Here is a 506,297-nt window from a genome sequence, read left to right on the forward strand (position 1 = left end):
GGGGTCGCGCAACCGCGAAAACCTTTTCCGGTGCAGCTTTTAAGGAAATTCAAGAGCATGTAGCTGTTTTTTTAAAGCTGGAGTTTTGTGTGGTCACTGGGAGCTGTTTCTCTCTTTGGGTGGTTCAGGAGCGAGGTGGGCCCTTCAGTGCCCGTTCCTCGTTTTTTGACAAATGTAGGGTGTGTGGGTGATTAAATGACGAACTGAGACAGGGCTAAAGAGGTGATTTAGTTGAAGACAAGATGGTTTACCACCACCACCCCGTTCTGCGGATTGAACCCAGGGCCTTTGCATTGAACTACAATATAATCCTCAGCCCTTTTAAATTTACTTTTTAAATGTTGAGACAGGATCATGGCTGAGTTGCCCAGGCTGGACTTAAACTTGAGATCCTCCTGCCTCAAACTCTCAGTGTTAGCCTGGCTGGATCTTCGCTTCTAACAGGCTCCCCTGTGAGGCTGACACTCGGGTCTGCCTGCCAGTCTTGGAGTGGTTCTGAGAGGAGATGGCATGGAGGATTAAAGTGGATGGGGAAATCTCATTCAGATGGAACAGTATGATGATTCTTTGTTCTTTTCTTTTTCCTGGAGACATTAGATTCTCATCCTGTTGGGATGGAATGGAAAGGGGCGGTCCTCAAAAAAGATGCCTCGAATTATAGGAGCAAGTCAGGTGAAACGACTGCCTGTTGAAGGCGGGCACCGGGTCAGTCGATGTTCCCAAAGAGGAGGACCTGTTGAATGGGTTTGTGCCTGAGATGCTGAATTGAACTACGTAAAATCCACTCCATCTCTTATTCCATTACCAAGTATGAGCAAGGAAGTCCTTCCTTGCTCACACCGGTGTTTAGTATGAGTGTGTGAAGTCCACCAGGATGCACTTTGTGTTGGGGGGGGGGTGAATCACTGTGAATTACAGGGGTGAAGAAAGGTGGCAGATTTGAGGTCCACGTGAAGATAGGGCAGGAGTTGGGAGGGCAGGTGCTGGAGACCTGGGAGGAGCTGGAGCTTGAGAAGTATTCTCAGATGTAGGGGCTGCAGGCTCCACAGCACCCGAGGAGCATTGGAGCTCCTACAGTTCTTCACAGGGAGCCTCCGGATACTGGAGAGTTTAGGGAAGGTGAACCCTGGAGCAGGCTACAGAAGAGAGAGGAGAAGGTCAGGGTGGAGATGCTTGTAGGGGGAATAAATATCCGCTGGCGGTAGAAAGTGGAGGTTCGAGCCCAAAGAGGAGAGCAGGAAGATAGTACTTCTAAATCCCGTCTCTAGCTGACCATCCCTTTGGAGGAGCTGGGCAGGTTTCAGACCTTTGTCACTGCCAATGTCACTGTGAGAACTGAACACGCAGAGGCAAGGGTAAAGGCCGATGCACCAGTTTCGCCAGTGCTGAGGTCCATCTTGGTCCTTTGGCCTCCATTCCCTGGGAAATGGTACTATCTCACCTAAAAATTTCAGAAAAGAAACTGCTCTGCAGAATGCAGGTCTATTTTAGAGTTTGACACCAGAGAATGATTCAAATAAATAAATACAAGGCAATATGCCAGCTTATTTTGTCATCTGATTGCTTGGAAGAATATTAAAAATTTACTGTTTCTGTTTTAATATTCAGGTCTTTGATCCATTTTGATTTTAGTTTAATGCATGGTGAAAGATATGGGTGTAGTTTTAATCTTTGATCTTCAATCTTCGGCATGTGGAAAGCCAGTTTTTCCAGCACCATTTATTAAAGAGGCTATCTTTCTTCCAGTGAAAGTGTTTGGGTCCTTTGTCAAAGATGAGGTAGCTGAGTATGTCTGGAGTTGTTTCTGCATCTTCTAATCTGTTCCACTGATCTTCAGGTCTGTTTTTTTCCTAGTACCATGCTGTTTATATCACAATAGCTTTATAGTATAATTTCAAGTTGGGGATTGTGATGCCTCCTCTCTTGCCTTTGTTGCCCAGAATTGCTTTTGCTATTCTGGGTCTCTTCTTGTTCCAAATGAATTTTAGGATTGTTTTCTCTAATTCTGTGAGATATACTATTGGTATTTTGATCAGGATTGCATTAAATCTGTATAACAATTTTGGAAGTATGGCCATTTTCACTATATTGGTTCTTCCTACCCAAGAACATGGGGAATATTTCCATTTCCTGATATCCTTTTTTATCTCCTTTTTTGGAGCATTGTAGTTTTCCATGTAAAGATCTTTTACTTCCTTTGTTAGATTGATTTCTAGGTATTTCATTTTTTTTAGATACTATTGTTAATGGTGTTGTTTCCCTAATTTCTCTCTCAGTAAGTTTGTTATTTGTGTACAGGAAGATTATTGATTTTTGAATGTTGACCTTGTATCCAGCTATATTACTGAATTTGGTTATTAAATCTAGAAGTCTTTTGGTGGAGCTTTTGGCGTGTTCTATGTAGAGTATCATGTCATCTGGAAATAATGATAATTTAACGTCTTCTTTTCCTATCCTTATTCCTTTTATTTCTTTCTCTTGTCTAATTGCTGTGGCTAATGTTCCCAGAACTATATTGAATAAGAGTGGTGACAGTGGACATCTTGTCTTGTTCTTGATTTTAGAGTGAAAGCTTTCAGCTTTTGTCCATTTAGTATGATGTTGGCTGTTGGTTTGTCATAGATGAGCTTTATCAGATTGAAATAAAGACTATTTATTCCAATTTTCTGTAAGGTTTTATCATGAATGAATGTTGGACTTTGTCAAATGCATTTTCTGCATCTATTTGATATGATCATATGGTTTTTGTCCTTGGCTCTGTTAATATGATGTATTTCTTGATTTGTATATGTCGAACTATCCCTGCTTCCCTGGGATGAATCCAACTTGGTCATGGTTTATAATCTTCTTGATGATTTGCTGCATTCTGTTTGCCAGTATCTTATTGAGGATTTTTGCATCTATGCTCATTAGGGAGATTGGCCTATAATTCTCCTTTTTGGCTTGATCTTTCTCTGGTTTTGGAATCAAGGTAATGCTTGCTTCCAGGAATGAATTTGGGGGTATTGCTTCCCTTTCCATTTCATTAAAGAGTCCTGTGAACAGGATTTTTATGTCATTTTTGACATCTTTTGCTTTTTCATTGACTGTGATCAATCTTATATTATTCTTCTTTGCATCATCCAGCACCTATTGGATTGATTTTCCATGTCTCTTGCTATTGTTAAGAAATCTTTCTTTTCATGATCACTAACCACACTCCTGTCTTCTATATATGATATTCTGTCCTCACATTAGCTCATTCTGCTGCATATACTTTATATGGAATTTCTAATCTCTTGAATATCTATTTGAATCTGTTTCATGGATTCTATTTTTTTCTTATGTTTGGCATTCGTGGTTTCCATCATTCTCTTAAGCTGCTCTATTTTTTATCTGTATCTGCTCTAGAGTCACCATGTCTTTCATTATGGTCACATCTCTGTATTTATATGAGAAATTATTTCTGATTTAATTTTTTTTCTAGAGCTTCTTTCATCTGCTTTGTTACTTCCACTATCACCACTTTAGAGAGTCCAGGTGAGTGGCTTTTGACTTGTTCCACCTCATTGTCCCCTGGGTTTTCCTTTGGTTAGCTGGAAGTCTGGGATAGCATCTAGCTTAAGTGTCTTCTTATTTTCTTTCTTTCTTTTTTTTTTAGTTTAATTCCTGGGTTGATGCTTGTAGATTGCTTCAGGCAGGTAGCTTTATTGCTAGTATTTAGAACCCTTAGGAAATGACTACTTCTTAGAGATGTCTTCCAGATATAGCTGGCTTTTGGGATTTGAATCTGTTGCAAGATCCTACCTTTTCAATTTATTGTAGATAAGAAGTTGCTGCCTATTTGGTCTAGCCCTTGGCTTTTTGGCACTAGCTTATAGTATTATTTATGACCCTTAGGCAATCTCAGTCTTGAGATATCAGAAAGAACAACTGATTAGAAGAATTATATCACCTTGGCTAAAATAGTACAATTAGCAATAACAATAGCATCAAACACAGCCTAGAAATTACCAAACTGTGGTAACTATTGATTTGCCACCTTAAACCATAACTGTAGTTTTGATTATATAACAAAATCTAAAACAGACCAGAAAATTGTATACAGTAAATATTCCCTCACTATGGCAATTTTACCCTCAGGGAAGAAAATTTAAAGGGATTAGGGGAAAAACAAAAGAGAAATAGAAGAATAGGAAGAGATTAGAAGCAAGGCCTTGGAGGATTGGAGGGCAAAGGAAAATTATGGGAACTTTGGGAAACTGGTGAAGAAGATAGGAGGGAAAGAGAGAAGAAGAAGTAAAATGGAACAACAACAAAAATCAGAAACAATGTTCACATTCATAAAAACAAAAGCAAATAAGAGAAAAAGAAACCAAAACCAAAAAAAAAAAAAAAAAAAAAAGAAAAGAAAAAATGTTCACTTCAGAGTGTGTCTTTGCTGTCACTAGTAGATAAAGTGGGCAGACAGATCCCAGATCCATGCTGATTAATCCCAGCAAGCTAGCCATAGATTTACTGTGAGGTAGCCAATAATCCTAGCAAGCCTGGACCTTTAGCTCCACGGAAATTCAGGCTGTTTTCTGCCTGTGAGGTTGGAACCTGATTTGTTCAGCCTGAAACACTCTGTGTGCCTCCTGCTGGCTTGAACTCTGATCCCTGACCTCCTGCTGATTTGAACTCAGTTCCACTTCACCCTGAAAATGGGAACCACTAGAGGGAGCCAGCCTGCAGCTGCTCTGAGTTCATAGCTGAGTTGGCCCCTATCCAAGGTGGCTACAGGCAAATCACCTTCTCCTGGGGGATGTCTGAACCCAAATAACTCACCATCTACTGCAGTCCACTGTTCTGTCCCACTGGTGTGTTTCTCCTTGGAGGCCTCTGGGGTCACCAGTAGTCACTGTATGTCCGCAGGTTCGAGCTGCCCCTCCCATACAGAGTCAAGGCTCAGGGAGAGAGTGCCACTTGCCACTTCCTTCTTCTGTGTTGAGGTCTCACACTCATTGCTCTTCCTGTGGGCTTCAATTGATTCAGATTCTTGCTGAGTCCTGGGGCTTCCTTCCTTGTCTTCCGCACATTGCTGTATTCCAGCATCTGGACACCAAATCTCAGAGAGGCTATTTCTCTGCTGTTCACCACTCTGCCATCTTCCTGGAAGTCTAAAGGATTATTATATTGAGGGCATCAAAAGAGGAAAAGAATCATTTGAGTAAAATCTTAATGCCAGATGTGGTGGCACAAACCTGTAATTCCAGCTATTCAGAAGGCTGAGGCCAGGAGATTATAAATTTTTGAGGCCAGCCTGGGCAGTTTAGTGAGGCTATCTCAAAAACAAAAACAAAACAACAACAAAAAAGAGGTAGAGGTGTAGCTCAGTGGTGGAGAGGCCCTGGGTTCAATCCCCAGTACTGGAAAAAAAAAAAAGCACTCAATTTTAACATTCCACTCACCTTTAAAATGATTTGATTTTTCAATAGTAATACTGATCATTTTAACATCTATACTCAAAAGAGTGACTAATACCTTTCAAAGCATCAACAGTTGGTGAGACATGAAGAAATCCTGGGCTTTTTCAAGGACTGCAAGCCTTGAGTTGTTAAAAAAAAAAATTCTAACTTGTCTCCTGTCCCAGAAAAAGAGACTAAGAAGGAACTGGAGCAGTCCTTTACTGCAAAGGAAATTTCTGGGTCTAAAAAGGAAATTGTTACTGTCCAACATCAGATTTGAAAATAAAAGGGTCAGAAATAAATGAAACAATCAGTGTTTCAGTTCTCACATACAAAAGTGGAAAGAAAAATGTTAGAGGAGACAAAACTGTAGAATTGGATTCTTCTTAGCATCGTATTACTAGCAAGAAATCTGAGGCATGGGGAAGGAAGTTGCTTAATTTCTTCAGCTGCAGAAGAACAGAGCCCAAACTACACTTAAAGCCTCCAAGAGTTTCTGCCTATTGTTTTTTCTCTGTACATATTTTTGTATACAAGTGCTTTTTTTTGGTACCTATAAATGCTTTTTTAAAAAATGAAATCCTTTTCCACTTCACTCAAGACTGTAATTTTGTTTTGGTTTTTTGGTTTTTGGGGGTACCTGGATCGAACTCGGGTCCTTACACCTGCGCAGCAGGCGGCGAAACCACTGAGCTAAATCCCCACCCCTCAAGCCTGTAATTTTGAACAACTTGCAAATGTTTTGTAAATTTTAATCAGTAAAGCCTTACAGCAATCTTGCCTTTTTTTCCTCTTTCCTTTAAGGTTAAAGTTGCAAGCTAATCAATGTTTGGAAAGACTGTATAAACTTTAATTTTAGCAAATTAAATAAAACCACACACAGTTCCATGATTATGCTCCCCCTTTCATAGTTTAAGAAAGTTAGAGTCCAAATAACTGAGAGGAGGATCCCAAGGGTATTGTAAGTGTGCAGGCAGAGAAAGCATTATGTTTGCCAGTGGCACGCACAGAATGCCCATGAGCTACCCTCCCAGCCCTACCTACCCCCAGCCTTATCCCTTTCCCATGCACAGATTTCCCAATTGGAATTATCACCAACATGCATTTGATTCTTTTTATTCATTTATTTTGAGACATGCTCTTGTTAAGTTTCCCAGGCTGGCCTTGAACCTGTGATCCTCCTGCCTCAGCCTCCTGAGTAGCTAGAAATACAAGTGTACACTACCTTGTCTGGCTAGATTATTTATTGATTGCTGGTCACCTCCCTTTAGAGCATGAGCTTCTTAAGAGGTGGGTGTTGGTCCAATTCTTTACTTCCATGTATTCAGGACTTGCAGCAATGCTGATCATGTAGTAACTGCTCAATTATTTTGGTGCAGAAGTGAATGCATTAAATACCTGCACCCACCAGTTCTTATACTCGGAATAGTAGTAAGTGGCAGAGCTGAGTGTACTCCAGTGCACACTTTCCCCTGGCACAAAAGCCCTGTCCTGTTTTGGACACTGATAAATTGAACTCCAAGTTTCAGCACATCCATCTTCTCCTATACATGCATGTTCCCCCTCCTAGGTGAGCATTGGCAGACCTACTACCAATGCCCCAAGTTCCCATTATCTTGTTACCATTGAGAAGAGCTCAGGACCTGGGGTCTCCTGTGGGTCCAGGCACTGATTCTCATTACAGTTTTACTGACCATCCCTTGCAGCTCCTGGTTAGTCATAGTACCAGTGAGATGAAATCTGAAAGTTTCTTAACAAACTATTCCACCACATACCTGCAAAGTTGTTCTAAATCAAATGTTTAAAATCTTTCACACTTTCCCATTGACTACTACTGCAAGAATGCTTCATTTTAATCTGATTTGATCTGTCTTTCACAGAAGCTCTTCTTGGTCTTAGCTTTAGTTTTTCCTACCTGGTTTTTTTTTTTTTCAGTACTGAGGATTAAACCTGGGGTCTCCGTACTAAGCTATCTTCAGTCTTTTTAAATTTTTTTTGAGACAGGATCTTGCTAAATTGTTAAATTGCCCAGGGTGGTCTTGAACTAGTGACCTTCCTGCCTCAGCCTCGAAGAGTGCTGGGATTACAGGTATGCACCACCGATCCCAGCCCCCTGCCTGATTTTTACACTCCCCTTCTGAGAGACTCTGTCTTCATTGATTCATGAGAAACAGATTTGTAGCTGACCAAAGAGAGCTTGGTTATTTTCAAAGAAGCTTCAGGGAATAGTAGGTTGACAAAGGTATTACTGTTTAATTTGTGTGAACAATCAGGAGCTCTTGGTTGGGGGGACAGCACTTTGAACAACCATCTTGAGGAATAAGCCAACCATCCTTAGTTAAGGTAGAGACATACATTTCCTAAGTCCCACAGTTACTAAAATTCCTGAAAGAAGCTCGCACACACAGAGGTACACATACAAGGGGTTCACTTCAGGAAAACCTGGACCTGGCCATTGTGCCCAGAATGGCAAAGTAGGTGAACCATGGTGTGTATAAAAGTAAGATGGTAACGACAACATGATGATATTTTTGGGCCATTAGGAACACATGGTATAAAACACCATAATACATACTGGGGCAGATGCAGGTAGTAAAATTCTAACAAACGTGGGCAGGAAGGACACCCCAATTTCAGAACAGCAACGACCTCCAAGAAACTGGGGAGGGAATGGAAGATGGAAAGGTAGACAAGAACATCAAACACACCCATGGCATTTAATTGCCTCTGTAAAAATGGAAGCAAATAGACATTTGTTTCCGTGAGGCACATACATAAGAATTTGGTATTTTCTCCTCTTTCTAGATGGTTGTAATATTTTTCAAAATATTTTTGAAGAAGACCAAGCATTCTGCTAATGTGTTCAAAATAGAAATTATGCCTTCGCTTGTTGACTTGCCGGTTTTTTTCAGTTCATATTTTTTTAGCTTCCTCAAGTAAGACAAATCTATGTTATATCAAAACAAGGCCCCAGGGGAATACACAAAGTTAATGGTGGCCCCGTGACTATGCAAACGTGTCTGCTTTGTGGGAAGGTGCCTGTCAGCCACCGAAGGAATTGCAGCTTCTGCCCCCAAGCTCAGCTGCTCCTTAAGGGGCTCCCAGGACCCTACTGGACATTGAAGCCAGGGCTTTGCACCAAGTGCCCTGCCCCTGAGCTACATCCCCAGCACCCTTTTAATTTTTACTTCAAAATAGGATCTTGCTAAGTTGCACAAGCTGGCCTTAAACTTGTAGTCCTCCTCCCTCAGCCTCCAGAAGGGACAGCTCTCAGCTTTGTGAGTGGATGGGAGGTTGGCCGTATGGCTGGTCCATTGTCCCAAGTATGACTTATACATTTTAGTGGGACACCTTTCATCATGGAGCCTTTCTGGTGTTGTTTTGTCTCCTAACTGGTTACTAAGGCTTAGTCACTGATTGTCAAGAGTTAATTCCACATCTGGATCTGGTCAACCCCAGGCCAGGTGTGAAAGCCACTGGTGCTCCAAGGAGTATCACAGCAAGGAAGACGCCAGTGCTGCCTACTGTCGGGCCATAAATATGGCTGTCACTGTCCGTCACACCCAGTGAACCCAGAGTCGCTCACTGCCCATCTTTCCTGCAACTTTCATACGCTGGTAATATAAACACTTCAGTTACTGAGTGCAACCATGTGGTTTGGTTCCAGGACCTTTCCTTAGTGTGCAGTTGCTCACGAAGGCCTGGAGACTCTTGTTAATACTGCTCCACTTTGGTGACACCTCTTCTGTCTCCTTGATGCCCAGCATCACTGTCAGCATTCTTGTTCAGATTCTCAGCATCTCACACTGGTACCACTCCAATGGTCACTTCTTCCTCAGAATTCCCGTATGAAATATTTTCATTGGTATTATCCTTTGGGCCTTTAACAAATGTTTACCTCAGTTGCTATTTGTATGTCTCTTGTCCCCTTGATTACAAAGAAGAAAATGTTAGTATCTGGAGTAACCAGACTTTGCTTTTACTTCCCACAATGGTAACTAAAAGCAGTAACCTCAAAGAATCCAAGACAGCAGTGTGCAAAGTTATAGCTAGTATTTTCCTCCTAAGACTTTGAGAATCTAAATCTTGAGAGCTTTCACAGAGTTGAAATTTGAACTTAATACAGCACATAATGGGTGCTCAGTTCAGATTGTCACTCATGACAGAGATTCATTTGGGTCTCGGCAAGTGATGACATCAACAGGAAGTGCCTGCCGACTGCATGTAAAGATTATCATTTCATCTCTATTGTTTCCTAGCTGGGTCAGTAGAACCAACTGACCTGAGAAGCAAAAGTTGCATATAGCATAAGGGTGGGCCACCCTGCAAGAGAGAACACAGAGGCAAAAGCTCAATGTGTGCTGTCCTTTTGTGTCACCCACTCCTCAGGCTGACTTCAGATCCTAGCCATCCTATTGAAAACCTACTCAATGGAATTAATATGAGAAAATGAAAAAATGGAAACAAAGTCTTTATAAATAGAGAGGGATGGTGGGGTTGAAGGGAGGGCAGGAGAAGGGGGAAAAAATAAGAACCAAGAGAGATTATGTAAAGGTACAAATCTCCAATGATGAATGTCATTATATTGTATATCTAAAATCTACCAATAAAATGAATTAAAAAGAAAAAGAAAACCTACTCAAGTTCTCATAAGAAGTCCACGTGCAAGGCTTTGGGAACTGCTCTGCCCATGAGTCTTGGGATTCTGTAGTTAACGTCTCCACGCCCCGATCTCCCATCTTAGGGGGCACAGCAGTCATCAGGAGCAGCCACCTGCTGTCTGGACATTTCGAATCTTTACTCTGAGATTTCACAAGAACCTCAGCTTCCCAAGGTGCTTAGTAATATTTAGTTAAATTATTTGAAAATAAATCTAAACTGTTTTCACTCTGCAGTCTCTTAAAAGCACTGAAGATATTCTGGCAGGTAAAAGTAAAATAGAAGAGAATTAATAATTTGTCTTTCACAGACCACAATGCCAACTATCAATACCATTGAACACGGGGTGAATTGGGGCTGGAGGTGTAGCTCAGTGGTAGAGAGCTTGCCCAGCCTGTGGGAGGGCCTAGGCTCTGTCCCAGTATCAATAAGTAAATACATACATACACAAAATGTGGTAAACTGAGGCCAGGATGTAGCTCAGTGTTAAAATACGTGTTTAACATATTCCAGTCCCTGGGTTTCATATCTGGCACCAAAATATTTTTTTAAAGTGGAGAATTAAGTTCTTTGGAATGGCTGGAGTTTATATATCATGAAAAATCTGTTAATTAGTGTAAATTTAAGTCCTAAAACAATGCTTCATTGCAATTTTATGACCTACTCTAAAAAAGCATTTGAGTGAAAATGTTACAGAAAGGATTTGTGCACTGAGAGGAATAAGCAAGAAACCCTTGATTAAAATTTTGAACCAGGCATGGTGCATGCTTATAATCCCAGCACTTGGGAGGTTGAGGTAGGAGGATTGCCATGAGTTTGAGGCCAGCCCAGTCAATTTACCAAGATCCTGCCTCAAGCTTAAGGGTGAAAAGGGCTGGCATAGCTCAGTGCATAGGCCTTGGCTTATTCTCAAGCTGGAGAAGGAGGTGGGTGAGAATTTTGAAAATCTGGCTGAAGATCTAAGTAAGCCCCTTTTGATTTTATTTTTAATTTTTATGATAATTTCTTTGTAAACAAATTTAAAAATAAAACTTTTAAATCTTAAAGGGCTTTTTTTTTCAGTACTGGAGATTGAACCCAGGGCCTTCACACTAAGCTACATCTCCAGCCTTTTTCTATTTTTCATTTTGGGATAGAATCTTGCTAAATTGCCCAAGGTGCATTGAAAGTTGCTATCCTCCTGCCTCAGCCTGCTAGAGTGCTGGAATTCCCACAAAGCAGCTCAGTGCTCAGCTCTTTTTTTCTGTTTTGAGCATTATTTTAACTTTTCTAGTTAATCTACTTAAGTTAGTGCTTCCTTGTGATAATATAATTCTCAGTAGAATTCAGCTAAAATGAGGTATTCAATCTTTTTCAAGGTCTTGGCCAGTTGTATTAATTTCAAAAATTTGATTTTGGAATTCCACTTGTGTTAACTTCCCTTGCTTATGTTGTTCAGTGTCTAAAAATCTCCAGAATCTAGTGGCCAAGGGCTACAAAGGGGCGAAATCACATTCCCCCAGCCCTCCCTGTGTCCCTGTACACTGGCACCAGAAGGGCACTGGTTCCTCTCCTTTGCTGCTGTACCAGGCGACGTTGACACCTCTGATGGAAAAGCCTCAGTTAGGCCATGAGAGACTTCATAAAGACAGGGCTGGGGATGAAGCTCAGTTGTAGAGCACTTACTCAGCATGTCCAAGGTCCTGGGTTTGATCCTCAATACCAAAAAATTAAATTTAAAAAAAAAAAGGAAAGAGAAGACTCAATCTTGAGTGGGTATATAAATTTCCTCTTTCCAAGTGATTTTTATTTCTTCCCCAGAAAGTTCTCACGTCTCTGTGACCTGGGATTCTTAATAATGCATCTGTTTTCCTGGGCTTCCCGCTTTCCAATTTTATGAACTGCTATGGAGAACTCTGTACATAGTAGGCATCCAATAAATATCTGTCACACAATGAATGATTAACTCTAGTCTCACTTCTCTTCAGAACTATTGTTACTCTATCATGATTATATTATTGTTATTATTTTGCAGTCCTGGGAATTGAACTCCGGGCTTTCATACTGCACTATATCCCTAATTCTTTTTTGTTTATTTTGCTTTTTATTTGGAGATGGGGTCTTGTTAAGTTCCTAAGTTTCCCAGATTGGACTCAAACTTGGGATCCTTCTGCCTCAGCCTCCCAGGGTGATGGCATTATAGACATAGGTCACCATGCCTGACCTCCAAAATCAAGATTGTGATCCATCCTCTATCACTTGTCTCAAACTGGGGTCCTAACACTGATTGCTTGCCCCTCCCAGGCTCTTTGATTCCAGCAAGCTCTGTTGGGAAGAAGTTGGGTCATATTTCAGGGAACCCTTGGATTACCCTTGGATCTATAGATCAGCCAGCTCCTGCACTGCATTGCCTCCTGAACAGAAAAGAGCAGAGTAGGGCCTGGGATTTAGCTCAGTGGTTTTGCTGCCTGCCTGGCAAGCACAAGATCCTGCGTTTGATCCCCAGTACCAAAAAAGAAAAAAAGAAAAGAGCAAAGTATTGATGTAGCAAATCAATACCGAGTATTAGTGTGGAATTGGGAAAGAGAATCCGCCAGGACGTCTCTGAGAAGGAAAGTCATTTAGAGGCTTTTGGTGCAGGGTTCTGATCCAACAGTTGGGCAGCTCAGCTTCCAGAGCCAGTTCACAGACAGAAAGGAAAATGAACCTGACTTCCTCCGAGCTGTGCATTGGCCAGGCGTAGGCTGAGCAGGAGGCCAAGAGGGCCAGGCCCTGTTAAGACTGCAGAGCTGGAAGGATCCTGGGCCAAGAGTCACAGCAACACATTGTAATTGCAAAGGAGAGAGGTCAGGAAAAACACAGCCTGCATAAGTAAAGAGAGAAGAGTGACAGGCTACAGCCAAGCATGGAAGAAAAAAGCTTTCAGGGCTCACAGGCGCTATCATATAGCTGAGTGAATCTATCACCTACCAAACTTGGTCAGGGAGCAGCGTGATGCTGGCATCTGACACAGCTAGGACAGAAGTCCTGGGCCCTGTCCTCCTCCCACCAGCTTCTGACTCATGAATGCAAGGGTGTAGGAAGAACTGATCAGAATGATCACCAGAATGATTTAGGGAAGAGGAGGAGCTGGGCAGGGACTGAGGAAACTCAGGTCTCCAGCAAGGAAGCAGGAGGCTGAGAGTTGTGGAGGGAGGGAGGTGAGCAGCGGCAGGAGGCTCTGCACAGCGTAGAAGGGGAGCTGGGGAGGAAAGGCTGCTTTGCCCTCTGTGGGCACTGGCTCTCAGCCTTCCTGGGTGTGACTCGCTCTGAGGTGTCAGGTACCGGAGAGCGTGCAATGGGCTTTGCTGTTGTTCAATTCTTCTGCATGGTTGACAGTCACCTGAGCCCTCCCTGGTGGGGGACTCTGCACCAAGGATTGAAGAGGACTAGAAAGAGAAATAGATACAAATCACAGGCTGTGCCCCAGAGCGGCTCACAGTTCCCCTTTGCACTTTCTCTAATTTCATGCAAATCTGTGATTCTGAAAGGCCTCAATAACCTAGACAAAGTAATAAGAGTGAGTGGCTGCCAGGTGTGGCAGCACATGCTATCACTTAGCACTCGGGAGGCTGAGGCAGGAGGATCACTATGAGTTTGAGACCAGTCTGGGCTACACAGTGAGCTCAAGCCCAGCCTGAACTATAGAGCAAGACCCTGTCTCAAAAAACCAAACCAAAACAGGGCCAGGGATTTAGCTCAGTGGCACCGTGCCTGCCTTGCAAGTGCAAGGACCTGAATTCAATCCCCGGTACAAAAAAGCAAAAAAAAACCCCAAACCCAAAACAAAAACTTAGTGGGAAAAGTTATTTTATTCACTTAGGTAGTATTGTAGGTGTTCATAAAAACCCTATTTGCATTTTTAGTTACACACACACAAACACACACACACTCCTAGACAAGGCAAAGAACTCAGCATGGTGGCTGGGCATGGTAGTACATACCTGTAATCCCAGCAAACTAGGAGGCTGAGGCAGGAGGATTCCAAGTTTGAGCCCAGTCTGAAAAATTTAGTGACTTAACTAGACTCTGCCTCAAAAGAAAACAAATTGTACAAAGGGCTGGGAACATAGCTCAGTAAGAAGGCCCGGGATTCAATCCCCAGTACCACCAAAAAAAAGAAAGATACAAATTGTTTAAAACTAAATAACCAAAAGATGAGGATGTATCTCAATAGTGGAGCATTTGCATAGCATACCTGAGGCTCTGGGTTTGATCCCCAGCACTACAAAATAAAATATTTAATTTAATTTAAAAACTAAATAACCAAATGAAGAAGGTCATGGAAGGGGGTTTTAGAGAACAGTGTTTTTGTCATGGAAACATCTTACATATCTATCTCAGACTCATGCTCCTTTTCAGCCCCACTCCTGTGCAGCTCTGCTTGTCTACTGAGGACAGCAAGGACATAAAGGACAGAGAAATATGTTTCTCCTGAAAGTTGTCTGTCCAGTCTTGCTGCTTTTAAACCATGCAGGGAGTCACTCAAGTCCAGATGCTGGCCTTCATACTGAGTAAATAAACCTGCTTCCAAGTCAGGGCAGCAGTGAGCTCCGCAGTGGGGTATGGACATGGTGACCTCTGGAGCCTGCCCGGAGCACATTCTGATCTTCCAGGGGAGAAGGAGCACTCTCACACTGAGAAGGTCTGGTGCCAGTAACCCTGTGTGTGTGAAACAGTCTGTCTTTCCGTGCATGTATATGCTGAGCCTTAGTGAAGGGATGGGACCTGCTGCTGTTCAGGGAAGTGTCCCACCGCACAGGTTCATGGAGAGGGCATCAGGTGCCCAGCGGCGGGATGGGCAAAGCCTCAGATTTTACCCGCTCCACACTTTCACCCTTCGGGCCCTGCCACTGGAAACAGGAGGCTGAGGGGCTCCTGTCCCCCACAGGCCTGCCTCACTGATTTCAGGGAGGAGGAGACTGAGGCACAAGATGTCTGGAATGCAACTGATCACTTTTGGTTTTGTGCACCCCCTCCAGCCCCCCACTGCAGAAGGTTTTCTTAGTGAGCCAAAGGAAAAAAAGAAAAAAAACAGAGTAAGACAGGGTAAGAGCCTCCTCTAAGGGCACTCAGAGCTTTTGTCTAAATTCAAATCATTCCTGGCTTGACACCCACCCAGAAGTTAGGGTCTCCCCTAAAGCTAAGGCCCCTCTCCAGGGAAACTTTCCCAGGAGAGTGTTTCATTTTTGAGCTAAAGGAGGAAAAAGAGAGGGTGGATAGAATTGTCACCTGGGCTCAGATGTGGTCTGAGGTGCACAGAGGCTGACAGAGTCACCCTTGTTCCTGCCTTGACAGTGTTTGCTGGGGCAGCAATGGCCCCTGCCGCCAGTGCAGCTCTGTGTGTATGCATCAGGGCTGCATACTTGGTGGTTCTGCTTTTACAGGCACAGATATGGCCCTGAGCAGCCTCCGTCATTAATCCCTGGGAGCCAAACAGGGCCACAGCAGGTCACTTAGCTTATGCTCTTCAGGCCCACGAAGTGTTTAAAAGTACTTCAGTTAGTTGTCAATATGCACAAAAGTTGGTTTCCATTGTCTCTTTAAACACACACAGACACACACACACACACACACACACACACCAGGGCTGGGTGTGTACCTCAGTCCACAGAGCTTGCCAGCATGCACAGAAAGCCTGGGCTCCTTCTCCTGAATCACAGAGAAACACAAGTCTGGTGAGTTGGGCTGGGCATGGGCAGGGCCGCCTGCTGCTCTGGGTCTCCCCCTGCCTGCCTCTGCCGCAAAACCTGTCTTTCTTTTCTTTTCTATTTTTCGGTACTGGGGCCGGAACCCAAGGCCTTTGCATTGACCCACATGCCTGGCCCTCTTTAGTTTTGAGACAAGGTACTGCTAAATCACTAAGTTGTCCAGGCTGGGCTTGAACTTTTGATCCTCCTGCCTCAGCCTCCTAGAGGGCTGGAACTGCAGGTCTGTACCAATGCCTGGCTCTCACAATCTTTCCCCTCCCTTACTTTTTCCACCCCAGTGTTGCAAATTTTCCTGCTTCCTCTCTGCCATCAGCCACATCTCTGCTGAGTCAGGCTGTGCCTCCCAAAACCCCAGGTTTTTCTAGGTGACACCCAGCACACTGGGCAGTCAGACTGGACATCCATGCAGGGCTGGAGCCTGCAACCCCAGATAGCACCTCCTCATTTCCACAGGGTTCTCTGGACCTGCTGGAAAGATGTGGTGATAGGAATTTCAGGTCAGGTGGTTTGGGTTGTGCCAAGATTGAAGCAGGCCCCAAATTGGAGCTTTTGTAGGTGGTGGGGAGCAGAGTGGTTCCATCACTTTCTGGAGCTCATCCCAGGCACAGCCACCTCCCTGAATTCCCTCCAGGCTAGGGCATTACCAGGCCTCCTGCTGGGGCCAGAGCAGCTGTGACTGGGCCTCAAACCTGTGAGCAGCCCGTCGTAGCCACCTGGACGCCAGCAGGGCACCTTACCTCCTGGCAGAGAACCAGGCACTGCTCAGGAAACACAGAGCTCCGCCTTCGCCCCAGGTACTGTCTGAGGTCAAAGAGGGCTGGAGGGCAGCCAGGGAAGGACAGCGGGCACCAAGTCAGGACAGCTCATGACCTATCACCTGCCCTCCTTTCTGCTTCCCCAGGACCTGCCCTGTGCAGTTCTGTGCTACCCAAATCAGATTCACGGCTGGGGGTTTTGAGAGGTTGTTCTTCTCCAAATTCCTAGGGCCAGCTGATTTTAGGGAATACTTGCCAGGTTTGGGGGCCCTAAGGAATAATAGGCAGTGATGATACAAACCTCAGGGTCCCCTAGGTTTTGTTTCCAGCCCAGAGGTTACTGAGGTTGGAAGAATCTGAGAGATTGTAAGATGGAGAGAGAGAGAGAGAGAGAGGGACAGACAGACAGACGTAGTTTAGAAAGAAGTCCTTAAGGAGGATATCTCTGACAAACATCTCATTTCCCTGGATTGGCAGGAGCATGGACTCGAAGAACTAATTTCAATTCATATATAATCACCCCCTCACTCACGGATTCAGTCTACATTTAGATCCAGTGGGGTGGAGGGGAGTTGAAAGGAGAACAGAGCATACTGTTCAAAGCTTAAAAATAAAAGTAATGATTGGCTTAAGTGTGAGCACTGTTATTCTATACAGGAATTACCCAGTAAGAGAAGTGTTGGAGCATGTTTGTTAAGTGACTAGTAAGTGTGTGACCTCTGCTCTCCGGGAGTGCAGTGTCTTTCTGGTTTAAGGCATAGGTTTGAGAAAGAACTGACCACAAGACAAATGTTTGCTGAACAAGGTCAGGAGGCTGCAAGAAAGAGGACATTTCTTGGCAAAAAAAACAGTGCTGTGAGTTTTTGCCACAAAGATCCAATTAGATCCAGCAGGGAAAGTTGTGCTGAATTTGGCATTTCAAAGATTTTATCTTCTGCATAGGAACAGCTAGTCAGGACCGTGTCTATTTCTAGCGGCTGGAACAGACCTGACAGAGAGGATGCCCTTAATTCATGCTTGGTGAAGCAAAGAGTGGCCAAATAAATGAATTCGGGGAAAGAAGCAGGTTCCACCGATCTAGCCTTCCTTCCCAGTGGAGCCAAGGGCTGCCAGACTCACCGCACTTCCCGAACCTGCCAGGACCCTTCTCCCAGCTGCTGTGCTGCCTGTGCCCCTGGGACAGCCTTTGTTAAGCCACCCCCAGTAAACAGGTTGAGGACATTAGGGGAGATAATGTGGACAGAGCTCTTATAAGGCTGGGGTTGGGGTGTGTGGCTCAGCAACAGAGCACCTGCCCAGCAGGAGTGGCGCCCTGGGTTTGATCCCCAGCACTGCAAAAAAAAGTCCCTCCCACTCATTCTAATTTGCATATAAAACTGCACATTTACCTGCCTGAAGATTTTTAATAAAAGCAGACAATGTATTTGAAGGTGAGGAAAGGAAGAGAGAGCGAGCGAGAGAGCGCACAACTCTGGATGAGTAGGGAGTATTTGAAAGGGAAATACTCCAGGATTTTCTAATTGAATAAAAAAAATCTGTATTTAGTCCTCTTTCTAGCTTAAAAAAATTGTTAGTGGACATCATACCACAGTGACACATGCACACCCAAATTTATAACAGCACAATTCATAACAGATCAATCTTGGAAGGAGCTTATATGTCCATCAACAGATGAATGGTATTTACACTCTGCCATAAAGAAGGATAAGCTCCAGTCATTTTAGGAAAATGGATGCCCCTTGAGACCATAATGTTCAGTGAAACAAATCAGACACCCAAACTTAAATATCACGTGGTTTCTTTTAGCTGAGAAACCTAATGTATAAATGACTTAAAGAGCAAAAAAAAAAAAAAAGGCAAGACAGGAAATGGAGAGGTGGCCTTTGTGGAGATGGGAACGGGAAGGGCAAGGGGAAGCACACAGGCTAGAGATGCGATGTGTGTATGCATTGGCTCTCACAGGAACTGTATTTATTATGCATCACAATGTACAGTACACTCGTGCAAAAAGGGAAGAATGTGGCCTGGGTAAAGGATAAAAGGGCATTTTTCTGAGCAAACAATCCCTAGAGGGCTTGGGATTTAGCTCAGTGGTTCTGCCACCTGCCTTGAAAGCACAAGGTCCCGAGTTCCATCCCTGGTACAAAAAAACCCCACAAAAGAACAGTCGCTAGCAAGGCAAGTCAGGGGAGCCATCCTGGAAGGACCCAGGGCCTCAGGTCACGTTCGTGCCCCTCCTCCGTGTGCCTCACCATCAGCCATTTTGCTCCTGCCTTTTTTTTTAAATGATGCTGGGGATTGAACCCAGGGGTGCCACCACACCCACCTCAGTTTGCTCCCCCTTGAAGCCAGAACCCCTAGAAATTCTGCATTGAGGATGAGGTTGTGGCTCACTGGAGGGGAGCAGGAGGGGTGCACTTCCGGGACGCCTTCTGGCCTTGCAGAAGAGCAGACACCGGGGGTTTCTGGGTGGGGCTGGGAGGGGTTTTGCTGGGTGGGCCAAGAAAGGTGTCAGGCCCTCCTGTCTCAGCAGAGTTCCTGACAGCTGCTGAGCAGCACAGACTCAGATGATGGAGAAAATATATCTGTTTACATGAAGGAAAAGATGGCTGTGCTTCAGCTGCTTCAGGCTGGGGGTGGAATGGAGCATGTTTGGGGCAAGAGGAGCATCTATTAGGCCCTCTGCTGAGAGTCAGGGAGTGTGGTGGTTAAACCTTAGGTCATCTGCATTGTGTGTGTGCACCACCTCCCACAGTGAGGTATTTAGCATGATTGCAAACACATATTAGTAAAAGAGAGGGGAAACCCTCACAGAGAGAGAGGGAAGAGAGAGAGAGAGAGAGAGAGAGAGAGAGAGCGAGAGGGAGGGGGGAAGGGAAGAAGAGACTCTGCTCATGTGATGATGGAGGCTAGTAAATTTGAAATCTGCAGAATGGGCTAGCAGGCTGGAGGCCCAGGGAAGAGCTGCTCTTTAAGTCCAAGGGCATCTGCTGCAGAAGGCCTTCTTGCTGGAGACGGAGGGGTCACCATTGTTTTTATTAAGCCTTCAACTGACTGGATGTGGCCCGCCCACGTCGTGGAAAGCAACCTACCCCAAGTCCACTAATTCCTTTTGCAGTGCTGGGTATCAAACCCAGGGACTCTGGAGGCAAGTGCTGTACCACTGGGTTACATTTCCAGCCTTTATTGTAGAATGTTTATTTTTGTGACAGGGTCTAATGCCTGGACTGGCCTCACCCCTTAGTCTCCCGGATAGCTGGGGGTCTTCAGGCCCATAGTTTATCAATTTAAATGTTATTCTCATCTTAAACATTGGGGACATTTCACCAAAGGTCTGGGCTTTGTGCTGTGCCAGGCTGACAATAAATGAACCATTATGGTCTATTTGAGAAGCCTTGTTTTACAGATTCAGAGCCTGAGGCTCTGCAAGCTTAGGTAAGGTCCAGCTTCGCAGGCAGTAGCAGCTGAAAAGCTAGAATTCAAATCCTGAGCTCAGTAAACCCTGTGCAGTGCCTGGCTCAGCACAGTCTCCTGGGTTCGATGACATGTTTCAGACGAGATTGGGTGCAGGGTGGTATGGCCATAGACTCACTGATACATTTCAGTCTCCAGAGTTTCAGCCCTCACCTTACATGGGTGTCTCTGGAACCAGACCAGGGAAAGGTGAGGTTCTATTAGGTCAAGAGCAAGAGAATGGGAAATACTTGGTCCACACTGACTGTGGAAAGCAGGCCAGGCGCAGGGTGTGAAGTGAGTGAAGGCAGTGAGTGAAGTGGAATCAGACCTGACAGCAGGTTTTGGGGGATCCTTGAGGAAACACAGGGAGAGGTAAAGGCCAGGACAGGGAGTGGTCCCTAGGCCAGTCTGTTTGTGTGTTCTAGATCAGGTGCCAAGGACAACCTTAGCTTGAGACCTGGGACCACAGAAAGGGGGTGCAGAGAAGAGGAAGTGTCCAGGTCCAGAGCTGAGGGCATGGATGGCACAAGCCCCGAGCCACCTGAGGCTGGCAGCTTGCAGCTTGTGTGTGGCCTTGGATTCCTAGGTTCAGAGAGAGAGAGAGAGAGAGAGAGCGAGAGAGCACCGGAACACCATGGGGGATGGACAGGAAGGAAACAACTCTTAGGGAGGTCAGAGACTTAGGGAATCCCATCCCCAAGAGCCAGGTTTGTAGCAGCTGCTGAATCTGGAAACAGGCTCTTGAAAAGTATGAAGTTGGCTTGGACTACAGAGTGAGACCCTGTCTCAAAACCCTGAGTAAACAAATAAACCCAAGGAAGTGAGGCACCCAATAGATTAGGGTTTGCTGGGGCTGGAACGGACCCCCAAGTCTCTGTGAGGATGCACTGGATTTAGCCCCTTGAACCCAGGATACTGAGGAGAAAATAGTCTACAGCTAACTAGGGATGCATCCGGAGGTGACCAGCTTTGAGTTCAAGGGGTTACCAACAGGGCATCTTTTTTCTTTTCTATTCAGGTACAAAGACTTTTATTATATCTTTAAAGAAATTTTTATATGAAAATAAAAGAATTTAATAATGAAATAAGAAAATGACAATAGCTAACACACTGTTCATTATCTTCAAAATAGTTACTCAGAATATAAGACATAGACATAAAAGAGACTCTCTTACAAAAAAGAAATAGGGCTGAGGATGTAGCTCAGTGGCACTGCACCTGCCTGGCAAGTGCAGGGTCCTAAGTTTGATTCCTGGTACAAAAAAGAAAGAAAGAAAGAGAGAGAGAGATATTAGCACAAAACTTTCCTTTCAACTAAGAGAACTAAGAGAAACTAGTAGTAAGAAACAAATGAAACAAATTAGCATATATATTAAAATACTTTTGATACAGTGGAGTAGATAATTTAGGGAATTATTTGAACTTCTCCCTACTGCCTATTTATCTTCTATTTTTCTCTTTATTTGTATCTGTATATTTTGATTTTCTCATATAAGAGAAACCATGCCATATTTAAGCTTGTGTCGGACTAAAGTTGCCTCTATTTACCTATGAATCTCTCAAGTTTACCTTTCTTTACAGCAGTGTAGTACTCCATTGTGTATAAATACATATTTTCCTTATCCATTCATTTGTTCATGGACATATAGGCTCTTTCCAAGATCTAGCTATTATAAACACAAGTATGCAGGTATCCCTGTAATATGATGATTTCAACACTTTTGGGAAGATACCTAGAAAAGGAATAGCTGGGTCAAATGGAATTTTTATTTTTAGTTTTTTGAGGACTAGTTTACATTTACACCAACAATATAGAAAAGTTCCTTCTTTCCCACACCCTTGCCAGCATTTGTTATTTTTAGGGTTTTCTTTTTTTCTTTTGTGTTCTGAGACAAGGTTTTGCTGTGCAGTTCAGCCTGGCCTTGAACTCACTATTTAGCACAGGCTGGCCTCGAACTCGTGGTGATCCTCCTGTTTCAGCGTCCCAAATGCTGGGATTACAGGCATGTGTCACCATGCCTGGCTCATTATTAGGTTTTTTGATGATAGTCATTCTTTCTGGAGTAAGAAGGAATCTCAATGTAGTTTTAATTTACGTTTCTCTAATGGTCAGCAATGTTGAATATTTTTTCATGTATTTACTGGCTATCTGAACTTCTTCTGAGAAGTGTCCATTCATTTTGGTTACCCAGTTATCAACCAGGTTTTTATTTGGAGGGGCCTATTTTTTTTTTTTTTTTTTGGTACCAGGGATTGAACTCAGGTCCTTGTGCTTGTGCAGCAGGCGGCGAAACCACTGAGCTAAATCCCTGGCCCTGGAGGGGTCTATTTTTTTTGAGTTCTTTATCCTAGATGTTAGTCCTCTGTTCAAGGAATAGCTGGCAAGTTTTTTCCCCATTCTATAGGTTGTCTCTTCACTCTGCTGGTTGTTTCCTTTGCTGCAGAGAAGCTTTTTATTAGATGTGGTTCCATCTGTTGACTCTCATGTTATTTCTTGTGCATTGAGGTTCTGTTTGGAAAGTCCTTGTCTACGCCTATGTCTTCACGAGTTGCACCTATTCTGTCTTCCAGCAGACTAAGCTGCCTCCTGCTGTGGATCCCAGATGAGCCCCCACAGGGCTGTGAGCTCTGGCTTCCAACCTGTCCTTCCTCTGGCTCCCCCATCAGCCACTCAGCCATGGGCCTGCGTTTCAAAGCAGCAGCAGGAGGTTAGCAGGGAGACTCAGCCACCTGGGCTGTCAGTAGAGAGCACTTGGGCTAGGTCTCGGGTGGAACTCGGGCTTCTTCGCAAAGATTCCCGGCATGGGTGGCTGAGCAGGGTGGGAAGAGATCCCATTAAAGTTGGTAAACTCTGGGTCAGGCTCTTCAGATATCAGACTGTGAAGGTTTCCTTTTGGAACTCAACATAGGTGGTGGGAGGCAGAGAAGAGCAAGTAGCACCCAGACAAAGGCGGGGTGGGGGGAACTAAACTACATCCCACTTCCTCTCATGGGCTGACATGTGATGTACGTTATGGAATTCTTCCTAGTGCTGTGTAAGGCTTAGGGTGGAGGCCTCAGGAAAGCCTCTCAGGCATCACATAAAACCTGGGTTAGCAGCTCCCAGCCCAGGGCCCGGTGCACAAGGATACATTCCAACCATAATCCCACGGCCTGGAAGGCTCTCCCTGTGTCCACTGTGTGACCTTTAGAGCAGCTCTGTGAACAAGTTTCACTGTCCTCCTGTGGAGGAAGAAAGGAAAGCTTGGAGAGGTGCCCAAGCTTGCCCCCTGAAATGCAGAGCCAAGGCTAACATCTAGTCCTCTTCCTCACAGGTTTGGTGTCAGATTGGGATTAGAATACAGGCTCTAGAGTCCCAATTCCAGATTCTGATGCTGGGGCAGGAATTTGTTTTTCAAGTGCTGGGTGGCTTGAGGAATTCCTATTCAAGATCACACCATTTATTTATTGCCTTTGCTTTTGCAGATGAAGAGCAAACTGGAAGTAGGAGTTTAGTAAACAGCTAAAAAACAATAAGAAGTTTTGTGGCTTTGAAAGGGGCAGAAAGAAGCAGAGAGTCTGCTCCCGATGCAGAGGATGCCGGGAGCCCTGCAGGTGAACTTGGTGTCTGTCTCTGCCTTCAGGTGTCCAGAGCCTAAGGGGAATGTTAGTGACAATGACATGGCAGGCCTGTGCACATGGTGGACATTGCCCAAGCACCTTCTCAAGTGATCTCCTGTAGCCTTTGAGCTTGGACATCTTCTTTGGGGAGATGAGGGACCTGACCCAGGAGAGACTGTTGGTCACGCTAAGTGGTTGGACTAATTAAACCACCTGGCCAAGGATACAGCATACTAGAGTAGATTGGGGCAAAGACCACGGTGGGGCTGCTTGGAAGGGCAGGAGCCCCATGGGCACCGTGGCTGCCCTCGTCCTTCCATCCTAGGAGCCCAGAAGCCTCCCTCCTGTCCAAGGCTCTTCCCTCCGCTGTGCACCAGTTCCAGAGCTTTCACACCCCAGTCACTCCTCCTCCCTTCTTCTCTGTCCCTAAAGTCACCTTACATGTGCTGTCCCCACAATCTATGAGCAGGGTCAACTCCCTCACCTTTGAGCTGCTTCCTCTCACCTGAGTGATTGTGTCTCCCACGCCCAATGTCACCTGTCTGTCCCCTCCCCCCCCACTCCACCCCCTCTATGTGCCTGACCTCTGTATCTATGCAGGGCCCGAGCTGGTGGGGAAGTTGTCATTCTTTCTCCAGGCTGCTACTCTGTCAGCTCCTTGGCTGGGCCTCCTTGCTCAACTTTCCACCTTTGGGCTCCCTGTGTCCCTCCAGGCGCAGCGTGGGCCTCTGCTCCATCTCTGCCACCTCCCCTGCCTCCCGCTCCTGAGTTCAAGTCCAAGCTTGGACCTGGGACACACAGGCTCATCTTCCCAGCCTCCTTCTCCTTCTCTCCGGCCACCACATCCTGGCCAGTCTTCTTGGCCATGTACTACCAATGAAGATGTCCTCAGCTCAGGGGCCTCCTGTCACCTCCCTCCATGCTCTGCCTGGTCTTGCCCCACCACATTAGAGTGTGGTTATGTGAAAACAAAGCCCCCACTCCCCATGCCCAGGGACTGTCACAAGCACCTGCTCGCCATCCTCTGCATGGTATCTAGCGCTTGGTACTAACTCTAAACACTGGCTAAGGTGGGAATGACCCACCGAGGCCTTGGGGACCCACTCAGAGCTCCTAGGAAGATCTTGGAGCTTTCGAGTGGACAGTCTTGTCCTCAGCTAGGGACGGGCTGGCTGCAGAGGTGGACAGAGCAGCAGAGGCAGCCCCTGCACCAGCACCTTGCTGTCCTAGTGCTGTTGCTGATAATCACTTCCTCTCCATTCACAGTGATCCTATGAGGAAGATGCTGAGTTTGCTCCCATTTTAATTTTTTTTTTTTTTTTTGGTACCAGGGATTGAACTTGGGACCTTGCACTTGGGAGGCAGGTGCCAGAACCACTGAGCTAAATCCCCGGCCTGAGTTTGCTCCCATTTTAAAGATGAGGAGACTGAGGATCTGTAGGAGGCTGCTGTGAGATGTTTAAAAGCCTGGGTGTCTGAGGGCACTTGAGCACATCTGAGGACACAACTCTGTTGTTTAGCTCAGGCACACAATGGACTTTGTTATAATAATAATGAATCAGTGTGGACTACCACACACATACCACAGGACTCTACAAGGTCAGACAGCTGTTTTGTCTTGCTGTGTCTCAGAAGAACTGACAACAGTCACTCTAAGTGGTATGCTGTAAAATTAAAGTTTGATTCCTGGTTTGTAATGTCTGCTCCATGCATGTTCTTTTCTTTGGAAACCTCACCTGACTGGACCTCCCTTCAGCCCACTGGCCTCGACAGGCCCCGAGAAGTAAAGTAGTGTTTGCTGAAAGTCACACAGCAGTGATACGGAGACCCACACCTCATCTGTGTGCTGTCTCCTGAGTTGCTATTCAGGTCTTCGGGTTCTGCTGCTGCCGCCTCAGGCATACAATTCACCTTGAATTGTTAGGGGCTGACTGTCCCTCACATGCAGAGGAAATTGAGGAGAACCCTGGGGAGAAGAAGCTTTCCCACCAGACCTGCCAGGCTTGGGGCTCTCATGCTAAAAGTTTAGGTGTCTTTGCTCAGCATGATTCTGTGATCATGACATTCAAGACGTTGAAAGAGCCCTGGGTGGGTCCCCATGGCCACAGTGGGTCATTCGCAGGTTAGCCTGTGTTTAGAGAGTTAGTACCAAGTATGTTAGTACCATACTATGCAGGGGATGGTGAGCAGGTGCTTGCAACAGTCCCCTGAAAGTGTCACCAAATAACCATCTCATCCTTTAAGGTGTGGGTGTCAGGTATTGGGCCTAGCAACAGACAAGCTGCTGGTGCATGCTATGTGCACCTGGCATTGATTTCTGCAGTTCCTGGGATCCAGCTACACAGAACTCCCCAAGACTCACTGTGCTTCTCCTGATGGCTGGAGATCCTGACTTATCTGCCTGAGCTCCCACCATTGAACCATATCATAGCCTGAGCTCCAGCAGGTGCAGCAGCAGCTCCAGCAGGTTCAGGCCCCCTGCTGTAACCATATCTGGCCATCGCCAATATTGGAATCCTTTCTCGAACAAACCAACATGCAGTTCAAAGTTTTGTTGTTGTTTTTGTTTTCAGTACTGGGGATCAGACCCAGGGCCTTTGCACTGAACTCTATTCCCAGCCATGTACAAGTGTGTGTGTGTACAGACCCTTCATATAGACCTTCCTAAGATGGTCATGTCCTACCACATTAGGGTGTGGATGTGTTAAAGCAAAACCCCTGCTCTCCACACATAGGAAGTCACTGTCTCACAAAAGGAGCCAGGGGGCTGGGGGTACAGCTCAGTGTTAGAGTGCTTGGCTAGCGTGTATGAAACCTTAGATTCAATCTCCAGCACTTAAAAAGATTTTAACACACACATCCCCGTACTTGATATGCCCTCTGCCGCTGTCTGGCCTGCTCTTTCCTTTGCCTTAATCTACACTGGTTTACTTTGTTTCGTGTCTGTCCTACTAGCCCCAGTAGGGTGTAAGGTTCATTAAGGCAAAATGTCGTCACTTCTCCCCTGTACCCTCCATGTTACAATGGAGCCTGATATAGAGGAGATGGCAAATGAATGAATCACATTACGTGACTTTGTGTGTAGCTTCAGTTAAATTAAGGAGTTGATGTGGGACCCTGAAGTTGGGCCCCTAATCCACAGGCAGTGCCTCACCAGCTCACAGGACAGGTAGCCCATCATCCCTTAGAATGGGGAGTGGGCAGGTCCAGAATGTCACTGAAGAAAGGGGCCAGTGAGAAAGGCCACTGGAGCCTGAGGCAGAGAGGACACAAAGGGACCTCAGCAGCAGGGATAGAGGGAGTAGACAGGAAGGATGGAGGAGCGATCTCAGTGGCGGAGAAACTCCAGGCTCATAATCACAGAGAAAGGCTCAGAAACGGTGGCTGAGGTCCAGGAGCTGCTTCTGGGCTAGCAGAACTGTCTTCTGTCCTGACCATGGTCCTGGGCATCCCAGCCTGGCCCTGTGGCTGCTTCCCCCTCCATAGGTCCTCCACAGTCCTTATCTGAGATGGCCTGAGGGGGCTGTGCTGGCCTGGTCCCATCCCACAAGCCGGACACCTCGTAGGGGCAGAAGTCCTTGCCCTGCAGGCGGCAGCGGTGGCTGAGAAGCTTCTGCAGAAAGGACGGCCGCACCCATGGGAACCTGTGCAATCCCAGTCTGACCACACCCACCCTGCCCTTTATCGCTGTTGGTGGCGGAGAGGTCAGTTCAATACCTTGTTGCTAAGCCAGGACAGCAAACAAAATCCCATGTTTGCTGTTCCCATGTGGCTGTGGGTGGCTGCTTTGAGGCAGGCTGGGGTGAGGTGGGGCAGTCAGAGGTGGCCCTGTCCTCCCCTCCCTAGGAACTGGCTTGTCACTTGGTCCACAGGGCTGGGCCCCTCCTGCCTGTCCACCAGCCATTCCCAAGGACACACCCAGAAAGCTCCCCACTTGTCCAGATGCAAGACCGATTTTGTAGTTATGAGTTCAATTCTAAACCATTTGATGTTGGCTCTGCCTGACCTTGAGAGTGGAGAGGTCACACCTTCTTCTCCAATGATGAATACTTTGTCCAGATGGAGTGATGACCAAACTCACTTGTTCCATGAGTACTATTAAGTTCCTCTAAGTGTTAGTCGCTACATCAGATTTTTTTTTTCAGTACTTTCAGTCTTTCTTACCAAGCTACATTCCCAGACCTCTTTTATTTTTATTTTTTATTTTGACACAGGGTTTCACTAAGTCCATAAATTGCCCAGGGTGCACTCAAACTCGTGATCCTCCTGTCTCAGCCCTGTCTCAAAAACCAAAACCCAGAAAAGTCATTGTCATTACTATAGCTTAATATTTTTTGAAGAAAAGTATTTCCTCCTGAATATTTGTATCATCCAACCCCAAGGACGCTAATTGTAGTTCAGGCTGGTCTTGAACTTACTGCGTAGTCCAGGCTGGCCTCAACCTCAAAGTGATCCTCTTGCCTCAGCTTCCTGAGTCCTGGGATTACAGATGTGCACCACCATGCAGGGTAGATAATGACTTTCTTAAAAAGCCAAGTGGCTATTATTTATTACTCTAAGGTGTTAACATTGCTGCTGGTCAAGGTGAAGAATAATTTGTCAAAGCAAGGCGATGTGCAGCACCTAGGTGGAGAGCAGAGGACGGGGCTTTCAGGACAGTTTCCAGTCAGACACAGGCAGCACAGCCTGCATAGCAGCCGTTCCCAGCACCTGGGCTCAGGTCACCTGCTTCTTATCTCCTGGACTCAGGACACATCAGGAGTTTTGATGTCTTGAATCTTGAGCTGTGGAGAATTTAAAGGAGCCTGCAGGGTTTTCAACTCAAATGAGCACATCCATGTCCAGCCACAGTCTGAGTAGCTGATTCATAGTGCATGTGCTGTGCTGCTCAATACCTTTCACACATGTCTCAGTCTGTTTTCTGTTGCTATAACAAAATGCCCAAGCTGGGTAATTTATAAGGAAAGAGGTTTGCTTTGGCCCATGCTTCTGGAGGCTGGGAGTTCTGAGAATACGGTGTCAGCATCTGCTTATGGCAGGAACCTCATGCCAGAGGGACAAATGGGCACAGATGGAAGAAGCAGACTACAGGGGCAGCTGCACTTTTTAAGAGTCCACCTGGTTACAGCTACTTCAGTCCTGTGACAGCAGTCTTCACTCCCAGGGAAATGGCATTAGTCCGTCTTAGTCACTTTTTTGTTTTTTCTTTGATGGTACTGTGGATTGAACCCAGGGCCTTCACACTGAGCAACATCCCTGGCCCTTTATGTTTTATATTTTGTGGCAGGGTCTTGCTAAGTTGCTAAGTTGCCCAGGCTGAGCTCAAACCTGTGACCTCCCTGCCTCAGCCTCTCAAAGTGCTGGAATTACAGGCATGTGCCTACAGGCCCAGCCCTAAACACCCTTTTAAAGACCCACTACCTTCAACATACTACACTGTGAATCAAATTTCAATATGGATTTTAGCAGACAAAAGTATCTAAACTCTATCAATACAGTAGAAATGCTTACACTGAAAATAAAGATAAGTGATCAGAAGTAAAATTATACATTCAGTTGTTTGTGAAAAGGGTGTTTTGTTTTGTTTTGTTTTTTTGGCAGTGCTAGGGATTAAACCCAGGATCTTACACATGCTTGGCACGTGCTGTACCCAAAAACTGGCTTTTAATGGATTCTACTTTTCCTCAGATTAAACTTTAAAATTTTAATGTGAAAATGGAGAGCATGGTGGCACATGCCTGTAATCCTGGGAGGCTGGGCCTTAGGATGACTTAGTGAGCTCTTGTCTCAAACGAAAAAATAAAAATAAAGGGCTAGGAATGGAGCTCAGTTGTAAGGTCCTAGATTCAATCCCCAGTATCACAAAAAAGTAAAAGAAAAGAAAATGGATTCCTTCTTTATTAATTCAGTAGGTCAAGCACTGGGTGTGTCTCTGAGCACTTGGTAGTGTTACTGGGCTTTGGGGTGCTGGAGTCTCCTTCTAAAGGTGGTTGCTAGGTTCTTTCTGTCCTGAGCAAAGACTTGGGCAAAACAAGCGCAAAAGATAACAAGGTTTTACGTTTATTAAAGGTGTGTGTGTGTGGCGGCGGGGGGGGGGGGGGGGAGTTAGGAAACAAACTGGCCCTGCAGAGTGAGTTTGAGCCAAGAGAAAATAGGAAAACTTGTTATGGCTTGCGTTTAGATGTTCCCCCAAAGCTTCATGCTTTCTCAGAGGTAGCTGGATCTAGAGTGTCTGATGCTGGAATTGATTCATGATGCAATGCTAGACTCAAGGGCACTAGGATTAAGGCTGTGAGTGCTACCCACTCTAAGTAGCCTACATAAAGAATAAAAGGGGCAGAAAGAAGCTGTTAAGTTTCCCTTGTTGCTGTTGGTGTCTTCTGCTGCCATGAACTATTGCTCCTCTGCCATGCCACTCTGCCTTGGAGCCAGCTGATTATGGACTGAAACCTCTACAAACTGTGAGCTAAATAAACCCTTTCCTCCCATAACTTTGGGTGTCAGATATTTTGTCTCAGCAAGGAGAAAAGTAACTAAGGCAAGCTCCACCCTACGTGGTGAGCGTGGAGCACTGTGAAGAGAGAGCACAGTGCCCCAGGGTTCAGTGGCCTTGGTGGCCATCTTTGGATCTCCCACTCCTCAGGCTGATATCAGGTCTAGGCCTTCTAACGAAAACCTGCTTGAGGGCTGGGAATTTAGCTCAGCAGCACAGCACCTGGCTGGCAAGTGTGAGGTCCTGAATTTGATCCTTGGTACCCCCCCCCCCAATAAACCTGTTTGAATTCTCACTAGAAGAATTGAAGATAGCCCTTTCTGTTTGGTTTCATGTGCAGGGCTTTGGGAAATGTTCTGGGCATTTGTCCTGGAACTCTGTAATGAACAGGTCACCCCCACTTTCCCAGCCAGTCTGTTTGACCTAATCTCCTGCCTCAGTGGATATAGAGAGATGACCTTGAAAAGCTTGGTCAACTCTGATTGACTTGCAGTTGTCCTGGTTTCTAGAGACACTGTACATTTTTTTTTTTAATACAGCTGAGAAGGCAGCATGGTGGAAAGAGCATTGAATGAGTCTGGGTATTTCTCACACCAGCCACAATTTTGTGAGGGCATCAGTTAGGGGTCCTATGCTTCAACTCAACTATGACAATAGCGACCCAGTGTCAGCACAGACCCCATGGGTTAAGGGCTTAGCCCCACAAGACTGCCCCTGCTTCAGATCCAGTTGTAAGCCCCAGGCCTCTGGTATAGCTGTCATGGCTGCAAATGATGGTTCCCACATTTCCCTCCTTGTATTTGGTAATTTTATAAAATGGCACACAGCTCAGAGAAGTGCTTCACTGTGTTTACTAGTTTACTATAAAGGATGTAACTGAGGAAAGGCCAAATGGAAATGAAAAATAGGGCAAGGTATGGAGTTTGGGAGGTGGGTCCTAGCCTTCCTGATGCACAACTCCTCAAATTCCAGGGGTCACCAACCCAGAAGCTCAGCTTAATCTCCAGCCCCCCATCCTCTTTCCCAAGGCCAGTGGGTGGGGCTGAGACTTCCCCTTTTCTCATCAGCGGCCAGCCCCATCAGAAGCCATCTGTGGGTCCTCAGGAACCTCCTTAGCAGGTATGATAAGAAGGGGCACTTGTGAACAGGAAGACACCCCTGCCACTCAGGAAATTCAAGGGCTATAGAGACCTTGTGCCAAGAACCAGGAGTCAAGATCAAATGCACACTGTATGTGCAGTCAGGAAACCTGAGTTCGAGTCAGTCCTCATGAGGAAAACCTGAGCAAGTCTCTTGAGCTAGCGTCCTGGCTCTATGACTGATGATGAATTTAGATAAAGAATCTCAAGTCAAATGCCTGCAGTGGCTGGGCATGTGACACAAGCGAAGTGAATGGGGTTAAGAAAAATAGCAGGAGGAGTAAAAAATCTATGTGCATCAAGCCCCCAGGCTGAAGGTAATTGCTGTGTACTGCAAACATGTACGTACACACACACACACACACACACACACACACACACAAACCACTAAAAAAGTTGATTCAACCTTGCTCACCAAATAGTGGCAGAAATCAGTTTTGTTTTCTTTTTAACTCTATTTTTTTTTGTGTGTGTGTGGTCCTGAGGATTGAACCCAGGGCCTTGGTGCTGAGCTACATCCCCAGCCCTTTTTATTTTTATTTTTTATTTCTGAGATAAGCTCTCACTAAGTAGCTAAATTGCCCAGGTCAGGGCTCAAACTCGAAACCCTCCTGCTTTAGCCTTGCAGAATGCTGGGATTACAGGTGTGTGCCACCATGTCTGGCTTCTCCTTGACCCATTTTGAAAAAAACAACAAGAGTAAATGGCCACCATAACTCAGCCTCAAAACAGTGCAGCTGCAGGGTGCAGTGGGGACCCTGGAACCAGAGGAGCCCCTTCGAGCAAGGACTATATTCCTTATCTTCAATGAGTGCTCCGGGCCGTCTGAGTTTTTAAGATAATTGAGAAATATGGATTATTTCTCCTATAGGTAAACTGCTTCTTAAATTTTGGGCAGCTAATTAAAAACTTTAATAACTCTATGCCCTTGGATCTGGCCTATGTCACACTAAAACAAGCTTGGTTTGTAAGGCTGCCTGGTTATGATCCTGCATTATGCTGTGGTCACCACAACCATAGTTCTAAATGTGAGATTCTGAGAATCCTCAAGGATGTCAGGGGGTCAAATCCCCTGCTCAGTTACTCAGTAGACTCTATGAGTGTGCATTTTTGGGAGGAAAGGACTCTTAAGTTCCACTAGAGTCTCTTTATTTTATTTTTTGAGACAAAGACTTACCACCTAGTCCAGGTTGGCCTTGAACTCACTATGTAGCCCAGCCTGGCCTCAAACTTATGATCCTCCTGCCTCAGCCTCCTGAGTCCTGGGATTACAGACCATCATGCCTGGCTCTAGAGGATTTTTTTTTCTCTACTAGATTTTAAAAAAGCAAACCCATGACAATGACCAGTAAAATTGTAAAACTCACCAGTTAACCTGGTGCAGGTTTCTAGCACTAACTTTTCAGAATGGCCAGCAGTTAATGGTGATGAGATCAGACACTTTGTTCACTGAGTCTTAAGTTCCACAACAGTGACAGAGTACTTACTATGTCCTGGCCCCCTCTGTGGCACTGGGAAAATGGAAGCAAATGTTCTCATTTAGTGGACATCCTACTGGAGAGACCCACAAGGCACCTATAGAAGCAAACAACCTGCATTCTATGTCAGGTGCTGATGGGGGCTGTGTGGTCTAAGCTGACAGGTGGGGTGGAGAGCCAGTTTAAGTGGGGTGTGCAGTAAAGTCTGTCCTGTATGATTGTAGCTGAGCAGAGAGCGGTCTGCAGGAAGGAAGCCATTACCCTCTGGACAGAGCCTTGCAGCAAAGCTCAAGACAAAGGCCCAGGTAGGTGACGGAGGTGGTGTGTCTGTGGGGTAGCAAGGCCAAACTGTACTTGCTCCTGGGTTACAGGGAAGCCCTGAGGGTTTTTTGTTTTTTTTTTTTGTTTTTTTTTTGAGACAGGATCTCTATGTAATCCAGGCTGGCCCTGAACTTGCTATGCAGCCCAGGATGAACTAGAACTCATGATCTTCCCCCCTCAGGCTCCCAGTACTGGGTTCACTGGCAGGCATCACCACTCCTTAAATTTCTTTAAGAAAACCAAGAATGTTTTCAAATTGTAATGATTTTTTTCCAGGCCAAGTTTAGAGGCAGATCTAAGAAAACAGGCCCACACTCACTGGATGGCCCGAACTATAAACTGCCTCAGTGGTCTTGGAAGCCATCTAGTAAAATTAACAGGAGCTATAAGACTGGCCATACCCATTGACTCAGGGCCTTCACCTTTGGGACATTTCTGCCAGGAAAAAAAGACAACAGAGAAGACCATCAAACGTCTTTTGCTGCCAGGCATGGTGGCACAGACCTGTAATCTCAGCACTCAGGAGGCTGAAGCAGGAGGATTGCTGGGAATTCAAGGCTAGCCTAGTCTATATAGTGAGTTCAAGGCCACCCTGAACTACATAGGAAGAATTTGCCTCAAAAATAAATAAATCAATAAATAAAGTCCTTTGCAAGGCCTTGTGTATCATATGTAAAAAGTTTAAAACAATTTTAAGATATAGCACTGCTCCGAGTGCAGAGGAGGTGAGCCACGTGGTTGCCAGCAGCATCTTCTCCCCAGCCCCATAAAAATGAGAAGACACATAAACAAGGCTCAAAAACAGACTTTCAGATCGCCTGAAGCAACCCCAAAGGGAAATGAGATGGAACGCTCTGATACTCAACCACCTGGACTCCATGAACTGACAACAAAAGAGGATCTGGAAAAAATGAAATCAGAAATAATTTCTCAGATAACAGCAGAGATTGTGCCCATAGTGCAAGATATGATTAATAAATCTAGAGAGGATGCAAAATAAAAAAAATAGAGGAGCTGAGGAACAGGATGGAATCCCAACATAGGAAACAAATGGAATCCATAAAACAGATATGAACAGATTTCCAGGAGATTAAAAACTCCATTGAAAGTTTACGCAGCAGAATGAGCCAATGTGAGGACAGAATTTCAGATACAGAAGATAAGACTGCAATTGGTGACAAGGCAAAGAAAAATTTCTTTAAAATTGTAAAGAACCATGTGAAATCAATCCAGCAGCTGCTAGACGATGCAAAGAAGAATAACATAAGACTGATTGGAGTCAATGAAGAAACAGGAGAGTGTCCAGATGACATAAAAAAACTTTTCACAGAAGTGATGGCAGAAAACATCCCAAGGAGGGGAAAAGAACTTGACATACAGATAAGTGAGGCATATAGGATTCCAACTAGCCTTGATCAAAAAAATCTACACATAGGCATATAATAGTTAGGATTCCAGAAATCCAACAGAAGAACAAAATTCTACAAGCAGTGAGAGAAAAGAAACAAATCACATACAAAGGAAAGGAAAGCCCATCAGAATCACAGCAAACTTCTCAGTGCAAACCCTCAAGGCAAGAAGAGCTTGGAGTGATGTATTTCAAGGTCTAAAGGAAAACAGCCTCCAACCCAGACTGATGTACCCTGCAAAACTATCTTTCAAAATTGATGGAGAAATAAGATACTTTCATGAAAAAGAGCACCTTAGGAACTTCATGAATACGAAACCAGCACTCCAAAAAATTTTAGACAATATCCTAGGAAAAGACAATGAGGATCACAACCCCAGGAAACCCAGCAGAATGAATCCATTGGGGGCACAAGAAATTAAATGGAAAGGGGGAGAATCCAACAAACAGAAAAAGTCATGACAATGATAAGTCAGTATGCACCCATTATAACCATCAATGTTAATGGTCTCAATTCAACATTCAAAAGAAATAGACTGGCAGAATGGGTCAAGAAGCAAGATCCAACAATACGCTGCATACAAGAAACACACTTAATTCAAAAAGAAACTTATAGACTGAAAGTTAAAGGGTAGAAAACAATACTCCATGTGACAGGAACCCGAAAAAAAGCAGGAGTAGCTATTCTCCTTGCAGAGCAAGTGGATTTCAAACTAAAACCTGAAACACTTCTGGTCCCAAGAATTTCAGATAAGGGATAGTTAACTCATATGTACAAATCTATTGTGAACATGTGTTTTCATTCCTCTTAAGTAAAATCTTAAGAACAGAAATGTTGGTTCTTAACAGTAATACAAGTAATTTCTGTATTGTTTTCCAAAATAGTTTTATCATCTTAACATTCACATTAGCAGTATTCAAAAGTTCTAACTGGTTCACACCTAAACTGACATCTGTTCTTTTAAAACTTTTAACTTCATCTCCCTAATGAGTGTATAATATGACCTTGTTATTGTACTGATTAGTATTTTTCTGATTCTAGTGTTGCACACCTTTCCTTGTGCTGTACTAGCTATTTATCATCTTCTTGTGTTTACTTTTTGATTAGGTTGTCTATTAATGAGCTGTAAGAGTTCTCTTTACATATTCTGGTCATAGGTTATATGTATCATAAATATGGTCTGCTTAAAGACTACTTTTCATTTTCTTAACAATGTCATTTAAAGTTCTAAATTTTGATGGAATCTCATTTATCAAATTTTCTTTTATATATCATGTTTTTTGTATCCTAGGAAATTCTTGCCTATCCTAAATTCAATGACATTTTCCCTTATAATTTCTTCTTAAAGTTTTATAGTTTTAGTTTTTCCTGTTTAGGTTTGTAGATACTTTCAAGTTACCTTTATGTGTGGAAATAAAGGGTTGAGGTTAATTTTTTACATACAGATAACAGGTGTTCTAGTACCATTTGCTGAAAACACTATCTTTTCCTCTGCTCTTGAGTTGAGTTTATGTTCTATAAAACGTTAATGTTAAATAATCTTTCAAAACTCAGTGGACCATATATGTGTGGCTTTATTTCCAGATTTTCTGTTTTATTCCAATGATCTATATGTCTTTCCTTACACCAACACTGCCTTGATTACTGTAGCTTTAGAGAAAGTCTTAAAATTAGGTAATAAGGGCTGGGGATTTAGCTCAGTGGTTCCCCCGCCTGCCTCCCAAGTGCAAGGTCCTGAGTTCAATCTCCAGTACAAAAAAAAAAAAATTAGGTAATAAATGTCTTTAAACATTTTTTTTTCTTTTTCTTTTTCCAGGTCCTTTGTACTACTACATAACATTTCAATTTCAATATCCAATTCTTCATTTATAGCAAGTATACACAGACCTGAATTTTTATATATACCTTGTGTTTTCTAATCCTGCTAAATTAAAAAATATAAGTTCTAGGGGCTCGTAGAGATTTCTTAGTATTTTCTCTGTAGATAATCATTTCATCTACATATAAAGATTTTACTTATACCTTGCCAATCCTATACTAATTGTTTCTTTTTATTGCCAGACTATTTTGGTTTGGGCCTATGTTTCAAAGTTCAGTGAACAGATAAAGAGTAGGCATATCTGCCCTTGTTCTCCACCTTAGGGAGAAAGCATTGTATCTTCTCCATTCATATGAGGCATTTTTGCTGGAAGTATGGAGTACATGTCTTTAATCTATTGAGAAGGTTCTGTTCTACTTCTAGTCTCCTGATAGGTTTTACCATGAACAGCTGTAGAATTTAGTCCAATACTTTTTCTCCAACTAGTGACAGGATCATATGGCTTTTTCCTTTCTTCTGTTAAAATGATGACTTCTAGGGGTGGATCTTCCAATGCTGAACCAACACTGCTATCCCATAATAAAACCACTTTCTTACATACTGCCAGATCTGACTTCTAATAGTTTGTTTTGTTAAACAAATTTCTATCTATGTTCATACTTTTTTCTTCTATTATCTTTATCCAGTTTTAGTATTAGCACAATGTTGATTTCCTAAAATGAGGGAAGAAGTGTTCCTTCTTTTTTCTGCTTTAAATGTTTGAAATAATTTATCAGTTAAAATGTATATGAGCCTGTTGTTGTCATATGGGTAGGTTTTCAAGCTAGGAATATAGTTTCTTTAATAGGTGCTATTCAAATTTTATATTTCCTCCAGAGTTAGTTTCATTAATTTGTCTTCCAAGTTACTTCTTAGAAGTTGTCAAATTTATTTCAAAACAGATTTTTGAAATATGCTTTCTATATCTTTTTAAATTCTGTAAAATCTGTGGAAATATCTCCTAGATCTTGATATTGTAATTTAAAAAATGTATAATTGATAATGTGAAACAGGAAGAAAAGGTCTAAAGGAACAGGGGAAGTAGGAGGGATAGGGGAAAGGAAAGAAGGGAAAAGAAAACATGAGAAAAGGGAAAAAAATGGAAACAAGGTCTTTGCCAATAGGGAAGGGTGGAGGGGTGAAGGGAGGGCAAGGGAAGGGGGAAAAAAAAAGAACCAAGATACTCATGTAATGGTACAAAATCCCAATGATGAATGTAACTGTATTTTATACCAAAAATGTACCAATAAACTTAACGGGGAAAAAACCCCCAATTTTAATCCTTAAAAATGGAAGGGAATAAGCCCAAATAAACAAAAACCCCTATATTCTATAAGGTTGTTAAAATGACACATGAAACAATATCTATAAGTGGGAATGTATTTTGTAAGGTGGGAAAAGAAACAAGATAAAGACCTGTGCATTTATACTGATTGAAACTGGAGAAAATGTACTGATCCACATTAAAAAAAACAGAAGAGAATTAGGAAGGATATGAGATATCTAATACCTGGTCAGCTTTCTTTTGGGGTAGAGTTGCTTGTAGTGATTGTGAATTTTTCATTTTTTGTCAGTACCAGGGGTTGAACCTAAGGGCACTTTATCACTGACCTACATACCCTGCCCTTTTTGTTTGCTTGTTTTTTATTTTGAGACAAGACCTTGCTGTGTTGTCCAGATGAGACTCAAACATGTGATCCACAAGCTCTGAGCTTGCCATGCAATGATGAGAAATTGCAAACAGCGTCCAGAGAGACTGTGGCCTCTTACACCATAATTAGCTGGAGCTATGGACAGCAAGGCGCTTCTTATGGTTTTCGTGTCCATGCCACCAAATGTATTCCCTGCCTGGGACAGAAAACTAACAGCAGCTTGAAGAGTGGAGGCAGCCAGAATTGGTTAAATAAAAGTGGGAAGAGGCCGTTGGTTTGGACAAAGCTCCTATGCTGTGCTCCAGCATAGGATGAAGCTAAAAATCAAAATGGAGTCACCTGTGCTAAAGTGGCATGTCACCAAGTGAAACTAAGCTGTGTATCTGACCTTCTCAGAACCAGAGTTAGACAGTGAACAACCAGAATTCTCAAATAGGCCTGTTCCAGTGGACACGGTAACAAAGTCCGCTCCACTCCATTCCTCACATGAGAGAAATAACCTAAAATAACTGGATGTTGACTAATTGGTTATTTTTCTCTCGTTTGGTCCCCTTGTCCCTGACTTACAAGGAAAGTGCATTTGAAAAGATCAATCCTTTTGGTCTTTTGTTCCAGCTTCCTTCAACCCCCTTTCTCTCCATAAAACCAAACTCTTTTGCTTGATACATTGGAACTTGTCTTCTACCCTATGGAATGAAGTGTTGCCTGCATCTGAAATTAAAAATAAAGCCCATCAGCTAGGTGTGGTGGGGGACACCTGTTGTCCCAGCTCCTCAGAAGGCTGCCCAGGGGTTTGACACACACAACCTGGTCAGTGCAGTAAGACCTGGTCTCAGAAACAAAACAAAAAATAAATAAAGTCTTTTAAAATCTTTAAGCAGAAAAAAAAAATCTGTAAGCAGAACTGTTGTAGTCTTGTCCTTGGACACACATGGCAGGCTGATGCGCCCACTGTGGCCATGAGTAGAAGAGCTGAAGTGGTCTTGTGATAGCCCTCAGATGTCACAGTTGTCCCCTTGGGAGCAGAGGGATGCCCCTATTTACAGAGAGCTCCAAAGCAGAGCACGTCTACTCCAGACTAAGGGCTGAGCCCATCCTGTCATGTGGGTCAGGGCCACCTTCAGGCTCCTCTGTCATCCAACCTAAAGTTACAGCCGGGGAACTCAGGGTACCCCGCTCTGTTTTGCACACCAGCCAGGCATGCCACCTGACAGACTCTTGTTAATTTGTCTACTTGCTCATTACCCATCTTTCCCTATTACAATCACATCTCTGTGAGGACAGGACCACCTCTGCATTATTTCCTGCTGGTGCCTGGAACTACCTCTGGTTCTTCTCAGCCCCCACTATTTACATTCATAGCAAATGCATAAACAAACTTGTGACAACCTGAGATCTGGGGTCTCCGGACCTCTGTGGCTCATCTGGATGTCATTGCTCAGGCCCCTGGCACACAGCATTCCATGATGGAACATTAAACTTCAGCGATCCAGATCCCCTCAGCAGACCTGAGGCACTGACCCCTGGTGTCTGAGAGCCCCTGGCCTCGCTCTTGGCAAAAGCAGCTGCCACATCCACAGGCTTCTGATGGGCCTCACTCAGGGGGGAGCCACAGCATGCCCCTGGGGCAACTCTGAAGCCATGCCGTGGGCTGGGCTGCTCCCTTGAGTGCTCAGATCTTGGAGGGGGCGGGGAGGATGGTGGTGGTGGAGGAGCAGTCTTTCCAGGGTTGCCCAGACTAAGCGAAGGGATGGCCTGTGAAAGTAGAAGAGGCCGTGTCCAGCACCCTTGGCGTGGTGGCAGAGGAGCCTGGGGGACATGGTCTGCACAGGGCCTCGGATGCTGGCTGTCTGGTGTCATCCTGAGCTTCTTCCTTCCTCTCTTCCTTCCTGCAACAAATATTAATTGTGTTTGCCATGACCCCAGGGACAAGAGCAAAAAGTGTAAAGACAGCCAGGCGTGGTGGCTCATGCCTGTAATCTCAGCACTCTTAGGAGGCTGAGGCAGGAGGACCTCAAGTATGAGTCCAGTTTGGGCAACTTAGTGACTTATCTCAAAATATAAAATAAAAAGGGCTGAGGGTGTAGCTCAGTAAGAAGGTCTTGGGTTCATTTTGCAGTCTCTCTCTCTCTCTCTCTCTCTCTCTCTCTCTCTCTCTCTCTCTCTCCCTGACACTCACACACACACACTCGAAGACATTAAGAATATGTATTTGGGCCGGGGATTTAGCTCACTGGTTCCGGCACCTGCCGCGCAAGTGCAAGGTCCCGAGTTCGATCCCCGGTACCAAAAAAAAAAAAAAAAGAATATGTATTAGTCTCCTTCTGCTATGGCCCACATGGGGCTGAAGGGTTCTTGAAGTAAGAAATGATGGTGGGAGATTAAGAAAGATAGACAAAAGGATATAAGGTGAGGCTCTAACTCCTGATGGGAGAAAAAGACCCCAGGCAAATGGCTGCTTGTTTATTTATAGTGCTAGAGATAAGGGAAGTGCAGGGGAAAGTAAAAGGGGCTGGTCTGTAACCAGAGCCAGGAGAGTAGCTAAGGTCTGCAGGACGTCATGCTTGATGGTTTTCTGGTGATGGGACAGGGAGGAAGATAGTCCTTTTCTGGGCCAGGCCTTGCTCCATCATGCTCTCCTGTCACCTGTTCTCCTCCCACGGGGCCCTGCCTCTTCTGAGGGAGGAAGCTAACAAGATGCGTGTTCCTCGTTCCACTGTGGGCCCTGCCTCATCTGTGGGAGGAGGCGAGCTAGGCCTGGCCACAGTGATCTACAGCGCAGTGCTCCTGGAATCCTTCCTATGAGATTGATGTGACTGCGAAATGAAATAACATTAGTGATAACTGACCACAGTGGCTACCCCATAGGAAGTGCTAGGACTTGGTAACACCTAGACGTAACTTAGCAGGGGTCTAAAGTTTGCAAAGAGGACAGAGACAAGTAATTAGAGTTTAGAATCAAACTGACAGGAACACCTGGGGCTATCTACAGTGGAATGCTGGAATGTGTCACACAGGCTCCCAAGAGGCTAAATGCTCCATTTTTAAGAATTTTGCAAGCTGTAGCTCAACATGACCATCATTAAAAGTTAAACTATATAATTATATTTGTATGTAATCCCAGCTACTAAGGAGTCTGGGGAGGGAGGTTTGCAAGTTTGAGGTTAGCCTGAGCAACATAGTGAGACACTGTCTCAAAATGACGTTTAGAAAGGCTGAGGATGTAGTTCAGCAGTAGAGGGCTTGCCTAGCACGCTCCAAGCCCTGGCTTCAAGGTTTAATCCTCAGTACTGGAAAAAAGTTAAATTATAAAATTAAGTTATATTAAAAACAAAGGCAATAGATCCTCAGAACATATCACTGCCTGACAGTCTTACTGATTTGCATTAGCCATGCTTTTGAGGTTGTTTACATCTATTGTTTCTGTATGCAGAGAATGTATGTGCTTAATATCCCCATCTTCACATCCTGAGACATCACACAAATACTCTTGAGATCAACCACGGTGGGAGAATTCTCATCCAGGAAATCCACAGGCACTGCCGAGCCAGGAAGCTGGGTGCTACAGATCCACCTGTGCGTGTCTGGCTCTACCCTGCTTATTTAATTACACCAAGTTGCTAGCTTCGTGATGTCACCACTCAGAGCTATAGCTGCCCCAGTGCTCATGTTTTTCAGCCTCATAATTGGCTCTGTGAGTTGAATCGAGATGTTCCAGCCTTCCACTGAGGGTAGCCATGGTGCTCAAAAGACAGGAGCATGGGCCGGCTGTTGTTCTGAGTGGTGAGGTCATGCAGTTGGTATTCTGGAACTTTCTAGGTACAGCAGTGGTTCAGTAGGAGGCTCACCTAGAGTGCTTGAGGCTCTGGGCCCCATGACCACTTTGCAGGGTGGGGAAGCAGTTTAGGTTGGTGGAGGAGTTCGGATGCTGGTGTCAGTCTAGGCTCTTCCCTTTCCCAGTTGCACGGCTTCATGTGGGTGACAGGCTCACCCTGACTCAGCTTCTTTTGCAAACAAAAAGGCTGGATGCAGAGATGGCTTCCCTGAGCATGAAATGGGATGTGTGTAAAGCACATGCCTGGCACATGTCCTGTACTCTAGATTTTAATGTCCCTGCATTGGCCGACAGACGGAAGAGTGGCCGCCTGGGTGAGCTGAGACTCCTCAGCCTCTCAAGACCATGGTCCAGGGCAGGATGGGAAGGACAGTGACCTTCTCCAGGGATCCCGCTCTGAGTGTCCCCTTGGAGCTGGAAACATCCTGGGATCCTGCTGTAATGATCACATCATGCAGTCATTGCTGGTTGCTTATCTGTCTCCCCAGGTGGACGTAAGCTGGGACAGGAGGATCCGGGTCTGTCTACACCTGATGTGCCCCCAGCTTGTGGCATGGTGCCGGGCATGTGGCAACTGCTCAGTGTGTGGTGTTGAGGGAAGGTGGGAAGTGAATGCTGAACAGCCCCTCAAAGAGTCTTCTAAGCAGGGGCCCTGTGAGGGCAGGACCTGTCCTGTCCCTGTGGTGCCAGGGTGAGACCTTGCTGATCCTGGAGAGATTCTTTCTAAAATGCCAGCATGCAGACCCTCTGCCTTCTATTCCCCTTCCTTCCTTCCTTCCTTCTTTCCTTTCTTCCTTTCTTCCTTCCTTCCTTCCTTCCTTCCTTCCTTCCTTCCTTCCTTCCTTCCTTCCTTCCTTCCTGACCGAACTAGAACTTCTTCACTGAGCTACATGCCAGTCCTTTTTTATTTTTTATTTTGAGACAGGGTCTTGCTAAGTCAGAGTTGCCCAGGCTGGGATTGAATTTGTGATCTTCCTGTCTCAGCCTCCTAAGTGCCACTACACATGTCTCTTCCTTTCCCTCATCCCTCCTTCCCTCCCTCCTCCCCTTTCCTTCCTTCTTTCTCTTTTTCTTCCCACTCCCTCCCCCCACCCACTCCGATCTTGCTATGTTGCCAAGGTTGGCCCCAAACTCCAGAGCCCAAGGGATCCTCCTGCCCTAGCCTCCCCAGTAGTGGGACTATAAGCATGTATCACCTTGCCCAGCTCAAAAGTTTCTTACTTTTTTTTTTAGTGCTGGGGTTGAGGTTGGGGCTTCATGATGCCAAGCATATGTTGGACTACTGAGGTGCACCTCAGCCTCCTTCTACCTTCACAGCCTGCCTTGTCCTCTGCCGCCTAATAGCGACCATGTAAGGAAGTAACATACATGCAGCGTGAGTTCTCAAGAGGAAAGCGCCATACACTAGTGGGTCCACCGTGATCTTCAGGGCCAGAGTGAGCAGGGTTTGAAGTCTGCTTGTTACTTATGAGCTGTGCATCCTCAGGCAAGAGACTTAACTTTCATGATTCTCAGTGTCCTCATCTATACAATGGGGATAATAATATATTTCCATGGTTACAAAGTAACTAGAACATAATAATTAATTATAAATTACTTAAGACACAAATGCAAACTAAATTATAAAATGATTTTTTAAAAAAATGTGATAGAAAGTGGTATTTTTTCAGCAGTAAGTCTCATAGATAAAGTTCAGTCAACAGTAGATGATGTATTGTAAGGATGTCCTGGAAAAGAGGCTGTCCCTGATCATAGAGATTTATTTCCCTGCCACCAACCAAGGGCAGGCTGGCTTTCTTGAATTTTCTTTAGTGACTCAGGCATCTAAAATCATACTTATTTAGGAAACAGGGGTGAAATGTACTTTAGAAAGAATAATAAAAATCCTGGCAAATGAACAGAACAGATCACATAGGAGGGTGTGTGAACCCCAGAAAGAAGATAAGGGTGCTGAGTGTTGAGGAATCAATGAATAGGTACAGGGTCACCTGATGAAGGCAGAATTTTGTACTCATGTCCCATACTTGGTATTGTCTGTTGCAAACACTCTTGTGCATGACTCTTGATACACATGTGTGCATAATTAAGTGTGTAAGGAGAAGGGTTGTCCATATATATATACACATACATATATATACATACATATATATATATATATATGGGAGGAGAAGGGTCATATATATATATATATCCATATATATATATCTCCATATATATATATCCATATATATATATGGATATATATATATCCCTCAGCTTCAGTGGCTATTTCCCAGCATTTTCCAAGAGTAGTTAGATCTCTTTCTGCTCCCCTAGCATCAGGAGTTCCTCAGTGACAGCTTCTCTTCAACACTTAGTATTACTAACTTTTCAAATTTTAGGCATTCTGGTGCGTGCCTATTGGCATTGTAACATGGGTTTATTTGCATTTCTTGCAATGAAAATTGAGCACCCTTTTATACATTGAATGGCCATGTTCTTTTGGACAGTTTGTTTTGTAGGATTTTATTTTTGTCTTTGCTATTTTTCCATCTGGTTGCACAGGTTGAGTAGCCCTTATTTGAAATGCTTGGGACCAGAAGTGTTTCAGATTTTGGATATTTCTTTGGATTTTGGAATATTTGCATGTACATAATGAGATATCTTGGGGATGAGATCCAAGTCTAAACATGGGATTCTTTTAAGTTTCATCCATACCTTACACACATACACTGGAGGTGATTCTATACAGTATTTTGAATAATTTTGTGCATGAAATAAAGTTTCCTGGTGTGGAATTTTCCACTTGGGGCATCAAATAGGCTCTCAGATAGTTTTAGATTTTGGAGCATTTTGAATTTTGGATTTTTGGATTAGCGATGTCAGCCAATATTTTTTGTTGTTGTTGTTTTGGAGTTCTTTATCAGTTCTGGATAAAAGTCTTGGTGATTCATGTGGCCAGTGTCTTCTCGTACTCTGAGGTTCACCTTCTCACTCTTGTAATCATGTCTTTTGACCTTCTGATGAATATTGAAGATATGAAACAAGTTCCAACTGCATGCAGATCTGAACGTGAAGTGAATAAACAACAGAGCTGTTAGAGGGAGAGGATGTCTTCACGACCCTGAGATCAACAAAGATTTATTGTCTGTGACCCTCAAAACACTAACCTAAGGCAGAAAGGTTGATAACTTCAAACTACATTAAAATTAGGAACTTTTAAAGTAAAAAATTTACTTTTGTAATTGTAAAATTTTCAATTTTATAATTGAGGCCGGGGATTTAGCTCAGTGGTTCTGCTGCCTGCCTCGCAAGTGCAAGGACCCGAGTTTGATCCCCGGTACCCCAAAAAAAACCAACAAAAGCTTTTCAATTTTATAATTGAAAATTATAAATTTTTTTTACAGTGCTAGTGATAGAATCTAGGGCTTAACCTACTAGGCAAGTGATCTACCACTGAACTATAACTCTATCCCTTAGATTGGAAACATCTATAGCAGTGATGGTGAACCTTTTAGAGCTTTCAGTGATACAAACAGCCTGCTGTGGCATGTGTGCCATGGGTTTGCCATCACTGATATACACTGAGCTGGGCATGGTGGTACAAGCTTTTACTCTGAGGTACTCAGGAGGTGAGGTAGGAGGATTGCCAAGTTTGAGGCCAGGACCTAGCCACTTAGTGAGACCCTGTCCCCACCCCCTTACCCTCCAAAAAGAAAGAAAGACATCAAGAGATTGTGTTTCATGTATATGCAAAACTGTGTCATACCCTTTAAATATATACAACAAAAAGAGAATGTGTTTATGTTAAGCACTTGCATCATATTACTAAATCTTTAATAGATGTTAAGTATTATTTTACAGACAAGGAATTGAGGCCCAGAGAGGTTATGGACTTCCTCAGACCACAGAGCTTCCAAGTGGAGGAGCTGGACTTTGAACTCTGCTGTCTTGAGTACAGATACCACACTGCTAACTTCTGGTGGTTTGGACCTCCTTTGGCACCTCTGGAGTGTGCCTGGTGGGGCTGCATGCTGGGTTCCAGATAGCTCAGCACCAGCTCCCCATGGTGCCTTCCTCATGCAGTTATCATTTACGAGGCCTTGTGTTCCTTCCTGCAAATATCTATTTCTTTCACTACTGAACTGTGAGGTGCCAAGTTATAAACATTAGGCCTTGGGTCTTTTTCTTAGGACTCCTCCTCCAGGTGATGCTGCCGTACCTGGGAGAGACCTGGAGCCTGGGACAAGCAGTCATGGAGCTTTGGAGATGGGCAGGATGAACGGTAACACTTCAGTAGCATCATGTTGAAAGAGGCCAACATGATGGGCAGTGTCAGCTCTGCCACCCTGCATCATGGACTCCTGGTCAGCTGGAGTCCGTAAGGTCCTGCTGTGTGTGGCCACTGCTTCTCTCTCCTTTCTTTCCTCCTGTTCTTGGCCACCAGAGGTCCTCCTGTGGAGCTGGCATCAGGGCACTCAGGCAGGGCACTGTGTGAAGGGAAATCACAGTGGGGAATGTGGGTAAGCAACTTGGAGTTGCTGCCAGGGTCATCACTGGTCTGGGCACCTCCACTTATGCAGAACGATAGAAGCTAGATGTTACCTGATCTTGCAAGAAGTCTTGCAAGAGTTAGGCCAGGCCAAGACTCTGGTCCATCTTCACCAGCTGTGCAAGCGCTGGCAGGGACTGACTGTGTCCCTGAAAAGTGAGCCTGTGCTGCCACTCACAGTGGACACCCTTGTGTGTCAGGCTAAGCCTCTTATGCACATTTCCTCAATCCTCATGCACCCCAGTGAAAGACAGACATCATTTCTAATGTAGAGTTGCAGAACGGGCTGCTCAGGAGAACCAGTGTTCACTTCCTTCATGGCTGCATAGCTGCCTAGCGGCACAGTGAGGATTCAAAGCCCTCTGCCGGGCTCTAAAACACAGTCAAGTGTTTACCACAGAGCTGGTAGGAGCTAAGCCTCAGGCTCCTCATTTGGACAGGGCCCTTCAGGGCCTAGCAATGTGAGTGTATGGTCTGTGCTTTTAGAAAATGTACACAAATGGAAAACAATACGAGGTTAATAGATTGTTTTCTTAGTGAGTTAGAACTATGCTGTCTTCCTTTCCTCAAACTTGCTGCAGTGTTGGGTAGAGCTGGGCATTTGGGGGACCAGCTAAGAGGAATTTGGGCTGGGGACATAACTCAGCTCGAGTTTAGTGGGATATGTTTGTGGGGCTGGCTCACAGTCTCTTCTGGAAAAGTTGTCACCAGCTGTCCCACTGGAGGAACAGCTTCCAGGAACATTCTGCTCCCGGTCCCCACTCACCTACATCCTGATGCAAATGTACAGAGCCACAGCCTGGGTTGCATGTGTGAACTTGGCTTGTGTCTTCAGCACAGGAAGTATGTGGAAAATGGAGAAGAAACAAGAAAACAAAACAAACAAGCAAACAGAAAAACCCTTAACAATCAAAATTGAATCTTTCTATTCTCTCTATGGATAATGATCATGTTGGGCAGCTAATTAATCAACTACTGTTATTTTTCTGCATTTCATTATGGCTTGTTTTATCAGCCTTTTAAAATTTGTAAATTGTGGGGATCTCTCTACATTTCAAACAGCTACTTTTGCAGTTAATTTTGTGCTTGTTGTTTATTAAAATTCCCCCCCACCCATTTCATGCTAGGGATAGACCCAGGGCCTCGAGCATGCTAGGTAAGCTTTCTACCACTGGGCCACACTCCAGCCTGTGTCCTTCTTCTTCTTCTTCTTCTTTTTTTTTAGAGAACCTTCCCTGTTCCCTGGAACTGATTCTACTTAAACTTACCCTTTTAGCCACGGTGATACTCTGCTTCCACCTCTGAAGTTCACCAAGCCTCAAAGATGACTCTGAGGTCCACAGGGGCCTGAGTTTCCAGCACTGTGGAAAGCACTGCAGGTGTCCTCCTGAGGGGGTGACAGAGGAGGAGGGGGCCCAGCAGCCTGCAGTGGGGTGGGAACTGTTCAGTGTTTACAAAGACCAAAAGAGGAATGAGGGCCACTTGTAAGTCCCTGAGCCCTTTGTAATGTACAGCCCCACCCAAACTTGAATTTGCTGATTGTATTTCCTTGGAAATCTCCTTCTAAAGGGCATCCCCAAACCCCACCCTTGAACCCAGGGCCTCACACAGGCTAGGCTAGCACTCTGCCACTGATCTGCATCCCCAGGCCATAAAAGGTGAATTTGATGAAGTCTTCTGGAGTGGGGCTGCTATGCACACGGCCTCTCCTGCCTCTGATGGCTCCTGTGTGGAGGGTGCAGAGCAGTGCTGAAGGAGGTGGCCCTGTTTGAGCCTTCTGTGTCCTCTGTGACCCCAGGCCACGCCTTTGCTCTGACCCCAGGGAGTCTGGCGGCTCCTCCTAGAACTAGTCTCTTTTCATGGGTTCCACTTCTCCACCTGGTGCCTGGACTGCAAACTACAGGAGAAGACGACTGCAGAAATTGCAGTAGTGGCAGGTGAGTTGTGCAACTGAGCTCCAGGAAGCTGCCTCCCTCTAGCTCTCTTTGCAGCCATCAGGGCCCTAGCTGGTCACTGTCCTGGTGGCAACTTCTCTGGGGCCAGGCTCACAGAAGAGGCTGCTCCCTCTGGCTCCCAGGCTGTGGTGGAAGGAGAACGACGCGGCCACCCATGCCATGATTCAAGAAAATCATCACACAGAGAACAAAGTCTCCTTTGGAATTTTAAAGGGCAGCGAGGCAGGAAGAGACAAATAGTCACAGGTCTAAGAACAGCCTGATACAGCCCTCAGAACCTGGCCAGCCAGCCCTGGCTCAGAGTTATTTGCTTCTGGCTTATGAGTATGTCTCAATCTCTCTATCTCCCCTCTGGACGGATAGCTCTCGCAAGAGTGAATATGTCCACACAGCTCACGCCACCTATCCCCCACGTGACCACAGGTACTTCCAATCATATTCTATGCAATCATGTTCTATCCAATCTATATTCTATACATGCACAGTGCACGCACACAACAAAGTAAAGCATATTTGGGATAATGTCATGGGCTGAACTGTCGAAGTCCTAAGCCCCAGGATCTCGGAATGTGTTTATGCTTGGAGACAGGATCTTTAAGACGTAATTAGTTACAGTGAGGCCATGTGGGTGGGTCCTTGGGCAAGATGACTGTGTCCTTATAAGAGAAGACCAGGACTAAGATGTACAAAAGGATGACTATGTGAGGACACTGGAGAAGATGACCTGTTGACAGGGCAAGGAGAGGGGCTGAAGAAGAGCCCAACAGCACCTGACATCTTATCTCAGAAACCTGCCCTCCCAAAGAGCGAGAAAATAAATTCCTGGTTGTTCAACTGCCATCTGTGGTAGTTGGTTATGGCAGACCTAGCAGACTATAGCAAAAAACAACAGCAATTTCACTGCACCTGACACCAAAAAGCAGGAAAAACGCAACTTCTGGCCCCATGTTACCTTGGTGTAACACACAGATCGCCAGGAGCTGCACACTGGAGACTGCAGCTAGTCAAGCGGGGCCAGGGCATGAGCCACATGATCCTTGCCTGTTTCACTTGCACCCCAGCACCCTCTGGACAGTCTTGTGCTTACCACCATTCCGGACACTGCGGGGGTTTCTAGCCTGTGTGGTCTTCTCTCCCTCCACAAAGTTGTCATCATGGAGCAGAAAAGAAAAATGAGTGACTGGTATCTTTCTTTTTTTCTTATTATTTTTCATGCTGCAGAATTAAATGTAGGGCCTTGTATAGCCTGGTAGTCATTTTTAAAGAAAATATAGAATAGGGTCTAGAATTGGAGGGGTTGGAGAATGGAGAAAAGGCTAAGACTTGCTTGGCTGAATGGGCTAGGGACATAGGGTTGCTATAGCAACAAGGAATGACCCACCTTCGGGGGAGAACCCGAAGGAAGAGAGAGCAGGTCCCAGGAGAAGGAATCCAGAGGGGAGCAAGGACACAACTGGGAGGGCATCACTCACCAACAGACTGCTCTAGACACTTGGGTCTTCTGTTAAGAAACGATACTTGGGTCTGTTCAATGCAGTCAGAAATATTCTTTTGGGAACAGCAAACATGTGGCATTGCAGTCTGTGTTTCTGCCTCTCCATGAATGCCATCAAATAAAGCACCTTTTCTCACTGTTCTCCAAAACAGCCACTGCCAACTAATTAGAATTCATATTTGAGATAGAAATCTGTTTGCTATTCTTGCTCTGGGGCAGAGGGACACAAGCATCTGCCTGGCCACAAACTCCCTCACAAACGTTCTCCTCCCTGTGGTCCTGGCTAAAAATTGGAAAGTGTTCCTGTAAAATCAAAACCACATCAGTACCGTAGACACTGGTCACATAAGCAACTCAAAGTAGCTGGCCTCAGAGAAACAGGTTTCCCTCTACCTAAGGACATAAAAATATGCTCATTTTGAAGGGTCAATTCATGTTTGGAAGAGAAGTCAATCACACAAGCAATCTTTATTTGAATATAATGGAGCAAAAATGCTCTTTTATTAATCTGACGTACATTAAATATCTCTGCAGCTGTTACATGAATGTTAGTTGTCTGGCATATAAATGTATACACACTTCCACACATGATAAATTTAAGCTGTACATGAGCCATCCCACATGGAGCATGCCCTTTCACAAGGATACACATGGCTGTCTCGGGATATTAGGAAAACACTCTTGGTCCAATATTTTGGCAATCAAAATCAGACACAGAGGAGCATACCAGAAAGATGAGTTCACAGCAGGATCAGCTGTACTTAAGATGAAAAGTCCAGAAACCTGAAAAGGAATTTACTGAGTTGCACACATGCCGCACATATATACAGTACAGTAGGGCTAGCAGGGAACACACACAGCAAGGACAGCTTACACAGCATTAAACACAGGAAAGAAAAGGACACAAAGCAATACACCCAGGCAGGAAATCCAGGACAGGATTCCTGCCAAGATCTCATCACAAAGGAGGGTGGCGTGGAGGTTTCCCGCGTGTCCTGAATGGAGCACACTTGAAACACTTCTAGGACTCTGTTTACAGTATCTAGACATTCACAAAGGACATATAGTCTGTTCAACGTGTTTCTGGCTCAGTGGGAGGATACACAACCACATTTTGGAAAGTACATATAAAGAAAGAACATTTCTCCTTTCTTTTACTGATTTAGATTTAGTGTAATAAATATGTAGCAATTGCCATGGTGGAAATGAAATCAAGCCATCATCTGTCAAGTTCTACCTAGACAGGCCTGGTGAATGTCAAAGGTGAGAAAAGGTTCCTTCCTGGATAAACTACTTGGGGCTCAGAAGGAGAGACTTTGTAACTTCCAAATAGTTTAATTCGATTTGCACAGCATAAAATAGGAGCAACACCCAAAGAAAGCAGGGATTCTCTGCCCTGTGGGTCCTATTCTGGGTGCATGTGAATACAATGCTTCTCCCACACAGATGTAAAAGGCATGTATCACCTCAAGGCATAGAAGCAGCCAAAGGTACCAAATAAGTAGAATGTGATGTGTTTTGAATAAGTATCAACTGGTACTTTCACTAATGTCTATGCTTCTTAACCAGTTCTGAAAAGTCCTGAAACTGACAGCTGGCTCTGATGAACCCGCTTGAGCCCGTCATTGCAGCCCCTTGCTGGCCCAGGGGTGGGATGACCACAGTCCCTATGAGCAGCCACCAGCTGCTTAGGACTCACTCTTGCTGCTGAGCAAGGTTGTCAGCCAAGGTTAAACCCTGTCTGAGTCGGAACGAAGGGCCTCTGTTTGCTTTCTCCTCCTCCTAGTTGTAGCCTGGTGCTAACGTGGAAGGACAGGTCGGAAGCTGGCCACCTCTATTCCCCCAGCCAAGTTGGGTCCGCTGCAGACCAGGAGAGGGAGGTGCTGCCCACCTCCCATGGGTCAGTGAGTAACAAGCACCTGGCTGGGGATGTCCCCCTCTTTCAGCAGTGCTTGAGAAGCAGGTGGAAACCTAGCCTGGAACAGGAGCTCTGTCAAATCCAGCCAGGCCATTGCTCATGCTCCCACACTCTCTCCTGATCCCCATGTTCTCTATCCTCTGTGCCTCTATGACAGGCAGAGACAGGCACACTGCTCAGTCCCCAGTGCCCTAGGAAAGTCCAGCCTTGCTTTGGTGCAGTCAAGAGGTGACAAGACCGAGGAAGGAGGAAGAAGAGTGTGATGGAAAGGAAGAGAGTGGGTATGTAGTGCTGGGGCACAGAGAGAGTTGGTGGATACAGAAAGCAAGCAGGTCCCCGACAATGGCCTTCTCCATCCTGCTCCTGCTTTTACGCTGAAGCCTCCAAATACCCTGGGACAGCGAGTGCTGTCAGAACCTGTTTTCCGGGTGGCTTATCTGCCCGAGGTGGAGAAGGGGAAGTTGCTCTAGGGTGTCTGCAAAGACAGCTTGACTCAGTCACAAATTGGGACATCAGAAACATAACACCTGGGAGGCAGGGGCCAGGGAAGCAGCAGTTGGCTGCCAAGGCTCTGGAGAGAAAACCCTAGCCTACAGCTTGGGAACATTCTCCACTTCAGACCTTGAAAAGAACCTCAGAAGAAAGGAGCATCTCTAAAAAGATGGGCCTATCTCTGCTGCTCTTTTCCTTGAATAGTGTCTTAGCACAATTTCCTAAAGACAGCATGCGTGGGGGTCTATTTTTCTCATTTTCCCTCCAACAAAGGCCAGGCAATAAAGGGGTCTTCTCTGTCAAAAGTAATCCTAATTACTGCACAGTTTTACATGCAGAAAAATGCACTTTATGAAGATGGGGTAAGGAGCTTAATAAGTAAGGCAGGAATGCACTTCCTTGCTCTTATTTAAACCCAGCAAAGGGTTAATTATCTGCACACAGCTCAGCACCTGGATACACAGCACATGGGGAGGTGCTTCATAAATATCAAGGGAATAAGCACATGAAAGTCAGCCAGCTCTCTCCCCTACCCTTCATCAGTACCTACATAGACTCAGGAGCTGAACTCTTACAACTCCAAATGCTGGGATTGCTAAGCTGGCTCTAGGTATTGTTCTAGAAAGATGGCAAAAGTTTTGGCAAAGGCTCTGTGTCTGATTGGGGACAGACTGTTGACAGGGAGAGAAGTCAATGAATGGTGCACGCAGAATGATCACTCCACTCCTCAAACAAGATGCATTGCACCCAGAGGACACTGACCATTTCCTTTCATCTACATTACACAGTTTACAAGAGAGGCATTGCTCAAAACACTGCTCAGCAGGAACAAAAACTAATAAATGTATCCTCTATAGTTCACTTCAGAGTGCCCGAATGCCTAGATTTTGTTGCAACAACACGACTGGTGTTTTTGTAGGTATAGTAATCAGACTTAGTTTGGCATAATCTGGGAATTAAAAGGAAACTCGATATGCATCCAGTATGTCTCTGAATAACAACAAGCAGTTTTCCTCCTGTGATTGTAGGTGAAGGCCCAAATCAGATGTTCCTGGCTGCATGAAACTTCTATGCATGAACAGGTAAAGTGTCTTATGAAGAAACAGATAAAGACCATTTTGAAATTAAACAGAAAAAGTTGGAGAGTATCATATTATGCTTTGGTTTCAGAGAAGAAATCACAAGATTTTCCCATGGGATGTGAGGGGAACAATTCCAAGGCTTAGAGTGTCTCTGCAGTGGCCTCCTCTTGTCCCTAAAACTTTATCAATGATGTCTCAGACTTTCCCTCTGCCACCACATTTCTTTTCCCAGCTCTCCTTGAACCCTTAAAATAATCTGAAAAACAGCCAATGAGTTCTTAGTGCAAACCTGAGCTGTGATTTGGTGAGACTTGTAAGTGAAGGTCCATTTCCCAACTGAGGTGAACTCACTGAGAAACTCTGTTTCTGATGGCCTGGGTCTACTTAAGGCCATGTTTCAAGAAAGCAATGGAATGGAGGAGCTGTGGGATTCACCCTTTGCGGTAGTGGTGTGGTTGGAGAGTCTTCCTACTGTGGGTACATCCATCAGGGTGGGTCCCTTCTCTGGTTGGGCCATGGTAACTGTCCAGCTTCTTTGAATTGATATAACGCTCAGGGCTGTGAGGAGCAGGTGGGGCAAACAATGTAAGAACTACACTCTCTGGTCTATCCCAGAAGACCTTTCCAAGCAAGTTCTTGCCCCCTTATATACTTGCTTATTTTTAAAAGTTTTCAGTGTGTAAACTGAGCCAACTTAGTGCTGGTTCATCAGAAGATAGAGAAGATGAAGTTATTTTCATGACAATCTTCTCGAACTTGGAGAACAAAGTAGTCCCAATCTTTAACTCTACCAATAGAAAAACTAAGGACCAGAGATGTTCAATCCCAGGCAAGATCTGGGGCTCCCCAGTCCCTAGTGGCAGAGCTGGCATGGGACCCATTGGTCTCGTCTCTGTGGGTCATGAGTCAGGCAGCAGGACTGGGAGCAAGTTGGTGCCTGAAGACCCAATACCTGGGGATAAGGTGGTGCAGAATACCTAATTTACAGGAGCTGTTTGTTATCCACACTGAGAAGATTCGGTGATAGTAACAGGACTCAGGACTAACAGGACTCTGAATCAATTCTAAATAGCTAAGGGGAAATTTTAGTTAGAAAAAGAGTTGGAAATACAGGAGTAAGTGAGATTGTTTGCTAGGCTTTCACCTTTACACTTTCATTTTCCTTCTACTGTAGATGAAACTACATCTACAGTTGCATGTTCAAGTGCCAGTGGCCAGTTACCCTCACACAACTGCGAGTTTCTGTTTGATCTCACAGTTGTACCCTAATCCTCAGCTACACCATGAGTAAGCCCAGCAGGCCACACCACACACCTTTGAAAGCAACAGGAGCCCTCACAGACAGTAAGGGAATGAACTGAGTGAGGGAGGCAGAGGAAAGTGTATGGAAAGTGGAAAAGGTGGTGACCAAGAAGGTTTGTGACCACACACTGTCCAGAACATTAGAAGAGATCCCTCTTGGGCCACCCAGGAGGCTCAGGTTAGATGATAAGAAGGCCAAGCATGGTCCTTCTGAGGGGGACACAAAGTGGGAGGTCTCATGAACCAGGGTCCTGCTAGCCCGGCCCAGTGTTCAGATAAAAATCTGAATGTCTGTGCCCCACAGCTTGGTAGATATTTTATGCATTTAGAATCTACAGTGGACAATAGAGAATTTTTAAAAACAAAGGATAGTCTAGTAAGCAAAGTTAACTATCATGGACAGCTAGCAAGACATGCACATTTCTGCCTTTCTTTTGCACGGTGGACAGAGAGAAGACTCATTTTCTCAGTTATTCTGCACATGACCCATTTAACTAAAAGCTCTGCTCACTCCCCATCAGGTCCTTTTGTAAAGAAGACAAATCAAGGGGAAGAGAAGCAGGGAAATGAGTCCACATGGAAACAGAATAACATACAGGGTACTTTCTTGGGTTCTCAACTGCAGTCTTTTGTTCTCCAATAATACAGCAGGAGAAAGAAGTGAGGGGTGGAGTTCTCTTTCTTTTCCTGCTTTGTTGTTATCTCTCAAGTAAGTTTTGTTTTGTTTTTGGTCCCTGGGATAGAACTCAGAACCTTGCACTTGCAAGGCAGGCGGCGGCGGAACCACTGAGCTAAATTCTGGCCCTATCTCTCAAATAAGTCATGTCCTCCAGTCTCTACTGATTTTCCTTCTTCCTTTCATCCCTGCAGATTTTGGTTTGAGTTTTCTTGATGTTCCGTTCCTGACACATACATACCTCCCCAGGGAGACACCTTCTTCCCACCACAGCCCCACTCTGGCTGCCCCCTCCACTAGCCCCATTGATTCATGGCTTATGTTAATGACAGACACTTTTCAGTGCCAGTTCAAGAAGGATCCTGAGGCGAGGAAAAGACCCTGAGGGGTCCCTAGGGAATGAGGACCTCTCTTGATGTAAAGATGAGTGGAAACAAAAGCCTGCCCCTTCCTGCAAGATCCTAGAAGAGCTAATGAGGCTCACCCTCCAACAAGACATGGAGAGTTAAAAAAGGAATCTTGTTAAATATGGGATTTATTTCCTGGCTGCAAGTCCACAAGGAGGCTTCAGATTTCAAAGATGTGTAAAAGGGATGCACTTGGGGGAGGGGCAGCTCCAGAGAGAGAAGGTTTTGTAGATGACAGCTGGCCCTGTGGGAATGTCCTGGTGACCTCTTGCTTCCCAGCCCAGGGAGTCTCCAGAGGTAAAGTGAGCAGGCAGATGGTCACCAGGAGATGCTGCCCTAGTCTGGTGGAGACTCCTCTGGAGTACAAGCCAGTTCTGGGACCAGGTGCCAGCCCAGGCGGAGCTTGGAGGGGGCATCTGCTTCCATGATGCCAGCTAGGAAGGTAAATGCCAACTTTCACCAAAGGGGATTGGGTAAGATTGTTCTTTAGAAAACAGGTACAGGAAGAGGTACCACTGTGCATTTTCATGTGGTTTTAGGTGTGAATTTCTTCCAAATTTGCAGTTTATTACAATTTAGATATCCACTGTAATCTCTAGACTACAGAAATTGGTCTGAATAGCAAAATCAGGTAGGCAGATGTTTTTATTTTTTGGTGATACAGGGGAATGAACCCAGGGTCATTGCACTGAGGCAACTAAGTCACTCAGTTGCCCAGGCTGGGTGCTGTCTAACTTGTGATCCTCCTGCCTCAGCTGCCCAGAGGGCTGGGATTACAGACCTGAGCCACCATGCCTGGCTCATGCCTGGTTTTTAAGAAGTGACTCTCCTCTAAATCTGTCTGGCAAGTATCCACCACAGTCTGAGATGTGGGTGAGGGCAGGGTAAATGGAGGCAAACTGACTTTGAAACAGTGTGATCCACATACATGCCACAATCACCAACACTGGTATAATGCTTTCACCTCAGACTTTTTAGAAGTTTAATTGGACTTTCTGTCTGCTTCTGCTCACTCTGGTTTTTGGTGGTAACTGCTTGAGCCTTTGTTTTTCTTGTGGACACAGCTACCTTAATTGTCTGCCCGAAAGAGCCCCACCCAAGCCTGTGTGTACCACATGGTTTTCTTTGAAAGGCCCTGCTGTAACAGCAAAAATTGCTGGGTGTCCTTTTCTAAGTAAACAGGAAATAGTACTCTGTTTGAAAAAAAAAAAAGAAAAGAATCCCTCTCCTCAGCAAAACTGTAATAATATGGCAATGTATATTTCCTGCTAATGTTGCCTTCGGAGCAGGATCTATTTCTTACAACAACAGGCTTTTGCTTAGTGTCTGAACCTTCAGCGAGCAGCATCCCAGGGAGGCCTGGCCAACTAGGACATTTTAGCAGTTCTTCCCCTGATATTTTGGGAGGCAGCAGTGTCACAGTCAGGAAAGATGAACAATGCACGAAAAATAAACCGGTCCAAAACCACATGGAAGGGGAAGATGATACACATCTACATTTTAAGTCACAGTAACAGGTTGTGTTCTGATATTTGACCATTTTCCTAGATCTGAAAAACCCAAAGCCTTGAGTGCATCCAGAGACTCGACTCAGGGCAGGAGAAGGAAGAGCACAGAGCATGGCTTTTGTTTCCATCACATCAGGACCTGGGTTCGTGTGTCGGGCAGACGCAGCCCCACGAGTCCTCCGCACACGAGCACAGTCGAAGCCAGCAGGATGGGGATGGCTTTGGTGATGCTCACCAGGGAGCCGAATATTAGGTTGCCCAGAACGGCCGCTGCTTTACAGAGGGCATTCAGGAAGCCGAAGCCTGTGGCCCTGAGGAGGAAGAAACAGCGACAAGGATGAGAGAATGACTTCAGGACTCCAGTTCAGACACACTCATCCTGTACAGGAATTTTCAGTGGTCTTAAGCAGACTCTGTTATGGGAAAGAATTAAATGCTTGTTAGCGAATCTGGGCCAGGAAGCCCAGTTGTTGGCATTATTTGTTCCTGCTGCTTTCTGTGGGCTTTCCTAGCCCCTCTTTTGATTTTTATTCTGACCATAGGCTCCAATTCATCATGAACAGCAAGGGAATGGGGATTTCAGAGCATAAGAGAAGTTTCTTCTCTCTTGGCCTAATGGTAAAGAAAGAAAGTCTCTTATATCAAAATTAATCTTACTCGCCCAAACCTTGTGCTCAGGAGAAAAGCAGGCATGGGGCAGGGTTCATTAGAGAGAGGCATCTGTCTCACCCTGGGTCAGGGTGGGAGAAAGTGGATCACTGCCTCTGATCCTAGGCAAGGGGGGCCGGGGGAGATCAGTAGATGCTGGCACAAGTGACTCATCTTTGGGGGGTGTAGCTTAGTTGGTAGAAGATGCCTGGCCTGTGCTGACCAGGGTGGCTGTCAGTGAGCTTCTAGAAGGAATTAGGTTGTAGGCCTAGAGATATTGCTTGCTGTCTTGGTTGTCTTTTCTGCATTCAAGACATGTAGGTTTGTGTGTGCAGGGGATTGAACCTAGAGCCTTATGCACGCTAAGCATGTGCTCTACCACAGATTACAAGCTCAGCCCCCACATCCCATTTTTTGACATTCTTTGGAAAGGATAAAATTTTTTATTTTGAGTTGTTTTAGGGGCAGGGTGTAGGGCAATGCAAGTCCTGAGGATTGAACCCAGGATCTTGTGTATACTAGGCATAGTACCCTACCACTGACCCACCCAGGCCAGTTACCTTTAGCACACATGTACAGAGTGATTCTACTGTGGTCTTCTAGGCAAGAGACTAAATTTTTGCTCATACATTTCACCTGACATAATAAGAATATAAATTTCCTTCTGAATTCATGCTAGTTCACTCCTTTTTTGCTTTCCTTGGTTATCTGTGAGTATTAAAGTTACATTAAATGCAGGGCTAGTTTTGGATAGCTTCTTTTTTTTACCACAAAGGGAAATGCATCTTACGTACTTCAGAATTAAGCATTTAGCACACACCTTTCTTTGATCTGTATATTTGTGTGGGTTTTCCTTTGGCAAGTTCTACAACTACTCATCACTACTAGTCCTGTTTCCGGTGCTATTTTCTATAATATGTGGACTCTCTCAACCTCAGGTTTATGTGGTTATTATCCAATCAGCCCTTTCCACACCACTGGGGAGGAATCCACCCTCCTCACCAAGTGGCATGAGACCAGTCCATGCATGAACAACTGCCCTGGCAGAAACACATCTAACAAAGGGGAGCAGCAGCAAGTTTCTCTTTTGGGCAAGACACTCAGAAAGCAGACTGGGCCTGCTCCTAAGGGCAGCAAAGTTACCAGCTGTTCAGAATGAGGAAGGAGCAAAACGATATCTCGGATGGAAAGAAAAGAGGCCTTCTGGAGAAGAGGTTAAGCTAATTTTGTACTTTTTTTCTTAAGAAAGAGATTAGTAATACCAGTGGCTACCAAAAAGATAAAGGGATTTAATAGACTGATAACTTTTCTCAAATGAAACTGCTGGGGGCTACATGCTGGGTACCAAAGGAGACATAAGTAGAGTGACAACATGGTCGCTGAAATGGTTTCTTGCTGTCTCTCTAACACACACATTATCCCCCCCTCTCTGTCTCTCTCTCCAAGGATTACTAAACCTGGGGCCTTGTGCATATCAGGCAAGCCACCTTAGGTTCATAATTTTTTAAAAAGTTCAGCAAGTTTATATGAGCTCCTCCCTCCCTTATGAACTTCAGGCATTACCGCAGTACATTTACTAAACCTGATTTACACACACACACACACACACACACACACACGTACTGAAGATCAAACAGGACCTTACCCAAGTGCTCTCTACCACTACAGCTACACTCCCAGTCATTTTTTAAACTTTTATTTTGAGGCAAGGTCTTGCTGAAGTGCCCAGGACTGCCTCAAACTTAAAATTCTCCTGCCTCAGCCTCCCAGGTAGCTGGGATTACAGGAGTGCACCACCATGCCAGGGGTGAAAAGCCAAGACAGGTTCATGAACACACTGTTGATATGAAGGTTTACTCTTAGAGCTGGACCCTCTATGAGTTTTGACAAATCCACAGTGACATATGTCCACTGTCAGTGTCACACAGAATAATAAACATCTCTGAATCACACCTGTGCACCCTCCCTCCTCCAACCCCTGGTAAGCACTGATCTTTCTGTCTCCTTGGTGTCCCCATCTCTGGAAGGTCATTTAGTTTCGATCATATAGCATGAAGCCCGGTCAAACTGGTTTCTTTCACTTTTTCAAAACTTTATTCTAGCTTCTAGAATCATAAACTACCAACCACATCTAATGGTGATAAGATGAGTTGTGGAAAAGCCTAGAGAGTTTGCTGCTGCTGAGAAAAAGGACATTTTCTTGTCACAAAACCACAACCTCTCCTATCACTCAGGACAGGGGATAAAACGCAGGCATCTGTCTCCTGTGTCACTGAAACTGTGACCAAGGATGGGAAGACTACCAGGACACGTGAGCAGCAGGAAGGACATAGGTATCGGAAGCATCTGCTATGGGAGCCTTCTGCAAAAGACCATCAAATCCTTACTGCTTAAAGGCTCTCCATCCTCATTCCTAAGCAGAGGCAGAACTTTAGATGAAAATCTGGGCTGCAGAGCACACAGCCTCCTCAAATTAGTCCGGCTCTCAAGAATCATGCCTGGTCCTTCCTCAGACAACACAAGATTTCCCCAAATGTTCACAGCTGGAGGCTGAGTGTCCACTGCGTCTAGGGCAGACCTACAATAGAAAAGTCATTCACACAGTGATTCTGCCCCAGGGGATCTGTTTTTAGTGCAGTAGAAAGCCTTCAGTGCACCAACTCCCTGTTTTTAAAGTAAGGCTACAACTTCTGCAGGCAAAGGACAAGTTACCTTGCGCTCATACAGTCTTCTGAGAGTGGGGAGCTCAGAGCTTACAAAATCCCCTTTACTGTCTCCTCCCCAGAAGGGTGATCGCCTGCATTCTTTCTCAGATGAAAGATGTTTCCCTGCCTCTCTTCCCCAGCACATACCACAGAGGAGAAAATTACCATCTATTATCTTTCTACAAGCTTCCTCCTTCACTTCTCATTTCTCCAGGAAGAATCCTTACTTCTCAATTATTGTTAAGCCACTTAAAATGTTTCAGGGCACCCAGGAATGGTGCTGCACACCTGTAATCCCAGTACTTGGGAGGCTGAGGCAGGAGGATCACAGGGTTGAGGCCAGGCCCAGCTATATAGCAAGTTCAAGAACAATCTGGACTACACAGCTAGACACTGCCTCAAAAAAACAAAACAACAAACAAACAAAGAAAAAAACAAACCACAAAAACAAAACAACAACAAAAACTGAACAGATACAAGTTTTTCCCTAAACAGTGTCTTGTCGCTCAGCAGCTCAGTTCCCACTCCACTGTGGTGGCTCACTCCCTGGCCATGGACTGCCCGTCTGAGACCTGTGTGCTCGTGTGGGTGGTTTATTATGTGACTCTCTGCTTTATCTGGAGGCCGGGAAGAGGAGGGTGCTGCTGCCCACTCCCCCACCCCAGCAGAGCTGGTCAGCACCTCAGCCAATCCTTTTTGGGTTTTTCTGGCCTGAGGGCAGAGCCAGCCTCCTGAGTTTGGTTTTTGTTTTTGTTTCGGAAGAAAAAAGGGACTTGCGTAATGCTGGCACTTAGAAGAGTGCTGGCACCCGGAAGGCGCCCTGTGACCATCGGCCATCGTTTTAAACATTGGTGCAATATCTGCCCCACTGACTCATGAAATTATTAGAGAAAACAAAATTAAATGCTGCATTGTGAAAAGCCCTGAAAGGGGCTAGATGCGGTGGAACACGCTGAAATCCTAGCACTCAGGATGCCGAGGCAGGAGTATTGCCTCAAGCTGGAGGCCAGGCTGGGCCACAGGAGACCCCGTCTAAAATGCAAAAGAAAAAAGAAGAAAAAGAAATGATGTAGATCCAGTTCACAGTATGCCTGGTGAAGGCTCAGAGATGAGCATCTCCTTTAGCCCCAACTTTGGTAGAGGAGTTCTTTTAGTAACCTCAAGTAAAAAATGCATCATGGTCTAAAGAGTCATGGTGGGAGCAGGGCTTGGTGGCAGAGTGCTTGCTTGCCTGGCACGTGTGAAGCCCTAGGTTCTGTCCACAGGATCACGGACGAAAAAAAAAAAATCCACCTGGAAGTTGGTTATTTGAAAAAGAATGAATTTCACCCACCTCGCAGAAACAATGCTACACATGCAGACCAGGTTCCCACGCCCACGTGAAAGAGTGACTTGAACAGACTCCGTCTGAGCTCTTGGACTGAAATGCACTCAATGCTTTAACTATTTTTGTTTTTTATCTTGTGTTTGTGGTACTGGGGATTGAATCCAGGGGCACTCTGTCACTAAGCTGTACCCCCAACCCTAATTTTGTTTGGAGACCAGATCTCACTAAGTTGTCCAAGTTGGTCTTGAACTCTGGGTTTGAATTAGCAATCCTCCTGCCTCAGTCTCCCAAATAGCTGGGATTACAGCTGTGTGCCACCACGCCCAGCTCAAATATTTGACGATGAGCAAATTTGTCCTTAGTATATTCCTAATTCACACATTCTCCTATTCATGTATCCACTGAATCATCATTCATTGAGCATCTTTTTATTTGAGACAGTTGTCTTATGTTGTCTAGTTTGGCTTTGAACACATGATCTTCTTGCCTCAGCCTCCCAAATAACCTGGAATTATAGGCAAGCACCACCATGCCTGGCCCCCTTCAGTAAGTATTTATGTGCCATGCACTGCTCTGGGACCCAGTGACCCAAAGTTAAAAGACAGACGACAGCACACACTGAGTGCAATGAATAAAGACCCCTACAGAGCATTACTGGGTAGGTGGAGGGGTGCAGCTGCAGCCCAGTTTGGGCTCAGCTGAGGGAAGCCTTCTCAGAGGGGGAGGATGGGGGTTGATCTTGAGGGAATGGGAGGAGCTTGCTGGTGCAGAGTGGCACCCGGCCAGAGTGCTGCCTGCCTCTCACAAGTCCCTCGTCGCCCCGGGTGTATGATGCCCATTCAAGTCTGCTACAGACTCCCCCAGAGGCCTTTTGAGTGCCAAATGGCTGACCTTGTGCCAGCTCAGAATGCCTCTGCCTTCCCAGTGCTGCAGTAATCCACCCGGGGAAAGATGGCATTGGAGCTCAGGGGCACAGACTTGTGTAACTGGGAGCTTTTGAAACAGCCCTGTGGTTGGGGCCCAGGAGCTCAGGGTGCAAGGCTCTGGGACCCATCCCCATCCCAGCACTGAAAACCACAATAAAAACACTAGGGCCAGGCTTTATTGCTTTACTTGGGGCTTAGGCTTTGGTATTTTTTTTAGAAGTTCCAAGTGATTTAAAACTTGGGCTGAAAACCTGTTATCTTCCCAGAGATGTCTGCATTTTAAAATTGATTTGTGTTCACTACTACATACTAAAAGAAATTACAAAAACATCTACTTTGGCTACATGAGACCTTGTCTCAAATACAAAAAAAAAAATCTCCTAAAAAAATAGCGTGTGTTTCTGAATTCCCTTTAGCATACTGCTAGTTATACAGATCATCACAAATCAGAGAATTTATACAATCTTGCTTTCCTGTTAGGGTGGTTTCTCACCTTCCTGAATCATCTTTCTCCCAGCTCCGACACAGTTGCCCTGACTGCCATTCGCTTCACGCTGCCGCCTCCCCTCCCCCACAGGCCTGTCTGTGCCAGTCCTGGGCTCTCCTGGTCTTGAAACCCATACTGGGTCCAGGCCACGTCTGGGGGGGGGGGCTGGGTAGTCCCTGTCACCTGGCACAACCCCTCCCCAGGACAAGCCCAGGGTAGCCAGTGGTGCTTGCTGAGGAAAGGCTGACCTAAGAATTTCCTGGGAGCTTCTAAAAATGTAGGAGGTAGATTTTTGTCATGGACATTTTAATGACCACTATTTGGGTGATGTTTCTGTACTAATGTCAGATTATCATCCTGTTGTTTTAGAGAAAAGAAAATGAATTTCATATTCTTATCAGAAAAGACTGATTTCAGGTGCTTTCTGCTCCTGAAGGAAAATCTCTTCCCCAGGCGGGCAGCAGGGTCTTTCATATGGGTGGGAAGCTGCCCCACACCAATGTGGGCCAGGCTTCCTTCCAACCCAGGTTGGGCAGGGTCCCTGGACTGAGTGCCCTGGTTGTCCCTCCCACCCCCACCATCAAGGGACTTCCTATTGCTTGTTCCTGTTGAAATCAAAACCCATGGACCAGACCAGGCATAATAGGAGCCTTTGTAATGTGAGCCTTTGGGTCTTATTCTTTATCTGATAAACCCAGCTAGGAAGTGCAGCCTGGGCCAGGATAAATAATGTGACCACCCCAGCACCAGCAGGCAACTTGGGAGTTCATCTGAGGCCAGGGCCCAGGAACACGGCTGTGCATCTCAATGACTCAGGGAGCTTCCTAAATGCAGACTCCAGACCTGCACCCCAAGCCTTGTGGGAGTCAGACCTCTGGGTTTCAGGCTCAGTTACCCAGGGCAAGTTACTTCACTGCCCTGAACCTCATTTCCCTCACCTGTAAAGGGGGTAAGAATAACTCTTTAGACTTGGAGTGAGAATTAAATAAATGTAAGCAAGACTGTAGATAACACTCAGCATTCATTTCACAGATGAGGGCACAGGCCCAGGAAGGAGAAAAGGCTTATCCAAGTTATCCACTGTTTTCTAGCAGGGCCTGCAGCTGAGTCCAGGTGTTGCTCCTGGAACACTGCTCTCTCCTTCTTGCTGTTGATGGAGTAGAAGGAGGGGCAAGTCTTGAACAGGTCCAAAGCACTGGGACTGGGCACCCATGGCCTGGAACCTCTGAAACTGGGAGCCAGAAATTTTTTTTAACCTCCTCTTAAGTTGTTTATCTCAGGTGATTTGTCATAGCTACAGAAAGCTGACTGACACAGGACCTGAGATGCCATTTCAGTCTCCTCATTTTACATCTCAAACAACTGAGGCACAGTTGTGCTGAGTGGTCCCCTAAGGACACACAACTGGTCAAGAAGTGAGTCAGGCCTACAGGTGGCCTCAGGGGTGAGGGGTAGGGGCACTTCTCTGTCTACACAAACACAGTCCTGTAGGAAGGGAGGCGATCTGACTTTAGCTCGTCTTGGAGAGAACAATCCCATCTGCTATGTGACTGCAGCAGTTGCCAGGACCTGCCAGGAACAGTGGTGTGAACAGTCAAGGCTTTGCTTTCAAACTCTTCTGAGATTCTGTCTAAACTGTGAACCCAGGAGGGCACGGGAAGGAGAAGGACAGAGGCTGGGCAGGCAGCCGCATACCCTGAGGGAGGCCTCTTGGGCTGGGGATGGAGCCAGAGGTCAGGGATGAGAGTAGGAGAACCCCATCATGGCCACACGGTGGCAGCAGAGAGTTATTGCCCGGACTTGTGGGCTACAGGTAGGACTTCTGGGAGGTTTACAACTTTGGCCAAGAAGGGAGAAAAGAACAGGGGTGTGAATGACAGAGATAGCAGTGGATAAATCCTTCTGAACCTATCCTTGTGTTCTTTACACCAAAGATTCCAAGAGAAGAGGGAAATTTTACCTATTTTTCCAAATTAGGATAGTAACTCCTCTAACCAGCCCTGGCCAAACCCAGATAATGCGAGGTGTCTTCTGCTGGCATCTCCAGTGCTATTCACAAAGGGGCCAAAAAAAAAAAAAATTGCGGTGGCAGGGCCTGAGGAGTGGAGAAATGACAGAAAGAGGAATGTGTTAAATGGTAGGGGCTTTCTTTCAGATTTAAATTTCCCATCTAGTAGAAGACCCTCACTTTATTAGCCGCTCATGACCTACACTACATCTACAGGCTTCTTACTTTGTTGGGTGTTTTTTTTTTGGTATTGGGGATTGAACTCAAGACCTTGAGCTTGCAAGGCAGGCTCAGCGCCACTGAGCTAAATCCCTGGCCCCTACTTTGTTTTTCTGTTTTGTTCGGTTTTGTTTTGCCACGAGAGGAGAAAAGTGTCTAGGGATGTTGTCAAAATTGTTAAAATATTCAACAATGACTTGAATATTGAGTAAAGCCCTGAACTCCAAAGGTCAACCACTTTTGTCTCCATTCTTCCTTCCTTTCCTTGGAATATGTTTCAAAACAATACTTAGTCTTCCCAGCCACGTAGTCAAGCACACATGCCTGACCGAAACCACTGGCTTCTGCTGTCTTCCCAGGTCACCCCATGACTGAGATGCTGTGGTCTACGCCATATCCTTCTCGCTCGGACCCACAGGTCTCAGGTTTGGCCTTAAAAGAGCAAAGGAGGGGGGGATCCACGGGGTGATGTGGGAAGATGGCAGAAGTGACTCCGCCAAAGTTCGTCCTGACTTCTTACCTTGATCCAAGGCTCCTTTCGGCCTTGGGAACTTGGCCGAAGGACAAGATGGAAGACCAGTGACAAGCTTTTACTGCCACACTAATTTGCTCAGCCTTGCCTCAGTGGGACCCCCGTTTCTGCAGATCATAACATCTTATCACTTGGATCCTTGCATAAAGTCTGGCTTTTTGTTCTCTCCTCACCCAGCCTGAGGTTCTAGCCCGGTGAATCCTTGTGTCCTAGCATGGCATCCTAATCTGGGTGCCTGGATTTTCTTAGTCCAGATCTGAGTTTTCTTACCTAGAAATTTCACATCTAGATTCAACCTTCTGTCTCCTCGAAAATATTATTTCCATGTGGGACTTTGCTCTCTGTTCCCCTTGCCTTGAACTCTCCCAGGGGTCTAACCTACTGCCTGATTTTGGAATCCTGCCATGAGCCCCATTTCTAGGAAAGTCATGACACAAGAGTGCAAATGAACAAAAGGGCAGCTGGTTGTCTCCAACATGCATGTGTACACACTGCCCGAGTGCCTCATAGTCCTTTGATCTTTATAGCCAGTGCCACTTATCTCTGATCTGCAGATTTAGCCAGCTGGGAGCTCAAAAGGCAACTGAACCCCAAGCCAGGGGAAAGGTGAGGTTGCTCACTGACAAAGCTGGGCCGATTTCAGGATCGACTGTGATTTGTGGCCACAGGCTTTGCCTTGATGCCTTCTATAACCTAGGTTAATGATGTTCTGCTTTAACTTCCAATGCTAGAACAGTAATGCATTCCTCATCCTCATCTTTCTGATCCATCATTAGTATCTATCACATCTGATTATTCCTACTTCCTGAGGGACTTCTTTGTTTTCTTTTTTGTGGTGCTGGGATCAAACCCAGGGCCACAAGGAAGCCAGGCAAGTGTTCTTCCACTAAGCTGCTCATCCTAAACTACTTTCTTCACTTGGCTTCCAGGGCTTAATCCCTTAATTTTCTTTTTACCTCAGTCAAGGCTGCTTTCCAATCTTCTTTGCTGATTTCTGCTCATCTCCTTGAGAAGTCTTCTAGTGTCTTAGGGTTAAGCGGTCCGAAGCTCCCTTTTCTCTGTCCACCTCCTCTTTGGTGGTCTCATCCATCATCATGCTTTACATTGCATCTATATCCTGAAAAGGCTCAATTTTTACTTCCCACCTAGATTTCTCCTCTGACCTCTGGTCTCTATATTTAATGCCTGCTTGGCATCTCCCCTTGGAGATTTAACAGCACCTCAAATTTAAAATGAACAACAATGAGTTCCTGTTTCTTTCTCCTTAACTTCTTCCCACAATCTCCCATTTCAGTAATGGCAGTTCCAGCCTTTCAGTTGCTCAGATGGAAAACTTGGAAGCCATCCTGAATACGCCCCTCCCCACCTCACCTTCAATCTTTGAGCAATGCTTGTTGGTCTTCAATGTATTTGCAGAATCCAAGTGCTTCTCACTACCAGTATCTCTTGCCACAGTGACCACAGTGACCTCCTAAGTGATCTTCTGGGCTCCACCTCAGATCCCCTAGAGCAGTGGTGGCGAACCTATGGCATGCACACTGCAGCGAGCACCCACGACCCTTTCTGCAAGGATGTCACAAGTTGTATGAGTTGTTTTTTTCTAAACTAAAGCCTCAGTATTCAGCTTTAATTTCAGTATTGGCATTTTGTGATTAATAAGTGGGTTTTGGGTTGCAGTTTGGCCACTCAGTCTCTGAAAGGTTCATCATCACTGGCCTAGAGCTTATTCTTAAGATACACAGATCATGTCACTCCTCTGCTAAAAATAAAAACACTGCAATGAATTTCATTTCACTCAACATAAAGGCCGCAGTATCTACTCTGACCCCATCATCTCTTACCCTTCACCCTGTTCATCTAGCTCCAGCCTGAAACCCGATTTCTACTTCTAGGGACCCATGCACTAGCTCTTGCCTCTGCTGTGAAAGCTCTCTCCCAAAGTAACTGCTCAAATGTCACCTTTACAGGGTCTACATCTCCCTAGACCATTCTATTTTCAAATACAACTCTCCTTGCCTCAGCACTCTCTATGCCTCATGTGGCTTTATTTTTCTCTATAGCACCTTGCACCATATCTATTCATCTAATTGCTTATTTACTGTCTTCCCACAACTAGAATGGAGGCCCCATCAAGGGTCCTCCCAGGCTTCCAGTCTTCTAGGCTTCCAGCCTGTTCACTGCTGTGTCCCGGTGACTACAACAGTTCTGTTCCCATGATACCCATTCCCTAAGCATCTGTTGGATGAATTAATGAATACATTTGATTCCCAGTTCAGGGGTCTTTCTGGCATCCAATGTAAATATTCAAATGCCCATTGGTCAGCTCCATACTGACATGAAAATTCTACATGTCCCAGATGGGTCTCATCATCTTCCTGACCCCGGTGGGAACTGCTTTCCCCCCATGTCTGCATCTCAACATGTCCACAGCTGTCTTCTTTCTTCACTCCAACATCTACTCAAGTGCCAAGTGCTCTTGGTCATAACTCCAAGAACCCAAGGGCCTGTGGACTACTTACTTCTGCCGTCCCACCTGCCTTTTTCTAGTGCACATCACCACCTGCAGCCTCTGACAGGCTTTCCTGCTGTTTGTTTCTCTGGCCAGCAGGGTGAACTCTATCCCATGTCTTATTTTGGCCTCCTTCCTAGAGCACCTCAGGGGCTCCCTTGTCCTCCTACGATAATAACGATGTGCAGGAGCCTTCCTGGCCTAGTTTTGCTTAACTTTGCTAATTTTTTCCTACTAGAGGTTTTCAAGTAGTATCTGCTCTGGTCAAAAATGTTCTTTCCGTGCCTCTGCCTGGCTGCCTTCTACTTTTGTTTAGGTCCCAGCTTCAATGTTTCTTCTTCCAAGAAACCCTCTCTAGTATTCCAATGCTTCCAGGGCCCCACCTCCTTCCCTCACCCTCATCATGCCATATTGTACTGACTTTCACTTGTTTTTAGCTCTGGAGAGAAAAGAAAAGACTACAGCGACTTACCAAGTCTTTGCACATTTTTGCACATTAGTGTGATTTTGTGTGTGTGTGTGTGTGTGTGTGTAGTACTGGGAATAAAATCCAGGGTTTTGCACTAAGCTACTGTACATCTTCATCCCCTTTTATTTTTTACTTTGAGGCAAGGTCTTGGTAAGTCACTAAGCTGCCCAGTCTGGGGTCAAACTTGGGATCCTCCTGCCTCATCCTCCCAGACTGCTAGGATCACAGGCATGCACCACCAAGGCCTGCTTAGTCCCATCTTGATGTCTGTTTCTTGGAGGAGCTGAGCTAACAAATAGCAACTCTGTTTCTCCCTCACTTGAGGTTTAATCTTTCTTACAACAGACTCCCAACAGGATCATGTTTCCCAGAGGAAGGATGTCCCCAATTCTGGAGTGGTAGGCAGTGATTTCATCTAGAGTAGTATCCAAATCACAGTGAAAAATGAAAAGGAAGGAGGCTCTGACAGCCTCATTTTAACATGGAAGGGTTTATCTTAAATGTTGTTGTGGTTTGGATCTTGAATGTTCCCCAAAAGCACCTGTGTTAAAGTCTTGTTCTGGAGTAGAGCATTGTTCAGAGGTGGAGCCTTCAGGATGTGGCTGTAGTCATTGCTCAGTGGGTTTTGAGGGAGAGGGTCAGTTATAGAAGTGAGTTCTCTCTCTGCTTCTGGCCATCACAAACCAAGTATCTTGCTCTATGACACATTCCCCATCATGAGGTTCTGCCTCGCACAGGCACAGAGCAGTGGAGCCAGCTAACCATGGACTAGAACCTCTGAAACCATGAGCCAAAATAACCCTCTCCTCCTTTAAGTGATTTGTTTTAGATATTTTATCATAGTGATGGAAAGCTGACTACAATTATAAATAGTTTAATCCACATCCATGTAGGCCTTGTTTCCATAATGAGAGGTTGGTCAGAGTAAGCTCAGGGAAAGCTGCAGTCTTGCTTTTGGAAGCATCTTTACCCCAAGGCCCGTGGCATCTACCCCAGGGAGCTGAGGAAGAATAAAGATTAACATATGCCAAATAAGTGAAGAAGGTGCTATATGGAGATTACATTGTTTCCTTCAGAGTCCAAGTATGTAATGGGGGTTCACTGAGAGTTTGAATTAGAATATTTGACAAATTGGCATCCAGGGTTCTTGAGCTTTGGTTTTGCTACAAGGAGATGGACATATGAGTATCAAAGTGTTCCCTTAAGTGCCGGGGATTTAGCTCAGTGGCTCCGCCGCCTGCCTCGCAAGCGCAAGCACAAAGTTCCGAGTTCAATCCCTGGTACCAAAAAAAAAAGTGTTCCCTTAAACTCAGGAAAATAATTCCTGAGGAAAAAAATATAGGTTGGAGTCTGGATATGTGAAGAATGTAGCTCATTGTGGCCACACTAAAGAAATGAGCCCAGAGTGGGGACTCAGGATTAGTAGCAATGATTAGCCCCAAAAGATGAGCATAATCTTAAGGAAAAAACCCTCCTCTTTCATTTTATTTATTTTTTTTTTTGGTACCAGGGATCGAACTCAGGATGTTGCGCTTAAGAGGTAGGTGCAGCTCCACTGAGCTAAATCCCTCCTTCATTTTAAAGTCTGCAGAATACTCCAACACAAAGGGCTCCTATAGTAACAAAACGTAAGAGTTATGCATGAAATAAAAGGAGGCAAAGGGCATTTGTCTTAGTTCATGTTGACTGGCAAAGTAGGGCTTCTTTTCTTTTACCTTAATTATTCAACTGTTGGAGCTCTACCCAAGTGTTCTGCCTTCTAGCCCCTTGTTCAACATGAGGTGTAAAGTCTCTGTGTTCCCATTTTCCCCCAGTAGCAATCTTTTTTGTTTCTGTTTGCTTGGTAGAAATGTGTTAGGATTTCCTTCAACAGACCAGAAAGTCAAGAGACATGTTCCAGAGACCTCTTTGTCATTGCTCAATGCAGATGCCCTTGGACACCTGCAAGTGTGAGGTACCCACTCTCTCGGGCTGATGAGCTACTCCACATGCGGCCCAAGTTAGCCTACTAAATTCTACTCCCCACCGAGTCATTATAGCCCCTCACACTGCTGGCCATCAAATTAAGGCTGGGGCACAATTAAACTTCTTGTCACGCTTCACTGACCTATTGATTCCTGTTTGGAAAAAAATCTCCCCTACATTTTTAGAAGATATGAGCAGAAACTACAAATTCATAAACTAAAATTTTTTTGGATTTTCACTTTCTTGGCAGAGTGGTAATTTGGCTTATTTTTTATGATTTTTTTTTTCTCAGTGTCCCTTGGGGTTTGGGGTACCTCTATCCCAGGACCCATGTCAACATACCTCCGGTCTGTGGGGTACAGCTCCACAGTGACCACATCGAGAGAGTTCCAGGCCGAGATGGTCAGCCCATTGTACAGACACAGCATGCCGATCATCATGGACTCGCTGGTGCCGAACCACAGGAAGAAGCAGCTGATCCCCGAGAGGACCATCGAGCCACCTGCCAATGGTGCAGACAAGGGCGGAGCGTTTCTTAGCATCTTTGGGGAGTGAGGCCCCTTAGGCCTTGGAGGACTTAGGAAAACTGACTTCCACTGAGCAGCTACAGCCTGAGCTGCACAATGAGCAAGTGCCAGCGTGTTCACCTGTGTGACAGGTTGCCTGGGTGCCTTCTGAGCACAGCAAGCAGGCAGCTTACATTATCCATTACTCAGGCGCTTAAGTGGAAAGATAGACATTAGTTACACATAATTGGCTGTTCAGTCTGTTAAATCATGGAAACTGCACAAATGAAATGTAATTAGGCATCATTTCCACTGCGGTTTACTCCAGATGAAAGGTCCTTCTGGGCTGCAGATCTCAGAGAGCAGAGAGCATGGCAGGAAGTAGGGGCAGGGCTCTTCCCTCAAGGAAGGCTGAGCACTTACCTAGCATGGTTAAGCGGCCGATTCTGTCCATCAGCAGAGCGGACACGATGTTCCCTGGAAGCACCGCCAGTGTCCCCAGGAAGTTGACAAAATAGATCCAGTAGGCACTGTAGTCATCATCAAAGGTAATCTGGCACCCCGTCTTGTTGTGAAAAAACGAGGAGTTCTGAAATTCACTGTCAATGAATTTATACGGCTCAAAATCTGGAGGAACAACAAAAAGAATTGATGACAAGCTTAGCAAGTGTAAGTAACAGGTCTCAGGATCAGAAAGCCTACTGCAAACCCAGAAGTGTCATCATGGGAAATTCCTTGAGGACCTCAAGGCCTGGGCCGGCTGGACTTTTTGTGTCTTTCCCGGCCAGAGCATGAGGTCTAGTTCTGGATTTCGTGTTACAAAGTAGCAGAAAGAATGGATAACTTTGTTGAATGTAGGAATAAATGAAGTTATAGAGTCCAGCTGTCTTCTGAATCCTGTGGTTGGCCATTGCTAATTATATTACTTGCTTACTCCTTAGCAATATTACTTTGCTCTAATTATCATGTTGTATAAAGGTCATCATTATGGTACTAATAGCTTTCACACTATCCTTACCAAAACAATTTGTTCTAAAATACCCATGCATAGTCCTTATCACTGCTAGAGAAGGAGCAGGACATTCCTTGGGTCGTTGAGGCTGAATTTGTAATTTAACGGCTATTGGATGAACCCACTGGAGTACGAGGTAAGCCTCATCCTTAAGGTCTCTAGTTTTACTGCTAGGGAATTTTTTTCTTGAACTTGAATCTGTGCAAGGACTGCAGCCCGCGGTGAGTTCTAAAAGCCTGTGAGAATCAAAGCTGTTATCTCCCTGCCAATCAAGATCTGTCAGGAAAAGAGAGGTGGTTTTCTAAGGTTGAATAGGTTAGAAGGTGAGTGATAGATAGCACTGTTTTTATTTGTTCTGGGGAACTGGAGATTGAATCCAGGGCCTTCACACTGAGCCACCCCCCTTATTTATTTATTTATTTATTTATTTATTCATTCATTCATTTATTTTGAGACAGGGTCTTGCTAATTTATTAAGTTGGACAGGCTAGGCTCAACTTGTGATCCTCCTGTCTCAGCCCCCCAGAGTGCTGAAATTACAGGACTGCACCACCATAGCCAGAAGTGCTATTTAAAAATCAAAGACACCAGGATGGGGTGTGGTGGGCAGGAGGATCGCTGTGAGTTTGAGGCCAATCTGGGGTACATGTGAGTTCAAGGTCTCCCTGAACTGCATAGCATGACCCTGAGTCAAAAAACAAACAAACAAACAAACCCCAAAGGACAGCAGAGCTCATTCTCATTTGGAGCTGAGCAGAGCTGGCTCTTGTCTGCGTACACAAAGACAGAGCTGCCACCCGGGGTGGACACTGATCCACCTGCAGCGCCAAACTATTACTCTGCACTCATTTCACAGGACCAATGTATGTGTGTGTATGAAATAGGGGCTTGGAAATCAGATAAACTGACATCAAACATCAGCTGTTGCTGTTACTAGCTCTGTGTCTGTGGCCAAATGACAAAGGTTTCTGAGCCTCTGCTGTCATGAAAACGCTGTGAGAAAATTGGTGTCTGACCTCTTGCATGGGAAACAGCATGGAGCAGACGCTCTGGCTCTGTTTCCTTTTCTTTTTTCCCCTGGAGTTTCCAGGCTTGTACTAAAACAGTACCTGACTGAGCTAAGTCCCAGGTTGTGGTCTCTGCTGACTGTGGAACAAGGCTGGCTTCCAAAAACCCCAGCCTTTGGAACCAGGATTCTCAAAACAAACTGTTAGCGGTCGGTCGCATAGGCTCCTATGCAGGTTTGTCTGCTTGCCACTGACCAAGTGAAAGGAAGCCATGTATTTGGGTCAAAAGGAAAAAAGGATTTATTTAAAGCTAGCTCTGGGGAGATGGAAGGGCCTATTAGCCTCAAATCACCATCTCCCTATATATAACTGGGGATGGGTCTTTTATGATAAAACACACAAAAAAGAGAGAAAACATAAAGAGATAATGCAGATCTTTATACTTTATCACTTTTTGCCATCTATAGCTCATCTTCCTCTCTTATAAAAAACAAACTGAGCTCCTAGCCTTCTAGGGCTGACATCTACATATTCTGTCACTTTGGGGGTGCTAAAACAAAAGGGTGTTGCTATATACTCAACAAATAAAGTTTAGAGTTCTACTTTACAGTGTCAGTTACAAAACTACAGGTTAAAATTATTAACCAAAAGCTTTTCAATTTTTTTTCCAACTTTGAATCGGGCAACCAATGCTAGCATTAAATCTAACCAAAAAAACAATAAAGCTTATCTTTGATGCAACCTGATTCAGAGAACTTGTTATTTCCTTTTTGGGGGGCAGCACTGGGGACTGAATACAGGCTTTAGTACTGAGCTACATCCTCAGCCCTTTTCCTTTTTCATGTTGAGACACGGTCTCTAAGTTGCCCAGGATGGACTCAAATTTGCATCCTCCTAGCTTATCCTGTTCATTTACACTTCATTCATTTATTTTTGGTGTTTTGAGACAAGGTCTTGCTTGGCAGTTCAGGCTGGCCTTGAACTCACTACTGTATATAGCCTATGCTGCTCTCAGACTGGCAGTGACCCTCCTGCCCCAGCCTCCCAAGTGCTGGGATTCCAGGCAGGCATGCGTCACCACCCTAGCCTCATTTACACTTTAATATCCATGCCCCACGAGTCTTCGGGCACACCCATCCCATAGTTATCCTATTGGGCTCTGAAGAAACCCCAGCTGGAGGCAGTGCTGGCGGCACACCTACCTGTGTTGTCAAAAATGGTATCAATAAATGTGCAGTTCTTGAAGTAGGTGTTGACTGAAGTCACATCCTCAAACGTGCAGGATTTAAACACTGAATCTTTGAATGTTACAGATTTGAACTTGACCCCTAGGAATCTGTCCAATACACATACAAAATTTACGTGAACAACTTGTCTCCATTAGAGTTCAAAGCGATCAAACAGATTTAGAGTTGTGATGCCATTCTGTAGACTTCCTTAACGATAACGGACACAGGCTTTGGAGATTTGTATGTGCTTTCCTTTCTTTTTTCGCCTCGTACATCGGGTCCTTTGGCTGCTGCATGGCTCAGTATTATTTGCCACTAGGGAGTGACCCTCAAGCTCGCTTAGCTTTTTGCCAAGGTGGTAAAAGATTTTGTGGGCTATGTAATTGGAGGTAGAGAGACTGATGATTACCTGTGGCTACTCAGTTTTCAGTCCTATCCCCACAGATCTTCACATGTGCCTTCATTTGAAAATACTCTGTTTGGGGTGAAAGGCTCAAACTTGTAGATATGTTCCTGCCTGAACTATTTTTTTTCTTTCAGTACTGGGGCTGGAACCTAGGGCCTTGCACATGCTTGGCAAGTACTCTGGCTCTGAGCCACATCCTCAGGCTCCTGAGTTTTTAATAAAAGTCTATATCCTATCCTTCACTGCAGTATAGGGAATTCCAATTATTGCAAAGGGAGGGCATAGCAATTCTGCTTTATTTATGTGAGGACTGCCTGCTTCCTCCTGGGAAAAACATAGGTCACACTCATTCCCAGGAATATTTTCCTTTCCACAGCCAGCAGACATTGCTTGGGATAAAGAGAATTACAAGAGGCCTGTTCATTTTTGGAAATGTGTAGGATGATGAAAGCTGCTGGGGTTCATTTTGGGGTTCTAGGTGTTGAAGATAGAATGAGCATAATAGCTGTAACATCTTAGGAGAGTCTATGGTAAGGCCTCCCTTCAACATGGGTAAATATTCACTGATGGGCCTTGGTACTCTGTTGAGAGACTGGGAATGGATCTTTAGCCAGTCACCAAGAGGGAAATGCTTGCTCACCTGAGAAGGAGTTACACTAATGCCATGCTCATTAGGGACAGAAAGGGACTAATCCTTCTAGGCAAGTGAGCCGACTTCAAAGCAATCCACTAACTGCTGAGCTCTTTCAAACTTACTCTCACCATAATGCCTGACTGCATTCATCAGTTAAGCATCCTGTGGGAAAGCATCCTTGCAGGACAACCAGCCTAAAAATCATCTTGTCTCAATATCCACGTTGGGGCTCCAGAGTAGAACCATCTAAATGCACTAAAGGAGGCTAGACCATGGCCTATTTAAGGAAGATTATAATTTTTTTTGAAAGGGGACTGAATTTGGAAAAGGGAAGCAATTTTAGTTTTTTTCTTCTTTTTTTGTAAACTGAGGTAGTTGAGGCTTTTGAATGAGCAATATACATGCATGGGACAAAATTCAAAAGATTGAAGAAGGAAACAGTCAGTCCTCCAAGCCATTCAGTTCCTCTGCCCAGTGAGCCACAGGGGACTGGCTGCATTTGGCTCTGTCTCTATGGTCCGCCATGTCAGTGCAAGAAGGGCTGCCACTGTACATGTGGAATGGGGAAGGTATTTTTTAAAAAATGAGTCAGATTGTGGTATTTCAAATTTCCCTGAAACACAGAACTTTTTTCTCTTATCTAAAAAGTAAATATACAATATATATTTTACAAGGATTTCAATGTAGTAGTATTAAAATTATTAATTATTGCATTGCTAAGGTAAAACAATTCCAAGTGATCTGAGACTATCCAGTATAGAACTTTAACAAATTACTGAAACTATGACTGAAATACAAACATATTTTAGAACAACCTACTGAAGTAACAGTACCTTTTTAAATAAAGTAAAATTTCACTCCAGAATTACTGAGTATTTGATGGCAAAGTTTTTGTAAAACACAGGTTCAGATTTAAGCCAGAATTTCAGGTGGGAGAGGGAAGCTGACCCTAGCTGGTTTCCGCTATGATTAGGGCCCTCAATGAATTGCTAATCAGAACAATGAGTGCCTAGTCCATGACCTCGTTTCCATCACACAGGCCAGGAGCATTGCACAGAATTCTTTTTCATCTTTTCAAACTGGTTTTTGTTTTGGAAAAATTAATTCAATTACTTTGGACTTCAGTTTTATCATTTTTGAAGTTGGGGCCATTTCCTAGTAATGTAAGCTATCCCGAACCCACACTAACACTTATTTTGTCAGACAGCCCACAGACGGACATAATTACCTTGTCCATTCCTCACCATTTCTTCAACAATGAATGGGGACCGCCTCCCTGAGCCACACTCTGCAGCTTCCCTTGATAACACACGCGCCATTTTCAAAGCCCTTAACCTGGGGAGTCATTCCATTCTCTAACGGAAACTCATCCTCATACAACTGAGCTCCAATTATTGGCCCAGCATAGTGGAGAAAGGAAGAATTCTGAGAAGCAGCTCCTTTCTCAGGAATAGAAGGGTCATCAAATTACATTTCAGATTTATTCCGTGAAGTAAGTAACTCTCTCCTCCATCTTAGTTTTCTTTTCTCTTCCTTAATTTCTTTGCTCTGTAGGGTCTCTCTAACTTTTCTGTTCACACTAGCCAACTCAGCTAATTAATAAATGTAAGACAAGTCAGTTTCAGAAGTAGTTTTAAGTGAAGTAATTGATACATGGGCATCTTTAGACACCATTTAGAAGTATTCAAATTTAGCCTGAAAATAACTAAGTGTAAAAACTAAAAGACAAACAAACCCTACAGGTTTTAGTACAGTAAATACTAACAAGAAATCAGATTTTGTGAATAGGTAGCAAATTAATTATTTCAAAGTTTCTAGACCTGCCATTGTCGTATTCCATTCCAGTGTGAATCTGATTTTCCATTGTAAAGTTAATACTGAAATTTGCATATTTATCTTTTTGCACATTTCTAGTTAGCAGTGCATATTCATCGGACTGAAGATGTTTAATGACATCAGGGAACCACACAGATAATCCATAGTACCTGCAAAGACAAAGAAACACACATTTATAAAGGCTCTGGGACATCAGGGTGAAGAGCAACTCTTGACATTTTCATGGACAATGGTTCCAGCTGTGGCCTCTCCCTCTAATATTTGAATGAATCATCACATAGCATTTGGAGGCACCCTATCTCCTACAAGATTACTCGGCAAAAGTCAAGCTAGAGAGATGGTTTGGCTAGCTGAAAAATCCCAACTACGTAATCCCTGAACCTTCTCTCTGAGAAGAGATTGCAGCAAGAATCCGATTCTGTACCCACACATAGGGGTCTGAATGTGTCTCCCTAAAATTGGGTCTTACACCCCAATGTGATCATATTAAGAAGTGGGGCTGGGGATTTAGCTCAGTGGTTTCGCCACCTGCTGTGCAAGCGCAAGGATCCGAGTTCAATCCCTGGTACCAAAAAAAAAAAGAAGTGGGGCTTTTAGATGGTAATTAAATCACATGGGCAGAGTCCTTATCATTATAAATAATAGCTGTGCGCGGAGGAGCCTCTTCCTTCCCTCTTGCTCTTCTGTCTCTCCATTGTATTGAGACACAGAATTGGTCCCCACTGTGGGACGCAGCAGGTAGGTGCCATTCCATAAGGAGAGCCAGGCTTCTCCGGACACTAAACCTCTCAGCACCTTGATCTTGGACTTCCCAGCCTCCACAAGTTAGAGAAATAAATTCATCCATTCATTTCACCTGTTTCCTTTTACTTTGCTTTTTGGTGTGTGGTTACCAGAAAACTTAAAATGGTATATGGATTCACATATTTCTGCTGGACACTGCCAGTCTAATGCATTACAGTAGTTCCCAAAGTGGGATCTCTGGACAGAGCCTATGAACTTGGCCTCATCCAGATCTGATGAACTGAAGACCCTGGGAGTAGAAGCACATGCTTTGGGAAGCCCTGCTCTGGTGTGTGCCCAGTGACCTCTGCTGCACAAGGAAAGAAGTGGTTCTGAGTACAGCTAGTGCAGGAAGCCTGGGCTTGAGTGCTGGCCTTGCCACTTGTCAGCTCTGTGAACTTGGGCCAGTTGGTTAATCCTGTGTCACCCACTTCTAACACTGGAATGATGGTACGGTGCCACCTTCCCTGGTGATTGCTCAGATTAAATGCGATGCAAGGTATCCAGCAGACTGAGGGTACTCACAGGGCAGCGTGTCATTTCATTATTGTCATTGGGATTCCTGAAACACCTGTGTCTCCAGATCCCACAAATTCCATCCTTCTTTTTGAAGACCATGAATTGATTACAACAGGGGTGCTGAATAAGAAATAACTCAAGAGGGCAACAACAGCTGCGGATGACTCTCTAGTCACACACAAAGAGCAAATACTTCCAAATGGCAATCATGAGGGAAGCACACTGCACACTGGAAAGCCCATAACAGGGATAGCTAATTCTTCATTTATTCAGCACTTGCTGAATATCCAAGATGTTAGGCACAGGGAGACAGCAGGAAGGAAATGATAGAAACTTCAAATCTGGCCAAAAATGAATATGTTGACGCCGAATAATGATTATCATGTAAGCTTTCACTCCCAGAGAGAGGTCCTCCCTCTCTGTCCTCTTCTTTGTACCTAACCCAGTGCTTAGCACACAATAGGCACCTGATGTGTGTTAATTTTCAGGCCTCCCTTCCTTTCAAGGTTAATGGAATTTCTAGAAATTGGGTGAGAAATACATTACATATTCTAAACCAACTCTCATAACTTAAAAATGAGGACCTGAGTTGCATGGCTAACCAGTCACACAGCAGACAGAGCATGCAGGACATGGACTCCCAGCATCTTCCTTCCCTGTGTTAAACCTCAGCCAGCACCAGAAACAGTGGCTGTCTCTGATCACTTGCCTGTTTTAGTTTAAGAGGTGGAGCTTGCAGGATAAATGTTAAGAGGCCCTAGGACCTAACAGGGCATCATCTGATTGGTATTCTAGGCAACAGTAGAGTTGCACACACACACAGATTCTAAAGTGGAGATGTCAACCCTTAGAAAATAAACTAAAAGCCTGAATTTGTCTCCCTGCTTCCTCTTTTCTTAGAGCACATACATGGCATTGTATTCATTTGGAAACAATCACTTCTTGAGCTACTACTGTGTGTCATATCAGTGAACAGATAGTTATACCCCCTGTCCTCATGTAGCTTCCAGAGCCAGAAGCCAGAGCTCTGTTCTTTATTAGAATAATGAAGCCTTTTGCACTGCAGAAGGTGCAAAAGGCCATAGAGAATCATAAAGCTGAGAAGGGAACAGGGAATGCAGAGGGGCCGATATTGAAAAAGAAAGAAAGTTCACAGTGTCCCTGAGGAAAGGCCAGAAGGGGTGAGGAAATGAGGAGGGGGCTACCTGGGTGACTTCTCCAGGCAGCGTAGGGACAGCCTGGTTATTGAAGGACAGTGGAGAGGCTGCTATGGCTGGGTGAGCTGAGGAGAGGCAGTGGACAGTTGTAGGGCGAACCATCTAGGGCTTTAGTGACTGTCCAACACTATTTGCTTTGCCAGACCATGTTTTATAAAATTCTGTGAGACAGGGTCTCACTATGCAGTTCATCCTGGCCTTGAGCTCACTCTGCAGCCCGGGCTGGCCTCCAACTCACAGCAATCCTCCTGCCTCAGCCTTTTGGGGATTACAGGTATATGACACTATGCCTCTCTGCAAGCCCGTATTTTAAACAATATAAATAGCATCATTGGTTTAGAAAAACCGTACCTGTCAACAAATCACAACAAAACATATAACACTCTCTCCCAGCAGGTGAACAGCACCAAGAAGTATAAGAAAAGACAGCCACATGATTGGGAATTATGAGGTGACATTAACGAGTCCACTGCCTCAAGAATTTAAATATCACTTACCCAAAGGACAGGGTGAACCAAACGATCGTGAGCTTTATTGTATTTTCCCTGACAGGGTAGTTGAAACATCTCATAAAAGTCAACCAAATCTGTGAAATATCAGAGAGTTTTCCCAGTTAGTCAATTTCGCCTTTTCCACCAAATTATTAAAAAGCTGAGTTTTTGTTGGGCTGAATTCATTTTAACTTAAAACGTAAAAGCCTAAGGCCATAGGGAACCAAATACTGGACTTTTCACTCTTCAGCTTCCTGGAGGCCCATGGATGTAGGGCAGCCTGTTATTGCCCCCGATTCCTGGCCTGACGCCTTCTTTCCCAAAGATGGGCCACGGAAGCTGGTTGTCCATCCAGAAGGGGCCAACTGCCTGGTCCCACCCTGGGAGCAGGCATCCTGGGTGGGGCAGGGGGAGCTCATGGGATGTCACAGTCAGCCCCTCTTCTGACTATCTCCAAGTGAAGCTGACACACAAGTCCCTCGGGACTCAGTACTCACTCCATACAGCTCGGTGCGGACTCGAACAAAACACCTCTGGTACCAAGTTCCCGTGTCACTCTCGATTTCAATCAGCTCATCTATTTGCTTAGGGGTTTTGATTTTGTTTACCTGTAGAGAACAAGAGAGTGCAAAGTGCTGAGTTTAAGCTCACAATGTATTGTTAAAGAGCAAAAACCGACTTCAATAGAAAGTATGCAGTATTTGCTAGTCACTCCACACACATACAAGGCTGTTGAGCTGGGTCTCCAGATCCAAACCACACCTCCAAGAACTGAATAAAGGATGAGTGGCGAGGCATCTGCAGAGAGACAGAGGACGGCAAGTAGTCTGGAGACGGAAATGGCCTGCTCTGAATCATCACCACCAAGACACGCATTAGAGAGAAAACATGCACATAGACTACCTCTGGGTTTAGAATTATGTTGCCGGGACCAAAGTGACTGTGCAAAATTTGGGGAACCCACTTGGTGAATCTGGCCCCTAACTGCAGCTCTGAACACTTTCCCGCCCAAATGTTCTTCACAGAGGACCATGATGGCCCTTTCTCCCTGCGCACAGTGGCTGACCACCAGCTGCCACTGGGGACACCATGTGAATGAGTTTCTTTCCATCACAAGCATCAACGTGGACTCTTTGCTTACATAAAGAACTAAATGACAGTGGTTCAGGGTGAAAAGCAGCATGTGTGACTTGAGAGCCTCCTTTGCTGAGGAAACAAAACAGAAGGCAGGCAAAACAATGCTTTCAATATAGAGAATGAATCTTGCAAAGAGAACTGGAAGAAAGAAGGCTCCTTTGCGGACCTGGCCAGTCTTCCCTGTTCACAGATATCTGCCTGGTTTGGAGCAATCTGAGAAGACATGAAAATGTGTCCACGTTACCCCTGATAGGATGTGAGCAGGGTTTTTGTGAGAGGCTGCCCAAACCTCAAATGGCAGCTCTATTGTGAGAGTCCAGGTGCCAAAGCTGGCTGCTGACAGACAGGACATCAGGACCCTTGGCATCTTTCAAACAAAAATCATTTCTGAGTTAAGTATGGGATTCCAAACATAGTCGGCTCAGAACAATCTGAGTATTTAATGACACTCAAGTTGTTGTTTGTATCACTGGAAGGTTCTTCTCATTCGACATTTTACTTTTGAGAAGCTTCCACTTCTGCACTCACCGACATTTGCTTGTTTACTCATTGGCACCCATGGGAAATGCAAACACAGAAATACCATGGCCTCCATGCAACTACCACGCATGAAAGTCCTCTCAGGAGGTCTGCATGAGATGGGGGAGGAATGTGACCTGCAGTGAGAGGTCTCATTCATGGTCTCAGAATCCGAGCTGAGGCAGACAGAAGAGTATGTTATCTGCTAAATGTATAAACCACTTGGACAGCACTCCAGGGGGGAGGGATACCATGTACAAACATCTAGAGGTACAAGGGAAAATACGTATTGGGTAACTGCAAGGAGGTTGGGCTTGAAAAATAGCGCAAAGTCAGAAGGCAGTGGGTGTTGAAGATTTAACCAAGTCAGTGACAGTCGGGATGGGAAATAAAGGACAGGGATGGCCAATACTTAGGAAGTAGAATAGTAGGCACTGTCATTTTTTGTCTATAAAAGGATAAATGAAAGAAATAATAAGATGATTTTCAGGGTTTCGGTTTGGGTGGTGCTGGTGGTACTTGCTGATAGAGTTTAGGACCAGAAGGAGGGCAGGGGGCTTTTAAGGTGAAGTTCAGATTTAGGGATATAGCTTTTAAGGGCCATTGAATATAGAAGGTTGTCCACAAAGCCCTTCCACATGCACATGTGGAGCTCAGGAGATTTCTTCATTAGGAGAAAGAGGCACAGGAAGTAGCTGAGATCAGCTAAAGAGAGTATAGAGGGTTAAAATACCAGTTAGCTGAAAATGAAATCTTGGAAAACAACAACATTTAAGGTAAGAACAGAACAAGAAGAGTTTAAAAAAAGAGACCTTTGGGGAATTCATGAAGCTTCCTCATATTGTATTCATAGCAAGAAAAAAGATAAATTTGTCATGGTAGAACCATGACTTTGAGATGATCCATCCATTCTTTGGAGTGTTCTCACCTTATTCTCCTGTAACTTTTGTTTTTGTTTTTGTTTGAGACAGGGTCTCACTATGTAGCCCAGGCTGGCCTTGAACTCGCACTGATCCTCTTGCCTCAGCCTCCTGAGTGCTGGGATTACAGGCATGGGCCACCACGCCCAGCCTCCCCTAACTTTTATACTCCTAAGGTTAACCTATATAGTAATGTTATATAATAACATCAACAAGGATGAGTATGAGTGGACTTGGTAACTCATATCTTCTGGAAGCAAAGGCAAGCAAGCAGGGCAATGAGACCTCCCTGCCAGATACCCTTTTTCAGAAGATCTTAAATAAAGGTTTTGTCCTCAACTGGCTGAGAAGGTTTAAGTGACATAAGGTACTGCATGACATCTCCAGATTCCTCCAGCCTTATGATCTTTTAATTAAAATATTCTTTAATAATGTTAATGTTACTATGCATTAACTCAAAAGAAGGACCTGTCCAAGGGGCTCCAGGTCTTTAATGGAGAGCATCCATTACTGATCTTCGTTTCTCCATTATGCTGCATAGAAAATTTTGCTAATTAAAAGCCCGTGGGGCTGGGGCTATAGCTCGGCATAGAATATTGCTTAGCATATGCAAGGTCATGGGTTTGATTACTAGTACTTAAAAAAATGTGGTAATGTAGATAGAAGCCAGAGGCCAGACTAAAGCCTATCATTACCTTATGGAAAATGTGTTTCCTAAATAAAATGAAATGAATAAATAAGATGACAGGGAGCTACTTAATCAGGCCCTTTTCACACATTTTAAGAACTGTAATTGATTTGTTTAAGCCACTGAAATCTTATTTAGGTCCCTGTATGTTTGATGCATGTTCTCCCAAATCTATTTTAGGCAAAACAATGTTAGTCTAATTGCATGACTCCACATATCAAAAGATTTAATTTTTTTTTTCTAAAAAAGCCATGCATCCAGTTTTCATTAATTTGACTGACTTCCCACGTAAAGAATGAACATTCCAGGTAAAGGGAGTAGCACACGGCAGACTGGGTCAAATGACAAGTCCGAGGAACTGAATGGCCAATGGATCCACAGAGAGGAACCAAAAAGTAGGAAGGGACTGGATGGACAGGTCCTTGGCATCTAGATTGAGGATTTTTGTCTTTATCCTGACAGCACTGTGAATTTAACAGTGTGAGAGACTGGTGTATGTGTTATATAAAATGAGATATATATATTGTGGAAATAGTTCTGATTATTTCGTACCTAATGTTTATATCAAGCCACATTTAGCCAAAGCCACATACTTGGATTACCTTTCTCTGGCTTCTCAAAGGACAACCATCTTAATCACTGACCTAAGAAATGGCCATATATAAAATATTTTCTTTTTCCATAAGTTTCACTGAATTGAAGATATTATCCATTATACTGGTAAATATCTCTTACAATAAGGCCTATTAATAAACTTTTCACAAATTAGAATTAAAGTCAACTTTTCCTGAAAAACAGAGGCATTGCTATTTATTTTATCAAAAATTCTGTAATCCATTAAATTTGCCTTTTGCCATGGTTATCAGAAAACCCAGAGATTAGTTTTATGCTTGGTTACACTGCTTTGATTCTCTGATATGCAGTAATTGTTTTCTCATTTATTACTGGATTTCGGTTTTTGAAACCTGCAGTAAATAATTTCACAATTTTACTAAGTACCTCCATGTGTGTGAGGGGCTCAGAATTATGAAGGGTGATTCCTGACATCTTAGACAGAACTCGATGGGTCTGTCATGGTGTCTGTCTTTGGAGGGAAAGTGTCACCTGAGGAATGGCCCTTATGACTGGAGTTCCTACTAATGAGGGTGAGCATTTGGCATTACTGTATTTCATGTAAAATACGCATAGTTGACTTTAATTCTTGATCCAATTTGATTATTTTTATCTTTTAGTAGTATTTATACCACTTTCATTTAATACTATTTAATGAACTAATATGTCCACTCTAGTCCTAAGATTAGTAATTTAAAAAATTCCTTTATTTTCTCTTGTCTTATAAATGAACTATATATTTCTTCTGTTCAATATATATTTTTTTGCTACTAGGGATTGAACTCGGGACCTTGCGCTTGCGAGGCAGGTGCCGGAACCACTGAGCTAAATCCCCGGCCCTGTTCAATATTTTTGAGCTGTATATATATATATCCAGTCTCAAATTTCATTCTAAATTTGGTTAATTTTAATTTTTCAAAGGTATTCTCCTAACTATACCTGTATAAAAATTCTCTCCTTAAATATTTTTGACATTCTCAATTTCTGTGGCTTTAAATATAGAAAATTATTATAGAATATAAGAAAATAATAGTTTCAGACTTTTTCTCAAAAAGATAATTTACATTTGCCTTGGATCCATATATTAAAAATAGTTATGTAGAAACACATATGTTTAACTTGTTTCTTGACTTACGATTTAAAAAAAAATTTTCAGTACTGGGGATTGAACCTAGGTCCTCTGCACTGAGCCACATCCCCACCCCTTTTTAAATTTTGAGACAGGGTCTTGTTAAATTACTGAGTTCCCTAGGCTGGGCTTGAACTTGCATCCTCCTGCCTCAGCCACCCAGAGTACTGGGATTATAGATATGGACCACCACACCTGGCTTGACATCAATTAACTTCATTTTAGCATAAATGTATCATGCTTTTTTTTCAAGAAGGTTATAGGGGGAGGCATTTTCTCTGGACTCTTCCTTTTACGAGAATATCTATCTCCTTATGTGAATGAGCTTGTCTGGTTTTGAAATTTGGAGGATTTTTGGGGGGAGGGGTTGGGTGGGTGGTGCTAGGGATTAAACCTAGGGCCTCATGCATGCTAGGCAACTGCTCTACCATTGAGCTAAATTGCGAGCCTCTGGGAGGAACTTTTAAACATAGTTTAATATATGTGTTTTATATTCTTATTATGGAGTTTTCACTGGGGTTTGTTTGGCATGAGCTTCTGTATGAGGCCAAGCATCCAAGTTCCTCTTGCATAGGACACAGTGCTTATCTGGCATCTCGGAAATCTTGAATCAGAGTTCCCATCAGATGCCCAGCCAGCCAGGTGGGAGCCTACCATACCTCGGGCACCTCATGTGATAAGGCGCCTCCTAGTGGTTCCAGGAGAAAGGAAGACAGATGGTAAATTGTGGGCTTGTAAGGTGGGAGCCCAGAACATGAGTTTACAACCTTATCTTTGTCTTCTTATTGCCGGCCCCTGTCCACATATACACACAGTCCTGTGTACACACACATCTGTACCTGTGCAGGTGTGAGTATATATTAAATAGTTGCTCTTTATGGAGTACTCAGAATGTGTCAAACACGATGCTAAGTACTTTCTGCACAATATTTTGTGGGTCCCTCTCAACAACCCCATCAGGTATGCATTACTATAATTATATATTTACATAAATATATGACATAATTATATAATTATGTATATTATAATTACTTTGCAGATGAGGAAAGTGAAGTCCAGAACCCTGATGTTACCTGCTCAGGTCACAGCAACTAAGCCACTGACGGGCGCAGACTCACCGTGAAGACCTTCTCGGGCTGGCCCCGTGCACGCATGTTGGTGTCATGAATTAACTTCAGGATCATCCAAGCTTCATCGTGTTTTCCAACCTAAGAAACATTGGACAGTGAGGCGCTAGGAGACCAGTTACACCTCTCGTTCCCCAGTCACCTCCCTGTGTTGCTGGCACACATGGAGTGTGGTTGTGCAATGGGTTTAGATATTTCCCATTGGAACACATGGCCATTTGGGTATCACTGACTACACGAGCAGTTCAAGTAATCTGTCTATAATGACCAGCAGTACCTGTGGATGTAAACTCTCATTTATGAAACAATAAGCCATGTTCTCTTTTTTGAGTGAAAAGTTATTTGCTTAAGGAGGAACATGTGTGTTTCTGGCCACCAGGGAGCTTGACGCATGGAACCAACCCTTCCACAGTTCCACAGCGGGAAGGAGACACCCACCTCCCAAGAGGAAACCTACCTCCCAGCATCAGTGAGCAACCCTTTCCAATGTTCATGGCTGCTTGAGGGTCTATCCTAACAAGCATTACCTCCAACAAGAACCGTGGGCTCTCGGGCATGAACGTGAGGGCCACCACCGAGGAGACACAGGGCAGTGCACAGACGATGACGAAGACGCGCCAGCTGTGGAACTGGTAGGCTGAGCCCATACTGAAGCTCCACCCTGGGAAAGGAGGACAGGGAAAGTGAGGCAGGTGCCTCCCAGACCGCCTGTTGGGAAAGTTACCCACAGCTGTATTCCCCTGGATCTTTTTTTTTTTGGTAGCAGGGATCGAACTCGTGACCTTGCACTTACGAGGCAGTCACCGGAACCACTGAGCTAAATCCCCGGCCCCCCTGGATCTTTTTAGTCAAGTCTAATTAACATAAGCTAATCAGCCACAGCGGAAGTGCCAGGAAGAAGGTACTTGGGAACAAAGGATCAAGGCCTCCGTAGGTTTGCACATGGGCTCATGTACAACCAAATCCCAAAATTAACTCGGGAAGAGTGCTTTCTCTATGGATGTCCACTGTGCTGTCTGGCCATACACATCATACTGTAGATCAAGAGAATTTTTAACTCGTACATGGAAAATTTTAATATCTCAATATTATAAAAATAGGACATTTTTTATATAATAGAATAAAAGCAACCACAGTAGGATACAAGTAGAATCTCTTGAAGAACGAAAAGGTAGCCAGTATTTGAATAAATATAAAGTGGTTGAAAGCAAAATTCCAATGTGGTTCTAAATGAGAAGTAATGATGCATATCAAAACTAATTGAAAACAGAGGAGGTTTCTAGAGGCATAGATGAATTATGGGATGTGAAATTTTATTTACTAGCAAAACTTGACAATTTATAGGGCTTTCTGTTAACCGAAAGTCAGGTAGTCTCCATATACCACAAACCCAGGAGAGCTGTAAGATGATCCGTCACTCACAAAGGACCCAGGGGAGAGTCTGGAGGTGGCATAAATTCCTCAAGGCCAAGAGCAGAAGTCCCCTCCCAAGATCCTCTTTGGTTTGGTGTGCAGGTGTGCATGCAGGCACTGGTGTGCACGCACACACCTGCATGGTGGCAGCCTCCCTCTGTGTAAAGGGTGCATTGTACACCCATTTCTCTCTCCATCTATTTTCAATATGCTTTTCTTCCAGTCTCCAAAATTATCTTATAGCTTTGCTTCCTCATCAAATCTCCAACAGCCAGTTCCACTCTTTGCACTTGACCTCACTTGCTGTTTCTTTGAAAAAATAGACACAGAAAGAACTACATGTGTCTCATCTGCTCTCCCTGAAAGGACTGCCCTCCTCCTGCCTTCCCTTGGGTACAGCAAGTGACCACCGTGGGACAGCCTGAGGCTTTTGTGACCACTCTGTTCTTTTGGGGACAGAACTCCTGTGATCAGCCACCCGTCCTCTCCAGCCGTATCATCCTGTTCTCTCATGTCACTCGAGGGGTGATTGCATCCACACACCCATGGCCAGTATGTGATAAACAGTGCTCATGTGCCCCACGCCCCATGTTTTTCCAGTTATGCTGCTCTTCCTTGGTTTTCTTTAAGAGGAGACTTCACAAAAGAAGTGGCAACAATCTCCACTCTCTCACCCAGGATTCTCAACCCAAACTGGCTTCTGTTCTAGACTTCCACAGAAATGGGGCTGGCCAAGGTTACCAGTCTTACCAAATTTATTATTTATTTCAGGGTTTCTTTGTGTAGCTCAGGCTGGCCTGAAACTCACAACAATCCTCCTGCCTCAGCCTCCTGAGTGCTGGGATTTTGTGTGGGGCACCACACCTAGCATTGCCAAGTGTAATGGTAACTTTTCTGTCTTCATCTGACTTAAACTCTCCAAATCACTCCGTACAGGGGTGCAGTCCCTTCTTTTGTGTTTGTTTTTTTCTGTCAATTTTTTATGGATTATTCCAATGGATGAGCTTCATTTTGGCAGATGGTGCACGCACATCACATACTTTGCTCATCTTCACCCTGCACCATCACCTCCTTTCCTCATCCTTTCCCAGTTTCACTTGGGGGTGGTTAATGTGTTAATTTTTTGAATTAAATTTGTAACATACAGAGGCAGTTAAATGTGCTTAGTTTTAGCCGTACAGGTCTGCGTGTCTGACTCCTGTGCAGCCCAGCCCTGCCCAAGGCCCAGGCCCAGCCCCTATGCAGCCCCACGGCCTCACAGCTGCCCTGTGCCCCTCCTGTGGCCTCAGCCACTCCTCACTCCAAGCTCCTGGGAACTCTGATTTCTTCTCTGTCCCTCTAGTCGTGTCTTTTCCAGGATGTCATAGCAACGGAATCAGACTGTATGTATCTTTTTCACACTTAGCATAATATGAGACCCATGCACACTGTTGCACACACCGGTGGTCTGCTCCTTTCAGTTGCGTGTGGTATCTCATTGGTGACTGTACCACTGTCTCCTCATTAGCTGAAGGACAGCTGGATTGTCTCCAGTTTGGAGCAATTATGAATAAACCCATTTTACCTGTTTTTTTTTTTTTTTAACTGGTATTATATATTTTTATTTTATTGGTACATTTTAGATATACATAATGATCACATTCATCAAAAGGAGTTTGTACATGTGCATGATATATTTTGCTTATTTTTTTCCCATTCCTCTTCCCTCCCTTCAACCCATCTTCCCCTTCTTATTTACAAAAGCTTTGTTTCCATTTTTCCTTTCTATTCTCTTTTTTCTTGTTCCTTCCTTCCTTTCCCCTTCCTCCCTCCCTTGTTCCACTTCCTATTTGAACATTTTCATCCCATTTCCCAATATCTATTGTACATCTTGGTACTTACTGACACTTTCAGTTTCTCACACCAGAGAAACAACGAGGAATTTAAACATGTGTATCTGATTTATTTCACTTAAGAGTATGGTCTCAAGGTGCATCCATTTAGCTAAAAAAGTCTCAAGTTTATCTTTCTTTACGGCAGAGTAGTACTCCATTGTATAAAAAACCCCACACCTTCTTCATCCATTCATTGGTTGATGGGCATTTTGGCTGTTTAAAAGATTCAGCTATTATAAACTGTGCTGCTATAAATGTGGGTGTGTATATATCGCTGTTTACTTGGGTTTTTGTGTGCATCTAAGTTTTCCTTTTCACTTGTAAATATGTAGAAGTGGTATAGTTGAGTCATATGGTAAGTTTCTGTTAAGCTTTATAAGAAACTGCCAGACTGTTCCCACAGCGACTGTACTACTTTGCATTCCCATTAGTCATGCATGAAAATTCTAGATGCTTTACATCAGTCCCATCATTTCTGTCAGTTTTTAAGAAAATCATAACTGGATATGGTGGTGCACACTTGTAATCCCAGCACTCTGGGAGGCTGAGGCAGGAGGACCACAAGTTTGAGCCCAACCTGGGCAATTTAGTAACTTAGCGAGACTCGGTCTCAAAATTTAAAAAATCAAAAGGACTGGGGATGTAGCTCAGTGTAAAGGCCCTGTGTTCCATCTCTAGTAACACACACACATATGCACATAGGCACATAGCTTAGATCTTTCTATCTAGTGGAATCTCAACATGATTTTATTATGAATTTTCCTAATTCTTTGTGATATTTTCATTAACTTCTTGTCCATTCTTTCTTGCTGTGTTGTTTAAGGCTAGCCTTGAACTCACTGTGTAGCCCAGGGTGGCTTTGAACTTAGGGCAGTCCTCCTGCCTCAGCCTCTCAAGTGCTGGAATCACAGGTGTGCATCACCATGCCCAGAACTTTTGTACTTTAAAAAAAAAAATTTTTTTTTTCATTCAATGGAAGGTTTTTTTTTTTTGGTACCAGGGATCGAACTCAGGTCCTTGCGCCTGCGCATCAGGTGGCGAAACCACTGAGCTAAATCCCCGGGCCCAACTTTCATACTTTTATTGAACATCTATATGCACCAGTCACAATGCTGTGACACAAAGCCTAATAAGGCAGATTCTCTGTCCTGAAGAGACTGGAGTCCAGTGGACGAGGCGGACTTGTTAGCAGATGAGATAATCAGCACAACCCATGCTAGGCCGGGTTACACCACAGTGCAGGGCGGCAGTGGAGCTGTCCGTCCATCCCAGTGAGTTCAGGCCCAATTTCTTTTCTGACTCAGGCCTATAAACAAAGAGAAGAATTCTAAAATTTCTAATGTGAAAGTGAGAATTAAAATGAGTGTTTTGGAAGTAGTTGAACTCAGCCAGGAGCGCTGGAGTCCAGGCAAGGGGACAAGACTCTCATCCTCTCTGATGACATGGCCCTGGGTTAAAGACGGGAGACACTCTGAGGGTCCTGGGAAATGACCCTGAGGATTCTTAGTGAAACTAAAATACCATCCTTTGCCTTAACAATGAATAAGAGCTCACAGGGGTAAAGCACTGACTACTCAGACAAGAATCCTCGGGACCCCTGGGAGCCCCATCTCCAGACAGCTGCAATCTGGATTTTCGAGCTCCACGAAGGCTACACGACAAACTTCAAAAAGAGGAGGGAAAGACAGAAACCAAGCAGCCGCCACCTGGAAAAGTGGGTTGTTGCTTTCAAATTCTTGTCTGGACTTAGTAAAATGATTTCTCCTTAATGAACCCTTTTCGTTGGCACCATGCCTGTTTTGTGTCTTAAAACATGATTCTAGCAAAGTTGATGCTTCTAATTGTCCTTTGGACTTTGTTAAAATACTCATTAAAATGTCAGTCTGTGGGATTTATGTACAGATGATGCAAATTCCATGTGAGGAAGGCCCTGCACCAGGGTATCACAGAGTTGTGATTGTACACTCTAATCAGTGTGGTGCTAATGAGAGAGCTGTGTGTCCTGCATAATAATCACAGCCCTTTGTCAGCCTCCAGCCACACACTCTGACTGCAGAAACCCGCTGCCAGCTTTTCAAGGTGGTAAGGTCAAAGTGTGGGACCCACACACGGTGTTGGGTTTTGCATCTTTTCTGTGCTTTGCCTGGAAGCGTTGAAGGCTTGGTACCTACTTGACTCATTGTGAGATTATCGATGAAACAGTCTTTGGGAAGAAAGCAGATTTTAGGTTCAATATACAAGGTCCAATGTTCTAAAAGAAAACTTTAACACTGATAAAAAGGGAAGAAATAAAAGGAAACTTTAAATACTTGCACCAAAGAGCCATTTTTAATAGCTAAGAAGTCAACTGCCTATATGTTTTTGTCAGTGAGTTCTATTCACAAAGCATCTGGCTAACTAAAATTCTCTTTAAAAGTGGCTCAAGCCAGACACAGTGGTACACTCCTGTATTTAACACTCTGGGAGGAGGAGGCAGGAGGATTGCAAGTTCAAGCCCAGCCTGGACAACTTAGCAAGATACTGCAACAAGATAAAAAATAAAAATAAGGGCTGGAGAGTAAAAAAAAATTTTTAAAAAGGACTGAGGGTATAGCCCAGTGAAAAGGCCCTGGGTTCAATCCTCAGGACAGGGGCTGGGAAGAAGTGGCTCAAAACTCATTTTTTTCTAGTGAAAAAAACTTAGGAAGGGAATAATAATCAGAAGAATTTCTGAATGGACCCCTACAGAAATAAAATTTTATACTGTCAGCATCCCATTAGTTTAAAATGTAAATACTGTGCAATTGACAGGAAATGATGATCCTCAGCTAGATGCTCGGGCTATCATACCTCTAGGGTCATCTGTGACTCTGAGAGCTGCAGCTGGACAGTCCCTGTTGTTGATGCCAGGAAAGGTTTTTCATCTTCTTCTCAATTTGTAAAACTAAATAAAGTATATGTGTGCATGTGCACGTGTGCATGTGTGTGTGAAGAGGAGACAGTTAAATTAACTGTGGTATAGCCATGTAATAACCATCAGGTAACTATTATAAAAGAATGGGGCAGATCTTTCTAATTTAATAGGGAAAATGTCCAAGTTACATTGCTTAGTGAAAAAAGAAAAAATTTTTCCAAACAATGTAAATGGTGATTTCATTTTTATAGACCTATGAGGTGTATCATTTAAGCTATAAAACAAGTGGGAAGAAAGAAAATATCCTCAACTGTTTTCAGTGGTTATTCAGGGTAGGGGCTGGTGGCTCAAGGAGACTCAATTTTGAAATTACTTTTGAAATTTTTGAATTTTGTTTCACTTTATATTCCATTTTTACTCAAATAGGAAAAAATGCCTTTCAGAATTGGAAGCCTTTAATTTTTTGAGACCCAGGCACTCATGGGAGAAGAGAGTGGAAAAGAAAACTGGAATTAAAATTGTGCCAGTGTTTGGTGTTTGCATTTTTTTGAACAAAACTAATGTTGTTGATTCTGATTGTGACAAACATAAACAGCAATAACACAGTGCTCATTTATGGATATCAGTGAGGAAGGGCCTGGTGTTTCTGTGTGGAAAGGAGAGCAATATTCACAGACCTTCGATCTTAACCTATGACCCCTGTCATTTTCTAATCTCCGATTTCTGGGCAGAGGCCTGTTGTTCTCTGAGCTGCTCTCATCGGCCATGCTTCCAACAGCTGCGACAAACAGAGCAATTGTGATCAAAACAATTGGCAGGGATTGGCTGCAGCACATCATCACACTTGCAGGAAGTGAGAGCCAATTATACATCCCCAGGGACAGTCTGGGGGTTAAATTTCAGCTATCCTTCTGTCCTCTATCTCTAAAAGCTAGCTCAAGCAATAAGCTGGCCTTTCTGCTAGTTTCTCTGTTTCAATTTTTTTCTTTCTTCTTTTTCTCCTTCTCCTCATCTTTTTTTTTTTTTTTTGAGGCGTTGGGGATTGAACCCAGGGCCTCACGCATCCCAAACAAATGCTCTGCCACTGAGCCACATCCTATCCCAGTTCCTTTCTGTTTCTGAGGTCTGGTGCTGCTGTCTAGAATGCACAGAGTGAGCAGACAGCAGCGGAAGTCACGTTATGCCTCTACTTCCTAAATTTGACTTGTGACCCTAACTGTGCTTTTGAAAATTTCTTGGTGACTTTCACACTCACAAATTGATGAGCTTATTTATTCTGGAAGATCTTCTGTGAGTTCTCCAAAAAGGCAAAGAACAGATGAGGGGATCTTTCCACAAGGAGTTCCTGGTGCCAGCCTGTCTGCCTGATTGATGCATGATGCTTCCCAAATGCTACTCAGAGAAATACACCCAAGGGTTTGAGAAGCTGTGTGTGTATATGTATTCTGTGTTTCAAACAAAAGTCCTCTGGGATTTTCTTTTGTACACAAAGATATAGTATTAATGTAATATAACAGATATCAATCAAAATTTTATCAAAGATTTCAATGCTAATTTATTCTACAAGAACCTATAAGATAGCCACATTTGATCATATACAACTGAAGTTCATATCATAAATTCATATAAAGCCACCTCATCAATCTATAGATATACATTATGTATATTTATATTTATTTTTGTACAGCATATATAGGCACGTTAATTTTCCTCTTCTGTTTTGCTCATGTAAACATTTATTTAAAGTGAACTGTAGACATTTATACTCATACATAAACGTACAGGCTTATGTTTATATATACACTTGTATAAGCTGATTTCATGAATGAATAGGAACAAATCAATTCTGTTCATCTGGTGAACTGATAAGTCTTAGGAGGCTGAAAAGCAAGCAGAACTAACTATTGAGAATTCTAATGTCAGATAGAAAGCTGAAATAGAGAAGGTGCAGGGTGAGGACCCTGGCGCGGCTCGGAGACCCTGCTCTTTCCCCGCGCTCTGCACAACGCGACCAGCTTAGGTGTGCGGGCGCCTGCAGAGCCCGGGTCTCCCCCCCAACCCTGCCGCCTCTGGCCTCCTGGCTGCGCTGCTACCTGGTTCAACACTACAGAGGCACAGAGGGGGATAAAGGCCATTGTCCTGAGCTCCACAAGATAGAGCAGAAGTGAGCAACAGAAAGAGGGCCTCTCTCAGGCTCCTCGACGAAAACTAAAGCCCACTGGAAAAGTGAAGAGAATCTCTGCAATAAAGGCACACCAGAACACTGTACGTGGTAAGTTGGAGGGATCATCATCTCCCATTGGAACCTGGACTATCTTCAGGGGAAGGGCAGCTGGACCTGCAGTAGAACCTTGCAGAGTTCAACCCTGCAGGAGGACAGGGAACTCAACTTGGGCCTTGTAGCCAGAAATCTGCCTGAATCTCACGGGGCTGTGACTGGCTTGCTGAGACTCATTGACTTATATCTGCACACTGCTGTCCACGTTGTCTATTGTGACAGCAGAGACACACCCTGAAGGAGGCCCTTCATTTTTATTTTTTGTTATTTGCAAAAAATTTTTTTTCTTATTTTTAATTCTTAATTTTTATTTTTTCTACTCTTTTCAAATTTTTATTTTTCTCTTCTTTTTTTCTTTCTTTTCTCCTTTCTGTCTCTGTCTCTGTCTCTGTCTCTGTCTCTCTCTCTCTCTCTCTCTCTCTTATTCTCTGTGTCCCACATTGTTCTTCATCTCCCTTTTTGTTTCTATCTGCACCTAATTCAGATTTCTCCTTTATTTTTCTTTTCTTCTCTTTTTCCTTCTCTTGATTATCGTTAGTTTTAAAGGAAAGTAAATACAGTATCTAGCCTCCTTATTGCTGTTAGGTGGTTCTGTTCATGTCTTTGTTCTTTCATTCTGCCTTTTCCTCTTGCCTTCATTAGTTTCTTAGAGTTTGTGTGATCTTCCTGTGTCTTCTGGCCTCACTGCTAACCTTTCCTGATCCTTCTACCTATCTGTCCCTCCCTCCCCAACTCCTTCTAACTCCCCATCCTTTAGGGTAAAGTTGTATTGAAGAGTTTATTCACTATAAACATATGTTGGGTGGGTCCTCGAGTTTGATTTAATTCACACAGTTAAAGGTGGTAGATTAATAACTACAACAAATTGTCATTTTCTAAAATGTACTTGATGCTACGGTGTTGGTGATTGTATCACTTGGGCTAAGGTGCTGTGATTGATCTAATCAGTTGTCCTTCCTCATATAATAAAAATGAGACAGCTTCAGAGTCATTAGAGACTCAAAACCTAAAGACCAGCTATATCTGGAAGACACCTCTGAGAAGCAATCATTCCATAAGGGTTCTAAACACAAGCAACAAAGTTACTTACAATAAGCAATTTCAAAGTATCAACCCAGGAATTAAACCAAGGACAGTACCAAAAACAAAAATGAGAAGACATTTAAGCAAGGTACAAACTCAGACTTCCACCTCACCAAAGGTAAATTCTGGGGAAGATGAGGTAGAAAAGTCTGATAATCAACCATCTGGGCACCCTGAACTAATAGCACAGGAAGTAACAAAACAGATGAATGAGGCTCTAGAAAAATTCAAAACCTATATAATCTTCCAGATAACTACAGAGATGGTGAGCAGAGTGAAAGACATGATTAGAAGCTCTAGAATAAAACAGTTAAAAAAAAATAGATGAGCTCAGAACCATGCTGGAAACCATGAATGCCCAGCATAAGAAAGAAATGGAAACCATGATTGCCCAACATAAGAAAGAAATGGAATCCATGAAACAGGTTCAAACAAATATCCAGGAGATTTAAAACTCCACTGAAAGCATTCACAGTAGATTAAGGGAATGTGAAGATAGAGTATCAGATATAGAAGACAGGATTGCAGTTAGTGAACATGAAAACAGAGATTTTTTAAAATAGTAAGGGACCATGAGAAATTAATCCAGCAGCTGCTAGATGATGCAAAGAAAAATAACATAAGACTGATAGGAGTCCACGAAAAAACAGGAGAAAGTACAATTGACATAAAAAAAACTGTTCACAGAAGTTATAGTGGAAAACTTCCCAGACAGAAGTAGAGAATTAGACATACAGATAAGTGAGGCATATAGAACTCCAAATAGCCTTGATGAAAAAAAATCTACACCTAGACATATAATAGTCAAGATCCCAGAAACCCAACAGAAGAACAAAATCCTACAAGCAGTTAGAGAAAAGAAACAAATCACCTACAAAGGAAAGCCCATCAGAATCACAGCAGACTTCTCAACACAAACCCTCAAGTCAAGGAGATCCTGGAGTGAAGTATTTCACGCCCTAAAGGAAAATAACTTCCAACCTAGACTGTTGTATCCTGCAAAGTTATCTTTCAAAATTGATGGGGAAATTAGATACTTCCACGACAAAGAACACCTGAGAAATTTCATGAACATTAAACCAGCACTCCAGACAATTCTAAACAATATCCTAGAAAAAGACAAGGAAGGTCACAACTCCATGAGGCCCAGCCGAGGGAAGCCACCAAGCAAGGCTAGACACTAAAGGGAAAGGGGGAAAAATAAAAAAAATAAAAGAGCCAACAACAGTAAAACATCATGACAAGGATGAGTCAATATCTATCAATTATAACCATCAATGTTAATGGCCTCAATTCACCAATCAAAAGAAATAGGCTGAAAGAATGGATTAAGAAGCAAAATCCAACAATATGCTGTATACAAGAAACACACCTAACTCAAAAAGAAATTCATAGACTGAAACTAAAAGGGTGGAAAACAGTTCTCCATGTGACAGGAACCCAGAAAAAAGCAGAAGTAACAATCTTATTTGCAGACAAAGTAGATTTCAAACCAAAACTAATTAAGAGAGACAAAGATGGTCACTACATCCTCATGAAGGGAACAATCCAACAGGAAGAGATGACAATCCTAAATATATATGCACCAAATACTAATGCCCCCAACTATACAAAACAAATATTAAGGGACATGAAAAACCAAATAAGCACTAATACAATTGTACTGGGTACCTCAATACCCCACTATCACAAAAAATAGACAGATCATCTAGACAAAAAGTCAACAATGAAATTCTAGAACTGCACCAAGCTATTGAACAAAGGACTTAATAGATGTTTACAGAGTATTCCACCCCACAAAATCAGAATACACATTCTTTCAGCTGGACACGGGTCATTTTCCAAAATAGACCACATGCTAGCTCATAGGACATGTTTAAGTAAATGGAAAAGAACTGAAGTTACCCCCTGTATATTATCAGACCATAGTGCAATACAATTGGAGATCAATAGCATAAGAAACCGCAAAAACCCCACAAACACATGGAAATTGAATAACACCCTCCTGAACAACCAATGGGTCACAGAAGAAATTAAAGAAGAAATTAGACAGTTTCTACAAGTAAATGATAATGCCAATACAACATACAGGAATTTATGGGACACAATGAAAGCAGTTATATGAGGGAAATTCATAGCAGTAAATGCCCATATTAGGAAAACAGAGAGAGCTCAAATAAACAACCTAATGCTGAACCTCAAGCTCCTGGAAAAAGAAGAGCATAATAAACCCAAAGCTCACACAAGAGAGGAAATTATAAAGATCAGAGCAGAAATCAATGCAATGGAGACTGAGAGAATGATACAAAAAAATCAATGAATCAAAGAGTTGGTTTTTTGAAAGAATAAATAAAATGGATAAGCCTTTAGCCAACCTTATCAAAAAAAAGGAAAGAAAAATCTCAAATCCATGCAATTAAGAATGAAAAAGGTGAAGTCACAAAAGACCCAGCAGAAATCCAGAGGATTATCACCACCTACTTCGAGGACCTGCCCTCTAATAAAATGGAAAACATGAACGAAATGGACAGATTCCTAGACACATACGAATTGCCAAAGTTGAATGAAGAAGATACAGAAATTCTAAACACCCCAATTACAATGAATGAAATTGAAAACATAATTAAAAATGTACCAGCAAAGAAAAGCCCAGGTCTGGATGGCTTCACTGCTGAATTCTACAAGACATTCAATGAAGAACTATCACCATTTTTAAACTCATCAATGAAATTGAAAGGGAAGCAATACTTCCAAATTCATTCCTGGAAGCAAGTGTTACTTTGATTCCAAAACCAGGGAAAGACCCACCCCAAAAAGACAACTACAGGCCAATCTCCCTAATGAACATAGATGCAACAATCCTCAACAAGATACTGGCAAACAGAATACAGAGGGTCATCAAGAAGATCATACATCCTGACCAAGTCAGATTTATCCCAGGGATGCAGGGATGGTTCAATATTTGTAAATCAATAAATGTAATACAGTATATTAACAGAGCCAAGGACAGAAACCATATGATCATCTCAATAGATGCAGAAAAAGCATTTGACAAAATCCAACACCCATTCATGATAAAAACCCTACAGAAAATTGGAATAGAAGGTCTTTATCTCAACCTGATTAAGGCTATCTATGAAAAACCAACAGCTCACATCACACTAAATTGTCAAAAACTGAAAACTTTCATGCGAAAATCAGGAACAAAACAAGGATGCCCACTATCACCACTCCTGTTCAATATAGTTCTGGAAACATTAGCCACAGCAACTAGAAAAGAGAAAGATATAAAAAGAATAAAGATAGGAAAGGAAGAAGTTAAACTGTCATTATTTGCTGATGATATGAAACTTTACATAGAAGACCCAAAAAACTGTGCCAAGAAACTTCCAGACTTAATTGACAGATTCAGTAGAGTAGTTGGATACAAGGTCAACATTCAAAAAACAATAGCCTTCTTGTACAAAAATAACAGACTCACTGAGAGAGAAATTTGGGAAACAATTCCTTTTACAATAGCATCCAAAAATGAAATATCTAGGAATCAATCTAACAAAGGAAGCAAAAGGCCTCTATAAAGAAAACTACAGCACCCACAAAAAAGAGATCAAAGAGGATATAAGAAAATGGAAAGACATCCCTTGTTCCTGGGTAGGAAGAACCAATATAGTGAAAATGGCCATACTTCCAAAACTGCTATATAGATTTAATGCAATGTCAACTGAAATTCCAACAATATATTTCACAGAACTAGAGAAAACAATCCAAAAATCCATTTGGAACCAGAAGAGACCTAGAATAGCGAAAGCAATTCTAGGCAACAGAGACATGGCAGGGAGTATCACAATCCCCAGTGTGAAACTATACTACAAAGCTACTGTGATTAAAAACAGCCTGGTACTGGCAAAGAAACAGACCTAAGGATCAGTGGAATAGATTAGAAGATGCGGAAACAACTCCAGACATACTCAGTCACCTCATCTTTGACAAAAGAGCCAACCAATCTCACCAGAGGAAAGATAGCCTCTTTAATAAATGGTGTTGGAAAAACTGGATTTCAACCTGCCCAAGATTAAAACTAGACCCATATCTATCATCTTGCACTAAACTAAGATTGAAGTGGATTACAGATCTAAATATTAAGACAGAAACACTAAATTTGCTGGAAGATAAGTTAGGCAGAACTCTTGAAGATGTTGGCATAGGAAAAAACTTTATGAATAAAACCTCAATAGCACGGGAACTAACACAAAGAATCAATAACCGGGATCTCATCTTATTAAAAAGCTTCTGCACTACAAGAGAAACCACCAGCAGAGCTAAGAGACAACCTACAATGTGGGAAAAATTTTTTAGCAGTTGTACCTTAGACAAAGGACTACTATCTAGAATATATAAAGAGCTGAAAAGAAATCAGACCCCCCAAATTCAAAGACCCAATTCAAAAATGGGCATCTGAAATGAAGAGACATTTCTCAGAAAAAGAAGTAAAAGCAGTAAAAGCAAATAAATATATGAAAAAATGTTCAACATCACTGGTCATTTGAGAGACATAGATGAAAACAACACTGAGATTCCACCTCACCCCACAAAGAATGGCTGCTATCAAGAAATCAACCAATAACAAATGCTGGCAGGGGTGTGGGGAGAAAGAAACCCTTCTCCATTGTTGGTGGGAGTGTAGACTGGTGCAACCACTGTGGAAATCAGTGTGGAGATACCTCAAATAACTAGGACTAGAGGTCCCATTTGACCCAGCCACTCCCCTGCTGGGTATCTTCCCAAAAGAATTAAAAGAATCATACCACAGCGATATATATGTGCACCCATGTTTATAGCGGCACAGTTTGTAATAGCTAAAGCTTGGAAGCAGCCCAAGTGCCCATCAACTGGAGACTGGATAAAGACGTGGTTTTTTTTTTTTTTAATAAAATGGAGTACTACTCAGCCATAAACAATGAGAAACAAGAGACATTTATAGCTAAATGGATGCATATTGAGGTCATACTCTTAAGTGAAATAAATAGGACACATGTGTAAATACTGAATAGTTTTTCTAGTGTGAGAAACTGAAAGTATAAATAAGAATTAAAAGGATTACAACAAATAATTGATAATTTTAAATAAGAAGAAAAGTTCCAAAGGGGTAGGGGAAGAGGGAGGGGAAGGGGAAAGGTAAGAAAGGAAAGGAAAAATTATGAGAAAAAGAAAAAATGGAAACAAAGTCCATGTAAATAGGGAAGGGGGGAGAGGGGGAAGGGCGCACAGGTAATGGAGAAAAATTAAGAACTAAGATACATCATGTACAAGTACAAGCACCCAATGATAGATGTAAACATGTTGTTTACCTAAAATATACCAATGAAAGAATTTATGCAAAAAAAAGAAAGCTGAAATAATAGAATTGATAGCTCATTCCAGGACTAAATTTCTCTTCGAGTCTAAGATTTTTCACCTCGATCAGATCTTTCTTATGCCTTGGTTATAAAAAAAAAGTCTCTCTGTGTAAAAATCTATGGGAAGAAATGGAGCACTTTCAAAATTAAAAAGCAAAACACCTGATAGACTGCAGTTAGTTGTGATACAAGCATCCAGAAGTTGGTACAGGACATGCAGCAAGATAATGGGGCTTATTCCACAGATTAGCACTTTGGTCAATTTCCTTTCAAAGTAGCTGTCCTTAAAATAGTCTTAAAATGACAACTCCATGGTCCCCATTCTGTTCCAGATCAAGTTTTCTTTCCACTCTCTGTACGTGGCTTCCACAAGTTCTTGCTCATGATCAACAAAAGCTCTCTGTTGACCCAGTAGATTTTTGTGTTTCAGCACAAAGATCTGAATGGAATTGGTGGTGGTTAATCCTGACATGCCAACCTCATTGGATTAAGAAACGCCTAGCAGATTAGGGCAGCACATTCCTGGGTGCATCAGAATGTGCCACGGAGGCTTGGTCTTGGGGACACTGTGTGTCCACGGCCCCTTCGTCCCTAGCGCTGTTGCCAGGCTTTCTAAGCAGCTCTGCTCAGCCACACCCTTAGGAGCCAGGATGTCTCTGGGTTGGAGCCAGGCAACCAGAACTGAAACCATGAGCAAATTAAACCCCTTCTCCTGTAAACTGTGGGTGCTACGTGCTGTGTCTGGGTGGGGCGGAAGCAGACTAATCCAGAATCTCTTCTCAGATGGAAGATTTTCTCTGGAGAGGGGAGCAGGTAGAGAGGGATCTGTGACACTTCCAACATTATGACAGCCACATACATGCTCGATGCTGTGGGTGGTCAGATGTCACACTCCACACCTCTGCTCCTTTCCCAGCCCTAATTCTTCCTTTGTATCCCCTGATCCAGAACAAATCACTTAACTAACACCTGACAGGAACACAGCTGCTCATCTCATGACCCAGGCTCCAAACAACCCTTAGCGTTTTGTCATTTATGTCACAGAAATTCCATCCTATGAGGTGGCAAAGGCATAGCCACAAAGACCTGATGCTGGAGTTGCTGGTCCTGTGTCGGAAGCAAGGGGACATCACACCTCCCTCCAAGTCCAGTGGATGGACACATGGCTCTGGAAAGGGCACATTCAGGCACCCCCGATGCCAGATCTTGCTACTTGCACTCAATGTCTCTCCACCAAGGAAACACCCTTGAGACCACCTCAGGTTCCTAAAGTGCACGCCAGCAGATGCTCCCTCCAGGACTCCAGCCCACGAGGTGACATTCAGCCTTCCTCCTGCTCCTGTCTTCCAAAGTCCCATCCATTTCTGAAAATGCACGTTTACTTTCCTGCTACTTTTTGTTTCCAACACGCCAAAGTGTACTGGCTCAATAAATTCTTTAGTTAAAAAACTCGCTGTTAGAGTCCTCTAATAATTAGAGTTTCTCTGATACATTCAACGGAGACTTTTGGAGCTGGTTGTGGTAGCACCTGGGAAGCCTAGTGATTTAGTGAGACTCTATCCGGGGGGGGGGCGAGACAGACAGACAGACAGACAGACAGACAGACAGACTAGGGATGTAGATCAATGTGAAAAGGTCCTGGGTTCAATCTCCAGTACTGAAAAAAAAGTGACTTTTGGGAAGCATATCTATTATGGTTCCCTATTTTCAAATATATGGAATTATTTTTTCCAGTACTGAAGATTGAACTCAAGGCCTTCTGTGTGTTAGGCAAGCATTCTTCCCATCCCTAACCCTTTTAAAAATTTTACTTTTCGACAGGATCACATTAAGTTACCTACCCTTGAACTTGCAATACTCCTGCCTCAGCCTCTCAAGCAGCTGGGATTTACAGCTTTGTACCACCACACCTGGCATGATGTTTAAAAAATTGATTTCTAACTTAGTTTCCCTGTGAGAAGAGCACATGCTTGGTAGCTTTTTGAACTACCTCGGGACTTGCTTTGTAGCTTAGTCCCAGATGCCCCATATTTGTACTAGTTCCATGACTGATGATAAAGAACAGATAGCAGTTACTGGGTGAAGGGCCTATATATATATACATATACAGGGGATCAAATTCATGATCTTGTTCAAGTCTCCTAGATCTTCACGGCTTTTTGGCCCCATTTGTTGTGTTAAACCTTTCAGTTGTTTTCCGTGAGAAGTTTGGTCCCATCCACCCAGATAATTCCTGATGGAGCAGCATGCCAGCTACAGGACCAGGACCTTCCCACGTCCTCTGCCAACCACTCCCTCCTGCCCTCACAGCTGGCAGAGTTCACAGGCACAGTGAAGAAGCAGTGAGCCCAGCCCAGAGGGAGAGAGACGGAAGCAGGACAGACAACCGAGATTGCTTGAATTGCCACTGAAGACACAAAATGGGATGGCTGAACTTTAAAAAACAATAAGAGATTTAAAAACTGAGAACCTTTGTAAAACTCAGTCCAGCCATAAAGTGCTTCCCACCTGCTCATTTGTACCCCATCACAGACTCTCCCACGCTGGCTGTGCCCCCACACTTCCTGATGGTAACTGCTACCAGGATTCAGAACACTTCCCATGAACTTGCAGCCTATTAGAAGTTGGAGCTGATGGTGAAGGCCCAGGCTGAGGTGCACTAACAAGAACAAATAAATAAGAGCCTGCAGCGGCTTTCAGTTTTGCTGGGGGCCAGAGCTTGGCTCTGTTTTCCCTTTGCTTCTGTTTTGCCTGCTCACCCAGGCTGTGACTCTATTTCTGATGTCTGGTCTCAGTGACAGCCAGGTAGGAAAGGGGTCCCTAGAGAAAAAAAGTATTTTTCTGGTGGACAAACACAAATTAGACTTCCTTTCATAAAAAGAGAACCGCAAGAGTTAACAATATTTGACTCCAACACCACTTCAAAGCATGTTTCATTCTCTATCTGAAGAGAAGAAATCTGCAGGGTCTAAGTCACTAAAATCATCGGCAGAGATGGATTCGTTCGGGCCATCCCTGATTTATGACCCTGCAGGAGACACTCAGGTGCTACTTCTCACCCCCTCACTCGCTTCTTTTTGTTTCCAAATGTCAGGCATCTACCCAGAGTTCAATTTCACCTCTGCTTTCCCCAAAGGCTGATTACATGGGCCATTAATCTTGGCCCTGAAATAAGTTCCTGGCTGCTACCGACTGTAGAAATTATTGTCCCTGATGCATCCCAGGGAATGGTTTTCTAGGGCTATGGCGCCAGAAAAATCAAACCCAGAGTGACTCAGTCTGGGACTAATGCAGCAGTTTTTCATCCAGTATCACCTTCTCTGGCTGCTCCTCATGAGAAATGATCTAATAACCCAGGGGGCCCACAGTGACAAAGCACTCGGGTGCAGGCTGACTGATGTCCTGGCAGGGTTGGCTGTAAAGCAGCTTGACCAGATGTTAGTCCCCGGCCTGTGCAGGCTCCCTCGTGGCCTTTGCTTCTCCTTAGGCAGTGTATCCTCTGGTACAAGAGAGGAAGCCTTGAGAATCCACTGTAGCCTTCTTGATGGATACGGAGCAGATTCAAGGCACACAGAAGATTCCTGAAATATTTCTATGATACCCAGTGTGTGCCAGACACCTCACGTACTTCCTCTCGTCTAACATATCTATAATCCCCTGTCCACCCTGGAAGGACGGTCAGATGAAATCCAGGCTGTCAGCTAAATTCAATCTAAAAATTCTTTTGGTCTAAGTATGGCCTGTGCAGTATGTGGGATTTACTTGTACGAAAAAACTTATTTTATTTTTTGTCTGAAATTCAAAGGTAACTAAGCATCCTGTATCTTTATTTGCTAAATCTGGTAACTACATCTAGGAGATATCTGGCAATGTCTGGAGACTTGGTTTTTTTTTTTGAGACAAGGTCTCAATATGTAGTTCAGGCTGGCCTTGAATATATTGTGTAGCCCAGGTTGGCCTCAAACTCAAGATGATCCTCCTGCCTCAGCCTCCAAGTGCTGAGATTAGAGACGTGCACTTTCACACCCGGCTTGGAGATGTTTTCTGACTATCATACTGGGGAAGAAGGGTTACTGCTGGTATTGTGGGCAGTGGCCGGGGATGTTACTGAACACAGCACACAGGAGAGCCTCCCTGTCCCAAGAATGGAAACCACCCAGCCCAGATGCCAGGCTGGGAATAAGTTCCTGGGTCTGTGCACCTCCCAAGTGAGCTGCTCCACTCCAAGGGGGCAGAACAGGGGCTGAGTGTTATGGTTTGTGTCTAGATGTTCCCCCAAAGCCTCATATGATCATAGGCTTTTTCCAGAGGTGGCTGGATCTAGAGTGTGTGACATTAGAATTGATTCATGGTGCAATGCTAGGCTCAAGGGCACTAGGATTAAGGGTTTGAGTGCTACCTGCCCTAAGTAGTCTGGATAGGATAAAAGAGGCAAAAAACCCACTATTAAAGGCCCTTGCTGTTTCTGGTGTTTTCTGCCGCCATGAACTGTTGCCCCTCTGCCGTGTGCCACCCTGCCTTGGAGCCAGCCAATTATGGGCTGAAACCTCTACAAACTGTGAGCTAAATAAACCTTTCCTCCTTTAACTTTGTGTGTTGGGTCTTTGTCTCAGCAAGGAGATACAGGTAACTAAGACAATAAGAGAGGGAGATCTGCCTTGAAAGTCCCTGCAAACCCTCAGAAGTAGGGCAGCTGTCATTAGTAAAGGCAGCTGGCCTCAACAACTTGTCCAGTTAAGCAGCAGACAGGCAGCAAGAGGAGCCCTCTGGCTTCTCCAGAACCTGCAATGGACACTCTGGCAGGGAGTGTCCTCCTATGTCCCTCTTTGTGGCTGCCCCTGGAGTCCACTCTGGATTCCATCATCTTCATGCCCTGTGATCGCTCCATCATGAAAGGCCACTGTCTCCTCCTAGCACCCCCAACCACGGCAACTTTTCTGTCTTCCCACTGACAAGTCTGCTCGTGATGTATTGAGTCTCCTGGAGGAGGGTCAATGAAACTACCTCAAGCACACACGTAGTGGCCCACACTTGTGATCCCAGCATTCTAGAAGGCTGAGGTAGGAGGAAGGCAAATTTGAACTTAGCAACACTTAGCAAGACCTTGCTTCAAAATCAAATATATAAAGGGCTGGCAATGTAGCTCAGTACAAGGGCCTAAGTTTCAATCCCCAGTACAACAAAACAAAACAAAACACCCTCAACAATGAAATCTGCTTCCTTTCCCTTCCTTCCTCCAACTTGTTCCACATTCTGCCATCAGTATCACCTCTACCTTCTGCATATAACTGCCAAGGGTACAAGGTCTTTGTGTTTGGCTATCTACTTCACCACACCCATGTCCAACCATGTGCCTGTCTTTCCAGTTCAGCCCTCCTCCCCCTCTGCACTTGTGTGCATGATGGAGTCACAAAATGCACACCCTTACTACACCCTTCTCATTAAAAGGTTAGGCTGGGGCCCAGTGCTCTTTATCCCAAACTAGGGCCCTCGTGGGTTCTCATGCAGGTTGAAACACAATGAAAAATAGAGCTTCCAGCCCACGACATTCTTCTGCTGTACCTGCCCTCACTGTGATATCCTTTGTGTTCAGCTCCTGCCTTTGCCTGGAATGTTCCCTCCTCACCCTTGTCTGCTGGAAAATTTCTATGAACCCTTCAGAGCTCATGGCAAATGTCACCTCTAGAGACTCCTCTGACTTGTTTCAGAATCAGTGGCTTCCTCTTTGATATCCCACAGTGATTTTTATGTTCCCCTCTTTTAGCATTTGCTGCCTTGCCAAATATTTGTATGTAATACAAATATGCTAAATTCTGCTAAACTCTGCTAAATTCCTAAGACTAAAAATATAATGTGTTGAATCATCTTTGGTAGAATGGAATAGACAAAAGGATACTTAAAATTTGGTACGACCTGCCCTGGTTAATAAGGCATGCAAGGTACAGGCCTCCAAGTAATTCAGAAATAATATTGTACTCATAGTTCATATATATGTATTAATTATAAATTTCCAAAATATTTCCAGATACTCACATATCTGTAAAGTTTGGTGCCCATAGCTATCATTTCTTTGGCCACGTTAAAGGACTGAGTTGCAAGGCCCACATCAACCACTCCCCCCCTACACGTTACATGAACTCTTCTGCAACTGTCTCTGTGGATGCCGGGGCACATCTTGTGCATGTACCTGGTGGCTGTCATTTGCCCCTCTCTTTGGGATTCTACAGCCATCAGTGTCTAGCACGGCCCTGAAGATGCCATGCTGCCTAGTACCACCTCTCAACTTCAAAGCACTTCTGGAAAAGCCGGCTGTCCACAGGGTTACCTGAGCCTCAGCCCTCATTCTGTAGGTCATTTGCTGTGTGACCACACTTAGCTACTATTTTTCTATTTTGTTTTCATTTTAGTAGAATATACCTAGTCTAAAATTTTCCATTTCAACCGTTTTTTTAGTGTACCGCTCAGTGACATCAGGTACACTCACAGGGTCATGCAAATACCACCACCAACAACCCCTGAGCTTTTTCATCCAACTGAAACTCTGAATCTTTAGGCAATAACCTCCTTCCCCTCCATCACCACGTCTTAGTAATCTCTCATCTACTTTCGGTCTCCAGAGATTTGCCTGTTCTTGGCACCTTGTATGAGTGGAATCATGAAATAGTTGTCTTTCTGTGCCTGTCTTACTTCATTTAGCATCACGTCTTATGGTTCATGCTGTAGCATGGCAGAATTCCTGCCTTTCTACTGCTGAAAAGTATTCCTTTGTATGAAATAGCACGTATCATTTACCAACGCCTCTGTAGATGAGGATTGGATTATTTCACCTTCAGCTATGGGCTGTAACACTAAACATGGGTGCAAAATCTCTCCTTGAACTTATTTAATTTGCTGGTTTTTTGGAGTTGCTGGGTCATATGCTAAAGCTATGCTTCATTTATGACAAAATAGCCATCTTGACCTGTTTGATGTGTGTCTTCCCCCTTAGAGGTCTGGAAGGATTTGAAGGCTGCTGGGCTGCTGGGCAAGGCCGAGGCTGCTGGGGGGCATCCTGCTGGTGGTGCTGTTGGGCTTGGGCGCTCAGGCTCCATGCCCTCTGTGGGGATTGTGGGGGCCATTACACTCCCGTGGTTTCTCTGAGGACACCTTTTTAGTTCACTTCAAGTTCCCTCTCACTGGGGTTCAGATCCAAGGATAAACTAAAATCGGTGGGGAAAGATACCGAGTCATTTCCACTCGGCCCCTCTCCTGTGTGCTGTGCAGTATCTTCGGCTCTCTCTGTCCTCAGTGTCCCCCTCCAGGATCCTCCCTCCCCCTCCAGGATCCTCCTGCCTCCACAGTGCCTTCACAGCGCAGCCAACCTGCTCTTCAGAGACACTTAGATGAGACACTTGTTTAGGTTTCCCAGGACACTGTCACATTTTATTTCATACTTTAAAAGGTAAGATTTACTGAGTCAGTCTTGTTCTTGAATTACCAGTGCTTAACATCATCTATCTTCAGAGAAATGCAGATTAAAACTGCAGTGATATACTGTTCCACGCCTGCCTCATCTTGGGAAGGAGAAAGGTGAAAATGGAACTTTCATGGGCGACTGCTGTGAAATGCTGCAATTTTGGAGCCTGACAGTTTTTTTAATGAACATACATGGCTATCCCTACCCGGGTTATTTATCCCAGAGCAATGGAAACATAGGCAGAGGTTAGGTTTTCTTAAAAGGCTTGTACAAGGATGTTTAGCGAGTGACTGCTTAAAACAATGGGCTGGGGATATAGCTCAGTGGTAGGGTGTGTGCTTGGCTTGTACAAGGTCCTGGGTTTGATTCCAAACACTGAAGAAATAAAAAAATATAAAATTTTGGTAATAATAATTAATCCTCTCCCTTACCCACCAAAACAATCCAAACAAACGAAACAGCCAAAATATTCATCCATAGGATAATAGAGGGATACACTGTGGTACATCTATTTAATGCGGTGCTTCTAACAATAAAAAATAAAAAACTACTGCTGTAATATGTATGAAATTCAAAAACATTATGGGAGGGTGAGGGAGAGGGGGAGGGGGAGGGGGGAAATAAAAGGTTTCAAGACATTTTGAGGTCATTTTCATTCGGTGAGAAGTGGTCAGAAGTTCAAATACAATTTTAGAGATAAGTTCCATGCGAGGTGGAGCTTGTTGATAAAATCTGTTTCATGTATTTTTTTTCGGCCTCGAAGACCAAAGTGAAGACTTGACCTAGCCAGCATCTGTTAGTTGTATGAAGGTCCCTAAAGGCTAAGTGGAGGGGTATTGTGAAGCGGGAGATTGTCAGAGAGGTGGGAGCAGGCAATCTTGAGTCCAGGAAGCGAACCGACTGGAAGCTGCTCCCCCTCAGAGGCAGTTTGCACAAAGGCAAATCCGAGTTTTTCAGGACCTCAGGAGCCCTTGGGTGGCCTGAATTTTCAGAAGTAACATAGGCAGGAGAAGCTTCTGGCAAAAAATTAAGACAGATGGACAGGAATCATCACCAAGCTACAATTCACGAGAGCAAGGAGATGTGGTGAGCGCTGACCAACGCTTGGGGGCGCCCCGAGCTCACAGGGCGTAGAGGCGGCTGCGCCTCAGTCCTCTTCCCGCACACTTTACCTGAAGGACTGAGCAGAAGTTCCATGATGATTCTTCCCGCCCTGTTCCTGCTCACCTGCCTGTGCGTGCGCCTGAATTCCATCAGGGAAGGCGCCTTCCTGGGGACAGAGACACAGACTGGCAGGCCAGGCCCAATCAAGGCCTTGATTCCTGTCCTGCAACCCCGGGTGAAGCTCCTGCCGCTAGGAGATAGCGTTGCCTGTCAGAAAGGTTGAAAGCGGGGATCCTCAGCCACGGCCCATAAAACACCACCACACACAGCCCACTCTGCTCTCCTCGATCAGGTTCTGAATCCCCCGACCTGACATGTTAGGCTTTGGAGGAGGACAAGTGAGAAGAACGACACCAGGGAGAAGGAAGGGGACACCCAGGGCCATGCTGGGGCAGAGGACGACACATGCCCGGGAGAAATGGGGCTCTGGGGGAACAGTCTCCAGCCCCAGATGCTGCCTCTAACACTCATCCCAGGACTAGCCACAGAGCTTAGTAATGGGTTTTAATCCCTTTAAGAGTGATTACCCGTATTATTATTCTTCATCTTCCACAGGACAGAATAGGGAAAACCTCAAAGTCTTTGGTTAAGAGAACTTCTTGACAATATCATTAAGTATAGGCAAAGTCAAACCAATTTGGGGGTGGAGAGGGAGTGTTCCTAGAAAAAGCAAAGTTAAAAATAGCCCCAAATCTCATTTATATCACAAAAGGGAGCACTTGAAATATTTTGACTGCTTTGGATTCTATCATTTTCTCTTACTGCACCTTCAAAGAGCAATGTTGTTGCTTCCTGGTTATAAAATAATATGTATCCGGGCATGGTGGCAAATGCCTGTAATCCCCAAAACTCTGGGAGCCTGAGGAAGGAGGATTGTAAATTGGAGCCCAGCCTAGGGAACTTATGAAACCATCTCAAAAAAAAAAAAAAAAAGTCTTGCAGATGTAGCTCTGTGCAAAGGTCCTGGATTCAATCCCCAGTACCACGAAAAAAGCCCCAAGCAAACAAAAACCAAACCAAAACAAAGAAACCCATGAACACTACATGAGTGTATGGCAAATTCAAGCAATACAGAAAATAATTTAAAAGAAAAAAATGATCCTAAATTTCATCACCCAGAGATAAACATAATTAACATTTTGGATTTAATATAATTATTAATATTTAATTAAGTGATAAGAGTTAACATCTTGGGAAAAAGCAGAAATCACACTCATTTAAGATTTTTTTCTTCTTCCAGTGCTGAGTATCATACCCAGGGCCTCACGCCTGATAGACAAATACTCTGCCACCGAGCTCCACGCCAGGCCCCAGCTAAGAGTTTTGCACTCTTGAGTCTTGCTTCACAACATGTTGCAGGCATTATGCATTCGCTGTTGGGCGTATCTGCATCAGGCATCACCTTAGGGGAAAGAGCAAGAGCAAGGGTGCAGCACAATCTTAAAATCTGAGTGCTGCCTGTGTGTCTAGCTCTAGCCAGGTCTGTCAGCCCCATTTCCCAGCAGTGCCCGAACCTCCGCACTGGAGAAAAGCCAGGCCCAGCTAACTCAGCTCTGCTGCCTGTGGCTGGCTGCTTTACAGATGCATCACATTTCTACCCCTGCCAAGGCTGATGAGGGAGGCATCCAGACTTTAACAAAATCAATGAGAATATTCTGCAACAGTTTAAAAGACCTTAAGATAGGAAGAAAGTTGAGTTGTTTTCTCTTTTAAAGTATGGGGATAAGAACTTCTAAATTAAATTATGCCTGTAGGTACAGCTGAAAGATTTTTGACTTTGGTGACATTGAATAACTATGAAGCATTCATTTCACAAAAATGAAATTCTCACAACAAGAAGGGTAAGGTTTCTGGAGGGCGGGAGGAGGTGTGAGAAAGGAAGAGACAGATCTTCCAGGAGATGTTCATGCCCGGCAGCCTGAGGAGCATTCAGGGCCAGGCAACTAGAGGTAGGTGGCCTGGAACCAGATTTTATATTCATTAAATCCCAAGGACTTTTGAGAAATGATTTCTCTCACATTTCTAAACTGACATTTACATTGTCCTCATAGTTCTGGATTTACCTATTGCTAAGGGTAAAACATCTGGCAAGTTGTTAGCAATATCTTCAAGGGGGCATCATGGAAAATTTTTAGAAAAGGCACGTTATGGGAAGTGTATAACGCCCACATTTATTTTTTAGAAGTATTTCTAGTGATGAATGATTAATTTTATGAGTTTTATTATATTGAACAATGTGCTTAACAGGAAAATAAAATGTCAATAAAATAGAATATTAAATTTTAATATGTAATGAGTGTGCAGAATAAATATCAACATTTTCAACATCAACTGTTTACCTGGTTACAAGAGCTAAAAAGTAACAGTAGAAATAAATTCCTCTGTGAACTACAATGAAAATACAAACAAAACTCTACCACAGGGACCGGGAATTTAGCTGAGTGGTGTCGCTGCCTACCTCGCAAGTGCAAGGACCTGAGTTTGATCCCCGGTACCAAAAAAACAAAAACAAAAACAAAAAAAAACTCTACCACAGAAATAATCTTTGCTTCAATTATCACATGTAAGGCAATCTTCACACATGAAACAGCATGTTCCACACACAAGTATCACTTATACTGGTAGCTCATGTGTTTTGTTTTCCTGTCTTCTTTGGTAAGACATACTTAACGTCTTACTGGTCTGCCTGTTTTCTTACGAAGTTCTTTTTATGTTTCACCTGTCTGTTCACCAGTCTGCTCCAGAATTCTTTTGTGGAGTTCTTTGGGCAGATACATACTGTTTTTCCTCTGTTGCAATTAATCACTTCCAGTCCCAATCTTCTAAGAAAAATTCTCCATAGTATTTTGTGCTTGTTATTTTCTTTGTAAACTATGAAACTATTTATGCCTCCCATGTTTAAGATCTACTAAAACACAATCATTGGCCACCACTTTGTGTTTTGAGTGACATCAATGTTCCTGCATAACTTGTCAACAACATCTACTCTGCTTTTCATTTTATTGTAAAATGTGACCATTTCTGGCTTCATTTGCATTGAGGATTCACTATCAATCTTTTTTTGTTTGTTTTGAGACAGGGTTTTGCTATGCAGTCCAAGCTAGTCTTGAACTCATTATGTAGCACAGGCTGACCTTGAACTCACAGGATTTTCCTACATCAGCCTCCCCAGTGCTGAGATTATAGGTGCCATGCCCAGATTCACTATTAATCTTATCATCATGGTGTAACATGGACAGTATCAATATAACTTTGTTTTACTTCACCATATAGGAGGTCAGTTATATCTTTCTGAAATCTGAAGATTGTACTATACATTTCTGTATTGTGAACTTGCAACATTTTTTCAGGGACCTCAGCTTTGTTCTTCTGAATAGTTCCTATGCTGCTCAACCGGTGTTCTTTTAGCAAATGTGACATCAATGGGTAACCAGTGACCCAATTGTTAAATGTGACATTTGGGTTACTTTGTTTGTTTGTTTTGTTTTTTGTGGGGGGGATTGAACTCAGGACCTTGCACCTGCGAGTCAGGTGGCAGCAGCACTGAGCTAAATCCCTGGCCCAGGGTTACTTTTTGAAATAGGTGCAACAAGCCTGTTCACAAGTCATACAGTTTATTACTGCACAATAAAAGACCTGGTGGCTGAGTTCTAGGATAAATTTCTAAATTCAAGATGTAAAATGTCTTTGCATTTACCAGGGCATATATCTTTATACCATATTTGGAAGGCTTACTTGTCATATACTGCCAAAAGCTGCAACAACCATGAAATGATGCAAATTGTTTGTCAATTGTCAGGTATCATGTATTTGGACAGTGTATAAATTGCTTGACAGTCTGAAACAAAGCTTTCAAAAAAATGAGCAAAGGCAGTGAAATTGTCAGATTTTTTTCTTTCTTGGCAGGTCTTATTGTCATCAAAATGCAGCCAGTTTTAAAGAAAACCAAATCTCTTGAGTGTCACTGTTGTTCTGAAAAATCTCAACATATCTGTCACTTCTTTGTAAATCCTTTAGATTCTGATGATTAGACTGATAAAGGCCTGCTATGAAGTCTTTTATTTCAGATAGTGAGGCGTATGATAAATATATTTTTGAGTATTACTACTGATGCACATAGAATGTTTTCTTGTATTTCATTATTAGTGTATTTCACAACATCTTGTAGCATATTGTCCATTACATATAATTTCTAACACTGAATTGCAGTGTTGGGATTCCATCCAAAAGGTTTCACCCCTGGCAAGAACCTAATAGCATTTTCTGACCTTGTTCTAACATTGGATCATTCAGGTATACCTGACCATTTTGTAGCATTTCATTAGTCAAATATTTATTTACATTACAGTTTTCTTCCTCATCTGAATCAAGGTTTTCATTTCATACTTCTCTATCTGTCATATCTTGCTAACTTCTTTGGCTTACAGGATCCAAGTTATCATCAGTAGCCAAGTCACCTAATGACTAACTTTCAACCTCCTCCCAAAGTTGTAAAAGCAGACTTTCATGTGACACTGTACTGAATTGGGCTAATTGTACAAAAAAAGAAATCAAAAGAAAACATTTAATAAAAAATTATAGATATGCAAAAATGTAACACAATACATAATGTGGGTAACACCCATTTACACTTTGACACACATGTATATATTCTGCCTTTCATCATATCAAGTGAGTGAACACAAAGATTGCTTCCTATATTCCCCCAGTGCAGCTACTGAGATGCACAGCTGGCTACCATTAGGCTAAAGTACATATTTTCATTAGAAAATTATATTATAGGCATCTGCAACCCAGTATGAAGAATCAAGTGAAAATAAAGAAAACCATGATGACATTCTTTAAAATGAAGTCAGTGCACACAGCAATTTTGAACCCTGCATCAACTACCTAAAAGCCATGAGGACAAGCATGTGATTAAAAGGAAATTTTGCATGATTCCCTTTTCTCCTTTAACTTGAACTTTCCATTGGACCTTTTCCACAAAATTCTGACCTAGTGTAGTATATTTTTGTACATGAGTGTTTTTATGATTTAGCATGCTTTTATGATTTTACTGATCAACATTTTATATTGTTCTGCAACAAACACATGTATCTAAATTTAAAATGTAAGACAATGTTCTGTGACCACAAGCTTTCTAAATGATAAAATTGTATTGACTGAGCTATTATTATAATTATCACTACAAAATCAATCAATAGAACAAAATGTATTGTGCAATTTGTGGCAATTTTTAAACTAAAACTATTTTTTTGGAAGTATAACCTTTTATAACATGAAATGGAGGATTTTGTTCCTAACTGGTTAATGTACCCATGGGTGATTATTATGTATTGTTTGAATGAGACAAAGCCTATCATTAATTCTTATTCACATAAGTAAATCAATAAGAATGGGAAGGTCTTACTTATAGCCATATCACTCAGTTCTGTGAATTCTGAGTTCACCTAGTTGTTTATCATTGAAAATGTTAATGAGAGACCAGTTTACTTGATTAGGCCCTCACTCAATTTTGTTAAAAGCAAAGAAATAGAAGACACTTACCAGCAAAGGGATTTATCACTTATTAGAACCATTTTTGGGTGGGGGATGTAGTGCCATGTTAGAATGGTTTCCTAGCATGTTCAAGGTCTTGGGTTCAATCACCAGCACCACAAAAAGCAGAGTAAAATTACGGCCATTCACCTTCTCATGAACTGCTGGTCTATTCAGAGCCCAGAGTCTACCAGCCTGATGACAGTTGAGAAATACACCTCTCATTTGTGGAATATGACTGGTGTCTAGATGTCCCCCCAAGTCCTTATGTAGTCATAAATGGGGCTTTTCAGAGGTAGCTGGATCTAGAGTGTAGGACATTGGGAACAAGGGTACATGATTACTAAATTAGTCCACTGACTGGCTTAGCATAGTTCTGGGTACAACTAAGGGTGCCCCACTCTGGGTATAAGTGCTAACTGTCATAAGGGCAGGTAGCTTGGATAAAATTTAAGGGACAGAAAGAGTTGTTAGGGTCACTTGCAGCTTGCTGCTTGCTGCTTTTGGTGCCTTCTGCCTGCCATGAAGTGTTTCTCCTTTACGATGCCCCTCTTCCATACCATGCTGCCTTGGAGCCAGCTGATTATGGACTGAAACCTCTACAAACTGTGAGCCAAAATAAACCTTTCCTCTTTTAACTTTGGGTTTTGGGTATTTTGTCTCAGCCATGAGAAAAGTAACAAAGACAGAGTAGGACAAGTGTTTGTTTCAGGCAGATGAATTAAGGAAAGAGTGTGAATGGAAGCAGAGGCTCTTAAAATTTTTTTCTTAGGGTCTCGCTATGTAGTCCTGGTTTACCTTCAACTTCTGATCCTCCTGCTTCTGCCTCTTAAGTGCTGGGATTACTGGTGTGTGCCATCATGCCCAGTGAAAATTGATATTAACATCTTTACTGCATATGTACTCCTTAGGCAGTAAGTGTGCACAGCCAATCTGAAAGACAAAAGGCTCTGGAGTTAGCCAGGGTGGCTGACCTGCCTCCTGCCTCACTGTCCTTAAGCAACATATTCACTGAAGAGATCTGACCACTGCCATCTTAGGGTGACCAGAGGCCCCTCTTCTCTCACCCACCTCTCGCTATGCTTTTGCACCTGCTCAGGATTTGGGTTAATAAGGTCCAAAAGCACAGCTGCACACCATATTTCCCATCATTGTTCAGCCCTGCTATGGATAACAACCACTACTCCCTGTGCTTTCCCAAGCCTTGTCATTGGACAATCACTACTACCTATACTTTCTCCTTGGCAGGGAGCTACAACTCCCTTTCACTGAACTCGCCCCCTATCACCCTATAAAAGCCTGTACTTCCAGGACAGTCCCTCTCAGGTCTGTTCTGAAATAAACCTGTCCTTTTGAGCTCGTATCTTTGTTTTCTTCCTCCTTTTATCCCCTAACACTCTTTCTGAACCTCAGTTTTCTCATCTCTAAAATGGGAATAATGCTTTAGGTTGTCTGGAGGCTCAAATGAGGAAATAGGAATAAAAATGTTTTGTAAACTAAAATTCTATGTCAATGCAATGTATTGTTTTCTTCTTCTTCTTCTTCATCATCATCATCATCATCATCATCATCATCATCATTATTTTGGTACCAGGGATCAAACTCGGGACCTTGCGCTTGCAAGGCAGGCGGAGGAACCACTGAGCCAAATCCCCAGCCCCTTCTTTATTATTTTTGATAGCAATAATCCTAGTTTAACAAATACATTAAGATTAGGGCTCAAGGGGGCCGGGGATTTAGCTCAGTGGTTTTGCCTCCTGCTGTGCAAGCGCAAGGACCTGAGTTCGATCCCTGGTACCCCCCCCCCCAAATCCCAAAAAACAAAGAACAATTAGGGCTCAGGCACATAAGTGATGCTTGTAACAAGTAGAAGCTTTACGAATAAACACTGGTTTATTGGACTTGTAGTAATGAAATAATGAACGGGTACACGTCTAGTTCAAATACTGAGTAGCAGCAGTTCTCAAACTGTGGACCCTTAACTAGCAGCATTAACATCCCTTGGAAACTTGTTAGAGATTCAGACTCTGGCTCCATTCAGACCTCCTGAAGCAGAAACTCTGGATGTGGGACCAGCTGCCTGCATTTAACAGGTGACTCTACTGCACACCAATGTTTGAAAGCCTCATAGTTGAGGGCACCTTGTTTTATATGGGGGACACTGGTTGGTTTTCCAGAGTAGCAAGAGGCAGGAGAACTCAAGAGGAAGCACCAAAAATTAATTAGCTGTGTTTCTGCCCACCCCTGACTATCCCTGGAAGTGGAAAGCACCTTGCCTCAGTTTGGTGCTGGTAATTGCAGGGGCTCAAGGTAAACAGCAGGACTCCAGGAAGGAGGCAGGAGGTGTATGCAGTGGTTATCACTGGGTCATTTACTATCACACACAGGCTCAGGACTGCTCTTCTTGTGGGCAAGGTCAAGTACCCTTTTTGTCTTTCTTTTTATAAAGTGAGAAGAAAGAAAAACATTCCCTGAGAAGTCAAGGAGGATGAAGCTTTCTGGTTACAAAGAGCTGGGTTTTGCTCTCCAGTGCTCTGGGTTTGTGCTGTGCAGGTGTAGACAGTGTCACACCCACCTCTCCTTTATTCTGAGCTCCTGACATTGACTCAGAAGCCAGCTCCAGAATCCAGCCCTCTTGCAGACAATAGGGATCAAATGCAAAACGGGCTGCCCTCAGTGGGGTGGAATGGGATGAACCCCGCTCCATAGCGGCCTATGTAGGAAAATGCCTGTAGCTGTTCTTTCAAGTGGACACACAGCTCCTTTCTCCCACTACAACCTAATGAATGCATCTAGAAAACAAGTGGGAGGAGATGGCTAATGCAGTTTGGATGCTGTTGACACAGGATGCTTATTTAGTACAAACAAAATTATCCTAGCCAGGGAGAATGACAGAACAATAAACCACAGCATCTGCAAAGAGAAGCAAGCATTCAGTTAGAGCCACCCTGTGAGTCTGGCCTTAATACAATATCTTAAAAACAAAGCATTTTGTTGAAAACATATATAACAAGCAAAACTCAAGTTAACTAATGGTGGGTTGGGTATTTTAACTTACTAGTTAGGTTTGAGCTTTCATTGAACATATTTAAAGAAAAGCAGAGCCTGAAGCCAAAAGAACAGCTCAGATAACATGGTGAGGAGTGAGGCAAAAGATTGCACGTGTGGTGCCCTTTCTATACTAAGGAGGGTGCTCTTGAAACATGGGAGTGAGGTTACACAATGAAGAATTAAGGTCATTGCAACCACAAGATTTCTGCCCCTGACTTATGTGATTTGGAGGAAGTGACATCAAGGAGAGCTGAGAGATCATTCCACAGACCAAGTGTGCAGGATAAAATGCCCCAATTGGGCAGCAAATGCCACAGTAACCTACTGAGGGTTAACATTAAGCCAGTGCCATTGAAAAATCTCATTACCAGAATTGTGGCACAAAATTGAGCTGCTGTATGGTTGACTGGGCTGTCTCTGACTCTAGAGATTTATATACCCCATGGCTCTGCAGTCTTTGACTGGGCAGAGCACATTGCTGCTGTGGACATGGCACAGAAACACTGCTGCACACTCAGTAGCTACCTCACCCTCCGTCAGGACTCTGGTCGCCTTCATAAGGAGATGGACATGTCTTTAGTATATTTTCTCAAGGATATTAATTATAAACTTAGTCTCCTTACTAACCAAATAAAAACAGTTGTTGCTGGGATTAACATGATGATTCCAAGACCTTAAATATTATTAAAATGCTACCCAAACTAGCTTTTTAATGCTACAGTATTTTTTTTTTTTGGTACCGGGGATCGAACTCGGGTCGTTGCGCTTGCGCAGCAGGTGGCGAGACCACTGAGCTAAATCCCTGGCCCCCAGTGCTACAGTATTTTTAAAACCAATGGTGAGTATTTAATGGGTCACGGGACTGCAGCTTGCATTTTCCCAATTTACTGGTTGTCTTTAATAAAAAACGTTGTGAACATGGGGGATGTAAAATTGAAAACATTTTGCCTTGGGTATAAGGCATTTCTCACTTGTGTGAATGCATTAAATATAACAACAGACCTTAAAGTAAACACAATCTACAGTAGGAGCATCCAATCTAATGTTTCCATAAATGCAGAACAGCTGTTAATTACTAGCACTCCCCTCTGAATCATAATATATGAGAGAAGCAGTCTTGGACAGCACTTGCTTGCATACTTTTACCTGTGTCCTTCAAAGACAGATGATCTAGTTTTTTCTTATCCTTTTAATGATCTAGAATTTTACTTTTCTTCTAGGTTTGACAGTGACATAATTATTTTTTCCAAAGAAAAACTGCTATTTTCTCCAAGTGGCCCAGTTGTAACCACAGCATCGGCACACATCTTCTAACATCTGGCTAATTTCTAGCTAATTCTTTTTCATTCAGTCATTTGATCATTATCTTCTAGACACCTACGATGCACAGGGCATGGGCTGGAAAGATGGCTGCTGTTCTGAGATGAACTGGGTCTTCTCCACTTTTACATGCGGAAGCTTTAGCCTCTAGGACCTGAGAAGGTGAGTGCATTTAGAGGTAGGGCTTTAAAGGGTAATCGAGTTACCACAGGGTCTGTAGGATGCTAGTCTAACATAACTGGTGTCCTTTTAAGAAGAGGAGGTCAAGACACAGAAAACACACAGAAAGCCCATGAGGACACAATGAGAAGGCAGCCACCTGCAAGCCAAGGAGAGAGGCATTGGGAGAAATCAACCTGCCAACCTCTGATCACAGATCTCCAGCCTCATGGCTGTGGGGAAACAATCTGTGTTGTTTAAGCCACCAGTCTGTGGTGTCTGTGACAACAGACATAGCACAGTAGCAGAGCATGCACTGGAATGCCTGCAGGTGATCACTGGGTAAGATGAGCATGGAAGGCCAGAGTGCACAGTAACGTGATCTTCCCTAAGAATATTTCCAGCCAGACATGGGGACACATGCCTGCTATCCCAGCACTGTGGGAGGCAGAAACTGGAGGCCTGTAAGTTTGAGCCCAGCCTGGGCAACTAAATGATTTAGGGAGACCTTGTCTCAATTTGCTTAAATTTCACTATTTATTATCTACTTATTTACAAAATAGCAGCATGCATGAATTCTCTTATTTGCAAATTTAACCTTTGAAGCTAATGATAATGGGATTATGGGGTCTTTGAATGGTGTAAATGTTTTCAGTTTTAACATAAAAGTAAAACTACACTTGGTTCACAATGTTACAAACATTGTGATTTATGTTCAAAATTCGAGGACACAGATTGACTACTTTTCTTCTCAATAGATTGTTAGCACTGACCTAGTTCCAGGCAGTGTTATTGTTCTCCCCTGGACATTTCTTGTTTGTTTCTGTGCCCATGTGTGATAAATGAAAGAAGGAACAGGCACTGCCAGCAACAATAACTCAACCTGAAAAGGGCACACAGATAATAAATAATCACCTCACAGGAGAAAAAGAGCTCAGTTGTGTGATTTTTCTCTCACACTTCATAGTGCGCACTTGTATCCCAGATGTGCAAAGGGAAAGTTCGTTGTGAGTGATAATTACAGACTAATGAGTGGGCAGGAAGCAAGAAAATAACTGCAAAATATGCCCATGGGAAACATTATTTACTTACAAACATTTACCTGGAAAATTCCAGGACCACATCTGTTGCACATGGCAGGGTGTAAGACATGGTTCTGGCCCAGTTATTTCCCCTCTTCCTCAGATAGGCTCAGATCACTAACTACACTCTGACTGGATCTCTGTGGGGTCCTGAGTCCCTCAGGGCTTGTCAGGATTCAGGAGGCAAAGCCTTCAGGGCTTGTCAGGATTCAGGAAATGAACCCTTCAGGGTGTGTCAGCCTCATTGGCCTCGGTCTTCCCAATGGGAAAACTGGGGTACTCTGGGGCTCAAAGATTCTGAAGTTTTGATTTTTAACCTGTTTCCTCAATTGCCATTCTGCAAAGATGACCACTACAAATCCCAGAAAGCAAATAACTTGTAATCATTTCCTAAATAGACAGTTTCAAGGGGAAAGTGAGAATGCTCCCATTCTCTCTGCAGCCTTTATTCATTCCATTCTTCGTGGGTCTTATTTCTGTGGGAATTTCACGAACTCAGCCCCCTTCCTTTTTTGTTAACCCAAATATCCACACAGCACTACATACAATAGCCCAGATAGGGAATCAGCCTAGGTGCCTGTTGACAGACGAATGGATAAAGAAAATGTGGTATCAGACACGGTGGAGTGTTATCCACTCATAAAAAGAATGAAATCCTGTGATTTGTGGAAAATGGTTGGAACTGGAGGACACTGTGTTAGGTGAAATAAGCCAGACATAATAAGATGAGTATTCGTGTTTTCTCTCACATGTGGAAAATAAAACAAACACCTGCAAAAATTAAAACAATGGGCTGAGAGAAAAAGAGAAGCTATTAGGGGATGGGAAAAAAAAGACCAGGAACAGATATGAACAGACCTTGCATTACAAACATTCATAGATGGAAAGAAATCACGGCATGAGAGAGGGTGGACACGATGATCCACGCATAATACATTCATGTATGGAAATGTCACAGTGAAACCTATTAATCTGTATAATTAGCACAAGCTAATAAAAAAGAAAAACCTGAGAAATCAAGTCTCACTGGCATTCAGGCCCTCCCACTCAATTCATGACCTCAAAGCTTCTGATTTATCCCAAGTAACTTTCTCACTAATAGCTGGCTAAATCTACTCTGCAAAGAGTATTAAAGGAAAGAGCCCTCCAGAGCTCGTGCTTTCTCCAATTCTCCAACCAGGGGAATCTGGGTCATATCAAGATCTCACATGAACTCACTGTAGGATGTGAAAAGTAAACACTCGCAAATTAACACTCACTAACTTAAATGTATTGGCTCAAGAGCAATAGTATGCCAATTATCACCCTTTAACGCTCTGTTTCATACTATCCTGTCATTCATTTAATCTAATTTTCATATTACAAAATTACTAAAACTTTTTTTTTACAGATGGTATTTTGCAGCTGCTTTTTGTAGCACTTAGTGTTAGTTTTTTTCCCCCTCTAGAATTTACCTTCCCAAATTTTATTTTAATCATAGAGTGGGTACAGGTAGAAATTGGCATTAGGATAAAAATGTGCACGCACATCCGCACACGCATGTGTGTGTGTGTCTTAGAGTGGGAAGGGTCACAGAGGTAAGGACACAAATTGGAGTGTCTATGCTGCCCATAAGTACCTGCTTTGTTGGGTGTAATCTGGGTTTGAACAAAGTACAACTTATGAACATTCAAGTTGGGGACTTTCACAGATATGAACAGACCTTGCATTACAAACATTCATAGATGGGAACAAATCACGGAAGTAGCTCACGTGTCTGCTGGACACTGTCACAGTTGTACTGCTGTGTGCTTACTGTAGAGCGTATGGTATAGTAAGATACCTACTGTAATTTTGTGTATTTGGTTTTTTTTTTAATGCTTTACATTGTATATTTGTATCAAGGGTGTGTAAGAATCATTTTGTTGGACTTATGAATAAATCTGACTTACAAATGTTCTCCTGGAACAGAACTTGTTCTGAAGTTGGAGACTTACTATAGTTTAAAGCACTTCTTTACATTTCTTTTATCCTGATTTTCCCAGAAGAATCTCTTCTGGGGTGCTTGTGTGTGTGTGTTGCTGTTTACCATTTGTGGCACATGCTCCCGGAAAACACTTATTTACATGGTTTTAAACAAACATTTGGGCAGATTCTCCTGCAAGTACTTAACTGGCCAGTTATTTTGAAGTTCTACAGCTACTGAAAAAATATATAGGTGCATGTTAGAGTGTGACAGTCAACAATACAGAATACAGTGTGCTGGGCAGGAGGATCACAAAGTTAATTTAAGTCTGATACCAAGCCAAAAAATTAGCCAAGATATCTTCTACAGGCCTTATAGCATAGCAAAAAGGAAGGCCTATGCGGGAAAATTGAAAGATTAAAACTCACACGGGGTCCTAAGAACATGAATACAAGGAATTGCCTTTATTTCCTGGCCATTCCTGAAACACCCTGGAGTTCTCATGGCTCAAACACAATTAGTGGGTTGACACTGTGGGGTAGTGTTGCGTATGGAGTAAGAAACTTGAAAGATCAGCATGTGTTCTTGAGGATCCCACAGCCACAATCACTATACGCTGGAAAATATCTTTTTATGTCCTTGTGCACATTTTCTCTCACACACAAAGATGCACACACATGCACATACATGCATATACAGGCATGCACACACACACACACCCTTGTCTTGATAGATGGACCTACAGTCTGTTTTTAGTTTTTACCACAGTGTTTTAGCAGGCCATTTGGTAAATTGTCTTCTTTGATTAATCACATCTCTTTCTTCCTGGCTCCAATAATTCCATTCTTTAAGTATCTCTAGATCAAATGATCATAAATCACACACTGCCCCAAGCCAACTAGGAACTGTTCCCAATTTCAATTAACATACAGACTTAACAGCTGTCACCAGGGGAGACTGCAGACACTGGAAGGGTCCTGTCTAACCACACAGAAAACTGGCCATGGGCTCAACTCTGATCTACTCACACAGTTAAACTGTCTGAGGCTCTTAAACCAGGATGTCAAGAAACTTATGGACATACAAAAAGTCAGCTGGGTTAAGTCTGTCTGTCTCTGCAGACTCCCATGAAAGTGGCTTCCTGGTTCCTAAAGCTAAGAGTGTTTTTCTCTTGCACAGACTGAGCTTTGGTCTTCGTCTCTAACATCGCACAATTGGGGCTCCCTTCCACACTCTGGCTTCTCTGTTCTAACAAAAGCTGAGTCTTTCTGCTTCTCTTTTCTCCAGTGTTGGGTATTCATTTCATCCATGCATTATTCATTCATTTTACAAATATTCTAGAGGGGCTGACCCCGAGGAATCAATAATGACATCTTCTTGACCATGGGGAGTTTATAAACTGTTGGAATATACAAACACAGATTTAGGGGCACAAGGGAAGGGCTCCCAGAAAGCTGGCATATGAGGAGAGTGCTAAAGAAGGAGAAAAACTGCCTTCAGGAAGAGGTCCTATGCAGAGAGAGTGCATGGACCCTGGCCCACACTGTTATCTTGGGCACTGCAGGTTTACACACCCTCACTGTCCTGTTCAATCTGGGCCATCTAAGATGGCAGCTGTGGGCCACACGTACATACTGAGCCCTGGAAATGTGGCCAGGGTAAGGAATTGAATTAAGAGCTTTATTTAATTTTAAGGAATGTAAATGTACAAATTGATACAACTCAATTATTTGAAAACTATGGAGTATGTTTGAAGCAAAATGGGTATGAACCTACATTTTCAAAGTAAACTTTATGAAATCTAAATCCAATGAAAACTTGCCTCTAAAATGAGTTGTTATGTAAATTAGAAGCAAGATTTGAAAACGTAGTACCAAAGATAATATAAAATATCTTGTTTTGGATGTTGAGCATATGTATAAATTACCATATTTTGGATATTTATTGGGTTAAGTAAAATATATTATTAAATTGATTGCATATGCTTTTTATTTTTTGATGTGGTTACTATACAATTTAAAATTACAAACTGGGTGTGGTGACACAAGGCACTGGGGGAGCTGAGGCAGGAGGATTGCTGTAAATTTGAGGCTAGTCTGGGCAACACTGTAGTGAGTTCAAGCCAGACTGACTGAACTGCAAAGCAAGACTCTGTCTCAAAAAAAAAAAAAAAAAAGAAAGAAAGAAAAAAGAAAGAAAGAAAGAAAGAAGAAAGAAAGAAAATAAAAGAAAGAGAAAGAAAAAAAGAAAATGAAAAATTACATTATGACTCTCCTTATATTCTATTGGATAACACTGGGCTAGCTGCTACTCTGTGACACACTTGGGCATTAAGTCTTGTGTATGACAGGTGCTCTGTAAATATTTGTCAAATGAGTGAGACATTCTATATGTGGGCAAGTTCTCAATCCACAGATACTTCATGGGACTTTAATTCCACAAATACCTTGGGGGAACCTATCATGCCAGTCCCTGTTTTGGGCTTAGGAGTGAGGGATGTGAAGTTCCTGCCTCATGGAGTTTCATCCTAGCTGGAGTCATGGTGATAAACGGGCTTTGCAAGTCAGTGTGAGGCCTAGGGCTTGGGCTGTGAGTGAGTTTGCTCTGCCAAGGAGAGTGAGTAGGGAGTCTCCCCAAGAAGCAAGGACTTGAACGTGGTGAGGGAGGCAGGTCCTCGAATGTCTAAGGGAACAGTAAAGCAGGCAGAGAGAACCACATGTGCGAATGCCCCAAGGGGAAGGTGCTTGGTGTGTCCAGAGCTGAGCAAGACCAGCGAGGCTGCAGTGCTGTGAGTGAGGGATAGTTGGCAGGGTGTGAGGGGAGCCAGGGACCAGTCAGGCAGGGCTAAGGAGGCCAAGGCAAGGACTTGGGATTTACTTTCACGTACAATGAGAAGACACTGCAGGTGGAAAGCAGGACATGGTAGATGGACCTACACTTTTGAAGGGTCATTCTGGTTGCATTGTGGAGAATAGAATGTAGCAGAGAAAAGTGGACCAGAGAGACCACATAAGCAGCAGGAAAAATAGGACAAGTTTGGAGAAATACCTTCAAACTTTATGAAGTAAAATCATTTTCAGCCTAGAATTCCAAACCCAGCCATGCTATCAATCTAGCATACGGTTTGATAAAGATGCGACCAGTATCATTATGAACTCCAGTAAAGGTAAAACATTGTGTGAGGAAGTAATCATATTCAGAATATTACTTGGCTTAGTAGGGATTAGAAGCATGTAAATTCCGATTTCATTTAATATTACCACTCCCAACATTGTGATATAACTGGAGAGGCTAGGAAAAAAAGAATGCTTCAATGGGGGTATAATTCTCAATTTCTATGCTAGTCCACAGATAATGTGTCAGAGAAAGCAACAGATCTACATAATGTAGAAAAATGAGGCACACATAAAGAAAATACCTCAAAGAGTGAAAGTAGTTACCCTGGAGAAGGAATGGAAGGTAGGGAAAGATAGGACCGAGAATGGCTCTATTTTGTTATAATCTCTTATTGGTATTTGGTTTTTAGGACTGTGGACATATGTAGCTCTGATTTAAAAAAATGAACTAAAATGTGTTCTGAATCTCTGAAGTAGCTCCTATGAGCCACCTGCTGTGCCATGGAGTCCCTTTGGTTTGCTACTTAAGAGTTGTGCTGAATGTCTTCGGGCATGCTCCTGACATGGGGTGTGTGGCATCTGCCACCAAAAAAGTAATTTCATTCCATCCTGGAGAACAAATGGCCCCTCTAGGGCAAGGGATTTGTTACTCTGTGAGAAGACATGGGCCCCTCCACCGAAGTTTGCAGCATACAATTTCTAAGATCATTCTGTCTTCTAAAATATACAAATTCTTCAATTTCATATAAGGCTGATGGAGGGGAAGGCATGCCCTATCACCCGACTGTCTCTTCTCTAATTGACTGGGAAATGAGAGAAGCTGCTGGAGGCACAACTAATGCCGTATGCTAAAGGGATCTGTCAGATAAACAGAAAAGAAAAAAGCACTAGATTTGCAAAACCATGATGTTTTTCACTGGGTATGGAAATGGAAAACAGATGTTCTGTAATGCACATACATTTTTATCTCGAGTAAGTTTTTGCACAAAGCAAATGACATGTGAAACTGACAGTTTAAGGTTTTTAGGACAGCAGCCTCAGTATAACTTAGTGACAAAGTTCTGGGTCCTGAGTTTTGGCCACACTGCAAACATTACTTACATTACAATACTGTTTGTATTTACATTTTCATATTGATTTTATTTTTGTTGTTTTTCTTTGTAATTCCAATATCTCTACAAATATATTTAACATCATAATTTAACATCATATTACAAGTGTCCCAACTTTCGAATGTTTTTTCTGTGATACAGCAAGTTTACCAACTAATGCATATCATCCCTTAGAAAACTACATAACAGGAAAGAAAATCTAATGAAGTATTGCTTATCTTGCTGCCAAGACATTTTGTGGCACCTCTACATTTTTCTAAGAATATTCACTTATTCCTTGACTTTGTGTATTTTAGGGTATCACTGAATGTCTCATCCCCATTTTCCTTCCTTTCCTTCTTTGTGTGCTTGAGATCAAACCCAGGGCCTTGCACATGCTAGGCAAACACTCTAGCACTGAACATCTCCTGCCCTTCCCTTTTCTCATTTACTCCTTTTTATTCTTTTTGCCATAGGTAAATTTCCTTTTTGTTTTGTCTTTTTAAGATCCTTTTGTGGAAAAATATCAATCAAATAAAATCAGATCTACATGTGATCATGAAAGGGCAAATTAATAACTATAGTAAAATTTAAATGCTAGCTGGCTTTATATGCAAAATGAAACACAGATACACTGCCTTTAACTCTGTTAGTTCTCCCATCTAAACTGATCAAATGTCCCTGCCTCAGGAATGTAGTAAATAATCCTGATGAAGTCTGGCCAGCATGTGTAGCTGCTCTAGCTTTTATCTCTTGATTACACTCCGTGGGGATGAGCAGTGTGAAATCACTCACCCGTGTAGCCTTTCAGTATAAATCAGGTAAGCACAGTCGCCCTTTTGATTGGCTATAATACACTGCACAAAGGAAACTTCAATTTCCCACTGAAATGTGCACCAGCGGGGGAAGGGGACACAAAAGAGCAAATCAGTAACTGCCTCCCTAAAACGAAACTCTGATTTATGACACTCTCCCTGGCTGCCAGGGTGCTCATGTTATAGGACAGTGGCAGGGACTCTGTGAGCAATGAATGGAAACAGAAACTTAAAATCAGGTTGCTCTTTGCTGCTCAAATCTCTACTCCATCAAGGAGGCAGAACAACACATCAGAATAAAACATCTCTTTGGATCCCTCCAATTTGGAAATCACAGCACCAAAGACACGAAGCATTTGATTCTTATTGAACTGAAAGCTCCAAAACACCTTTTCCTCTGAGCACTTGCCAGATCTTTGTATCAGATCACTGTGGGCAAGTTGTGAATGTGCTGTGCTGGGTTTGATGAAATAGGAATGTTATTGAGAATTTTGCTTTAGAATTCAAGTCATAATTTTCTTCAGACACAAGCAGAGGCTGGTATACTCATGATAGTGTGGATTTTTGAGACATACACTTAATTTTGTTGAAGCAAAAAAGGGAAATATTAAATTGCTGTGGCAAGGCAGCTCTAGGAACATATCATATGTGCTTCTAAATTACTGGTTCCATTTATCTAAATATTTATTGAATTACACACCATAGTCATATAAACCAAACTAATATTCCCATTTATATCTTGGCACATAACAATGCATGCCACTTTAAAGAAATAAAAGAGCATTTGTTTAAAAGAATTATACATAAGAAGCCCCTTCATAGAGTTTGTCCTCCCTGTTGTGGAGTTACGTATCTTCATTGTCCTGATATAAAAAATACTTCACTAACACACATCCTAAGAGCAGAAGAAATAAAATCAACCACGAGCTTCAGCAGCATTGGTGCATTAACACCTGAGGCTTTAAGAAACTAATTTTATGAACTATATGTTCATAAAAAGGGGCAGAGTGTGATGTGATACACAGGATGTTTATACTTGCAATGATTAAACCAACCTAATTAGCAAACCTATCACCTCACCTATTTAGCAAAGGGCATAAACTTTCAGAAGTGCAGAGAAAAGGTGACGATGACATCTATGTCTTTGAAGGCTGGAACCAAAGGGATGTCTTGAAGCCTTGGAGATGACTATGGCTGGCCTGTGTTCACAGATGCCAATGCACTTTGCAGATTCCCGTGCTGGGCATAGACAGTTCATTCAGACAGCACCTACTCCATCCCTTGGCCTTTACAAACGACTTGCCCCAGGACTTCAGAATGTCACAGTATAGTTAAGGGAGTGGCAAATATTTTCTAGTCAACGAGTGTTAGGGACTGAGGCTTGGAGACCCCAGGAACACAGGGGTTTATGTAAGAAAAGCCCTCTGATTCTTAGTCCAGGACTCAACATACATTACATTCAGGCAATAGCATAAATGATTAAAGTGAACTCCAATGAAACCCTCAACATTTTCTTTTCTTTTTTTAACCTTGGGTGCAGAGGGCCAAATTAATTACTCTCTCCATCTTACAAATAATATGCATCATTATTTTTCACCTTTACCAACATTCCCCACTTACTTTCTCTTCCGCTACCTTCTCCATCACCAACAAGTTTCCACTGTTAGATGTGACTTTGAATAATTCCTTATAAAATAAGTTGTGCATCTTTCAGTTACATAATGGCAACATGCTCTAGTTCTTTCTCTTTTTTACTCTTTCCACTCAGTACTGCTTTTTATGATGCATCCTGTCAATACGCTCATTCCTAATGATGTAAGGTATTTTAGCTCCTTCTGCATCTTTATTCCCCTAGTGATGTACAGACAGACAGATTGCACTGAGTGTCCCCTTTCATAAACAGCATCACTGTGAGCATTCTTATCATGGTCCTTTAGGATCGATGTACTGTGTGCATTTTTCTGGGGACATATTAGGGATGGAGTATGCTTGATCAGCATATACATATCAGTATAATCTGTCAGGTATCACTGCATTGACTGCTCCACAGAACACTCCCCAACAGACTTTAGAAGAATCTTGATTTAAGCCCCCACCCTCCTAAACTCCTTACCTCTGCCTCTTTTAGTCCTGTCATTGAAACTCAGCCTTAACATGACTTTCAAGAGGCAGGGCTTTGGCTGTTGCCATTTGACCTCCACGGAATAAGGACACTGTCCACATAAATGCCCTTTCTTTCCTCTGCTGGATGCCATCTTGCCCTCTCTTCATAGGAAGTGAGTGGTTAACCACACATGAGCTCTGGAACTCAGAGACTTGGAACTGACAAGCACTTACTTGAAGGTAGGTATGGAGAAAGAAGAAAAAGAGAAAGAAGACTCTTACAGGAGTGAAGGTCAGCTGATGTGGTTCCTAGTAGCTGGCCTCACTGAAAGACTTGCGTCCCAGGTCCAAATGGAAGTAAGAGGAGCAAGAGTTTGGGGGGGCTGTCTGGAAGGAGCATTTAGTCTTTGTCTACTTCATTACTCCTTTTTAGGTGTGTTAGGAATTGAAACCAGGACCTTCCACATGCTACGCAAGTGCTCTACCACTGACTGAGCTGCACCCTAACCCTTGCTACTCACTTCCAGCTGTCCAGCCTGAAGGAAGAGCACTTGAAAGTGGGGAGCAGATGGCATTGGTCCAGAAGAGATTCTTAAGGCTTTGAGGCAACAAATGGCACTTCAAAGCCAGATGGGGGTAGGGATGGGTCCTCAGCCTGGTAGACACAGGGAATGGGAGTGGGGATGGGGTGTCAGTGGGGTTCCCACCTCTGGCCACAGCTTACATGAATGTAGGCTCTAGAAATTTCCCTGCTGTCCTGGCCAGCCCATTTGAAGGGCCCATCCTGGGACAGGAGGCAGAAGGGCATTGTCGCTGAAATCAGTCTTTGACAGGAAGCTGGGCATGGGCTGCAGTGAGTAAAAGTGCCTTGCTGGGTATCAGCCCAGTAGAATGGGAAGCAAAATATGAATCCAGAAAGAATGTGACATCTAGAGACCTGCAGATGGTTCTGAATTTCTGCTCCTCCTCTGTATGAGCTGGGCAACCTTGGGCAGGTTAGTTGACCTCTCTGGGCCTCAGTTTCCTCACCTGTCAAATGCAGATAATATCTGGACCCACTTCATGGGTTAGTTGTAAAAATTAAAGGATTAATATAGCTTCACTTTTTAGTACAGTGTAAGATGAATAGTAAACACTCAATAAATGTTAGTAAAGAAAGCTCTGTCACCAAATCTTTTTGTCAAAGAGTGAGTAGGGGTATTTCTTCAGCACTCCGCCCCTCAGTCTGTCCCCCCCCCACCCAGGACAGTGACCTTGGTCTCAAGCATGAACCCATGGACATGTCCAGGGCAGATTGACGGTTTCCTTGTTCTAATGTCTACATGCTGAGTTGTGGCTTTCCCCATCCTGCCCACACTCCCGCCCAGCCCTTCCCACCTAGCAGGACAGTCAACTTTTTGATCTTCCAGACCCTCTCTGCTGTGAGTCACGGAAGACCCTGGGTCACTTCAGCCCTACTCCATCCTGTCGCCTCTCAACCACACATCTCAATGCCACCCAAAACATAAGCAAGCTAAGAGGCTTTTCTCCAAGAAACACCTGAGCGCCTCTGGTCTGGCTGGATCGACTCTCAGGGCCAGGGAGGCTCTCCCTGGTGGCCCTCTCCCTAATGAATCCCTGACACATTCAGTCAGTGCCATGGGCTGGGTCCCTTGAGCAGCCTGCCAAGGCCACCGACACAATGCTTTAGATTCCAATGTGAGTGACGGGACACAGAGAAAACAACTCAGAATCTTGAGAAGCATTTTCAGTGACAATACTCTATCGGTGGCCTAGTAATGAGGAAGCCTTGGGTGGAGGGAGGGCCTCTCGTGATCCTGCTGCTCTGAGCAACAGCTCCTGCAGAGTCTGAGCTGCTGCCTGTTAGCCATGGCCACACCCAGGCTGGGCACCTGTTCCTACAACTGATTCACACAGGAAAAAATAACCTTGCTGCAAAGCCTATTTAATAGAATGATTAGCTGGGAGCAGTCATTTAGGACCAGGTGTGTGCAGGGCTCTGCTGTCACTGAGTGGGGCATGGATGACAGGACTCTGACTCAGTGTGACAGAACTCACTGTGGGTTAGCCTGGGCCCGGCACTCCCGGCACTGTGCTTATGGCCATGGGGGTTAGAAAGATAATTAAGACTCAGTCTCTGGCCCCAGAGTGCAGAAATTGCTTAGTGTACTAAAGAATCCTGTATTTATCTTTTTTTTTTTTTCTTTTTTTTGACAGGGTCTCACTTTGTAATTCAGGCTGGGCTTGAACTCACTATGTAGCCCAGGCTGGTCTCAAACTTGTGGTGATCCTCCTGCCTCAGCCTCTCGAGTGCTGGGATTACAGGTGTGTGCCACCATTCCAGGCTCCTTATACAGTATTTATCTTTTCTTTTTTTTCTTTTGGTACCGGGGATCGAACTTGGTTCCTTGTGCTTGTGCAGCAGGCGGTAAAACCACTGAGCTAAATCCCCGGCCCCAGTATTTATCTTTTATGGAAGTGATGGAGTCAATTCTATGAGGCGGACGTGTACACTGGGGATAAGAAAGGGCTTGAAGGGTGCCCTAGCAAGGCTCAGGCTAATGGCCCTTCCTACTTGGTCCCACTGTACCACTTTTGGGTCAGAAAGGAGGAAATGTAGCTTCCACCTTTCTTTGCTCTCTCATTGTTTGGTCCCCCCCCTCTGCTGACAAGGTAGAGACTGTACTGCTGGCCTGGTGCAGCCTTCAGCACAAACCACACACGGTAGAGGGAGGTTGATCCTGAGAGGAGTCGGCACTGCCACCTGTGTTATGGTTTGGATCTAAAATGACCCTGAAATAGGAAGAAAAGGGGCAAAGGGGAAGGGGAAGTGGGAGGGGTAGGGGAAAGGAAAGAAGGGAATGGAATTAATATGAGAAAATGGAGAAATGGAAACAAAGTCTTTGTAAATAGGGAGGAATGGAGGGGTTGAAGAGAGGGCAGGGCAAGAATGAAAAATAAGAACCAAGAGAGACTATGTAAAGGTGCAAATTTCCAATGATGAATGTCATTATATTGTATACCTAAAATGTACCAATGATTAGAATGAATAATTGATAATGTAAAATAGGAAGAAAAGGTCCAGAGGGGTAGGGGTAGTGGGAGGGGCAGGGGAAAGGAAAGGAGGGAAAGGAGAAATGATGAGAAATGGAAAAAATGGAAATAAAGTCTTTGTAAATAGGGAAGTGTGGAGGGGGTGAAGGGAGGGCAGGGAATGGGGAAAAAATAAGAACCAAGATGCATCACGTAAAGGTATAAGTTTCCAATGATAAATGTAAATGTATTGCATATCTAAAATGTACCAATAAAAGAATTTAAGGAAAAGAAAATGACCCTGAAGGTCTCACGTGTTCAGAGGCGGGGCTTTGGGAAGATGATTGGATCTTGGAGGATTAATCCATTGATGAGTTCACAGCTGACTTGAGGTTAGAAGGTGGGAAGAGGCTGGCCACTGAGGGTGTGACCTAGAAGGGGTTATCTCCCTCTCTGGCTCCTCCTTTCTCTCTTGGCTTCCTGGCCACTTGGGTTGAGCAGTTTTCCCCTGTCAGGCATTTCTGCCATGCTATTTCTACCTTGGAGCCAGTCAACCATGGACTGAAACCTCTGAAACCATGAGCCAAATCAAACTTCGCCTCCTTTAAATTCCAGGTGTACGCTATTTTGTCTCATCAACAGGAAAGTGATTTAATTCAACCTGTTTCCTGCTGGGATCCTCTACCTGGTGGGCCCTGGGCAGACAGATTGTCATATAACCTGACTTTTATATTCATCATGAGACAAAGGTTCTGAACATCTCTATAAGCCATCAAGGGTAAATCTCATCAAAGGTGCCATCACCTGTCACCTTTGCTTATTTATGCCATCTGCTTGGTCCCCAAAGTCTTTAAGTTGGCTATTTCAGTCTTAGACTGCTGGAGCAAATGAGGCCAGGACTCCTCTGACTCCTCACAACTCAGCTTTTCTTCCTGCCTTGCTCTTCCCTGGGCCTGCACCTCACCAATCAGGCCCCTGGAACCCGCCTTTAATTGCCGACACCATTTGGATGGTAAAGAACACAGAGGAGTTCAAGGTGGCTCCACAGGCTGCCTTCCCAAGCCCACACAGCACCTGAAGAAGGGTACAACCACAGGTTGTACCAGGGAAGATGAGCAGCAAAGCCTTGACCCTTGACTGTTCTTGTAATCAGGTATTTCTCTCCACTCCAACCAGAACCTAGAAGCACCACGGACTCCAACACAGGGCCAGATACAGAGGGGTTGCCTGATAAATGAGTGCCGGACCCAAACACAGCATCACACCCTCATCAAGTAATCCATGTGAAGGCTCAATCTCATTGTCTGTAATGGAGAAAAAGTCTTAGAATCTATCTCTTCATGGGGTCATTTAGGACAGAAAACATCATGCTTCCATAGGCCTCAATCAGTTTCCTAACCCTGGCCAATCATCTCACTGGAAAGTCTGGGTAAGGAGTATGCAGGTGGCTTAGCCAGTCCATCTCTTCCACTACTACTAGGTCATCCCAGAGTTTTCCTGTTTGATTAAGCTCAAAAGCACCTTTTGTCATACTTTGCCAGACTTGGAGTCTGGCCCCTGCCACCTTCCTACCACGCGGTGCTCAGGCTTGTGCAGTGTCCTGTCTGAGCCCTACCTGACTCCTGTGTGTCTGGTACATCCCTCAGGGTGATGGGCTGCATTGCTAAAGCACTCCTTGAGAGTTGAGCTGGGGGTCAGCAATCAGTGAACATTACAATTCAGTTTGTCCTCAAAAGGAAATGAGTTCCAGTGTCACATAAGAGATCGTTTGCCTCATTAAAAAAAAAGCACTTTCTGGGCCGGGAATTTAGCTCAGTGTTTTCGCCACCTGCTGTGCAAGCACAAGGACCTGAGTTCAATCCCTGGCACCAAAAGAAAAAAAAAAAAAAAGAAGCACTTTCCAAACCTGAGAAGCATCCCTCCAGGGGTTACTTCACTGTATAATTAGATTCCCCCATTGTGCTTTCAACTTCAGATTCTGTCCCACTAAACAGTCTATTCGCTTAAGGCTCTATTCTAAGCAGTTACTTGTAGATACAGGGAAATGGGCACACAGGTATCTTCAGTGTGGTTTGCGTAAAGAACACACCCTTGCTAAGATGCCATGCACTGTCTCCTTGGATGGTCAAGACCCTCTGAAAGGAAAGGTAAAATTTCATTTTTGACAGAAAGCTGCATATAATATAATAACCACATTAGACCATGTGAGAATGGAGGAAAAGCTAGGTCACTCAGCACCCATCCGTGCCTCTGCTGGTAGGCTATGTAAAAAAAGTCTGACTTAAATCTGATAAATGAAAGAATATTATGGTTGTAAAAAACAGATGGGTAGCTCTACAACTTTTTGCCTTAATAGTCTGGGCAAATTAAGGGAGTACTTCTGGGGACCCGAGTATGCACATGGCAGAAAGACAATATCCAGTTTGTGTAATATATGCCCTAAGAGATGAGGGAAGCATTCTCCACCTTTCCACAAATCATAACCCCGTGTACCTCTTGCCCTCTAAGCCTCTGTTATTCTTGGGAATCTAAAGAATGACCACAACACTTAAACAAGGGACATTTTAGAAAGTGATGACTATTTTTATGTCCCTCCAGGTGAAAGTTAAATTAGAAGCATAGCAGTTAGTTACCAAGACTTGGTAATAGCACTAATTGTAAGCCTCAGATAAAGGATCTAATTAGGTTAATGATGAATTCAGCCATCAAGGATATTTTCAGAACAGTTCTTTTCAAAGAAACCATCCCCACACCCCCATACACATCCATTTTGTCTACTTCAAAATATAGAAGTGTGCAGAGAAAAAAGGGAGGGTTCTGATGGCTGCATAAGGATCCAGTGAGACCTTCTCTTACAGAAAGATCAAGTTAGGCTTGCAGTAGACCTCTAACAATAAAAGCATTAGATGAAACTACCAACTCTCAATGCTATCAAAGGGTGGCAGGTGCTTTCTGGTGGCCAGAGGGGGCTTACTTTGTTAAGATTACAGTGAATGGTGTTATGGACTGAATTGTGTCTTCCAAAATTTATAGGTTGAAGCCCACTGTCCTCCCCAATATGATTACATCTGGAGAGAGTCTTTAGAAGATAATTCAGGTTAAATGAGGTCGTAAGGGTGGGGCCTAGTCCAACAGGCTGTGACTTTATAGGAAGAGCGACAATCTCCCCTACACCTGCTTCAAGAGGACCCAGCAGAGGGCAGCTTTCTGCAAGCCAGGAGGAGCGCCCCCACCAGGAACCAGCTCACTGGCACCTCGAGCTTGGACTTCCCGCCTCCAGGACTGCAAGAAAAGAATTTGCTGGTTGAGCCTCCTGGTCTCTGGTATTCTTTCCATGGAAGCCAGGTGGGGCACGCAAGTTTGGAGGCAGCAGCACAGCAAAACTTGACTTTTCTGCATAATAAGGAGGCTGATGTGAAAGGGAGGGGAGTAGCACAGTTGCTTGCTGTGTGCAAAGGGGAGCAAGGAGACATCTTGTTGGCTTCTGAAGGACATACAAGGTCAAGTGAGGATTTATCATGTTTCGGGCTACACTGTGTGTGATGTAAAAACCCCTTCTGTCTCTTATAAGACCTTCAACATGATGATTTCTAAAATAAACAATTCTGCACTTGGCTGTTTTTCCTCTGGCAAATGGTGGAGATGGAGATCTCCAAAGCTTTTCAGGGCAGTGGGAGCATCACTTGGACAAGTGAGGGGTTTGCTGCTGCAGCCAAGTACTCACGCTGTTCAGTGTTAACCTGCTTTCCACCACCCTCTGTGTTACTCTGAGGGAAGATTTCTCAGCTTTGTCATATCTGAAGCATATTTTGAAGAAATGAAAATCAGAAGATCCTTTCTAATGCCTAATCTTTCATTATCTTGGTCATTTTGCGAAATGACAAGTTTTCTATGAAACAGGTTCTTCATTAAAGAGGGGAAATAACAGTTATAGCATGTACTATTGCCTTTTCTCTCCAAACTGTTAGAATAAAGGGGGTGATATACACGAACATTCCCTTTAAAGGGGGCTATTCCTCATTTATTTTCTACTTTTTATTTTGAAATAATTATAAGTTCACAGAAAGTTGCAAAAATAGTACAGAGAGATCCCACATGTCCTTTACTCCATTTTTCTCAATGGTTAAACTTACATAACTGTATATTTGTTACATATACAAAAGCAGGAAACGGATGTTCAGTGGTCCCTTGGCATCTGCAGATGGTTGGCTCCAAGAAACCTTTCAGATATCAAAGTCCACAAGTGCTCAAGGCCCCTATAATACAATCACACAGTGTTTGCAGTAACTTGCACAATCTTCTTGAGTACTTTAAGTCATCTCTAGATTACATATAACCAAGGCAATACAAATGCGATGCATTTGTTATACTATATTGTTTAAGGAGCAATGGCAAAAAAAATCTATAGATGTCCTACTGGTGCACTTTCCTCCTCCTCCCCCTCCTTCAATACTAGGGAGCAAACCCAGGATCTTGAGCATGCTAGGCAAGTGCTCTACCCTGAACTACATCCCCAGCACTTGCATATTATTGCTCCATGGTTGGCTGACTCTGCAAATGTGGAACCGATGGATATAAAGAATCTGACTGTACATGTTCCTACATCATTTCATCACAAGCGTAGATTCATGTACCACCTCAGAAATCAAGATACCAAACTATCCCATCCATACAGAGATTTCACCTCTTTATAGCCATGCCCACTCCCCTTCCCTGACCACTGCTATGCCCTGTCCACACCTGATTTGTTCTCTTTCTTTATATTTGTCATTTCTAGAAAGAAGCACAAATAAGCCCTTTGAGATTGGAGTTTTCATTCAGCAAAATACCCTTGATATCCATATAAGCTATGGGTTCAATCATTTATTTCTTTTTATTACTGAGTAGCATTTTATTATACTGTAGGGCATTTTGGTTGTTTCTAATTTTGAGCTATTACAAATAAAGGTGTTATGAACAATTATGTACAGGATTTCACATGGACATAACTTTTCATTTCCTTGAGAGAAATGCCCAGGAGGGCAGTTATTGGGTTATATATTAGGTATATGTTTAGTTTTTAATGAAACTGCCAATATAAGCTGGGCATTCAGGGGCCTGAGGCAGGAGGAACATGAATTTGAGAATAGCCTGGGCTACATAGCAAGTTCAGGGCTAGGCTGGACTACATTGAGAGTCTTTGTCTCAAAACCCAAAACCAAACCCAACCCAAAAACAAACAAAAAATGAACTTCCAACTTATTTTCTATAGTGGCCAGATTATTCTGCATCTGTACAAGCAATGCATGAAAATGCAATTTCTCTGTATCCTCACTAGCATTTGGTATTGCCATTGACTTTTTAAAACTAATTTTTATACTATTAAATGCATGCACCATTTGTTTTCATCTATATCTTTTTATTGGTACATTTTAGGTATACAATATAATGACATTTGTCATTGGAAATTTGCACCTTTACATAATCTCTCTTGGTTCTTATTTTTCCCCCTTCCCCTGCCTTCCTTTCAACCCCTCCATCCCTCCCTATTTACAAAGACTTTGTTTCCATTTTTTCATTTTCCTATTCCCTTCTTTCTTTTCCCTTACTTCTCCCACTTCCCCTTCCCCTTTGCCCCTTTTGTTCCTACTTCACATTATCTATTGTACCTTTTAGTCCTTATTTACACTTTCAGTTTCTCACACTAGAGAAACTATTTGGTATTTACACGTGTGTCCTATTTATTTCACTTAAGAGTATTGCCTCAATGCACCATTTGTTTTTAAAGCAAAATCCAACATTAACAGTTCTTCATCCACTGTACATATAGGTGCCTATTCTCTCTACTGTAGATCAAGTTCTCTAGGACTCTTGGGAGATCTAGTCAGGCTGGGATTCACATTTACTTTGGGGAGGACTTAAATGTCCAGTCCACTGTGACCTGACGACCAGGAATTCTGACCCTCTCTGAAGTGCTGAGGAGGATTCACATTGGCTGTGGATCCTGAGAGTTTGTGCGTATACTCTACACAGGCCATCTCAGACCAATCATACCCACTGTTCTGGTTTACATCTGGAGTGACCCCCAAAAGCCTTGTGTATTTGGCGGTGAGGCTTTTGGAAGATGATTGGATCATGGTTGCCCTGTACTTTTCAGTGGATTAATCCACAGATGAGTTCAGAGCTAGATGTGCTGTTAGGAGGTGGAGCAGGGTTGGAGGGGGCCACTGGGGGCATAATGCGGAAGGGACCATCTTCTCCCCAACTCCTCTCTCTCTCTGCTTCCTGGCTGCCATGATATAAGCAGCTTTCCTCTGTCAGACCCTGATACCATGGGTGTTTCTCCCTTGGCACCTTGAACCATGGACTGAAAACCTGAAAACACAAGCCAAAATAAACCTTTCCTTCTTCTTCTTCTTTTTTTTTTTTTTTGGTTTATTTTGGTACTGGGTGTCAAATTCAGGACCTTGTGCTTGGGAGGCAGGCAGTGGCAGCACTGAGCTAAACCCCTGGCCCTAAACCTTTCCTTCTTTAAGTTGTGGGTGTTGAGTATTTGGTCTCAGCAATGAGAAAGTGACTAAGATACCCACCTACCTTCAAATAGGAGCTGATTCCTATCTCAAAGTGTTTAGTGTATGCTAAGCACTTTATCTGATTGGGGTGTTAGGGTAATTTTCCATAATGTCATGCTCAGGTAATTATGATTTATTAACAGCATGTGGTGCATTGAAGGGTTGTATCTCACCAAGAAAACAAGTCACACTCTATAACTTTTCAGGGAAAATCAAATCAATATAAAAGCTCCTTGATGCTCTGGAAGTTTAAGTGGTGTAAGTTGAGCTAATTTTTCTTAAACTACAAGTGTTGTTTTTGGGTCTGGGTGTGGAAATCTTAAGTTTGCTGATGAGTCATAACAACCATCTAAGGAGATTCCCTGGGCTCCTACTGTTTTCTGAGCCTGGTTCTCCAGCCTTTTTGCCCATTTTGTGAATATCCCTAATTGCCTTCCAATAAATTCCTATTCTGCTTAAACTAGTCAGAGTTGCTTTCTGTTATTTGCACCCATAACTTGGCTGATACAGAAGGACCACAGTAAAATATTGAAATATGAAATGGAGGAACATTCCTAAGGAAGTTTTCAGAGGAAGAATGGAATGGTGCCTAAGGGATAGCTAGTTGTCTCCCAATACCCACTCAACCCTGATTTGTATTCTCCTAACTGCTTGGAATAAGAGGCTGCTATATATTTGCAAGACTCCCTTGCAGCTAAAAGTGGTCATGTATTGATATTCTAGCTGATAAGTTTGAAGTGTATTTGTGTGATACAAGCAGATTCTTGGCAGGAAGACAAATATATCATTCGTACTTTGTGCTGCCCAGAATGTGTCCTACTATTTGGAATGCTCGAAGAATAGTGGGAAAATGGGACAAAAGGAGCTGTGGCCTTTGATGGTGACTGCTGAACTACATGCAAGCCCTCAACTGCCTCCAGCCAGACTTCTTTCATGGGATATAAAATAAACTTGTCTCTTGTTTATGCCTCTGTTTATTGGTTTTTCTCTATATAATTTATATTCAGTTGGTTCTAATTTTAACTAAAGTGAAGTAATGGAACATGGGATTTTGGAGAGAATCCAGGGTCCAGTGGCTTTCTTGGATTCAAAAGAAAGCATCAGTTGATTTCCAGATTCTACACTCATATCTATCTCAACATCATGGTAGCAACTAGCCCTGCCATAGATGTTGTTATTTAATATGATAATATATCTTGGTATCTATTTTGCAACAACTAGTTTTATTTATTATCCTATTTATTTCAATCTGCATTTAAAAACAGTATTCTGGAAAGAGGAGTGGGGTTGGTGCTTTCCCAGTAACCCACAAGGTCAGCTATCAGTAGGACAGGGCTGGCAGGCTCTCACTCCTGCCTGGGAGGTGGCATAGTACCCTGAGAAATAGGCCTTTGTAAAGCATGTGTCTTCTGAATGTGAATTCATCAAACTAATGAATGAAGGGGGGGGCTCTGAGCCACTGGGGTCCATGTAATATAGGTTTCACAGAATTACTTTTTCCTTGCTGCCCTCTTATTACCTGAACTGTTGTCCTCTTTCTTCCTCTAGGCAAGATTTGGGCTCACTTTCTCTCTTTCCCTGTAGCTTCTGAGCTCACATGGGGCTCTAACTTTGCACATCTAATCTTGGTAGTAATAATAGCTGCCACTTTTGAGCACTAATGATGCACTGAATGTTTACCATGTTGTTAAGCTGACTCCTCACCACCTTGCTGACTATGGCAGTGACCAAAGGAAACAGAAAAGCTTAAAAGAGCGCACCAGAGCAGCGGGCCTGGGGCTGGGGCTGGGAATACCTCTTCTTTCCCTCTTCTTTCCATGGTTACAATGTCTTCCTTCTTGTGAGTAAAAGATCCATATCCTTCCTGCATTCTTTCCTCCACCAGACAGCTACTGCCTCCTCCTTCTCTGCCCCTCTCACCTTCACCATTAGGAGGGCAGACACATTAGCCCCATGCATCTCAGAGGCAGAGAAAGTGGGGAAACATGGATACTTGGACGACCTTGGGAATACATGTGTTTTGAAGCCCAGACATCTTGTTTTGGCTGGAGGAGTGGGATGAACTTCCCTATGGTGCTTGCGGAGAAGGACCAGCCAGAGCAAGTGGAGGCAGAAGAAGTGGTACAGCAAGAATCCTCCCTTTTACTAAGTGGGATGCACCTCATCTTATGCCCACAGAGTCACAAGAGAACATGATGACTAAGAGCCTAATGGAGCAGATAGTGCTGCAACCCAGCAGCAACTCTGAAGCCTGTGCCTCAGGACAGCCTCAGGCAGGGGAAAAGAGGTGATGACTCAGCTCCAGTTCCCATTCTCCCCGAATGCAATGGGGCTCCCATTAAAGATTGATGTGTCCTGATTACCAGGGAGTGTGGGTGGAAGGGGGAAGGCTGGAGGCTTCATGCCTGAGCTATCTGTTCCTGAAAATACTGCTTGTTTTGCTCTACAGTTAAAGAGCTACCACCTTATCTGTGAGAATAGCTACTAACAAAAAGAAAAAGAAAAAGAAAGGTGAGGATGGAGAAAAGGTAACTCTTGCACATTGTTGGTGGGAATGTTAACTAATTAATACAGCCACTGTGGAACAGTATGGAAGTTCCTCAAGAAACTAAAAATGGATCTACCATAGGACCCAGCCATCCCACTACTGGGTGTCCATCTGAAGGAAATTAAATCAGCATGTCAAAGAGATACACCCCCATCTTTCTTGCCTCACTATTCGTAAGAGCTGAACTTGGATGCCCCTTGACAAATGAATGGATAAGGAAAATGTGGCATATATACACACAATGGAATACTATTCAGCCATAAAAATGATGTTCTATTTGCAATAAAATGGAACTGTGAGGACATGATACTAAGTGACATAAGTCAGACACAGAAAGAAAAACACTGCACAATCTCTCTTATATGTGGAAGCTGAATGTGGAATAATGATTACCAGAGGCTGGGAAGGCTGAGCCTGGGTAACAGACACCGAGGCACATCTAGAAGGAATAAGTTCTAGTGTTCCACAAGAGAGTGCAGTGACTGTAGTTCACAATAGCCAATTATATGCTTTAAGGGTAAATAGAAGAAAGGACCTTAAAGCTCCAAACACAAAGTAATGATAAGGAGGTAGAAACATTAATTACCCTGATTTGATCATTACACATTATAGTCATGTATTCTACCTCATAAATATGTACAATTATTATATATTCATCAAACATTTTTGAAATATTTAAAGAGATGGAAGATCTAACTACCCCAACTTGATCATTATATATACCACAGCGTAATGAAAAAATGTTTTTAAATTTTAAAAATTATTATAGTAAAAGATACATTGCCATTAATCCCACCCAAACACTCCTTGCTTCACACTTATCCCATTGTTTGTGTCACTTTCTGGAGCAGTTCTTGATATCCTCTTCTGTGAGTGTCTTTAGTTGTGCTGCTGTGGCTGCCTTGATGTCTGGAATGGATTCAAAACATTTAGCTTTCATGGTCATTGTGACTTTGGAGAAGAGCTAGAATTTACACTGGGCCAGATCTGGTGAATAGGTGAATGAGGACACACAGTAATGTTTTCACAAGTCTGCTCTTCTGTTGGATGGCAATAGGCAGCAACATTCACTGTATTTTTGGTCAGACCTTATAAAAAACACACGAAAGAAAGAGGACTTCCAGAACTGCTTCAGAAAGTGGCAAGAATGATGGAATAAGTATGTTCAAAGGGGGAATATTTTGAGGGGGATTCATGGTAATGTATCTTTTACTGTAATAAAATTTTTAAGAAATTTAAACACTATATTTTTCAAACACCCTTTGTACATATGTATTGAATTAGAACACTGTACTCTGTAACTATATATTTAAGATAATAATAATTAATTTTTTAAAAATAAAAAATAAACATTGCTTGCTTTTCTGTATACTGGTAGCAAATTCCCACTGTGGGTCCGAAGCCTTGGTTTGAGTCCTTATGTCAGGTCAAGGAGATCCACATTTGTCCAAACTCTTGGTCTCATTTATGGTGGGCACCAATGTTTGATGCCAGGGCACTTCCTCTGGGTTTGCTGTCATTCTTCCTCTCTACTCTCATGAGACTGTGAAGCAGACAGCCCTTCAGCTCCAGAATGCAGGTGGTGGGCAAGGAAGGAGTGTGGGTGATGACAGAGAAGCCCTGCACCTTGTCAGCCTTGGTGTTTAGGTTGGGAATGTTTAGATGTTGACAATTGTCTGTCTGGCTCTGGGGGAATTTCAGCTCTAACAGTGCTGTTGTGAGGGGGACCATTCTTACCTGATGCTGATATAACCACTAGGTTTCAGCAGGCCTGGCAGATCCCACACTCCATCAGAAATTCCTGCCACAGCCCATCTTATCTCATGGACCTATGTATATCTAAAACAGTCTTTGTGGTGTTCTGTCTGACTTATAAGAACCCTTCCAGATTTCCTTCCAGAGCCCTTAGTGACCCTCTGAAGTCTACTTTCCATCAGAGACTTGTTCAGAAAAGCCAGAACTGAGGCATCATGGCCCCAAGCTCAGGGCTTATGACTGCTCAGCAACTGTGCAGAAAGTTGAACCTGAAGTCAAGGAACCTTCTGTCCATGAGCTTCCAATTATGTGAGTTATCATTGGAAATACACTGGCAGTGTGGATGTCATTTATCAGTCCCTTCTGCCAGAGCAATCTTGTTACTACTGTCCAAGGGGTCAGCACATGGCTAGGAGTCACTTTATTTTCTTCCACATTCCTCAGCACCTAGCTGTACAGGTGATGATGGGTGCTTGGTGAAAGGGGTGAAGGGACAGAGACTACAGAATTTCAGAGAGATATAAACTTTTTTTCTTTTCTCTTTACCCTCAAGGGCTGTAGAGGAAATGGATGGACTTTTACTGCCTTGTCTAAATAAGGTAAAATGATTTGTATCACTGCAAAAGAGAGCTATCTAGATGTCAAAGTTACTTTAAGTGTAAACTCGGTAAGCAAGAAAGTAGTTTAGCCTGGATGAAACTAACAATGCTGAAATTCAAATAGTGAATAAGTAAGTAAATCATGCAGGTTAGGTTTGCTCTTCCCTGCTCCCTTGTACCCTCCACAAAAACAGACCTCTGAGATCACCCCCTGGGAATCCCCAGCCTGGCTGGGCTGAACTCCAGCAGCCTGAACCACCTGTGGGCTTTAAAAACTTATCCACAGGGGCTGGGGATTTAGCTCAGTGGCACCTACACCTGCCTTGCAAGCACAAGGTCCTGAGTTTGATCCCCGGTACAAAAAAACCAACCAACCAAACAAAAAAACAAACCTTATGCATGGACCCTAACATAATAAAGGACAAGACAATAGCTGATGCACTGGATGGTGGAAAGCTAACAGCTTTTCCTCTAAGGTTAGGAACAAGACAAGGATACTCAAAGTTGCCATTTTTATTCAGCATTGTACTGGAAGTCCTCACCACAGCAATTGGGCAAAAAAAGAAATAAAGGTATCCAAATCAGCTGAGGAAGTAAAACTTTCTATTAGCAGATGACTTGATTTTATATACAGAGAATTCTTAAAAGTCTACCCCAAAACTTATGAGAATAAATTAATTCTGCAAATGTATAGCATTTAAAATCATACAAAAACCATTTGTGTGTCTCTACATTAACAATGAACTATCTAAACAAGAAATTAAGAAAATAATTTAATTTACAATAGCATCAATAAGAATAAAGTTAATCAAGGAGGTGAAAGATCTTTGCAAAGAAAACTATAAACACTAATGAAAGAAACTGAAGAAGATACAAATCAATGGAAAAACACCCTGTATTTATGGATTGGAAGATTAGCATTGTCAAAATGTTGATGCTACCCAAAGTGATCTACAGAATCAATGTAATTTCTATTAAAATCCCAATGTCATTGTTTTCACAGAAACAGAAAAAACCCCTAAAATCTGTGGAATTACAAAAAAATCCTGAAGTGTTGAAGCAATCTTGAACAAGAATAAGGTATCACATTTCATGATTTCAAATTATGTTATAAATCTACAGTAGTCTAAACAGTATGGTACTGGTAAAAGCACAGATATTGACCAATACCTGGCACAGAAAAAATTAATCATATAGGGTTGTGCCAGTCAATCTTGATTGTCAACTTGGTTGAATTAAGAGGCTCCTGGAGAGAGGACTGGATGATTAGGGAACTGACTCACCGATGGGTTAACTGATGAGCTCACAGCTGGAGGGGGCACCTAGCTGGGGACAGCGAGTCCTGTGTCATGCTCTTCTGTGATGCTGTTTCTGCCTTGGAGCCAGCTGACCACGGACTGAAATCACTAAAAACCATGAGCCAAAATAAACCTCTACTTTAAATTGAGAGTGTCAGGTATTCCATCCTAGCAACAGGAGAGCAGACCAATACAATGGGTCAACAGATCCTGCACAAAGGCAGCAAGGATGCACAATGGAAAGAAGGGCAGTCTCTATTCACATATAAAAGAATGAAATTCCTACAGTATCATCTCTTGTACCATACACAAAAACCAACTGAATACAAACTAAAGACTTTAATGTAAGATCTAAAACTGTGCAACTGTAAAACTTCAAAATGCAAGATTATTTGGCCTTAAAAAGAGAAGGACATTCTGCCACCACAACAACATGGACAAAAATGGAGGATGTTATACTAAATGAAACATGCCAGAGACAGGACAAACGCTGCCGCCTCTCACTTACATTCAGAATCTGAAAGAAATCAAAGTCATAGAAGCAAAGAAAGAAGAGTGGTTACCAGTGGCTGGGAGCCAGGGGAAAGGGGAGATGTAGGTCAAAGAGTTTAAACCTTCAGTTATGAGATGGTAAGTTCTGTGAACCTAATGTCTGACATAGTGTCTACAGTTAATAATAATGCATCAGGTACCTGAAATTCGCTGTGGGAATAGATCTTAGGGGCTGCCACTACACACATGAAAAGATAACCACAGGAGGTGATAGATGTGTTAATTAGTTCAATAATGTAATTATTTCACAAGGGATACATAGATCCAAACATTGAGTTGTACCCATTTACATAATTTTATTTGCCAATCACACTTTAAACTAGAAAAAATAAGAATAAAAGTTCTCAATGCTGAGTCCTCAGTTCACAGAACCTGATGATTAACCTGATGTAGGACTCAAGTGTGGGTATGTATTTTCAGGGCTCAGGGAAATATGGAACTTACTGAAGGGTGTTTATGAAAAACTGTAACAGCCATATAATATGTGCAAAAATGTAGTGTTTAATCAATTTTTTGCAAGTGAATGTCCCTGCAAAACCCCATCACATAGAACATCATCATCACTCTAGACACCTCAGCAGAGTGGTTTTTAAACAAAACAAAACTCTCCAAGTTGCAAAAGCATAAAAATGAACTCAGCAAGAGTATTTTTCAAAGATCTCCCCTATTGATTTTAATTTGCAGACAAGATTGATTGAAATAATTTGTTGCTAGTGCTGTACTTCTGGCATGGAAAGACTTCAATAAAATACGGCCCTAAGATTTTAATATTCTGATTTCTTAACCAGGTTGTTATTTCTCAACACGTGCCATCAACACGAAAATTGTTATTTTGTGCCACCAACACGAAAATTCAAGTCAGTCTTAGACACGTAACTTCATTGTGTTGTGATTGTTTTTTGCAACTTTTCATGCATCATCTGTGATTTACAACCTTCCCTCATTCCAGGTATTTATGGATTAGTCAGCCCTTTGTGATATAAATGGGAGGTATTTTATATGTGCCACAGAAAAGTAAAGGTGAAGATTATGTTTATTCTCTGAGGGTCAGCCACTGACTGAAGGGTGCCAGAGCAAGAGAAAAATCTTGAGTCATCCCACAATTCAATGGCAGGATTGTGTGACAGGTAGATTTGGAGCTATCATATCCCTAGCTGTGAGACATGTGCAGAATGCAGAGGTCAATCCAAATTAGGAGTTTCAGAAGTCTGGTAGGTGACACTCTGAGCAATACGATGGGAAGTGTGGACCAGGATGGAAGCAGCAACAAAGCCAGGGCACCAAGGAGGTCCAGAGAGAAGGTCGAGCAGGAGCCAAGGACCTGTGCTGTCATGAGAAGCTGAGAAGCTGAGAGAGAGGCAGGGCTGGCCTGGAGGAGGTGGCTAAGGGGTGTGTGTGTGTGTGTGTGTGTGTGTGTGTCTGCGCGTGTGTGTACGAGGGGGTGTTAATTCAGCTGCTGTGCTGCCAGGCTGTGCCTTGATCTAGTAGCTGGTGACAATGGCAAGGGGGCCACATCCGCATCCCCTGGAGGCACCTTATTTAATCTGCACAAAAGCTGCGTATGGATGGACTGGGAACAGCTCTGGGCCTGCTGACAGGTAAAGCAGGATTCTGCTGAAAGTCTGCATTTCCTTTTTGCCTCCTTGACACATTTTTCTAGGAAGCACCCCTGAAGTTCCTTTTCATTTGACCCAGTGAGCCAAGTGGGGCTGCCCTAAGAGGGAGGCTCCACAAGCCCGAGGGCCCCGGAAGTGGGAGAAAAGTCTAACTCCTCAGATGGTGGCAGAAGACAACCTCATGGTGGAAATGGGGCACATGAAAGCATCTTCGGTCCAGAAGAGACTGGAGTCTAAAGATAAGCAACCCATGGGCACCCTTGCACTCCAAGCCCACTTAAAACATTGAGCTAAGAAAAGTCCCCTGTAGGCCAGGAACCAACTCCTATGTCTTTCATCGTTTGCTGCTGTTAAATACAATCTCAGTCTTCAAATAACAGCTTAGGGTTATCAAAAGAAGGTGACCACATGAATTTTCTATTCAATATGTAAAACAAATTAGAGTGGTTTTGGCTACATCTGATATTAACCATGAGTTAAATTCTCTGAGGTTGTTCTCTAATGAAGCTATGCTTTATAATGAAAAACTGCTCTCTCCTAAAATGAAAGCAAAAAATAACAAATTAAAAATAGAATCAGAATGAAAAATAATGAAAAATAGAAAATGAGCAAAGTGAATTTTGAAATCTCATTTTTAAAGATTGATTAGATTTTTGACAACACAAAGTACTGGGGATTGAACCCAGGGCTTCATGTTAGTTAGGTAAGCACTTGCCACTGAGCTATACCTCAATCCCCAAAAGGTGAGTTTTGAAGCCACATATAATTTTAATTTATATAGTATTCTTAGTTTTCAAACTTCAGCCTATAAAATTCACACACACACACACACACACACACACACACACACGACCAGAACTACTTCCTCCCTCCTTTTTCCTTATGAATTGATTTTGAGTCCTGAGTTGTTGACCCATTCCTACAATTCACTGGTTGTGGGCAAAGCAACTTGGATCTCTTGGTTTAGCAGGACAGTACTGCACAGCAAGTGGCGGCTTTGGGTGCTCTGAAGATGAAGAACAGTGAGTGCTTAGGAGAAACTAAGGAGGGGATCTGGGGAGTGTGGGCAGGTGGAGTCAACTCGAATTCTGCAAACTGAGGGTCCACAAGATAGGATTCCTCCTGCTCCATGCTGAGATGTCTGAAGAGCAGGGGCTGACAAGGGGCTGGGCTTAGGATGGAGCCCAGAGAGGATGGATCAGGGCACCCATGTGGGTCTGAGTTGCAAGAATGAAGTAAGTCATGTTGTCTTAACTGCTGACATTGCTCTGTGTACCCTCTTACCTCCACTGAGGGGAACCCGCAGGATTGACAGCATACAGCAAACAAATGAAAGTGATGGCTTTAAAAACAGCAAAATGCTCTAGATCAGTGGTGGCAAACCTATGACACACATGCCACAGCGGGATGTCTGTATCATTGAAAGCTCTAAAAGGTTCACCATCACTGCTCTAGTGAATGAAAGGCAACTTCACAGATAGTTCCAAGACAATACCTTCCTTGAACCTTTTGTTTTGCTTTGGAATACTAGAGATTAAACCCAGGGCCTTCATACTGAGCTACATTGCCAGGGTCTTTGCCATAGAAACAAAATATAATCTTTCAATCAATCAAAAACTTTTGTTTTTTCTTCCATTGTAGAACAAATTACCTGCTGTAGTACTTTATGATATTGTGCTTTGTAATAAGAAGTATGTAATTTGGTCCTGATCCTCTGTTCCTGCCACAGAATTCTAATCTCTTGAACATTTCTGGGTGACAGTGTCTCTGTTCTGATGAAGCACTGTTTGCTGGGCACCTAGATGGAGCCTGGTCACAGAAAGACTGAACCAGGATGAGAAGCTCAGAACATGTAGCACCGCCCTCCATCCTCTGGTCAGGGGAAAGAGTTAACGTGACTTGTACAGTGAAGCCCCTATAAGACTCCCTGGGGCCTGGGGAGCTCCAGGTTGCTGAAGGAATGGATCGAGGGACATGGTGAGCCTGGAGGTGGCCCGGAGCCCCTCACCTTGCTCTGTGTATCTTCACCCAGCTGGTGGGTAAAAACACCCCCACACATTTGGGTGACCAGAAGTGCTGTGAGAGCGAGGAGAGGAAAATGCTTTCCCTATCATATTGCCCCACCTAGAGGACCACAGACACAGTCTGCTTTAGATCGACCTGTACACTGGAAGAAAACATGATGGACACGAGAAACACTATGAGGATGGTGTTACCCTCAAACCCATACTTAGAAGGAGGGTAGTGGCTGGGATGGAAGCGAAGCAGATGGAGTGCCCACTTGGCTGGTGCAAGGCCAGCCCCTTACCGTAGTGCGGGATGATGGCCCAGGCCATGGCAGAGGCGTAGATGCCGCCGATCATCCAGAACATGCAGAGCCAGCTTAGATGCTCACCCCGTTTCTCCCGGGCCAGGACTTCGGCAAAGTAAGAGAACACAGTGGGAATGGCTCCCCCGATCCTACGAGAGGGACAGAGAACACGTGAGCTTGGGGACTGGACAGCTAACATGAGATGCGATGGCCAAGCCACAGAAAACTCCTAATAACACATCCTCTCTCCCTACACCAGCATGTCGAGAATTATGTGTTTTCAATCATTTTATCACTTTGATATTATAGTGTCCTGCAACACCTTGAACCTGCAATTAGGCAATGTGGCCAAAAGGTGTCAGTGGTGCTCTGCTCATGTGACTTAGTACTTAGCTTCGGAGTCCAATTGGCTTTCTGCTCAGTATTATTAGATGACCTACTTGACATTTATTAAGTTGTAATAATTTAGTGAAAACTAGTGAATATTTTAATTAATTCATTTTTACAAAGAGACACTGTGATATGTACTACCCATGGGATAGGAACTCTGGAAGTAATTCCAGACGTCTACAGGGACTCTCTGTAATCTGTCCTCCCTTCCCGTGACACCATGGCAGCTGGTCCTGCAGCCCTATCAAACACAGAACCAAAAGGGCCACTACCTCCAACCACTGTAGTCCCAATCCAGTCCACCACTGATGAGTGGTGTAAATGGAAGGGACCTGTAGAATCCAATAAGAAGCTGTGATTTACACACCAATGGAATGAGATATGATGCTTCCTTCCAGAAGGGGCAGTGATAAGAGGTAGTCCCACTGATCTGGAGAGCTGACAGGGCCAGTGGATGATCTCTGCTCAGGATGGGGATTCTCAAACAAGAATGAATGGAATCAGAGTTTCGTCCATTCAGGGATTTCATAAAAATTTCAAATAGGTCTTGATCCCCAATTTTAGGAACCACTGCCTCAGAAAGACAGGATGGTAAAATATTACTTGTTATTCCCAACAATATGAATTCTTAAATATACTTAAAATCCATATGACAACATAAACAAATTTGCTGTCAAGATATAAAAAGTGTTTATTCATTTAACAATAACTGATTCACTTAGAGCCTTTGATATGACAAAGAAGTATTTGTGTTGATTTTAGCAAATGCAGTTTAGGGAAAGGCCATTTTCTGCTGCAAACTGGATGTACTACATGAACCACAGGATTTAGACTATTCTGCATTAACTTGTGGATTAAAATATGGCACATTTCATGCATGTCCTCTGCTTGGAGTGACACTGTAGTTTATCTGTCGGTGGATATAGGTAGGTTACTTAGGCCAATCTTATTTAATCTGTGAGTTGTGAAATTAATTTGGAATCTATGAACAGCATCTCAAAAATTAGAGATGAAAAGAGAGCACAACTCCAGTAACAAGAATAAGGATAAGCATAAGTTCATTTCATGAAACTTCTGTTCGTGTTATTAACATATTTGTAGTGCACAATGTGTACATATAATGTATAAGGGGTCACTGTGTGTTTCTTAGTGAAATTTTCTATTTAAGAAGTTTACAAATCCCTAACTTACATCATCTATATCTGTTTCCTGGACTATGAATGTGGTGATACCACCCAGACTCTAGAGATCTGATTCTCCATATCTTCAAATGAAACACAAGGTGATGTAGGAGCAGCACCCACAGAGGCAACAACCAGGTCCAAATGCATCAAGCTAACTTTCCAACATGAAACAAATGCATGAGGGAGGTGGTGAGAACCAGCTGGCACCATACCACCCCTTAGTGGACCCATGTATTTCTCTCGCCCACTTCCTTAGGTAGCTCATGCCATAGAGAGCTAGTTGAGTTTAAAAATCCAACAACATTTGAATAGAATTTAAATGGTTGCATTCCAGCACCCCATTTTAGCAGAAAAGAAAATGTGTCCATCACAAATCATTTACTGGTACTCCTTTTTTTGTGTGACATGAAAAATCCATTTATAAGCATGATAAGTCCTACACAGGTCCCTACTCTGTGGCTTCACTTTTAGATGCATAAAAAGAATTCTAGTTTTTACTGACTTTTCACAATCTAATTAACAATTCATTGGGACCCCAGATGTTCTGTATATAACAGCCACAACTCATACTTTGTGAAGGCACAACTGGATGGTCAGATATGTCAGGAACCTCTGGAACAAGATGAATGTACTCCATCATGGCTAACACTTCAAGTGGAAGCCTGCCAACTTGCTTGTTAGTTTTCAATAAATTAAAGTGGAAGAGAACACCTACTATTCAGAGCTTGTAAGCAATCCAACTGGGTTTGATTCAATGCTTGGTTTTTTTTGTTTTTTGTTTTGGTACCAGGGATAGAACTCGGGTCCTTGCACTTTCGCAGCAGGCAGCGAAACCACTGAGCTAAATCCCCGGCCCCAGTGCTTGTTTTTTAAGGTAGTTTTATTTTTTGCACCAATGTCTCTCACTTTGTATAGCAGACTACAAGACACTCTAAAGCCAAGGGATAAGTAAATCTGATAAAAACACTGAGGATCCTATTTCCATCTTTTGCAAAAGTCTTTAAGCTAAGATATCTTTAGAATAGTCTGAGCATTTTCTATTGTGGGCTCATCTATTTGAGGGAAAACAGTTTTCATCTTACTATGGCATCTCTTGAGCAGAGAAAAAAATTCCTGGTGCAATGATGTCAGCTGTTGCTGGTGATTCATACTCTCTCGACAGCTGGCTGGGGTATTCCTCTTCAACTCCTTATTGCCTGGCTCAATGGAAATGGACCAAAGAACTGAATTTCATGCTCTCCAGTGTTGGAGCTGGCACAGCAAGTTTCCTAAGATAGTCTGTTCTGACATTTAAACATCTTAATGAATAGAAACATACACTACCTCTGGGGTCAATATGACCGCAAAAGAAGTTGAAGGTGTTAAGGTGGAGGTTTAATACCAATGTAGCCTCCAAAGAGTTGCTGAGCTACTCTATGCCTTAGTCACTGCAGTCACCCCTTGCTCAGACGCTCGGGTGCTCCTAGTCTTGGAGGGAGTTCACATGGAACCGGTCAGAAGACACTGGGGGCTCCTGTTGGGCACCTGTGTGCCTTCTGAAAAAATGGTGTAGCTGCTATAAGTACCACTGATAAAAATATCTTCAAAAGAGAAAGTAGCTGTCTGCTAATATAGTTGGGCTCCTACAAAATGTTGGAGGACAGGAAACCACTGCCACAACCCAGCCCCCAAAGCCTACAAATTAGAAAACATTTCTCATTGTTGTTCTACCTCATGCCTTCATGAGAAAGGCTAATACATCTCATTACTATTATTTGTTATGGTTTATGTTGTTAATCGCGTTAAGATTCAATATCTGAGGGTATATAAAGAGATATAAAATATTTCAATGGAAACTGTCAAATTCCCAATGTATAAATAGTTCTTAGGTAGGGCTGACTTCACACACACACACACACCTAACTCAGATATTCGGCCATGTATGGACACAGTTTAAGTTGTCACAATTTAGGGGGTGCTACTGGCATCAAGTAGGTGGAGACTGGGAAGATGCTGAACAGCCACCAGTGATAAAATAGCTCTCCACACAGAAAAGAATTATCCAGCTCCAATATCAATAGTGCTTGATTGAGAAACTCTTGCAATGAATGGAGATTTTAATGTAGAAAATATAATTAGATTCATATTTTTTAAATCCATAATATAAGACATAGTTATTTTTACCTTACCTGGTAGGTAATACATCCTTAAATTCAGTTAACATGGAAAGATTATTGTTCATAACATAATGATAGCTACTGCTGAAATTTATTCAAGCTCTTTTTTTTCCAAGCTCATTTTTGATGAATGTTTACATAAATGAAGTAATTGGATCAGAGTTTTATAATGAATTTTTCTCAGTATCAGATATTAAGACTATTTTATTAGCTGACAAAAATTGTCAAATCTTAATTACCCTTGATAATAAAAGGCACAGAAGGAATAATCACAGAAATCCACACTGTATAGGAAGATTATCCAGACTGAAAATAATTGAATTTATATAAACGAAGCAGAATACTGATATCCAGCTTTTAGAGTTGGAGTAGTAGATAATTTTGATGGAAGTAATAATAATTTTTATAAATAATATTAATCATAAGGTTTCACTACAATAATTATAAAAATAGAAAGAGTCTAAAATTTTTGTATTAAAACATATTCCTAGAATAAACTGGGGGTTCTCTCCAATGCACACGTATGTACACACACACACACACACACACACTACCTCAATAGGACTGCATGTGGCTCCATCTAGGTGTTTGGTAAATATCATGAGACATATTTATTTTCTTAAAAATTTAGGGCTAATTTACTAGTGGGATATTGTTTAAGGCAAAGAATGCACAGCCTCAAAGACAGAATTTCTTGTGTTGAGTAATGCAAGACATGTAAGTTAAATCAGGTTGGCATAGCAAGTGATGAAGGGTGCCAAACACCTCACAGAGAGACTGGGAAGCCTGACTGTCCTAATCCCTGAAGTCTTGAAGCCACACCTCATACTACTCCAGCTCAGGTGGCAGCCCAGGGGTGGGTGGTGTTTGTCCCTGTATCTTATCCTACGGAGTCATGCTGGCTTCTCTGGCTTGAATTAGCATCCCACAAAAGCCCCCATGTGAAAAGATCAGTTTCCAGCCTGTGGAAGGTGGTGTAACCTTTAAAAGGCATAGCCCACTGGGATGTCCTGTAGTCACTGGGAGTAACCTTGAAAGGGGCATTAGGACCCTGGCAACATCCTGTCTTTTCCTGACCACCATGAAGTGAGTAGCTGCTCTGTCATGTGATCCTCACCACGATGTGTTGCCTTGCCACAGGCACAAAAGCAATGAGGCAACCTGCCATGGACTGAAACCTCCAAAATTGTGAGCCAAAGTAGACCTTTCCTCTTTTTAAGTTGATTATCTCAAGTATTTTGTGACAGTAATGGAAAGCTGACTGACACACCGGTTGTTTGGGCAAAAAGAGGTTCAGGATTCTACAGTGAAAAAGGAGGTTATAGGTAAACAAGAATAATTGTACTTAAAATGGTTTGAAGTATGACATAATTTTAGGGGAGAAATTATGGAATGTCTCATGACTTCTTGCTCTAAGGAGAAGTTCCACTAAGTAGTTCTGTTCTTTAATTCTCCATCAAGCATGCATATAGCAAAGAAGAATTTCATTTTTGCTGGTTTTAGCATGTGACTGTCAAACAATTCTTTACCTCCACCTTGCATTTGCCATTTCTATTAGGAAGTGAGTCATTAGGCAGAAACATAATGAGGAAGCTGGATAATCATTGTAAAGTCATGAGTCCCATACAGTTAAGAAGCAGAGGGCAAAGTTCACTGAGCGCCAACTCTGGCAGCTTTCATTAAGACAAGTTTAAGGGGATTATACAAAGAATAAGGAATGGCCTACTCTGTGGTAGGAATCACAATCACCAATAACTTGCGTAAAAATATCCCTTTAATTCTTATTCAGAATCAACAAAAAAGAGGGAAGACATTGAACAGCCAGGCAAATTCCATAGTAATTCAGAACCAATTCATTGTGTTTTAAACTGCACCCAGAAATAAGAAATCAAAGCAGCAGCCCCAAAGATGGAATCCCATGTTATACAAGTCAATAGAATATCACAGAGCCTGGGGAGGTTGTTCCAAGGTTTGGATGAAATAGCACAGACCTCGTAGTCTCTGAATAGGCCGGGCTGGCACAGAAAATAAGGCTGCTATATTGATTAGAAGCACGTGTTTGTTATGGATAATCAAGAAAGAAATAATTAGGGGAGGGCTCACTTATTGGTAACCAAACTCATCATTAAATCAAGGACAGAAATCTCCACCCAAAGGCAGTGCTGAAGGACATATGCTTTGGGTAGATTTAATCCTCCAATCTCCAACCACAGTTTAAAAAATTATATCCTTTGATATAGCAAGCTGTTGTTTCATCAATATTATGTAAACTATGGGTAGAGTAATTGGTAGGAAAATTTAAAATTTTACTTAAAAATATTGATCTGTAAACATATAATTTGGGCAAAAACAGTGCATGGCTAAGAAAACAGTGATTCGACTCTCATAGGCCTTGTCTGCAGTCAGACTTGCCCCCTGAGGCCTCAAACCTGTGGCCATCTATGCATCAGGGGCAGCAGACCTGGTGCCACTGGAGGAAATGGTATAGTCACAGATCAGGATTCTAATACTATCTGGGAAAAAACAAAAACAACTAACCTAGCTATTGAGAGAGTTGGAAGAGTACATTCCCCTCAAAGGTATCATGAATGAATATAGCATAAATGATCATTATGATGACCTATAAGAAACAATAAAAGCATGCAGCCATATCTGGCCACTTGCTGTATAGATGTTCTCATCTACTGCCCCATTTACCATTCCACTCATCTTCTTATTACTTATCAACCCATCACCCATCCATCCACCCCCTCATCTAGTTAAACTGCACCAGGCTTCTGTCCACTAGCTGGAGGTGTGGGCCTGAAGAACACAGGTTCCTGCCCCAGGGGCTCACGGAGTGAATTCTGAAGACAGAATGTAACTAATAGCTCACAATTTTATATTGCAAGTATGGAAAATCTTCTCCTCTATCCCTTCTTCCTTAAGATCAAGAGCACCTCTGCCTGTAGATAGAATGGGAAATACTAAGAGTCAAAAGGTCAACCTTTGTGCTGGAAAGACAGTGCTTTCAATAAAAATATAATGTGAACCACACAAACACTTTTAATTTTTCTAGAAGAGATATAAAACAAAGAAAAAAGTCAAGTGAGATTAATTCTAATATATACAAATTACTATGATAGCCTTGGAAAAAGAAAATTAGTGTATTTACCTTACAAGGTTGAAAGAACTATGTTAAATCTGATTAGTGTACAGATGTTACAAAATTTTATTATAAATCTTACAGGAGATGTGATTAAAAGTCATTATCCTTTTCTTGTTTCTTCCCTCCTGAATGCTTATATTCTAGCAAGTGACCAGCATGATGGTTTAAAAGCCTAATTGTTGGTGAAAGATTGAGAAACAGATAAAAACAGCAATATGCTGTACACTGTTTACCACCATATTAAACAGAAGTGACCGTGCATACTATCTTGCTTAAAGAAGTCTTTGACAAAAAAGCAATGCCTGTCATATGTAAGTTTTCTTGTTTTAAAGACAGCAGTTCTGTTCTATAGATATAAATTGTGTAAAGAAAATTATCTTATACCAAAAAAGAAAAATGTAAATTAATCTGCATTTTCCCAATGTGATGAGGAAGTTAGACATACCTTAAGAGAAAAAGTACCTTTGAAAGGAAAGCCTTGTAGTTTAGAATCACACTAAAAATCAGAAGAGCTGGGGACACTGTTGACTATTTGGAAATAATAACCTATCTGTGCTTCAAGTTTCTAATTTTAAAAAAGGATGCACAATATTTTTGCATGCTTACTTATTAAAAACAAATGTGGCAATAAAAGAGATTCTACATATAAAGCATTTTGAAGAATTCCAGTTAATGATGACCATTTCTGCAAAGCCAAGGTATTCTTACCATAACTTAATACAGTTAATGAATGGATACTGCTAAGAGCTATGAAGCATACATTTGTTAGGCTCTGGTACAGAGGAAGAAATGACTATTCTTTCTCTTACAGTACACAGGCTCCCTGAAATTTCATTTTCATTCCTGTTGCTGTTATATTTTTCTCTTGACCTTCATGCTTAGCAATGCCAGGCCTTTAGTGGAACCTCACAACCCTGACATTGCCCAGCATTATCATTCCCCTTATTAACAGTGACTGGAAACAAAGAATTGAATTCTAGGACAAATGAAATGAATCAATGGTGCCAAGTCCATTTCCCATCTTTCTAATTTTCTGTAACAGAAGAGCAGAGGGATAGGCCTGTTCCTTGGTGCAAGGTTCGTTTAGGAAAGTGAAAGGCATGCTCAGTAACTGGTGACGACCTCTTCCTCATTCCCACAAAGCACTGTCACCCTCAGCAGGAAAATCTTTCTTTGTGCTGAATTAATATTTTAAGTCACATAAAATATGGTAGCTGGGCATATTTTATGTTTCTAAGAAGAGGTACTCAAGACTTGGCTTGGTGAATTCAGAGGAAAGCACACATAGACAATGAAACCATGAACCTGGGTAAATTTCAGCCTAAAACAAGTTCCCTGGAAGAGAAAAGAGGAATATCTCACAGAAGTGCTAAGGATGACACAGACAGAGCATTTGCAACACCAGCAGGAAGATGTGTCCAAGCCTTGGGTTCAGAACCTACACTTTACTCATTTACAGAGTTGCAAGTTAAAGGGACTTAACTGCAACTTAACTCCTAGCTGAGTCATTCCTGGTTTCAAATCTCCCAAATGAAGTATATGGTTTGGTGACATAGGACTTCTCTTTGGGTTCTTAAATTCCCCGTGAACACACCTGGCAGGCAGGTGCTCTACCAAGTTGGGGCTCTGCCCACTGCAGATGGGTCTGTCCCAGTAATGCATTCTGGAAGTGTGGAAGTAAGCAGAGGCTGGAGTTAGTGACCACTGGACCACTGTGAAAAGGACCTGAGCTAAAACCCCACCGATCACCTGACTTCCCAAAGCCCGTCTCTGACTGGTGGACCATAGTGACATTTTGGCCGCTTGCAATTAGTGTCCCTTCACAGCCAGGGTCTGGTAAGCCCCCAGAAACCTGCTTTGTTTTCCTCCCAAGCACCCTGGTTAAAGGTCGCTGGGTCTTTTGCAGAAGGATGTGAGATGAGGAACAGAATACATTTTTAGCAGTGTAGGGTGTCCTTCCTCCCAGGGACCTGGTGTTCTGGGTGTAAAGTGGCTGCAATCTGGGGACTGACTGAGGGGCCAGGACTTTGTGTTTAGGACTCAAATTAGGTTTTGTCCACTTGATGTGGAACTTTTCTGCTTATGTGGTCAAGTAAGAATTTAGTAGCTTCCTAGCTCATTTCTGGTACACCAAAATTAAGTAGCCTGGTCTGCAGGCTTACTCTGTTTTACCCCTGCTATGCCTCCCATCTTTCACAGCAGCCACACAGCCACCTTCCTATCTATGATGTCTGGATCTGTGGATTCAGCCAACCTGGCATGGACAGTATTCTGGGAAAGCAATCACATCAGTACTGAGCATGCACAGACTCTTCTCTTGTCATCACCCCCTGACTAATTCAGTATAACAACTACGTACATAGTGCTTACAATGTACATGGTACTGTAAATCATCCAGGCTACAGGAGGAAATGCGCCATCCTTTCACCTGGAAAATGAGCCCTTACCTTTCTACCCGTGGATGGCTGTGATTTCTCCTATAGTAAACCAAGCCTTAACTTTCTATAGATTCACAAATTCTACAGATTTCCACTGCCAAAAAACCCCATAAATATCCCCAGCTCCAGACTTGAGGGCCCACATTCTATTTCCTTGGGTGTGTACATTTAAAATTTGGCCTAATAAATCCCTTTATGACTCTGTTAAAAAATAAAGTATACAGGATGTGTGTAGGTTATAGGCATTTTATATGAGGGACTTGAAGATTAGCTGTTGGGGCCCTGAAACCAATGACCCCTAAATGCTGAAAGCAGAGTGTGTAGAACAAGACAGACTCTTAAGCCTTTGAGGGGGAGGTGGGGGGGGGAGAAGAAGAAGGAGAGGGAGAGGGAGAGGGTGAGGGAGAAGGAGAGGGTGAGGGAGAGGGCGGGGGGAGGGGAAGGAAGGAAGGAAAGAGAAAAATAGAGAAAGAGAGAGAGAGGAAATAAAGAGGAAGGAAGGAAGGAAGGAAGAAAGCGAGGGTCTCCAGCCATGGGTGATAAGTACCACCAAGAAACAAAATGGAGCTGTGGTGGAGCCCCTGTGAGCTCTGCTAGGAAACCCCTCTTGGAGGTGTGAGGGAGAGGGCTTGGGAGTAGAACCTCAAAGTGCAGAGCTGGGCAGGCACAGTGCTCCTGGGAGATGGTGGACCTTGGAGGGTCTGAGACCAGAGACCCACTGCGGAAACACCCCCAACCTGTGGAACTTTATTTCTTCTACCACCTCATTTTCTCAATTTTAAAACCTGACCAGATGTGAGTGGAGGGAGCTGCTTAACTGTGTAGGTATAAAGTGATCTTTTATTTAAGGTCTCCAGCAAGAGAATTTTAATTCTCTGGCTTATGTGCTAATAAAGAATATTTAAGTACAAAGAGAATATATCAAACTTCTGCTGCTTAGTGGCTCATGGTGGCACATGCCTGTAATCCTAGCACTCTGGGAGGCTGAGGCAGGCAGACTGCAAGTTCAAGCCCAGCCTGGGCAACTTGGTGACTTAGTGAGATCCCGTCTCAGAATTCAAAAACTAATGGTTAAACAAAGGGCTAGGGATGTAACTTGGTATGAAAGATCTGGGTTCAATCCAGTACTGCAAAACAAAAGCAAAAAATCAATTTTTGTTGCTTAGGTACTGAGTTCCTAAGTAATGGGAATAAAGGATTGAATCATTATACGCTTTTAAAAACAAGAAGGGCCTTTAAGTGGAAATTGCTTTCTCATTCACTTGTTGTCATTGTTTTCTCTTCCTTTGAGAGGCTCTGAATCTGCCTCCCCTGGAAGGTAGAGCTTGGAGAGTGCTCTGGTGCCTTCCTTCTGCTGCCAGAATAACAGCATGAGGCTCAACTATATCCCTGAAAAGCCTGGCAGGGTTTCAGGAGGTAGTTGAATTGGAATGGCACTGGAGGATGGAAAGACTTCCCAGAGACTCAGGGACAGAGTACTGAATAAATACCCAATTAGGGGTATTGACTCCACTAGGGAACCTAGATAGCAGGAGAGCATTATTTCCATGTGTCTGGGACGGTAACTGATGTGTGAGTTCACAACCCGGTGGGGGAGATCTGCCCTAATGTGGACAGGTACTATTCAACACCCTGGGGTCTGACACAGGAAAAGTTGGAGGAAAAGATGGAACCTGTCCAATCCCCCCAGAGCCAGGATGCCCATCTTTTCCTGTCCATAAATGTCAAAAGTCTAGATTCTGTACCTTTTGCAATTAGAACTTGGTCCAGTCCCCCATCTCCCCAGGTTCTTGGCCCTTTGTCTTCAGACTGAGCATTACACCTTCAGCTTTCCTAGGTCTGAGGCTTCTGGACTTAGACTGAGACATGCTATCTATATTCCTGGTCTCCAACTTGCAGACTCTCAGCCTCCCCTAATAAATCCCCATCTGTCTGTCTGTCCAAACATCTATCCATCCTGTTGGTTTTGCTTCAATATCATTGATGGCCTAGGGTTTTTACTGTTAATGATGGATCGTTGATTTCGTCAATTATGTATAGAATTCGGAGGGAGGGTAGTGCAATCAGGATGAGGATTATAGCTATTATAGATTATTATATATTATTATAGATTATAGATAGCCCTAGCTAATATAGATTCTTTTCTTCATTTTTCTTAATTTAATTTCCTACCCCTTCCCTCCCCCAGTTTCTGGGTCCCACAAAACTCTGTAGATATTTTGCCACGTAGGCTCAGGTGGCAAATCTTATTATCTCATCCCCACTCAGTCCTGCCCCTGGCTTAGGAAACCATTCTCTATTCTGCAGGTCACTGAGGCTTGGTGTTACTTCTCGGGCTCTCTCTCAAAGCCTTCGTCCATAACTAGTCCTTTCTGTTTCTCTCATGGGCAAGACTCAAACTTCACAGTCTGAAAGAGACTTCTATCTCTGGGCCTCCTGCTGTCACACTGAAGAACAGAGCACAGGACAGTGCAGCTGTATGAACGGGACAAGAGGAAAGGGGGAACAGGAAATGCCAAACCACGGGTGAATGTAAAGACATGATCCCTCCTTTTCTCCTCTACCGTGTACTTCCAATACATTATCGCTTTTTATCCCCAGTGCAAGGTAGGAATATGATCTCTCTTTCATAAAAGAAACATTAGCCTGGAGAGTCTGAGAGACTCCCAGGTCCCACAGCGAAGGGCAAGAGTGGGGGGTGCTTGGATGTCTTGATTTTTCAGCCCTGTGCCAACTTCACAAAGTTCCTACAGTACTGTATCCTCTGGTATCACAATTCATAGTACCTACCTGTGTCAGAAACTCCCAGCCCATGCTTTGCCAAGGTAAATTATGTTCATTTGAGTTTAGTTGCCCTGATCTTCTGGCTGAAGGATAATTTGTCCATGATAGGGATAAGGATGATATGAATACTCTCAAGTAGTCTCTGGTTCTATATTGCCCCTAAATTAGCTTCTGGGCAGCCACTAGTTTGGAATGTTTTGCAGCTACAGTAATGGCCCCCTTTCTCTACAGTCAATTGGGTCGACAATACAAATCAGCAATTAAAATTGCCCAAACAATTTGACCACAGTCAGGTACTTTTGGGTCTATGGATATCACTGAAATTTCCTGGAGAAGACTGCAAGCTGAAAGGGCCCAAAGCTCAGCTCCTGGGTTGCCAGCCTTCTCCTGACAGCCTGGTGGTATTATATAGGCAATAAAAGGTGACAAGGATGTGTTGGCCCATGTACCCATTCACTGAGAAGATCTTTTCACAAATACCCCTGAAAATTACTTGTTCTTTAGGTCGCACAATTCTGTCTACATTGGGGTCTGCTGAAGCCTACAAATTCATGATCCAAAATTCCTCAGTTATGGCTTGTGTCTAGATGTTCCCCCAGGACCTCATGCAGTCATAGGTGGGGCTTTTTCAGAGGTGGCTGAATTTAGAGTGTGTGACTGATTCATGGGGCAATGCTAGGATTAAGGGCACTAGGATTAAGGATAGGTGATTACTGAATCAGTCCACTGATTGGTTTGGCACTGCTCTAATTCCTATAGACTGGATACAATATAAGGGACAGAAAGAGGCTTGCCTTCTCCCTTGCTTGCTTGCCTTGCTACCTTCTGCCCACTATGAACTGTTTCTCTTCTGCAATGTCTGTCTTCCATACCACCCTGCCTTGGAGCAAGCCGATTATGAACTGAAACCTCTGCAAACTGTGAGCTAAATAAGTCTTTTCCCCTTTAACTTTGGGTGTTGAGTATTTTGTCTCAGCAATGAGAGAAAAGTAACTAAGACACTCACCATGTCAGCCCTGCATGTAGCCAATTTCATACAGAAATTGTCCTCTGCTGAGGACATGACCCCTAATCACAAAGGAAATTATTGATTCTGATCATTTTTTCCTCTTAAGGACTAGATATTTTTACACTTTCCTAAACTCTCTCCACCTTGGTTTGGTGGGAAGCACTGTTTTTACTCTAAGGAATCCTTCTTAAATTTGTGCAAATTAGTCAAATATTTGCTAAGTGGCCATCATGTGCAGGGCATAGAATATGAGAAGCTATAAGAGGCAGTAGTGTATGTAAGTACAAAAGATATGCTGGGGCTCCCTGACTTTTTCTTATCGCATTGTGTTGTGCTATGTAGGATGTGATGTGGTATTAACAATAGCCACAACTGGTAAGTTCTCAAATTCATAACCCAGCTCTATCTCCTTCTCTATATTTAAAATAAAAATAAATAATTTCCATCATCACCTGGAAAATAATATCTAAATTCTCAAGCATAAATAAAACATTTTATATTTCTATAATTTTTCAAAAATTAAAACCAAGTTTTAATTTTTCATACTCTCCTAATCAAGCCATTGAGTTTTCCCAAGCTAGTGGGTTTACTTAGGGTGGAGTTTCCAACTTTTCAGAGATGACTGCATGGCTGGCTGTCCTCCATCACTGTAGTTGTTCAATAGCACAACTTCTGTTCATTCAACAGAACTAACAGAAATAATTTATGTCTCAAGAAGCAAGCTTTGAATCTTCTATCTCTTTCAATGCATTCAGATAAGACAGATCAATAAACCCACAGTTACTTGAGACACTATAATCCTGAATTTAAAAGTATTTCTAAATGTATGGGATCTTTACTTCATAATAACAGGTAGAGCTACTTCTTTCTTAAATTAAAATTTCAGAAGAAATACATGTATAAATGTGCTCTGGTATGGAAATAGCATTCCATTTAGAGTAATACCAGTTTCTTTGAAGTGATACATAAAACCACTGGCCTTGGGAATGCAGGCATGTTTTACTTCTATCCCAGATCCAAAAGGTTGGTAATCATATTTCTAAGAACCAGCACTGTGGATTGTTAAGATGACACAAAAACAGAAGAGGAAATATATTAAGAGATAATTTCCAAGCTGGGAGTAGTGGCACATGCCTATAATCTCAGCACTCTAGGAGGCTGACATAGCAGGATGGCAAGTTTGAGCCCAACCTGGGCAATTTAGCAACTTAGTGAGACTCTGCCTTAAAATAAAATTTAAAAAAATTTAAAAAGATGGAAGGGCTTGGATACAGCTCAGGGTGAAGTGTAACTCAGTACTGGGTTAAAACTCTAGTACCATAAAAAAAAGAGAGATAATTTCTTGGTAATGAAGTTCTCTAGGGAAAAGCACATGCACAATTATGAATAAACACATTACTATAAAATATGAAGGAGAAAACCTTACCCGAATCCAGAAAGTAAGCGACAGAAGAGAAAGAAGCCATAACCTTGGACAAATGAAGAAAGGAAGGCAAAGAATCCGTTGACAGACATGCAAATCAGAAGAGACTGTTTCCTTCCCACTTTGTCTGCCAGTCCTCCCCAGAAGAACGCCCCCACCATCATCCCGAGGTACACTATGCTGCCTGCAACACACAGAAAACAAAGAGATACATCAGAGATTGGAAGTCAATGACACGTCACAGCAAATGAACAAGGCACAAAATACATTCCAGTATTTCTCATGGGGAAAACGACCTCAGAAAACATGTCTGTCAGGATACAGTAATCAGCTTTCAAGTAGGAAAGTAAGCTCTGCCAGCTACTGCTGGTTACCATGGGCAGTTAGTTGCAAGGGCTGATGGGAAGTCATTTCCATTATCAACTCATGGAGAAGAAGACATAATGGTCATGTGCCATATCAGCCTTGTGGGGAAGGACATACAGTGGGCAAGAATTAGAAGTCTCCTTGAGCAGTAAGCTTGAAGTTTGACTCATGGTCAGGTCACCTTTGGTCCAAATGTCCAATGCAGTCCCAAGACAAGGCCAAGATAGGGGACCAGTTCAAGGGCACCCAGGTCAAAGTAGGCCTGCCAGAGTGTTTCAAATCTCTGCCTATAGCAGATGACTGTCACCAAGGCCAGACCCTTAAAGTGCTTCTGGAGGGTTCTATGGGTTCTCTCTCTCTAGGCCAGTGGTGGCGAACCTATGGCACTTTGTGTCATGGTGTTTTTTTTTTAAGACAAAAGATGTTAATGTAGAGTTGCTTTTTTCTAAACTAAAACCTCAGTATTCAGTTATAATTGCGGTGTTGACACTCTGTGATAAATAAGTGGATTTGGGTTGCTGTTTGGGCACTCAGTCTCTGAAAGGTTTGCCATAACTGCTCTAGGCTTTCCTGAAAACCCTGGCTCTTCCTTGGAATTTGGGGAGGTAGGCTTAGAGATTATAGTTCATTTTAAAAACGATCTCTAGGTCTATTCATCAAGAAAGAATCTTGGAGTCAGGAGCTTAAGGAATTCAGGGAGAAGGGAAAGAGCAGGGAGATACTAAACTTATCATGGTTGGCTCTGGTCTCTAAGGGAAACAAATAGAAAATCAGGAGTTAGACAGAGGTTCCTCTTGGTGTCACCATGAGTAGACACTTGAATTTTCTAATTCACTTTGTTCTTCTAAAAAACCAGACCTCTACCAACCCTGTCTAAAATCTTTGTCAGGATAAAATCATATTAAGTGTGGCAAATGTTGGTTCAGAAAAGTTTTTTTAAAAAGGATACACAGTGTCTAGAGAGAATAACACAATTAATGAGGTTTGCCATATCCAGATGTGGCAATAAAGAAGTTGCCACTTCACCTTCCATCCATTTCTGCTTTTTCCTTTGGTTCACTCAAGAACCATTTTCTAAACACATTCCAGCAATACTGTGGCATCAAAGTAAGAAAGTAAAAACAAACATTGGTGCATTTATTGCTTTAGATTACTTTGGGAAATAAAATATTTAAATGGCCACAAATTAGTGTGTTAACTACACAGTTAATGAATCAACAAGACTCAGAAGGAAATCACTTCGCAAGGGCTCACAACCACCCCACCAATGACATGAGCTCTGCAGACAGCTGAGTACACAGAGCTACAGGGAGTGCTGGATGTTGGGAACAACTGTAACATCAGACAAAACCTGAGCTGTTTCCAATTAGACTGGGAGATTGCAAAGAGGTGAGTGGTCCATCTTTGCCTGGGTGTGGAAGGCATAATTATCTGTCCCACGGGAGCAACTATACACAGATTATCCCTCTCAGTAGAGATTACTCATATCATGAGACTGGATGCATGTCCAGCAGGCGGTTTAAAGAATGTATCGGTACAATGGAGGGAGTTGCAGATGCAAACAGACTGATCCAGGGAAATGCATAGGCAGAGTATCTCTTATTTATAAGGAAAGAGGCTCAAGTTGGCCACTCAGGCCTCAGAAGGATAAGTGGTAGCTGAGCATCTTCATAAAATCGTCTGTCCTTGAAAGTGCCTACAAATCAGAAAGCAGGCTGCCGCAGATCTGGCACAGCCCATGGCTGTGGCATTCTAAAGACTTAGAAGCCTTTCTTGTAGCCCCAGGCCCAGGAACAAAGCTTCCCCTTGCCACTTGTGTACTATACCTCCCATCCACCCCAAAGGTAAACAGCATGACAGGACAGCAACACTAACCCAAGGCCTCTTGTTGTTCCCATCCTCACTCTATGCAGAAAGCGAGAGCAATACAGAGGCAAGCTTTCTGCATTTGACAGCCATCCATTTACTATCTTTTAATGATAGTGTATTATCCCAGCTGTGGCCATCAGTTTGTGTCAGAGATTCTTTGAAGAATGTATCATACTTTGCTTCTTGTATTCCTCACCACAACGCTGCAAAGTATTACTAACCCATTTCATAGATGAAGAAACTGAGGCTTAGATTAGGCAATTACATCTACCAGATACAAAGTGGCAAATCAGGGTGGCAAAATGATGTTCCTCTGACTAAAGCTTGGAAGTCTTTCTCAGCTCTGAGACTCAGTTGGATCCTCCAATGGGACCCCTTTGACCTGAAACTAAAGAGTTAAAGCCTGATGCCCCAGCAAATGCCTAGAGCTACAAAAGACCTGCTCTGATGCCCAGATTGTTCCTGTTATTAATTTTGAATATTAACACTGTTCTTTCTCTTGAGCTCATGTGAGAAACACCTATTATATGCAAACCAGGAAGCAAGTGATATAGACAGAGGAGGCTCTCTAGGTGGGGGTCAGAGCTTCTGCTCGACCACAACCTTGTTCTGTTTAAAAAAAAGGGATCAGAGCACCTGGGGCAAGCACAGAAAATTCAGGTCCTCACCCTATATCCTAAGCACCCCTCATTTCCCTCCTTCCTCCTAACAGCCTGGTCTTGCAGATGTGTGGATTTTGACTCCTGAGAGAATGGAGTTTATAATCTAGGAAAGTGGCTTAACAGAAAGTAAGCCAGAGGGACGGGGATTTAGCTCAGGGGCACTGTGCCTGGCTCACAAGCACAAGGTCCTAAGTTCGATCCCTGGTACCACAAAAAAAACAAAACAAAAATGTAAGCCAGAGGGAAGCAGCCAGGCCACAACCTTCCCCGGCCTCACCAGGTTACCTGACAAGGGCAGACAGTGCTGAAATGTGCATCGGTGTCTCTGGGCTCTAGGTTCCCACATTCTCGTGCTAGTCATCAGGATGGCCTAAGCAGGAGCTCATGACTCAGTAGGGGACACAAATGGATACATAGCCAGGCAAGCCTGGGCCCAGTCAGTGCAAGCTCCACAGGGGGGTGTACACAGAGAGAGGGCAGAGGTCGACCTCGACCTCGGGAAAGAGCTCACGAAGAAGAGAATGTCTGAGGGGAGCCTGAAAAACAAGAAAGCTTTCAAAATGGATTTGAATTCCTCCACACTGGCAGGTTTATAACAAAAAAAGTTATATTAAGTGGTATCTTATCCTCACTTGTACTCTGGCTAAAATTACATTTAAGATTTAATGGTGATACTCTTTTGTGACTATGCTTGGTACTATTGGTACTTGGTAATTTCCATTGGCCAAGCAATGGAAAGAATTAAGCCAACAAGGTAGCTTATTTGTGAAAAGGGCAGCACATGTTCATTTGTTGATCATATGACTTATTTAAAGCCAAACCTTTGTTGGCGCAAGGTGAATAAAACTATAATCATGCTGGGCTTGTCAGAATACAGACTGTATTTCCTGTCTCATTTGAGTTCACCTTTTGTTTTGTCTTCATGGTGTTATAATGAAAATCTTTGAAAATTCAGGATAGATGCCACCAGATACACTATGCCTTCTACACGCCAGGCCTCAAGTTGCTGCTGCTGCTGGCCAGAAGTACAAAGGATCCAAAGCTCCATGTTTTATAAGAGGGAAAATTGAGGTTATGAGAAAACAGAATTTGAAACCAAGTCTTTTAGATCCTGGGTCTTCAAAGTACAATCTTCAGACCAAGGACCTTAAGGTAGAAATGCAGACGGTAAGGTCCCGCTGAGACTTACTGACTTGGACTCTGCATGTGAACCTCAATCCCGAGTAATCCATGTGCTTGTTTAAATCTCAAAGTACTTTTAGGCTGCCAAGTTTGCCGCAGAAACAGACAACCTCTGTAATGCATTTCTTGCCTCAAGTATTGTATTTGTCCAGTAGGTGTTAGAGGAGAGAAGATGTGGCCCACAGGAAACTTGAAAGACATGGGACAGGCACAATCTCCCTGGATGAGCTGGACATCTCACCCAGCACATGGCGCTGTGTACTCAGGAAGGACTCACCTCCCCCAGGACCTGCATTCAAGCAGTATTAAGTGAAGCCGGCCATGATTCGTGGATTCTTTTATGAATTTAATAAAGCTTTAATTCGGTCAGGCTTTTGAAATGTTGAACCTGCCCTTCCCATAGCTATGCTGATGGCGCTCTTGGCCGCCCAGCCTCTCAGTCTTGAGAAGGCAATCAAAGACCAAGCATGAATTTCTCATCACAGATTTGCTAACATGAGGGCTGGTTCCATTTTATTTAATCACACTATTATAGACAGCTAAGTTAGATAAAAATTAATATGTAGTCAGAGAAGGATCAGACCCTCGAGGAAGTCAATACAAACAAATAAAGGCATCAGAACTGTGGCAGGAGGCAAACCTGAAGAAAGCCAGGCCTTAGGATGGAGAAGGAATGGCCAGGCCTGAGAGGATCCCTAGAGATAAGCAGAATCTTGAGATTATACTGTAATTAGAGCCACCTGATCCAGGGGGCCCTCGATAGGCATCAGACACATAGGTGTGGGACCAAACACCTGGACACACACTCCTTCTAAGAATTCCTTTCTTTCCATGTACCCCTGTGACTGATTTCCCTATGGGATGAGTATTAGCTAAGCAACTATACTTGGAATCCAACAGGTTGATTGGAGTCTGGCCCATGTTGTACCCACGTTGTGATTTTGCTGTATAAATTACCTCGAACCACTCACTTGGGACCCCTCCTGGAAACCCAGGAGCTGTTCTCTTCTTCTTCCCAATAAAACTCTCCTACCTTCCCAAGTTTGTGACTTTACTCTTTGGTGTTGTGAGACCATGAACTTAGCACATCTGACATCTAACAGGTCGGGAGTTATATTTTTCCACATCAATACCCTCATTTCTCCTGATAAATATCACATTTCCATTTCTGTCTCTTTGCTAAGATGCTTTTGATTTCTTGTAACAATCCCTGAAGAGGTCACCTCCCCCCCCACCATTTTAAATCATTTAAACAAAACAGAACATTTTAAGGAAATGAACTATAGTATTTTTCTCATAGCAACTTTTAGCCAATTAGTTTTTAAAAATTGTTTTAAGCACCCTGGTTGTCCATGGCTAATGCATTATTCCAGAATCCACTGCACCATTTATTTATAAATTGATTTTCAAGAAAAGCAATCCATAATGGTATCCTGAATTCAGAGAAATAATCTCCATGAGATAATGATCACATTGACCTTTTATAAGAGCACTGTCTTAGGTTAACACAAAAAATTTAAATCAAAGTGAAATAAAAGTAACTTTTTGCGTAACGAAGACATTTCTGGGAGTGACCGAAAAGTGTAATAACATAATCTTATTCCTTGTATTCACAGAATTAAGAAAACATTTTATTGCCCAAATTATGCTCCATAGATATTACTAGATATTACTTTATTCATAAAAAGCCAATACAGCTCCCCAAGTAGGTCCCCCCAAAGCTGGGATATGCCTACTCTAGAAGCCACTGACGGAGTCTCATCTCCGTGGAACCCTGGGCTCTTCTGATCCTTTTCCAACCAGGTCTCGACTTTTGGACTTCTTTGTTCATTTCTGTATTGTTGAATTAGAAATGATAATATAAAAATCTCAGCTTTGGTATTTATTCTGTTAGATTCTTTCATTAAAAGTGTCGAGAAGTGAACTCATTTAAACAATGGAAATTGATGTGAGGAAAGAAGGAGAACTGTTTTTGTTGCTGCCTTTTAAAAATGAAGTGCAGTATCTTTCATCTGTATCTCACCATTCTGAGCTCGGGGTCAGGCAGCACAGAGTTAAGCATCTAGGACTTCAACCAGATGGCCTAGATCTGAGTCCTTGCTTTCCTGGCCCTGGCTATGTGATCCTGGGTACTTACTTAATTTCCTTGCATTTCACTTTTCTCCTTGGTACAATGGGGCTAATAATAGAACCTATCTCACAGGATTTTTGAGGCATTAAGAAGAATTTAGGAACATGTGAAATGAAGTAGGTCAATAAGCAACAATTACTAATATTTATATAGGTGTGAGATAAAGAGAAAAAGGTAGAAAAAGACAAGGGGATGGGAGAAAGGTGGAAGGAATCAAAGGAGAGGGATCTGGAATGGTGAAGAAAGTGAAATGACATTAGCTAGCTTCCCTCAGCTCAAGCTCTGGCAAGAAGCCACTTGAAACAGCTTTAGAAGAATAACTGAATTTTTTAAATCCCAAAGACACTTGTTTATTTTGCAACTTAAGGCCATTTAAACATATAATTATGAGGCATGTCCTAAAACCAGCTCCTCCTTTTATTTTTCCAATTACTATTTTCAGTAGCCACAGGTAGGGGTCATTATGTGTTCAAATGCATCTGTGGACTTTGACAAAATAAAATAAAACCAAAGGAAGCAATGACATCAAAGGCTTATGGACAAAAGCGAGAAAACCTTTCTAATTTGCATTGGGGAACATTGGCAACAAACATTCACTCACATTAGCTAGAAAGAACTGTAAATATCAGATAAGGTCTACAGTGCATCTCTGACTTCCACTGTTGGAGGCTGACATTTGAGTGTGTTGGTATAGGCAGAGTTGCTTCTATAGACAGATAATACTATGTCAAGCAACACTGCTACTTGTTACCTGTGTATGTCCACTAGGGCACAAAACAGCTCATGGAGGCCAAAGACACTTGCACTGAATCTGGTAGGCAAGCCGACTATAGGAGAGTCCAGACAAGGAAGCCCACTCTGTTCTGTAATATCCCTCTCAAATAGCTGGGACACAGAGTGCCCACTGGATGGGGAAGGACAATAAGATATTTTTGCATAGAATGACTTTGCTGACTCCCCAGAAAGGGCAGTTACAATCTACTTGGTATTAAAAACAATAAAAAAACTCAACCAAGCCTTGGGAATCAAGAACATCAGAGTCACTTTGTGGAGTGTTATGGATATCATGCATAGGTGCCATCCCAGGGGCAATCCTGCTCTGTGGGCTCTCCCACCCAAAGCCCTGTGCTGCGGAGGAGAACCGTAACTGATTGAACCTGCTTTTCACTAATGCCAACCACTGACCCAGTAAGTAGAGCGAATGATCACTAATTTCACAGCTTTTGAGGCCCACAGTCCTGGACAGGACATGGCCTTTCCTCTCCAGCAGCTCACTGTTGTGTGGTTTTAGACTTTATCTGTATATTAGAATCATCTCATTATAGACCTTTAAAAACAAAACAAGATAAAGCACAGATGCCAGGCCACACCCAGGAGCTCTGTGTCCAGGGTAGGGACTCAGTGACAATAGTGTTTAAAAACTCCCCAAGCAATTCTAATGTGTAGCTGGGGCTTTGAACCTTTATTTTCCTGGGAGATTAAAAACATGCAAAAAATAATTACCACAGAATGAAACACATGCTGTAATCAAGGTAAGTACAGTTTGCTTAAGGGGGAAAAGGAAGGAATAACTTAATTAGTGCTAGGGAATTTTGAAATGCTTCACATGAAAGATGACTGTTGTTCTGGGGTTGAAACCGTGAAAAAGAAGTCTCCAGGTGCAAAGAGGGAAGAAGACCACATGCGAAGCCTGCGGCAGGGGTGGGAGAAATTACAGCACAGCACATTAGGAGGCTCCAGGTGGTTAGGGTTGTATTAGTCAGCTTGCCTACTGCTAGAACACAATGCCTGACACTCACAATTTAAAGGAAAGAGGTTTAATTTGTCTCATGATTTCAGGGGATTCAGGCCATGGTCAGCTGGCAGAGGCAGAAACATCATGGCAGAGCAAAGCTGCTTAGTTCATGGCGGCTGGGAAGCAGAGCAGGGGGACAGTACCAGAGAGGAAGGGATGAGGGACCAGTATAGACCCTGAGGACATGCCTTTAAGACCTACTCAAACACCCTCAGAAGTGTGCTATACTGATCCTTCAGGTGGATCCCAAAGCCGATCAAGTGGACACTCCAGCCTAACCACCACAAGGGTGGATGGAATGTAGAATGAGGAAGGAGTGGAGGTACAGTGGCAAAACAGGTGGCTGGAAGAGGAGTTGGAGTCACTCCCAGGAGCTGGGCTTTACCTCTGGGGTAACTGAAACAAAGGCCGGGCATTATGTATACCAGATTTCACCTCAGCAACTACACAGAGAATAAGCAGGAAGGTCAAACGATGGGGAAGAGTGGATGGGAGTAAACGTCTATTAGGACAAGGACATGTAATTGAGGCTCCTGAAGTGCCTGGAGTGCAATATTTAAGGAGACTCTCTCAGGTGCCAACTTTGCAGTTGCACAACCCTGAATGTGAGGACTTCCTTATGTCTTGGACCCAGGTCCCTCACTCTCCTCACCCTAGTTCTGGCCCTGGAAAAAAGACCACTGAGTGACTATCACTGCCCCTAGGACTCTGGTAGCTCAGGGGAGAACCGATGGTGCCTGGTTTAAGGCAGCTGGAGCAGGTCTGGAGAAGAGGAAAAAGGCTGGAGGTAGTTTTAGTGGTGGAGCACACAGTTCTTTTTAAACTGTGGGGTGAGACAGGGAAGAGTTGAAGGTGACACTGAAAATTCTGGCTTGGGATAGGTCATTGTAAAATTAATAAAGAAAGGGGAAGCAGAAGAAGGCAGGGCTAAAAGGGACCATGTCTCAAACAGGTGAGGAAGATGATTACCTCAGTGAGCCTCAAGCTGAAGAGGGCAGAACATAGAAACCAATAAAACAGTGATCAACGTCACCAGGAGATGCTTCATGAAGGAAGCAGGGCTTGAAGTGAGCTTCCAAAACAAGGAGAAGGGACCCTAGGACCCTGCTGTGGGATGTAGATTGGTCCAGCCATTAGGGTAAACAGTATGGAGATTCCAAAAGAAATTAAAAACAGAACTGCCATGTGAGCCAGCAATCCCGCTTCTGGGTATGTACCCCACAAAAATGAAATCATCACCTCATAAAAGTATCTGCCTCCCCATGTTCAACTGGTGTAAAAGAAACTTGAAATAGGCAATCTCCACATTACTACAGAAAGGTCACTTAGCAGTACCCATAGAGTAAGAGCTCAGGAAAGACCTTTGGGTTTGTCCCAGAAGTAGTCACTGGTGAGGTCTGAAAGGGACTTCTCAGGCCAGTACTAAGGACAATGTCAGAAGCAGAGAATAGTAGTTGGCAGCTGGGTGGCAATGAGGAAATGCAGACAAGAGATGAAGCTCAGGACATCTGCAACTTGGAGAAGCAGAAGGTGTGACACTGCTGTCCTGAAAGGAGCTGGGGGAAGTGCAGAATGGGAGGGCAGTAAAGGCAAGAAAAACAGAATGCGTGTGAACACACATGTGGTTGCCTTGCAACCACAGCCCTAAGTATAGTAGAGCAGCAGAACAGCAAATAGAAGCAAGGGGCCTGTGCTATCAAAAGAGTGTGCTACTCTGGAAGAATGGTGCTATTATGTCTTGTTTCCAGAAAATACACGAAAAACAAGCTTTTGAGAAATGTATTTTCTTTTTTTTTTTGGTACTGGGGATTGAACCTGAGTCCTTGCACTTGTGAGGCAGGTGAAGGTTTTTGAGAAATTTTAAATCTTTTCAAGTTTAAGAATAACTGCAGGCAATGAAAGGCTTTTTTTTTTTTTTCCCACCAGAGAAGTCTCTATTGTATCATCACAGTGACAAGCAAAGCATTAATCTTTCAGATTTACTGATATTTTAGAGGAACAGAACAAGAAAATAATCTTTGATCTCTCTCCATATTAAATCTTTTGCTATTTTATAACAAATAAAGGCCTAGAGGGGCCAGGCCCCTCACTACTTAAGCCCAGACAGTCCCTGCATGGCCAAAAACAGGTCTGAGGGTTAGGTCCAAGATAACACAGTGTCAGGTCAATGCTGACTGGAAAAACTGGTGCGAGTCCTCCAAGACTCCATTCTTGAAAAGCCATTTATAAGTTTCTGCTGTTTTCAAGTTTAGGTGGCAGATATGAAAATAACATAATTCCTGCTAGACATCTAGAGAAAATTCTTCAGCCACTTCAAGTGCTGTGATACAAATTACAGAGTTCATAAGTACAAGGTCTACCTCCGACTTGCAGATGTTGTCCTAATACATCCCTGCTGGAAAGCTGAGGCAAACTCAGGCCGGCTCTTCCTGGGACTTGTATGTCATCATTAGTGGTGAAACATCACACAGGAGCTCCTCTTTCTCAATGGTCAGAAGTACACCTTTGAATTTCAGGGAAGGTGACTGAAATAATTAGGGGCTGACCCACAGTACTGTAGCTTTTATGTAGTAGCTGATTACTTTTGCTATGATTATTAATGATTTATGTCTAGAATGAACAATTGGCCATCTGCTTCTCAAATTTGAAGGGAAAAATGTTCATTCTGAGAGTAAGAAAAAAGTAGGAGTTGGGATCAATTATATTATGGTTCAAACCAAAGAATTCTGAATCCATTTTGTTTTCTCCTGTAAAGCCTATGACAAAACATATTTAAAAAACAACACACTCAAAAGCCTTCAATGTCCCTAAACATATCAGTAATTCTTACCTGTGAACGCTTATCCAATTAATTGTGTATGCAACATCTGCCTCTTGCCTGTCATCTAAATCCTGTATCTTGAACTTCACCCCCACATTCTTTGTGAACTCACCAGACTTGTAGTTTTCATGGTAACTCCTACATATCCTCACCCATATTCCCACTCGTATTATCTGTCAGTTTTTCATATGCACCAGTCTTAACTTTATAACTAATTTGCAACTGGAGCCCAGGCATATATCATATGGCCTCTTATTCTGAAACTCTATGTAGCTCCACTATTCTCTATACATCTTAAATAATTAGTAAAAGTCAATTTAATTTGAATTTAATATAGAGGTTTTAACTCAAACCATAGTCCTTTGTGCATACAGCTATGCAATTGATGAAACTAAATTAAAAATGAAATTCTGACCATAAAATCTTGAGTGTCCCAAGAAAGTGTTACAAATGGCATACTCAAGACTTTTTGTCTAGAAGTGATTCCCAAATGCATATATGTCTACAAAACAGGCTTCATGAGAACGTTTCCAGAGCCTCAGTTAAATGAGAAGAACAAGGAACAAGGAAGAGGATGTGCTTTTTCACAGATACATTTATTTAGTTTTTTAAAAGGTCCTTCATTCTATGGGTATGTCCTTCCTGTTACTTTGGTGTGAGCATGGCTTTTGTTTTATGAAATGATAGAGTGTATAAACATTAGTGTGTTAGTATAGTTACTGTTATTTTAAATGTCCTTCCTTACTAAAATAAAAAGTTAACTTCTCTATGTCAATCCTTATTTTGTTTTAAATGGGACTTTAAAGCCCAAAAGGCTGAGAGCCACTAGGATAGAACTCCCAATGGTAGGAACAATAATTTGGAAACAATGCACTTTGAAAAATGGCTAAAGGAAAAAAATTCCTGTAATTTTTGTAGTAGAGATGTCTCCTGTGAACATGTCTGATGACTTCACAACAGAGCTGCATAATTTGTGAGTCCTCCCATCCAAAGGTCAAGTCTGTCCTCTCCTCTCCTTGATCCTGATTGGTAACTGGTCCAGGCAAGGGAATAAAACAGATGTGGTGCATGTGACTTCCAAGACAAGGTCATAAAAGGTCATGCAGCCTCCACTTTGTTCACTGGGACACTTGCTCTTAGAGCCCTGGGCTATCATCTGGAAGTCTCTCTTAACATTGTCAGGCAGAAATTGACACAGATAGGTGCGCTCTCCTTGGCAGTCCAATCTGAGGCCAGTTTTAATCATTCCTATCAAGACACTCACCATATTGGACTCTCCAGAAGAGTCCATCTACCAGCAAAGCCCCGTGGCATGACCTCTGTTGACACCACAAGGAAGAGTCACCTAGCAAACATTTTTCAAGTTCCTAACCACCAAAAATGTGTGGCATAATAAAATGATTATTGTTTAAAGGCCCTAATATTTGGGGTAATTTGTTACACAATGCTGCATGTTTTGGAATAGTATGTTTTCTAAGACACTTCTAAGAACATTTCTAGTGCAGATACCCAGAATATGAAGAATGCCCTATTGGGAATCTTATATTTTTTCTACTTTCAATTTTAAGGATGATCAAGACAGGTTAATTGCTATTATTTCTTTTAATACTAAAACCATTTCAAAAGAACATCAGAAGCAGTTCCATTAGGGCATTCCACTTTCCCCTTACCTCCAACTAGGTAACTAGGTAACTAGGTAACTAGGTGAGTGGGACTAGGAATCAAGTGAAAGTCCTTCCTCTTGTTCTGTCAAGGGTTCTCCAGGAAATCCCTGGGAATATCTGTGTGTGTGTGTGTGTGTGTGTGTGTGTGTGTGTGTGGTGTACTTTGCTTCAATGATTTTTAAAAGTAGGGGAAAGATAGAACTAAGTGATTGGGGTCTAGGATTAAAGCAGATCATTTTTTATGGGTGGTGGTGGTCGTAATGGGTGGTTTGGTTTTAAGATGAGAGACCTGATTGTGGTGCAAAGAGAAGAAAGATCCAGAGAGCACTTTGTCACCAACAGAAGTGTATCAACTAGCTTACAGAGGGAGAGCAGAGTGGCGTAAACTCCATGCACTCTGAAGTGTGCGAACTACAATGTGGCTGATTAGTAAAGTTCAGAAGTAGCAGGAAGTAGAACCTCAGCACCTCCTAGGAAACTGGGTCTCCATTCCCTACCATAGCTTTCTGTTTGCACAACCTCCCTCTCCCAAAATGACACCAGCGGCTTTCTGTTTCTTGCAGCTTGAGGGGCCATGGTGGGGTAAACCAATAACCACTTACAACTAATACATTTGACTCTCAAAGTACATACCAGACTAAAAGTGGTGAAGTCACTACGTGTTCTGGGGAGCACTGTGCACAGCAGGTTGTGGAGTCAGGCTGGAGCCCCACAGCCAGGCACACAGGGAAGCAGCACCCTACTGTGGTGGGCACAGCAGGGCTCTGTGCTCCACTCCCCTTCTCATTCAAACTCTGGGGGGCTGCCTGCTGCCTGACTCAGCAGCCCATGGAGGAATGCTGCTAGGACAGTGGGACAGACAGAGCTGACGGCTGGACCAACACCCTGTATCGCTAATTCAACTGGTCGCGCAAACAGTCTGACGCATTAAATCCTTGGGTTGTATGGTCAGTTTTTATTTCAATAGTTCTGATTTCAGCTGTTGGAAATAATAAATTTCCTGTGCTTTTCTAGATCTCCTGTCTTAATTTTTAACCATCTGAAAGACAAATACAGATCATTTCTTAATGTTCAGTGCACTTGGATTAGCCTTGAGAGTATCCCATCAGCAAGCTGAGCTGCAAACAAAGCTATCTAGAAGATGGATGGAGTTTTTAATCACTATTCCATTCTGTATTAGACCCAATTTCTCTCTTAACTGTTAAAACATTCACCATTAGAGTGTCAATTTTTCTTTTAAATTAGGTTATATGTGGTCTTCTACTTTAAAGGATACATTCCTTTTTAAATTCATTCATACCTAATTCCTGGTCCATTTCAGTAAAACTGAGTCATGGTCAGCTTTCCTTTTGTTTTATACTAGAGCAATACAAGATTTTATCGTGTTTCAGGCACCTTCCCTGGGGTTGGCAAATTCTAGCCTCCAGGGGGTGCCAAAGTTCCCCTTGTTTTACCCAGCAAGAAAAAAAGAGCTCTGATTCTGGGAAGGGAAATAAAAGCTGCAGACTTAAAAATGAGGCCAGTGTTGCTGGGATGAGGAAATGATCCTTTGTTTAGATCATGTGGCTCCCCGTATCACCTCCCACAGCTCCCCCAAGCCCCAAGAACTGTGAGGTTCTGAGATGTTGCCTTACTTGAAAGTTAATTAAGACAGCCTGCTCACTTCATGGATGTTGGTAGAAGACATAAGACTCTTGACTCTGAGATAAAGAACTTTAATACTCACAGCAATAGCAGTAACCAGGTTGTCAGCATTTGTGCTGACCAGGAAGGTATGGTACAGGCTGTTTATTCTTCCAGCCTTGATGCTATGCTAGAAGTCAGTGCCCTAGCTCAGGAGGATAGGAGCCATACCCCAAACTGGAGACCCCATCTTAGCTAGTAATGAATAGTACACAGGTCCACAGCAAGGGTCCACAACTATGTTTTTATCCCATGAGCTAAGAATAATATGTTATATTTTTAAAAAGGGATATAATAAAGAACATGTGACAGAGACCACAGACGGCCTGAAGAGCTTAAAGAATCTACTGTCTGGCCCTTCCTAGACTAATCTGCTAACGCCTGGTCTAGAGCACATCTCTGTGCACAGGGTCTCAGTGGGCAAGGAGCAGCAGCGCCATGGCAACGAGGATCAGGATCTCTTCCTTTCCTTTTTGTTCACTCCACGAGTGCCCCAAATCACTGGCCCACTGGGAATCAGTGCATTAACTTGGGAGATTGTCCTACTCTTTCATTATGAACCCCGCCCCAGCACTAACACCAGAGGCAGGTAGAGTTCATAAAATGGGGCTGAGGTGACAGGTGGTTGTTACATCAACTTATTTGTGGGCAAAGGCTTTGTTGCTCATTTTTACCAACACCATTCTTGTGTGGTTTAATATTTAAAGCTGGCATCCAGCCTTCCAGATGACATCGACGGCCCTCTTTTGGGAAATTACTTATTTCCTGCCAATCACAGTATTTCTCCCAAGTCAGTGCCACTATTTCACCAGCACTGGTTTTTACCACCAGCCAAATTATTTCATCACCTAGCAGCTGATTCACCTAGCTGTGTTTTTAAGCCCTTCAATTCCATGTGCTGCTGTTGCCAGGACTGGTTTCCAAACAGCAACAGTCACATCTGGCAGCTTCTTTAATTGGCTCCATGTAAAGGACCAGTTAAGAACTTTATTATCACCAAGATTCAGTCAGCACAGGATTTATCCAAGCCCTTGCTAATCAGGTAACGGTTTGAGGTAGATGATGGATTCCCTGGCACTAATGAAGAACAAATCAAGTTTATTCTACCATCCAAGAAGTAACCAGGCCTGACTCTGCTTAGCTTCTGAGATCACACAAGATTGAGCATGTGCAGGGTGGTATGACCATAGACTCAAATTTATTCTATCATTTTTGATCCATAGTTCTCTTGGCGTTAGAAACAAAATCCTGACAAGCCTGAGATAAAATATACCTGATTAAGCTTTTGTCATACTCTTAATTCCTAGCTTTTTGCCACCCACCCCACATAACTTAAGGGGTTCTTGTGACCACTATATCATGTTAGGTGGTAAGTCTGGTATGCTGGTCCCACAGATCCGAGACAATCTTGTCACATTAATATCAGCCATTACATTGCCACGTGATTCTAAGAAACAGGAAGCTTCTAAATGGAATCCTAGCTAGATCTCACCAAATGCTAATCACCCCATGTTTCTCGATTATTTTCAGCACACACTCAGAACTTTTCCTCCAAAGAGGTTGATGAGGCAATTCTTCATTTTTTTTCAATTTTGCCCAATAAAGTGTATTTTATGCTTTTATTCTGTAGTATTTTCTTTCATACTCAGTAAGTGGAAATGCCTAACATAGGAACTCAGTTAAGTCAGCAATACTTTATATAATGGTTCATTAAGAGTGAAAAACATGGGTAGGTATTCTAGAGTACTTAGTACAGGTATGTTAGCAAAAGCAAGCTCAAGATGAATGGGACACCAGAAGAGTTAATTAAGCAATGGTCTTCACAGGACAGTCTAGAGAGCAACAGAAGAATAGGGAAGGAGATTTTTCTCTTCAAGGGCAAATCTTTCACTGGAGCTTTCCTGGAACATCATTTCGGAACTACTAAAACTCCCACAGCCTGAATATTTTCTGAAAAGGGAGACGGATTTATACCTCATGAGAAAATCTGGTGAGAACCTTTTTTCTGTGAACTTTACAATGCACACATTTAGGAGAGAGGTGAGACCTAAGAGAAAAGGAAGACTCATTCACCTCAGGGTAATACAAAAGCAAAGTGAGTTGGGAAAGGGAGTGGCAGAAGAAAAGCTGTGTGGTGGGGAATCAACTGCTCCCAACAGCAGACCTGTGGACAAGGTACCCAGGCATTTATGAAGGCATGTTATAAAGACCGAGGTCCTTTATAACACCATCTCCAAGAGGACAGTAGCAATTTCATGAACAACTTTCTACTTATGAATCTATCAAGTGAACTTTTCTAGACCTTCCTAGAACTCTTTCATACTGTTTTCAGCCTGCTTTTGTTTGTGGCCACCCACCATGGTTAAAGGTGGTAGAGCAGTACCACATACTATTAGGTGAGGATATAAGCGAGTCAGTCTGGGACCTGAAGTGTTGGGCAGCTTCTGGGCTTGGGCAGGAAGCGGTGGAGTCAGATAAAGCTGGCAGCATCATACTGGGTCACAGGATACATAGCTCAGAGAGGGCCAGTAGGAGTTGAACTGGCAGTAAGAAGTGTCCAGCAGAAGACAATTAAGCCCTCTGCCATCAGGGTGGGGAGTAGATGCTTCTGGCCCATGGATTTTGACTCTACAAAAGAGGACACTGGCTTATATGCAGGGTCAAGAGGATCAGGGTATTGAGACACAAGTGCACTTATGTAAGAAACTCAGGAACCCTTCCACCACTACACCCTAACCAGGCCTTACATATGATGGGCTATTGTTGCATGGAGAAAGTGGTTAGGGGCTAACACACACAGATTGGGATGGGAGTCTGGATACCCGGAATGTAAATTCTGTGAACTCTGCCTCAAGAACAGAAGCCATTTTCTCTGTCCTACACACTGAGCTCCTGCCTTTTCTGTGCAATGAAGCACCTCCTCCAGGTTAGATTCTTTTTTACAGCCTAGGTATAACTCAGCTGATAAAGATTCTGATCCTGGGTTCTGGGTCTGAAGACTTTTCACCACCGGCCACTCAGTGGAGTCACATCACACTGCTTCCTATCCAGCTTCAGCGACTTGGACAAACAAATCCACCTCTCTGGCCAAAAGTCTCAGTATTTGTAAAGCAGGGATGATAATAGCTCCTTCTTCATGGGGCTATTCTGAAGATAACAATGAGTTAACATTATGTAATACTTAGAACTGTATCTGGCACACAGTAAAACCTAGATAAGCATTTGTCATTATTATTATTATTGTAGGTTTTCCCACTTGTAATGTGTCTAGCTTTACCTCACACACACTCTGTCTCAGTCACTCTCATGTCACTGAAACACAATATCCAACACCCACAACTCTAAGGAGGAAAGATTTATTTTGGCTCACAGTTTGTAGAGGTTTCAGTCCATAGTTAGGTGGCTCCAAAGCAGAATGGGATGGCAGAGGACCATAACAGAGGAGAGCTGCTCATGGCATAGTGTGGGAACCAGAGAAAGATCAAAGGAGAAGGGAGAGACACCTTTCCAGACCAAGCCCCCAGGGACCCACCTTCTCTCACCAGGCTTCACCTTCCCAACATCACATTTAGCCAGAAACTCATCAACAGACTAATCCACTGATGAGTATCATGCACCTATGATCCAATCACTTCCCAAAAGCCCCACCTATGAGTGCATGAGGCTTTGGGAGAACATCTAGGTATAAACCTTAACACACACTATCAATGCACACACACACAAATCTGAAAGAGCTATGGCAGCTTGGGCGTTTTCCCTCATACTAACCAGTCATATGTAAGGCCACCAAGACACAAGGCCAAGGAAGATACAGAACAGAAGGGAAATGAGAAATTGAGCCAAGCTACTCATTTTACAGCTAAAACTTAGTCTGGCTGCAGAGTTAATTTGGCATTAGAACAAGGAATTGAGTTCAGGAAAATGAATTTTCCAGTGTCTGAAGGTGTAGGTTGACATACTCAAACAGGGCCCTGCCAGGTCAGCATTTTGTAGGCCCTGTCTGTTTTTCTTTCCAGCAGCATAGTCCAGTGTAAAAATGTCCTGTGCTCTGCAGGAGTCAGTCACGACATAAAGATGCTGAGGTTGGACACATCTCATTCAGATAACACTGGCCTGGCTTGGCTTTCTCTCAGAGCTCTCATTCTGCTTCACCTAAGACAAGTATAGAGGAAACCCCACGTGTGTCATGGAACCCATGCTCAAGCACTCCCTCTTAGGAGAAGGAAACTTTACACTGGCAAACCTGACTTAGAATTCTGTCAAATGGAAACATAGTCCTGCTGTTGAAAGTCTGGGCCTCTAGGGCTAAGGAGGGTAAGGTTTGTGGATGCTTAAACAGGGGTTCTGAGGTGAGCTAGGTAACCCAAATCATTTTGGTCCAGTTTTGTGCAAGGAGCATAACAGGACCATACCAAGGCTGCATTCCCCACCTGGAAGGTGAAGGGAAAAGTAATGAAATGTTTTCTGCAGCAACATCTAACAGGTGCCTGCTCACTACTGGCTTGACTCTGGCTCATAAATATTTGCAAGATTTACATAACAGCAAATGATGGCTTCGGCAGAGGTGACTTTTGTATTAATTTGTTTCAGGTCCCACTCCTTCTGACTTTACAGTCGCATCTGGGATAAGATGAACTTCCTTTACTTTGGAAACTGCCTAAAACTCCTACCCAAGGGGTTATTCTCACTCCTTACCTTCACTTCAATTCTGGATGATATTAACACTCGATCCTGCAGGACAGAAACAATATGAGAAGACGCAGGGAGAATGGTGACCACGGGGCCCAGTGTAAGCTGGGGACAGGTGGGGGAAATCTGAAACATTTATAAACTGCCTCTCCCTGTGAATCCTTCTTTGTGGTCAAACCTGATTCTGGGCAGCGAGTGTGAGCCTTGTCGTATCTTGATGCACCTTTCACTCTCCTGTTTGTTGGAGCATGGCCTATTCTCCCCTCTGCTTCCTGCCCCACGCTGCCCTGCTGACTCCCTCCATCCCTGCCACCACTCACATCCAGTTCCTGAGTTTACTCAGCCACCAGCTTGATCTTTTCACCTTGGTCTTAACCTAATAAACCAACCCCAACTCAAAGGATATTATTCATACTAATCAATAATAAATAGGAGCAAATAGATTAATACACACAACTTGTAGGTATGAAGATCAAGCCAATCTCAAAAAATTATATACTATAGGATTACATGCCTACAAAATCCTGAAAAAGTCAGAGAGGAAGAACAGATCAATGGTTGCTAGGAGGCAGGGGATATGCTGTGATATAAAGGGGTACCATGAGTTTCCTGTGGGGATGTAACAGTCAGGACTCTGATTGTATGGTGATTATAAAAATCTATATGTGACAAAATTTCTTCAAACTCTTCTGGCCCCAAGAGTGAATGCAGAAAAAAACACCAATGAAACCTAAATAAGGTTTAGATTTGAGGTAATAGTATTACATATATCAATGTCAACTTCCTAGTTTTGGCCATGTATTCTGTTTATGTGAGATACTGTATTATCAAGGGGGAAGATGAGGATGAGTAAGCAGGAACTCTCTGTACTACTAGTACAATTATTTGTTTGTCCTAAGCCACATATATCCTCAAGAGTAAGGTCCTAAGTCTCATCCTCAGTACAACCCCTGAAAGAACAAAAAATGACAAGCAAAGTGTCAAAACCATAGGGCATCTGCATGGCCTTCTCAATAAAAACAACATGTGGGGCTGCGGATTTAGCTCAGTGGTTCCACTGCCTGCCTTGCAAGTGCAAGGTCCCAAGTTCAATCCCTGGTACCAAAAAAAAAAAAAAACCACCCCAAAAACCACGTGGAATTTAGTTTTAAGTTAAAAAAGCTTTGGCATTTCAAAAAATAAAATAAAAAATGAAGTAAGTCACCACTGAACTTGTGCTATGACTTTAGTGGGACAACTAAAACTATGGGGACATAAAATGGAGGTGACATTTCAATTAAGCGTGTCACATTGCTCAAATCTGGCTAGCTTTTCTTTTCATGTTGTTTTCTATAGTACTGTTCTTATTCAATTGTGCACATGGTAAATTTCTTCCTGACATGAACAGCAGTCCCCGATGTATATGACTATTGTAAAGAATATGATCTTGAGACCATTTGAGAAAGGAACAAGGTAATTCTCCAACAATTCATGAGTTTCTGAGAAGCATCATGGAGCCAGAGTAAAATAAATCAATACTTCTAAATAAGATTATTTGAAAGAAACATGAACCTTAAACACTGTTCTCACATAACTTGAATGAAGCTTCATGGACTTAAGAAAGGAAGCAGTTGAAGTTTTTCACTTTGATTTGACAACTGAGAAAAGTCATAGACAATCTCCATATGCCTGAGTTACTTTCTCACCACTGGGACATAATACCCAACACCCACAACTTAAAGGAGGAAAGGTTGATTTTGGCTCATACTTTGTAGAAATTTCAGTGGGTAATGTGCTGGCTCCAAGGCAGGGCAGCATGGCAGAGAGGCACAGCAGAGGAGAAACAGCTCATGACAGGAAGCATAGATGGCTCAAGAGAAGAGGAGAGATATACACACTTCCAGACCATGCCCACAGTGACCCACCTCTTCCTAGCAGGTTTCACCTCCCGACATCACACTCAGCTATAAACCCATCAGTGGACTATTTTGGTGATTAGTATCACACACCCATGATCCAGTCACCTCCCCAAATCCCCATCTATGACTGCATGAGACTTCGTGGGAACTTAGATGGAAACAATAACACTATTTTTGCTGAAAGAAAGCCAGATATGGTGAATATATATCCTCATGATTATCAGAAGACAGGTAAAAGTATTTATGGACATATATTGAACATAAGAACTGTAAGAAGGGTATGTGCTGGTCAGCAAACAATATCAGTATCTTCCCTGCTGTACCTGAACTAAGGGCTCAGAGATGTTTATCTTCATATTTGCAAAGGTTCCTTCCTTATGAAATGACCTCGAATTTATGGAAAATCAAAATGATTATGTTAACATTCATTACTTCTTCTGAGGTCAAGGAGGAAAATATGAAGTTCAAGGGTCTGAGGAAGTCATTGACCCTGCAATAGAACATTTATAATGATGGAGCATCAATGGTCTGACTTGGTTTTCATTATGAAAGTTCTTTTTTGTTTGGTACTGGGGATCAAACTCGGGACCTTCTGCTTGCGAGGCAGGCAGCGGAACCACTGAGCTAAATCCTGGGCCCTGAAAGTTCTTAGGGTTGGAAAAAGAACTCCAAGAGGGGAGGGTCACCCTGTGAGGCTCAGATGCAGGGCTAAGTAAGAGCCAAGGCAGGTTGGGGCAGGAGTAGGCCAACAACGCCAATATGGAACATGGTGCCATTAAAGAGGTTACATACTAGCTTGCACAACAGCAGTTTTTGGACCTCAAACCTGAAACTCTGGCTCATGGGATAAATCACTACCAAGTAGAGCTCATTTACACTAGGCAAGCTTAATGCAAAAATATTGATTAGAAGAGAGAACAGCTGGTTACAGTCCAGAATATACACATTTATTTGTTCATTCTATTATTCCACAAACATTTTTGAGTAATAAAATGGCCTTATAATACCAGGAGCTGTGTCAGTCACTGGTGACCAAAGAATGAATAAAACAGAGCATCCAAGGAACATTTCCCAGGGTTAGGGAATTGTGACAATGGTTTGGAGGTGTCCAAGGTTGAGAGGGCCTAGGAGACCTCAGGATTCCTTGGTCTCTAATTTAGTGAAGCATTAATATGTATTCCATGAATCACAAGTTTTCACAGTCTGATTACTTTACCATTTCAATTTAGTCTAGAAAATGCTCTGAAGATCCCATAATAAAGAAATGTAACCCTTCCAGGCTGCCATACCACCATCCCCAGTGCGGAGGAGCAGAGTCACCCCCAGCGCTGAGGAGCTGAGTCTTCCCAACTGCCATAGCGCTGCTCCCAGCGCTGAGCAGACTTGCCCCCAGCACCATGGTGAGCCATGCAAGTGCTAGCAGCATAACCCCCCCAACCCCCGTTGAAATGAGAAGACACATAAACAAGTCTCAAAACCAGACTTCCAGATCACCTAAAGCAACCCCATAGGGAAATGAGATGGAACAATCATCTGATACACAACCACCTGGACTCCCTGCACTGGCAACAAAAGAGGATCTGGAAAAAGTGAAATCAGAAATAATTTCTCAGAAAACAGCAGAGATTGTGCCCATAGTGCAAGACATGATTAATAAATCTAGAGAGGACACAGATTAAAAAAAAGAGAAGAGCTATGGAACATGATGGAATCCCAACATAGGAAACAAACAGAATCCATCAAACAGATACAAACAGATTTCCAGGAGAATAAAAACTCCATTGAAAGTTTATGCAGCAGAATGAGCCAATGTGAGGACAGAAGTTCAGATGTAGAAGATAAGACTGCAGTTAGTGATCAGGAAAAGAAAAATTTCTTTAAAATAGTAAGGGACAATGAGAAATGAACCTAGCAACTGCTAGACAATGCAAAGAAGAATAACATAAGACTGACTGGAGTCAAAGAAGAAACAGGAGAGTGTGCAGATGAAATAAAAAACTGTTCATAAAAGTGATGGCAGAAAACTTCCCAAGCAGGGAAAAGAACTTGACATACAGATAAGTGAGGCAAATAGGACTCCAACTAGACATGATCAAAAAAAATCTACACATAGGCATATAATTGTTAAGATTCCAGAAACCCAACAAAAGAACAAAATTCTACAAGCAGTTAGAGAAAAGAAACAAATCACATACAAAGGAAAGCCCATCAGAATTACAGCAGACTTCTAAACTCAAACCCTCAAGGGAAGAAGAGCTTGGAGTGACATATTTCAAGCCTTAAAAGAAAACAGTCTCCAACCCAGATTGATGTACCCTGCAAAACTATCTTTCAAAATTGATGGAGAATTAAGATACTTTCATGACAAAGTGTACCTTAGGAATTTCATGAATGCCAAACCAGTACTCCAAAAAATTTTAGACAATATTTCTAGGAAAATACAACAAGGATCACAACCCCAGGAAGCCCAGCAGAATGAATCCGTCAGACATGACAGGAAATTAAATGCAAAGGGAGAGAATCCAACAAAAAGAAAAAGTCATGACAATGATAAGTCAATACATATCAGTTATAGCCATCAATGTTAATGGTCTCAATTCACCAATCAAAAGAAACACACTGGCAGAATGGGTCAAGAAGCAAGATCCAACAATATGCTGCATACAAGAAACACATTTAATTCAAAAAGAAACTCGTAGACTGAAAGTGAAAGGGTGGAAAACAATACTCCATGTGACAGGAACCCGAAAAAAAGCAGGAGTAGAAATCCTTGTTGCAGATCAAGTGGATTTCAAACCAACATTGATTAAGAGAGACAAACAAGAACACTACATCTTTGTAAAGGAAGAATCCAAGAGAAAGAGATGACAATCATAAATATCTATGCACCAAACACTAATGCACCCAGCTATATAAAACAAATACTAACGAACATGAAAAATCAAATAAGCACTAATACAATAGCAGTGGGGGACCTCAATACCCCACTATCACAAATAGATAGATCAACTAGACAAAAAATAAGCAACAAAACACTAGAACTCAATCAAACTCTTGAACAAATGAACTTAACAGATGTTTACAGAGTGTTCCACCCAACAAAATCAGAATACACATTCTTTTCAACTGCACATGGGTCATTCTCCAAAATAGACCACATGCTCTCTGATACAACATGTTTAGGTAATTGCAAAGGAATTGAAGTTATCCCCTGAGTATTATCAAACCATAGTATAATTAAATTGGAGATCAATAGCAAAAGATACCACAAGAATTTCATAAACACATGGAAACTGAACAGCACATTTACGAATAATCAATCAGTCACAGAGGAAATTAAAGAAGAAATCAGACAGTTCCTACAATTAAATGACAATTACAATACAACATATAGGAATCTATGGAACACAATGAAAGCAGTCTTATGAGGAAAATTCATAGCAGTGAATATGCATATTAGGAAAACAGAGTGAGCCCAATTACACAGCCTGATGCTGGACCTCAAGCTTCTAGAAAAAGAAGAGGAAGACAAACCCAAAGCTCATACAAGGGACAAAATTATAAAGATCAGAGCAGAAATCAATGCAATGGAGACTAAGAGAACGATACAAAAAATCAATGAGGCCAAGAGTTGGTTCTTCAAAAGAATAAACAAAATTGACAAACTCATAGCCAACCTTATCAGAAAAAGGAAAGAAAAGGCCTAAATACATGCAATTAGGAATGAAAAGGATGAAATTGCAATGGACCCAGAAGAAATCCAGAGGATCATCAATACCTAATTGGAGAACCTATATGTTAATAAAATGGAAAACACAGAAGAAATGGACAGATTCCTAGATAAGTGTAAATTACCAAAGTTGAATGAAGAAGACCTAAAAATTCTAAACAACCCAATATCAATCAATGAAATTAAAAACGTAATTAAAAACTTACCAACTAAGAAAAGCCCGGATCCTGATGGCTTCAGTGCCAAATTCTACAAGACATTTAGAGAGGAACTGCTGCCACTACTGTTTAAACTCTTCAATGAAATTGAAAGGGAAGCAATACTCCCAAATTCATTCCTTGAAGCATCACCTTGATCCCCAAAGCAGAGAAAGACCCAACCAAAAAAGAGAACTATAGGCCAATCTCATTAATGAACATAGATCCAAAAATCCTTAATGAGATACTGGCAAATAGAATTCAGAAGATCATCAAGAAGATCATACACCCTGATCAAGTGGGATTCATCCCAAGGATACAGGGATGGTTCAACGTATGCAAATCAATAAATCTCATACACTGTATTAATAGAGCCAAGGACAAAAATCATATGATCATCTAAATAGATGTAGAAAAAGCATTTGAGAAAATCCAACACTCATTTATGATAAAAACCCTACAAAAATTGGAATAGATGGTCTCTACGTCAATCTGATAAAAGTCATCTATGAAAAACCAACAGCCAATATCATACTAAATGGTCAAAAACTGAAATCCTTCACACTAAAATCAGGAACAAGATAAGGATGTCCATTAGCACCACTCCTGTTCAATATAGTTTTGGAAACATTAGCCACAGCAATTAGACAAGTGAAAGTAATAAAAGGAATAAAAATAGGAAATGAAGAAGACAAATCATCATTATTTTGCAGATGACACGGTACTCTAATGGAAGACCCCACTAAATCCACCAAAAGTCTTCTATACTTAATAACCAAATTCAGTAAAGTAGCTGGATACAAGGTGAACACACAAAAATCAATAGCTTTCCTCTACATGAACAACAGACTCACTGAGACAGAAATAGCACAAACAATTCCTTTCACAATGGCATCCAAAAAACTGAAACACCTAGGAATCAACCTAATAAAAGAAATCAAAGACCTCTTCTCTGAAACCTATAGCACTCTGAAAAGAGAGATTGAAGATGATATTAGAAAATGGAAAGACATCCCTTGCTCCTGGGTAGGAAGAATCAACATAGTGAAAATGTCCATACTTCCAAAACTGCTATATAGATTCAACGCAAACCTGATTGAAATCCCAACAGTATATTTCACAGAGCTAGAGAAAAATATCAAAAAGTTCATCGGGAAGAAGAAGAGACCTAGAAGAGCAAATGCAATTCTTGGCAACAGGGACGTGGTAGGAGCTATCATAATCCCTAATCTGAAACTATACTACAAAGCTACTGTGATAAAAACAGCATGGTACTGGCAAAGAAACAGACTTGAGGACCAGTGGAACAGATTAGAAGATACAGAAACAACTCCAGACACACTCAGCCACCATATCTTTGAAAAAGGAGCCAAACACCCTCACTGGAGGAAAGATAGCCTCTTTAATAAATGGTGGTGGAAAAATTGGGTTTCAATTTGCCAAAGATTAAAACTAGACTTGTATCTCTCACCATATACTAAACTAAACTCGAAATGGATTAAAGATCTAAATATTAAAGGAGAAGCACTGGACAGGTTAGAACAGAGGTTAGGTAGAACTCTTGAAGATACTGGTGTAGGAAAAGATTTTTTGAACAACACCTCACTTGCCCATGAACTAGCACAAACAATCAACAAGTGGGATCTCTTCTGATTAAAAAGCTTCTGCAAGATCATCAAGAAGATCATACACCCTGATCAAGTGGGATTCATCCCAGGGATGCAGGGATGGTTCAATATATGAAAATCAATCGATGTAATACACTATATCAATAGAGCCAAGGAAAAAAACCATATGATTATCTCTATGGATGCAGAAAAAGCATTTGACAAAATCCAACATGCATTTATGATAAAAACCCTACAAAAAACTGGAATAGATGGTTTCTACCTCAAACTGATAGAAGCCATCTATGAAAAACCAACAGCCAATATCATACTAAATGGTCAAAAACTGAAATCCTTCACACTAAAATCAGGAACAAGACAAGGATGTTCACTATCACCACTCTTGTTCAATATAGTTCTGGAAACATTAGCCATGGCAATTAGGCAAGAGAAAGAAATAAAAGGAATAAAGATAGGTAATGAAGAAGTCAAATTGTCATTATTTGCAGATGACATGATACTCTATATAGAAGACCCACAGAACTCCATCAAAAGTCTTCTAGACTTAATAACCAAATTCAGTCAAGTAGCTGGTTACAAGGTCAACACACAAAAATCAATAGCTTTCCTCTAAACAAATGACAGACTCACTGAGAGAGAAATAGGGCAAATAATTCCTTTCACAATAGCATCCAAAAAACTGAAATACCTAGGAATCAACCTAACGAAAGAAATCAAAGACCTCTTCTCTGAAAACTATGGCACTCTGAAAAGAGAGATTGAAGATGATATCAGAAAATGGACAGACATCCACTGCTCTTGGGTAGGAAGGATTAATAGAGTGAAAATGGCCATACTTCCAAAACTGCTATATAGATTTAATGCAATTCCAATTGAGATCCCAGCAGCATACTTCATAGACCTCGAGAAAACAATCCAAAAATTCATTTGGAACAAGAAGAGACCCAGAATAGCCAAAGCAATTCTAGGTAACAGAGACATGGCAGGGGGTATCACAATCCCCAACTTGAAACTATACTACAAAGCTACTGTGATAAAAACAGCATGGTACTGGCAAAGAAACAGACTTGAGGACCAGTGGAACAGATTAGAAGATCCAGAAACAACGCCAGACACACTCAGCCATCTCATCTTCGATGAAGGAGCCAAACACCCTCACTGGAGGAAAGATAGCCTCTTTAATAAATAGTGCTGGAAAAATTGGGCTTCAACTTGCCAAAGATTAAAACTAGACCTGTATCTCTCACCATCCACTAAACTAAAATCAAAATGGATTAAAGATCTAAATATTAAAATAGAAACTCTGAACTAGTTGGAACAGAGGTTAGGTAGAACCCTTGAAGACATCGGTAGGAAAAGATTTTATGAACAAAACCTCAGTTGCCCATGAACTAGCACAAACAAGCAACAAATGGGATCTCTTCTTTTTTTTTTTTGGTTCCGAGGATCGAACTTGGGTCCTTGCACTTGCAAGGCAGGTGACGGAACCACTGAGCTGAATCCCTGGCCAAGATCTCTTCTTATTAAAAGGCTTCGGCACAGCAAGAGAAACCACCAGCAGTGTGAAGAGACAATCCACAATGGGGGAAAAAATCTTCACCTGCTCTTCCTCAGACTAAGGTCTACTATCTCAAATCTATAAAGAACTTAAAAAGATCAGACCTCCCAAATTTAAAGACCCAATCCAAAAATGGGCATCTGAAATGAACAGACATTTCTCAGACAAAGAAGTAGAAATAGCAAATAAATACATCAAAAAATGTTCAACATCACTGGTCATTCGAGGGATGCAAATGAAAACAATGCTGAGATTTCACTTCACTCCAGAAAGAGTGGCTGCTATCATGAAATCAACCAATAACATATGCTGGCGGGGCTGTGGGGAAAGAGGAACCCTGCTCCACTGCTGCTGGGATTGTAGACTGGTGCAAGCACTGTGGAAATCAGTATGGAGGTATATACCTCAAAGAACTAGGACTGGAAGTCCCATTTGACCCTGCTATTCCACTGCTGGGGATCTTCTCCAAAGAATTAAAAGAATCATACTGCAGTGATATATGTGTGCCCATGTTCACAGCAGCACAGTTTGTAATAGCTAAAACTTGGAAACAGCCCAAATGCTCATCAACTGGAGACTGGATCAAGAAAATGTGTTTTTTTAATAAAATGGAGTACTACTCAGCCATAAAAATGAGAAATTAGAGACATTTATAGCTAAGTGGATGCACATTGAGGCAATACTCTTAGGTGAAATAAATAGGACACACATGTATAAATACCTAATAGTTTCTCTGGTGTGAGAAACTGAAAGTGTAAATAAGGACTAAATGTATAATAGGTAATGTGAAATACGATAGAAAAGGGGCAAAGGGGAAGGAAGTGGGAGGGCTAAGGGAAAGGATAGAAGGAAATGGGATTAATATGAGAAAATGGAAAAATAAGAACAAAATATTTGTAAATAGAGAGGGCTGGAGGGGTTGAAGGGAGGGCTGGGCAAGGGTGAAAAATAAGAACCAAGAGAGACTATGTAAAGGTGCAAATTTCCAATGATGAATGTCATTATATTGCATACCAAAAATGTACCAATAAGTAGAATGAATAATCCATAATGTAAAATAGGAAGAAAAGGTCCAAAGGGGTAGGGGTAGTGGGAGGGGCAGGGGAAAGGAAAGAAGGAAAAGGTAAAATGATGAGAAATGGAAAAAATGGAAATAAAGTCTTTGTAAATAGGGAAGGGTGGAGGGTACGAAGGGAGGGCTAGGAATGGGGAAAAAATAAGAACCAAGATGCATTATGTAAAGGTACAATTCCCACTGAGAAATGTAATTGTGTTGTATACCTACAATGTACCAATAAAAGAATTAAAAAAAAAAAGACAAGATAAGTGGTAACACCTGGCCTAATGAAATCTAGATAGACATTAGTCACCCTGGTGGTTGACCAAGACCTCTGGATGCATCATTCCTTAAAAAAGTCTTTGTTCTTTCGATCCACACTTGTTGCATAACTTCTTCACTCACTGGATCACTATTACCTAAGCGATTATACTTGTAACCTTATTGATTATGCTTTATAAAGCTTCCCTGTAAAGTGGGGTCCTTGGCTACCCATTCAGGACCCCTCCTGCCTCTCAGGAGTGATCCCCTCAATAAAGCCTTCCTACTTTAAAAAAATAAAATAAAAAGCTTCTGCACAGCAAGAGAAACCACCAACAGTGTGAAGTGACAACCCGCAATGTTGGAAAAATTTCACCTGCTGTTCCTCAGACAAAGGTCTACTATCTCGAATCTATAAAGAACTTTATAAAATCAGACCTCCCAAATTTAAAGACCCAGTCTGAAGTTGGGCATCTGAAATGAACAGACATTTATCCGACAAAGTAGTAGAAATAGCAAATAAACATATGAAAAAATGTTCAACCTCACTGGTCATTCAAGAGATGCAAACGAAAAAACGGCTGAAATTCCCCCTCACTCCAGAAAGAATGGCTGCTATCATGAAATCCACCAATAACAAATGCTGGTGGGGCTGTGGGGAAAGAAGAACCCTGCTCCACTGCTGCTGGGAGTGTAGACTGGTGCAACCACTGTTGAAATCAGCATGGAGGTACCTCAAAGAACTAGGACTGGAAGTCCTATTTGACCCAGCTATTCCTCTGCTGGGTATCATCCCAAAAGAATTAAAAGAATCATACCACAGCGATATATGTACACCCATGTCCACAGCAGCACAATTTGTAATAGTTAAAGCTTGGAAACAGCCCAAATGTCCATCAATTGGAGACTGGATAAAGAAGATGTGTTTTTTAAAATAAAATGGAGTACTACTCAGCCATAAAAAATGAGAAATTAGAGACATTTATAGCTAAATGGATGCACATTGAGGCAATACTCTATTTCTAAGTGAAATAATTAGGACACACGTGGAAATACTGAATAGTTTCTCTAGTTTGAGAAACTGAAAGTGTAAAAAAGGACTAAAAGTTATAATAGATAATGTGAAATAGGAAGAAAAGGGGCAAAGCTGAAGGGGAAGTGGGAGGTGTAGGTGAAAGGAAAGAAGGGAATGGAATTAATATGAGACAATGAAAAAATGGAAACAAAGTCTTTGTAAATAGGGAGGGCAGTGGAATGGGTAAAAATAAAAACCAAGAGAGATTATGTAAAGGTGCAAATTTCCAGTGATGAGTGTCATTATATTGTATGCCTAAAATGTACCAATAAAATTAATTTAAAAATAAGAAATGTAACCGATACCTCGCAGGATGGAGTTTAGGTCACACTGCTCTTTTAATTAGACACTGATACAGAGAGGTAAGGAGGCAAAGGCACTCATAGTGCAAAGACAGTATCAAGCAAGTCAGGGTCATGGCCAATGAAACATGCCAGGGCTCAGTCTCCTGAGTCAGCCCACAACCCACAAATGTCACTGCTATCCAATTATCTGACAGGATGCCATATAAAATGTATGCAGGACTCCTGCCAACTTTCCTCTGCTTAAAATGCATCAAGATAATTCATCTTCCATACAGTCTCAGCATCAGAGAGGCTGGACCTGGTAAGACTGTCAGGAAGCATTTGGGACAATCTTCTCACTGGACAGATGACCCTACTCTGAAGAAACCCTGGGTTCCTGATCCCTGGCCCAAAAGTTCTTATGTGCCCTACACAGTATTTGGTGCATTGTGGGTATGGAATGGCAACTGCTAAGTCATGAAAGTAAATTACAATACTTCTAGCATCTCTAAATACAAATCAGGGCCATAAGAAAATGTGTTCATTTTCTTGGAGGCATTTATTGAATACTTCAGGGCTAGCTAAAGAGTTAACATCGCTTCAACCTTTAGAATATTATTGTCTGACAGTATCGCCTTTCATGACCATGTGAATGAGGATTTTTTTTTTGGTATCTTTGGTGTTGCAGTAATCTTATTAACCTACTGGCTCATAGAGCTTATTACTCTGAAAATAGCTTTCTTTTCCTTTTTAAGCCGGATTTACCCAGAAGCATCAGTCTAAAAACTATAAATAACCCATGTGGAATGATTAGTGACATGAAAATGTAGGCTATAGCTGACAGAACTAAGCAATAGGTTGAATTTCAAATTGGGGAACTAGGTGATAAGATCCCAGTGCTGTGTTGCTTCTGCCCTGGATTCTACATAGTTATCAAAATGGCACTGCACAAAGGAATATGTATAGGTACCCCTACCCCAACTTTACAAAGCAAGCCGGTTAATTCCCCAGCAATCCTACATGTCTACTTAAAAAAAAGTTCTATGAGAAATAATGGACACACTATTGAACTCACCCATTTAAAAACATAAAATTCAATGGTTTGTAGTATATTCAGAAACATGCAACCACCACCACCATCTATTCTGGAATATTTTTATCACTTCAAAAAGGAACATTGTACATACTAGCTGTTAGACACCCCTCCCCCATCTCCCACTCCATCTTTCCATCCCTTTCAGTCCACAGCAACAAATAATCTACTATAATGTATAATCTACTAATATTTTATAGAACTACTATGCTGGACATTTCATATAAATGGAATGATATAACGTGGTCTTTTGTGACTGGCTCCTTTCTTTCAGCATATTTTCTCAGTTCATCCAGGTTGTAGACTGTATCTGTACAATATTTTTATGACCAAGTAATATTACCACTAAATGCATATACGAGTTTTGTTTTTTTGATTCAACAGTTCATGGGCATTTAAATTGTTTGCACCTTTTTGGTTGTTATGAATAATGTTGCTATAAACATTCCTATAGTTTTTGTATGGACTATTGTTTTCATTTCCCTGAGTATGTACCCAGCAGTGGAATTACTGGGTCATCTGATAACTCTAAGAGCAATTGTGTGAGAACGTGGCAGATTTTTCCCAAAGTGGCTGAAACATTTAAAATTCCCAGCAGCAGTGTGAGGGGTCTGATTTTTTTCCCAAATCCTCGAGAGTTCTCATTACTTCCTGACTTTTGATCTAGCCATTTTGAAAAATATTATTTTATTGGTACATTTTAGGTATACAATATAATGACATTCATCATTGGAAATTTGCACCTTTACATAATCTCTCTTGGTTCGTATTTTTCCCCCTTCCCCTGCCCTCCCTTCAAACCCTCCATTCCTATTTACAAAGACTTTGTTCCTATTTTTCCATTGTCTCATATTAATTCCATTCCCTTTTTTTCTTTCCCTTATCCCTCCCAATTCCCCTTCCCCTTTGCCCCTTTTCTTCCTATTTCACATTTTAATCCTTATTTATACTTTCAGTTTCTCACACTAGAGAAACTATTCAGTATTTACATGTGTGTCTTGTTTATTTCACTTAAGAGTATCGCCTCAATGTGCATCCATTTAGCTATAAATGTCTCTAATTTTTCATTTTTTATGGCTGAGTAGTACTCCATTTTATTTTTAAAAAACCCCACATTTTCTTTATCCAGTCTCCAGTTGATGAGCATTTGGACTGCTTCCAAGTTTTAGCTATTACAAATTGTGCTGCTACGAACATGGGCGCACATATATCACTGTGGTATGATTCTTTTAATTCTTTTGGGAAGATACCCAGCAGTGGAATAGCGGGGTCAAATGGACTTCCAGTCCTAGTTCTTTGAGGTATCTCCATACTGATTTCCTCAGTGGTTGCACCAGTCTACACTCCCAGCAGCAGTGGAGCAGGGTTCCTCTTTCCCCACAGCCCCACCAGCATTTGTTATTGGTTGATTTCATGATAGCAGCCATTCTTTCTGGAGTGAGGTGGAATCTCAGCCGTTTTTTCGTTTGCATCTCTTGAATGACCAGTGAGGTTGAACATTTTTTCATATGTTTATTTGCTATTTCTACTACTTTGTCGGATAAATGTCTGTTCATTTCAGATGCCCAACTTCAGACTGGGTCTTTAAATTTGGGAGGTCTGATTTTATAAAGTTCTTTATAGATTCGAGATAGTAGACCTTTGTCTGAGGAACAGCAGGTGAAATTTTTCCAACATTGCGGGTTGTCGCTTCACACTGTTGGTGGTTTCTCTTGGTGTGCAGAAGCTTTTTAATAAGAAGAGATTCCACTTGTTGATTGTTTGTGCTAGTTCATGGGCAAATGAGGTGTTGGTCATAAAATCTTTTCCTACACCAATATCTTCAAGAGTTCTACCTAATCTGTGTTCCAGGTGATTCAGAGTTTCTATTTTAGCATTTATGATTTAGCCATCTTAACAGGCATGAGATGATATTTCATTTGATTTACATTTATTGATGACTAATGAATTTGTGTGCTTACTCACCATCTGGAAATCTTTGAAGAAATGTCTGTTAAACTCCTTTGCTCATTTTTCACGTCTCATTATTACCATGTAAAAGGTCTTTTTATATTCTGCAAACAAGTCCACATTACAAATACTTTCTCTCATTCTGTAGGCTGTCTTTTTACTTTCTTGATGGTGTACTTTAAAATACAGTAGGTTTTAATTTTGAGGTATCTGTGAATAATTGGTCTCTAGTAGCAGCCCTCCCTTCTAGTTTTGACATTCTGTCCTCACACTGGTCACTTCTGCTGCCCATACTTTCAGTACGATTTTTAATCTCCTAAATTACAGTTTGGTACATTTTCATAGACTAATTCTTTGCTAAACTGGTCATTCATGTTTTGTATGATTTTGTTTAGCTCAGCTTCCTTTTTATTAGTGTCTTCTGTAAACCTGCTGATGTTTTAAGTTCATTATCTGTTTAGTTATATCTTCTTAAATTTTCCAAGAACTTTATTGACTTTTATTTTATCTCCTCTGTTATCTTTTTGCATAATTCAGTTGTGTGGCTTTGGTTTCCCTGCCCCTTTGATGCCCCTTGGATCAGCTTTGATGGAGTGGAGAGTTTTTGGAAGCATTTCATTTCCTTGATTTCTCATGCATCTACTATTTTGTGCTGAGGTTTGTCAGTTTATCAAAGTGGAAGGTTTTGTTGCTTGTATGGAGACCTCTTTAGTTAGCGTCTGTTTCTCAGTGTGCACTCTGGGCGTGGTCACTGGCCTTTGCCTCTCTCCCAAGATCCAACCATCTCTGTTTATTTGGGAGGGGAGGCTGCAGTGTAGTTGGCTTGGCACCCAGTTCTCTGGGAATGGGCCACACTACAATGACACAGTCAATCCAGATATTGGCATACAGAGAAACTGATTATAGAAACAACTATGCCTCCTTTGCAATAGCAGTAAAATCAGCAACAGTATGACTGTCAAAGACAAATTGGATATTGATATACCCTAAGAACCTGTAATGTACCACCCTTAACCATAGGTAAAGGATGTATAATTATAGTATAAGCATTAAGACAAATCAAATGTTGATATATCGTAAATATCTACTAAATGCAACAATAACCCCTCTAACAATAAAACAGTATTCTATAGCATAGAGTTAACTGTCTCAAGATTCATAAAGTTTAATATTTATATTAGTAAAGATAAAGAAGGTAGGGAACTAGAGAATGAAAAAAGTGGAATTTGAAAAATTAATCAATGGAAGATGAGAGAAAAGTGAGATAAAGAATCCTACTGAGTATAAAAGAAAATTAATAGCATTAGATAAAAGTAACAGAAAATAACAAACCAAAAATAGAAGAAAAAATACAAAGCAAAATAAAGAAAAATATGAAGATAAAAAGAATTGAAAGAGGAAAAGAAAAAAGACTCCCCCAAAAAACCAACAAAGGAAAAAGAAAAAAGAGAACCCCTCAAAATTCCTCCTTTGGGATGAGTGGTTTCTTTCCAGGATCCACAGTCTTGGAATCCAGGAAAGTAACAATTTTCTCTGCTTAGCTTTATGGGCTATGGGTTTGTGAGATGCCCTTACCCATTCAGAGAGCCTTCTGTTCATACAACCCAGTCTGTGGCAACCATCCAAGCTGAGGCATGTCCTTTGCTCATGTTGGTAGATGGGGAAAGCAATCAGATCACTAGTCTTTGCTGGACATAGGCATCAAAACAGGGATTCAAGCAGATTGCTAGACTTAATGCCAACATTTTCAGATCCAGCCACCTCTGAAAGCGACTCTGGTTTCTCATGACGTAGGGTGGGGTCCAGGTCCTTCCTGGCCTAAGCTTAAACTTCTCAGGGGATCTAAGTCCAGCGGCATCCTCTCCACAGCTGTCTCCTGTGGCTGTTTTTTATCTAATCACTTTGGGAGGGCAACACTGGAAACTCTGAAGTGGAGTTGTTCTGTGGCTCAGTCTTAAATAATTAACCCCTTCCCCAAATGGCTCCTGATTAAACAGTCTGGCAATATCGCAAGGTGCTGCACTGGGTTTCTCCTCCAACTCTAGTTTGCCATGGATGAGTCAGTTTTAGAGCAAAACCCCATGCTATTTTTGTTGTTTACAATAGCTGTGAGCTTTTCTTGGTACCAGCACTGCTGGCGGGGTCCATTACTTTGCCCTGGAGCTGTTGGTGCTCCAGGGTTTACCTTCTCTTCCAGTGCATTGGCTGTGCTCATGATCATGTCAGTCAGTTGGTCAGTGTCTGCTGCCTCATGCCAAGGGGAAACAAAATACAGAGCAGGATCGGAGTTGATGGGTGGCCATAGTCAGGGTGCAGAATCCAAGAGTACAGAGTTAGCCAGGAGTGAAAGTCACGGGGCAGGTTCTGTTTGCAGTCTGTGGGAGCTGGTTCTATCTGAGATTTGCAGGGGCAGGTTACTTCTGCAGTCCACAGGGGTAGTTTCGGTCCTTATTTTTTATGAAGTTTAATGTATTTATATTTCTCTTTGTTGCTTGTATTTTGGTGTTGTTCTAAGAATACTTTCCTAAACTAAAAGTCATGAAGGCTTCATTTTCTTCTAAGAGTTCTAGTTTTATACTTTCCCCTCTTGTATGTAAATAATTCTTTGACACATTTTGAATAAACTTATGGTGTGAGATAAGGGTCCAACTTCATCGTTTTTATTTTTATTATTATGGTTTGCAGCACATAATGACTACATTCATTGTGGGGAATTGGTATATGTACCTGACACATCATAATTCTTTTTACTTCTTCTCCCTCCTCTCTCCCTCAATCTCTTGGTCACCTTCCCATTGAAAAAAGATATATCTCTGTTTCCTATTATCTATCTCTTATTTTGATCTTTAAATTGTTTATACTTTGGGTTTCTTATATAAGAGAAATTATGATGTATATTTAAACTTCTGTATCTGATTTATTTCACTTAACATTATGATCTTAAGGTGCATCCATTTTCCAACAAATGACTAAAATTTATCCTTCCTTATGGCAGAGTAGTACTCCATTGCATATAAATACCACATTTTCCTTATCTATTCATATGTTGATGGACATATAGGCCACTTCCAAGATTTAGCTATTATGAGTTGTGCTGCTATAAACATGGGTATGCATGTGCACTATAATATGGTATCTTTAACTCTTTTGGGAAGATATCTGGAAGAGGAATAGCTGGGTCAAATGTAATTTTTTTTTTTCCCAAATGTAATTTTTATTTTTCTTTTTTTTGAGAAATCTCTATATTGATTTCCATAGCAGTTGTACAAGTTTACATTCCCACCAACAATGTAAAAGGGCTTCTCTTTTCCCTGCAGCCTTGCCAGCATTTTTTACAATTTGATTTCTTGATGACAGCCATTCTTTCTGGAGTAAGATGGAATCTCAGTGTTGTTTTAATTTGAATTTCTTTAATGGTCAGTGATATTGAGCACTTTTTCATGTATTTACTGGTCACTTGTACTTCTTCTGAGAAATGTCTATTCATTTCAGTGACTCATTTTTTGACTGGATCTTTCACTTTGGGGGTGGTCTAATTATTTCAGTTCTTTATACATTCTAGGTATTATTCCTCTTTCTGAAAAATAGCTGGCAAAAAATTTTTCCCTTTGTGTAGGTTGTCTCATTTTGATGGCTGTTTTCTTTGCTGTTCTGAAGCTTTCAAATTCTATATAATTCCATTTATTGATTCTTTTTCTCCTTCTCTCTTGGTACGGGAATTAAACTCAGGACCTTGCACTTGCCAGGCAGGCAACTGAGCTACATCCCTGGCCCAATATTGATTCTTGATGTAATTTCTTCTGCAATCGGGGTTCTGTTAAGAAAGTTCTTGTCTATGTCTTCAAGAGTTTTATCTGTTTTATTTTCCAGCATATTAAATGCTTCTGTTTTAATATTTAGATTTTTGATCCATTTTATTTTAGTACATGGTGAGAGATATGGGTCTAGATTCAGTCTTGGCAATCTTTCTTGGTTGAACCACACTTGCATCTCTGGGATGAATCCTACTTGGTCCTGATGTGTGATTTTTAAAAAATGATTTGCTGCAATCTTTCTGCCAGTTTCTTATTGAGGATTTTTGCATCTATGTTTATTAAGTAGATTGGCCTGTAGTTTTCTTCTTTAGTCAAGTCCCTGTCTGGTTTTGGAATAAAGGTAATGCTAGCTTTCATGAATAAGTTTGAAAATATTCATTCCTTTTCAATTTAATTGGAGAATGTGAGAAGTATCTGTGTTAGATCTTCCCTGAAATTCTTGTAGAAATGCTTTGGTGAATCTATCAGATTCTGGGCTTTAACTAGTTGAAAGGTTTCTTATTACTGCCTCAATGTCATTGCCTGTTGTTGGACTGTTATGGGTTTTCATATCTTCTCAATTCAGTTTTGGTAAATCCTATGTATCTAGGAATCTATCCATTTCTTTTGGGTTCTCCAATTTTTTGGAGAACAGGTTTTCAAAGTAGTTGCCATAAACCTTCTGAATTTCAGTGGTGTTCTTTGAGATTTAGACTTTTTCATTTCTAATTTTGCTAATTTGGATCTTTTCTTTCCTTCTTTGATAAGATTGGCCAAGGGCTGCTTATTTCATTTGTCATTCCTTAGAACTAGTTCTTCGAGTCATTCTTTGCATTTTTTTTTAAGCCTCAGTTTCATTAATTTTTGTTCTGATCGCTATAATTTTCTTCCTTGAACTAGCTAGCAAAACAAGAACAGTACAAATCCAAATCTAGAACAAGGAGCTACTGTGGGAGGTTAGAGGATCCTCTGACTGGAGTCGGGTTGGTAATCAACTGGCAAGTCCATCTCCCTCCACATAAATTGTACCTCTTCATCATTACTATTTGACTACCTCAATGTTATTATTTCAGCAAAGTTCGTTTTATTTCATTGTTAAACTGATCTAGTTTTTCAATTCGAAAAAATAAATGAGATGAGATAGGAGCAGCAAGCAGACCCAGGCCTCTCTTGCATTGCCAATTTATCTCCTACGTATATTCCAGGTGTGATTATTGGCACACTGTGACACAGAAGCACTAGATAATGGCTACAAATATCCACATTTTTCCTTGTAGAAGATGACTAATATTTTTTCAGCTGCTCCAGTCTGTGGTATAATCATAGTATTAGAAGTATTATCTAAAGTAAATATTTACTACCAAAGTGCCTTATAATCAATTTTTAAACACAAGTTTGTTTCTTTCTTCTTAAAAATATACATTCAAACTAAATGTATGGGCTCTCTGTCCACACACAGGTCCCAACTCACTTTCCAATTGCCCCCATTTATATATGTTCTACTTCAACGAAATTGAACTGCAATCTGTTCTCAATCCTTAATCCAAGATGTTCATGAGTGTATGCCTTTGCTCAGTCTGCTCCATCTCTTGGGAATGCCCAGCCCTTTACTCTGCATCTCCAAAATCTACTCACAATTCAAAGCTTTGGTCAAATACCACAATCTTCTGAAGTCCTTCTTTAATCCATTCTCCCCTCAAACAGAACAAATCTCTCAATTCCCTGGTACTTTCACCACTTGGATGACAACGTCTTGTACACAGAGTTTGATCTTTGAAACGATCACACAACAGAATGCAGTGTCTTGCACTGCATGGTAAGAACATCATGAATGAATGTGTGGGCCCATGCTGCTCCTGGCTTTGTGTGAAAATCACCAAATTTCAAAGGGACATTCCATGAAGATATCTTTCATCAAACCTCCACTCATCTCACAAGTATTAACTAGAAAAATAGACAATTAACTGAATAATGACCACTGGGAGGTTGCTTGCCTTTCCCTTGTCCAGTCTGCCTCCTTGTATGTGTGTTTATGCTGAACAGATTCCCACAGCAGGACTTCCTTTGGTCCTTCTAAGCCAGTGGTGGAGAATGTATGGCACTACATTATGGGGTTCTGAAATTTTCCTCTAATTAAAAATCACTTGGGATGCTTGTAAGACATATGTGCACTCTCCCGGGACCCTCTCTTGGCAGTGATTCAAAAGATCAGGGAGTGGATGTATCAGGATAAAATGAGATAATGAACATGACCAATATGACAATTCCTGGCACATAAAAGGCTAAAAGCAAACTATAGTGCCTCCATTTTCCTGAACCACCATCACTTCCCCTTTAAATCTGATCCTCAGGTAAACAACAAATAATATTTTAGTATAAGTATGCTCCAAATATCACATGGCACATACTTATATTTTTAAGACTGACCTCATTTCTACTCTCAAATTTACCTGGGCAGCTTGTATTTTATCTGGCAACTGTCACTACCCTTGACCTTTGACTATTGGGGGGAGGGGATTGAGTAGCACATAAAACTGGAAAAATAGAGCAGTCCCAGGTTGTGCGGAGTTTGTGACCACCATCCACAGGAGTTTACATCTGCCTGTATACTAAGTAGCCATGGTATGATGTGACCAGGGGCCTCCAGCCTCCTCCTCCCAGGAATACTGGAACAGCAGTGGCAATTAGGCCATGGGAACAAAGTCTGTATCATGAAGACCCCTTAAGGAGGGAGCCCAGAGGATGAAAGGAAGTCATGGCCAGTGACCATGTCACAAAGAATAAGGGAGCTAAAATGTCAAAGCCTTAAATTTATTTTGTATTAATTCTAAAGTTTTAAATCATTTATTCATACCCTGCCCCAACCCATAAAAATAATTTAAGCAAGTAAGTTGACTTTTCTAGCTGGTCCACAGTTGAGCCCTAGCTTTATTTATATAGAGCTACTTGCAATTAGAGAAAAATAATGGGCACTCACATACCAAAAGTCAAATTTCCAGGGTCCTTAGCCCACTCAGCCAGATGTTTAAACTTGGTTTCTGGACATCTCAGATAACTGGCATGAAGCTCCACTTGTAAAGCCAAGCAATTACTGACCAGCTATTTGGTCATTTTAAACATATAATTCTTAAAGAGCTTAGTTATCCAGCTTCCTAATCCACAGCCCAGAAACATCAGGGGATGAATTATAGGCAGCTAAATGGGCATCAGTGAGAGGATAGGGAAAATAAATATAGGTTAAAAATAGATGTATTATACAAAGAATAAAAATAGATACCCTGAATCATCAGGATGGGTTTAAATTATATACAATAATTTTTATATAGTATAAAGGCACTTTGAGTTCTATTTAAAAAATATGTTGAAATAAGAGGAGCTTTGACTCTTGAACAGGTAAGCTCTATTTTCCTAAAAATCAACATCTCAATTAACGAAAAGTTACATAAAAGAAGCCCCCTTTTGTTTTTTTTGTTTTTTTTTTTGGTACCGGGGATCCAACTCAGGTCCTTGAGCTTGCACAGCAGGCAGCGAAACCACTGAGCTAAATCCCTGGCCCAAAGCCCCATTTTTAAATTTACTGTTTATATAGCTGATTCTAAGTGAACTGAAGTTATCTACAGGATGTCTTAGCTCTGTGTTTGTCCCTTCTGGTTTTAAGTGCCATTGTTCATCCACACTCAAGTCTTTCCCTCCACTCTCAGTTTCTCTCTAGAAGTCCGACAGGACTGGAGCAGTCAGGTTCACACAAAAGTTAGTGAATCCAACCCCTTGTCCCGAATGGTTCTTGTCTGGGATAGCTCCCCACAAAGAGCGCTATAGAAAGAGCCACCACTGAGGAAGAATGAAGGTCCCTCACTCCTGTGAAACTTTCAGAAACAGGATGGGAGTAGTTGCTGTCTTAGTCCATTTTTATCTATGCAAGGCTCATGATCAGTTCCAGTGTTTGGTCAAACATAGGAAATGGGTGACACCATCTCAAAGTAGGACTAGGAGGACCCAGTCACTTCCTAAAGGACTTCCTTTTTATTGTTTTTTTTCTTTTTCCTTTTTTTATTATACGTGCCAAAATTTATGGAGCTTCAAATTTACTATTTTATTTGTTTGGGCCTTGAGTGTGCTAAGCACCTGCTCTACCATTGAGCTACACTGCCAGCCACACATTTTTGAAAGGGTAAGACCAGGTTTATCACCTCCCTCCTCCTCTTGTGTGGTCTCAGGTTCTCCACCACTTCCAGCTGGTCACCAAGTAATGGACATTCCTGGAGCAGAAGCACCTCTACGTGAATTATTGGGAAAAAGTGCTCATCTGAGTGGATGAATTACAGAAAGAAGCTTCCTTACTGTACAATAAATTAGCAACACTCACTCCTTCCTTCAGGGGGGTAGAAACAGTTCCATCCCACTCCACTCCACTCCACCCCACCCTACCCTAGCCAGGTGGCTTTGGTCACATCCTCCGCGTGTTCATGACAACCCCACCACACAGGCTGCCTAGGGAATGTGCATTCCTTAGGGTTTTCAGCACTTTCTCAGGTGTGAGCTTCCATTTTCATGGTCTGTCTTAACGGTGAAAACAGTAAATGTAATGGCATTAAGTAATACTTCAACATTTAGAAGTATTTGCTTATCCTATTATACAGAGAAAGACTCCCAGGTTTGTGGTAAAACACACATACAAAATTTATCATCTTAACCATTTTTAAGCATACAGTTCAGGGTTGCTAAGTACATTTGCATGGTGCAGACCTCACCATCATCCAGACCATGTGTTCTTTTGAAAAGGAAAACCCAGCCTGGAAACTGGAAATGGTAAGTACTTACCCTTCCTGACATAAGCCTGTGGGGAAGTCCTTTCCTTCCTCTCTCTCTCTCAAGTGGAGGGCGTTTATGTGAGCACTAAATTGCCTTCCTCCCTAAGGGATGTGGTTTAGAGCAGCCCAGTGCCTGAGCTGCCACCTTCCCTGCACACAGTCTTGCCAAGACTAATAAGGGGATCCTGATATTAAAACTGTAATCTTAGAAGACACAGAACATCTTCCCGGGGTCAAAAAGCCAGCAAGGGAAGGCTCTTCTGTTCCTCCCACTCCAAACTCCAGTCTCTACTGGGTTGTGGTTATATTACCACTGGGGGTCAAGCCCCGGGGCTTGTTGCCCCTGGGGGGCATTTGGAAGTGTTTGCTTGAGGGGCTTTGTCTGAGGATGGTGAGCGGTGTGCTGGAAGCAGTGCTGTGCAAGTACCATTCACATTTGGTGGCCATGGCCATGGATGCTAACCATCCTGCCATGTGCAAGGGACAGCTAAGGTATGTCCTGAGGTCAGTGCTGCTGCTGAGGGGCATGGGCCCAGAGTCGGGAATGGGCAAATGAGCTCAGTCTGGGGGTCTGGTGTTGGGGGTGACATCATTGTTTGGAAGGTGAGTGAGCACATAAATGAGACCCCTTTCTGTGCTTTCTGTGTCTGATCATCTGACTGCTAATGTTCTTTTCATGTGTGCTGCACATTATCATCATCATGTTGGAAACCTGTTTTCTTAAAAACATGTTGAAGAGGGCCAGGGATTTAGCTCAGTGGTTCTGCTGTCTGGTCCCAAGTTTGATTCCTGGTACCAAAACAAAAAGAACATGTTGAAGATACATCATGTCTGGAGAATATGCAACAGCTTTTTTCTCAGCCTTGCCCACTTCCCGGGTCTGCGCTGCCTGGCATTTCCAACAATATTTAAATATTTATAATATTTAAGTATTTTTAAACTTATAATTACTGTCCCAATTCCACTTTGGAAGACATGCCAAGTGGATATTCCAAGCAAAAGAGTCATTTGAAGAATGATGTTAATTGGAGGATTATTTTCATGTGATAAATAAGGAACTGGATACATTTAAATCTTAGCAAAAAGATGGCTAAGCAGGTTGCCATAACCAGGAGTTGATCCCACCACTTGGGAGGCAGAGGCAGGAGGATGGCTGTGAGTTCAAGGACTGCCTGGGCTACATAGTGAGACCCTGTTGAGAGAGAGAGGGAGAGGGAGAGGGAGAGAGAGAGAAGAAATAGTGAGATAGAGCTTTCACACAAGGGAAGGGAACTAAGAGAAATTTCTAAGTAAGAAAGTCAGCTTGTAAATATGTGATATGTGGGCTTGGATACTCACTTCAGTGATTTATCAGATTAATTCCTCAAGATGAATGTACCTGAACAGTTCTTTACTTTTGAAGCATTCTGCAGGAAGCTGGAGTCCTATAAAAGCTCTTACTTTATTTGAGAATATTGCAATGCTAGATTTCCTATGAAACCGTATCTTGATATTTGGAAATCCAACCTAAAGGTTGGTATTATTTGTATTTGGTGTGATAACAGTTATTGAGTAATTAATAACTCAGATTGTTTTGTCTAGACCAAATTCATGTGAACAAATTCTGCAAACTGACAACATACCATCAAGTTCTCAGGGGCCTTCACAGAGAGTCCCAGACTGAGTCAGGGTACAGGAGGCCAGTACTCCTAGGGGAATCAACTCTTTTCCAGGAGTGTCCTAGGATGGGTTCAGGACTGGAGAATTAACTCACTGGCTTCAGGTTCTGATTGTACTGTGGGAAACCCCCAGTGACCCCCAGGACGGCAGAAGGGCATTTCCATACTCCACTCAGCCTTAGGACACCATGTATTGGCAAATTTCAGTAAAGAAGCATGGAATTTCTGCTCACTTCCTGCTGTGAAAATGAAGCAGACTCCTCAGATGGAGGAGTTCTTGGGCCTTGTGGTCCAGCTCCACTCTGATGTCAGAAATCTCTCTCCCTGCAAGAGAATGTGGACACTAGAGGAAATAAGACCCAAGACTATAGTGGTGATAAATTATTGAATTTCCTTTTCTAATTAGGGAATAATGAATCCAAATAAGATTTTGCTAGTGTTGGTAGACAGGATGTTCTCTACAAACCAATAACTTTTTAATTCCAATTAAGATGGATGTGGCAGCCAAGAGGCTAAACAGAGCCAGAGGGCACATTCACAGCAAAGATCAAAGCTCCATCAAAGATACCAAGACAGACATTGAGGACAAAGAGATCAGGTAAGGGTCAGAGCTGCTGATCATGAAATCTGCAGTGAACACTTTTAGGGTACAATGCTATGGTATTAAAGTTTAGTGCATACACAGATGCTAAATGATCAAAACTTTGGAATAACTTAAAGAAGGAATTGTTATCTTTTGTTTCAGCTTGGACATGTTAGTCTAGCCAGCAATCTCGGGCAGGAGTTGTACACACTCTGCTTCAATGCACAGGGCAGCAGTCACCGCACTGCTTGCATTCTAAGGGCAAACAACAATCAAAGGAACAACAACAACAACAACAAAAAACTGGAGGAGGGTCTCAGAAACTGGAAGCAGGTTATATTCAGCTAATCAGACACAGCTGTCTCCAGACACAGCAGCTGGAACCCCAACAGGACATTTCTTCTTTAGTCAGTACCTAAAGGAATAAGAGAACATAGGAAAAGATGCAGAAAAAAATCACTAAGATATGATGGTTCTGATTATATCTATGCAGCCTACCTGCCCCCGGAAACTATCCTTCCTATAAGTGGCCAATGGCAAATAGAGAGAGAGAAGGAGAGAGGGAGAGGGAGGCAGAGAGGGAGAGAGAGAGAGAGGAAGGATAGAAAGAAAAGAAGGAGGAGGTGGAGGAGGAAGAGGAGCGGAAGGAGGGGGGGGAGGAGAAGAGAAAGGGAAGGAGAAAGGGGAGGGGGAGGAGAATGAAAAAGGAAGGGAAGGGGAGGATAGAGGAGGAAGAAGAGGAGAAGGAGGAGGAGGAGGAGGAGGAGGACATAGGAAAGGACTAAGGTGGGTGGGAGGGAGGAAGAATTCTGCATGTTCCAAGGAATTCTACCATCCAGGTGAAAGTTATAGAGAGGTTGAGAAACATGTACAGAGTCTATCAGAGATATTTTCTGTTTTATTTTCCATTATATCTCTACAGTCTAAACAGTGCTTGCCACATAGTAGACATTTGCTGAATGAATATTCTAGCTGTGAATGGAAGATACAGGAATGCCAACAGTCTGATATTATGCAGTTGATAGTAAAGTCATGATGCCTTAATGTTCTGGGCTACCTCTGTTTTTGTTTAATATGCCAATCAACTCTAGCTAATACTGTAGACACTGTAAAGAAAAGCCAAGGAGTACTGCAGATGTGTTTATTCGGGAAGCCCAGTGGCTCTGCAAGTTCTGACCCAGGATGAGAACTGAACAGAGTTTGAAATCCTCCAGCTGCTTTGGAGCATGGAATTAGCACAAGAGAGTTTAGCCACAAGATTCACATCTTCAGATTCTAGGCAGAGTGTGCCTTTCACATCTTTCCCTACATCAGGGATGCACACAGCCCCTCAATCAGGTAGGACAAATCCTTAGATCAGGCCACCCCAAGCCCAGCAGCACTTGGAAAGGAACAGCCAGCATCTGCATCTGTGTCTTTCTCTTTGAAGTTTCTACTGCTGATGAGTTCAAATTCAAAATAACACCTTCCTGCTTTAGATATGTTCATACCTCCAGTGAGGTCAGAGTGTTAAAGATTTCAGGGACCTGCCATTCATTTATTTGCAATATTTTTTTACTTTCTCTTATGTACCACACACTGATCTGGGCAAGGATACAATAGAGAACAAAACAGACAAACACAGCCCCGTCCTCGTTGGGGTTTTATTTCCTCTTTTGTTTTTTTTTTTAAAGTTTGTTGCTCTGTCTCTTTAAGATGACTTTGTACTCTGGGTTGATTTTATAGGTTAATTCTCCAAAGCAATCAAATTTCTCAGTTGTGACTGTTGCCATTATGAATTGCCTATAATTACAAAAACAAAACAAAACAACAACCAATCTCTGTGTTATCTTTTGTCAGGGTTTTGAAAAGGAAAAAAATGTTTAAGTTTGATATGTAATTACACTGTTGGAGTTCTCAAACAAAACTGAATGTCTAGATCACTGGTGGTGAACCCATGGCATCTGTGTTATTTGTTTTTCTTTTAAGACAAATAATGTTATGTATGAGTTGTTTTTTCTAAACTAAAAGCCTCAGAATCTCAAGTTGCCCAGGCTGGGCTTGAATTTGAGATCCTCCTGCCTCAGCCTCCCAGGGTGGTGGGATTACAGGTGTACCTGGATTATAAAATTTTTTTAAAGTTTTCATACTGGGGGATTTATTTCAGAGGAAAAAAACCTCTGTAAGTGTTCAGTTGGTCATTTTCTGCCTCCTGTTTAGCTGTGTTCTATCTGGTTCCTTTTGGAATCATGCAGCTGTCCTTCTGGTCCTAACATCTCTCTTGCCTATGTGACTAATGCCTCCCTGATGGGAGTCATCAGCCTCCCCATCTGCTTGGCCTTTTCTGTTTTCAACCTTAGCTACTTTTTTCCTTGCATATCATCCTCCTCTACCTATGGATCATCCCTCTCATTCAGCACAACTGGCTGTTTCTCTCTCAGTTTCAACACCTCCCTCAAGCAGTTAACTATTTTAGTTCAGGATTCCATTCATGTTTTTGCCCAGGACATTGCATGAGACTCCTAGCTCACCTTCTCTCCTCTAGTAATCATTATAATGGCTATAATTTATTAGTGTTTGCTATCTATTGCACCCTTTGCTAAGGGGATACACATGTTCATATTCAATCCTCCCAATCTAATTTGGTTTCCTTATGTCTGATGTAAAATGGTGAGAATTGAGGCATAGAAAAATGTAAATGACAAGCAAGCTGCTTGTTCTGCTTTCGTGGGGCTGGTTCCAGGGCAGGGCTGATCCTGAAAAGCTCACATGTCCTTCCTACCTTTGAACCCAGCAGGCCCCCTCAGCAAACCCTGGAGAGGAACCAGATCAGTCGTGGTGCACAGGGCAGACTGAGCCTGGCCAGGGGAAGGAGAGCACCGGTGTCTGCGAGAGCCTTGCCCTGCCACTCATGGCTGTGAATCTGAAGGACCCTTTGCCACATCACTCAATACACAGAGTGTGAAACTTCTAGCCTTGCTCACTGTGCTCACTGGAAGAGTCATTTTGCAGCAGACAATAAGTTAACTGCCAGAAATAAGAGATTGGTTTGAGTCTTTGCTACAAGACTCTGCAGCACTGGATTCCTTCTTGTGGCATCCAGACTGCCCCTCTCTGCTGGATGCTCCTTCCTCTCCAGAGAAGGGACATCTTCCTCTACCACCAGCCCCATAAGCAGTATCACCAGGAAGCACCCTCTGCCTAGTTATGGTTGCTGGCACTGTCGTCTTAAATGACATGGTTCCCAAGCGTTGGGCCTTGTAGCCCCAGTGGGGAGCAGCCCATTGACATCCTCCTTGATCCTCTCCAACAGCCTCCATGTGGAATTCCTAAAACTGTCTCTCATCTTCCCTCCTACTCAAGCTGTACTCTACAGTCCCTCACTTGAAGAGTTACTTTCCCTTCATTTCCTTTCTCCCTTCCAAACTCATCAATGAGCCAATCCATGCTATGTCTGGAACAGCTCCCAAATCCAATCTTTCCCCTCCTCGGTCAGTGCCCCATTGCTTAACACATTCTCCCTGCTTGAAGACTCTTTATTTACACTTTGCTTTGGACTGCTGACATCTGCTTCCTTGTACTGGTCATCTTTAGACATTTCTGATTTCTCAATTCTAGACTATAACTTCCCTGAAGAGTGAAACCTTGTCTCTTTTATTCCTATTTGTCCTCTTATTCCTTGTGGTAACAGTGTGCTTTGCACACCATGAGTGCTTAATAAATAGATTTTGGCAATAAGAAATATATTATTTTAAAGCAGCTTATTAGGTAATTAAATATTTACTCTGACTTCTTCCATCCCTGTTGTATATACTCAAAGACCACTCACATAGACACATGTACACACGGAATGCCCTTGGCTATCTTTAAGTCAACTTTCTAGCAAACATGAGAGGATCAATCTTGCACATAATTAAAACATAAACTGGGTCTTATTTTTTTCCTGGTCTTCCTGGTGGAAAATAATACAATGCTCAGTGTCAAATGAAAACTCATTTTGCAAATCTATACCCACAAAATGCCACCAAACATGGGTCACACATTTTTCTTCTTTGCATTTTGATCCCATTGCCGTGACATAGTGTGGTAATTATATTATGAAGCTATTATCCGATGAAATGAAAATGGCAAAACAATTTAAATGCTTGTCTAAAGAGACCCCGTTAGAATGCAATTATGAGTGAAATTACAATGGCAAAATAATTGAAATGCAAGCCTGGAAGGCACAGTTATGAAACCATTAAAATGCTTCTGTTGGGGTCTCACATCATGGAGTGAAACTGTACACTCCTAGGGACACATTGTTAATTCAGTAAAGCAGGTGACAGTTACAGGGAGATGAAAAAATCTGGGCCCCTATTGTTCTGCAGTGTTATCTACACTTCCGACTGCCACCTGCGAGTGTGTCACATCCCCAGGGCCCCGCTCTGTGGATGCCTGATAAGAGCTCCCCACCTAACAGGTGCTTCCACCTCGAAGCAGGGAGATAAAGGCATGGGCCACGCTGGGTGTAGACTTGGCTGTAATGTTTCCGAAATAAAAGCTAAGATCAGAACAAGAGGAGAGTTTTATTCTAAATTTAAGCCTGCAACTATTTAATATCTGTGTGGATATACTTCTAAGAATCTTTCTTCTTGAAACACTCTACTGATACATTCTGTTAGCAGAATCTTGACAGATTTTGGATGTCCAGGCTTACACTGGTATACTTGCTCACCAAAGGAAAATATAAAATAATAAAATACTAGATATGAACCAGATCTGCTGAGCTGATCAATCTGAACAATGACCAAGTTCTCTCTGAAGCATAGGGAGCTCTGCGTTTTGATGGCTGGACACACAAATGACCGACCAACAAAAATACGCAGACTATGCCCCGACTCCCACCCCTCACCTTCAGAGTCTGCACTTGTGGATCCATTTCCTTCAGTTAAGCATAAACAGATTGTAGGAGTGGGGGATATGAAAGAAAAAGCGATGAGAAAATAAAACGATATAAATCTTTTTGTTCTTTATGATTAGCTGTCTTGTACTGTCAGAAGCGATGATAGCATTACTTAATAAAGTTACCATGATTTTTTTTTTAATTTGGGGGGTCTGATATATAAAGAATTGAAAAAAATCAGACCCCTCAAATTCAAAGACCTGATTCAAAAATGGGCATCTGAAATGAACAGACATTTCTAAGACAAAGAAGTAAAAGCAGCAAGCAAATATATGAAAAAATGTTCAACATCACTGGTCATTTGAGAGATGCAGATTAAAACAACACTGAGATTCCACCTAACCCCAGAAAGAATAGCTGCTATCAAGAAATCAACCAATAACAAATGCTGGAGGGGGTGTGGGGAGAAAGGAACCCCTCTCCATTGTTGGTGGGAGTGCAGACTGGTGCAACCACTGTGGAAATCAGTATGGAAAAATCTCAAAAACCTAGGGCTAAAGGTCCCATTTGACCCAGCTATTCCCCTTCTGGGTATCTTCCCCCCAAAATTAAAAGAATCATACCACAGCGATATACGTGCACCCATGTTTATAGCGGCACAGTTTGCAATAGCTAAAGCTTGGAAGCAGCCCAAGTGCCCATCAACTGGAAACTGGATAAAGAAGACGTGTTTTTTTATAAAATGGAGTACTACTCAGCCATAAAGAAAGAAAATCTAGAGTCATTTATATCTAAATAGATGCATATAGAGGCCATACTTTTAAGTGAAATAAATAGGACACACATGTGTAAATACCAAATAGTTTCACTAGTGTGAGAAACTGATAGTGTAAACAAGGGTTAAAATGATTAAAATGAATAATTGATAATGTGAAATAGGAAAAAAGATCCAAAGATGAAGGGGTGAAGGGAGGGGAAGGGGAAAGGAAAGGAGGGAAAGGAAAAACTATGAGAAAAGAAAAAAAATGGAAATGATGTCTATGTAAATAGGGAAGGGTGGAGGGGGTGAAGGGTGCACACATAATGGGGAAAAAAATAAGAACCAAGATATATCATGTACAGGTACAAGCACCCAATGATAAATGTAAACAAATTGTATACCTAAAATGTACCAATAAAAGAACTTAGAAAAAAAATAAAGAGAGGAGATTAAAGGAAGGTGTGACTAATAGGAGGTGACAACCAGGAGTCATTTTAAAGTCTGTCTACAACCACAATATCTTTTTCTAAGCTCTCTGCTTTGAGATGTATCTTTCATTTATTTCAAATTTTGTAATAGAGATCATCACCATAAAAAAAGTTACGATGTTTGCACACAAAGAACTGGGTACTTTTTGTTTCTCAAGCTTTAGCTTAAAGAAGTCTCTTGGAAAGACATATTAAGTATTTTTATTTTGTTTTACAGACTTCAAAACACATAAAGATTTTATATGCACGTAACTATATCTTTTGAGGCAGTTTGGAAATGATGTTTGAAAACCCTCCTGACTAGTGTACCAAGCGTCTGCAGGGAACTCAAACTGTTGGGGACATGGCACCACGTGCATATGTCTTGGCCTTCATAGACTCGGAGTGTAACTACAACTTTGTTAGAATAAGAACCTTGGGGGATGGTAATGTTCACACAAAAATCAGGTGTCTGGATGTTTTATAGAGAGGTCATATTATTTTCAGCATATATAATTTAAATCTTGATATAATTTAAAATGGATTTGAAATCATATGGAGAACTGAAATTTTTACAGCTTGGGCTCAAAAGTACAAACCTTGAAAAAGATATTTTTAAAAAGTCACCTGGAGAAAATTCTATGACTAAAGATAATAGAAAAGCAAAGATTCACATAGATTATAAGAAAAATAAAAATTAGCAAAGTCTTAAAAATATTTAAGCCACAGTATTACACTTAACATCCGAAATCATATTTGACAAAGTTTTATAGAATTACACTCTGCTTTTAGAAAGGTGTCAAATAAACTGCATATAAAGACCTATCTTGAGGAGTTAATACAGGAGAAACCAGTGCAAATCTAGCCATGCCACCCACCAACATGCCAGTAATAGTCTTGGTCAGTGACAGACCACATGTGTGTCAGTGGTCCCATAAGATTACACTGTCATTGGAATTTTAGCCATGTTTGCGTGTGTAAATATACTCTGGTCTTTGCATAAAGATGAAATCACAGAATAATGCACTTCTTGAAATATATTATCTCATTAAGTGGTACATGACTTATAATAGGATAAATTAAAATACACTGCTCTAACTTCAAAATGCATTGAAATAAGTTGGCTTAATAGATAGATGATAAAGAAAATATAATCAATGTTAACCACAGAATACAGATGGTGGCTATATGCTGGTGCTCACAGTACAATTATTTTGACTCTTCAGTATGTTTTGAGATCTTTCAATACAAAATTTTTGTAGGAAAATGTAATGTTGTAGAGGAAAAGTGTTCATTCTATCTGGTGAGCCCTCTGCTCCACAATACCAGTTTCAGAATCAATCTCAGTGACAAGGCACTCACCTAGCCATCCGGATCCTGAATTTGGGATGCACAGGTCCGTCTCCGCACTGGGTAACACGAAGCCCACCACAAACACCTCCACACCATCTGCCATGAGCGCCATGCCCAGCACAAAGAACAGGGCCCACTGGAACCGGCCGTGGCCACACTCCTGGATGATCAGCTCATACTGCTGGGCCAGCTCTTCCTCGTCAGCCCTCCTCTTGGACTCCAGCTCCCGGCGGTCCTTGTACTCATCCCCCTTGGGCTGCCCCACCGACACTATGCCGTCTTTCCCCTGGCTCATGCTGGGGATGCCCTGGTACTCCCCTTCATAGATCTCATCTTCCTCATCATGGCCCTCGGTAGCTTCACTGGAGCCTTCATCCTCATTAGCTTCCCCATTGTAGGTATCTCCGGGTGGGTAATAGTCATCGTCTTCATCCTCGTCTTGGAACCGACTGTAGGACCTCTGGGTATATTCATCCTGGGCCCGGTCCACTGCTTGGTTCACTTTCTTCACTGTCTGTTTCTTCACCTCTCTGGCAATGTCCTTGGCACCTTTCATCAGTGAAGTCCTATCTCTGTAAGCCTCTTCCATTGTATCTCAGCTGATGGCCCTGGAAAAGGTGCAACTTGTTCACAGGCTCTGCTCGGTGGCTCAACTCACAGCATCATCCACACGTGGCTCAAATCAGAACTGCAAAAAAAAGAATCCAGGAGATAGGAGTTATTCCCTTCTACATCTTTTCGCTATCTATCGCTTGGTTTCTTTTTACTGACCCACAGCCCAAGCCACAGAAGGTGCTTTCCTTGCTCTCTCTGTGCACACATGCAGCCCACTCAGCTCCCTGCTGATGCATGGTCAGTGCCTGGAGTAGCTGAGGATTCACTGTCATCATTAGTGTTCCAAGGGCCCACCCAGCAAAACAGCAGCACCGCTCTACAGAGGCCCGTGTGTAGGAAGACAACAACACAAAATTAAAGATTGTGATTCCAAAGCTTTTTACAAAATGCTTTAATAAGGATGCTTCTGTTTATTCTCCCCTTTCTTTCTCTTTGGGGAACTGAAGGGAAGTGAAAGGGAGGCCAGGAGAGATGGGAGGATCCATGAGAACAGCAGTGGTTGAGGATGGGAACCTCAGAAACTCGTAAAAGAGGCAGAAAAAAAGAGAAGGGGGAGGGTAACAGTGATACATAATACTGGGGTGGAGACATGTCTACTTCAGAAGATAAGAGCAAATTAAAACATTTCACAGAATGAAATGCTACCTATCCATGCATGAGATGGTTGGTCAGATCAAACAAGACGCATCAGCTGCTTCCCAAACACAACCAATAAACTGATCGCATTTGGCTTTTTGCTTTTATCCTCAGCCACAGACGCTGTCACCACCAGCCTGAAGAAGCTTGTGTGCAAGCCACTGTTGCAACAGACAATAGACAAGGTGTCCCAAGTGTCATTGTTTTGAGAAAAAGTGGACTATTCTCACTCCTAAGCAATTTAATCACTTGAGCAATGAGAAAATGCTTCTTGGAAAAATCTTAATTTGAACTCCAGCATAAAACAAGGCAGGTGCATACAGAAGTTCTTTATTTGACTCAAGATTCCTCATCCCCCAAATTGAAGTTCTGGCTAAATTTCTAGATCCTTGAGGGAAGAGACTTGGTCTTGTAGTTTGGAATCTCACTAAAATAAGATATTTAACTTTTGTTCATAAGTCAGGGTAAGTAAGCATAGTTATTTAAAAGAGTCTATTTAAATCCAGATGTTTGTAGATGTTGCCATGGGAGGAAACTGGCTGAGGACTATGGGAACTCTCTGAGTTCTTACAACTGCATATGATACTACAGTAATCTCAAAATAATACAGATTTGTAGAAAAAAGTAAGTTTGTACCATCATTATAAAGTGACCTTGGAAAATGTTCAGGATGCTTGGCTAAGGGACAGATCATTCAGGAGACAGAGTTATATTTTATATCTATTACTCCTTTCTGACAAATGTAAAGTTGCAAAAAGTTTGGCTCATTCCCGAAGTTGTCAAGAAAACAGCAAATAGGTATCTGTGTTGGAAGTTCATGCCTGATCCAAAGCTGTGGCTCTGAAGGTGGAACCCACACATCAGCTGCTTACAGCACCATCAGAGTTTGAAGATAATCCAGTTTTGTTTCTGGAATAAATTACAATGTGATACCACATCATATACGTTAGGCACCAGTTCAGTGAAAAGCCAAACAAAACAGAGCAGCTTTTTTTTTGGTACCGGGAATTGAACTTGGGACCTTTCATTTGTGAGGCAGGAGGCAGAACCACTAAGTTAAATCCCCAGCCCTATAGCAGCTTGATTTAGTGTTTACTGCACACCAGGCATTGCACTAAGAACCGTATGTACATCTCTTTATTCTTTTACTTGGTCTGAACTGCAATCCTACAAAATAGATGTGATAGTCTCCATTATACAGATGAGAAGAGCACAGTTTAGAGGGATTACGGAGTCGCGGGTCCCAAAGCTGGTCTGAGGAGAAACTGGGACTCGAGTCCAGACTGGCGACCCCAAGGCTTGCACCTCAGTCTCATCCATCTCAAGTGATGTGTTGCCCGAGGCTGTAGTAAATGCCATATTCTTCTTTCTATTCATTCTGGTAACATTTATTAAAATCTCCCTATTCTAAAGTTGTTTTACAACCTCTTATTTAAATTAGCTTTTAAGAGTCAGAATAAAACTGTTGTGATGCCTTTCATCACTGATGGGCTCTGTGTGGGTAGTAAATTCCAAGGTGGGTCTTGTTTGTTCAGATAAACTATCCCAAGATGGTGGCTGAGCTTCCCAAGGTACTACAGTAGTGTTAATAAGATGTTAGGAAGTGGGCAAAGAGGGCAGGAAACTAGACAAAGCCATGACACTGTCACGACTCCAAGGGACACATGATGTCCTTTCTTACTTATTGAAGTAAGCTTTTTTTCTCCATGAATTAAGGGCAATAACTCTCTTTACAGAATTGTGAGGATTAAATCACTTGGTGTTTACACTGCTTTTGCCCTGCTTTTTTTATTAGTGCATATTGGCACAGATTAATTGGTTTCATTTTGGCAGATCTGTACATGCACATAATGTGCTTTGCTCATTCCCCCATCAGCCTTGCTCTCCCAGTTTCACATGTTTTTGGGAGGGTTCAATGTATACGCATTCTGATCACATTCATGCCCTCTATTATACTCCCTTCCCTATCCCTTCCTCCCCTTCCTCTTGTCTAATACTGTAAGTGTTCATTGTGTTTTTAGGACAGAGTCTGACATATAAGAAGTCAGGTTCCCCAGAAGGAGATGCTACCATAAAGGGTGGGGTGCAAATCGTTCATGAAGGAGGAAAGGGTAAGTGAGGAGCATGAAGAATGTAGCAGGTTTGCAGTTTAAGCAGAGTCCTGAGGAACAAGATTCAGGTTGAGTCTGCAGAGGAGCTCCCTGGGATGTAAGGGGTGCCTCAGAGTTTCCCCACCAGGGCCGGGGTGCTGGGCTTTCATACCCCCTACCTGTCCACTGTTGTCTGAGGGCTACTCAGGGGTAAGCATGTAAGGTAGGCACTCCCAGCTATCTGCACTTAAAGACAAAACCCCTCCAGTAGCCCAAGGGAAGTCCTCAGAAGAAGAGGTGCAAGTGCCAGCAGACAGGAGCAAAGGAAACCAGGCAAGGAGAGCACAGAGACAACAAATGAGATCCAAGAGGGTCTGGGCAGCATATGAACAGCATCTTCTCTAATAAGCATTAAAATAATTCTTCCTCCTCTTCTTTGTGGTACTGAAGATTGAACCCAGGGCCTTATGCATGTGAGGCAAGAGCTCCACCACGGAGCTACATTTCCAGCCTCTAAATTCTTGTATAGATGCCCTGCTCATCATGTTAAGCTACAGGATCCACAGCTGATTAAAAATTGTATTTCTAGAAATGGCTGCTTAAACCAAATAACATTCGTAGGCGAGTTATTTCTGATACATTCAATTATATGCACAATCATGCATGACAGTAATTTTGCACAAATACATAAAATACAAAAAGTTCTATGCATCAATGAGTTATTCTAGCAAAAGAGTCTCAATTTTTTTCTTTGTTGATGGTCCAAGACAAACAGCACATATTCAATAACACTACATACCATCAAAACTACCCTACATGAGCTCCTACCATACACAACCCCCCACACTCAGATGTTTCTATTTCCTGACACTGCCCACGTCTCAGTCTTTCTGCTTTATTCCTTGTCACCATCAAAGATCTTGGATAGCACCACCTTCTCAAAACTGTTAATATCTGCTAGATACTGGGAGAGTCCGTTTCTCTCATATTTGGATTCTGCAGCTTTAAAGCCATCATATACTCATAGCCTAATGGTAGCTAATCTATTCTTAGGCCAGCCATGGGCTAAGCATATCAGACATATTATCACCCAGTAATCTTTACAATAAATGGGGTAGGTGATATTAAAATCCCCATTTTATCAATACAGAAGTGAGAATTCAGACTGAGGCAATCTCACTCCAGAGCCCAACAACTCAACCACCACACCTACTACCCTTGGGTAGAAATGTGAGTCTATTATGGAAATCAAGATCTGAAACAGCAAAGCTATGGTAGAAGACAGCACCACACCAGTAGCAGAAGGATTGTCTAAAGTGCTTGCCAACACCTGGTGTGGTGACCTGAGCAGAGGGCTTACTGTATTAACAACTTCTTTCCCTTCTGAGCCGGAATGTAATGGAGGCATCCAACACTGAAGAAAAATTGTCAGCTGGTTAGACAATGCGCCTACATGTTATGTCATCCCTGACACCACACCTTCCACCCACTTTGGGCCTGCTGAGCTTAAGCAGGATACCCATGCCTCCCTTGGGGATGGGAGGTCATCCATGGAATTTGCCACACTGAGCACATTTTTGAGATGAGGAAGTAGATAATGACTTATCATTCCAACCTGTCCTAATCATTGGCATCATATGGCTATCATTTAAGGATACCTCCTACCCTCCACCTCTATAAAGCACTCTTACATGTAAATCTCCATTCTTCAAGGTGGAGATCAAAAGCCACATCTTTCATGAAGTGATTTCCTTTCATGACTGCTTAACTGAATCTCATCTTCCAAGATAAGCAGAGTTGGTTGCCTTCTAGCATTCTAACATGTCTTCTATTATTATGGTTGCTGATAAATGGGATGGTCTTCCCTATTAGAATGAAAGCTCCCTGAAAACAGAAACTTAACAAATAAAAACCCTGTAAAGAAATGTTACTAACTGAAGACACAAGCACCAACTGGAGTCCGACTCTTCTGTTCCCCTTTCCTTCATGAAGAGATGTCTTCACCAGCATTTCTCTAAAATGCAATCTAAAATATGCTATGAAGTGCTCTGAGAGGAAAGATTCCAGGGTCGAATAAATTTGGAAGGATTCTATCTCATACTTCATGTACTCTTCTCTATGAGAATCACAATGCAAAGCTTGTTGTTAGGCATCTTGGTTAAATTTGTTATCCAAACTTTCCCTCTAACAGAATTTCCCACCCTTGACATGACACCCATGAACAGTCCTCATTATGGAAATATTATGGAAATACTTTACTATTAAGATGAGTGCTAAAATCCTTGAAAAATTTAAAGTCTCTATTATAAAATACCACAAAACTCACTAATTAGAGCTAATTGTGGGAAGTAGGAGGAAAGGCAGAAAATCTACATTCAAATAATATTTCTAAAATAAAATGCGGTATCTCAAGTCTATCAAAAGCAGAAACTAAGTTTTCATAATGTAATTGCTTCTGATTTTTTAACAGAATTACTACAAAATAGACAGCATTAACATATCTGTATATTTTTAAATAAGTCATTCAAAGAGACTAGAAAGTTTGTTTGAGGTATATTAGCATTCTAAAATGTAATTCTGATACAATTAACTTGTTCTATGAAGAATGGACAATCTCCTACACCAGGGTAAACTTGACCTCAGCAGCTGTCCAAATCTCCACAAAGCCCAGATTAGTGAAATCAAAAGGGTTTTATCAAAATTTCAAACTTTTTACACCTGTGAACTTTGCTGAAGGCCTTAAAATGAAGAAAGTTTTGACACACGCTATAACATGAATGAACTTTGAAGATTTTGCTATGTGAATAGTACAGTTCCAAGAAGACTGATAGCCTGTGACTCTGCTCACATGAGATGTTTAGAACTGTCAAAATGACAAGACAAATACAGTTGCCAGGAGGCAGAGAAAAGGGAGGAATGGGCAGTGATGATGATGGGTGCACAATATTATGGATATATTTAATAACACTGACTATACAAGTAAAAATGATTATGTAATAAATTCTATTTATTTTTTTTGAGACAGAGTCTTACTATGCCCCTGAACTCACTATGTAGCCCAGGCTGGCCTTGAACTTGCATTGATCCTCCTGCCTCAGCCTCCCGAGTGCTGGGATTACAGACATGCGCTACCTCACTCGGCTATATTATGTATATTTTATCAAGATTAAAATATTGGGAAAAAAGAGACAATTTAAAAATTCAGAAAGTCACAACATAAAATAAAAATGGTGTGTATTTCTACTATCCAGGTATGCTCATTCTTAATAAGAAGAAATTCTTCTGTTATGGTTTGGATCTAAAATATTCCTCAAAAGTCTCAGTGTGTGGAAAGTGACTGGGTCATGGGGATGTTATACGTATCAGTGGGTTCATCCACTGATGAGTTTAGCAGGTGAATGTACTATTTGTTGGTTGGAAGTGGTTAGCTGGGGTGTGACCAGTAAGAATGTGTAATTGTTCCTGGCTCCTCCCTTCTCTCTCTGCTTCCCAGCCACCATGACATAAGCAGTTTTCCTCCACCAGGCCTTCTCACCATGTGGTTTCTGCCTTGGAACCAGCTGACCATGAACTGAACCCACTGAAGCCGACCCAAAACAAACCTCTCTTCATGTAAGTTGTGCGTGTTAGGTATTTTGTCTCAGTGATAGGAAAGAGACTAAAACAAATTTCAATATTTAGATTATGCAGACGTAAGAGCATATAATTAATGCAGATCATATTATAAATTTGCATTTGCAGCCCTTCTCAAATTACTCTATTACTTTTGACTCTTTAGATGTGAATTTTCCCATTTATTGGGTTAGTGAATATCTCAGCTAATATAGGACTCTATGCATGTCTAGTAATTCTTGGCTCTAATATGCACAAATTCTAGAGTAGTAGTTGTCACAGTACGGTCTGTGAATCCCTGGGAATTTGTGAGATCAAAACAATTTTTATAATAGAAAGGTTATTTGACTCTTCACTGTCAGTTTTTATGAATGTTCAGGGCATTTTTTACAAGCTACATGATAAATAATGACTTAATTGCTCTCGTGGCTAATATGTTTGTAGGTTTTTATATTTTCAAAAGCATCACAGTTTTGGTTTCTAATATGGTAAAGATCAACAGATAAAACCCACAAAAATGAAAGCTCTTTTGCCATTAATAATTTTTAAGGACAAGGGGCTGGGGATTTAGCTCAGTGGTGCCATGCCTGCCTCTCAAGCACAAGGTCCCGAGTTTGATTCCTGGTACCAAAAAGCCCAAACAACAACAACAACAACAACAACAACAACAACATTTGCAAAATAATTTTTAAGGATGAAAAGTGAATTCTGAGACCAGACCAATAAATTCAGAACCATTATTGTATAGGACTCCTTTCCTTCCAGGACCCTGCACTGAAGAGGACTTCTGTTATACTTATGCTTGATTGTGTCAACCTGACTGGCTTGAGAATCACCAAGGGGATTGGTGAAGTACACTTCTGGGTATATCTGGGTGGGCTAGGGAGGTGTATTGTTGGGTGTATATCTGGTCCCTTATCCTTGGTCTCTGGTATCATTCTCCTGCTTTGCTTTCTGACCACCATGAAAGCATCTTTGCTCCACCATGCCCTTCCACTATGATGTTTCTGCTTTAGAGACAGATGACCATGGACTGCATCCCCTGAAACCATGAACCAAATTAAATCTTTCCTCTTTTATGTTGTAGCTGTCAGTTGTTATATCTCAGGGACAGGACAGCTGATCAATACACTTTCCCATAGGATTTTTGTTGTTGTTTGCTATGAGGTTTTGAGTTTGCCCTGCTAGAACCCCATAAGGTCAACAAACTGATGAGCTGATTTGTCCATCAGTAGCTCAGTTCTAGGTTTTGACAGTGTTCAGATAAGCTCAAAGTTTTAGGTTTCCTTCCCAGGTGGGTGACATTTTCCCACCTCTGTCTCTGGTGGACACTGGGAAGCATCCTCTCTCCCAGGTGGAAACGAGCCGTGCATTTCTGGCTCCCAGCTTGCCTACTCACCACATACTGGCTACAATGTGGAAAGCACAGTTTCAGCTTCTACACAGTACTAACCACATCTTCCTTTTCCACTTCTGGAACCTGAGAATTTCTTTTTCTTATTTTGAGACCAGTTATTTATTATCTACATGATACTTTGAAGTAGCATGTAGATAATGGGGTAGGGTTGGGGAGAGAGGAATTATTATGTGTCTGATTACCATTTTGACCCAGAAGTTGACACCTTCCCAACCTGCTTTAATATGGAAAATTTTCTCATACTTTTAAATGATGTACCTACTATTTTGCTTACAGTTTACTATAATTCATTTAATCTATCTCCTGTTGTGAACATTTAGGCTTAATTTTATTTTATCATTATTAATGTAGATACTGAAAATTCCTGAGGTCAGAAGAAAAACCTAGTTTTGATGATTATATAAAATTATATTATCCTTCTGAAAGTTTGTGGTGATTTATAACTTCTAGAAGCAGTATTAGGGTCCTCCTTCCTTGTGCAATTACCTATATTGGAAATTAGCTGTTGAGATTAATGAAAAATGGTGTTTTATCATTCTAAGTTGTATTTGATTACTGGTAAGATTGAATGTTCTTTTCTAGGGAAATCTTTTATCCCTTCCCTATTTTGTATCGAGTTTTACAGTGGGTTTATAGTGATCTCCAGAAGCTGTTAATGTTATCTTATTTGAAAAAAAGGTAATTATACTGATTTTAAGATACATTATGCATCCAGATGGGCCCTAAATCGAATGACAAGTATTCTTATGAAGAGAGAAGAGAGACAACAGAGACGCAGGGGAGGGCACCTGAAGATGGAGGCAGAGGTTAGAGCTACACAGGCAGAAGCTGAAGAATCCCTCAAGTTGCCCAAGCTGGAAGGGACAAGGAAGGATTATCTTCTTTGGAGAAAGTGTGCCTCTGCTAACATCTGGATTTTGGAATTCTGGCCTCCAGAACTGTGAGAGACTAAACTTATGCATTTAAAGTCACTCACTTTGTGGTAATTTGTTGGGCAGCCATAGGAAACTATCATGATGTGTTTTTCTTACTGAGTTTTAAGAGCTCTTTATATAGTAAGGAAATAAATTCTTTGTATATGTTGTATATATTTTTCTCAGATTGACTTATCAATGGTAGGACTTTGCCATGAACAGTTACTAAACTATTTTCAGGCAGTCTATTTAAAAGGTTCTGTGTTCTTGTTATCTGCCTTTTAATCAGTTTATGAAGGCTCTCCTGAACTTCTAAAATATTCTTCTATATTTGTTCTAATTAATTTTAGTTTCATTGCTTAATGTTTAGTTCTGAAACTTTATTATATTGTATGAGGAAGGGATTTTTAAAAATGAACAACCAAATATTTTGGAAAATTATTAAAATTCCCCTTTATAAGAGAAAAAATTTCAACATGTCTTAGTGTCTCTTCAGTTTTATATCCTGCTCCTACTATCAACTATTATCTATTATTTCTATCATAAACATTTTCTAGTTTTAATTGTTATCAGTTTGTTATAAGTTTTAATATCTATCAGTGGATTTTACACCTCATAACTCATCCTTTCCCAATATTTACTGATCACTCTCATCTACATTCTCATCCAAATATATTGTAGAATTGCTAAGCCATTTTTCAAAGGAAATTTTCTGTAGGATTGTACAAAGCTTATAAATTAATTCTAGAGCTAAACACATTAGTGTATTTAAGCCAAAGATTGAAATTTTTTGAGGTTTTGCATGAAACTCATATATGTTCATTCCCTCAAAAAAACTCAAGGAACAACAACAACAACAAAAGAAACGCTCAAGGAACAAGAATTTAAAGAGAAAAAATTTTTATTATGTTCCATGTTCTGAAAATGGAATACTAGGCATTGAAAGGTTAAGATGGTCATTTCATGCAGAAAAAAGACATTTATTATTTGACCCTTCTTTTATGTACCTCAGTGAAGTTCTGATGTTTTCTTCTCATTGTGCCACTTATTTAATGCATACACGCATATAAATATATATTTTAAAATTTCCTACTCATTTATGAATTGGCTTATCGATTTTTCAAAATCATAATGTACATTCTGGCCACAAGTTTTAGTTTTTCCAGGCCCAGTGGATGGGTCACGGTGTGCAAAGTCAGCAGCTATGGGGAGCAACTCACTGAATTTCCATCATGGAACATAGTGAATGAGCTGCATAGAGTAGATGGAACTGGCTTGAGAAGCCTCTGAACCATGCTGTGAGTCATCATTTAACTTTTGTGACAGTTAAACTTGTTATCAATTTGACTGGCTTCAGAAAAGCACACCTGTAGTTGTGTCTCGGTGGGTCATGGGTGTAGATCTTGAGAAGTATCTCTGGCCCCCAGCCTTTTCCTCTCTGGCTGTTTCTGTCTTTCTAGCGTCATGAAGTGAGCAGCTTTCCTTCCCCATATCTTTCCACCGTGATAGTTCTGCCTTGGAGCCAGCTGACCACGGACTGAAACATCTGAAACCATGATTCAAAATAAAACCTTTTCTCCTTTTAAATTGTGTATGTCAGGTATGTTGCCCCACCAATGAAAAGCTGACCAATACAGCTTCCTCTCTGTACCCTTCTGGAGCCCCATGCCCTTCTCCAGTGCAGTGTTCATAGAGCAGCTCTGCAGGAAGAATGTGTAAGCAGACTCAGGTGTCAAGCCCAGAAGGAGTGAAGTGCTCCTGAATTCCCATTCCCAAATCATCATGGGGCCTTACTTCCCTTTAGGGAAACCAGGTGCCTGATGAGCATCCTAACAGTCTGCATTGAGAAGCATAATCAGCTCCAATACTGCCATATAAAATTTCTATTCTTAACAGTAGTGAGGCGTTCTATCCCATTATGTGACCAACGACATTCTGGCAGATGGTTCCATGGTTTAAATAGAACAGCAGAAGATTTGCAAGGGACTCTTTGTGAATGTGGTAACAGCCTCTCAAAGTGCATGTGGTCAACTGTGCCTCTTTCACTGGGATTTAGGAATTGCCTGAGGGAAACTCAAAGAGAGGCAAAACCAGAAATGGTGTTGCTTGAAAGAAGCAGCCTTGGGAAAAGTTGCTGGGGCTAGGAAGAACAGGAGAAGAGGGACTTCCCTCAACAATTCTACATATCTCCCCAGATTAAGAGAGGGGCCACAAGATCCAATCATTTACTCAGCAAGCATCTAGTAAGCACTAATGATGTTCCAGGTATTCCTCTGGGGGCTGAAAAGCAGAGATTAAACAAAATACACTAAGTCACTGATTATACAGAACTTTCTTTTTAGAGGCAAGACAGATAATAAAAAAGAAACAGATCTGCATGTAATGGTAAGTGCAACAAATAAAAATAAAGCAGGTAGCAGGCTACAGTAGCTCTATCCCAGATTCAGCAATGATGGAAATGTCCTAAATCTATGCTGTCAACCAAAACAGGATGATTTAAATATGGATGACCACACATGGCTAGTACCTTGCTCACTGGATGATGCAGGGCCATAGAGTGTGGAGGTGATGCTGTTCTGGAAGAATGCTCAAGGGAGGACACTTGGAGCATATGACACTTGAATAGAAGCCAGGCCAAGCCCAAAGCATAAGCCATGCTACTACCCAGGGGCTAAGAACCTTCCAGACACAGAACAGCAAGAGCACAGGCCTTCGGGCGGAGACTGGCATGGAGGCCAGGTAGCTGAGTACAGTCACGGGTGGAGTGTCTAGGGAAGTAGATACAGACAGATCATCAAGGGCTTTGCAGGCCATGAAATGGGCCTTGGTTGTTATTCTGAGATGGGTTCAAAGCAGGAAAGTGGATAAGTCCATTTTCCATTGCTGTAACAAAATACCTGGGGCTGGGCATTTAATAAAGAAAATGGAATTTATCTTGCAGTTCTGGAGGCTGACAGTTCAAGATCTGGTGGCACCATCTGTTTCCCCCTCTGCAGAGAGACCTGGGTTGCATCACACCATGGCAGAGAGATAGAAGAAAAAGAGAGGTATGCAGCAGAGACTGCATGGTAAGACAGGAAGCCAGAGACCAGGGAGGGACTGGTCTGCTCTTCTTAGCATTAACTCATACAGGAACTAGCTCGCTCCTGAGACCAAAGTTAATCCTTTCTGAAGGCTGTGCCTTCATGACCTAACACCTTCCCCCAGGTGCCACCACTTGCTGATCCGCCATCTGTACACAGCCACACTGGGGAAAAGACCCCACATGAGCCCATAGAGCACAAATCACACTTGAACTTTAACAGGAAGTGACAAGATCTAGAAGAATATAACTTAATAGCATCCAAACAATGATTTCTTAACTGAGCATCTTGCATGCTTGTAATCCCAGTATGTAGCTGTCACAGGAGGACTGTGAGTTGGAAGCCAGTTTGGGCTACATAGTGAGACCCTAACTCAGAAAACAAAACATAACAACAACAACAAAACCCAAGGATTTCTTTTAAAACTCTATGTGCCTAATCGCTGACAATGCCTCCTTTTCTTTCACTAGATCTCATTTGCCCTGCTCATTCATACCTTCATATGTTGTCCTGGTTATTCTGACTACATTCATCTTGCAATGAACATGACAACTTCAAAACAAGTGCAGCAGGCACTTAATGTCTTTAAAGGCAGGTTTGAGGATGGGGCGAGACAGTTCCAACAGAGCCACCTAAGAGAAAAATCCAGCACTCAGTTGTACCTGGTAGGTGCTTAATAAGTATGTAATCATCATCCCTTCTTCACCTCAGATTCAGTCTCTCACTTGAACTAGGACAAAATAAGACTAGCGTGTTTTCTTCTGTTTGATATCATTGGAAGTAGAAGAAAAAGAGTAAGACTCAATCTATAAGTAAAATACCTCTATCTTTTAAATGGGCTATAGAACCAGTCAAATACTAATTTTGAGCAATTACATCCAAAGATGGAATACTAAAGCAGTCATGTGCTCACTCATTATCTCAGTAGACCAATGCACAATTGTCCCTGAATTTATAAAGAAGCTCTACAGCATCCCTTGAGTAAACAGGTGTCCCAGACATATTAAAGTGAATCAGATTATTAGAAATAAACAGTGTTCTTGCTTATGAGTCAGATGCACACCTGGGTTCCAATGATGCATTTGTCACTTACTAGGAGTGTGACATTAGTGCAAAATGGAAAATAACAATCCTGTTGTGAACATTCAATGACATCAAAAGACAAAACTCAGTACCTGGTACCCACTAAGTAAAGTCTAGTTTACTTGAAAGTCAAGAATAAAAGTAAAATGCATTGATAATGCTGGCAGTTTCCCTTTTTGAAGGGAAAAATGAATATTAGGCAGAGGGGAGTGGGGGCTGGGAGTCATCAGGGCTGAGCACAGTGTCACCCAAGGGTCCCTGGTGTTTACTACTGTAACCTAGTGACCTGCCCTGAGGCTGAGCCTGGAAAGGAAAGCTCCACAAAGATGTCTATTTGCCTGCCCTCTCTGAGGGAATCAGGGCAATGAGATTAGCATATCTGCAGGGCTATAATGCAATTTAAAAGTATAGGCAGATGTATCAAGCCTACTTCATTCATATTACATTGATAAAAGCAAAACACTTTTGCATGGACCTCAGTTAACTCCCAGAGATGTCCATGAGAGGAGGAAATGGAGCTCCTCAAGGTTTGTTCTCTTGCTTTACTGCCTGGAAATGATGCATTTTTCTCTTTTCCCTTTGCATACATCTTACTCAGAAATATTTCCTTTTGTAAGGTTCCTGGGGATGGCTAGGGAGACAGCTGCCATTGTTTACTTCAGCAGCTCAGGAGCACCATGATGAAACCCTCAGAGCTTTGTCCCCCAAGGATGTTCTCCCCTGTGTGTCCCTTGCTGGTGGCTTCCAGAAGAAAGGCACTAAGGACTCCCTGAACACCCCCACCAGAGCTCTGTGGCTCAATGAAGGTGCAGCTTGGGAACCAAGGAGTTTTGGTGGTGCACAAGTTCCCATAGAGCCATCTGAAAAGCAAGACACCAGGAACGTTCATCTATCTGGTGCTCTGTGTTTGGCTCAGTGTCCTGTTGGCACATAATTCTTCTGGTTGCTGGCTTTCCTGCCAGGGACGAGGGACGTGGGACTGAGTGGGGAAGAAAGTACAAATTGGTGCATCAGGAAGAACAGCATAAGAAATCAAGGTAATCACTGAAGACTGGGTGTGTTCTCTCTTCCAATAAAACTCCCTTCTTTGTCATTTGGGAAAACAGCTGCTGAACTAATTCACACACAGCAGATAAATAAATGGCTAAAGACTCTTAAAGTACTTTTGCTTTTGCTGAGTTATTTTTTTCTTAATTGCCTAGTCCAATGAAATGCGTATATTGTGGAATTTCAAGTTCAGTAGTTGGGTATATAAGTTAGCTACTGGGGAACAGGAGGAACTGCCTAGTCTAATTCCTCCCACGTGGGCTACTGAATATTATACCAATGATGAGAACTGATATGGCCTCAAAGCAACAATCCCAAGAGAAGTCAGAGGTTATCCACCCACCCCATCAGGCTCCAAGTTCTATAAGGGAAGGAACTGTCTTAGTTGCTTTCTTTGTTGCTGAGACACAATACCAGACACCTGCAAATTAAAGGAGGAGAGGTTTATTTTGGCTCACATTAAAGTCCTTAGTTGGCTCACTCCAAGGCAGACTGGTGTGGCAGAGGGCAGGGTGGAGAAAAACTGCTCAGGGCATGGCAAATAGAAAGCAGAGAGAGTCAAGGGAGGAGCAGGGGAGGAGATATGCCCTTCCAGGTCTCCATGGATCAGGCTTCACCTCCCAACATCACATTTAGCTAAAAGCTTGTCAGTGGACTAATCCACTGATGAGTATCATGCCCCTGAGATTCAACAGCCTCTCAAAAGCCCCACTTGTGAGCATATGAGGTTTTGGGGACCATCTAGATAGAAACCATAACAGGGATCACGTTTGAGTTCACCTTGGATTCTATGTGCCCAAGGCAATCCTGGGGTCTATTCTTTTACTCATCTGCTACACAGCTATTTTGTACCTGCTTCACAGTAGGGTGTAGATAATCCCTAGGCTCTAAGGACACAGAAATTAAAGGCTCCAGCTTTCACCAGCAAGGGATTTTCCATTTAGTGGGAGCATCCAGCAAATACAATGTGATAAAAAATTATGCTGATAATATAGGACAGAATGGGGTGCAAACTCAGCCTGGCAAAAAGTGGACAAGAAGAGGTCTTCACTGACCAAGGACTCTCAGCCCTCAGGTGTTCAAGGATATGAATTTCTGGTGTGTCATCTGTGCTGCACAGCATAACATCTTTAAAGTACAGAGATTTCATATACATCATTTCATTTGATCCTTTACAGACTTTAAAGAAAAAGAAATTGAATGGGGGGCGGTGTGTTGGGACTGACCCAGAGTCACAGAGGCCATCCTAACATTGTGTTCTGAATCCTGTTCTCTTTAGTTGCTGAGCTATGGGGGAACCTCAGACACTCATGATCCAATATGGCAACACAGTGCCCACTTTCTGCTGTGTTTTATTCCATCCTGGCTTCCAGGATCCTGTTTCTCTCCATAGAATGCTTATAAGGAGGCCAGCTAAGAACTGTAGAGCTGTGTGGTGATGCTGGTGCTGGCCGCTGCCAGGCTCCCTCAGCCCCCATACAGCACACTCACACCATCCCCACAGACCTGGATCCAATGCAAGCAACAGCACAATCACACGCCAGAGGCCCATGGGGCTACTCTTGATTGTCCAGTCCCACAGGCTAATTCCAGACACCCTGAGTGACTGTAAAATTTGTCTCATACCTCCTCAGGTCATACTTTGCTTGGGAGGGTACCTTGCCTACTAACTGTAAATGCAAAAAGTGATTCTGCCCAAGAGGATTCCTACTGGGGCTGCATCATCAAGCATATTCAGTCTCCAACTTCCTGCAGTCAAGTAAGTCCCCTCATCCAATCCATGTGAGTGAGCCACAAATCACCTCCCCACCCTTGATTTCAGGGAAAGGGGCCTCCTCTGCATACCCCTCTGCTTCCTGTGCCCAGGCCAGCTTTTCTCATAGCTTCAACATAACTCCATAGCTTCTCCTGTTCTGCAGCATTTCCTTCCTAAAAATCTCAAGAAATACAAAAGCAGGTCCTTTGTGATGTGCATGTTAGAAAATGCTTTGTTATTTGGTATAGATGGACATCATTTACCATTGCTAGGTGATTAAAAACACTGTGGGCAGTTATCCCTCTAGAGAACTAGAGGAATTCAATCTCTTGTCTCTGTTGTCACATGGCATCCTCTCTGTCTGTCTCTGTCCAAATTTTCCTCTTCTTATCAGGATACCAATCACATTAAAGCCCATCCTAAGGATCTTATATGAACTTGACTGCATCTGCAAAGGCCCTATTTCCAAACAAGGTCACATGCACATGCAACAGGGGTTGGGCTTCAGTGTAGCTTTTGGAAGTGGCATGATTTAACACATACCATGCATCCAGCTAAAGAACGGATGCTCTGTGAAATGAACTCATATTTGATCACACTTTTAAAGAACTGTAACATATTTCATTAGTGTTTTTCCTATAACCACTCTCACATCTCCAAAGCAAGACTCCCAGATAATTCAGCTCTCAGATATCAGACACTGCTTACTTTACACAGTCAATGGCAACTTTCTTGCAACCTCAAGAGCTTGAATGCTTTATACCTCTTCTGATGTGAGGATAGCAAAGGAAAAACAGAATATTTATGAACACATATGTAAACAATCTGACTGTTTTCCTTTGCTTTCTTTCATTCTCCCTAAGACCAAACCTCACATGTCAAAGTCATATGCAGTAATACTCTTCATAGTTAGGACTTGGAAAGCACTTCTCTAACATGAATTGTTCTTTTGCTTATCCTATTCCTGATAACAAAAAGGTTGGTTCTGTAATCATAAATTCACAAAGACCATCAAGAAGATAAGAAGGACAGCCAGCGATTACATCCCTCGTTTGGGAGTCACTGGCTGGGGGCCTCAGGCGAATCCCATCACCTCTGAAGCCAATCAGACAAGGCTGAGTTGCAAGCAACAACACTAGAAGATAGCTCATAAGTTAGCCAACCTCTTCTAGGCAACACCAAACAACTAAGTCAAGTTTTTTCACCACAGTTAACAAACCAATGAGTTATCTCCATTTGCTTTAGGATGAGAATGTCAGAGTCAAAGTTTATATCCTTTTGATCTCTAGGTCAAGTAGCAAGAGATAATTTTAGCCTTTAGCTTGAAACTAAGACACAATCTTTCACATCCTAAAAGGTTGAGTGATGGACCAGGCAGGGTGGCATATACCTGTAACCCTAGCACTCTGGAAGGCTGAGTAAGGAAAAATAAAATTTCGAGCCAAAGCTGGGCAAGTTAAGAAGTTAGCAAGACCCTGTCTCAGAATAATACAAAAAAAGAGCTGGGAATGTAGCTCAGGGTGAAGGCTCTGGGTTCAACCCTCAGTGTCACAAAAGAAAAGATAATGACAGTAAGGTTATCCAATGTAAACATTTTTCTCTATAAAATATAAATATTTCACTTTTTTAGGAAGAGAAAGATATTTTCTCCTCTACATGGTAAAACAAAATTTTAAGAACATCTGCACTTAGAATTTTTACATAAAAATAAAGAGATTAAAACGTGTTTCTAGAGCAAGTTTGTAATTGTTGCTTACACCTCTAATCTGGCCATCTTTTCATTCCTCCAAGTCTGTTCCCACATTCTCTTCATATCATTTTTTTTCAGTACCAGGGATTGAACTCAGGACCTTGTGCTTGCCAGGCAGGAGCTCTGCCACTGAGCTAAATCCCCAGCCCTCTTCAAAGCATTTTTGTGTAAGTTTTAAATTATTTTTTCTTGTCTCTCTCTTTCTGTCCTCTTTGATTCCTACAAAGGGGACATCACTCCTTTTTTATTACATTATAGAAAGTATTTTCTTAGTTATTATTGAAGTACATGTCTGTCTTTGTTACTACTTTTTTAAAAACAAGAAAGCTACTTTCATATCTCATGATCTTTTCTTGATTTCCCATCCTCTGTGAATTATGGGTCATGAGCCCTAAACAAAGTTTCCTTCCGCTCTGTGCAGAAAAACACTTTGGAAAAAGCAACATCTTCAACATTTGCTTACTTTGTTGTACAAACTCAACGTGAATGACCTTTACTTAAAATGTGATTTTCTGCAGACTGAAGTGTAATATAAAATTTTCTTTTTTTTTTGGTACCGGGGATCGAACTTGGGACCTTGCACTTTTGAGGCAGGCGCCGGAACCACTGAGCTGAATCCCCAGCCCAATGTAATGTAACGTTTAAAAGGACAGTTTTACTGCAGATAGTTTACTGATTTTGTGAATAAAATATTATTTTTAAAGTGATCAATCTTAACAGAACATTACAAATTCTATTGGGAAAACTACTTCCTTTTATGAGTTTTCAAATATTCCTTTCATATTTTATGTAATCAGTTCATAATCACCAGACACAATATGAAATAAAAATGCAATTGAAGGGCCAGGGATTTAGCTCAGTGGCACCGCTCCTGCTTTGCAAGCACAAGGTCCTGAGTTCAATCCCTGGAACCGAGAAAAAAAATGTAATTGAAAATAATCTGAAAATTATAAGGTATTATTTGCTTGTGAATTCTAAATTGTATATATACAAAATCTGGCTCTTGTATTATTCCATTATTCTATGGCAGCACTTCCTAAACTGTGGAATAAAATCAAGGAAATACTAAGTGTTACTGTATATTAAACATTTAGAATTCAAAAGAGGAACAACGTATTATCACAAATTGTTGCAATTAGGTAAAAAGTTTATAATCCTCACATTTTGTAACACCCTGTTCTTGAGTTGGAGTACTTTCAAAATGTGTTAATGATTTCATTTTGGACGGCTTACTGATTTCCTTAAGAAGTCAAATGTTGGATTGCTTATCTGTTGGATTATTTAGTCATTTCTGGCAAAATTTTATTACTTTCTGCACTCATTTGTGCAGTCATATTTAACTCAGATATATAATGCACTCTTGAATTTCTCTTGGTGATTTACAAAAACATTTGTTCCTTCCACATTCAACAGATATTGACTGACTTTCCACTTTGTATCAGGCACTATTCTAGGTCCTCAGTAGGCAACACTGGCAAACAAGATCCCCACCTTGTAGAGTTCATGTGTTAGCACGAGGAGAAAGACAATAAACAATAAACATACAAAAATAAATTATATAGTTATTACAAGATGATCTATGCTATGAAAAAAAGAGTAAAGCAAGGAGGATTGACAGTGCACAGGGAGCTGGATGTAGGAATAATTAGGGACTTCAGGTAGGGCCTATTGAGATAAGATTAAGGCAATGACTTAAAGGAGATGAGAGTCAACCAAGAGAATATGTGGACTAAGGATATTCCAGACAGAGAGGACCAAACAAGATCCCTAAGCAAGGAGCAAGTGTATGTATTAGAGGAATAGTAGGAAGACCACTGTGGTTGGAAGAGAATAATAAAAGGGGGGAAGCAGATGAACTTGGAAAGGTAACAGACTCAGGCAGTGGACACTGGTAAGGATTTCGGTTTTACTCTGTCTAAGGAGGAGCCAATGCAGGGATTTGAGCAGGGAGGGGTGTTATCTGACTTCATTCCAAGAGATTATTCTGCCCACTATGCTGAGGATGGAATCTAAAAGGACAAGGGAAGAAGCAGAGACATACAGTGGGAGACTGCTTCAGTAATTCAGGTACTTCAGACAGAGGTGGGGAATGGCAGTACAAGTGGTGAGAAGTGGTCAGATTCTGGTTATAATTTGACAGTAGAAGCATAAAGACTTCTTGCTGTTGACCATGAGAAGAAAGAGGAAGAAAAAGGAAAAATTATCCATCAGCTGAGGTGGGGTAGGTAACAGAAGCAGGAGGTGTAAGTGGATGGTGCAGAGAAGAACGGAGAGCTCTGTTTGTGGACATACTACACTCAGCGTCTATTAGACATCAACCAGAGAGTTAGCTGAGTACATAGCAGATGTTCAGGACACACAAGACTGGGCTAATGGTAGACACTCGGAAGCCAACAGCATGTAGCTGAATTTTAAGGCATAAGAGTGAATGAAATCACCAAGCCAGTCAGTGTGGGAAGAGAAGAGAGAGGAAGAAAAGAGAAAAGGAGAAAGAAGATAGGAGGAGAGGATTGCAGCTTGGACCCCTGGAAGGTTAAGAGGTTGGGAAGAGGAGGATAAATATCCATAAGAATCAGAAGTGGCCATGTGGCAGGAGGGAACACAGAGAGTGTGATTTCACTGGGAATTAATAATGAAAGAGTATCAGGAAGTTTATGTCAGTTGAAATCCAGACTGGAGACTGAGTAGAAAAAATTTAAGGTAAGTAACTTTTGAGTAAATGAGGTAACAAATCGGGTGAAAACAGAACTTTGAAGTATTACAAAGGTAGCAGTTGCAAGAAAAAAACTACCACCTATAGGACGGGGGAGCAAAAGTACAAGGTTTCAGTCATTAAATAAGCTTGGAGGAAGAGCCCACTGACCTGAAGATCAGACTGTGAAAAGCAGGGGATAATCAGCTTGCTTGAGGGATCAAGGAGGGACCCTGTGGGTCTAGGAAAGTCTTCCAAAAAAAAAGGATGCTAACTTCCTGTTGCTGATGGCTGTAAGGGGCTTTAAGGAAATGCATTCATTCTTAGGGATACCATGCAAACTGCCACAAACTTCACAGTTTAAAATAACAGAAATTTATCCTTGCATACTCTGGAAGTTAGAAGTCTGAAATCAAGATGTCATTAGGGCTAATCTCCCTCTGGAGGATCTAGAATCTGTTCCATCTCTTTTGATTAACCTCTGGTGGTTGCAAGTAATCCTTGGCATTTCTGGGTAACAACACATCACTTTGAGCCTTGCCTCTGTTTTCATAAATCTTTCTTATAGACAACCATCGTTGCATTTAAGGACTACTCTAATTCAATATGGCCTCATCTTACCTTATTTTATCTGCAAAGATCCTATTTCTAAATAAGATCATATTTTGAGGTTCTGGGAGCACATGGCTTTTGGGGGACACCATTCCATCAGCCCTACACAGGAAGTGTCTGCAACTATGGGGAAAACTGCAGACTGAAATCATCTGCTGCAGCAGGAGGAAACTGCCACTTGTAGAGCAAAAAAGTTTTTCTAAGGCATGACACAGAACCACATGCAGACAAGAAACTCATGGCAAGTGTCTCCCTCTGTTATCTCCTGTTGGCAGAGCCTAACATGGAGCATCTCAGAAACCTAGGTTGCAGAATACCATGTCCAGCAACACAGAATATACAAAGGTAGGTTTGAGGCTGAAAGACAATATCTTAATAATTAGAAGAAAGAAGCCATCAAGTGTGTTAAAAGTTGCTGATAAGTGAAGAAATATTAGAAATGAGAAGTGTCCTCTGGAATTAGCTTGAGTTTTGTGATCAAATAGGTCAAAGAAATGCTGTTCTAGGGCTTTTTGTCACATGGAATAGGGATTCCAGCACCTTGGCCAGCTCCTCTGCACTGCACGGAGTCCTGGCCAATTCTGACAGTGGGACACTTGCTAGCCACCACATACACACAGCCATCAACAAAATGCTCAGTGTTACCCACAGCCATTACATATCCTGTCACTTCCCTCTAGTGATTTTATTTTGATGTTGCACATGGGTTAAAGCACCCTCGGCGGGGAACATATTCCTAGTGCTTCCTGTCCATAACCTAGAGAGCCAGTCAAATAAAGTCAAACAACAGTCCCACAAAAAAAATGAAAATTCAGTTCCCTTCCCCTTTACTCCACCTTTGTGTTTCAGTAAGAAGTCCATGTACAACAGAAAACAGGTGGTTTTGTTTTCTTTCTTTGGAGGGTGACAGAAGCTAATAAAAAACAGTGAAAATAAGTGTCTTTGGTAAATATGGAACAAATTTATGTACATGCTAGAGACCTAGATGTATCTTTCATACCTCACTGGTCTTTCCGTTTTCTCTTAACTTGAAATTTATAAAATATTCTGATGTCTGGAATATTAAAAAATAGGTAATATAAAATAAAAACAGAAAGGAAATATGTAAAAACAGCATTGAACCATAAATGGAGAAGTTTGAATTTCAAGATTACCTTTTGTTACCAACTAGTTATATAGCTTCAGGTAAATATTTAACACTTTTTGTCTGTTTTCTTCATCTATTAAGAAGTCTAGCATAAAGTATCTTCAAAAAGCTAGCAACTTTTGGCTTCTATTACCTAATTACTAAAAATAGTAAGTATGGTATCAGTTTTACTAGGCATTACTAAGAATTTTGTTTATAGAAATTAGTAGAGGATTCTTTTATTTGTGTCTGGTTTTTTTTTTTTTTTTTTTGGTACCAGGGATTGAACTCGGGTCCTTAGCTTGCGAGGCAGGCGGTGGAACCACTGAGCTAAATCTCCAGCCCGAGGATTCTTTTAAATACATAAATTACTACTTTGGTGCTCTAAAAAGCCAATTTAATTTTTTACAGATAAGTGACAGAATTTAACAAATTCATAAGCTAACAGGAGGGCCAGGGATTTAGCTCAGTGGTTCTGCTGCCTGCACCGCAGGTGCAAGGTCCTGAGTTCGATTTCCGGTACCGAAAAAAAAAAAAGGCCACATAAGCTAACAGGAAACTAAAACACTGCTAGTCAAACTGGAAAGATGAGGCCCATGCCTCCACTGTCTTATTGCTGTTACTTGTTATGCATTTGAAATTTATGACTTTCTCTCTTCTCTTAGAAATTAAGTCAATTATATCTAAAACAAACAGTAAAGCAGAATCAGAAAGCACTTAGCAACAATATGAAGAATGAATATTAATAAATCAATTCAGGATGGTCCACTGATCTAATTTAGCCCCAGGAGGAATTACAAAGCCCTGACTTTTTTGGGCTGAGTTTTTGGGTCTCCAGGAATTTCAATTTTTACATTTATGATCCATCTTTCTGAGCCAGAAACCATCCACGAGAGTGTCAACAATGTGCTAAATGCAGAAAGAGTGGGGAAATACATGTAATCAATCAGATTTCCACTAGGACATTAGCAAGATCGAGAGAGAAACAGTATCTATGTGTATTATGTAAATATCTTAGTTTGGAATGTTACATGGTTTGGTGATAAATATACACGTTAAAAAACACTAAATTTGGTAGAACTTGCAAATAATCTAAAGAAGAAAAAATGGACTTTTAATAGTTTCCATCTGGTGTGTGTGTGTGCATGTGTGCGTGTGTTACTGCCAACAGTCATTTTAAGACTATAATAGAGATTTATATGTATTTGATATTTGAAGCAGAAAAACATTTTCTTTAAAGTTACTTTAAGAGAAATTACTTGCAAAAATCCATTAATTTTCTTTTTTTTGGTACCAAATATATTAATTCCCTTCAAGCTCTCCTCTCCTGCATAAAGTAGAGGCAATGAGTTGTCTTATCTGCCTTTGACAACACAGATCTCCAGAAATAAAGAGTGAATTTTTTCCACCATTTTTATTGGACTAAAGTTTTAAATTATTATGAATCAAAAAATCTTAACCCTAGTGTCTCAACTCTTGAATGTATGGCAATCAGTTGCCTTTGTGTTACTAACAATCCAAGCTCTTGAACTACTTCATGACTTTCAAAGGTTTCTCCCAGGGCCCAGCTTCTCAAAGAGTACTTTGTGGATGGGAAGAAGTGGCATTTCCTGTAGCTTGTTAGAAATGCAATATTTCAGGCTCTGTCCCCATCCCTACCAGATCTACTGAATCAAATCTGCATTTTAACAAGATCCTCAGATGATTTGTAAGCACAGGAAAATCTGAAAAGTACACCCAAAAGTATTAACACTCACATTCATTTGCATTTCATATGGCTTCTAGAGTAGGAAATGAAAGAAGCAGAGCTACAGATATTGATCTAGAACTGTAGGTGAGTAAGCCCGTGGCAGTGTGCCATGCAATTCATGAGGAAAGATGGACAAAGAACTGCTTAATTTAACCAATGTAAAAATGAAGATGAATAATTACTGAATATCTGTAAGTATATCTGTGCCATATAAGTAGGGTTACTATGTAGTTCTACTTTACATCTGATATCCTTGAAGAATTATTAGTAACACCCCATTAGTAATATCCCCTCATTTTGACAATAAATTACATAATTACTTCATTATCCTCTGCTGCAAAGCTTTTCCTTGAAAACAACCTAGCAAGTTTCAGTCATAATAATATGTAGTATCAGGGCTTCACTGTTTACCCAATTCTGCTCCTGTTTAACTGAGAAGAGGAATAGAGATATTATACTGCTGAAATAACAAGGAAAAAGTGGTAGTTATAAACTTCTCATTTTTTATATTTTATTAATGTTTTCTAACATTGCTAATATTTATATGGCCTATTACTACTAAAATTTGACATAGTGTCTGATTTACAGCAAGATTGTGTATTTATTTGAAGTCTAGTGCAGTTGGCCTTCTATATCTCTAGGTTCTTCATCCTCAAACTTCACCAACTGCACGTTGAAAATATTTGGGGGAAAATACGGAAAGTTCCATAAAACAAAACTTGAATTTGCCATGCACTGAGCCCTATGCTGATGCATGTGCTTGAAGCAAGACACAAGCACTCCCTGCTATAGACCCTGGCAAGGCAAGAACCTTCCCTCTCTCCAGCACACTTGTTTAACACTGCCTGCCTTGTGTCTTAGTCATAGACTGTGCAGTCAGGCCTAGCATGGCTACATCCATACTGAAATAAACAGGGTATTTTTTCTGTCATCATTTCCTGAACAATACATTAAAACAACTATTTATACAACAATTACACTGTATTAGGTACTATAAGTTAATCTAGAGATTTAAAGTGTATTATAGGATGCCATCTTCTATAGGGAACATGAGCATTCTTAGATTTTGGTGTCTGTAGGGGCTTTTGGAAATAATCCCCCATGAATATCAAGGGATAACTGTATATCAATATGTTGATGGTGTTGCAAAAGAAGTACTATGGCTTTTAACTATAAGAGCTGTTTAGGGAATTATAGCTTTAGTCCCCATGAGTAAAGCATCATTCAATAAACTTCCGATCTACAGTATATGGAAAGTGAACAGTGCACTACATGAATACTGTGCACCCAAAGGCCTAGATGAAGCAATAGAAATGCAAAAGCCTGGCTAAGGAGAGCTGGACACCACCACTCTGTGGCTTGGGTGACCCTAGGGGGGCAGATAAATGCCATAGAGAAAGATGGGGGCAGCGGTCCTCTCCTAGGTTGACAGGGAGTAAGAAACTGACATTCACTGGGTGTAGGACAGGGTGTGGCAAGATCAGAACACAGGGTTTCCCCAGAATTAGCTCTGGGGAAGGCAATCCTGCCCAGCTTACCAAAGGATGACAGTGCCTGGTGGATCCAAGGTCAATCAGCAGAGGCAGAGTCCACCCTGAAGAAGTGGGTGAGAGATGGGACAGACCAGAAAAAGCCTGTTCCTCAAGACAAGAAAAGAAGGTCCCAGTAGCAGGGAAACCAAGTCAGAATCCTAGCTGAAACAGATCTAGATTATGTGAAGCAGCAATATTGCTTAAAAGCTTTTGTTAGAGTGCAATTCATGTACAATAACAATTCACTGTTTGTGGTACATAGCACAGAGCACACCACAATCAAGGTATAGAGTGATTCTATTCCCCCACTAAATTTCCCAAGCTCGTCTGCTGTGAATCTTTCCCTTGACTCCAACCCCTAGGGACCTTTTTTTTTTCCCTCCATTTCCAGAATGTCATGTAAATGTAATCCTATAGTTTGTAGCTTCTGAATCTGGTTTCTTTCACTTAGAAAAATACACTTGATGTTTTTTGCATTAATCAGTAGTTTCTTTGTTTTATTACTGAGTAATATTCCACTGTATGAATCAACACAATTTGTTTATCCATTCATCAGTGGAAATACATACTGGTTGTTTTCACCTTCAGGAGATAAGAATGAAGCCCCTACAAATGTTAAAACACAGGTTTTTGTGTGAACATAAGTTTTCATTTCATGTGAATAAATACCTAGGATGAGAACCCTGGGACACATGGCGAACAGATGTCAAACCTTGTAAGAAAGTGCTAAACTGCTTTCAAAAGAACCTTTTTTGTGTGTTCCTACCAGCAATGTATAAAAGTTCCAAGACTCACATCTTTACCAGCATTTAGTATTGGCAATTTGTGTTTTTTAAATTTTAGTCATTCCGGTGGGTATCAGCCTTGATCTACAACTATTTTAATCTTCTGTGTAAGAAAACATGCAACAAATTGCCATCTGCATGTGCAATGGATAGCAGGCACAGACGTAGGTTTAATTTGCATTTCCCTAATGAGAAATGATATCAAGGATCTTCTCTTATGCTTATTCACCATCTATATACGCTTTTTGGGAAAATGTCTTATTTGATCAAACATCTTGCCCATTTTTAATGAGTGGTTTGTGTTCTAAACTATGAGTTTTAAGAGTTAGTCATATATTATGCCTACAAGTTCCCTTACTGAATAAATGTTTTGCAAATATTTTATCCCAGACCACAACTTGTTCTTCCATTCTTTAAAAAGTAACAGATGGTCTTAATTTTTACAATCATATTTATTAACTTTTTCTTTTATGGGCCATATTTTTATGTTGTACTTAAGAAAATCTTTTCCTAACTCCAAAATATAATTATTTCTCCTATGTTTCCTTCCAGAAATTTTGCAGTATTATGTTTTACAAGTAAGCTATGATTCTTTTATTAATTTTTACATACATTACAAGGTGTGGATCAATGTTCTGTTTGTTTGCACTTGGATAGCCAAAAGTTTGAATGTTACTTGTTTTAAAAATTCCATTCTTTCTCCAAGCAATTTCCTTTATGCCTTATTCAAAAGGGAGGGAAAGGAGAAGGGAAAGTAAAAAGGATTAAGATGCAATATGTGTATGTACCACTTCCCTATGATGAATGTGTTTCTTATGTATTGCAAACATACACTAATTTCTAAGAGTTTAAGAAATCAGTAATCAAGGATGTGCAAATTAAATCCAAAATCAGGATATGATTGGCCATAGTTAAGGGGAAATCAGCCTAGTAATACAGAAAGGCATTAGCAACCATTTGGGCCAGTAAAAAGTTTCAGCCTTTACTGTTAGGTAAAAGCAGTTTGGCACAGTGGAAATTTCAATATGTACCAAAATTAAACATATACAAAGTCCTTGACCCAAAAAAGTTTTCTTATATATGTATTCAACAGAAACGCATACAGGTGTGCTTCAAAAGACACATACAAGAATATTAGCAGTAGCATTGGTTATAATAGTTCAAATCAGGAGTGAATAACTATTATTAAATGGATGAATCATTAAATGCATAAATAATGATAACATTTTCACATAATGAAATATACAACAATAAAAAATGAGTTTTAAAAATTAAACTCTAAGGCAGAAGATGAATTTTACATATACTGTGTATGTTTGTATATATACATGTATATAAACCATGTGTAATTGATCAACTTTAATTTTTTAAACACCCACAAATGAAAAATAAACAAAAATAGATTTGTAAAAAAAAAAAATCAATCAACTAGATACATGTGGGTCTATTTCTAGAATCTTTGTTCTTTTCTGTTTTTCCATATGTCCATCCTTCTGCTGGTATGTCTTGATTGTCACAGCTTTAAAATGAGTTTTAAAATCAGGCAGTATGAAATGTTCAACTTGGTTCTTTTCAAAATTATTCTGACTAGTCTAGCTTTTTTGTCCTTCCATATACATTTTAGAGTCAGCTTGTTGATCTGCTTTTTTAAAATCTAGCTGAGATTTTGTTTGGAATGCACTGAGTTAATTTACTTGATTAAAGGGAAACTGACATCATTATTATATTGGGTATTCCAATTCATGAATGCAGCAGAGCCCTCCATTTACTGAGATCTCTGATTTTTTTCATCAGTGCTTTGTAGTTTTCAACATAAAGATATTACACATATTTTGGTAGATTTATAACTATTTTTGTGCCATTGTATGCAAACCACTGTTTTTTCAAATTTGAATTTACAATTGTAAATTAATATTGTGAGAATTATATAATAGAATAATATATAAGCATATGACAGACTTTTGTATACGTATGTTTTAATAGCTCTTTGTGTGAATTCTTTAAGGACTTCCCATGTAGGTACAATATAATCTGGTAATAAAGGCAGTTATATTTCTTCCTTTCAAGTTGCATGTCTTTTATGCCTTTTCATTTTTATTGTACAGCTATAACTTCTAATATAAATTTGGATAAGGGTGGATAAGAGAATAACATTCAGCCTTTTCTCACTATTGTAGTTGTAAGTTTTTTGGAGTTACCTTTTGTAAGGAAGTTCTTTATTCTGAGCCTACTGACAGTTTGAAAAACTACATATAGGTGCTAAATTTCACCAAATGCTTTTTCTGCATCTATTAGATTATTATGATAAGTTACATTGATTTTCAAGTGTTAAAAGAGTTTTGAGGGCCAGGGATTTAGCTCAGTGGTTCTGCCGCCTGCCTTGGAAGTGCAAGGTCCCAAGTTCGATCCCAGTACCAAAAAGAAAAAAAAAAAAAGCTATGGAGTCTCAGGACAAACTTGGTCAGAATGCATTATCCTTTTTATAAATTTCTAGATTCAATTTGCTAGTATTTTATTGACAGTATTTATGACTATGTTTGTGAGGGATATTGGTCTGAAGTTTTATTTTCTTGTAGTGTCTTTGTCTGGTTTTAGTATTAGAGTGATATTGGTCTTATAAAATACTATACTGCAATATTCTAGAAGAGCTTCTAGAAAGTAGGTATTATATTATCCCTAAATGCTAAATAGAATTCATCAGAAAAATACGTTAAATTTTAATTGTGCCAATCTCACAGAATTATCAGGACTAAATGAGATAATGTATGCAAATAGCGTAGTTACCCTAACAAAGAGCACCCTGTCATTGGATAAATATGTGCTATGTTACCACCCTACTAGTCCAACCCACAGTACGTAGTTAGACCCTGACTAGTGAGGCCAGGGGCTGTCTGTCTCTACATGTCACAGGTTGACACACAAGTCCAACAGGTAGGCCTGAAGTGGTAATTGTGCAAATCCAAGAATAACCATGGTCAGAATAAGCCCCAAACTTAAGCTTTCTTTACCACAATTATTACACACCTGCTTAAGACACACAGGAAAGGGACATTCATATTTTAAGAGCAATTCAACATTCTACTACTTGAAATAGTTTTATAATTGTTCTTTAAATTTCTATATGCTCAAGAAAAACACGATGTTGTTTAATAGAGCCATTACATTAGGAATGTGCTTAGATGTAGGTGAATAATACAACAAAATTCTTCTCTATCCATCTTGCATTTCAGTCACTACAAAAAAGCATGAGGACTAAATCATGGATGGTAAATAATGAATCAGAGGTGCTGTCATTTTAGAAACCCATTAAATAACATGCTGAATATTTTAGCAGTTTTAATTATGCATTATTACATACTTCATAGTTCTTTACATATCCCTTGTATGGCTTTGCAGATTGATATTACAGTAGAATGGGGAAGGGAACAGGGAGGCATACCAGGTGCTATAACAAAAGCACTTGTGTGACTGTTGAATAGAATATTAATGAACCGAACTAATGAAAAACAAAGCCTAGGCCTTGCCAACATTAAGGCTTCCACTGGATCTGAGGAGAGGGGACTCAAGCCTTGGCAGTCCTAAGGTGGTGGTAATCACAGAGGCACACTGATGAGAGACTGCTGATGCCAAGGTCATGCTTTCGGTTTGATTAATAACAAATATTTATTGAGCATCTGCAGCAAGCCTACAAGTAAACCATCTAAACCAACAGAGTCTCTATAATGCTTTTACAGAGCTCCACAGAGTACCCTGACTTCCTTGGTGTATTGATAGAATCTGGGTCTTTACGCTAGACAGACATAAATCTACTGGCTAAGGATCTGTGACCTTGGGCGATGTATGTGCTCTGGGATTCAGTCTTTTCATTTCTAAACTGCTGATTCCTTCCACAGTACTGATTGGTTGTACCAGGCTTGGACCCAGGAAGACCTCTTGAAGGAAACTACCTTGAGTTGAGCCATGAAGGATAAGCGGAATTAGCTTGCAGAGCTGTGTCGTGGAGGCTGAGGTGGAGACCTCCAGGCAGGCAGAAGGTACCAGAGGAAGCAAGGGAGTGTGGTGCCATCAGAACCTGAGGAAGTTCATTATGGTCCAACGTGAAGAGGGAGAACTGGTGATCCTTAACTCAGTAATACACATGACGTTTTTAAGATTTACAAAGGCTATTCAGGTTGAATAATGGATTATAGAGGGACAAAACTGAAATCCAAAGACTCACCAGGCTGTACTTCTGTGGAAGCTGTTGTATTATTCCAAGCATGAGGTGGTCTGGACTGAGGCTGTGATAAAAACTAACAAGTACCCAGCAGCATAGCTAGCATGTGCTGGGAGCCCTAAAAATGTTAGTTACCGTCTTTTCTCTTCCCTTCTATTCTGTCCCACTATTTAAAAAGGAGCTGCTCAAACTTCCCAGTAGTCATATGGTAACACTTCTCCCCAGTGAATAAATTTATACAGAAATATCCTTTCATAAATCCACAGGGAAAATACATTCTATTTTACCTTTATTTTGACCAGCTATCAATGATATTTCTAATAAATTCAAACTGATCTTTCTGAATGTGTAGTTCTGATCAACATAACTTCTGCTCAAATTGAGCCCAAGCTGCTGCACCTGATCTTCAAGGCTCCTCACTGACCCTTCAGCTCAGTCACCCACCACAGCCTACATTGGCCCTCACATGGCCTCTCTCCCAGGTCAACAGGATCACCTGTCACTTGGTGCCCCCATTCAAATTCTGTACCCCTACTCTCAAAACTTCTTCCTCAAATACCCTGTCTTCTCCCAATAATCCTATCTGCTCTATGAGGCCATCTCAAGAGACACTGCTTTGAAGGTTTTCTCTGTTCTTTAATTCAGTGGTTCTCAACTGGGGATGAGGCGTAAAGTCACTTGTACCCTGGGGACTTGTGGCAATGTTTGGAGACATTTTGGGTTACGACAACTAGAGGGCTAAATACTACTGGTATCTAATGGGCAGAGCCCAGGGACGCTGTTAACCATCCCCCACTGCACAGAGCAGCCCAACAAAGAATTCTTTGGTCGCAGATGTCAGTAGTGCTGAGATTGAAGAACATTGCTTTAAGCAGATGTCCTACTGCAGCCTTCCTACCAGTGTGGAAATCTTAACAGCATGCACTAAACTCCCACTGCTCATTTCACAGTGCTGGTGTGTGACCCAATTGAGCACTCCTCCTGGTCAGTGTGCTCCTTGAGAGCACAGGCCAAGCCACACCCCTTCACTTTTCCTCAGAGGCACAGCATATCCCTTGCATGAGGGAAATGATACATTTGCTGACCAAAATTGATGGAAATTTCTATTCCATTTGTTAGAATATTTCAATTATCTGCTCACATCTATTTTATCCTATCCCGTTAGAAAGAGAAGTAATCTTTTGTACATTTATCCTTTAAATATTTAAAGACTGCTATTAAATCACCTGTCTTTTCTCTTATCTCCAGATAAGTTCCAGTACCTTTTATGATCTCATAGGAAAAAGTGCCCTCTAAGGGGAATAACTAGTGCTAAACTGGATTCAATATAGTTTGGATACCAGTTTTCTTTTTTTTCTTTTTTTTTTGGTACTGGGGATCGAACTCCGGTCCTTGCGCTTGTGCAGCAGGTGGTAAAAGCATTGAGCTAAATCCCAGGCCCCTACCAGTTTTCATTACATACTGTGAAGGTGCATTTGTTCATTTGGCATAGCTGTAGCTTATGAGCTAACAAGCAAATAAATAGCTAAGCTTGACCTCCAGGTGACTCAAAGGGAGCTTTACATGAGCCAGGACTAAAAGGTCAATGCCATGATTTGTCTATAGCTCCTTCTTTTCCTATTATACTAATATTTAACAAAGTTAATAAATGTTTGCTAATTTTATACTTAACAGACTTTACAAATTTTCACTAAACATTTTACAAATGAAATATCATGGCCAAATTTGCTGAAAAGCTGTGCATTAGCGACTCTGGGCATATTTTAAAATTCAAATAAGAGGCAGAATGTGCATCAGACCACCAACTCCAAACTTGATTGCTTCCGAGGCATAATAAATTTGTTAGCCTAGGGAATAGGCATACACAGTCACATGCTGCTCTGAGAATTAAATGTGGAATTTTGAATGATAAATTCAGCTTGGTAGTAAAGAAAGAAAACTTGGTATGATCAGAAAATATGATATAACTCATTCTAACTGCTACTTGCAGGTAAACAGAACTGCCTTAAAGTGGCTTCTGGCTGAACACAGTGCAATGGTTGGCCTTAGAGCTGGGACACTGAGAAGCTAGATATCTTGCTCTGCATGCTGCCAGTCAAAGAGACAGTGAAAGATGTTACAGAGGAGAGTTTGTGATGTCATCTGTCAGCCAGCCTGAAAATCAGTGGCTCACTCTCATGTGAGGGGCAGTGTGACCAGAGAACCCAAAGAAAGCACAATGTGACCAGAGACCCTCGAAAGGGATCTATGTCATAGTGTCCTGAGTGAAGATGTCACAACCCATCACTACCTGGAAGAGGAAGTGGGGACAAGACATACATACATACATACACACACACATACACACACACGAACACACACAGATGCAAGCACACACAAAGGGATGCACTAACAGAGCAAGCAGGAGGTACACTAGAAATAAGATAGCTCTAGATGAAAAACATCATTAGGAGCCTCAAGGGGTCTGGTCCACACTTGGTTGCATTTTTAAATTTTAGCCAAAGACTACTCATCTTCTGATTTTATGAAGTTTCATTATGTTGCTTGAACGGATTTCAAACTTCTGGGCTCAAGTGATCCTCCCTCCTCAATCTCCTGAGTATCTGGGACCATAGGAACACATCCAACTTTCAACCTCTCATTGTAAAATTTGTGTGATACTCAATTTCAACATCATACATCATCTAGGAAGTAAAAGAAAAAGAGAAAGAAATTGAATCCAATGGACTAGGTATAATATGAACTGTTATTCTGCATCTTATTTGGGAGTCTTATGAAATGGAATATGATGTTGCACCAAATGCCTGACATGGTAATCAACAAAGTAACTAATATGGTAATAAGATAATAATATGTTATATGGTAGTAATAAGGAAGTGTATAATGCCCCCAAATTGGGACCAAACAAATTAGTTATCCATTTTGCAAAACATCCCTTTAATCTTGGCCTGGATTCTTGAGTCTCACATTTGATTATATTAATCACTGGCTTTTCTCTCCAGGCTTGCTGGGAAATGGATGTTAACCTTTGCAGGAGCTTTGTTTGACTGTAGGGTTTTGGGGTTGTTTTTTTTTTTTTTTTTTTTTTTTGCATTTACAGCCTTTGAATGCAATCAAAGCTCCTTGTGCACACACATCCATATCCCAAAAGGCACCACGATCATTATGCATTCAGGTTCACAATAATGAATATTTGGGAAAACAATTAGCTGTAATGTATTTATCAATAAATGAGGAGGACTCTGCCCCAAGAACAACCCCTCACCCTCAGTGTGGAGATAAAGAGTAGGCTTTTTTAAATCAATATTCCAACTTCAGATAAAAAGGCACACAGAGCAGCATCCATTATTCAGTCTCGGGTCTCTTTTTCAATGTTTTCTCATTTATTCCTTCACAATTACCCTTAAATCCATTTCCATTGATAGGAAAATATTCATATCCTTGAGCTCGTGGATCAAGAGGTCACCAAGATTTCAGTCTCAGTCTCTTCTGAAGCTGTTTAGAGAGCTCTTCTGCCTCCATACCCAGAAAACCCAGGCAGCAAACACTGTTAGATGATCTCCAAAAGTAACAGGATTTTAAAAGTTCTGTTAGAAAAAAGCCAACAGATTCTTATAAGCATCTCCCAGTTCTTGAAATAGCAATCTTTGAACACGTTTGGTTCTTCTCTCTTAAGAGAGAATTCCTGTTCATTCTTGTTCTTACTTGTTACTAATCAAAATTGCAGCTGCCCAATAAAGACACAAGGCCTTCATAGCATGAGCCTCCAGAGTACACAGGTTGCAGGTGGGCTTCAGAGCTAGAATCATGACAGAGGCTTGTATGTTCTCCATTGACATACATTTCTGCAGGCCGGCCCAGATCTCTCAAGAGCCCTTCACAAGCACTGCCAGAGAGGGGACACCAGGGCAATCTTCACACATATACACACACACACACTGCCATACTCCCTTCAGACACAATGCTGAAGTGGAAGAATGCTCTCTATGTGATAAGCTACACTCTTCCATCCCTAAAATAAGACAATTTACTATACACAGTGGTGAAATATAAAGGACTTAAGCCAATGATGCCTGGCAATAGCATGCATTTCATAATACTTTATTAAACAATATTCATACATAATTGACTTCCCTTCATGTATGAGTTTGAAATACAAATATAATACCCTAACAAGAAGGGGAAATAGAAAAATAGTAACATATGTTTTTAAATATGTAAGTGTTTCAGTGTAATAACTTTTAAATGAAGTCCTGAGATACTTGTCCTCAAGGAATGAGTCACCAGAAATACAGCAAACACCAATGGAGACAATCATGGCTGTATTTATTAGCAATTCAGTACCAGAAGTAGGGTTTGTTACCACTGGTGATATGAGCTTTTGAAAATGATGAACAACTCCTAAATAAATCAAAATGGAATTTTCCCTTGATTTACAATTAGTAGTTTCACTCCTGGAAATTTTAATGTATATCAAGATTATGCAGAAAATACTGTGTTTATGTATAAAACAGGATACAGTCCTAAACTTATACAATTAGAGTGTCTTTTATACTTAGGGAGAGGTCAGGTGGCTCAATGAGATGCCATGCAGTATGGGCACTGTGCTGTGTTTATGGGGAACTCTCCCATACATTGTAGGTCTTTGGTCAGTGGGATGTGGGTGCTGACAGGGTGCCAGCTCAGCCCTATAGGCTCAAGAGGCAAGGACTGTTCAAGGTTCACTAGAGAAACAGAACCAATAGATCACTGATATCAAAGAAACGAATGTAGATATTGGATATATATGTAAATATAATAGTATTTATTATAAGGATTTGCTCATACAACTATGGAGGCTGGAAAGTAGACTGAAGACAGTCCACAGTATAGTTTCTTTCAAGTCTGAATCCAAAAGCAGAAGACTAATGGCCCAGTTTGAAGACAAGTGGTGTCAAACAATTCTTTCTTACTAAGACTTTTATTTTTATCAGGCCTTCAACAGATCAGATGAGGCCCACCCATGCTGCAAAGGGCAATCTGCTTTACCCAATCTGTTGAGTCAATGGTAATCATAGCCAGAAACTCCCTCACAGACACACTATGAAATAATGTTTAACCAAATATCTGGGCACCCCATAGCTCAGTATAGCTTACCATCACAGGCATCACATATTCCTACACACTTTTCACATGCTTTTATGTTCTCCCTGCAAAAAAACAAAACAAACAGGCAACAAGAAGAAGAAACATAACAAAATCTTGAACTGAATAACCTTATCATTCCCAGGATGAAAGATCTGAACTCTAGCTGCACGAGGAGAAAATCTAGCCAGGCTCAATGTAAGTCAGCTAGTCCTCAGTCAATCCACAGATATGTGGGTGAAACTGAACCACTGCTACTTCAGGTCCCTGACTTTAGGAATGGCTGGTTAGGCAGCATGATGTGGCAATAAAAGTCTGTGTTTTTTTCTTTGTTTTAAAAAAAAAGAATTTAGCAGGATTAGGAAACACAAGGTATATATAAAAATTCAGATCTGTGTATACTTGCTATAAATGAAGAATTGGATATTGAAATTTAAAAGTTATGTAGGAGTACAAAGGACACAGAAAAGCCAAAAACAAAAACAAAAACAGTGTTGGAAGATGTTTAGCACCCAATTTTAAGACTTCTTCTAAAGCTACAGTAATCAAGGCAGTGTTGGTGTAAGGAAAGATATATAGATCATTGGAATAAAACAGAGAATCTAGAAATAGAACCACACATATATGGTCCACTGAGTTTTGAAAGGTTATTTAACTTTAGCATTTTATAGAATATAAACTCAATTCAAGAGCCGAGAAAGAGATAGTGTCTTCAGCAAATGGCACTAGAACACCTGGTATCTGTATATAAAAAATTAACCTCAACCCTTTATTTCCATACATGAAAATAACTTGAAGGGATCTATGAACCTAAATAAGAAAGCCTAAAAGTATAAAACTTTAAGAAGAAATTATAAGGGAAAATATTTATGAATTCAGGGTAAGCATGAACTACCTCGGATACAAAAAACATGATGTACAAAAGAAAAAATTGATAAATGAGATACCATCAATATTTAGAACTTTAAATGACATCATTAAAATGAAAAGTAGTCCTTAAACAGACCATATTTACAATGCATATAACCTATGAGCAGAATATATAAAGACTTCTTAGAGATCATTAATAGACAACCCAATTAAAATGTAGACATAAGAAGATGATAAATAGCCAGTATAGCACAAGGAATGGTGTGCAACTCTAGAATCAGAAAAATACTAATCAGTACAATATTAAGATTGAATTATACACTCATTAGGGAGATGAAGTCAAAAGTTTTAAAAGCCTTGTCATGACTTTTTCTTTTTGTTGGATTCTCCCCCTTTGCATTTAATTTGTCACACCCAATGGATTCATTCTCCTGGGTTTCCTAGGGTTGTGATCTTCATTGTCTTTTCCTAGGGTATTGTCTAAAATTTTTTGGAGTGCCGGTTTGGTATTCATGAAGTTCCTGAGGTTCTCTTTATCATGAAAGTATCTTATTTCTCCATCCATTTTGAAAGATAGTTTTGCAGGGTACATCAATCTGGGTTGGAGGCTGTTTTCCTTTAGGGCTTGAAATACATCACTCCAAGCTCTTCTTGCCTTGAGGGTTTGCATTGAGAAGTCTGCTGTGATTCTGATGGGCTTTCCTTTGTATGTGATTTGTTTTTTTCTCTCACTGCTTATAGAATTTTGTTTTTCTGTTGAATTTCTGGAATCCTAACTATTATATGCCTATGTGTAGATTTTTTTTGATTAAGGCTAGCTGGACTCCTATATGCCTCACTTATCTGTACGTCAAGTTCTTTTCCCCTACTTGGGAAGTTTTCTGGCATCACTTCTGTGAACAGTTTTTTATGTCATCCGCACTCTCTCCTCTTTCTTCATTGACTCCAATCAGTCTTATGTTATTCTTCTTTGCATCATCTAGCAGCTGCTGGATTGATTTCTTGTGTTCCCTTACAATTTTGAAGCAATTTTTCTTTTCCTGGTCACTAATTGCAATCTTATCTTCTATATGTGAAATTCTATCCTCACATTGGTTCATTCTGCTGCGCAGACTTTCAATGGAGTTTTTAATCTCTTGGAAATCTGTTTGTATATGTTTTATGGATTCCATTTGTTTCCTATGTTGGGATTCCATCATATTCCTCAAATCCTCTATTTTTTTTATCTGTGTCCTCTCTAGATTTATTAACCATGTCTTGCACCATGAGCAAAATCTTTGCTGTTATCTGAATAATTCTTTCTGATTTCATTTTTCCCAGATCCTCTTTTGTTGCCAGTTCAGAGAGTCCAGGTGGTTGAGTATCAGATTGTTCCATCTCGTTTCCCTTTGGGGTTGCTGTAGGTGATCCAGAAGTCTGTTTTTGAGGGTTGTTTATGTGTCTTCTCATTTCCATGGGGTGGGGGTGGGGTGCTTCTGGCACCCATGCGGCTCAGCTTCTCTGCCCTAGGAGCTTGCGATGGAGGCAGGGGAGCTTCCTTCTGGGTGCTGGGACCAGCTCAGCATCTCTGCCCTAGGAGCCTGGGATGGCGGTGGGGGAGCTTCCTTCCGGGTGCTGGGACTGGCTGAGCTCTAAAAGTCTGTTTTCTATCCAATGAGACTGTTTTCTTTTTGTTTATCATATGTAAGACAAATATGATTAAAAGAAGGATAAAAAGGACAGTAAGAAATTTGTGATGTTGGACAGGGAATGGATGGATACTTTAAAAAAGAAGCAATGGGTGGAATCCAAAGAAAAGGTAAAGGTTAGCCACTGCTATATGAAATACAATGCCTACTCCAAGTTGGATGAACTGTTGGGTATTTAACAAATAATATCAATGTGTTTTTCAGGAATTCAATTCCCTACAATCACCCTGAAGGATAGACTATGCAAAGTTTCCTATATCCTGATAAATTAATATAAAGGAGGCAGAGATATAATAAGAATTAAGGTTTTCACAAAATAAAACTTTTGCCATCAAATTTCAAAGCACAATTTATTTATCCTTTTAGATCATAAACATACACAACATTAAACAACTGGAAGACACAAAGCAAGGCTATTAATAATTTACTTTCATCAACATTATTATTTTCAATAGAATTGGTATCTTTTACAAACTTGGTTTTTGTCACTTAGCTATTTTAAAAATTAAGTAAATGTATCTTCCATTCTATTTACTAATATTCTGATTATTTTTAAGGCCCTTATTCAATTTACAAAGAAAAGAGATAATGAGTTTTAAAAATTTTTGTATATAACTACAGGTAGCTAGTCCTCTATATTCTAATGAAAACAGAAATTATTCTTAAATATATAAGAGTTTTGGGACCAGGGATTTAGCTCAGTGGCACTGTGCCTGCCTCATAAGCTCAAGGTCCTGAGTTCAATTCCTGCTACCAAAAAACCCCACCATATATGTGTGTGTGTGTGTGTGTGTGTGTGTGTGTGTGTGTGTGTGTGTGTGTGTGTTAAAGGTCTCTGGGTAATGGTAATGACTTTGTAAATTTTTTAGAATCTCTGTAAAAATTTCACTGGGTAGTCTAAGCAACAAAGAAACATAATTAGATACAATAATCACAAAGTCCATTAAGCATGAAAAACAAACCAGTGATTACAAATAACTGTACAACAAATCCAACAACCTGGATGAAAACAACAAATTTCTTTTTAAAATGCAGCACACCAAAACTGACATAAGAAGAAAGTAAAATTCTGGGTAGTCTTTATCTATTAAAGAAATTGAGCTGCCCATGCCCTACCGAGGTCCCGAGTGGCACAGAACACGCTGAATCAACCCGCTGCAGACAGGGAGCCATCTGGTTCCACACTACAAAGGCGCAGAGGACAACAGACGATCAGACCAAGGTACTGAGTCCCGCTGCTCCCGGCCCACAGGAAGGGGCTTCTGGGCCACCATCCCTCCCACCGCTCCCGGTCTAGAGGTAGGGGCTTCTGAGCCGTCATCCCACTGCTCCTGGTCCAGAGGAAGGGGTTTCCCAGCCACCATCCCTTGCATGCTGCTCCCAGCCCACAAGAAAGGGCTTTTGGGTCACCATCCCTACCGCTGCTCCCGGTTCCTGTCCCACCTCTCCCAGGTCAGAGGAGGTAATCTGTGCAGGCACTAACAGCCCCCTGCCCCAGTCGAAATGAGAAAACATGTAAATAAGTCTCAAAACCAGACTTCCAGATCACCTACAGCAACCCCAAAGGGAAATGAGATGGAACACTCTGATATTCAACCACTGGGACCCACTGAACTGGCAACAAAAGGGGATCTGGAAAAAATGAAATCAGAAATAATTTCTTAGATAACAGGAGAAATTGTGGCCCTAGTGCAAGACATGATTAATAAATCAAGAGAGGAGCTGAGGAATATGATGCATTACCAACATAAGAAACAAATGGAATCCATAAAACAGATGCAAATAGATTTCCAGGACATGAGAAACTCCACTGAAAGTCTACACAGCAGAATGAGTCAATGTGAGGACAGAATTTCAGATATAGAAGAGAAGATTGCAATTAGTGACCAGGAAAAGAAAAATTGCTTCCAAATTATAAGGGAACATGAGAAATCAATCCAGCAGCTGCTAGATGATGCAAAGAAGAATAACATAAGACTGATTGGAGTCGATGAAGAAACAGGAGAGAGTGGACATGACATAAAAAATCTCTTCACAGAAATAATGGCAGAAAACTTCTCAAGCAGGGGAAAAGAGCTTGACATACAGATAAGTGAGGCATATAGGACTCCAAATAGCCTTGATCAAAAAAAATCTACACAGAGGCATATAATTGTTAAGATTCCAGAAACACAACAAAAGAACAAAGTTCTACAGGCAGTCAGAGAAAAGAAACAAAACACATACAAAGGAAAGCCCATCAGAATCACAGCAGACTTCTCAACACAAACCATCAAGGCAAGAAGAGCTTGGAGTGACATATTCCAAGCCCTAAAAGAAAACAGCCTCCAACCCAGATTGATGTACCCTGCAAAACTAACTTTCAAAATGGATGGAGAAATAAGATACTTTCTTGACAAAGAGCACCTTAGGAACTTTGTGAATACCAAACCAGCACTCCAAAGAATTTTACACAAGATCCTAGGAACAGACATTGAGGATCACAACCCCAGGAAGCAAAGCAGAATGAACCCATCTGGCATGAGAAGAAATTAAATGTAAAGGGAGAGAACCCAACAAAAAGAAAAAGTCATGGCAATGACAAGTCAGTACATTTCAGTTATAACCATCAATGTTAATAGTCTCAATTCACCAATCAAAAGAAATAGACTGGTAGGATGGGTCAAGAAGCAAAATCCAACAATATGCTGCACACAAGAAACACAGTTAACTTAAAAGGAAACTCATAGACTGAAAGTTAAAGGGTGGAAAACAATACTCCATATGACAGGAACCCCAAAAAAAGCAGGAGTAGCTATCCTCTTTGCAAATCAAGTAGATTTCAAACCAATACTGATTAAGAGAGATGAAGAAGGACACAACATCCTTGCAAAGGGAAGAATCCAAGAGGAAGAGATGACAATCATAAATATTTATGCACCAAACACTAGTGCACCCAACTATATAAAACAAATACTAATGGACATGAAAAGTCATATATGCCTAATACAATTGTAGTGGGGGACCTCAACACCCCACTGTCACAAATAGATAGATCAACTAGACAAAAATAAGTAATGAAATACTAGAACTCAATCGAACTCTTGAACAAATGAATTTAACAGATGTTTTCAGAGTCTTCCACCCCACAAAATCAGAATACACATTCTTCTCAGCTGCACACGGGTCATTCTCCAAAACAGACCACATACTCACACATAGAACATGTTTCAGTAAGTGTAAAGGAACTGAAGTTATCCCCTGTATATTATCAGACCATAGTGCAATGAAATTGGAGATCCATAGCAAAAGAAATTCAAAAAATTTCATAAACACATGGAAATTGAATAACACACTTCTGAATAACCAATGGGTCACACAGTAAATTAAAGAAGAAATCAGACAGTTCCTTCAATTAAATGACAATGACAATAGAACATATCAGAATCTATGGGACACAATGAAAGCAGTCTTATGAGGGAAATTCATAGCAGTGAATACACATATTAGGAAAACAGAATGAGCCCAATTAAACAACCTCATGCTGAACCTCAAGCTTCTAGAAAAAGAAGAGTGGGACAACCCCAAAGCTCATACAAGGGAGGAAATTATAAAGATCAGAGGAGAAATCAATGCAATGGAGTCTAAGAGAATGATACAAAAAATCAATGAAGCCAAGAGTTGGTTCTTCGAAAGAATCAACAAAACTGACAAACCTTTGGCCAACCTTGTCAGAGAAAGGAAAGAAAAGGCCCAAATCCATGCAATTCAGAATGAAAAGGGTGAAATACAACAGACCCAGCAGAAATCCAGAGGATCATCAATACCTACTTCCAGAACCTATACGCCAATAAGATGGACAACACAGAAGAAATGGACAGATTTCTAGATACATATTAATTACCAAAGTTGAATGAAGAGGACCTAAAAATTCTGAACAACCCAATAACAACCAATGAAATTGAAAACATAATTAAAAACTTATCAACTAAGAAAAGCCCAGTTCCTGATGGCTTCACTGCTGAATTCTACAAGACATTTAGAGAGGAACTGCTGCCACTACTGATTAAACTCTTCAATGAAACTGAAAGGGAAGCAATACTCCCAAATTCGTTCCTGGAAGCAAGCATCACCTTGATCCCCAAAGCAGAGAAAGACCCAACTGAAAAAGAGAACTATAGGCCAATCCCACTAATGAACATAGATGCAAAAATCCTTAATAAGATAATGGCAAACAGAATGCAGAAGATCATCAAGAAGATCATACACCCTGATCAAGTAGGATTCATCCCAGGGATTCAGGGATGGTTTAATATACGAAAATCAATTCATGTAATCCACTATATCAAGAGAGCCAAGGACAAAAACCATATGATTATCTCCATAGATGCAGAAAAAGCATTTGACAAAATCCAACATGCATTTATGATAAAAACCCTACAAAAAATTGGAATAGATGGTCTCTACCTCAAACTTATAGAAGCCATCTATGAAAAACCAACAGCCAATATCATACTAAATGGTCAAAAACTGAAATCCTTCACACTAAAATCAGGAACAAGACAAGGATGTCCACCATCACCACTCTTGTTCAATATAGTTCTGGAAACATTAGCCACGGCAATTAGAAAAGAGAAAGAAATAAAAGGAATAAAGATAGGTAATGAAGAAGTCAAACTGTCATTATTTGCAGATGACATGATATTCTATATAGAAGACCCCAAGAAGTCCACCAAAAGTCTTCTAGACTTAATAACCAAATTCAGTCAAGTAGCTGGTTACAAGGTCAACACACAAAAATCAATAGCTTTCCTCTACACCAATGACAGACTCATTGAGAGAGAAATAGGGCAAATAATTCCTTTCCAATAGCATCCAAAAATCTGAAATACCTAGGAATCAACCTAACGAAAGAAATCAAAGACCTCTTCTCTGAAAACTATGGCACTCTGAAAAGAGAGATTGAAGATGATATCAGAAAATGGACAGACATCCCCTGCTCCTGGGTAGGAAGGATTAATAGAGTGAAAATGGCCCTACTTCCAAAACTGCTACATAGATTTATTGCAATTCCAATTGAGATCCCAGCAGCATACTTTATAGACCTCGAGAAAAAAATCCAAAACTTCATTTGGAACAAGAAGAGACCCAGAATAGCAAAAGCAATTCTAGGTAACAAAGACATGGCAGGGGATATCACAATCCCCAACTTGAAACTATACTACAAAGCTACTGTGATAAAAACAGCATGTTACTGGCAAAGAAACAGACCTGAGGACCAGTGGAACAGATTAGAAGATGCAGAAACAACACCAGACATACTCAGCCATCTCATCTTTGATAAAGGAGCCAAACACCCTCACTGGAGGAAAGATAGCCTCTTTAATAAATGGTGCTGGAAAAATTGGGCTTCAACTTGCCAAAGATTAAAACTAGACCTGTATCTCTCACCATGCACTAAACTAAAATCAAAATGGATTAAAGATCTAAATATTAAAATAGAAACTCTGAACCAGTTGGAACAGAGGTTAGGTAGAACCCTTGAAGACAATGGTGTAGGAAAAGATTTTATGAACAAAACCTCAGTTTCCCATGAACTAGCACAAACAATCAACAAATGGGATCTCTTCTTATTTAAAGGCTTCTGCACAGCAAGAGAAACCACCAGCAGTGTGAAGAGACAACCCACAGTGTGGGAAAAAATCTTCACCTGCTCTTCCTCAGACAAAGGTCTATTATCTTGAATCTATAAAGAACTTAAAAAGATCAGACCTCCCAAATTTAAAGACCCAATCCAAAAATGGGCATTTGAAATGAACAGACATTTCTCAGACAAAGAAGTAGAAATAGCAAATAAATACATGAAAAAATGTTCAACATCACTGGTCATTCGAGAGATGCCAATGAAAACAATGCTGAGATTCCACTTCACTCCAGAAAGAATGGCTGCTATCATGAAATCAACCAATAACAAATGCTGGCGGGGCTGTTGGGAAAGAGGAACCCTGCTCCACTGCTGGTGGGAGTGTAGACTGGTCCAAGCACTGGTTACATCAGTATGGAGATACCTCAAAGAACTAGGATTGGAAGTCCCATTTGACCCTGCTATTCCACTGCTGGGGATCTTCCCCAAAGAATTAAAAGAATCATACCACAGTGATATATGTGCACCCATGTTCATAGCAGCACAGTTTGTAACAGCTAAAACTTGGAAACAGCTCAAATGCCCATCAACTGGAGATTGGATAAAGAAAATGTGGTTTTTAATAAAATGGAGTACTACTCAGCCATAAAAAATGAAAAATTAGAGACATTTATAGCTAAGTCGATGTATATTGAGGCGATACTCTTAAGTGAAATAAATAGGACACACATGAATAAATACTGAATAGTTTCTCTGGTGTGAGAAACTGAAAGTGTAAATAAGGACTAAATGTATAATAGGTAATGTGAAATAGGAAGAAAAGGGGCAAAAGGGAAGGAAGTGGGAGGGCTAGGGGAAAGGATAGAAGGGAATGGGATTAATATGAGAAAATGGAAAAATAGGTACAAAATCTTTGTAAATATGGAGGAATGGAGGGTTTGAAGGGAGGGCTGGGCAAGGGTGAAAAATAGGAACCAAGAGAGACTATGTAAAGGTGCAAATTTCCAATGATGAATGTCATTATATTGTATACCTAAAATGTACCAATGATTAGAATGAATAATTGACAGTGTAAAATAGGAAGAAAAGGTCTAAAGGAGTAGGGGTAGTGGGAGGGGCAGGGGAAAGGAAAGAAGGGAAAGGAAAAATGATGAGAAATGGAAAAAATGGAAATAAAGTCTTTGTAAATAGGGAAGGGTGGAGGGCATGAAGGGAGGGCTAGGAATGGGGAAAAAACAAGAACCAAGATGCATTATGTAAAGGTCCAATTCCCAATGAGAAATGTAATTGTGTTGTATACCTACAATGTACCAATAAAAGAATTTAACAAATAAAAAAAAAGAAATTGATTTGTTAATTAAGAGGCTGGAAAGCATTAAATAAAATTATATATATATACACACACATAAGAAATTTTAGAAAATTAGAAACAGAAAAATACTTATCCAGTTTGTTAAAAATAAAATCATAAAAAACCCAACCCCTGACATCATACTCAATGTGAAATACTAAAATCAGGAACAAAACAAGAATGACCTTCCCTTGCTACTTCTATTCAACATTGCATTGGAAATCCTGGTCTACAAAGGAAGACAAGAAAAAGCAATAAAAAAGCATGCATGTTGAAAGAGAAGAAACAAACTACAGTAATTATCAATGATATAACTGAGTATGTAGAAAATCCCAAAAAAATCTACCAGGTCAGAGCTGGGGTCCTATCAGAATTAATAAATGAATTTATAAGGGCTGTAGGACAGAAAGTCAATATGAAAGTCAACTGTATTTGTATAAACCAATAGTGAAGAACAGAATTTAAAAAATAATACTACTTGTACTCTTAGCCAAGTGTGGTGGTACATGCCTGTAATCCCAGCACTCTGAGAGGCTGAGGCAGGAGGATAGAAAGTTGAAGCCCAGCTTGGTGTGAAGGCCTTGAGTTCAACCCTCAGTGATCTTGTGTTTGGCAATGGCTTTTCAATACAACACCAGGAACATGATCCATGAAAGAAAAGCTGACAGGTTAGACTTTGTTAAAATTAAAAATGCTTTGTGTGATTTTGACTTGTGCATTAGGCTTACAGAGCCAGTTAGAGATGAAGCTGGGGTCAAATCTGAAATATAATAAGAAGCTAGGCAGCCCTGCAGAGTCATCAAGGAAATCCAAGGTCTGCTGACAGAATAAGTCACAGGCTTTAAAGTAGAACCAGATGAGAGTGATGCCAGTCACATTCAGTCACTGCTAATCCCTAGGAATTCCCCATTGAGGAAGGTTTTTATACTTGAACTATTTCTTCCAGAATACCCAATGGCAGCACCTAAAGTATGCTTCATAAAAATTTATCATCCTAATGTAGACATGCTGAGAAGAATATGTTTGGACATTTTGAAAGATAAGTGGTCTCTAGCACTGCAGATTCACACAGTTGTGCTACTGATTAGGCTGTGTTAAGCACTCCTAATCCAGATGATCCATTAGAAAAAAGTAATGTGCCACAGCCATGGAAGACCAACGAAACCCAAGCATAAAAACAGTGGGCCACCTGCCACAAACAATATTACGTAGATCCAATCATCAATTGCTTATCTCTGTTCCAGCAAGACTTCTTCCACCTTGTTTGCATTTAATGGACCCAGTCTTAGAAACATTCCAGTTTAATGAAAGCCCAGACACCTTTAGTCCTTTAGTGATTAAATGCACATTAGCAGATCTATGTCTTGTTCTGCTGTCAAGTGCAAGCGGAGGCCAGAAGTATCATCTGAATTGTTGAGAAAAGTTTAAAAGCTGTGGCTACCTGCTTTTATCCATTTGCCCCATAATGGCTTAAGTATAAAACTCTGGGAATAAAGGCAGTAGTCAGGGTTAGCTGCAGATGTGTGGGTGTTCTTCATTTTTTTTTATGGGCTCCATTTTCCCTCTTCTGGCGATCTAATTGCATTTATTAAAAGCAGCTCACTGATTCTTTAGATATTCTCTCTAATCAAGTCTAATTGTAGTTACATGCTATAGATGGACAAGCTTTATTCTTTGAACAAAATGAGGACATTAAACAAACATTGCAGCCCTCTCTAGTAATACTGTGACTTTGCTGTCAAGTGCAGATTTGCTTCTTCAACAAAACCTTGTGACTATTTTGCATGACTAATCTGGAAACTTCCATAAATCTTAGAGTTTTAGTTAAAAAAATTGTCATTTTAAAAATGTGTTGTGCTCTGTGAAACAGTCAAGAGAACAGAAAGATAAACATATAACCAGTAAATTATTGGTGTCCAAAATACACAAAAAAATCTTTAAAAAATAAACCAATTGAAACATGGGCAAAAACTGTACAGGCACCTTACAAAGAAGACAGACAATAACCATATGAAAAGATGCCCAACCTCCTATGTCATTAGGCAACTGCAAATTGATAGCACTACATACCTATTAGGATAATTAATCAAAAGCTCTGACAATATAAAATGCTGAGTAGGATGTAAAGCAATAGAAACCCCCATTTTTTTGCTAGTGGGAAGGCAAACTCATACAGTTACTTTGCAAGACAGCTTGGTGGATTTGTACAAAACTAAACAGATATCATATGATCTCAATCATGCTCCTTGGTTTTTAGCCAGATGAGTTGAAACTTACATCTATACAAAAAAAAAAAACTTGCATAGGAATGGTTATAACTTCCTGTGTGACTCCCCAAAATGGACGCAACCAAGATAACTTTAGTAGGTAAACAGATGACATATTGTGGTATACCCATATAATGGAATAATCAGCAATAAAAATAAATTTTCTATCAAGTCATGAAATAATATACAGAAACCTTAAATGCATATTTCTAAGTAATGATGCCAACCAGAAAGGTCACATACTACACGATCTCAACCATGTCATATGTCATTCTAGAAAAGAGCAAAATTATGGGGAAAGGAAAAATGTTGATGGTCACCATATTTTTGAGGGGAGAAGGACAGAGGGTGGAATGAGTAAGTGGGCACAGGGAACTTTTAGCATGGTGAAACTATTCTGTAGGACATTGTGATGAGTATCACACATGTATTAAAATGCATAGAAAGTACAGCACAAAGTAAACCATAGTGTAAACCATGGTCTTCCATTAAGAGTATCGTATCAACAGAGGCTCACGATTGGTAACAAATGTACAACACTAATGGCAAGAAACAGCCATGGGGAGGGAGGATATAGGAACTCCCTGCACTATACACTCAGTATTTCTGTAATCCACTAAAAAACACTATGTTTTAAAGCTCAAACTATATCTTTCATTATAAACAAAAATTAACTTAAAATGGATCACAGACCTGACACAAAACTCAAAACTATGAAACTTCAAGAAGTAAACAGAAGGAAATCTACATAACCCAGGGTTTGATTTGTTTTCAGACATGACACCAAAGGCATGATCCATGCAAGGGGAAAAAAGGGATAAGCTGGACTTCATTAAAATTTAAAACTTTTGTTCATCAAAAAAAAAAAGCTGCACTATTGATAACATTAAAAACATAGGCCATAATAGCAGAAAATCTTTGCAAAACATATTTGATAAAGGGCTGGTATCTAAAATATATAATCTATGCTTAAAACTCAGTAATAAGAAATAACCCAAGTGAAAAAGAGGCAAAAGATCTGAACAAGACATCTCACCACAAAAGATATATAGATGGTATAGTATGCAGAAAAATGGCACCTGAAAGCTATATTCTTTTCTTGATCCTCAGGACCCATGAATATTACCTTACATGACAAAACACATACGAGCATGTTAATAGCAGCTTTATCCATAATAGCCCTGGACTGGAAACAACTCAGATGGTTATTAATTAGTGAACATAGAAACATAGTGTGGAATGTTCATGGAATGTAACACTATATACTCCATAATGAAAAATAATGGAGTGCAGATACACATAAAAAACATGAGTCTTCTTAAAAAGTATAGTAGGTAATGGAAGAGAACAGTATATACCAGCGATGGCGAACCTTTTAGAGTTTTCAATGATAAACAGCTCACTGTGGCATGCTCCCCGTAGGTTCGCCACCACTGGTATAGACTGTTTAATTGCTTTTATATGAATTTTAAGAATAAGAAAAACTAATCTCTGGTGATAGAAATGGGATAGTATGTCTAGGGAGGAGGAATGATTGAAGAGGGTTCTAGAAGAATGGAGTATACTTTTGGTTACACAGATGCATAAGCTCGCCAAACTGAGCCAGCTACATATTTCATCTATGTTTTCTACTGATAAAATTTATACTACAATAAGTTTAATAAAACAAAATCAGGATTCAGGAGAATCACAGTTTTTTTATACAGCTAAAACTTCAACATCATTTCTTGTATAGGTCTGTAATGTGTAATATAAGGAGCAACATCCTTAAAATAAATATGGGAAGTTCCTTAAGACTATTTCTTGAAATATCCATGTGAAAGAGTGAGACATAAAAGCAAGTCCAGAAGAGGAAAAATAATTTGATGGAAGCCCAGGCAGGGTTCCTCAGTGAGTTTTCTTGATCTAGTGCTAAGAATTAGGAACCCTGCATGTAGAGAGAGGTATGAACAGGCCACATGTTCTCCAGACCAGGATCAGAAGCCGGCTAACAGGAAAGGAATTTGATCAAGATGAAAGTCAGTTTGTTGCTTTCAAGTTTGAAGGATTAGAATAAGGCCTGAATGTACAGATCTCCTTAAGAGTAATTTTGTGAGACTCTGGACAAGGAATGAATGAATTGTCAGATGACAAAATTACTCATAAGGGACTCAGAATCAGGTCACAAGCAAAGCTGCTTTTACAAACCTGACAATCGTGTGTAATTCACTAGGGACTGTTCTCTTTGCCTCTAAATAGAACCTTGTGGACTGGAAGTCTGGGGTACCTTCAGACACATTCTGGGCATAGTGCTATCACTGTTATGTCAACTCACAACAGCAAGGCTCTATCAGCTTCTCACACCATGCACATGGAGACAAAGCAGGAGAGAGACCGCACTAGGCGCCTCCAGAGAACTGAAACCAGGAAAGCACAAGGTGGCGATGACTGCAAGGCCCATGCAGGGGGTAGTCTGGGGCACTAGGAATAGTCTGTCTCTTTCACAGATGGGTGCTCTTTAAAGAGGTGTGTTCAGATTGTGAAAGTTAATTCAGTTCTACCCTTGCAATATAATACCTGCACTTCTCTTTCTATATGTTACACTTTGATATAAAAGATTTATAAAATAATTTCAAATATTCTCAGCCCCTATGTACCCAGTGCTGGGAATGACAAAGATCTCAGTGCTTCTGCTTCTGAACTCCAGGATTCAGGGCCTCAGAGTCTAGCAGGAAAACACAGGCAGCAGCTAGGTTGCATGTGAGAGATGCATGCTAGCGGCCACAGCTGCCAGGGACTGGGACAGACCGAGTAAAGGGCCTCAGATTTTTAAATTGAGATTTGAAAATAATTAGCACACTTTTTCATTTGTAAATGTGTATATGCTGGGAGAGGAGAGAGGTAGGTCATAGGAGGAAGGACAATCTAAGCTCATGCAAAGAGAAAAAATTGCTAATCTCCAATCCCATCAAAATACAGTCACAGCAGAATGAAAAATGTCCTTAAAAGCAAAATACTCAGGGTATTAATACAGGCTCTTGACAGCTATTGGACACAAAAGATTTATTGAGGATGGGGGTAGAGGAGTAGGAGTTGCTTTTGAGCTCTAATAACCTAAGTCAGCAATAAACGGTCTCTGCCCAAGGGCCACAGTACAGCATGTTTATAATTGTGGGGGGTTTTTTCTATTCAAAATGAAAATACAGTTGTGTTTTGTTTAACAATAGGGACACTTCTGAGAAGTACACGGTTAGGCAATATCATCACTGTGGGAAAATCATAGTGTATATTTACACAAACTAAGACAACTATAATACCTGATAGCTAATATTATATTATACCTGAAATGATTATATTATACCTGATACAGTCTTCCTGAACCATTATGGCATACATGTGGTCCTTCACTGACTGAAACATTGTTAGATAGCACGTGACTATAATTTTATTGAGTACTGGAGTAATTTATGTTTTCACAGTTTAGATGATTTTTACCTATATCATTGCCTGGAAAAATATCTATAAGAAAAGCTATTTTACATTATCAATTATACATTTTGATCCTTATTTACTCTTTTAGTTTTTCACACCAGTGAAACTATTTGGTATTTACACATGTGTGTCCTATTTACTTCACTTAATAGTATGGCCTCAGGGCCGGGGATTTAGCTCAGTGGTTCCCGTGCCTGCTTCGAAAGTGCAAGGACCCAAGTTCGATCCCTGGTACCAAAATAAATAAATAAATAAATAATAACAACAAACTACTCACCTATTATATCGAGGGTCAAGGATTTAGCTCAGTGGTTCTGCTGTCCGCCTCGAAAGCGGAAAGTCCCAAGTTTAATCCCCGGTACCAAAAAAAAAAAAAAAAAAATAGTATGGGCTCAATGTGCATCCATTTAGCTATAAATTCCTCTAATTTCTCATTCTTTATGGCTGAGTAGTACTCCATTTTACTAAAAAATAACCCCACATCTTCCTTATCCAGTCTCCAGGAAGAAAAGGTCTAAGAGGGTAGGGGAAAGGAAAGAAGGGAAAAGAAAAAATATGAGAAAAGGAAAAAATGGAAACAAAGTCTTTGTAAATAGGGAAGGGTGGAGGGGGTGAAGGGAGGGCAGGGGAATGGGGAAAAAATAAGAACCAAGATACATCATGTAAAGGTACAAGATCCTAATGATGAATATAACTGTATACCTAAAATGTATCAATAAAGTTACGAAAAAAAAGAAAAGCTAGCATTCCTTCTTAGCTGATGAAATGTTGAAATTTAGATATATTTGAGAAATAGCATCACAAGGTCATTCTGAAATTAATAGTTACCACTTTCATTGGTACCTTCATTACAAAAGTAATATGTGCTTACTGAAACTCAAAATTCTAAAACACATAAAGCAAAAAGTGTATGATCCTCTCCATATTACCCCCAAAAGATAACAGTTTTGTCTTTATTCTTCCAGGCCTTTTAAGGTAGTTTAAATTCCTTTGAATAGAGATTGTTATGGCTTATATCTAGATGTCCCCACAAAGCCTCATGCACTCATTGGTGGGGCTTTTTGGAGCTGGCTGGATCTAGGGCATGTGATACTGAGATTAAGGGTGGGTAGCACTAAATTAGTCCACTGATTGGAATTAGCATAGTCCCTGGGTGTGAGTGGCACAATTCAAAAAGCCTTGTAGCCTGGATGGCATAAAAGGAAAAGGGAGACTTGCTGCTGCTGCTGCTGCTTGCTGCTTTTTGCCCCTGCCTGCTCTGCCATGGACTGTATCTCCTCTGAGATATCCTTCTGCCATGACACCCTGCCTTGGAGCCAAACAACTATGGACTGAAATCTCTACAAACTGAGTCAAAATAAACCTTTCTTCCTTTAACTTATGGGTGTGGGTATTGGATATTTTGTCTTAGCAATGAGGAAAGTAACTAAGACAGAGAAATAACATATATTTTGGTCAATAAATTGCTGTTTTAATTATAACATGTCTTCAAAGTATTTCCATGTTTGTGCACATCAGCTCATCTCATTCATTTTAATGGTTGTATAATATTTTATTATTAGGATGAACTCTGATCATTTTCAAATGGACATTTAGGCAGTTTCCAATTTTTCACTATGATAAATGGTGATGCAATGAACACCCTCTACATAATTCTGATGATTCTTCTTAGTTCCCTGATACCTCTGAGTGTGCCTATGAGGGCAGGAAGAAGTTTCCTAAGAAAGAGCTCATTCCAAGTGGAAAGCAATGTAAGATATATTCCTAAGATAATAGGCCTGCATTAGAGGTGACAATTCATTGTGAGTCCAGGATGCTGTCATTTCAAGGGTCCTTTCAATAACCCTCCTGCATCTACACATTCTCTAATTTCTCCAAGGACATCAGGAGCTGATAGTTGTATCTACAGAGGGCCACACATTGTGGACAGTGGGAGGCAGGCTGTACCACACTGTATTGCTGATGCTGCAGGAAACCAATGCAGGGGAAAGAACCACAGGAGTGATCCCCAGGACTCCAAGATATTGTAAGGAATCTTTGAAGTAGGCTGAAGTTTTATAAGTTAGGTAGGAACAGAACCAGAGACATTATGGATTACGGATGCTATCGTGGGTTTATATTTCTACCTCCCGCCCTAAGGCAGCCAACTGGAAATCTAGATTTAATTAGATATTTCAAAAATAATAATGTTTATATTGAAATTGCTTTTGTATTCAATGTAGCCTGTTAGTGTTTAATGTGTATTAACTGGAGCATGATGCAACAGAATTATTAGAATGTCACTTAGAAACAGATATCCATAAGCACAGAAATGAAATTTTTTAAATGGCATGCTTAGAACAAGTAAAAAGTGATATTAAAATAAGTACACTTTAAAGAGGCTAGGGAGAGCTTGAAATGACAAAGTGGGTCACCTTCTCTACCCACTGCCAAGGTACAGGGCTGATCCCTGCTGCAGAGGCGACCATGCCACATGACTCTGGTGAGTAATTTAAAGCAAAGAACAAAACAGCTCAGAAATTTCTCTTAGGAAAATTTCAACCCCCAAGATCACCATTTATTTTGCATGAATTTGCAGATTTTGAAACCTGAATATCAGAGGAGATAGATTCTAAAAAGCAAACTACCAGAGTTCCTGTTATTCCCACAAAGGCAGACCTAGAATTTCAAGTTCCATTTGCTCAGCAATCTCAGAAACAGTGATGGGGGACAGAAGATCCACTGAAGTCACTTAGGAATAGGAGACCTAAGGATAGGTATTTACAAGCATTAGATGTTCATGCAAAGTTCCTGACATGCTGGGTGGCTGGAATCAGGTAAAGGCAGGCATGGTGGAGGGGACCCAACTGATTATAAGCTATGTGTCTGAGAAAAAGTCACAAGTTCTCAGCGTAACAAGAGGCCCATGGTCTTATGAAGACCAAATAAGCACATGCACTCTGCATGTATCATCTGTACATAAGCATGTACAGTTTACTAGAAACTGCTGCAAAATTGGTAGGGCTCAGTGCCCTTCTCTACCTTACCTTCTGACATATACCAAAGAAGTTAGTCATTTTAAATTTTATCTGCCAGCTAGAATATGATTCTGCTGTTTAATAAATATTAAACAGAAAACATAGCTTAGAAAGTTCACATGTTCCGTGTCTTACCATGCTGTCTAGTTTAAGCACCCCTGCCAGTGTGGCCCCTAATGATAACATCCAACCTGCTTGGAGGAGCTTGATAAAGGGCATCTTCTGGGCCCAACCATGGAGCTACTCACTTGAATGTCTAGGATGGGACACTGGAAAAGCTCCCTGAGAGAGTATGATACACATGACCAAGAGCCATTAGTTTATTTGCCTATTCTAGAATACTACTTCACAGAGTTTTTCAAATAGTAGTTTACAACAAGGGAAAGCACTTCATCTGATTTGTCATAAAACTCACTGTGCTCTTGAATTGTCAGAGGCTCCAAGGTTGTCAGAAGGCTGAAGCCTTTCATTACAGTGCCCATTCCTAATCATCCATATTACATACTGTCTACCGGGAAGAGATTTAGCAAGTCTGATGTGCATTGGGAATAGAAAACACTTACAAATCTCTATGGTATGCTGAAATCATTTTCATCTGGCTTTTAAAAAATTTTCCAATTCATAAAGTCTAAAATTATATGAAATTTTGAGTATTGAAAACTGCTTTAATTAGAATTTATATTATTCATAATCCTAGTGGCACAAAACAAAATCTAATAAGCCATTTACAAAAACAGAGCCTACAGCTCCATGGAAAATTTCAACATGAGTTAATGAAAAGTACTTCTTATATTCTAGGTATAAGCCAAATTCTAGATTAAAATATAACTCGTCACATATTTCTCCCTTTTCTGAAGTGAAAGAATATTACAACTGGAAATGACCAAGCCATATAATCCACGCCAGTCCATTTAGTCACAACGTGGGAGCCATCTGACACAACTACGGCTGACTAGCCTGGGTTCTAAGACAGTGTTTGTGATCAAATTAATTGGTATCTATATATACTATAAAGACATATTTTTAGGAAGAATTAAAGTAGTAACTCCGCTCCCTGTTATTCTTAGCTATCTCAAAGAAAGACACTCCTAATTCAATCTACTGCAACATTTTACACTAGTTGCTCAATTGTGAAGAGAGTAAAAAGAGCAAAACACAAACAAAACCAATTAGCAATGTATAAAAAGTGCATGTAGCTAGGGAGCTGCCTCTCATAGGTTTTCAAACAGACATAAATGTTGACTTCCGGTTTAAATGGCTAATGATATGTGTGCTTTGATCCTAGGTCAACCAAAAACCTCAGAACCACGAAGCCCACTGGGGAATTGCAGCTCCCGGAATACAGCTGCATAGACTGAACCCTGCGTTTCCACTTTACCACAGAAATTTACCTTCAGGAATGGGAAGAGGAATAGCAACATAATGAGCTAGTTAAGGATTCTTGACAAACTAGATTTTTTTATTCCTAAAACATATCATCAAGTTTGAAAATACAAGTTAATATTTCTGCTTATAACAAATGGATTTTCTGGTACTTGCTATGACGTGATATATTGCACATGACGCCTTTTCCGTAATCTCCTAGAGGTTCCACACTTAGAGAATATGATAGGGGTAATAAGCAGAATTTTTACCTAAAAGCTCTTAGGCTAGTCTGTTGGTCAGACCAGAGAGCTATTTCCGTTGTCAGTGAGTCATAAAAAATTAATTTGATGTCTCCACTACACCACCAAAAAACACTCAGATGTGATCCGGAGCTGTTTTTTACTCCAGAGCAGCTAATGGTATTTGGTTTTACATTAGTATCAGGAAAAGTCCATCGCCTGGATTTATTGACACTGACCATTAAGGAGGCAGTGCTGGGGAAAAACCTTCATAATTTTTAGAGGTGAAATTGTTTTCTTGTACCTTAAAGGGATCTATTTCATAATATTTTCCATTCATAGAGACACTGCATTTCCAAAGCTCTCTGAGAACATCTCTTTTGTTCTCATACAGGGTGGTATGGGATATTTATTCACATTTCTCAATGGTGGAGGATGGACAGGAAGGGGAACTTGCCCAGGTCGCATAGAAAATATATGGGAAAATGGGAAGCAGGCTCTTTATCTCCGGATTCCTTGATAACTGCTTTTCTCCACTCCTTCCCTTTCTTCCCTCCCTACCTCACCCTTTTTCACTCCTCTGCTACACAGACTACAGATCTGGGCTCATTCAGTAGGGGCAGTATTTAAAAGCCTTTGTTGTTGGCTTTCCAGAAAGTGGCTTTATAAAGAAGAATTCGAGATGAATTGGGTTTGTTTTTCATCAGAGAATACAAAATCAGTAGGGGTATAACCGTATTTCTCTGTTATTAAAGACAGCTGCGGCTCATCCTTTTGTAAGTCATTCTCAACCTGACTTAGGGCCAGTCCAAAATCCAGAAGAATGTGTGAAGGGATGGATTGGCACTACAGAATCTGGTGGACCTCAACACGGAAGCGTTCACATGAAAACTTGCCAAGAGCACGAGGTCTCTTGGAGCTTGCTACTGAAAAACGAGCGAATTCTGGAGAGATCAATGCGCCCTTCTCCTCCAGCATTAAGGACAAGAATTAAACTGAAACTACTCCCTTGCGCTGCCAGTCAGCTAGGTACAAAGGGAGCAAGTCCGACGAGAAAAGAGATCAGCAGGGAATCCCTGTCCTGGCGCCTTGAAAACCGCCCATCTCTTGGGTCCCCCGGGGAGCGCACGGTTGCTGCGGCGCTCTCCCGGCACTGCGGCGCACTGCGGAGTCGCCAGCCCGCCAGCCCGCCAGCCCGCAGCCCGGGCCTGTGGGGCTTTCCTGGCCGGCCGCCGCAGTCCGCCCTCCCCGCGCCCACAGCACCTGGGTCAACGCCGTCTGCCCGGGCCATCCATCACCCGAGTGCCTTTGACGCACGCGCTCCCCGCCCAGACGGAGCCCCCGCGCCCGCCCCTCCCCGTGCCCGTGCCCGTGCCCGTGCCCTCCCCTCGCTGGTCGGGTCTGCATTTGCATCACTCTCGCACGTAGCGGGTGACGCTAGCGCCCCCCGCCCAGCCGTCCAGGCGGCACCTCGGGTCCCGGTGACTCAGCTCCTCCCCCTCCGCCTCCGCGCGGCAACGAGGTCCCCGCACGCCCACGGAAACGCTCCGGATCGCGCGTCCGCGGCGGGGTGCCGGCTGCCCGGGACCAAGTTGATGCCAATATTCTGCGGTCCCCGGGGGCCCAGCCAGAGGCGTCCCCGGGACACACAAAAGGATAGTATTCCCGGGACCCGAGCCTGGGGCGGCGAGGCAAGACCGCCAAGAGCAGGTGCTGGAGGGGCTGGCTTCCGCCTCTCGGTCCCTGCTCCGTTTCCTCAGTAGTTTATCTACGGGGGGGGGGGGGGTGTCCCAGATCCCCGCTGAGCCGCACTTGCCTGAGTCTCCTTTGCCGCCCAGCGCACAGTAGGCGCTCAGCGGGCTCTGGAGGAGTGAAGGCGAGCTGTAAGCGCAGGCTCCTGCAAAGAGCGCGGCCCCGCAGGTTTACCGGGTCTCCAGCCTTCTCGCGCTCTTCTGCAGACCGAGACCGGGCTCTGGGAATTTCCGTGTAAGAGTTTGAAAATTCACAGTGTTTCTTTCAGGCACCCGCAGCACTCTCAGCGGCTGCCTCTGCCCTCCCGCCACGCTCACGTCTGCAGAGGAATCCCCGCCGAAAAGTTAAGCTCAGGGCTGCAGAGCGAGTACAGGAACCCCGCCCGGCTTCTGGGCTGCCAGTGTGGAATCGGCCTCCTTTTGCCCAGTGAACTCCCAACACCAATAAAGGAGAAGGGAAGAGCCCTGCGGCTCCCTCGTTCCCCAGGAACCTCGGCTGGTGCACCCTCCTTGCTGGACCTGCCCCCAGCAAACCGGGGGTTCCTCCAACTGCTTTACCTCAGACTTACAGAGTCCCGCCCTTCGGCAGCCCCAAGCACCTGCAGCCGCTTTCCTCGGGCCAGGTGAGGCAAAGTTGCTCTTCAGCCAGGCTGGAAAAGTTCCCCAGGCTGCAGTGCCCGGCCTCCGGGTCCGGAAGGCAAATCCAGCGGAGCTCGAAGTCTCGCCACCGCCGCCTCCGGGGACCCCTCACTCACCGCTCCAGCTGCCAGGGATCCCCTGCCCGAGTGGTGTCAGCCGCCGGACTCCGCTCCGACTCGCTTCACGGGCCGCCTCTGTCTGCCACTCTCTCCTGTGGCGGGAGGAGTGGTGACTCCTCTGAGCGTGTCAGCGGCAAGAGGAGGGGCGGGAAAGCGGCTCTGGGCTTGCACGCTGCGGTCCTCCGCCTCCGCTGCCGCCGCCTGCCTCCTCCCCTAGTGCTGCAGTGCCGGGCGCGGCGTGGCGAGAGTACACGCGCTGCGCAGGAGGGAGTCACGGCGCTCGGGGGCGGGGGGCGGGGGGCGGGGGGCGGCGTGGGGGGGGGCGCGGGCAGGGTTGCTGGGGTGCGGGCCTTCTGGCCTGGCTGCGGGCAGGGAGGCGGGGGTGGGATGGCAGGGCCACTTCCCAGTGGCTGTATTTTGGGGGAGTCAGGGCTCCGAGTTTGTAGCTGGCGTAAGGAGACGGGCGGCAGTCCTTAGTCACTGAGTGTGACTGTGCGTGGCGCACATCTCGGCGCGAGGAATGGTCCAGCAGACACAGGGGAATCTTGCCACCGCTTTCTGGGCCCCCGGACTGACTTGTTACCTTTGCTTGGTTTTCAGGAAGCCACCAGGGAGAACCAGGTTGATCATTCCCCCAACCCCATTCTGCACCCAGGCATCAAAGTGGAGAGAAAACTTGGGGCGCAGCAGGAGCAGACAGAAAGAAACTTCGCTGGGTATCTGGGGTATCCCAATAGGAGGTAGGGCTAGGTAGCTGGATTTACAGGCAGACATTCAAAATGACCCCTTGGGAGGAAACCACTGAATTAAAAAAAAAAAAAAAAAGCCACAAGAATTGTGCTTGTGTCCTCAGGAACAGCTTTCCTCAGTCCGGCCAGGGACCCCTGGGCGGGGCTGGAGGACTGGAACTCACTCGCCCAAGGCCACACCCAACCCTAGCTCGCCACGGAGTGCATCTCCTTCCCCCGAGGCGGCCGGCATGGGGACCCGTCACCCAGACATCCCTAGAGCTCTAACCCTGTAGGCTCTGCGAGCTCAAGGATCCAGTGTTCGGTGGGAGGCGGCCGCACAGGCGTGTGCCTTTCCTGCAGTCATTACTCTGATGGTTGTGGTGACCCGAGTGAGACAAAGCCGAGCTTCGAGCTTCGGTGTAGGCTGCAGTGGCTGGAACTCACACCGTCTCTCAGCCAGTGCGTTTTATCTGTGTAAATGTGCCTAGATGAGTGAATGGATGAGTGAATGGATTACTGCATGGACATAAATGTGCTGGAGGAGGAGAGCCACCGGGCTACTCGGGACCGGATCCTCCTACCCGGACCAGCTGGTGGGGACGGTGTGGTCTGCCCAAGACTGCGCGGTGCTGTGGCTCCAGCCTTTGGGCTCCGTTTGTGCCACCACGCAGGGTACTGTGTGGGGAAGAAAATGGAGACAGCCCTTAGCCTCTCGCCTTCCCTTCTGGGCGAGGTAGTTCAGGCTCTCTGGGACCATCAGGATCCCAGCGTCCCCTTGCGCCTACACTTCTAGCTGGTCTAGGAAAGCCTGCCTGGCTCTTGTTTGGTTGAAAGCTTTGCAGTTTGTTGCCATGTTTGAGAGATGGTCCAGCAGCGTGAAAATAACTGAACGTATTCAGTTCGGGGATTTGTCCTCATGTGGAATCTTATGTAATACACTAAATAATTATTTAAGCTCTGATAATTGTGTTATGTCCCTGGAAAGCAATATATGCCTCATATACCAGTGAAGGCAACATTGGAAATAAAATTGAAACTTTAAAAAAAATTATAAACTTTATCTGGAGTTCCCACATACTAATATATAATATTTTGAGCTCCCTACTGCAAAATGTGCTGGTAATTCATTCAGGTCCCAAGTGGATATGCTCTCAAGCACCTGCCCTCCCAAATGTCACAGAATAATACAGTAATTCTTCAAACAACAAGTTCAGAAACCTGTGAAACAAACCTTTGAAATGATCAACATGGTCTCCCTGCACTGGCTCTTCCTTAAATCATTCTCCTGTGCTATGAGAGATATTTAAAGAAGTGTGCACATTTTTCAAGGCCTGGATTTTCATGTTTGGATACATCTGAAGGTAACAGCCTGGAGAGGGATCCCTCCTTATATGTTTGCAGGAAGGGTCTCATTTAAGACCAAGTTGAGTTGGAAAACAGTATTCACCGTTGTGTCTTTGGAACACAGGACACATTTTTTATGAGGACTGATATCCTTGTCTTTCAAAGTGCCACTGATTCTAGGGTCCTGCCTGGTTACACACTTTAGCCCCAGCCCTTGTTGGCCCAGCATGCATGCTACTCTTCTTCACACCTTCGTTGTAAAGAAACACTTTTTCTTTCTAAAAACTCTTGTCTTGTAGGAGCTGACCAGGGTGAAGATGTATACCTGCCTGTCCTCAGATGTCTCAGTTCCCTTATATTGTTATCTCCATACAAGTCAAGAATTTCATTGCTCAATGCAGGGTCTTTTTGTGGTGTTAGAAAGCAAGCCATCCTAATGAGCATCAAAGATCTATTATCACATCTGCAAAGCAATTTTGTTAAAATAATTTTTAATAAGTACAGATGCTGTGGCAGTATACACAAGAAGCACAGTGCCAAGTATATAGTGGCTATACAATAACTGTTAGTCCCACTTTCCCCTTTAACAGGCAAAGAAAGCTTTTCTCCCAAGTGATGGCTGTTTTTTTCTTCCCCAGGCCTTGTTTATGGCATGGTGTCTATGGGTAGGAAGGCAGTATCCTTCTCATTCTTCATTGCTGCTTCCAGAATATTCTCCATCTCTTCTCCTTAGAACCTACAGCTCTGACTCTTACGTCATTAAGTTATTTCACCATTACTCTGAGCAGCAGCCATGCTCAGACCTCCAGGTCACCCTACACCTTTTCAGACAATTTTAGCTCCTGACTGAAATCTCACTTCCTGAGCACTAACCTTGCCTTAATCCTTAACAAATTTACACAAAAGTATATTCATTTCTACCAATACTACCCTTAGATCTGGGTGAAAAAGAGACTTGTCCTCCTGCCCAGTGCTTTAGACTGCCTTCCTTAAGAAAATTTTAAGTCTCCTTCTGGTGGTGAGGTCTATTAGTGGGATACTTAAGCCCAGACCCAGATGCACTTAAGTCCCCTCCTTGATTCCCCTTTCCCTATGCTCTTCAGCCTCCCCCATCTCCAAATCATTGTAATATTGATCAAATGCCCCCAAGGCGCTCCCCCAATCTGGTAATTGTTCAGGAAAGGCAGCTTGGCAAGTGGCTTCCTCTTACAGCTTTCTGTCACTGTAACAAAATACTTGATATAATCAACTTGTAAAGATAAGATGTGTATTTTGGTTCACCTTTTTTGGAAGTTCCAGTCTATGTGCAATTGATCCTGTTGCTTTGGGCCTGTGGCAAGGCAGCACATTGTGTCAGGAGCACATAGTTGAACAAAAACCCTCTCCTCATCATGAACCAGAGAGCCAAAAGGAAATGAGGAAGGGGTCAGAGTCTCAGGATCCCATTTGGGATGCACCCTCAGTGACCTAAAGACCCCCCACTAGACCCTGTCTCTTTGGGTTCCAACACCTTCCATTGGTGTCACCCTCAAGACCAAACCTTTGAGAGTCAGCACCACCAGAGATTTATATCACCTGTGTAAGGGACATCAGAATGTGATCCTCTTCACCATTACCATCATAGGGGACAGTGGAAAATTGTTGCCTTAATTCGATTAGAAAAAGAGAATGTGAGAATTGGCTAAGAGTTAAACACATTTATCTGAGAAATGCAATTGTAGAGATTTGAACCTTAGTCTCATTACACAAGTTCTGTTTAATAACAGGCTAGTAATTTCTCAAGGCTCTGGTAGTAGGAAATGCAAGTCCCTTCTGGAGGGCCCTCCTTCATCTTAGGCTTCTAAAAATTCCTATAGGTACGTTTTTAATGAAAGTTTAAAGTTAACAAAACACATACAGTACCTGGGCACCATGAAGAAGCACCAGCAGGGATAACAGAAGATACTTCAGGAGTTGGAATTATTGGCAATAATTTTTATTTTACTTGAAGAAAAATATCAGACAAGTTTAAAAATATTTGCAAGAAGTAGGAAGCAATAAGGCTTGACTAATCCTATTTGAAAAGGCACCCAATCCACCTTCTGTCCACCTCGGCCGGTTGCCTCTCCAGCATCCAATCCAACTTCTACACACATACACACACCAACACCTTACTCCTTCTTTAGAGAACTCTGATTTCATCTAGGGACCCATTATTTTTTAAAAATTTTCACATATACATAACAATACAGTTTTGTACATTACTTAGATCACTTTTCTTCCTATTTTACAGAATGGCTTGAAACAATATGAACCTTCTGTTAGCACTCAGAACCATGGCCTAGCCAAAGCTAACTCTAAATAGTTGTGTTATAATTTGTTTAAAGCTTCAATGGCAATAATCAGGGAAGGAATAGGTAAGTTATTTTATATAAACTGATAGAAAATAAACATAAGAAATAGTAAATAGATGAAATGTGGTCTTGTGTACCCTGATGGAGGTGATTTCTGACTTGGAAGGGTGATTAGTATATGCAAATAATCTCCTGCCTGGAGCTTCTGTGACTGCAGAGGCATTAATCATCAGTCCCCTGTCTATCAGACACAGTACTGCCAGTTTCTTTTACCTGATAGCAAGGTCCTTTGAGATCTATAAAAACAACTGCAGAATTGAAGTCATGCTCTTCTTTTTAGCTCCTAGGTAGAATTCTCTTATTGAAACAAATCCGTTCTTTCAAGGATACATCCATCCAAGTGTACATGTACAGCTCACTGGGCCAAGGGAGAGGTAGCAGAGACTGTTATTGGTGGTGAAGATCCCCCGAAGCAGCCAGCAAGTCTTCTCTTGGTGCATGGATTTCTCCAGCTCCTTCTTAATTTCTCCCTGGGTAACTCCAGACTGCACTGCCATCTTCATCCTGGAAGTCTGGGTAATGCTTGCCTAGACTTCCAGCTTCCACAGCAAACTGTGGTACATTGTTCTTCACGAGACCATGTGCTTCAGCTGCTGGCCTCCGTACATCTTGGCTGGTCCAAATCAGCCATATAATCCTTTGATTCTTTCCGGTGATCCGTTTAAGGTTATACCATTCTGGCCAGTGACAATGAAGAGAGGATTTCTAGGAAAATTTAGGGGAAGATTTTATGAAAACATTCTTGAAAACAGAAATGAATAAAAGAAATCTTATTTCTGTGTTTAGATGTTATGATCCCTGAATGCTACATATAGAACTTCTGCAAATGTCCTGTAATTGTGGAAGAGAGACAGTCTAATGACAAAATAAGAAGAATGTAAGAGCCAAGCGAATTGTAGAGAAGTAGAACCAGAGCCTGGTGTGCTACACTGGAAACAGACCTACCTCTGTTGTGTGGTAATAAATTACTTTATTTTTTTTTTAAAACCACCTTAAATTACAGTCTTCTGGTCCCAGCTGAAAGGATTCTTACACTTACAATCCCCAATTCTAAGAGTGTCAAGCACAGAATAGCACTCTGCAAGTGTCTACTGATTTGAGTTGAACTGTGTGTCAAGTTCATTTCAGTTGAGAAAAAGAGCATTTCCATCTGTTCTATTCCAAGTATCAAACATAGTTCCCGGAACGTAGTGTTTGACAAATATCTGCTTAAAGCCAGCATGACTTCAGGATTTTAACAAGCAAAAAGGAAGTTTACAGAGTCCACATGGAAGGCTGAAAATGAGAAATATTAGCTAAGTGAAAATTCAAGCTCTGAAAGGATTTTTCTGCTCAAATGGGCAAGGAAGAAGCTGACCCAGGCAGGGCCGGGAGTCTAATGAGGTCTGTGGTCTCTGGTGGCTCAGAAGGGAAGGTAGCAAGTTACTTAGGAGTCGGTGATAGGGTGGAGATGATAGGAAGACCACAAGGAAGTTCCTTGATAGAAAGAGGCAGAATTTGAAGTGTAGAAAACTCTTACTAAGAAAGAGGTAAATTTAGGAGACTCCAAGCTGTACAGGGCTGTAACCCGTATTTCTGCAGGGAACCATACCTGTCCCTGTCTGTGCAGTTTGTTTCCATTCCCATTTTATCTGCACATCTAAAATAAGGTTGTTTTGTCATTCAAGAAATACCCAGCTTCAGTGCCTGTGGCTACTGATAAGATGCAAGAGAGGGAGCTGCTCTCAGGTCTCAGTCCCAGAAGAGGAACCCTTGACACCTGAGTGGTGGCAAAGAGAACTGAAGTCACATCACACAGCCCTCTGGGATCTCAGTGAGTGGTTCAGAGATATGCAGAGGAAGCATGGCTATATAAGCAGGCCACTTGCCTGCCCCAAAGCTCTCAGTGACTGCACAATGGCTGCTTCTGAAGGAAGGGCCAACTTCTTGGCCTGTGAGTGTGTCCCAAGTCAGTGCCCACCAGAGAAGATTGCCTTGTGAGGACCACCAAATGACAGTCGGCCAGGATGGCTTTGTGGTCTCAGAACTCAGCATTTCAGGGCTTGTACCATGAACCCCCAACCTGTGAGGGATGAGAGGGCTGTCAGATAGGGATTACGGTGTTCTCACCCAAGGCAGGATATTAAAAGGAATGTTCGCCATCACCTCTCTGAGGGTCTTCCATGGGATAAAGACCAGGTGCCCACAGCAATTGCTGGATTACACAGTCAGCATTTACTGAATTTCCTCTTCCTTGTCTGATGTTCCCACCTGCTAGCTGTCCTTTATGGCATTGACTCTCCAGTGGATTACCATGCACACAAATCCTAAGGCCAGACCAACTATGCTGCCATGCAAAGCTCGGTATATCTGGCTCCCATCTCCCTTTCCAGCCCTTTGCCCCAATATTTCTAACCTGAATCTTATGTCTTGGATGTTGGGGACTAATGGCCACTAAAGATTCACCAAGTTTCTCTGCCTCTGTGTGGTTACTTAGCTATATCCACTGCCTGGAATACCGAATGCCGCTTCCCTTCTGTACTTAGCCAACCATTTAGACAAATGTGTCCTTCCCAGCTCCATTCTCTCATGGTTCTTAGGTTCAACTGCCTATCATATTATCACTTATGGCCATAAATAATTCTGTCTCAGTTCCTATTTTTTATTCAGTAAGTTAATTGGTACATTTTAGGTATACAATACGCTGACATTCATCACTGGGAATTTGTACCTTTACATGATATATCTTGGTTCTTATTTTTTCCCCCTTCCCCTGCCTTCCCTTCAACCCCTCCAACCCTCCCTATTTACAAAGACTTTGTTTCCGTTTTTACCTTTTCTCATATTTATTCCTTTCCTTTCTTTCCTTTCCCCTACTCCTCCCCCTTCCACTTCCTCTTTGGACCTTTTCTTCTTATTTCACATTATCTATTATACATTTTAATCCTTATTTACACTTTCAGTTTTTCACACCAGAGAAACTATTCAGTATTTACACGTGTATCCAGTTTATTTCACCTAAGAGTATTGCCTCACCGTGCATCCATTTTGCTATAAATGTCTCTAGTTTCTCATTCTTAATTGGGCTGTTTCCAAGTTTTAGCTATTACGAAATGTCTCAGTTCCTATATTACAACAGCTTTCGAGGTCAAGTACATTATATCCTTTACAATGTTAAATCCTGAAAACTCCACTGCACAATGCCTTTTAGAGTTTCTAAATCCCTTTTTGGTTTTTGGGGGGTTTTTTTGGTACTGGGGATCGAACTCGGGACCTTGCACTTTCGAGACAGGTGGCGGAACCACTGAGCTAAATCCCCAGCCCTCTAAATACCTTTCGAATAATTAACTGTTCAAACACTTAATTAATGTTCTACATTCCTTCTTGAATGATACTTTCTAAATTAAGGATTACCAAGGGCCTTTCCTTATGAGGGAGCCACAGCTTTAAATTCTGTAAACCTTTGGAGGGTTCATCACACCACAATATATTAAGAAATTCCCAGCATCTCAATAGTTCTTTGACTTAGACAAAAGATATAGGGATCATCTTTGGGGCAAGAGTAAAGAATTTTTCCCTTCTCTTTCCCCTTTAGTGACTTCTACTGCTCTTCTAAGCACTACAGAAAGTGTTCTGAATCCTCTGTATCCAAATGATTTATAGCTTAAATCTGAATATTCCCATCGGGTCTTCCACATTCTCACTGGGTGGATGTTCCTTTTTAACATTCTACCATAGGTCTGCTAATGCATTGGGTTCTATTAAATTGTTTTCCCACTCAAGGGAGAGTTATTGTTTCCATGTTCAGAATTTGTCTTGCATAATCTTTTTGCTCCAAATTAGTGTTCTAATGCTCTCCTTTCTATTTTAATAATAGACATGCTGATTTCCCTATATGATCTTGCTATTAAAAATGCATGGAGTAAGCTCTTGGGAAGGTAGGTTCACTTCTATTTTTAGCATGATCCAGAGGTATTGGAGGTGACCAACTCTCAGGTCACAAATGGCTTCTTATTTTAAGAAGCAGAAACACTGAATGTCAATGATGGAAACATTGGGATTGATAGTTTGTCTAATTTGTTTTCTCTTTTGCTACACTTAGACTAAAGCTATTCACTGCAGATAAAAATATTTTTAAATACTACCAATCCTCACACTTTACTCCCAGTCCCAAGATAAGTGTCCTATTGTTCGCCACATAACAATATATCTTACATGGACAATAAATCTTACCCAATGCAATTTGAACTCATTGTTATATAAATAGGCAGTGCTTTTATATAATTCCTGAGGATTTAGGGAAAGCTTAGTGCCTATTCTCCACATACTTGCCATTGATTCTGTGAGTCCGAAGAAGGTGGTTTCCCACCTTTATGACTGATACAAAGTCAAATCAAGCTCATAGTAGGCTATTGTCAATTCCAAAAGAGGGAGTAAGAAGATTCCCTTTGTTATTAGGTCTAAACTACATTTTACCAAACAGCTCTTTGGGACTGTGGCACACTTGCTGATTCTCTTAGAGGTGATTGAGGAAGCTGAGTGTGTTAGCATATGCTTGTAATCCCAGCACTCTGGGAGGCAGATCCAAGATCTCAAACTGAAGCCCAGCCTAGGAAACTTAGCAACTTAGTGAGACACTGTCTCAAAATCTTTAAAAATTTAAAAAGGGCTAGGAATGTAGCTCTGTGGCAGAGCACTTGTCTCTTGCCTATCATGGGTCCAATCTCCATTACAAAAAACGTACAGTACTGGAGAAGTTTCTGTCTTTCTTTCCACCCTGTTCTCATACATCCCACAGAAAGTGGAGTCCTGTTACAATGAGGGCCTTACAAGTGTGAGGTGCTCCAACTTGTCCCTCTGGCTCACTTCCTCAGAGAGCACCTTCATGCTGTGTCATTCCTACTTCCAGTAGAACTAGCTCATCTCTGAAGATTTTCTAAGGATGTAGACACAGAGACCTTTGGAGGAGGAGAAATTAATCTAGGATTTCCATCTTAAAAGCACATTTCTTAACACAGAGGCCTCACAAACACTTTTTTCAGATTGTCCTAAAGGCAACATGGAAGTGGCACTGGAAGTATCAGATATCCTAGACCACTAGTTTCCAGAATACAGACTGAAGAGATTTTCCTGATAAATCATCCAGCAGATGAAGACCAGGAGACCATAGGGGACAGTTTTCAGGAAGTACCAGCAGGTGACTAGAACTTGATATGGAGGCCAAAGATCATTTTTGTAATACAATCTCCAAGCCTACCTTCTACTCAGTATGCTTCCAGAAGAAAGGAAGGTGCAGACTCCCTAGGACAAGGACCTCAGAAGTGAGTGGAAGTGGGCAAAGGTCTTGGAAGTGATTGTGCTGAGACTTCAGGGTCCCAGGGAAGGCAGAGGTCCTTATTCTTATTTACAAAGAACCTCTGGATATACCTCAGGGGAGAAGAAGTGACCAAAGAGCCACCATCCCAAATTTCCACCTATGTCCTTATGGAAGGCCTGGCTTCAGGGATGGTAGACACCTGCCTGACAGAACAAGGCCCAGTCATGAAGCCAAAGGCACAGGTGTCTCTGTGGCAGGAAGTGAGGGCACCTCCATTTCCTCTCACCTGGGAACAAACAGGGCACCTGTTCAGCATCCCTAGAGGAAGGGCAGTAGGTTGGCAGAGCTCCTCTTAGGCCATAATGAAATCCCCCAGTGACTCAGGGCATCAGGAAGAAAAGAGTCTGGCATTCTGTCTGTGGGCCCTACTGACTTTGGCTGGTCTCAGATCTGTGACAAGACTGAACTCCAGATTGCACAGCATTAAGGATGACCTGAGAGGCAGTCTCAGGAATACAACCAGAGTGGCAAGCCAGCAGACAGTACAAACTGAGGAATCGATCCAACTGGGCTGCATAGGTGAGACCCTAGGGCCGAGGCCTGTATCAGGGTGGGGCCTGCAAACAACAGAAAAGGATTGAGACTAATTTAGGCCAAAGAAGTGTGAGAGATCAGGAGAAAACAAAATTATAGGGAGAACTAAAGAAACAAACTTGGGAAAGACAGGAGCCAGGAGACAGCTGAATTCTCAGAATCTTCTTTTAAAACTTTGCTTTCCAAAAGAGTCAACTGCTTCTGTTTGCAGACTTCTGCCATCAGCCTGGAATTCCCAAGAACTCAGAAAGGCCCAGCCTGGGCTCATGACATGTGGTGGGGTGAGCAGAGGGGTTGCTAACTGACACACGTACCAGGACCACAAGGAATAGTGCAAGGCTCTCTGTGGGGCAGAGAAAAGTTCTCCATTACAGGGCAGCAGAGTGATGGCCAGGAGGTAGGAGGCTTGGTAGGAAGGGAGAGAGTACTAGGAGGAGAGTGCCTATGAGGCAAAGGTCCCTCTCCCGAACTCCAGCTAGGTTGAGGGAGCTGCTCTGGCAGATGGAGCGGCCATCAAGTCAGACAGATGGCCTGTAGGGGACAACAGCCCCTGTCCTCCTTGGTTGATTCTCAAAGCACATGGTGTTAATACAGAAAATCTGCACCCCAGTCTCTTGGCAGAGAGCAATTATAACTTCAAATCCTCTGTTGCTCATTTCTTGTCAAAAGCTTGGTTGTGGCTAAAAAAATCTACGAAGGAGCTGAAAGTCATTTACTGCACCCATGTGATACATTGAATGTTGCACCTGAATTACATCAGGCTGACTGGGAGAGCTAAGCCTGGGGATGCTTTACTTTTTAAAAAAATTTTTGGACTTTGCCAATTTTTAAAAAATTGTTCTTATATATGTGTATTATGCCATCAGCTTGTGTATAAGGATATTTTAAGAAACGGTCTCTTTAGTTTTGCTTTGTTTTGCTTTGTTTTTGAGATAGGGTAGACAAGGTATATAGTTCAGGCTGGCCTTGAACTCACTATGTTGCCCAGGCTAGCTAGAATTTGTGGTGATCCTCCTGCGTTTCAGTAGTTTTGAAATGACAGCAAAGGTTTTGGTCACTAGGTCAGGTGGCAAAAGACCTTTCCTTTCAATTCTTAGCATAAACACAAATCAATACACATCTATGCAAATGATTTATTTTATCATAGTTATACTTTATCCTGTGATACAGGTTTTGGTAACACTTCTCCAGTTCTTTCTCGAGTATTTCAGGATATACATAATTAAGAATATGGACAAAATTACTTTTTTAACTTTTTTAGATCATATAACTGCTACTATGTTAACTGAAGGGTAAAAAAATTGAAAGCTATGTAATCAATTATCAAACTAGATGATATTAAAAACTCTCATAGTAATAATATAAAATAGACACCAAACTACAGAGCATTCTCAATCAAATATAACTAAAAATTATGAAAAATCCCAGTAAATTAAATTTGGCCTCAAAGCAAAACACCCATAGCTTCATAAGTTTTATCAGGATGAAAACATATTCAAGTATTAGGAAAAGTAATGATAATCTTATAGTCTTATAAGAAAATCCTATGGCTGTATCTCAATATATGTCAAAATGTTAATCCTTTTAGTTCATGCCCCACTCCTATTTAAAAATAGAGGAATAGAAAAGCCCATTTCTAGGAAATCGTTTATGTCAAACTGTTAGATATAGTGTCTTTTTAGCAAAGACTAGGGCATTCCCTTAAGATCATGAATGAAATAAAGGGGCCATTATCATCCACATCATTTAACTTGATTTTACAAGAACTGGCCAATGGAATAAAAATATGTGCTGAAGATTTGAGGCATAATAATAAGGAAAAATGAAAAAAATCATTGAACGTAGTTACTAAGTGCGTACATATAAACATCAAGAAAAAGACATGTGCACTATTAAGTAAAATGGGCAGTAAATATCCTTATTTCATAAACTTTACTAAAATAATTTCTAATAGTTTATTATAAAATCACTTCAAATGCTAGATAAAAGCTGAAGTTAATATCTGTCAAACCTCTCAATCAGTGAGGAATTTAGAAATCACAAATAATAAGGATACTTTATTTAGTGCTTCCAAAAATGCTGTGGAAATTTTGTTTAAATAATAAGGAAACCTTTTTGTAACTCAAAAAATGACAAATGAAATTAGAAAGAAAATTGAAAAATATTTGCAACAGATATGAAAAACATTGATGGCCTTTAAACACAAAACACACAGATTATTAAAGAAAAAAGGAAGACATTGATAGATAGGTGGACAAAAGAAACAAACTGGAAGCTACCATGGAGGAGCTACCTCTGAGCAGTGAACAAACACTCAATTTCACTAATAGTAAAAATACAACTTAAAGGGACAATGTCAAAATGTTTTTAAGTGAAAATTATTTATGAATTAATTTAGATTTTACGTGTTTTTCTTTAGGGGCTTAACAGTTAAAAATTCAATTGAAAAATAAAAACCAGTTTTAAAGAAAGAAAATCAGATCAAAGCCAAACAATAAGCTTTCCATGATGCTAAGAAATGAGCTATACACAGGCTTCTGAAGTCCCTAGTGGCAAGGGCAAAGGAAGCACAATTAATTATGCAATTTCATTTGTCTGTAGATACCAGCTGTTTAGGAAGAGCACAGTTTTCCTCAACAATGAATTGTGACAATGGTTTCTCCCCTGTGTTTTGTAAGGGGTCATTTAGTGACAGAGTGGTTCACTCTGTCAAAGGGAGCTGTGTGCTACATCCCGTAATGTGAACGCCATCCAGCTGCTTTATTAAGCAGGAAGGAGCACACGAAAGGGAGACAGCAGAGAACATTGGTCACAGGACTTCTGCAGGGGTGACACTGTTCAGAGGGCTAAGGAAGCAGTGTGCAATGCAGCCCCAGAGCTCTGGAATGAGTCCACTGTTGGGAGCCACCTCTTTCAGTCCCCATCCTTGGGTGGAACTCTGAAAACAGAAAAACCTCACTCACAGAGCTGTTCGGTTTCATATTGTTACTCACAGCACAGAACTGGAGATACCCTAAATGTCTAACAATAGGAGAATGGTTAGAAAAGTACGGTGTACCTGTTGATAAAATATCACATATCCACCTAAGTGGTGCTAATGAAGAGTTTCTAATAACACAAGAGATCATCCAGTTACATCAGGAGAAAAGCACAGGTGTAGCATTACATTTGCAGCATGATCTCCCCTGCATACCAAGGTCTGATGAGGGGACATGAAGAAAATACCCAGCGTGTTAACAATTGTATACTTTTCTATACTATTAATAAAAATGAGGTATTTCTTTTTAATAGAAAAAATAAATTTAATCTTTCTAATAGATGATTAATGAAAATCCTCAGGCAGAGGGAACTAGGATAAGTTTTCTTTTTTTATTGTTTTTGTTTTTTGTTTTTTTCTCTGTGTTTGATTTGCATAATTTCTGGCCTCCTGTCTTTCCACAGATGTTTAGTCTACTGGTCCCAAGGTTTTAACATAAAACACTTAAAAATACTTTTACTTTTCTTATTTTTTCAAATTTTAGCAGATTGTTGTTAAGTTATATATTCTAAGAAAATGTTATCAGGCCTTACATTTTAAAAAACATAACTGTTCTTATTTGCTGAAGCTGCATACACTAAGGAAGTGGATCAGTATTTTGTTCTTACTGGAAATCATGTTTTTATGTTATATGAAACAGTTCTGGGGAACCAAAACATTAAGGATTTTTTCTTCAGTGAAGCTGAAGTGTGATATTAAATGAGACTATCAACAACAACAAAACCAACCTTTTGCATATCAAAGGCAGTAATAAATTACAACGGTTGATTTTCTTTTGAGTTTTTTTTAGATCTAATACTTATGAGAAAAAAAGAAGAAAAATAGCTTTTCATGTTGTTCTTTTGATTGTTCATAAGTACATCATTCTTCAAACTTAGTTGTGTTTGATCTTAAAATCACTTTAACAACAGAAAAAAATGTGAGTTAATAGAGCATTTTGATGTCTTCAGGACATGATATTTATTTTTTAATTTTAATTTTTATTAGTATATGTTTGCAGCATATAATGATTACATTCCTCATGGGGCATTGGTGCATGTACATAACACATCTTAATTCATTTTGCTTCTCCTTTTCCTCCTCTCCCTTTCCCTCCCTCTATCTCTTTATTTCCTATTGTCTATCTTTTACTTTGTTTTTTAATTATATTTTGGATTTAAGAGAAACAATGCCATATTTAAGCTTCTGAGTCTGATTTATTTCACTTAACATTATCTAATTGTGCATCTATTTTTCTACAAGTAACTCAACTTTATTTTTCTTTATATGTATAAATACTTCATTATCTTTATCCATTCATTTGTTGATGGACATACAGGCACTTCCAAGATTTAGATATTATGAATTGTGCTGCTATAAACATGGATAGGCATGTACTGTATCACTGTAATATGCAAATGGAATTTTTATTTCAGTTTTTTGAGGGATCACCATATTGATTTATATGGGGGTGGTACTAGTTTACATTCCCATCAACAGTGTAGAGAAGGGTTCCTCTTTCTCTGCAGTCTTGTCAGAATTTGCTGTTATCTGATTTCTTGATCATAGCCATTCTTTCTGGGATAAGATGGAATCTCAGTGTTGTTTTAATGTGCATTTCTCTAGTGTCCAGAGACACTGAACATTTTTTTCATGTATTTTCTGGCCATTTGTAATTCTTCTGAGAAGTGTCTATTTATTTGGTTGCCCATGTTTTGATTGAGTCTTTTATTATGGGGGGCTCTAATGTCTTTGAGTATTTTGTATGTTCTAAATATTCATCCTCTGTCTGAGGAATAGCTGGCAAAAAATTTCCATTCTATTTTCACTCTGTGGGTTGTTTCCTTTGATGTTCAGAAGATTTTAAATTTGCTGTGACTTTATTTGTTGATTCTTGGCATTATTTCTTGTGCCATTGGGGTTTGTTCAGAAAATCCTTGCTATGACTTCAAGACTTTTTTTTAATCTATTTTATCTTCCAGCAGATTAGGTGTTTCCATTTTAACATTTAGATCTTTGATCCATTTTGATTTAAGTTTAGTACATGATGAGATATATAGGCCTAGATTTGATCTTCTGCATGATGATAGCCAGTTCTCCCAACACTGTTTATTAAAGAGGCTAGTGTATATTTTGGCTTCTTTGTCAAAAATCAGTTGGCTGAATGTGCCTGGGGTTGTTTCTGCATCTTCTATTCTGTTCCATTGATCTGCATGCCTGTTTTTGTGCCAGTACCATGCTGTTTTTATCAGTGTAGTTTTGTAACATAACTTGAAATCTGGGATGGTAATACTTCCCACTTAGCTCTTATTTTTCCAGGATTGTTTTTGCTATTCTGGTTCTCTTCTGGTTCCATCTAGAACACTAATAATTAAAAAAGGAAAGGCTAGGGATCACAATCTTCTGACCATCTCAATCCAGTTCCTGCTGAAGACATAAAGTGAGTTTCTACTATGAGGAATGGGGGAAAGAAGGTAAGGATGGGGCCATTCCCTGACACCTGAATTGTAAACTCCCAGTAGACAGGAACAATTTCCTCCTGATTTGTATAAAGTAGGACCAAGCACAATACTCTATAAACCGGAACATTTAATAACTGCTTTTGGGGACAATGATGAAGTAAGTAATATGCAATACACAAAATTAAAACAAAGATTCTTAAGCCAAGGACTCCCTCAAGTAACAAAAGAGCGGTTTATATAAGTTTGATGTATGTCATGGTTAACACCTACAGTGTCTCCCCAAAGCCTTATGGTGGGGAGGGGGGCTTTTAGAAGGTGACTGGATCATGAGGTGATATATTGCATTGCTAAATGTGCTGTAGGAGAAGGAGGGCCCTGGGAGGGTATATTCTTGTCCCCCACTGCTCCCTTCCCTCTCTGCTACCTGGTAACCATGAGTTGAGAGCCTTTTTCTCCACCATACCTTTCTACCATCCTGTTTCAGCCTTGGAGCCAATCATATATGGACTGAAGGTGTGAGCTAAAATAAACCTCCCCTCCTTTAGTTGTGGATTTTGTCTCAGCGATGAAAAAGCAACCAAGACATTGTGCATATTGTACATATTGTTGTATTGTCTTTTGTTTTTTGCCATGCTCACCCTTTGAGGACAGCTTCTGCTGGCTGAGAGAACCCCTTATTGAAGGTATAGCATTTCCTCTCTGGAGCCTGAGCGGCCTGAGAGAAAAAGGTCTTTACCTTGAGAGTGGAACTTGCTTTCTCCTCCAGTCCTTTCTCAGATTTCTATTCCACTCTCCCCTCTTCAGTCCTGAAGTATAATACTAACTTTAATCTCCTCTTCTTATTGCACAGCAGCTAAATAAAGCTTATTACTCAATGTGCAAAATATCAGTGTGGAACAAAGATGGTCTCTTCGTGCTCATCCTTATGTTCCTCTCTTATCCCTGCTCCTTTATTGTCACTACGCACTTCCTTCTTTTTTAAAATGTTGCTTATGTATGTTTTGATTAACAAACCTCATGGACATCCAGGGTACATCGCCTTTCTGAATCACTCTAAGGATATCATGTGAAACTCTTCAGAAATTGTTTATATTACTTTAAATGTGTTTTTAAAACATGCAGAATAAAAAATGTCTTTAAGAATTAAATGCAAGTCTTTGGCAGAGGAAAAGTTATAATGTTGAAGTGCTGAATAAAAAATGTCATTAAACTCCCCACATCTCTATTTCTCTCAAGAATCTCAGAGCATCTCATAGCATCTCAAGAGCTCCGAGACAATTCACTCATTCAGGAAAGGAATCTACTAAAAGATGTTAAATAGCGGAGAGCCTCTGAGAGAACCAGAGGACCAGGCCTCTAGTCTACAGAGTGGGAGTGAGTGACCACACTGCACCATGGGATGCACAGCAGAAGGTTGCACAGCCACCAACAGCCACTGTGGCTGAGCACTATTGTTGATGTCACAACTCCACCGCCCATGCAAAGGCAGAACCTGCGCCCCTGCCGACTTCCACACGCAGGGCACCTTCCTCACCTCCTCTACCACCAAAGGCCTAGAGTGTCTACTTCCCACGTTCTTTTGTTATGAATCAAAGTTTTTCACCAAGCTGTCCCAGGACTGATGGAACTACGACACATAGAGGTTGCTGCAAAGAGAGCTGGGAGTGAGTTTCTAGCTTCTCGTGGGAAGATGGAATGCAAAAGGCAAGGCATCATGCAGCACCCAAGCCAACCAAGCAAGATAAATGAGCTTGTGGCAGGAGTAAAGTTCATCAGCTCCAGGAGGAAAGGAGGCTGGCAAGCAGGCAGTTGCCTCCTGCCTGGATGAAAAAGACCACATGTCAGGAATGCACTGACTGATTCTGTCTTCCAGTGTCAGGCTGGGTGGGTGTTCAGCGCTTCCCCTCATGGGAGGCAGGCAGCACTTAGGGATGAGATGACTCCCTGTTTCCATGGTGCACACATCTGAACGCCTGCTTTGGTCAGAAAAGCCAATGCAATTCCAGAGAGGTATTACTTTGTTCTCTGCACCACTGTAAGAGCTTATTTTGGTTTAATTGAAAGCAACCCCAACAATTTGGCTGACTGCCATGAAGAGAAGTGGGAAATTACGTTTGATACTTTCATCTCCACATTGAGCCAGACCTATGTCATGGTCATCAATAAAGACCCTTTCTTACTTCTCAGAATTTTTTCTTTGCCAGATCCCCAGAGACAAGAGCTGTAAAGCAATAATAGAAATTGATGATAGGAAAATTACTTAGTTTGTTTTCCCCAAGGTGCAATCAAACTCTCACAGTCAAGTACAGGTAAACATCTGTTAGCTCTCTCCCTCGTTCTCTTTTTCCAATAATCTTAAAATTGCATCAAATAAAAAACCAGTTTTTGTTAGATAAAGATGGCAACAGGTTTTATAAATGTTTTAGGAAGCATTAAATTACTAGCCTCAGAAAAAAGGAAAATTAGGAACATTTGAATTATTTCAGTCATACATTCCTCCCTGGTTTTGTATATAGTGACAGGATTAAAAAAATGAGCCAAAACATATCGAACTCCTTATAAAGAAAGTATTGTTTGTATTTGACATAAATATGTTTTTGTTGATTACTTGTTCTCTTTTTGCAATTCTTTTGATGCACATTTACTTCAAAATATCCATTCCCAAAGGACAGCTTGAACTGAATGAATACAGGAGCATGAGATTTAGTGGTGAGTTTCTGGGCCTCTCTGAATACTATACAATCCTGCACTGGCAGAGCTTCAGTACATATGAGCTGCCTCTGTCCCCCACAGTAAGAGGACAAAGAGAAAGTATGGCCTGTTATTCTACATAGTTTGGATATAAATCTATAAATGCGTCCAGAATACAATTTGAGGTATTTGGGGGTAGGGTTTTATCATTTTTCTGATATGACTAGTGCTAAACCAAATGGGATTCCTTGCTGGAATAAAGACAAATCCATATTCTGAGAAATAGTTAGAAAATAATATGGAGAAATGCCTTTAGTTATTTGATTCTGATAAAATAATAGAAAATGCTGTATAACCCATGTTTCATTTTCCATTAAAAGTCAGGATATTCTTTGGGGAAGATACCCAGTAAGGGAATAGCAGGGTCAAATGGGACCTCTAGTCCTAGTTCTTTGAGGTATCTCCACACTGATTTCCACAGTGGTTGCACCAGTCTGCACTCCCAACCAACAATGGAGAAGGGTTCCTTTCTCTCCACACCCCCGCCAGCATTTGTTATTGGTTGATTTCTTGATAGCAGCCATTCTTTGTGGGGTGAGGTGGAATCTCAGTGTTGTTTTCATCTGCATCTCTCGAATGACCAGTGATGTTGAACATTTTTCATGTATTTATTTGCTGTTTTTACTTCTTTTTCTGAGAAATGTCTGTTCATTTTCATACCACAGAGATATATGTGCACCTATGTTTATAGCGGCACAGTTTGTAATAGCTAAGGTTTGGAAACAGCCTAAGTGCCCATCAACTGGAAACTGGATAAAGAAGATGTGGCTGTTTTATAAAATGGAGTACTACTCAGCCATAAAGAACGAGAAACTAGAGTCATTTATAGCTAAAAGGATGCATATTGAGGCCATACGCTCAAGTGAAATAAATAGGACACACATGTGTAAATATCGAATAGTATCTCTAGTGTGAGAAACTGAAAGTGTAAATAAGGATGAAAATGATTTAAACGAATAATTGATAATTTGAAATAGGAAAAGGTCCAAAGGTGGAGGGGTGGCGGGAGGGGAAGGAGAAAGGGAAGAAAGGAAAGGAAAGGAAAAATTATGAGAAAGAAAAAAAAATGGAAACAAAGTCTATGTAAATAGGGAAGGGTGGTGGGGGTGAAGGGTGCATAGGTAATGGGGAAAAAAATAAGAACTAAGATACATCATGTTCAGGTACAAACACCCAATGATAAATGTAAATATATTGTATACCTAAAATGTACCAATTAATATATAAATTAAAAAAATTCAGGATATTTTTAAGCACTTATAGAATTTTGGAAATTCAGAGGCCAGCATCCCAAATTTGAATAGATGCATAAGATCATGGTAGAGAACCATAAGTCTATCATAATGGAGTTTTATAAAATCTACATGTACTTAGTATTCTGAAATGATCATGAAGTATTCTTATTTATATTTTAAAGTGTGATTGGATTTGCTTTGTCATATTAATTTCAAATTTCAACCTCAATCATATTCATATTATAAGACAAATCATCTCCCAATTTATTCTGTTCCAAATTTAATTTTGCAATAATGAAAAGATGGAGTGTTGGGCACTGGTTGAAATAATCTCTTTCTGCTCTTCAAACTTTTATAGCCTGTCTATTATTCCAATAAGCGGTAAAAAGTATGTCTTTGCCAACATTGACTTCTTTTTATTCACAGCTGCTCCATCAAAATAAGAACTTAATTAGCTGTGACAGTTGGGACAAATACACCTAACTTTATTCTGGGCTGGCTTTAGGTGTGTAAGGAATGCGTGAACAGGGGATAATTAGATTGAAGAGTAGGGAGTAGGGTCCCCAAGAGTTACAATTTCTTCATTACAGAGCTGCTGGGGGAATTTGGTGCACACCAGGGTAGATCAAAGATCTGGCATGGGCTCTGCTTGGAACAGGGCACAATTCTTACATCAGACTCAGGTAACACCTGAATTATTCATGGTCATTTCAGTGGAGGGAGCTCAGGTGTGGAGTCAGTTTTGAGACTCTCCCTGGTACCTGTCCTTTCACCTGCCAATTTCCTCCCTGCACCTGCACAGTGGGCACTAATCCAAGCAGGATGCCTGGCTCCATGTATGCAGTGTGATAGAAAAATATCAATTTTAAAACATTTATTATAATAAAGGACATATTGTCATTAATCCCTCTCAAAATATTCCCGCTCTCTTTAAACACACTTACCTCACCAATCTTGCCACTTTCTGAAGCAGTTCTGGAGTCCTCTCTCGTGAGTGACTTTAGCTGCACTGTCATGGCTGCCTTGATGTCCTGAACTAATTCAAAACATTTACCTTTCATGGTCATTTTGACTTTGGGGAAGAGCCAGAAGTAGCATGGTGCCAGATTCAGTGATCATGTGAATGAGGACATTCCATAATGTTTTTATTTGACAGAAATTGCCCTAAATGTTTTAATTAATTCAGAAAATTGAGGCAGCCACAAAAAGGCACTCACAAAGGAAGACTTCCAGAACTGCTTCAGACAGTGGCAAGAAGGATGGGATAGGTGTGTTTGAAGCAAGGGAGAATATTCTGAGGGAGATTAATGGCAATGTGCCTTTTACTACAATAAATGTTTTAAAACATACATTTGCTATATATTTTGATCATCCCATAGACATTCATCAATTATATCAATACAAGCAAGAAGAGAAATAAAATATGCTATAATAGTACCGTTTTTCTGGAACAAGCTTTAACCACATCTAAAAGAAACATTTTCTCTGAAATAAAGATATGGCCATCAACTAGTCCCTATTGAGTACTTCTTTGTTAAATAAAACACAAAAAGTTCCTGAGTAATTCAAATTACCTGTAAACACTGACCTTGTTTCAAGAAAAAAATACTTTTCTGCTTGCCATATCTCCTGGCTGGCTGTGAACATGGCCAAAAGTATTAGTTCAGTTTGTGAGAACTTAATTTCACTAAACCCAGAATACTACTAATAATAATTGTGACTAGTCATGTTGTTCTATAATTTTCTGTACATCATCGACCCTGATAGTCACAAAAATTCAGAGTCACAGGCATTATGAGTGAAAAAATATTGAATCGAAGAGGCAAAATAGCTTGGCAGGTTACATTTAGTTAGGAATAAGCCCAAACTCAAACCTATTATGTTTAGCATATGAGCGAAGGATTGTAGTCCTGGCTATATTATAAAGCTAATTTAAATTACTTTGTCTTTTAAAAATTATTAATTACTAATAATTTCATTCTTATGGTTACTTAATAAATAATGTTACATTTTGTCCTCATCACAGCCTACAAAATTTGTAGGTCATATATTGGCATCTTATTCTTACAAGCTAGGGAAGTTGAGGCTCAGTAGCTTGGACTTGCCAGTCACAAAGTTGAGCAGCTACAGAATCCAGTGATCTTTTAGCTACTTCCTCCAAGCCCAGGTCAAACTAACAGAAAATTGGTGTTAAAGAAGTAATGGAACTGCCTAAAAATAACAACAACAACAAAAAACAAAACAGTTCACAGCTGATGTTTGACAAAAGTGATAACTCCAGACCAGAACTAGTGATTTTTTTTTTCAGTTGTAAAGGACAAAACCATTATAAGACTATTTCCTACAAAACAACTGTGGACAATGAAAATGTCACACTTGATCTTAGACTAGTTTAGCTCAGATAAGGAAGGTCAACCTGACAGTATCACACATTAATCAATTAACTTTCCTCCCAGTACACAAGTAAAGGCTGATGTGCTATTTCAGAACTAGAGGATCAAAGAATCTGTTATTTGTTCTGATTTCAAGTATATTCTGGACTAAAAATATATTTCTCATATTTCACTTCCAGAGTATAGCTTCGCATGCCAGAGCAAGTGTCAATCAAGGAGTTTTGTTGAGCAGTGTGACACAGACTGGTGACCTGGAGGGCTGAGCTGAAAAGAAAATGACACATGAGACCAAAAGGCCAGCTGTCTTCAGGCCTGGATGCTTGTTAGAGTTTGGAATCCACAATGTTTATCTAAAATTCTTGAGTGTTTCACCATTTTTGGCTCATATTAAAAATTAAGAATTAAGACATCTTGTAGAGTCTTTGGGGAAGCTAACCTTATAAGTTAAGACAGCGTGTGGGAAGTTTGACTCTAAAATCTCTCCTCCATTGGTTAATTACAATGTCTGAAGTTCCGCCACAAAAATTTTTTTGGTCCAGGTTTAATATTTTAATATTAATGTGCATCATTATAATAGTATATTATATTATATAATATATAATGTAACATGTAAACATCCCAGAGAGGTTAATAAACATTACTACACTAGTCAGAACTTCTTTCTTTCCTTTTCTTTTTTCTTTCTTTCTTTCTTCTGTCTTCACACTGAACTATATCCCCAGTACATTTTTAATTATTTTTTTAAAATTTTGAGACAAGGTCTCCCTGAGACACAGACTTGCTGGTTATACTTTACTTTGAAGTAATAGCTACATTAGGATTGGACTTTGCTAGAAGTAAGCCAAATTCAAAGGGGAGAAATTGCAGGGATCAAGTTTTAATAAGGACCACTGCTGTCAAGGACAGATCTTGATCAGGATTCCACTTAGCCTGAGAACTTGGCACATGATGTGCTGGGAACAGGCAATATATGATGCCCCTACTCCATCCACCCACATCATCCTGGCCATCAGACAGGCTTCCAAGGATGAAAACACAATAAGCATGCATCCTCCCTAGTACTAAGCCTCAAGTTCCTAGTAGTCAAGGCATCTTGGAGCTTCAGAATCTTAGATTTTGATGCCAACCAGAACGCATCATACTATAGATGTCAGCCAGGAACCTTTTGCAAGGCAAGCACTGGCCTTTTATATGTTTTAACATTTCAGTCCCTTCTTATTTCTCTCTATTATAACCTGTCTATCCTGAGTTATCTCATATAACAAATAAGACGGCAGAATCTTGCTTATACCCTCAATCCCTGGATAGGAATAGGCTTAAAGTTTTCTTTTTCTAAACATCAGTGAGTTCAAAATTTAAAGGTGTTTGAGTAATAACAGAATTAAAACTGGATTTAATAATTTTGAAAAATGAATTTTAAACATTTCTCTTGATGGGAAGAAAACAAAATTTCTAAGAAGAAAAGTAGCTGGTGCTGGTGATGAAATCCTGGGCCTCACCTCAGCAAGTACAGTGCCACTGAGCCACACAGACAGCCTGGGAAAAATCTGTGTTTTGTTTTCTTTTTTATATTATCATATATTGCCTATAATTTCCTGTTCATCTGACACCAGATCATATGCTACTTGAGGGCAGATGTTATGGTTTAGATGTTTTTTTATGAAAGCAAATCTGCTTTATTTATTTATTTTTAATCTTTAAAGGCTTATGATGGTCAATTTTATGTGTCAACTTGACTGGGCTCAGAGATTCCTAGCTGGTAAGACATTATTTCTGAGTGCATCTGTGAGGGCATTTCTGGGAGAGAGTAGTGCTTGAATTAGTAGATTGAGTACAGATCATCCTCACCAACGTGGTTGGGCATTGTCCAACATGTTGAATAGAATAAGAAGACCGAGGAAGAGTAAATTTGCTGTTTATGTTTGAGCTGGGACATCCATCTTCTCTTGCTATTGCTCAGATACTGGCATTTATGTTTCTTGGGGCTTTGGACTTGAGGCAAATTATAACACCGGCTTCCCTAGGTCTCCAGATTGTAGACAGCAGATTGTGGGAATCCTCAGCAACCATAAGTACACAAAACAATTCCCATGATGTTCTCTCTCTCTCTTTCTCAGTTCTTTTTAATTCATTTCTATTCATAGAAAAATTATGTGTTTACATACAATATGAAGTTCTGAAGTATATGTACATCATAGAATGACTAAATCTAGCTAATAAGCATATGTATTATTCCAAATAGATATTTTGTGGTAAAATTATTGTCCAGTACAATTTTATTGCTAGGGAATTTTGCATGTAATATGGACTATCCATTATTAGCGTATTCATTTTGCTTATCAATCACACATAAGTTTCATGAATTTAAAGGAATTAGCTAAATGCCTTAGCCTCAGTCTGGGAACACCCAAGGCCATCAATAGCAGAATGAACAGATACCTGGAGCTCCAGTCACACTACAGCCACAACATGCAACCTGGGAATGCATAAATTGCAACCACTGGCAAGCTCAGGGATGGACCACACTACCATGTTGAGTGAAAGGAGCCAGGCAAGGAAGAGTACACCCTTTATGATTCCAGTTATAGTCATGTAAATCTTGAGTCAGGCAAAAGGAATTACTGTTATCAGAAGCCTGAGGATGGTTATCTTTGGAGGTGGGGTATAGTGGCTGGGAGGGGACAAGGTGAATTCTGTGCTGGACAAGGGGATTCTGTTCTTTGTCTCATTGCTGTTGTTCAAGTGTGCCTATTTGGTGAAAGTCCACTCCACTATTCACTTAAGGTCTTTGGTGATTCTCAGTATGTACATTACACTTCAATTAAGGGTATACCAAAAATCATTAGAAATATTGGGAAAAAGTCCATCAGACTTAAGAAGAATATTGATGGAAAAAATCCAGCTCATATTCTTCATCATATTTATGTAAACATGTAGTTCAAAAGACGGTTTGGAAGAGAACCAGAACTTTATAATTAATAAAGAGAGACCTGAAAAAATAACTCTAATTTCTGTAATGTGTAGAGTTTCTGGTGAGCTCTGCAATGCAGGATGAATGAGTGAAGGTGGTCATGCTGAACATTTCCCTAAAATATGAGAATTGCTGCTGTCAAGGGGGCATCATTACCAGGCAGTACTGGAGACCCTGCATCTCTTTCTCCAGGAGAAGGTCTCCTTCTTTCAGAGCCACAGGGATTTTTGTTTTAAAAACAGTGACTTGGCAGCTCTAGTCCTTCGTATGAGAGCACTGCTTCTTGTTCTTTGCATTTTATTTGAATGCTGTGGTCAAGTGGAACTCAGTTAGCTTTTAGGAAATAGATTCTCATTCAGTAGGAAACCTTTTGAGGCTCTCTGTTTGTGATTGTCAAATCTTCAACAATCATAGATTTGACTTGAATACAGATCACCTCAGAACATAGACTATTATGGTTTATATCCAGGTCCCCCCAAAGTCCACACCCATGATGAGTGTGTGATACTGGATCATGGACGGAGTAGTCCACTGATGGGTTTATAGCTGGGTGTGATGTTGGGAGGTGAAGCCTGGTGGGAGAAGGTGGATTACTGTGGGGGTGGCCTGGGATGGTATATATCCTTCCTCCTTCCTTGATGGCACACTCTGATTCCAGCCTGCCCAGCCATGGACTGTTTCTCCACTGTCATGCCCATCTGCCATGTGCCATCCTGCCTTGGAACCAGTGGACTATGGACTGAAACCTACAAACTATGAGCCAAAGAAATCTTTCCTCCCTTAACTTGTGGCTGGTGGGTATTTTGTGTCAAGGAGAAAGTAACTAAGGCATGGGCTAAGTCTTATGGAATAAGTTTATTACTTAGTACCCCCCCTAAAGTAAATGCCACACACTCATTGTCTATTTTGTTCACTTATGAGTTCAAAATCCTTAAAATAGTGCATGTAACTTTGTAGGTTCCCCAGAATACTTGGGGGAAGGAATCAACTACCCTCTACCTTGCCCATATCCCATACAGAGAGCCTTGTAGACATATTAACCATCACAAGAGTCAAGCTTTTGGAGGACAGGGAGCCTCCTGCATACAGCTTCTTTTACCCCTGCAGAGTGTGGCATAGAAGGCCATGTAAACAGGATTCTTTGAGAAGATAATAGCAGGTTACTGTGCTGCTAACACTGATATTCATGAGCAACATAAGAGATTTAAACCACAAAGTTAAGAGTACCCAGACTTTGGCATAAAAGAACATAAACATTTAGCCCCAAAGTAGCATCCTGAGTCACAATAGATTAATTTGTATGTAGTTTGGCTTAAAGTTACAGCAAAGCCACTTAATACATTCAGAACAGAAAAATGAGAAAAGGAGAAATACATAAAAGCTAGGAGGGAACACTTTCTGGTGCTATCAAATGAAACTTTTTCCATCCTTTCTTGGTGCTGCAGAAGAAGGCACAGCCTATAATGATCCATATTTATGATCCATAAAGACATGAGACAAAATTTTTGACAAGTCATTGAAAATGATAAAAATAAAGCTTGCATACCCTGTGGTATTTGGCTTCACTGCATGAAGTTTTGTAGTGTCACAGGCCTAATGCTTGTTCACTTAGAAAACAAAATATGCATTAGCTTCTGTACAGGGTGAGCTGGAATATGAATAATTACTCAGCAGTATAAGTCTAGTTTGAACTGTCCTGTGTTCAACTAGGAGAGGCAGAAGGTACAGTGGTTAATCACCTGAGATTTGGAATTCTGCAGCCTGAGCTTGAATCTGGGTTACCAACTATGGTGCCTTTTGACATCTTAATCTCCATGACAGCTGGATTTCAATAGAGCAAGAATGCAAGATGCAGAATGCAGTTTTATACCCAAATCTTGGCAGTGATATACCAGCAAGTACTTCTGCCATTTGTCATTGGTCAGAGACCAATCCTGGAAAAGACTGCTCAAGAGTGTGACTACTAGGTAGAACTGGTTGGGCCATCTTGGAAGCTAGCTTTCCAGTTAGATAGAGCTGGAGGCTGGCAGGCATCCCTCTCTCTACAAATGGGCTTTCTACATGGCCATCTTGGGCTTATTACTGCACAGTATTGCCAGGGTAGTCAGGTATCCAACAAAGCAATTTGCCTTACTCAGTGGAAGCATTCTAAGGCCAAACATGGAAGCTGCCAGTCCTCCTAAGACCTGGGCTCAGAAGCCACATCTGACCACATCTTAATAGATAAAGCAGGAACAGAGTCCATACAGGGTCAAGGGGAGGAGAAGCAGACTTCACTCCTTGGCAAGGTCACATTGCAACACAAGACTAGGACAAGAGGGATCTCTCACAGATACTGTTGGAAAGACAATCTACCACATGAGAACAGAGAACACAAAGAGGAGTCTGGGGCAGACCTTGAGATAAAATGAGAAATGGCATTGGAGGGAGGAAGAGCCAGGAATGAACACAGTGTAGCTGAAATAATAGGAGCAGAGCCATGGATGCCAGAAAGTGTGAGTCACTTGTGGAGATGTATGGAAATGACTTGGCAGGAACAGAAAAGTCATAGGGACAGACAGGAGACAGGGACAGAAGTTACTCCCAAGGGGCCCTGCATGTTAAAATGAGAACACAGACTTAGTAGCAATGTCTATAGAGTTTTGAGGTGGTGACCCCTTCAAAACACTTCAGAAACAGGGACCTGATCTTTATGAAACATATACCTCATGCCAGGCACTGAGCTAAGTGTTTCATATACATTAGCTGATCTAATTCTTGCACCAAGCCAACAAGGTGAGTCTGATAATCTTTGTTTTTCAGATGTGGAAATTGGAGTATAAGGAGTTTAAATAAGTTGTGGAAATTAACAGAGTAAGTGGAAGATTTGGATTTAAACTCAGTTCTGTTTAAAAGCCTGTACCCTCAACTCATTCTTTAAAAAAAAAAAAATTTAAAAATTTTTTCAGTAATGGAAATTTAACCCTGGGCTTTTGCACTGAGCTTCATCCCCAGCTGAAGGACTCCCCCTTTTTAATAGAGGATCTTGTTAAGTTGTCCAGGCTGAGCTTAAACTTGCAATCCTGACTCATCCTCCCAGAGTGCTGGAATTATAGTATGCAACACAATATCTGGCACAACTCATTTGTTTGTTGTCACATTCCAAAAGAAAAAAATCTTATGAGGCTCCTGAATGACACTCATCCAAGATAATGACTTGTTGTCAAAATTTCTATGACATCCAGAGTAACCAGACTGCTTGAGCAATGCCCTGGACAGAACCAGGGATAGGTGCTATGTTATACCAGGTGGAAGGGAGGAGTCAGTGTAAACACTTGGTTGGGAAGCTGGTAGAGCAGCAGCCATAGAGAGAAGGCAGAGCACAGGCTAGTCCAGTTTTAGGGAGAGTACTAGTAGGGGGCATGTTAGACTCTCCTCCATCTGTAGATAATGCCCAAATCCTCCTTGACTAACTGTGAAGCTTTTGGAAACACTTGTAGAGAGCAATGACAAGGACAAGACCCCACTAGAGCAACTGAATCAACTCATGCACAATGGAGATAAAGAGTGGTTGCTGACTGCGGATCTTGCACCCAGATTGTTTTTACAACCAGTGTTTAGTCCCTCACCACCCTCTTAGAATGAGGCTAGAGGACTTCGCTGTGGCCTCCTGTGGCCGTATCCTTCTTCACAAGATAGTCTCAAGGCCAAAGGCACATGTGTATCCATGTGAAACCCATTTCCCATATCTAGATACCTGATGTCTTAGTTATTTCCCTTGTTGCTGGGAAGGAGAGGCTTATTTTGGCTCGTGTGTCAGTCTTTAGTCAGCTGGCTCTGAGGCATGGTAGAGGGACACTGTGGAGGAGAGCTGCTCATGGCCTGGCTAACAGGAAGCAGAGAGAGCCAAGGGATGTGGGAAGGGAGAATTAGTCATCCAGGTCACACCCAGAGTGATTTGCCTCTTCTGACAAGGCCCCATCTCCTAACAGCAAGTCAGTTATAAGTCCCTTTAATCCAATCTCCTTCCAAAGGTCCCAACTATGATCCCCTGAGACTTTAGAGGTCATCTAGATATGAACCATAATATTCTTCTTTGGCTCCCACAAAGACTCCTGCGCAGTTCTTTATGCAAAATACACTTAATCTATCTCTAAGAGTTGCCAAAGTCCTAACAGTTCCAGCACTGCTGAAAAGTCCAAGTCTAAATTCTCCCCTGAGACTCAAAGCAACTCTTAGCTGTGAGCTTCTGTAAAAATAAAAATGTTAAATGCTAGTAAACATCCTCATTCCCAAAGGGAGGAATAGGGGGATAGAAACCAATGAGACAAAAGCAAGACTGAAACCCAGCAGGGCAAACATTAAATTCCATATTTCCATGTTCAGCACCTGGGCCAGCTACGGTGAGATGTGAAGTTGGAAGGGCTTGGGAAGACCCACCTCTACAGCACTGTCAGTGGTTGTTGCCCTCATAATTTCTCTCTTGGTCTGGCTTTGCTCACTTCTTACAGCTTTCCTCAGATGTTCCATGTTCCTGGCTTCTCCAATTTCCTGGGATCTCTACTGTACTTTTGGCTGCACTCTTAAAGTTTGATGCATTGCTCTCCTAGGTGCACACTGCCTAAGCTCCTAGGCCTTCTTCTAAAATCTGCATGGAAGCTTCCCTGACCTCATGTTGGATTCTGTATGTCATCTAGGACCATATGGAGGAGGACATTGAACTAGTTGAGATCTCTTCAAGTTTTAATGTTTTCTATTCCACGCATGGATCCTTAACCAAGTAGAGGAATAACTGATGCAAATGAGATGATCCTGCAAGTTGCTGCCTGGCCATCTGCCATGAGATGTGGGCTGCATCTCAGGAATAGGGATAGCTAAAGCTCCAGAATGGAGCCCTATCGCAGGCCACAGCCAGTCAACACCACTGAAGGCTAAACAGAAAATAAGGGATAGGGCAAGGGCCCATGCTGACCAGCCCTGGGCAGTGCAGTGGGGCTCATAGTCCCATTTCTTTTCTTTTCTTTTCCTTCTTTTGGTAACGGGGATCGAACTTGGGACCTTGTGCTTGCAAGGCAGGCGTTGGAACCACCAACAAAGTCCCATTTCTTTTGATATGCTATGGCCAGTTCTGCTGACCTGAATGTCTAGCACTGGGTAAAGCAGCTGCTTAAAAAATAATCAATATAATTATAGAAACACTGAAATGAGAACTCTTGAGCAACGAAGATCTGAATAGTTTCTTGTGTGGTCGTGCTGTTTATTCTGGAAAGGAGGGAATCTAATTGAAGTTTTCCATGTGCTTATCTGAGCATTTACCAAGCAACCCTACATAATGACTTGATTACGTGATTCCTCTGAACTGTTCACAGGGTTCTTCATTAACACAGAGGGGCAATGATTGGTGGAGTCTGAGCTGCCTTGCAGAGAGCTTTAATTTTTTTTAGCAATATCTAAACCAATTCAATAAGTATGCAAAATATAAAAGGGTTTATTTCCCATATTACCTTTTGCTTTTGGCTCAGGGTATAGTGAAAAGTTTTTCCTTTTTATGCTAAGACTGATTCAATTACCTACTAGGATTAATATTTTCTGTGAGTGGCCAGCAATATGATAAAGTTACCACATTTTTATCACTTGCAATTCACCTGGAGCTTTATGTGCCTTATTAATAATTTATTATGACAACTCTGCAATATAAATATTATTACCATCACACAATATTGGTTTTTTTATTTTGAAACTAAGCACATAGTAATTAAGTGACAAGCTCAGTGCTGCAGGATAGGTAGGTGACAGAGAGATGGTGGGATTCTGGCTAAGACCTGCCTGGCTCCAAATCTCATGTTATTTCCTCTATAGAGTATTTCCTCTCAACCTTCAATTCTTCCACTTTCAGTTAAGAAGAGGCCTTTCATTCATTCAAACATTCAATTTGCACACCGAGTGCACCAGGCCCTGAACACATGCAAGAAAAGGAATAAACAACAAGATATGGTCACTGCCCCCTAGAGAAATCACATTATTTTTTAATGTATCATTTAATCAACAGCAATAAAACAGCTATGTTCTTTGAATATTCATCAGTTATATTATCCAATAATATGTATTAATACTCCATGTCATTTAAAAGATTTTACCAGATTCCTTTCAAAAACAGAAGCAAATATATTTACAGAAACCCTATTTTAGAAGCTTTTCTTCAAGTCTTATGGACCGATGACTATACTGCCTCCCATCTTATTAGGTCAGGTTGGAAGGATGGACCCAAGTCAGGGAACTCCAGGCACCATCACATTTTGGAGGCAGAAAACCAAATATTTGGGACAGATCCTGGGCAAGTTATTAAATTACTGAGTCACTTATATACCATTTGCAAAGAGTTTAACAGTTGCTGAAATAAGCAGTAAGTATAATTTAAAAATATAACTTCTAATGTCAACTCATTAATTCAAGCTGATTGTTATAGAATGTCACTCTGACCATTAACAAATGGGCCTCCTGTTGCAGTGTGACCTAGGTAATAATAGAGACATAGAATATATTAATGTCTCAGACAGTCTTTTATGGGGTAGATAATTTTTGAACTGTAATTGCTATTTGATCAGCAGATGCTGGGATTGAGCACCTTGAACAAGAAGTGCAATTTCCTAGGAAGTAATTTTCTTACTGAAGCTACAACCATCTAATGGTGCTGTTCAACCATAGAGTCAGATACTTGGGCCTGGGAGCAGTCTCTGGCAGGCAGGAGTGGGTCAAGGTAACAAGGCTGGTGGAGAGGGAAGGAGGAGGAGAAGGGCTTATCTGCTGCTGCAGCTCAGTCAAAGAGGTTGGTGACATGGGAAGTAGGTGCCATTCCCAGCAGATCTGAGACACAGGATCCCTGTGTCTAGATACTACAGAAAGTGCAATATAAGATGTGTACCTGGCTGTGAAGTGCAGACCACTTGTCTGGTGACTGGCTGCAACAGAGCACCAAGAGCCAAGAAGCAAACAATGATACATCTAATGGGGAAGTTGTTGGTAGAGAATGATGCAATCCCTTCACCAAATCACAACTTAGATGGGGGCATCGTTTAGCCTGTGAAAGTCAAATCAAACAAAAGACCATACCTGCAAGTTTGAAAATCCATCAAATCATTTCTAATATAATCTGATGACTAATTTGCATATTTTACATTGTTTCATAAACCATTGTATGTTATATTGTCTGTTTGGAGAAGAGAATTTGTTAAATATTTGATTTATGTACTAATTAATATTAACATACTGATTGCTAAGTATGCTTAAGTATTCTGAGTATTACTCATGCAAAGGCCCCAGATTGGAACTATTAAATGTTTCTTGGCTGTCTCTGCTCTAAAGGGAGGTACATTTCTATATGAGATGCCCTGAGAGCCAGTCAGAACACTACTGCCAAGCACACAAATGCAGCCTCCTAGAACTACACAGAATAGTGGGTCTGAGCCACACACTCATCAAGAACATATCTTTCCTAATGCTGATGACCTCATTATTAAAGCAGATCAGCAGTACTTATTCCTATGGGTCCCTTCCAAAAGCTCTTGAATGGATGGACAAACAATTTCCACTCCTTAGACAAATAAGATGGAATTAAAAAAAATTTCATAGGAACAAATTAAACCACACTTCTGAACAAAGCAATCTGTATTGCTGGAAAATTAATGAACCAAACCAAAATATGTTGATATCCTTCCCTAAGATTATATGGGGTCTCTTGAGGTGGCATATATTTAAAAATAAGGCCTTTCATTCAGAATTTCCCAAAATGTTTAAGAAATCCCTCTAAAGTGATTTTCCTGATCTTTTAACCCTTTGAAGTAATCACCAAGAAACTAGGGTGAAAGATCACATGGATGGAAATCTACCTCTGGAATTGGAAGGGCTCCATTCAATCACATTCTTGAAAGACAACAAGACTGATACATAAACCTCATCCAGTGCAAGAACTTGCTCTAATCACAGAATCTGGATGATGGTTTTGCCCAGAACTCTTATGAAAGATACTAGATTGAGTTCTAAGCTGATGTTCTGCTGATTTTTATACCAAGCAAACATCATTGGTAATTTGTATTGTAATGGATGGACAGTTTTGGGTTAAACTGAGTATTTTAAAGCATATTCTTCTTGGACCTGTAGAAGAGTCAAATATTTATTTACCTGTCCCTGAAATAACACATATTGCTGATGAGGTAGAGAAAAATGGCTAGAGACATTATATTTGGTGTAAGGGAAATAGTATTATTTAAAAAATCTCTATTGATTACTTTTTTAGTACTGTAGTCTATTACGAGCTTTCTCAGATTCTGTTTGAGAAATCACTGTAGCGGTTGTTAAAATGCAGGTTCCTGTGTCCCACTTCAGACCTATTAAGTGACCTTCTGAGGATGGAGTTGGAGAATCAGTATTTTAACAAGAACTCCAGTGATTATTAAGAACAGTGAGAGTAGAGATAGGTGATCATGCACCAGCTGGGAGAAAGAAGGCCTTGCTTCAGTCTCTGCAAATCTCTGATAATTCTTGAAACATGTCAAAAACCCCAATGTTCTCTCATCACCCTTCTAATTCCAGTTTGGCTTTAAATGCAGCCACTTTATTTGCTAACTTGAATGCAGGTGTCATTCTCCTCTGAAAAGATAAATTGTGTTCATTCAGTAGGTTGAATACGTTACATGAGTAAGCAAGTTTTGAGACCCATTCTGTGTCACTGAAATATGCTGCTAGTGGTGACTGTTTTTCTAAAAGAAATCTTTGGAGTGACTTTTGTAACTTAAAAACCCTGGCCAGTGATCTGCCTTTAGAAAACTATCTCCATTCTATGTATAAGAGATGTGTGTGCTCTGCATCTACCTCACAGAGCTGCACAAACAGATGAGTTAAGGGCATGTACTTTAATGTGGTTGGTGATTTTATTTTATTTATATTATTTTATTTTTGTGGTTGATAATCTTAATCACATCCTTCAAATCATCATTAAGTTCAGGTGTGGTTGACACAGTGCATAGACTCACATTCAGAATGGACTGCTTTGACCCAGGTACCAAAACTTAGAAAGCCAGCCAGTCATGACAGTCACTTCATTTGTGCACATACTGACACAAAGTGACTGATTACACTTTCCTGATATATAATCATTCAAAGATTTGAATAGCTCTAGAGCTGTGATGTGTGTTGGCAACAAAAGAACGCATAACATATACTCCTGAAAAATGTATCGCACAAAAACATTGTTGGCTTGTCAACATCAGTAGATGGATCAACTTGGATTATATACCATGGTGACTCATTAATATTCTTGAACAATTTGTTTCTTAGTATCTCCTGCTATTGCGTTAATTCACATAGTTATGGTACTAGCTGAAAGAGGAGCATGTGCCAATTTCTGAACTGCAGCCTCTCCTAAAAGTTCATGACAAATGTCCTTAGAAGAAGGTAGAAGCAATTCTTTGCCAACAGTAAAGGTTTCCTAGCTTTAGCAATGTAGTTAGTTACTAAGAATGATGATCTCAGTGCAGACATATTTGATGAATTGGTGACCTTCAATAATTGCTTCTATTCTTCATGCTCATATTTCTTTCTTTTGGAAAACTCCAGAGGTTTTCTTTTAAAGCAGGTTGCTTGGTCTTTATAAGGGGAAGCATTTGAAGATTTCATAGCTTCTTTGGATAGCCAGTTGCTACATATTATACAAAGCAGACTTGGAGAATGCAAATCATCTGTTAAAATGAACCCATAATTTAGGTAGGACTGTTGGAATTTTCATTTAAATGCAGCTTCATTTCTATTGCGAATCTTAGAGTCTTTTGCTGTCTCATTGAGTCTTTCCCCCTTTTCAAAGATGCTCTCCAGTGAAGATTGTTTTGTTTTCTTTTGTTTTTGTTTTTTTTAATTTTGGCTAGAATTAGCCATGAGCTTACCAAAACTGTGACAGACAGGTGAGCAGTGCAGGAAAGAGGTGCAGATGAAAATGGTAAGTAAAATAATGGGCAGTGTGAACTAAAACATGTGTTGGATTCTGCCTTAAAGCCTGCCATGAGATGCAGCTGTACAATTGAAGCACATCAACTCACTTGCTACTATAAAGCCTGCCTTAAAATGCAGCTTGACACTTGCTTAATTGTCACTTCAGAATAAAAAATACAAAGACTCAATGAAGCAAAGAGCTGATTCTTCAAAAAGAATAAACAAAATAGATAAAACCCTTTGCCAATATTACTAAAGAAGAATGAAAATCCCAAATCAGATGGGGATTTGGCTCAGTGGTGCCACCGCCCGCCTCGCAAGCGCAAAGTCCTGAGTTTGATCCCCAGTACCCAAAAAAAGAAAATCCCAAATCATATAATTAGAAATGAAAAAGGTGAAATCACTACAGATACTACCAAAATGCAGATTATTAATAACTATTTTGAAAACCTGAACTTCAATAAATTAGAGAATTCAGAGGAGGATAGATTCTTACATATATATGAATTACCAAAACTGAACCAAGAAGATATAAAAACTGAATGATCCAATAACACGCAATGAAATTGAAGCAGTTATAAAAAAAACCCCACAAACTGAGAAAAGTCTAGGACCCTATGAATTAATCTCTAAATTCTATAAGAACTTCAGAGAAGACTGGATGCCAATACTCCTCAAACTCCAATGAAATTGAAAGGGAAGGAGTACTCCCAAAATCATTCCTGGAAGCAAGTACAGTCCTGATTCCAAAACCAGACAAGGACCCAACCAGAAAAGAGAACTACAGGCCAATCTTTTTAATGATCATAGATACAAAAACCCTCAACATGATACTGGCAAAAGAACGCACCAAATCCCCAAAAAGATCACACATCACGACCAAATAAGGTTCATCTCAGGGCTCCAAGGAAAGCTCAGCATATGGCAAATCAATAAATGTAATGCATCAAAGAAGCAAGGACAAAAATCACATGAACACCACAATGGGTGAAGCCTTTGGCAAACTATCGTATCCATTCATAATTAATAAATAGGCATAGAAATTTTAAAAATAAGTATAGAAAGACTTATCTCAATCTGATAAAGGCCATTTCTAGAAAACCTACTTCCAACATCATATTAAATGAGGAAAAGCTGAAAGTTTTCTCCCTAAAATCAGGAACAAGACAAGGATGCCCACTATCACCACTCTGGTTCAATATACTACTCAAAACATTAGCCAGAGAAATCAGGCAAGAGGGGAAAAAAGGGATATGTATATGAAAGGAAGAAGTTAAATTATCATTATTTGCAGATGACATGATCCTCTACCTAGAAAACCCAAAAAATTCCACCAAAAATCTCCTAGAATTAATAATCAAATTCAGTCATATAGCAGGGTACAAATCAACACACAAAAATCAATAGCACTCCTGTGCACCAATAATAAACTCACCAAAAAACAAAATACAAAAGTAATACAATACCATTTACAATGATTGGCATCAAGAAAAATTAAATACTAACAATTAACCTAACCACTGTATGAAAACAGCAGTACTCTGAAAAAGGAGATTAAAGAGCACATCAGAAAATGGAAAAAATAAATTACAAAGAAAAAAGAAAATGGAACAATATCCCTTGTTCCAGGATAGGAAGAACCAATATTCTTAAGCCTAATATACAGATTTAATGGAATGCCAATCAAAATATCAATTAGATTTATCACAGAACTAGAGAAAACAATCCTAAAATTCATATGGAACCAGACGAGACCTAGAATAACAAAAGCAATCCTGGGCAACAAGAAGAAAGCGGAAGGTATAAGTCTCAAACTTCAAGTTATGTTACAAAGCTATAGTGATAAAAACAGCAAGATATGTGTAACATATGGATCAATGGACAGAATAGAGAATGCAGAAACAACCTCTTCCACATTCAGCTATATAATCTTTTAGAAAGGGTCCAAAGACATACACTGGAGAAAAGATACCCTCTTCAATAAATGCTGCTGGGAAAACTGGCTATCCACCTGCAGAAAATTGAATCTAGACCCATATCTTTCACCATGTACTAATCTAAAGTCAATATAGATCCAAGATCCAAATGTTAAATAACACTTAATTTGCTGGAGGATAAAATAGGTGAAACTCAAAGATACTCAAAGGTTTAGGCAAGGACTTTCTGAACAGAATACCAATTGCAAAAAAAAAATCAAGAATCAACAAATGGGATTTTATCAAATTAAAAAGCTTTAGAACAGCAAAAGAAACAACCAACAGAGTGAAGAGACAACCTACAGAATGGGAAAAAATTCTGCTAGCTATTTCCCAGACAAAGGACTAATCTCTAGAATATATAAAGAAGTAAAAAAAATTATTCCCATCCACAATAAAATTCCAATCAAAAAAGGTATCTGAAATGAATAAACACTTCTCAGAAGAAAGAGTACAAATGGCTAATAAATACATGAAAAATGTTCAATATCTCAGGCCATTAGAGAAATGCAAATTAAAACAACACTGGGATTCCATCTTAATCCAGAAAAAATGGCTATCAACAAAAAAATCAAAGAATAACAAATTCTGGTGAGGCTGTGAGAGAAATGAAACTCTTCTACATTGCTGGTGGGAATATAATCTACTACAACCACTATGGAAATCAGTATGGAGACTCATCAAAACACTAACTAGAATTTCCATTTGATCCAGCTATTCCCCTTCTAGCTATCTTTCTGAAATAATTAAAGAGATCATAACACTCATGTTTATAGCAGCACAGTTTGCAATATTTAAATCTTATAAGTGAGCTATATGTCCATCAATAGGCAAATGAATAAAAAAGTAGTATTATAAACAATGGAGTACTACTCTGCCGTAAAAAAGTAATTTGAGTCATTTAAAGGAAAATGGATGAACCTTGAGACCACAATGTTAAGTGAAATAATTCTGACACAAAACTTAAATATAGCATTGTTTCTCATATAATAAATCCAAAATGTCAATAAAGAGCAAAATAAAAGCCAAATGATAATAAGAAATAGAGATATCAATCTTTTGCAAAAGGAAGGAGATCAAGAAATAGAGGGAGAAGGAGGGATGGGAGGAAAGAGATGAAAAAAGAAATAAAATGTGTTACTACCTCCCCATGAGAAATGTAATCATTATGTATTGCAAATATGCATCAATAAAAATTTAAAATTAATAGAAAAGAACAGTGTCAGAGCTATAACTCAGGATGAACTGAGGCCTCCAAAAAGGAAAAAGAAAAAACCCACTTGCCACTAGAAAGCCTCTCATGAGATGCAGCTTAATTGGTACTTGCCACGTATTGGTTGGGTTTTGATACGAATCTGCAAGTATTTGACTTATTATGGTTCCTGCAGTCAAACCTCTCTGCTTATATTATTCTGTATTTGCAGCTGTTCTCTATCACAGCCTCATCTCCACCTCAGATTATCAGGCATTAGATTCTCATAAGGAATGTGAACCTGGATCCCTTAGATGCATAGTTCACAGTAGAAATTACGTTCCTATGAGAATCTACTGCTGCTGCTCATCTGACAGATGGAACAGCTCAGGTGGTAATGTAAACAAAGTGGAGCAGCTGTAAATACAGATGCAGCTTTGCTGGCTGGCCCACCATTGTCCTGCTGCTATGTACAGGCCATGGATCAGTACTAGTCTCTGGCCTGAGGGCCACTGATATAAAGCTATAGGTAACATATGGAATAATGAAATACTTTCTCCTTAAGAACAGAAACAAGATAATAATGTTCATTCTCCTTTTTCTATTCAACACTGTACTATAGGTTTAGCTGTTAGGATAAGGAATTTTTAAAAATACGCTCAGGTTAGAGAAGAACTATAATATCCTTATTCACTGAAGATTTAATCTTGTAGAATATTTACAGAATAGTTATATAGAACATCCAATGCAACCTACAAAAAAGTTACTTAAAATAATTAAGTTACTTGATAGTTGAGTTCATAGACAAGGCAGTATGTGAAATTAATATATGCAAATCAACTATGTTTCCATATACTGGCAATAAGCAAATATGTGAATTATAAATACATTTATAATAGCATTAAATATTTGGAAAGAAGTCTGATGAAAGATATGAACAATAAAAACTATAAAATAGTGCTGAAATAGACCTAAATAAAAATATATATCATGTTCATGGATCAGAAAGCTCAAGACTGTTAAAATCTCAAATTTTTCAAAACTGATATGTAGATTCAAAGTAATCCACATCAAACTCTCAGCAGACATTTTTGTGAAAAATGACAAACTGATTCTAAACTTCATATAGAAATAGAAAGGCCCTAGAATATCTAAATAACATTAAATAAGAACAAAATTAGAGGACTAACGATATCTGTTTTTAATATTCATCTTAAAGGTACAATTTTCATAACAAAGTAATACTGTTATCAAGATAGATAGACAAATTGAATAGAGAGTCCAGAGAACCACACAAACACGAAAGACTTAATTTTCATGGAAGTATCAAGGCAAATCTATGGAAAAAAGTAAGCTTGAGAAAAATCTGACAGTCTGGTGCTAGAACAATTGAACAACTGGCTACCTATATACAAAAATTGAGCTTGAATCCCTACATTGCACTATCTATAACACAACACAAAACAGGTCAGAAATCTAAATTATAAATATTATTGAAGAAAATACAAAAGTCCTCATTTTATTTTTTTTTCCCCATTAACTTTTATTGGTACATTTTAGGTATAAAATACAGTTACATTCATCATTGGGATTTTGTACCATTACATGAGTCTCTTGGTTCTTATTTTTTTTCCCCTTCCCTTGCCCTCCCTTCACCCCCTCCACCCTTCCCTATTTGCAAAGATGTTGTTTCCATTTTTTTCCTCTTCTCATATTTTTTCCTTTCCCTTTTTTCCCTTCCCCTACCCCTCCCAATTACCCTGCTCTTTCAGACCTTTTCTTCCTGTTACACAATATCAGTTATACATTTTTAAAATTACAATATTAAGATCTAGGAGACATTACCACAGATTTTACAGAATTTAAAAGGATATAGAAAGCATATTACAAAAATCTTTTTTGAAATAAATTTGACAACTTCTAAGAAGTACCTTAGAAGACAAATTAATGAAACTAACACTGGAGGAAATATCAAATTTGAACAGCACCTATTAAAGAAAGTATATTCCTAGCTTGAAAACCTACCTATATGTCAACAGCAGGCTCATAAACATTTTAACTGATAAATTATATCAAACAATTAAAGCAGAAAAAAGAAGGAACACTTCTCCGCTCATTTTAGGAACTCAACAGTGTGCTGATCCTAAAACTGGATAAAGATAATAGAAGAAAAAAGTATGAACATAGATAGAAATTAGTTTAACAAAACAAACTATTGGAAGTCAGATCTGGCAGGATGTAGAAAGTTGTTTTGTTGTAGGGATGGCAGTGTTGGTTCAGCATTGGAAGATCCACCCCCAAAAGTCATCATTTTAACAGAGGAAAGGAAAAAGCCATATGATCCTGTCACTAGTTGGAGAAAAAGTATTGGACTAAATTCTACAGCTGTTCATGGCAAAAGCTATCAGGAGACTAGAAGTAGAACAGAAACTTCTCAACAGATTAAAGACATGTACTCCATACTTCCAGTGAGAATATCTTGTATGAATGGAGAAGATACAATGCTTTCTCCTTAAGGTGGGAAAGAAGGGCAGATATGCTTACTCTTTATCTGTCCATTAAACTTTGAAACCTAGTCCCCACCAAAATAGTCTGGCAATAAAAGGACACAACTAGGATAAGATTGGCATGGCAGAAGCAAAATCTTTATATGTAGATGAAATGATCATCTACAGAGAAAATACTAAGAAATCTCTAGGAGCCTCTAGAACTTGTACTTGAATTTAGCAGGATTAGAAAACACAAGGTATATATAAAAATTCAGGTCTGTGTATACTTGCTATAAATGAAGAATTGGATATTGAAATTTAAAAGTTATGTAGGAGTACAAAGGACCTAGAAAAGTGAAAAACAAAAACAGTGTTGGAAGACGTTTAGTACCTAATTTTAAGACTTCTTCTAAAGCTACAGTAATCAAGGCAGTGTTGGTGTAAGGAAAGACATATAGATCATTCGAATAAAACAGAGAATCTAGAAATATAACCACACACATATGGTCCACTGAGTTTTGAAAGATTATTTACCATTAGCATTTTATAGAATATAAACTCAATTCAAGAGCCGAGGAAGAGATAGTGTTTTCAGCAAACGGCACTAGAACACCTGGTATCTGTACATAAAACATTAACCTCAACCCTTTATTTCCATACATGAAAATAACTTGAAGGGATCTATGAACCTAAATAAGAAAGCCTAAAAGTATGAACTTTAAGAAGAAATTATAAGGGAAAATATTTATGAATTCAGGGTAGGCAAGAACTACCTAGGATACAAAAAACATGATGTATAAAAGAAAAAAATTGATAAATGAGATTCTATCAATATTTAGAACTTTAAATGACATCATTAAAAATGAAAAATAGTCCTTAAAAAGACCATATTTATAATGCATATAACCTATGACCAGAATATATAAAGAACTCTTACAGCTCATTAATAGACAACCCAATTAAAATGTAGACACAAGATGATGATAAATAGCCAGTATAGCACAAGGAAAGGTGTGCAACTCTAGAATCAGAAAAATACTAATCAGTACAATAACAAGATTGAAGTACATACTCATTAGGGAGATGAACTTAAAAGTTTTAAAAGCCTTGCCATGACTTTTTCTTTTTGTTGGACTCTCCCCCTTTGCATTCAATTCCTCACACCCAATGGATTCATTCTGCTGGGTTTCCTGGGGTTGTGATCCTCATTGTCTTTTCCTATGGTATTGTCTAAAATTTTTGGAGTGGTAGTTTGATATTCATGAAATTCCTGAGGTGCTCTTTATCATGAAAGTATCTTATTTCTCCATCAATTTTGAAAGATAGTTTTGCAGGGTACATCAATCTGGGTTGGAGGCTGTTTTCTTTTAGGGCTTGAAATATATCAGTCCAAGCTCTTCTTGCCTTGAGGGTTTGGATGGAGAAGTCTGCTGTGATTCCGATGGGCTTTCCTTTGTATGTGACTTGTTTCTTTTCTCTCAATGATTGTAGAATTTTGTTCTTCTGTTGGATTTCTGGAATCCTAGCTATTATATGCCTATGTGTAGATTTTTTTTTGATTAAGGCTAGCTGGAGTCCTATTTGCCTCACTTATCTATATGTCAAGTTCTTTTCCCCTCCTTGTGAAGTTTTCTGCCATCACTTCTGTGAACAGTTTTTTTATGTCATCTGCACTCTCTCCTCTTTCTTCATTGACTCCAATCAGTCTTATGTTATTCTTCTTTGCATTGTCTAGCAGCTGCTGGATTGATTTCTCTTGTTCCTTTACAATTTTAAAGCAATTTGTCTTTTCCTGGTCACTAATTGCAATCTTTTCTTCTATATCTGAAATTCTATCCTCATTCTGCTGTGCAGACTTTCAGTGGAGTTTTTAATCTCCTGGAAATCTGTTTGCGTCTGTTTTATGGATTCCATTTGTTTCCTGTGTTGGAATTCCATCATGTTCCTCAGGTCCTCTATTTTTTTTATCTGTGTCCTCTCTAGATTTATTAATCATGTCTTGCACCATGAGCACAATCTTTGCTGTTATCTGAGTAATTCTTTCTGATTTCATTTTTCCCAGATCCGCTTTTGTTGCCAGTTCAGAGATTCCAGGTGGTTGAGTATCAGATTGTTCCATCTCGTTTCCCTTTGGGGTTGCTATAGGTGATCTGGAAGTCTGTTTGTGAGGCTTGTTTATGTGTTTTCTCATTTCCATGGGGGGATGCTTCTGGCACCCACGTGGCTCAACTTCTCTGCCCTAGGAGCTTGGAATGGCAGTGGGGGAGCTTCCTTCCAGGTGCTGGGACCGGCTAAGGTTCTCTACCCTAGGAGCCTGGGATGGAGGCAGGGGTGCTTCCTTCCAGGTGCTGGGACTGGCTGAACTTCTCTCAATGATCTATTCTTTTTAAAACCCTAATTCGTCACTCCAAAAATAAAGCTTTGCCCAACAAAGCAAATTTCAACTGCTTTGGTTAACAGGTCCTGTGCTGTGTCACTGTCCAGTGTTTCTGGAATTTTATTAGAATCCTGAATGTACCTGTGCAAATCGGTAGCAGTAAGACCAAAAAATGCATCTAAGCAGCTTCCAAATACAGTAATGAGAAATAATTTGTTTGATTCTGCAACTTTTAAGGAAAGTTTATATCTGTAACTTATATTTTCTGCTTCACCAGTAGAGCCACATTTTGGGCAATTAGATCTTTTGGAGCCAAGGATTATCCGAGAGAAGCACTTTTGACATGATGGGTATATAAAACTCAAATTCTGGAGAGCAAGTACTGAGGCAAGAAAAAATTTTCTTTTTCTAGTCATGTGTTTACACTGGGACCTTTGGCAAAGGCGTAGGCATCTCCTCAGGTAATGCTTAAGTGACTCAGACCAGCTGGGCGCCAAAAGTCCTCATTTTCTACAAATGATCTTGGGCCCAGTTTTGCCCTAAGCATACCCAAGTTCATTCTCTTTTACCCATGTACTTATTAAAATTCTGTCCCTTACCTCTGCTATATCTGTCGAGGCTCTGCTCAGCCTCAACTCTCCCCATCACTCAGGCTGCTATTCAGTGCATTAGCTTCAGAGATGTTCCTTCATTTTTCTACTAAAGATTTCTCCTTATCTCCTTTGGACCCAATTGAATTTATAATATTTTCTTTTCTATACTGAGTATTTGTGTGTTTGAAGTGGGAGGATGAGGATGACAGAGTTTTCTTTGTATTGATCTTTGTGTTCTTGCCTAGGTACTTCAAGCAAACTATAAATCTTGAGTGGGTAGGAGTCGCCCTTCAGCCACTTTAACACATAATCTTCCACCTAATATATTCTCCATAGTTATTTGTGTGATGAATAGTAATGTGAGGACCTCACCAATATTTTTTGGTGTGTGTGTGTGTGTATGAGTGTGCATATGTGTCTAGGTGTGTGTATTTACCAGGATGATTCCTACATGATGAAATTGCTTTTTGAATTTGTAAATCAGAAGTTCTCAATATTTTTCTATTCCCAATTTACCAAAGGTATATCATCCATTTCCATCTGTAATGAAAACTTACCTCATCTTCTGGGTTGAGGTAGAGGCATTTATCATAAGGCCTGGCATGGTGGTGCCCACCTGTAATCCCAGCACTCAGGAGACTGAGGTAGGAGGACTTCTTCAAGTTTCAGGCCATTCTGGGTCAGCCTACAGCAAGAGCTTGTCTCAAAAAAAAATTAAAATAAAATAGAAAATAAAGGCATGTATCAGAATCCTGGGTGAGATGCATAGTTTTAAAACACCTTCAGCCAAACTCCTACCATCCTCGATGAAAATCAATGCCTTAGTCATCTGGGCAACCGTCTGAAAAGCACTTCTTATCTAAGCTAAAATATCCTGATGTTTATTGTTCATTTTGTATCAATGCATGTTTGGAATGGTCAGGCATGAACAACATTATTGCTTTGACTGGCTTTTCCAAAGTCATACAGAAACCAATTAGAGTGAGACAGCAAAAATGGGCCATCTGACTTCCATTTTCTCAATTCCATTAAGTACAGGAACTCTTGGTCACCATACTGCATTTTTCTGGGTATCCAGTTGCAGGCATGTATTAAATAGCATTGCAAACTGGGCCCATAAAATCAATTAGCTAATGTTTCAATACTAACCACTTGGAAGATTTTATCTTTAAAACAGAATTTTAACAGATGTGTTAATATTTCAAGGGAATGTCTTCCTAATACATTCATTTTCTTCCAGGGGAGGGATTTCCATTGCAAAGTGATGCTTTAGGTGCTAGGCAGATCTTCTAAAAGCCCTGTTTCCTGCTGCTGCAAATAAACAGACCAGCAGTTTGTGAACAGGCATTATGCCATCCAAACATATTAGTCTCTTGGCTGTCTTGCTCAGACTATCTATGCACCACTTTACTGAATGTTTGCTGGCAGAATTCCCAGCTAGGAATGCCCCACAGCCAACTGTTCTATCTTTGGTACCCCACAATGTTCCTGGGGGACAGCAATCTTTCTTGGCGTACTGCTTAGGTGTGTGGACTACTATAAGAGGGAAACGAAAAAAGATGAGCTCAAGGCATGCAAGCTGTTTTTGTATTACAGTGTTTTGTTACACTTTGCTCTTCCGAGATTTCAAATTGATTCTACTGTTTGTCATAAACATACACAGATGGAGTGTGGCGGGATGAGTGCAGTGTGGGAAGTGCAGCTTCCTGCAGGCAGTCCTGGGGCGGGGAAACCCTCCCTGGAGACCTACAGCCTGTCTCTGCTCTACCTTCAGCTGAATCTGCAACTTTGAGCAAGTCATTTCCCCCTTTTATATTGTAAATACGTTTTCCAACAATATTGACACTAGAAAAATAAACATTAAACATCCAAAATAAAATCTAAAACATAAATGACTGAAAAAATCTATTTATAATTTGATCAGGTTAATATCTCTGACAAAGAACTACAGATAGGTGAAAATAGTAAACAAAGAAACCATAAAAATTGGCACAGGATAGGAACAGGTTTCATGGTACAAGAAAAGCAAATGACCAATAAAGAAGTGACTGGATGCTTAAAAAACATCAGAAAAATTAAAAATCAAAATGAATCGGGACATTGCTTTTGTGCATCTAATTAGCAAATATAAAAAAAAAGATTAACCTACAGTGCGGGCAAAAGTTCAGAGACACTCTCACATCTTGTGGAGGCAATGCACCAACGATCTTATTTAAGGGAATTTACCATATAGAAATAGGAACATTACTTAAAGATACATGTAATGTGGAATTTTATTGCAGAGTGAGACAACATAAAGTCAGAAAACAATCTCGATCTCCACTAGTCGGGAAATGGTTGAATAATTATTCTATCTTACTGGTTCTCAGCCAGGAGAGTTTTGTCCCCTAGAGGCCTTTTGGCAATGTCTGGAGACATGTTTGATTGTCACAACTGGAGGCCGGGTACTACTGGCATCTTACAAACAGGATCCCCCCTTCCAAAAGAAAAACCCACAAAGAATTCACTGGACCAAACACCAATAATGCTGAAGTTGAGAAACCCATATATATCTGAAAGCGAATCCCTGAGAAAATATTTAAGCCAAAGAGAGAGATATGGAGCAATTTATAATATCCTATTCTTATAATATTCTAGTCTTCATATACTTGCTTGAATATGGAGGAAAGTATGGAAGTATTCAGGCCAAAATGATAATATTGCTTATCTTGTGATGGACCAGAGAATTCCTCTACTCCCTAACACACACACACACACACACACACACACACACACACACACACACACCCCTACCTGTACTCCTATTGGCTTAATCAGAAGCATTTGTGGCGCTACTGAAAAACCCATGTTTCCAGGCGATATTCCAGAGCTCTTGGATCTAATATGTCGATCTGATCATTTTAGGAGCTTTTGAGTTCCATCCCCACCCTGCCCCCAATTATCCTTAAGAGGAAGCTGCCTCTGATTTGAGACCTTACAAAGCATCTCAGACCTCTCTCTACTACTTTGCTTATATAGCAAAATATTGTTTGGGAAAATGATCTCTGAAACCTGGAAATAATGCTTACAGAGGTCACCTGAAAGAATCAACTAAAAAGATAAAATTATTTTTTTAAAGTAGGAAAGAATTTTACCTTATATTTATCTTATTAAATTTATTTTGTATTTTCCAGGAATAGAAGCTCATATTTGCAAATATTAGGTATCATGAATCAGCCTTTTAAAAATAACTTAAAATACAGTTAGTGTTTTCATTTTGGAAATATAAATACACACTTACAGGACAGAAAACACCAGACCAAATGTCCTAGTCTTGTGCAAATTGGTATTGGTGCTTGGGAAGTAAAATTTCCAAATGAGAGCATAACATAAACAGATGTTTTTCCAAATTGCTGTGTGAATTGTTGTCTTAAGCAACTTAGATGTAAATATGATCTACATTGAAAAACTGTGCTAATGACTCAAAATATGATGATAGAGATTCTAATGTGGCAGAGGTACATAAAAATGATTTCATGAAATAGAATAATGGTATGACATATTTCTAGGTTAATTTATTATCTTATAAGTGACTTTATGTATGTATAACCAAAGCAATAAATTAATCATCAATAAAAGCAGCAAAAAGCTTACAAGGGGATTTTTAAGTGTAGGTAGATTTGAGAATGACCAGACCAGAGAGGTTTCACTAATTACCCATGATATCATACACAATACAGAAGGTTGGTCGCAGCAGGTATTCAGGTATTTATGGCCCTGAGATCATCAGTGACTTCATGGCTTTGGTTTTTGAGGGAACATGAGGTTTCCTAGAAGAAAAGTATGTTGTAGTTGGAGAGAGAGAGAGAGAGAGAGAGAGAGAGAGAGAGGAATTTGTATGGAATTGTGCTACAGGTAATATGTGACAAATACTCTTAAAGGCTAAACAGTTTTGTTATAATATACAAGATGGCACAGGTAAACACAGAACAGTGAGCACAGGCAAGAAGCTGGACCTGCTAACTCTGAAGTGTGTATAGTTCTTTTGTTTTAGCACCTGTTGCTCATGGGAATGCAGGTACTTGGGAAGGTGTTGTTATTTTAAGGCCAGGAGGGCATATGTTCATGTACAGGCATGCTGAGAAAAGCAAATCATCCTTCAGTGCATGGAACGACACTAGGAGTTAATGCAGCTGTTAGGCATTAGCACCAGGGAGCTAGCGGGAGGCAGAAGAAAGCTGTCTTCCTGAGCTTCCATCTCTCAGCCTAGCTTTGTCACAGCTGCAAAATGGTATGAGATAAATCATTTCAACCTTGGTTCCCCGTTCTTTTCAGTGGAATTATTAATGTCTGCCTGAGCACCAAGGACTAGGAAGGGTCCAAGAACAATTTAAGAATATGCAACAGGACAGTAATAATTTCAATGATCTTGATGGAGTTATTCATTTTGATTTTAAGAATAAGACTGAATAATTTCTACTTACTTAAAGAATCCTAATATAATGAAAAGCCAGTTAAAACTTTTCTTGTGATTCAGTATCCCAGGCACTTTTGAATATACAATGATGAAATTTTAAAACTTCTGTGATTAATGGGATGAAATAAAACATAGAGAAGTTTCAAATGAATTAGTAGCAATTTTAATTATTAGCAATTTTAATTATTGTATAAAATGACTTTTCCAGAAAAGGAATAAAATAGATGTTACTAGATAAATAAATATTTTAAGTCTTCAGACCTGCTCTGTATCATTTAATTGCATATTCTTAAATTAAATTCAGTTCCCCAAATATTGTATTAACCAGGTCTTACTATGTGTACTATGCTGAGTACTAGGAATAGTGAGATAAACGTGAAACAGGACAAAGATGGAACATTAGAGTTGCCACAAAGACAGCTAAAAGGATTTAAAAAAATGATCTATATTGTAGTAATTGACTAGGAACATGATGCTATTAATAACAGAATGCAATTTGGTTCTAGACTGAATGTTCATTTGTTATGAACAAACATTTGTTCTTTCAGTGCTTGGAAATGTTGCATTAAACTCATATAATTCACATATTCAAGTTTTATAAAATAGAACAAATCAGGTCATTAATTGAGTATTGATGGTCAGTATATACAGGAATTCAAGAATTTAATATAACTTGCATTGGTGTTTATTAGGGTAAATAAAGCTCCCAAAGAAAGAAACTAAATTAATTTGCACATTAAACTTATAAAGAACACCTCTGCCTTAGCCCCCTTTTGGCAGATGCCTAATTAATGAGCTTGGGCTTTAATCAAGTGGAAAACCAAAACAATTGCTGGAATAGACCAGTGACTTTTTTCATGTATCTACTCATGTTTTAATTAGCTGCTGATCAAATTCTAAATTTTAGTGACCTGATACAATACAATTTTATTTCCTGCTCACTTACCTGTCCAATCTTAGTATTCCTGATGGTTGCCTTCAATATGGTCATTCAGAGACCAGATTCCTTCCTTCTGTGGCCAGACCCCATCTAGGATCTAAGAATCTTAGGTGTTGAGTAGGTGATGTAGACAGGCAGAAGGTGCAGATGGCATACTTACTGTCTTAGCCTATAGACCCAGAAGAGACACTTCACATTCCACTGAGAAGAAGCAGTTACCTGGCCATATCGAGTTGTAAGGCAGGCTGGGAAATGCCATCCAGCCCTACGCCCAGGAAAGTGAGGTTTGGTTACCAGCAAACTCCACCCTCAGGTCTTCCCACAGAGAACACATCACTACCTGTGCAGTGGAGACAGTCCAAAGTCCCTTCAGTCACCTATTCCAGCACTGAGCACAGGATCTTCGGATGGTGAACTGCCATCACCATCAGATCTGTGTCTGGCTTTATTTTTTAAGATTAAATGTATATAAATGTGTTTTATTATATACAAAGAACAACAAGAAGTTTCATAAGGCAAACAAAAGAATATAAATTATAGTCATAATTGGCAGTTTCAAAAAGTCTTTAAATCATGTGACCTTCTCCTAAAAATATAAACCTTAGAGTGGTACTACAAAGCCCCAATTCAAAGATCTAGGAAGCTCTATCATAATAGCAATCTATATATATGGAGGCGGTTTCTTAAGAACTCCATGTGGGCTAATGTGTTATGTTTTCATGTTTAGGGAAAAATAAAAACTGAAAGAAGAGATACTTCCAGAGGAGGAGTTGTGGGGAGGGGAGAGATGTAGCTTGGCATTCCTCAGGTTCAATTCCTAGAACTACAACAAAAAGAAAGAAAAAAGGAACCTTTTTGAAGCTCTAGAAAAGATTCTGTGACAAATGAAGAGAAAGTGACCTGAGAGATCAAAATAGAAAAATCAAGGGAAAAGAAAAAGTAGACTTAACTAAGTCACAGCAAGAGAATAAATGGGATGATCCTTTGCAAGGCCAAAGGTGAGGGATATTTACTTGTGTAAGTTCAAGTCTAAAGCAATGCAGCTCCCATACATTTGCTGTTTAATAATATACAAAGGAAATACAAGGGCTACTTTATATGAAAAGCTAGAAACATATTTACTCAATTCAGATCCCCAAATGAAACCTAATTTAATACACAGGGAATTATAACGATGACCAAAACATGGGTAGATATTAAAGTTAACTACATTTACTAGCTGCCTTGATACATTCTATTCCTTTTTAATCTGTACATAAGGCTCAAGTTCTGAGGCTTCAGGTTTTATTTAAAATCATGTAAGTCTCAAGTTAACCAAAGATTTCTCTAGGCTCGAAGTGGTAATCTGCTCTTCATAACAGAGTGCTCTGTTGTTTCTTCCACTTTAGACCTCTCCATTGGATTAATGCCACTGTTTTCTTTGTCTTTTCCATGTGATTTTTTATGCTGGAAAAATGGAACCCCACCACTTGAACACTCCGCGTTGGCATCTGCAGGTGGCTTTTGACTTAGAGGTTCAATGTACTGCTCGAGAACTTCCTTTTCTTCATTCATGACCTGACTCTTCTCTTCTTCATTGTTTTCTGAATGGGTCGGCATCATTAACAGCTCAGGTCTTTCCTTTTTCAACTGATCAAGGAGCTGTTCTTGTGGTTCAGTTCTCACCAGTGTTGATGGGTATAAATAATGTTTCCTCTGTGGTGTTGTACCTGTTGTGATATCCAATTTGAGATCTTGCTGCAGAAAGCAACTAAGCTTACTCAGACCCAGTTTTGTGGTTTCATTAAGTTCTAGACTTTGCACTAACAAATTTTCTTCATCAATTCTTATCCAGCTAAGAAAAATATCATGCTGGTTCTCATTTTCTTCTTTATGTCCATTTAATTTTTTCAGTGATCTCGGACTTTGAAGCCTCCCAACATTTGTTTATACCCTCCAATAAGCTCTGAAGTTCCTCTTCCTTTTTATTTAGGATGATATCCACTGTTCAGAAAAACAAACTGTACTCATATTCAGAGACTCACATCTTTGTTCAGTTTCTTGAGATTTTTTTTCCAGGTTGGAGTTGAGGGTATCACACACAAGAGTTTCACAGACTCTTCAACCAATTTTGTACCTTCTTGGTTAAAATGCCTGAGTTTTTGTGACAAGCCATCAAAATCAGTACAAATTTTTTTACTGAGAAAAGTTGCTGTGCTGATTATATCCTTGGATTTCTGCTTTGTATTTTCTTGAACACTACTGAGTGGTTTCCAGATGTTTTCACACTTTTCTTCCAAAGTACAGAATCTCTCTGCCCAAAGATTTAAGAACTGGCAGAGTTCCTGTGAATGGGTTTGCTTTATTGTTTTCATTTCTTCACTTAAGGTTTCGTACAGCTTCTGTGATTTGACCAAGGAAGAAACTGTACTCTCTTGTAGTTCACGTAGTCAGTCACACATTATACTGAGAAAGCCATCCATTTTTTTTTCTGATCTTCTATCTTTCCAGCCTCTGTCAATGAAGTCTTGAAAATATGTTTGAGTTGACTATTGATTTTCAATATAGACACTACAGTAGGGGACAAAACCATTTGCAGTGAATATAGAAGGTCTGTTGTAAGTTCATTAATCAATTTCTGCAGCACAGTTTTACTTTCTGCTGGTAATGATTGTTCTTCTAGTATCATATTAGAAATTCGAGAAACATGAGTCGACACATTTTCTGAAATAGATATGAGAGATTCAAGTGCTGTTGTAGTAAAGGAATCTAATGCAGACACACTGGAAGACATCAGATCGCCAAACAAGGTCTTGTGAACTTCTAGCATTGCCTTTTGTTTTGAACTGCCATCCTTAATTAATTCTTCCATATTATTAAACAGACTCTTTAGTTTTTTGCCAAAAATATCCTGAGCTTCTGCATTGTGTTGCTCAACTGCCATCTTACGATCCAGTTTGGAATGGAGACCAGATATATCTTCTGTAGTTTCTTTAACTGTGTCAAGCAACTTTCTGGCAGCACCATGAAGCATCTCCTCATTGTTTTCCAAAGCTGATGAGATGTATTCTTCTTTAATAAGTTGCAATTTAGTTTCTTGCAACTGTTTCTGAGTAGTTTCAAATTCTTGTGTCTTATTTTGAGGTCAGATTTACACTGGTTAAGTTCATTTTTATTATCCATAAACAATTCTGTAACCCTACTTAGTTCCTCTTCAAGAGCACCAATTTTTTCAATGAATTCCACAATCTGCTCTTCTTGAGCAGTTAATTTTCCACTCATGGTTCTAAACTTTTCTTTAGAAATGTACACTCCATTTTTCTCTCGGGCTGCAGCAAGATCTCATTTCAGGCGCTCTATCTCTTCTGTATATTCCTTAATAAGAGCTTTCTTGGTGAGTTTCTGATTAACTTCAGGTTTATTCAATATGTTCTTTGCTCTATGAGCTATTCCAATGTACTCAAAGTTTCCTCAAGATTGAGAGATGCAGGAGAAATTGTTGCAATTATAGATGTTCTTGTGTGGCCCCTGAGAGAATCTTGGAGGATTCTAGTTAATTTAGATTCTCAGTAAGGAACATGAGGTGTTTTTTCTACAAGAGCAGTAATCACCCTTCCCAAAGTCAAGAGGGGTTGATTGATATTTCCAGCTTCCCGAGCTCTCTTGTCAACAGCTCCAGAACGACCAATGTTTTCACTTCCTGCAAGATCGATCAAGTTCAACTTTCCAATTTTAACAAATTCTTCTCCATCAATTGTAGTTTCTTTCATGTGTATTGTAACAGAAAAAAACTGAATGGGAACGACTGGAGTATGCATTCATCAAAGTTGCTGCAGTTGTCCTTTTTGCTGTTCCCTTCTCCAAAATTTGATAGACTTCATCCTTGTTGTGTACTGTAATTTCTTCTAAACCTTTGATTATCACTCCTCTCTTGTTACGGGGATAATCAAATATCTGTAATCTCTCAGAAACATCAGAAGAGGGATTAAGAAGATCAAAAAGTTCTTCATTATAGATTTCCAACAGAGACACTTTGACTGAAAATTCAGTACCATTATCAGTAAGCTTCTCAAAAATTTGATGAAGTGTACGTGGAATTATACCAGCCAAAGGATCCTCCTCCCAGGTATATGCTTCATTAGGTGACCTTTCACCTTCCATTGTAAAGGTTTTTCCAGTGCCAGTTTGGCCATATGCAAAGATAGTACAATTATAGCTCATAATAACTTCATCCAGAATTGGACAAACAACACTTTGGTAAACATCAATTTGTTTGGTGGATGCTCCAAAAACCATATCAAAAGTATACGTTTTCCTTGAGCTCTTATTGGCCAGTCCTCCAGTTCATACACTAACTTCTTTCCGTGTTTGATCACATTCTATTACTGAGTGGGCGTTAGCTTTCCGCTCGGCCAAATTAAATGGTCTGCACCTCAACACCACCTGGATGTTCTTTCCCTTATCCTCTTTCTTCTTCACAGAGGAATTCGGCTGGGACGCCATGACTGTCCCAGCCAAAAAGTCAAGACCTCAAGGCGTGGGGTGAGGAGGGCTCAGCGACAGATGCGGGCCTGGGTGCCTGACTCCTCCGCCCCGGTGTTGGCTGGGCCAGGAGAATCCACACAAGCAGCTCGGCGTCCCACGGTCCACCCGGAACTCTTAACAGGCGGTGGAGAAAGTCTCCTAACAGCCAGACAACTGAATCTCCAATCACTTCCCCACCCCGGACCTCTGTGTCTGGCTTCTAATAACTGTAAGAAGTCAGTTTTCTAGCTGCTGCATGCTCCACCCTCAGCATACACTTGTAGAGCAGGGACAATGACTGGAACAGCTCTCATCTAGAAAAGTGAAGGATGGAACACGTACAAATGATGAAATCCTTAGAGGTGGGTGAGTTTTCTTGTGACTGTTGTGGAGGGATTCCCTTGATGTGACACAGGTTCTACATTCTGGAAGGAACTCCTTTGCTCATTATTATTCACAGTCTCTGGCTCTTCCCTTTGGAAGATCTTCTCTATCATCTTCCGTGTCTACATCCAAAATAGGCAGAGGCCTATGGCTCTCTAGAAAGCCATACATCCCACTTTGAGCTAATAATGTAAGCTGGGGATTTGAAGGATGTTTTAAGCTTAATAGAAATCTGAGCTTGTGGGGGTTAATTTTGGCAATATAGTTCCCACAAAACCTTAATACGCTTCTGATTGTTCTATGCCACTAAGTTGTAGCCTTAGTAACCTGTAACACAGTCAGAGACTTAATCAAAGGAGATGGCTCATATATCCTTTGGCCTTAGAGTCCTCCTCAAAATTTAGAGTAATTTCACTACTGAATCCCTCAAAGAATTTGCAGGGTTATCGAATTCATTATCCATGGCAACATTTCTTAAAATCCTTTTGCTTCATTATACTGTTTTACACTTCCTTCTTCATCCTTCCCTCTCTACCAATAGTCTCTTAATTCCCTCACTTATACAGCCTTCTTCTTTTCTTCTTCCCTCCCTCTTTAGTTTTGTTTCCCTCTCATTTGTGCACACAAGACACAAGTCCTTCACCCCAACTTCTTGGTTTTCTTACCAGATAACCCAATTTGTATAACAAGGCTGCAATAAATGGCAGTGGTAGGAATACACTCATGGTGGAAAGACTAGAAAGAGAGAAACAATACTCTTATAAGTATGTATAATTTATCTCCATTTCATTTGTATGTTTATTGTCTCAGTAGGTCACAAACTTGATTGTATAATAAATTTTTAATTAATCTTTATTGCACTTGTATGTGTATTTTCTTTCTTCACTGACACTATATCCTGAAGGAACATACTCAAATTTACTCAAAACAATGCTCCATCATTCTTTTTTCTTACTGAAAGGAGGATGTATATTTACTGACTCCATTTCTTGCACTCTGTTTACCTCTCAACCCATCATAATCTGGTTTCTTCCCTTACAGGTCTATCAAAATACTTTTAAGATCAACAAATTGACAGCAAATTGCTATAAGCAGTCATATGTCTAGAACAAGAGTACCTTAATAGTGCCTCCTGAACACTTTGGTTTTCAGAATGCCATTTCTACTTCTTCCTCTAAATGATCCAGCCATCGATTAGATTTTCCAATGTCATTTATCTCTGTCCTCTCCTCTGTTCCTCTCTCCTAGTTTCCTGTTCTTAAGGAAACTGGGAGAATAGAGAAGCCCACAGAAGGCAGGTAAGCAGGTAATTAAGCACTGTCTTCTGATACAATATTCAAAACCATCTCTAACGCAGATGTGAGATCCAGAAGAGCCTCCACAGTCATCAACATTTTTTTACTGCAAGTTCAGTTTTCTATCAATCCAACATTACATAAATGAGGACTATAGTTTTATTGTTTCAGTTTATCTGTGAAGCTTAATCTAGTATTCAGGGCACAAATTCTCAGGTTTTAAAACCTCTGAGGGTTCCTGTACAAAAAGGATTTCTCTTCTGAGTTACAACTCAGTTCCTGTGTGGACATGCCAACATTTTTCTTTTACACTCTTCCCTGAATCTCCTCCTTCTTGACCTTTGCCACATCTAACTATACCATTTAAAAAAGCAAAACTCAGGAAAATTCTATTACTTTTGACACGCTATTGAAAAGCTAATATTGGTTTGAAAAATAGTCTCTGGTTCATATGTTGTGAGACTTGTGTATCCAAATTCAAATATCTTAGCATTATATTAAACACATCATTTAATTTGTGCCATTCCAAGCACCTCTTAAAAAACAGTATGATTTTGCTATTTTTTTCCTCTTGGAAATCCCCTTTAAATTTATATCATTGTTACAAAATTTTCAGAGACTAGATGTTTTGATATTAGAAAGGAATCACAGAATCCTTGATTATGATTATACTTACCCTTTAGAAGAAAAACATGTTAATTCCAGCCTGAAGTTGCAATTTGATATATGTAGAAAATAGAGAACTCTTCCATTCTTTTTTTAAATAAAATTTAAGGGTTCAGTTTCAGAGAGCAGTGTTTGATCTACTAATTTACACAGGATGAGATTTATGATGGTCTACCAAATGGCTTTAGAATCTTTGAGATGGCAGAAGAAAAGCTTTTTGGATGAGTTTTCAGGAAATGTTCAAATCTATGCTATGGAATTGAACCACCCATGGGCAGCTGCCTTTTCTACAGTCAGAAAGCCAGCTGTAGAACAACCTGGCCACTGCCACAATCAAGACGGCCTAAAATCACGAGGCTGCCACACTGTGACCATATGCATGAGCAGAACAGATGCCTCCTGCCTCATCTCCCAAAGCCCACAGGGCTTGTGACAGGACACTGTGTTCATGATCCCTCCAAATCGAGCTTATAGTAAAGCCTGCAGAAGTCACTGACAGGCAGCTTTCCCCTCCCTGCTGTGTCCCAATCTTGCATAAGTGGCTCTGATTAGCACCTGGATCAAACTCAGAAACTTAGCTGCCAAAGAATTTGAGGGAGGACAGTCTCCTCTTATCCATCCTGACAGGATAAGATGGAAATTAATTTCTAAAAGTGAGTGGCTATTGTTAAATGTTAAATGGTTTCTGTATTGGTTAAGTAATGAAGTTTTGGAAGAAACTGTAATTTACACTATGAAGATTAATGAGGAAATGCTAAAGTGTTGTTTTAAAAAACTCAATGAAGGAGATTACTTTACAAAAGTTAACTCATTATTATTAACAAAGTATCAGGCACTCTGGAATGTCAGTACTGTGTCATTAGGTCTCAGATTACATATTCAGTAGAAAAAGTAACACAAGGCTGAAGGTAAAGTTATGAACCTAAGACTATTCAGTACAGCCAGGAAAATAAAGGCAATGAATGCTGCATAGGGATAAGTCAAGTTCATGTTTTATATGATGAAATTATAAGGGGTATATTTATAATCAAGTAAAATATAACTCTTTACCTGTCCATGTGTGAGAAATTACCATGGGAAGGTGGTGAGTTATGATGATAAACACAGCTGTTTTGATGTTTCCTGAAGGTGTGCATTTTAATGATGCTAATGACATTATCACTTTCACCTGCTGAACAGGCACTGCGACTCCCTCTTTCACTGGAGCAAGGCAGAAAGCAAGCCAGGCCTTCAGGCTTTCTACAACAAAGGCAACTAGGAAAGCACAGTGTTCATTTTGCTCTTCAATACCAAGTGAACTGGATGCAGGCTGCCATTTATTGAGGGCTCTCTGCAGTCCATATGAAGAGGGAGTTTTACCTTGTTTTACTCATTACATCATCCTAAGAACCCTGGAGAGCCAGTGTTCCTCACTATCTGTACCATTTTTTCTTTTTTTACAGTTAACTTTATTTTTTATTAGTGCATATTTATCACACACATTGACCACATTCATCATAGGGAATTTGTATGTGTACATAATATATCTTAATTCTTCTTATTTTCCTATTTCTTTTCCCCTCCCTTCAATCTTAACCCCCTCTCCACTTACAAAAGATTTGTTTCCATTTTTTCCTTCCATTCTCTCTTTTTTCCTTTTCCCTTTCTTCTCCCCCTCAAACCTCCCTTGTTCCCCTTCCATTTGAACATGTTCTTACTTCCCAATATCTATCTTCCATTACAGTCCTTATTTACAATTTGGGTTTCTCACACAAGAGAAACAATGTAATATTTAAACTTTTTGTCCTATTTATTTTGCTTAAAATTATGGTCTCAAGCTACATCCATTTTCCTACAAATGACTCATGTTTATCCTTCTTTAAGGCAGAGTAGTACTCCACTTGGTATAAATACTACATTTTCTCTATTCATCTGTTGCCGGGCATATGGGCTGTTTCCAAAATTCAGCTGTTATAAATTGTGCTACTATAAACATGGATATGCATATATCACTGTGTGATACTTTTAACTCTTTTGCAAAGATACCAAGAAGGGGAATAGCTGAGTGAAATGTAACCTCTAGTTTTAGTGTTTTGAGGAATCTCCATACTGATTTCCATAGTGGTCGTACAAGTTTACACTCCCACCAGTAATGGAGAAGGGTTCCTTCTTCCTCACAGCCTCACCAGAATTTTTTATTGATTGATTTCTGATGATAGCCATTCTTTCTGGAGTGAGATGAAATCATAGTGTTGTTTTAATTTGCTTGAGATTCAATGTTAGGCTATTTATTTGAGCTCACTCTGTTTTTCTCATGTGGAAATTCACAGCTATAAATTTCCCTCATAGGACTGCTTTCTTTGTGTCCCATAAGTTCTGGTATGTTTTATTGTCTTTATTGTTTAATTGTAGAAACTGTCTAGTTTCTTCTTTAATTTCATCTGTGACCCATTGGTTGTTCATGAGGGTATTATTTAATTTCCATGTGTTTATGTAGTTTCTTTTGCCAGTGATTTCCAATTTCACTGCACTATGATCTGATAATATGGGTGGGATAATTTCAAATCCTTTGTATTTATTTAAGCTTATTTTATGAGCTAGTATGTGGTTTGTTTTGGAGAAAGTCCTGTGTGCTCCTGAAAAGAATGTGTATTCTGTTGTTGTAGAATATTCTAGAAACTACTAAATTCATTTGTTCAAAGGTTTGGTTTAGCTCTAATATTCTTTTGTTGATTTTTTGTCTAGTTGATTTGTCTATTTGTGACAGTTAGGTATTGAGTTCCCTATTGTATTTGTGCTTGACTGATTTTTCATATCCTATCCATTAGTATTTGTTTTATATAGTTGGGTGTACTGGTACTTGGTGCATACATATTTATGATTGTTATCTCTTCCTCTTGAATTGTTTCTTTGACAAGTAGGAATGACCATTGTCTCTTCTGATCAGTCTTGGCTTGAAATTCACTTTGTCTGCACACAGCGTCACTACCCCCTGCTTTTTTCTAGGTTCCTGTTGCATGGAGTATTGTTTTCCATCTTTGACTTTTGGTCTATGATTTTTTTTGAGTTAAATGTGTTTCTTGTATGCAACATATTGTTGGATCTTGTTTTTTGATCCATTCTGCCAATCTGTTTCTTTTGATTGGCAACTGAGGCCATTCACATTGATAGCTATAACTGGTATGTATTGACTTATCCTTCCCATATTAATTTCCGGTTGTTGGTTCCCTTTCTTTCCTTTCTGATTAGTTGCTTGCCTTTGCTGGTGGATTCATTCTGTTGGCCTCTTGGAATTGTTGTCTTTTTCTAGAATATCCATTAGAACATTTTCGAATGCTACTTTCTTTTTTGGTACCGGTGATCAAACTGGGACCTTGCGCTTGCAAAGCAGACAGCAGGACCACTGAGCTAAATCCCCAGCCCCTGGAATGCTACTTAGATAGTCATGAAGTCCCTAAGGTGTTCTTTATCATGGAAATGTCTTATTTCCCCATCAATTCTGAAAGATAGTTTTGCAGGGTACATCAATCTGGAGTGGAGGTTGTTTTCTTTTAGGGGTTGAAATACTTCACTCCAAGCTCTCCCTGAGTTGTGGGCTTATGTTGAGAAGTCTACTGTGATTCTGATGGGTTTCTTTATAGGTGATTTGTTTCTTTTCTTTAACAGGTTTTAATATTCTGTTCTCATGATGAATTTCTGGGTGCTTAACTATTATACGCTTTGGTGTAGTTTTTTCTGATTATGACAATTCGGAGTTCTGCATGACTCACTTATCTCTACCTCAAGTTCCTTTTCTATCCTTGCAAAGTTTTCTGCTATTGCTTCTGTGAACAGGTTTTCCTTTCTTTAAATGAATTTTATTGGTACATTTTAAGTATACAATGTAATGACATTCATCATTGGAAATTTGCACATTTACATAATCTCTCTTGGTTCTTATTTTCCCCCTTCCCCTGCCCTCCCTTCAACCCCTCCATCCCTCCCCATTTACAGAGATTTTATTTCCATTTTTCATTTTCTCATATTAATTCCATTCCCTTCTTTCCTTTCCACTACCCCTCCCACTTCCCCTTTGCCCCTTTTCTTCCTATTTCACATTATCTATTTTAGCTTTTAGTCCATATTGACACTTTCAGTTTCTCACACTAGAGAAACTATTCATGATTTACACATGTGTGTCCTATTTAATTCACTTCAGATTATCACCTTAATGTGCATCCATTTAGCTATAAATGTCTCTAATTTCTCATTTTTTATGGCTGAGTAGTACTCCATTTTATTTTTAAAAAACACATTTTCTTTATCCAGGCTCCAGGTGATGGGCAATTGGGCTAATTCCAAGTTTTAGCTATTACAAATTGTACTGCTAAGAACATGGGTACACATATATCACTGTGGTATGATTCTTTTAATTCTTTGGGGGAGATACCCAGCAGGGGAATAGCGGGGTCAAATGGGACTTCCGGTCCTAGATCTTTGAGGTATCACCATACTGATTTCCACAGTGGTTGCAACAGTCTACACTCCCACCAGCAGTGGAGCAGGGTTCCTCTTTTTCCACAGCCCTGCCAGCATTTGTTATTGGTTGATTTCATGAAAGCAGCCATTCTTTCTGGGGTGAGGTGGAATCTCACCGTTGTTTTCATTTGCGTCTCTCAGATGACCAGTGATGTCGAACATTTTTTCATATGTTTATTTGCTATTTCTAATTCTTTGTCTGAGAAATATCTGTTCATTTCAGATGGCCATATTTGGATTAGATCTTTAAATTTGGGAGGGCTGATTTTTTAAGCTCTTTATAGATTCTAGATATTAGAGCTTTGTCTGAGGAACAGCAGGTGAAAAATTTTTCCCACATTGTAGGTTGTCTCTTCGCACTGTTTGTGGTTTCTATTGCTGTGAACAAGCTTTTTAATAAGGATCCCACTTGTTGATTGTTTGTGCAGTTCATGGGCAACTGAGGTTTTTTTCATAAAATCTTTTCCTACACCAATATCTTCAAGAGTTCTACCTAACCTCTGTTCCAGCTGGTTCAGCATTTCTGTTTTAATATTTAGATCTTTAATCCATTTTGAGTTTAGGTTAGTGCATGATGAGAGATATAAGTCTAGATTTAATCTTTGGCAAGTTGAAACCCAATTTTTCCAGCACCATATGTTAAAGAGGCTATCTTTCTTCGAGTGAGGGTGTTTGGCTCCTTTGTCAAATATGAGTTGGCTGAGTGCGTCTGGAGTTGTTTCTGCATCTTCTAGTCTGTTCCACTGGTCCTCAGGTCTGTTTCTTTGCCAGTACCATGCTGTTTTTATCACAGTAGCATTGTAGTATAGTTTCAAGTTGGGTGTTGTAATACCCCTGCCATGTTTCTTTTTCCTTCGAATTGCTTTTGCTATTCTAGGACTCTTCTTAATGAATTTTTGGATTATTTTCTCAAGGTCCTTGAATATGCTGCTGGAATTTCAATTGGGGTTGCACTGAATCTATACAGCAGTTTTGAATGTATAGCCATTTTCACTACGTTGATCCTTCTTACCCAGGAGCAAGGGATGTCTTTCCATTTTATGATATCATCTTCAATCTCTTTTTTCAGAGGGCTATACTTTTCAGAAAAGAGGTGTTTGATTTCTTTTCTTAGGTTGATTCCTAGGTATTTCAGTTTTTTAGATGTTATTGTGTAAGGAATTGCTTGCCCTATTTCACTCTCAGTGAGTCTGTTTTTCGTGTAGAGGAAAGCTATTGATTTTTGTGTGTTCACCTTGTATCCAGCTACTTTACTGAATTTCTTTATTAAGACTAGAAGACTTTGTGGGAGTTCTTGGGGTCTTCTGTATAGACTATCATGTCATCTGCAAATAATGACCATTTGACTTCTTCATTTCCTATTTTTATTCCTTCTATTTCTTTCTCTTGTCTAATTGTCATGGCTAATGTTTCCAAAACTATATTGAACAGGAGTGGTGATAGTGGACATCCTTGTCTTGTTCCTGATTTTAGTGTGAAGGATTTCAGTTTTTGACTCTTTAGCATGATATTGGCTCTTGGTTTTTCACAGATGGCTTTTATCATATTGAGGTAGAGACTGTCTATTCCAATTTTTGTAGGGTTTTATCATAATTACATGTTGGATTTTGTCAAATGCTTTTTCTGCATTGATGGAAATGATCATATGGTTTTCGTCCTTGCCTCTATTGATATAGTGTATGACATTTACTGATTTGCATATGTTGAGCCATCACTGCATCCCTGGGATGAATCCCACTTGGTCAGGGTGTATGATCTTCTTGATGATCTTCTGCATTCTATTTGTGAGTATCTTAGTAAGGATTTTTGCATCTATGTTCATTAGTGAGATTGGCCTACAGTTCTCTTTTTTGGTTGTGTCTATCTCTGCTTTGGGGATCAAGGTGATGCTTGCTTCCAGGAATGAATTTTGGAGTTTTGCTTCCCTTTCAATTTCACTGAAGAGTTTAAACAGTAGTGGCAGTAGTTCCTCTCTAAATGTCTTGTAGAATTCAGCAGTGAAGCCATCAGGAACTGGGCTTTTCTTAGTTGGTAAGTTTTTAATTACATTTTCAATTTCATTGATTGATATTGGGTTGTTTAGAATTTTTAAGTCTTCTTTGTTCAACTTTGGGAATTCATATGTTATCTAGGAATCTGTCCATTTCTTCTGTGTTTTCCATCTTATTGGCATATAGGTTCTCCAAGTAGGTATTGATGATCCTCTGGATTTCTGCTGGGTCTGTTGTCATTTCACCCTTTTCATTCTTGATTGCATGGATTTGGGCCTTTTCTTTCCTTTTTCTGATAAGGTTGGCTAAGGGTTTGTCAATTTTGTTTATTCTTTTGAAGAACCAATTCTTGGCTTCATTGATTTTTTGTATCATTCTCTTAATCTCCATTGCGTTGATTTCTGCTCTGATCTTTATAATTTCCTCCCTTGTATGAGCTTTGGGTTTGTCTTGCTCTTCTTTTTCTAGAAGCTTGAGGTTCAGCAGCAGGTTGTGTAATTGCACTCAGTCTCTTTTCCTAATATGAGTATTTACTCCTATGAATTTCCCTCCTAAGACTGCTTTCATTGTGTCCCATAGATTCTGATATGTTGCATTGTCATTGTCATTTAATTGAAGGAACTGTCTGATTTCTTCTTTAATTTCCTCTGTGACCCATTGGTTATTCAGAAGTGTGTTGTTCAATTTCCACATGTTTATGAAATTTTTCCCATTTCTTTTGCTATGGATCTCCAATTTCATCACACTATGGTCTGATAATATACAGGGGATATCTTCAATTCCTTCGCACTCTTAAACACATTCTATGAGCAAGTATGTGGTCTGTTTTGGAGAACAAACCATGTGCAGCTGAAAAGAATGTGTATTTTGATTTTGTGGGGTGGAACATTCTGTAAACATCTGTTAAGGTCATTTATTCAAGTGTTTGATTGAGTTGTAGAATTTTGTTGCTTATTTTTTGTCTAGTTGATCTATTTGTGACAGTGGGGTATTGAAGTACCCCGCTACTATTGTATTAGTGCTTATTTGACTTTTCATGTCTGTTAGTATTTGTTTTATATAGCTGGGTGCACTAGTGTTTGGTGCATATATATTTTTGATTGTCATCTCTTTCTCATGAATTCTTCCCTTTAAAAAGATGTAGTGTCCTTGTTTGTGTCTCTTAATCAATGTTGGTTTGAAATCCACTTGATCTGCAAAGAGGATTTCTACTCCTGCTTTTTTGCAGGTTCCTGTCACATGGAGTATTGTTTTCCAACCTTTCACTTTCAGTCTATGAGTTTCTTTTTGAATTAAGTGTGTTTCTTGTATGCAGCATATTGTTAGATCTTGCTTCTTGACCCATTCTGCCAGTTTGTTTCTTTTGATTGGTGAATCGAGACCATTAACATTGATGGTTATAACTGATACATATTGTCTTATCACTGTCATGACTGTTTTTTTTGCTGTATTCTCTCCCTTTGCATTTAATTTCTTGTCATGCCTGATGGGTTCATTTTGCTGGGCTTCCTGGGGTTGTGATACTTGTTGACTTTTCCTAGGCTATTGTCTAAAATTTTTTGGAGTGCTGGTTTGGTATTCATGAAGTTCCTAAGGTGCTCTTTGTCATGAAAGTATCTTATTTCTCCATCCATTTTGAAAGATTGTTTTAGAGGGTACATCAATCTGGGTTGGAGGCTGTTTTCCTTTAGGGCTTGAAATATGTCACTCCCAGCTCTTCTTGCCTTGACAGTTTGCTTTGAGAAGTATGCTGTTATTCTCATAGGCTTTCCATTTATGTGATTTGTTTCTTTTCTCTCACTGCTTTTAGAATTTTGTTCTTTTGTTGGGTTTCTGGAATCTTAACTATTATATGCCTGTGTGTAGATATTTTTTTGATCAAGCTTAGTTGGAGTCCTATTTGCCTCACTTATTTGTATGTCAAGTTTCTTTTACCCTGCTTGGGAAGTTTTCTGCCATCACTTCTGTGAACAGTTTTTTTTATATCATCTGCACTCTCTCCTCTTTCTTCATTTACTCCAATCAGTCTTATGTTATTCTTTGCATCATCTAGCAGGTGCTGGATTGCTTTCTAATCATCGCTTACTATTTTAAAGAAACTTTTCTTTTCTTCTTCACTATTTGAAATCTTATCTTCTATATCTGAAATTTTTTCCTCACATTGCTTCATTCTGCTGTGTAGACTTTCACTGGAGTTTTTAGTCTCCTAGAAATCTGTTTGCATCTGTTTTATGGATTCCATTTATTTCCTATGTTGGGATTCCATCATGTTCCTCAGTTCTTCTATTTTTTTTATCTGTGTCCTCTCTAGATTTATTAATCATGTCTTGCACTATGGGTATAATCTCTGCTGTTATCTCAAGAATTGTTTCTGATTTCATTTTTTCCAGATCCTCTTTTTTTGCTAGTTTAGGGAGTCCAGGTTGTTGAGTATCAGATTGTGCCATCTCATTTCCTGTTGGTGTTGCTTTATGTGATCTGGAAGTCTGGTTTTGAGACTTGTTTACATGTCTTTTAATTTCATTGTGAGTGTATGTGGGGGGTGCTGCTGGCGCCTGGACTGCTCACCCTCTCAGAGCTGAGGGTGGTGGTAAGGTGGCCCAGAAGTCTCCTCCTCAGTGTTGAGGGCCAAGGTTTTTATTTTTGTACATTCACAATTTGTTTTACTGATTTGTAGAATTAGCCCACTTTAGTACAGTGTCTCATGAAAATCCAATTTTATAATTTTGGGAGGAGGTTGAAAGTGAATCATCAGGTGATTCAGCTACTGATATGATAGATAGAGAAGTACAGAAATGAAGACCCCTGATTCAGATAAGGAAGAAAATAGTAATGTAAATAAACATTTGACTATTCTAAATGCTACAAAATGACCACACATACCTGAGCTATCCAATGGTAAAACTAGGTCAGAAAATGTTTCTAGGTTCTTTCCAAGGGTGAAACCTATTAGACAGAATCCCAACACTGTGATTCAATGTTGGAAATTGTTTGTAATGGATGATAGACTACAAGATTTTGTGAAATCCACTAATAATGAAAAACAAGTAAAACATTCTACATGTACCAATGGTAACACTGAAAAATATATTTATTATGATATCTTACTATCTGAACTAAGAGCCTTCATAGCAAGACTTTATCAGTCTAATTGTCAGACTCTAAAGAATTTATGGAGAAGTGATGAATGTGGCATTGAGATTTTAGAACAACAGTGACACTCAAGAGATTTTGTTTCCTTCAAAATTGCCTACATTTTGACTACAAAATGATCTACCAAGAGAGAAAAAAATCTGACAGTTTGACTGCTATTCATTTGTTTTGAAAGCTTTGTTTCAAACTATAAAGCAACTTATACACATCTGAATACATGACAATTGACAAGCAACTTGCATCACTTCATGGTTGTTGTAGCTTTTGTCAATATATGTCAAATAACCCTTGCAAATATGGTGTAAAAATATATGCCCTGGTAGATGCAAAGACATTTTACACCTTGAATTTAGAAATTTGTCCTGGAACTCAGCCACCAAGAATAACAGGTCTTTATTCCTTCAGTAATAAACTGTGTGATGGTGTGAACAAACTTGTTACACCTATTTCCAAAAGTAAGCTAAACATCATATTCGACCATTGGTTCACTAGTTACCCACAGATGTTGCATTTGCTAAAAGAACACCAGCTGACCAGCACATGAACTATTCACAAGAACAAAGTAGACTCCCCTCAAATGTTGCAAGTTCACAATAGAGAAATATATAGTAAAGTCTTTGTATTTCAGAAAAACATAACACTGGCCTCATATATAATGAAGAAAAACAAAGTAGTATTGATACTGTCAATGTTATACCACGATGATAAGATTTATAGTGAAGCTGGGCATGGTGGTGCACACCTATAATCCCAGCACTTGGCAGACTGAGGCAGGAGACTCCTATGAGTTCAAGGTCAGCCTGTGTTACTTGGTGAGTTAAGGCTAGCCTGGACTATATAGTGAGACTCTGTCTCAAAAAAAAAAAAAAGATAGATGGTGAATTCTCAATATAAATTAAGTCAGAATTAGTCACATTTTACAACAAAACAAAAGGCGGAGTAGATGTTGTCAAGTTATGTGGCAACTATGATGTCTCTTGAAACAAAATTTTGGACAATGGTTGTGTTTTACTCCATCCTTAACATGTTAGGCATAAATAGTATCATAGTTTACAAGGAAAATAACAAGTGCAAAATATCATGGAGAGATTTTCTGAGAGAATTGGGACTGGAATTGATAAAAGATCAATTACAACAGAGGAAGAAAAATACGTATCTTCCCAGACAGTCCCACAAAAAAATTCTGGAGCAGACCAGTGAACAGACAAATGAAACATCACAAGAACCCCCTAACAAAAAAGCAAGGCCAGCAAGATGTCAAATATGTCCTAAAAAAAGATAGGAAATAAAAACATGTGTGCTCTCACTGTAAGCAATACTTGTGTATGGAACATACTATTTTCACATGAAAAGATGGCCTTAGATGTTATAATTGAAGTAACAATTATTTTTATTGTCATTTTGTTTGTATTTTCATTGTAGGCCATATAGTAATTTATTTATGTTGTGACTTTTTAGATTTTGCAAACAGTTGATGTTGAACATGTTGGTGCTTATCACTCAATACATATTAAAAATTTAATACTTTATTTCACTAATATTTTATTTTCCTGTTAGGTACACATTTGTATACTATAATAAGACTCATAAAATTAAAACAAATAATTCATTTATAGAAATACTCCTAAAAATAATAAATGTGGGTGTTATATACCCACCTTATGCTCCTTTTTAGGAAATTTAACCTGATGCACCCTAGGATGAAGAAACCAAGACTCAGAAAATTGCAACTGATTGTTTGCTTTCAAATACTGTGTACAGTTCACCACCTCCTCCTTGACCAGCTTGAATATGCAGGGAGGGAGTTGCATGCAAATAATGGAAATACAAGAGAAAGGCTAAGAGAGCCTAAGAAATGTAAGAGAGAGCTGTGAGGAGTTATAGCAGTACATTCTAGAAAATCTGAGCATGGAGCCAAATAGCTTAAAACCAGATCCTTTCCCTCCTGCTTCTGGCTGTGCAGCATCGGGGAAATTATTTAACCTTGCTGTGCCTTGAATTTTTCTCACTGTTAAAGGGGAATAATTTTAGCATGTACCTTATGAAGTTGTTATGACACATACATGTTAAGTGACAGCTACATGATGATGATGAAAAAGTTCAGGAAATACTTCAAGGAAGAAGTGGCATTATAAGAATGAGTAGTTTGGATAGATGTCAATTCAAGGGAAGTTCCAAACAGAGAAACTAGAATTAGTACAGTTAGAAACAATAGAGATGAGTGAATCACTCCCTTCCTTCCATTTGACTCTAAACAGCACCCAACAGTTATTCTTGCTTCCATTATCCTAAGAAAGGTAGAAAATAAGATAACAAAAGCCTAGGGGATCGCTGATGCTCTAGGTGAGAGCACAGGGGCCAGCGAAGATTTAGAGGGAGGCACCTAATGGAGAGGTGTCTGGCCTTTACATTCTGAATGCCTGAATTATTGGCCCCCTTTTTCTTATTGCTGTTGCTGCCTTTGACCTGTGTGCAGTGCTTTTCTGTCACTTTGGTACTTTTCTTCATCTGCGTTATACATTTGTTGGCATGGACTGGCCCTGAGCACAACTTCCTGTGATCTTCAATAAACATAGCTGCTCACTACTTACCACTGATGTACACTTGACAATTATTTCCTCATTGTACACAAGAACCTGAGCTATTATTGACAGAATGAAAGCACAGAGGCTGGAGAACACTGGAGGAGCAGCAGTGATAGACTTTGGCTGGAGAGTAGGCCAGTGGGTCCTCATGGGGTTGCTTTGGAAGTGCTGTGTCAAAGGACAGCACCATGTCTGAGATGCTAATATGGCCCCTTTCCCCCAGGAATGTGGGATTCTCACTCCCAAACCAGTGAGAAAATAGGTAGGAGATGTGGGTAGAGGTAGACCAGGTCTAGATCATCATCTCAAATACTAGGTCCAGGGGTGAGCTCTTCTATTCTCCACACATTTTCTGCTACCAAGAGTTCTGATGGAACTATGTAATCAGAGAAGTTCCCATTGCTCAGCACAGAACAATCAGAACAATAAGGGGCCATATTATTCAATCCTAACCCATTTTGCCCCCAACATTGCATGAGCCACTGAAATCAGGGAAAAAAGAGGTGCAGGAAAAAGAGACCACGGAAACTTCTCTGAGAAAGTGATATAGGAAGTATGATCTATGGACCTCCACATAATATAAGGGAAATATTATAATTCCCAACCTGCTAGATATCTGAAATTCCAAGTTTGTTCTCTAAAATCAAAGAATGAATTCTAGGAACAACAGAGGTTAAGAGTAGAAAGAATTTATTGAGAGAAAGATAGCTTCTGTCTAAGGGAGACAGAAGGGGACCTGGAAAGTGGGTTGCCCACCAACCCTGCTTCTCAAGGGTGTTTTATTGAGCAAAGCCACAAAGTGAGGAGGGTTCAAGGTGGGACAAAACTATAGTCAACTAATAAGATTAAAAGTATAATTGCTTAGGTACTACTGATCCAGTGGGAAATCACAAGGTGGGTCAACCAATAAGATTACAAGTATAGTCACTTAAGTAATATTTATTAAATGAGCATCAAATGGGGAAGCAAGTCATGTAGCAAGTATACATGAAATGAACAAGGATTTTCTGGAAAGGAATGGGCTAGGGAGGTTTTGGTCCCCACTCAAGGTGATTGATGCTTATTTAGAATTATAAACCACTGCTGCTCATCCTAAGGGGAAGTATGTGGGTATAGTCATTCCTCTTTTTCTTGAAGCTTGGCCTTTAGTGAATGTGCTTCTGCCCACAATTGTCTTCTGTACTGAGGGCCCAGCCCTGCCTAATTGCCTTATATCATTTTCTAACTAACTTAGCTATCTACAATAAAAAGAAGGCATGTGATAAAGACCAGAGCTGGAGGCATGGTCAGCACACAGGTGTCCATGAGGTTAGTCCCTGGTCAGAGCTTCCAGAGGAAGCAGACAGTCACTCTTTATACTGTAATAAGGAAAACATTCAGATTCTTTTAGATTAAAAAAAAAAACCATTACTGTCCCCTAGAGAAGCCAAGTGCTCAATCATTCAGAGCCTGTGAGAGGTTGTAGAGACTGAGCCAATGGCTCTTTTACTTAGAAGCATACTTCCTGGTTTAGGATAAGTGAATGATACTTTTTCATAACTGTTTTACGAACATGCACAAATGAGTACTGCACAATCAAAATCCATGGGATTAATATTGGAAGGCATCCAAGGACAGGTGAAATCTTGGATCTAACTGAGAAAACCTAGGTATGGAAATGGCTTCAGGCCCAGTGGGATCCAGAGGCTCAAATACTATCAACAAGACTCCATTCGTTGCTCTGCTTATTTCTGCATGGTTTCATTCATCAGCTAATGCTACTTGCATATTATGGACAAGATTGTTACCAGCTAAACACCCTACATGAAACATTTTTCTGTCTCAACGGCACTATATAAATCTAGAAAAGGGCTCACTTAGTGCACTGCAGCCACACATCCATTCCTGGACCATCAGCTATGTCTGGGTAGTGATGAGCCTTCAAGAAGTACAGAGTCATTAGAGGGAAGTTTTCCAAAGGAAAACATATTGGTCAGAGAAAAACAGTACATGCCTGAAACAGAAATTGTTCTACAAATCTAAAATGCTTCAGGGTTTATAGAGCAGAAACAGACAATTAAGCATCCAATCTTAGAATACAAGAAATGGGCTCCCAGCTCAAAGGAAGGCACTTCCGGGCCACCTTTCCACCGCTCCCAGCCCAGAGGAAGGTGCTTCCAGGCCGCTGTTCCACTGCTCCCAGCCCAGAGGAAGGTGCTTCTGGGCCACCATTCCACCACTCCCAGACCAGAGAAGGTGAGCCACGCAGGTGCCAATAGCACCCCCACCCCTGTCAAAATGAGAAAACAAGTAAACAAAGTCTCAAAACCAAACTTTGAGATCACCTACAGCAACCCTAAAGGGAAATGAGATGGAACACTCTGATACTCAACCACCTGGACTCCGCAAACTGACAACAAAAGAGAATCTGGAAAAAATCAGAAATAATTTATCAGATAACAGCAGAGATTGTGCTCATAGTGCAAGACATGATTAATGAATCTAGAGAAGAGCGGAGGAACATGATGGAATCCCAACATAGGAAACAAATGGAATCCATAATACAGATGCAAACAGATTTCCAGGAGACTAAAAACTCCATTGAAAGTCTACACAGCAGAATGAGCCAATGTGAGGACAGAATTTCAGATATAGAAGATAAGATTGCAATTAGTGACCAGGAAAAGAAAAATTGCTTCAAAATTGTAAGGTAACATGAGAAATCAATCCAGCAGCTGCTAGATGATGTAAAGAAGAATAACATAAGACAGATTGGGGTCAACGAAGAAACAGGAGTGAGTGCAGGTGACATGAAAAAACTCTTCACAGAAGTAACGGCAGAAAACTTCCCAAGCAGGAGAAAAGAACTTGACATATAGATAAGTGAAGCATATAGGACTCCAAATAGGCTTGATCAAAAAAATCTACCCATAGGCATATAATTGTTAAGATTCCAGAAACCCAACAAAAAACAAAGTTCTACGAGCAGTTAGAGAAAAGAAACAAATCACATACAAAGGAAAGCCCATCAGAATCATAGAATTCTCAACACAAACCATCAAGGCAAGAAGAGCTTGGAGTGACATATTTCAAACCCTAAAGGAAAACAGCCTCCAACCCAGATTGATGTACCTTGTAAAACAATCTTTCAAAATGGATGGAGAAATAAGATACTTTCATGACAAAAAGCACCTTAGGAACTTCATGAATACCAAACCAGCACTCCAAAAAATTTTAGACAATATCCTAGGAAAAGACAACAAGGATCACAATCCCAGGAAGCAAAGAAGAATGAACCCATTGAGCATGACAAGAAATTAAATGTAAAGGGAGAGAATCCAACAATAAGTCATGACCATGATAACTCAATATGTATCAGTTATAACCATCAATGTTAATGGTCTCAATTCACCAATCAAAAGAAATAGACTGGCAGAATAAGTCAAGAAACAAAATCCAACAATATGCTACATACAAGAAACACACTTAATTCAAAATGAAACTCATAGACTGAAAGTTAAAGGGTAATAAATAATACTCTATGTGATGGGAACCCAAAAAAAGGCAGGAGTAGCTATCTTCTTTGCAGATCAAGTAGATTTCAAACCAACACTGATTAAGAGAGACAAAGAAGGACACTACATCCTTGTAAAGGGAAGAATCCAAGAGGAAGAGATGACAATCATAAATATCTATGCACCAAACACTAGTGCGCCCAACTATATAAAACAAATACTAATGGACATGAAAAGTCATATATGCACAAATACAATTATAGTAGGGGACCTCAATACCCCACTGTCACAAATAGATAGATCAACTAGACAAAAAATAAGTAATGAAATACTAGAATTCAATTGAACTCTTGAACAAATGAACTTAACAGATGTTTACAGAATGTTCCACCCCACAAAATCAAAATACACATTCTTTTCAGCTGCACATGGTTTGTTCTCCAAAACAGACCATATACTCGCTCATAGAATGTGTTTAAGAGTGCAAAGGAATTGAAGATATCCCCTGTATATTATCAGACCATAGTGCAATGAAATTGGAGATACATAGCAAAAGAAATGGGGAAAATTTCATAAACATGTGGAAATTGAACAACACACTTCTGAATAACCAACGGGTCACAGAGGAAATTAAAGAAGAAATCAGACAGTGCCTTCAATTAAATAACAATGACAATACAACATATCGGAATCTATAGGACACAATGAAAGCAGTCTTATGAAGGGAATTCATAGCAGTGAAAGCCCATATTAGGAAAACAGAGCAAGCCCAATTGAACAACCTGATGCCAAACCTCAAGCTTCTAGAAAAAGAAGAGCAAGACAAACCCAAAGTTCATACAAGGAAGGAAATTATAAAGATCAGAGCAGAAATCAATGCAATGGAGACTAAGAGAATGATACAAAAAAATCAGTGAAGCCAAGAGTTGGTTCTTCAAAAGGATCAACAAAATTGACAAACCCTTAGCCAACCTTTTCAGAAAAAGGAAAGAAAAGGCCCAAATCCATGTAATCAGGAATGAAAAGTGTAAAATTACAACAGACCCAGCAGAAACCCAGAGGATCATCAATACCTACTTGGAAAACCCATATGCCAATAAGATGGAAAACACAGAAGAAATGGACAGATTCCTAGATACATATGAATTACCAATATTGAACTAAGAAGACCTAAAAATTCTAAACAACCCAAAATCAATCAATGAAATTGAAAATGTAATTTAAAAATTTACCAACTAAGAAAAGCCCAGTTCCTGATGGCTTAACTGCTGAATTCTACAAGACATTTAGAGAGGAACTACTGCCACTACTATTTAAACTCTTCAGTGAAATTGAAAGGGAAGCAAAACTCCAAAATTCATTCCTGGAAGCAAGCATCACCTTGATCCCCAAAGCAGAGAAAGACCCAACCAAAAAAGAGAACTATAGGCCAATCTCACTAATGAACATAGACGCAAAAATCCTTACTAAGATACTTGCAAATAGAATGCAGAAGATCATCAAGAAGATCATACACCCTGACCAAGTGGGATTCATCCAAGGGATGCAGGGATGGTTCAACATACACAAATCAATCAATGTAATACACTATATCAATAGAGGCAAGGACAAAAACCGTATGATCATTTCCTTCAATGCAGAAAAAGCATTTGACAAAATCCAACATACATTTATGATAAAAACCCTGCAAAAAATTGGAACAGATGGTCTCTACCTCAAACTGATAAAATCCATCTATGAAAGCCCAACAGCCAGTATCAAACTAAATGGTCAAAAAGTGAAATCCTTCACACTAAAATCAGGAACAAGACAAGGATGTCCACTATCACCACTCCTGTTCAATATAGTTTTGGAAACATTAGCCATGACAATTAGACAAGAAAAAGAAATAAAAGAAATAAAGATAGAAAATGAAGAAGTCAAATTGTCATTATTTGCAGATGACATGATACTCTATATAGAAGACCCCAAGAACTCCCACAAAGTCTTCTAGTCTGAATAACCAAATTTAGTAAAGTAGTTGGATACAAGGTCAACACACAAAAATCAATAGCTTTCCTCTATATGAACAATAGATTCACTGAGAAAGAAATAGGGCGAATAATTCCTTTCACAATAGCATCCAAAAAACTGAAATACCTAGGAATTAACCTATTGAAAGAAGTCAAAGACCTCTTCTGTGAAAACTATAGCACTCTGAAAAGAGAGATTGAAGATGATAGCAGAAAGTGGAAAGACATCCCCTGCTCCTGGGTAGGAAGGATCAATATAGTGAAAATGGCCATACTTCTAAAACTGCTATATAGATTCAATCCAATCCCAATTGAGATCCCAGCAGCATAGTTCATGGACCTTGAGTAAACAATCCAAAAATTCATTTGGAACAAGAAGAGACCCAGAATAGCAAAAGCAATTCTAGGAAACAGAGACATGGCAGGGGTTATCACAACCCCCAACTTGAAACTATACTACAAAACTAATGTGATATAAACAGCATGGTACTGGCAAAGAAACAGACTTGAGGACCAGTGGAACAGATTAGAAGATGCAGAAACAACTCCAGACACACTCAGTCATCTCATCTTTGATAAAGGAGCCAAACACTGTCACTGGAGGAAAGATAGCCTCTTTAATAAATCGTGCTGGAAGAATTGGGTTTCAACTTGCCAAAGATTAAAACTAGACCTATATCTCTCACCATGCACTAAACTAAAATCAAAATGGATTAAAGATCTAAATATTAAAATAGAAACCATGAACCAGCTGGAACAGAGGGTAGGTAGAACTCTTGAAGACATTGGTGTAGGAAAAGATTTTATGAACAAAACCTCAGTTGCCCATGAAGTAGCACAATCAAGAAGTGGGATCTCTTCTTATTAAAAAGCTTCTGCACAGCAAGAGAAACCACCAGCAGTGTGAAGAGACAACCTACAATGTCAGAAAAAAATCTTCACCTGCTTTTCCTCAGACAAAGGCCCACTATCTTGAACTCATAAAGAACTTAAAAAAAATCAGACCTCCCAAATTTAAAGACCCAATCTGAAAACGGGCATGTGAAATGAACAGACATTTCTCTGACAAAGAAGCAGAAATAGCAAATAAACATATGAAAAAATGTTCAACATCACTGGTCATTCGAGAGATGCAAATGAAAACAATGCTGAGATTCCACTTCACTCCAGAAAGAATGGCTCCTATCATGAAATCAGCCAATAACAAATGCTGGTGGGGATGTGGGGAAAGAGGAACCCTGCTCCACTGCTGGTGGAAGTGTTGACTGGTGCAACCACAGTGGAAATCAGTATGAAGATAACTGAAAGAACTAAGACTGGAAGTCCCATTTGACCCCGCTATTCCCCTACTGGGTATCTCCCCCAAAGAATTAAAAGAATCATACCACAGTGATATATGTGCAACCATGTTAATTGCAGCACAATTTTTAACAGCTAAAACTTGGAAACAGCCCAAATGCCCATCAACTGGAGACCGGAGAAAGAAAACGTGGCTTTGTATAAAATGGAGTACTACTCAGCCATAAAAAATGAGAAATTAGAGACATTTATAGCTAAATGGATGCACACTGAGGGGATACTCTTAAATGAAATAAATAGGACACACATGTGTAAATACCAAATAGTTTCTCTAGTGTGAGGACCTGAAAGTGTCAATAAGGACTAAAAGCTATAATAGATAATGTGAAATAGGAAGAAAAGGGGCAAATGGGAAGGAGAAGTGGGAGGAGTAGGGGAAAGGAAAGAAGGGAATGGAATTAATATGAGAAAATGGAAAAATGGAAACAAAGTCTTTGTAAATAGGGAGGAATGGAGGGGTGGAAGGGAGGGCAGCGGAAGGGGGGAAAATAAGAACCAAGAGAGACTATGTAAATGTACAAATTTCCACTGATGAATGTCACTATATTGTATATCTAAAATGTACCAATGATTAAAATGAATAATTTGTAATGTGAAATAGGAAAAAAAGGTCCAAATGGGTAGGGAAAGTGGGAGGGGTAGGGGAAAAGAAAGAAGGGAAAGGAAAAATTATGAGAAATGGAAAAAATGGAAACAAAGTTTATAAATAGGGAAGGGTGGAGGGGTGAAGGGAGTGTAGGGAATGGGGAAAAAATAAGAACCTAGATGCATCATGTAAAGGTACAAGTTCCCAATGAGAAATGTAAATGTATTGTATACCTAAAATGGACCAATAAAAGAATTTTTTAAAAATACAAGAAATGAAGACAGGGAACATTTGAATAAATTGTTTTCAGAAAATAAACACAAATATTACCAACAACAGTGTTGGGCTTTGATTTTTAAACATATATCTTTTCAGCAGCTAAGTTTTTTTCTCCTTCTAAAAGACATATTCTTGTGCAGAACACTAACATATAAAATAAGTAAAAGTGGAACAAGCACAGATGGCTGGAAAATTTACCGGTTGGACTCCTATGATATTGTATTTGTCAAAGTCACTTCAGAGAAATCTGGAGTTACTTGACAGCCTACTGGATTATGGGAACCTTGAAGAACTTAATACAAAGGTCAATACAAACTGGAAACATGGATAGCTGCAGAAAATGTTTAAAATGGGAGGCTCCAACTTCTAAGTCATGAACCAGTGGCAGAGGAGCTGAACAGAAAGTGAGTGAAAACTTCATCTGTATTTATAGCCACTCCCCATTGCTCACATTACTGCCTGAGCTCTACCCTCTGTCAGATCAGCAGGGCATTAGAGTCTCAGAGGAGCATGAATCCTACTGTGAACTATGCATGCACATAGTAGGTAACTAGGTGGAGCCCTCCTTTGAATCATCCCAAAACCATACCCATTGCCCCATCAATGGAAAACCTGCTTTCCATGAAACCAGTCCCTGGTGCCAAAATGGTTGGGGACCATGGCCCTGGAGAACTTCCTGTGTAGTCACAGCTGTGTGTTAATAGTTCAGTCAATAAGTGGCCTCAGTAATGCGGTTTGGTGTCAGGAGGAGTTTCCTGGTTAAAGAAAAAAAAGTTGTTTAGCAATGGGTCTGGCTACCACCCTGGAGATCCTGAAGCACAGGCACCATTATCCTTTGGGGTTTGCTGCACAGCTGGTGGAAATACTGAATTCCCTAATTCCTTGATTTGGCACTAGAAAGAGTAGGTATGGAAAAAGAAACAGGGAATGTTCTTTAATCTGAGCCTTAACAGTTCATTCCTTCTCCTTGTTCTCCTGTATCAACTTGTAAGAGCCTGGAGAACCCACAAAAGCCAAGGAAACCACACTTCAGTCCTACCTCCCCCTTTTGCTTCAAGTCCTCTCTTCTCATTTGATTTATCTCTGGAGTCTGCAAGTTCAATTCTCCCTCTTGTCCTGGTCTCTTCTGATGGGCAACTCCATTTGATAGTGTACCTGACTTCTGCTTTGGTTTCTCTGCATGGCACCTCTCTGGCTCTACACCCCACAGTTGTGGGCAACATGATGTTCTAACCTGGAGACCCCGTCTTCTTGTCCCAACTGAGTGCTAGGCCTGTTCACCACTTGGCTCCATTTCCTGAGCCTTGAAAATCTCATTACTTAACTGGAAGAGAAGACAGTGACTGCCAATTGGAATGGGGCTTCTCTATAATGTGCAGAAGAATCAGGGAGCTTGTTAAAACCCAGCCTAATGGGTCGCATCTTCAGAGTTTTAGCAGGTCCAGGGCAGGCTCACAGTGAGAAACAGCTGCAAACAGGGAATATGCATACAACATGAGCTGGCCTCGATTTTCTCTGCTCTAGTTGTCCCAGGGAATGCAAAAATGTATATAGGAATGGGTACCTGGGAAATGCTGCCAGGAAATCTTCAGGTGAATGTCTCAAAGGCTTAATGAAAGATGGCTGAAATTTTTGTTTTGAAACATTTTGAATTCACAGCAAATTTGATGCAACAGTACATGCCAAACTGAGTTCACCAGCTCTAAGTGTCTTCTCACGTTCACCCCATCTCCTTATATAAAGACACACTTCCCTTTTGCCAAGCCTTCTGGAAGTAGCCTTCAGACTACATGGTAGTTCACCTCTAAACTCTCCAACTTGCCTCCCTCAGGAACCTAGGGCATTCTGCTGTGTAATCATTTCAGCATGGCAACATCTAAGAAACCCAACATGAATCCTGTACTCATCCTGCACTCAGATTTACCTCACCTTCTGCTAAGTGGTCTCTGGAGCTGTCCCACTATGTAGAATCCAGTCATCATGTTATGCTCCTTGCTGCTATGTCTCCTTATTCTCCTAATCTGAAGTCATCTGCGATGGTTGATTTTATATGCGAACTTGACAGGACCACAGGTGTCCTCATTAAACAGTTCTGGATTCATCAAGAGGGCATTTCTGAGTGAGATGACATTTAAATTGGTGAAGTCAGTAAAGTAGATAACCCTCTCTTATATGAGTGGGCATCATCTCATCTGCTGGGCAACAGCATGCTGCAACTTAATCTAGAATGCAACCATATGAAGAGGTGTGGCCTTTAGGCAGTCAGGCCATCTGGGCTCCAGCCTTCATGTGCGGCCTACTGCCTTATAAAAGTACCTGAGCTGCATTTGCCTTTCTGTCTATGAAGAAAGGCGTATAGGAAAGTCTGCCTATGTGCAGTGTGTTTGCCTTCCTGCTCCTTCTACCCTGGGAGGACACAGCATGTCCTTAGAGGATGTCCCTTTGAAGGACAGGCCACAGGGCACCATCTTACTTCACAGACAACAGCCCTCACCAGATATCAAGCCCACTGACACCGAACCTTGGACTTTCCAGTCTCTACAACTGTGAGCAATAATTTTCTATTGCTTGTAAATTACCCAGTCTTTGGTATTTTGTTATAGTGACACAAATGAATTAAGAAATAGAACAAAAGGCAGAAAAAGAAGGAGGAATTCACTCCATCCCACCCCCTTTTATTCAGCCTCACTGCTTGAGTCAGGGACATCTCATCTTGTCCTGCCCTTGAGTGTTGTTTATCTATTGGTTTCTTTGGTTATAAGGCCATATGTTGCCCAGCTGTCTGGTAAACATTATATTTTAGTATGTCTGGGAGGCTGTTCCTGGAAAAGATTAAAACTTGAATAGGCAGGCAGAGTAAAGAAAATGTGTTCTTACCAATGTGGGCAGGCTTCCTCCCATCCATTGAGGGCCTAACTAGAGCAAAAAGACAGAGAAAGGGTGCTCTTGACATGGGACATCCATCTTCTACTCTCAGACAAGGGAACTCCTGGTTCTTGGACCTTCTGATTCTGGAACTTACACCACCAGCCAGGACTTTGGCTTTGGACTGGGATTTGTACCAGTGGCCTCTAGTTCTCAGGTCAGTGGACTCAAAATGAAGTAGACCATCAGACTTCCTGGGTTTTCCAGCTTTCAGATGGAAAATTGTGGGCCTTCTTGGCTCCTATAACCTTGTGATTCAGTTCCCATAATAAATCTCTTGATAGATAGATGATAGATAAATGATTGATAGAAGATAATAGGTAGATAGATGGATTCCTAGTGTATCACCTTAAATCATTTCTAGAACAAAGTTAAGTTTTTAATTTCTCTTTAATAAATTTACTTGTTGACACCAGATGTTCCTCCAATAAAAAGCATTTCTTATGCAGACCTTTGGAAAGTCACAAAGCCATTGAATTGAAGGATACTTTAGGAGAGTCTCCTTTGACCCTCTCACTATACAGCAAAGAAGCTGAGATCTAAGTTACTTACTTGTTCAAGGTCATTCTGCTAGTCAAAGGCAGATCCAGAAAGACTCATAGGAAGTCAGGATAAAGGCAAAAACATAGCAAGGATGTATATTTGATTAGACAGGTCTTTGAGTTCCTCAAATTACACCATAGACAGTCTATAAATAAGGTTGGCTCTGTCTTTTGTGTACCTTTCCTCTGTGGATATGGGGATGTTATGCATTTTGTCTAAGATTACATCTCATATATTATTGTGTGTCCAGCTTTCTTGCAGGACCCTCTCTCTAAATTAATCATATTATAGGCGTGATTTACCTTTTAAAATTGTTCATGTACACAATTGCAGACTCCTTTATCAGACCCAAAATAGAAGCAGTCCTATTTGTGGCATTAAAATCAAATGACCCCTTTATGCCCAGCCAGTTAATACTGGCTTTATAAATCATTCTCACTGTATTATGGAGCATCATTGAGATTTTAAGCAAAAATCTTCTCTTATAGCCACTAATAGAAACTGCATGTCTTTCTCATTTCTCCTTTGGGGGGAAAAATTCTTTGTTTTCCACCTCCTTTTAAACCAGAACATCAATCCATTTCTGGCTATAAGCCCAGGAGAGATGTGCCTGAACCCATTAGGCTGAGAGGGTTTCGTGGCGTCACTGCACGGAAGATTAAGTGGCCAGGATGACTTCATATCAAAGTGCTGAAAGGGAATAATGGCATCCCCCAACAAGTAATGCCAGGCAAGACAGTGGGCATTTCTGACCTAGACAGTCTCCTCCCCTGACTGAAGGGGAATGAAGATACAGTGCAGAGAAGCAGAGGCTAAAGTTCCTGTACTTTTATAACCAAAAGCTTCAGAGGAATTATATTTAAATAAACTAATTTGGGGACAGATCTTCCTGAGTGGTAGTGTCTCCATATCCATACTCCGTGGTGGCACATTTGTCCCCTAGACCAAATTTGTATCATGAGCATCACTGTCCTTACAGAGGTGCACGTACTGGCTCAGCCTTGCACTTCCTGCAGGGACTCTGGGCTGGAAGGTCTTCCCTGTCCTCATACTTCTTGCCTCCCTGCTCCTAGAGTCCAAGGCTCCCTCCACGTATCATGGTCACATTATCAGAAGGGCTACACCAGCTGAGACCATGCAAAGTGAACTTATTCATCAGCAGAAAATATTACCAGTGTCCTATGACCTTTATACACGTTGGCTGAAACATTAAAAAATTCAACCACTGTGATAAATGTACTGGGACCTGAACGGTGAAATTATTATTTATTTAGTATGTTGTAATTTTAAATACTAGAAACATGAAGAATTCAATTGTTTTATTTATTTCTTTAAAATACTCTATTTTTTGAGAGCATTTTGAGCAGTGATTGTTTTCTTCTTGTAGAATTATGATACAAACAGAGCATCTTTTCAGTGCCTTAGCAAATTTTCATACTCTCTTAAAGATTTAGATCTGTTCTGAATGTTTTATTCTTTGTACTTTCGATGTTGTGAAATGTCCCTGAGAGTTCCTTTGAGGTGACATTTTGGCCATTGTTACTTTTTCTGGGTCTTCTTTCTCCTTTGTGTCACTATCATCTTTTTAAGTTTGTGTCTGTAAACTTCATTTGTTTCTGACTTCCGCTGTCTTGAGTAACCATCATGTTGATGTCATTATGTCTTCAACTCAGATTTCACTTTCATCATTGTTTCTTATTTGCTGTACTTTAATTGTTAGCCAATTCTCTTTCAATTATTCATTTTTGTAAAATTTCATATTGGCTCATTACTAAATAACAAAGAGGTGACATAGCTACTCACTTTATTGCTTGTGCATGAACTGAACAAAAGAAGACCTATGACTAGCCATTGATCAGTTTTCTGATTTGTTATTTACATGGTGACATAGCAGTAAAATTTGTACTTTCTGCAATTACTCCTAGTTGATATACTGTGGTCACCAAAATGTGAACCACACTGTTGGGGACTGATGTTATAAACTACATGGAAATAGCTGAAATTCAACTGTGTCAAAACTGTGCAAATTAAGTTTATATATATGGTTATATATGATATATATATAGTATATATAAAATATAGTATTGTGGCTATAGTACTGGACATAGTATATGTAACATAGTGTACTATGCCTACAATCATGTGTCATTTAATGAAAAGAATATGTTCTGGGAAATGTATCTTTAGGTGATTTTGTCACTATGTGAACATCAGAGTGGATACTTCACAAACTAAGACAGCTATGATGTCACTGGGTAATAAAATCTTATGGAATCACTAGCTGGGCATGGTGGCACATACCTGTAATTCTGTCACTGATCCAGCAGACTGATGTAGAAGGATCACCACAAGGTTGAGAACAGCCTGGACTGCATAGGGAGTTCAAGGCCACCCTGAACTACTTAGTGAGACTCTGTTTCAAAAAAAAGCTTATGGAATCATTGTCATGTATGTGGTCCAGAGATCCTTGGCTGAAATCCCATTATGTGAAACAGAACTCTGTGTGTGTGTGTGTGTGTGTGTGTGCGTGTGTGTGTGTGCGCATGTGATGTTTATATGGCTTTTATGGTGCTGAAGTAAAAGGGGTTGTTCTCCCTCTATTTAGGCAAAAAAAAAAAACCCCAAAATCAAGAGTGCCTCTTGCTCTTCTTCAACCAAGGACATGATTTCCATCCCTGTCTCATTAAAACCTAGCCCAAACTAGTGGGATATACCAACTGTCATAGGCAAACTCTATATTAAGAAGATATCAATTTATTCTCTAAAGTTCATCTAGTAATATACTATAAAACCAACTGAAGTTCCAATGGAAATTAGGCAAGAGGGAAAGACCTAATGAAATAATTCTAAAATTTGTCTAGAAAAATAAATGGATGAGAAGAGCCAACAAAATATTATAAAACAAGAATAACGGTCAGATCCTGCCCTACCACATATTAAAATAAAGTTCAAAGCTATAGTAATTAAAATTCTAGGAAATCAGCACCAGATAAACACACAAACTTAGTATATGATACGGCTAGCATTTCACGTCAGTAATAAAGAGATGAACTGTTCAATAAATGCTTAGAGTGTTAGCCTAACTGGCTAAACACTTTGATCATAGTAAAGTAAGTATTATTCCCAAAACCTTAAAAAATCCACTCTATATTAATTGAAGGTTTTGTCTCTGACCCAGGGTGTCTTCTCGGTGTCTATCAGTAACTGGTCCCTACACATCCGTTATTTAGTTCATGTACAGACAGTAGGTGTGAGGTTATGTTGCCTCTTTGTCTCCCACTGATAAACCTATATAAAACTTTACAAATAAATGCACCTGTATGTGTCTGCAAGAACGTACTGGAACAATTGTTTTACAACTTTGAATTAAATAAGGACTTTTAAATTGTGATTATTAAAGCTAAGCCATAAGGGAAAAATGGAATATTACTTGTAAAAACACTCAAATTTTCTGTAACCTACCATAAAAAAGCAAAAATTAGAAACATTTTCAGCTGATATAACTGAAAGTAAATAAAAATGATAATAAATAGTAATAGAAGTGCATAAAATTTAATTTAAAAAGATAAAAATACCACATGAATCCATTATTAGTAAACACAGAAAGGTGTTCCACTTCCCTGATGACCAACAAGTAGAAATCAAATCTTAAGAGAACATTTTTAACTCATAGTGCCAAATATTTTAAAGAAAAATAATCCTAGTGTTCATGATATTGTGGTATAGGAGTACAAATTGTCACCTAAATGGAGGATGTTATGTGTAAATCTTTAGCAAATCTTTTGACCCAGGATTCATGAAACGTCTGGCTCTGATAATAGATCTTCATGTGATTTTGAGGGGCCTGACCACAGGCAACTACAAAAGCTTTCCTTGACGAGTCTGGTCAGGGAAGGCTACCCATCTCCACCTAACATGCTGCACTGTCAGGGCACCACAGTCTGTGAGGACTGACTGGCAGTGTCAAGGTCTCAGGTGCTTCTGGCCATGGGCTAAGCTCTTCATATTTATGTTTCTAGCATCAGCACCCTCATTCCTAGGATTTTCTCATCCAAGACCTTGAGAAAAGTTCTTCCTCAAGCACTTTCTGCTAAGACTTCTTTACATGCAAGAAGGGGAAGTCTGCTGGACACACTCCCCCACTTTGAAAGTACAGCAGCCTGTGCTTTTCTACTCTGCATCCTTCTCACATTCCTTGCAGGCCCAGCATCTGTAAAGCTACCAGAGCCTACAGAGAAAGAAAAACCATTGTTTTCTTTAATTTGTGTGGGTTTTTGGTTGGGATAGAACCGTGTAGCAAAAGACAGATTAACAAGAGAAAAGCAAACAATTAAAAAATATGTGCAACACATAGCATACAGGAGAAACCACAATGAAAAGTGACCTAAAATGGCTTAGAACTCTACTTCCATTGTACCTTCAGCAAACTGCAATACATTTGTAGGGCTATGTCTGAACAAGGAAAGTGGTTTTAGGTTTTAAAGCTTGGGAAATTGTGGAAAGGCAAAAATGTGAGAGGAAACTAATGGAGAAATTTTGTGTGCAGAGTCCTCTGATGCTGCTGGGTCTCTGGGCTGAGTTTGGAGTTACGTCCAGTGAAGAAAATTATGTCCTGTCTTTAAGTGGATTCCCTAATAGAAACAGAAAGGATTTCCTCCATTTGCTGCTTATTCCTTGTATTTTCCAGCTTCAAGGAGCCACATGTATTTCTGGTTTTATCTTCATAGCACACCACTCTGATCTCTTCCTCTCCTACTCTGACCCCTCCTGTAAGGACTATTGTAGTTTCCTGGGACCACCTGCCCACACCAGGCTCATCTCTTCATTGGGAAATCCTCACCCTACTGCTTCACCACAATCCGTTGCCTTTTAGGTAACATTCACAGGTTCTGGGAATTGGGACCTGGATATCTTTGGAAGGTTATTGTTCAGCCCATCACATCAAACTTTAGTAAGTAAAATATTAGTTATTCTTTAAAGGTCATATACTGTATTGTAAAACTTCCTTGATTCAGAATTATTTCAGAAATAGTGATAATAGTGATATAGATGCAATAATAGTGATATTAATAGTGATAATAGTGATATAGATGCAAACAATATAAATTGAAGTTTTCATTTACTGAATAAATCCTTTATGATTCCTCAGATTAATATTTTAAATAATATTGCAAAGATACTTTCAAATCTGACAAAAAGCTGTTTTTAAGCAGCCTTATTAGATGCTATAAAGGTATCTATTTCACATATTGCACTTTACAAATCGTTATTTACTAATGGTGTTTCCTAAAGGTCTCTACTAAGCAAATCTTAGTATTATGATCTGAAGGACTAACTTCCAACCAAGATCAAGAATATGAGGTATGATCAAGAAATACTGTGAATTTAAAATTTTTAAAAGAAATGTATTACAGTAAGACACATTGCAATTAGATGTTTTCAAAATAACCCCCCCACACACACACACTTTGAACACATTTATCCCATCATTTTTGCCACTTCCTGAAGCAATTCTGGAAGTCTTTCCAGAGTGTCCTTAGATGTGCTGTCATGGCTGCCTCATGCCCCTTAATCAATTTGAAATGTTTACCTTCTTTTTAAATTGAGAATTTACTTTGTAAAGGCATATTAAAAAAAAAATTTACCCTCTTTGAAGAAGAGCCAGAAGTTGCACTGTGACAGATCTGATGAATTTGTGATTGGTAGGTGAGGACATTCCACAATGTTTTTCCAAGCCTTCCTTTCCTCTGCAGTAACATTTACTATATTTTTATCACACTTGTAAAGACACTCAAAAAAACTTGTGGTACTGCTCCAGAAAGCAGCAAGAAAAATAAGGTAAGTGTTTAAAGTGAGGAAGAATATATCAGGGGGGATTAATAGCAATATGTCTTTTACTGTAATAAAAATTTAAAATTTAAACACATACCATAGTTTTTTATTAGTCCATGTACATTTTCCCATTTCTGACAAATGGTTAAGCAGCTTATGTTTGCATATTTCTGGTAACAACGAGACAAACTTTTATTGGAATATAGGCTGAGATGCTACCTTGTAGAGTGCAGTGACTTTGGAGTAGGTTAACTTGGGTTCCACCCTTAGGTCTACCACTTTCATTCTGTGGCTGTGATGGTCAATTCTATGTGTCAACCTGGCTACACTGTAGTTCCTAGTTAATCAGTCAAGCACTAATCTGGGTGTTGTTGTTAAGGTATTTTGTAAATGTGATTAAAATCTATAATCCATTTACTTTAAGTAAAGAAGATTATCCTAGATAATCCAGATGGACCTGATTCAATGGGTTGAAAGGCCAGAAGAGCAGAACTAAGACTTTCCTGAGGGAAAAGCAAGCCTGCCTGTGGAGTGCAGCTCCAACTCAAGCCTGAGAGTTCCAGTCTGCTGCAGGGATCCCCAACTTGCTGAGGCAGTCCTCATAGTTGAGTAAATAATTCTTTGTATAAGAAATTCCTTGGAATAGGGAGAGATGAGAGAGAGAGAGAGAGAGAGAGAGAGAGAGAGAGAGAGAGAGAGAGAGAGAGAGATTGGGAGAGAACTCTCCTATTTTGGTGGAACTCTGATAATACAGTGCATAAATGACTAACTCTCCAATTTTTAATTTCTTCATCTGTAAAATAGGCATAGAAGTAGGCTAGTGACTGGTATATAGTAGATTCTTTTATTATTATCATCTACTATTATTATTATGAAAAGAATGTCCTATCTGTCCCCTTTCCTCAATTTATTAGATGGTTCTCCCTTACCTGGAATTTAAACCTGCTTCTCAATAACATAGATCTGTGGATACTAACTCCACCTCTGTCACTAAAATGATGTGTCCACTGCACTGTCCCCATAGCTCACTTTGGAGGATCTGAGCCCAACCATTGTGCAGTTACATTGCTCTGTGTGGTGGGTAATTTACAGTGGGTTGGACCAGATATTCCGATCCTGCCAAGCTTTGTGCACGTGGCTGTGGGCTGATTTAAGACACCTCTGCTGGGGCAGCCAGGCTGGCTGGGAAGCCTAGGACAGCCGGGCACTTAACCTCTGCCTCATTTTTCCTTCCTGAGGTACATACCCAAGAATGTACTCATGGTTAGAGAAGAGGATTAAGCAAGAAAATCACTCATTCAAGATGGAAAGCAATATATATATATATATATATATATATATATATATATATATATATATATATATGTTTCTGTCCTTGAATCACATCTGCTAACATTCTACTGACTAAAGCAAGTAGGAGGCAAAGATAAGAGGCAGGGACTATCCACCTACCCACTTATCCACTTAGGGGAAAGAGGACATGCAAACAAGGAAGCCATTAAAGGCAGCTATTAACACAATATCAAAGTCAGCCCTGCTACCACAGTGTACACAAGCCTACCTGCAAAGCACACCCACTACCCATAGAGGCCACCAAAAGTCCCACTGAAGCTCAGGCCATGATTTTGTAACCTGTATCAGATTTAGATGTGGCTCCTCTTTATTAGGAGACCTGTAAACAATAGGACAAATGTGTGCACCACAGTGCCCATCCTCTGCCCTCAAGAACTTTGACTATTGCAGCATTTCCTGCAAGAGCACCACCACTGTCTTGAGTTTTCCTCCATACTGCAGATCCCCACTCTGCAATTTGTATACCATTTCTCCAAACTCATACTTTTTGCCTCAATTGAATCACTTGTGCTGAAAGTTCAGCAGTTTTCTTCAAAGTTTCTGGCAAGTGGATACTTGACCGTTTATTGACGGTCCTGTGTGACACAGGATTTGTCCCACCATTCTTTTTACTTGAAATATCTGCCATCTATTCCAATATATTTGGCAATTTCTCTCTTTTCAACTGCTGCATTGTTTGATGTGTGGTACCAATTAGCAATTGCACACATAATTAAACTAAATTGTTGATAATGTAAACAATTTTATATTTTGGTGCAAATATATAACTATGTATTTGTGTGGGCCAGTGCAACTACTTCAGAATCCTTGGCTAAATCATCAATTGTTAAGACACCACCCAATTTCAGACACAGTAAAATGTGAGGAATGTTGCATTTTAGAATTGGAGGAATGAGGGAGATTTGAAAATAATCAGCATATATAAATATTTGAGGTCATATGTCTAAGTTACTTTTCTCTTATTGCTGAGACAAAATACCCAATAGCCAAAGTTGAAGGAGGTAAAGTTTATTTGGCTTACAATTCATAAAAGTTTCGGTCCATAATTGGTTGGCTACAAAGCAGGGTGGCTTAGCAGAGGAGAAACAATTTATGGTGGCCAGAAGGTAGCAAAGCAACAGGGGACTTTGGCAGCTTCTTTTTGTCCCTTTTATGCTCTAACTAGGTGATAGATTAGGGCAGTGCCAAACCAATCAGTAGGTTGATTTAATAATCACACACCCTTAATCCCAGCATTACACATTCTAGATTCTGTTACCTCTGAAAAAAGCCCCATCTAAAACTGCGTGAAGCTATGGGGGACATCTAGACACAGCCATAACACCATATGAATGCTTGATATTACCTATGTAGGGAGTCTACATAGAAAAGAGGTCTTAGAATTGATCCCCGAAACACTACAATATTTACAAAATGAGGAATATCCACCAAAAGAGATATAAATTACAGCTAGTGTGATGGAGGACAAAAATGAGAAATGGTGTCACTTCGCTCACATAAAGAAATACTCAAGAGCAGGAGTAGGTGGTTGGCTCTGATGTTGTTGGCAGTGGGAGGGAGAATAGGACTGAGAAGTGATCCCTGATATGCATCAATATAAGGGGATACTGATGACCTTGACAAGAGCCATTTCAGGGAGAGGCAAAAACTTGAGAGGCATGGGTTCAAGAAACCATGGCAGATCAAGGAATGCAAGAGGTGAGGATAACTTTTTAAAGGATTTTACTGGACAAGAGGGCTAAGAAATAGAGCAGTAGCAGGAGGGTGCTGTCAGGCCGAGGGTGGCTTTTGAAGATGAGCAGCACTGCAGTGCTTGAGCCTAATGGAACAGTGAAGTAGAGAGGACAAATGTGATCATGTGAGAGAGAGGAGGTCAGTGCAAGACTGTGGTCTTAAACCAGATGAGAGGGGATAAAGCCAGTGCCAAGGGAATGGTTTGGCTAGGGTGAATGCAAACAAAGTGTGCTCATTTAAACAGGCATAAAGGTTCCGCATGAGCCGTGTGTTGCTGGCCAGTGTGCAGTTTCACCTGTGAGGCTTCTGGGCTCTGAGTGGGGCTGCTTTTCAGGGTTGTGGACAGTGGTGTGGAGCTGTTCTTCAACAGAAACAGAAGGCATTGACTATATCCTCCGGTAATTTTTTAGTAGAGTTAAAAAGCAAGAATGTCAACACATTTAGTACAAAGATCTAATTAGCTCTTAATAGTAATTTATGAATCAAGTAGCACCTTGTTCATAAAATACAGGGAACTGTGAGGAGCTGAACAGAGAAGGTGGGCTTTGTAGCAAGAAAGGAGCTAGAAATAGCAGATTAGTTGTTGCAAATTTACTTTCCTCACAGAATTAAAATGGAGGGAACTTCTTTATCATCCAGCTCAAGTAACTGAGGCCCTTCTGATTGGTTCCTTGTTGTTTTGATAATTGGCCTCCTTTAAATTCATTTGAGTTATGTGGCACCTGGCATAAGTGACTCCATTCTAATCTGGTCTGGTCTATTGGGTCTAGTAGATCTTTTTATTCTATAAAGAACTTGCTGGACTTATTTCAAATTAAATGCTCATTGAATTATTACTTTATAAATGAGATCTGGGAATGGATTTTGAAATTTTTTTAAAAAGATTATTCTCCAGTTGGTCAAGTTGGTTTTGTTCTATCAGGTCTCTGGGAAGACCCTTACATTAGTCAGCTTTTCCATCACTGGGACACAATGGTTGACACTCACGATTTAAAGTAAGAGAGGTTTAATCTGGCTCACGGTTTGGGGGGATTCATTCCATGCTTAGTTGACTCCAAAGAAGAAAAGTCATGGTGAAAAGGTGTGGTGGAGTAAAGCTGCTGAGTTCATGCTGGCTGTGAACCAGTGCAGAGGAATGAATGGGGAGAAAGGAATGAAGGGCCACACATAGTATCCAAGGTTGTGCCTCCAAGACCCACCCTGACATATCCAAAAGTGTGCTCCACCAATCTTCTGGGTGGTCTCAAGACAATGAAGTTGACATAATCAAACTTAACTGTCACAATCCTATCAGGAAGGAATGTGACCACTGAGACTTGATTGGTCTGAAAGTTTGTTATCGTTATGTAGGCTGCATCCTTCCTGCATAGCTCATTCCAATCTCATTAAAGAGAAAATTATAAATTAATAGCAGTTCATGAACAATTTGATTTCCATTTATCCCCTTGCCATTTTGAGGCATGAAACAACTATAAGTTTCTCTCTGTACTCAGTAAATGGTGGTCTTCACATTTCTTATGACTACTCTTGCTTCTTCTTTGAGAGAAGCAATTTCAAAACATCTCTTTAAAAGAAAAAAATATTAGGAAGAATAAATGAAGAGTAAATTGATATTGATCTGCTTCATTTACACAAGTCACTCTTAAACAAACATATCATTCCATTTTTCCTTTTTTTGCATACAGTTCACAAACTATGCCATTCAAAGGTGTTCTTTCAATGATCCATGGTACTCTTATCCCTGAACAGCTTTAGTAAGTGCAGTTGCATCCTAGCTCTTTTGCTGTGTTGATTTCAAGTTAATGACTTGAGATTTCAGCTACTGATACTGAACTTTTCTCTTTTGGACAGGAAAGCATGCATTCAGCCTCAGAGAGGACAGGACAGTGCCAGGCTGGGAGGGATGGAGTAGCAGAGGGGCAGATGCTGCCTGAGCCTCAGTGACTCTTCAGAGTCAGCTGTGCTCTCTGTTTTCCCTCGAGTCACCTCAGTCCAGCCCCTTCTTCATTTCACAGTGCCTGTAATGTTTCCAATGCCAGGCTCTGCATAGAAACCGTAATTTAAACAAGCATGAGTTCTAGAAACCAAGATGTCCTTTCTGATGCAGGTCTTAGGACCAGAGGGAGAGGTTTCAGGGTATTATTCCCTCTCCAAAATGTCTATCTTGCTACACAGAGCCTGAGAATGCTCAAGAGAATCTCTCTGTGTATACAACATTATCATATGCAACCTGAGACACAGGAAAGAATCAGAAATATGTCTTGGGTATCCTTTAAGTTTTAAATAAATTTCTACATGAGCTGGAAATAAAGTATGTCTTTAAATATGTGTCAAGGATTTTGAGATATGAAATGTGGCCATTTAGATTCAGGTTCACAAGGTCACCTGATTAATTCACAAGTCCACCCTTTCATCTTAGACAGACATCACATTGACTTGAAGAGTAACAGTTGTTGCTGTCATTTCATAAATATTCCAAACCACCAAAATGCACACAAATGGGGTTTCACCCAGTGCGTTCTGGTGATCCTGCCTGCATTTATGTTCTAGGAAGTCCCACATATTTGTATTTGAAAATCACCAGCTCTATATACCATAGAAGGGTTATGGGTTTTTTGGTTTGGCTTTTTAGTGGCACCACCTCAGGGCCAGATGCTGTGTGCTTTGCAATGGAAGAGCTCTTAGGAACACTACTGAAAGCAATGGGTACAACTGCCATGAATAGGTAATTCCGTTAGTATGTGGGTGTCACCATGCTCAAGGGCAGGGGTGCTGGAGATAGGCCATCTGGTTCAAATTCCTGCTACCTGCAATAAATGTGTGCCATGTAAATAAACACTCAATTGTGTCATCCAGATTTACTTTTGTGCCCTCTAAAATTAGTGGAAAGTCAAAAGGAAAAACTGGGATTTTATAAAATATAAAAAGCAATCCATTATTATCTGGAATTTATCTTTTTAGGGGGAAGGACAGCTCCAATTATAGGAGGCATGAGGTCACTCCCACCCTCCCAATATGCTGTCACTGCTCTTATTACTGTAAAGTAAAAGGATCCCAAAGAGAGTGCATAGCTGCCTCTCTGTGTAGGAGTCGCTGTCTTTCAGGCCAATGAAAAGAAGAATGGAGATTCCATTTGATCACAACCTCAGATAATGGCTTCAACCAAGGATACATTTTTGAAGAAAAAAAAGTAAAAGTAGCTGGAAGAATCTAACTTGCTTTACAGACATTTCCCTAACTTTCTAAGGATGTGTTTTTATGTAGTTTGGAAAATTAAAAATTCCATGATATTTTATTTAAGCTCTTACTCTGAAAGCACATCATTTGTTAAGTCAGGCCCAAGAATTCCATTTAAAATATTAGCCAATAGATGTGTTGGCTGAACCTAGATAAATAAAATACAAGGGCAAAGGGCCAGGTATTTAGCTCAGTGGTTTCACCACCTGCTGTGCAAGCGCAAGGACCCTAGTTCGATCCCTGGTATCCAAAAAAACCCCAACAACAACAAAAAACAAAAACAACAAAAACAAGGGCATGAAACATTCAAACATATTTAGGAATTCAAAAATTTTACTATTACATGGCTGTGGGGAAAAGGAACCCTTCTACATTGTTGGTGGGAGTTTAACTAGTACCATCACTATGGAAATCAGTATGGAGATCCCTCAAAAAGATAAAACTAGAAATTCCATTCAAGCCCACTATTCCCTTCTAAGTATTTTCCCAAAAGAGTTAAAGATTTCATTTTACATTGATACTTTTTTTTTTTTTGGTACCAGGGATCGAACTGAAGTCCTTGTGCTTGCGCAGCAGGAGCCAAAACCACTGAGCTAAATCCCCAACCCAACAGTGATACATTTGTAGTCATGTTTATAGCAGCACAATTCATAATAGCTACATCTTGGAAGCAGTCTATTTGTCTATGAACAGATGGATAAAGAAACAGTGGTATTTACACATAGGAGTACTACTCTGCCACAAAGAGGAATAAATTCACATCATTTGTAGGAAAATGGATTCACCTGGCAACCATGTTAAGTGAAATAAATCAGGCACACAGGCTTAAATATCACATGATTTCTCTTATATTTTATATAAAAACATAAATAAAGAGAAAAATAAAAGATAAGTAATAGGAAGTAGGGAGATAGATTTCTCTCAATGGGAAGGGGATCAAGACATGGAGTGGGGAAGAAGAGAGGAAAGAGGTGAAGGGGATATAAAAAGAATTAAGACCATGTACCAACTCCACACAGGGAATGTAAACATTATGTACTACCAACATGTACTAATAAAAAATAAAAATAAAAAACCTCACCATTAAGTTATGATTGTTTATGAATTCTTAAGGTGAATAATGATGATGATAATAAAATAATACAAAAAATGAGTTTTTATAACTTGCTCTTCTCCATGGACATTGGTATTAAATTTTCAGTCATACTAATTTTTGTCCTTGGATCTCAATTCTTTTCATAATACTACATTCTCATCTCACGCACACATACACATACACACACTCCTCTCTAAAAACAAAAGTGCAAATAAGAAACAACAAATATTTCTAGAGATTTTGTTTGACATAGTTATGAATGTTCATAATTTCACATGTACTAAAATCAGTCTTTTTATTGTCACCAAGTATTTTGAGAGCTCACACTGTATCTTTGACACTACATATCATCAAGCCAAATTAAACATATTTATTCTCTCAACAAGTCCTACTGAATGCAGAGCCTCCCTTGATAAAGACAGTATGAAAATCTTCCTGCTTTGCAGGACTTCTCTATACCATCTTTCATAATCCTGACCTGTGGCTAAAGATCAGTTAAATGAATGGGACAATGTATGTATCATGTCACTGCACAAAATGTTTGGTGCATCTCAAAACTCTCCCCTTCCCCTCTTTTTATTCCTAGGCTGAGCCTCCTGAAAAACACATTTCTGTGTTTCTGTCTACTTTCCTAGGAAACCTTTCTTGACTGTTTGATTACACTATCTAAACTCAGTTCTAACCCACCCCTTGGAACGTGTATTAACCACAGTAATCAGTGCTATATGACACCAGAGTAATCAGTGCTCTATGATGTAATATTACATAAACAGCGGCTAAACCCAGCAAACACCTTTATCTTGCTCATGGCAAGGACCAATAAAGCACTGGTCCTGCTCCATCCTGTGTCATCAGGACCCGCAGCTCCTCCAACTGTCTCAGCAAGCAAAGAGAAGACACAAGGAAGACTCCCCACGCTGACCCACTTTGGACTGGGAGGTAACATCATTTCTGTTCACATTTCCTTGGCAGAAGTCCCCCAGGTGATCCCCATTTAACCACAGAATGTCTGTCCAAGAACAGGAAAAGGGAATAGACATTGCCTCCACCACAGAATTGTTTAAGTATTTACATGTTTCGGCTTTGAATTTTTTTTTTAATGGACTATAATTGTGTCTCTGCCACAGCCCAAGCATGCTGGGACAGTGGAGTAAGTTTCCAAGAGAATGAAGAAAATATCCAGAGGTGGCTTTTGTGAGGGATTAGGTACATTAAAGCTAACTAATGGGCACAACAGGAAAACACAGGGTTAATTCTAGTTTACTATCAATGGAATGTCCACAGCACCTCCTAGCCAAATCCTACAGGAGGTGTGTGTAGGTCAATAACACTGCCTGTTAAAATCCATGACAGACACAACTTAGTTGACAAAGCCACCCAGCAGGTTTAGTGGCAGCCAGTTAGATGGATTGCTCAGCAGTTCTCTAGGTTACCACAGGGAGGGGGTTTGTAGATTAGATTATAGCTTTATAGATTAAATTATAGACTTATAGAGTAAGTGTGACATTGTTAGCTCTGTTTAATTGTATAACCAGAGTCCAAGGAACAGCTGACTTAGCATATTAGCAAGAACACAGCTGCTACAGGTAGCACTAGTCAGCTCAGTTATCCAGACATTTCAGTCTCTGTCTATTTAGAATGCCCTTGTGACTTGTCAAGAGTCGGGAACAGAAAAGGGGTATTTCATGGACATGGCTCCAAATGTCCTAGTTTTTCTTAGGGATGATATGCCTTATGATCTACACACTCTCTTCTCTGACTGCAAAGTGGTAGCCTATGGTTAGTGATTTATTGATTAATTGATTCACTCATTCATTCAGAATGCATACCAGACTGTACCTTGGAGAGATTAGAGCTACTTCCATATCAAGTTGCAAACTCCTACAAGACAGAGCTCACAGAGCTGTTTATTCCCACTCTCAAAAAGTGTGTGTGCTATACAAGCTCAACCATGTAAAAGCTCAACCAATATAATTTCATACATAAGAGAACTTACTTTTTCATTACTTTTTTAAACCATTAAGTTTATTTCCTGAAAAGTTAACTCAGTACTTACTGTAAATCCCAGTTTAAATAAGTGATCTCAACTAGTCTCACACCAAGCCACCAGAAATGTTAGCATTCAAATCTAGTGAATTCTTAGACAATAAAGAGATACAAGAGTCTGGAGGTTTATCTAAGAAGAGGGCTGCAGAATCATTTTGCAAAATGTATTTGACGTCAAACATCCTTTTGTTTTTATGTTGCTCTTTCTGTTTTGGTTATGAAGAGCAAATATGTCTCCCCGGCTTCTCTGTGCCCCATCTCCATAATCAGCCTGTGGTCCCTCTGTCCTCTCTGCTTCTCAGACCCTAAGTGTATATCTCAGCTGTGGCTGCAAAGACTGGGAGGGTGACAGGAGCTAGGACGAGTAACAAGGAGCATTTCAGGGAACATTAGCAGCATACAACCCATTACTTTTCTTTCCTTTTAAGTCAGCGCCGCTGCCAAGGGCAGATGAAGCACTTTCACTACAGGGTTTGCTTCGGAAGGAAGAGCAAATCTCCATGGAGCTGTGCTGCCGGAATCTATTTGCTTGCAGGTAGATAAATGTAAAAGGGCATCTCTCCTCTTGTCCATCATAAGCGGCTTAGAAAATAAAAAGGTCATCTGGCCTCAGGATTCATTCCCCTACCTCCACCTATGCTTCCTAAATGTATTTTCTAAACTACTGGTAGAGGTTATTTGTAATTAGTATGTTCATTCATTCAATCAACAAAGTTTTATTGTAAGCCCACAGGGAGACATGCTGAAGAGTTGAAAAGACCAGTTCTGAAGCTAGACAGATTGTCTCTGTGTCTCAACTCTGACACTTTATCTCTGAGTCTCAGTGTTTTCAGCTGTAAAACAATAGTTCCTGTCTTAGTACCAGCAGTTCTCACTTTCTGGAGTGCTCCTCTTCTAGAGAGGCCCATGGTTAACTGAGTCATCTCCTTCAAGACCTTAATGGCCTCTCATCCTACACTAACCCTACGTGGACTCCTGACCCTTCTTTCCCTGACTTTTCCCCTTTTCACAGTACTCATGACATTGTAACATGTTATCTACATCACTTACTTATTTTGTCTACTGCCCATAGTCTATCTCCTCCTGCTAGGGTGTATTATGTATCTCAAGAATGTAAACAGTCACTGGCACATAGCAATAATTTTGTAATGCAATAATGATTTATCATCTGAGAAGAGATCCATCAAATAATGGGTTTATTTGCAGAAACATGATCCTTTTGGTCACTGAAATAATAAAAGGCTCACCAAAAAAGAGAAATCAAAAAATAATTGCAGTCTATGCCTTATTAATTTAATCTTCAACAATCATTGTAGCTAGATAGATATAACTAGCCCAAAGTTGTGACATTAGTTCGTACTAGAACCCTGGGCTTATTCCTGGCTTCTTTAGACTGATTTTTTTTCCACCATATAATGCAGTAGGAAAATAAAAAAAATTTTTGAGTATGGCCATTTTTATTTTTTCCTGCTTTCAATCAACATATTAAATTTGATGAGCTATTCAAGAGGAAGGCTAAGTAGAAGTTTCAATCATAATCAACATAGAAAAAAAAACTTCTAAAATTGAATTATGTGAAGCTCCTAGTAGTTAGTTCAGTTAGCTGCAGACTGAAAGAGTTTCCTCTCTATGACATTTTCCTCCACAATTTGTATTGAAGGCAGATAATCAATAATGGTGAAAGTGCTTGGCTTTAGGAAGTTAGACCAAATGCAATTGCCTTTGCTTCCCTTGCATATTGCTTCATGCAAAAGCTCAACATTGACAATCTTAGCCTCTTCTCTCTGTTCCTCAAAGCTGATGCTCTGAAAAAGGATTCATAGGTAAGCACTTTTGATCTGCAAGTGTGGCTCTGCTAAGAAATTGATTTCTCTTGTGTTTTTGTTTTCCTGAGAATTGGAGATAATCTTTCAGTATTTGACAAGCTCTGGCATCTGTTCTTCCTGTATTCCTAGCAACAATACAGTAATAGGTAGAATCCCCCAAATTTTATCTAGAAAAAATTGTGTCATAATTATAATTAAGAGGAGAGGAAGCAACTTGCTCTACTCTCTTAATCCATAATGCACTTAGTCCATTATTGGGCTACTCTAACAAAATACCATAAATTGGCTCAAAACAACAGAATTTATTTCTCACAGATCTGGAAGCTGAAAAGTAAGATCTAGGAAATGGAAGACTTGCTCTCTGGTAAGGGCTCGCTCTCTATTTCATAGATGGCTTCTTCTCACTGTATTCTCACATGGCAGAAGAGACAATCGAGTTACCTCAGGCCTCTTTCATAAGAGCATCAATCCCATTCATTTAATAATGACCTCGAAGCACGAAAGTAGTGATGTTGGCAACTTATTACAGGATGTTGTTATAATTGTGCTATTTTAATATTGTTAATCTCTTATTATGCCTAATTTATAAATTAAATTTTATTATAGGTATGTAAGTAGGAAAAATTTTATTATAGGTATATAAACAGGAAAAAATATGTACACATATATACACACATATACATATATATCAGTCCTATCCAAAGTCTCAATATCTACCAGGTGGCACAAAACATATCCACTATGAATAAAGGAGTACTGCAGTTACTCAAAATTATAACAGGAGTCAGTGAGCCTCAATAAGAATAACTGCAAAAAGAAAAATGGAAAGGGTTTCATTCAATTTGTAGAATGAGTAGGATGTTTTGGAAGATACAAAAAACATTCATTGTCCACACTTAGCATGCCTCTATTTCTCCCCATCTCTGCCCACCCCCCAATTTGGGAGGAGTGTTCTCTCCTCTCTTCAGTCTCCACTGAACTTAGTACATACCTTTTATGATATATCATACCACGGTGAACTGCCATTAGTTTTCATATTTCCCCTTTCTAGATGATGATGTGGGCTTATAAATATATTTATTTCACGATCATTTATTGAGCACTTCTGAGTGGACAGTTCTTGCTTCGCTTGTCTAGCATCTTTCCTGTTCTTCTGGACGGAGCACTTCAGATTTCCTTTGGGGATCCTCTGCTTCCTAGTCCGTATGCTTTAGATGGCTCTAACCTCTAAACTTGGCTTTGAGGGGTGGCTGGCCAGGTAACTCAGAATTTGTCATGAAAGTGACACATCCCATGTCCAGAGTGAGTGGCGCTGGGGATAAGCACATGATTCCACCCTGTCAGATCGGAGCCGGGGAACTTTAGCCCCAGGACTCCCTTGTTCTTGGAGTTGCTACCTAGAAAACAGGATGTAAGTCTGAAAGATTTAAGTTGGTATGTTATCTTTGATAGTGAAAATGGATCAGTACAGGAGAAAGGACAGAGACAGTGTTCTGATAGTATCATTTGAAGCTCTGAATAGAATTGTGCTTGAATATCTACTTCTAGACTTTCCAGTTATCTAAGTCCATAAGTGGCCTTAATTGCTTAAATCAGTTGAAATTGCCATTAAATAAGGACTAATACTGATGGGTCCTGAGTATACAGAGATGCCACCATCTTTCCGTAACAACTACAGAAACCCTTTGTCCTGGCCTGCATGGTGTAAAGAGAGCCACATATCACAAACACAAGGTCACTGAAGAGTATGTGGGTGTCTGTCTCCTCGGAGTGGCACTCACCATAAGCTCAGAATGACCTGTCACACTAAATATCCACTCTCATGACCACATCCTTCAAGTTCCAGGGAAATACACTTCACATTTACTGCCTTACAACATCCAGAGAACAAAAGGTGGTTGTGTGACAAAGGTTAAGTAAGACTGTCAGTGTGTCATTGCTAATGTCACAGAGGAAGCAGGCTTCTAGACACAGGGAGGACGTGTGCAGCAGAAGCACTTAGTGCAGATTAACCTGTGATCCTTGCTCCAGGACAGAGCAGATGCAACAGACTTTTGTATTGTAGTAGCACTGTGTGTTCATTTCTTCTTCTCTATATATTTGAATATCTGGTTCCAGACATACTCATTACTTAGCACATTTTCAATGGCTGGGAGTGGTAGTTGAGACATAATTTGTAATATTAAACAAATATATTTAAAAATACATATTACTTTTAGAACTAAATGTAATCTGTGTGAAAGTTTCTTGAACACCAGAATTAAAAATATTGTATAAAAATATTTAATAGTACACACTTAAAATTTCAAAGCAGAAATTAAATTTTCAAATGTTAAAAGTTTATTTTAAATTTATATTTATTAATATATTTTGTAATTTTTGAATAAAATATTTTTGAAAACAAAATAATTTGATGTGCCTATTTTATATTTTAATTTATGTTTTATAAAAGCATGGTAGTGTACTTTATGCTTACTTTTCTTATTGATTTCTTTACTCACTACCTTTAATAATAAAACAGATTATCTAAAAATCTTCTTTGCAATAGCATAATCAGCAATTTTTCTAAAATAAAGTTAAAAAATAAATTTAATGGAATAAATACACAATAATTTATGAATTATTTATGTCTTTATTACTTATCCATCCAACAGAACTAGCTTATTGACAAAAAACATGAACATATGCAAAATATAATTAAATCCAGTCATCTGTGATAGCTGCTATCTTTCAGTCAATGAGAAAGCAGAGCTTAAGATGTATTAACCTGTCTTGTCATTACAAAAATGTATTTGCAAAGCAGAGGAAAAAGCACTTTTTACTTAAAGATGTGATAGCTTCATACATAATTTTTAAATGTTTATATGCATGGTATATGGACTTCTGTTTGGATTCTACCCTAGTGCATAAATATTAGAGGTTAAAAAAGCATAAGACAAAGTCCCCAGCTAACAAATTAATCCCTTTATATGATCTATTGGATAGACTGTGACAGAATGTGTGACCATAGTATTATAGACCAAGGAAGGATAAAGACCATATCCTATTTGCATTTGCATCTCTAAAACAAACACTGGCTAGATATTTGGTAAATGAATAAATGAACATATGCATGCATGCATGAGGTACTTATAAAAATAAATACTTTGAATATTAGAGCAATAATTATTAGGAACAGATTGTAAAAAGTCAAAAGATCAGAGCAATAAATGATGTCAGGCACTTACATTAACATGGTTATGACAGAAAACACGTATGAGTTCGGAGTTTCCAGGGTTTGTTAATGAAAAAAACTTGATCAACTGTCAAAGTCATATTAAAATAGCATCACAAAGAATTAGAATTATGAAAAAGAATGCTAGCTAAAAGATTCCATAATGCTATGAAGCCACTCTTAAGTGAGTTTCATAGCTTGAGATTGAATATCATTTTTCACAGGAGTCTTTTCAGCAAATTCCTTTGCCATAAGTGAAGCAGAAACATTTCCACGAATTTGTCTGAGAAGCAATAATGGTACCCCAGATTTTAAAAATATTATTGATTTTTGGTATAATTTCTTATCCCTTTGCAAATAGGACTGATCTTATATTTCCTTTTCCTTCTATAAGAAGTAACAACATTTGCAAAATCAGGTATTTCTATCTTTGAACTGATAGAAGATAAATGTAGAATGACTGTGTGAACAATGGACCCCACAAAATAACAATGAAATAACATTGTCTGAAGGGTAGTCGATGCCATCGCTGTGGATTTACATGTTGGTACTTCTCCCAATTATCATAGAGGCTAGATTAAATTCCTTGAGCAGAAATTAGATTTGGAAGATGTGTGTATATGTGTGCACATGTGTCTGTGCACACAGTATATGTATTCATGTGTGTGTTCCATGAATAAGCTTCAATCCTGGGGGCATTTTAGATTCACCTGGGGAGCATTTAATGATAACAATGACATGTTCACAACTCCAAACATAAAGAGATGAGAACTATGGCATTAGGGACATCGGAATTATCAGCTGTAACTTTTTAACACCCACAGGAGACTCTAAACAGGATAAGTGTTGAGGCAATTGATTGCCTTCAGATTGTATCTGGGGTTCCCTTAGGAGGCACACAAAGGACAGATGTTCCAAAAACAGATGTCCCATGCAGGCTGCAGGCAGAGAGAACAGATGTTCTCTTAGGGCAGGCTCCACAGAAGATTAGAAGTCTTTAACAGCCTATCCTCAAGCCCAGTTGATTTAGCTACCTACTCCAGGTCAGAAATCTTGCCTTCCTTACCCTGTATCACTAGAGGATGTGGTTAATAAACAACTGTTGAAAGAATAACACATGAAAACTGATGTTCTAGGGTGTTAATAGGGCCTTATTTCCATCATAGGTTTTGCATGAAGTCTTAAAAGGTGAGGGGACAAAAATATAGATAAGAGTTGGCCCACATTTGTCAAAGGGAACTAACTGCTAGATTAGTTAGGCAGATATTGCAGAAAAAAAGTGGTTAGGAATTATTGGCCCAAAGGGCATTTCAAAGGTATCACTAGTTTAACTGTTTAATCTGTCTAACTAGGTTTGAGGTTGAGGAGGTCAGAGGATTTCCTTGGAGAAAATGCTTGTATACAAGAGATGGAGAGGGCTCTCCTTACTTCCAGCCTAGTGATAGAACTTCAGAGAGAATCTTAGGGCCCATGATATGTATCCTAGGCTGAGTAAACAAGTAGAAATCTATACCAGAGAAGCTTTCAAGGCCAGCTTGAAACTTCTCAGGCTTCAGGATGTAGACAAATGGCTAACCTGAAAGTAGGCTGTGCTCCCAGAGCCTATTATGGCAAAGGATCACAAGAATATCTGCCCTCCCAGATTGGATTGAGGCAAAGTATACAAGAACTGGTGTCTCATCCAGAACCACTCTCACAACCTAAATGTAATGCTTACCAAGGGAGCCCATGATGTAGTCAAGTTGACACAAGAATTAATCATCATAGTGGTCATCTCTGATCACACAGTCACTTGATTTCCCTTGGTCACGCACTTAGTTTCTACTACAGCCTAGTAGTATGCCAAGTACTTATTTTGGAATGATGACTAATTCTCTGATGCAGATGGCACAGCCTTGCTCCAAAATTCAGAGTTTGTGCTATAAATGCCCTATGGGGGCTTTCTAAAGACTCCACCCTATGTCCCACCAAGGTTACCTGTAGCACATGAGATATTCTCAAGAGGCAGTTTGAACCTATTTTAGAGTCCTCTCTTTTTGAGGGGACCAACTCAATGCTGATGGCTTTCTGAGTTATCTTACAAATGGGTTGGAGCAGAGTACCAAGCGAGCAATGTCTTGTATCCAAAATCCGAAAAGGGGGTAAGATATAATAACCTATCTATTTAGAAAGTGAAGGTGAAATGAACCTGCCTTTTTCCTGGGAGGGGATTCCCGGTTGCATCCCATTCCGTTGGGTCCTTTGGTACTTTATCAATACAGTAGGCCACTAAATCATGTAGGATTTATTTCTTACACTATGTCACACATGTGTCTTAGGAAGGCAATCAGAGTACTTGCCATATGCTACTTCCCAGATTTTGTTAACATGATTGTCAACAATAAAACTGACCAGTTGTGATGCAGAATGTCCAGCCAATCAAAGAACTTTTGGATTTGTATTATGACAGAGAACATAAGAGTTAATACAGCCCTGAGGCAAGGATGTGAATACATGTTGCTATCTGCTTGGCATATTGAAGAAAACACATTCTCTCAATCAACAGCTGCGTAGTACGAGGGTATCCTTTATGGCAGAGAGTAACTCATCTCTGCTATCCCGGTCAGAACATGGCCTGACTCCTGAATCACTATGTTCTCAAGGGTGGGGACATTTTAGGGGCTTCTAGGACTTTTTCATCATCATTGCTCTTCCTCAATAGCTCTTTTACATCCTTACTCACTTTGCTGCAAAATGAATTCCTTGGAGGAAAGAAGCATTGTGTGGGACGTGATCACAGTTTGGAAAGTTTTCTGTAAGTCCACAAATAGTATTGTCAGAAGAACCACAGTGAACAGGAAGGGAAAACCGTGTCCAGAATGAATGTCTCTTCCAAGGATAATGAATTGCTTCCTACTTCTTGGTGGGGGTGACCCAGTATAATCACCTTACACTTCTATCGCAGGAACAGGTAAGACAGCGCTTACAAGGTTCCAGAATTCCTTTGTGTGAACTATCTCAAAGATGTTCAGGTAAATCCCTAGATTGAGACAGCTGTATTTAATTGGAAACTCCTTTGTTACTTCTTGGCTTGTCTAAAGCATTCCCATGTGGCCTGGTTTGGAGTTTCTCTGCATGGGAAACAACCTAGACTCTCCATCCTTGAAAAATTTGGAAACCTGGGATCTGAGAGAGCCTTGCTGAGATGGAATAGTTTTGCCATTCAGCATAAGAAGCCCTAGTAGTTCTCATTTCCCAGCAGGCAGAAGCAGAGTGATCAATTCTGAACAGAATCTCCACTGAGAGCATTTTAATCAACCACAGTGAGTACAGAGCAGCTGGCTCACCACCAAAACTTCACAGATGTGTTTGCATCCAATTAGAAAATGGTAAACATCAGGCATGAGGCCAGGTCTATTTGGTATATTAATTTCTTAGCCTAAGGTAGATCTTAGGACAAATTCATTTTTTTTTCCATTTAGTTTATTGGTACATTTTAGGTATACAGTCAAGTTATATTCATCATTGGGATCTTGTACCTTTACATGATATATCTTGGTTCTTATTTTTTTCCCCATTCCCCTGTCCTCCCTTCACCCCCTCTAACCTTCCCTATTTACAGACTTTGTTTCCATGTTTTTCCTTTCTCATATTTTTTCTTTTCCCTTCTTTCTTTCCCCCTACCCCTCCCACTTCCCCTACTCCTTTAGACATTTCCTTCCTATTTCACAGTATCAGTTATACATTTTGATTCTTATTTACACTTTTAGTTGTTCACACCAGAGAAACTCATTTTTAATTCCATTCCTCTGTAGGGATAAATTCTTATCCTTTCATTTCTCCCATATAGATTATCAAGAAAGAATTAGCTCAAAGTCAGCTTCTAATTATCCAGATAGTTTTAATATTCGGTGGCATTTTGGTATCCTGTAGAAAGAGGACAGGTGGTGGAAGTCAGCACAGGGGAATCTAACTTTACCTATTTATTACTTTTTCATTTTTTTCATTTTAGAGATAATTAGGATCATTCATTTGACATTGAGCATGTGACTATAAGATAGATTTCAACAGCAAAGCTAATATATTTCAGCGAAGGTGAAAACTATGGGAAGAATATTTTAGGGTTATTATTATTGTTCAAAGATTCTTTTGGAATTCTTCTTTGGAATGACTCTCAAGCTCATTAGGAAACAGTATTCATATAATTTACTCACATTTAACAATAAAATATTTCTCAATTTATTCACCAACTTATATCTAGCTTGACTTTGAATGATTTATATCAATTTTAGAAATTAAAATTCACCTTCAGAATATTTTGTCATATTTAAGGTTACTCAAGGCACTGTGTCTACACAGTGGATCAACAAAAGTTAATTCAAATATGATTTCCAAAGATATTTTGACCAGTTTTAGTATCACTGGGATACTTAGCCATCTAAAGGGACTGTTATTATTTGGACAAAAAATGTTTCCCAAAAGACTTGTGTGTTCAGAGGTGGAGCTTCTGGAAAGTAATTTGATCATGGCTGCACTAATTCACCAGTGGGTTAATCCACTGATGAGTTCACAGCTGAATGAGCTGGTAGGGGTTGGGGCCCAGCTGGAGGAGAGGTCACTGGGGATGTGGCTTTGAGGAGTATACCCTGGCCCAGCTCCTCCCTCTCTCTGCCTCTTTCTCTGTGTCTGTGCTTCCTGACAGCCATGAGGTGGGCAGCTTTCCTCTGCCATGTCCTGCTGCTGTGATGTTCCACCTCAGAGCCAGCTGGCCATGGACTGAAATCTTGGAAACTACAGCCAAAATAAATGTTTTTATTTAGGTTGTGTATGTCAGATACTTGATCCCAATGATGAAAAGCTGACCAATATAGAGATTACATCAATACAGAGATTACATCAGAGTGTTCTTTGGAATGTGGGGGTTCTTATGTGTTTACTAAAAGTCATATTATTGTGCAACATTCATCATTTTATAGTTTATCAAAATTCATCTTCCCATAAGTGGTCTTTTTGGAAACCACACCTTATATTAGTGTTGGTAATTATTAAACTCACATGTGATGGCTTATTTCTCAGATGTGTTCTTTCTGGTACATCTTCTGATTTAGTTCAGCTATATTATGTTTATGTCTATAGTGTGCTCTATGAAACACTAGGTCCATAAGATAGAGCATAAATTCTGTAGTGGAATACTCAAGAAAAGCTTACTAGATTCCTTTGGAGCTATTTATAATACATATAAACACATCAACAGTGCCTCTGGACTCAGTTCTAGCTGCATTTTTCTTAAATGTGGCTTTATCAAGACAGGATTTTCAGCACAATTCACAATAGCTAAGCTATAGAAATAGCCTGGAGGCCCACTGAGAGATGGTAAAGAAAATGTGGGATATAGAGTATTATTCAGATATACAGAAGGATAGATTCTTGTCATTTATAGGAAAATGGATGAATCTTGAAACCATAATGTTAAGAAAATTAAATAAGACACAGAAGGTTAAATATCACTGGGTTTTGCTTATATGAGAATCCAACAATATGAATAAACCAAAGAGTAAAAGAAATGGAAGATGGCAGGAAACAGGGAGACCGACTTTTTTTAAATGGAAAGAGGAGCAAGAGAAGGGGGAGAGGAGAATGTGGGGGGAGGAATTGAAAATGATCAAGATATGACATACATGTGTGCCAATTTCCTGAAATTAATGTAATTATTATATGTCACAAACTAATAAAAGTTTTATTATATATCACAAACTAATAAAAGTTTTAAAGACTAGGGCTTCTCTTCCACATCTCTCATTTCCAATTCTCCCTGTCTCAGTAAAAAGCAGTATTATTCTTCTATTTTCTTGAACTAAAGTCCTTGGAGCCTTTCTTGACTTCTTCCTCTTACTGCCTATCCAACCCATAAAAAATTTTGTCAACTGTAATTTAAAAATAAATCTACTTCACCTCTTACCACCTCTGCCACTATGACTTTGGTACGGTCTATCTCTATCTCACTTCTAAATTACCACAAGTGCTTCCTAATTGGCTTTCCTCCTTTTCTCTTGCTCCTATTCAGTTACTATCAGTGACTTGAATTAGGTCAGCCCTCTGCCCAGGCCCCAACAACTCATCAGAAAGCCCACTCAGCAAGACCTTCAAAGCCAAGCACAATTTGTTTTTCTGCTCCCTGACCCCCACCCTACTGATCTTACCTCCCTACTTATCACTTCCCCTCTACATTAACCCTCTCAGGTCTTACCAGCTTCCTCACTCTTCAAGGAAAACACCAGACATACTCTTGTTTCAGGGCTTTTGTGCCTACTCTTCCCCCAAACACCCCTTCTGAACAGCTTGCTGCCTTGCTTCAGGCTTCATCACCAACGTCATTTTATCAAAGAAGCCCTCCCTGGTCACTACCCTATGTAACCCCTCCCCATCTGTCTGCCCAAGACCACCATTCTACATTTCCTTACCCGGTAAGGGTTTCTCTCCATGGCACTTATGACAGCCCATCACATCATCTATTTGTTTATTAATTGTTTCTCTGCTATAATGGAAACTCTATGAAATTAAGGTCTTATTGTCCTCAACTGAATTCTTAGTATCCAGAATGGTAGCTGGCATGGGAGGTATGCAAATATTTGTTGAATAAATAAATATATGAAAATTTCCGAGAGACCCTGAAGTATAGAAACCTATTGAATCATTATTTCCAAACATGCACATCTATAGAACTGCATTTAAAAACATATCTAGTAACATCTTACTGAACACACTTTGAGATCTCATGAATGTAAGGTGCAGTGCTGCTTTACATGTGCTTTTGTTTTAGTGCAGAAGTTGAAGCATAAACAGATAATTCAAAGTAACCTGGCAAATGATGGAATAAATGTATATATGAAGGAACCTAGGAGGGCCTTCTAGAAATGCTGCTTCCAGGTAGAAATTCCTCACTGTACTACTACAAAATATGCTTCTATAACTTTGACAATTATATAAGTCTGTGGCCATATATAAGTCTGTGGGATGACACAGAAAGCCACTGGCTGGCTGTGACCATTTACCAACTCCAAATTGACTCTGCATTTTACTTCCTCTTGGCACAAAGCAGCAGAAGTATGGACTAACTGACCAACCTGATCATGGACAAGGCCAGTGCTCAGGGAGAGAAGGTAACCCTGGAGAGGCAGTAGACCCAGAGAACAGGGCCAGCAGCTTCAGGGATTCCAGTGTTACTCTCCCAAAGTGACTGGGTAAGAGACAATCAGAGACCATTGCAGAAAGGTTGTGGGTTAGACACAGACAGCCTGAGAAATTTCATCTCAGCTAGGAAGGACATGGGGCCTGCTCTCCATATTGAGAAACCAGGCCCAGCAAATGCTGCCATTAAGGCCAACAGTTTTCATTAAAGCTAACAGTTTGTTTGAAACTTCCTCTCCCCGACCAAGTGGCCTACATCCACCAGAGATCAGAAAGCTGATTGTTTTTCCTACCTACCAACATGAGCAAGGGTATGCCTCGGCTTGGACAGTTTACTACAGTCTGCGGTGAATGGACAGAGGGGACTCTGGTGCAGGAAGGTTACCTTACAAACCCATAGACCCTAAAGCTAAGCAGAGAAAATCATGACTTACAGGATTTCAAGACTACAGATCTGAAAAGAAATCCCTCATTCAAAACACAGATCAATTTTTTTGACTCAATATTCTTACATTTTTTTAAATTCTCTTTTTCCTTCATTGTATTTTTTTTTTTGATGGTTGGGGATTTTCCAGCCTTCTTTTGCTCTGTTTTTCCTTTTTCTTCTTTTTATTGTTCATTCCTTTCTTGCAACCATTGTCTATTAATATTAATTTCCTTTTAAACCTCAATAGGGTCCTTTACATCATTTCTTTTCCTCCTTCTCATCTTCCATTGTTTAATTTTTCAAAGTTTACTTATTTTTCATTCTCTGGCTCCTCACACCCTCTACCTTCACCAGTATAACTATTAAGCATTACAAATCTGTAGATAGCTAGTTAATTCTATGATACTATGGCTGAATACTGTTATATTGTGTCTGGAGGTAAGGTTGTTTCATTTAGTAGATATTTACTGTAGCTTAATATTTGATTTGTTGTTTATATTGTAATTATAGATCTTTTTTCTATGGTTAAGAGTGGTAATTATTTAGTTGTTGCTATTAATTGGTTTTCTCTGGATTACATTTCAGTCATTAATGATACTGCAACCCATTCCTGGAGAATTGGCCACTAGGTGAAATGTGCTGAAACATCCCCTCCCTAATACATGGAGATGTCTGGATCCTGAGACAGAGGCAAAGGCCAATAGTTAGTCACACCCAGAGGGCATTGCTGAAAAGCAGACATTAAGTAAAGAGGTCTCCATACTAGCAACAAAGCTTTCCACTATAATCAGCCTGCAAACCTCAGAACAAGAAGTAAACAAATAAATAAACAAAAAAATAGAAACACATGAAAATAAGGCAACAAAATGTCCCCAAGAATTCCAAACTCCCCCAAACCTGATACATGGGCCATCCAAGAGGAGGAAATCAAAAGGATAACAGAGGAGATAAAATACAACAGTAAGGTGCTTGAAAAGATCAAAAAAGATATAACAAAAGAGATAATGGACCTAATAAACAAAATGATCAGTAAGTCTACAGAAGACACTAATAAAAAGTTAGCTGACCTAAACAAAATGATATAAAAAATGCATGACCAGTATAGAAAAGAATTAGAGCTCATAAATAAGTATGAAACAGAAATTTAGGTGATTAAAACTGCTATGGAAAATAAGGGAAGTAGAAGTGACCAGTGTGAGGACTGAGTGTCAGAACTGGAAGACAAGGCTGTTGTCAGTGATCAACTAATGAGAGATAACTTAAAAACAATATAAAGGAATGAAAATGGATCCAACACCTGCTAGGTGATACAAAGAAGACTAATCTAACATTAATTAGGATTAGTAAAAAAAAAAAACCAAGAAGACCACACATCTGGCATAACTAGATTGTTTACTAAAATAATAGCAGAAAACTTTCCAGATATGGGGAAAGGATTTAACATACAGATAAGTGAGGCATATAGAACCCCAAATAGCTACAATCAGAAAAGAACTCTCTGACACATCATAGAAAAGGTTCCAGAACTCCAACGCAAGGACAAAATATTAAAGCTATTAGAGGGGCCAGGGATTTAGCCCAGTGGTTCTGCCACCTACCTTGCAAGCACAAGACTCCGAGTTCAATCCCTGGTACTAAAAAACCCCCCAAGAAACAAAAAAGCAAAAACAAAAACAAAAGCTATTAGAGCAAACTGACAAATCACTTATAAAGGTAAATCTATTAGAATTACAGCACACAACTCAACACAAACCATAAAGGATAGGACAGCTTGGAGTGAATTGTTTCAAGTGCCCTCCTTCCCCTAAAATCCCTTCCAACATAGGCTGATATGTCTTCCAAAATAAGCTTTCAAAATTGATGGAGAAATAAGATAGTCCCAAAATAAAGAGCACCTAAAGACAGTCATGACCACTAAACCAGCACTTGAAAAAAGTTTCCCAAGGATATCCTAGAAAAAGGCAATGAAACTAACAATGAAAAAACGTCTAACAGAATTAATACACCATATAGAGTGAGTAGTTAAGTAGAAGGGAAAGAAAAGAAATCAGCAACAGAAAAAGAATGCAATGACACCAATAAGTCAGTACTATTCCATTATAACTCTCAATGTGAATGGACTCAATTCCCCAGTCAAAAGACAAAGATTGGCAGAATGGATCATGATACAAAACCCAGTGATATGCTGTATATAAGAAACATATATAACCCAAACAGAAACTCATATACTAAAAAAATCAAAGGGTAGAAAATAATATGCCATGCAATAAGAACATGAAAACAAGCAAGAATAACTTTCTTATTTTCAGACAAAGTGAACTTCAAGCCCAAATTGATGAGAAGAAGCAAAAAAGGTTACTACACATTGGTTAAAGGAACTATTCAACAGGAATAGATAACAGTTATTAATATACATGCACCAAACACTGCCACATCCAACTTCAAAAAAACAAATGCTATTGGTCATAAATGATCAGATATACATCACCACAATTACATTGGATATCTCAGTACCACACTGACATAAATAGACATATCAACTAGACAAAAAAAAATCAACAAAGAAATATCAGGGTTGAACCAAACCTTCAAACAAACAAACTTAATAGACATCCTCAGAGTGCTCCACTCAATAACAACTAAATATACATTGTTCTTAGTAGCATTAAGAAATTTCTCCAAAATAGACCACATGTTAGCCCATAAAGTATGCTTTGGTAAATACAAAAGAATCAAAATTATGCTGTGCATGTTATCAGATCACAGTGTAATGAAATTAATGCAAAAAGCCACAGAAATTATGCAAATGGGTGGAAATTAAATGATAATTATTAATGGATTACAGAAGACATCAAGGAAAATATTAGATGGTTTTTAGAAGTAAATAATAATGTCAGTACAACATACTTATGGGACACAATGAAAACAGTCTTAAGAGGGACATTTATAGCTGTGAATGCCTATGTCACAAAAATAGAGTGAATCCAACAAATAATCTAGTTGGGCATGGTGGCACCTACCTGTAATCCCAGCACTCAGGAGACTGAGGCGGGAGGATTGCCATGAGTTCAGTACTAACCTGGTCTACATAGTGAGTTCAAGGCCAGCCTGAACTACAGAGTGAGACTCTGTCAATAAATAAACAAACAATGCACCACAGGGTGATAGAAAAACAAGAATAGTCCAAACTTATAGCTGGTACAAGGAATGAAATGATACAGATCAGAACAGAAATCAATGAAATTGAGACAAAAAAAACTCCCACAGGGAATCCATGGGTGGAAAAGATGTGGTTCTTCAAAAGAATAAACAAAATAGACAAAACTTTAGCCAATCTTTCAAAAAATAAAAGGAAAGAAGAGTTCCAAGTTAGTGCAATTAGAAATGGAAAAGATGAAATCACCACAATCACTGCTGAAATCCAGAATATTATTAGCAACTATCTCATAAACCTGTACATCAATAAATTGGAGGACTAAGAAAAATGGAGAGAATCTAGATATACATGAATTATCAAAACTGAACCAGGAAGACTTAAAAATCCTGAATAATCAAATAATAGGCAATGAAGGGCCAGGGATTTAGCTTAGTGGTTCCACCACCTGCCTTGCAAGCGCAAGGACCCAAGTTCTATCCCCGGTACCAAAAAAGCAAAAACAAAAACAATCCCTAGCACCAAATAATAGGCAATGAAATTGAAGCAGTAGTAAAAAGAAAAAAAAAATAAAACCCACCACCTAAGAAAAGCCTAGGACCTGATTATATTCACTGCTGAGTTCTAAAAGAATTTCAGGCAAAGCCAATTCCCATACTTCTCAGACCCTTTAATAAAATCAAGAGGGAAGGATACTCCCAAAGTCATTCCTGGAGCTAGGATTACCCAGATACTAAAACCAAATAAAGATCCAACCAAAAAAGATGCAAAAATGCTCAACAAGATATTGACAAGAAAGTAACAAATCATCAAAAAGATCATACACCATAAACAAGTAGGCTTCATCCCAGGGATGCAAGTATGTTTTAACATGCACAAATCAATAAATATAATATATCACACAACAGAATCAAGAACAATGTACATTTCAATGGACACAGAAAAAGCCTTTGACAAAATTCCACATCTATTCATGAAAAAAAAAAACACTGAAGCAAATAGGTAGAGGGACCTTGTCTCAATCTGATTAAAGCTATTTATCATATTAAATGAGAAAAATTGAAAATTTTCCTCTAAAATCAGTATTGAGAAGAATGCCCATTACCACCACTCTTGTTCAACATAATACTTGAAATATTATTAGCAAAAGCAATTAGGCACAAAAAAGAAATAAAAGGGGTATGAAAGAAAGAAGTCAAATTATCACTCTTTGCAGACAACATGATCCTCTACATAGAAGATCCAAAAAATTTTCACAAAAAGACCCTTAGAATTAACAACCAAATTCAGTACTAGAGCAGGGTACAAAATCAACACACAAAACTCAAGTGTTCCTGTTCACTGGTAATGAACTACTGAGAAAGATACTAGAAAAATATCATTCACTATAGCATTAAGAAAAATTAAATACTTAGGAATTAATCTCTCTAAGGAAGTGAAAGACCTCTACAAAGAAAACTATAGTATTCTGAAAAGGAAACTGAAGAGGACCTCAGAAAATGGGAAGATATCCCCTCATCCTGGATAGGCAGGACCAACATAGTTAAAATGGCCATACTTCCAAAACTGATCTACAGATTTAATATAATTCCAATCAAAATTCCAATAGCATTGTTCATAGTAGTGGGGAAAACAATTTTAAAATTCATGTGGAACAAGAAGGGACTTGGAATAGCAAAAGAAATTCTGGGTATAAAGAGCAAATTGGGAAGCATCACAATCCCAGACCTGAAGTTATATTGCAAAGCTACTGTGATAAAAAAAAAATAGCATGGTATTGGCACAAAATCAGACATGAGGATCATGGGAACAGAATAGAGGAAGCAGAAAAAAATCGCAAGCATAATCAACTATTTGATCTTTGACATACACTGAAGAAAAGATAGCCTCTTCAACAAATGGTGATGGGAAAACTGGCTGTCTTCATGAAGAAGATTGGATCTAGACCCATATTTCTCACCATGTACTAAACTAAAATCAAAATGAATCAAAGACATAAATGTTAAAACAGAAACAATCTTCTGGAAGATTTCTGAAAAGAATCCCAGTTGCACAGGAAATAATACCAAGTCAACAAAGAGAATTATATCAAATTAAAAATCTACACAGCAAACGAGGCAACCAACAGAGTGAAGAGACAACCTAGAGAATGAGGAAAAATATTTTGGCAACCAGTCCTTGGATACAGGACTAATATCTAGAAGATACAAAGAACTAAAAAAAAAAAATTTGATCCCCCCAAAATAAAAGACCTCATCAAAAATGCACAAATGAAATGAGTAGATACCTCTCAGAAGAAGTACAAATGGCCAATAAATACATGAATAAATGTTCAACATTGCTTAGCATGAGAAAAAAGAAAATTAAAACAATAGTGAGATTCACCTTACTCTAGAAAAAATAGCTATCACCAAGAAATCAAATAATAATGCTGATGAGGCTTCAGGGAATAAGGAACCTTCTACACTGTTGATGGGAATGTACACTAGTATAATAACCATTATGAAAATCAGTATGGAGATTTCTCAAAAAATTAAAAATAGAAATACCATTCAACATAGCTATTTTCCCTTCTAGGTACCTTCCTCAAAGAGTTCAAATATTTTTACATTACAATAATAATACATATCTATGTTTATAATAGTAAAATTCATAATGGATGAATCTTGGAAACAGTGTATATATCCATCAATAGATGAATGAATAATGTGGCATTTCTATACCATGCAGTACTACTCTGCATAAAGAAGGATAAATTAGAGTCATTTGTAAAAAAAAAAAAATGGATGCACCTTGAGATCATAACATTAAGTGAAATAAATCAGACATATAAGCTTAAATATCACATGGTTTCTCTCATATAAGAATATATAAGTAACAAGCAAAACATAAGATAGATAATTGGAAGTAGGAAGATAGATCTTTCTCAAATGTGAAGGAGAGCAAGACATGGAGGGAGGATGAGGGAGTAGAGTGGAGGGGGTGTGAAAAGAATTAAGATGTATTCTGTACATGTACTGACTTCCCATGAGGAATGTAATCATTATGTACTGCAAACATGTACTACTAATAAAAATATATGTATATAAGAATCAGACTGAAAGAGCAAAGTAGAATACATTATATGAGAAATAAATCTGTCAGTCATTATTAACAGTATTTTATTGGATGGAATAAAACTTCTAATTCTTGATAAAGCTTTGGGAAACATAAAACACAGAACTTTGGATGAGGCATTATAGTGTATGTCTGTAATCCCAGCATTAGGGAGGCTGAGGCAGGAGGATCAGAGTTTCAGGCCATCTTGGCTACATAGTGAGCTTAAGGTCAGCCTGGAATACATAGTGAGACCTTATCTCAAAAAAACAAAACCAAAACCAAAATCAAACATAAACTTGGGGCCCATTGATTAAAAGAACCAGGAAATAAATAAATTCTATTTACTTCCATAATGCCTGGGATGATTATTTTGTAAGAAGTTTCAAAGAAATGTTAATAAGGAAAAATATTTTCTTATTTCAGATATGTTGTGTTTGTCACAAGGAAGACCCTCTATTTGCTACAGTGAGGTATACTTTGCCCTTGGGTGACTCAGGAGTAAATGAGCTGTGGCTGACTCTAGTGGAAGTAGGACACCCATTATCTTCCTCTCATTGTACAGCTCAAAGCACAAGCTGCTGCCTGCCCCTCCCACCCTTGTATCCAGCAAGCCTGGGTAAAAGAAATCTCTCAGTACCCAGAGTACAAGGCACCAGGATTTTCAAAACATTAAAAGTGTCTTAGGACTATATCCTCCTGATGTGGAAAGGGGCAGAATTCTACAAGGGAGGATGAGGAAAACAGATTGAAGGTATGTCTCCATTTGAATTGAGGCTATAGAAAGAGAAGGAAAAAGTAAGGGACACAGGGTAAATGATTTTGGAACAATCACCCAAGACAAAACTTGGGGGGTTGTATCTTCCTCCACATCACTCTTAAAGGGAATAGGTTGGATGAGGATACAACTCTAATTCTCATGCTCTGTACTGATGAAGGTAGATGAATGGACATTTATCTTTATTCTCACTAGTGCCTCCCTATTCTTCCAGTTTTGTGGTACTTTTCAAGTGTATGACACTTTGTCAGAGAACAGATTTTCCTCATTTAATGACCTACTCATTTAATGATTGTTCAGACTTATGGCCAAGGTGCGCTATTCAGACTTGTGCTTCACTGCTCAGACTTATGACCTGCATTATGCACTTAGGACTCAGGAACATGAGCAACAGTGTGGCCTTATGGTGGCTTCTTCTACAGTACTGTACTGTACTTTTGCTGACTGTATAGTACAGTTCTGTACTGTAGCTTTATGTTCTGTTATACATTAAAGTATTGCATGTAAGAGTCATACAAATAAAAACAAAATCATCAAGTTGGAGTTTCCTTTGATCATTTCTTTGTTCTGAATATTGTAATGTACATACTATATGCAATTTCTCATTTATCAACCATCTTAGTTACTTTTCTCTTGTTGTTGAGACAAAATACCCAGCACCCAAGGTTAAAGGGAGAAAGGTTTATTTGGCTTACAGTTAATAGAAGTTTCAGTCCATAATCAGTTGGCTGTAAGGCAGGGTGGCAGAGGGGCAACATTTCATGGTTGCCCAAAGGTAGCAAAGCAACAAGAGATCTTAACAGTGTCTTTCTGCTCCTTTTATCCACCCAGACTAGATTAAGATTAGGGTGGTGTCAAACCAATCACTTACGTGGTTTAGTAATCACATACCCTTAATCCCAGCATCACACACTCTAAACCACATGAGAGTTTGGGGGGATGTCTAGACACAAGCCATAACAGTGACCAATTCATTTAACAACTTAGTTGCAGGAATGGAACTCGGTCATTAAATTAGGAATATCTGTACAAAGAAGGCCAAAGCAATCTAAGCCTGCCTCCCTCTACCTTTGCAAGTCCCAGCCTAGCACCGACTAGATTCAATCGATCAGATTCTCCCACTTGGATCTTTCAGTCTTGAAGAGGACATACAAAGATAAAAGAACAATAACAAATACTATATTTAAGTTTTTAATTGTTATTTTAACTGACATATAGTAAATTTCACTCATTTCATTATGCATCATCTTTAGTTCTTATAAATATAGAGCCATGTACCTATGACCACAGATATAGAACAGTTCCTTGTACCCCCAAAACTCTTTTGTCTTGTCCCATCATAATCAAACTCCCCCTCTAGCAAGCACTGGTATGTTCCCTGTTCCTACAATTTTGTTTTTCCAATGTTATATAAATGGAATAATGAGTCTGTCTTGTTTCAGTTAAGTTAATACGTATATTGGAGATTTATCTGTTCTATTAGATGTCAGTACTACATTTTTATTATTGCTTAGTGTTCTATTGTTATTCATGTGGAAATACAAAGGACCTAGAATAGTGAATACAATTTTAGATGTGGAGAATTAAGTCAAAAGTCTCACAGGATATGATTTCAAGATTCACTAAAAAGCTACATTAATCAAGACAAAATGGAATTGGTAAAAATCCGTGTAACCAACATATAATTGGATTTTTTAAATCCAATCTGCCAATCTATGTATTTTGATTGGGGAGTTAAAATGATGTACAATGAGAGTTATTACAAAAAGTATTTCCTGATTCTGTCATTGCATTATTTTTTCATTGTGGACTTTCTTATTTTTTCCCTTTTAGTTTCACTACTCACCCAGTTGCATGAATTTTTTTCCTTTGTTCAGATCAGGAACAAGACAAAGCTGTGTATTATTACCACTCCTGTTCAATATAGTCCTCAAAATTTTAGCCATGGCAATCAGGCTAGAGAAAGAACTAAAAAAGATCCAAAAGAAAGGGAAAAATCAAATTATCCTTATTTGCAGAATATATGACCCTTTACATAGAAGATTTTTAAAAAACTCCACCAGAAGACTCTTAGAAGTAATAAACAAATGCAGCAAAGTAGCAGGATACAAAATAAACATACAAAATCAGTAACATTCCTATACACCATAATGAACCTACAAAGCAAGAAATAAGAATAGATTAAAAAATTAAATTAAATACCTTGGAATTAATCTAGCCAAGAAAATGAAAGACTTCAGAAACAAAAATGGTAGAGTAGCAATCAGCAACAAAATACAGCCTCTGTGGGACCTGGAATCCAGACACCTGGAAAATAATAACTGGGTGAAGAGAAAGAAGAAATAAATCTCCAGGAATTGGAAGGGAACTAAGAGGAAAATTAGAAACTATAGAGAAGGTGGAGAAATGGGCCACAACACACAGAAAAGAAAGAGACAATATGGAAGCTTATCCCAGCTTCCAGGGAGGGAAACCTGTCTTCACAGAAACAAGATAAGTCCCCAGGGTTAGAAGCTCCAGGGAGAAACAACAGACTGAACCAACAGAGCTAGCCCAAAGAATATCCCACATCTATTGTAAACTGCAAAAACAGCATGGGGTTTTACTCTGAAAGTGATTCCTTCCACACTGCAGGCTACACTTGGAGAATGAATTCAATGCTGTGCCTACCATATTGCCAGTGTGCATTTAATGAGGCACCATTTCAGGGATGGATTGATTATTTAAGACTGAACCACAGAAAAGCTACAAAACAACTTCACATCAGGGTTCCCAGTGTTACTTACCACAGTGACTGGGTGAGAGACAGCCATAGGAGACAATCATGTACAGAAAGTGAGCTAGACACAGATCCTGTGAGGAGTTTAAGGTCAAGCTGGAAAGGACAGAGGCCCTGCTTTCCATGTTGAGAAGCAAGGCCCCATATGTGTGGTTCTCAGAGGCAGTTGGATTTGAAAGTGCTAGTATTAAATACAGTGGTCAGCTTGAACCCTTGCTCTGCTGTCTACTTCCAGCATAGATCAGAGGTCTGATTGCTTTCCCCATCTACCAACATGAGCAAGGACATACTTTGGCTTTGACAGTTGCACAGCTTAGGGTGAATGAACAAAGGGGCCTTTGGGGTGTGGTGGGGCACCTCACAAACCGACAGGCCATAAAACTAGGAGGAGAAAGGAAAAAGGTGAAATTACAACAGATGCTGCTGAAATCCAGATTATTAGTGACTACTCTGAAAACCAGTACTTTAATAGATTGGAGAGAGTCCAAAAGAAATGGATAGATTTCTAGATACACATGAATTACCAAAACTGAACCAAGAAGATGGAAAAACCTTGAATAATACAATAACACACAATGAAATTGAAACAATAATTTAAAAAATAATACCAACTAAGAAAAGTCCAGGATTCAGTGGATTTGCTGCTAATCCTAAAAGAGTTTTAGGGTAAATCTAATGCCAATACTTCTCAAACTCTAACAAATTTGAAAGGAAAGTGTACCAGGTTATAAAATCAACAAACAAATGTCAATAGTGTTCCCACACACTAATAATGATCTCAATGAAAAAGCACGTAGAAAAACTATACCAATCACAATAGCATCAGCAAATTTAAATATTTAGGAATCAATGCAACCATGGAAGTAAAAGACTTCTTCAAAGAAAACTACAGTACTCTGGAAAAGGAGATCAAAGAGGACATCAGAAAATAGAAAGACATCACCTATTTGTGGATAAGGCAAAAGAAATATTGTCAAAATGGCCATACTTCCAAAACTTGTATACAGATTTAATGGAGTTCCAATAAAAATACCAATAGCATTCCTCACAGAACTAGAAAAAAACAAGCCTGAAATTTGTATGAAACTAGAGGAGACCCAGTATAGGAAAAACAATGCTAGACAATGAGAGCAGTGCCAGAGATACCACAATCCCAAACTTCAAGGTATACTACAAAGCTACAATGATAAAAACAGAATGGTACTGGCACAAAAACAGACATGTAGATCTGTGGAACAGAGTAAGGGATACAGAAATGTCTCCAGGCACATTCAGCTATCTGGTCTTTGACAAAGGGACCAAAACTACATTCTAGAAGAAGATGGCCTCTTTAACAAATGGTGCTGTGAAAACTGGTTATCCACATGCAGAAATTTGAATCTAGATTTATATTTCTCACCATGCATTAAACTAAAATAAAAATGGATCAAAGATCTAAATGTTAAAAAATAAACACTTAATCTGCTGAAAGATAAAATTCTTAAAGTCATAGGTATAGGCAAGGACTTTTGGGACAGAACTCCAGTTGCACAGGAAATCATACCAAGAATCAACAAAAAGTAATATATCAAACTGAAAATTTTCCAACCATTAAAAGAAATATCAAACAGAGTGAAGAGACAACTCCCAGAATGGGAAAAAATGTTTGCCAGCTATTCCTCAGAGGACTAATAGAAAGAATATGTAGAACCTCAAAAAATAGATCCCCCAGAATAAAAGACCCAATCAAGAAATGAATAGGCATTTTTATGTACTTCTATTCAGAAGAAAAAATGTTCAGCATCTCAGACCTTAGAGGAATGCAAATGAAAGCAACAATGAGTCCCATCTTAATCCAGAGAGAATGAGAATGATCATGAAATCAAATGTGGGCAAAACTGCAGGGAAAATGGAACCCTTCTACATTGGTGGTGGGAATGTAAACTAGTATAACCACTAGGGAAATCAGTATAGAGATTCCTCAAAAAGCTAAAACAAAAATTTATATTCTACCCAGCTATTTCCCTCTTAGGAATCTTCCCAAAAGAATTAAAAAACATATCACAGTGATATACACATACTCATATTTACAACAGCACATCTCATAGCAGTTAAATCTTAGAAGAGGCCTCTATGTTCACCAACAAATGATTAGATAAAGAAAATGTGGCATTTCTACACAATGAAGTACTACTCTTCCATAAAGAAGGATAAACTCAAGTTATTTGCAGGAAAATGATTGCACCTTGAGACCTTAATGTTAAGTGAAATATATAAGATACACAAGCTTAAATATCACATGGTTTCTCTTATAAGAGAGAAACAGAAATAATTAAAGAGCAAGATTAAAAATAGATAATAGGAAACATAGTAATAGATCTTTTCCAAATGAAAGGGGACCAAGAGATGTTGAGGAGGGGAGGAGGAGTGGGAGGGCAGGGGATGGGACTTAATAAAAGCATTAATATATATGAGTACATGTCCCAATCCCCATGAGGAATGTAATAGTTATGTCCTACAAACATATATAATTAAGAAAAAAAGAAAGGAAAAGGTCTCTGTAATAAAAATTATGTTGCTCTGAAAAAAGAGATCGAAGAAGGGACATTAGAAAATGAAAAGATATCCATCCCCTGTTTTTGGATAGACAGAACCAATATTGTCAAAATGGTCATACTATCAAAAATAATATGTAGATTTATTGCATTTACAATCAAAATACCATCAGCATTTTTTTTTTTTGATACCAGGGATCAAACTTGGGACCTTGCATTTGAGAGGCAGGTGGCAGCACCACTGAGCTAAATCCCCGGCCCCCATCAGCATTTTTGACAGAACTAGAAAAACAATGGAAAAATTTATAGGGAAGCAGAAGAGTTCCAGAATAGTCAAAGCAAGATGGAGCGACAAGAATAAAGCAGGAGGTACTATACATTCAGACTTCAAGTTACACTACAAAGCTAGACATACTGAGCAATGAAATAGAATAGAGGATGAAGAAATAACCCCAAACACCTTCAGCCACCTGGTTTTTGACAAAGCCAATAATGTACCCTGGAGAAAAGATAGCCTATTCAACTCATGGTTCTGGGAAAACTGGTTATCCATATACAGAAGGATGAACCTAGATCTGTATTTCTCATCCCGTACTATAATCAAAATGGATCAAAGACTATAGATAATAAAAATATAATAAAATCAGTGAATGCATTGGGAGAAAATATTGGCAAAGCTTTTGAAGACTTAGGCATAGACATTGACTTCCTGAACAGAGCCCCATTTGCACAAGACATATTACCAAAAATCAACAAATGGGATTATATTAAATAAAAAAGCTTCTGCACAGCAAAGGAAACAGAACAGCCAATAAAATGAAGAGACAACCTATAGAATGGGAAAAAATATTGACAGCTACTGCTCAGACCAAGAATTAATATCTAGAATATATAAAGGACTCAAAAAATCAGATCCCCAAAATAAAAGACCCAGTCAAAAAATGAGTACAAATGACCAATAAATATATGAAAAAACTGTTCAGCATCTTTGGTCATTAGAGAAATGCAAATCAAAGCAACAATGGGATATCAGCTTACTCCAATAAGAATGGCTATTATCAAGTACTCAAACAATAACAAATGCTGGCAAAGCTGTGGGGAAACAAAGAACAAAATAGAAATTGCATTTGCATGTTACAGTGGTACATGTGCATCCATGTTTATAGCAACACAACTCATAAAAGTTAAATCATGGAAGCAGCCTATATGGCCCACCAACAGGCAAATGAATAAAGAAAATGTGATACACACATAATAGAGTACTACTCAGTCATAAAGAAGGATAAATTTGAGTCATTTTTTCAAAAAAATCAATGAATCTTTAGACTAAAATACTAAGTGAAATAAACCAGATAATGAAAATTAAAGATCGCATGGTTTCTCTAATAAGGGAAATCCAGAATATAAACAATGTAAAAGCAAAGTTAAAGGACAAATGGTAAGAAACTGGGAGGTGGACCCTATGAAGATGGGAATTGGTCCTGGGAAAAGAGAGAGTATATAGGATGGGGAGTGGAAGAAGTGAGATTAAAATTAATCTAGATGCGATATATAGAGAGATCAATTCCCCAAGATGGATGTAAAACTATATAGCATAAGCTCATACTAATAAAAAATTTTAAAATGATAGCCATGTTAATCCAGGATTAACATGATTAAAAGTATAGATATTAACCTTATAAATACAATCAATTGATTTTTGACAAATATGCAATGATAATACAGTAGGGAAATATGAGCTTTATAAGAAATGGTGCTAAAACAATTAGCAATCTATGTGAAAAAAAATGAAACTCATACTACACCGCTTATTCTTTTAATGTGTGTGGAGTCTGTAGTTATGTTTTCTCTTTCATTCTAGAATTTGGTGATCTGTCTTCTTTATTTTTTTCTTGGCCAATCCATACAGTGGCTTATCAATATTTTATTTAGTAAAAAACCTAGATTTTTGTTTCATTGTTATTGTTTGGAATTTTTATTTGTCCTTTTTAAATTTTCTACCTGTTTTGTGTTTCCTTTTTTTGTGTGTGTGATACTAAAACTTTATTTTGCATAATAAGTTTATTTTTTTAAAGGCATATAGACAAAACAAAGTAAACATTTAAATAGATTTTAACTTCTGCCCTAAAATTGCTCCATTAAGTGTCTAAACATTTTTAGTTCAGTAATCGTCATCTTCATCAGAGTCCATTACTTTCTTCTGTTGAATTTAACTGCTGTTTTCTTTTCTGTTTGTTGGCTTACTTTTTCAAGGATTTCTATTAAACCTTATTCTGAGACTTTCCCACTTAGCTGTCCACACTTTGCCATCTGTATAAGGTAATTCTCTACTGCTTTCGTTTTTTCAGGCTTTACAAGTGCTGAGTTACTTAACCTGGCCTGGGCTGATTGATCCAGAACTTGTGCTAAGATACTGTTTCTCATTTCTGCTTCCCTGTGCTTTGCTTCCTGTTGTGCTGCATCATTAGGATCCCCATGTTTCACTTGCAGCTCGGCCAGTCTCTGCTTCCTCAGCACCTCCAGCTCCTCTGTGTTTCCTTTTTAAGCTATTTAATGTGAATGATTTGACTATTAACTTGAAAGTTTTCTTTATTTCTAACATAAGCATTTAATAATATAAGTTTTTATTGTAGGTACTGTCTTGCCTGTTGCCCATAAATTTTGATTATTCAGCTTTCTTTTTCATTTTTTTTTTGCTTAAATGCTTTTATTGGTACATTTTACGTAAGCAATACATTTACATTTATCATTGGGTGCTTGTATCTGAACATGATGTATCTTGGTTCTTATTTTTTCCCCATTACCTGTGCACCCTTCCCCTGCTCCACCCTTCCCTATTTACATAGACTTTGTTTCCATTTTTTCCTTTTCTCATATTTTTTCCTTTCCCTTCTTTCCTAAAATATTCAACATCACTGGTCATTCGAGAGATGCAGATGAAAACAACACTGAGATTCCACCTCACACCACAAAGAATGGCTGCTATCAAGAAATCAACCAATAACAAATGCTGGCAGGAGTGTGAGGAGAAAGCAACCCTTCTCCATTGTTGGTGGGTGTGCAGACTGGTGGAACCACTGTGGAAATCAGTATGGTGATACCTCAAAGAACTAGGGCTAGAGGTCCCATTTGATCCAGCTATTCCTCTGCTAGGTATCTTCCCAAAATAATTAAAAGAATCATACCACAGTGATATATGTGCACCCATGTTTATAGTGGTACAGTTTGTAATAGCTAAAGCTTAGAAACAGCCCAAGTGCCCATCAACTGGAAACTGGATAAAGATGATGTGAATTTTTTATAAAATGGAGTACTTCTCAGCCATAAATAATGAGAAACTTGAGTTTCCTGGCCGCAAAGCCACAGATCCTGAGCTCAGTGCTGACAGCTGCCCCATCCTGGTAGACTGCCCTACTTTACAATTTCTACTGTGTGCAGGCTGCCTGGGAAGGGCCCGCAAGACCCTCCAGCTACACAATGATTTTTTTTGATTAAGGCTAGCTGGGAGACAGACAGGTCCTGAGTCACACAGAACACGCTGAATCAGCCTGCTGCAGACAGGTAGGTCTGCCCACACCCTACCTAGGGCCCCAGTCACACGGAACACATGCCGAATCAGCCCGCTGCAGACAGGCAGGTCTGTGCATGCCCTACTGAGGTCCTGAGTCACATGGAAGACACCGAATCACCCCACTGCAGACAGCCAGCCACCTGATTCCACACTACAAAGATGCAGAGGACACCAGACCACCAGACCAAGGTACTGAGTCCCACTGTTCCCGGCCCAGAAGTAGGGGCTTCTGAGCTGTCGTCCCACTGCTCCTGGTCCAGAGGAAGGGGCTTCCCAGTCACCACCCCTCCTGCTGCTCCCAGCCCAGAGGAAAGGGCTTTTGGGCCACCTTCTGTCCCGCTGCTCCTGGCCCAGAGGAACGGACTTCTGGGCCACCATCCCTCCCACTGCTCCTGGCCCAGAGGGAGGGGCTTCTGAGCCACCATCCCACTGCTCCTGGTCCAGAGGAAGGGGTTTCCCAGCCACCATCCCGCCTGCTGCTCCCAGCCCACAGGAAAGGGCTTTTGGGTCACCATCCCTACTGCTGCTCCTGGCCCCTGTCCCACCTCACCCAGCTCAGAGGAGATAATCCATGCAGGCACTAACAGCCCCCCGCCCCAGTTGAAATGAGAAAACACGTAAATAAGTCTCAAAGCCAGACTTCCCGATCACTTACAGCAGCCCCAAAGGGAAATGAGATGGAACGCTCTGATACTCAACCACCTGGACCCACTGAACTGGCAACAAAAGGGGATCTGGAAAAAATGAAATCACAAATAATTTCTCAGATAACAGGAGAAATTGTGCCCCTAGTGCAAGACATGATGAATAAATCAAGAGAGGAGCTCAGGAACGTGATGGAATCCCAACGTAAGAAACAAATGGAACCCATAAAACAGATGCAAATAGATTTCCTGGACATGAAAAACTCCATTGAGAGTCTACACAGCAGAATGAGCCAATGTGAGGACAGAATTTCAGATATAGAAGATGAGATTGCAATTAGTGACCAGGAAAAGAAAAATTGCTTCAAAATTATAAGGGAACATGAGAAATCCATCCAGCAGCTGCTAGATGATGCAAAAAAGAATAACATAAGACTGATTAGGCTCAATGAAGAAACAGGAGAGAATGCAGATGACATAAAAAATCTGTTCACAGAAATAATGGCAGAAAACTTCCCAAGCAGGGGAAAAGAGCTTCACATACAGATAAGTGAGGCATATAGGACTCCAAATAGCCTTGATCAAAAAAAATCTACATATAGGCATATAATTGTTAAGATTCCAGAAACACAACAGAAGAACAAAGTTCTCCAAGCAGTCAGAGAAAAGAAACAAATCACATACAAAGAATGAGAAACTAGAGACATTTATAGCTAAATGGATGCAAATTGAGGCCATACTCTTAAGTGAAATAAATAGGACACACGTGTAAATACTGAATAGTTTCTCTAGTGTGAGAAACTGAAAGTGTAAATAAGGATTAAAATGAATAATTGGTAATTCGTTTTCATTTTAAAATGTGGTCTACTTATGACATCTTCATTGATCTATTAATTATTTAAAGACTGTTATTTAACTACTACACACCATGTCTGATTATTTTCTATGTCTTTCTATCATTGCTTTGTTTCCTTAATTTGTTAAGGTTTGTTCTGTGGCCCAAGATAAGATCTAACTTGGTGAGTTTTTATGTATATGTAAATATAATGTGTATTTTTTAAATTACTTCCTATAATATTTAACATTTCAATGATGTAAATTGATTTATAGCCTTGCTTGGGTCTTCAGACACTGTGTATTTTAGTTCTAAAACTTCAATATTTTAAATAATTTCTACTTCTTTGCTGATAATTTCTATCTTCCCATGTATTTTAAGAGTATTCACTATTGCTTCATATAGGATGCTTATTACAGCTGCTCTAAGTAAATTCTAACATTTATGTCAGTGGTAGCAAACCTTTTAGAGCTTGCAATGATAAAACCAGCCCGCTGTGGCATGGGTGCCATAGGTTTGCTACCATTGATATAACTCATCTCCATGTTGCCCTGTATTGATACTGTTATGTACCGGTTCCTGGGTTTTTATGAGTTTTTGTTGTTGTTGTTCATTTATTTGTTTTGTTTTCACATACTGTTTACATTTTCTCTGATTTTCTCATACTCTTTGAAGAACAGGGCCTTTTCCTCCTAGCTCCTTTAGCCAGTAAAACCAGTCTTTTGTTGGAGTTTGAGATAAGCATCATCACAGTGATGGTGGTACCTCACCATGGCTGGAGTTGGTCCTGGGTCAGGGCTGGGAGAGAACAGAAAATAAAAACCAGAAAAGACCTGGCTATTTCCCCTCTTTCAAGTCTCTGTGAAGACATCCCTGGTCCACTGGGTAGAAAGACATGTCTTCTCTCAGAGTTTACCTGCCAGGACTTGCTGCTCAGTTGCTTGTGTCATCCTGCCCTCAGTTCAAATTCAAGAGCCAAAGGAAAAGAGGGAAAAACAGCATGAATCACCAGACCTCACTAGATTCTCAGTCAAATTGTTACTTCATCCTCCAATTCTTGAATTTCTGTTTACTTTTCATAGTCCTTGAGTAGTTGCTTGTTTTATATTCTATCCAGTGTGTTAATGGTAATCACAAAAAGAGACAGATTTTTTTATCCCAATCTATATATTAAATCTTGGCCAGTGTGGGAATTTCAGGAATAAACACTTCTTTCCCAACCAGCATAGCTTGCTAACACACTATCAATGAAGAAATTATCAATGACTTAATTATTGAATACCAATTTCTTAAAATATTTTCCTGTAGGCCAAAAAGACAAATTAAATTAATTTATACTATACTCAAAGCCACTAAAAAATCTACAAATTACTAGGTAAGCAAGTGCAAGTAGGTAAGCAGTTTCTAAGCTCTTATTAAACATCATAGAATTGGCTCTTGTGTTTTCTAAAATTTGTTTAATTTTGAAATAATGTCCTGCCTCTAAATGTATAAACACAGTGATATACTTCTGCTCAAATAAATTAATTCTACTATCTCCACAGACCTTTTTGGTAGCAGTGAGAAATTCTCTTACCAAAGTAAGTAGAGGCAGGGAGGGTTCACTAGACAAGAATAAGAAGGCATTTAATATATTTCACTTAATACTGGCACTTCCACATGAAGCTTCAACAAAAAATTTCCCTTAACATGCAAGTAAAGAGAAAAAACACTTTTAAGAGATCACTCTTTTCCATATTTAGGTCAATAGAGTTGAATCAGAGATCAAATATTTTGTTCAACGTCAACCATCTCTCTCCTTGGTATTCATATCACACAATTTAGCCCAGCAGTTACAGAGGGGATTTTTATTTTGAGACCCATTGCTTTATGAAATTGGAGCTCATAAGTATCAATCTTTTGCCATGTTAAGCAAACAGGATATAGAAATCCAAGATGGAATATAGTACAAGGTATAGGATAAAGATAGTGAATGAGTTGAAGGAAGAAAGAATGTGGCATCCTGAGAAAAAGGAGGAGGGGGGAGATAGAGAAACCAAGAGTGATCTGTTCTCATGGAAACATTGAGTTCCATGGCCCACTTTAAGAGTAAAACACTTTTTTCTACCCAAGAGAAAAACCACATAAAATCATATCCATTGATAGCTATATGCACTTAAAAACCAGTTGCCAATTAAAAAGTAATTGTTTCTCTCTCAAGCAATAGCTTGAGCTGTAGATCTTTTTGCCCACATCTCCACAAATTGTTAGCTAGACCCTATTCCTTAGGAACCTTGCCTTTTGCTAGCTTTCACTTTAGAATATGCTTTGGGCCTTGTGGAGAATTCTGCAGGTATGATAATGAGGACTTCTAGACCAAGCCCTTGCAGAGACAGCCAAGTTCTCTGTCAGGATTCTTAACTAGAAAAGGTTGGTTTATATCAACTTTAACCACTGAATCCTTCTTTAATCCAGAATCCTGAAAATAGAGAATGTCAACTGATGAACTAACTTGTGCTAAAAAGTTACTGACCAAACACTTGAAATATATCTTCATTCTAAGAGGGTGTGAGTTTTAACAGGAAAGCCTACATGATACAATGCTTTAATTTCTAGTGAAAAATTACAAATGGTGGAAATTTATGCATAGTTATGTCACATAAAATGTAGGTGCAGGTCCAGCTATGGAAAAGGCCAAAGAAACTCTGGCTTACACAATATAAAAGTTAATTTTGTCACAGAACTGACTCATATAGAGAATTTACACTGATGAAAGATCTCCATGGTGTCAGGACCCCAGTCTTTTCTCTTTTATGGTTACACTATTCTCAGTACACAGCTTTTACCTCATGATCTAATACAGCCACTCCAGGTCTGGTCATCACATCTGAATTCCATCTTGTGAGTAGGGGAGGAGAAGGGGAGATCACATTTCTTTCCTTTTAAAGAAACAACCCAAAAGATGCACTTATCACTTAGGTTTACTTCTACTAACTGGAATCTGGCCACAGGGGATGTAATGGAAACTTTGAAAGGACATTTTTAGCTGGACAGCCACATATTTGCCTTTAATTGCTATTACTGGAGCAGAAAGACAACAGCCACAAGGAATAAAGCTGGAGGACTGCCACAATAGTTTTGGTAAGAGGGATTGTTTTGATATCCTTCAAGGATCATGTTTTCTCCACAAATAAACCTGGTGCATATTTTGTGGCAAGCATTTGTTGATCATCCAGGAACTAAACTTTATATTACATACACATATTGGCTCAAAAACACATTGTTATATGTTACTTAATAAACAAAAGTATAAAATAAACATAATAAATGTGTTCTAACATTTTAAAGCCAGTACATGTAAAATAGGCAGAGAAATTGAGATCTACATTAAGAATTCTATCTGAAATCATGAAATGGTAGTATTCTCAGTATATTAAAGAAACACATAACTTGTGTTTATGCATTTGGATTTCAATGAGCCATAAAGAGTGATGCAGAAAGGGACAAGTTTCTTTATTCTTCATTTTCTCTAATAAAACTAATTGTGGCCTTGGATACACAGGAACGATCTCTGAGTATAGAGCAAGCAGAGGCAATGCTTACAAAAATATCATCCAAAATGAAACTGACACTATGTATGACATTCCAAGAAAAACCAACAAGATCTTAAGTTTACTATAAACTTTGGTGATTAACACCATAAGTAAACCTGATAACCAATAAATCATTTCCCTTCATAATAAATAGACTCTAAAAGACTAATGAATTTGTCTTTGCCTGGTGTGGTATTGCACACCTGTATTTCCAGTACTCTGGGAGGCTAAGGCAGAAGTATCATAAATTTGAGTCCAGCCTGGGTGTTTCTCAGACAAAGAAGTAGATTCAGCAAATAAACATGTGAAAAAATGTTCAACATCACGGGTCATTCAGTAGATGCAGATGAAAACAACACTGAGATTCCATCTCACTCCAAAAAGAATGACTGCTATCAAGTAATTAATCAATAACAAATACTGGTGGTGTTGTGGGGAGAAAGGAACACTTCTCCATTTTTGGTAGGAGTGAAGATTGGTGCAACCATTGTGGAAATCAGATGGAGATACCTCAAAGAACTAGGATTAGTGGTCCCAATTGACCCAGCTATTTCCCTGCTGAGTATCTTCCCAAAAGAATTAAAAGAATCTTACCACAGAGATATGTGCACACCCATGTATATAGCAGCACAGTTTGTAATAGCTAAAACTTGCAAACAGCCCAACTGCCCATCAATTGGAGACTGGATAAAGAAGATGTGATTCTGTTTAATAAAATGGGCTACTATTCAGTCATAAAGAATGAGAAACTAGCACTTCCAGCCCAGAGGAAGGGGCTTCCAGGATGCCATTCCACCAACTCCCAGCCCAGAGAAGGTGAGCCATGAGGGTGCCAGCAGCAGCACCCCCCCCCACATCGAAATGAAAAGAGAAGTAAACAAGTCTCAAAACCAGACGTACAGGTCACCTACAGCAACCGCAAAGGGAAAGGAGATGGAACACTCTGATACTCAACCACCTGGACTCCCTGAACTGGCAAAAAAAGAGGATCTGGAAAAAGTGAAACCAGAAATAATTTCTCAGATAATAGCAGAGATTGTGACCATAGTGCAAGACATGATTAATAAATCTAGAGAGGACACAGATTAAAAAATAGAGGAGCTGAGGAACATGATGGAATCCCAACACAGGAAACAAATGGAATCCATAAAACAGATACAAACAGATTTCCAGGAGACCAAAAACTCCACTGAAAGTCTACACAGCAGAATGAGCCAATGTAAGGACAGAATTTCAGATATAGAAGATAAGATTGCAATTACTGACCAGGAAAAGAAAAATTGCTTCAAAATTGTAAGGGACCAAGAAAAATCAATCAAGCAGCTGCTAGACCATGCAAAGAAGAGTAATGTAAGACTGATTGGGGTCAACGAAGAAACAGGAGAGAGTGCAGATAACATAAAAAAAAAAAACTGTTCACAAGGCTAGGGATTTAGCTCAGTGGTTTCACCCCATGCTGTGCAAGTGCAAGGACCCAAGTTCGATCCCTGGTACCAAAAAAACAAAACAAAGCAAAAAAAAACTGTCCGCAGAAGTGATGGCAGAAAACTTCCCAAGCAGGGCAAACGAACTTCACATACAGATAAGCGAGGCATATAGGACTCCAAATAGCCTTGATCAAAAACAATCTACACATAAGCATATAATTGTTAAGATTCCAGAAACCTAACCGAAGAACAAAGTTCTACAAACAGTTAGAGAAAAGAAACAAATCACATACAAAGGAGAGCCCATCAGAATCACAGCAGACTTCTCAACACAAACCCTCAAGGCAAGAAAAGCCTGGAGTGACATATTCCAAGCCCTAAAGGAAAACAGCCTCCAACCCAGATTGATGTACCCTGCAAAACTATCTTTCAAAATTGATGGAGAAATAAGATTCTTTCATGACAAAGAGCACCTCAGGAACTTCATGAATACCAAACCAGCACTCCAAAAAATTTTAAATAATATCCTAGGAACAAACAGTGAGGATCACAACCCCAGGAAGCATAGCAGAATGAATCCTTTGCGCAAAACAAGAAATTAAATGTAAAGGAGGAGAATCCAACAAAAGGAAAAAGTCATGACAATGATAAGTCAATATGTATCAGTTGTAACCATCAATGTTAATGGACTCAATTCACCAATCAAAAGAAACAAACTGGCAGAATGGGTCAAGAAGCAAGATCCAACAATATGCTGCATAGAAGAAACACACTTAATTCAAACAGACTCATAGAATGAAAGTTAAAGGGTGGAAAACAATACTTCATGTGACAGGAACCCGAAAAAAAGCAGGAGCAGAAATCCTCTTTGAAGATCTAGTGGATTTCAAACCAATACTGATTAAGAGAGACAAAGAAGGACACTACATCCTTGTAAAGGAACAATCCCAGAGAAAGAGATGACAATCATAAATATCTATGCACCAAACACTAGTGTGCACAATTATATAAAAAAACACTAACAGACATGAAAAGTCATATATGCACTAATACAACAGTAGTGGGGGAACTCAATACCCCACTGTCACAAATAGATAGATCAACTAGACTAAAAATAAGTAATGAAATACTAGAACTCAGTCAAACTCTTGAACAAATGAACTTAACAGATGTTTACAGAGTGTTCCACCACACAAAATCAGAATACACATTCTTTTCAGCTGCACACAGGTCATTCTCCAAAATAGACCACATACTCACTCATACAACATGTTTAAGTAAGTGCAAAGGAATTGAAGTTATCCCCTGTATATTATCAGACCATAGTGCAGTGAAAATGGAGATCCATAGAAAAAGAAACCACAAGAATTTCATAAATGTGGAAATTGAACAACACACTTCTGAATAACCAATGGGTCACAGAGGAAATTAAAGAAGAAATAAGACAGTTCCTTCAATTAAATGACAATGACAATACAACATATTGGAATCTATGGGACATAATGAAAGCAGTCTTAGAGGAAAATTCATAGCACTGAATGCACATATTAGGAAAACAGAGTGAGCCCAATTAAACAACCTGATGCTGAACCTCAAGGTTCTAGAAAGAGAAGAGCAGGACAAACTCAAAGCTCATACAAGGGAGGAAATCATAAAGATCAGAGGAGAAATCAATTCAATGGAGACCAAGAGAATGATACAAAAAATTAATGAAGCCAAGTGTTGGCTCTTCAAAAGAATAAACAAAATTGACAAACCCTTAGCCAACTTTATCAAAAAAAAGAAAGAAAAGGCCCAAATCCATGCAATTAGGAATCACATGGGTGAAATGACAACAGACACAGCAGAAATCCAGAGGAACATCAATACCTACTTCCAGAACCTATATGCCAATAAGATGGACAACACAGAAGAAATGGACAGATTACTAGATACATGTGATTTACCAACATTGAACTAAGAAGACCTAAAAATTCTAAACAACCCAAAATCAATCAATGAAATTGAAAATGTAATTAAAAAACTTACCAACTAAGAAAATCCCAGGTCCTGATGGCTTCACTGCTGAATTCTACAAGACATTTAGAGAGGAACTACTGCCACTACTGTTTAAACTCTTCAATAAAATTGAAAGGAAAGCAATACTCCCAAATTCATTCCTGGAAGCAAGCATCACCTTGATCCCCAAAGCAGAGAAAGACCCACCAAAAAAAGAGGACTATAGGCCAATCTCACTAATGAATATAGATGCAGAAATCCTTAATAAGATAATGGCAAATAGAATGCAGAAGATCATCAAGAAGATCATACACCCTGACCAAGTGGGATTCATCCCAGGGATGCAGGGATGGTTTAACATACACAAATCATTCAATGTAATACACTATATCAATAGAGCCAAGGACAAAAACCGTATAATTATCTTCATAGATGCAGCAAAAGCATTTGACAAAAATCCAACATGCATTTGTGATAAAACCCTACAAAAAATTGGAATAGATGGTCTTTACCTCAATCTGATAAAAGCCATCTATGAAAAACCTACAGCCAATATCATACTAAATGGTCAAAAACTGAAATCATTCAAGGATGTCCACTATCACCACTCTTGTTCAATATGGTTTTGGAAACATTAGCCACAGCAATTAGACAAGAGGAAGAAATAAAAGGAATAAAGATAGGAAATGAAGAAGTCAAATTGTCATTATTTGCAAATGACATGATACTCTATATAAAAGACCCCAAGAACTCCATCAAAAGTCTTCTAGTCTGAATAACCAAACTCAGTAGCGTAGCTGGATACAAGGTCAAAACCCAAAAATCACTAGCTTTCCTCTACACGTACAATAGAATCACTGAGAAAGAAATAGAGCAAAGAATTCCTTTCACAATAGTATCCAAAAAACTGAAATACCTAGGAATCAACCTAACGAAAGAAATCAAAGACCTCTTCTCTGAAAACTATAGCACTCTGAAAAGAGAGATTGAAGATGATATCAGAAAATGGACAGACATACCCCTGCTCCTGGGTAGGAAGGATCAATACAGTGAAAATGGCCATACTTCTAAAACTGCTATATAGATTCAATGCAATTCCAATTGAAATCCAAGCAGCATATTTCATGGACCTTGAGTAAACAATCCAAAAATTCATTTGGAACAAGAAGAGACCCAGAATAGCAAAAGCAATTCTAGGTAACAGAGACATGGCAGGGGGTATCACAATCCCCAACCTGCAACTCTACTACAAAGCTACTGTGATAAAAAAAAAAAAAAAAAGTGTAGTACTGGCAAAGAAACAGACCTGAGGACCAGTGGAACAGATTAGAAGATGCCGAAACAACTCCAGACACACCCAGTCATCTCATCTTTGATAAAGGAGCCAACCACCCTCACTGGAGGAAAGATAACCTCTTTAATAAATGGTGCTGGAAAAATTGGGTTTCAACTTGCCAAAGATTAAAACTAGACCTATATCTCTCACCATGCACTAAACTAAAATCAAAATGGATTAAGCATCTACATATTAAAATAGAAACACTGAGCCAGCTGGAACAGAGGTTAAGTAGAACTCTTGAAGACATTGATGTAGGAAAAGATTTTATGAAGAAAACCACGGTTGCCTGTGAACTAGCACAAACAATCAGCAAGTGGGATCTCTTCTTATTAAAAAGCTTCTGCACAGCAAGAGAAACCACCAACAGTGTGAAGAGACCAGCCACAATGTGGGAGAAAATCTTCACCTGCTGTTCCTCAGACAAAGGTCTACTATCTAGAATCCATAAAGAACTTTGAAAAATCAGACCTCCCAAATTTAAAGACCCAATCTGAAAAGGGGCATCCGAAATGAACAGACATTTCTCACACAAAGAAATAGAAATAGCAAATAAACATATGGAAAAGTGTTCAACGTCACTGGTCATTTGAGAGATGCAAATGAAAACAAAGCTGAGATTACACCCCACTCCAGGAAGAATGGCTGTTATCATGAAATCAACCAATAATAAATGCTCGCAGGGCTGTGGAGAAAGAAGAACCCTGCTCCACTGCTGGCGGGAGTGTAGACAGGTGCAACCACTGTGGAAATTAGTATGGAGATACTTCAAAGAACTAGGACTGGAAGTCCCATTTAACCCCCCTATTCCCCTGGTGGGTATCTTCCCTCCAAAATTAAAAAAATCATACCACAGTGATACGTGTGCACCCATATTCATAGCAGCACAATTTGTAATAGCTAAAACTTGGAAGCAGTTCAAATGCCCAACTGGAGTCTGGATAAAGAAAATGTGGGGTTTTTTTTATAAAATGGAGTATTACTCAGCCATAAAAAGTGAGAAATTAGAGACATTTATAGCTAAATAGATGCACATTGAGGTGATGCTCTTAACTGAAATAAACAGGACACACATGTGGAAATACCAAATAGTTTCTCTAGTATGAGAAACTGAAAGTGTAAGTAAAGACTAAAAGGTATAGTAGATAAGGTGAAATAGAAAGAAAAGGGGCCAAGGGGAAGGGGAAGTGGGTGGGGTAGGGGAAAGGAAAGAAGGGAATGGAATTTATATGAGAAAAAGAAAAAATGGAAACAAAGTCTTTGTAAATGGGGAGGGATGAAGGGGTTGAAGGGAGGGCAGGAGAAGGGGGAAAAATAAGAACCAAAAGAGATTATGTAAAGGTGCGAATTTCCACTGATGAATGTCATTATATTGGATACCTAAAATGTACCAATAAAATTTTAAAAAATGAATGAGAAACTAGAGACATTTATAGCTAAGTGGATGCACATTGAGGCCATCCTCTTAAGTAAAATAAATAAGACACACGTGTAAATACCAAATAGTTTCTCTGGTGTGAGAAAGTGAAAGTGTAAATGAGGATCAAAATATATAATAGATAATGTGAAATAGGGAAAAAAGGTCTGAAGGGAAAGGGGAGAGGGAAGTGGGAGGGGTTGTGGAAAGGAAAGAAGAGCAAGGAATAAACATGAGAAAAGGAAAAAACAGAAACCAAGTCTTTGTAAATAGGGAGTGGTGGAGGGGGTGAAGGGAAGGCAGGGGAATGGATAAGAAATAAGAACCTAGAGAGATTACATAAAGGTACTGGGCCAGGGATTTAGCTCATTGGTACTGCCACCTGCCTTGGAAGTGCAAGGTCCCGAGTTTGATCCCCGATACAAAAAATAAATAAATAACAATAAAAAATAAAAGTGCAAATTTCCATTGATGAATGTTATCATATTGTATGCCTAAAATGTACCAGTAAAGTTAATGAGTAAGAAAAATATTAAAGAAAAGCGATGGAGGTACAAATTAGGGCTAAGGCCCTGGGTTCAATCCCCACTAACAAAGGAAGGGAGAGGGAAGGAAGGAAGGAAGGAAGGAAGGAAGGAAGGAGATCCACAGTGGTTCCCAAGCATTTTAGCACCAGGTACTGGTTTCATGGAAAAAAAAATTTTCACAGATGGGGGTTGGGGTGGGGTTGGGGTGATTTTAAAATGATTCAAGTGCATTACATTTTGTGTATACTTTATTATTATTACATTGCAGTATATAATGGAAGAATTATACAACTAACCATAATGAAGAATCCCTGAGCCCTGAGCTTAGTTTCCTGCAACTATATGTCCCATCTGAGACTGATGGGAGACCATGTGCTACTTACGTCCAGCCTGCTCTGTAATTTTGTTTTGGCTGCTGTCAGTGTAGAAAACTTTGCTTCACAAAGTTAAAATGTTGGAAATGAAAGCAGGATTTTCAGTGCTTCTGTGGCAACATCCAGGATATTTCACTTTAACTTTAATTCAGAATGTGTAGAGATTTGAAATTGTCTCCAACATACTTTTAAGACTGTTACAACTTGCAATCTCAAATAGTTGATCCTCTTCTAGCATGTTCAGAGTCAATTCACCTTGCTTATTCATGAATGGGTTGAGGATCCATTCCTTCTCAATTTAGGGGTCTTTTGTGGTTAGGAAGTAATGCTCAAACTCTTTTGAAAGCTGAGACAGGTGATAATGTACCTGCTAGGAGAAAGAAGCCTCTGGCTCCAAATCATGGCTAATGCTGGAAACATGTCAAAAATCCCAGTGTTCACGCACAACCATCATAATTCCAGTTTGGGTTTTATTATGGTTCCTTTATCTGCTAACTTGAACCCAGTTGTCATTCTTCTCTAAAGACTGAGTTTGTTGAGCAGGTTGAATATGTCAAAAGAGTAAGCACATTTTGCAATGTATTCTGAATCATTGAAATGTGTTGCCACTTTTGTCTGTTTTTCTAAAAGAAATCTCTGGTGTATCTCCTGTAACTCCAAAATTCTGGCCAGTGAGCTACTTTTAGAAAGCCATCTCACTTTGGTGTATAAGAGAAGATGTATGTGCTCTGCTTCCATCTCCTCACAGAGGTGCATGAATAGATGTAATTTAAGGGCATGTACTTTAATGTGGTTGATAATTTTAATTACATCCTGAAAAATATTGTTAGGCACAGGGGATATTTTTTAACTAAGCAGCATTTCTGTATGGATGATACAGTACATAGGCTCACATTTGGAAGTGACCTCTTTGACCTGAGTAGTGAAACCAGAAAGCCATCCAGTCATGGCAGCTGCTCTGTCTGTACATATACTGACACTAAATGACCAATTCCATTTTCCTGATACATAATCATTCAAAGATTTGAAAAGTTCTGCAGCTGTGGTGTCGGCTGGCAACAAAAGAGACACAACATAGCCTTCTGCATATTCTTCTGAATAACATATCACCCCAAAACAAGCATTTTTTCCTGCTTGTTCATATCACTAGACTTGTCAAACTGAATCATGTGCTGAATCGTGATGACTTATTAACCTCTAACTGTCATGCCAAGTATCCCCCACTATTTCATCAATCTATCTAACTATGTTGCCAGCAGAAAGAGACACACATGCCTCCTTTTGAACTGCAGTTTCTCATGACAAATGTCCTTAGAAGCAGGCAAGATCAACTCTTCACTAATAGTAAAGGCCTTCTTAGGCCTTAGTTTTAGCAATTTGATTAGCCACTAGGAATGATGCTCTCAGTGCAAACACATTTGATGAAGTGGTGACCTTCAGTAATTCTTCTGGATATTAGTCCTTTGTCTGAGGAGCTGCTGGCTAAAATTTTTTCCCAGCCTGTGGGTTGTCTTTTCACTCTGTTGGTGATTTCTTTTGTTGTGCTAAAGCTTTTCAATAAGAGGAGGTCCCAGTTGATTCTTTGTAGTACTTCCTGTGCAGTCTGGGTTATGTTCACGAAGGCTTTGCCTAATCTTATGTCCTATTACCTAGAACATATAAAGAATTGAAAAAACTCAGTCCATCCAAATTTAAAGACCCAATTCAAAAACAGGCATCTGAGATGAATATTCACTTCTCAGATTAAGAAGTAGAAATAGCAAATAAGTACATGAAAAAAATGTTCAACATGACTTGTCATTCAAGAGATGCAAATTAAAACAACAATGAGATTCCATCTCACTCTAGAAAGAATGGCTACTATCAAGAAATCAATCAACAACAAATGCTGGTGGGTCTGTGAGAAGAAAGGAACACTTCTCCACTGTTGGGGGGAGTGTACACTAGTACAACCGCTGTAGAAATTAATGTGGAGATTTCTCAAAAAAGTAGGATTAGAAGTACCATTTGACCCAGTATTCCCCTGCTGAGTATCTTCTCAAAAGAACTAAAAGCATTACACCATCATAATATATGAATACCCACGTTTATAGTGACACAGTCTGCAATAGCTAAAGCTTGGAAACAGCCCAAATGCCCATCAACTGATGAATGGATAAAAAAGATGTAGTTTTTTATATAATGGAGTACTATTCAGCCATAAAGAAGGATAAACTTGAGACACTTCTAGGTAAATGGATGCACCTTGAGAACATACTCGTAAGTGAAATAAATCCAACACACATATGTAAATATCGCATTGTCTCTCTGGTGTGAGAAACTGAAAGTGAAAATAAAGACCAAAAATAATAAAAAAATATTGTGAAATAGGAAGAAACTGTTCAAATTTATACAGAATGTGAGATACTTTGCTAATACTTAAAATGTTTTAAGCAAAAAAAAGTGTAGTATTATTAGGAAATGAGCTGAGAGATTAGCAAATGAATATATATTCTTTTTAGATCATGATACACAGTGTATTACCATTGTTATTCTCTAATCATTTTTGTTATGAAAAATTATTTTTTCATAGAATGGCTTTTATATTTTCTTTATTAATATCTACTTGTATTATATTAAAATGAAAATAACTTAAATAATTGCTTCTGTTATTCATGTTCCCTTTTTTTTCTTTTGAAAAACTCCAAAGGTTGTCTTTAATGCAGGCTGCTTGGTCTCCATGAGGTGAAATAGTTTTGAAGGTCATGGAGTCACTGGATAGCTGGTTGCCACACTGTACAAAGAACTCTTGGAGAATATGAACCACTTGCTACAAGCCCATAAATTAAGTAGGACTTTTGGTATTTTCTTTTAAGCACAGATTTCTTTTCTCTTTTTTTGGCATCTTAGTCTTCTGCTGTCTCATCAATGGGTCTTTCCCCTTTTCAAAGCTCTGCAGTGACATCTGTTTTTACTGACTTTAGTTAGGGTTCACTTGTAAACTTACTAAAACTGTGACTGAGACAAGTGCACAGTGCAGGAAAGAAGCATTGATGGAAGTGGTAAATAAAATCATGGGCAGGCTACATGCAAACTAAAATGGGTCAGATTCTGATGTAAACCCTGCCACAAGTTGCAGCCATACAATTGAAGTCAATCAACTCACTTGTCACTATCAACCCTGCAACTAAATGCAGCTTGCTACTTGGCATTCACTGATAGGGTTTGATCGGGATCTGAAAGCAACTGATGTATTATAGTCTCTGTACAGTCAGATCTCTCTGCTAGTGTTAATCTATGTCTGCAGCTGCTCCCCAGCACTAGCATCACTCCCTCAGCTCCACTTCAGATCATCTGACATTAAATTCTCCTAAGGAGCATGCAACTAGACCTCTGGTATGCACAGTTCACATTAAGGCTAGTGCTCCAATGCCATTGGTGATCTGACAAGAGGTGGAGCTCAGGCACAATGACAGCCATGGGGAGCAACTATAAATATGAATGAAACTTTGCTTGTTCACTTGCCTGACACTCACCTCCTGCTGTGCACCCTGGATCCTAACAGACCAAAAACTGTGACCTATCCATCTCCTAAATGAATAAAATAAATACATTTGAGTTTTGCTATTTTGTTGTTGAAGGAATTGGGAAGTTACCTATGACCTTTGCATGGAGCTATATCCCAAAACCTTTTTTATTTTATTTTATTTTTATTTTGAAGCAAGTTCTCAGTAAGTTGCTGAGTTGTCCCAGACTGGGCTCAAACTTGTTATCCTCCTGCCTCAGCTTCCCAGAGACTGAGATTACAAGCATGTACCACTACTGTGGGAAGATAATCTTACAGTATAAAAAACTATCATGTCTTAGGGAAGTGATGAAGCAAAACTAAAACACTTTAAAGGGTATTTTATGATCTAAGGGTTACCTCATTTATTTGGAGAATAGCTGAAGAGTAAGAATCTCTGGCACTAGCCATTAGCCCTCTAATATTATATTCTCATCATGAAACTCTGTTGTAACTACTATTAGAATTATTAGCCCTTTCCCCTAATTCTCTTTTATTGATTTGCTACAAGATAACTCTAATAGGCAGGAGAGCAGTCATATTTTAGAATAAGAAAATGCCTATTAAGAAGTAAATCAAGTGTGACAGACTCCTGACTACAGGACATTAGAATCTTTGTGAACTGTGCTTGGCCTGCAAATTTTGTTGTGAATCAAGATGTCAATTATTCAGTAAGAAACCATTTTTGTACCATAAAAGCAAAGATATCACATATAAAGAAAAAGAAAACCTGAGGGCACAAGTGAGTGGAGGTGCCAGTTATCATTTGCATTTTGTTCATTGGATAAATATTTATAGAATGACTGTTGTATGCTATTCACAGTGCTGATACTCAGGATTACACTGGTGAAAAGATTTATTTCTTCAGGTAGCTTATAGGTACTCTGACACATATAATTTTAATATGAATATGTAAATCAATAAATGTAATATACTATATTAACAGAGTCAAAAACTAAAACCATATGATCATCTCAATAGATATAGAAAAAGCATTTGACAAAATTCAACACTCATTCATGATAAAAATCCTGCAGAAAATTGGAATACAGGGTTTTTAATCTCAACTTTGACAAAGGCTATGTATGAAAAACCAACAGCCAACATCATACTAAATGGTCAAAACTGAAATCATCATACTAAATGGTCAAAACTAAAATCAGGAATAAGACAAGGATGCCCACTATCACCACTCCTATTCAATATAGTTTTGGAAACATTAGCCACAACAATTAGACAAGAGAAAGAAATAAAAGGAATAAAGATAGGAAAGGAAGAAGTTAAACTGTCATTATTTGCTGATGATATGATACTCTACCTTGAAGACCCAAAAAACTCCACCAAAAGACTTCTAGACTTAATTGACAGATTCAGTAGAGTAGCTGGATACAAGGTAAACACTCAAAAGTCAATAACCTTTTTGTACACAAATAACAGACTCACTGAAAGAGAAATTAGGGAAACAATCCCTTTCACAATAGCATCCCCAAAAATGAAATATCTAGGAATCAATCTAAGGAAGGAAGCAAAAGACCTCTACATTGAGAACTACAACACTCTGAAAAAAGAGATCGAAGAGGATATAAGAAAATGGAAAGACATCCCTTGTTCCTGGGTAGGAAGAACCAATATAGAGAAAATGGCCATACTTCCAAAACTACTATACAGATTCAATGCAATCCTGATTGAAATCCCAACAGTTTATTTCACAGAGCTAGAGGAAAATATCAAAAAATTCATCTGGAACAAGAAGAGACCTAGAATAGCAAAAGAAATTCTAGGCAACACAGACATGGCAGGGGGTATCACAGTCCCCAATTTGAAACTATACTACAAAGCTACTGTGATAAAAACAGCATGGTACTGGCAAAGACCCAAGGATCAGTGAAATAGACTAGAAGATACAGAAACAACTCTAGACATACTCAGCTACCTCATCTTTGACAAAGGAGCCAACCATCCTCACTGGAAGAAAGACAGCCTGTTTAATAAATGGTGCTGGAAAAATTGGGTTTCAACTTGCCAAAGATTAAAATCAGACCCCTATCTTTCACTAAATTAAGACTGAAGTGGATTAAAGATATAAATATTAAAACAGAAATACTAAACTTGGAAAGATGGGGGATGGGAAGTGTGACTGTGTAGTGAAGTTGAAAAAATGAAAAGTCTTCATTTTTCCCAGTTGGAAGTCAATAGATAATGTCTCCTGTGGACATTTTCTCTGATTATTTTTGAAGTCCTAACCCTGTTTGTGCTGATATTTGGAGGTGGAGCCTCTGGGAGGTACAGTGATCAGATTCATACTAGGTCATGAGATGGAGCTCTGGTCTTATGGCATTAGTGCTTACACAAAGATCTCAGAGAGCTCAGTCTCTTTTCTCCCTCTTTCTCCTGGGTGAGGACACACCAAGAAAGTAGCCATCTGCAAGCCAGAAAGAGGGCCCTCACTGGGAACAAAATGGCTGGCAACTTGACTTAAACCCTCCAGCCTCCAGAACTATGAAATATAAACTTGTGCTGTAGAAACCACCCTGTCAATGGTATTTTGGTCTAAGAGCCTGAGCTGACTGACACATATCATAGTTGAAAAAATAGAAGGCAGATGTTTAAGCATATGGATTAGAGATAGGGCAGTAAATACCAAAAGAATCATCAATTAAGGGGCTGCATTCCACTGTCACAGAGGGACAGGAAATGAGGACAATGGGCAGAAGACTATTGAGTTTAGAAGCCAATCTGTTTGGTTGAAATTTGGCGGGGGGGGGGGGGCTGGAAAGGTAAAAAGGTTTGGCTTTATGCCACTTTCAGCCATTCTCAGTAATTATTGGTAGATGGATCCTTGTTGAGTTAGTCAAGTTAGTTAGTCAAGAGGTGACTAAAGCTTAAATATTTTGAAATTAGATAAAACACACCCACTTCTCTCAGAAGCCCACTTTATAAGCAGTTGCTATAAGAACTCTTTCATGCCTTCCTCTGCAAATCAAATCTGCTAGAGCAACAGCCCTCTGTTCTCCACAGCCTCATGGGAGAGCTTAGGATAGAACATGGGCTGGGACTGGGGTAGGTGGTATATGAGGTGCCATCTTGGCAGTGGAGAAGCACCTTGTGGCATGTTTTTGTACTTCATGGTCTGCAGTTCCTCCCATCTTTTCTTTTTACATGATACCCTGATGACAAATGGCATTAACAGGTGCAAGGCATTACCCTTCTCCTCCCAGGACTATGACCCATCTCATTGTTGTTATAATTCTACTTTTATCACCCAAAATTAAGAAAAGAAGGGAGCCCTGTTGAAGCCACTTTGAGGACCTCATGGAATCTTCTATGATTGATATTAAAGAGTGAAAAACTCAGTTATTGTTAGAAACATGTTACTTTTTGGGTGAAGGTTTTGTTGAGACATGACACATATAGAAAAGAACATCAGTAATAAGTGGATAGGTTGTTGAATTTTCATAAACTACTATAAATGTATTTGTGTACCTAGAACTTGGATCAAGATACAGCATTCTCAATATACTTTTTTTTTAAAAACCACATTTTCTTTATCCAGTCTCCAATTGGTGGGCAATTGGGCTGCTTCCAAGTTTTAGCTATTACAAACTGTGCCACTATGAACATGGGTGCACATATATCAGCATGGTATGATTCTTATAATTCTTTTGGAAACATACCCAGCAGGGAATAGGTGGGTCAAATGGTACTTCTAAATCTAGTTCTTTGAGGTATCTCCATACTGATTTCCACAGTGCTTGGACCAGTCTACACTCCCACCAGCAGTGGAGCAGGGTTCCTCTTTCCCCACAGCCCCACCAGCATTTGTTACTGGTTGATTTCATGATAGCAGCCATTCTTTCTGGAGTGAGATGGAATCTCAGCATTGTTTTCATTTGCATCTCTCAAATAACCAGTGATGTTGAACATTTTTTCATGTTTATTTGCCATTTCAACTTCTTTGTGTGAGAAATGTCTGTTCATTTCAGATGCCCATTTTTGGATTGGGTCTTTAAAAGTGGGAGGTCTTATTTTTTAAGTTCTTTATATATTCTAGATAGTAGTCCTTTGTTTGAGGAAAAGCTGATAAAAAATTTTTTCCACATTGTGGGTTATCTCTTTATTCTGTTGATGGTTTCTCTTGCTGTGCAGAAGCTTTTTAATAAGATGAGATCCCAGTTGTTGATTCTTTCTGCTAGTTCACATGCAACTGAAGTTTTGTTCATAAAGTCTTTTTTCTATGCCAATGTCTTCAAGAGTTCTACCTAACCTATCTTCCAGCAAGTTTAGTGTTTCTCTTTTAATATTTAGATCTTTGACCCATTTCAATTTTAGTTTCATACATTGTGAGAGATATTGGTCTAGTTTTAATCTTTAGCAAGTTGAAACCCAGTTTTTCCAGCACCATTTATTAAAGAGGCTATCTTTCCTCCAGTGAGTGTGTTTGGCTCCTTTGTCAAAGATGAGGTAGCTGAGTATGTCTGGAGTTATTTCTGGGTCTTCTAGTCTGTTCCACTGGTCCTTGGGGCTGTTTCTTTGCCAGTACCATGCTATTTTTTATCACAGTAACTTTGTAGTATAGTTTCAAGTTGGGGGTTGTGATACCCCCTGCCTTGTCTTTGTTGCCTAAAATTGCTTTTGCTATTCTAGGTCTGTACTGGTCCCAAATGTATTTTTTGATTGTTTTCTCTAGTTCTGTGAAATATACTGTTGGAATTTCAATTGGAATTGCAACACATGTATGCTTTTCTGTTGAGCATATATAGGTAGTTTTTGCTTCATTGTACTAGTATCTACAAATTTCTATTGTCAAAGTATAGGCCAATAATACCAGTGCCCTAACACCATGGCTTGAATTTCAATTACCACCGAATACTAATTATGAGCAATTACATAAACTACAAACTTTATTACTAGTTTTTCAGTCTACAAATAAATAGTCCGGTAAATAACTGCTGGGCATATCACACTTAGAAACCAATCATGTCTCCTCTTAAAAATCTTAGTTATTGCATGTCTATAATTCAATTCGCACACAGACAACAAAGTCTACAGTTGTGTTGCCTCTTTGTTTCCCAATTGGTAAATCCATGTGACACTTTATAAAAATGAAAAACTGAATTAGATAATTGGCCAACACCTATTAATCTGTATGTATGATAATAAACTTTATAATGCCTTATAATATAAATAAATGAATCTGATCCTGGCAAAATAAAAGGGGAATGGAGAAAAGGGGAAAAAAGAATTGAGATGTGCTATGTATGTGTGCCACTTCCCTATAACAAATGTAATCATTATGTACTACAAACGTCCACTAATAAAAAGTAAAAATTTTAAAAAGAATTGGCCTACAAAGATGAAAGAGCAAACAGAAATGATAATTCTAGTGATGCAATTTGATTCAAACATAAATGAAATTAGAGAAGAGGTAGTTGATGATGAGACTGTTGACACTGCAACCATTAGAGAGGCCCTAGATATGCTGCCAGAAGAACTGAGAGAAGGTGACTTTATTGACATAAATAACAAAAGTGGTTGTGGTGAAAAGATGATGTCCCACAGGAAGTGCTTCTGGGGAAAAAAACTTCAAAAGAAATGAACTCTCAGAGATATTTCACAGCATTAAAGTACAAAGGATAAAATGTTGGAAGCTGGCCCAAACATAAGAGAAGAATATGACATTTCACTAAGAATAGAAAAGGTATTTACTCCACAGGGTATGGAATATGATAAGAACCTAATGATTGCTCAAACTATGTTTTGCAGTCTTTCTTTTTTTTACAAAGAAATGAAACACTTATAATTCTTACTGTTCCTAGTGTCTTAAATGACTAAATATGTGTTAATTTTACTATTTTTCACATTTGTACACAAATGTGACAAGGACAAAATTTTTAAAGACTGTGGAACAATCACAATATCCCATTGATTATCAAGATGAGTTTGCATGATTCTAGCTTACATAGTCATTTTTATATCCCGCAAAGCAAAGACTGCTTGGATTGAGGAGTGTAATTGCTGAGTTAAGATAACAAATGTTTGACATCCTGCTCAACCAGCAATCAGTTCCTCTCATCTCTCTCTCTCTCTCAAGGGATAACCAGAAAGACTATGTTCCAATGAAGATTTATAAAAATGTAAGTCAACTTTAGTCCCCATAAATTTGTAAAGGCAAAACAAAACGTAGTGTGAATAAGTATTAAACACTAGCTTAATACTCAGTATCAGCAAGAGTATCTCTGTTCATAAATATGAGGCTTGCCTTTAGCTATAGCTTTGGTTAGCCCCATCTTATATATCACTGGCATAAACTTCTGCCTAAACAGCCCTTTTTATATAAAACTTTGCTGGATTTTAGTAGCAGGGCTCAAACCAAAAACAGGGAATATATATGAATGGACTTTTAAAAACTATTAATAGTTGGTAAAATATCAGATAGAGTAAAATGATACAATCAAAGTTTTCTTTCGCAGTACTTTTCACAATTCCTTTAGCCCAACATAGTGGTGGGCCTGTAAAGTTCTATATTCCCCAAAATGGTCAAAACAACACAAAGCATAGGAGGCCAGTTTAAAGGAGATGTGTAAAAGAAGCAAATGAAGAGGCCCTGATCCCTGGAAAGAGAAATGGGGAGAGTAGCTTCCCTCTTTGGGGTCAGATAGTAGGAATGCCCTTAAGAGCCTCTTACATCCTTTCAATAACCTCTTTAATTCAACTTATGCTTTTCCTAATAGGTTTCTGTTCCATGCCTCAAAACATACCCTAAGGATAGTAATATTCTCATAGTGTAGCAAAATTCTAATACTATATACAGAATGCAAAGAGCTCTGTAAAAATCTACACTTCAATCTAACCAAATATTTATAGGTTTATATTTACATTTTTCATTTCTGTTTTAAAGTTGCAAAGGTGATTCATCTGTGGATAGTCAATGTATAAACTCTGATCAAACCAGAAATGTACAGAAAATCTGTTCTGGTCCTTTTATTATAGACAGCTAAGTTAGGTAGAAATATTATAAGCTATCAGACAGGGCAAGGCCCTCAAGGGAGTCAGTGCAGAGCATGAGAACACATTACAACTGTGGCTGGAGGTGCATCTGTTGAAGGCCAGGCCTCAAGATAAAGACAGAATGACCAGGCTTACATGCCTCCCCAAGGGATAAGACAAGTGGCATCACCTGGTCTGATAAAGTCTAGATGGACATCAGTCACCCAGATTGGTGACAAGGACCTCCTGATCCATCCCTTCCTAAAAAAGTTCTTTGTTCCTTCCATGTACACTTGCGACATGACCTGCTTCCCCATTGGATCAATATCACCTAAGTGGCTATACTTGTAATCTTATTGGTTGATCATAGTTTTGACCCACATTGTACCCACCTCGTGATTTTATTCCATAAAACTTTCTCTGAGGATTAAAATGATTAAAATGAATAATTGATAATTTGAAATAGGAAGAAAAGGTCCAAAGGGGTAGGGGAAGGGGAAAGGAAAGAAGGGAAAGGAAAAACTATGAGAAAAGGGAAAAAATGGAAACAAAGTCTTTGTAAATAGGGAAGGGTGGAGGGGGTGAAGGGTGCACAGGCAATGGGGAAAAAATAAGAACCAAGATACATCATGTACAAGCACCCAATGATAAATGTAAACGTATTGTGTACCAAAAATGTACCAATAAAAGAATTTAAGCCAAAAAAAAAAAAAACAGCCCCCAAAAAAGAAACTTCCTTTGAGAAGTGGGCTCCTTAGCAACCCACTTTCAGGTCCCCTCCCATTTCTCAGGAGCTATCTCTCTTAATAAAAATTTTTCCAACTCTTAACCTCTATTGTCCCTTAGAATTCATTCTTCAATTTTGAGGCTCACAAATTTGACTTATCTCACATCTAGCAGTTTGGGAGTTATATTATTTCCCCTATATCACTTTTGCCTCCTCACTACAGATTGGCCAATATTATCCCCCTCCACAGAGGTGAATGTCAAAAGCAACCTCTCTAAACTTGTGGCAATCCTCCTGCCTCAGCCTACCGAGTGCTGGGACTACAGGCATGTACCACCAGGCCCTGCAAAAATTTTAAATTTAAATTAAATTTAATTTGAATATCTAGCTTAGAAATCATGTCATCGTTTTGGAAAATCAAGTTTCAATTATGTCTGAGAAAAATCAGTATATATGATACGGAAAAGTTTTAGATAACTTAATAGATTGAATATTAAGGTAGTTGTAGAAGCAAAATAAGTAATGTGTTCTTTTAAGATTTGCTTTTCCCATAACTCCTTATTTAAGGTGACGGTTATCTGACTCTAAGGGGTAACTTCATTGACCTAACAAAGTTACCATGCCAGGGTGAATTTACAATGTATATGTACCTATCTTGTGTCTGTGACTTGTAAATAGGAACTGGAATTATATTTACACATCAAAGACCACTAGGGATGAGATAATGGCTAAAAAGGATATAAAAAGGGAAATTCTGAACAAAGGGGTCTTGGATACTAACCAGACCTGTTTCTGGCGTTCCCGCCCACTGGCGAGAAGAAATTTTATTATTTTATCCAAATTCTGTGTCTCCATGTATTTCTTTCTGAGATTTCTGCAACATATAAACTTACATTATAGGAACTATGTACGAAAGAAAACCATGCACATTTCCTATAAGCTTGACATATAGTTAAATATATTGGCAAAATTTGTATGTATCAATATTTTATAAGCTCATGCTGTCTTCCCATGAATGTAACAAAGGTAAGTCATTTGCTTACTGCTCTTCCCTGACCCTCCTCCCTCCCTTATGCAACTCCCCACAACCTTCATGGTAGAGCAGGACTCAAAGTAAAATTACTAAGAAGCCAATGAAATAATGAGGCTGGTTTCTCTAAGCCCAAAATCATTCTAATTTCCTTTTTCAGAATTTCTTCTTAGTTTAAAACAAGAAAAGAAAGAAACCAAACTAAAATTTAAAACACGTTCTGTTTACTAGGAAATTAAATAGTATTATTTGTTTTCAGTGGAGTCAGTTATCCCATCACTAATCTAGTGGAGAATTAAGATACAGAATTGATAATCAATTGACAGAATCAATAGAAAATTGAATGCAGTAATCTTTTTTTTAAGTTCTCAGCTTGTGTCTGGCACTATGTAAGTGCTAAGTACTAACATCCAAATATCAGTGGCAGGCAACAGTGACCTCCATGTGCCCAAAGGGGAGAAGCTACCCCTCAAAGGGCTACAAAAGTGTAGGGCATATGTGCCTTCACTGGGACTAGCTATAGCAGTCAGGTAGGCAAGTTGAGAATGTAAAGCATTAGGGATCACAGAGAAAACTAGAAGGAAGGGGTAACTGTGACAGGAAGCTGAGAGGAAGCAGAGCTGGCCTGGAGCCATGATGATTCTACACTTCACACAGAAGGTGCTTGCCTGAATCAAACATCTAGCTGTGACAGTGCTGTTTTCATCAATGGTCTTGCCACAGGAGCCCTTCCCAGTCTTTGATGGGAGTCTATCTCCATGACAGTGATCTCAAGGAGGAGCAGCCACAGGGCAAAAGGAACCCAGGCTTCTTTCTAGCATTCTCCAACCCATTCACTTACTCAGTCAGCACAATAGTCCTCCTTGAGCCATGGTTTCATTTATTGCATTTTTCATTGCTCTCAGTCAACAACTATCTGTAGATATTAAATGGAAAATTCCAGAAATAAACAACTAGTCAGTTTGAAATCACATATCATCCTTAGCAACATGATGAAATCTCATGCTACCCTACTCCTTCCTTCCTAGGATGTGAATCACCCTTTGTCCAGGGTACCCAGGAGCTCTATACTACCTGTACTTAGACACTTAACAGTTTATCAGCTGTCCCACTTATCAGATCAATTGTCACAGTATTGCAGGGCTTGCATTCAAATAACCCTAATTTCACTCAGGAAGACCCCAATGTGCAAAAGTAAATATGAATGAATTGTGGATATGCCAAAGAGAAGCCACAAGTACTTTCTTTAAGTGAAAGGTTGAAAGTTCTTTACTTAATGGGAAGAAAAAAAAAAGTTGAGGTTCCCTAAATCTACAATACATTACTATTGTCAATCTCTTAATTATTGTTAGGATAGTAGTGGTATATGAGTGGGGTCAGGGAAAGCTCTGAGGAGGTAATTTTCAAGCCAATAACTAGGAGATAAGCAAGGATGAGACAGTTGTAAGAAACTTCCATGGAGACGAAACATGGAGTACACAGATCCTGCCATAGGAATGGCCCTAATGCAACCCAGAAACTGAAAGTAGACAGGAAAGCAGTGTGCTGAGGTACCAGTGGCACAGATGAAGCTGGAAAGGTAGGCAAGGGGCACATAATACAGGGAACTGTAATGCCATTGTCATTGTTCGAGTTCTCAAATGGAGTTTAGTTGGCAGGATGTTTGTTAAAGAGTTCCCTTTGGATCAACACCTGTGGAAGAGGAGAAGTAGGAAAGATGGGTGAGCTGATATGAGCTGACACAGGCCTACCCAAGTGACAGCTTCAACCAACCTCACGTGGAGCTCTGGGGACAGCATGGCTCAAAGGACTTGTTCAGAGTTGAGCCAAGATGACCAAAGGCTGTTATTATCAGTCATTGGATGGAGACCTGGAAAGGGCAGGACCTCAGCTGAGGTGGCTGCCAGCAACTGAGATCATCCTTGAAGGAGTGGACAACTGAAGGCATCAACTAACAGCATTGCCAACAACTAAACCAGGCAGAACATCCCAGTATTCACTTAAGTCATAGCTGTCAATGCGAGACCTTATTTGTATGCAGCGGGAAATTTTCAACTGATGGGACCAAAGTAAGTGACATGAAGCAATATGGCTTTCATGTGAAGACTGGGGCAGAGGGGTAAGCTTGGAAACAGAGAAACTAGTCCAGAGGATGTTGTCTAGGTGACAGATGGTGGAAGTTTAGACTTATAAAGAAATGTGGATATAGATGAGACATTCAAGATACGTGAAAAAGGAAAAGGAAGGAAGGGCTTATTTCTATTAATATGAACCCCACAAAACATCATGAGAAAAAAATATGCAAAATCAAAGGCTGTGCAAAAGAATTTAATCAATATTCTTAAAACAAATTTTCATTTATCCAAGTTCATTTATTTTGTAGAATACTGTAAAGAGAATTTGATTACTTGGAGACAGAACTTTGAACTTGCTTTCTTTCAACAAGTTAGGTTTAATATGGTCTCAGGCTCCATTTGACATCAGCATAATGGATTAACAAAAAATTGGCCCCAAAACAAATGATCAAAGTAGCACTTAGCAAAGGCACTGTCTTCTTTAGAGCAAAACTGCCTGACAAATATTTGTCTACATATTAACAGTTTACAACGTGAGAACAAAGTCAATCATTACCACTGTGAAGCACAGCATTTTAGAGCAGGAGGGAACACTGGAGAACACAAGATCCAAGTGTTCCATTTCATAGATAGGAAGACCCAGATCCCAAAGCAGTTACTGACTCATGACTCATAGAAGTTCTGGAAGCCAGGATAAACTAGAATGCAGCTTTCTCTCTTGGAGCATTTCCACTCTTGCCGACTGCCCTTCCAATGCATAGGCATGGAAGAAAAGCTGCAGAGTTGGAGCTCCTCAGTCAGTTATTCCTATAACAGACAATCTGTCTCTTAGGGCATGATGAACAGGGTTTGCTCATTATGACTCTTCACCAAAGGAAGTCAATTAACAAAGCAGCATAAACACTCCCTAAAATATATAACATATCATTCTCCAAAGTGTTTTATATTTTAAATGTAGATTGTATCCACATTTTAAATTTTCTTGGAAGCTCCCTGAAGCTTTTAAAAAATGCTATTAGGACAGTGAACACATCTATGAATTTCCAGCTTTTATATCATATATTACAGAATCTTTCTTTTTTTTTTTCATTAAAGGTCAGTGAGCAAAAATTGTATTTTGAGATGCAATCCCCTGGAATTCAGGCCTTCTAGAGAATGCTGCCTAATCTTCCAGTCATCACTCACACTGTGGAACCAATTCCTGACCCATGAAGGTAACAACATGTCAGGGAGACTTTTGTACAATTCCTTTGTTAGTGGAACCAGTGAGCCTCAGATGAATTCAGTCTCAGATTTCCAGCACACCACTCCTGGATACCCACAGGAGAATATGTGCTCTTCTAAGATATCTTAAAACTTAAAATTGATAGTTTTTGTCTACCAATAATGTGTGGAATCATGAAAAATGTCTGCTTGCATTTATAGCTGGTACCCCTTCCAATTGTCTCCATACTGCACCTGAGAGTAATGCAGTAACAGGCTGTGTAATGCCAGAGGTAGCAGGGAGAGAGGAGAGAGGCAAGGGGAGGCGGAGGAGAGAAGAGAAGAGTGCAGGAGAATGGGAAATAAGGGGGAGGGATTGGGAGAGGAGAGGGCTAAAAGGAAGGGAGGGAAGGAATAAAGGAAGGGAGGATGGAGGAAGGGGAGTAAAAGGGAAGTCAGGTAGGAGAAAAAAACTGAGGGAGCCAGAGGCCAAGTGGGATCCTCCCAAGCAGGTGCCTGCTTCCCCATCTTGGCTTGGTGCACATTCTCTGGGCATCCTCAGGATAGAGGCCTTGCCTTCTGTCTTGGACTGTTTTGTGCTGCTGTAACAACAGAAGACTAGAAATTGGATAACTTATTTAAAAATGGAAATTTATCGTGGCCCAGTTTTGGAGGCTGGGAAGTTCAATATCAAGGTGTTGGTATCTGGCAAGGGCCTTCTTGCTGTGTCATACACAACATGGCAGAAGGGCAGAGAGAGAGAGAAAGAGAGAGAGAGAGTGAGGGGCCAGGAGATGGCTCAGTGATAAAGCACTTGCCTCTTGCCTCCTGTGTGCCAGGTCCTGGGCTCCATCGCAGCACCTTCCCCCAAAAGAGGGAGGGAGTAGGGAGACAGATCAGATTCACAGCTTCAAGCTCTTTTATAACTGGCATTAATCCACCACCCTCATGACCTAAACACCTCTCCTTAGGCCCCACCTTACAACATTGGTGATTGGGGAATTACATTTCCAACACTTAAACTTTGGGGGAACCATTTAAATCACAGCACTGTTCAACTGTCTTCCCCTCCCAAGTCTCCAGCTCTGTAGGATCCATAGCCCCTCTCCAACAAGAAAAACTCTGGTGCCCTACATTCCTTCTAATCTACTGAGCTAATAGAAAAACTTTTATGTACTTAGTCCTTTAGAATCTTGGCTTTTGATATTTAAAATTTAGGCTTTTTAAATCAAAACTTTTGCCTTCTAACTATGAGAGGTTCAAGAGTCCATCTGAACCTGGGAACTGATTATTTTTTATTCTCTCCCCTATGCCAGAATACTCCTTCCCAGAGGAAAGTGATATATTTGTTCTGGGTTTGAAGAGAGTGGGCGTTTAAGGAACTAACAGGAATTTAATTTTTCCAAAGTTAATATATTAAAATGCTGTGCCCCATTCCCCAACTGGGAGGATTGGGGTTGTTTGCTGAAGGGTTTTGACTCTGTGTGGTTGTGCAGATATGCACTTCAGCTTGGTGACAATGCAGCTTATGTTCCCTGCTGTAGACTCTCTCTCTTTCTTCTTTCTTCTCTCTCTCTCTCTCTCTCTCTCATTTCTGGTTATATACAATGATTGCTCATCAGGAACATTGGGTCTCCATCATTATTCAAGTAACTTGGATTCATAGACACTAGATCGAGAGAATATGCAAATAAAAAATAGAATGGGTCTGTTCAGTGTATTCCAGAGCTAGCAAAAAACCCCCAAAAAAACCAAACAAACCCTGGCACCAAGCAGGCAAAACAAAACTGAAAAAGATATATGTGTTTAAGAATTAATAATTGAGTATCATTCTTTGAAGTAAATAAGAATGCAAAAAATTATTAGTAGCAAAGCTCATTAGTTCTTTTACTAACACTTGTCAATGCCATGAATCCTTCCTCTAGTTCCAAAAATGTTTTATTATATTTGGTAATTATTTTATTGAAATGAACTAAAATAACTCTGAAAGAATTTCTATTATTCAGCTGCAAGCTTTGGAGTAGATACGAGTTTGGGTAAGCTCAGAGAAAAGAATTTATTTTGTGTCATGCTGCTATGGCTTCTAATTCTTTTCCTAAATTACATTCAACTCTGGTAAAAGTGAATATATTATTTTCCATCAACCACAGTTGAATGAGATCTATATGAAAGCCATTTCAACTTGGAACTCAAAAAGGCTGATGTTAGGGTTCAATGTTCAATACTTATAGGCTCCTACTATCTCTGATTTAAATATGAGTCAAAGACAGAAAAGAGTCGAAAAAACTCGGTGATTTATAAAAACTTGAGAGTAATAGGTCATCCAACTCATTTGCAGGGTCGCGTTGCAGGGTATGATAGATCATCTTACTTTGAAAGTCTAGGGAGAGGTAGATTCTACAACTTTCTCAACTTGCTTTCTCTGATAATCTATGTTCTTTGTGGGTGTTTTCTTTAAAAAATACTGTCCTACCTATAAAATAAATGTGTTTTTAAAGGAACATAATGAAGAACTCTCCCTCTCCACTCTCACAGAACCATGTTTAGCTCAGTGCCAAGCACTAAAGTATAAGCATGGTTTGAGTCCTCGAGTTCATAGGTAATTCACCTGTATCTAAGGTATCTGTCTGTTCAGTCATAGGGGCTTCAGCACTTCTATCCCCCACAATGAGCTCCTCACATTCCTTCTTCAAGAGCTGGTCTTCTTAGTGCTGGTTAACTGCAACAATGAGCAGAGAGCAGCCACTCATGCCAGACAGATGGTAGCTTCTCCCGCGCCCGAACTGCAGGAGCCAAAGGGCAGTGGAATCATGACAGCTGTCGTGTGTGAGAAATCTTCATGATAAGCAATTTTCCCCCTTATTTTTAAAAGTCAGCTTTTTCCCCCTTAGAGCCTACATCTTTCACCAAGATGTAATATTTGCTTAGTTTTTAAAAGTCACAACAAATTGCTTTTCATTAAAATGACAATAAATATGCAGTTATCATTCTGTTCAGTTGCCTATCAATTACATAATGTATTAGGGGAAAAGAGCATAAAGCTCCAGCTTTTATTTCTTCTAGAGACACCATAAAGAAATTTGCTCAGACTTACTGCATTGATCAAAGTGTGGTAGTGTTTTTTGCAAAAATCAACAAGTTACTTTTCTTTGAGTAGCACAAGGTGGTGCGATCCCGGCTCTACAAATAACTGGCCCTGTGAACTTGGACAAGATACTTATAATGTCATTTATACATTTATTGAACAATATTGCTAAAGGCTTAACTATGTGCCACCCTCTGTGCTAAGAACTGGATAAAAAAGCAATAAAATACAATCCCCAACTCTATAGCTTTATCACATAGTAATGTTTTTGGCTGAAAAATAAGGCAGTAATACCATCTTCCCAAGACTATGGGATTTAAATGAGATCATTATATGTTCAGTGCCAGATCTATGGGAAGTAAGCATTTACTACTATTCTCTTCTCTTCCCTAGTAGGATTCTAAGCACAATTCACTCTGGGTATGATTCTACACCTAATTTGAGCATTTTAGATGTCACGTAAAGACAGAAACAATAGAAGTGTTATGCACACTTGTGAGGTATTCATGCTGCCTTCCAGCAAGTGAGTTCTCTGTTTTGTTTTTTAAATGTTTCAGGGAAGTATTTTTAAAAAGGCTTCAATTCCATCTTTTGTTTAAAAAAAACTTTTAAAAAAATCAATCTTAATCCAGTATCTCCAAGAAGCAAATAGTTATGCTGGGAAGTGATTCCAGGAAAAACCCATGGTGGTGGGGAGAAGTACAGTCTGCGGAGGCCATGTTACTAAGCCAGTCTCTGCCTTGGCCAGCCTGGACTTAGTTCCTGGTGGAGCCCATACCTGATAGCAGCTTTCAGTGAGGGTGAGGAAATTGGGGTGTTTATCCGGGCACTGCCAGCCTCCTTATCTGGAGGCTGCTCTGGGGCATCACCCCAGGTGCTTGAATCCTACACAGGCTGGGGTGGGCTGGGGCAAGCACATCCCCTGGCTGCAAAATCCCTCAGACAGGCGCTTCAGACACGGGCCGTGACGCGGGCCGTGACGCGGACCGTGACGCGGACCGTGACGCGGACGGGGCCGCGAGCGGTGAGGAGCCGAGGCTCCCAGAAGGGAGCACAGCCCCCAGGAAGCCGGGTCCTCTCCGCCACTGCCGCCGCTGCTTCCGCCCCCTCCCGGTCCCCTGTCTGGCGGGCGTGATGCCGCCTGCTCGCGGCCCTGCGCTCCCGGGAGCCCCGGCCTGCCGAGCAGTTCCTGGAACAGGAGGACGGTAACTCAAGAAGGACCCCAGCACCTTTCTGTAACTCTGTGTGAGAAGTACTGGCCTCCACAGAATTGCCCGGTCTCTGGCCTTTTTCAGTATGGAGAGGATTGGTATCTCCTGTCTTTTTCCTGCTTCTTGGCACTTTAGCATCTCTCCAGTGAGCTGTCCTCGAATTCTGAGCACCAATTTACGCCAAATTGTTGTTATTAGCGTTTTGGCTGCTGCTGTCTCACTTTTATACTTCTCTGTTCTCATAATCCGAAATAAGTATGGGCGACTATCCAAAGACAGGAAGTTTCAGAGGTACTTGGCCCGAGTCACGGACATTGAGGCTACAGACACCAGCAACCCCAATGTGAACTACGGTATTGTGGTAGACTGTGGGAGCAGTGGGTCTCGGATATTCGTCTATTGTTGGCCAATGGCAATCCTCGGGATCTGCTGGATATCAGACAAATGAGGGCTAAAAACCGAAAACCAGTGGTGATGAAAATAAAACCAGGCATCTCAGAATTTGCTACCTCTCCGGAGAAAGTCAGCGATTCCATTTCTCCTCTTTTGAACTTCGCTGCAGAGCTCGTGCCACGGGCAAAACACAAAGAGACACCACTCTACATTCTCTGCAGAGCTGGCATGAGAGTTCTTCCCGAAAGCCAGCAGAAAGCCATTCTGGAAGACCTCCTGACTGACATCCCTGTGCACTTTGACTTTCTGTTTTCTGACTCACACGCCAAAGTCATTTCAGGGAAGCAAGAAGGTATGTAGGCTTGGATTGGCATCAATTTTGTCCTTGGACGATTTGAGCATATTGAAGAGGACGACGAGGCCATCGTGGAGGTCAGCCTTCTTGGCAGGGAGAACAGCGAGGCCATCATCCATAAGAGAACGGCAGGCACCCTGGACACGGGAGGCGTGTCCACTCAGATAGTATACGAAGTCCCCGAAACTGAGGAAGTAGCTAAAAACTTGTTATCAGAATTTAACTTGGGATGTGATGTGCACCAAACTGAGCATGGGTACTGGGTCTACTTCGCCACGTTCCTTGGGTTTGGTGGCAATGCTGCTCGACAGAGATACGAAGACAGACTGTTGGCCAGCGTGTTTCAGAAGAACAGGCTGCTGGGCAAACAGCCCGGTCTGACTCGTGAGGCTCCGTGCCTGGACCCCTGCCTGCCCCTTGACATTAAAGATGAGATCCAGCAAAACGGGCAGACCATGTACCTTCGGGGGACAGGAGACTTCGACCTCTGCCGGGAGACCCTCCAGCCTTTCATGAACAAAACCAATGAGACGCAGACTTCCCTCAATGGGGTCTACCAGCCCCCAATTCACTTCCGAAACAGCGAATTCTATGGCTTTTCTGAATTCTACTATTGTACTGAGGATCTTTTATGCATGGGGGGAGACTACAATGCTGCTAAATTCACTAAAGCTGCAAAGGATTATTGTGCAACGAAGTGGTCGATCTTGCGGGATCGCTTTGACCGAGGACTGTATGCGTCGCATGCTGATCTCCATCGGCTTAAGTATCAGTGCTTCAAATCAGCCTGGATGTTTGAGGTGTTCCATAGGGGCTTCTCGTTTCCCATCAACTACAGAAACCTCAAGACCACCTTGCAGGTGTATGACAAGGAAGTGCAATGGACCCTGAGGGCCATCCTCTACAGGACTCGCTTTTTGCCCTTGAGAGACATCCAGCAGGAGGTGTTCCGGGCCAGTCACTCACACTGGCGGGGCATCTCCTTTGTCTACAACCACTACCTGTCCTCCGGCTGCTTCCTGGTGGTCCTGCTCTCCATCCTCCTCTGCCTGCTGCGGCTGCGGCGCATCCACCGGCGTCTGCTTCAGGGCGGCTCTGCGGCTGCGCTCTGGATGGAGGAAGGCCTGCCCTCACAGAAGGGTGCTGGCGCCTTGTGAGGAGGCGCACTGCTTCCGGAAGACTGTCTACAGGAAACGCCATTTTTGCCTCAGGGTTCCTCCTCTGTATCCGTGGTGGTTTTGTTTTTCCTTTCCCTTTTTTGTTCTTTAAAACGAAATCTTTGGTTGGTAACCCCTGCTGTCCAGAAGTATTGCATTTAGCCGTGTTTTATACAGCTTTAAACTGAGGAGTAGAGAAAAGGGAAGCTCATTTGAGTTTTGCTGGATATCCAAATTAACAGGATATCTACCAAAATTAGTAAGATTTGGGGTTTTCCTTAAGGTACATTAGGCTGTCTGTCAGCAGATGCACTTTGATATGGGAGGGAATGGGAAGAAAGAAAAAAAAATCCCTCAGACAGATGTAAGCTCTGGAGGTGGAGAAAGGAAAGAGGATAAAGAGGCATCCACAGCATCTCCTGCTGTGTCCTAAATATTTTGTTTTGCCATGGAACAAATGAGTGGATTAGGAATCTTTCCATTCATCTAAGTCAAATATACTCATTCTTAAAAACATAAAACCACAGTCTCTGATGAAGTCATTGCACGAAGGATGGTACTTCTGTTCCTTAGACAAACATTTCAGTTTATCCCCTGAGCTGTCACTATACTATATCACTCTATCTCCACTCCTTGCTAAGTCCCTTTCTGCAAACAAATAAGATCCCCAAGTGCACAGACCTACTCCAGGGACTATGTTCACTCTTTCTTCTGCTTGGAATGTCCCCTGCCTTGATCATTTGCCCCTTTTCAAAACCCCACATCAACCCCAAGTCCTTCATGAAGCCATGATCCTGGCCTCTAGCCAATCCTGGAGCTTTTCTAGTCTGTACCATTCACTGGAGAGGCTGTCTTAACCTCCACAGTTTATCCCCAAGTGGACAATCCTATCCCTCCAACTGGGCCACAAATCTCATTCTTATGAGTAGGGAGGCCATCTATTTCTTCTGGAAATAGCCACATTCTTTATGTGTTCATACTTCCTATGTGCAAGTGCTAAATCAATATGGAATAGATACACTAACCTGTGTTGCTTTCTGTGCCTAACTACATTATGCAGCAATTCCTCTTTATGGGGAAAAAAAGGGTCTAACCAAAGTCTGACCTAGGTTCCTGAGGACTAAAAAGTTTAACTGACTATTTATATTGAACTTTTTTTTTTTTGCTTAAATTCTTTTATTGGTACATTTTAGGTATACAATACATTTACATTTATCATTGGGTGCTTGTACCTGTACATGATGTATCTTGGTTCTTATTTCTTCCCCATTACTTGTGTGCCCTTCACCCCTCCACCCTTCCCTATTTACATAGACTTTGATTCCATTTTTATCTTTTCTCATAATTTTTCCTTTCCCTTCTTTCCTTTCCTTTCCCCTTCCCTTCCCACTTCCCCTACCCCTTTGGAGCTTTTATTTCTATTTCAGATTATCAATTATTCATTTTAATCATTTTAATCCTTATTTACACTTTCAGTTTCTCACACTAGAGAAACTATTCAGTATTTACACGTGTGTCCTATTTATTTCACTTAAGAGTATGGCCTCAATATGTATCCACTCAGACAAAGAAATAAAAGCAGCAAATAAACATATGAAAAAATGTAAAGCATCACTGGTCATTCAAGAGATGCAGATGAAAAAAACACTGAGATTCCACTTTACCCTAGAAAGAATGGCTGCTATCAAGAAATCAACCAATAACAAATTCTGGCGGGGTAGTGGAGAGGAAGGAACCCATCTCCATTGTTGGTGGGAGTGCAGACTGGTGCAACCACTGTGGAAATCAGTATGGAAATACCTCAAAGAACTAGGGCTAGTGGTCCCATTTGACCCAGCTATTCCCCAGCTGGGTATCTTCCCCAAAGAATTAAAAGAATTGTTTATATTGAATTTTAAAGGGAATAACTATAAAGTATTTGTCTGGAGAAATCCAATTTACAGTGATTGTCTGACAGCTTCTACATGTCATCTCCCTTCACATTTATTGCAGCAATATGAGACAGTTTGGTGCAAAGATTAAATATTTTGGGCATTGATGGATTTCATTAAGAGCATGTGCATACACTGGTTGGGTGACTTTGGGCTAGGGTCATAACCTCCCTATGTCTCGATGTGTTCACTTATAAAATGGGGACAAAGCCAGGTGTGGTGGTACACATCTGTCATCCCAACACTCTGGGAGGCCGAGGCAGGAGGATCACAAGTTTGAGAACATCCTGGGCAACTTTAGCCAGGCTGACCCTGTTTCAAAATAAAAAGGACTATGGGTGTAACTCAATGCAAAGGCTCTTGGCTCAGTCCCTAGTATAAATAAGTAAATTAAATAAATGTCATCAAATACATAAGTCTGCATATAAAGCATTTATCTCGGCCTGTAAGCATGGAAAGTATTCATTAAATGTTGGACATCATTATTCATTTTAATTATATGTATTAGGTTTGGGTATATACACTAGCGAAAAGTCCAGCTAATCAAACTCTATCATATTGAGGAGTGCAGTGGAAGCTCTCTCAGTACACTGCAATGAGCTGGTGCACAAACTCAACCTGCATTGCCCTTTCCCTCCTTGACACAGCCTGATTGGTAAGTGTGAGCAGCTGGTCCTCCCCACTGGGAGGTGGCACACTTCACTGAGCTGTGCATTCACAAAAGATTCAGCTCCCCAACCTGCTTAGCTAGCTTTCTTCATTGCAGTTACACAACTTCCGTAAATAACTCTTATGGCCAAAATGTGGATGTGAAAAAATAGCCACTGTGTTTTTTTAAAAAAAAAAGTAAGTTGAATCAGAAAGATAAATCCTGTAAATGTTGTCTTGTGAAGAAGGAAAGTAGAAAAGCACTCTGGGAGAGTTTTGCGGTTATAAGAGAGTCATGAAGAGTCCATAAATCCTGAAGTCCTTCCTGCATTTTAAAGCTGAAACTGAAACTGGAAATCATAGAGAAAACATGGGGATACTTTATACATGAAAATGATAGAGAACCACAATTAGCTGATTTATGCTCAAAGAAGAGACCTCAGCTACACATAGAAAGATAAGTAAAGCAAGGCATGGTGCTGCACGGCTCTAATCTGAGAATTTAGGAGGCTGAGGCAGGAGGAGTACCTCAAGATCAAGCAGCTTGGACTACACAACAAGACCATGTCTCAAAAAAAAAAGAAAGAAAGAAAAGAGAAGGAAAAAAAGAAAAAAACCAAGGGTAAATCAGTACATATTTATGGGTTTTAAATTAAAATATAATGTTTAAGTTATATATGTGTATTTTTAATGGTTCAAATTAATAACCTATTTGATTACTCACTAGCCCTCTCTATAAGGTCTTCATTACAACAAAAAGATTTCTCATTTTTAGTCCAGTAATAGGTAGGCTACAAATCCTACACAAATAGTCTTACTTCTTTTATGAGGAAACTAGGATCTTTTGCAATTGTTCACCTAAGGCTGCCATTTTGAAGCGCTGTTTCTTTTAGTGCCGAAGGATGGTTTGCCAGTCCTGGTCTTCCTCAACTTCTCAGCACAACCAGTCTGCACTCTGGGAACCTGAGAAGTCCCCAGAAAGTTCAGTGGGATCACTGCCATCCAAAGAAGGGGCTTAGAAGGAGTATTGCTGTGTACAGCGTTCATGTGGTAAACTTGGGCACCCAGCTGCCTTCAGAGCTATCCCACTGTTGGTCCTCTCCAAACTCAAGCGGAAACCTCATCTCCAAAGTTACAGGGTTATGATATTTGGAGGTGAGGCCTTCAGGAGGTGATTAGGATTAGAGGAAGTCATAAGGGGGAATCCCCACGATTCCTTTAGTAGCTTTATGAGAAAGAAAAGAGATCGAAGTTAGCAAGCTTGCTCTGTCTGCCATGTGACAATGCGTTATACAACCTTGCACTCTACAGAGTCCCCACCAGCAAGAAGGCTTTCATCAGATGCAGTCCTTTACTTGGGGATCTTTATCCCCCAGAACCACAAGAAATAAATTCCTTTTATTATTATTATTTTTTTTGGAACCAGGGATCAAACTTGGGTCCTTGCACTTGCACAGCAGTCAGGGAAACCACTGAGCTAAATCCCCGGCCCTCCTTTTCTTTATGAATTGCCCATTTGGGTATTTATTTATATAGCAACAGAAAATACACAGACAGCCCTGCTCCACTCCAAAACTGTTCACATGTCTGCCTAATCCCTAATCCTTCCAAGGCTTTTTAATTATTTCCTTGCTTTCCAGAACCCAGGCTTATATTCTATGAACTAACTTGCCCAGGACCCTGAGACTTACTTTGCTGTAATTTATCCCATTCTTCATGAGCTAGATCTTTGCTCTCAAATGCAATAGTTTTTTCAGAAGCATGATACTATTACCCACCTCACTTCAAATATAGTAAATTTCTATAGATTTCTAAATATATACCCTACTTACGGGATCAGACTGGAGTGGGACTCAGCAGTAGGTGAACTCACGTCCCCCTGCAGGATAGGACGCTATCCGTATTGGGCAGCTTTGCACCCTTGTGACAAAATACCTGAGAAAATAAACATAGAGTAGAAAAGGTTACATTTGTCTCATGATTCCAGAGGTTTCAGTTTACGGTCACTTGGCTCCATTGTTTCTGGATTATGGTGAGGCAGTGCATCATGGTGTGTAAGAGGAAAAAACTGATCACTTCATAGCACCCAGGAAGCAGAAAACAAGAGAGAGCCAGAGAGGAAGAGTCTGGAGAGAAAATATATCTATCAAATCCATGCCCCAAGTGACCTGTTTTGTCCAATTAGGCTCCACTTCCTAACAAGCCTACTTAGTTAATGAGCACACTAGTAGGCTAATCCACTTGATGAAGTTAAAGTCTTCAAGATCCAATCACTTCCCAAAGCCCATCAGCTGCAACCAAGCCTTCAACACAATGAACCTTCTGGAGTATTTTGTGGATCCCAGCCACAACACTGTCATTTGGGACACCCTACTGGACTAGATCCCTAGGCTGAGCCCAAGCCTCTTCTTTCTCCCTTGCTGTCCTATTCCTGTGGTCCACCGTAACTCACAGAAAATCTAGAATGGACTGACTGCAGTCAGGGCCATTCTGGGACTGCTGCTTTCACAGCTTCCACTCTATCCTAAATCAACTCTCCTGCCATAGAAGGAGAGAATCGGGCCAGTTCAGAGTTTCTTCCAAGCCACCTGGCTTGGTCTTTCTCTGGGAATATAGACCAAAAGCTGTTCAGCTAACATACGTGACTTTTGCTTTATTCTAAAATAATTCTGCAGAAGTGGAAAACTTTAAAATAAATGCTTGTTTCAGTTTGTTTCTTCATTTCCAGTTTACCATGGCCTAAGAAAGAGAAGAAACACAACTCCTGAGTTTTCTCCTGGGAACTCTTTCCTCTCCCCTCCACACACAGCACAGAGTAAAGTTTAAAGAAATTATGTGAGAGAGGAATACAAATACGGTCACATCTAACCACCCACAAACAGGTTATGTCTGCCCAGTGGCTTCATATTTTGGGGACTTCTTCACTGCCAAAAATATGTTCTCCTTCTCTTTCAGTGAACCTTAAACTATCTTAAACTTGACAAAAGTGGATGAGTTAGTCAAATATGATGAGCCTCCTATGAATTCTGATCCATTCATTGCATGAATATTTTTAGGGTGCCTACTCTGTGATATCACCCTGCCCCATAACATCATCTTGTCTGGGATGCCACCATATCCAACAGGGCATAATCCTTGAATTGTGAGGTTTAATGGCAGGACAGATTTATATCAAATAGGGGCTGTGAATATGTCTGTGGATGGGTCAACCATATTTGTTGATATTTTAGTTGCTTGGCCATGGAGTGTGATTCTTTTTGATTTTATAGCTTTGTGAAGGGAATGGGGAAAGAAGCACAATTTTATCACCTGTTATTTTGGGAAGTTGAGAAGAGTAATTGAAAGAGATACAAGATAGATTAAGTAGTCTGCAATTTAATGGTAGCTTATGGGATGAAAAAATGTTAAAAACAAAAAGGTCCAAATGCAAATTAGAGATAAACATGACAGCCAGGAATGTAGCACATCTGCTTAGCATGCATGAGGCCCTAAGTTTGAACACCTGCAGAGAGAGAGAGAGAGAGAGACAGAGAGAGAGAAAGAGAGCGAGAGAGAGAGACATGGAAAGAGAGAGATTCATATTATGCATTTTCTCCTAGGTTTCCAACAACAGCTTGGAACACAAAACAGCAACAGCAAGAGCACAACCCTCCCTCCCTCCTGGAGCCCACCTCCTGTCTCACTTCTTGCTGCTGTCTCTCTCTTCCCCCAGACATAACATTTTCCAGCCCCACACTCCCATGGTACATCAGCAGAAGTAAGAGCATGTACTCGGCAGCTACAATTTACTAGTCGGGACTGTGTGAATCCGTTCACCTCCCCACGCAGACTGAGTGACATTATAAATACATCTGTGGTACTGGCAAAATTACAAGCAGAAACAAAGATGCCACCACTGTCTTTAAATAATGACAATTCTTAAGCGTCCTGCCATGATGGTAGTGACAGTATTCAGGACCAACTCTTGTCATCTGCAGATCAGCTCAGCCACACTCAAGAAATCTGCATGGTCTTTCAGGAGAGAAGAATGGCAGAATGCTCAGGAAATCCAGTCTGAAGCCACTGTTGCTGCTACCTGGAAGCTCCAAAGTCTCGGCTTTTCTACCAGATGAGGTCAGTCATGTCCACCTTCCTACCTCCCAGCACAGAATTGAAAATAAAATGGATAATAATATGTCAACATGTTTTTTTTTTCCAAACTGCTTAGACTGATGCCTATAGAAGCATCCTTCTATAGAAGATGCCTCTAGAAACTATTAACAGTGAGTGACATTGTTAAATATCAGAGATTTTTAAATACAAAATGAGGCAACTACTTAGGAGTTCATTATCTGAGATTATGCTGCCCTGCTGGCAAGGTTATTGAGCAATTGAAAACATGTTGTCAAAACCACTGATAAATCTACAGTGTGAGAGGAGAGGACAATACAAAGACTGGTGGAATCACTGAAGGGCCTGAGTAGTCAGCACAGCCAAACCCAAAGGTCCACAGAAGGAAAGAAGGGGAAGTCTCTGACGATGGAAATGTACTAACAAGGCCTGAGTCACCAGTCAGGTGTGGCACTCTATTCTCCAGCCCTGATGCCAAAGTGACTTGGGTAGCCAAACTATAGGATGGATTTGGCCTTGTCCTTTCCCTTGCTCATCTGGAACACTCACCTAATTAATAAAGCAAAATGTCTGGATTGTTCTAATGTCATAGAGGCTTGAAAGGAGCCAGACTAAGTGCCCTGAAGAAACCTCATCTAAGACTTCCCAGAACAGTTCTGTGTCAAGGCCTCAGAGCCAGTTGCTGCACAGATACCCTCATCCTAGCTTTATTTCATCTCTTGGTAGGTGCACTGCTGGGAAAGGCTGGATTTAACTGTGTGATGCTCTTGACCTTGGCCCCAATGCCAGTGATAGTTAGGAAGGGCAGAAAGGGATCTTCTTCTGTTTTCTTTCATAGTCTACTTAAAATCAGACCAAAGAAAATAAACCAATACTCTAACTTTCAAAACCTATGACCATTTACAAAGGATTTTTTAGGTCAGAGCCAAGCTTGGTGTTCATCAGCAACCACTAGCTGACATTTCAGCACAAAACCCAGTTTTCACCTTGGCTCTTACATATGCCCAGTGTCTCATTTTCCTAAGAGAGGTCATTCCTGTAGTGTTTCTCTCTCTCTCTTACTTCCTCTTCCTTCTTAGCACTTAACTCTATTTTTTTTTAAAAAATTATTAGTCCATGTTTGCAATACATAATGATTATATTCATCATGAGGCATGGGTACATGTACCTAATACACCTTATTCTTTTTTATTTTCTTTGTCTTCATTTTAAGTGGATGTTTATTTGCCTTACCCCTCCTCTCCTAGCCTGCAAATGTTAGCAGAGTGTAAGAACCCTAATGGTGAAGTTCACCACCCTGGCCCCTGTAGTTGGCATGGGGCCCAGCAGAGTCCCGACATTCTGTAAGCACTTGCTGAAGGCACAGCAGAGCTCTCTCTCGTTGTGCTGCTTTGGAGCTGTGCCAAGACCAAGGCTACCTTGCTTCTTTTAAATAATATTTCACAGTCAGAAGAATCTGAGGTACTCTACTTCACTGCTAAAACCAAATTTATAGTGAGCAAACATTTTCCCCTAAGAACTGCCCCTCTGGTGTAGTCTAGATGGGGTTGGCCATTTGGTCCCATACCTCAAGTGGCCAGAGGTTGTGATTCTGGCCACGTTGATTGGTTCAAGGTGGGCACATGGTCAAAACGAGGCCAACCTGAGTCCTCTAGAAACATCTCCACCATCACTTTCAGAAGAGATGCTCTAGAACAGCATTTCCCAGTATGAACCCCATTGACTCCTTGGTTTGTATAACTATGTCCTAGGCATTTAGGGCATTTAGCACCATTCCCAGTAGATGGCCAACAGCAAGCTTGAATTGTGATCAACAAAACTATGTCCAAATATTGCCAAAAATCCTTCAGTCATTGGAAAACTAGCCTTAGTTAAAAGCCACTGCTATAAGATGTGTCTGTGAGGACAAATAAATAGGATTTGTCTGCACACTTATTCCCTGGGATTCCCTGGAAGAAGCTTCCATGGAGAAGCCATCTGCACCTGAAGAGGGTGAAGCCCACAGAAAGAGAGAAACCTGAGAGGTGGAGCTAGAAAAACCTAAGGACATCTTTTAAATCTCATTTGGATTTTATTTTGGGGATTGTCAGCAACTAAACAGATGCCTGACATGGCTGTCCATAGAAAACTATTTTCTCTGAAGCCACATAGAACCCCATTTCTCTTCCAGAACCTATTCTAATGAAACAAAGTGAGCTGGCCAAAAGAGCCACAATCAGGCAAAAACCCTCCTGCTTATCCATGGGCACATCTTCTTCCAGTGTGCTTTAGGATGGTGGGACACAAAATGGTTGAAAGATAACTTGTTCGTTTCCTAGCACTGCTTTAGCAAATTACCACCAAATTGGTGAGTTCAAACACCAGTTTACTCTTTCACATTTCTGAAGGCCATGAGTCTGCAATCAAAGCATCAACAGAACTGGTTCCTTTGGAGGTTCGGTGGTACAATTTGTTGCCTGCCTCCTTGCCTGTCTTCTAGCTTCCTGTAGTCACCAGCAGCTCAGCATTCCTTGGTCTGTAGCTGTGTCATTCTATGCCTGTTTCTGTTATCACATGACCTTCTTTCTGTGTGTCCACATACATAAGTGTCTTATCCTGTAAGAATATCAGTCATTAGATTTACAGTCTACCCTAATCTAGTCTGACTTCTTAGCTAATTATATCTCCAAAGACTGTATTTCTAAATAAGATCACATTCTGAGGGTCCCAGTGTCTGCGAATTTTGAGGGGCTACTATTCACCCCTTTACAGAAGGGAAAACAATATCTTATAGAGATATCTTGCAGAGAGCTTTACAGTTTTCAAAGTTTTTTGTTTGATTTGGGTTGGGTTTGAGCTTTTTTGTTTTGTTTTGTTACTGCAGTGCTAGGGATCAAACCCAGGTCCTCATGTATGCCAGACAAGCACCCTACCACTGAACTATAGCCCAGTCATTCGAAGAATTTTTAAGAAAATAAATAAGGCAGACAGTCATGCAAGCCATCTCTTTTCAATGATTCTCTGAGGGTGTGTAAAGCACTAAGCTCCACAGAGTGAGCTAGAAAAGACCTTGCCCCAGGGGGACTAGAAACCAGGTGGGTTGCCTGTCTGCAGACCACTGTCCCTCTCTTCTGTACTGGCTCAAATTTTGTCTTCAGCCTCAGGTCAGAGATCTGAATGTTGGTTATGTTGTTTCAGAGTCATCTGAATTTCTATTTGGTATTCTATCCAAAGTAATAGGACACCAATGCCAGTCAAAGGAGCTGCTATTTATTTTTCCATTTTATTTTGCAACACTAGCATGCGTTTCTTAATGCATGTATTGGTCAAACTGCTTACTCATCAGACTACTTTGCCCCAAAGGATAAGAACAAAGACTCCAGCAAGGTACTGGTAGCCAAAAGTTTGACATCTGAGAGCTGTTACATTAAGGGCCTTTGTTTTTAATGTGATCACTACCAATGACTTTTAGATGGAAGCAAAGGAGAAAATAGAAAATAATTTTGCTTTGTCTCATAGCCAAACCCTGGTGTGAAACGAGCCAACATCACTAGAGAACCCCAGAATATTCAGGAGTCCTTTAAAATAAAAGAACTCATTCCTTTATGGTCACAGTATGGCAAGACTAATGCCTACAATGGAGGTAAAAGCCACACTCCAGTGACACATTTTGAAGCAGGGTCATGTTTACCTCCAGTTGTCCTTGACAGTCATTTAAAGGATTGAATTATCTACAGTCACTCTTGCTTGTCAAGAAGAAATGTCTTGAATTTCATTTGTAAAAGTGAACACCATGTACCCTGTATTTACTATAAGGATCTAGCCAACTCAAGAATGTAATGGAGTAATAATTCTTACCAAATCTACTGTTATCAGATCACAGGTATTCATCATAGTGAGACCATAAATAGTACTTTAAATGAGGATTTGGGCTTTAAGTGAGTATGCAAGGCACTGGGAGTTTGGCAGTGGGATGAAAAGTTGGGATGGCTAGAAAGAAGCATGAGTCTCACTTGTTTTGAGAATCAGTTGCAAAATGATTTTGCTATTAGCAAAGACAAAGCTACAATAATAAACCACAAGTTCAATAAAATATGGTATAACTTCCTGTTCTTTTAAAAGAAGCTTTCTGTGATGCTTCAGACTCCTTTATATAACACTCCATGGTCCTATTACTGATTGTTCCTATAATCTTGGACAGTTGATTCAGAGGGATCTCAGTTTTACATGTGTACAGAAAGAAAGCTTGAATGATCTCTAAGAATCTTTTCAGCCCTGAAATTCTATGCTTTTATTCTTTATATTCATCTGAGAATAATACAACAATGCTAGATACTGAAATCAGAGAAATAATTTTAGGTCCTAGTTCTATACTTTAAGAGCTGTTTCATTTTGAGCAAGTAATCTAATTTAATTGTATTCAAAAATGAATATAACAAGACCCATTGCATGGAACTTTGTGGAGCTTAGCTGTGGCATATATAAAATAACTAGCTCAGTGTCTGATGCACAGTCACAAGAACTTTCCAGATCACCCTGTGTGTCCCCTGGTCTGGCTTTCCTCACATCTTTTTCTGAGTACAATCCCACCTTTCAGCACACAGACATTGCAATCATTTTATTAGCTCTATTTTAGTTGTTTAACTGTAGGCAATTTCAGCAAAAAAAAATGCCCAGAAAATGATGAGCCAGTTTCATAATGTCAGAGATTCAAAGGAGAAAAACAACCAGAAACCATGTCTTTTCCATGGCTGTGACAAACTCACTGAAAACAGATTTCACAGTTTAGAAGTCACCAGAGGCAAAAAGAGATCATTAGTGCTCTTAGAAAAGCAATTGAAACCCAAAGGATAGGAAACAAATAAAAAAGATAGCTATGACAAATGGCCAAATCCAAGGTCCATTTTCGACGGAGAGAACCACAGAAAGTGAGTCCTGGGAGCAATGATAGCTGATCCTGGCTCTTTTTCTACAGATTGGGACATTCTAGCTCAGTCTCTTTGCTCAACTCCACTCAACACCTTTCATGTAACCACAGTGGCCTGAATTTCCTGTACACATGGTTGTCACATTCCTTTTGTCTGTGTGAGTATCCACCAACATATGCGGTGAGAGACCCAGTAAATGTACACAGTGTGTTTTGTATGTGTGTAGAGTACAAAAGTATTTCATATATAAATAACTGCTCAGTCTTTACAAGATGATACATTGAAATAAGAAACTTAAAGTATTATAACAGAATTAATATTTTCATGGAAAAATTCAAACATGACATATTCTCCAGATATTTAACTACATAACATTAATCTATGTGCTCTAGGAGCCCTCTCAAGCTCAAATGATCAATAAAAGGGCACCTGCCTTTTCACCTGCCAACTTTTGGGGAGACAGTTATAATATTTTTATTAGTACATGTTTGCAGAGCATGAATTTTATAATCATCTTGGGAAATAGGTACACGTGTGTAATGCAGCTTACTTCCTTTTTAAATCCCCTTCCCAGTCTTTCACCTCTCCCTCACTCCTCTAATTTCCCCATTTTCATTCTTACTGATATTATTAATTGTAGCTCATGGTTATGGCATATAATATTTACATTCATTGAGATATTAGTTTCCTGTACATGGCATAGCTTTATTCTATTTATTTCCTCAACTGCTCCCTCTCACCCTATGCCCTTTGTCTCTTGAATCCCTTCCCATTTGCAAGAGATACATCCCCTTGTCTCCTTCTGTCCATCCTCTACTGATCCTTTTCTTTGTTTGTACTTTGCTTTTGAAGATACCATATAGTACTTAAGCCTGTGTGTCTGGTTTATTTCATTCAAAATTATATTTTCCAGGTGCATCCATTTTTCTACAAATGTCTCAAATTTGTCTTTCTTTCTAGTCAAGAAGTATTCAATTATATTTAGATACCACATTTTCTTTATACAATCATCTGTTCATGGGTATATAGGCTATTTCCAGGATTTAGCTATTATGCATTGTGCTACTATAAACATTGGCATGCATGTATTTCTGTAGTATGATGACTTAAGGTCTTTGGGGAAGATACCTAGAAGGGAAATAGCTGGGTTATATGGAATTTCTAATTTTAATTCATTGAGAAATAGCCATCATGATTTCCATAATGGTTGTCCTAGGTTACATTCCCACCAGCAATGTAGGAGGGTTCCTTTCTCACACAGCCTTGACAGCATTTGATATTTTTTGATTTTTTGATTATTGCCATTCTTTCTGGAGTAAGATGGACTCTTACTATTGTTTCAATTTGTATTTCTCTAATGGCCAGAGATGTTGAACAGTTTTTCATATATTTGTTAGTCATTTGTACTTGATCCTCTTTGAAGTGTCCATTCATTTCATTCTCCCATTTCTTGACTTTTATTAAGGTGGTGTAATTGTTTTTTGAGTTCTTTAGATATTCATCCTCTGTCTGAGGAGCAGTGGTAAATTTTTTCCATTCTGTAATTTGTCTCTTCACTCCACTAATTGATTTCCTTGATATACAGAAGCTTTTTAGTCTAATACAATCTCATTTGTTGATTTTTGCTGTTATTTCTTGGGCAATTGCAGTTCTGTTTAGAAAATCCTTTCTTACACCTATGTCTTGAAGTATTTTACCTATTTTATCTGCCAGTAGGTTTAATGTTTCTGTTTTAATGTTTAGATCTTTGATCCATTTTTATTTTAATTTAGACATGAGTCCAGATTCACTCTTCTGCAAACAATTATCCAGTTTTCCCAGCACCACTTGTTGAATAGGCTCTTTCCTCCAATGTACGCTTTTGGCCCCTTTGTCAAAGATCAAATAGCTGAAAGTGTCTGGAGAAGTTTCTGTATCCTCTATTCTATTCCATTGATCCATATATTTATTTTGTTCCAATATCATGCTATTTTGTATCACTGTTACATTGTAGTATAGCTTGAAGTCAGGTATTGCTATGCCTCCTGCTTTGCTTTTGTTGCTCAAAATTGTTTTTGCTCTTCTGGGTCTCTTCTGGCTCCATATGAATTTTAGGATTGTTTTCTCCAGATCTGTAAAGTACACTGTTGGTATTTTTATTGGGACTGCATTGAAGTTGTACAACAGTTTAGGGAGTATGGCCATTTTGACAATATTGATTCTGCCTGTCCAGGAGCAGGGGACATATTTTCAGTTTCTGATGTCCTCTTCAATATCCTTTTTCAGAGTACTGTAGTTTTCTTTGTAGAGGTCCTTCAACTCCTAGTCAGGTTAATTCCTATATATTTTATTTTTATTGAAGCTACTGTGAATGCTATTGTTTTCAGAATTTCCTTCTCAGTGAGTTCATTATTGGTGTGCACAAATGCTAATGATTTTTGTATGTTGATCTTATATCCTGCTACATTCTGAAGTTGCTTATTAATTCTAAGATTTTTTTTCGTGGAATTTCTTGGGCCTTCCATGTAGAGTATTATGTCACCTGCAAACTGATAATTTTAATTCTTCCTTTCCTATATGTATCCCTTTTATTTCTTTCTCTTGTCTGATTGATCTGGCTAACGTTTTAAGTACTATGTTGAAAAGAAGTGGTAATAGTGGACATCCTTCTCTTGTTCCTGACTATAGGAGGAATGCTTTTAGATTTTTCCCCATTTAACATGATGTTGGCTGCCAATTTTTCATAAACAGCTTTTATCAAATTCAGGTATGGTCCTTCTACATCTGTTTTCTTCAGAATTTTTATCATGAAGTGGTGTTGAATTTTTTTGAAAGACTTTTCTACATCTATTGATATGATCATCTAGTTTTTTACCCTGCTTTTGTTTATGTGAGGTATTACATTTCTTGACTTACATATGTTGAACCATCCTTGCATCTTTGGGATGAAACCTACTTGGTCATGATGCATGATCTTTTTAATAATGTGCTGCATTCTAATCACTAATACTTTGTTGAGGATTTTTCCATCTATGTTCATTAGGAGATTGACCTATATTTTTCTTTTTTAGTTGAGTCTTTATCTGGCTTCAGAATCAGGGTGATACTGGCTTCCACAAATGAATTTAGGACCACTCCATCCTTCCAATTTCTTTGAAAGAGCTTGAGGATTATTGTTTATATAATATCCTTAAAGGTTTTGTAGAATTCAGCAGTGAATCCAGCAGGTCCTGGGCTGCTTTTACTTGGTAGATTCTTTCTTACTGTGTCAATTTCATTGCTTGTTATTGGGTTGTTCTGCATATTTGTGTCTTTTGGGGTTAGCCTTGGTAATTTGTATGAATCTAGGAATCTGTCCATTTCTTCAAAATTTGCCAATTTGTTGGAATTCAATTTTTCAAAGTAGTTACTATCTTCTGGATTTCAACAGAGTCTTGTGATTTTGCCTTTTTCATCTCTAATTGGATTGATATGAGTCTTTTCTCTCTTTCTCTTGGTAAGTCTGGCTATGGGCTTATCTATTTTATTTATTATTGTTTCTAGAACCAGCTCTTTGATTTGTTGATTTTTTGTATTGTTTGTTGAGTCCCTATTTCATTGATTTCCATCCTATCTTTGGAATTTTCCTCCTTAATTTTGGTTTGGGCCTGGCTTGTGGTTGTTTCTCACATATCTTAAGATTTGTCATAAGGTTATTTATTTGGACGTGCTCTGTTTTCCTGATGTGAGCATTGATTGTGCCCAACTTTTCTAAGACTGCCTTCATAGTGTCCCAGAGGTTTCAGTGTGTTATATGAGCACTGTTATTCCAGAAATTTTTAAATTTATTCTTTGATTTCTTCTGTGACCTACTGGTTGTTTAGGAGTATGTTAAATTTCCAGGAGCTTCCAAATTTTCTGTGATTTCTTCTGTTGCTGATTTCTTTTTTTTGTTTTGTTTTGTTTTTGTTCTGGGGATTGAACTCAGGAACTTGCACTTGTGAGGCAGGCAGTGGCACCACTGAGCTAAATCTCTGGCCCCTGTTGTTGATTTCTATTTTCATTGCTCAGTGCTCTGATAGTACATAATTCTTTCATATTTACTTAAGCAGGCTTTGTGGACCAGTATGCAGTCTAGTTTGGAAAAAGTAACATGTGCTGCAGAAAAGAATGCATACACTGTTGTAATGGGGTGGAATACTGTGTAAATATATATTAAATCTATATGTTCAAGGTGTGATTCAGCTCTGATATTTCTTTATTGATTGTTTTGTTAGTTGATCTGTTTCCAAAAGTGGTATGTTAAAATCCTCCACTATGATTGTGTTGATATTTACTTGATCTTTTATGTTCAGCAGTATTCGATTTATGAAGATAGGGGCTCCAGTATTTGTTGCATATATATTTATCGATGTTGTCTCTTCTTGTTGGATTGTTCCCTTAAGTAGAATGCAGTGACCTAATCAATTTTAGCTTGATGTTTATCCTGTCTGAGATTAATATTGTTACCCCTGCTTGTTTTGGGGATCCCAGTGCATGAAATATTGTTTTCCATACTTTAATTTTTAGTCTATGAATATCTTTTGGGATTAGATGAGTTTCTTGAGAACAACAGACTGTTGGATTCTGTTTTTGAGCCAGTCTACCAATTTATGTCTTTTAATTGGGGAATTGAGGCCATTAACATTGAGAGATATTACTGAGATGTATTGGTTATTTACTATCATTGCAGTCTTTCTCTTGGTGACTACTTTGTTTTTCTTTTCCTGTGATTTTTTGTTGTTGTTTATCTATTGACATTACTTGATGTTTTTGTTTCATTTGGGTTTTTAGCTGTATTAGTTTTATTGTTTCTGTCTAGGATATTGCTGATGGAGTACTGGCTTCATAGTCATAAATCTTGAGCTGGTCTTTTTCGTGTAATGTCCTTATTTCTCTGTCTATTTTGAAAGAAACCTTCACTGGGTAGATTGGTCCAGGTTGGAAGTTATTTGCTCTTAGGGCTTGGAATACCTCACTCCAAATTCTTCTGGTCTTTAAGGTTTGTGTTGAGAAGGTAATTCTAATGGCTTTACCTTTATAGGTGATTGTTTTGTTTTTCTCTGACTGTTTTTAAAATTCTGGTTTTTGTTGGACACCTGGCAATTTAATAATGATATGTCTTGGTGAGCCTCTTTTTTTTTTATCATAGTTGTTTAGTGCTCTGTAAGCCTCACTTCCTTGTATGTTGGACTCTTTTCTCATATTTGAGAAGTTTTCTGCTATGATTTCTGAAAACATATTAATAATTCCATCTGTCTTGCCTTCTAGCTTTTCTCTAACTACAGTTAGCCTTAGGTTGGTCGTCTTAGTGTCATCTAGTAGCTGCTGGATGGTCTTTTCTTGTTTTCTTATTTTTTGTGGCTTCTTTGAGTATTTCCTGGTAATTTACCATGTTGTCCTCAATTTCAGACATTCTGTCTTCACATTGGTCATTTATGCAATTTGTGAATTCTGTACAGGTTTTTTTTGTACAGTTTTTATTTCAAGTGTTTCTGCCTGATGTCTTTTTGAGGATTTTACATCCTTTTTGAATCTGTCATTATGTTTTGAACCATTTGAGTCTGGTTGTCCAATTTTTAATTAATTTCCCCCCAAATTCACCTGGGGCATACTGGGTGATAATGGTGTGAATTTTTGGTTTATTTCCTCTTTGAGCTTGTCTAGTTTCTTCATCCCTTCTATAAACTGTTTGTTGAGTTCCACTACCTGGTGTTTGCTTTCCTCTCTAGTTGTGCCCCCATGCTCTGTCTTAGGAGAGTTGGGAGACCTTGGAGTCTCCATTGCCTTGCTTCCCCATGATCTTATGTATATGTATATCCCTTTTTCATTGATTTTGATCCCCTTGAACTCCAGATACTGGCATGAGGAAAAAAGCCATTGTTATCTACTATTATGTTACCTTGACTATAGCAGTAAGTTCAGGGGCATCAGTGGCATCGAATGTCAACTGGGCATTGCCAAACCCTAGGAGACACTCCTGTACATCTCTTAACCAGAACTAAGAAGACTGTGATTTTAGTGCAGACAGATCACCCATCTATTAGCCTATAATACTTCAGATCACAAGATTCTACTGAGTGTAGCCAGCCATGCCAAAGGTCAAAGATAGCACTAGACCACTTTCTTCTTCAGGATCACTCCCTCTGATGACTTCACCCTCCAAGCCTATCCTCCCTCAACAGAATACAGGTCCTGGGAACTTCCTGGTCTGATCCCAGGTCTCTCAAGAGATCCCACAAGGTTCCTACTTAGCCCTCCCTCTCTCCAAGCCTATGACACAAAGATTCTCTCTCTGGATTTCTGCAGTAACACATCAGTCATGAAGTGAAACTCTCCTCTGGGGAGTTGGTCTCTTCTTCTGTAAGGTGAAGGAGTTGGTTATCACCTCTGTTGCCCTGTGCTGAGGAGACCCCAAGAGCAGACCCTCAAGTGCACTTGTCCCATCAGTCCCAGAGTTCCTCCCTGGGCTGGGTGCACTGGGAGAGATACAGTGCCAGCCCCTGCAGCATGTGGGTGTGGTTGGAGGGCAGCAAGGTCATCCAATGGGTCACAGGCTTCCTTGCTGAGCCAGTCACATGGTGCAGGGCCCTGGCATGTGGAAGAGGGGGCTCATCTGCCCATTTTAACATCACCTTTGGCAAAAGGGATGAGAAGGAACGTTGCATGTACCTGATTTGCATCTGCACCTCCTAAGACCAAGCCCCAAGGCTACTAACCACCTGGAGATGATGAAATCTGAGTCTACTTGCCCTTCATCTTTTTGGGATTTTTAGTACCTGGGATTGAACTCAGGACCTTGCACTAACGAGGCAGGTAGCAGCACCAAACATCCTTCTTATATTTGTTACAATAGGGCCTCTTCAATTGTCCTTCACCCCTGACTCTAACCTCTAAATGGTCTGAGAACAGAGCCAGCTCCTTACCATCACATTTCTTGTCCAGAATTTCTATTTTACTCTTTATTTTATAATATATATCACTGTATTGGTGAGATATCACTCTGTTTCCTTTAGTTCTTTAGACTCTTTTTTCTTTCTTTGAACTTATTTAAAATAGCTGATTTAAAGTCTCTGCTAATAAGTTCAATGTCTGGATTGCCTCAGGGATAGTTTCTATTGAATACTTTTGTTCTGTGGGCCATATCTCCTTATTTCAATGTTACATAATTTTTGTCAAAAATGGGACTTTTGTTTTGGTGCTGGGGATTAAGCCCAGGGCCTCACACATGAGAGGCAAGTGCTCTACTACTGAGCCATATCACCAGCCCCAAAACTGGATATTTTATGTAATATAATGAAAGGAAACTCTGGGAATTACATTTTGTCCCCTCCCTAGGAATGGTGGTGGTCATGCTGCTGCTGTTGCTGCTCTATGCCTACTCAGGGACTTTTCTGAAGTAATTCTACAAAAACTGTATTAGTTGTCATGCATGGGTGCTGAAATATCTACTTGGTTAGCATATCTTTAGTTATTAATTGGACAGATACTTCTTTACATGTCTGGAACCAATATGTTTCCCAGTTTTTACCAAGGAACTCCATGTAAGTTGGGAGAGGACTTCAATATTCAATCAGTTTACAGCTCTAACTTGCATTTAACTTCTTGTTTGTAAGAACTTCAAGGTAGGTTATGGATAAGTGTTTATGACCTTTTTCAAGCCTGACCTGGAGACACACATGCAGCTCCATGTATTCATATGGACTTCAAGATTCCCAGAAACGTCCCACTGCTCCCAGCCCAGAGGTAGGGGCTTCTGAACCACTGTCCCACCACTCCTGGTGCAGAGGAAGGGGCTTCTGGGCCTCTATCTGTCCCACTGCTCCCAGCCCAGAAGTAGGGGCTTCTGAGCCCCTGTCCCACTGCTCCTGGCTCAGAGAAAGGGGTTTCTGGGCTACCATCCAGCCTGCCACAGCCTGCCCAAAGGACGGGGTTTCCTGGCCACTGTTCATCCAGCCACTCCCAGCCCAGAGGAAAAGGATTTGGGGCCACCTTCGGTGCCCCAGCTCCTGGCCCAGAGGAAGGGGCTTCCAGGCTGCCATCCATCCTGCTGCACCTGGCCCAGAGGTAGGGGCTTCTGAGGCACTGTACCACTGCTCCTGGCCCAAAGGAAGGGGCTTCCCAGACACTAACCATCCCGCCACTCCCAGCTCAGAGGAAAGGGCTTTTGGGCTACCACCTATCCCACTGCTCCCAGCCCAGAGGAAGGGGCTTCTGAGGTGCTGTTCCACCTCTCCCAGCTCAAAGGAGGTGAGCCCCATGGGCGCCAACAGCACCGCGCCCGCCCTGGGTCGAAATGAGAAGACACGCAAATAAGTCTCAAAACCAGACTTGCAGATCACCTACAGCAACCCCAAAGGAAAATGAGATGGAACACTCTGATACTCAACCACCTGGACCCACTGAACTGGCAACAAAGGAGGATCTGGAAAAAATGAAATCAGAAATAATTTCTCAGATAACAGCAGAGATTGTGCTCATAGTGCAAGACATGATTAACAAATCTAGAGAGGGGCTGAGGAACATGATGGAATCCCAACATAGGAAACAAATGGAATCCATAAAACAGATGCAAATAGATTTCCAGGACATGAAAAACTCCATGGAAATTCGACACAGCAAAATGAGTCAATATGAGGACAGAATTTCAGATATAGAACATAAGACTGCAATTAGTGACCAGGAAAAGAAAAATTGCTTCTAAATTGTAAGGGAACATGAAAAAATCAATACAGCAGCTTCTAGACAATGCAAAGAAGAATAACATAAGACAGACAGGAGTAAAAGAAGAAACAAGAGAGAGTGCAGATGATATAAAAAAAACTCTTCACAGAAGTAATGGCAGAAAACTTCCCAAGCAGGGGAAAAGAACTTGACATACAGATAAGAGAGGCATATAGGAATCCAAATAGCCTTGATCAAAAAAAGTCTACACATAGGTATATAATTGTTAAGATTCCAGAAACCCAACAGAAGAACAAAGTTCTATAAGCAGTTAGAGAAAAGAAACAAATCACATACAAAGGAAAGCCCATCAGAATCACAGCAGACTTCTCAACACAAACCATCAAGGCAAGAAGGGCGTGGAGTGACATATTTCAAGCCTTAAAAGAAAACAGCCTCCAACCCAGATTAATGTACCCTGCAAAATTATCTTTCAAAATTGATAGAGAAATAAGATACTTTCATGACAAAGAGCACCTTAGGAACTTCATAAATACCAAACCAGCACTCCAAAAAATTTTACACAATATCCTAGGAACAGACATTGAGGATCGCAATCCCAGGAAGAAAGAAGAATGAAACCATCTGGCATGACAAGAAATTAAATGTAAGGGGGGAGAATCCAACAAAAAGGAAAAGTCATGACAATGATAAGTCAACACTTTCCAGTTATAACCATCAATGATAATGGTCTCAATTCACCAATCAAAAGAAATAGACTGGCAGAATGGGTCAAGAAGCAAAATTTGACAATATGCTTCAACAAGAAACACACTTAATTCAATTTGAAACTCACAGACTGAAAGTTAAAGGGTGGAAAACAATACTCCATGTGATGGGAACCCCCCAAAAAGTAGGAGTAGCTATCTTATTTGCAGATCAAGTAGATTTCAAACCAACACTGATTAAGAGAGACAAAGAAGGACACTACATCCTTGTAAAGGGAACAATCCAACAGGAAGAGTTGACGATAATAAATATCTATGCTCCAAATACTAGTGCACCCAACTGTACAAAACAAATACTAATGGATGTGAAAAGTCATATGTGCACTAATACAATAGTACTGGGGGACCTCAACACCCCACTGTCATAAATAGATAGATCAACTAGACTAAAAATAAGTAATGAAATACTGGAACTAAATTAAATTCTTGAGGAAATCAACTTAACAGATGTTTACAGAGTCTTCCACCACACAAAATCAGAATACACATTCTTTCCAGCTGTACATGGGTCATTCTCCAAAATAGACCACATACTTGCTCATAGAACATGTTTAAGTAAGTACAAAAGAATTGAAGTTATCCCCTGTATATTATTAGACCATAGTGCGATGAAAATGGAGATCCATAGAAAAAGAAACCACAAGAATTTCATAAACACATGGATTGAACAACACACTTCTGAATAACAAATGGGTCACAGAGGAAATTAAAGAAGAAATAAGACAGTTCCTTCAATTAAATGACAATGACAATACAACATATCGTAATTTATAGGACACAATGAAAGCTGTCTTAGGAGGGAAATTCATAGCAGTGAATATGCCTATTAGGAAAACAGAACGAACCCAATTGAACAACCTGATTCTGAACCTCAAGCTTCTAGAAAAAGAAATGCAAGACAAACCCAAAGCTCATACAAGGGAGGAAATTATAAAGATCAGAGGAGAAATCAATGCAATGGAGACTAAGAGAATGATACAAAAAATCGATGAAGCCAGAGTTGGTTTTTCAAAAGAATCAACAAAATTGACAAACCCTTAGCCAACCTTATCAGAAAAAGGAAAGAAAAGGCCCAAATCCATGCACTTAGGAATGAAAAGGATGAAATTACAGTGGACCCAGCAGAAATCCAGAGGATCATCAATACCTACTTCCAGAACCTATATGCCAATAAGATGGAAAATACAGAAGAAATGGACAGATTACTAGATACATATGAAATATCAAAGTTGAATGAAGAACACCTAAATATTCTAAACAACCCAATATCAACCAATGAAATTGAAAATGTAATTAAAAATTTAGCAACTAAGAAAAGCCTGGGCCCTGATGGCTTCACTGCTGAATTCTACAAGACATTTAGAGAGGAACTGCAGCCACTACTGTTTAAATTCTTCAATGAAATTGAAAGGGAAGCAATATTCCCAAATTCATTCCTGGAAGCAAGCATCACCTTGATCCCCAAAGCAGAGAAAGACCCAACCAAAAAGGAGAACTATAGGCCAATCTCACTGATGAACATAGATGAAAAATCCTTAATAAGATAATGGCAAACAGAATGCAGAAGATCATCAAGAAGATCATACACCCTGACCAAGTGGGATTCATCCCAGTGTTGCAGGGATGGTTTAACATATGCAAATCCATCAGTGTAACACACTATATCAATAGAGACAAGTCCAAATTCCATATGATCATCTCAATAGATGCAGAAAAAGCATTTGAGAAAATCCAACATGCATTTATGATTAAAACCCTGCAAAAAATTGGAATAGATAGTCTCTACCTCAAACTGATAAAAGCCATCTAAGAAAAACCAACAGCCAATATCATACTAAATGGTCAAAAACTGAAATCCTTCACACTAAAATCAGGAACAAGACAAGGATGTCCACTATCACCACTCCTGTTCAATAGAGTTTTGGAAACATTAGCTACAGCAATTATACAAGAGAAAGAAATAAAAGGAATAAAGATAGTTAGTGAAGAAGACAAGTTGTCATTATTTCCAGATGACATGATACTCTATATAGAAGGCCCCAAGAACTCCACCAAAAGTCTTCTAGACTTAATAACCAAATTCAGTAAAGTAGCTGGTTACAAGGTCAACACACAAAAATCAATAGCTTTTCCTCTACATGAATAACAGACTCACTGAGAGAGAAATAGGGCAAATAATTCCTTTCACAATAGCATCCAAAAAACTGAAATACCTAGGAATCAACATAACGAAAGAAATCAAAGACCTCTTCTCTGAAAACTATAGCACTCTGAAAAGAGAGATTGAAGATGATATCAGAAAATGGAAAGACATCTCCTGCTCCTGGTTAGGAAGGATTAATATAGTGAAAATGGCCATACCTCCAAAACTGCTATATAGATCCAATGCAATTCCAATTGAGATCCTAGCAGCATACTTCATGGACCTTGAGAAAACAATCCAAAAATTCATTTGGAACAAGAAGAGACCCAGAATAGAAAAAGCAATTCTAGGTAACAGAGACATGGTAGGGGGTATCACATCCCCCAACTTGAAATTATACTACAAAGCTACTGTGATAAAAACAGCATGGTACTAGCAAACAGACCTGAGGACCAGTGGAACAGATTAGAAGATGCAGAAACAATGCCAGACACACTCAGTCATCTCATTTTCAATAAAGGAGCCAAACATCCTCACTGGAGGAAAGATAGCCTCTTTAATAAATGGTGCTGGAAAAATTGGGCTTCAACTTGCCAAAGATTAAAACTAGACCTATATCTCTTGCCATCCCCTAAACTAAAATTGAAATGGATTAAAGATCTAAATATTAAAAAAGAAATGCTGAACCGGCTAGAACAGAGATTAGGTAGAGCTCTCGAAGACATTGGTATAGGAAGAGATTTTATGACCAAAACCTCAGTTGCCTGTGAACTAGCCCAAACAATCAAAAAGTGGGATCTCTTCTTATTAAATAGCTTCTGCACAGCAAGAGAAACCACCAGCAGTGTGAAGAGACAACCCATAATGTGGGAAAAAATCCTTACCTGCTTTTCCTGAGACAAAAGTCTACTATCTAGAATCTATAAAGAACTTTATCAAATCAGACCTCCCAAATTTAAAGACCCAATCTGAAAATGGGCATGTGAAATGAACAGACATTTCTCAGACCAAGAAGTAGAAATGGCAAATAAATACATGAAAAAATGTTCAACATCACTGGTCATTTGAGAGATGCAAAGGAAACAATGCTGAGATTCCACCTCACTCTACAAAGAATGCCTGCTGTCATGAAATCAACCAATGACAAATTCTGGTGGGGCTATGAGGAAAGAGGAGCCCTGTTCCACTGCTGATGGGAGTATAGACTGGTGCAACCACTGTGGAAATTAGTATGGAGATACCTCAAAGAACTAGGACTGGAAGTCCCATTTGACCCTGCTATTCCCCTGCTGATTATCTTCCCCAAAGTATTAAAAGAATCATACCACAGTGATATATCTGCACCCATGTTCATAGCAGCACAATTTTTAATAGATAAAACTTGGAAACAGCCCAAATGCCCAACAACTGGAGACTGAATAAAGAAAATGTGATTTTTTAAATAAAATGGAGTACTACTCTGCCATAAAAAATGAGAAATTAGAGACATTTATAGGTAAATGGATGCACATTGAGAGGATACACTTAAGTGAAATAAATAGGACACACAAAATAGTTTCTCTAGTGTGAGAAACTGAAAGTGTAAATAAGGACTAAAAGGTATAATAGATAATGTGAAATGGGAAAAAAAAGGGCAAAGGGGAAGGGGAAGTGGGAGGGGTAGTGGAAGGGAAAGAAGGGAATGGAATTCATATGAGAAAATAAAAAAAAGGAAACAAAGTCTTTGTAAATAGGGAGGGATGGAGGGGTTGAAGGGAGGACTGGGCAAGGGTGAAAAATAAGATCCAAGAGAGATTATGTAAAGGTGCAAATTTCCAATGATGAATGTCATTATATTGTATACCTAAAATGTCCCAATGATTAGAGTGAATAATTGATAATGTAAAATAGGAAGAAAAGATCCAAAGGGCTAGGGGTAGTGGGAGGGGCAGGGGAAAGGAAAGAAGGGAAAAGAAAAATGATGAGAAATGGAAATAAAGTCTTTGTAAATAGGGAAGGGTGGAGGGGGTGAAGGGAGGGCTAGGAATGGGGAAAAAATACAAACCAAGATGCATTATGTAAAGGTACAAGTCCCCAATGAGAATTATAAATGTGTTGTATACCTAAAATGTACCAACAAAAGAATTTAAGTAATAATAATAATAAAAAGATTCCCAGGAATGTCCAGGACCTTTTCATCATGCATTATGGTCATTTCATTCCCCAGATTTTCCTTTTAAGCTTTTCAGTTGGGCTACTATTTGACAAAACTATATCTAGGACCTCAAGCACTTAGGAGATTTAACAATCACCATTATTGTCTTTGAAAAAATCAAAACACCTGGAGAGCCAGTGGGCCCTGAGTCAACTCTAAAAAGATAAGCCCTGTGAGTATGGTCTTCTGTAGAACTGCTAGATGGGTCAAGCAATGACATTCTCTATGAATGGAGCTTTGAAGAAGCTCCAACTCCATTTTGCTCCTTCCCAAGTCTGTCCAGTTGCTGGGATCATTGCCTGTTCGTTTTCAAAGCCATCACAAGAGCTGAACAGAGGTGAGTGGCTATTGTTACCAATATGAAACTGGTTTTCTTAAATACTCTCTGGATTGCTGCAAACTTTTGGTTAGCTGACTGAATTCTGAAAAAATTGGTCCTGAGAGTAATGCCAATGTTCTTGTTATTTTTGTGGAGAGAAGTTTGGATGTCCTTACTCTGATATTCTCATTGACTTCTCTTTCACCTAGAATGTGCCATAGTTATCTAATTGGTCCAAATGTTTCCAGTCTTTCCTTTCTCCAGTCTCTTTGTATAATGCTGCTAGAATAATATACAATTCTAATAATGTCCTCCCTTACTTCAAAATCTTTAATGCCAGCACTTGGGAGGCTGAGGCAGGAGAATTGCTGTGACGTCAAGGCCAGCCTGGACTACGTAATGAGTTCAAGGCCAGTTTGAACTGCACAGTAAGAACCTGTCTCAAAAAACAAAACAAAACAAAACAAAACAAAAAATAAACAAAAAAACCTATAATGATCTCCCATTTCCTGCAATAAATGAGATATTTTGATATGGGACAAGAGTTATCCATGACCTGGTCCCTATCCACCATGATGGTTTCATCCACCACAATCTCCCATAAGATCCAGGCCTCTGGACTAGTTGCCATTCACTAATCAAAACCCCTGATCCCTTTGGTGATTTGTCTTGTCTCTCTGAAAGAATGTCTCTCTTCCTCCTTTTTCTTTATTTCCAGAACCTTTCCACTGCACCTTTCACATGGCAGGTGTAAAGTAAATTTGTTAGGTCAACCCTGTGTTAGAAGTTAGACCCACAGAATCTAGAAAACTCTACAGATCTCACAATGGCACCTTCACATCATGGGAGTAGATCATGCAATATTTTGACCCCCTGTGTACAAATGAAAAAACAGACTTATACATTTAAGCCCTGATGCCCTTTCCAGTACATCCCAAGATTCCACTTCACCATGTCCTTTCCCTGTCTCATTGTCATAGGAGCACATGTTCCATAAAGGACAGAAACTACATTATCAGGGAAAATAAGAGCAGATAACCTAATTTTTTCCTCTTGTTAAGAAGAGGTGAGTTAACAGGAGCCTCCCTTGGTGATTTCTTTGGGTCCTTGATTAACACCAAGCAGCTTGCAACCAAAAATCTCCATAGATGATTTTGTTCCTGACTTTTTGGCCCAAAGGCTACTTACTCAGAAACTTAAGCCTGTAGTTACTATCCAAGCTACCAGGAATATAACCTAGGTATATGTAGTTGAAGTCTTCATGCCTCTTGAAATCTGGGTAAAATTGCCCTGTTTCATGCAGTTCTCTGGCCTTTGGAATTCTGATACTCTTCCTAGGCAATTAGATCTGAGAAGCGTTGGGGTGGTTTCTCTCTTTCCAGGAGCCTTTCCCTCACCTGTCTCCTCAGTATCATAGCTTAACTTTGACATGAAATTCAGAGCTTCGACCTGGTTACAGACCAAGACATTCTCACACAAAACAATTTAAATTCGCAATATCTGGGATCCTCAGAAGGGGTCAGGTGCTGGATGGTACAGGAAAGAGTTTTGAAACCATTTATGGTTTCCAAATCCTAGTCTCAGAAATTTCATTTGAGTGCCTATCCCCACTCACAGATCAGGCCATGACCTTCTGAGTTCCTCTTTTTTTATCACCTCTTCTCACCTGAAAATCACAAACTCAGCCCTCTCCTCATTCACATGAGTCTGCAATGTTTCCTGAGTTCTGTCACCAGCTGACATCTCTACCTTTGGTGTCCTATCTTCCATCTCTAGTGCTTATCCAAGTATTTTCCAAATACAATTCTTTCTCTAAGAAAAATTATCTTAGTGGGTATATCAAAAAAGCATAAGAATTTTTTTCAATTTGTTTCAGGAGAGAATAAAAAATAATAATATGACTGTCTAATGCTACCAAAATCACACAAAGAGCCCATAATATGTCCCAGAACAAAACTAGATATCACTATATTGATAGGAATATAAACATTATTTGCATGGCTTAAAGTAGAAGGGCTACATTGCAGAATTGATTTAAAATAGTCACAATTAGGGGTAGGCATATAGTTCAGTGGTAGAATGATTGCCTAGCCAGTACCCTGGGTTCAAGTTTTAGCAAGAACAAAAAAAAAATTAGATGAAATAGTTACTGTCAACTCCCTTCAAGATATCAGCTGCCCATGATAGCTCACCATAATTCTACCCAAGCACCCTCTTTTATAAATCTCACTGAAGAGGTCAATGAATAGGGTATTGATTGATATAACATGAAACATAGTGAGACTGAAATCATATTTATATGAAACAAATTCTAACTTGGATATAAAGGCAAAATGTTTAGGAACCTGAAGTACATAAAGTAGAATAGAAAACAGGTGACTTGATTTTGTTATGGGGTTAGGGTTTGTCTGGCCCTAAGCAGTTTTTAATGGATTAGGGTGTTCAAGCCAGTCAGGGAATATGATGTACTGAAGGTCCCTTCTAGAATCAAGCAGAACTCTGGAACACAAAATGGATGACGCCAGCTCACTGTCTAGACGAAGCCTTACTAGAGATGAAAAAAAAAAAGACTTTATTCTACAGTTCAATTATACTACTGACAGGCCCAGGTATTTAGCTCAGTGATTTCACTGCCCACTGCATAAGTGCAAGGACCTGAGTTTGAGCCCCGGTACCAACAAAAAACCAAAAAACAAAAAATCAATTATACTACTGAGTGGCATATTTCTTCACCAAGTCACAAAAACATTTTCCTAGTCTGAGACTGTGAGGCAGTTACCTCAAAGATAAACTTCTAGAATGAAAGGAAATGGATTTTAAATTGCAGAGGTAACATTTCTATCTCGTGCCATCTGGTAAAATTCCAGTTCCCAGTTAATGGATTATTCACCAGAAATGATGCAAAAAATTGTGAGATCAAAGCTATGTTACAGGGAGAGCCACCCCCAGTGCAGACAAGGTGAGTATTCCTGACCACAATTCCACCACACCCAGTGCAAAGGAGCAGAGTCATCCCCAGCACCAAGGAGTTGAGCCACTAGAGCACCAGCAGCACACACCCCTCCCCCCACTTGAAATAAGAAGACACATAGAGTGTCAAAACCAGACTCCCAGATCACCTAAAGCAACCCAAAGGGAATGGAGATGGAACAATCTGATATTCAACAAACTGGACTCCCTGAACTGGCAACAAATGAGGATCTGAAAAAAATGAAATCAGAAATGATTTCTCAGGTAACAGATGTGATTGTGCCCATAGGACAAGACATAATTAATAAATCTAGAGAGGACACACATTAAAAAAAGAGCAGCTGAGGAACATGATGGAATCCCAACATAGGAAACAAATGGAATCCATAAAACAGATGCAAACAGACTTCAGGAGATTAAAAACTCCATTGAAAGTTTACACAGCAGAATGAGCCAATATGAAGGCAGAATTTCAGGTATGGAAGATAAGATTGCAATTAATGAACAGGAAAAAAAACATTTCTTTAAAATAGTAAGGGACCACAACAAATGCAGCAGCTGTTAGATGATGCAAAGAAGACTAACATAAGACTGACTGGAGTCAATGAAAATACAGGAGAGAGTGCAGACGACATAAAAAAAACTGTTCATAGAAGTGATGGCAGGAAACTACCCAAGAAGATGAAAAGAAATTGACATACACGTAAGTGAGACAAATAGGACTGCAACTAGCTGTGATAAAAAAACTACACATAGGCATATAATAGTTAAGATCCCAGAAACTCAACAAAAGAACAAAATAAGAAATGAATCACATACAAAGGAAAGCCCATCAGAATCACAGCAGACTTCTCAACACAAAACCTCAAGGCAAGAAGAGCTTAAAGTGACATATTAGAAGCCCTAAAGGAAAACACCCTCCAACCCAGATTGATATACTCTGCAAAACTATCTTTCAAAATTGATGGAGAAATAAGATACTCTCATGAAAAAGAGCACCTTAGGAAAGTAATGAATACCAAACCAGCACTGCAGAAAATTTTAGAAAATACCCTAGGAAAAGACAATGAGGATCACAATGGCATAAAGGCCACCAGAATGAATCTGTTGGGCATGACAAGAAATTAAATGCAAAGGGGGAGAATCCAACAAAAAGAAAAAGTCATGGCAATGACAAGTCAATACATATCAGTTATAACCATCAATATTAATGGTCTCAATTCACCAATCAAAAGAAACAGACTAGCAGAATGGGTCAAGAAGCAAGATCCAACAATATGCTGCATACAAGAAACACACTTAATTCAAAAAGAAACTCATAGACTGAAAGTTAAAGGGTGGAAAATATTACACCATGTGACAGGAACCCCCAGAAAAAGCACGAGTAGCTATACTCACTGCAGAACAAGTGGATTTACAACCAATACTGATTAAGAGAGACAAAGAAGGACACTATATCCTTGTAAAGGTAACAATCCACCAGGAAGAGATGACAATCATAAATATCTATGCACCAAACACTAGTGTGCCCAACGATATAAAACAAATACTAATGGACATTAAAAATCACATATGCACTAATACAATAGTACTGGGGGACATCAATACCCCACTGTCACAAATAGATAGATCAACTAGACAAAAAACAAGCAATAAAATACTAGAACTCATTCAAACTCTTCAACAAATGAACTTAACAGATGTTTAAAGAGTGTTCCACCCCACAAAATCTGAATACACATTCTATTCAGCTCCACATGAGTCATTCTCCAAACTAGATCACATACTCACTCATAGAAAATGATTAAGTGCAAAGGGACTGAAGTTATGCTCTGCATATTACAGACCATGGTGCAATGAAATGTAGATCAATAGCAAAATAAACCACAAAAATTTCATAAACACATGGAAATTGAACAACACACTTCTGAATAACCAATGAATCACAGAGAAAATTAAAGAAGAACTCACACAGTTCATTCAATGACAATACAACATATAGGAATCTATGGGAAAAAATGAAAGAAATTCACAGCAGTGAAAAATCATTTTAGGAAAACAGAGGGAGCCCAATTAAACAACCTGATGCTGAAGCTCAAACTTCTAGAAAAAGAAGAGCAGGACAAACCCAAAACTCATACAAGGGAGGAAATTATAAAGATCAGAGGAGAAATCAATGCAATGGAGACTAAGAGAATGATACAAAAAACCAATGAAGTCAAGAGTTGGCTCTTTAAAAGAATCAACAAAATTGACAAAACCTTAGCCAACCTTATCCAAAAAAAGGAAAGAAAAGGCACAAATCCATGCAACTAGGAATGAAAGGTGTGAAATTACAACAGACCAAGCAGAAATCCAGAGCATCATCAACACCTACTTCCAGAACCTATACACCAATAAGTTGGAAAACACAGAAGAAATGGAAAGATTCCTAGATACATATGAACTACCAAAGTTGAATGACGAAGACTTAAAAATTCTAAACAACCCAATATCAATAAATAAAATTGAAAACATAATTAAAAACTTACCAACTAAGAAAATCCTAGGTCCTGATGGCTTCACTGCTGAATTCTACAAGACATTTAGAGAGGAACTCCTGCCACTACTGTTTAAACTCTTCAATGAAATTGAAAGGGAAGCAATACTCCCAAATTCAATCCTGGAAGCAAGCATTCCCTTGATCCCCAAACCAGAAAAAGACACAAATCAAAAAGAAAACTATAGGCCAATCTCACTGATGAACATAGATGCAAAAATCCTTAATAAGATAATGGCAGAATGCAGAAGATCATCAAGAAGATCATACACCCTGACCAAGTGGGATTCATCCCAGGGTTGCAGGGATGGTTCAACATATGCAAATCCATCAATGTAATACACTATATCAATAGAGCCAAGGCCAAATACCATATGATCATCTCAATAGATGCAGAAAAAGCATTTGAGAAAATCCAACATGCATTTATGATAAAAACCCTGCAAAATTTGGAATAGACAGTCTCTACCTCAATCTGATAAAAGCCTTCTATGAAATAACAACAGCCAATATCATACTAAATGGTCAAAAACTGAAATCCTTCACACTAAAATCAGGAACAAGATAAGGATATCCACTATCACCATTCCTGTTCAATATGGCTTTGGAAACACTAGCCATAGCATTAGACAAAAGAAAGAAATAAAAGGAATAAAAATAGGAAATGAAGAAGTCAAATAGTCATGATCTGCAGATGACATGATACTCTATATAAAAGACCCCAAAAACTCCACCAAAAGTCTTCTAGACTTAAGAACCACATTCAGTAAAGTAGTTGGATACATGGTCAACTCACAAAAATCAATAGCTTTCCTCTACACGAACAACAGACTCACTGAGAGAGAAATAGGGCAAATAATTCCTTTCACAATAGCATCCAAAAAACTGAAATACCTAGGAATCAACCTAAGGAAAGAAATCAAAGACCTCTTCTCTGAAAACTATGGCACTCTGAAAAGAGAGATTGAAGAAGATATCAGAAAATGGAATGGCATTCCTTGCTCCTGGTTAGGAAGGATTAATATAGTGAAAATGGCCATACCTCCAAAATTGCTATATAGATTCAATGCAATCCCAATTGAAATTCCAGCAGCATACTTCATGGACTTTGAGAAAACAATCCAAAAATTCATAAGGAGCATGAAGACACTTAGAATAGCAAAAGCAATTCTAGGCAACAGAGATATGGCAGTGGTATCACAACCCCCAACTTGAAATTTTACTACAAAGCTACTGTGATAAAAACAGCATGGTACTGGAAAAGAAAAGGACCCGAGGACCAGTGGAACAGATTAGAAGATACAGAAACAACTCCAGACACACTCAGCCACCTCATCTTCTACAAAGGTGCCAAACACCCTCACTGGAGGAAAGATAGCCTCTTCAATAAATGGCGCTGGAAAAATTGGGTTTCAACTTGCCAAAGATTAAAACTAGATCTATATCTCTTACCACGCACTAAATTAAACTTGAAATGGATTAAAGATCTAAATATAAAAACAGAAACACTGAACCGGCTGGAACAGAGTTTCGGTAGATCTCTTGAAGACATTGGCATAGGAAAAGATTTTAAGAACAAAACCTCAGTTGCCCATGAACTAGCACAAACAATCAAAAAGTGGGATCTCTTCTTACTAAAAATCTTCTGCACAGCAAGAGAAACCACCAACAATGTGAAGAGACAACCCACAATGTGGGAAAAAGTTTTCACCTGCTGTTCCTCAGACAAAGGACTACTATCTAGAATCTATAAAGAACATTTAAAAATCAGACCTACCAAATTTAAAGACCCAATCCAAAAATGGGCATCTGAAATGGACAGACATTTCTCAAAGAAGTAGAAGTAGTAAATAAACATATGAAAGTGTTCAATATCACTGTTCATTTGAGAGATGCAAATGAAAATAACACTGAGATTCCACTTCACTGCAGAAAGAAGTGGTGCTATAATGAAATCAACCAATAACAAATGCTCGTGGGCTTCCTCCGGTTTGCTCCTCCAGCTTGCAACCAGGACAGGCTTGGGACCAAGACAGGCTTGTAACCAGGACAGGCTTGGGACCAAGACAGGGTGAGGAGGACACCCCCCCAGGCATGCACACCAGCCCCAGCTTGGCCGAGTGGGGCAAGGCAGGGCCGAGTGGGGCTGAGCGGTTGCAGCCTGACTGGGACCTGGTTCCTCCTGCTTGCTCCACCAGCTTGCTAGCAGGACAGACTTGGGACCAAGACAGGGTGAGGAGGACCCCCTGGGCATGCCCACCAGCCCCAGCTTAGCCACGCAGGTGCCTCCAATAACAGACCCCCCACCTCTGGCCTTCTGGCTGTGCAGATACTTCCTTCCACACTACAGAGGCACAGGGGGACAGAAAAACCATTGTTTTGAGCTGCAGAAGTGAACAACACAAAGAGGGCCTCTCTCAGGCTCCATGATGAAAACAAGCCCACTGGAAAAGTGAAGAGAATCTCTGCAATAAAGGCACACCAGACCACCGTGCTTGGTAAGTTGGAGTGATCATCAGCTCCCATTGGAACCTGGACTTTCTTCAGGGGAAAGGCAGCTGAAACCTGCAATAGAACCTTGCAGAGTGCAATCCTGCCTGTGGAAAGTGAGCTCAACTTGCAGCCAGAAATCTGTCTGAATCTCATAGGTCTGGGACTAGCTTACTGAAACTCATTGACTTATAACTGCACACTGCTGCCCACATTGTCTATTGTGACAGCAGAGACATACCCTGAAGGAGGCCCTTCATTTTGAAAGGTGACAGATTAACAACTACTACAAATTGTCATTCTCTAATGATGTATTTGATGCTATGGTGTTGCTGATTGTATCACTTGGGCTAAGGTGTTGTGATTGATCTAATCAGTTGTTCATCCTGGTATAATGAAAATGAGATAGCTTCAGAGCCATTAGAGACTCAAAACCTAAAGACCAGCTATATCTGGAAGACACCTCTGAGAAGCAATCATTTCATAAGGGTTCTAAATACATCAACAAAGATACTTACAACAAGCAACTTCAAAATATCAACCCAGGAACTAAACTAAGGACAGTGCCAAAAACAAAAATGAGAAGACATTTAAGCAAGGCACAAGCTCAGACATCCACCCCCAAAAAGGCAAATTCTAGGGGAAATGAGGTGGAAAAGTCTGATAATCAACCACCTGGACACCCTGAACTGATAGCACAGGAAGTAACAAAACAGATGAATGAGGCTCTAGAAAAGTTCAAAGGAGAAATAATCTCCCAGATAACTACAGACATGGTGAGCAGAGAGAAAGACATGATTAGAGGCTCCAGAACAGAAACAGATAAAAAAACAGATGAGCTCAGAATCATGCTGGAAGCCATGAATTCTCAGCATAAGAAAGAAATGGAAACCATGATAGCCCAAGATAAGAAAGAAATGGAATCCATGAAACAGATTCAAACAGAAATTCAGGAGATTAAAAACTCCATTGAAAGCATGCAGAGCAGATTAAGAGAACTTGAAGATAGAATATCAGATATAGAAGACAGGATTGTGGTGAAGGACCATGAAAACAGATTTCTTAAAAATAGTAAAGGGCCATGAGAAATCAATTCAGCAGCTGCTAGATAATGCAAAGAAGAATAACATAAGACTGATAAGAGTCCACAAAAAAAACAGGAGAAAGTACAATTGACATAAAAAAAGAAGTAATAGTAGCAAACTTCCCAGACAGAGGTGGAGAATTGGACCTACAGATAAGTGAGGCATATAGAAATCCTCCTAGCCACAATCAGAAAAAAATCTACACCTAGCCATATAATAGTCAAGATCCCAGAAACCCAACAGAAGAACAAAATCCTACAGGCAGTTAGAGAAAAGAAACAAATCACATACAAAGGAAAGCCCATCAGAATCATGGCAGACTTCTCAATACAAACCCTCAATTCAAGGAGAGCCTGGAGTCAAGTATTTTGAGCCCTAAAAGAAAATAACTTCCAACCTGGACTGTGGTATCCTGCAAAATTATCTTTCAAAATCGATGGGGAAATTAGATACTTCCATGACAAAGAACACCTGAGAAATTTCAAGAACATCAAACCAGCACTCCAAACAATTCTAAGCAATACCCTAGAAAAAGGCAATGAAGGTCACAACTCCATGAGGCTCAACAGAGGGAAGTCACCAGACAACATAAGAAACTAAAGGGAAAGGGGGCAAAAGACATAGCCAACAACAGTAAAACATCGTGACAAGTATGAGTCAATATCTATCAATTATAATCATCAGTGTTAATGGCCTCAATTCACCAATCAAAAGAAGTAGACTGACAGAATGTATTAAGAAGCAAAATCAAACAATATGCTGTATACAAGAAACACACCTAACTCAAAAAGAAATGCATAGACTGAAAGTAAAAGGATGGAAAACAGTTCTCTACACCACGGGAACCCAGAAAAAAGCAGGGGTAGCAATTCTATTTGCAGACAAACTAGATTTCAAACCAAAATTAATTAAGAGAGACAAAGATGGTCACTACATCCTTGTGAAGGGAACAGTCCAAGAGGAAAAATGACAATCATAAATATACATGCACCAAATATGAATGCCCCCAACTATATAAAACAAATATTAATGGACATGAAAAACCAAATAAGCACTAATACAATTATAGTGGGGTCCTCAATACCCCACTATCACAAATAGATAGGTCATCAAGACAAAAAATTAACAACGAAATTCAAGAACTGAACCAAGCTATTCAACAAATGGACTTAATAGATATTTACAGAGTGTTCCATCCCACAAAATTAGAATACACATTCTTTTCAGCTGCACATGGGTCATTCTCCAAAATAGACCCCATGCTAGATCATAGGACATGTCTAAGTCAGTGTAAAAGAATAGAAATTACTCCCTGTATATTATCAGACCATAGTGCAATAAAATTGGAGATCAATAACATGAGAAACTGCAAAACTCCCACAAACACATAGAAATTGAATAACACCCTCCTGAACAACCAATGGGTCACAGAGGAAATTAAAGAAGAAATTAGACAGTTTCCACAAGTAAATGATAATGCCAGTAAAAAATACAGGAATCTATGGGACACAATGAAAGCAGTTTTATGTGGGAAATTCATAGCAGTGAATGCCCATATTAGGAAAACAGAGAAAAGCTCAGATAAATAACCTAATGCAGAACCTCAAACTCCTAGAAAAAGAAGAGAATAACAAACCCAAAGCTCAGACAAGAGAGGAAATTGTAAAGATCAGAGCAGAAATCAATGCAATGGAGACTAAGAGAACAATACAAAAAAATTTATGGATCAAAGAGTTGGTTTTTTGAAAAAATAAATGAAATCGATAAACCTTAGCCAACCTAATCAAAAGAAGGAAAGAAAAAGCTCAAATCCATGCAATTAAGAATGAAAAAGGGGTAGTCACAATAGACCCAGCAGAAATCCAGAGGATCATCAATACCTACTTCAAGAACCTGTACTCTAATAAAATGGAAAACACAGAAGAAATGGACAGATTCCTAGATACATATGAACTGCCAAAGTTAAATGAAGAAGATATAGAAATTCTAAACACCTCAATTACAATGAGTGAAAATGAAAATGCAATAAAATATTTACCAACAAAGTAAAGCCCAAGTCCTGATGGCTTCACTGCTGAATTCTATAAGACATTTAAAGAAGAACTAATGCCATTACTCTTTAAACTCATCAAGGAAATTGAAAGAGAAACAAGGCTTCCAAATTCATTCCTGGAAGCAAGTGTTACTTTGATTCCAAATCCAGGGAAAGACCCAACCCAAACAGAGAACTACAGGCCAATCTCCCTAATGAACATAGATGCAAAAATACTCAACAAGATACTGGCAAACAGAATACAGAGGGTCATCAAGAAGATTATACACCCTGATCAAGTCTGATTTATCCCAAGGATGCAAGGATGGTTCAACACTCATAAATCAATAAGTGTAATCCACTATATTAACAGAGTCAAGGACAAAAACCATATGATTATCTCCGTAGATGCAGAAAAGGCATATGACAAAATCCAACACCCATTCATGATAAAAACGCTACAGAAAATTTGAATAGAAGGTCTTTATCTCAACCTGATTGAGGATATCTATGAAAACCAACAACCAACATCATACTAAATGGTCAAAAACTGAAAACTTTCAAGCTACAATCAGGACCAAGACAAAGATGCCCATTATCACCACTCCTCTTCAATATAGTTCTGGAAATATTAGCCATAGCAATTAGAAAAGAGAAAGACATAAAAGGAATAAAAATAGGAAAGGAAGAAGTTAAACTGTCATTATTTGCTGATGATATGATACTTTACATAGAGGACCCAAAAAACTCTACCAAAAGACTTCTAGACTTAATTGACAGATTCAGTAGAGTAGCTGGATATAAGGTCAACACTCAAAAAACAATAGCCTTCTTATACACAAATAGCAGACTCACTGAAAGAGAAATTAGGGAAACAATTCCTTTTACAATAGCATCCAAAAAAATGGAATATCTAGGAATCAATCTAACAAAGGAAGCAAAAGAGCTCTACACTGAAAACTACAGCACCCTGAAAAAGGAGATCGAGGAGGATATAAGAAAATGGAAAGACATCCCTTGTTCCTGGGTAAGAAGAACCAATATAGTGAAAATGGCCATACTTCCAAAACTGCTATATAGATTTAATGCAATGCCAATTGAAATTCCAACAATATACTTCACATAACTAGAGAAAACAATCCAAAAATTCATTTGGAACCAGAAGAGATCTAGAATAGCAAAAGCAATTCTAGGCAACAGAGACATGGCTGGGGTTATCACAAAACCCAACTTGAAGCTATACTACAAAGCTATTGTGATAAAAACAGCATGGTACTGGCAAAGAAACAGACCCAAGGATCAGTGGAATAGATTAGAAAACTGAGAAACAACTTCAGACATACTCAGCCACCTCATCTTTGACAAATGAGCCAACCACCCTCATTGGAGGAAAGATAGCCTCTTTAATAAATGGTGCTGGAAAAACTGGATTTCAACCTGCCAGAGATTAAAACTAGACCCATATCTATCACCAAGCACTAAACTAAGATCAAAGTGGATTAAAGATCTGAATATTAAGACAGAAACACTAAACTTGCTGGAAGATAAGTTAGGTAGAACTCTTGAAAATATTGGCATAGGAAAAGACTTTATGAACAAAACCTCAGTAGCACGGGAACTAGCAGAAAGAATCAACTACTGGGATTTCATACTAAAAAGCTTCTGCACTGCAAGAGAAACCACCAATGGAGCTGACAACCTACAATGTGGGAAAAAATTTTATCAGCTGTACCTCAGACAAAGGACTACTATCTAGAATATATAAAGAACTTAAAAAAAATCAGACCCCCCAAATTCAAAGACCCAATTCAAAAATGGGCATCTGAAATAAACAGACATTTCTCAGACAAAGAAGTAAAAGCACCAAAGAATCATATGAAAAAATGTTCAACATCACTGGTCATTCGAGAGATGCAGATGAAAACAACACTGAGATTCCACCTCACCCCAGAAAAAGTGGCTGCTATCAAGAAATCAACCAATAACAAATGCTGGCAGGGGTGTGGAGAGAAAGGAACCCTTCTCCATTGTTGGTGGGAGTGCAGACTGGTGCAACCACTGTGGAAATCAGTGTGGAGATACCTCAAAGAACTAGGGCTGGAGGTCCCATTTGACCCAGCTATTCCCCTGCTGGGTATTTTCCCAAAAGAATTAAAAGAATCATACCACAAGGATATATGTACACCCATGTTTATTGTGGCACAGTTTGTAATAGCTAAAGCTTAGAAACACCCCAAGTGCCCATCTACTGGAAACTGGATAAAGAAGATGTGATTTTTTAAATATAAAATGGAGTACTACTCAGCCATAAAGAATGAGAAACTAGAATCATTTATAGCTAAATGGATGCATATTGAGGCCATACTCTTAAGTAAAATAAATATGACACACATGTGTAAATACCAAATAGTTTCTCTAGTGTGAGAAACTGAGAGTGTAAATAAGGATTAAAAGGTTTAATAACTAATAATTGATACTTTGAATTAAGAAAAGGTCCAAAGGGGTAGGGGTGGTGGGAGGTGATGGGGAAAGTAATGAATTGAAAGGAAAAATTATGAGTAAAGAAAAAAAATGGAAACAAAGTCAATATAAATAGGGAAGGGTGGAGGGGTGAAGGGCGCACAGGTAATGGGGAAAAAATAAGAACTGAGATAAATCATGTACAGGTACAAGCACCCAATGACAAATGTAAACGTATTGTATACCTAAAATGGACCAATAAAAGAATTTAAGAAAACAAAACAAACAAACAAAAAATACAAATACTGGTGGGGCTGTGGGGAAAGAGCAACACTCTTCCGCTGCTGGTGGAAGTGTTGACTGGTGCAACCACTGTGGAAAACAGTATGAAGATAACTCAAAGAACTAGGACTGGTGGTCCCATTTGACCCAGCTATTTCTCTGCTGAGCATCTTCCCCAAAGAATGAAAAGAATCATGCAACACTGATATATGTGCAACCCTGTTCATAGCAGCACAATTTGTAATAGCTAAAACTTGGAAGCAGTCCAATTGCCCATCAACTGGTGACTGGATAAAGAAAATGTGGGTTTTTAATAAAATGGAGTACTACTCAGCCATAAAAAATGAGAAGTTACAGACATTTATAGCTACATGGATGCATATTGAGGCCATACTCCTAAGTGAAATAAATAGGACACACATATGTAAATACCAAATAGTTTTTCTAGTGTGAGAAACTGAAAGTGTAAATAAGGACTCAAAGGTAAAATGGATAATTTGAAATAGAAAGAAAAGTGGCAAAGGGGTAGGGGAGGTGGGAGGGGTAGGTGAAAGGAAAGAAGGGAATGGAATTAATATGAAAAAATGAAAAAATTGAAACAAAGTCTTTGTAAATAGGGAGAGGTTGAAGGGAGGGCAGGGAATGGGGAAAAAATATGAACCAAGATGGATTATGTAAAGGTGCAGATTTGCAATGATGAATGTCATTATATTGTATACCTAAAATGTATCAATAAAATTAATTTTTAAAAATAACTATGCTACACTATACATAGATATTCAAAAATGATAAGACAATTTGAAAGTATGGACTGTGAGTGTATTTTTAAACTTGAAGTTTATAGATTATTGATTATGCATTAGTGTTCTTAAACAAAAATGATGATGAATTAAATATTTTCCTAAATAAACTGGTGAGTGCACATTTTATTTATTTTCCAAATGTCCTTGCACTACTGCTGAACTGGGAGTGTTTTCCTGAATATTTTCCATTACAGATTTCCTCTGAAATCTCAGATGCCAGATAATGGCAGGAGGATTAGGAGGATACTTAACCAAGGATCAGAAGGCCCAGGATACTGGACTTCTCTATTTCTTCATTGCCGGCATAGCTAACCCTAGTGGTCTGATAGGATCTGTAACTGATGTCTCAGATTTCCTAGTTTTAATTATAATTTCTGGTTTGTACTAGGACTCCCTAAATTAGGGCTGACACAGATACTTCAGAATCAGAAGGAATCGTGACATGTAGCCATCTATATAGGGTAATTAAGTTCAGGACACAAACCAGAGTGAGTTTTCAGACTTGTCTCCTCATACTTCTGTCAGGTTCACAATACTGTAACAAAATACCTGAGGGAAGTAACAAAGAGGAGACGGTGTGAAAACTGAAGGAAAAAAAGCCATCTATAAGCCAAGGAGTGAAGCCTTAGAAGGAACCAACCCCGCTACCACCTCAGCCATCTAGCCTCCAGAACTGTAAGGAAATAAATGTCTGTTTAAGCCATCTGGTCTGTGGTACTTTGTTATAGCAGCTAGAGCAAACTAATAAACAGAGTTATATGCAAGACTCTGGTCATAACTCAAGGAAAAGCAAAAAAATGGCCTCAACTTTCATGCAATTTACAATTTACTGGGGCTCAGGTAGGAAATAATTTCAATTAGGCAGTCCCAGGAAATTCAGGTGTAGTTGCTGTATCAGAGGATAAACAGATGGTTGCTGACCCACTTTGGATGAGATGGACAGAGAAAGACTCTGAAGGAGTGACATTTCAGCTGTGGAGTTGAGATCCAAAGATTGAGAAGGAGACAGTGAAAAGAAGAGCCTTCTACTTTGAGGAAGCAGCAGCTGCCAAGATCAAAAACTAAGGAGGAAAGTTATGTGGCCAAAATGGGGTAAGTAACAAAGAAAGTTACATGAAACAAGGTTGGGTAACTGGGCTGAAACCCATTGGAAAGGGTTTGGATTTTATTTCAAGTGTAAAAAAGGCCAATTCAATTAAGAAACAAACAAACAAAAGACAAAGAGGTTTAGACCTTAGCCTCAGATAAACCATGACTACAGCATAATCTTTTTATTTGAGTCACAGGGCTATAACCAAAGAGTACCACTGCCTGATTGCAGTATACTGATGAAACCACAAGAAAATCTCAATGAACCTTGTAGACTTAACCCACTTCACCTGTTCTTAGTTACTTGCTTTGAGTTGATATTAAAAATCACCAATTCTAGAGGTAGAGGTAATAGCTCTGACTTGTGGGTCATAAGGATAGGAGCAGATGGAAGTTTGACTGTACATGTTCAGACTACCCATTACTGACTAACTTGCAATCACTTGTCCCCACACTTAAGCCCATAAATATCTCCAAACTCTATCTTCAGGTAGGTGGACTTCAGATTTGCTCTTCCATCTTCACATGCTTTGCCACCTTGTGAATAAACGTTTTTGCAAAACTAGTCATTTCAGTGACTGGCTCAGTCTGTGACAGGCAAAACAGGACTGGCTAGGTAACACAGAAGTGCCCCCTTAGTGCTTTGGAGTAATAAGCACCCCTCCTTTGACATGTTTAAAATGTACACAATGGACTGAGATGAACAAAAATGCTACTTTTAAATTTTTCTATAACTGAACATAATTTATGAGGTATTATTTTCAACAGTATGTCAGTGTTCACTAGAGAAACAGATTTAATGCAAGATATACAAATATATATAAGAATTTATAAGATTGGCTTTCAGTGGCCACCCACAGAGTTGGGTGTGGAAGAATGCAAAAGGGCTGTTTGAATGCTGAAGATTCAAAGGATCCAGCTGACAGCCTGGAGCCGACTGTAGTGTTGTGTGCAAGTCCATACCAGGAGGCTGAATGGTCTATGCTAGAAGCTGAAGAATCTGGCTGGAAGCCAGAAGACAAAGTCCAAGGTGAAAATGAAGACTGGAGCTCCTCCAAAGAAACAGAAGCAAGCCGTCCTTCTTTGTTTCCTTTTTATACCATTCGGGCAGCAAGCCTATTAGTTGCAGCCACCCACATCCAGTAAATGCCAGAAAATTTTCAATAAATCTCTGCAGTCACAAACAGAACTATGCTGATCCAATTTAGTTGGACATTTCATATTCGAGTTGACACAATCAGTTAACTATCACAAATATGGTGAAATAAAAATTTATTCTTATTTTTTTAAAAAGTGATAAATGCTTTTAACAAGACATTTTATGTAGTAATGACAAATTTAATGTGAATGTTAATGGAAAGTTAAATTTCTTGCTCAGTTTTGGCTGCAGTAGGAAGACAATAGCTATTATCACTGTCTGAAAACTGATTAGATGACACCTTAGCTCTTCTTCCACATTGAGTGTATAAGAAGATAAGGAGTTGGATATTACAGAAGGCAGTTTTTTGTGTGTGTTTTAAAGACTTTTGTAAGGAATTGTAGAAATGGCCTACATCCCACCATATGTACACTGCCTGAAGCATCAGATTCGTCCACTACATTAATAAAAACTATGTCAACTGGACTGAACAAGCAGAAAGCTACAAGTATCCTAGAGGCCTTCTTTAGGTACACCCATTCCAGGAAGTAGGAGATAAACCTCTAAAGAGATTCAAGGTCCTGGCCATCTGGAAAGATTTTAAGGATCCAGTAGTCTAAACTTGCACCTCCCACACACAGTAAGGAGGAACAATACCTGGCTTAAGGTAGCCAATCATCGTGGTTGTCCCAGGACTGGGGTTTCCCAGGATACTGGACTTCTAGTGCCAAACTAGAGCCCTGCAAGGTGACCCTGGATCATTAGTCATCCTAGTATGTCTTTCATTTTTCAAAAGCCACTTAGCATTAGGTTTGTTTCTTGCAGCTTAAAACATTCTAACTTACACCCAAATCTCAAAGAGACTGACTCAGAGCAGGACCTTTGGAAATATTTTCTGACTGATCTCTCAGTTGAATTAGTCAGGAAAAAGGGCATTTCCATCACTTATATCTCAAGTGTCTAGCACAGTTCCTAGATAATAAAAGTTGTTCGGTAAAATCTGCTTAAAGCCAGCATGGCTTCAATATGTTGGAAAGTAAAAAGGAAATGTCCAGAGCCCAGACGGAAGACTAAAAAGGAGAAAAAGTTTTCAGTAAACTCTAGTTCTGGAAAAATCTTTCTGCTCAAATGGACAAGGAAGAAGCCACTCCAGGCAGGTCCAGGGAGGGGCAGGGGAAGAGGTTTCTGGCCTCCCTGGTGGCTCAGCAGGGAAAGCAGTATTTTACCTGAGCATCTAATCTACAGTGGCAATGGGGGACAGTGTAGAAACGCCCACAAGAGACACTCATTAGGAAACAGAAACCAAATTTCATGTCTGGAAACTTTCTTAGTAAGAATTAGAGGAAACTCCAAGCCTTCTTCACTGTACCTACTTTCTGCAGTTTCTGGGAGTGGTAGCAACTGTGAGGTCTCACTATAGTCCATCTCCTAGGCTTGTTTCAGCTGAAAAGGGTTGACTCACCCAATGTCAAACCTGTTCCTGGGATCAGCACGAATTCAAAGATTTGTCTATGCAAACGGTAAAAAGACTCAGGCCCACCACATCACTAGGGACAGCTCTGAAAAGCCATCCTGGCTTCTGAGCTCCACAGAGGATTGAAAGGACATTTATTTTATTGCAGTTCAATCTCCCTCAACCACCTTCTTTTCTTCATTCCCATAACAGTGTTGGTCCATGAGCACTTCCCATTGATTTTGTGCATGCAAATCTCCTTCTCAGAGTCTGTTTCTCAGTCAAGAATTATGAAGGGTCTAAGATATTTAGCCTACTTGTAAGCTAACAAGTGAACCTACTCTAGGTCCATAGATTCTGGGAAAAGACAAGATTTCTGGAAAAATAATGTTATTACTCAGAGCTTGGTAGCCAGCATGAATGTCATGCTCAAAGTGATTTTCCATAATCCCCAAGTCCCACAAGTGATGCAGAACACACAGTGGGTTTGCTTCACAGCTGAGGAACCCCTGAGTTCAGGAAACCCCAAATTTTAGAGGGGACTACTAGCAAATTTGCCTACCTCTTGCCCCAAAGGGAAACATGGTATTTATGATACTAGTCAGGAAACTGGTCCTGGAGGCATATGCTAACTCTATCTTCCAAGCTTGTTTGCCATGTAAACACTCTTGAACAGATAGTTCAGAACAAAAGCTGAAAGGAGGCATAGAAGTATGAGAGGGCCATGGAGAGCTGTCTCTGAACACTGAGGGTGCTCAGCCTGTGCTACACAGACACAAATACTGCCAGAGTTGTTATAATTTCAGCATTCATGTAGATGTCATTTCTATTAATTTTCATAACATAGTATTTTTCAATATATACTTGGAGTTACCATACCTTTTAATTTTTAATTAAAGTTTTACTTTCTTGTCAATTAAATATGAACATAAATTTAAAAACCAAATGGTACTAAAGGAGTCATAATGGGAAATGATAATCTCCTACTACCTAACTCCCCTCACTACTGTTTCCTTCCCCCAAAGGTAACAACTTTTAATTACTATGACTATTTCCTTTGCTGCCTACCTTCATATTCATTAAAAGCAATACTATGACTATTTCCTTTGGTACCTACCTTCATATTCATTAAAAGCAATGCTTATGCCATCTTTATCCATTTTTCTTAGACAGAATCTGCTGAGTCCTACTGAAATCTAAGATTTAACTCTTAACCATCAACCCAGATTTTCCTCATCTACTCTCTCAATAAAAGTGTATTAAATCATATTTCCAAGTAAGCTCTTATTAAGTTCTTCCACTTGTATGATTAAATAAATAGAGTATACCAAGGAGTCAAGTAGGGTATTTTGATTATATTCCTTCTATATTCACTTTTTTCTAGGGACTAATTACCTTATTTCCTATTTGGTTTAGATCTTCAAGTATTTCCACTACCTTTAAACAGCTCTATAAAATGCTTCTCAACTCAATTTTCCACATGGTTAAAACTGTCAGCTGATCTGTAATTTTAATTTTCCCTCTTGGAGCCTTATTATAACATATTTTTCTAGTCTGGGAAGGTTGCTCTCTAAGCCATCTATGCTTCTGCTATCCCTAGGACTCCCAGATATACTATCTAAGAGAATTTTCTCTACTTTTCACCATCATAGTTGGTAAAGTAAACCAGCCCCCAATATTTTCCTGAAAAAAAATGGTAGGCAAGAGGTAAAACCTGTGGCGCAGAAGGTCTGAGCATGGCTTTTTTCTCTCCCAATACTTAACAATTCATTTGGGCATAAAAATTTTAAGAAATCATTATACCAATGTGTAGCCTCTGTGCAGTATGTTATTTCCTTTAAGAAATTTGGTATTTTTCTAGTCTTTAACCTTTTCTATGTGGTCTGTTTCAAATATCTTGAAAAATTTAGCATCTTTTCTATCTGAAAAGCATCTTCATTATGCTAGGTACTCAATAGGCCTTTCCAGTTTGAAAATATATCTCTCAGTTCCAGGAAATTTACTTTGACAATTTTCTCTATTTCATTTTCTCTGTTCTCTGATTATGAAATTCTATTAATTGAATACTGTACTTTCTGAACATATTGCTTAGTTTTTTCATATTTTCTTGCCTATTTGGTATTTGCTATCTTTTAGTATCTTTTATTTTTTCTAGAAATATCATTTTTATTTTCCAACCCTTTCCTTGAAGTTTAACATCTTTATTCTTACATTTTAAGTTCTAAGAGGTCTTGTTTTTTGACTTTCTTATTCCTTCTTTACTTTTTCTTCTTTCTTTTCTTGTTTTTTAGCATTTTGTTCTTATATTATGAATTCATTACCTTTAATCTCCCTAGACTTATTATCAGTTGTAATTTTTTCAATAGTTCCTCCCATACTTACACTACCTCTTTTTCCAGATTGTTAGTTTTGAGTTTGTAATTCAGGTTAGAAGGTATCTTCAAATGTAATATAATCTTAGATTGTCTGTTAACAACTAATATTAAGAAATAAAATGCCAATTGGAAGGTTTCTATGAATGAACCAGATGTGCCAACAGGACAGCTTTAATATTGCTGAATGAAGTTCTTGCTTTTCTTGGAAGAAAGTTCCGAAGGTCATCTCTGCAGAGATTTTTTTTGTGGTTTTTGATTTAGAACTGGCAGCTTCTCAAAAATAGGACTACTCTGCCTCCATAGTTTCATACTTGCTTTGGTAATGGATCAGAGGATACTCACCATGCACAGATACCCACAGGGCATGCTTCTAAGGGCACGCACAACACTAAATCTGAAAATCAGTCCTACCTGGAGTCTGGCAGCCCTTTGAACTTTGACTCTGCACCTTAGCAGCTTTGTGATTCCACAGAAAGTGGGAAGAAGGAAAAGAGGCTTAAAAGTAAGAAAGAATAATACCTGACTCCTGGGATTATTATAAGGGAAAAATGAAGAACTGTAAATAAATACCTAGAAGAGGTCTTGGCAACTCTTCCCCAAAATGTTGAATACCAATGGTATGAGCAACAACAGCAGCAGCACTATCATAGGGATGGCTTTTAAATTTCTGCATTATAAGAGGGCTTAGGGGAAATTAGTTGCAAAGGAAGGGATGGTGATGATAAAAGTCTTGAGGCTGCATATATATGCAATAAGGAAGACATGATTGCATGCTTAGCTGGAATGGTTCGGCAGGGAGATGAGCCCTTCTTGGAACTGCATTTACTATTACTATTTCCATGTCCTTTAATTACTATGACAACTACTATGGAGGTGCCAGAGGACGATAAGTCATAGTGCATTGGGATGTATGCAGTTCCATGTGTGTGTGCACATGTTTATTTTCCTAAAATAGCTAGCCAATATCAGCATAAATTCAAAATAGGTGAAGATTTCAATATCAGTGACTGATTCCCTTCAAAATCCTATCTTCTGTTTTTTTGAAATGTGCAGTATGTTATTGTTACCCGTAGTCACCCTACTTTGTAAAAGCACACCAAAACTCCTTGGTCCTATCCATCTGTAAATAAGCAAGGTTCACACCTGTATGAAAGTCCAGCAAAATATTAAATAAATGTGTAAGTCAGCCCCCAGCACTGAGGAGGAGACTTCTGGGCTACCATACCTCTGCCCCCAGCACCAAGGAGCAGAGCCTCCCCCAGGGCAGAGGAGGTGAGACTTCCTGACCACCATACCATTGCCCCCAGTGCCAAGGAGAAGAGTCACTCCCACCGCCAAGGAGCTGACCCACTAGAGCACCAGCAATACACACCCCTCCGTGCACTTGAAATGAGAAGACACATAAACAAGTCTCAAAAGCAGACTCCCAGATCACATAAAGCAATCCAAAAAGGAAACAAGGTGGAACAATCTGATACTCAACCACCTGGAAACCCTGAACTGGCAACAAAGAGGATCTGGAACAGTGAAATCAGAAATAATTTCTCACATAACAACAGAGATTGTGCCCACAGTAAAAGACATGATTAATAAATCAAGAAAGGACACAGTTTAAAAAAAATAGAAGAGCTGAGGAACATGATGGAATCCCAACATAGGAAACAAATGGAATCCATAAAACAGATGCAAATAGATTTCCAGGAGATTAAAAACTCTGTTGAAAGTCTACACAGCAGAATGAGCCAATGTGGGGACAGAATTTCAGATAGAGAAGATAAGATTGCAATTAGTGTCCAGGAAAAGAAAAATTGCTTCAAAATTATAAGGGAACATGAGAAATCAATCCAGCAGCTGCTAGACGATGCAAAGAAGAATAACATAAGACTGATTGGGGTCAATGAAAAAACAGGAGAGAGTGCAGATGACATAAAAAATTGTTCACAGAAATGATGAGCAGAAAACTTCCCAAGGAGGGGAAAAGAACTTGACATACACATAAATGAGGCAAATAGGACTTCAACCAGCAATGATCAAAACTCTACACACAGACATATAATAGTTAAGATTCCAGAAACCCAACAGAAGAACAAAATTCTACAAGCAGTTAGAGAAAAGAAACAAATCACATACAAGGGAAAGTCCATCAGAATCACAGCAGACTTCTCAATGCAAACCGTCAAGGCAAGAAGAGCTCGGAGTAATGTACTTCAAGTCTTAAAAGAAAACAGTCTCCAACCCAGATTGATATACTCTGCAAAACTATCTTTCAAAATTTATGGAAAAATAAGATATTTTCAATAAAAAGACCACCATAGGAAATTCATGAATACCAAAGCAGCACTCCAAAAAATTTTAGAGAATATCTTAGGCAAAGAAACCAAGGATCACTACCCTAGGAAGCCCAGCAGAATGAATCTGTTGGGCACCACAAGAAATTAAATGCAAAGGGGGAGAATCCAACAAAAAGAAAAACTCATGACAATGATAAGTCAATATATATCAGTTATAACCATCAATATTAATGGTCCCAATTCACCAATCAAAAGAAACAGACTGGCAGAATGGGTCAAGAAGCAAGATCCAACAATACGCTACATACAAGAAACACACTCAATTCAAAAAGAAACTCATAGACTGAAAGCGAAAGGGTGGAAAACAATAGTCAATGTGACAGGAACAGGAAAAAAAACAGGAGTAGTTATCCTCTTTGCAGATCAAGTGGATTAAAAACCAACACTGATTAAGAGAGACAAAGAAGAACACTACATCCTTATAAAGGGAACAATCCAAGAGAAAGAGATGACAATCATAAATATCTATGCACCAAACACTGGTACACCCAACTATATAAAACAAATACTAAGGGAGATGAAAAATCACATAAGCACTAATATAATAGTAGTGGGGGACATCAATACCCCACTGTCACAACTAGAGAGATCAACTAGACAAAAAATAAGCAACGAAATACTTGCACTGAATCAAATTCTTGAACAAATGAACTTAACAGATGTTTACACAGTGTTCTACCTCACAAAATCAGAACACACAATCTTTTCAGCTCCACACGGGTTGTTCTTCAAAATAGACTACATACTCACTCATAGAACATGTTTAAGTAAGTGCAAAGGAATTAAAGTTATCCCTTGTGTATTATCAAACCATAGTGTGATGAAATTGGAGATCAATAGCAACAGGAACCACAAGAATTTCATAAACACATGGAAATTGAACAATACACTTCGGAATAACCAATGGGTCACAGAGGAAATTAAAGAAGAACCCAGACAGTTCCTACTATTAAATGCCAATGCCAATACAACATATTGGAATCTATGGGACACAATGAAAGCAGACTTACAAGAGAAATACATAGCAATGAATACTCATATTAGGAAAACAGAGTGAGTCCAATTAAACAACCTGATGCTGAAGCTCAAGCTTCTAGAAAAAGAACAACAGGAAAAACCCAAAGCTCATACAAGGGAGAAAATTATAAAGATCAGAGGAGAAATCAGTGCAATGGAGACGAGGAGAACAATAAAAAAATTAATGAAGCCAAGAGTTGGTTCTTTGAAAGAATAAACTAAATTGACAAACCCTTAGCCAACCTTATCAAAAAAGGAAAGAATAGTCCCAAATCCATGCAATTAGGAATGAAAAGGATGAAATTGCAATAGATCCAGTAGAAATCCAGAGCATAATCAATACCTACTACCAGAACCTATACGCCAATAAGATGGAAAACACAGAAGAAATGGAAAGATTCCTAGATGTGTATGAATTACCAATGTTGAACGAAGAAGACCTAAAACTTCTAAACAACTCAACATCAATCAATAAACTTGAAAACATAATTAAAATCTTACCAACTAAGAAAAGCCCAGGTCCTGATGGCTTCACTGTTGAATTCTACAAGACATTTAGAGAGGAACTCCTGCCACTACTGTTTAAACTCTTCAATGAAATTCAAAGGGAAGTAATAGTTCCAAATTCATTCCTGGAAGTAAGCATCCCTTTGATACCCAATGCAGAGAAAGACCCAACCAAAACAGAGAACTATAGGCCAATCTCACTAATGAACATAGATGCAAAAATCCTTAATAAAATACTGGAAAATAGAATGCAGAAGATCGGCAAGAAGATCATACACCCTGACCAAGTGGGATTCATCCCAGTGATGAAGGGATGGTTCAACATATGCAGATCCATCAAAGTAACACACTATATCAACAGTCAAGTCCAAATTCCATATGATCATCTCAATAGATGCAGAAAAAGCATTTGAGAAAATCCAACATGCATTTATGATAAAAACCCTGCAAAATTTGGAATAGACAGTCTCTACCTCAATCTGATAAAAGCCTTCTATGAAAAACCAACAGCCCATATCATACTAAATGGTCAAAAACTGAAATCCTTCACACTAAAATCAGGAACAAGACAAGGATATCCACTATCACCATTCCTGTTCAATATAGTTTAAGAAACATTAGCCACAGCAATTAGACAAGAGAAAGAAATAAAAGGAATAAAGATAGGAAATGAAGTCAAATTGTCATGATCTGCAGATGACATAATACTCTATATAAAAGACCCCAAAAACTCCACCAAAAGTCTTCTAGACTTAATAACCAAATTCAGTAAAGTAGCTGGATACATGGTCAACTCACAAAAATCAATAGCTTTCCTCTACATGAACAACAGAGTTACTGAGACAGAAATAGGGCAAACAACTCCTTTCACAATAGCATCCAAAAAACTGAAATACCTAGGAATCAACCTAACAAAAGAAATCAGAGACCTCTTCTCTGAAAACTATAGCACTCTGAAAAGAGAGATTGAGGATGATATCAGAAAATGGAAAGACATCCCTTGCTCCTGGGTAGGAAGGATCAACACAGTGAAAATGACTATACTTCCAAAACTGCTATATTGATTCTATGCAATCCCAATTGAAGTCCCAGCAGCCTACTTTATGGACCTTGAGAAAACAATCCAAGAATTCATAAGGAGTAAGAAGAGACCTAGAATAGGAAAAACAATTCTAGGCACAGAGATATGGCAGGGGGCATCACAACCCTCAACTTGAAACTATACTACTACAAAGCTACTCTGATAAAAACAGCATGCCACTGGAAAAGAAACAGACCTGAGGACCAGTGGAACAGATTGGAACATGCAGAAACAACTCCAGACACATTCAACCACCTCATCTTCTACGAAGGTGCCAAACACCCTCACTGGAGGAAAGATAGCCTCTTCAGTAAATGGAGCTGGAAAAATTGGGTTTCAACTTGCCAAAGATTAAATCTAGACCTATATCTCTCACCATGCACTAAACTAAACTCGAAATGGATTAAAGATCTAAATATCAAAAAAGAAACGCTGACTCACCTGGAACAGAGGTTAGGTAGAACTCTTGAAGACACTGGCGTAGGAAAAGATTTTATGAACAAAACCTTAGTTGCCCATGAACTAGCACAAACAATCAAAAAGTGAGGTCTCTTCTTACTAAAAAGCTTCTGCACAGCAAAAGAAACCACCAACAGTGTGAAGAGACAATCCACAATGTGGGAAAAAAATCTTCACCTGCTCTTCCTCAGACAAAGGTCTACTATCTAGACTCTATAAAGAACTTTTAAAAATCAGACCTACCAAATTTAAAAACCCAGTCTGGCATCTGAAATGAACAGACATTTCTCAGACAAAGAAGTAGAACTAGCAAATAAACATATGAAAAAGTGTTCAATGTCACTGGTCATTTGACAGATGCAAATGAAAACAGTGCTGAGATTTCATCATACCCTAAAAGGAATAGCTATCATGAAATCAACCAATAACAAATGCTGGTGGGGCTGTGGGGAGAGAGGAACCCCACTCCACTGCTGGTGGGAGTGTCAACTGGTGCAACCACTGTGGAAATCAGTATGGAGATACCTCAAAGAACTAGGACTGGAAGTCCCATTTGACCCATCTATTCCCCTGCTGGGTATCTTCCCCAGAGAATTAAAAGGATCATATCACAGTGATATATGTGCAACCATGTTCATAGCAGCACAATTTGTAATAGCTAAAACTTGGAAGCAGCCCAATTGCCCATGAACTGAAGACTGGATATAGAAAATGTGGTTTTTTAATTATATGGAGTACTACTCAGCCATAAAAAATGAGAAGTTACAGACATTTATAGCTACATGGATGCACATTGAGGCCATACTCTTAAGTGAAATAAATAGGACACATATGTGTAAATACCGAATAGTTTCTCTAGTGTGAGAAACTGAAAGTGTAAATAAGGGCTAAAAGGTAAAATGTGAAATAATATGAAATAGGAAGAAAAGTGGCAAATGGGAAGGGGCAGTGGGAGGGGTAAGGGAAAGGAAAGAAGGGAATGGAATTATTATGAGAAAATGAAAAAAAGGAACCAAAGTCTTTATAAATGGGGAGGGATGGAGGAGTTGAAGGGAGGCCTAGAGAAGGGGAAAAAAATAAGAACCAAGATGGATTATGTAAAGGTGAAAATTTCCAATGATGAGTGTCATTATCTTGTATACCTAAAATGTACCAATAAAATTAATAAAAAAGAAATGTGGAAGTCAAAAAACAAGGGACAATTTTGATTGTCCCTTATCATGTATTGCAAGGCATCTAAGATCTCTGCCTCCACCTACCAAATGCTAAGACCATCTCCAAGTCCTTGTATAACTAATCTTCTCCCAAGTTCCCAACTACTTTCCAAGTAGTTCTCTTCCTATTGAGCATCCATACCCTAATATCTCTCTAAATTACCAATCACTGTGCACTCCCCTATCTCTTTTTGGGAAAACTTTTTGCTTTATATGAGGTAGTTGTCAGGAAATATCCAGACATTGCTCCATGCTAGAAAAGTTCCTAAGTCCTTTCTCAGGCCCAAGTCTACCTCCTGCTCCTGTGCCCCATGGCCTGCAGTGCTTGCCTCTCCTCTTGTGATGTCTGCTGCCCACCTCCTCCCTCAGGATTCTGTGTCCTCCCTGATTGGCTGGAGAGTGCACAGGAGGCCTTCCAGCATCTCGACCCCTTTCTTCAGGCCCCACATGAAAAGCAGTCTAATGCAGGGAGAGAAGGTAATAGGAGCATTGTATTAGTCAGACTCACAACAAAATATTTGACATGGACTACTTTTAGTGTAAAAAGAGGTTTAAACTGCCTTGTTTCTAGAGGATCAGTCCAAGTTCAGGCAGCCCAATGGTGTGGGTTTTCAACAAGTATAGCACATCATGGCAGGAGCCATGTCAGAACAAAAGTTCTCATTAGAGGCAGGAATCAGAGGCAGAGGGGGACTAGATTGAGTCCCACAATCCCTTCTGAGAACACATACAAATGATCTGAGGACCTCCCATAACTGCCAACATAGGGACCAAACCTTACATCTAGACCTCTGGGGCCACTACTCATTTTCAAACCATACTCGGCATTAAGAGTGACATTCCTGGGTTTGAATTCTGGCTCCCTATATAAACACTGGTCCATAATTTTTCTTGTGCGCCTTCTATTGACTATGAAATGCGAGTAATAATTGCTGCTACAAATTCATGTTGGAAGATTAATTGAACTGATGTATTTTATTTTCACCGACCTTATTTATGAAAAGGTTTAAAGTGATAACAAGGACAGTTGGAAAGTAGGATTTTGGCTACCAATCTAACAGGGCAGGCAAGGTTTGCTGTCTGGAGAAAACTATCTAGGCACAATATCTGGAGAGAAATGGCTCCCGGGGGTCTGTGCTTTACTTCAAAGTCCCCACAGTCAGTGATGTGACACAGGGCAAGAAAATGGAAAGGAAGTCAATGAATATTGGAAGGTGTTCTGCACACAATGTACTGAAAAGTCATTAAGCAGAAATATGGGTGGCATAAAAGAAAATCTAGTTGATAAGACCCCTATTGAGTCTAAGTACTTCCCATATGATATATTATCCTCTCAACAATCCTTTGATACAGTAAGTCCCATTTTGAACTCACATTTCCTGAGTTTAAATTCTTCTATGTTACTTCATAGGGTTTGACCTCAACAAATCATCTGCTCCCTCAGTTTCTTCACCTGAAAAATGAAGACCATAATTTACCTACTTTATAGGGTTTTTGGGGGGACTGAATCAATGAATATACAGCATTCAAATAGTGTCTGGAATATAGTAAAATCTATAAAAGCTGATGGGAAATATTTTGCAAATGAGTAAGCAGATGCAAATATCTCATCAGTGCAAAACATCAGGCATCCCCAGCCTATTAGGCTTGAGAGGGAGGCTGTGCTGGAAGTATTTTCTTGGAAACCTCTAAAGTTTGTTTTGTCACAGAGAGTCACACTTCAGAAGAACAAGCTCTGTGTTCCTTCTATGTGTCACAGCTCCAGAATGGGCCATTATGTAAAAATCTTCACATGTTGAATCACAAGTGCAACATAGACACTCAAAATAGCCTTTCTTCTATTGTTAATGTGCTCTGTTGCCTTGAATTTTAAGTATTCATTAGCATTTTAAAGATTACAAGGGTTTCTTTTATATTGTTAATTGTACCATGAAGATTCAATATTATGTGCCCTAGAATGGAGTATTGTCATTAATCTCTCTACAACATGTATTAAGCTCATCATTTAGATAAGTTTGTGACACAATCAACAGCCACACAGCAACCCAGCTTTATACTGGGGCACAAATGAACCAAGTCTACCAACACCATCTGTGAACCATACCTCAACCATCAGAAAAGCCAGGTCTCCTTTGAGGGACACATTGAGCCACTATTCTATGATGACATAACAGTGTTTTTTCTGTAGGATATTATTTAGCCATGTAAAAACAAAGTGCCCTATTTGTTATGAGTTAAAATAGTCTCTAATTATGCACAGTTTGATATCAATAACATAAAAGCAATTATGGTTCAATCAAGAAAATGGCATTGTTGGTAGGTTCCACTTATCATTCCTAAATTACCATGCTGGCAAAAGTCAAGTATTTTTTGCTGCCCTGTGAAGCCAATCAAATAGTCCATTTGCAGGATCCCCTTTGATGTGTCTGAAAAGGTGTTGCTCACACCTGGGGAGTATAATTAATTCATAGCCTTGTTTTTCAATTTCCCCTCCCATAGAAAATCGCTAAAGCCAGGGATTTAGCTTCCCAAAGTTTAATAGAACCCCAAATCTCTTTCATTGAGCCCTCATCTTTATTAACTTCTTTATCAGTTGGAATTCACAATTTATTTCACATCAGAGTGACTGGCAAATGATTCCATTATGAAAATTCAATTGAATAGAATTGAATCTATTCTACATTCTGCCCCAGTCATTTCTATTACAGCAAAGCCAGATACTCACCTGAAAGAATTCCGTTTGTTCAAAACCTTTCTAGAATATATAATGTACTTTAAAAATTTAATGTCTGCTAATAAAATATTAGTTAATACTATGTAGTACTTAATAGGACCAGTCACTTTCTTTATAAATATTAACTTACTCAATTTTCACAGCCAATCAACATGGTAGCTATTATCTTTCTCTTCAATTTTCTCAGATTAATTGACTTACCAAGATGAAATGCATGGTAAATTCAAAAGAGGATTGGAATGCAACACTATGGCTCCACTCATTTAAACACCATGGTATGTGGAATGGTCAGTGTAGGGTTTATGTCTATGAGTAAAAGATCCGTAGTGATTTACAATCTTATATCAGGACCACCTTTGTGGGCATGAATTCTCTCTGAAGAACAGAATAAATAAAGCAGGTATGAAAGACTGGGTACATGGTATGTGCTGAGGAGAGCAAAAATGTGGCTTAGGGCTTGCATTTTGTTAATTTGGGGATTTCAATAAAAGTATAAAGAAGGAAAAATAAAAATTTTCAATTATTTCAATGATCAAAAATACTTTAAAGGTTTTGCAACTTTTTTCTACATAATATAGATGCATAAATAAATTTGAAATATAGAGGTGAAATGGATTCTGAAAAAGAAAGACTTTTAAACCTAAGATCTCTGGATTTCAGCTTTCTCATCTGCAATATTTGTATATGACTGGAACTCACACTCCTTGCATGACAGAGAGACATTGCACATAAAATACTAAGTGTGATTTTTGACAAAGAGTACACCACAAAAATCATGCCTCAGCCTTTTGTCTAAGACCAAGTGAAGCATGTCACAAAAGTCAGAGATTATTATTATTATCACTTATACCTACCATTAAACTTTGCTGTCCTACCTACATTTAGATGGTGGGTATTTTCTCACATTATTAAATTCTCTTCAAAAACATTAGAAATTTAACACTTGCCTTCCTTTCCCTCTCTTCATTTTTAAATATGCTGCAGTAAATGTCCTCAAAAATAATCATTTTGTAGTCTTCCTATTTTTTCCTTATAAAATTCCAAAAGGAAAATAAGACTTTTAATGCAAATCTCCAAATAAGTGTCTAGGAGTTTGCCACTAACATAATTATTTGGGATATTAAGGATGTGTGAGTCTGTAGAATTAAATTATTATGATTACTTTTAATCATTTTAATTAGATGAGCTTTATACTAATGAAACTGAATTTTTATACATAGGTTGAACATTTGTATCTTTCTTGGTGAATTTCCTATTCATGTTCTTGGTCTAAGTTTCCTCTGGGGCTTTAGTGTTTTTGTTTTTTCATAGGAGTGCTTTCAATTTTCATTTACTGATTTGTGTATTCATACATCCATTTTATTTGACAAATATTTATTACTGGCACATAATGTAGGTCGGTTTTATAACATTTGTTACATAAATTATCAGTGTATCTTGTTTTCATATTTTGAAATAATTTCATAATGATTTTGATGTACATTTTTAATTTTCATATAGGTAAACCCATAAATTCTTTCCTTTGGTTTATGACTTTGGTACTAAGTTACGTTATGCATTTACTTATGTATTTCTATTTTTAAGATTATTTTATTTCTCATGTTAGCTATTTAAACTATCTGGAAATTATTTCATGGTAAGCTACAGAGTAAGAATCTAATATAATCATATTTCTTTTAGATATCCAGTTATTTAGTTTTGTTTTCCTATGATATCTGTATTAAATATGATTCTCTTCCATTCACTAGAATCTTCTGTTTTGGCAGTTCTCTTATTAATCTCTTTGTGCATTTTATTACAGTATCTTCCTGTTGTCATTATTTTTTTAAATATTTCAATTTGCTTTTTTCACTGTCATATTATTTTTACTGTCATTCCTCCAAAATATTCTTAAATGGGATTTTGGATCATGTTGTTTGGTATGGGAAGAACCAAATTGGAATTTTAACTAGAATTAATTTCAAGAAGATACAAAGTAAATTGGGAAAATGTATATTTTTATATTTCCCAGTACTAACATGGCAAGTCTATTTATTTATTTAGGGCCTTTTTTCATATTACCTTATAAATTTAATATTTTTTTCATTTCTTCTTAATTTTTCTAAGTTATTTGGTGTTTTTGTTCTGTCCTGAATGAGATTTTCCCATTGTAGCTCATAATTACTTGTCAATACATAACAAAGTATCTCATTTTTATACTTATTTTTAAAATATTTTTTCCTTATTTTGGGGGAGGTTTTCTAGTTAACCTTATCATTTGCAAATAAAAATAATTTTCATTTTTTTCCTGTAGTCATATTTCTGAATTCTTTTTCTTACCTAATTATAGTAATTAAAACTTCCCCAAACCAACAGTGGTGATATGAGGAATCCAAGTCTTGTTGTTATTGATTGCTCCAGGAATGAGTATGTTAACTTTGTATTTTTTTAAAATTTTATGAATACTCTTCTTCCATTTCTATTTTCATTAAAAACAATTTTTTGCCAAAACATTAAATCCAGAAACAAATGAAATGTCTCTGTCAAGAAATAGGAAATAATGGGTCGGGGGTTTGGCTCATTGATTCCACTGCCTGCCTTGCAGGCTCAGGGTCCTGAGTTCAATCCCTGGTTGTCGGGAGCAATGCTACATAATTTTAGGGAAAAATCATTTGGCTAGCCTAGTTCTCCTGCCTACGGCCCAGCTATGGCATTCCAAGACATAATTCCATTTTGGCCTCTGGTCACAACTGAGACCTCAATGATCTGATGATGCTGTGATTCTCCAGGACAAGGTTACACCAGCTTAAGACATCCTGGGAGGAACAAAATCTTCATCTACTCAGTTCCTCATTGTTCTTGGATTGTTACACTTTGTTTATGCCTATATACTGAACCCTCTGCAAGTCATTTGTTACATTTGTTTCTCCCGATGTACTAAATAAATGATGCGGTAAGGTGGGGGCTTTCGTCTTTGCTGTCCAGAGCAGCACGGATCAGACGCAAAGCTCAGCTTCTTCTCAGTCTCATTTTTCTACCTTTCCTGTAATTCGCCTTGTGCTGCCGTGGCTCGCAGGACTTACTGCAGAGGTCCCAGTAACGTCCCCTTTCCCTGTTCCCTACACCTGGTACCAAAAGAAAAAAAAAAAGAAAAGAAAAGAAATAGGAAATAGGGCCGGAGATTTGGCTCAGTGGCGCCCGCACCTGACTCGCAAGAGCGAAGTCCTGAGTTCAATCCCCAGTACCAAAAAAAAAAAAAAAGAAAAGAAATAGGAAATAAAGTGAGGCACATTTTGATGCAGCTTTGGGAGTGAATGAACTATGGCCCCCTGCATTGACATGAATGAATTAGCATTGTTGCTGGATAGAATATCACCATAAACACACTCTAACCTTATTCAAAACATTCTTACACCAAAAATAGGCCCTGGAGTGTATGCAATGCCTTTTTTTTGGTATGTATTTGTACGATACCATGTCTTTTTTCCATTTGGCCCCTGTTGGCATATTATATGAATAGATTTCCTAATATCAAACTATCCTTTCAAGAAACCCTACATAATCTTGGTCTGTTATTCTCATATAATTCTACTGAATTGATTTACTCAATATTTTACTCCAATTTTTTAAATCTATATTTATGTAAAGCTATTCTGTTGTTTCTTTTGTTATTTCCATTGGGTTTTGGCAATAGACTCCTGTTAACTTTGTTTAAATAAATAAAAATGATTTCTATCTTTTCTGTACTTCACCACACAATGAGTAGAAGAAAATGATCTGCTCCCCACTTTCGGTACTGGGGCTCAAACTCAGGATTTTGTGCTTGCCAGGCAGGAGGGGTGCCACTGAGCTACACTCCCCACCTGTAAATGATCTGTTCTCTATGTTGAATAAAACCAACTAGCAACACTTCTGGACATGTATTAATGGGTCACAGTCTTCCTTTCTCAGATATCTATCATATTTACGCTTTCATCTTTAGAAGTTTAGTATTAGAGAAACCGTGTGCTTTTCTTGCCTGGGTAAATATCTTTTTTAAAAGTAACTATATATAAGTTTTTGTAAATCTTTAGAAGTTGAAATACTTGCTAGGTTATGTCTAGGTACCTATGTTAGTTACTTTTACCAGAATTTATTGATCCCTTTCAATCTGAAGACTTAAATATTTGTTTAGCTCTAGAAAACTTGCTAGTCTTATTTCTCAATTATTACTTTTCCCATGTCTATTCCATTACCTTTTTCCAGAATTTTTATCATATTTATATTAGATCTCTATTCAAAACTTTTTTACATTGTTTTCATCTCTTCTTCCCTTGCCTTTGAGTTCTGATTGAATGTCCCAGGGTTAGCACTTACACCTCTGATTGCATTTGCTGCATCACCGTAACTGCTCTTTAGGTTCAAAATACGAAAATCAATTTTTTTTTGACTTCTCTGCTTTCTTTCCTGAGGTCAGGCTGTTCTTCGTGATCACCACTGTTTGTTTCTGTAGTCTTGATGACCTCTTCTCTATCTTGTTAAGATCATAGATTTAAAACAAGCATTTCCCTCTGTTTTTAACAGTAACTATAATCTTAGGAAAGCATTTGCTCTGGTTCTTCATGTAGACTCTCTCTTTCTAAGCACCAATATCTTTTCATATAATTGATGTCTCTCATCTGCTGGCTTTTCTTTAAGGATGCTGGCTCATCCTTAAAGAGACATCTGTTCTTGTTCAGTTCTAGGAATTGAGATGGATTCTGTCGGCAATTACATGGAATATATCAATATTTTTCAGTTCAAGATAAAAATTGAAATGAAAGATTTGGACTTAACTGTGATTTTCCATTGGAGCATAAATACTGAAGAGACTGAGTCATTAAGCCAAAGGTCACTAGTCCAGGGCTAAATCCAGAACTAAACGCAGAGGCACAAGGAGAATGGTCCTCAGGCTGGCACTGAGCTCTGGTGTTTGCAGAGAAGCCAGGAATTGCCTGTAGCAGCACCCCGGTCCTTTGTTTGGCAATAGCTTGTTCTCATGAGGGGGCAGATGAGGCTCTTTGTCTGCAACAGATGTCTGTGTTTAGTGTAAGCTAAGAATAAAATCATCTTTTGCCCCACTAAGGATGACATGCTGCAAAGGTACTTAAAGGGAACGAGGTTCTACCAAGAACCCTTTTCCTTGACTTCCCAATCCTCAAGTGGAGCATCTTGGTTGATATTAACCCATCCTTCAATTCAGTCCCATCTGCACAACAACTTATAAGCTTTCTGGCAAATTAATGCCCTCTTTTCATAGTTTGCAATATCCATTTCCAGCATTTCTATTTGGCTACTTTCCAGCCATCTACATTGAGGAAGTAGTGGACTTCTCTGTGCCCCATCAGTTGTGAGACCAAAGTGACTCCATTTTGCTTATGTGACTCCACTTTTGCCCAAAATGGAGTAGTCTCCTTTGTCCTCTCACATTAATGGTTAAAATGTGTTTGCTCTGGAACAAAAGATACAATCTGTAACAAACCAAAGTCCCTAAGTTAATTACTCAGCCATCTGTTTACCCAGGAAATGAACATCCTGGGCCCACTATCTGTAGGAACAGTCTGTCAATGTGCTGACTGTCAATGCTGGGTGGTCGTGACCATTAGTCACTGTGTCTGCTGACCATCAATACGTGACAGTTGCCCACTAACCTTTGTCCTTCTTTTGTAAAACCTATATGTAATCACCCCTTACCCCTGATGAGTTCACCCAATCAGAAATGTACACTTCATGCATGTTAAGCGCTGACCAATCATTGTAACTGCTAAGTAGAGAATCTCCAAACCTTGCTGTAACCTCTATAAAAACCCCGCTAATTTGGAACTCGGGGCTCTCAATCTTGATCCGCTGTGTCGGTGACAATTGAGAGTCCCTGCTTAAGCTTGAATAAACGACCCTCGTGCGCTTACATCGGAAACGGCCTCCTGGTGGTCTTTGGGACCTCACAATCTGGGCACAACAAGTTTTCTGTCCAGAAATTCTTTAATTCCTTCCTAGCTGAGACTTATGGAAGTGCCCCTGTCTATTACTAATGGGCTGAGAGGAGGCCTCCAGGTACTGAAAACAAATTCCTTGATTTTTAACCTATTGATAGAATTCAGGGTGAGTTAGAAAGAAATTAAGTGTAAGATTTTTAAGAAAACATCAGTATTAAGGAGAAATGTAACCAGATGTATTTGGCAGCTCTTTCTAGTTAAAACCTGCAGTATAGTAATTATTTGCTTATTGGTTGCTCTTTCTTATGATTTGTTGTTTTAATTAAAAATATTATTTGTGGTAAAAAAGAAAAACATCATGATTAGGATGTGACCTTTCCAGCGATGCCTGTGTTTTGCAGTCCATTCCAGGAAGCCAGAGAGGTCTTCTTAGTGTTGCAGAAATCTCAGAAAGAAATACATGGAGACACAGAATTTGGATAAAATAATAAAATTTCTTCTCGCAAGCGGGAGGGAACGCCAGAAACCAGAAACCAGTCCGGCTAGTATCCCCGCTCCCTTTGTTCAGCGTTTCCCTTTTTATATCCTTTTTAGCCATTATCTCATCCCTAGTGGTCTTTGATATGTAAATATAATTATAATTCCAGTTCCTATTTACAAGTCACAGACACAAGATAGGCCATATACATTGTAAATTCACCCTGGCGTGGTAACTTTGTTAGGTTAATGAAGTTACCCATTAGAGTCAGATAATCGTCACCTTAAACAAGGAGTTATGGGAAAAGCAAATCTTAAAAGAATACATTACTAATTTTGCTTCTACAACTGCCTTAATATTCAATCTATTAAGCTATCTAAAAGTTTTCCATATCATTAGCAGTGTGGGGTGGAGGATGTAGTCAGGGACAGGTTGAGAAGGATAGCAGGGGGCAGGGTCCGCTGAAGCAGCAGAATTGTGCATGATCTGATTTCCCTTTCCCACCATGAGACTATTCCCATCTCACTCTCAACAGTATGTCCCCCAACCCTCAGATTTTGACATAATAGCTTTGGTTTGGTGGGAGTCCTGAAGAGAAAGTTTTCAAGTCGGTCTTGGTGAGCAAACACTTTAGTTTGCTGTCTTCTCTTCCATCTTCCAGGAATAAGTATTTCCTGGAGCAAGTAGCAAAGTGCTTTTGTTTGGTTTCTTGTGGTGGTTTTGAGTCTGGTTCCATCATTATTTAACACAGGGACCTCTTCCCTCCAGTCTTGCTCACTGTCAACCTACCCCTCACAGAGTAGCCTAAGTGTTCACCAGAGAACAGATTTGTTCACATTACTCTACTGTTATGTTGTTGTTGCCATTGTTGTTAAAGACTGTCTTATAAATAGCCGGGGAAAAAAATTCAATTCTTTATCTGGGATGGGACTCAGGACTTTGCACTTGCCAGGCAGGTGCACAGCTACTGAGCTAAACCCCTGACCCCAAAAATTCAATTCTTAAAGAGTTTTGTATACAAGTTTCTCAGTAGCCTCATCAATCGCCTACCTGTAACTTACATTCCAGATATATTGACATACTTGATATTTTCTTGTTTTGCCTATATTTTTATACCTCAGCAAATGTTTGCATTTCTTTTCTCTAGTCACTTAAAGAGCTTCTACTTATCCTTCAAAATTTAGAACATTTGTCACTTTTGAGTTTTCCTTGATGTCCTGCACCTTAATAAATGCTTCTCCCTACCTTGTATTTATTCTACCATAACTCTCATCTCTTTGCTTGTAATTATCTGTTTCCTCATCTCTCTCTCTCTCCCAGTTAACCGTCCACCCTTTGAAAAAAGAGACTGTGTAATTTCTTTCCATTACCAGTACTAGCATGGTGTCTGGAACATAGTATGCATTCAACTGAAGTTTTCTGAATAAATGAAACATAGACCTTATTCCCAGCATACAGTTTTACCAAGACAGGTAAAATCAGTACCTTGAGGGGGCAATGATTTTCAAGCATAAGAAGGTGTTAAGAATAAGAGGAAGGATCCAGGTGCAAGCATAGGAAATCTTCACCATCATCAGGAAAGGGACAAGACAAAGAGCTGTAGCCCATGGAAAGGATTCTCATGTATGAAACAGACAAAAATCAGACAAATATAGCAGATGTATACTTTATGCCCACAAAACTGAGATCTGTAAAATGGAACTTTATTTTGATTATCTATTTTGATCACTAACCTAATGTCAAACAATTTAATAAATACAATATGTAATTTTGTGGGTTTCCTCAGTTCAGTCCAAGAAGTTTGGCATTTCCAAGATTCTTCTCCTCCTCATTTTCTTCTCTCCTCCTCTCTGGAGGCAGTGTGAATTCTTGGGGCCTAGCTTCAGAGAAAGAGCTATGGTCCACCTGCCATGCTCTACTTTGGTTGGTGTCTTCCTGGGAGGCTTGATCCACATAGTCTTGGGTACTGGCTCTGAACTGTTGCCTCTGCTGTTGAAGAATTCACATCCACCATGCTCTCTGGCTGCCAGGTTCATGTGCTTTCAGCCTGCTATGAAACCATCCATGATTGGCCAAACTTTCAGAGACTGTCCTACTCTCAGTCAACCATTAGTCACCTCTCAAGGAACATGGGAACTTTGGGGGCTTCTTCAGTGCACACTGAGACCCCAGTGGTCTAGGGTGAGGGAGCTTGGGGAGTCATTTTAGGCTCACTTTCTCTCTGCACCTACCTTGCTACCATGTCTCCCCTACTGTAGCTGTCCAGCAATGGCAACAGTAATCAGCAAGACTATCTCCTCTTACAATCCCAGTCATGAAGAAGGAGACACATTTGCTCTACTCTAGGATCCACATGTTGTCCATCTGGGAGTGTCTGTTTTTCCCTCCACTCCACCCAAAGAGACAGTAGGTGGGAGGCCCCTTTCTCAAGGACCCTCACTAAAGACTCCAAGTCTTATTTTCCTCTCCAAGTTTCCTCTGAGCCTCTCCTCAACCCAGAAAGTGTCCTAACTTTTCTCTCTTTCTTGGGGACTCACACAGTCTTCCCCTGTCTACCATTTATGGTATAAACTCTAAGCTCTGAATTTGTCCTATGTCCTCTTCCAGAGAAAAACTTTTCTTTTTCCAAGTTATTCACCTGCCATCAGGCTGGCTATTTTGGAATCTAGATATGTTTTCTCTTCCCTGGGGCAATAAGCTTCAGCCTTGATCAGTGGTAAATGCTGGGAAGTCTATAGAGCAGACATGAAATTTCAGTTCTGTCACATTTTAACTACAATTTTGGAAATATTTACCATCTTATTTGAGCTTAAGTTTCCTCTTTAAAAAAACAGGGGTAGTTTGGGCCAGGGATTTAGCTCAGTGCTTCTGCCACCTGCCTTGCAAGTGCAAGGCCCCAAGTTCAATCCCTGGTGCCAACCCCCCTCCTCCCCCCAAAAATCCAAACAACAATAACAACAACAATAACAACAACAACAAAACAGGGGTAGTTGTACCTCAGCCATAGGTTTTTAAATGAATATTTATTTAAAATGTTAGTCACATAGGTACAGGATTTGATGTATTGTTTATGTACTCAATATGTAAAATCCTGGCTGCCATTCCACATTCCTAGGGCAGAGAAAGTGAGCTGCATGGGCACCAGAAGCACACCCCCCCACCTCGTGGAAATGAGAAGACACGTAAACAAGCCTCAAAAACTGACTTCCAGATCACCTACAGCAACCCCAAAGTGAAATGAGATGGAACAATCTGATACTCAACCCCCTGGACTTTCTGAACTGGCAACAAAAGAGGATCTGGGAAAAATGAAATCAGAAAGAATTACTCAGATAACAGCAAAGATTGTGCTCATGGTGCAAGACATGATTAATAAATCTAGAGAGGGACACCGAATCAGCCCGCTGCAGACAGGCAGGTCTGTGCATGCCCTACCGAGGTCCTGAGTCACGCGGAAGACACTGAATCACCCCACTGCAGAAAGGCAGCCACCTGACTCCACATTACCAAGGAGCAGAGGACACCAGACCACCAGACCAAGGTACGGAGTCTCACTGTTCCTGGCCCAGAGGTAGGGGCTTCTGAGCCATCGTCCCACTGCTCCTGGTCCAGAGGAAGGGGTTTCCGGGCCACCATCCCTCCCACCGCTCCCGGCCCAGAGGGAGGGGCTTCTGAGCCACCATCCCACTGCTCCTGGTCCAGAGGAAGGGGTTTCCGGGCCACCATCCCTCCCACCGCTCCCGGCCCAGAGGGAGGGGCTTCTGAGCCACCATCCCACTGCTCCTGGTCCAGAGGAAGGGGTTTCCCGGCCACCATCCCTCCGGCTGCTCCCAGCCCACAGGAAAGGGCTTTTGGGTCACCCTCCCTACCGCTGCTCCTGGCCCCTGTACCACCTCACCCAGCTCAGAGGAGGTAATCCGTGCAGGTGCTAACAGCCCCCCACACCCGTCGAAATGAGAAAACACATAATTAAGTCTCAAAACCAGACTTCCAGATCACCTACAGCAACCCCAAAGGGAAATGAGATGGAACACTCTGATACTCAACCACCTGGACCCACTGAACTGGCAACAAAAGGGGATCTGGAAAAAATGAAATCAGAAATAATTTCTCAGATAACAGGAGAAATTGTGCCCTTAGTGCAAGACATAATTAATAAATCTAGAGAGGAGCTGAGGAACATGATGGAATCCCAACATAAGAAACAAATGGAATCCATAAAACAGATGCAAATAGATTTCCAGGACATGAAAAACTCCATTGAAAGTCTACACAGCAGAATGAGCCAGTGTGAGGACAGAATTTCAGATATAGAAGATAAGGTTGCAATTACTGACCAGGAAAAGAAAAATTGCTTCAAAATTATAAGGGAACATACATGAGAAATCAATCCAGCAGCTGCTAGATGATGCAAAAAAGAATAACATAAGACTGATTGGGCTCAATGAAGAAACAGGAGAGAGTGCAGATGACATAAAAAATCTCTTCACAGAAATAATGGCAGAAAACTTCACAAGCAGGGGAAAAGAGTTTAACATACAGATAAGTGAGGCATATAGGACTCCAAATAGCCTTGATCAAAAAAAATCTACACATAGGCATATAATTGTTAAGATTCCAGAAACACAACAGAAGAACAAAGTTCTCCAAGCAGTCAGAGAAAAGACACAAATCACATACAAAGGAAAGCCCATCAGAATCACAGCAGACTTCTCAACACAAACCATCAAGGCAAGAAGAGCTTGGAGTGACATATTCCAAGCCCTAAAAGAAAACAGCCTCCAACCCAGATTGATGTACCCTACAAAACTATCTTTCAAAATGGATGGAGAAATAAGATACTTTCATGACAAAGAGCACCTTAGGAACTTCGTGAATACCAAACCAGCACACCAAAGAATTTTACACAATAGCCTAGGAACAGACATTGAGGATCACAACCCCAGGAAGCAAAGCAGAATGAACCCATCTGGCATGACAAGAAATTAAATGTAAAGGGGGAGAACCCAACAAAAAGAAAAAGTCATGGCAATGACCAGTCAATACGTTTCAGTTATAACCATCAACGTTAATGGTCTCAATTCACCAATCAAAAGAAATAGACTGGCAGAATGGGTCAAGAAGCAGAATAAATCTAGAGAGGACACAGATAAAAAATAGAGGATCTGAGGAACATGATGGAATCCCAACACAGGAAACAAACGGAATCCATAAAACAGATGCAAACAGATTTCCAGGAGATTAAAAACTCCATCGAAAGTCTGCGCAGCACAATGAACCAATGTGAGGATAGAATTTCAGATATAGAAGAAAAGATTGAAATTAGTGACCAGGAAAAGAAAAATTGCTTTAAAATTGTAAAGGAACAAGAGAAATCAATCCAGCAGCTGCTAGACGATGCAGAGAAGAATAACGTAAGACTGATTGGAGTCAATGAAGAAAGAGGAGAGAGTGCAGATGACATAAAAAAACTGTTCACAGAAGTGATGCCAGAAAACTTCCCAAGGAGGGGGAAAGAACTTGACATACAGATAAGTGAGGCATATAGGACTCCAAATAGCCTTGATCAAAAAAAAATCTACACATAGGCATATAATAGTTAGGATTCCAGAAATCCAACAGAAGAACAAAATTCTACAAGCAGTGGGAGAAAAGAAACAAATCACATACAAAGGAAAGCCCATCAGAATCACAGCAGACTTCTCAATGCAAACCCTCAAGGCAAGAAGAGCTTGGACTGATGTATTTCAAGCCCTAAAGGAAAACAGCCTCCAACCCAGATTGATGTACCCTGCAGAAATATTTTTCAAAATTGATGGAGAAATAAGATACTTTCATGATAAAGAGCACCTCAGGAACTTCATGAATATCAAACCGGCACTCCAAAAAATTTTAGACAATACCCTAGGAAAAGACAATGAGGATCACAACCCCAGGAAGCCTAGCAGAATGAATTCATTGGGCATGACAAATTGAATGCAAAGGGGGAGAATCCAACAAAAAGAAAAAGTCATGGCAAGGCTTTTAAAACTTTTAAGTTCATCTCCCTAATGAGTGTATAATTCAATCTTGTTATTGTACTGATTAGTATTTTTCTGATTCTAGAGTTGCACACCACTCCTTGTGCTATACTGGCTATTTATCATCTTCTTATGTCTACTTTTTAATTGGGTTGTCTACAAATCAGCTCTAAGAGTTCTTTATATATTCTGGTCATAGGTTATATGTAAATATGGTCTATTTAAGGACTACTTTAAATTTTAATGATGTGATTTAAAGTTCTAAATTTTGATGGAATCTCATTTATCAATTTTTTTTTCTTTTACACATCATGTTTTTTGTATCCTAGGTAGTTCTTACCTGCCCTGAATTCATAAATATTTTCCCTTATAATTTCTTCTTAAAGTTTTATGCTTTTCAGCTTTCATATTTAGGTTCATAGATCCCTTCAAGTTATTTTCATGTATGGAAAAAAAGGGTTGAGGTTAATGTTTTATATACAGATACCAGGTGTTCTAGTGCCATTTGCTGAAAACACTACCTCTTCCTTGGCTCTTGAATTGAGTTTATATTCTGTAAAATGCTAATGTTAAATAATCTTTCAAAAGTCAGTGGACCATATATGTGTAGTTCTATTTCTAGATTCTCTGTTTTATTCCAATGATCTATATTTCTTTCCTTACACCAACAATGCCTTGATTACTGTAGGTTTAGAAGAAGTCTTAAAATTAGGTACTAAACGTCTTCCAACACTCCTTTTGTTTTTGTTTTTCACTTTTCTAGGTCCTTCATACTCCTACATAACTTTTAAATTTCAATATCCAATTCTTCATTTATAGCAAGTATACACAGACCTGAATTTTTATATATACCTTGTGTTTTCTAATCCTGCTAAATTCAAGTACAAGTTCTAGGGGCTCCTAAAGATTTCTTAGTATTTTCTCTGTAGATGATCATTTCATCTACATATGAAGATTTTGCTTCTGCCATGCCAATCCTATCCTAATTGTGTCATTTTATTGCCAGACTATTTTGGTGGGGCCTAGGTTTCAAAGTTTAATGGACAGATAAAGAGTAAGCATATCTGCCCTTTTTTCCCACCTTAAGGAGAAAGCATTGTATCTTCTCCATTTATATAAGGCATTCTCACTGGAAGTATGGAGTACATGTCTTTAATCTGTTGAGAAGTTTCTGTTCTACTTCTAGTCTCCTGATAGCTTTTACCATGAACAGCTGTAGAATTTAGTCCAATACTTTTTCTCCAACTGGTGACAAGATCATATGGCTTTTTCCTTTCCTCTGTTAAAATCATGACTTTTAGCGGTGGATCTTCCAATACTGAACCAACACTGCCATCCCTATAAAACCACTTTCTACATACTGCCAGATCTGACTTCTAACAGTTTGTTTTGTTAAACAAATTTCTATCTATGTTCATACTTTTTCTTCTATTTTCTTTATCCAGTTTTAGGATTAGCACAATGTTGAGTTCCTAAAATGAGCGGAGAAGTGTTCCTTCTTTTTTCTGCTCTAATTGTTTGATATAATTTATCAATTAAAATGTATATGAGCCTGCTGTTGTCATATAGGTAGGTTTTCAAGCAAGAATATACTTTCTTTAATAGGTGCTATTCAAATTTGATATTTCTTCCCTTGTTAGCTTCATTAATTTGTCTTCCAAGGTACTTCTTAGAAGTTGTCAAATTTATCTCAAAACAGATTTTTGTAATATGCTTTCTATATCCTTTTAAATTCTGTAAAATCTGTGGTAATGTCTCCTAGATCTTGATATTGTAATTTAAAAAAATGTGTAATTGATATTGTGTAACAGGAAGGAAAGGTCTAAAAGAGCAGGGAAATTGTGAGGGGTAGGGGAAGGGAAAAAGGGGAAAGGAAAAAATATGAGAAGAGGAAAAAAATGGAAACAAGGTCTTTGCAAATAGGGAAGGGTGGAGGGGGTGAAGGGAGGGCAAGGGAAGGGAAAAAAAATAAGAACCAAGATACTCATGTAAAGGTACAAGATCCCAATGATGAATGTAACTGTATTTTATACCTAAAATTTACCAATAAACTTAATGGGAAAAAAATATGTAAAATCCCTTTCACCTAACATCAATATTAAATTGCCTATAAGTTTGAAGATACTTGGCTTTTAGGAATAAGAAAAAAACATAATACTGGCTACCAGTTCAGGATAAGAAAAGATCAAATTGAGCATTTTAAAATTAAAACTACACTGAAAATGAGCTGAAGCATTTTAACACATCAATTAGAGATTACATTTTATCAAGTGATCTTCTCTGCCTTCTTCCAGGCCCATCTTGACTGAACCCCCCAGAAGTAGCATCTGTGGAGGTGCGCTGCTTGGTACTCCATTCAGGAGGGAGTTTGCTGATTGATCCCAATGGCAGGAGTTGGATCAGGCTTGTTAAGTGGGAGTCCAAGCTGAGGGCAAATGTGTAGCTTGTCACCAAGGCCACTTCCTTCATGTGCTTACTGTGCACATTCCAGAGTGGCTGATAATGAAGGCTGGCTGACTTATTTTTCCACATAGTGTGTCAAGGACTCTTCATGGAAGATGCTTTCTAGAGAGCATTAACACACAATACAAAATAAATCTCACTTTGGCTGCTCCCCACATGCCTTTGCCCCAGACATCCTAGCTTGGATCTACTAATCCTTCTCCTTAAAGGTCTAGGCTATTTGCTGCTGACTAGAAATTTGACTATATTCTTACATATATTCTTCTCCTCCACACAAACTGAATAACCAGCTGAATGACTCATGTCTCTGTCCATGGAGAAGATTTTCCCTGTCTGCTAACCTTTGAGACTACCCCTGGATATGGCTATAATGCAGTCACAGTCCATTCTAAGCCTATTCCCACATACCAAGCCAGCCCCTCCCTTACCAAGCATAGGATTTTTTTCCCTTCTCCTTCCATTGGTGACATGGGACCACTGACCTGGCCACTGCAATGAGCTAAAGAAGAAGACTGATGCAGCCACAGAGGCTAACATGAAGATCTGGGCTACTCTGCTCATCATTGCCCACACCCTCTGATCCTGCTGAGGGGTGATCCCAGAGGGACTGTTTCATCTTACAAAGAACTGCTCAGGGGTTTGTCTTGATCCTCAGTAGCTCCAACAGACAGACACAGCTTATAATAGGAAATGTCAGGTATAAGGTCACTCAGTGCCTTCTGTTTAAGTGTTACCTTTCTACCAGAGTCCAGTAACATTCCAGGAGCTGTTTCTCAAAAAGTGTGTGATTCTATGCTGCAGACAGCATAGTCTTGTTCCCGAGCCCAGGGGCTTAGTCTGTGATTCTCCTTCTGGAGCCTGCCATAGATATCACAAAGAATCTTTTCCCACAACCACCTCCACCACTTAACCTCCAGAACTGCTTGCACAGCAGCCTGAACATGCTACAGAGGCCTTTCTTGTTCCAGACCCCATTCAAAGCTGTTCACTTTCCATGTCCTTCTTCACACAGAGAAGGGAAGTTTCCCTTGGCATAATTTATGTTGTCTCGGAACCCAAGAGGGCCTCCAGACCCTGTGCTTACTTACTCAAAGCAGCAATGCAAGACATAGCAACTTGGCTTTTTACTTTGGAGAGATTATCCTGATGTGCTCTGAATATGGGGCCCCTGGAAATTTTCCTGCAAGAGAAGATCCCTGAATCTTCAGATGGCTTTTCTCTCAGCCTCTGGCATGTATGTCCTACCTCAGTCTCCAATATGCTAGTTGCCTCTTGCTCATTCTGCCCAATCAACATTTTGTAACAGATCAATGTGGTTTTCTGCATGACATCCACACAGTCCCTTTTTGGGACTATATTATGATGGATGATGGGGGTTAACATAGCTGGAGGACAAAACTGTAAGTAAGTGTTTAGCCCAGTCCATGTGAATTTGAATCCACTTTCCTGATTAAAATGGAAAGAGATAAATTCTCCAAAGCAATAGCCATATACCACATACCTGATCAGGAGGACTGTTTCATAAAATTTTCCATTCTGCAGGATCTATTCAGTTTATGCAGAGCCATATTGGAAAACTAAATAGAGCATGATAGGTACCACCACCCCTGTATTCTTTGGGCTTTTAACTGAGGCATTAATCTTTGCCATCTTCCCAGGCTTAGATACTTGTTTTTATTCACTATTTTTTATGGAACGTGGGAGACCTAAGGCTGTTTCAGTTTTAACTTGGCTTTCTCCACTGTGGCAGATCTTGACCCATAGAGAAGAAACCAAAAATATGTGTTACTCTACTTTGGCCAGGATTCCATTTCTTCATATCCCTCATAGCCCCTGCTCTAACAAAGGGATCCTGACAACACTTTAATGCTTTTTCTATCAGTATCGGCATGCATCATGTTTCCAGCAGCCCTCAAAATATGTGTGTATTTTTCTTTCCCCAGTGTACAGTTACCCTAGTAAATGATTATATGTTCCTTTGGAGATGAACTAAGGGAATCAATAGAGCATATACCTGCCATGATGTTACAAAATTCTTCTGGGACACCTAGTATTCAGTTAGTTCTAGATGAGAAAGTTGTCCTAAAATGAAGAGCTGAGAAAAGATTGTGACTTCTTATTAGGGAACCAGTCTTCAGCCTCTCAGTCATTCATCCTTAATTTCTTTTAATAGTACAAATTAAATAATGCCCATATTTGCCACTATCTATTTTGCCTCTAGGGATACTGGATTCTGTTCACCATCTCTAAAACTTTCTGAGGATTAGGTAAGCCTCACTGGCTGGCATTCAGTAATTATGATCATTGCAGTCCCAACAACAGAGAGAGACAGAAACAGAGACAGAGACAGAGACAGAGAGACAGAGAGGGGTGCTGCGAAACTTCTACAGGAAAAACTGCTACTCCCTGACCTATATTATTCCACAGTGCTATCACCCACATTGCTAATAGTGAGCCAGATTCTTTAAATGCCTCCTATACCAACAGCCCTTACCCACTGAGAACAGCCAATGACCCTGTCACTAATACATTCCTGAAGGCCTTAGAAAATGGTTTGTCCTCTATAACATCTTTTTTTTTTTTTTTTTTTTGGTACCGGGGATCGAACTCGGGTCCTTGCGCTTATGCAGCAGGCAGCGAAAGTCTATAACATCTTTAATTTATTCATTCCAGCATGCCTAAGTCTTCCCTAAGTCTTAATTTCTTCCTTTAACATCTGCCCCAGTGACTCGGGCATTTCAACTTTTCTTAGGGCTATCATTTCATCAGGCAGCATATATGCCCCATCTCCTGGCCTCCTTGCCAAGATGTCAAGTGCCGTGTCCCAAGCAAATTCTCAACATCCTTTGGCATATAATTTCCCCCTTATCAGACCCAGCATTTCTTCACCAAGGTTTCACTGGGACTTCACCTACTTATTCACCTGGCAGTCAGTAGAAGAGGTGGGGAGACTTTGAGGGGAGCCCTCATCAGCATGCCAAAAGGAACCCCCAAGTGTCTCCC

General features: G+C 40.3%; 1 protein-coding gene, 1 long non-coding RNA gene and 3 pseudogenes across 8 annotated transcripts; 2 read left to right on the top strand and 3 right to left on the bottom strand.

Annotated features, from left to right (window-relative positions):
- Nucleotides 1–29,740: 29,740 nt before the first annotated feature.
- On the top strand, nucleotides 29,741–46,107 carry LOC147821239 (uncharacterized). Its single transcript, XR_015447414.1, has 3 exons — nucleotides 29,741–30,086; nucleotides 32,960–33,040; nucleotides 45,983–46,107. It is a non-coding gene; the product is annotated as an uncharacterized LOC147821239 (long non-coding RNA).
- A 4,293-nt stretch (nucleotides 46,108–50,400) lies between these two features.
- Sv2c (synaptic vesicle glycoprotein 2C) lies at nucleotides 50,401–275,663 on the bottom strand. 6 transcript variants are annotated; one of them, XM_087201193.1, is made up of 14 exons: nucleotides 275,436–275,663; nucleotides 268,586–268,822; nucleotides 217,208–217,886; nucleotides 165,319–165,499; nucleotides 150,781–150,932; nucleotides 87,271–87,404; nucleotides 86,735–86,824; nucleotides 81,109–81,219; nucleotides 80,618–80,706; nucleotides 77,586–77,750; nucleotides 74,699–74,832; nucleotides 71,901–72,104; nucleotides 71,314–71,473; nucleotides 54,957–57,487 (listed from the first exon to the last, which is right to left on the bottom strand). In XM_087201193.1, the coding sequence occupies exons 3-14, from the start codon at nucleotides 217,785–217,787 to the stop codon at nucleotides 57,304–57,306; spliced, it is 2,184 nt and encodes a 727-aa protein (XP_087057319.1). In that variant the 5' UTR covers nucleotides 217,788–217,886; nucleotides 268,586–268,822; nucleotides 275,436–275,663; the 3' UTR covers nucleotides 54,957–57,303. The 6 variants fall into 6 exon arrangements, with proteins under 6 accessions (XP_087057321.1, XP_087057319.1, XP_004870222.1 ...); XM_087201195.1 differs by lacking the exons at nucleotides 54,957–57,487; nucleotides 268,586–268,822 and adding an exon at nucleotides 50,401–50,574; XM_004870165.4 differs by lacking the exon at nucleotides 268,586–268,822.
- A 3,809-nt stretch (nucleotides 275,664–279,472) lies between these two features.
- Nucleotides 279,473–361,999, bottom strand: LOC147821240 (kinesin-like protein KIF11 pseudogene; annotated as a pseudogene). Its single transcript, XR_015447390.1, has 2 exons — nucleotides 319,769–361,999; nucleotides 279,473–280,611 (listed from the first exon to the last, which is right to left on the bottom strand). The product of XR_015447390.1 is annotated as a kinesin-like protein KIF11 pseudogene (transcript).
- Nucleotides 362,000–374,637: 12,638 nt separating this feature from the next.
- On the bottom strand, nucleotides 374,638–401,152 carry LOC101699216 (programmed cell death protein 5 pseudogene; annotated as a pseudogene).
- Nucleotides 401,153–430,591: 29,439 nt separating this feature from the next.
- LOC101698861 (ectonucleoside triphosphate diphosphohydrolase 4 pseudogene) lies at nucleotides 430,592–434,943 on the top strand (annotated as a pseudogene).
- The last annotated feature ends 71,354 nt before the right edge of the window (nucleotides 434,944–506,297 follow it).

The sequence above is a fragment of the Heterocephalus glaber genome, unplaced genomic scaffold, assembly GCF_053883595.1.
Source record: "Heterocephalus glaber isolate CG9 unplaced genomic scaffold, H.glaber_assembly_v1.0 deba00001757, whole genome shotgun sequence".
NCBI lineage: Eukaryota > Metazoa > Chordata > Mammalia > Rodentia > Bathyergidae > Heterocephalus > Heterocephalus glaber.

Excerpts from the sequence above, each read along its gene's own strand:
- Sv2c (XM_004870165.4), bottom strand. The coding sequence starts at position 217,787 with ATGGAAGAGGCTTACAGAGATAGGACTTCACTGATGAAAGGTGCCAAG. Across the intron at positions 165,500-217,207 it reads TTCAGGATCCGGATGGCTAG|GCAGCATAGTGTACCTCGGG; the intron begins GTGAGTGCCTTG and ends TGTGTGTTGCAG. Across the intron at positions 81,220-86,734 it reads AGCCCGAGAAGGTCTTCACG|GTAAACAAAATCAAAACCCC; the intron begins GTGAGTCTGCGC and ends TGTTCTCTACAG.